The following is a 406,265-nucleotide window of genomic DNA, read 5'->3' as shown; positions in this document are numbered from 1 at the left end:
CGAGACAAAATTCAGAATTTTCCAGATCCGTACTTGCCATGTCAAGTGTACTCTATATAAACTGAACGTGTTTCTCAAGAAAAGATCCACTGTGTGATCGAGATGATGAGCTCGTCCTGATGTTTCTAAACAAGAAAATGGTTTCATTCTGGTTTCATCGGATTCTCACAACAAGGCGGCGGCAGCAGAATTTCATGGTTTGATCCAGGAGTTGAATCACCGTATCACAACTGCTCCATTTTCTCTGAAGGTTAGGGAGCTGCTAAACCTCAAACTGAGGTTGGTAAGCGGTGAAGACAAACTGGTCGCTACACAAAGAGATGAAACTAATAAAACTGCAAAATAAAGCAGTGCTACAAAAGTATACAATAATTATCTGAAGGTTCATCATAAGTGACCACTTTCTCATTTTCACATTGTTTTTACACTATAACATTTGATAATTGCTGCTGTGAAACTGCAGATAATTTAAGGTCCTTTTGCTAAAAATGTTTTGTTAGTTTGAGTCTTGTGTTCAGTTATTATTATGACTAAAACATAATTTTTCCACCTTATATCTTCCCTTTTTTGTATAGCTACAGCACCTGCTCGTTTTTTGTTTTTTTTTAACCAACAACCATCAATTATTTCCCCCTCCTCCTTTCTCACTGTATGCTGTCCAACCTCCCTCCACCCCGTCTGCCTGTCAGAACCCACCATATGCGTATTTCTGCAAACGCCATCATGCTTCTCCCTGCAGCGCATCTGTATGAATTGTTGCGGGATGCGGCCGTCACGTGTCGGCACAACACAGGCGGTGATTTGTGTGAAGCAAAACGAGCGTTTAGCGAGCCATCGTCCCACCCCCACAACTTTCATCAGCCAACAACCATCTTTATTGATTTCAAACAGTCTGCCGTGATGGCGCAGACGCACAGGGGGGGAGCGGGGAAGGAAATAAACTACAAAGAATATCAACAGGAAATTGGGAGAAGACCGCCCTTTTTTCTATAAAATCCTCATCTGTCACATAGGGGACTGGTTTTTTGTTTTTGGGGGGTTTTTCTCGTCTCCTGTGCTCTTTGATTCCCTCCCTGTATGGGCCTCGGTTTCTTCTTCCTCCTTCATCCTTCTCCTCATGTCTCTTCCTCGCTGCTTTACTCTACAGGATGGTGGGGGAAAAAATAAACAGATGGAAGAGGGAGGGATAAAGAGACAGAAAGAGGAAGGATGCAAGTGTTCAAACTGAGAGAGGGGGAGGAAAAAAGGTGGGGATGAAGGGATGAGAGGATGCAGAGCCGGCGGGGGGATGGAGCGGATGGAGGGAAGAGGAGGGGACGGAGAGCCTGATGAACTCATCTAAAGGCGCTCTGGGTTTTTTAATAAGCAGCAGACTGTGAAGCTACTCTCCAACCAGTCACTCTGAATAATGAGAGAGAGAGAGACGCGCGCGCACACACATGCAGGATGAGAGGATGAAAAGACAACCAGACTCATTATCTTGCGACCAATTTTCATCACTGTCCCGTCAGCAATCTCTCTCACGGACTCGAACAGTCCTCAGCTCTGTGTGAGATGACAGATGAAGACCAATTACGGTAACTGTTTCGTTAACTTGAAGGCTGATTCCCTGCCATCTTCCAGAACATACACTGATAATCCTGTTGGCCCTAGAAATTACCCACTGCTCACAGCCCACCAACACACCTGTGTGCCTGTGCGTGCGTGTGTGTGAATGTAATACCTTTCGTGGCGAACCCCTTTGTAGTTAAAGAGCTGTGGACATGCAAGTGTGTTTGTTTAAAAAAAACCCTGCACTCTCGGGTGTTTAAGAATCATTTCCGGCTGACGACTGCTGTTGCTGACTTTGTTTGATGCACACTAATAGGTTACTGCTTCGTCAACATTTTTTTGGCACCTAAACATATTTGGTGCTGATCTGCTTGGGTTTCTTCCAGCGGGGAGAGACGCAGAATAAACTTCAAATTGCTAATCTGTCTTTTCATTTATTGCTTTCTCGTTGTATCACTTTAATCGAAGCGGCTCCTACTCAGAAACTGATTTACGCTGAAAAGCTTTTTGTATGTAAAACAAGGCAAAGTTTGCTGAATGGTTTTTATTGCAGCAAGCTCTCTTGATCGCGCTGCTCATTGTGCTTTTCCGCGTCTTGGCGGTGCAGTAAATCGCGGCGTGAGGACATAATTCATTCATATGCAGATTTTTGTGGGCCCATTGTGATTTTCCTCAATTCCGATCACATTTATATTCATGGTAAAAAGAAAACTAGTCTCACCTTCACTGCTCTCAAACGAAATCAGAGGATAAAAGCCTCCAGGTGCTGCTAACCAAATTGACTTGCTTAGCTGATCATCTGCAAGTGTGAGCGCCTCTATAAAAGCAGGAGTTGTGTCACTTTGCTGGTCTGGAGCATTCAGGTGTGTTAACACAGTGCCTAGGAGGAAGACATCAGCCGTGATTTTAGAGAAACAATCGTTGTTGCCCATCAGTTTGGGGAGGGTTATAAGGCCATTTCCAAACAATTTAAATCCATCACTCTACAGTGAGACAGATTATTCGCTAGTGGAAAACATTCAAGAGGGCTGCCAATCTTCTCAGGAGCAGATGGCCATCAAATTCACCCCAAGGTCAGCAATGCTCAAAGAAACTAAAAAATACACAAGAGCTATAACTCAGACTCTAGCTTCAGTTAGCATGTTAAATGTTAAAGTTCATGACAGATCAATTAGAAAAAAAGGCTGAAATAGTTTGGTTTGTTTGGAAGGGTTGACAGGATAAAGCCTTTTCTTTCTAACACTTCTGTAACAATGTCCTTTAGATAGAGGAGACCAAAGTGGAGATGTTTGTCCATAAATACAACATATCAGCACAAACACCTCATACTAACTGTCAAGCAACGTGATGGAGAGGGATGATTGGTTTGTTTTTCATGCATCAGTCATTGAGTCAACTATAAACCCCCTGCACCTCCTGACTTCAAACCTCAAAGAATTTAATTTATTTATACAGCAGTTTCCACAGGTGAGCCCTAAAACTCTTCACAAAAGACATAAATCAGTATAACGGAATCGAATTAAAAAACTGTTATGAAAGTGAAACGATGCTACAACTCTTGGGTCTATATGACAAAGGGGAAGGATATCTCCCCTTTCAGCTGTTCACACCTTCTGTTTGCAGCAGTCAGCCAATCGCAAGACCGCACGGAGGCCCAGTGTAATCAGCAGAGATTCCTGCAATAACTAAAATTTGGGCTGGGATATTGGTGCTGTGGTGGTTAGGCAGCACTGTCATCATTCAACAGGAAGGTTCCTGGTTTGAATCCCATTTGGAGGATTTCTGTGTGGAGTTTGCGTGTTGCCCCTGTTCACCCGTGTGCGTTTCCTCTGGGTGCTCCAGCTTCTTTCCACAGTCCAAAGACATGCATGTGAACTGCAGCATCTAAATTAGCCATATATGTGAGGTAGACAAAGTGCTGCAGTTACAATCTGACTTTTAGTTAGGTGTTTTGAGTGGGCAGTAAGAAAAGAGAAATGCTATATAAATGTGAAAAAGTACCTAAAGGGCCTTGCTTTTTCATGCTGATCAAAAACAAGAGATTCTCACTGATGATTAAACATGTAGCTGTGGTCTGTGTGAAGTCCGTGTGATGAAGTTGCTGTGCTGTGTTCAGAGTAAATCCACGTGTCTGCCCGGAGAATGTGGGTCAAACACTTGAGTCAAGTTTTCAAACTGCATGCACTAAAAAAAAGAAAATGTTGTCCCTGGCTGGTTATATTACATCAGAAACCTCTCACACTTTATTTGAAGAATATCAGCTTTAACCATCAAACACAACACTCAGTCCCACAGGCTACACTGAGCACACTGTGCAGCTCTGTTTATCTGTCAGACCACTAAATAAGAGTTTGGTTTGGCCTCAGTTTACCTCTGTAGACCAAACATCGAGGACTTGTCTGTGATTTGTGATGTAATACATGCATTTGCTGGTTGTTTTCAATATATTGTTATTTATGTGAAACTCTTTACACCTGGGATGCAAAACGGATATTCTGATAGCAAAGAGAGAATAACTGCACGTGGAAAACTAATGAGAGCTGTGTGGGACCTTTGCTCACATTTCACTGACTTCAGCTTTGTTGCATCACTGATAGCGAGACAAAAAAAAATAAAGATATTATTAGAAAATGCAGTCAGCTGCTCAGGTATCAGACTACAGTTGACAATATACGGTGCGTGGGATGTGTGAGGTGTTAAATCATGGGCACACAAGAATTTACACTTTTTATTAGGTACACCTGTTCCACTGCTTGTTGAAGCAAATATCTAACCAATTCCAAAACTCAATGTGCTGCACCACCATCTTGGATGATGTTCACAAAGAACTAGGAAAAGGGAAAATATCCAGTGAGCGGCGGATAACTGTGCAATGTTGTCATGTTAAAACTGCTGAGCAATGCTTCCAGTACCTTGTTGAATTAGAATACAATGGCCTTCTATTGCCCCTGTACATGTATGACATTTTGGGCATACAAAACAAGAGAAGCTACCCAGTGCCAAAAATGTCAGTTCTTGTGGACACTTCTCCAAAAGTGAGTCAGTCTTTAAATACTATGTGAAATGTTCGACAAACATGTTTATGATCTTTAGCCCCCCTTTATGATGACTTTAGGAGTAGGGGTGGGTTTTGATAGTCGATTTATCGATTAAAATCGATTCTGGCTCGGATAACGTGATATTGATTCATTAAAATCCTGTATCGATTTTTTTAATATAAATTTATTTTGCCCAAAACGCCAGAATCTCAGGTTAAACCTCACAAAATTTCAACAACCACCAAACAGCTAAAACAGTGAATGAGAGCAGGAACACGGATTCTGCACAAAGACGTAAACACAAAGCGCGGACCCGCCGACGCATCAGAATCAGTGAGCTGTCGCCTTTCTCACCCGACGGCACGGACACGGCCGAAAGCCGACAGCTCGCTGATTCTGATGTTTCGGCGGGTCCACGCTTTGTGTTTACGCCCTTTTTGTGCTGATCCTAAATCTGTTAGTTTTATCTCTCACCAAACAATATTGACCGAACCAGCAGCAAAAGAAGATCCAAACTACGCATAAACATCGTCATGAATTCCCTCTGACTTTTGCTGTTTTGCTTCCACCACGATAAAATCACACTTCATGCACAGCTCTCTCTCTCTCTGTACTTCAAGAACAGTTTCCAGTCTAAAAATGTTTTCTGCGTTATTCGCTTGCTTGTTACGCACAAGTCTACCGTTGTTTACAGCGGTGTCAGCCGCTGGTTTTTTTTTGTCATTTTACTTCCGAAAAGAAAACTGAATTTCTGGAGTTCAACAGGCTTCTGAACAAATTTAAACTTTTTAAAATTATGCAAAATGCAAAACGCTTAACTGTGTCTCTAATAAAACCGCCGTAACTTCAGAGGTAATGTTCATATGTTGATTAATGGTTTTCTTTCGTTTTTGATGTACTGCAGGGCTGTATTTGGGACATGTGAGTGTTTTAAATGCAATGGTATGGCAAATATTCGGAAAACCTGTTATGTGGTGGATTGTATTAACAGCCTTCCAAGTCAGTGTTCCCATTTTTGAATTAAGTTTAGTTTTTTTATATTTAAATATCAGTACTATTAAGTAAGAGATACTGTATGTGATTGCCTCTGCACTAAGCAGAAAAATGATGAACAAAAGTAAATGTTTGATAAGAAATGTTTTGTTAGTGCTGCAAATTAACATGGAAAATGGATTCATCAGAGAAGCATTTAAGCGTTACCCATTAACAAGGCAGGTAAAACAACTATTAATTATCATTATATAATGACAACAGTGAGAGAAAAAAACATTTTCTTTGTAGCGTCCCATTTATAAGGAACATAAATAAACTAAAGTTGGAAAAACCTCCTCTTGACTTGGGAAATGAGACTCTACCAGCAGCATTTTATTCATTGCTGCAGACACCTCTCTTCTTGACACCTCTGCCCTACAAGCCTTTGAGTTTGCAGCTGTGGGATGTAATGTCCCTGAAGGGTCTCACAAACCTGCTGGCTGTTGGCAGGCAGAGGGGTTATGGCCCCTGATGTTAAGATTCAAGTCATCACACGCTCAAGAGCCAAGCTTTGAATCAGCTTTATAAAAGTGCCAAGACGAGCTGGGTCCTGTTAGGTAAAAGTGCACGAAACCACAGAATAAATGGTAGTTTAGGGCATTTTAAACACAATTATTTAATCATACTTAATCAGAGTCATAAACGCAGCTAGCTACAGGTGGCTAATATTAGACTAAATGCCAATTAGCAATGACAATCACCACTGTGGGATGTGAGTTTTTCAGGCAACATGAGAACACTAACAAAGCTGTAGAAATTAACACCATTATGTAAGCAGTAGCCATAAAAAGGTACAGACAAGGTGGAGTCAGTGCCACGTGCATGGGTTTAACAAACAGCTGGTTGTATTCACCAGAATTCGCACTAACATCACCTGATCTTTGTAATAATTTATCATTTTAAGGTGTTTGTAGCATTTTGTTCATCTTCTGTACTGGTGGTTGTCATTGATTCTGGTTGTTTCAAGGTTTAAACCATATGACATTTTTAAATAAATCAGTTGTTATAGGAGGTGTTCATTTGTTTAATAATTAGAATATGTTAAAAAAAAAAAAAAAAAGACTGATTTATGTTGATTAGGCTATTTTCTTTGATTGCCTGCTTGCGAAGGGAAATTAAATTCTGTTCCTGGATTGTGTGCATACCCACGGCGCATCAGTGGCATGAGTTTGCCAAATTTGTGATTTCATTGTAGATGTTCCGAATTTTTTGACTTTAGAAACTGTAGTTGAGAAATCTCACCGCAAAGTGTGTGTGAAAGCTCATCCTCTTTAACCGCGATGTTGCTATTACATTGTTACACATAAAGCATGCTAATGCTCAAATATAAATAGATCCATCAGTTCTAAAGCCACCTGTAAGTACTTGAACAGTGACTCATCTTCTGTTATGTATGCTGCTTCTGAAATGGAACAATAGACCTATTTACAGGAGACATTGTGACTGGTCACAGGAATGAAAGCGCCAGCGAAATTAATGATGACACTGGATCCATTTAGAGTCCCACTAAGTCATTACAGTACATTATCGTATACAGTGTGAGTAGTGACCATTGGTTGTACACTACTTCAAGGCATTGTGGAATACTTTGAGTGCACTATATCAGAAATAGTAATATGCCTTTCAATAGCATTAAAAATAGAGAACTCACTGGCCAGGTAGAGTTACACTAGGTTGGTCTTTCTTTTGCCTTCAGCTCTGCCTCAATTCTTCATGGCAGAGATTCATGAAGGTGCTGGACACATTCCTCAGAGATTTTAGTCCAAATTAACATGTTAGCGTCACATGTGAATCTCCTGTTCGAAAACATCCTAAAGGGGCGTTACTGGGATAAGATCTGGTGACTGTGTGGGCTATTTGAGTACAGTGAACTCATTGTCATTTTTAAGAAACCTGTTTGAGATTATTTGAGCTTTGTTACATGATGTGTTATCCTGCTATAATCAGCCTTTAGAAGATGGGTACACTCAGGCAGCAATACTCAGGTAGGCTGTGGTGTTTAAATGATGCACACTTGGTACAGAGGGGCCAGGTTTACAAGGAAAAGATCCCCCACAGCAAGGACTGGACATGGTCAGTAAGAGTTATCTTATCTTATCTTATCTTATCTTATCTTATCTTATCTTATCTTATCTTATCTTATCTTATCTTATCTTATCTTATCTTATCTTATCTTATCTTATCTTATCTTATCTTATCTTATCTTATCTTATCTTATCTTATCTTATCTTAACAATGCTCAAGGCAGCTGTGGCATTTCAGTGATGCTCAGCTGCTACTTAAGGGCTCAAAGTGATGCAAGAAAAGATCCACAACACCATTAAACCACCACCAGACTCTAAACTGTTGATGGAAGGCAGGATGGAGCCATCCTTTCATGGTGTTTACACGAAATCCTGACATTGTTCAGTGCCAGTGAGCCCATATGGAAACTCTAGCCCTACCTTGGCGTGGGATACTGCTGTATCCCATCTGCTTCAAAGTTTAATAAGTTGTGCATTTAGAGATGCTCTCCTGCATCCCTTAGTTGTAACAAGCGGTTATTTGAGTTACTGTAGCCTTCTTATCAGCTTGGAGCAATCTGGCCATTCTCCTCTCACCTCTAATATGAACAAGGTTTTTTCACCCAAAACATGTTGATCACTGGATAGTTTCTCTTTCTTAGACCACTCTCTGTAAACTCTAGAGATGAATGTGTGGAAAAATTCCAGTAAAGCAGCAGTTCCTGAAATACTCAGACCAGCCCACATGGCACCAACAACCACACTATATTCAAAGTCACTTAAATCACATTTATTCCTCATTTTGATGCTCAGTTTGAAACTTCAGCAGGTTGTGTTGGTTATGTCTACATGGCTAAATGCTTAGATGCTTTAAATGCTGCCGTGTGATTGGTGATTAAAATATTTGTATTAACGTGCAGTTGAATTGGTGTACCTAATAAACTGACCAGTGAGCGCAAGTCAGTTCTAGTCTGAAACCAATATATATTTATTGATGAGTGGGGGTGATTTTATTGTACTATTGTTTTCTAACTGGTATACTCTGCAGATGGCAACAAGTCTATAGGGAGTAGTATTTTAGTAGTAGTAGTACTTTATAAATACTGCTCACCTAATAAAGAACAAAGCTGAAACTGGAGCTTTTTTTCCCCACTCTATAATTAAAGGGTAAAAAGAGGAGAACAGCCCCATGAAATTACAGTCCACATAATTAATTATATTAGTTTAATTAAAACAATTAATAATTTGTCAGGCTCTCATTAAACATTAAAAGACAACCATGTTAGATCTGTCTGTATATTATGTGTTACATTGGATTCTCTTTTATGTTTTAGTAACAGACACCAGTGTGCATTTGAAAAAAGGTAAGTTAGTTTTCCACTCCAGCAAATCTTTTATAAGCTGCTGCAGTGCTGGAAAAACATTATGCTTGCTAACAGCACATTCTCAAAAGTGTGGTAGTGATTTCTTTCCTTATTTCTATTTCAATCAGTGTATCAGTTCACTCAAAGTAAACTGTCCGAGTTGAACCACAGCCAGTAGTTTACACTATAAAGTATACCGATTTTTACTTAACTTGACAATAAGAAGTTATTAACATAATTTTCCTCACACTTCAGTTCACTGTAGTGACATTTAAGTGCTAGTAAGGACCATTAAGTGTTTGACTTCTACCAGAATTAGACTGTAAATTGCTGCCTGTGTTACTGTACCAGAAAATTCTAACCCCATCCGTCTTCACCAGTCAAAAAGTGAGGGGGTTTATGCAAACCACAAACAAACTCATGTGCTGTTGAAGCAACATCAATGCTCTTGTTATTGTTTCACACCAAATGTTCTTGCACAGACGTAAAGGAAAATGCATTTCTGTCCAGACACTTACAGACTGCACATAAGAAAACAACAGCAGGCACTTGACTGCAGACAGAAAGTTAGCTACTATAGAAAATTAAAAAATAAAACATCTGTGGAAATTTCCTGCTGGTGTGCTGCTGCAGACAATTACAATGCAAACATAATGTATAGGTATTGCTGCAAGGTTGAGAGATAAATGTCAGATTTCTGTTGTTTTTATGAGATATTGTAGTGCAGAGGAGCAGCTGTGGGCTGCTTCTTTCTCTGCAATGTTTCTTAATTTGAATTAAAAAAAAACCCTGACTTACAGAACATCCTCTTTGAGGAGAGAAAACCTGTTAACGAAGTAGCCCTACACATGTGCTCACACAAATTATAGGAAGGTTAAACTAGTCCTCTCCTAATGTTGCTGCAGAATTATTTGAGCTCATTCAAGGAATCCTCCTGCAGGGCTTTGTATCCTAATTGTGGGAGACAAATGTTTGTGTGTGCAGTTGGTATGTAGTAGTGAAATGTTTCAAGCCTTCAAAGGTATTTCTCTGCTAAGACAATTGTGAGAAAGCAGACAAAAGTGGGAGGAAAACAGTGGCAGTACTTTGAGAGAATCAGGATCCGGCTGTTAGGTGAGATGGGTGATGTGTATGGATGAGGCCATGATGGAGAGAGCGAGAGAAGAGGGAGGAGAGCGATGTTTACGGGTGGGGGGTAGCGAGGCCAGTAAACTGCTTGTGAAATGAAAATGGCTCTTTAGCAGAATCCAGGACACTTGGGCGCTGCGCTGGATCAATGTCTCTGATTTACTGTCTGAAAGCCTGTCAGGGAGAAAGGGAGCAAGTTGGGGGAGGAGGCTGCCAGGGGAAGGGTGGGGTGGAGGCTGGACGGAGAGAAGTTAGAAGCTTAAAGGTAGAAGAGCCCTTTAATGGAAGGAGACAGAGGAGAGATGGGGAGAGGTAAAGGATGGAGAGGGAAATTGTCCGTCAGAGTGACAGTGCGAGGAGGCAGAATCAGAGGGATTGCTCCTCAAGTCCTCACAGCCAAGATACAAAATCAATCTGTCAAGACGATGGGGAAGGGCAATCTTGTTTTGTGAGGGGAATTGGTGCGGCCATTTGGGGTAAAATCAATAGAGGACACATGGTGCTTCTTAAATCCCAAATCCTTACTATCCCACAGAGGCCAGATTATTGACAAACAGTGGAGTGTACGTAGGCAGTACACAAATCCTTAAGTTGACCCATGTGCAAGAAATCTATAATCTATTGGTGCACAAAAGAACTGCTTCGTGCTGTAAATGCAGGACAGTCATGTAAATGAGAAAAAGGCAACTCTGAGGATAGAAAAAAATCTGTCTATCATGTTATTCATCATGCTTTAGCATTTCAGTGTGCTAATATTTGCTCATTTACTGAAACGTGGGTTTTTCCCAGCTGGGTTAGTTGAAAATGAAGCCAATGCAGAAGTGCTTCAAAGGGCAACACTATTGAGACTAGACCTGAAGCTCTCTATATATAAATCTCTGGCTCCAATAAACTCCCACTCTAGTAACTTCATGAAATAATCTCTCATGTCAGTATGTATTTTCATTATGAGGACAGACAAATTCAGTCCCTCTGATCACTGTGCTGCCGGTGTCTATTTTTAAATGAATTACCTAACTCAAAGAAAGGTATGCTCTGTGTGTGCATGCACACGTGTTTGTGTGTGAGTGTGAGAGAGAGAGGGAAAGAGACTGGTTTCATTGATATAAGTGGTCTAAGTGATTGACAGACCATTTGGATTTAGGTCAAGAGTTAACCATCAAATATCAGCCACATTATAGATGACTTTGATCAACTTATATTGTCATTTGGAGTGGAGTAAGCATACAGACTTGTGCTGATTGTTAGATTGTTTTAATTCATCCTAGTCAATTTAGTTAATCTGTAATCTGACTTGTTCTTCAGAACATGCCTGTTTTTATATAATTATATTGTGGGCAATTAATTTTCTCAAGCAGTCATTTGAGAAAATTGGACTGTTGTGGAGGGCTGCACTGTGCGGAAGAAATCCTAACACAAGTTGAAACTTGAGATTGTTTGATATTTTTTCCTTGATTTAACAGATAATTAGTCAGTTTTCAAATACTTGATAAATTTTCTGCAGATCAGTGAATGGATTAATTGTTGCAGCTCTATCACGTCTGTTTTTCAATGTTTTGACCCCTACTGTCATGTGTTTTGTATTTGCTTAAAGGGAGGATTGTATTCCTGTGAGGATCCCTCTGTCAAACACACACACACACACAGGTGGAGCTCTGGGACCCAGGACGACAGAACGGACGTCTCGACAAGTGTTTTCCCGCACCCTCGGGACGCCAGAAGTCTGGTGGGGGGCGGGGGGAGCGTTTTATTTTTATTTTGAGTGTTTAATGTATTAAAAGGGGCCGGGGTAATGAATTATAATCTTTAATGCAGAAACCGATCGATACCACCCAGAGAATAAATCAGCTTTTACTGAGAGCGTCAAAGCCCCTTAATACACTAGTGGAGAGAAAGGGAGTGCAAAGGGAGGAGGAGGAGGAGGAGGAGGAGAGAGTGAGCATGGACAAACTGTTAGAAGAGGAGGAATGATCCCAAATGAAAGGGAGAGAAGGAAAGGGGGAGAAGGGAAAGGGATGAATTAAAGGAGAGGAAGAAGTTAGAGGTAAAGAGACGGCTGGAGGCAGACGGAGGGAAGTTATAGATGAACAGACTCACCTTTGGGCTAACCTCATTGAGTAAAAGCCCGCTGAAAGCAGAGATTCTGACAGTTTTGTGAGGAGGCGAGGTTGCAGGGTCAGTCGGTGTGTGTGCACACACACTCCACTTACTTGCTATTTCTCCACCTAGTTGCATTGTGTTCCCTCTCAAGGATCCCCTCCCCGACTTTTGTTGCCTAGAGCAAAATATAATTAATTGAATTACTCCACCACTTCTCGATCAAAGATCACCTCGGCGCTCTCTTGTCTCGGTGCCTGCCCAACCGGGGGGCCTCTGCTGGGAGAAAATGCCTAACAACAATCCATGAATTATAACTTTTTATTAACCCAAAGCAAAGTTTCAGTGGTGTGAGCTGCTTCCAAATCAGGCAGACTGCACAAAACAAGTCTGGGAAGACTGAACACGAGCTTGATTTGAATTCAGTGGATAGTTACAAAGATTCATCTCTGTGGCAAAGACAAAGACTGAACAAAAACCTAATGCACCTAAGTATTTAGGATGCCTTACTTGTTCAGTAAGTGGACTAAGTGGTTTAAGTGAGGTTTTTAGTCCAGAGAGACTCTTTAGTAAGACACAATCATGAAAAATTGATATCTCAGGCCAGGACTGGAGGTGAACGGGCAGAGGAAGCGGTGAAGAAAAACATATGCAGGCCATGGAGGTTTAAAAAAAAAAAAAAAAGCAGGCTTCACCGAAAATGAAAAAATAGAGCGCTGGAGGAAGACCAAAAACATCGAAGAGGAGGCTTGAAAAAGTGATTTTTACTGATAGTGTTACACCCCTCAGGTGCTCAATAATTAAGCAGCTGAGCACACTCTTGAGATCCAACTGTGATGTCAGCCAAGGCAGCCATCCATCATTCATCGCTTTAGGAATCAGGGGTGGAGATGGCACTTAATCACTCATTTTGTGGCAATGACGTCTTTTTTTTCTTCAAGGCCTTTTATTTATTTATTTATTTTGTACCGATTTTGTGTTGCAGCAGCTCATTATGCTCCCTGGGAAAAGCTTTCTTTAAAAAAATGTTTTATTTCAGCCAGAGATTGTGCTGAATAAAGATGGCTCAAATTACAAAAGAACCACATTTATGCTTCTTTTTTTTTTTTCTTCAAATAAATCCTTCCCTTACAAATTTCTTGATAACGCACAGAGGCTTATAAACAGAAGGAAAAAATAACCTATACGGGTTTTTTACAAGGCTAAAAAGGATTTAAAGCCTTGCCCTCACTTTTAGTCTGTGGGCGCTGTCTGTCTGTGTGCCTGAAGGCATGTGATTGTTGCATTGCACTCATAATAAGCCTCTGAGTGACTGGCAGAACCAATATCTTGCTATCGCTTTGCCCTGCGCTCACTCAGGCGCCTCGGTGTGCAGCCCCCGTCATGCATCTCAATTCCACAAACACAATGTTCGGCGCCCAGAGAAGGGACCTGCTTTTTGATTAATGTCACCATGACAACTACATAATTCATGAATTGTATTAGCGATCTATTTGTCATTTGCAAATCATAATTTAGGATGTGTATTTGAGAAGGGGTAGGAAAAACAGAGCTATGCGCTGCGCTATACGCACCACCCTCCCCAAAAAATAGCACTCCTAACGGAAACGCTGACGTTTTCCTGTCCTAATCTGGGAGGCTGGGAGCTGCGTGTTTTATGAGAAGGCCGTTTTAGCTTCATGATGAACTCTCAGCTCTGCGCATTTGGACAGCTACATGCTAATTCCCCCGTCTTCATCTGTCCATGTGTCTGTCTGTTGACAGAGGCCTGGCCGGCTCTACACTGACACCATTTGGTGCAACAGTGAAAGAGGAATCTCATTAAAGCACTAATGCAGCTCATTTGCCATTTGATCAATGGCTAGATTTACACAGGAACCCTAAACTAAATGGGATTTTCAACCATATGTGAGGCAGATGGCAGGGTTTCTCATGTTTATGTGGCTGTAGGCAAATAAGATCTGGGGGTTAGGCAGAGGTTTTCCATCAGATTTATGCATTATTTTGCTTTCTGCATGAATCTGACCCTGAGAAAGAAACTGCATTGCAGATGACTTCATTATTTTTTGTCTCACTTCCGTACTTAAATCTTTCTCTTGCAGGGATTTTTATGCTTTTGGTTCACCTTGCTCCAGTGCTTTTCCTCCTTACCTTGAAGCTCTGCTCACAAAAAAAACCAGCAGCTTTTAAAAGTCACACTTTTTTGACTTTGAGTGAGCCAACTTAAAGGAGAGGCGATCAGAAGGAGCAGCGTGAACACTGAACATTTTTTCGTTAATCCTGTAAAGGTTTATGGAAAACGAGATGAAGCACTTCAAGCGCTGAACTTTAATGCTCAAGTGAAATTTACATATGAGGGCTCTGCTCCACTTTCTGCCACAGCCGAGCCACATATATGTCACTTATGATATAGCCCATGAAATCTACTCTAATGTTCCTGGTGTCTTCTTGCTGGCATCAGTAATTAACCGCCTCCACAGATGCTGCAGAGCTGCTATTTGAGAATCTGCTGAGGGATTTACACAGTGAATGTGGAGCTTTGGAACTGACAAGTGTAGTAAAAGGTCATGTCAAAATACAACTGAATACATCAATAAATAATGTTAACAATTAAAATGGAGACAATGTTATGACAGTAGAAACACTCAGCTTTCCTAGTAGTTACAGAGGCAACTTTTTAGTCTGGGCTTGTTAAGATGAAATGCTGTTACTGCTGTTGCAAAAGAAGTAAAGAAGCTTTCTCAGAAGACCGAGTTTCCCACTTACTCAATCCAGTCCTTAATTGCGGACACCGGTAACTTCATTACCTCAGAGATTTTGATCCATATTGAAACGATAGCATCAAAGAGCTGCTGCAGATGTGTCAGTTTCACATTCACAATGAAAATCACATCCAAAAGTGCTCTACTGGATTGAGATCTGGAGACTGTATGCCAAGACAATATCCACACATTACACCACCAGCAGCCTGAACCGTTGATACAAGGCAGGGTGGATGTTGTTCCCGCCCATCTGAATGTTGCAGCAGAAATCAAGACTCATCTGATCAGACAATGTTTTTTCCAGTCTTTTGTTGTCCAGATGTGAATTGAGTTTTCTGTTCTAATCTTACACAAGTCTCATCTGTGTGCTCAGAGTTGCTCTTCTGCATACATTTTGTAACAAGTGGTTACTTGAGTTATTGTTGGCGTCCTATCAGCTTGAAGCACTCTGGTCATCCTCCTCCACTCAAAGAATAGTACCCATGCTCGTGTTCTTACTGTATTACATAACTTGGTTTCATTCTTATAGCCACAACTCATCATCTGTTATTTAATGTAATCTCTTCCTCAGTGTTTAACTTGCCTTGACTTGAGATTGTGGTGAATAAACATGCGTCAGAGGGTTTTTTTTTAAAATTCATCCTCATTTTTTAATTCATCCTGACAAAACTCAGTTGTTTCAATTTAAAGCCTTACAGTTCATATATCTTTACATAACTGAAAATTGCTGCTTGCAGCTTTTGTGTAGCTCGCTGGTGGATTCGCTTTATCTGTCGAGTCTGGACAGATACAAGCAGAGGTTATTGGCCGGTATTAACTAACATGTTCTTGATATACACCACATACATTTTCATAGTAGAAAGAAAGTGCAGTAAAAGAGATTAGAGGCTCAAAATCATTGCTTACTTGTCTGCAGCACATGTAGCAGAGTAACATTGCAGCTGAACAAACAGTGGCGTGGTGTCAGCTGTGGTCTTCAAGTCGCCAACTCTAAGAATAAATTCAGAGTTATTTACCAACCCCTTTAATCCCTTTCCCTTTTTAACGACTCTAGCATATCAGCTGTTATATGAGTATAAAAATCTTTTGGTCCTTTAAAAGTTGTCAGTCTGGTCTGGGTTTAGTTCCATAACTCTTAAGTAGCATTATTATGTTCCTAACAAGTCCTCCACAATAAAAGCCTAAATTTCTTGTGAGTTACTCCATTTCAGAATAACACAACAAAACTCACTTGATTTAAAAAAAGTCTCTATTTATACTTTTTCTCTTAATATTAGGAGACGATTGTGGTGCCATTCAATAAAAAGCAAATCTGAGTTTGGAGAAGAAGTAGGTAATGACTGGTGTTCCCAGCCAGTTGGCTGGCCAATCAAGCACAGTATTAACATGGTCAGCAAACCATTTCATAGCAGTTTTGGCACAGTGGGCAGGTGCTAAGTCCTGCTGGAAAAGGAAATCAGCATCTCCATAAAGCTTATAAGCAGATGGAAGTGGATGAAGCGCGCTGAAATGATTCTGCTACATGCCTGCATGGACTCTGGATTCGAGCATCACGGATCAACCAGACATGGCATGATCACAGACCCCAGGATCTTGATTTACTAATTAAATGAAAAACTCACTTTAATCTAAAATGTCGACTTTGGACCACTGAGCATCAGTCCAATTTCTTTTTTCCTTAGCCCAGATCATCGGCGTAATTTTGTGCTGAACATTGGGAGGGTCAAGATCTCTGTCTAAATAAATAAATAAATCTGGGTAAATTCCCAGATGATTAAACATGCAACTATTTTGCTGGTAATACCTGAAATGAGTAAAGAAAATCAACAGCCTACTTTCCAGACAGTCTTCACGAGGCTACTGTCAACCCTGTTTCTTGTGCACCTTTTCCTAACACACCGTTTCTTTCCACTGATATGTTTCGATACAGCACAAACAGTGAGCCTTTTCAGGAGCCACCTTCTGTGGCTCACTCTCTTCGTGGAGGGTGTTAATGATCGTGATCTGGGCAACAGTCAGTTCAACAGTCTTCCCCATGATTGTGTTGCATGCACTGAACTCGACTAAGAGATAAACAATATTTATAATTTATATTCTAGGAGTCTGGATTTCTAATTTTTATGAGCTAAAAGCCAGAATCACAAAAACGCTTTAAAATTGTTGTCTTTGTGTGCCTTAAATACAGAATATTTGCAGGATTACCTCTTTAGGTCAGGAGATGCACACGCCTACAGTACAGCCAGGGCTAATCTAAAGAAGGGCATCAAAAAAGCCAAACACCATTACAAAAAGAAGGTAGAAGAACACTTCTCCAACTCCAACCCCCGACGCATGTGGCAAGGACTCCAGACCATTACAGACTACAGGACCACCAAACCCTCCCCCGCATCCTCTGATGTCTCCTTCCTCAATGAGCTCAACAACTTTTATGCTCGTTTTGAGCGAGGGAACCCCACAACCACAACCAAAGCAGACGTGACGCCAGACCACCAACCTCTGACTCTCTCCCCCACCGATGTAGAAGCAGTGCTGAGCAGGATCATTGTCCACAAGGCTGCAGGTCCCGATGGCATCCCCGGGCGTGTTCTCAGAGCGTGTTCTGAGGAGCTTGCAGGAGTGCTGACAGACATATTCAACCTGTCCTTGGCCCACGCTGTGGTACCGGCCTGCTTCAAATCCACCTCCATCGTCCCGATACCCAAAAACTCCAACCCATCTTGCCTCAATGACTACCGCCCAGTAGCACTCACCCCCATCATCACTAAGTGCTTAGAGCAGCTGGTCCTAGCACACTTCAAATTCTGTCTCCCCCCCACCCTGGACCCCCACCAATTCGCATACCGCCAGAACAGGAGCACAGAGGATGCAGTCTCCATCGCACTGCACTCTGTCCTCTCACACCTGGACAACAACAACACCTACGCCAGAATGCTGTTTATAGACTTCAGTTCAGCATTCAATACAATCCACCCCTCACAACTCATCAGGAAACTGACAGACCTGGGCATCAGTTCCCTCATCTGCAAATGGTTACTGGACTTCCTGACCAACCGCCCCCAATACGTCCGGCTGGATAACCACTGCTCATCTACCATCACAATGAACACCGGTGTACCACAAGGCTGTGTGATGAGCCCTTTCCTCTACTCCCTCTTCACCCACGACTGCAGACCTGCTGATGGTTCCAACACCATCATTAAGTTTGCAGATGACACCACGGTGATTGGTCTCATCAGTGACAACGATGAGGCCGCCTACAGGGAGGAGGTGGATCGTCTGGCTGAGTGGTGCGACAGAAACAACCTGCTGCTTAACACCGAGAAGACCAAGGAGCTCATCGTGGACTACAGGAGGAATGCTGACCCACATCCACCCATCCACATTAAGGGGACGGCTGTGGAGCGTGTGAGCAGCTTCAAGTTCCTGGGAGTCCACATCTCCGAGGATCTCACCTGGACGACCAACTGCTCCAAGCTGGTCAAGAAGGCTCACCAGCGCCTCTTCTTCTTGAGGACTCTGAGGAAGAACCACCTGTCCTCAGACATCCTGGTGAACTTCTATCGCTGCACCATCGAGAGCATCCTGACCAACTGTATAACAGTCTGGTAGGGAAACTGCTCTGCCTCGGACCGGAAGGCGTTGCAGAGGGTCGTGAAAACTGCCCAGCGCATCGCCGGAGCACCACTTCCTGCCATAAAAGACATCTACAGGAAGCGGTGTCTGAAAAGGGCTGGGAAAATCATCAGAGACCCCAGTCACCCATCACATGGACTCTTCACCCTCCTGCCCTCTGGGAGGCGCTACAGGAGCCTCCGGACTAAGACCACCAGGTACCGGAACAGCTTCTTCCCCACAGCTGTCAGACTCCTGAACTCTGCCTCCTGACATCTGACCCACGTTAACTCATGGACTGAACATACACACACACACACAATGGACAACTGTACCCTCAAACACACAATAATAACATGGAGTGAACCACCACTCACAACCACTAGCACTTTATATAGCCTCTGTAGAAATTATCCACACCCTCACTTACCTTAACTGCACTACTGTATAGCTCTGTGTAAACAATCATTCTGTACATACGATAATTTTTAACCCTACAACTGTTTACAACTTGCATAGTTCCCATTTCTGTATAGCTGTATATCTCAGATTCCTGTAAAGTTATTTATTTCATATTCTGTATAGTTTTTCATATTTATATCCTGTTCATATCCTGTACATAGCTTGTACTCACTACAGCCTGTACATACTTATAGTTATAGAATATTCACAACATACTTCATACCGTGTACATTATAACATAATAGACCCATTTCTGTAATATACTTACATATCTATATTATTGCTAATATATATTGTAATATATCTATATCACTAAGCACTTCTGGATCGATGCAAACTGCATTTCGTTGCCCTGTACCTGTGCATGTGCAATGACAATAAAGTTGAATTCTATTCTATTCTATTCTATTCTTTGAATTAAAATGAAAAAGAAAACATTTTCACAATATTCAGCTTTTTTTTTATAGGTGCACTAGATATATAGATGGTGTACAGTTAGTTTTATTTATAGTATGTACTAAGGAGGGTGTTAATTGCTTCACAAATGAGTAAGATCTCAAATGACTGATTAAAGCATTTATTCATGTATTCAAAAATACTAGGAGGATCTTGTATTTAAAATATGCAGACACACAAGAAGAGGCATGAAAACGGTTTCCATGGAGCACATAATATAAAACATTTGTTATTAATTCAGCTGGGGGGAGTCTACACTTCTGTCTTGTGCCGTTGTGCAGTCGTCACTCGAGTGCTGATTATCTGGAAGACAAAAGAAAAAAAATACTAGGTCTACCTTTGAGGGATTTTAGTTGGTGTGGTGATTCTGTGCAGTTTATTTTTCTTTACAGTTGACTTTCATTTGGCTTAATGTTTTTCTTATTACCCCAAAGATGTGCTCGCAGCTCACTTGTTAACACAGGAGAAGTTTGAAAATATCCATCTGAACAAGCTGGTAAATGTTTTTCTTCCGAATAATCCCCTTTGTTACTTATTTACAGTTTTCCTTCTTAAAGAAAAAAAAGAAAACATGAACATGAATCTTTCTCAGCCCCCTTTCTCCTCCGCACCTTTCACTTCATCCTCCTCGGCGCTCTCCTGACCGGTCAACGGGGCGTCTGCTTCCTGAGATGCACTTCTCTCTCCCTCCCATAGGACGGCGGCGTTGTTCTGGCTGGAGCTTAGCCGCTGGCGTGGATGTGTCTTCTGGTCGCCGGGACTAAAAGACTGTGAAACTCCCGAGCCTGCTCTGGCCAATCCCAACCCCCAGCCGTGACGGGATCCCAGTTTACGACGGCCCCCGGAGCCAGCGCGCGTAGCTGGTGCGCCGGGAAGAGAGACCTCCGGGTCTGTCTGGGATGCAGATTTTCTCAGGGGAGAAGGAGAGACCGGAGCACTGCGAGGGTCTGGAACTGTATGAAAAGGATTCATAAACTATTATAAAGGAAACCTTAAACAAAATATAAGTTCACTGTTGCAGTTGATAATTTTATCGTTAATCATTCATTCAGAAATATTCATGTACAGGATCCTCTGCATTTGTGTTTAGCCAGATGAGCCCATTTACAGCACAAAGATAGAAGGTACATTTTTTTCTTTTCCAGTGCCAAAGCAGTTTCAGGGACTCAGGACAAATATAGGTTCGAGAAAAAAAAGAAAAGATAACTGTGGCTCAGGTGGTTGGCCTGTATTGCCATTAATGGCGAGGTTATTAGTTTGATTCTTTCCCTCCTCATGTCTAAGTGTCCTTGAGCCACACATTAAGCCTGTACAATCTGCAGCACTGCCAGCCATCAATCCATGAGTGTGAGACCGACAAGTGATGTGGACCTCTTTGGTTTGATACAGCAGAAAAGCAGAGAAAAATCAGTTCCTAACCCTTCATTTTAAACATTTATTTAGCAATTATCAAGCCACTATGTTACATGTATAAACAACTAAATGTGCATGCTCTATAGCAGGCATTTGTGGCATATATGTAAAATATTCTATTCATTTGAAATGTTAGTCTCTTTTAATAGTTAGTTGTCAACATGCCAATAATTGCAGAGCAGAATTTATTAAATCCTCCTGTTCAACATTTAACATCAACTGTATGCAAACATATAACGGCTGGTTTATAAAATATTACATAACACGTTCATTAACAACAATAACATTATTAATGATGTATGATTTTACACATCATAACAAATTTTGGAATTATTGATTTTAAACACTTAAATGTGTGCTCATGCCTGTTTCCAGCTACATTAGTGTCTATTCTAAGCTGTTTGTTACGTATTTTTATGCACTACTAATAAATACTTAACAGTGCCACCGAGAACTCGAGCACATTTTCAGCACTAACAATAACAATGAAAATGCATCATTTAGGACATTAGGCTGAAAAAATGCTGCATCTTATCTTGTTCAGACTGGAGTCGAGTTCGAGTTATTTTCAGCAGAATCAGAGCTCACAGAGTGGATGATATGATATTTTATGTCTAAACTAGCATATCTCTCTTGCTATATGTATATATTCTTAGGAATTGAAATGCGAGGTGTGATAAGAATGATATCAACAACAAGTTATAATGAGCACTTTCCAATATTGCCTAGAACTTTAAGTTTTCTTAAAAGCAGGGGTTAAAGTCGGCAAGAGTGCATTCTGACACCTTCATAAATCAGTAATTAAATGTGATAGACAGTTTAATACAAAATACTATAATCAAGTTAATTTTTCATGCTTCATCTAGCTGATGCTGTGGAGACAGTTAAGTACCGCCTGTAACATCATCTTTTTTTTCCTCTCTTTTCTTTGCTGTCTTGCATACACACTACAGATGTTAACAAAGCTGTTTGTCCCAGTATTTCAGCATCTAGCGCTTCTAAAGAGAGAAGCGAGCATAAACAGACTAACCTTTTTCTTGAAATGGCAGGTATTCAAAGAGCTCAACTAGTAAACACCACTTGAGCTGTGCAGTGTGGTGCACAATGAACCTGCTAGCTAGAGTTGTTGTACTTCTCAGGGGGAAGAAAAATATCAGCTTTCTTCTCTGAGACAGAGAAGGTTAGACAAAGATGTAAGAAAGACAAGACAGGAGAGGAAGATGAGAGATCATTTTTAAAGGTAAGGACAGCTCTGCAAGTCTTCTCCATCTTTTGGCTGCTTCCTTTAGAGGATCATCTGCCGCCATCGCACCCTGTCCCTAGCATCCTCCTCTGTCACACCAACCCTCTGCATGTCCTTCACTACATCCATGAACCTCAGAGGAGATGGAGGTGTTTATGCAAACCAATTAAGTGATGATAATTCCATGTTAGTTAAAGTTTAAGCTGGACAGTAGTTTGCAGAGTTGGGGAAGACTGATGTCCAAGGTGACATTTACTTTACATCCTGGCTAGCATCAGAGACGCTACCTGAGAGATGAGGCACTGAAACAATTCAGAATTAAAATTTATTTAAATCATATATATATATATACTCACTGACCATCAATGTGAAAGTTAGTTAATTTATATAATGCTTCAAAATAAGTGCCTGCATCCAGGAGGAGTCTACTGGGAGTCATCAGTTTGAATTTAAGCTGATGATGTTCTTTAGTAACAATTTCACTATCATAGTGGGTTAGTGTTGGAAAGCAGCCACGGTGCTGCTTTAAAATCTGCTTATATACTGTAGAAATGTAGTTGGCTAAATCCACAGAGAGCAGTAAACCTCAGAGAAGCAGCAGCAAAGGTCAGCTGATCACAGCTTGTACACAAAAAACAAATCTACTAGAGCTCATAGTAAAAGTTAGTTGACTTTGACTCTGCTGCACTGCAATACTGAAGCTTAGGGTTCCCCCACCTGCCAAATACACCTGTTTAAAAGCATAAATGATATAATAAAAATATTCCTTTCTAGATAATCTAATGCACCTTTTTTTTTAACAAAAGAGCTTAGCATTGATACAAGCCTGATCGTTGCAAGAATACTACTCCAAATCCAACCTGTCATGTTAAACAGCTGTGAATCAGTTAAATGTTTGTGGTAAACGTCACCCCAAACATATTAAACAGGAAGCAGTTTTGAGAAATGTCTTAGCTGGCTCTTCAGGGAGTTTTTCTGCTTTTCTCTGCTTGTTGTGTAGATGAAAGATCAAGTCTTTCTCTGGCATAAAAAGAGACGAGTTTAAGAAATCCAGGGGTTTACAGAAAACACACTGCAAGGGAAATAAAAATTAAGTGAGAGACAATGTTGGTATGTCAGAAAGAGAGAAAACACATCAAGAATGCAGGTTGAGGATTAAATCCCGGCTTTGAAAGCGTCTGCAGAGAGTTGTCTTTCTGACTCTCAGTCAGTAAATGCATAAAAAGCGAATGAAGCCTCACGAATCTCTTTCCTTTCAACATGTGGTTAGCAGAGAAAGCCAGCCTCTGTGAGTCTTGGCACTCTATGGGGAGAGATCTAAGGAGAAGAGAGTGGTATCAATGCCGACCACACTTGGTAGTCATGAGATGATTTGTATGCATGCCTGCAGGCTCGCTTGATGGGCTGAGCATGTGAGCATATCTTTGTGAAAACCAGTCAGCTGCTGTTTGTGTGTTTGTCGTTGTGCAGGAAGGGCAGGGGGGTATAGTGAGCTTGGTTCTGTGGGTGTGTGTGAGATCTCACCAGGCTGAGGTGCGTGTGTGTCTGATGTAAATTCAGCGCTGTCGGCCAGGTTTTCCACGCTGCCCGCGGCGGTGAAGAGGGCGCGTCCCTCTCTTCCTCCTCCTCCTCCCCGGGGTTTGATTAGCTTCTTCATCCTATCTGCAATCCAGTTAGATTTCCTACGAGGACACAGGGGACAGGGACCATTTACAAAGAGATGAGCTATGGGAGTGTTTGTGTGTGCATGCACTGCACACCCTGATTTTTCCAGAAACAATGGGAGGAAGCCAAGTGTCAGGGGTTTCATCTTGTTCACAAAATGCTTTTTGTGCCATGTATCGTTTATGCGCCAGGATTTCACCTGTAGAAGGTGCAACTGGAAACGCTATAATTAAAATGTCACCACCATAAAAAGGTGTAAAGGTACAGGAAGAGAATGGTCAGCTGTCAACATGTCTGGATGCCAAAATCCACCCCTGACAATATGATTCTGTATTCTTCTTCATTGGTTTTTAACTGACACATTTCTAAAACAATACTGACACAGTTACTATCAGATATGTTATCCATCTCAAGTTAGTGTTTTATTTTCCTGTAGTGATGGATTTTGTGATAAAAGGCTTTATCAGAATCATGCAACATAACAAGGCAACACTTTAAAAATGTATACTTTAACAATATCAAATGGATCTTCACAAAACACTTGGCTCGCCACACACTTAATAAACAGTCAATGTAAAACAATGCAGTGCAGCTACTCTGCAACTAAGTCTAATTTTCTGCAATGTTCTGTTTTTGTTGGCACTGTGAGATGATCTGTGACACTGTGCCTTATCCGTTTGGAGACAACTATCAGAAGACGGTACGCTGTGTCAAAGGAAAAGACAGGATCAGCAACTACATTCAGACAGACTGTGGTCCTTATACGATACTCAGCAGGTACAAGCGTGCCAAGAAGATATCTCCCAAACCCTTACATCACCACTAGTCTGAACTATTGGAGCCAGGATGGATCCATGGTTTCATATTGTTTACACATGAAAGTCATGGCAGAAACTGACTCCTCAGTCCAGGCAACGTTTTCCAGTCTTCTATTGTCCAGTTTTGGTGAGCCCGAGTAAACTGTAGCCTCATTTTTCTGTTCTACTTTCTGTTTTACTTAAAAAAGTGTCTTTAAGTGTACATTCATGCACGTAAATAAAGAGGATAAAAATATTAAAGTAGTGGAGTTTCCATATTTGTAACAGTGGCTGAACTGTCCCTAATAAAGTGTACGAATCCAGATTGTATTATGGCTTCCTTAAACTTAAACTACGAGTTTACAAAATGTGAATTTACTTAGGTTTAGTCTTTATTTCAGGGAACAGTTGAGAATTTAAAGTTAGTGTTTACTCTCCTTTAACTATTTTTTTGTCTCCGCTACCTCCTGAGGGATCTCTCAGGCTCTTTCACTGCAACTTTCTCTGCTGTGTTCGCCGGCTAATCACTAACGGTGCCCATCTTTTTTGTGTCTGGTGGGAATCTGACCTACACCTATCATATCCAACAGCTTCAACTGCCTTTCTACATGAAATCAATATCACTCACTCCTGTATTATATACTGCACGGGTGTAATTAACAAATACATTAGCAGCTTGGTGTATTGTACATGTAAACAAATTTATATAATGTACTTGGCCTTGCTGGCTGGGGATGGCATGCTGGGCTCGAGGACTCTGTACTGATCCATAATCTTCTCCACCAACTTCTGCTTCTCCCGTCGGAGCTCGCTCAGCTTCTCCCTGAAGGAAAACACACGAAGCATCAGAACAAAGCAGCTCAGAGGAAGCGGGAGGAAAATTTACACATCGTCGTGCATGCATTAGCAGTGCAAGTTAATAGGATTATTCTGGTAGTGTGCACGAACGTGGCTGTTGGTGTGTGATTTAACTAACGCCTAAAATCCTCTTGTGAGTAATGGAGACTTCTGGAGCTCGTTTCTCTTTTTTTTTTAACAAGCACATCAGATACGAGACTGTGTGTTGATGTTATTGCGACCCTGTTGAGCTGCGATGTGCTCAAGTATGAATCTGCTGGAAAAAACAGCTTGTATTCTCAAATCAGTCTCAAAAGCAGGAGTAATAGATGGAACATTTAGTCCAGCATCAAGGTATCGGGACAGTTTTAGCCTCCCAGTGTTCACGGTGCTGTTGATGGCTATTCAATCACTCCTTTAGCCCACCACTTTTTTCCAGACTGAAATTTTTCAACAGCTATTACAGAAATTATAATTCAGTTACAAAAAATATTAACTGAATTATAATTTAATAAAAATAAAATTGTGTCATGCAAAGCTTTATGATTATCTACTTCATTTGTTTACCAAATTGACAGCTGTGCTTCTTCCTCAGAATTTGTATTACGACTACAGTATTAAAACTATGAACTAAGATCGAGACTCTTGAAGGAGGTTTTAATTCATTTTATGAAAGCTTCTCAGTCATTTTTACGTGTTTTCTCACTCGATTCAAAACATTTCCTCCTGCACTCGTTTGAAGGGAGAACATCGTTTGACTACAGCACTGGCTCTCAAATACTTTGCACACCCTTTCAAAGTAAAGTATTTCAGGTGAGCAGAAAACAAATCAGTTAAGTGCGATGAGTCTTAAAAACCACTGCTCAGAGATATGCATCAATATTTTTTTCTTTCATTTGAACACAACTGGACTTTTCACATGGACGAATATGTAACCTGCATTTTGAAAAATGATTTGCAATTGGCAGCAGGTCTGTAATAGGATTGGGTGTAAAAATTGTTTTTCTCCAGAGTTTCTCAAAAGCAAAGATGGGCAGAGGTCTGTAAAAAAATCCATCATCAAATTATGGAACAATTTCAGAATAATGTTCCACATTGTAAAATTGTGAAGACTTTTAACATCACATCATCTACATGGAAGATCATCAAAAGAGAGAATCTGGAGAAATCTCTGTGTACAGGTGACAAGGTCCAAAATCATGTCTGTGATCTTTGGACCCTGAGCTGGAAGTCACTGCATGGGCTCAGGAACACTTTTGGAAATTGCTGTCTGTGAATAAATATGTGCCATCCCCAAATGCAAGTTAAAGCGCCATCACGAAAGAAGAAGTCATGTGTGAATTCTGAATCACTGCTTTGGGCAAAAGTTCATTTAAAATGGATTGAGGCCAAATGGGAAACTGTTCTGTGGTCTGGCTTGTTATCAGCACTCAATTCAAAAGCCTGCATCCGTGATGGTCTGCGGGGACATTAGTGCCTTTAAAATCGGCACCGCATCTGTAAAGGTACCATGAATGCTGAAAGATATATCCAGGTTTTAGTGCAACATATGCTCCCATCCAGATGACGTCTTTTCAGGAAAGGCCTTGCATACTTCAGAAAGACAGTGCTGCGGCGTGGCTGAAGAGAACTGAAAACATTGGGAGCTTCATGAAACACAAAATATAACAGAGAAGATCCAGGACTGTTGAGTAGCTAGAATCATACATCAGACAATATGGGACAACATTCCTCCCCCAAAATCCAGCAGCTGGTCTCCTCAGCTTCCAGATGTTACGCACTGCTGTCAGAAGAAGACAGGATGCTACCATCTGCCATCAAATTCAAAATGACCTTATTTTTTCCTAGACTTGTGCATTTTCTCAGTTTAAACATTTGATATGTTTTCAGTGTTCTGCTGTAAATAAAATATGAGATTTGCAGCTCATTCTGTTCTTTTATTTACTTAAAAAAGCATCCAAACCAAAGAGCCTTGCAACTTTTAGATCAACTTCATCCAAGTACTATTACTCTAAAATGAAATACAAAATAATAATAATAATAATAATAAAATTCTATTAGAATTTCATTTGTAATCATTGGTATAGTCATATTTGATCAAGGCTACAGTCAAACCTTTTGGAATAAAACACCGAAGGTCTGAAGGACACCTCTGCTTTTCCAGTTTGATGCCACTTAAATCTTTACAAAATAACAAAATTGGTGCGGTCACCCGACGGGTCAAAACTGCTGAGTTTTAAACTGACGGGGTGAACATTCACCAGCAAACAGCTGCTTTTAACAACACTAACATCCATTCAGGCTCATATTTCGGGCCACCTGGTGAATATAAATTCTGTGTTTCTTCTTCTCCCTTTTAACTCGCTCTTTAACTTCTGAGGGAAATATCTTTCAGCAGCTTTTCAGCAGCTAAACACGCCTGTCAAGACAGCTATCTCAGTTGTTTTTATCTTGCGCACTCTGCCTCAGTCCCAAGCCATTTCTCATTTCACCCAGGCTCATGCATTTCGTAGGAACTTTCCCTCCTGCCATTCTCCATCTACCAGATATTCTCAGACTTTCCACACCGGTCAAATCCACCCGACTCCTACATCCACCTGCTCCTGGGTCACCACTAGAATATATATACCAGTCCCCTTCCCCCAGTTTTCTGTTTGTTTTTTTGCAACATATCCCCTGAAATGGATCCTGTTCCCATACCACACATGATCTTTTCACAGCTACACATTTTCCGATCGGCTGGCAGGTGATACCTTGCCTTTTTTTTGCCTTGCCTTTGTTTACTTGTCTGGTCTGTGTTCCTGCTGCTAAATTGTAAGACGCAGCCAATTTCAGTAAAATCCTGGATACATACCACACAGCGGGTTTTTAGAGGGGTTTGTTTTTTAGAAAATACTTGCCTCTCGATGATTTCACCATTAAACAAAGGGGGAAACAGATACTAAATCCTTCCACTGAGCCGAGAGGAGCTGAAACATCTGATGACTCTGTTTGTCACAAAAACACATTTTATATGCAAGTAAATACCTGACAAACTGTTTTAGTCATCACAGAAAAAGACTATCGTTTCAATCTGCAGTAATTTATATATTTATTTCTAATGTCTCTTTTATATCAAAGGAAGTTGGTTAAAAAAAAAAAGCTTTTATGTTGCCTCTGAAGGGAATAGGTTATCTTTAAACGTCTGCTTCTTCCCATCTTTTCACTTATTCTAAAATCCTTTTTGGTCATTTCAAATCAGGTTGTTTATATTTTCATTGAATCGCTGTTCCTTTCCTTTCATATTTTTTTTATTGTACTGCTCCAATGTCATCATTTACTCAGTGAGCAACTAGCTTTGTTTAATTTATATTTTTATTCAAATGTTACGCTACGTACTGTTCCATATATACAGTTAAGTCCACACATTTTTGTACTTTTGCCTCTGTACACGAACACGGTGGATTTTAAATCAAACAGTCAATGTGTGATTGAAGTGGAAACTTTCAGCTTGAATTCAAGGGGTTTAACTAAAGTATTTCATTAACTGTGTAGAAATTACAGACATTTTTTAATACAAAGTCCCAACTCAACATGCTACTGGACAATTAATTGGCACGCAGTTTCATGGCCAGATGAGGCCTCTTCTCTTGTTACTCCATAGCAGATTAAGCAAGTAAATGATCTGGAAGTTATTTTAAGTGAACTTGCATTTGGTCTTTTTTCACTGGAATGCTCAACATGAGGGCCAACGAGATGTCTATATAAGTGAGGAAGGCCATCGCTCATCTCCAGGTTAAAAAACTAAATAAACCAATTAAAGATTGCTAAAACTTTGGACTACAAGAATGTAGTGGCTGAAAGGCCTGAAAAGCCACCACAGAAGTTGTCCTTCTACAGTTGAGATGACAGAAAACATCTGAAAGAGCCCGAATAGATCTTTAAAAAGTCTTTAGACAAACCAAGATTAACTTGTACCCAAATGATGGGAAAGAAAAGTATGGAGAATGAGAGACACAGCTCATGATCCAAAGCTCACCACATCGTCTATCAAACATAGTCGAGGAGATGTTTTAGCACGGGCATGAATAGCTGCCAGTGGAAACAGATCACTACCGTCTACTGATGATGTGACTGCTGTGAGACTCAGCAGGATGAATTCTTGAGCGTACGGGGCTCTACTCTCTGCTCAGAGTCAGAGAAATGAGGTGAGCTTAACAGTGCAAATGGATGAGAGTTTCTCAAGGGAAAGCAAAGGGATACTCTTCAATCGCCAATTGAGTTATCTGATCTCAACCCAACAGAGCATGCCTTTAGTTATTAAATACAAAAGTGAATGCACAGAGACGAACAAACAATCCACGGCTTCTAGACTTTAGGGAGTCACTGACTGCAAAGGATAAATAAATAAATTATAAAGGGATAGATGTTTTACATGTGTGCAGCAACTTTAGGCCGGCTAAAGCAGCTTAAACAGGTATCAGCTGAGCCATCACCTGACCTGGTCTGGAGATCACAATAATGCTACACTAAAATATTTTATATCATTTTGTATAACGTACAACATCCACTTTTTTATTGCCCTGTACTGATACACTGCTACGTAGATAACTTAAAGTATTAATGCCACACACTTTGGCTCAGTAAAAGAGAATCAAACTATCACCAGAAATGCTTTGCATGACATATTTTTATGTTCTTATGTTTGTGAAAGTGATATTAAAAAAACAGCAACATTAAAACAAAACCTTCTCAGCAAAATACTACTTACAGACTCTGCTGTGTGCCTGTTAGGCTTTACTGTGCTCACTGTTTGGGATTTGAAATCTGCTCTGTCCTGTAATTAGGTTGTAGATGTAATGTGATTTCATTCTGCTGCATAAAGAATTGTGTTGATTTTGGAAGGAAAACAATCTAAACTGATTTCTGTGAGTTTGCAAAGTGCATGGCTTTTTAACATTCACTTGTAAGAGCTGTTATGAGATGATGCAGACCTCGCGTGGCAGGGTGATGAACCAAAATATGTTTTTTTAAAAACATAAATTTAACAGATTTTAATGTTTGTTTCACTGCAGGTTTTTTTTTTTTTTTGGTACCATGCTTATATACGTGACATGAATTTAACACTGTGTTTTCTGAAAATCTCGTAAACACAATAAATCAAGAAACATGCTATCTAAGATTTTCTAATGTATACAATAGACGTATTTACTAGAAGGCTGGGGGAAGCCAGTATTTTTAACATGTGTGAATGTAGCGACATCACAGGTAAGTGGTGCGGGCCCAAACCTCGAGCGTGTTAGTGATTTTCACTCATAGTTTACAAGCTGTTTTTTTTATCTCTTAATGTGTTTCGGTGCAAATCTACACAGCTGCATTTCTGTTAGCTGTTTACATCCGTTTGGTTCCCTTCGACTGTGCCGGATTCACTGTTAATCCTTTCTAGATACACTCTTACTTGCCACTTCATTAGTTACACCTTGCTAGCACTGTTTTGGACCTTTTCAGAAATGCCTTAATTCTTTGTGGTGCAAATTTAACAAGGCGCTCAGAAGATTTCTGAGTTTTTGGTCCATACTGATGTGATAGCATCACACAGTTACTGCAGATTTATCGGTTGAACAGCTATATTTTCATTTTTTGGACCATTCTCTGTAAACCCCGCAGACCCTTGACCCTTGAGCAGTCTGTGAAATACTCAGACCAGACCGTCTGGCACCAACAATCATTCTACATTTGAAGTTAATTAAAGCGCCTAATAAAGGTGATGATACCTAAAGAACTGGCCATTGAGTGTGTGAGTATATACTTACTGGTATTCCCTTTGCTGTGAATAATGCTGGTCACGGCGCTCCAGGCTCTGCTCCAGTAAGGCACGATTCTCCCTCAAAAGACTCTGATTCTGCTCTGCTAAGTGTCGATTCTCTTCCTCCATGTTCCCCTTCAGCTGGGTCAACAACTGTACACAAGGCCATAAATGCGATCAAGAATAAATAGCTTGACAAGAACAGAATATACTACTTGTTCTGCAAAAGTAAGCATGCCTAATGATATAAACTATGTGTGAGGATGTGTGAGTCATAGAAAAAAGGCCTGCAGACAGAAAGGTACGGACAGTGCTTTGTTAGTCATACGGTTCAAGTGAACACAGTGAAACTGACAAAATGCATCCAACTAGATCATTAAAAATTAAACGCATTTTCATAGCTTATAGTTTTAATGCATGTATAACAGTCCTACAATGTCTCTGCCGGGACCTTTGTGTTGAAATCTGGTAGCTTGCAATGAATGAAAGAACTCCTACAAACCGCCATTAACCAAAACAAAGGTGTATCATCCAAATGCAGGTCTGAACTTTGTAATTAATAATTAATAACTTTACTATCATGCCAGATTCTCTCTACATAACAGCCTGCCAGTCCCAGTTACTGTTGCAGCAGCCAAATCTGAACAGAGTCAGCAGAATAGACAAAAAGCACGATCCCACTCCCTTTAGTGCCAGAGTCAGTGCACACGTGGGCCTGATCAATTAACAAGAGTTTACATTGTAGGAATAAGAAAATAATAATGTCAAGACTGTCACTCTCATCAGTTTGACTACTGAGCATACCTTTGCCAAGCTTATCCCTTATTAAGATTAGCAGAATGGCTGATTTACCAGTGTGCAAAAAAAATTGAGGATAAGACAATAACGACAATGATTATCTGCCTTACTGCAACTGTGCACAATATTTCTGTTATTTCCAGCTTAGTTTATTTGACTATATTATAGTTTTAATACAAATATGTCTTCACAACGGGGTACTACTACTACTACTACTACTACTTCTACTGGCAAGATCAAAAGATAATGCAGACTCTTTTTAATTCTTACACCGTGTCATCATTTAACAAAAACTACGCCAAAATGCCGAACTTGTACATGAAAAATAAGTACACGCCTACTGCTTCCATAGGAACGCTGGGTCCTACCGAGAAGGAAAGACATCAGCAATGATCTAAGGGAATCAACTGTTGGTCAATCTGTGAATCTGTGATGGGTTATGAGGCCATTGACACACAACAAGTCCATTAATCTATAGTTAAAAGAGTATTCACAAATCTTCCCAGGAGTGAACAATCCAGCAAAGTCACCCCAAGATCAGGTAATGCAATGCAAAAATACAAAAACCCCTGAGAGGTTCATGACAGCACAATTAAAAAAAATGAATAACTGTTTGAAATGTCATCGGGGAAAAGCACTTTCTATCTAAAAAAAAAATGGCAGCACGACTCAGGTTTGCAGAGTTGCATCTGAACAAACCGCAAGACGTCTGGAGCATGTTTGTGGAGACATTTGTCCGCAACACCAAAAAACCAAACACATCATATCAGCACAAGCACCTCATACCCACTGTTAAGCACAGTGGTAGAGGAGTGATGATTTGCACCTCGCAAACTCTTCTACAGCCCAATGTGAGGCCTTCTTTCCAACAGCTAGAGCTCGGAGCAAATTGGGTAATGCAGCAGTATAATGATCCCAAGCACAGCAGCTAATCTACAACAGAATGGCCAAAGAATAAAATAATCGAGGTGTCGCAATGACCCAGCCAAAGTCTAGCCCTCAATCTGACTGAAATCCTGTGGTGGTAAACAATTACTTCACTTATTCCAGCTAAAGGTGATTTCACAAGCTACTGAATCATAGGGTGTACTTGGTTTTTCACACACTGCTTCTTAATTTTGGCTTAGCTTTTGTTAAATTAAATATAGTAACAACGGCATCTGTGCCATAGTGATTAGATTGAAATAATTTTGGAACCTGATAAAAAGAGAACATTTTTTATGTCCTGATATGTAAAACCTTGAAAGAAGGTATACTTTATTTTTTTTACCATGTCTGATATATTCTCTGACATGTATCATATATCTCTGTGTCGGCAAGGATAAATTATTTAATCAAGCATTTTTGAAAAACATTTCCAGCCTTTTGAAAAGATCAGTATAATAACAGTACGATGCCACCAGAATAAAGATGTACCGGAAGGTAACAGGTGAGTGTTTTCAGTCTTACAGAATTCGGTACTGAGTGGTCTGAATCAATAAAAAAGGCAATGAAGAACCTTTTGTAAGAGCGTGGGTGTGGGTCAGCTGCCCCCCTTGAACTTCTATAAAACCTGCTGCCGTTGGACCCATTTGGACATAAAAGCACATAAACAAAACATATCTGCAAGGAACTCTATACAAACCAAGGATTTAGCTGAATAGCATTTAACATTACTGAATGTCAGCTAAAAGAGACACAAAGAGATTTGATGATCCCGTAGGGACTGAACTGTCACGTCACTGGTCTCAAAAAATTGGTAAATGATAATTGCTTAACTGCTTCAAGAGGTCAGAGCTTTTCATTATCAACTGACTGAAAGGCAAATAACCACAAACCTCAAGAATCACCAGAAGAAGAAAGGAAGTTACAACAGCTTCTCTGTGGAGCTGTCTACACAGAAAAACGAGCATTAGTTAAGAGATCTAGTTAAGTGACGATATTAAGCTTAGAAATTCCCAAAGAATGCTTTTAAACCACGTTATTAAATCCTACACTCTCAAACACTTATAACTATTAAGATCATAAAAAAATTAATAAGAAGGTATGGCCACACATTTACTGGACACCTCTTATAATTTCCTATTTGTGAATCTGTTTCCAATTATTTTCTTCTCATAACCCCAGTCCTGTTCAGTCAAGGCCCATTAGTTAGCACAGCTGCTGCAACAAGTTAATTGTGGGTCCACAGACTCCAGGATGAACTTTGTTAATTTTTCTCTCCATATTACAGCGTAATGAGAAAACTGGACTTCTGCATCCCAGCATACAAACCTATCAACCTACTGTGGGGGGCAGAACAGGCGTTGACATGATTTAGTAAGATATAATCCTCACAATGATTATATAAAGAATGTCATTTGTGTGCGTTAATGCATTCATTTGTCATTTATGATAGGAACCTCGCTTTCACTCACACAAACAATCTTCAAATCCAGGAAGCCTCCAAAAACCCTCTTTACAGTACTGCACCGTGCAAAATTCTTGAGTCACGCCTCAGTTTCTTTATATTTTCTTTGCAAGAGCCAAAATTTCTTGTAATTTGTTAAAGTGGTCTTGAGCAATACTTCTTTAGGCTTTCTGAAGGTGTGTTTTTCACTTAGTTTTAATCCAGTTGTTGTACCTGATCATTTTCAGAGGACTGTTTTTTGTTTTTGTTGTTTTTTATGTAGACCCACTTAACTCTAACCATCATCATTCGAACATAACAAATGCACCAAGCAGTTTTGTGTCCATATATAACAGACAACTTAACAAAGAACCAATTTTGGATTGTAATTTTAGGCAATTTGTTACTAGCGGCATGCTGCAAAAGCACATAATTTGTTCCCATTTCTTTAGTTGAATCTATGAAAAATGCCAAAGATAACACAGACTGACAGGCACAAAATAGCATTTTTGCACCAACAAGGTGATTCCCAAAGAGCTGTTAGTTCAAAATGAGGCACGTCTCGCGTTGTGTGCACTGTGTCCTCAAATAATTCGAGGAAAATGGACAAGTGGAGGACAAAAGAAGACGTGTCAGACCTGAAATAAACGTACCTACATCTGAAAGTCATGTCCTTGAGAAAAAGGGGAAAAAATCCACCATGACACAGGACCAGGGATGTGTATCTGTTGATCCATTTACTGTTCACTGAAGCTCCATCAGAATCAGATTGCCTAAAGAAGATGGAGCTTTGTGGGCATTTATGCAAGGGGAAAGGCAGCGTTGACTTCATTAATTGCTTAAACAGTTAGCCCTGACAGTTAGCCCTGAAGTCAAATTACTCTGTAGCGAGCTGTAGCGAGCTTTTATTCTCTTCAGCCACATGAGCTGTCATCCACAAATCAAGATGGCTTTTTTTAAAAGTGTGTATGAATGCATTAGCCTAAATACTCATGTGGGATATACTCTGTAATCAGTGAAGTCTAATGAAATATAGCAACCTGCAACCTTGTAAGATTGAAAGTTTTAATTCTTGTTGAGAACTGGTTCCCAGTAGTTCAGTTCCTTGTAATTGTTAGTCTGCTTACCTGTTGGTTTAATTTGCACTTGTGCTACAGTCAGCTGATTTCAGTTCATGTGGTTAGAGAAATTACTTTTATTTTTATTGCACACAAGGACAAGAGTGCGACAAGATTTCATCTGTATCCAGGACAGAAACAACTGCACTATAGTGCTAACACAACTTCAGCGCTTTGCAAACACCTGCACAGACAGCATGCTAACGCTAAGCTAGCCAAGAACCCAGAGTGATGTTAAAGCTGATTAAATGTTGACCCCACCCAGCAGCCAGACCCTGAAGTTCAACAGTCAGGCTCCAGCCTCCGTTTCTACCTGTTCATGTTTCTACAGTAGATTCACTGTGGCGATCGCTTTAAAGTATCTTTACTATGAGAAAGACTGTATGTCTGTCCTCATTAGGATAGGGATTTGTGTTGGTGTTTGGGGCTTTTGCTTCAGGTTTATATTGTTAACTGGTAATTATGAGACAATGCATTTCAGGTCATTTTATAAAAATATGCGAAATTAATGTAGAGTAGTGTGGCAAAAGACTTTCTCTTGGGAATATTTAAGTAACACACTGCATTACTTTTAAGAAAAGTGTTCTGTGTAATACATTATATGTGTAATACACAGATGTACACATACAGTACATACACATCTGTGTGTAAAACGCATGCGTAATGACCCCAACACTGATCACAATAAAGAAGGAAAATACCCCCAACATAAACAAACATTTCATGACACAGTATGCAATTAATTTGCGCACATTCAATGTCTTTAATGCTGTTTAACGGTTAATCTCAGAGCAGAACCAATGAGAATCAATTAGGTATCAAATCGATAAGTTGTATTGATAATGGAATCAGAATCTCTAAATTCCCATCCCTAATAGTTAGACGAGTTATTATCAAACACTGACAGCATATTCAGTGTTTTTGTCCACAGCAGGCATCAAATTTGGCTTGATTGTTATTACATATTTATATAGGGGAATCTACTGTATCCTGGGGCCACCAGCCACGAGCATCTTAGCACTTCGGTCATGAAAATGATTCAATTTAAAGAGGAAACACCTCCCAACACAAAGTCTGAAATTCATTAACACATTATTGCTTTTTATTCATTGTATGTTCTAATCTTTAATCTTTGTTGGCTGGGTGGAGTTACTTCACTGTTAGCTGCCCATTACTTCCCATAAACTCACATCAAAAGCAATATAAGCCACTGAACCATTAATTTACTGGTATGTGGATTTTGTAGCTGTTGACTTGTATCCAACCTTCATGCTAAGATAAGCTTATCTGATTATTTGTGGTCCCTTTCACCTCCAGCGCCGACCTGCCTCATCATTTTCCTCATCATTTAGCTCTCTCTCCTCTTACTTTCTGCCTACCACTCAGCATTGCATTGTCTGCAGAGGTGTGGCTGCGACTGGTCTCACCTGGCTCAATCATCAATCACTCTCCTTCTGCATTTAAACCCCTCTCTATCCAACCAGTCACGCCAGATCGTTCTGCTGGCTGAGTGGTATTATTGTTCAAGCTCTCTAGTGTTTACTCGCTGTAGTCTCCTGAAGATTTCAAGTGTGATTTTTTTTTCCGTTTGGGATGACCCGTGGTTTTTTTCCCTCTACTTCAGCAAGATCTCCTCCTGTGCACCACCACTGACCCTGTCTACATTTACTTATGTTTGCAATACCCTGCCTGCTGCCTCTCCCTCCCACAGACCCCCCTCTTGGCCCCTCAATTGACATTCTGTTTGCAGTTTCTTGAACTTGTCAATAAATCATTTAAGGAGATCCAGGAGATGTCCTCCATTTTTGAGCAGTAACTTTAACAGCCAACATTATATTTAGATGAAGTAGTTTTTCATGAGGTTCCCTTTTTTTCAGCTGTCTGCTCTCCTCAAACTATTTTAACAATACTCAGTGATGGCTTGACAGCACTGCGCAGAAGGATAAAGCTGTTTAGAAGGCAAAAGATGCCCCTGCTTTTTATTAGCTACTTGGTATTCATTTACTGTTTGGACCAATGTATCACTTTTGTCTGATATGTCAAGCTGAAATTGGCTTTGTATCATGTATTAGAAATCAGTCAGCCATTGTTTCCCACTGATGATATGAGACATGCTCAACCCAGACTTGAACTATGTAAAATGCTCTCTAAAACTTGCAGTGAATTCCTAATAAATGTTGTTTAATTGCCCAGTGATGCTTTAGATGCATTTTCTTTTATTTCAAGAGGGTAATGTCTCAAATGTGAAGCACTTAATCCTATTTTGCATAGAGGGCACCAGTATCTGCTGTGTGTTGGTGTGTGTGTGTGGATGCATTTCTGTGTATCAGCTCATACCTGATACTGGCTGGTAAGCCGAGCGTTGCTGAGGTCCAGGCTTTGGTGTGTTTCCTTCAGGGCACTGAGCTCGCCCTCCAGCCGAGTCCTCTCCAGCTGGGAGGCGTTCAGCTCTGCCCTCAGCACCGAGCCCTGAGCCAGCAGCTCCGCCTGCGACGCCAACCACTCCTTCTGGTGGGCCTGCAGCCTGCAACATCGACACGCACGGCCACTGTTATGCGCTCTCGTAAAGTGCTTTGCGTCATTGTTTACTCTGTGATTGAAGATCACTGTGTTATTATCCAACACAAGGAGTCTACACAAAGCCAGACAACAACAAACAGATATTATCTCGGACAAAATGTTTAAAGAGTAAATTCATTCGGCGTTGTTTGAAAAAGGAGTAATCATCTCAGTATCATTGTGTAATGAGGACGGAAAGACTGCAATAAGATGAAAACATCACTGATGGGAAAATTATACATTATTCACATAATCATATTGGAGGTAAGTATTTTATACACATTAAAACTAATCAGTCACAGTCATATTAAAGTAGAAACTTCAAGTTCAGTTTCAAACTTTTTATATTACACACACTTTATTAGGTACACTTTGCTGATACTATGTTGGACCCTGTTTTGCCTCCAGAACTGCTTTAATTTTTAATCGCATGGATTCAACAAGGTGCTGGAAATATTCCTCAGAGATTCTGGTCCATATTGATATGATAGCATTACACAGTTTGTCTGCTGCACATCCCATTCCACTACAACCAAAAGTTGTTCTGTTTGGCCAAATGAATAAATGATAAAGGGGTGGACATGGTCAGCGTAACTCTCAGGTAGGCTGTTGTTTTTTTTAAAAAAATGCTCAGTTGGTATTAAGAAGAGGAAATACTTTTATGCTGTTCATGAAATTTTCTGACCCTCCCATCAACGTGGTGGATCAGAAATCCAGACTCATCAGAAGAGGCCACATTTTTCCAATCTTCTATTGTCCAATTCTGGCGAGCCTATGCAAATTGTAGCCTCAGTCTCCCGTTCTTACACGAGATCCAACTGACAGGAGAGGGTTCTAGTGTAGTCTTTTGTTTTTATAGCCCATCCTTCAGAAATGCTCTTCTATAAACCTTAGTTGTGATCAGTCGTTATTGGACAAACTTTTGTCTTCCTAAGTAGCTCATTCTCCTCTGACCTTAAGCATCAACAACATATTTTCACCTTGAACCTAGAACTGCTGCTCACTGGATATTTTCTTCTTTTTCTGACCTTTATGCAACCCTAAAAGCATGGTCCACCATGTTTTCAACGTGATTTCACACTTGTGTCTCTCCAAAGCGTGAAATGGATGCACACGTTGTGTAAGCTGCAGTACCAGCAGAGGTAGATATTTTATTTCAACCCAACGTGAAAATAATCACAGGAAAGCAATTAAACAGACATTACTAACACATTTACATGGAAAACATATCAGCCACCTAGCGTAATCATTTCTGGCACAGAAACACTCTGGAATATACTTCATACCTTCATACTTTGGTTACTTAAATCAATTATCTCCACCTGCTGGTACCACAACTTCTGCATGCGTATCCATTTCATGCTGTGATATCAAGTTGCTTTATTCACCCTTGAGATGGTTGTGTGGTCAAATCCCAGTAGATCAGCCACTTCTGATATACTCCAACAAGACGCCATGTTCAAAGTCACATAAATCACCATTCTTCCCCATCTGCTGCTCAGTTTGAAGTTCAGAAAGTAGTCTCGACTAAGTTCAAATACACTGACTTGCTGACATGATCAGCTGATTTTAACAAGCAGTTGAACAACTGTACCTAATAAAATGGCCAGCGAGTACAGTTCAGAAGCCAAATATAATTCAACTGCAAACAGAGAAAACAAAAGTGCTCACATTGGACAGTTTGACTACAGGAAAGGCACACATGGCTAAATTCCACATTGGGGATGTTCTGGTTTTTGCGCTACTAGCCAGTTATTAATTCCACCTGTGCTTTCCCCACTGTGACAATTCAAAATATTTACTGTGTAAAAAGGTGTTTTGAGACTCTGGAAATGAGTTTTTGGCCACTTAAGGGCAGAAGAAATAAGTTATGTTAGGTAAATACAACACTGGCATTTTAAAGCCACTTGTTAACTAACCACAGCCATGGAGCAACGTTATTCTTCATTTAAAGTTGTTCCTGTCCATCCGAGGAACTTTCCCTCTCTTTGAATTGTTATAACAACTCCTGGTTGGAATGTCTGATTCTTCCGTTCTAATATGTTTACCAGCTAGTCGCTAACCTTGCCCGCCTGCAGTCTGGCATCCTACTGAGCAGGTAGTGCACAATGTTTTCGAGAGATGTGCTTTCTGTTACAAATTCCAGTTATTGTTGAAATAAAAAAAGACGACAATAAGAGAGCTGAGGCTGAACCAAAACAGAAGACAGCCAGACAAGTAAACAATGAGCTGAAACTCACTTTGGAGCAGCAGAATCTGCAGGTTCATCACTACATCTGATTCGTCCCATCATTTAATATATTCCTCAAAAAATAGGTCATAGCCATTGTCAAGAAATTACTCAAACGACTGAAATGAATTGTTACATTACACACAAGTCTAATTTTAATCTATTTAATATCGTATTTTTTGTGTTTTGTACAGTATTTTTAGTTAAATGCTGTCTAAAAACCACCAAAGGAGGTTTTTGTTTCCCTGCTTTGCCAGCCACGTATTTGCAAGAAGCAGTCAGTAATCAATTGCATCAAAAAGATGATGATGGTTGATTAACTAATTATGTCACACAAGTATCTTATGATTGTGGCCATTATTATCATACTGTATATCAATCAGTCACTAAGAGAAAATATGATGAGAAGTGTTCAAAATGGTCTCGAAGTTCAGTAAGCCTGATCTGCGGCTTCAAAAGACACAAAATGTTTATAACGAAGGAAATGGTTTATTAAAAGGCTGCTCTTCATAAATGTACCTGTTGCATATCTGCTTTTAGAAAGAAACTTGAAAAAAAAATATTATTATCTCTTTTTCTCTTTTTTTTTTTGCACTATAACTTCGTTTTTTCGTGCTCAGCCCAGAGGATTTAGATCTGGAACAAAAATGCATTCTGCGCATTATATAGTACATTTGCATTCAAATTGATTCTTGTATTGCTCGCTGTGCTTCATATAGAGACATTACTGCTGCTGCTGCTGCTCCTCGTATTCAAATGAACACGAGTGCCGTGAAAGGATGATCAGATCCCCGACTGGATTTGTTACCTGTCATTGTCTTCTTTCAGCCTCTCCAGCTCTCGTTCTCTCTCCAGCCTCCTCTGGGCCTCCGTTTCCATCTTCTCTCTTTCCGTCTTCATCTCCCGCTCTCTCTCCTCCAGCTGGGTTTTGCCATCCAAGAGCTCCTTGTACCTAATATTTCAAGCACAGGATTTACCTTCAACAAAAGATGATGTGTGTCTTTCATAGATCAAGATGTTTTTGTGCATATTTAATTTTGGGGGAGAAGTCCTTTCAAACATGGAAAATATGTCACAAATCTTCAAAGTGAAGATTTCGTGTCTTTAAGTCAGTGAGTGTTTGTACCTGCCCTCCAGCTCTCGATGCTGGGCCTCCAGGCTGCGATTGTTGTTCCTCAGTTGAGAGTGCTTTTCCACCAGCTCCTCCAACTCCACCTCCTGACGCTGTTGCAACGCCGTCATCCTTTCGTGGTCCCGCCTCAGAGCGTCCATTCTGGCCGCGGACTCCTCTCTCTCCCGCGCCCACACCTTTGACTCGGCCTCTAGGGTGGCACACCGTGCCTCGCTCTCACTGCAGCGTGCCAGCAGCACTGCATGCTGGGAGCTCAGTGACGCTTGCTCCACCTATGTTTGTGTGTATGTGTGTGTATGTGACAGAAAACAGAGAGACCATGTCTGTAATTTAGCAATTTCAAAAGGTTGAGCTGAAAACCAACAAGCTTGAAAGTTAGTTTATTAACCTTTTGCCATGGGTCTAAACAAGATATTATGTGTGCAGCACTGGGCGCTTAAAGAAATGGTTTGACATTTTGGTAGTTTTCACTTTCTTGCTGAGTTTTATAAATAGACTGATACCAAGTATAAAGCCAGAGCAATCACAAGCCAGTCAGCAGAATGAATTAAAAACACTCCGATTGGCCTCTGTTGTCTAAAAAACGGATCCTTTCCTGTATCCTCCATCGGATGAGATCATCAATCTGATAAAAACGGATCACAGAATCTGTTTAACTACCCGTTTCTTCACTGGAATATTTTCTCCATCTCTTATGAAGACATTCATCACAGCTGTCCTTTCTCTCTGAGCAACAAATTCCAATAAAAACAGTTTACAATAAATTTATGTCAGACACCGAGGCATTATGATCCCAAACCGGACAGTCTGACATAAAGGATCGCAGTAACCCTTTGATACAAGGATATTTAAGTGAGGGAGATAATCAAATAGGCTACAGCAGAATACTTAGTAAGCTTTAAAAAACCTGGTAGGTAGTTTTTGTCCTTTGGACAGGGCCAGATGGGCTGTTTCTTCTAGTTTTCTGCTCTTTAGCCAGTGCTATGCTATGACACTGGCACTGAGCCTGTCATCTTACTCCCCACATTAGAGGATATACAAATATGAAATAATGTCCAATAATTTAACAGGTCCCTGCGCACTTTACGTCAAAATTCATTGCACAAAGACTGAATGCGTTTCACTTTAGGAAGACAAAAGGTTTAAAAACAATGTGCGATTTTGAACAAATCAACTTCAGCCATAACCACGCTCTGTGTCTGTGTGTTAGGTCACCTGTAGTTGTGTGTTGAGCGTCTGCAGTCTGGTGCAGGAGTCCTGCAGGCTGAGCGAGTTCCGACGCAGAGCCTCCAGCTGCTCCTCAAGGTGCTTACAAGCCTCCTGGGACTGAGACAATCTCGTCAGCAAAGCCTCATGCTCTGCAGCCGCCACCGCTTTCTGAGGGGGAGAAAAATCTCTTCTTTCATTTTTATAATGTCTGTGCTACATTTGGCTCTGGAAACATCCATAATATTTGAACATGGGCAAACTCTGCCGCTGACCTTTTAAAGTGCTCTCAGTCAGGTAGCATCTTTATGCGACATTTGTGTCACTCTATAAACACAGAGATGAAATTCCTCCTGTGTCTGACATAAATGTTAAAAATTATATTTCATTAGTTCACATCTGTTGTTTACGCGAGATTTCTGTCAGTGCAATCTTTCCACAGGCTTTAATGGTCCAATCAGAAAATCTGCGAATTTATTGATGACACATGATTTGGTGCAGTCTGCTCTGATAAATAAAGGAATGTGTTGATTTGGCACAGAGGCGGGTAGTTTAGAAATGAAAAGAAAACCACCTTATAAATTGCTGAGGGTATAAAATCTGGTGTATTTCCCAAAATTAAAATTAACTTGCTGCAAACAACAAGTCAGCTGTACTCCCCCTACGCTGCGATTTTATTTGAACATTTTATTTGCAAGTACTGGAAGAGCGACAACACATTTCATGTGTGCATCGTCTAGAGAGTCTAGAGCTCAGTTTTGGCGTGGGGTTGTTATTTTTTCCCCCACTGTGGAGTCTTCATGTACTGCTGACTGACTCATAGTGCTACACAGGGGATTTCTACTTTTTATTACAGTCACTTTTAGATTCTTCTCCTACTTCATCATCCTACCTCTCTCCCTTCTGATGTCAGTGGCACAAAATAACTACACTCACTGGTCACTTTATTAGGTACACCTTGTTAGCACTGACTTAGACCCCTTTTTGTCTTCACTGCTTCCTTAATTCTTCATTGTACGGATTAAACAAGGTGCTGGAAATATTTCTATTAGATTTTGGCCCAAACTCGCATGATACACTTACACACGGTTGCTGCAGATTTCGCTAATTCTACCAAAAGGTTCTCTGCTGGATTGAGATATGGTTACAGTACAGTGAACTCAGTCATGTTCAAGAAACCAATTTGAGATGATCTGAGCTTTGTGACATGGTCCGTTATTCTCCTGGAAACAGCCATGAGGAGATGAGTGCACTATCATGATGAAGGAATGGACATGGTCAGCAATAATACTCAGATAGGAGTACTAAGGAGTTCAAAGTCTGGCAAGAAAATACCCTCTCACATCACATCCAGCCTGAACACAAGGAAGGATGGATCGATGCTTTCGTTTCATTTTAGCCTAATTCGAACCCTACCTTCCAAATGTTGGAGAACAAATCTGACACTCATCAGATGAAACAGCATTTTCATTTTTCTCATTTCTATCATCAAATTTTGGTGGACCTGTGTGAACTGTTGCCTCTGTTTCCTGTTCTTAGATGACAGGAGCGGCACGCCGTGTGTTCTTGTGCTGCTGTAACCCATCTGCTTTAAGGTTGCGCCTTCAGCGATGCTTTTCTGCATACCTTGGTTGTAACATTTGATTATTTGTGTTACGGTTGGCTTCCTATCAGCTAGAAGCAGTCTGGCTGTTCTCCTCTGACCTCTGGCAGCAGCAAGGTATTTTCTCCTGCTGCTCACACGCGTCTTATTTCCTGTTTGTTTTCCTTGCCTGTTTGTCTTGTTTCTATTTGTGTGTGCCAGACATGGATTGTTATCTCCTGTTCTCCCAATCAGCGTGCAGATTGGTGGTTCATTTACTCATTAACCTGTACTTCAGGCCAACTCCACCACAGAGCTATTGTGGTAATTACATCAGGCCTTCATCTTCAGTTTAGCTTTTGTTCCCCGTGTTTGTTTACCAACTTCTCACCATTCAGCTTGGGCCAGCTTTCATTCTACAGCTACAGCCACCCTCACCTGCCCATCTGCTCTAACTGCCATGGTCACCATATTCATTCATCCTCTGCCAGCACAGCTCTCCCATGATTTTGCTCCACCTCATCCTCCTCACTTCTGCAACTTGTGTACCCCAATAAAGACTTGTTGAGTTAGTATATCAGAGGGTCTCGCTTCTTTGCTTCAGATTACAGTTGATCTTAATACTGCTATTGCATCAGTTTGTGAAATACAAAAACCAATGATTCTAGCTTGTGATGCTTTATGATAAACCTTGGTGTCATGCTTCACCAAAGAGTGATTTCTCATCTCAGCTTCTGATATGGTTTCATTTATAAGAAACCCAGGGGGCCAGAAAGGTGAGATTTAACCCTAATATTTCAAGAAAAGCAAAAAAAAGAAAAGAAAAAAGCTTAGAAGGAGGTAATACTTTTTTGTTTCTTCTCCCATGATGACAGGTCTACTCAGTTTTATTGTTTGACACTCGAGGGGGTGCCTACTCAGTTATGACCAAGCGTGTACGAACAGGTGAAAATGAGCTCCCACCTCCAGCAGCTACAGCCAGTAAGGAGTGAACATTAAAATGCTACTTTAACTTTAGTATTAACAATCCTGCACACTATATCACACACAGGAGCCATTTTCCTGCATAATTTCCACTTTTAATATTTTAGGACAGTGCAGCTATTAATTCTATTTACTTAAGTAGAGCATTCTTGCATTTTTAGATGTGAAGATGTCTTCATCCGCAATCGTTGTTTGTGCATTAATAAGTGTAAGTGGAACCAGGATGTAGCCCGGATCTGTTTGTGCCTTAGTTCATCTAGACTAATCTACTGTACAAAACCTGAAAGCACTGACGTAATAACGTTCTGAGTGAGAGCCACACCGGGTGAAATTTGTGACCTTGGCAATGCTGGAAGCGCCCCTCACAGCTTGATGTTAGAGAGTATGTGTGAGTGTGAGAGAGAGACAGTAAGAGCTTAAGCAGAAAAGCAGCAGAGGAGATAAGGAAGATTAACAGTAGCCGGGGTGACATTTTAAAACCGATGAGCAGAGATAAAGCACTAGTTTTGGAAATAAAGTGCTGCACTCTGGGAAGTGGCCCACTGTGAGCTGATCGTCCTCGAGAATCCCTAGAGCAAGAATTTCAACAGAAGACCGAGCCCCCACACCAACCCCCAAACACCCACTCACACATTCAAATACAGACCTCTTTTTCCAGCTCGATCACCCTCTCACTGAGATGCCTCTCTGCCTCCCCCATGAAATGATCGCGGGTCGTGGAAAGGTCACAACCTTTGGCAGCCTCGGGGCTTTGATCCAAAGGTGACATGTCTTGCTTGTCTGTCGATTCTGAATTTGAATTAGGCGCACTCTTCACTTGTGCACTTTCCCTCCTCGTCTCTAACTGCAGAGATTCACTTTTCTTTAGGAGTTGGGAGAGAGACTCTATTCTCTCCTGTGACTGGTGGAGAGAATCTTTTGCCAACTGCCGCTCGGCTTCGGATCGCTGTAGTTTCTGGCTCAGGTGTGCCACTTCAGTGGCCAGTTTCTCAGAACGAGCCTGCTCACGGGTTAGATCCTGATAAGAGAGAGAAAGAAATAGTGAGAAAGTATAACGATTAAAATCTCTGGAACTTGCTGTAAACACCACAAAAAAAACTAATCTAAACAGCCTGTATTTGTATAGCGCTTTACACTACATTCAGTCATCCACCCATTCACACACAGGTGATGGCAAGCTACATTGTAGCCACAGCTGCCCTGGGGCGCACTGACAGAGGCGAGGCTGCCGGACACTGGCACCACCCTCTGACCACCACCAGTAGGCAACGGGTGAAGTGTCTTGTCCAAGGACACACCGACCCAGACTGTCAGAGCCGGGGCTCGAACCGGCAACCTTCCGATTACAAGACGATTTGCCAACTCTTGAGTCACGATCGCCCCGAAAACTACATACATGTTTCCCCACAAAGGTTTGTTTGACTCAGCAGTCCTTATGCACCCATGTATGTTCTCCTTAGCACACTCGTCCCCTTCGAGGGACAACCCAGTTCAAATCAATACAAAGTTGTTGATCGCAATGTAGTGATAAAACATTTCAGTCTTCATGGGATAAAGATGTCACCATCCATAGGACAACTGAGGTCAGAGTGGTTTGATATATATGGAAATAATGGCTTCGCGGTCTGTACACTGCAACCTAGCTCAACACCAACAGCACATTTTAGTGTTTGACAGTGCTCACAAGCATTATTATTAAAACACCAAATGAGGGATTATGTTGTGAACGTGTGGTGTTTCATCCCTCCAGACTTTAGTCTCTTGGGAAATCAATGCCAGAGAATATTAAAGCTGTTCTGTTCAATATGTGGTAATCCAACACCTTCCTAGGAAACTTTATGTTGGTTTTTCCTTTCATTTATCACCCATTTACACTACGTTCTTAGTCTGTGTGAGAACCAGTCCTCATGTGAGTAGTTTGATACTAGTTGTGGTCCTAGAGTGGTTCAATCTAATAACATTATATCATAATTAGTATAAGTTAGTAATTAGATAGCAAATTAGTAGGCAAATAACTAATATAAACAACAAGAACACACCACTAGAACATTGCCTAACAAGTGCTGAATCTTTGTTTTCTTAGAATGGATGGATAGATGGATAAAAATCTATCTATCTATCTATCTATCTATCTATCTATCTATCTATTTATCTAATAGATTTCAATTGTAAATTCATGTAAATGGGGAATCCTCTTCCCATCCTAAAGCTCATTATGGAGTTCCACAGGGATCCGCACTAGGACCAATTCTGTTTACATTATACAAGAATTATATATGACTTATTTTGAATTCACACCAGCTACTCTAACATAGAATAAAAGAATAAACAATATGGATCTAGAAATGAGTATAGTAATTCAGCTTAAAACATAATTGTTTATTTACTTACTGTATAAGATTTTGAGTTTTTCAGAATGTATTTATTTTTATAGCTTTTTCTAATGTTAGCAGAAAGCAGTCGACATCATTTTCTTCATTCTGTTGTGGCCACACAGTATATAAAATCCACACTCAAATGCAACTAAACAAACACTTTAAGTATGCATACTTCACTTTATGTTGTAGTAAATAAAGTGTTACTGTTTTCCTTTTTCCAGTTTTGAGCACCATTTCTATTTTCATTATGCTCTGTGCTGAGGGACCACAGTGTCCATCAACAGATAAAAAAAAATACAATTTGAATCTTCTGCATTTCTCATTATTTTTCCGGTGTGAACACACTGAATTCATTTCAGTAATAATAGTAATTTCCACTGCTGAGCTGCCTGTGAATTTTCCACCACATCCCTGCAGCAGTGCTTACCGTTAGGAACTAAAGTACCACGTCACACATACACACCTGGGACAGTGCGCTAATCTTGGCCTGTGCTTCTGCATACTGCTCCTGCAGCTGCTGTTTACCCTCTTCCATGCTGCTTAATCGAAAGCTGAGCTCTTTCTCCAGGTCCTGCAGCTGAGCGCAGAGCTCCTTGGACTCAGACAGCTGCTGACACACACGTCTACACGCACACCACAAACACATTTTAGACACTGGTTGCATAAGACAGAGTTGACATTAAAGATAAATGTACTGTTCAGCACAGTGCTTTCTCTGGTGCCTTATAAAGTTAACTGCATGATCAAGGTTAACTCCATGTCCTTAGGAGTGTGTGTACCTGTGTTCAGCATCCAGAGCACAGGCTCTCTGGTTGCTGTGCTCCAGGGCCAGGGTTGTGCTCTCCAGCTGCTGCCTCAGTCTCCCCGCTTCCCTCTCTCTCTGTCTGCCCTCCTTCCGTTGGCCATCCAGCTCTGACTGACACACCTCTTTCTCTTGCTCTAACCGTGAAGCCTCCAGCAGCGCCTGATCTCGTGCCCTGGCCAAAGATTCAGCCTCGAGGGTAGCCTCGCGGAGCTCTGCCTCCAGCTCCTCCTCGCGACGGCGTGAGGTCTCCAAACTGCGGCCCTGACGCTCCAACTCTGCTCTGAGAGTCTGAGTAGTGAGCTCTAACTGGTCACTCTGGCAAAAGAGAAAACACAAAGGATGATTTCGGTTCTTAACGCCCACTTTAAATAAGTCCCCCATAATCACAGAGGAAAGTGCAACAGACAACACGAAAGCATGTGGCCAATAAAACAGGCAATAAACATAAAATTAACTTTATCAGAGTACAAAAATTAAACCACTGGCACAGTTTTGCATTTGGGTTGTTGATTCTACTACTTTTGTAGTTTTCATCCCTCGTGTTTTTTAGTGTTTTCCTCTTCACTTCTTTGTTTCTCTCTTTTTGTTTCTTGTTATTTTATAGTAACTTCCTGTTTAATTTTGGCAGTTGCTTTAGTCTAAGAGTCAGCTGTTATCTGTATGTTCCTTCCCTGCCCTATTTAGTTTCCCCTGTGTTATTATAGTGAGTTGGTTTTCTGTGTATTTATAGTACCGTCTCTAGTTATTTGTCATGATGTCTGTTTTCCTTTCGGCATTGTTTGTTTTGGGCCAGGCCCCAGTGCACCTCACAAGTCCTCAAGTCAACCCGGGCTGGACCTTGTTTAAGTTTTGTGCCTTTTAATTGCACCTTGGGCACTTTATCTGCTCATACTCTGAGATCTTTGGTACCTGGTGGATTTCTGTAGCTCCCACAGCTTTCATTAGTCCCGCCTCCTGCTGTGTGCCCTGCTTTTAGGTCCTTGCATTTGATTGGATCAAAACAGCAATAATATATTTTAAAAATACAGCTCAAAAATAAGTAATTCAAAAGTTTTCAGACTATTAAAAACATTAAACATTAATTTACCCTGAAACCAAACTGCAGATTGAACTCTATATAAATAACAGGAACTGTTTGCTTATCTGTTAGATATTTCTACTGTATAAGCAATACTGTGGTCTATAATTATTTTCCTGAATGTTAAAATGCTCACCTTTAAATCCTGTTAGGGAAATTCACCTAATTTATTAAATCCTGTACTTTAGTGAAGAGGATGTATAAAGAGGGACGAAATAGAAATTACAAGGATGTCAAGAGTACTTTAAAGCACTTGAGTAAATGTACATTTTTTTGCCGCCTACGAGAATAACCATACTTCACATTACTGCACCCCTCCACATCATCAAACGTGGATGTAAACAATGCAATTCAGAAACACTTTCAAAGCCCTATAGAAAAAACATATTGAGTAGATTTTTGTTATTTCCAAGACACAAAACAGCGTCCTCCAGATTGTGGACTAAATCTAATTACTTAGCAGAAAATCTGATCAATTTTTCCAGGATATATGAGGGTTTTTAAAAAAATAAATAAAAATGCTTTAAAACAAACCAGTTCAGTAAACGTACACAACGACAGGGAAGCAAAAGGGAGAACGAGGATGAGACGTGAGTTCCTATTTTGTTTTTACTTACACCTACAGCTGAAAGAAGTACACTTCATGATTCATTTAACATGCACTGTTTTATTCTCATGAATTCTGGCTCTCTGCTTCTCCTGCTGGTGGTCGGAATGTGAAGTCTACCTCGAATGTAGCTAGAATCCATTCTGTGTCATGGGCTAAAACATCAAATATTGAAATGAACAAATTTTTAGTTGCTGCTGACGTCTGGCTGGCTTACAACTTAAGTTATTTTATTCATAAACCAAGTGACAGCAGAGTACTTTCTCAGCTCTAACATTATGAGAGTGTGCTGTTAGATTTAGTGTTTAGAAATCAAAGGAATGAGGCACTGTTTTTTAAAGATGCATCTCTGGTTTGATGCGATGTCGTGAGAAGTGTGGCAGATCGGTAGGAAAAGCCCATCCAGAGTTGCACTACTTTTTCATGCAAGCAACTAAATGTACACAAAACAGGTTTTTGGGATGCGTCATAGCGGAAAACACTTGTTCTAACGTGCTGTTTCTTTACAATAGGTTGTCAATTATATGTTGTGTACAGTTAAAGAACATCCAGTCTTGGTTAAGAAAATTGTAGTTTATTAGCCAGAAGTAATTTTAGTAGACATTTAGGCCAAACAGCCACAAAAAAGACTGATGTTTTCACTTTCAAAAAACTGGGAGGGTGTCACCAAAGAACATTACCCCATCAGATGGAGGGTTATATACAGCGTTTTCTGAGTGGGAGGTATTTATGAATCCCTTTTAAGGTATTTCTTTAATGCTGACTTAGCAGTGCTCTTTTCCTTAGTTTGCAGTTTTTCTTATGTGTTGAAATTTTTACTGCAAATTGCACATTAAATTGCACCGTATTCACAAAGACTTCAATGACCCAAAGTGGGCTGTCTGAAGAAGGTGGCTCTCAGTTGGGTTTCTGCTTGAATTTCCATCTGCAGAAATTCACTGAATAAGCCAAACCAAAACATTCACCTGCTTCCCTCCTCAGTATTCACATTTTTGTCAATATGTGAATACTGCAGTTCAAATCTGATTTGCTCGCTCAATATAAGGTGGATAAAAATGTTAACATGCATCTCCGACAGCTTAATAAAACTGTTCCACTTCATGTTGAAGCCTCAGTCGTGCAGTAAGGGAATTTGCTTGCTGAAATACTGAAATTTATTGGTTAAGTGGAATCCAGATGGGATGTTTTTATTTAAGCAGACCACAGAGGTTGACTTTAAGAAAATTTTGAACTCTTCTGTTTTTTATCTGCCCTTCTTCTTCTATTTCCCTCTTAAGTCCAGTGTCATCTGCCATGTTCATGGGCATATTTGGCGTCTTTATATTGTGTGTGCAAGTCTGTGGCTGTGTACTCTCCAACCTTGCGTTGGGCGGAGCGCAAGGCGTCCAAGGAGCTGCGCAGCGTGTCTCTTTCTCTCTCGAGTGTAGCCCGCTCTCCCTCCAGAGTGGCGATGATTGTGGTCTGCATCCTGTGAAGCTCTGCTTGGCTTCGTAAGCGACACAACTCCTCCTCCATAACTAGACCCTCAGACTGAAGAACCTGAGAGAAAAGCAGTTAGAAACATCTGAAATCTCGATGTATAGCATGTGCATTTACTATTACTACAAAACATTCTTATATTTTTCCAGTAATTGAATGAGTCTTGTATATATATGATTTCTAGGAAAGAACTACAAACCTACAGCTTTAAAGGAAGTGTTGAGTAAATACATTTCCTAATAATTCCAGTTAACTGGCAAACAACACAAAGGGTCTGTTGTTGGTGCACTGCAGGTTTGATGAGTGTGCAAAAGCACAAACAATCCCAGATACTCTTGCAGCTTTGCGAGGCTTTACTCTGGCACACTGCTGCCCTGAGCGAAATGCAAAAATGCTCACAAAAGCAACCTGGTGAGCTTCAAGTTCCACCATGTTTGCAAATATTTTCCATCATGCATTTAATGTAAAGTACAGCTAAGTACAAAAATCACCTTTTTGTATGATAATCATGACAGTGTAGATCAGAAACTTACCAAAGAAATTAAAAATTTTCATCTGGCTGAACAAATTTTTATGACAATCAATATAAAAGCTGTTTTTGTAATAGATATTTTAGTTTGGAGTGAAGAGCCACGCCACTGTTATTGCTGAAAACAATTCTGATGTGTGAACTTTTTGAATCTTTGTTTCTGTTATTTACTGAGTTACTTTAATTGTAATGTATATAATCAGAGACAATATTATGAAAAAAAACTGAAAAACCAGAAAACTTGATACCAATTTTGTAGTAGGATGACTCCATGCAGCTCATACTTATAACCAAAAATAACCCAATAACTTAAGAGCAGTGTTGGTCAAGTTACTTGAAAAAAGTAATCAGTAACTAATTACCTATTACTTCCCCCAAAAAACAATCCCGTTACTTTACTGATTACTTATTTTCAAAAGTAATTAATTACTTAGTTACTTAGTTACTTAGTTACTTTTTAAAAACACGATTTACAACCTGAATAGGTGATAAAGCGATAGATCTTTCAGCCCAATTCTACTTTTTCTACATAATCCATCATACAAAATGTAATCAAATGGAAAAGTCTCTTTTTAAAACTTGTTTTATTAGTTTTAATCTTTTAACTTTATGCATCAAGCAAAAATTTAATTATATGCAACATTCTCTGACTGGAAGAAATTTGATTAAACATTTAAACCTATTTTCTGCACATTCCAGCAGATAAAATAATTTTTTTGTGTGTGTGTTTACACTCACTCTTTCAAACAGATGCAAGTAAAACACAGCAGAAAATAAATGAAATCAAAGACTAGCGGTCCTTTTGCTCTATTTTCACCTGTAAAGCAGAAGTGGCGTAGGCGCAGGTGTGCCCTGGTGCAGGTGTGCTGCAGCGGTCAGTTGAAGAATCCGCGAGTTTCTCTGTGAGTTTCCCATTACGTCGTAGCTACTCGGTGCTTGCTCGGAAGTTTAGGGATTTTTTTCGCTGTAAAAATAAGTTTTCTTCCCACGCACAACGGACACTAATGTTTTTGTCACTTTTTATGGAATCAAACTCAAAATAAGGTCAGTACTTCCACGCTTTAAACGCTGCACGCTCATACTCTCTCCCACAATCGATATATGATCCATTGTTTATCTGCACACAGCTGTTGTCACGAATGTCGCACTCGCTTACGTCACTGTCATGAAACATTCTCGCAAAAAAATCACGGTTTTAGTAACGCAGTAACGTAGCGTTCCTACGGGAAAGTAATGGTAATCTAATTACCGTTTTTGCAATAGTAATCCCTTACTTTACTCGTTACCTGAAAAAAGTAATCAGATTACAGTAACGCGTTCTCTGCTTAAGAGTGAGCTTTAAAAATCGCCTTCACAGTCATTGGTTTGTGCCACTTTCAGCGCTCCGCTGCAGTCTGGATTGTTATGTTTTGACCACTTGCAGTGAGACATCTGCAACTTCACCAAGAGCATCAAACTGACTCAGCGTTGCATGACGAGGATCTTCACTGGCGATAAGAAACTGGTCTCCGGCTACAACCCAGAGACCAAAGAGCACGGTTCAGTGGAAAAGTTCATTTTATTTAACATTTACAGTGCTGCGCTCCATACAGTTGTCCATCATCAAGGTCAGACTGTTAGTGCAGAGTTGCACTGTAACTGTAAGCGTGAACTTTCCCTGACTGTGACACGTTTAAAAGTGACGTCTTTCACAGTACATTGAAAACCCAGACTTTTTTTCTATATTTACCATTGTTTGTGCCCAATACATTTGTCACTTACGACTCTCCCTTAGAAAATGTGTTCTCTTTCTCAAGATGAAAGCTAAGATCCATCATGAGTCACAGATGTATTACTGCAAGTGGTCAGAGAGGGATTTCCAAGGAGCGATCTAAACATGTGCTTAGCCCTGAAAGCAGTTTATAGCTGCACAAGGAGTCGATCATTAAGTGGCTGGCAGTCAATTTTAAATCAGTTTCAGCTTTTGCTTTTTATGGGTGTTGTAGCGGGAACATTTGATGGCGCTTTGCACACAAGAAACACATTATAAACACAATTATACAATAATATAACGCCCACGTTTTCACTTGTTTCACCGACCATTAATATCTACTTTCTACAGTCTCCAACTTAACCACTACAGCCAGCCATACCTCTATCTGCCTGCGGGCCTCCACCAAACTTTCTCCGGCTTTCTTCAGACGCTGCAGCTCAGCCTCGACGAGTACCAGCCGCTGCTCAGCCTCCCAGGTTTTCTTGCTCTGCTCTCCCAGTTTAGAGCGCAAGTCCTGGGCCACGTTAATCTGTCTTTCGGCCTCCTCCTGGGCCTCCTGGAGTCGTTTTGTCAGAAGCTCCATATCAGGACTAGTCAGGGAACATACGGCCAGGTGTGTAGCTATAGTCTCTACTTTATCCTCAACTGATTGTTTCTGTATCTCTGAACTTATTGGTAATTCAGTCTTTTCTTTCTTCGGCTCACTTTCTTTTTCCTGTTTCTCCCTTTCTTTCTGCCCTCCCTCAGCCTCTCCTCTTCTATTGGTCTGGATCACCTCATTGCATGGTTCATCTTTTCCCATCTGAACATGAAGAATCTCTTCACCAACTCCTGCTTCACGGTGAGTCCCGATGACTTCTCCTCTTTTCTCCTTCTCCTCCATCATTTTAACCCTTCCTTCCCCCTCTCCCCTGCAGGATTCAGATCCCTGGATTCCTCTCACCACCTTGTTTCCCTCCCCCTCCTCTTCCACTCTGTCTGGCATCTTCATTCCTTCCTCCTTCCTCTTGTCTTCTAGGTGTTGAAGTTTGGTCACAAGCTTTTCCAGACGCTGTTTCAAAGTGGCATTTTCATTCTTCAAGTTTTGAAACTGAAAAGCATAATTGGAGAGAAATTTAAAGACATTTCAAAGCTTTGAAATATCCCTTTTTTGTCACTGTTTCCTTTCATGTGCTGACAGTGATTGAACTTGAATGCATGGTGGGTAAGAAAACTGAAATCACCCCCTTTTCCTCAGAATACATCCAGTTTCGATACAAAAGAAAAGACAATGAAGTAGGGAAAAACGAGAGAAGGACAGACAGGGAAATTACTGATCGATTTAAATTATCTTTGGTTATAACAACACAATATAAAAGCACTCCTCCACACAAATAACTACAGAAAACTCAGTATGCCTGAGATCCGTCACACAGCACCATTCGCAAATTCTAGTATAATGTTGTGAACTGAGTAACATTTAATTACCATATTTCATCTGAGGAAATGCAAAGCACAGCCTTCAAGTGTCTTTTACGTGTCATACTCAGATTGGTTGTTTTAATCGTAACACATTTACTATTTATTACTTAAAATATTAGTTTTTTTAAAAGTGTTAAAATAATGTCAAATCACACTGTCCACAATAATACAATAATACATTATAAAAAAGTTTTATCTTGTGACATCAGTGACAAATCAAGGCCATATGTTTATGGGACACACACAACACAAACCCAGAGAAGCCTGTGAACAATAAAAACCAATTCAAATTCAATTCTGTTTGATTTATGTGGTGCCAAATCACAGCAACAGTTGCCTCAAATTGCCCTATATTGTAAAGTAAAGAACTTACAATAATACAAAAAGAGAAAACCCCCAAAATTATATGACCCCCTATGAGCAGCGGCAGTGGGAAGGAAAAACTCCCTTTTAACAGGAAGAACCCTCCAGCACAACCAGGCTCAGGGAGGGACGGCCTTATGGCGCGACCGACTGGTAGGTGAGGGGAGGAAGACATGACAAAGACATGCTGTGGAAGAGAGCCAGAGATTAATAATAACTAATAAGGAGTGTGTCAGCCTCCGGTGATCATTTAATCAGAATTGAATCTTCACGCTACAAATTTGTTTCACTCTTTGTTGAAGAGGCTGAGTTACTTTAGTTACTGTTAAACACTCATAATAACACTACCTTCACTTGTATTTTTATTTTTTATTTTTTATTTTTTATTCCTATTTATTCTATTTATCCCCTTTGTATATTTTATTTATATTTGTCTCTGTATTTATATATGTGTGTGTGTGTGTGTGTATATATATATATATATATAACAGTTCTGTAACTGTAACTTCGGTCGTTGCTGTGCTTTTTTTGGAAGTCGAATTTCCCAGAGGAACCCACCCGAGGGATTAATAAAGTTCTATCTTATCTTATCTCTTATCTTATCTTACCTAGGCAACCTTTGTGTTTACATTTGACTTGTGCTGTTGCACTGTATATAATACTGTGTCACTACAGTTGCACTATAGTGCTGCTGCTGCTGGTACCTTGTTGTGACAACAATTTCACACATTAACTTAAGTCTGGTACCGCTGTCATCGGTGACAGTGCTTCACCGGAAAAGAAGGACAGAAAATACCCTTCATTTTGTTTGCACTGATAAATGTTGCCACCTACAAGTTATAATCACCGCTAAATGGTTGTTCAGTATATATAATTTTTTTTTAATAAATATCATTATCCCTTTTTATCATTATCCCTAAATATTGTATTATTATTCTAAGGATATAGCGTCTTCCCCCAGATTTCATTTGGTGGGAAACCCCAAAGCTATGCGGACACAGTTAAATGCAGTATTAACTGCAGTTAATTATGTTTCCCTTTGTTTAAGCTAACATTCATTCCTGCGTTTCTGTCATATTGGGCAGCAAACAATAACAACACAACATTTCACCACACTTTACTACTTAAATAACTAACAGTTAATGAGAACTATAGAACAATATTTCTATACTTTTAGCTCTCTTATGGTGTCCACCAGCTCCACCTGTCAGTCATCTGGTGTTGGGAGGCTAACATACACAGTATTTTTAAATCTTTTTCACTTGTTCCTGCTGCTGGTAGAGGCAGATGTAAGCTATGAGGCTGACAGCCAAAACAGTCAATTCTCAGGCTGGAGGATGGAAACAACGAGTAGAAATTTAAAAGAAAAAAAAAAAACACTGAAGGAGGGTTGTAGAGTCTGCGAGCAATCCATTTCAAACACAAGTGAGCCATTATTTTTGTAAAAATGTCGAATACTGCAGCTAATTTTCTGCTGATGATAAATAAATAAAAACAAATTGATTCAGCACCAGAATTCTGCTCCACTACAACACAACGCTGCTCACACATGCTATGAATTTATTATATATGGCTACATAATACATGTGGCAGAGAAGGGTTTTTACATTGGCTAAAAAAGCAATATTACTTATAATAATAATAATAATAATAATAATAATAATAATAATGGATACTTTATTGATCCCCATGGGGAAATTACTTGTTTTTCTCTCCATTTGACCCATTCACTCAGTGAAGCAGTGGGCAGCCCACTAAGCAGGCGCCCGGGGAGCAGTGTGTAGGGACGGTACCTTGCATTAGCGTCAGAACAATTTACTACCAGTCAACAATGTGACGGTAAAAAAAAGAAAAGATGATTGTTAGAACAGTAACTGTTTGGTAAAGCCTTCAGTTTGCTCTGTGCTCACCTCCCTAAATGTTTCCTGATGTTTCATCTCCAGGCAGGCCAGCTCATCCTTTGCATCTGGAGAATCAGCCTGCAGCGAGGGGAGATGGGTCTTTAATGCCTTCATTTGTTGCATCCTGTTTTTCCAGCTTCATTTACATCTTTAACAACTTAGATATATTCAGAGATGGCAGGCCTGCTGGTATCGTAATTAAACATTCTTAATTAAAAATATTTTTTCCCAACATAATGATCATATCAATAAGAAGACACGCAAGGGAAATGGAAAACTATATATAAAACCTGATTTGCATGTTATCCAGTTGTCATTTCTCTTCTGTCTGTGTGCATTACCGTGACCACTCGAGCAGTTACATTGTTACAACTACAAAGTTAAAGCTGCTGATTAATGTAAATGTCAGCAATTCACACTGCTGCGCAACTCACCATGCAGATGACCTTCTGCAAACTGCAATCATCAATAAAAGGCTTTTCAGTATTTTTTAAATTGTGAGAAAAATCCTAGTAGCAGATTTCCATGAAATATCGGGATTTTAAGGATATATCACCCAGGTTCAAGCTGAGCATCAGAATGGGGAAGAAAGGTAATTTCACTGACTCTGAATGGGGAATGGCTGGTCTGAGTATTTCAGAAATTTTCCCACACAATCATTTCTAGGGTTTAACAAGAATGGTCTGAAAAAGATGAAATACCGAGGTCAGGGGAGATTTGCCAGACTGCTTCAGGGTAATATGAAGGCAACAGTAACTCAAATAAATCCTTGTTACAATCAACATATGCAGAAGAGCATCTCTGACTGCACATTACATTGAACATTGAGTCACACTAGGCTACAAATTGGAAACTGAGGTTACGGTTTGATCATGGGTTCACCAAAATTGGACAACAGAAGATTTGAAAAACTGTGGCAGCAATCAGGTGGTAGCATCAGAATTTGGTGTAAACATCATTTAAGCATGGGTCCTGCCTGCCTTGTATCAGGCTGGAGGCGGCAGAGGTGGGAGATATTTTCTTGGTACACTTTGGGCCCTTTTAGTATTAACTGATCATCATTTAAAAATTCACAGGCTGCCTGACTATTGTTATTGAGTAAGGTGACATTTTTCTCTATTAGTCACAACTTGCGACCTCTGAACTCTGACCTCCTGCTGGGCCTGCAGCTCCTCCAGTCGTCTTCTCAGCTCTGCGTTCTCCTGCTCCGCTCCCAGCAGCCGCAGCGTCGAAGCCTCGCCCACTTCCACGCTCAGGGGCTTCTGATCTGAGGCGCAGAGAGGAGGAAATAAAGAATAAAACAAGAAAAAGAAGAACAGAAGGAGGGAGTGAGGCAGATAGGTGGAGGAAAGAAACAGAGAAAAAGAGAAATGGATATATGAGCTCAGTTACTGTTGATTAATAACCTGTGGGTAAGTATTACGTCAAAATATTTTCTCTTATCAGTTAATTAGCATGTCTTAAATGACAAGGTGCAGAGAGGCGGGTGCTCTGACCAATCACTTCACTCAGCTCCTCGTCGGACTCCAGCTCTGATTGGAGGAAACGCTGCGGAAGTGAAACAACCGGAGCAAGGACGCTGCCCCCGCTGCTGCTGTGCCTCAGGTCAGCCTCGAGGCTCATGTTCATCTCCAGCAGTTCATCAACTCGCTGCCTCTCAGTGTCCCGCTCCTAAGCACATATAGACACACACTCAATGATCACATGAGCAAGAGACTTCAATGGTCCTCCACACAACATGCATGGGGTTCTTTCATGAAATGCAACCTTTCTGTCAATAAAGAAAATATTAGAACAATCTGCAATCTTCAGTTCAATTATAAGCTCATTTGTACGGGATGGACAGAAATGCAAAAACTGCATCATAGTTTCCACCCACCGCTTCCACTTCCATGATTCTCTGACGCAGCACAAGATTGTCCCTCTCCAGCTCACGTAGGGAGGAGCAACGCGCCCGAGCGTCCGCCAGCTGCTCTTCTAGAAGCGTTTTGGTTTCCTGCAGTGCTGCGCACAGTTGCTGCTGCTCCTGCAGGGGGCACCAAACAGAGACAATTGAAACAACACGATGACGTGCTCACTGTTTTCGTTTCATGTATTCTGTCAAGTCTGGGGGTTTTTCTGAAGCAACTTCCTCTAATCTGTCATATCTATCAATGCTTTGCTCCCATTCAGTTCTCTACTGTCACTTAAGTGCACAAAGCAACTTTAAATGGTTTTAGCTGTCAGCTGAATGTATTTTCTATATAATTTCCCCTTATTATACAGTTCACAGTAAAGACACAGACAAGTCCTGCTGAGGGAGTCAGAGAGGCTGACGTACAGCTGAGAAGCAAACTGCAGACATTGCAAGTACTAAAATATGATCTCCAACTGTGATCGTAGCTCAAGAGTTGGCAGTTCATCTTGTAATCGGAAGGTTGCCGGTTCGAACCCCAGCTTGGACAGTTTTGGTCATTGTGTCCTTGGGCAAGACACTTCACCTACCGCCTACTGGTGTTGGCCAGAGGGGCCGATGGCGCGATATGGCATCCTCGCTTCTGTCAGTCTGCCCCAGGGCAGCTGTGGCTACAACTGTAGCTTGCCTCCACCAGTGTGTGAATGTGAGAGTGAATGAATAGTGGTGTTGTACAGCGCTTTGAGGTTCTCGAAAAGCGCTGTATAAATGCAATCCATTATTATTATTTTGGAGCTTGTATCCGGCTACTTTAGTACTTTTAGTACTCAGTCTGATGCTCTCCAATGTTAGAGTTGTAAACTGTTGTAAATTGTGACATTTATATTTTATTATGTTTTTGTTAGGCTGTATTAAGTGAATTTAAACTCAGAGTAGCAGCTTGATAATAACAGGAAACAGCAAGTTATTACAATCTAATTACCAAAGTAGTAGCCTAGTAATTACCTTGTAACAGCGGTGGTTATAACTGATGTATATTATATTGAATTTTATGTAACTGTGTACTAAACAGGCCACATAAGCAAGACCAATTAGTATAGTAATATAATTTTAAAAATATTCATTTTTATATCCTCATACTCACAGTAGTTACTTCATAAAAAAAATAAGGTAATACTTATTAATATCTAAATCCACATTAATAACCTATTAAAGCAAAATTGAAAAATCAGACAACATGGTGATAAAATATATCTTTCAAAATGAAGGAAAATAAAATATAATATAATACTAAGTCACATTTTTAAGATTTGTTTTAGACTTTCTGTGTTTTTAGTGAGACAAGTTAGCAGTTTAACAAGACTATAAAAAGCTACAAGGTGTTAAACCAGAAATAATCACAAGCAAACTGTCAGCAAACCTCTCTAGCTGTCTTGCTGGTCCTTTTTTGGCCAACTCGGTGTAATTTTTAGCAGAATCCACACTTACGCAGATCGCTGCAAACAACTTGTGAGTACGATGTTGTCACTACTGATAAAAAACGCAAATAAAACCCAACATGTAATGAAACTAATTTGACCTTCCAAACTGATTTTTATTTTTATTTCTTTACACGTAAACATTTGGCACCTTTTCCTCCCGATTCTTTACAGCCGCACAACAGTTCATTTTGAATTTCTGGAAACGAGTTCTCGGCACACACACAACATTAGAAAAAAATCACCCTTCCGGCTAACATGAGCAGTCACACTGATATTGAATTTAAACAGGATGACTCAAAAAAGACAGGGAAGGTGACGGTGAGGACACTGCAAAGTGTTTCACAAGGATATGAGCACTTTTTTTTTTTGCCCTGAACAGTTATAGTACCTCGGAATAAATCTCATTTGGGTGTAAAAATTCCAATAACTGTAGCTGCTCTTTGTCAATGAAGCAGCTCCAGGCGGTAAATCCCAATGACATCACACAATATAATCTCATTCTCCGGCTTTGAGCTTTAGAGTTGTTCGTACTCACTCTTGATTGAAACCCTCAGGGCCGTGTGAGGGAATATATGGCTTTTGAGATTAAGTGGTACTTCTTTTAAAAAAATAATAGCTACTCAAAGAGAAAGATTAAAAAAGGGATCTTCTTGATGTGACCTTCGCCAGTAATTTTTATATGACGGCCTTTGTCAAGCTTGTGTGTGTGTATCAAAGCAATGTGAAAATGACTTTGTCTTCCCTGCATAACATTTTTTTTAAACTATGTATTTTGTAGTGGAGATGTAGCTGTGTTGCTTGATTTCTCTATGGTGTGCGATGTGTGCTTGGTGTGTGTGTGTACCTTCAGTTGAGTGCGTGTGAGCTCCAGGCTGCGCAATCTGTGTTTACAGCTTTGAAGCTCAGTCTGGAGCTGCTCGGACCGTGCAGCTCGCTCTCGGGCACAGTCCAGCTCATCCCGCAGTGCACGCATGCCCCTCACATCACCCTGCAGAGAACGGTTCTGCATGCGCGCAGACACACACACACACACACGGAGACACAGATACACAGATACATTCATACACCAGCTGGGATGAGGTCAAAGAAGGTTGTGAACAGATCAGGAATGCAGTAAAGCAAATGTTGACAAAGTCTGATACATGAGGAAGGAAATGTGTGCGTGTATACAATCCTGAAATGTACTCACAAGGATAGAAAAAAATTGAAAAGACCCATATGGAAAAGAGCAAGAGCTTTAACTTGCATGTATTATAGTTTCAAATAACATTTGCATGTCTTCTGCTATTTTTTACAATGAAAGTGGTCGAATTAACTGTGAATCACGTAAGCAATATGCTGTGTGAAATCAATGCAGAAAAGGTCATGTAGAAATAACTGGCTTGCAATAAGTCTCTTGATACTTATATAATTCAAAAGTTGAATAACTGATTTATATTTGGGCATTTTTTACACACAGCACGTAACTTCATTTAAACTACTGGAGAAATTACTCACATACTTATATTTAAGACACCCCTAATGTCCACTGTCATTATTTAAACATCATTCTAAGGTACTATTCAGGAGGACTGGCAAGAGTCAGGCCAGTTACTGGCCAGTTACCCATCTGTAAAACTGTTTCCTTGTAGAAATTATTCCCACACAGACATTAATCATTTAACAGTAAAATCACAGATTTAAATTGTAATTATCTTGAGCATTATCAACAACGCTTATGGCAAGGTGCTGCAGTGCTTAGCACTGTCACCTCACAGCAAGAAGCTTCCTGCTTTAAATTCACCAGCAGGCAGGAGCACTTTCTGTGTGGACTTCATGAGGGTTCTCTCTGGGTACTCCAGCTTCCTCCCACAGTCCAAACACATGCATGTTAGGTTAACTGAATAAAGAGCGGTATGACTGTGTGGTTAATTGTGGCTTGTAGTCTAAAACGCATTGATTTGTCACTAAGAGGTGAAAAGTAAAAATCCAACAACTCAAGTAATATTTTTTAAATGAACGTTGACTTTAAAAATTATATCATAGATGAGTCCTTACAGTGCACTTCTATATGTAAGACATATTTGCATAAGTAAATGATAATGACAAATGAAGAATGACAGTGATGTATGGAGTACACTTAGCACTGTGACAATGGAAAATGAAACTAAATGACTCGTCAGTGAGGGAACATTAAGACTGTATATGTATGATCATACCTGTAGTTTTGTTATGAGTCTAAACTTTCAAGTTCAGCTGAGACAGTAACAGCCACCTCTTTCAGGTCAAAGTGTATTTGAATGGAAAGAGCACAATCTAATTTACGGCAGAAAGATGTTTTTATTCAAGATCCAAAGGGTTTTGGGTGATTCTGCACTATTATGATTAGGCCCAGTGAGCAATAGTCTAGCTGTTGTCAAATTAGTAATGTTGTATGTGTGGTAAAAGAACAAAACAAAACAAAACAAAAAAAGAAAGAGAAGAAGAAGTCTGCATGAGATTTCTGTCTGTGTGCTGACCACTATTCCATGTCTGTACCTCTTTTTGAAGCTTCTGAAGCTGTTCCTCCATGGTCTCAATCTCCTGCTTGTAATCCAGTATCTGATCACCTTTATCTTCCCTAGAAAACATATCAGCACCGCAAATGCAATTACACAGTTTTTCTAAAGGCTTTTTCTTTTCTTTTGACTTGTATCTGTGATAAAGTGGCAGATAGAAATATAATTAGAGAAGAAAACGCTGTAATATTCTGAAACCGTACAGGCGTTTAATAAGCTGTGTGCGCTGGATTATACCTGTGAGCATCTCATCTGATCCCGATTCATTGCTCAGGTTTGCAAATAATTTTCTCTGTCTTGACCTTTGTCACAACTTTTTAAGAATTCTCCTGACTTCTATCATCTCGAGCACACACACAGACTCACAGTTGTTGTTTAAGCCGGCGCAGTTTGGCCTTGCTGTCTGCCAGCTGGAGTAGCAGACCTTGGGATGACTCCTCATTGCGGCCAACCAAGTGCCCCGTCGTGGAATCAGACTGGGCCTCCCGCTCCCGACACAGCTCTGCTATCCTCTGGGAAGAAGAGAGAGAGAAAGATCAATGATGGATGTGGAAAAGGATACAAAGAACAGCTGAAAAGAAAGACGTGGGTTGAGGACTAAAGGCTCAGAAACACATTTCTGAGGATCTGTGAAGGTGAAAACAGTGAGCCGCACATGGCAACTAAATAAGTATGTGCTTCAGTAGATGCTAGCAAAGGTAAGATACTAGTGTTTTGCTGTGTATGCACTCTTTTTTTACAGAGTAAGGAGCTTGGGCTGCTGTGATGTCTTCAGATGTTTTAGACTGTTTGACGCTTTGTGATGTATAATTTAAGTCAGATCAGTGTAGCAGCAGAAAATTCACACAAGGGTTAAATGTAGCAGGTATTTTTGCAAAGGGGGTGTATTTTATAAACATTAATGCAGAATGACCTTTTTATTCCTGTAATTTTGCAAACCAGCACAGCAACAGAACATTTTGATCTTACGCAGTATTCACATAAAGGAGAGCACAGTGGGACAGGGTTTTATTAGGGCCGATTTAAATCTGTGGAATTTATTCGAAACAAAATTTAAGATCTTACGTTGCTTTGATCTCATATTAAGGTTGTAGGAAATGCCTTTTAATCCACTAGAAGCTTAAGACAGATCTCAGTTAAATGTCACTGGATTCAAGGATTGAGAATGTGTTTGAGATCAGAAGGCAGGAACATGAAGTGGAATCAGAGGTGCATTTAGAAAGGACTGTGGGGTCTTTGCTATTTCAAAGAAGCAAAGTTACTACGCTCCTTACACTAGTTTTTTTTTTTTTTTTAAATACTGTAGTCTGTTATCTCCAGCCTAACAGCATGCATTTCATTTTCCAATTCATTGTTACTTAAATCACATTAAAACCTTTGACCACAATGCCATTTCAATCCCACTGTGCACTAATGTTTTATGAATTTTATTAGTTCTATGGGTGGTTCAGCAGAGATTTCACTGATACCACCTTTTGTTGGTTAAAAAGCAGAATTATTACAACTGTAGGAGGTAATCCATAGCTACAAAATGTCTGGGCGGCATCTGGTGTGAAATGTTGATCCAACTTGAAACAATGGAGGAACTGATTCACTTGCTGAAACTGATTTAGTTAATTAACTTTTAATTTCTTCAGGAAAACACATTTTCAATTTCCTTCTTGTCACGTCGGCGTGATTGAAAACATCATAAATGTCCAGTTTTTTCATTTTCATTCATTACAGTTCTCCAGCAAAGAATCAAACAACGGACAATGATGGTAAATTCACTTTAAGGCACAATAACGCTCACACTATGAAGTCCATACTCCCACTGCTTCCATCTGTCTGCACAGTTGAAGAGAGCAAAAGTGATGCAGTAATTTGGTGTTCTTTCCAATCAGCTATTATAGTCGTTATTAATTTCTGTCTTATTTGCTCATTTGCCCACTTGCCTAGATTTAGATGAGCTGCTCAGCACTATCATGTCTGGTGTATGTAGCTACCACCAGCTACCAGTTAGCCTAGAATAGCCCTCAGAAACAGGAAGAACCGATGGCCTGACTCAGCTAAGGGGTTAAAAATTGACCTACTAATGTCCTACTTGTTATCGTGTTTCATTATCAGAATAAAGGTTCTATACAACTCTTCCAAGCTACCTCCCAGTGCACGATCGAATAAATGCTCAACTTTAGGTAACCTTGGTACTAGTTACACCTTTTTAATGTAAACTGCAAACTGCTACCAAACTAGAAATCTTAGAGCTTAATATCTGATCTGTTTTCTGATTTTTGTGACTACTCGTTCCTTGTTCATTGCGTTGTTCTGTCGCGTCTGTCTGGTTATCATGCTCTTGTGAAAGTTTCTTGGTTCCCTTTTTGTTGAAAGAAAAAATTAATCACAATCAGACTTCCTGTTTAAATTAAAAATGACAGTAGGCTTTGTGCTAGAATCATTTCGGGATGTGCTGCTTTGCAAATTCAGGAAGTCACAGATAATTTCACAGGTGCTGGTGGGAAGAATTAGTTATATTTATATTATAACAGGCTGTTTCATTCCCCATGAGTTTCTATTTAGCCTAACAGCTACTGGCTGCTTCTTGAGATTGGTATCAATGCTGTCATTTATCTTTTGGTTAAAAAAAACAGAGTGTCAAGTGTCAAGCTATTTCTTTAAGGCTTTGTGTATTGCATACCTCCAACTGTGTGTCTCTCTGTGCCAGCAGGCTTTGGATCTGTTTGGCCATGGAGCTAAACACCAGCTGCAAGTCTGCACCTTCAGTCTCCACTAGCTCCTCCCACTGAAGTGGCAGCACCACACGAGGATCCTGAGTTACCTGCAACGAGGACCATTTTTTAGGCCTCTATGACAAGATCAATACACATCTGGGACACCTGACACAAAATAGCTCAGGCACTGCGAGCGCTGTGTGAATACCAAGCATTTGTGTACAACGAAAAGGAAAAGAAAAATAAATTCTCACACGTCTATGTGTGAAAGCTGTAGGAAAATGCACTAAAAAAATTCACTAGTGCATGCAAAGCTAGTGATCATGTTGACAGGTTTAAAAATCTCCTCGGGTGTAAGCCATACAGAAGGAAAGCAGGGGGTGCATCCATTCACACAGAAAGAGCACCTCTCACCTCTGTGATTTGTTAGGCTGAAAAACCTGGGGAGAAAAAGGCTGGGAGGCAGCATGCTGTTACTGTAATTCAGTCACGCTGCTGTGCAAAATGTTGTTTTTGTAATTCCAGCAATTATTCATGGGGGGTGTTTTTTAAAAGAGGCAGTTTGGCCTTTCTTCCTTATTGGAGCGGATGGTGGACAGTGACAGGAAAAAAGATGAAGGAGAGACAATGATGTGACAGAGGGGGGGATTGGAGAGGTAGACATGGGAGGTGGAGGATCCAGCTTACAGTGGCAGCAAGGGGCACCCAGAGGTCCTTAAAAGGCTGCCAACAGAATGACAAGTAGCTCATTTTCACAACTCAGTTGAAGCACAAGGAGAAGGTATAACAGTTTCATTCTGTCTGCCTACAGGCCAGACAGTGAAGGGACTCTTTGCTTAATCATGTTTGGGAACAAAAATCCTCCAAGAATTTCTTGTTCTTTTTTAATGAGTGAGGGATTTGGTTTGATTAATTCTGCACTTACTTACCTGCTGAATACAACTGGCAATGCCAGCCTGGGTTTCAATGTCCAGGGACTGGATCTGCTGAATGAAGGTTTCCTTATTCTCGCACTGTAGACACAGGAAGAGATGGAGTCAGGTGTGCATGCTAGATCAAAATACCAAAAACTGTGTTCATAGGTATTCCTGGAATTGGCCATGAGGGACGCTTATTAGAAGACAGCAGGGCAGTCTTTGGGTGGAGGACTCCTGGACGACTGTCCTTAGACTCAGACATTTTGTAAACTTGCACTGTTGAGCGGTCGGGCAAGATTAGCACGCCACTTTAACGTGAAGCCTGAAATTGGCTCTTGTACAAGGTTGCCAGGGTAACACAATACAAGGCTAAGATTGATGCCAGCGGAAACTCTAATGAAACAAACAAAAAAACCAAACAGTATTTGAGCGCAATGATCCTGAGCTGAAATTAGAAAAGGAAATTAATCAAGTTCCTCTGGAATGAGTTTATACAAAATAATGCACAACAATCTGTCTTATTTTATCTTTTCCTAGAAGAATGTTACCTTCAGGCCTTTCTGGTAAAGTTTAAACAACAAATCTGTGTAGTTAGCACCGAAAATATGAGAAAAATTAGTCCAAAGAGTTCAAGGTGTGCAGATATGCACATTACTTTGAACTGATTTTGGAGGAAAGAACATGTAAAGTAAAGTGAAATTTATTGTGTCTGTCCTCCCTCTTTGTTTTTAAGTAACATGCACAATGCTGCTGTGGTCAGCTTTGACCAAAGCATGACGGTCATATGAGCGTGTGATCACCTGCACTGCACTTCCTAGTAAGAGTAGCAGCAGTCGCCTGAGCTCCTCCACGGCTGCCTCTGAGGACACAGAAATAACCGTCATCATCATCATTATCATCATTATCATCATCATCTTCACCCCCCCCAGCACCCTTCTCCTTATCATTATCACCTTAATGTGCTTCACAGATAGCTGAGATATAGACTCGAACATAAAGTATAATTACTTTCTTCCTGCTGAGAGAGATTGGCACTGATAGGATCGTGTTGTTATCTTTATACCTGTTAGGGGGTCCTGGCCCAGAATGGCAACATTTGGGAGAGACATGAGTATCAACTGCTGCAAGTCTTCCTGAAAAGGAAAAGAAATGTAAAGAGTTCAGCACATACACACACACACACACACACACACAAAAACACCTCAAGTAATCACCTGGACCGTCCTGTTCTTCTGCCCTCAGTTAGCCGAGATAAACAAAAGCGCAGGAACTGATTTGTTGTGTAAACAAATAAGAGATCCCTGATAAAACTGCACTGTTTTGTTCTTACACGCTGGTAAGATTTTGTACAATTTTAGTTTAATATATTTCACTGCATCTTGTTCTCTACTTATTCTCAATGTGTAATAGAATCAAAGAAAAACAATATGATGATAGCAGTGAATAAGAAACCTGCAGCTAAACCACTTAATACTACTGGCAACTACTGCTGACCTTTTGGGTATAACATATGGGTAATGTGGGTGATGTGACAGCAATGCAGACGCACTGACATAATCTCAAAGATCACAAGTGACGTCATAAACAACCAGAACAAATTACTTGGAGCGAATCAATCCAAGTATTAGTACTTCCAACAAACCTGACTGGTACATGATCATAGCCATTATTCATTCACTTCAGCTTGTAACAGATATATTAGTATTAGTATTTACTCAGGAAGTCTTAAATGGTAAATGGCCTGTATTTGTAGAGCGCTTTTCTAGTCCCTAAGGACCCCAAAGAACTTTACACAACCAGTCATCCACACACTGGTGATGGCAAGCTACATTGTAGCTACAGCCACCCTGGGGCGCACTGACTATAATAAGTGTATATAAACATTTTTTTGTCAAAACTGACTTTTAACAGATTTAAGGAACCATCTCCTTAGTGGATCTGCTATGACAAAAACAAATAGGTCCAGATCAATCACCGGAAACCGTTTACTGCTGGAAGCAGCTGCTTGTCTACATTTAGCAAACTCTTTATTACACAGACCTGTTCAATTTCTTTCTAAGAAAAAAATCTAATCAGCCAATTACATAGAAGCAATTCAGTATATTTAGAGATGTAGACATGGCCAGAGAGGACCTTCTGAATTTCAAACCGAGCAGCAGAATGGGTTGTTGATGCCGAATGGGCTGATCTGAATATCCACAATCATCCTGCCTTGTATGAACAGTTCAGGCTGGGGGTGCCGTAATAGTGTGGAGAATTTTTTCATGTTCCCTGTAGTCAAATGGCGCCTACAGTCACCAGATCTCAATCCTCAGCTGACAGTCACCAGACCTCAATCAGATCTCAATCAGCTGCACAGCTGACAACTCTGCAGCAACTGTGTGACGCTGTCATGGCAGTATGAACCAAAATCTCTCAAAATGTTTTCAGCACCTTGTTGAATCTATGCCACAAAGAATTAAGGCAGCTATGGAGGTAATAGGGGATCCAACCCAATACTGATAAGGTGTACCTAATGAAGTGACCACTGAATGTAATTTCAAGAGAAATTTCAATAATTTTGAGTTGCTTTAATAACAAGACAGCTTGGTTGATTTTCTTGTTAACAACAATTCTGATCACAGAGTGTTAATAATCAATTTTTAGAAGTGTTTTTTTCCAAAATATTTGTTTAATGTGTGTCCTTATTGTCTAGATTATCTAAGATTAACTACAATTCAACTGATCAAAGCTGGACTCTTGATGCATGTTGTCATATTTGCTCTGCACTTTATTTTATTTATTTATGTATTTTTATTTCTCCACTGCCAAAAAGGGAAAACATTCCTAAAAAAAGAGAACATCTTTTCATTGCTGTCTTGATTATCTCAGCTGAGGGACTGTGCATCTTACAGAAAACCATTTAAAAATTTGAATTCACTAAAGCCATTAAATCTCTGGCTCATCATTTTGGACATTTCCTGCATGGTCCAAAGTATTTTTAATGCTTTTCAAATTCAGGAGATTCAGGACGAGCAGAAGGCCCACCAACACTGTGTTCATCTTGTTTCAGCGAGTCGTAATTTCTGCTTTGAGCTCTTGGACAAATCCCCTGGCAGACTCAAATGACGCTGAATCAAGCTGGACCACAGACGCCTCAGACATTTCCCGTCCAGAAACCTGGCTTCTCTGGCAGCAGAAAGAAATATCTGTCATGTGACCCCACAGCGCCTCCCTCCTCCTACATTGCCATCCAGTGCATCACTAGTGTAGAGGGTAATCATTACTGTTACTTTGCCACTTAATTTAGTTGGTCTTAAACTTAAGAAAAAGAAAAAAAAAGAGGAGAACAACTTCACCGTTAATTAAAAACATTTCTGTCAGAGAGCCACACACTGTTGCTGGCTAGCTCCTTTCCCAACTGCTCAGAAAGCCTGTTCACAACCTCCTCACATCCATCAGCGCAAAATCACAAGAGTACAGATGTAAGTCACAATTACAGCTCTCTCAGCTGCTTACTGTAATTTATAAACTGTATGGGGAGAAAGGCAGGGACTCCCTTTAGCAACTGGCATGTGCAGCAAACCTTATGTTTCTGCTCCTTCAGGGCGTTTAGGATATTAGCCACTGTAGCTCTGAGTTGGTCTTCGTGCAGCTCGTGGCTGATGATGCCAAACAGACTTCTGCAGGAGATTAGCCAGACTGATAATTATATAGAAGCGCCTGGTTGTTGGTGGCACAGTAATGTCTTTGCACGGGCAATTCCCTGCCGGGCAGTACGGCCAAGATACATACTGGGTTGTATTTTCTTGAATGCCTCCTGCACTTTATTTCATACATTATTATTTATAATGCAATACAAAGAAAGAGGTCAAGAATATGAAAAATGTGCAGAGATTTCCAGGGCAGTCACACTCAAAGTTCATTTCTTAAGGAAGTAGATTTTTCCACTAAAGCAAACGCCCAAAAAAAAAAAAGGAATTAGCTATATGGAGCAGTTCTGAAAGTGGGATAAAAGCATTCATCACACTGCTGGCTGCAGTTAAGAAGAGAATTAAGTTCCATCTGTAAGATCTTTTTCAAATCCCGCCTTTTTATTGTATGTTGTTTGGATTGGTGTTGGCTTTAATTTTTGCCACAGACTTCCTTTTATTATTTATTTATTTTTCCCCCTAATTTTAATTTTTTGGCTTTATGCAAAAACAGATTAGTAGAGACATCATTTATTGGATGCTCGGCAGCCGTAAAAATGTCACGGTTTACCAAGGAGAGAGATCTTTAAAATGTGGAGGGTCAATAAATTAGTAGTCAAGAGAAATTAACATTTAAAATCCCATTAACAGAAAGCTGGAGAGCAAGTGTCTCATTCAGTGGCAGTAAATGGAGTTTAAAAAAAAAAAAGAAGAAGAATAGATTAAGAAAGACAGAGGGAGAACAGAATACAGTCAGCTAGAGTAATATACATTAGCATATAATGAAATTAAACCAGTAGAATAGATGCAGCATAGCACTCATAAATTTTACAGTAGGTTATATGAGTCCATACAGTAGACGTGCACAGCCTCCACCCCCCCCCCCCCCCCCCCCCCCCACCCCCCGTGTCGTCAACACAAATAACTCCGTTTCTATAGAAGACAAGCTGAGGTCACAGCAGATATCAAGCCCTGCCAAGCTGCACACTGTTTCTGTGGCTTAAGCTCTCCACACTCTTGCCATTGTATTGCACGCACTCTCTCACATAAACACACAGGCAGCATTAAACAGCACAAAAAAATATAATAATAATTCAGTGAGAAGTAAAGCTGTGACTGATGTGGAACTAAATGTCTGCAGAGACACTGGAGCCTATTCTGAGCACACCTGCTGAAATTCTAGTGCAATGTCGGCTGATGTGAGCGTCTCAATTATTTGGCAGTGTGCTGTGCTGCTAGGTGCTTTCAAGGGACATTAGTGATTCACTGAAAATTAGGAAACGAAACCTCGTAGACTCGTGTTCTTCTGTTGTGTGACAAGCAAAACAGTGCATGTTCAGTCCACCTGACTCGTACTTCGGGATGGTTTCCTCGCTCAGAGCAGTAGCTTTCTGAATCATCCTCCGGGGGTTGGAAGAATTGTGTCATTTCCTCAAATGCCAACAGCGCATGTGAATGCACATTATGAAATGCATGATACTGTGGGCTATTTGATAGATTCTCAGTCTCCTTCCTTCCTCAACCTCTAACCACAGCAGCAGCTAAAAAATGCAGCTCACCACTCCTCCACTTTTTCTCACCCCATTTGCCTGATAATAAGCAAGGACACGTCGACTGCGGATGGAATATTCTCTGTTTCATCTTTTCTCTTGTGCTAATATGCTGCCTCCCTGTGCATACACTTCAAATTTTCCACAATACCCCCAAGCAATATATTGCTAGTGTTAAGAGTGATAGTTGAGCCTCATCTTGTCCTCTGTTTTTACTACCTTGCAGCTAGAAAACTGCTTCTCCGGCCCTCTGCCATCAACTCGTCTCCCTCGCCATTTGTGTGGCTGTGAGTCATGTTTTAGAAAGATATTCCAGCGCTTTCACAAGACTTTTTTTCTCGTAATGAGAAGCTGGGAGTCATTTTAGTCCATCCACAAAAGAAGCCATCACACTAGTGTTTATGAAAACTTTTTTTGTTCTTGAAATTCTAGAGAAATGATTGGGGCCATTCAAGATAGGAGCTGGACCATTTACAAATGACCGTGCAGCCTGTATCACTGTGTCACACGTTTGCCTCGCTATCTCGGTGTAATGACTTGTCCTGCTGCTGAGATATTAATGCCACAGTTTCACAAGGTATCAAACCACCCAATTAAGCTTTGTTGAAGCATGTAGCTACAGAGATGAAACTTCCAGAAAAACAACTCAAAGAATTAGTTTGACATTTTGGGAAAAACATGTATTTATTTTCTTGCTGAGAGTCAGATGAGGCGATCGATACTGCTTTCATGTCTGCTTGCTAAAAGCTGCCAGGGTAAAGTTAGCACCAGAGTAGCATAGCATGAAAGAAAACAAGGTAAAGGGGAAAAAAGAAAGTACCAGCTCATTAACTGACATATTCGATTTTCTTAATCCCTATATGAAGACTGTTGCTTAGCTGGATGCTGGACTTTGAAAGCTTTATACAGCAAAAATAATTATGTGTTAGTAAACTTAAATTGCAGCAAAGACAGGTTTCCAGCCACTGTGATGAGCTCAGCTAACCAACAGCTGCTTTATTGCATCAAACTATCTTGCAATCAAAGTTGTTGCAATCATACATGCAACAACTATCTATTCAAACACAAACACGTTTAGAGTTAAGATTCCTGATTTTATAGCACAAGTGATAGCACTGTTTTGGTGCTTATTCATAAAGAACCTAAGATTGCAAAATAAAAATAAATTCATACCAAATGTCTTTTTTAGGCATTTACAGTTGCAAATCTTCTAACATTTTACCAGTTTAGATGAACTTTTATGCAACATTAGGAGGCTATACCATCCAGCTGCATCATCAGCATTTTGCAGTCATGCTTCTGCTGACCCGAGGCTTCCGCTAACACCTGAGGGAAATACCTGGTGCTCTAGATGTTAAATGCTCAGCTATGTTCACTGCCGAGTCTCTAACTGTGCCTGCTGTTTGAAGTTGAGCAGGTAGCGTATAAAGCCAGTTTATTAAAGCTTTCTGGCTGAAATCAGGTTCCTGTTGCCTCTGAAAACAGGCTAATAAAAAGCACAGTGAAGCAGAACGGTAAAGCTGTAGTAACAACGGGCGAAGAGACACTGTAGCTCGAGCGGCAGACGACAAACCTCACGGGGGTTCAGCATTGCAAGTGCTCATTTTTACACTGCAAGGAGCTGTTTGCTTTGTGGCAACCCAGCAGCAACTAATGAGCCAATATTTGAACAGTTTTGTCCAGATAATTATGTCCAGAGCTTCACTGAGAAGACTACGCGATGCAGGTGTGGGGTTTGCTTTTGTTTTCTGAATACTGTGCAAAAAGTATTCATCTGTCCAAGTTCTAAAATTAAAAAGTGCACAAAATGCAGTTACATAAAAATATGAGCTAAAAACAAAACTGTGGTTGCCCTCATAGCTTTCAAAAATTTCTTTCTTTATCACAGCCATGCCTGAATGGACTATACCGTTAATGGGTTTCTTCTTGTTATAGTGGGAATGTGAAGCTCAGGAGAAGTCCTGTGCAGGCTCTGTTGCCTTTCAGTACATTGCCCTGATTTCCGTCTTGATGATTTGATCTAACAGAATCTCACCAACCTCCCCTCATCCCCACCCCCCTCTCTCACCACCATCACCCTTCCCTACCTGGTAGAAGGCTCGCAGGTGTCGATTTAAAATAGAAAAATTCTGGACTCTCAGCATGTGGTCATCTCTCTCGCTGTTGTACAGCCGCTCCACCTTGGGGTTTGGATCTCTGGGTGGACACACACAAAGAAACCACACACACACACAATTACACACAGTGGTTTACACACTGCAGCTTGATCAAACAGCCCAGCAACATTTCTCTCCAGATGAGAAATTCTTATGCAACAGTGCATTTAAGCAGAGTGAATAAAATTTTAATGAGGTCTGAGAAGCAGGCAGTGAAAATCCACATGCAATTATTTGTTGAAATAATGTGGCTTAGGTCGGGCCAAATTAATCAGCCATTGAGCAAATCCTGCCTAAGATCTTGTCTTGCCAGTTAATAGACAAAAGGTTTTCTCCTGCTGAAACTTGAACACGAAGATAAGGGAATCAGTGGAGATGGCTTATAGGATGGCATGATTGTAATTTGCTAGAAATTTCAGAACATTGTGCTTTAACACACACGCACTGCAAAACAACATGAGGTTATGAAACCGAGTGCGATAAATGTTACATCACTTTTCATGCAAAAGAAAAAGAACAATACCAAGTGTTTGCAACCATGTTAGCACCTCTCTGATGCTGTGCTGTGGCACACCATAAAGCATAAGGGAAAATGTTTACCAGTTAGCATGATAGGGTTCTTAAATTACCATCAAACACAAAGTGAGGGTTGGTATTTTGGGAGATATCTGCGCATAAATCAAAGAAAAACTACAAAGTGGATGCGAAAAGTGATGGTGCCGCATTAAATATCACAAAAATTAAGACTCACTCGAGTTTCTGTCCCTTGAGTCATGCTGTCAGTTAAACTAAGCTGAAGTATTTTAGTGCACAACATTAAACTGAGGAAATTATCTGCCTTTATTTAATAGCTGTATGGATGTAAAAGGGCTGGATGCAAATACCACACTGCCAATACGTCCCAGTGGTCACTCAAAACACTGCAACAAAAAAAAAAAATCTACAGCCCTTAAATTATTCTCCTGTTGCCCTATTATATATTAATATAGTGTCCTCCTATTACTCTTTCTATTATTAATGTGACTGTTTATTTGTTTAAGTGACATCATTACAACGTACGAACTGTGCGGCCACGACCCAGAAGGAAACCAGGACATTAAAAAAGCTTCTGTGGTTCATGCAAAGTGCAAGAACCATTATAGAAGCAGGCAAGACTTCCAGGCATACAGATAAAGGTGTTGTTGATTTTTTTTTCCAGTTGTCAGTAATGTTACTGCAACAAAAAAAAAAATCCCATCCATCCAAACAGGCATTTTCTCCATATTATAAAAAGAGAGGTGTAAAATTATTGGCAGGACACAGCTGCTCACAAGGTCACATTGCACTCTTTCTATTATCCCACACACTGTCCATCACCTTAACTCACTTCACTTAAGTTACATAAGCATCTCAATCACCAGGCCACCAGGGTGCCCAATTTCAGTGCTTTTTAATGGCTTTCACTCAAAAAGCAAAAAAAAAAAAAAGCTGCCATGGAGTTTAAGCAAAGAATGGGTTGTGTGTACATTTCAGCGTTTCAGATTGCCAATAAAAGCGACAGGCACTTTTTTTGCAACTAATTGCAAGGTTGAACGGTTTATATTTTCCATTTACAAATGAGAACTTGTGCTTTTATTATTTTACATTTATATTATTACATTTAAAAGCAGACTGACTGGGTAAAGTTTGCAAAAGTTTATCAAGTTATCTTTCCCCCCTCTCTAATAGTGACGTTTATTGCAGTGTCCACGGCTAGGAAGCAGTGAAAGTGAGAAAATGTTGATGAATCTTACATGACCCTCATGACCTCATTGAGGAAAATCCCATTGGTCAGCCTCAGGTAGCGGTCTCGGGCGCTCTGCGAAACAGAGTTCACTTCCATGTACTGGCTGTAGTGAGGTGCACCGTCCTCACTCTCTACCATATTCTCAAACAGCAGCACCTATGAGAGACAGATAGAGATGATCTTGTGTGGTGACCAAAGACAAGGAAGAACCGGCACAGGAGCAGAAAATAGACACAGAGATGGGCTAAGGGAAAATTTTCACACAGGAAGTCACTTGAGTCTGTGCACCTGTCCGAACAGGTGGGATCTGTGCGCTCACACTGGGAAGCACTTCACAGCGACAGCCAGCCAAGCAGGACTGCAGCCAAGGTTTCTCTCTCGCGCGCTTCTAAGACGACTTGTGCCAATGCAAACTGCAATATAATGAGTTTTATTCCCACCTGCACCTTCTAAAAACTGCACAGTAGGTAAACAAAGTAACAAGCCACAGTTGGTCTCAGCTGATGAGGTGATACAGAGGAGACTGAGATGCGGAGGATAACAACTGGGTTGGGTGGCAGGGGATCCCTTCAGGGTGAAAAATCTCATGTCAGTGAAAAAATGACCTGCTGAAGTGGTCCAAAGAAAAAAAAAACCCTCTTCCAAGACCTGTTGAACCTGACATCTGACCAGCCCCCTCTTTGGAAAGGGGAAACAACAGCCAATGAGAACATCCCTATAAGACTTAGTGATCACATTATCCAAGCAGAGATCATTAACCAGAAGGGGGAGACTTGGTGACTTGCCATGTTGAAACCCCAGCTGGGAATTCAGTGTGTTACAGCTGTAGTTGGTTTAAGAGAGAGCATACTCTATGACTATTTTGAAATCAGAAGCAACCCAAGGACACGGAAGTGTCGAAGCTGGGAGAGAAAAAGTTGGTTATTAAGAGGCGAGGGAAGCTGCCAAAAGGAGAAGTGTTTGCTTTTCTGTACACAACAGAAAAAAGGCAGGGTCGAGGCTGTTTGTGTTATTTATTCAAGTTTTATATGTATTCTGACGAACGGAACTGGAAAACAGACTGGTCTAAAAAATTTCACAAGCTTTCTGACTTGAAATTATACAGACTTTACTACAGAGTTGGTCACCGGCTAAGTCGGATTTTGTAATTTTTTTCACAACGTTTTACACCCTCCTGTTTTATTCTCACCTCTGCGCCTCTATAAATGATGACCTTTTCTCTAACTCAAAGTGATAAATGATAAATGACGTACCCATTGCGCCAACGCACTTTCCATGAATTCCTCTATTATCTCCTTAATGTTGGACTCCATTGTTGTGGCACGAGGGCTGTGAAACACTACAGAAGACAGCTAATTAAAGAATATCACCAACGCGGTGTATGTAATGAATCAGAGACAGAGAATCCATCTTGCGTCAAGTGAAGTAGTTTGACATTTGTGCGGCCCTTCCTCCCCTCCCTCTACCTCGTTTGCTGTCTCTTCCTCTCTGACTGCGTGTGTCAGTCAGTTTCATTGCAAAACCACACCGGAATTTTTCAAAACGCACATGTTGAGGGTTTTTTTTTTTTTTTAAACACACCCTCAAAACTTCACACAACACACACAAACACGGAAATATTTTTCTTGAGTACCGCAAAACACTAGAGTGCGAAAAAGGGACATTAACTTCGCAGAGGTGAAATATTAGGCCTATTTCCTCCTCTGCGTATTTATGTGCACATTTACCTTAAATGTGTGTTTTTACACCATTATTTGCCTCAGTATCGCCTTGTTTTGACCTTAGACATGACATGTTGATCTAATGTGTGTTAAAAATGAGAAGGCTTCCATTTGAAGTTGTCAGAGGTTTAGTGTCTCTAACGTTCACCGTGCGTTCAGCTGCGCTCCAAGCACTGTGCAATAGTGACCTCTGGTGCTTCAAAAGGAAAGTTCATGCTTTCACATATTATTAATTACATCATCAAAGGGGAAGTGGGCTTCCTTACTTTGAGCTAGCTGCTGTGTATAATGCATTGCAGTATTTTCCGCATTCCGCAGATATAATTGAAAAGCTGCCAAAAGGAAGCTGTTAGAAGATGTATGTGATCTGAAGATATGTGCAAATCATTATTATCATAGTTTCTGTACAGTCTCACCCTTAATGGTCCGCACAAGGCTTCTTCTTTATGTAATTAGGGAAATTTTATAAGGCCTGATGAGCAAAAGGCAAATTTTAGAAATTTCTTTCCATGTATTTTAATAATGTATTAATTTTATGATCCAATTTAAGGTTTTATGATACACTTTCTTTGAAGGTCAGAGCTGAGAAATGGACTGTACGCTTCCTTTGTTAATCTCTGCTACACTTTTTTTTTTTTTTTTGAAAAAGAAAACATTTATTTTTCTGCAGCCACTAAATGGATGCTTATATATTTGGAATCAAATAAGACATTCATGGAAAATAGTCTGTGATACAGTTTTATTTAGGAAGATTGAGCACACATTGGATATACCTGCAGCTTGGACAGATCACCATATTTGTATATATAAATATGTTTTGCCACAAAAAGGATTTATAGACTGTTAGTCTTTGTAAAATAGTTTCCAACATGTTGCATCAGTGTGCTGTTTATGCCAGAGTGTGTTCCTGTGTGCTGTCAGGGTGTGCTGACACTGCTTGTGCAGCAGTTCTGGGATTAACTCTGCCAGGATTATCAGATTGTTTCAGAGCTGCCAGAACAGACACGATGACAGCTTCATATAGGGCACCGCACACACATATGCACGCAAACACGCACACTTAATCCAACTCTCCTTGCTGGACTCAGATAACCCATTGTCATATTCAAACGTGCCTCTGTTTTAGGACATGTACAAAAGGAAGCCGACACTACAAAGCAGTTAAAAACTTCTACTTTTAATATATAATTCATGTGCATTGCCAGTTTAACAGGTTCCTAAGCATTTCATTGCAGATTAGTACAAACTACAGCCGTGGGAGTAATGTTACAGTGCACATGGGATGAACTTGTGAATCTGAGCCAAAAAATTGTTAAATATGTTTTCGTGTTTAAGCTAAACCTGTTTAAACTGACTTTTCTAGACACAACAAGATGTACTACACATCTCCTGAACAGATTCGTAGACGGTGACACATACATGATGTCCTGCACAGAGGAGATGTTTGTTTGGTGTCTGTGCAGGGCTTGATGAGATTCCCTGTGTGTTGCCCTGTTTTGGCCATGTGCGAGGGAGCTGCAGATGCTGCTTTTGGTGGTACATAAATCAAGCCTAATGTGTCAAAACCCAAATGGTGCCCTACTTGCCACCACCCAACTCACACAACCAAAACAAAAAAAAGCACTGACACATCCTCCCCCCTCCCATCTCTTCCCCCTGAGCTTGTGTTTTTAAAAACATTTCTCCCTTTAGCTGGCAGGGGAGGGAGTAGGGGAGGCTGCCTTCTCCGTGGTGTTATCAGCTGGCTTCTCTGCGTCTTCAGCCCCGGGGGATCCTTCGGCGGCCGAGGGGTCAACCTGTGCAAACTTCAAGATGTCGAGGACATTCGCTTTAACATCCTCAAAGGTCTCCTTCACACCCTTCTCCAGGAGATAACCCACACTTTCACCCTCGGGGTCCTCTAGAGCTGTGGCTCCCTCCACAGCTGTCTGCAAGTACCTCAGGCTCACCAGCACTGACATCTGCAGAGAAAGAAGCAATAAAGATACTGTGAAATCAGGGTGTAAAATCTGTGCTCGCAGACAGTTTTTATCACAAAACGAGATGGTCAAAGGGTTTCGTAAGCTCACAAAAAAAAACAAATAGAGGCATCAACTTTAATAAATCACGTAATTTTAAAGCTGCTGGGTGATCACACTCTGAAGGACTTTTATTCTGTACAGCTGAAAAGCTTGTGTGGATGTATTCTGACAGCTTGTGTTATATATGTGAGAGACAGTTATACACATTTTTTCTGATTTTGAATTCACTGTGGAAGTATTATCAGCATTATTAATTTTTTTTTTCTTTAGGATTGTAACCATAAACATGATTTCACTCAAAATATTTACACTTATTTTGGAGCGATGATGTTCATAAACCATATTGGGAGGGAATTATTATCTCAGAAGGCGTGTTATGTTTATATTTTCTTTTTTTAAAACTGGAGAAATCATGAGGGGTTTTTTTTTACTTCCAACCTTCATATTGGGTTTTGCAATCTGAAGCTTATTCAAAATCAAATCACTATAAAAGTTAAAAGTTCAATTAAATCTATCTGATCATTTTCATATAGTCTCTTAGACAAATTTTGTCCAGTTTTTTTCCCAAAAGTGTGAGATCCAGTTTTGACTGAAAATTTGCTGCAGACTTCAGGACAACAATGTAGTGGTGATGCAGGAGTACAAAATATTTTTAGTATTATCTCATGCTCCCTCTATCATTTTTTTTTGTCTGCTGTTCAGATTCAGAACAGGTTTTGTTAAAGTAATATCTTAATACCTTGACATGCCAAAGTGGACTAGAAAAACCACGCCACTGGTCTGTTGCGGTTTAGACTGTGTGATTGGCTGGTTGGAGCGTATAACAGTGCTGTGTTGAACATATGAGAAAAGCTTCCTGTTACAGGCTTAGTTTGGCTATTTAAACATGTGCTGTCAATGCTGGCATTTTGCAAAGGAATGAAAGTGCATGTTTGATTAAAAGTTGGAAATCAATGTAAACCAGTGAGCTTTTCCCTTCTGTCGGTTGTCATGGCAGTGTGTGCGTCACTAGACAGTCATCATTTAAAATTCTGTTTTTTGCTTCTTCTTTCTTTGTGTGTCTGTGTGTGTGAGTGTACAGAATAATTTCAGCGCTCCTTTCTGAACTCAAAGAAGAATTATAGAATAGCATGACAATAATAGCATAAAACAGCTGTTTGGGTTTTCTTTTTATTATTCACCTGTATTAGGATGACTGACAGCACACCAGGGCCAGTTGAATTCATCATCTCCATGTAGTAGTCGGTCAGAGCCTGCCTACAGCCACGGCTGTACAGGTTGAGCTCTTCTGCTTGGTAGTCGTAGCTGTAGTGAGCGCTGTTATCTGTCAGGTGGTACTGCAGGCAGGGGCGTGGGGAGGCCGGGTTACAGCAGCTGAACGGAACGCCATCCAGCAGGTAACGGCCATCCACGTTACTCCTGATACGACTGTAAACAGATGAAGGAGAGAAAGCGTGAAAACCACGAAGAGTGACAGATTAAAAAACAGAGTCTAGTGAGACAAGAGCAAGAGGAAGAGAAGTGAGGAGATAAAGTCATCTTAAAACCAGTTAAAGGCCGACTTTAAGCTCAGAGCAGCCCCTCTATACAAGTGTCATCATGTCACAACCTCTCTGTTTGTTCATTCCTTTTCACTTCCCTATCTTTGACCAACCTTTCTCTGCTTGCTGTACCACCAACCTTTTCATCGATGCCTATCATTCTCTTCAAAAGTAAAGGCCAGATCTATTTTTAATATAGTCTTCCTCTACCCTTAATATCATTTCTCTCCCTCTCTTTCTCTCTCTGACATATTGTTTGACCTTTCTGGATGTGAAATCTGCTTATCTCTCACTCATGTAGACCTCTATTTTCTTTGCTTCTCTTCGCTGTATACCCCTCATCATTTTTTCTCTTTCTTTCTGTGGATCATCATTCACTCACTCCTTGACGTCCTTGGAGGTGAAGTCCAGATATCTATTGCTGACCCACTGAACCTCAAACCAGTCCTTGAAGTTGTTGTTTCCACAGCAGCGGAACTCCATCTGCAGACGATCAATGGTCTCCTTTTGAAAACAGCGGCCGGGCACGTCTGTGTCCTTGTAGAAGCGGATCCCATTCCTCAGTCCCACCTGACATTGAAGAGAGAAAAGTGTAGGAAGGAGAAGGTGTTATCTTTAAAAGTCGTTGGCGTTTCAGAGCAGTTTGAGCTGGTTTTAAAAATAATGTTTGATTGTTGGTCAAATTGCTCTCCCATTTTGGCTTTGTCTACAGCAACTTAGGGGAAGCAGGCGTTTCCTAATGTTTTGCTTGACACTGGAGGTAAACTACTTATACCCTCCTTTTAATCTTTACCCAGCCCAGTGAACCCACCTTCAGGGACTCTTCCAGGCGTCCCTGCAGGGCATAGCTGAGCACCACCACAGCAAGAAGGAGACAACAGAGTAACATGGCTACAGCAAACCAGGCCATCAGGAGCAACTTCCAACGGGGGAAGCGGCTCGCATCCAGGGAGTCCTGACACACACGAGTGGCAACCCAGTTGGTGCCAATGGAGACCAGGCCCACCATCATCAGGATGTTGGGTACCATGTGGATCTCTGTGTTGTCCATCACCTCAAGAGAAGAAGAGCAAAGTCAAAGATAAAAGTTGGCACAACACTGGCAGTCAGCTGCAGGTCTCTTTGTCATTTCCTCCTCTCAATTTAGAAGGCAATAATCCTCTGTTCAATTATCCTTATCTAGTCTAAAATGACCTTGGCAGCCAAAAGATTCAATTAGCTGCAAAGTCTACATGGAAATATGATGATAAATTTAATCCATTGCTCGTGTTACTGCAGAAGTCAATTATGGACTGAGTTTATTATTGGCTGAGTTTGCAAAAGCCTGCCAGCCACAAAGCACCTTTGTCCAATTGTTGTTTTAAAATTACCATTAAAAAATACCTTACATTTACAGTCTGGTGGCTAACGTGATCCTGTAAAATCTGTCCAGCCAGCTTGGCTTTAGAACAAATAATCTCTCTAAATGAAATTGCAAAGAAATATTTTAAGCTCCATCTAGAATACTCAGTTTTCCCACTGAGTGCAGTAGAGGGCAAAACAGAGTACACAAATGAGGTATTTGTCTACAGATGATAAAGGAGGATTATGCTCTAATGAATCATTTGTTAGAGCCTTAGCTTCCTGATTCCATTTCATCGGTTGGAGAGCAAATATGTCTTCTGTTTTTTCCCAGCCATTCACCACCACCTTGGGAAAAATGATTACCTAAGATTAGCTAAGAGCACTTCTCACTTTAGATCAATAAATATGTGAAGGTCTCCTCTCATTGCAGCTTTCCTGTGAATATCAGTTCACTAAGTCTGTCTAATTGATCACTGATCCATTAAGACAAATGGCTACAGTGCTTAAACAAAATGCACAATCCACACACACACACACAAACAAACACACACACACACACACACACACACACACACATGATTTTCATGGGAAAAGTGCTGACATTACAAAGACGTTTTTCAGCCAACTCCACCTACATGACTTAACATGCATGAATGTGCATGTTTACACTTGCGTGTGGTGTGTTTGTATTTGTCGATTAAACGCTGAAGCTAAGTTTAAAAAAAAGTGACACAGCAGGCTCAGTAAACAACACTTAGCAAAGGCAGATGCCTGAGCATACAATCCTATATTTGTTCAACCTTTAATACATTCATGCACTAGACGTTAGCTCCACCTGGCCTTCTAGCTTGCATTGCTTCATGTGTGTGTTTGCATTCATGCAAGCATCGCTTTCTGTACCTCTGCCCTACGAAGCAGCTCTGTCTTAAGGTAAACACCAAGACAAAAGATGAAGGCCCCACTCATCACTGCCAGCCAGGACATCAGCCACAGGCCCTGGGCCAGACGAACTCGCCTCTGCTGGGTGAACGTAATTTTCAGCAGCATGGCTCACTATTATGCACAGGCCACCACAGAGAAAAGAGAAAAAAGAAAGAGAGGGGGAGCTGGATGGAGCAGAGCAAGTCTATTCTGGTCAAAACTGATGCTATCCAGAGGTGGCCAGCTGCATTTATGGAGACAAACCCATGGAGCTCAAAATACGGTGGACTCAGTGTTGTTGGATTGGTCAGTGGTCAGTCCAGGCCTGGTCGTTTGATTAGTTATTAGTGCGTTGAGCTCATCTAAGTTGTTCCAGGTGGAGGGGATAAGCAGGTATATCCCTGAGATGGTAGAGGACAAAGTCGACCTTAGAAGATAATCCAAAAACTTTCACTGGGTTGACGAAATGTCTCAAAAAGTTGTTTTTTCTTAAATAATCCAAATCCGTGCGGATGAGAAATGTGAGAAAAGTGGTTATTATTAAAGTATGGTGGAAAAATGATAATCCTTTTCACAAATATTACAGATGTTTCCCTCAAGCAAGTGGTCACAACGCCGCAGTCCCCCCTCCAAGCTGAAATCAGTGATTTCTTCCCCTTGATGCGATGTTGTCTTTTGATGGCGCCCCTCCGGGTCTGTGCATATGCGGCGCCCCCCTAAACCGCGGTACCCATGGTTGGAGGACACAGACAACTGGCCAAAGTCGAGAGTTTGGAACCGTAATCCTCACAGTAGAGTCCCTGGGATCCTATTAGAGCCCAGGAACCAATGGGAAAGCAGGCCAGTGTCTGATCAGCAAACTTATCTGATGGACTCATAGTATGGGAGGGTCTATTGAACTATTATGACAGGTGAATTTACCTGAAGCCCATCAACACAGGCTTGTAGGTCTGAGGAAATAAACACAGGAAATATGTATTACTGTTTACCTAAGAGCAAGAATACGGTGGGGTCCAGCAGTATGGAACAAAATCCAATTTACTGTCAGCATCACTCAGAGTTTTCACTCTATTACTGAGCCAAGATATTTTATGCAGTTAGAGAAGAAAAAATCTAAGACATTTGGAATAGGCCCACACATATGAGGCTATACTTGAAATACAACTGGAACAAATGGTATAGTTTATCTTTTACAATGCTCTCAGTTTATGCACTAAAACCATTATTCTCATAATTAATTGTAACCTTAAATTTTGCATTTCCATTTAAACTGTTTGTGTGAAGTTAAATATAAGAAACCTGCAGCCATTAATGATTTTACATTACAGTGACAAAGCAACCCACGGTATAGTGTTATTTTAAAAAAAACACTATACTGTGGGTTGCACTAAAATGCATGTAATGATCAGACGTAAGGCAGATTAGATATCTATTGATTAATGGACTGACTGAAATAAAGAGAATAGGGTTCCCAAAAGGATCCTCTATTCTTTTTTGAGGTAGGTTAGGTTAGCTGCTTCATGTGCAGTGAAAGTAAGACCAGAGTTATGTTTGCAGGGGATTATGAATATAGTGCAATAGGGAGGGAGGTGGGACTGGATCAATAGGATTAAACTGCTATTACAAGTATTTATGACAACCTGAATCAGAGCTATAGTTAGGCTGAGGCTGGTGTCACATTATCAGCTCTTAAAGCACTAATAATTTTCTACAGCCCAATCAATATTAACGTTTGCAGCTATATTTCTGAATAGTGAGACAGATTGAAAGCCATTTAAAACTTACAAGCAAACCTGTTTAGCTTTCTAGCAACAAAGATTTTAATGTAGCTCAGATATGTCAGCAGCATACATGTAGCACTTTTCTTCAATTCAATTCAATTCAGTTCAGTTCAGTTCAATTCAATTTTATTTATACAGCACCAAATCACAACAACAGTTGCCTCAAGGTGCTTTACATTGTAAGGTATCTCTACAATAATACATACAGAAAAAACAAAACAAAATCATATCACCCCCTATGAGTAAGCACTTTGGCGACAGTGGGAAGGAAAAACTGCCTTTTAACAGGAAGAAAGCTCCAGCAGAACCAGGCTCAGGGAGGGGCGGGGCCATCTGCTGCGACCGGTTGGGGTGAGAGAAGGAAAACAGGATAAAGACGTGTTGTGGAAGAGAGGCAAGTATGATTCAATGCAGAGAGGTCTATTAACACATGAAGAAGAAATATTAAATATATCATGGGAACCCACCAGAAGCCTACACCTATTGCAGCATAACTAAGGGAGGATTCAGGGTCGCCTGATCCAGTCCTAACTATATGCTTTAGCAAAGAGGAAAGTTTTAAGCTTAATCTTAAAAGTAGAGACGGTGTTCATCTCCTGAATCGAAACAGGAAGCTGGTTCCATAGAAGAGGAGCCTGAAAGCTGAAGGCTCTGCCTCCCAGCCTGCAGTGCAAGAGCGAGGTGCTCAAATGGGGTGATATGATACTATAAGGTCATTAGAATATGATGGGGCCTGATTATTTAAGACTTTGTATGTGAGGATTTTGAATTCAATTCTGGATTTAACAGGGAGCCAATGAAGAGAAACCAGTATAGGAGAAATATGCTTTCTATTTCTAGTCCCTGTCAGTACTCTTGCTGCAGCATTTGGGATTAACTGAAGGCTTCTCTAACTGAGCACTCAAAGTGCTTTTTAGTACAAGCCTCATTCACCCATTGAAGCACACACATTCAGATGCATTTCTGTTCCTTAAACTCTGATTTCAATGAATGCAACACGGAGTTCATTATCTTGCCCAAGGTCACTTTGACATGCAGGCTGGAGAAGCCGGGGATTAAAACACAACCTTCCAACTGTTTTTTGGGGTTTTTTGTTTGTTTGTTTGTTTGTTTGTTTGTTTGTTTGTTTGTTTGTTTGTTTGTTTGTTTGTTTGTTTGTTTTTTGCCATATAAAAACATGCCATATATTATTTGAATTTGACAACAAGAAAGTGAGGAAGAAATCATCAATAATGAACAAATGTTTGTAATCTGATATACTGCATCAACAAAACTATCTTTATTGGTAGAATAGATACAAATACACAAAGAAGAAGTATTTTAATGACAAAAAGTAGAGAGAGATTTAGATTAAAACAACATTAATACCAGAAGAATGCTAAGCACAGAATTAAAGGAACACATCGATTCCAGGTGTACACATGCTGTTAAGCTTATCAACACCATCACAATAGCTGTCTTTGTATTTTAACTGTACACATTTGTCAGTTACATCAGCTTGAAAGGATTTTCCCGTGTCAACAATTCAATTCAATCCAATTTTATTCATATAGTGCCAAAGCACAACAACAGTTGCCTCAAGGCACTTTACATTGTAAGGTAAAGACCTTGCAATAGTACAAAGAAAACATTTCTGAATCATAATATTTGACTTTCTTTTTATGATTTAAAGACCTTTACACTGAATCTCTGGATATTTACACAAACCAATCAATGCACAGTAAACTCAAAATAGTATTTTTCATTGTACACTTATTAATTTTAAGAGGTTTTCACATGAGGGCTATTTAGACTGTTTGAAAAATCCAAAGCAGTCCCTGAAGAGTTATTTTTACACAAATATATAGCAGAAACACGAACAACTGAGTCTGGTTGAATTATTATGAACAAATGTAGATTAAAACAGTCTCCAGTGACACTGATGGTACAATAACCTGCTGCTTTAAGAAAGAGATGCCTTGACTCGAGACTTAAGCGGGTTCCAAAAGGGCATTAGCTTCCTTAATCATGTTGTTTTCTCGATGTCACTCAAAGTCATTCACTGAATATAGTTTCATTGTTGACTCAGCAGAAGGCCTTGAGGTATCCGGCTTTTAAATTCCCAGTCTTTCACTGTTTTTTAAATTTGTTAAAAATGACCGCATTTGATCCCATCAGTGTCAATAATCTATTATCAGAGACAATTAAACACTTCTGTAGTCTGTATAAAGTGGGCAGCATGGTGACGAGGTGGTTAGCGAGAAGGTTCGACGTGCAATTAGTGGGGTTAGGTGAACTGGTGATTCTAAACTGGCCCTAGTTGTCTCTCTGTGTCAGTGCTACGTCAGACTGGTGACCTATCTGCTAGGAAAGGCTCCAGCTACCCCCATGACCTTTTGCCTGCACTATCAATTTGGAAGAAAACTAAAAGGTAAAAGAAAATAGACAGTAAATTAATACTACAGAACTTATACATAAAGCATATTTTTAATAAAATAAATGGTTATTTTGTTATTTTACTGCCATTTTTCTCCGTTTTTTATGTAGCTGTGGCTCTTTCTTTCTTTTTGTGTATGAAAATCTTCTGACTATTATGCAAAGGCCTCCTTTGTTGCCCACAGATAGCCTAAAATAACATAATGTTCAAGTTTTCTTAACCACAGCATTTTCAAAATACAGTATTTCCATCTGACAGATATTCATGAGACACATGAATAAATGCACATTTCGAAGCATTAAGATGAGCGTCCACTGTGCCTGTGGCATTTTCACTCTGTTACTTCTGCCCTACACTTCTGCCCACTCTGTTGCTCCTTCCTTTCACCAGCCTCCTTGTGTAACTACAGGTGCTGCATGAAATCATCCAGGATCTGCTGGGCTAACACAGAGTTCACATCATCAGTGTCCTGCTCCAAAAGAGTTACCTTTAACTCTTCCTTCCCGGCCCAGTTATCACTAGCTACATGGCCCTGCCTGAGGTCTGGAAGGGTGTCAGCATGATTAGTGGCCAAAGAGGACTGCTGTTGGCTTTGGGGGTAGATAGGCTGTGGCCTGGCAGCATAACTGGCAGCCATTTTCTTATAGATAGCAGTGCTGATCTCAGCCACAGAGAAAGGCAGGCTGTGGCTCGGCTCATGCTGACCCGAGAGGCCGCACTCATTTCCTGTTGCTGGTACACTCTGTTTAAAGGGTGTGAAAGCTGTGACCCTCTGTGGACCTGCCTCTGGTTTAGTCAGCCAATCATGTGCTGCTTTGTCTGCTTTAGGAGGGTGGGGCTGGCCATCTGTTTGCTGAGAGGTGGCAGAATGGCTGTTTGCAGCAGAGGTTGTGAGAAACTTCTGTACAGCCTCAGCGGAATCAAAATGCTTCTCCAGTAGTTCCTTTATCAAGCATGGCACCTAAATTTAAGAAAAAATATGTATAAGTAAACATTACTCTTTACATTTCAAGATTTGAATGCATCTGCTTTCAAATCTAATTCTGTTGCTTTAGTAACTTTGAAATATTTGCTTCATAAACAGCATCACCTGAGTGCTTCATCATAGTCTCTGGCGCAACATAGCATCTTTCATTGGTTGCTATGCGTTATTTAGCATATTTCAAGGAACATTTAGCTGATTATGCATGTGCAAGTTGATGGACAGCTATGCTTCAGTACTTTGTTTGCACTGACTGGAGATCCAGATGAGTAATGTCTCCTAATATGCTACAAAACACTACAGGGAAACACACAAATATTATAGATAACATGTTGTGCTGCCACTCTAAAAATACATTTATTAGTGTACAGTGGCATACACATGGCACTTTGCGTGTTTACAGTATATAAATCACACTCAGTATCATGAGTTCCTCAAATAGACGACAAACTATAATGTCAGTTGTACTTTTGCCTGAGTTGAAAAATTAGTTTTGATATTTAACTCTCTAAAGTTGAAGATCTCTTACATTTTATGTTCTTTCTGGTTATAATGAAATGATAAACATTCAGTATGTCCATAGGTTTGTCTGTAGGCATTTCGCATGAATCTCAGGGCCTGAGGCCTACTGAGTAGAGAGAAGTGTGCACTGATGTCCACTAGATGTCAGTGTGCTTACATTAATGTTCTCCAGGGCTGCAATGGTCCTGTGGGCGTCTTCCAGCTCTGAGCTCAGGTTGGACACACGATTAAGCAAGTACTTCCTTTCACTGCTCAAGCTCTCGGACTGCAAATGCAAAAAATAAGGGATAACATGCATGAAAGTCAAACGATGCGTTTCATTTTATAGATTATTATAGATTTTTTATAAATCTCCAGTTTTCTCACCGCTATGTGCAGGTGCTCCCCCAGCAAGTTATTGGCCTGCTTGGTCCCAGTATGTGTTTGCAGAAGGCTTCAAAACAAGAAGGAAAATATGTCATTCATCTATTTTCTGCACTAATAGAATTAATCCAAAATCCTTAAATTTTATTTTTAACACAGTGCATAAAGGCCCATTGTTAAACGTATTGCCTGCACCACTGCAATCTTTGAGTCAAGTCAATGGCAGCTGTTTGTCAACACAAATGTCAACAACAAACTCTCCTAATAAACTTACAACAACTGACGCACAACTCGTGTGCAGCGTGAGGCGACCATTCACTCCAGCTGCAGCAGTCTGCTGAAGAATGTTTGTTATGTGCCTGACTGCCAGCAGCAGTTGTTTGGTTATAAATATGGGCCTAACAGAATCTGGGTGAGTGTGAAGACGCAGTTTATATGTCACTGAATTTCCACCCACGCAAAGAGGAGATCTGTGGCCTATGCTGTTCATCCAGAATGTTCCACTGATCAATAAATCTATAGGAAGTATTAAGTAAAGCCAGAGATTGAGTTCATTCAATAGTGGCTCTGGAATCAATATGTGTGCACACGCCCTCTTGTAGAGGCAAGCTCAGTATTTATTTATGGACATGAGTCAGAGAGTTTAAGCAATGCACAGCCATCATGTGTGTTTTGAATTCTGTTTAGCCTAACCTTTTGTATTTCTCCTTGACATGACTGAGCTCGTCTCTGGTCCTCTGCAGCTCTGCCTCCAAGCTCTCAATGCAAACCACTGTCTGCAGCAAGTTCTGGTGGAGATCGGCATTCTCCTCCTGCAGTGCCCTGAACACAGAGGAAGGATTAGAAATAGAGGGTCAGCATATGTTAATAATGAAGGTTATTTTGACTTTCAAAATTTAGGATTTAAGGAGGATTTAAAGTCCAGAATTTGCTGAGTGAATTATTTGGGATGTGTCAATTGTGCTTTTTAAATGAAATGTCAAAGATTTTAACATTATTAAGGTAAAAATAAATAAATAATCATCAACACAACGGTGACAGGTATTACTGCTGATATGACAATTAGGGTTTAGTTTTAAAAGTAGTTCTAAAAGGTATTCACAAAGGTTGTTAAATGTTGGTTTCCCTGGCACATAAACATACTATTGACGACATATAGTTATGTAAAAAGGTTTCATAATGACACTTCATCCTGTTTTAACAGGAATGTGTGTGGGGGGGGGGAGCCCATTAGTGTGATCAATAAGCACTGATCCATAACCGGATAAAGAGAGACAACCGAACGAGCCAGAGAGAAAGGTGTGGAGATCTGCAGTCAAACATGACATGTGCAGAGAGAGATTATATAAATACAGACACTTACTGAAGATGGTCAGCCTCACACAGCACATCCTAAAAAAGGAATAGAACAAGTTTAAGGAGGAGGTGGCTGAGATCAGGCTGTAGATTCTCTGTAGACACAGGTATTTTTGTTTTGTACTGCAGAGTGTGTTAGTTTTTCCTTATTGTAATCTTTGTTGAATTCATAATTAAGTTTAAAATCCTTCTCCTCAAATACAAAATCTTGAATAATCAGGTCCTGTCAAATCTTAAAGACCTCATAGTACCCTATTATCCTGAGAGAGCTTACTTGTAGGTCCTAAAGTTTTCATAAGTAGAATGGGAGCAAGGCCTTCAGCTATCAGTCCCTTCTATTATAGAACTAGCTTTCAGATCAGGTGATCCTGAACCCTCACTTAGTTATGCTGCTATAGGGTTATGTTCCTGAGGGCTTCCCATAATGCATTGAGCATTTCTTCTTCACGCATTTCTTTTCACTCTCAGTATTGTTTATACACTGCTTCTGCATTTAATCATTAGCAATTATTAAAACTCTCTCCTATAGTTTACCTTTTGTCCTGGATCTCTCTGCTCGCTTCTTTTCCCCTAAACCCCAACCACTCACAGCAGAGGCTGTCCCTCCCTGAGCCTAGCTCTTCCAGAGGTTTCTTCCCGTTAAAATTGTGCTTTTTGTTTGTCACCATCACCAAGTGCTTGCTCAAAAAGGGCTGTGTGATTAATGAGGTTTCTTTGTAATATTGCAGGCTCTTTGCCTTACATTATAAAGCAGGTGACTTGAGGTGAGGTGACTGTTGTTGTGAATTGGAGCTACATATTAAAACTGCACTAAATTGAGCAATATGAGTGGTATTTCTCAGGGACAGGGTCCAAGATGTTTACAACATTTCATTGATAAAATACATGAATGCAAATATTTGACATACAGTTACATAAACATGCCAGTCTCAACAAACATATGAACTGGTACTACAGGGCAGTTTTCTACTCTAACCCTCATTCCCCAACCGCTCGTAGCAGATGGCTGCCCTTCCCTGAATCTGGTTCTGCTGGAAGTTCCTTGTTGTTACAGGGGAGTTTTTCCTTCCCACTGCCACCAAGTGTTTGTTCATATCTGATTGTGGGGGTTTTCTCTCCATTAATGTAGGGTTTTTACCTTACAATATAAAGCATTGTGAGGCAACTATTGCTGTGATTTTCTGCTATGTAAATAAAACTGAATTAAAATTATATTGACTGCATTCCTCATTTAATCTTTTTAATGCTCAAATGCTTTGATATAAATTCAAACTCTAGTGAATACATGAGGTGCAAATCATAGACACTTTGACATGCAGTTTGGAAGAGCTGGGGATCAGACCAACAACGTTCAAATTAGTAGACAACCTGCTGTACCTCCTGAGCCACAGCCACCCTTTTGTATGCAATAGTGCATCCTCGGGCACCTATAGACTATAGGTGCATTTTGTATATTTTCACTTTATTTTAATTGGTATTGTATGTTGTATCAATTCAAATTGTTATTTCAAGGTTCAAGGTTCAAGGTTCTTTATTTGTCACATGCATAGTTATACAAGTATAACACACAGTGAAATGTAGCCTGACACGCTCCTCGACATGTGCAAAAATTGGGGGGGGGGGGTAGAGGAAGAACATTATATATATATATATATATATATATATATATATATATACATATATATATACATATATATATATATATATATATATATATATATATATATATATATATATATATATATATATATATATACATATATATATATATATATATAGTAGCATTGTAGCAGTTGATTATTTTTAGAGTGTTTTTAGTTAGTTAGATATAATAATGTTTTTTGTAGCAGACTCCTTAGTCTGTAAAATATGCAGTGTGATTCAAACATTTCTTGTTTTGTAATCCAACACATTCAATGTAAAATGAAACTTGAAGGTGTGGAACAGCTTTCAGCTTCAGTTTCCAAATATGAAAACTCCCCAAGCACCTTGTCGGAAAACCAGAACTTCACCCGCATTGTTTCATTTGAATTCCAATTGGCTGGATGAGGTCACATCACTTTCCAAAAACAACATAATTTCTATAACTATTCTTTACTATTTATATTCATAGGTGCTGGAGCCCGGCACGGGCTATATACCCGGGTTGGGTCACCATTTCATTACTGAGGACAGCTCAATAATAAACTATTGAGCTGTGGTAGACCTGTGCCAGAAACATAATCGATTTGTTCTGTGAGGCTAAACCAGGATGTTCCCCTTTGTACACGTACGTATATGTGGATTCAATAAAACAAATAAACCAAATGAGACCAGAATCTATACTGTTACAGCATGGAAAAAGGCAAAATTATGCAAGGCTCTGTGTGTGTGTCTGTGTGTGTCTATTAAGAACGACTGGATTCTACCTTCTGTATTACTCACACATTTTCCCATGAGGGAACTATGCAGATTTGTCTTTGTGATTGTATGTAGTTACGTCCCTTCAGGTCACAGAGCAAACAAAGAATCGAAACTGATATATCAAGGAGTGTCAAATGAATTTTCCCCTAAAAGCACTCAACGTCATTTGCTGCAATGCTGGAGAATGACTCAGCTTGCAATGCGCAGTGCTTGACACCATCCCACACGCCCTGTGACTCAGCAGCAGTGCCTCATTCTGCAACATTCTGTTCTTTTAATACAGATATCATTGATTTGATGCAGTGTAATGTGCGTCACACTTTGTTCTTCAGCAGCCCATCAAAAAAGACATGATTAATAATAAAAAAGAAAATAATTTTAGTATTATATATTTATATAATGCTAAATAGAAAGGTGCTGGCTTTCTAACTAGAGCTTTGGCTCATTAGGACCCTTATATCTTATCATTTGATTCACAAATCCATCCACTGAAGACCACTGGCTTCTCCATCACATTGTTCATGATGGATCTTACTAGTTATACTAGTTAACTTTAACTTCAAAATGAAAACACATACACATAGCAATGGTATTAGCAGGGTATAATATTTTAAAGGTGGTGAATAACAGCTCATGATTGATTTGACTCTCTCTAAACTAATTTGTTTGTTGTCATTTTAGTGTATCAGCTTAAAGTGGACTTACCCTGTGCTGCTGAGAGTGCCCAGCATGTTGTGGCTGATGTCGACCACTCTGATCTGAGCTGTGGCTGGTAGCTGTGGAGGCTGTGTCCCTGGCCCTGGATGAATCTGATTTTGTGGATGAAGACTCAGATCCGACCCCTGCCTCTGCACCTTGGGCTGAAGTTGGAGGCGAGTTGCTCGGTTCTTGGTGACCAGAGTCTAGATAGGACTGTTGGTGGAAGTGCTGGTTATGTGGATGCTGGCTATGCTGCTGTTTTTGGTGGTGGTGGTGGTGGAGTTGTTTGGACTGACTGGTTTCAGGGCTGGTGCTAGTTTCATCGGTGAGGTGAGGGCCACCTCTGCCAAATCTGTCTGCTGATGTAGGCCTCCTGTCCTTACGGTTGCTTCCGTGCTGTGGGCTTTGGCTGGCAGAGTGCGGGTGGTGACGAGGCGGTGGGCTACCGTGGTGGTTCCTCATGGCACATGAAATCAGTTTGTCAGGATTGGAGCAGACTGAGTGTTTTCGAGAACTACTAAAAGGTGCTTTCTCCTGTCTGCTGGCCAGTTTGGGATGCTGACCCGTCTTCTCCTCTGGGGCTTTTCTGTTTTTTTTTGGTGGGAGCTGAGGCTTAACTGGGTTAGATGTGGGGGCTGAGGCAGATGTTTTTGCAGGAGTTTTATTATTATTAACACCCAAGCTGGTGAGATACGATGGACTTATAACGCTCTTTGTAATCTCATCTAGAAACGCAGAGAACTGTAATTTCTCCTGTAGAAAATTGGCCCTGGCTTGCTCTGTATTAGCTTGAGTAATTTCTTTACCCTTCTGCCCAGGACGTTGTTCTTTAGCAACTCTTGGGGACAACACCTCCATTGATTTAGTCTTACGAATGTCAGTATCAGTCTCCTTCTTCTTGAGGATCCCTTTGCTGGGTAGCTGGTTTGAAGATACTGCTCTCTTGGGGGCACCGGAGACCCCTAAAAGAATGTTTTCCTCACTGAAAGCCAGACATCGGTTCAAACTAGCTGACTTATACAAAGGCCCATAGTTATTTTGCTTAGATTGTTCTCTTCCACCACTATCATTACTCTGAAAAAAGGCTTCATCGCTTCGACTGTGACCTCTGTCAAGAGCAGAAAAGCCAGTGTTCCCTCTTTGCTGTGAGCTTTCATGAAGCAGCTTGCCTTTTTTGCTGTGTTTGACGGTAGCGAAGACAATGGGCTCACTGCATTCATCTTCCCAGAAACCTATGCGCACATCTGGGATATTGGAGCAGGACAGAGAATGCTGTGGGCGCTCAGCATGGGAAAGAGTGAAAGGATCATTTGCGCTTGACTCTGTGTACCAGGAGGAAGAGGATGAGGATGAGAGGGAAGAAGAGGAAGCCCTTGAGAGAGTTACAGGGGTGTCATGGTCGTAAATGATCTCATCCTCTTCACTGTGGTGAAACTGACGGCGATAGTGAGCATCGTGGCGAGGGCTTTCATGGAGATAGTGACTGTGCTGATGGTGGCGAGGCTGTCCTCGGCTGTCATCTGTGTTCCTGTCAGTGTCATCAAACTTTGAGTACCTTCAAAACAGGGAAATTGTGTAAACTGACCATGTAAAAAGGGACTGTGCTTAGTATATTTTGTCTAAGGCTGCAGATGTTCGAGCTCAATAAACTTGCAGATTTAATCTTGCAAATAAATTTAGACTAAAACACAATTAGATATGTGTGGAAAAAGCCATCCTACCTGTGTGACTGAGTGTCTTGGCTATGGTGAAGGTGATGGTGGCGATGATGGTGGATTTTCCGTGGCTTGAGCTCATCCAGCTCAGCTGGGCTCTGAACCGGTTTAAAATACTTCTCCATGACCTCTCGCTTTCCTGGTGGTAGTCTGTCGATGGGGTCCTGGTTGGGATGACTGCACTGGTGGCGCTGAGGGTGATCCGTGTTGGTACTCTGCTCTTTTTCCTCTGTAAAGCTACAACTTATCTCTCGATGTCAGTTACAAAGAACAATCTTACTGATGAATGCAATCATTCTGAAGATGAAAAATTACCAAAGCATGCAAATTAATTTCTAATCTAGCTAAAATGAAGTTCAGTCCTTAAAAGTCTCTTTAGTAATTATATCTTCTGTTAAAGGACTTGCATGACTATGTTTGTCTTCCTCAGGGTCTGGCTGCAGACTAATGGAATCATGGCTTGTGTGCAGGACTGTATGAATTCCTAGGTGGTGTTTTGACTTTGCATCACTTCTGATGTGCTAACAGCTGGGTGCTCATTGAACAAACTGAAAGAGCATGACCTTTGTCCTCATTCACAGACAAATGAATCAAACCCTGTGGAACACAATCTATAACTGGGCTCATTTAAACCGCCAGTTTTTGTTCTTTTTTCTGCTTTTTTGCAGAATGGGATTTGTCCATATGTTTGTTCTGCCCTGTGGGCCAATTTCAGGCATCTATCCTATTACAAAGTACCAATATTTATTATTACTTTGTTTTCACTATCATTCTTTTTATAAATATACAAAAAGCACATCTAAGGGTTAGATATCTAAGCTACTGAACTGCACAATGCTACCTCATTGATTTTAAGAGGTTTCCTGCAACCTTTCCACTGACTCCTTTGTAATTACATTCTCTAGGGATGAGCGGTATTGCAGGAAGTAGTGAGCAATTAGAAATTGTATCACACTATTTTTTATTGTGGCAGGCATCCACTTTAATTACTGTTGGTAATTTGGTTTGCTGTGTGTGACTGATGGGTTTTTCATCATCAGCTGCATTCCCCTTTATGTTCCTGTTCTTTATACAAAAGCTTGTTATTTGATTTTGTACAAACTCTGTTTCATCAAGATCAATATTGTGATCTAAAATGACACTGTTAGTTGAGGACTGACGTCTGCTCATTATAAAAATTTCACAGCTCATCCTCTAACACCCATATAACCTCCATTTCCACTGGCTTTCTGTTTATTTCCACAGTTTATTCTTCTGGGAGGGTCAGTCAAGTTAATCACATCAAGGTCCCGATCACCCTTTGGAAAAGCTTTGTTTTCCTTGATTATCACTTGAATGATAATGCAGGGGTTTTCAAATCGCTGCATTGCATTGACTGCACCCTTTGTAGCAACTCTGAAAGAGATCAATTCATTCGGATTCGGGAGGGGGCCTGAAAGTAGCCAGAGGACAGCTCCCCACTCTGGATTGTTGCTGATCAGTGGCTTGCCATCATAATAAACATAGTTGCTTAAGGGAAGTTGCCCAGACTTGATATAGCATTGATATAGTCAATGCTAAAAAGCAGTCCTGTTAATGTAAACACGTGTGAGGAACATGGTGATCCCATTGTTATCCGAGGTACGTGACTAACTGCACGCACCCTCTGCTGGTAAACATCGGGAACTACTGCTTGGATCTAGTAATTTTCCACCTTTCCTCCAGCAACACATTTTAAGGCTCTGGTTGTTTCTAGACGTTTCTGGATTTATCGCGTACACTTTTCAGCCTATAATAACATTAATGTCTGAATTAAAAATCAAGTTTAACATCGTACAAACTATGACGTGGAAATTCATGAACTGTGAAAGCACACTATACATTTGATTTAAAAAAAAGACTGTAAACACCATCAGCTTTTTACAGTAGCTTCTAAATCTTACACAAAAAGAAAACCTTTATTGTACATTGGACATCGAAGTTAAAGGAGATGAGCTAGCTGTTTTCTTTTGTTATTCAATCAAAAAAAACAGCATGTCACTGCAGTAAAAAGCAAGTAGATCCGACAACTCCGCTACGTTCTAGTTTGATCCGGTTTGCGGGGCCTTGTTACAGCTAAAAAAAATATTAGTCCGCGCACCATTTCCCGTGACGTCAGCTGTTGTGACCGTTAGTTTTTAGTAGGATTATTAAAAAGGTTAATTTTTTGTTACAGTATACCTCGCTGTTTTGTCACTCGTGTGTTGGCAAATGGTGAAATTAAGTTTAAATTAACCAGAAACACCCAAACAACGTGTTATTTGCAACGATTATTAGAAGGCTTCTAAGAATAGAAATCTGAATTATTTGTGCCTCATTACCGAATTCAACAGTACTGCGTTTATTCACGGACACTGGTTCGTGTGTTATTTTCAATCTAAAGCTAAAATAAACAAATACATGGGTTTGTTTTTGTTTAAAAAAGGGGACTACTTAAGCGGATGAGTACCACATTTTCTTGTAGCCGTATCACTATAACAATATAAATAGCGCTGGTGACGCTGTTGCAACTTACACCGCGCTGATGCTTTTCCGTCTTGTTGTTGGGCGTTGCAGGTTGACCGTATCTTGTTTTTTCCTTTTTTGATCTTTTTAAGTTCGGGTTTTATTTTCGAAGCTGTATAGCCTTGCTCTATCTAGTCTAATGTTTGCGACAAGTTTAATTTTAGCGTCTTGAGCATTATTGATCATTATTTTAATGCAAGTACTTTAAATCTCTAGATGTAACGTGTTTTCGGTTTGTTAAACGCTTTTTAGTACTGCTTTATTGCAAATGATTAAGATTGTAGAAGATAAACACAAATTCTACTGAGTCAGAACAAAGGCCTGATTCTTGTTTTTTTGCCGAGGGCTGTTGAGCTAACGCTAGGCTTAGCCAGCCAAATGTATAAATTTGTGCTAGCATTGTCAGTTATTCCGCAACAGTTGTTTTTTTTTTTAGCTGTCATGTTTAGCGTTTGTCTAGCGGTTATCTTGCTTTTTAAAAATATATTCCAAGTAACCATTTTTGGTCATACTAACAGCAGTTGGCTCGAGATGGGAGCTGTAACGTAGAAACGTGTAAACGTCGTCTATTGGCTAATTCAATTAACGTCATGACGTAAGTAGACGGCAGTGGAAAAGGGAGTGGTCAGACTGACGGCCATTATCAGCCTTCACGTAGTGCTTTTCGAGAAGGTGTAGAAAGCTTTTAGCAACAAAATGGCAGAGGAACATTTTTCATACTTTTGAAATTAATAAGGCAGTGAAGTTAAGTGCCTAATTAGGTTCCTAAAGAGTACTGACTTTGCAATGTGGTCTCTAAGATTAGATCACAATGTAACTACAGTTGACGGAGTCTGTTAAATATTCGAAAATTCGTTTTTATTCCGAAGAAAGAAAATAAGGATGTCTTGTCGTGATCAGACGCAGATTATGAGAAGTGCTAGTAATTGTATTTAAAACGGAGGGTTTATGTAAGCTCGGAGGTGCTATCGAACTACGATAGACTAGACCAGCCTGTGTTTATTAAAAAAAAAAAAAGCATCAGGAACAGATTAAGTAACAACAGCGTCAAAGAAGCAATGAAGACGTTTTTATTTTTGTTTGATAGCTGTTACTTGGATGAGGTCCTTACCTCTGTCTTTTCACTCTTATCCCATTGATCGGGGAAGCATTTTGCAATGCGAAGTTTTTTATTTAATTTTTTTTAATCGACATTTTCGCTCAGTTTCCATCAGTCATTAGACTTGAAGTTTCAAGCTATCAATTCTGCATTCAAAGAAAGAAGATAGCATAAGTCAAGTAATGCTGAAGAATGGAAGCTTATCTTAGAGCTCTAGTAGTAGCTCAAGCAATATCAAGTTCAGATTTATGGACTTCTTGAGAAGAAATTAAAAAAAAAAAAAAAAGGTTCATCACTTAGGGAAGACAGAAGATTTTTTTTTTCTTGGGGGGGGGGGGGGAGATGGACTGAGTTATCACGGGGAGGAATGGACTTAGTTATTAGATGAAGATCGAAGGACGGCTTGGAGCGAGGTCGCGGGACACGGGGAGGACCACAGAGGAGCCAGCCAGGCAGGACAGGACCAGAGGGCGTGGGAGGACCAGTGTGGAGCCAGGCAGGACAGGACCAGAGGGCGTGGGAGGACCAGTGTGGAGCCAGGCAGGACAGGACCAGAGGGGCGTGGAGGGGAGGAGCAGAGGGGGCCAAGAGAGCAGGAAGCATCAGGAGCTGTCGGCCAGTGTGTACGCCAGAGGGAGCCAGAAACGCAGGGCAGTGTAGAAGCGCAGTGACCAGCCCCGATGCCGATCCAGTGCTGAGAGGGTGGGACAAGGGCGTGCAGACTTCTAGCGTCACAAGTTTAAAGCGGGGCTTTGGTTTGTATACTGGGTAGAGGTATTTCTGTAACACTCAGTATTTGGTTTTTGTACTTTCCAGAAACATCTGTTGTCGAACAACTTCTCGCACAGCTCTCTCTTCCTCTTTTCAGGCAAGCCGTGTAAAGTGTTTTGTACCGTGGTCACCCCTCCTGTTGTGCGCTGAAATGTGTGGTGGTGTCTGCTGTGATGAATGCCTTGGTAGTGTGCTGACGAGGAGCGTCTTAATGGACTTCTCTACCCCCCTGCGATCACAAGTAGTTTCCACAAGCGGAGGGAGAGGCAGTCCTTTTGTTGTTCGATAGGTCTTCCCCCAGAGAAGTTTTCTGCATTGGAGTGTGAAAGTGGATGGTCTCCCATACGGCCAATTGTGTATTCAGCAACTCCTCGGTGCTTCAGCTGCGCCTCTTTGGTACAGATCAGCTACATCTACCTCTTAAACCCAAGCTGTGAGTTAATGCATGGAATGTACATGTGGGTGTAACTATCCTGTACATTAACTCATCATTACATTTCATAAGTATACAGTAATGACTTCACTCAAAAGGGAATTTGCATTGAAATGGTAGTTGATCCTGGTGGGTAAATATTTTTGGCTTAAGGGGAGGGGTGGGATGGGGGGTTGTTAAAACTTGTTTGGAGTCTTTCTTTTTACAGGCCTGGCCCCCTAACGCGATCATCGACAGAATCCCCCCCCCTTTCTAGCTGCTTGGTACAAGTTGAGCTCATCCTATATACAGTAGTGATATGGATCGAGATCATGCGCATCCACTGTGCTTAAACGAGATATAGAAAGGTATTTGGTGTTCACTGACTCAATTAGTTTTCCTCTCACTTTTATTTGGAATATGTTGTAAATGGGCTTCCATGAATTTATTTTTTTGGGAGGGGTGGGTTGTGGGGCGTTAATCCGTCTCTTCCTAGACTTCACAGCTCCACATTGCCCAGTGCACATGGCTTGAATAGGAAACATCCAGGCGCAAGCAACAAGATTCAACTGGACACTTAACAACGCAAGATAGCAACCTCAAAAGTAGTCTTCTGATGTAGTGAAGCTCCTTTCCCCCAGGGAGAGTGCGGTAATACTTCTCCTTACTAGAAGTCATTGTAATTCTGTACAGGCTTTACGTTGCTTTGTGGGTTGGGAGGGGGCTGTGTATTTTTTTTTGACTCTTACAGATTAACTTTTAAGGCCCATCCTTCAAAAAGCTACGTCCAAGTCCATGCCTACAGTTAAGGAAGGAGTCCCTCATACTCAGGCCTGTGGTATTTTAAATGTTTCTTATGGCAAATGGCTTCAATCTTTTGTGAATTGTATTTGTAGTCTTAAAGTTGGGCTTGTTAAAGCAGTTGCTGTAATCCCAGTAGTGTCTTGTAGTTTTCTACAATGTTACTTTAATGCCAGTGTTGTAGTTTTCTACCATATTGTATTAGGGCAGGGGTGTTGTGGGGAGAGGCTTTTCTTTGCATTTTTTCAGTGTGCTGTGTCCTGTGTGCTTTCAATACCCAAGACCATCAGGAACTCCTAACTCATTGTATGTACAAGTTTCCTTGCGCATCGAGCATCACGTAAGGTGGCTAAATGTGATCATTTACTTTAACATTCATTATTTGGCTAATTGCCTTCATTGCAATTCCTTTGCAATTAGTTACTTTGCTTTGTATCGCCAATACAATGAGTGAACTATCTGTAAAGGATTTTCTTACTGCATAATAAATGCATAGCTTGTTGTGATTGAATACAGTTTTGGTATGCATTTGTTCTTTTTGGGGGGGCTTGTGTGGGGGAGCTTTTCTTGTGCTTTTTCAGGTATGACTAAAGCTTGGAGCTTTGTAGAGCACGGATGTGACCTGGGCTCGAATGACTTCTATTTCAAAGTGGAAAGTGAAGGCAGATAAGTTGAATCCATCAAATATTGATGTCGAAAAACAGAAAATTCTCAGCCCTATAGGGGTCACTTATCTTGACTGGACTTGCGTGTCCTCATTCTTGAAATGAAAGCAACTTGCTATACTTGACAGTAGAAATAGCACTGCTGTGCTTTCTTAACAAGTCACTTGTGATAACGGGAAGATTTGATGGACCTTCATTGATTCTGACATTATCTGCAGTAAAGCATTTGGGTAAGGATAACAATAGTCAGTTCTACGATACTGTGGGGAGGGGTATAGGGGTGTTTCTTTTCTGCCTCTTTGCTCTTACAGAACAATCCAAAGGAAGAAAGCAGTGTACCTAGGAGAACACAAGAATCACGCTGCGCTTTGAACTCCACCAACATGCAGTTTGAACAAAAGGAGTCAGGTTTTTGATGTTTACATATATTAGAGCATTTAGCCCTCAGCTGCTTGCCCTTGTGCAACTGTGCAAGTGGCAGGTTGGTCACCTTAGCAATCGCGCAACTGTGCGAAGTTTCAAAATTTAAGCAGCTGAGGAAAGCTGCGCATGGTGCGGCTTAATTTGGTCTGAAATGCAGCGCAAATGTGCTGCCTTAGTTTCTATTGTGTTGTGGTTGGGCGTATCCCTACACTTCTCTTCACAGAACTCACAGTGCAAGACTGGTTCAAGCACGAGTCAAGTCCTAACCCGGAGCATGTAGTAAGCTGTTGGCTTTACTTGTCAAAACTTCTGCAATGTTGTAGTTGACAAAATGACATCTTGGAACTGGCTTTATGTTAACCTCAAATCATCAGTAACAATGCTTTACTAGCTTATTCCTCTTTGGCCTTGGGGCCCTATTGCTTTGCATCTTACAACCATAAGATGAGTAGAACCCAAATCTTTTGAGTATTGTGTGGTGGGTGTGTTGTGTAGATCACTCTTTGTTTCAGATCATTCTCGTCTGTCCACTCCGATCTCGCCTGCCTCTGAATGCAAAGCCATCTGTGGAAGCTGTCAGCGATATGAGTGTGGCCCCTGAATGAAGTACCAATCCCCTGTGCGCTTGAGCTTAAATCTGAACCCCTGACGTCCTTCGCAGAAGCCCCCGCTCTCTGTGTTTGTGTGCCTTTTTCTTTCCCTTTGGTTTCTCAGGTCAAATTACCCCAAATTCTTAATTTTTCATCTGGGATGGCCTAACCTGTGATGGAACACTGAGAATCCAGTCACATTAAGATCAAGAGCTGCAAGCTTGTTTTCGCTAATACTGCATCACTTCAGTCTCGTGGGTGCTAAGTTAAGTAATTTCGGTTCCCTTGATTTTTCTTTAACATACCATGGCTTTAATGTGTAACTCAACATGTTGCATGCACATCAGCTATGCATAACATTTTATTTGTAAAACAATGTTCATAAAGTCGTTGTCAAACATTGCAGTAGTATTATGGTTAGGAGGGTCTGGGGGGGGGGCAAACACTCTTCTTTCTCCCTTTTTCAGATTTCTCATTCAGCTTAACTTGCTACTGAACCAGAGAACTTAAAGGTCTGCAGGGAGTCATTGGATCACTTGGTACTGCCAGCCTCTAGGGTTCATTTAATACATTGAAGAGCTGAGCATCAGAGGAAGAATAGCTGTGGTAAATGCTGCATCAGCTGTGGTAAACTACAACAATGTTGATAAATTCAATCTCCCATCATATTGGATGAGTCTTGGTACAAGTGTGGGGTTTGGGTGGGGGGGGGCTTAAATTGTCTGTCTTTTTTCCCATTGCAGCCATAAAATTGGCAAGAAAGCCTTCACTGTCAGTTGACCCGCGACTCGTGCTGAATTGCAGAGGGGAAAATCGCTTTGACAAGGGATTCTGGTATCGTGGTTTTATTATGGCTAAACGGATTTCGTGGAATAATACACCAATACAGTGTCGCTGTGGGGAATTTTGGGGATTGGGGAAACCAGACGTCTCTCTGTTCTAGTTTCAGCCTCGTGACCAAGAGAATCCCCGTGGTGACAGCATAATTAGCATCCAGGTGTCGGGTTTTCTTTTCCTGGAAGAACAAACTGTTTTGTTCTTCCAGGTTTTGCTTTTGCCCTAACTAGCAAAAACAAAAAGCAAAAGACTCCGGTGATGGCACTCCTGACTCTGTCGGGACGGGGTTCAATTCCCTGCGGTGTCTTGCTTTTTTAAAAGAGGCTTTGTGGGGCTGAAAGTATATTTAATAACACTTCAACTTTAAAATGGCTTCCATAAAAGGACAATGTCTGGGTGGGGAAAATATTTCTATGGAAATGATCAATAAAACTTTAAAACAATGTCTCTGTTTTTGTCTCTGTTCTATCGATAATTACATCAATATTCTGTAAATGACTTGATGAGGTGGGCATAATGCATAAAGATTACTTGACATTGTATTCCGGCTGTCCTGTGATGATTAGCAACAGCTTTATAAACCTCATTTTGCAGTCTGTGTCCTGGGCACGACCCTTCTTGAGGTCCATGTCACATGATAACAAATGGAAGAGGTGAGGTCAGGAAAGAAGACCTGAGGGGAGCAGGCATCCAACAAAAGTCATCCTTGCTCTGGATCCTCTTTAGTACAGCAGCATAAAACAGTCCAGCTATTGCTGTATGTTTTGATCTCAGCTCTTCTATGAGATAACTATGCAGAGTATCATGAACAATAACAGCTAGCTCTAAAGTAGCATTTTGCTATACATGTATGTTATTTTTGGGGGAGGATGGGAGGGGGGGTTGTGGTGTTTTGTTTTTTTTAATGACACTGAAGAGCAGGATGTCTGATCAAGCTTAAAAGAACATGAATAAGGAAAACTTATTTGTAGACTTCAGCTATATGTTTTGTTGTGGGAAGTGTCACAACCTCATCAGGCAAATGGCAATAAAGGAAAGCGATGTCAAACCTTAAACAGTTTATTTAATTAGTTGGATATGTGGGAATGTTTCATACAATGCGCAAACAAAGAAGTTCATATTGTATTACTTGTGGCCTGTGACAAAACCAGTAGATTCAATGTTTCTTTCATTGAATCTACCAAAAGTAACAGTTTGAGAGATATAAAATATTATTTTTGCATTAACAAGGTATTATTTTAGGTTGCATCAGTTTACCCTTCCTGTTAAAAAGGTGTTTTTCCTTCCCACCATTGTTCGTAGCGGGACATCTGAAGTTTATATATATTGTAGAGTCTCTACATTACGATATAACGTGTATTGAAGTGACTGTTTTTGTGAATTGGTTCGTATACATAAAATATTTTTGTAAAATGGACAAGTGGAGGACAAAAGAAGTAATCTCAAGCATAGAAACTATCCACATTAGATGAAGACTAAAGTCAAATTCTTAAGAAATAGGAAAAAAAAAAATCCAGCAAAGTCCTAAAATTGGACTCTAGAGATCATCAGACCCTTCAGATGATTCATTCACCGTTTGATGAAGTCTCATCAACAGTGAGCACAGTGAGGGTCTACAGCCATCTGTAAAACACGGTGGAGGCGGCATACTGTACCTTGTTTGGAGAGAAATATAAGGAAACGAAGAGTGGCCCAAGACTTTTTGCACATTAATAATGTATTTGATCTATTTGTTCTGTTTTTAACAGATGAAGTTTATGGTCCTAGTCCTGTCTGAGCTGAAAAAGGTTCACTACGTTTACTTGCTCTCTTCACATTTACATTGCATCTAATAAAAAACAACACAAATTATCTTATAAAAATATATCAGAGACATATGCTGAGTAAGGATGTCAGCTTTGACTTTAGATTTTTTTTCATACTTATAAGATCTTAAAAGTCCAACTGACTTAGCAGTAGATGGCTCTGATTCTGACCAAGGAAATCAGCTTGGCATGGTCAATAACTTCCTTTAAGGCATGTCTAAGAACACATATTTTTATGGAAAAATTAACTTTATTGCCCTTCATATTTTTTAAGGATTTAATTAGTTTGATTGCCTTTGTGAAGCACGTTTTAATCTGTAATAGAGAAGTATTCATCGGAATTTATATTTTGCTACACATATTGCAACCGTTTTTTGGACAGGTGACGTTTTTTTAATCGACATTATTTTATTACTACCCAAAGTTCAGTTTGAGGCTTTAATTTGGTGAGAGAACGAGTGAGGGGAATTTATATATAATAAATTAAGTCTTTTATATATATTTTTTTTTTCTCAAAAACCTGAGTAAGCTTAACTTCTTGTGGAACTAATAGGCCGAAAAGTCGTTTCTGCGGAGGCATTTAACATCCGTGCCAGTCGCTAGCTAGCACTGTGTAGTTCACCTGTCGCTGTGTGTTTGATGAAGTGCGGAGCTAAGGGGAGATGTGGTCCTTTTTCGCTAGGGATCCCGTGAAAGACTTTGCGTATGAACTTCTTCCAGACAGCCAGGAAAAGTCCGGAATATGGACTCTACACCGGGGAAAGCGAAAGGTAAAAGCGGCATCCCGCTGCTGCTGCTGCACTAGCAGTCAGCGTTAGCTCGATCGGTTGTGGGGCCTGCCAATAAGCTGACAAGTCAGCTTTAGAGCTTGATTTAGCCTTCAGATTAAATGTCAGCTCTGTTAGCGTTTTTCGGGTGTTTTTCATTCATTCATTCATTCATTCATTCGTTCAGTCAGTCAGTCAGTCAGTCTTGGTAGTCTTTTTTTTTTCTTTTGCTTGGTCTGTCTGTCTGATAATTGTCGCTGACTAGCCTAGCTCAGGGTTTTTGTTTACCCCCAGAGGCAGACACGTATTTCTCGCCACGTCACCCGTTTTAGCCGAGTAACGGCTCTTATTTGAGCTGTTTTAAAGTTAATGCTTTATTTCAGGAATGAAAGATTCCGTCTTAACTGCAGACAGCACTGCATACAACCCACTGCTTCATTATTATCACCGAGAAGCGGAAAGCTATAATCTCAGTGTCATCATCTTCACCGCGGGCAGCCGAGCCCAAACTTCCTACTTTCGTCATCCTCAGTCACATTAAATGTCTTTTCAAAATTCTGTATACAGTATTGACAGTTACTTCTTACTGGTAATATTTTCTGCACGATGGCTACATTTATATCTATATTTAATACAGCACGGATGTAAGGCCACGATACTGTTCACATCAGTCCGATGAAATGGGAGTGTTGGTGTAAGTCAAGCTAGTACATAATTTACCCTAATTTCTGGAATTTTGATTGTAGGGTGAATGTAGATTTTTTTCCTATTATAATTGCTTAAATATAGCTATGATAATATTACCTGTAAATTTATAACACCAGTGAAATATTACAATGGAAGGAAAATGGGAGTAGTCTGTTTGAAGAGGATAGCTTCACTTCAGATTAATTTAGTTTTATTTGTATAGCACCAAATGACAACAACAGTGGCCTCAAGGGCTTTACACTGTAAGGTAAAGACCCTATGATATTAGAGAAAAAACCCAGCAGTCAGATGATCCCCTGTGTGCTGTACTTGGCTGTAGTGTGAAGTAAGAAATGTCCGGCAGAACCAGGCTAAGGGTGGGGCAGCAATCTGCCATGATCAGTTAAAGTTGAAGAAAAAGAGAAGAGAATGGATAAAGTAGAGTATAGAGAGAACAGGGCAAAACAGAAAATACTGGAGAGACACAAAATTAAATGGCATGCAAGTAGTAATGTCTGTTAGTAACATGCATACTCAAGTTGGAGTAAAATTTTAGACTTGGACTACAACCACAAAATATTGGCTTAATTAAGAGCAATGGAGTAATTATAACTGGCTGCTCTTACTCCAATCTTTCTCCTCAGACCACTGGAGAGCCAGTGTCTGTGTTTGTATACGAGGTGGCTCAGGGCACAGAGCAGCAGACCCAGCTCGCCAAGGCTGCCTTCAAGCGTATGAAGACCCTGCGTCACCCTAACATCCTGGCCTATGTTGATGGGTTGGAGGTATGTATTTTATTGTGACTTAAATTTAACAGAAACCACTTTGCTTTAAACACACTTTTCTTGATATTTAGAGCTGAGATTCCATGTTTTGCTGTAATTGTCATATAATTAGTTGTGTCTCATTTCTGTCATCTGCTCTTCTCTGCATATTAAACATTAAGACAGAGGTGAGTGGGAATAGGTTCCTGTGGGTTTATAGTAGTTTTATAGTAGTTATAGTGAGTGAAGTAGCAGACAATTACACAGCTTTCTCTTTGGTTTTTAATGAGAGTGTAATTGACACACTATTCACTATTAGCTCAACTAAGGATATGATTTTACCCTTTCATCTGGAGAATCTATCCAAGGAATATGACCAGCAAACCATACAGCATTAGCTAATCATTTATTTAACCAGGGCAGGGCTCGCAAAATTTCTAAATCCCTGGTAGCCCTTCGGCACTCTTCAGTTTTTGGTAGCCCAAAATAAATTTAAGTAGCCCGAATTTAAAAAAAAAAAAAAAAGCAATTTTTTTTTATGTTTTGTTTCCGTTACAATATTATACATTAAAGTATAATATTGTAACGGAAACAAAAATTAATCAAAAAATTGTTAAAATACAAATCACAACAACTGTATAAAAATTACAATCATCAACTCAAATACTTGGTTCTCATTGAACAGAAATTTCTATGAACTTGTAAGAACTGTGTAGGACATGAATCAGTCTGTGTCAGATCCTGAATCTGAAATTTCCACTGGAGTCACGGGTAAGAGGCAAGTGGAACCAAGATTCTAGGACATTTGCTATTTGAAGTTTGCAAAGACTGCTAAATTTTGCCAATGGTAGTTCACTCTTTGCAACATAGTACGCTGTTTTAAACAGCTTTTTCAGGACTTCTTCTTGTGCTTGGTTTATTTTTAGTATGTTTTTTTGCAATTGCTGTTTGTTCTGGGAAAGATACTGCAGACTGAGCAATAATGCATTTCTTGCATTTCTCATAGGTTCTAATGGGGTCTTTCTTAAAATCACTGGTCCCAGTAACAAAGGCGCTTGTTGACTCAGAAATTGAATGAAACTCACAACACACCTGGCAGAACATCATGTTATTTAGCTCGTCATATTCCAGCCACAGAAATTCTTTTGTCCATGAAACCAAAAAAGCTGCACTTTTTTTTTTTTTTTTTTTTTTTTTTTGCTTCATAGTCTGATTTTTCATAACTTTTCCATTTTGTGATTGGCTTTTCTTTGGCTGCCCCTTCTTCACCCTGACCTGTCTTATTTGGCTGAGCAGAACTAAAATACCGGCTTAAATCCTGCTGCTTTTACACACACACCTGCATAACGGTCAGCGATTCTCTGCGCGATCAACCTCTCACATGTTTAAGCTTGCTGCGGGAGATTTCACTTGTCATGTCTGAATAGTAAGCTAATGAGTGATAAGACGATGCCAGAGGAATTGGTGCGCAATTAATCGTCACTCACCAATCAGTGCTGCCGCTCTCTACACACCGTTCGCGTGATTGCAAAGTGAAAGCAAAAAACAAGAGCAAATTCTAACGCGATTTCAATATGTCACATATTGACAGTGGCTCATTGATGCTACATTTTCAAAAGAATGCAAAAGCACTGACATATATTTTCCTATGATAGCCCGACGGGCAGGGCTGAGATAGATTTTGGTAGCCCGACTAGAAAAATCGCTAGCCCTGGGATGTCGGGCTAGCGATTTTGCAAGCCCTGCAAGGAGTCTCTTGAGAGAAAACATCTTTCACAAAGACACCTGGCAATGAAAGTACACAATGGCAAGGTTGGAAAATGATACAATCAAGCAGAGGAAAAACAGTCAGTAGATAAAAATAGAGCATGTTGAAGAACTGGTGCATAATCAAATATCCAGCAAAGCAATGGTAATCGCTTTTTCTTCTAAAATATCTGTGATCTGAACTCTCCAATATTCAGTAAATTTAGTATTAATTTATAGCATGTTTTTAATAGAGATCTGATGGGAAAATGCTGTGATGTATAAATGTGCTGTGCATATGATAGATAAATGCAAAAACTGTTGTGGAGAAGCTGTTTTCCTATGTCAAGTTACTGTTTAATGCAGTGACATAGAATAGTTTTGAAGTATAGTTTTGCTTTTATTTTTTTTCCTTTCTTAGTTGATTGATGAGCTTGGTGTGGTTGTTACAGACAGAGAAGAGCCTCTACCTGGTTACTGAGCAGGTTACACCCCTGGCAGCCCATCTGAAGGCACGGGCAGAGAAGGGTGGTGTTGGGGAACTGGAGATCTCATGGGGACTCCATCAGATAGTGGTAAGGACAGGAGAGTTGAGCTGTTTGTGGCATCTGTCCTCTATTAGTCGTCTCTCACAGTCTCTTCCTCTGTTTGCTTACAGAAAGCTCTGAGTTTTCTCATCAATGACTGCCATCTGCTCCATAACAACCTGGGCATATGGGCTGTTTTTGTGGATCGAGCTGGAGAGTGGAAGCTAGGAGCCCTCGACCATGTGGCCCCTGAGCAGGGAGACCCAAGTGGGGTCTCGCTCCCTGCACCAAAGGCAGTTTACCCAGACATGGAGAAATATGACCCACCAGAGATGTCTAACAGCAGTGGAGAGAAATGGTGAGTGTGACATTTAGAGAAAAACTACCTGATGCGCTTTGGCTGCACCCTTTTGCACTGACCTGTGTGTATTTTTGTTACAGGGCAGGAGAGGTGTGGCGACTAGGTTGCCTGATTTGGGAGGTGTTCAACGGGCCGCTGCCACGTACTTCTTCCCTCCGTTCCCTGGGAAAGGTTTGTGTCTTCAATTGCTGTTTATCCAAACACCTTATGATTAAATATTGTCCTTGCTCCTTGGAGTGCATGCTCTTATTTAAGAAAAATGCAGCTTTTAGGAATATTTAGATTATGATGGTTGTTGTTTAAATGAAATTACATGATTCTGCTTATGTAAAGAATCAGCAACAATAGACTGAACATATAGTGGGATAGCAGGGCCCTTAAATAATACATATGTCATGGTTAAGATCAACTGGAGAGAAACCCAAGAATCTGATGATCTAATATGAACCCGCGTTTGGTGCCACCAGGGAGAAAAAACTGTGAAAACAGGACGAAAGATAAACCACAGGAAAGAGGAAACAAAAGTTAATGGCTTGCAAACATGACTGGAGTGGAGAAGTGCTCAGTGCATCATGGGAAGCTCTCTAACAGTCTGAGCCTATAGCGGCATAAATAAGCGATAGTTCCGGGTCACCTGATCCAACCCTAATTTTAAGATTTTTCAAGAATTTATGTTTTAAGCCCAATCCTAAAGTAGAGAGCATGTTCTATGAGAGAGTGGCCTGATAGCTGAAGGCTCTGCATCCTGTGTGCTTTGAGTGCTCTGTCAGAATAGTGTGTTAATGAGGTCTTTAAAATATGAAGGGGCCTGCGAGGAGAAGCTCTTATGAAGGAAATGTGATCTCTCGTTGCGAGCTTTAGTCTTAGTGCTGTTGCTTCATAGGCTCACTGACAGCTGAAGATATATTTTTTTTTATTTTTTTTTATTTTTTTTTGTCATATGAGAAAAAAAAAAAAGGTATAAGTCAAGTTTATTGTTTGTTTTTTTTTTTTCTTTCTTTCTGTTCCCACAGATCCCCAAGGTTCTGGTTCCCCATTACTGTGAGCTGGTTGGAGCCAACCCCCGGACTCGGCCAAACCCTGCCCGGTTTCTCCAGAACTGTAGAGCCCCAGGGGGATTCCTGAGTAGCAGCTTTGTGGAGAGCAACCTTTTCCTGGAAGAGATTCAGGTCTTACACAGACTTTTGTTTGTGTTACAACTACAATAAAAACATTCTAGTCAAGTCACAGCATGAAGTATTAAAACAGAGGTTGATATTAATCAAAATCCCAAACAGATTGATGGCATTTGGCTAAACAAGTTTAATCTGGACACCATGCCTCGCTTTAGTCCAATCATCTATTGCAGAAATTAGATCTCTTTAAAACGATCCTTTCTAGATCAAGGAGCCAGCCGAGAAGCAGCAGTTCTTCCAGGATCTGAGTGACAATCTCGATTCTTTCCCTGAAGACTTCTGTAAGCACAAAGTCCTGCCTCAGCTGCTCACCGCTTTTGAGTTTGGCAATGCAGGCGCTGTCGTCCTCACACCACTCTTTAAGGTAAATCCCAACTCCCGAGGCGACTTTAGACCCTAATTAGAAACAGACAGTGAAGCAGACAATAATCATCAGTAAAATCATTCTCGAGACAAGTTGAAAAATGACATGATTGTAGCTATATCTGTGCACTTCTTTTTCTTCCATCTCTCTCTCTTCCTCTGTTTTTCTAGGTGGGAAAATTTCTGTCAGCAGAAGAGTACCAGCAGAAAATCATCCCTGTCATTGTGAAAATGTTCTCCTCCACAGACCGAGCTATGAGGATACGACTTCTGCAGCAGGTGTGGAATATTCTTTTGGTTTCCTTGCAGAGGTAATTATGTGTAAGATTTTAAAAACAAGTTCTGCACAAAACAGTTTTGTTCTTTTTAAATATTGACTAGTTTCAGAGATTTTTCAGTGATTAGGGTGAATATTGCCGAGATGGTGTTCTTATTTATTTTACGTTTTTAATATAGAGTTCATATTTAATTTTATGGTATGTTATTTCTAGCATGGAAAGAGAAACATTGGTTAAAAGAACAGTAAAACATAACAAACAGTTGTTTAATCACATGCCTGTCCAGCTGTTTTTATCTCTGTATTAAATAGAGATGGACCGATCCGATATTACGTATCGGTATCGGTCCGATACTGACCTAAATTACTGGATCGGATATCGGAGAAAAATAAAAAGTGTAATCCGATCCATTAAATATCACGAAAGCACCTCACAAAACTTGCAACACGCCGTAACTCACCTCAGAACGTTAGCACGTCGGAGCAGTATGCATCACGTGATAGAGCGGCTGTGGCATGCGGGACCTGTCGGTGGTCTGGATAGCATTTGGAGCTTCGCTAGCAACCCGGCATTTCATCTCCGACAAAGTTATCCCGAGAGAAGTAAAGCAAGTGTGTAAGTCCATCTCTGAATGTAAAGCATTCCTGCGTTAAGCTTAACAAGCGACTGCCTCTTCTTGCTGCTACTTCAATCATGAAACTGCTTAACGATCAGCTGATCGGCTTTTCTGTCGCGAGTCCATCTCGTGTTTGTTTTTGGCCCACTTTGCACCAGAAAGAGGAAACCAGCGGCTGAACAACAGCAGCACGTTTAAGCTTGATAAGCTGTTGTTAGAATGTATTTAATATTACTTTCTACACCAGGATCTTTTTCTACGTAGCTGACGCTGGTAACTGTGCAGGGGCGGATCTAGCAAAGTTTAGCCAGGGGGGCCGATAGGGCATTAACAGGGAAAAGGGGGCACAAAGACATAGTTTTCTTTCTTATTCTCATTTAAAATGTCTAGCTTTTAATAAATAATTATCTGACACCCAAAGTTTTAATTTGATGTAAAATGAATAGAAGTCCATTACTGTATATAGTGACTATTAAGTCTAATATATATACCCTAGTAAGCTATAGTACTTTTTCCTTTGGGAAGGTACCATCTGTGCAGTCTGCAATTTTGTTGAAGAAAGATGTTGAATCTATTTAATATTTCTTGAAAAATAATTGATTTCTGTGCATTTTTTTTCACACTGCATCAAATTAAGGTTGATTACGTCGATTAAGCATCATGAGGTGGAGCGTGAGGGGTGGTTCCCTATTTTTTATTTATTTATTTTTGTTGCTGGGAGTTGGAACCCTATTAGTTAGGTTGCTTAATATTTACGCTAAGTACTCTTTAAAATACCAGAATAGGGAGGATGGTGTAGGTTTAAGTTTATTAGATTGATCAGTATTGCTGAACTATGAAACATTTTTTTTTTGCATACAGGTATAACAGAATAGCTTTAGTGTAGTTGTTGTTTTAAACTTGAGTATGAACTTATACAAAATGCAGCAAGATATTTTAAAAAACAGTTTTGTTGATTTAAAAGACACTATATCGGATTCATATCGGTATCGGCAGATAGCCAAATTTATGATATCGGTATCGGACATAAAAAAGTGGTATCGTGCCATCTCTAGTATTAAAGAATAAAACCATTTATCTTTTACTCACCCTAACTCTGTCTCTGTCTTTCTCAGATGGAGCAGTTCATTCAGTATTTGAATGAGGCTGCAGTGAATTCCCAGATTTTCCCTCATGTTGTTCACGGCTTCACAGACACAAACCCTGCTATCAGGGAACAGACTGTGAAGGTAGTTTTCACAATTAAACACAAGCACAATATAACAGGCGTTATCTCATACATATAGTACATGACAGATAGCATCCTAAATATGCTCTCTTCCCCCTCCCCCCCAGTCTATGCTGCTGCTGGCTCCGAAGCTAAATGAGACCAACCTGAACCAGGAACTGATGCGTCACTTTGCCCGGCTCCAGGCTAGAGACGAACAAGGCCCAATCCGATGCAACACCACCGTCTGCCTGGGAAAAATCGCCTCCTACCTCAACGCTGGGGTAAGGCAGACCTGCATCACTGTGTAAAACTTAAAAAACAAACAAACAAAAAAACAGAAAGACTGAGATCAGTGCTCAGTAAAGAATTTAATTGTCTCGCTGTCCACAGACTCGACAGCGCGTTCTGATTTCTGCCTTCTCTCGAGCCACAAAGGACCCGTTCCCTGCGTCGCGCTCTGCTGGCGTGCTGGGCTTTGCGGCTACACACAACTACTACAGTGTAACGGAGATTGCTGCCCGTATCCTGCCCACCCTGTGTGCTGTTACTGTTGACCCCGATAAGAGCGTCAGGGATCAGGTAGGGCTGGGTGATGTGAGGAAAATCGAATATCACAATATATAGATAGAGCTATAGATAGATGTGTATATATATGATTGCAGTATGTTCAAATAACCTTCAAAAACAAATGTTGTTTTTGGCCATATGTTGCCTACAATTGCACTGGTATACTCATTCAAATCAACCATTCAGTATTTTTTTTTTCTATACTTTGAATACAAAAAACCAGAATGAACTGAAATGTATTATTTTAACAATTTCTTTTTAACAAACATCAGTTGCACACGGAGGCTTTTCACAAATGGCTAATCATAGCAACAAAAAAGCAAGAATCAAGCAGGAATTCAAAATAAGACAAAATAAAACAAATGAATTTAAAAAGGTGCTCTTTTGTGCTTACAAGATAAAAAATGTGATGACCTGAAATTACAGAAACAAAAGTCTAGATAATGACTATAAAAACTCAGCGAGTCAGGTATTCGACTGCTGGAGATATGTGGTTTCATGGTTTCTCACAGCTTGTACTCTTGCGTTGGTTTGTAGTGTTCCTTAGTTTTACCTGTAACTATGCCAAGAATGTTTTAAATTTATTTGTAGTCTTTTTGATCCTCGATCTTACAGCTGTTTTGAAGACTTGCATGCAAACCAGCGGTTGATGCTGTGTACCAGCAGTGGTGGTGGAGTTATCAATCTTGCAGCATTTAACTAAAAATAAAATGTGCAAGAACATTTCAGTTAAATGACATTAAATTAAAAATAGACTTTAGAAAAAAATAACATTAGTTGAAACAATATTGTGCACAAAGCTAAAATACAAATATGGTTTTACGGTTTTAGATTTTGTTAATTCAGTCACATTTGTCAAATGACTAGTGCAAGAAGGGACTATTTGCTGAAACTGGGATGTCTACATGTCTTGGTGCTTGTTCTGAACCTCTAATTTTGCCTGTCTCTTTCTCCGTGTCAGGCATTCAAAGCCATAAAGAGTTTCCTTTCCAAACTAGAGACTGTGTCAGAAGACCCCAGCAAGCTAGCTGAGATCGGTATGTAACTATAAACTGCACTGGAAATCTTCCCTCAAACTAGAAACTCCATGCTGTGTAGTTGTTTCTTTACCATGAATAGAGTTTGAGAAAAAGAAACAAATAATCCTGTAACTATCTCAGATGGCTTTAATCAAATTAATAGACACATTTTATATGAAAACTTAAACGTAACAACTCTGTTTTGTGTATCCTGCAGAAAAGGACGTAGCATCGTCTGCTCAGCCTGCAGGTGCCTCGTCCAGTTGGGCTGGCTGGGCTGTGACAGGCATGAGCTCGCTCACTTCTAAGCTGATCCGCAATGCTCCAGGGACGGAGGGGGGTACAGGCACTGAGGGAGGCGGACCTGCCGCTAATGCCACCAGCCCCACTACTCCCCCTAGTGCCAGTGATGGAACAGCTGCAACAGGTGAGGTGGAACCACAGCACCCTGCCTTTTTTTAAAAAAAAATAAAGATTTACATACACTAACATGCATATTTAATCTAAATAGAATCATCTAAAGAATCTCAACACTGGAATAAGTGTATGTGTCTATATTAGTGGGACTGCTGGTGCTGGGAGGTGTCAGCTTCCTTTTACAACACAAAGCCTTCATCTGTCAATACAGATCTAAGACTTTATTGACTGACCAACGCGTTTCAGCTTGTGACCTTCAGATGACCCTGATGAGGCCACAAGCCAAAATGCCTTGGTCAGTCAATAAAGTTGTTCCTCTTCCCTTTAGGTGTTGCTGGAGTCCCTGCATTGTGCTTTGATAGATCTGTAACTTCAGGCAAGTCAGTGGATCTCACAGAATAGAATAGAATTCATTGCACAAGTACAAGGTTTGCGTCCATCCAGAAGTGCTTTAGCAAAAATATAGATATATTACAGAATATAGATCTATTATAAATGTGTTACAATGTACACGGTACTATGTTATCAATTTACTATAGCTATAAGTATGTACAGGCTATAACTGTAGTGAGTGTACAAGCTATATGCAGGCTATGAACATGTATACTTATGGTTATAAATATGAAAAGCTATAGCAGATCCCCGCTTAGCAGTTTAAAACCTGTGTGTAGCAGCAAAATAACGGCCTCTGTATCCCAGTTACTATTCTTTAATTTATTAAGTGTTCCCACACAAATCAGTGCCTTGAATCAGTGTCTCACATTAAAACGTTTCTTTCAATCTCAGGTTCTCAAGACAAAAATCAACAAGCCTCCCTGACTCACCACGGTGCCTCTAGTCGTGCCAACCAATCACAGACTCTTGAAGTAAGAGACAACAATGATGAGCCTGTAGGAGACCGCTGGGATGAGGAGGAGGACTGGGGAAGTTTGGAGGTAGGGAGAAAATAGTTAGGATATGTATTGTGCATAAATGGAAGATTATGGTCTCACATAATTATAATTTGAAATCACATAAATTGACTGCACGTTTCCTCAAAGGAGCCAGAGAAAGCTCAGACTGAGCCCGATGACTGGAACACCGACTGGTCAGGAATGAGTTCATCCAAAAAGAAGGTCAGACGGAAGATGCTAAGCAATGCAGTTATTTGACAGTCATTCCTTTTGTGCTCATTCTACTTCCTCTAATGCTGTGAGCACTGCTGATATTGTTAGATTACTGTGAGTCATATTAAACTATTAATCCTCCTAGTATAGTGTGCTGACTTGAAAGGTTCCCATTTACCTGTAATATATACTTGTATATGTTATTGAAAACAAATGTTAAAAAAAAAATTCTCCACTGTAAAAACAAAAAAATAATTGGTCACATCTGGGGGGTGTATGTAGATGTGGAAAAATCAGCTGCAGCTGGACTCATTTCAGTTTTCTTCGCTGTGACGCAGGCGAGCCGCTCATCCACCTCCATGGTGGTGAAAAAACAGAGCTCCGACTGGAGCTCAGGCTGGGACGCCGATGACAGCTGGTCCAACGAGAAAGAAGGTCAGGGTCAGAGCTCTGCAGGCGAGGAAGGCTGGGGGAACGACTGGGGGGAGGAGGAGACCGACACAAGCTCGGCCAATAAAACGCTGCCCCTGCCCGAAGGTGTGCGGTTAGCCAGCGAGTACAACTGGGACAGCACGACAAAGGGCGCCAGTCAAAATGATCTGTTCGCCAGCGTGTCCCAGAGAAACACAGCCAGCATGTCTGCTGCCACGGTGAGAGCGCAGTGAGCCAAAAATACAGAAGTTGGTTTTCAGATTTGAGAGAAAAAAACAACGGAGTGTTAAATGCACTTTTGATTATGGCTTGAAAGTCTTACATGTGTATTAGAGGGAACACCAAACTTTATCCGATTTCATTGAAATGGCATTTTAACAGAGCACACCATAAAGCTGCAGTCACATGATCAGCCCTCAGCATCACGGTGGGCTTTTTTCTTCTTCTTTTTTACCTTCAAAATAAAATCGCTGTTGTTTAAGAAAAGGGCATTAACATCTATCTATCGATTGAGATCAAGATCACTAAATATTATATTATTTATTTATTTTTAAAGAATTAAATTAGATTTTTTTTTCTTCAGTAATTGTACATTGGCTTGATTAGGTTTGAATAACAGAGAATTATGTTTGTGTTGTTTTCTCAACGATAGTCTGGAGATGGCTGGGGCGCAGAGCCAACAGGAGACTGGGGAGCTGAGGAGAGCTGGGAGTCGGTAGATGGAAGCCAGGGTAAGTCCAACAACGAGGTTACCTTAATCAGAAATGAGAACCTGGATTGGCCTGATTGTAGAGACTCTACTCAGTTCGTACCTCCTTTCAGTCGGGCATTTTTAGCGTTTCCTGTGAGGCTTCTAAAAATATAGACCTGCAGTAATAAATCACAGAGCTGCCCCTTTATTTTTAGCTTATTCAGTAAAGGACCAGTGAAAAATCCATCATATGTCTGTTCACAATTCATAAGAATGACACCTCCTAGATCATTAGTCTGATTTTAGTGAAATTTGCTCACAATGATCAGCTGATAGGTCTTTAGTCAAACTGCTCTCAGAGCCAAGGTCACATTTTTTTGTTTTACAGGCAGTAGCATGTGAATTGTGATCGATCATGTGCCTCCTGAGCTACGATGTCATTGACATTCTGGTTTTATTTTCACTTAGGTCTCAGCAAGGCAGAGCTGTCCAAAAAGAAACGCGAGGAGAGGAGGAAGGAACTGGAGGCGAAACGGGCGGAACGAAAAGCTGCTAAAGGTCCTCTCAAACTGGGCGCGCGCAAGCTGGACTGATGAGGACCTAACAGAGTGGCACAAAGCAGCAGATCTAGGTTCCACATTCCACAAGTTAAGGACCAGAAAGAAGTGGCAGCATTAAAGAAAACTGACAGTCGCTAAAATGGAGAAGGCAGAGGAGAACCTTTCCTCTGGACGACTTTTAGTTTGGGGATTTTCTGTCTTTGTTCCTCTAAAAAAAAAAAAAAAACTGACACAGATAAAAGATGGAGACGGAGAGGAAATCTGGAGAGCAGCACCCCCTGCAGCAGAGGCCTGAGCAGGTTTCAGACGATGTCCCCCTCATTATTTTTTATTCATGACTCCCACAGTTGCTCTTGTAAACTATATGTACATAACTGGTGCATCCTGTCTTAAAAAAATGACTTTTTTAGAAGAAAAAAACCCACAAATATATATATATATATATATATATATACGTAATAGAATTTTTCTTCACACATGTATTGTTGTGCTGAATGTTTTTCAGTACATGTGAACACACACACACACACACACACTGTGGTTTCGAATGTTTTAATTCAGTTACAGACTAAGAATAAGTTCATGCATGTACTGTGTATTGTGTGGCCTAACAAAAGGCTTCATGGCAAGAAATTAAAAACGTGCTGAATTTACTTTGCACATGCAACACTGTATTTTACAGAAGTGACCCGACAGGTAACACAGGTGACTGCTTAGAGATCTTTAAATGATAAACATGCACTTTGGAGGAGCTGGGACATAGAAAGATGCAAATCCGGTGGTTTTAGGGCAAAATCAGGTGAGTTTGTAGCCTTGTGGTGGAGGCTATGTGAAATCGTCTGTAGTGCTTATGATCACCTTTTGGAATCACTTGTTTACCACCAAGTCATTTTAGGCAATATATGGTTTGGTATAGGTGAAGGAGAACCTTTTTATACTTTTGATTTTATTATTTGTGCCTTTAATTAATTGACGGGATCAATAACTCCACATTTAAACTGACACTTGAGAAGCGGACCTGGAACGCATTAAAGCGTACAGCGTGACCCTGTGTGGCCTGTCTGGGTCAGATATGGTATTTCTAGGTTTGGTCTTTCGAGCTAGACGTTTTATGGATGAGCCAGTTGACACAATCCGAACCCATCACCACTGGATCTAAAATCTGGGTTTTGGTTGTTCGGGTCCAGTTATGAAGAGGACTACGCTGCATTAGTCGAAAGAAATCCGGATGTTTTACTAAGAAAACAAATCATGTAGCATGTGAGCTATTCTGACGTATTAAATAAAGTTTCTTCTTCTATGCTTGTCTTCCTGTGTTTGAAGGTTAGTGAGTATGTTTGTATCTGTAATCTGAGTTCTGATAACACCTGCTGCTTTCTTTGTTAGCTCGTATAAAAGGGTCATTTCATATGAAATGAGTGAAACCTGAGAAAGGTTACCACCTGACTCCCACAGAATCACCTGATTTTTTTATTTTTATTTTTATTTTTTTTAAGCATACAATAACTTCAGTATGTTTAATGAGCCATGCAAAATTTTACTTTCCTGCCCTTGATGTATAAAGACTTTAGCACAGAATTTAATAATTTAATGTGTTATTTCCAATGGTTTTCTAACCCCCAGTAAATTCACAGCTGTAGGAGATAGCTGTGTGACATTTGTTATAAACAAGCTTCAAAACCTAAAGCCAACATCTTCAGAACAGTTTTTTTTTTCTCTTGGCAGTAACTCGATCGCTAATCATTAAAGGCCTCCCACGGTAAGATAGAGGGATCGTGTGTATTAAAAGAACGACTAGATAGATGTTTAACACTACTGCATGATGTGAAAACACTGATTGCTGGACTATGTTGTCACTGGTGGGGATGGTGTTGCATATAAATATGATGTATATCAGTTTCAGTAGTTTAGTAACTGTGACATAGAGTAGCAGAAGCAAGCACTGTTACCCTGCATGTTTTATTTGTTTTCTGAAAATTTATGTGATAAAAGATAAAAAGATGGATTTTGATGAAAACTTTGAAGGGTCATATCACTATTTTTAATAGAGGTTAAACTGCATCTAGCCCTGTTCACAAGTGCTGGGGGGAAAGTGCTATAGTTTAAAAATCAGCTGATTCTGATGGGGCCAGGTGGGAGTCTGTTACAGATTTCATGTAGAGTGACATCCCTGTCACAGGTAAATTTTTAGTTAAACTAGACTGCAGAGCAAGACCTAAATAATTGTGAGAGACATCTGTTAGATCAAAATAGGGAGGCCAGATGCCAACAAGTTTAAATGTGGGGCAAAAGCTGCACTTCTGTGAGATAGTGGGGCACGTGGACGATGCTGACAGGTTCAGTTACTGTGTACAGGCCCAATATATTGTATCTCCACTTCTTTTGCTTAGGAAATGCTGCAGGTTTATGAGAAAGTTTGTGTATTCTTAAAGTCTTTATGTAGAGCTGCTGCTCTCACTGGTTTATCCATAGATGGCAAAGCTTTTTTGAGTCACAATCAACAATAACACACACACACACACACACACACACGTCACTCCCCACCATATTTTCCTCTCTGTGCAAAACTGAAAAATAGCACCAAAAAAAGTGTCTCTTTCTCAGAAAATACCTCTGCTTCATTTTCTTCGTGGTCTTTTCCACTATATTCAAAATTTGCAGAGCTTGTAAGTGTCCCTGAAAGGTAAGATGTTAGTCAGTCAAGAACTAGTACAGATGTGGGAATTACAAATGCTGTGCAGTGATGTTTATCCTAGACATAGATCATAGACTTTTCCTTTGTGAAAGCTTCATTTGGTTTCAGGGATGAACAGAATTGGAAGTGCAAGAATGGTGCAGGGTGCCTTTGCAAAGACTTTAATGTAATAGGCTGTATTTAAGGGTCCAATGACAAGAATGCTATATCACACACACATTCCAGGCTATCATTGAGTCAAACAATTCATTTATTTAAAACTTGTTCAAACAGTGAAACATCAGAGGAACAGTGTAACACGATATATCTGTGAACTGTAGAAACATGTTGATCATGTAAGGTTTTTTGCTCTTTTTTTAAGAAATCCTACATAACCTAGCATAGAGACTCATTAGCTTAATATTGAGTATTCACTTATAGCACTTCCTATTTTCTCTCCCGATGTTTGATTATACCCATTTACTTTAAAACCATTTGTGAGTTTATAAAGTTATCATATATTATATAATCATAAATACCCTCCAACCGTCATCCCTCATGAGTCATTTCATTGATATGAAAACCACATATTTCATCTTCTGAGGAAAAACTGTCAAACTTGTGCTGTATGTACAAATTTTAAACAACCCCAAAAATACAAACTAGCCAGCCTTACATCATTTCCCCCCCCAAAAAACAAAACAAAAGGCAACATGAAGGACAGATAGGGGTGAAGCCGATCCCAATTTCCTGCTAAATCACACATAACTGCATGCAAGTTTGGCAGTGTTATTTATCTGCGACTGATTATGGCAGGCGCCAGTTAGGCTTTGCTGGTGATCTGCTAATCCAGACCCAAAACAAAAGAGGACGAAGGTTCATCACTGCGTTTCCTTGTTTTCGTTTTTGCTTCCTCCCAACCATCGTGCCAGCGCTAAAACACCCACACCCGCAGCCGCAGCCAAGCCTGCATACATGGCGACCTCTCCTGCCTTACGCACCTGCAAGGAAAACATACATCATTGCAGCTAACGTGATTTTTTTTTTTTGTTGAAATTTATAAAGTAGCAAAAAAAATTTAAATCCCCAACACTGCCCAACTTTTAAAAAAAAAATAACGATTTGAACTTTTAAAAGATTTTGGGCGGATTGGGTTTCAGTGAAAACATCTTCTAATTAAAAGATCATGACATTTATTTGTTCTTAGTGTCTGAAAGAAGCATTCCTGAAACAACACATCAGTGTTTATACTTAATGTACAAAGTTTGGAATAGGAGAAATCAAGTGGATGCAGAACTTGATTCAGTAAGAGCAGCTGACGCTCCTACTGAGCTTCACCTGCACTGGGAGCAGTTTAGAGTTTCACTTTCACTGCCTGTTAAGTTTCATTTTGACTCAGAGCCTTGTTCAGAAAAGGTAATGGGTGGACTTCAATGCACTTTAAGCAAATTCAACTAATCTTTGAAGGCTTTGTCTGTTTAGTTTCCAGGATCAGATACAATTTCACAATTTACACGTTTACTCACTGATGCTTAGATTTAAATATTAACTAAAGGTTGTAAAATCAGCGTACACAGACCTGCCCTGCCATGTCCCAGGCCCCAAAAGTTTCCTCTTATCACTGTATGCAGCACGTTGACTCCACTGATATCATTCCGCCCTTTAAAAGCCCTTCCCACTGTTACCTCACTCTTTAGTTTCTTACATAATCCTTTACCTTGTTAAATATGTGGTGACATTTTGATCTTTCGGTGTTGTATGAAGCTGGAAAGCCTCTTGTACCCTGCTTTGAATCCCTAACAGACAAATAAATTAACTGATATTTAATTACAGCTAATTGCAACTGATTGAGCCATTCATCATTTAGAAGATGGCAAACCTCCAGAGCAAACAGGAGGGGTGGAGCAAGCAATGTTTGGTATGAGAGATAATTTCCCAGCTGGTGTCACAGAAGAATGAAAGGATTCAAAGTTATAGCTATGAATGAATCTTTAATCCCCATGTTTGTTTTAACCCTGGAGAACCCATGGGGTCAAATTTGACCCCATGGTTTCCCTAGTAAACCAGTGGGGTTGGCTCTGACCCCATGGGTTCTCCATGGTTAAGAAATGAACTATTTCTTCTGTAAATTTGTTCTGGCTTTTTCTGCTATTTTTTCCTTCTTCACTGAAGATTTCTATTGTTTGAAACTTACACCGCCCAGCCTCCGCCACCGCCTGTGTGTCAGTGCTTTGTCTCACTTCGTGTTTTTATAGTGACACAAAGGATTGACGTGGTTGGGCCTACCTGCCGGGACTCCGCCTTGCCGTAGCGCAGCTCATTGACAAAATGCTCGCAGTTTCTCCTGACGACGCAGTACGGCAGCACCTGGCCCACCAGCCTGCGGGCCTCCCTCACAATGACACCAGGCGAGTGCGGCTCGTACTTCTTGTCCAGACTGTTGCTGATTTTCCACTCGTCAGTTCCCACCACGTCCCACAGCCCATCTTTCTTCACCAATGCCTTCTCAGTTATGACAGACATCACGCTGCTGGAGCCGGCATCCGGGACCTCAGCTGGGGACAAAACCCACTCAGTTTACATGCTGAATATTGCAAGAGTTTGTGTTTTGAGTTGGCTGTACCCCAACAAATAATTTACATTGTGTTCTGTCCTGAAAACCCACATCACAGAATCTGCATGTGGCCTCTCAGATAAGCTGCCTTTTGTTTTCAGTGATGGGGTTTGGGGGAAGGAGTCCAGACAGTGTGTGTGTATATGTGTGTGGAGGGACTCACAGGGTGGTGCCAAGTGAACAACGAAGCCATCGCCAATGTACACAGCCCAGTGCTGGTAAGAGCCACGAAAGATCTCGATTAAATCCCCAGGCTCTGGCTTTTCGTCATACTTGGATTAGAAGAGAGGGGAAAAATGTTTGAATTTCCAAAAGAGTGTGTTTCTCAATAATTGCAGCACATTTGACCCGATCACGCTGACTCGCTTTAAATAGAAATCAGCTTGATGTAATAAACAGCTCTGAGGCTATAAATGCCATCACATTCTTTTACTAACCAGTGTTGGGGCCATGTCAGCCTGTCTTTGGTCTGCGAACTTCCGATTTGTTGGACTTCCTGACGACTTTCAGCTGTAGGGATTAAAGATAAATAAATAAATAAAAGTACACATCAGATTTAAGCACACCACGTGATACATAATGAAAGTAAAAGACCGATAAATCTAATAACACTTTAAATATCTGTATGTTTTTGCACACCAAACCGGGCTAGATCCTTCCTGAGCTGAACAGCGCCCCTCTTAAAAACAGCTGCAGGATTGTTGATGTTCCTAATAAACTGGCACATTAGCATAACCTCTGCATAACCTCTTTCGTGGAAATAAACGCCAAAGAAGCGAATGTTAGAGAAAAGCTCGCACTTTTAGAGACTTATATATCAAAATAAGTCACAAAGAGTGTTTAAAAATCGCACACGAAGAAGATTAGCCAGAATTGGTCCGTGTTTGCATCACCCAAAAGCCGTGAGGTAACACCATCATTCACGCGACCCTCAGCTGTGGGAGGTCTTTGATCGGGTTAATTCCTTACCTGCAGCGACCAGACTCTTCTTCTCCTTCTTCTGTTCTTATTGCGGTTGTCAAAACGATCTCGAACCCTTTCGTTTTGAAATGAGAGACGTCGCCGACGCAAACATCAAAAGCTCACTCGCGAGCGATCAGCTGATTCGTGCGCGTGCTCAGTGCCCTTCAAAATAAACGCGTGGCAGTATTTTATTTGTCTTTTTTAAGCGTCAGGTGATTTTTAAGATGACTTTTAAGATGACTGATTGTTTAAGCAAGGTGCAAGAATATTACAAGAAAACGCGTGAATATTTAATGATGTGATAAAATTAAGTGTGAAGGAATCAAGAGTCTGCTTTTGTTTCAGCTACAAATACCTACACTTTTTATTTTCTTTCTTTCATAAATGTGTGATTTTATCATGGGTAAATTTCATTTAAAATGTTTAATTTATGTATAATTTATTCGCATTTATTTTGTTATTATTTATTTTTGTTAATATTATTTTTATTTTACCTTTTTTGGTCCGGCAGGTGCTTGACTTTAAAGTCTAATTTCAACAAATAACGACATTTTCTTTCTCTTAAATCGCCGGTTTATTATCCGCCACCCCCTCTCTTTCTTCTTTCCGTGATCAGTTATGATGGCCACGCGCAGAAAAACACGCAACTCAACCTTTAGAACCCCCAACACTTTCGGTTTAAATATAACTGAGAACTAAATCTTCACGAGGATTTTTTTTATTGCGTGACGACGTGACGACGTATGCTTGTTTGCTTCAGTAGGAAGTCAAAAATTGCTGGAGTTTATATTTGTACAGTTTAAATGTGGGGTGTCAAACAAGGGGATAGATCCGGCCCTTCTAAAGGTCCAGCCTGGCCCACTGGATGTCTTTACAATAAGCTTGGAGTTCTTGATGTGCTGATGGCAGGATTGTTAAACAGAAGGGAACTGTAGATATGTTTGAATGCTGTTTTTTCTTAATTAACACTGTCCATGTAAAGCCTGTCTGTCTTGTGAGCTGCAGATGGTGACATCCTTGTAATGACAGCAGACTAAAGTGAGAGTGGAAAAAAAAATGGTGAAATTATATATGTTTTTCTTGCCATGTTTCATGTTATTCATCATCTGATGGTCATTAAATGAGAAAAATGAGCAGATTTTTAATGGTTTTAGCTGTTTTTAAATGTTACTCTTTCAAAATGTATCCTTCGCATTTCAAAAAAAATTAGTCATGTATTTGTGTCTTGATGCATGCTCAGTCATCCAGGTAGGTAAACCCCAAAAGGTTGATTCTGTTCATCTGAATGTAGCGTTTTCAATGGGAGAAACGTTTCATCACTCATCCGAGTGACTTCTGCAGTCTCAGCTGACTGCAGGTCACAGCCATTGATCAATGGTCAGACCATTAAACAGTGGTTGCTGATCAATGGTCATGACAGTTTGCATATTAATAATAAAGGAACTGACCTCACAGCCCACTGTTCGTCAGTGGTGCTAGTTGTGCTGTTTTCTCCATTTATGGATAATGTCTCTCAACGTGGTTCACTGCAGTCCCAAAGCTTTAAAATGGCTCTTAACCGGTTCCAGACTGATAGATGTCACTGACTGCTTCTCACACGTTCATAGGTTTCTTTAGATGGTGGGATGATGTGCTGCTTTTTGAAAGGAGCAATTACTTTTTCGCAGAGGGCCAAGTAGACTTTTTATGCCATTAAATCAAATCTTAATTTCCAAACTGCATTTTGAATTAATTTGGGTACTTATTTATTATTTAATATCAAAATTTATTGGATGATCCACAACATTTATGCCCATATGCAAAAAGAAATTAGGAAGGGAGCAAATACATTTTCACTGCACTGCCTGTCACCCTGTGAAAACTTTGGCAGCATCACGAAACTCTTTTTTATTTATTTTAACTACAAAAATCATCCTTATTCAATATAATTTTCTCCCCTGATGAACTTCACCCCACCTGGAGTGGCCTGTATTAAATTTAAATTCAACATGAATTGAAAACCAGGATCATAGAAGTCATCTAAATAAGTGGAATGACAGGGAATGAAATTTAAAAGTAGCAATGAGGCTCCTATAGGTTGATATCCGAATATCAGCAAATAGGAAAACATTAACTGCTGGCAGCGGCTGATGTTGACTAATGTGTTTGTAATGAATATTTCACTGTATATTCGGCACAACTAGAGAATAAATACCACAATTTTTTCTCAGTTTTGTATTATTATTATTATTATTATCATTTTAAATATCTCTGCTTAAAAGCTTGTATTCCATTAGTAAAGTTAGATCATTAAGTCAGTACTGAAACACATAATAAAGGACACAGAATTAATATGTATCATTTTAAAAGTTAATGTTATTAATTTGTTGTTGTTGTTGTTGTTGTTGTTTTTTTTACCTAAAATATAATTATTAATTTACAAAAACTACGTACTATGATGATGAACTTTTCCTTCATTTTTTTCTCTCCCATGTCCCTTGCGGGGCTCCGTAACGTACTATGTAATAATCAGGCGAGCTAATTTGATTTTTCTTTGCTTTATCTCTGTCGAGTAGAAAGCAGCAGTAGCAGAAATAGACATGACCACTGGGTGTCGCCAAAGACTTCCGCGGTCCGCTTGACGTTTCCTTTTTCTAACAGCGAAGAACTCCCAACTTCCGGCTTCGGAGCGCCCTTTCGTTGTATTTTGTCCTGAAATTTGGTTGCGAAGGCAACAAAAAAGCTGCCATAATCGCTCAAGTCGAAGCCCCACGGCCGAGAGGTGGATTCGCTGTGATGTTTTGATGTTTACCGACCGAGCGATGTCTGTGGTGTTTGACGGGAGCCCGCTGAAAGCGATGCAGAGCTCACACACTCACACACCGCAGACTGCCCTGAGGTGAGTGGCAGATATGACACAAGAAGTGCATCCGCAAGATTAAGTCCCACAGCACACGTCTCCTGCGTATGAAGAGCAGTGGGGCATACATTTATATTTCTGTGCATGATTAAAGTTAGTGCTTTAATCCTAGAGTGCATGCTTTCACCTTAAAGAAGACAAAACACAGTAAACACCTAAATTTGATTTGATCACTTTGATTACTTTAAAGTCGTATCAAGCTTATGTTTTTACTTATCAGTGAAATAACAAAATATTTTTCATTACGAATACTTTCTGTGCAAGGTTAAAAAAAAAGATTACTTCACTGGATCAAAATTAATCTGCTGCTTTTCTAGTAATAGTTAAGTGTTTTTTCCTTGATGTGACAACAGTTCTTTGGCTGTCTTTTCTTTTAAATGACTAATCAATTAATTAATTGATGAAATAATTATCAGAAGAGTTATGATCAATATAACCTCAACAAGGGCTCAGATTGGGCCATATAAGCTTGAATGGTTCACATATAGTTAAAATGGGACCACAGTCTAAAGTATGTTGGATGGCACGTGACTGATACTTGGCCAACTAATGTTGTTAACGCTGTAAACCTGGACACTAGCAGTGATGTATTCTTAGATCATTATGGCCGTCCTTATCATTTTTAGCTTGTTGGTGAGACACCACTCACTTTCCTCATGTCTACTTTCTCCTTCTCTAGTACCCAGGAACTGTCTCAGGAGATCAAGTCCTTCATCAGTGGCGTTGACACCGTTCAGGGCCGGAAGCTTAGCGTCCGAGAACATGCTCGATGCGCTGTGCGCCTGCTGCGCTCAGTCCCGGCCTGTCGTGGGGCGGTCTTGGAGCATCTGCGAGGCGTGTACGATGAGCATGTGTCCGCCTTCCTGCACAACCTAGAGACGGAGAGTAATGCCAGCACTGGGGTCAGCTCCAACCTGGAGGACATTATACAGGTGTGACTACAAAAATACACCATCATAAAATAAATATGCACATATTGAAGCTAAAAAAGATTTTTAAAGGTAAATTTGTTTTATTATTTCTTTTGTCTGTAGGAGATTCACGCCGTGCTGTCAGAGTTCATCCGTCTCAACCCCCGAGCCTGGGCCCCTCTAGTGTCCACCTGGGCTGTGGATTTACTGGGCCAGCTGAGCAGCAAGCATGCTGGGCGCCGTGTCGCCCCCCACTCCTCCAGCCTCAACGAGCTGCTTCAGCTCTGGATGTCTTGTGCTGCCACTCGATCTCTCATGGAAGCCTACTCTCAGTGTCTGGCTGCAATGCTGGCCTGGTGCCCCGATGCCTGTGTCGATGCTCTTTTGGACACTTCAGTTCAGCACTCCCCTCATTTTGACTGGGTGGTGGCTCACATTGGGTCTGCCTTCCCCGGTACCATCATCAGCCGAGTGATGGCATGTGGACTGAAGGACTTCTGCTCTCATGGTGCTAAGGACCAAGGGCTGCTTGTAATGGGAGTGGATAAAGGCAGCAGAGTGCCAAAGATCGGCTCAGTGGTGGGAATCCTTGGACACCTCGCCGCTCACCACTCCGACAGCATCCGGAAAGAGCTGCTGAGGATGTTCCAGGAGAGTCTCAATCCGTCGAGCCCTCTATCTCCAACCTCATCTTCAACATCCTGGGAAAGCTCCCCTCAGCTTCGTCGTGCTGCGGTGCCGTTTCTCCTGCAGCTGGCAGCAATGTCCCCAAACCTTTTTGGTCCTGTGTCTGCAGAGCTCGTCGAGTTGTTGCGCCCCCCTGTCCTGCTCCAGCTACAGGCCGTGCTGCAGGGCCTCCCCAGAGAGGAACTGGATAACATGCTGGGCCTGGTTGTGCATCTCATTAGCCAGAGCCCTTCGGGAGGGGCCCGGGTACTCAGATTTCTGGCAGACACTGCGACCCCAGCTTCAGTCATTATCTCAGGCCCAACTCCCTCACCTCACGAAGGAGTCCGAGAAGGTTGCGACCGCCTCCTGCAGATGCTGCTCCTGCATCTCCACAAGTTAGTATTCAACCGCACTGATGGAGTTGAGGTCAACCCCCATCACTCTGCTTCCTCACAGCCCCAGAGGGTCATCCCGTTCTTGGAGGAGCTGCAGTCTCACATTGGTCAGCTGTGTGCTGAGACGCTGCGACTGGAGAGGAAGCGTCATCTCTGGCTGCACCAGCTGCTATGTCTGCTCTCAGTTTATGGGGGTCCCAGCACAGCAACTGAGGCCCTCTGCCAGCTGCTCACTCAGGCCCGCAATCCAGAGGAGTTGGCTCTGGCCTGGCAGCTCCACACCACGCTCTCCTCTTGCATGGCAGGCCTCATTCCTGCTGCCATTGCACGTAGCGTGGCGCAGATCCACACGCACACTCTGGGGCCTCGGCAGCTTAGGCAGCTGCTGCTCAACCTGGCTGCAGCCATCCAGAGTCAGGACGAGGAGAGAAGAGGAGCAACAGGTGCTCAGTCCTCCATGGTGGTCCAGGTGGGCTCGGCGGTCTCAGGACACCTCCATGATTTCTGCCCACTTCTTCTCCACGGTGACCCAGCTGTATCTCACGCTGCAGTACGCCTCCTGTCCTGCAGCCCGCTCCCTCGCACCTGCTCCCCAGCACAGCTGCTCCAACTCTCTCGCGCTGCCGTCACTCATTTCTTCCAGGCTCTGCGAAGGAGAGGAGAAGGAGGGAAGGCAGGGAGAGATGGAGGGCAGGCAGGTGAAGCAGTGAACTGCTCCGTTCTTCTACTGTCCCGTTTTGCCGCATACTCTCCTCTTACGCTCAAATCAGTGCTTCAGCAGCTGGTTGAAGGAGCGCTACATAAAGGCAACACTGACCTATTTGGAGGGCAGATCGCAGACATGTCTGGCGCCCCTGTGCCTTCCCCATCTGTGTCGCCTGATGTTGGAGCCTCTTTGCTGGACGTCAACTGTCGGTTTGGTACCACCGTTAATTTTTCAAGTAGTGTGTGGTCTGTGTTTCACGCAGGTGTGATTGGCAAGGGACTAAAGGCTCGCACCATCATACAGCTGCCTGATCCATCCTTAGTCATACAGGTGAGTGTTTAAAGATTGCAGAGCAGTTAAAACTATAAATAGACTAAGGAAGTGGGGTTTTTTTTATGTATTTTTACTGTAAGTTGTGCATAAAAATTATTCGTCCATGTGACTCCTATGAAATGTTCAAACAGAGGAAATAAATCTGTAATAATGTGCATGTTTTCGTCCTCTTTTCTCTGTAGAACATTCAGATTCTGCTGGCAGTTATTGTCAAGTGTTGCAGCTCCTCCGGTCTGAACGGCTCACGATCACCGTCTGACCCCGATGAGCCGCCACCCATCAACGCGGAGGCAGCCAAGGTTGTTGCAGTCACAATAGTGGAAAACGTCTGTCCCGACGTGGCCAATAGCGAGTTATCCTGGCCCCCAGAAGAGCACGCCCGCACCACAGTGGAGAGAGACATCCACATTCGGCGCTGCTTTGAGGCCCACCCTGTGCTCTTCCCTCTGCTTCAGGTCGTTGCGGCTGGACGACCGGCTCTCTGCTACTGCTCAGCGGTGCTCCGAGGCCTCCTGGCCACTCTGTTGGCCCACTGGGAGGCATCTCGCGAGGCATCATCCACAGACTCCCCATGGCACCTCCAGGCTTCCTGCCTCTTGGTGTCCTGCATGGGAGAAGGCCAGCTCCTGCCACCCGTCCTGGCCAACGTCCACGAAGCTTTCCCTCACCTGACTCCCTTCGAGGTGAGGCTGCTGCTGCTGGCTGTGTGGGAGTACGTAAGGGGGAATGGGCCCATGCCCCAGAAGTTTGTCTTCAGCTCGGAGAAGGGCATGTTCTGCAGAGATTTCTCACGGGACGGCGACGTAGCAAGATACGTGGCGCCGATCCACAGCGTGCTACATAAAAACATTGACAGACTGGGGCACCTGTGCTGGCGATTCCAGCTCTGAGGAGTGACGGGGAATAAATAGACTGTAAAATGGAGGGATTACTGTGTTACGGTCCAAGAGCGGACCCCAGAGTTTCAGTCACTGTAGTTCACTACCATATCAGTAGAGGCTTGTGCGCGTGCATACCTTTTTGTACCGTTTTTAGACTTGATACATTTCTAACTGGTGAGAAACACAAATGGCACATGTGTACATAGTGTGCATACAGAATCTGGGATGTAATGTGTTTTAATGTGTCATTTTGGTTCCAAAAATACATTAACTGCTAAATCATTTACAGACTGTTTTGTATAATTTTCACATTGTTTGTGTTCTATAATGGAAACACAACTTTGCTTTCTTGTTGTGTACATGACCTCTTCTTTCAGCTACTTTTCAAAAAATAAACCTTTTGTTCCAGAATTTGACTTAACTTGAGGGTTCCTCGTTGTTGTGATCGTCAGAAAGTTGTATTATTAACAGTTTACAGGCTCTTTTTGTGTTTGAGCTTTGCTAATTTTGATTAAATGTTAAAACAAAAAAAATAACTTGCAAAGAAAGGTTAAGACACTCTAAATAAGGTAAAACAAAAAGACGATTATCAAATCATCAATCCTGGACTTTACAATAGTCTTAAAGTTGTCTTTGAATAACTTTGATTCTACAATTTACAGATAATCTGTATTTCACAAAAAAGAAAAGGTGGATGAAGTGGAGGTAGTCAGTGGAAGCTAGCCATAATATATATGTGTGTGTGTGTGTGTGTGTGAATGGGAGGGAGACAGGTGGAGTGATCAAGGTGGATGAGTTTAAACACCTGGGCTAAACCATCCAAAGCAATGGGCAGTGCACAAGAGAAGGATGACAGAAAGAGTGAAAGGGAAAGTTTACAAGATGGTAGTGAGATCGCAAAAAAGACAGAGGAGGTGGAGCTGGAGGTGGTAGATGATAAGATTTCCATGAGGGGTGATCAGGATGGACAAAATTAGAAGTGAGTAGATCAGAGGAACAGCTCTATGGAGATTAAAAGGGTGAGATAGTTTGTCGCAGAGGGAATGTATTGAGCAAAGGAAGTTAAAGATAGAGACCATAGTGAAGGTTCATGGATGTAGGGAAGGATTACATGCTGAGGATGGAGGCTGATAATCTGTGGCGATCCCGAAAGGGAGCAGCCGATAGAAGAAAAACCGGACCACTGACATGAGGTCCAGAGGGGAAAACACGCCTAAATCATGGACGAGCATTGATCTTTAAGGCGATTACGTCCATTTGTGTTCCGTGTGTGTGTGTGTATACATCTGCCGATCGTTATGATTTATAGCACGGCTGTAGTACAGTTGCACGCATCGGATTGGCTGGAAATGAATCCGGTGGGACAAAGACTCCCATTTGTGCACTTCACTGACTGGAGCCTGGCGATGACGTGTCCGTGCCTGAGAGGATACATTCATACGTTCATCCTCTCTTTACAGCCAGAAAAATAACATAAAGATTAAAAAACATACTCTTTACAGTGTTAACCGCCACATATTGACCTGCTATTTGAAAAACACGCGTAAATATTAGCGCAGTTGCTGAGTATCCTATTTCTTAACGATCTTTGTTGCGGAGTGATTGGGGGCGGAGTCAAGAGGCCGCATAATCAAGATGGCCACCTTCAATGCAAGGTAGGACAAAGCAGTTCCGTTGTTTCATCGCCAATTTATTCTTTTTTTCGAAATATTATCAGTGCGCGGGAGGACAGAGTTTATCATCGTAGTTGCACATCGTATAAGCGTGAAAGCAAACTCACTGTTTCGGGGTTTAACTGCCGCAAAGTCGGAAAATTAATGCGGGAAAAATTCGATATCCCCCTCAATTGAATTGAATTGGATTAGCGACTTGACAGGCTGGCTCTTAGTAAGGTTAGCACCTTATCTTGATCCGGATTGCTTAACGATAACACTGCTGTCAGACAACGGGTGCATTAGTGCGTGTGTAAAAACGTAGACGTTTATTTAATGTTAAATTAAAAATTCTTAGCGGTTTCCTGTTGTATTTTTTCCGTCTTGAGCACTCTCTAGCTAGCCCGCTTAGCTGATTGCGTTAGCTTTTACTGCCTCTTTTCCTTGTCGGCAGTCTGAACACATCCCCTCATCGGGATTTTTACAGTAGGGCTGGGAATGAGTCTTTAATTGCAGGACCAGCGTCTGAGGTGAGGACAATGGGGTGCTTCTTGTTAATATGCGCACCGTGTGCTGGGTGAGGAAATGGGTAATTGTATAGCTGCCTGTCACATCGTTTTAGCACCATGGAGACCAAAGTCCGTCTGTGTGTGCTGTCTGTTACCCAACTCCTGTACTGTAGTTTGGTTAGCTCTGCCAGGCGTTGCATCCAAATGTGATTGCACGCTGAAGCTAATGTTCTTGTCTTTGCTTCCCATTACAGGATGGCGCCTCTCTTGGTAGTCGGGCTGGCTTTGTGCCTCAGCGGGACTTGGGCTGTGGACAAAGGCAATTTCAAGACCTGTGAGCAGAGTGCTTTCTGCAAGTGAGTTCCCAAAAGACAAACTGCTCATGAATAAAGCGGCACATTATTGCAGAGGTTTATAACTGGTGTCGGCTCTTGGTTTGAAATGTTAAACAGGCGTCAGCGAGCTTTGAAGCCTGGAGAGTCTCCTTATCGAGCCCTGCTGGAGACCATGGAGCTGACCAACACCAGACTCACCCTGCAGCTCATCAATGACAACAACAAGGTAGATTACAGAAAGGGGACAACAAACATTTGCACAATCTGTAAAATATGATTTCTCTATATTTCTTTTTTACTTGTTTTTATTGCTTTTATCTTTATTTATCACATTAATAACTGAATTATTAGGCTAACAAATCACTTTTCCCTTGTTTTTATGTTTTTGAACTATCAGCTGAAATAAAAAATGTAAATCCCATTTTCCAGGGTAACCTCTTTGTTATGTGAAATCATAGTGACCCATTGCTAAACCCAGTGTTTTCCTATGCTGTGTTTGTAGAAAATGAGGCACCTGCCTTTGCTTCTCACTGTTCTCATTCTCACTTTGTGCTTGTGTCGCAGGTGCGTCTGTTGCTCGAGCTCTACCGCCTCCAGGGAAACATAACGAGGGTGAAGATTAACGAGCTTAAGCCTCTGAAACCTCGCTATGAAGTCCCAGACGTGCTCATCAGGGAGCCTACCACAGAGCCGTGAGTGTCCTGTGAGGGTTTCATGGGTGGGTGGAGGTTTTGATGTTGGGAGTCAAGCCGAAAACACAAGAACAGGAGGGATACTTATTTCAAAGGATCTTTAAATAGGCAGAGCAACAGAAAATATTTCATGATAACATCAGCTTTTTTAAAGGTTAGGTAAAGTGAGGGTGTGAATTCTGAAATTTCTACTTTGACAAAGATCCGTTAATAAAAGGGATGCCTCTTTTATTAAGGCAACACACAAAGCAACACACACTCAGATGTCACTTAGGAATTATAAGATGAAGAATCTCTCAGATTTTCCTTGTTAAATGAAAGAAAACCCATCATATGGTTCATGGCTTCTCTGCACCTCCTGACTGTGAAGGTGTCAGGTGAGTGAGAACTGAAACTTTGAATAGAAATTCTTCCAGTAAAACAAAAACTTGTAACTGTTTCAGATAATTTCTTCTCTGTCTTACAGCTTATATAAGTATGAAGTTATGATTAATGAGATGATAATAAAAACTATTCAATTTAAGTTCCTGACCTTGCATTTCTTCATCAAAACTAAATCCTCACTTCACATTTCGCTCTCTCTCTTTTTCCTTTCAGCCTATCTGTCTTGTCTCAGGACGAGAATGGTGTGGTGCTGTCCCTGGGGGTGGAGTCTCAGAGAGTCATTATTAGCGCCCGGCCCTTCCGACTGGACATCATGGAAGGAAGCGACGTGCTGATGTCTCTGAACTCACGCGGCCTGCTGGCCTTTGAGCACCTGAGGATGCGCAAGGACACGTGAGAAACCCACGCATGCACACACATTTACAAATGCCAGCCCTCTCTTTGAATCCACGTCGTCACTCCGTGGATGATTTCTGTTTTTGTTCCCATGATATGGTTTGTTTTTTTGAGTATTGTCTCTGACTCGTTGTTCTGTCCTCTTCTCCCCTATCATCCTAGTTTCTCCTATAAAGTAACTAGCACAGTGGCTAGCGTGTGGGATAATATCAAGAGGGTATTCTCTAGGTAAAGACCCTTAAGATTTGTGTGTATTCTGTCCCATGTGCTAATGCTGCCAGTAGTGACATAAAATTTAGGGCCACACATCATATCAACTGCTGTATTTACCCTCAAATAAATGTGATGGAGAGAGAGGGTGTGGGTGAGTGTGTGCATGGTGTTGTTTGATTTTTATTTAGATTAAGGGATCATTCCAGCCCTTCCTCTTAGCATAGCTGTGATAGACCGTCTTTACAATGACCATCAGAAGACCCAGAGAGATTATCTGGCAGTGTCTGCTTTAGGCCTTTTAGTTACTGTCTGCGTAAATCAATGTTTTGTCAGATCAACGTTTGATTAACTGTACTCCTTTAGTATTGCTCTAGCAGCTCGTCTGATAAATTCATCTAACACCGCAACTGCATGACTGACTGGATTTCTCAATCTGTTCTTTTGAATGAATGATTCAGATTTTCACTCTTGCTTAATTTATGGTCAGAGCTAAGTGCAGAAATAATGTTAAGGTCCAGATAAGAGCTATGATGTGGCATTACACACACACCAGGGTTTCCCACAAACTTATTTTAGATCTACCAGAGATTATGTTGCTGCCATACATAGTATAAAAGAGAGGGATAGTATGATGTTTTATAAATCACTGAGATGCTGTTAGGGCTGTTCGATATAACGATATATATTGGATGACGATATTAAAAACGTCTATCGTTTCATTTTACGCTATTGTTTCGTGGTGTCGCAAAATAAACTGTTTACGGCAATATTTTTTTCACCGTTTTGATGGTCACTGTAGTGGCTATATTAATTTCTTAAAATTCTCTCTTTCTCTTATATTTAATATAACCACACTACGGACGGACAAGCGCCTGTTTTTATGCGTTGTCGTTAGCAACAACGACGGTAACAGCATCGCCTTTCCGCTTGTTTATGTTCCACATAAACCTTTCACAATAAAGCTCAAGATCCTGTTGAGACTTTTCAAAATAAACTGAATCACGTGAAGGAGCAGATTATTTACGGGTGAGAATGAAAAAAGAGACGTCAGGTGCTAAAAAATAAACCTTAGACTCAAATGTTAGAACAGGCTTTTCCCCGCAGCACGCCGTGTAATAAATACTCACAAAGAAAACGGCGGCTGTTACAACTTATGTCTAAAAATGTATCGTTTCATGCATCGGTTAAAACACTCGACTCCAGCTACATGAGGCGCAGCTGGAAACACTTCACGCAAGTCGAGCTGCCCGAGATTCACAGAATTTACAGAAAATGTTCCATTTTTGTGATTTTTTTTTTTTTTTTTTTTTTTTTTTTTTTTTTTTTTTTTTTTTTTTTAAATATATCGTTATCGGGACAATAGAATTCTTATATCGGGATATGAGATTTTGGTCATATCGCACAGCCCTAGATGCTGTCACCATCTTGGTGTTTTGAAACCAGATTTGGTTAGAGAGAGGTGGATGATTGTGGATTGAGGGTAACCCTCCTTCCTGACACTTAGCGTGACCAAAATGTAAGCAATTGACTGTAGACTTCAACAGAACTTGAGGTGTTTCTGCAGCCACAGGTTGCAGCGCTTAATGGTGGTCTAGCAAGTTCCAGGTTCACCAGTTGCTACACTGAGCCCATCTAGGCTGCAGAGCATAATAATGACTAACATCACCAAATAGAGTCCAAGACAATGGAGTTACGTTTATCTGCATATAAAATATGTATACGTTAATGTAAGATCATGCATAAACTCACAAACACCCCCTAACTTCTCCTGCCACAAAGTCAGTGGGAGACAGTGCATGTAGTCTGTGTCCTGCCTCTTAGTTCTCAGGCATTACCTCAATTCCCAAACCCAACAGCAACATCTCTCTTTGTGGTTATATTTCAGTTTGTAGTTGTGCGTGTTCTTGGTGTAAGAACTGACATTGGAGCTATTTTAACCAGCAATACAGTGCTTGCTGTCTGCATTAACAGGGTTTTAAGACAAGCTGTTGTTTACACTTATCCCTGGCATGTATATCACTGCAATTCATTTCAAAACTTTGTCGCAAATGTGTGAAGGGTCTTTTGGTGGCTTACTCTTGGTTACTTTCAGTTTATGCCTGATCCACTGGGTACAAGTCCTTTGGGTGTTACGTGCTACAGCCTCTGGAGCTCCTGTACTATAATGTGTAGCTTGAAATAGCCACAAGGCAGGGAGTTGCTCAGTCCCTTTTGTCATTACAGTAATTAATGGTAGATATGGTCAGATGTCAGTGTGGTGACAGCGGGGCAATCACCAACTTGTGTTTGTATGTCCCTTTCCTTGAATCATAGTTTAATTATCCCATATATTACCACCATCACAATATCATCAAGATGGCCTGACTTTGCCAAAGTAACACGCCTTTCTTTTTCCCCATACCCCTCCTCGCGTTGTTCTTTATGCCATGAGCAGTCAGGCAGACCCAGAGGCTGAGAAGAAGGAGGAGGCTGATCCAGCAAACCAAGCAGAGGTACTGCACAATAAAATCCACTCTCTTTCAGTCTTCCCCTCTTGATTTAAAACCACCATTTCACTGCTGCATCTCAGCTAGATCTGAGTAACGTGACTATTTCCCCTGTTTGGCTAACAGACAACAAAGGAAGAGGAAGAGAAAGTAGAAGACGGGATGTGGGAAGAAACATTTAAATCGCACACAGACAGCAAACCTAATGGTAAATCCTACTTGTGATTTCAGTATCGGTATCATAATGTCTGCATGTCAGTGTGTGTGTTCAACCCGAACACACACACTGACATGCAGACATGCCAGGTGGTGAAAAGGTGTTCTCTTTGACTGATGTTGGATGTGTTTGCTCCTCAGGTCCATCTGCTGTTAGTTTAGATTTCTCACTGCCAGGAGTCGAGCATGTTTATGGCATTCCAGAACATGCAGACACTCTCAGACTCAAAACAACAGAGTGAGTGCCACCAGCATTTTACATGTAGAATAGATTTCATTATGAAAAATGCACAGATGTTTTATGCATGCCTGTGTTTGTGTGTTCCAGTAATGGAGATCCGTATCGACTCTATAACCTGGATGTGTTCCAGTATGAACTGTATAACCCTATGGCCTTGTACGGGTCTGTCCCAGTGATGGTAGCCCACAGTGCCCAGCGAACTACAGGCATCTTCTGGCTTAATGCTGCAGAGACCTGGGTGGATATTAGCTCCAATACAGCTGGAAAGGTATGTGGGGGGGGTTGTCATTTCCTCCAAGAAGTCTTGATCTGGATTGTTACTTAAAGTGAATTTTGTTTTCGTTGTTGTTTTTTTGTTTTAGCCATCAGTAATTATATCAAAAATATAAAAGCGTCTTTTGTCGTGCTGCTCTCTTTCCAGACTGTTTTTGGGAAAATGCTAGATTATGTTCAGGGCTCCAGTGAGACACCACAGACAGATGTGCGTTGGATCTCTGAAAGCGGCATCATTGACGTCTTCATTATGCTGGGACCAACTCCTAAAGACGTCTTCTCTCAGTACGCCTCTCTTACAGGTAGGAAGTGTCAATACTGCTGAGACTCTTGTGTAAAGTTGTATACACAAATACCACTAGCATTCATTTAATAGTCTTAATGTTTTAATGGTTCTTATCGAGGGCCTGTTGGGATTTCCTTGTTCGTTAGCAATTGCTTCTGGCCGGGAGCACAGGAGTGGTACCCTCGAGCTAAAACGTCTCGTTTCAGTTAGGCAGTAATCTACTGGGCTGTATGAAGGCCCAATACACGATAAAAAAATCTTATGTTGAACTCTGACTATTCAAGGATACAATCTATTTTGCTATTTTTATTTATTTTTTTTAGCTTAAAATGAGCAGTCCAATTTATTCAGATTTGTTTTGATATCTCTTATTCATAAGAAATATTCCAGTCTCCTTAGTTGTAATAATGTTTATTAGATTCATTTTTTTAGCCTAGGTAAGCAGCTGATTGTAATCTGCAGAGTATTAATTAATACTGAGACAGTTTTTCAGTGAACCCAATAATTATATTTGGTTCACAAATTCCCTCTATTTGAGATTGCTGGTAAATTTAAACAGAAGTGATTAAAATCAGTGGTGATTCATGAAAGCGTCTGCTCAAACGTATTGTATTTCAAGTCAAATTTTTATTAATCTTTTATATTATTGATCCACTGCCTAATGCCAGTAATAAAACTACCAAATTTGAATAACAGCTCTTGACTGGCCTCTTCCTTGTGGTTATCAGGCACTCAGTCTTTCCCTCCCCTGGCTTCCCTGGGATACCATCAGTGCCGCTGGAATTACAATGACCAGGAGGACGTGAAGTCGGTCGATGCCGGCTTTGACGAGCACGACATCCCCTATGACTTCATCTGGCTTGATATAGAGCACACCGATGGGAAGCGCTACTTCACCTGGGATCCGCACAAGTTTGCGACCCCGAAGGAGATGCTGCAGGGTCTCATGGACAAGAAGCGCAAGGTACAGATGGAAATATGACGATCACAGTGATATGATGCACAGTTTGATGGGTGTCTGGCCAGAACTTCACTTCACTTCTTTTTTTTTTTCTTTTTTTTTTTTACTCTTCTAGATGGTTGCTATTGTGGACCCCCACATTAAAGTAGACAGCAACTACAAGATCCATAATGAAATCCGCACTCTGGGTTTCTATGTCAAGAATAAAGATGGTGGCGACTATGAAGGCTGGTGCTGGCCTGGTAAGAGAGTGAGAACTCCACATCAGTATTTCTTTATCAAACATGAAATATTTCTCTAATATTTGTTCTCTTTGTTTTTCCTTGGGTTGGATGACATCTGTTAGGAAGTGCCAGTTATCCAGACTTCACTCGTGCAGACATGAGAGCCTGGTGGGCCAGCATGTTTGCCTACGATCAGTATGAGGTGAGCCTTGAAGACATGAAGTTGCTAATCTGCAACTAAAAGTTTACCTATTGAAGATACAGCGTGACTCCTGTGTAACTGATATATGATGCTTTTGTTACATTTTTGTTTTAGTAAACAAAATTTATTTAATATATTCTCACATGAAACTGAACCACCTGAGCTTTCCACAGTTGGCTTGTAACTGAATATTCATTCAAGCTTGAACTTTTTAGGAGCAAAAATAAATAAATAGATTTTCCATAAATTTGTTTAATCTCATCTCAAAATGAAATCTAATCTGTTCACTCTCCAGGGCACCATGGAGAACCTGTATACATGGAACGACATGAATGAGCCATCAGTCTTCAATGGGCCGGAGGTCACTATGCACAAGGATGCAATGCATGGATCCTGGGAGCATCGTGATATACACAACCTGTATGGTTTATATGTGGTGAGTGTATTTCACTGTGACCTTTCTCATTAATAATTTTTTTTTAGAGAACCTATAGATTATTTGGAGTTTGTTACTTTGTTGGAGGACAGATAATCGTTGGCATCCTTTTATTACCTCTTACTGAAAATAAAACTCCTTTAAAAAGGAATAAGAGATCCTAAAGTTGTATTTGGTAACTTACTGTAAATGTTAGTCTGTTTTCCTCTTATTTATCGATCTCTTTATTATCGACAGCAAATGGCCACGGCGGAGGGTTTGATCCAGCGGTCAGGAGGAGTTGAACGACCATTTGTCCTGACCAGGGCCTTCTTCGCTGGGTCTCAGCGCATCGGTGAGCCATTTTCTTTCTTTACTTTCTTGCCTGCTCTAATGTAGACGTGGCATCACACGTCGAACAGCTGACGTTTACAGGATGCAGTCTTCTTTGTTTACATTTGGCGTTGGCTAGACCAAACACCACTTTAAGTTTGTTCAGACTGAGCCGTGAAAGGACCCTCGACTCTTGGACAGTAAAATTATCAATGCTCATAAAATCCAATTTACTTTTCATAACAAAAAGAATTGGGTGTTGCATTATCTTGTGTGTTAAGGTTTGTTTTTTGGCTCTTAGGTGCTGTGTGGACAGGAGATAATGCTGCTGAGTGGGACCACCTGAAAATATCCATCCCCATGTGTTTGAGTATGGGCCTGGTTGGAATCTCTTTCTGTGGAGGTGAGTGCAACCCTCCTAGGTTCTCTGGTCAGCTTACAATGGCCATCGTGTTCAGTTTCATTCTCAGCATCAAGAGCCAAATGCAACTCTTGATGCTGCTGCAAATTTTTTGTTTTGTTTTTTCCCCCCTTTGCCTCATTTAATGTTTTGCCCTCTGTCAGATAACTGTTCGAACCTGATTTAACTTAATTCTTAAGGCTGAAACGCTGCTCTGCTGCCACACTGGAGACTGAAATTACCACCATCATTACAGCTAGAGGTTTATAATCCAGGCCCAGAGAAGTGATCAGAAGTCATCAAAGCTCTGAGTGTGGGACTTTCCAAACCTGGAGGCAGCATTTCTAGTTCTCAGTCCTCAGATTTTCCTTTCCTTTTTATTTATAGTACTTACAAAGTCTTGATGTTTATGAAACCTCAAATGTGGAACAGAACAATGCTTTAAAAAACCCTTTATTTGCTACCTTTTAATATTTAGCTATACTGCAGCTTTCAAATAGGTGTGAGTGTGCAGCATCGAACTTGAACACAGCAGTAAAACAGGACTGAATTTTGAAAGGGGAAAATGCATTCATTCAGATCAGTTTTACGTAATTGTTTTGACTAATATACAAATCCCTTGGGTGTTTGGTAAGGTTGTCATGGAAATGGGCATGAGGCATTACCATGGTGAGCCCATATTCCCATGTTAAATCAGCTGCAGTCACATAAATATTGATTTGGTACAAAATCCGCTTTAAGAGTTGAGCTCTAAACACGGATTATTTCAAGAAGTTTGTGTCGTGCCGTTTTGCGTTGTCAACCGAGGCTATAATGTCCCTCTCTGTCTCACAGCTGACATCGGTGGCTTCTTCAAGTCTCCCAGCACTGAACTGCTTGTGCGTTGGTACCAGGCGGGTGCTTACCAGCCATTCTATAGAGCCCATGCCCATCTGGACACGCCCCGCCGCGAGCCCTGGCTGTTTGGTCCAGAAAACACTGCACTGATCCGTGAAGCCGTGCGCCAGCGCTACACCTTCCTGCCCTACTGGTACCAGCTGTTCTACCGCGCACATGTGACGGGAGAGCCCGTCATGAGGTGATGATTTTGGTTAACCTGTATGTATTGACTGTCTATCCACAGATAATTGTACTCTGAAGAGGCCTCATTTGAGCAAACTGCTGTTTAAAATTTATCTAATATGTCAACTAATTTTAAGGCAGTTATTTGATTGCTTTTAGAGTTTATAAATAAGAGTGATGCATAATACCACACGAAAAGACAGTGTATTCAAGTAGTTACTGCAATGTGCTGTAAGACAGAGGTGAATATTACTTTCCCAATCAAGAGAAATGGAATTTCAAATCGGGAAAGAAAAAAATCCTTTATTTGGGTTATATATCAGGTTATAAAAATATATTGCAGTGTGGCTGATTTGTGTAGTATATTGTGATGCAGATGCAAATATTGTGTTCATGTCTATTGCAGACCTCTGTGGGTGGAGTATCCTCAGGATCTGGCTACTTTTGCTCTGGAAGACGAGTACTTAATTGGTGAGACACATAACCAAATTTGAGGCCTTCAGTATTCATCAAGCATCCACAGTGATAACTGCAGTTTGTCATTGAAAGATCCCCCTGAGTGATCTGGGATTAAAAGCTACCCAAAGTAATCCTTTAACAGGTTCTTCTACAGAAACCTTGCTGAACTAAGGCTCCCTTATGTTCAAAAATGCAATGATCCTTAGTGGAAATTTATTTATGTCACCTTATTGCGCTTTCCTCTCATGCGACTCACCTGATGCATCAATTGATTGTGTTGTCGTGATTAGGGCTGTTTGATATAACGATATGTATTGGATGACGATATAAAAACGTCTATCGTTTGTTTCGTGGTGTCGCAAAATAAACTGTTTACGGCAATATTTTTTCATCGTTTTGATGGACACTGTAGTTGCTATATTAATTTCTTAAAGTTCTCTCTTTCTCTTATATTTAATATAACCACACTACGGACGGACAAGCGCCTGTTTTTATGCGTTGTGGTTAGCAACAATGACGGTAAAACCATCGCGTGTCCGCTTGTTTATTGTAAAAGGTTTATGTGGAACATAAAGCTCAAGATCCAAAATAAACTGAATCACGTGAAAGAGCAGATTATTTACAGATGAGAAGTAAAAAAAGAGCCGCCAGGTGCTAAAAAATAAACCTTAGACTCAAACGTTAGAACAGGCTTTTCCCCGCAGCACGCCGTGTAATAAATACTCACAAAGAAAACGGCGGCCGTTACAACATATCTAAAAATGTATAGTTTCATGCATCGGTTAAAACACTCGACTCCAGCTACATGACGCGCAGCTGGAAACACTTCCCGCAAGTCGAGCTGCCCGAGATTCACAGAATTTACAGAAAATGTTACATTTTTGCGATTTATATCGTTATCTGGACGATATAATTCTTATATCGGGATATGAGATTTTGGTCATATCGCACAGCCCTAGTCGTGATGTGTGATTTGAGTGTGGTGCTCTGTAAGTGATTTACCAAATGGCACTTTAAACCCACACTTAGGACTACATGCAACACAAGACTGTTCAACACCACATCAAATGACAGGAAGTGTAACAAGGTGACAGAGCTATGGTTGCACTGACACAAACAAATGGTTTGTCAGGTGAGCAGCTAACGGGGACAGTCTGATGCTCAGACCGGTCTTGTCACAGCTGAAGTTACAGTTCAAAGTTGGGGAGGAAAAAAGTCACAAGTCGACACGCATGTGAACATGATTTTGGCTAAAATATAACCTCCTATGTAGCTTCCCTCAGTTTTTCTTTCCAGCTGACAAACTTACTGCTTTAGGTCACTGTTTTCCCTTCTCTATAAATCATGTTTTGGAAGTACAGGTTGTGTAGTGGGGGTACACTATTATTTATGTTATAGAGTTATCTACAACTTGCTTCTGCTGCCATCAGGTGGCCAAAAATACCTGTTATCTCGGTTTAAATTGACTTCTAATGTTCAGACACTTGAATTAGAAAATCTGTGCAGCTGTGCCTGTCTGTGCGGTGGTGCTTCACTTTGTCAATATGACAAATGAGGATAAAACCCTGAATCCAGTTGTTCCAGTCAGGCAGGCATGTTTTGAAATGGTTGGCACTTCCCCTGACGTCATTTTAATTCTGCCTCAGGACGAGACTTGCTGGTGCACCCAGTTGTTGAGGAGGGAGCCAGAGGAGTCACTGCCTACCTGCCTGGCAAAGATGAGGTAAGAGGAAGAAACGGAGGCTTTTATTTTGACACACGTATCTTTGATCTTTTCAGACGGGCGTATCTTAATGTGTGTGAACATGTGTTATCAGGTCTGGTTCGATGTCCACACCTTCCAGAAACACAACGGAGCCCAAAACCTTTACATTCCCGTCACCATGAGCTCTGTAAGTGTCAAACTCTCAGCTTAACTTTTTTTTTTTTTTTTAAGCTCAATGTATTTTTTTATCACATTTCTCATTAGTAGCCTTGGTGTTTTGTTGTTAGATCCCGGTTTTCCAGCGCGGCGGTTCCATAATTCCCAGGAAGCTTAGAGTCCGCAGGTCCTCCACCTGCATGGAGCATGACCCCTACACTCTCTATGTGGCTCTTAATCTCCAGGTAACTGAACTGCACATCCTCTGTTGCTACAGTGCTAAGTAATGTTGAGATGTTAATGACAAGTTTTAACCATTTATTTAATGCATTATTTATTTTGATAGAGAACTGCAGATGGTGAGCTCTACATAGACGATGGCCATACCTTCAACTATGAAAAGAAGGAGTTCATCTACAGAAAGCTTACCTTTGCCAGCAAAGTCCTCTCTTCTGTGTGAGTGACGGATATGTTATCAAAATTCTCTGAATAAAATATAAAAAAAACCATGATGTCACTATAGTTACACTTTTAATAGTCTCAGAAATGTTACATTATAAAATATAAACACAGTGAAACTGAAGAAACGTTTCCACATGCTGTGCCAATCTATTCATGGACAATTTCTTTAATCTTAAATCTGTTATTGCTATGTATTTAACTCTGTGCCTGCCTGATCCACAGTAACCTTGCTCCTGATGCCAAGTTTACTACCGATTCCTGGATTGAACGTATTATCGTACTGGGAGCCAGTAAACCCAGCAAAGTTACCCTTAAGACTGCTGGTAAGTGCTTGATATGAAATCATCTTCAGTTCGAATCTGCATGTTGAAGCTCCTTTCAAATGTTTTAAATGTAAGCATTTACTGGTAAACACTCATGGAATTAAAAACATTGTGATGTGTGCCATTAAAGTGGGATATAAGATAAAAAGGGATGTACTGGGTGAAATTTCATGCTCCAGATTTGTATCTTTATGCTAAAGTAGATTTGCATGAAACAGTTATAAATAGTCACTATTTAGCTTTTGATAGGCCTTGGATGCAGCTCCTCAATTTATCCAGTGCTTGAAGTAAGCCACCTTTCTCATGCCCCTCACAAATAGAAAGTTTGAACATGAGGTGGGTGGGGCTTCTCAATGACATGCAGATTCAGGACCAGGAAAAACTGTACAGACAACACTCTGAAGCCTGAGGATATTTGTTTATGCTACGACCGTGTTTAGTCTGAGCATCAACAACTGAAACGGGCAATGGATGACCAAAAATAAGGGAAAGGATCATGGATATTCACCATTTTCTACTCTTTGCTGATTTCCCCTTATTTAGTTTCATGCTGTTTAAGTTGTTTTCAAACTCTTATTCAGATGGGATGGCAGCTTTAGGATCTGAAAGATTTAAGATGTGAAAATTGGCAATCTGTTATGGATTTATGTGAAAAATATGCAGCTTCTAAACTTAAAATCCCCTGATGTTTGTTTTCTTACTTTTTTGTTTGTTTACAGATGGCCAAGAGAAGCAGCTGGAGTTCGATTTTGACGCCTCCATGTCTGTTCTGACCGTCCGTAAGCCCGGCATGAACGCAGGGGCCGACTGGACCGTGACATTTCAGTAATCGTGAAAGATGAAAGAGGAGGAAGCAGGAGGGGGGAAAATGACTGATTTGAACCGAAAGTGAGCAGAGGGAGAGAGAGGGAAATAGAAAAAAGGCACTAATACCCATAACTAACTAAAACAGAGTAAGATAGGCAACATGGTGGGGGGTAAAAAGGATACACAAGACACTGATTACACGCACACAGAGATTCATGTATACCTGTTAGTCGATCTGAGCCACTTTACTTCTCAGCCATTTCCCTTGTGTTCACACTCTAATAGGTAACAGAGAGAGTTCAGGGTTATTGCTAGATGAACAATTATGTTTTGTCACATTGCTTGATCTGTTTGATTCATGTCATTGTTAGGAATCTTTGGGGTAAGACAGAAACTTTTTTGTTTTGTTTTTTCGTCCACTTCATTTTCCATCCAGTTTGCCTCAGAAAAAAAACCCCAAACCAATCCACTGTTTTCCATTTAAAATAAAGGTTCACATTCAAAGCCTCCATCTGCTGCTGATCCTCATTGAAAACTCTTTTCATTCCTCTTTTAAGAAAAGCACTTAAATTGACTTAGATTCAGGCTGTCTTTGTTTGTTCCCTGTATTGCAGAATTTGTGCACATGGTTAATCAACCGGCACCAATCTGGTTACTTACCTGCTGCTCAGTGAGGGGATTTGCAGCTGTTGTTTAGAACAAAGTTGGCAATGGGAATCACTTCAGGGGACTGAACCACTGACAATTTGTGGCTCATTCTGTTGATGTGCTTTCATTGTTTTCATTTTTTTGTTTTCCTGCATTGTTCAAGAGATTTTCCTTAAATGCACTTAAAGAAGAATGAGAACTGAAATGATTCTGTGGAGGTGGGTTATGCTCCACCTAGTCAAATGATCTGACCTTTTTGTTGTAGTTTTGTTCTAGGAAGGTTGTGTTTTTGTTTTTTTTTGCTTGATTGCTTTTATGATCACAACCATACGCTTAGTTGCATTTTTGTTGGTGATGAACTGGTGGAAATGGAAGTGAAGGATCGGACTTCAGCTCTCAAAGTTGTCAGATGTACTTTAAAAAGATGAGACCAAGTGAAAATAAAATTGATCAAATGTAAACCTATTGCCTTCTATGAGTCAGTAATTCATAAATGTTTCTTTATATGCGCCTGGTCCTGTTTCATATTCTGAGTGGAGTATCACTTCTAAAGCAGCCAACTGGATATGGTGGTATGCATTATATTAAACCTACACCGACTAGATTCTTTAATAGGTGCGCATATTCAACTGTTAATGCAAGTGTCTAATCTACTAATCACATGGCAGGAACTCCTTACATTTAGGGATGTAGACATGGTAAAGATGGGCTGTAGAGTAGAGCATCAGAATGGCACTAAAAGCTGATAGAGAAGAAACAGTAATCTAATAACTGCTTATTACAATCAACCATGTTAACGCTAATTATCAAGTATCTTACTTGCTATTTGACAGTGGAAAGAGGTCAGGGGGCTCTCATCTCTTTTTGGCTGCCTAAAACATTGAACCTTGAAGCAGAAGAACATGTATGGCTGTGTTCAGAAAAATGGTAGTTACTGGAATCAGGGCTGGACTGGGACAAAAAATCAGCCCGGGCATTTTGACTAGAGACCGGCCCACCAGGTATTATAGGAAAAACCATAAAGCCTTTGAATGAAAACAAATGTCGTTGTGACAGTGATGTACACTGTCTTGTTGGTACATGTGTATCAATCTAATAAACTTAAACCTACATCATCCTCCCTATGGTATTCTAAACAGTACTTAGCCGAAACCCAAAGACTGCTTGGTTGAGTTAACTTCCTGGGCCCTGTTTCAGGAAGCCGGTTTGGAAAACTCAGAGTGAAAAACGACACTCACGGTTGAGTAACCCCGAACTGTCCAACTCGGAATATTCGGTTTCAGAAAGGCTGATAACAATTAGTTCAGTCAACGCGGAGTTGCTTTAACCCCAAGTGAAGCGCGCGGACGAGGATACATAAAGCCCTGATAAGCGGAGCACAGATTAAGCGAGTCACCATGGAGACGGAGGGAAAGAAGGCGCGGTCAATGTATTTCACAGCGCTTGAGGCCGAAATTCTGATGGCAGCATATGCCGATAACATGCAAATTCCGCGGAAAAAAGTAACACAGCCACAGCTGCAAAAGAAAGAGAGCATGCATGGCAAAACATAGCCGACAGAGTCAATGCGTGAGTGTTAATTTAAATATTGATCTAGGGATTTCCACCCATTTAACACGTTATTTTATCATATGTTATTTTATTTGTTATTTTATACATTTTATTTTGTGATGTGATGTGAGCGCAGGTGCAACCCAACAGGCCCCAAACGTTCCTGGCAGCAAGTAAAAATGAAATATAAAAATATAGTCCAAACAGGTGAGGTGTAATTGTATTATGAGCCATAGTGCTTGGTCTGTTTGTCCGATGTAAATCAATTGCAGTTAGAGGCTACATTAATTTTCTTTCTGTAAGCACTTATTGAAATTATCTGAGCACATTACAAGTACATATTTGCTTACTCTGTATGCTCAAATGTGGCCCGTTATAGCCAACAGAAAAAAGCGGAGGCCCGAAAAACAGGTGGGGGTCCTCCACCACCACCACTCACAGAGGCTGAGCAGTTGGCCCTCAGCCAAAACAGTGGGCGCCCTGTGGCTGAAGGCATCTCTGCGGGGACATCCTCTGAGGCAATAACCCCGCAAGACACAAGTGCCTACATAAGGGGTAAATTCAAAATAATACATGATGTGCATACATCCTTTCTTCACAGTCACCTTTGCAGTGCTACTCATTCATTTGATAAACTCTTTACCATAATGGATTATTTTGTAGTGAAGTTATTTTCCGACTGATTTTGCCTTCCCTCAGTCTTGGTTGTCTTTGAGAGCATAATGACAATGAAGTGTAAGGTGATTGGTATGTTTGTTAATTGCCATTTGGTCCCTTGTAAGTTATAAGTGACCTGTATAAACCTCATATTCTATCAGTTGATGGTGGTGGTGTACTGCATCTGGTGCAGCCTCCTGTTGAGCCAGACCAACATGCAGTTGTGAGTAATACTCCACAGATTATATGAGTTTACAGTAGAACAGCAATGTTGTCTATTTCTTTACTACAGGAAAATAATGAAGAAACATTGACAGCTGTTACAGAGGAGGAAGCAACAGAGACACTTTATGAGGTTTACATCTTTTAATACTTTGTGTACAGGAAATACAGGCGACCAATAAAGCCAGTTGAACAAAAAATCTGTTTATTCTTCTTTCAACATGTTGAGGTGATGGGTCAAAAGAAATGATTGTGACATATGGTGTCTCTGACTGCGCTTCCATCTTGTATGTCCGTGGGAGGGTCAGGATGTTCATGGTTTGGATCACTGCTGATGTTTGGTTCAGAAGGACAGTGTTCTCCTCTAATTGTGGCAATGTTGTGAAGAATCACACATGCCACAATAATGTCACATGCCCTTTCTGGGGTGACCCTGAGTCTTTGCAGGCACTGGAACCGGGCCTTAAGCATTCCGATAGTCATTTCAATTCTGGCTCTTGTCCTGCAATTAGCCAGATTATATCGCTGCTGTGGGCCCGGTTCAGGGTCAGGGTAAGGGGTAAGCAAATAGGGTAAACATGGATACCCCCTATCACCAAGCAAGTAGCCAGTGAACTCTCCTAAGACAGAAGGATACACTTCAGTTCAAATGTCCCTGAAGCAATTGGTCTTTATATATTTTAAAGTATTCTCAACTCACCATGTCCAAATTTTGTGCTCAGTGTACATTCACGGAATATTTGTGAGTCATGGACAGAGCCTGGCCACTTGGCTTCCACATTTGTGATAATGTTGGCAGCATCACATATGATCTTCACAGTGCAGAGAACACAAATTAGCATCCATTACTATAATGAAATAATTTGTTAGTTTGACATGCTACAGGGAACTATGTACCTGTACATTAATGCTGTGGAAAGACTTCCTGTTCACATAGTCTCCTTCATTTACTGAAGGAGCAATGATTGGAATGTGAGTGCCATCTGTACAGCCAATCACGCCTGGGAACCCTGAAAATAAATGTGCAATTTAAGTAGTAGTCCAAGTATCACCACATCATACATTAAGTTTTGGTCATCCTGATACCTGCAATTTTGTGGCATCCCTCTTTGATAAATCTTGTGGGTCTGTGACCGGGGAACACCACAGACGAGTACAGGAGACGTTTCAGTGCAACTGTAACATTCCTGACTGCCCGACAGACGGTAGCCTTGGAAACGTGCTCAGCGTCACCAATATTATACAGAAAGCTCCCGTTTGCAAGAAACCGAAGTGCAATACAAATAATATGCAATGAACTGAGAGCATGTCCGCGATGTGTCACATGCGTAATATATGGCCTGAGGATGTTATCCAAATAAATTATAGATTGTGCTGAGAAACGGTAACGTTCGCACAGAAAATCATCAGGAAATGATAAAATGTCCAAACGCGCTCTGATCACTCTCTCCCGGCGGTGAGCTCTGCGGAGAATTTGGGCTTCACGATCTACTGGCTCTTCAAGGACGGGGCAACGCCATGTCCGACACTTCCTACTGTCAGGTTTCCGACAAAGGGGCGGAGACAGTCAGGGTTAGTTGTAGTAAACCTGCTAGGGGGCAGGTTAGCTTCACGGAGTGTGTCGTCATAGTGACTCACTCAGGCTGCAGCTGAACTCGCTTTGTGAAACCGAAAACCCAGAGTTTTCGTTAACTCAGGGTATACTTACTCAGTTTTTCCACTAAACCGGCTTCCTGAAACAGGGCCCAGGTCATAACTTCTTACCTGAAGCTCATTTCACCTGACAGTCGGACTGGCGGCCGCCTTGGGTCTCTCCACCTCCAGTCCTTTCCCCCATCCACCTGCTGGCCTCCACCGCTTACTAATTTTACTGAATCTGTGAAAGCTCCACCATAGCCACTACCAAACAATTGAGTTATTTTTACACGTCTGCCAGCATCTGTCCAATCCGCCACCTTTCACTGTTTACACGGTTATGGAAAAAAAGACAACAACAACAAAACATCGGCCCATATAAAAACGAAAAATTACCATCGGCCCACCAGGCAAATGCCCGGTATGCCCGATGGCCAGTCCAGCTATGACTGGAATGTAAAAAATGGATCGTGAAGTCTCTAAACGCATAGACCAGTGGATTTCAATAATCTTTTGTTATTCAAACACAGGTACAGTGAAATTAGATTAGTTAAAGCCAACAAGAATATGAATTCAAACACAAGCAATAAATATGAAAACAAGGAATAAGAAAAAAATTAAAACAAAAATAGTCTAAATAAGAAAAGTCAGGTTTAAAGTTTAAAAAAAGAGCACTTACAAGCCAACCTCGTTGCCAAACACTAAACCTGGATAAGACATATTCTGTATTTTATTTTTGTGAGCATATACTATCATTTGTCTATGTGACCTCCATTTCCAGTTGAAACTAAATTAACAACTTGGGCTACACCACTAATTACTATAGTGATTATATAAACGTTTTGGGTTGTCTGAAAATTTCAAGTTATGTATAAAAAATTTGAGTTTGAGGTTATCATTTCAAAATGTTTGGTTATATCAATATTTGAAGCTTTGAGTAATAATAAAATTTCGGCTTATTATATAAAAATGTGGGGTTATCAATATTTGCGGTGTCAAAATCTCAGGTTGTTATACTGAACGTTTGGGTAAGATTAAAAATTGTCGTTATCGGCTTATTTTATCCAAATTTCACGTTATTGTCTCAAATTTTGGGGTTATTATATCAAAATTTAGAGATTTAGGTTGTTATATCAAAAATGTAAAATTTTGTGATCATAGTGGATGGCATGACTTGTGGATGGCACTTTTTTTCAGTGGCGGTGAAAAGCTTCCATAAAATGTAAATGTTGCACTTTTAGCGTGGTAGGTTGTTTTAGGCGTCCTGTCGCGCCTGAATGACGTCAGCCAGACGTTTACCGTCATGGCGGCGGCGGAGGGCTGTGAGGAGATGAGCGGCAACGGGGAGCTGGTAGAGTCTTCAGGTAGATGATTAACGGTGGTGAATTTAGAGTTCGTATCCGGTAGTTGTTTTACAGATGTGGTGGAGCTTTGGTTTAATCAGCCAGCGTTTTTAAAAACAAAGCCTCCAGCTGGAGCCATTGTGGGTGCAAGCATGACATGCTAGGCTAAGCTAACGTGAATTCACCTGCACGGAGAACAGTCTCTCTTTTACTTTCACTAAGTTACAATCGGGTGGGGTATACAGCTGTTGGCTGCTGTTGTGTACCCTTTTTCGACAAGTTAGTTGTAGTCTGTCAAAAACAGCCCAGAGGCGCTTTAAAACTCTGAGCTTTATATGAATGAAGCATCTCTGCAGGCGCAGACAGGAGTCGGTAAAACAAAACAAAATACTGTACGAACTCATTTTAGTTGAGTTTATTTGGCCTTTTACTAGATAAATCACAGCTGTAGGCAGTAGATAATTCTTTCCATTCTTTTCATATTTTATTCTAAAGTTTACATGTTCATGCATGGTTTCTGTTATTACCATTTTTCATTCAAAACTATTCAGGAAGTAGAAGAAACAGAAAGTGAATGAGTTACGTAACTTCAGTTAAGCAGCTGAGTATTTCTTTAAGTCTTCTTTCTATTTTTCATCACACCTGCTGAACAACAAAGAAAAGATGAAACAGAAACGATGTCATAATGGGAGTTTTATCGGGTGTTTCTTTGTGTTGTAGTCTTTTGAGTATAAATAATTTATAACTATGGGCATTTGTAAAAGGTAGGCTGTTGGATTTTTTTCTTTTGTAAAAATAATTAAAATAATAATAATTCAAATCTCATCTGTGAAAGGTCAAGAGGCATGGTATACCCTGGTCTGTCCCAGGGTTAACACATAGACAGATGACCATTTATGTCAGTGGCCAACATTTCTTTGGTCTGTCACATCAAAATGCTTTGAGACCATGTGATGACGAGTTGTCAGACTTTATAAAAGTTTTCATAAAGAAGAGATTTATTCTCTGGCACTAAAAGCAGATTAAATAATCACAGAAACAATGTAAACAATAAGATTTTGCTGGCACCAGCTGTCAGTCAAATTCTTGTATTAAACATCAATATTGGCTCAGAATGTTTTGCATTTTGGGTTTTTGGTTCAACCAAAAAGTGTATCTTTTTCAGTATCGTACATATTTTGGGTCTTAAATATATTGAGATATGCCCCTGATCTTTTCCTCTTCAGCCATGGAAGCTCCTGAGGTTCCGGCGCCACCTCTACCTGAAATGACGGAAGAGAACGGCAGTGCCGCCGTGGTTCCTGAGGCTCCTGTTGGCCCCGACCCTGCTTCCTTCTCCATGCAACCAGCCGCAGTGGATGAAGAAGGGGAGCTACCTGCAGACTTTGAGCGTCTGTGGAAGGGCGCTCATGACAATCCTCAAGACTTCACCTCCTGGACTGACCTACTGCAGTACTGTGAGCAGGAGGTGTGTTTGTTTCTTTGATTGATCTCTGATACATTTGTTTTCCGGAGATCACAAGAGATTTTTGGTGAAGAAATTTAGAGTTGCTTCGTGTGACACTTGGATTAAATGTGTCTCCTCAGGGTCACGTCACATCTTCACGTAGAGCACTAGAAGCCTTCCTTGTTCGCTATCCACTCTGCTATGGTTACTGGAAGAAATTTGCTGATCTGGAGCGCCGCGTTGGGCTTAACGACAAAGCAGAGGAGGTAACGCGAGAGAGCTTTTACTGTTCTGTCCTACTGTTATTATATAATAATACTTTCAAGGCTATTTAGAAGCGCTTTATTTAGGTAGTTAACATATATGGGTGTCCTGTGTTGTGTTAGGTGTGCATTCAGGGTCTTCAGGCAATCCCTCTCAGTGTAGATCTGTGGATCCACTACATCAATCTGCTGCTAGGAACACTAGACATGAACCTTCCTGAGTCACCCAAGCGGATTCGCAGGTACACATACACACAGACCAGATCTTACTTCCTTTTTAATCCTTCCTCTTTTTTTCCTGTTTTTTTTTTTGTTTGTTTAGTTTCATTTTTTTCTGCCTTTGCCTTCCCCATACAACTAAAATTTCTTTTTTCCAGCAAGAGCTCTGTTTTTTTTCGTAAGGTTTCCCAAAAAAGAAGTCTTTAGACGTTCATCTTTTTTTCCTGGTCTTAAAACCAATCTAATCAGATTTGGTTAAGAGAAACTGAAAGCTGATTATCATGCTTTTATTTGTTTCACAACAACCATCAGTGTGTTTGAGGATGCTGTCGCGGCAGCCGGTTTGGACTTCCACTCGGACCGGCTTTGGGATCTGTATGTTGAGTGGGAGAAGGAGCAGGGCAACATGAAGAACGCAACAGCCGTCCTGGACAGAGTCCTCAGAGTCCCCACACAGCTCTACAACACCCACTACGACAAGTACGGCCACCACCCAGTTATTTATGCTGATGTTAATGTGTTTTTCTCTACCAGCTTTACTTTTAGAATACCACATGTTATCTTCTTAATTTACTGAACTTTTAATAGTTGTTAAAATATTTCCCCATGTGCTAGGTTTTGTATCTTTTAAGGGCAACACTAAATAACTCCACTGTTCTGTCCCTTCCTTCATTTCTTCTTTTCCTCTTTTGTTAATCTAATTTGAGGTCTTACTTTATTTGTCAGGTTTAAAGAGCATCTGAACAACCATGAACCTAAAGAGGTGCTTTCTCCAGAGGAGTACGAGGAGCTGAGGGAGCTGTGCCGTCAGAGCCAGAAAGCGGAACGAGCCGAACAATCGCAGGAGGAGGAGAAGGAGAGGCCGCCGGGTGAGGAAGAGCCCGCCACACCCGAGGGCACAGACACAGTGAGTAACATCCACCTGCCTCACATTGATTAGAGATGTGTGATGTGGATTAATGTGGAGGTCACATAGACTAATAAAATGCTTTTTCTGTGTTTTAGGAGGAATTGATGCAGAAGATTAGGGAGCAGGTGTTACTACGCAGGGACAAAGTGTATCAGGACAACGAGGGAGAAGTCCGGAAGAGATGGCACTTTGAAGATGCCGTGAGTTTGTCCTTCTGTGATTCGCTGCTGCTGTAGTTTTTGTGTCTCTATCTAAGAGAATCTAGGAGAAGTAGAGGGATTATTTTCTCTCCTTTATTCATAAGTGCTTTCCTATTTCTGTGCTAATGTAGAACATTGTCCTGAATCAAGGGGTTAATGTAAGAGTTATTAGAGATGATTAACAGATTAGGTCCTGGTAGAAAACTACATATATATTAATGAGCCCTTATTGGGGAAAGTAAAAAACACCTACAGTGGCTTGCAAAAGTATTCGGCCCCCTTGAACTTTTCCACATTTTGTCACATTACAGCCACAAACATGAATCAATTTTATTGGAATTCCACGTGAAAGACCAACACAAAGTGGTGCACACGTGAGCAGTGGAACAAAAATCATACATGATTCCAAACATTTTTTACAAATAAATAACTGAAAAGTGGGGTGTGCGTAATTATTCAGCCGCCTGAGTAGGGCTGCACAATTAATCGTTAGAAAATTGCGATCTCAATTCATACTTATGTGCGATCTCATTTCCAAATGACAAGGATTTAAAAAAAAAAAAAAAGAAAAAAAACAGATGAAGATAGTATCACATTTTGATCCGGGACATAATCTGCATGGAGAAAATCCGTCCCGGTCAACCACCCAAACATCAATAACGGAAACCTTATACAGCGCTTCCCCATACCCGTCGAACTCTCGCAGGCACAAAGAAATTACGGAGGCTATCACTTATCACCTGGCTAAAGACATGGCTCCCATCAACACTGTGCAAAACGAGGGATTTAGGAAAATGATCAACACCCTAGACAAACGCTGCACAGTGCCGTCCAGCAACTATTTTTCTATTGTTGCACTACCTGCTGTATACACGCAGTGTCGAGCAACAGTGGAGACGGAATTACAACAGTACAACATTTTGCGGCAACGACAAAATGTGAGACATTTATTGTTTTTATGTTCAGTCTCAACTGTTATGAAGTTGATGTGCAGTTAATAAGTGCAATAAATATTTATATTGGAAAAGAAAATCATGAGAGAATCGTGATCTCAATTCTAAGCAAAAAAAATCGTGATTCTCATTTTATGCAAAATCGTGCAGCCCTACCCCTGACTTATACTTTGTAGAACCACCTTTTGATGCAATTATAGCTGCCAGTCTTTTAGGGTATGTCTCTACCAGCTTTGCACATCTAGAGACTGAAATCCTTTCCCATTCTTCTTTGCAAAACAGCTCCAGCTCAGTCAGATTAGATGGACAGCGTTTGTGAACAGCAGTTATCAGATCTTGCCACAGATTCTCGATTGGAGTTAGACACCAGACAGGTCAGGGATAAAGTTATTGAGAAATTTAAAGCAGGCTTAGGCTACAAAAAGATTTCCCAAGCCTTGAACATCCCACGGAGCACTGTTCAAGCGATCATTCAGAAATGGAAGGAGTATGGCACAACTGTACCAAGACAAGGCCGTCCACCTAAACTCACAGGCCGAACAAGGAGAGCGCTGATCAGAAATGCAGCCAAGAGGCCTGGACGAGCTGCAGAGATCTACAGCTCAGGTGGGGGAATCTGTCCACAGGACAACTATTAGTCGTGCACTGCACAAAGTTGGCCTTTATGGAAGAGTGGCAAGAAGAAAGCCATTGTTACAGAAAACCATAAGAAATCCCGTTTTCAGTTTGCCACAAGCCATGTGGGGGACACAGCAAACATGTGGAAGAAGGTGCTCTGGTCAGATGAGACCAAAATGGAACTTTTTGGCCAAAATGCAAAACACTGCACATCACTCTGAACACACCATCCCCACTGTCAAATATGGTGGTGGCAGCATCGTGCTCTGGGGGGGCTTCTCTTCAGCAGCGACAGGGAAGCTGGTCAGAGTTGATGGGAAGATGGATGGAGCCAAATACAGGGCAATCTTGGAAGAAAACCTCTTGGAGTCTGCAAAAGACTTGAGACTGGGGCGGAGGTTCACCTTCCAGCAGGACAACGACCCTAAACATAAAGCCAGGGCAACAATGGAAAGGTTTAAAACAAAACATATCCATGTGTTAGAATGGCCCAGTCAAAGTCCAGATCTAAATCCAATCGAGAATCTGTGGCAAGATCTGAAAACTGCTGTTCACAAACGCTGTCCATCTAATCTGACTGAGCTGGAGCTGTTTTGCAAAGAAGAATGGGCAAGGATTTCAGTCTGTAGATGTGCAAAGCTGGTAGAGACATACCCTACAAGACTGGCAGCTGTAATTGCAGCAAAAGGTGGTTTTACAAAGTATTGATTCAGGGGGCTGAATAATTACGCACACCCCACTTTACAGTTATTTATTTGTAAAAAATGTTTGGAATCATGTATGATTTTCGTTCCTCTTCTCACGTGTACACCACCTTGGATTGGTCTTTCACGTTGAATTTCAATAAAATTGATTCATGTTTGTGGCTGTAAGGTGACAAAATGTGGAAAAGTTCAACGGGAACGAATACTTTTGCAAGCCACTGTAGGTGTTTAAAAAAAAAAAGAAAAGAAAAAGATTTTTGACAAAGACAGTTGGAGGAAAAAAACCTAAAGGTTTTATTGGCAGTAATCAGAAAGTTTTAAATTCTTGGCTTCATAGGTTTTAAACTAAGATCCCTTTTTAACAAAGATGCTCCCTCCGCATTCTGTGACTACAGATCAAGCGACCGTACTTCCACGTTAAGCCACTTGATCGCCTCCAGCTCCGCACTTGGCACTCATACCTCGACTGGGAGATCACAGAGCTGAACAAGGACACGAAAGACCCCAGCCAAGGTGACTACACAGGTGATAAAGAGGCTGTTTGGTTTCCATGAATCTAAATGAAGTGTTCCAAACAGGCTCCCACACGGTTGCAATAACATGTTTATCTACAATGCGTAATCATATATCCTCATCTGCTTGTGGCTATGGAGAACCACTGACCTTCTATTAATCGCAATGTCAGTGGGTCGATCCCTGAAACCTCAGTTGCCATAATGGGGGGAAAAAAGTATTTGTAGGAATGGGTGGATGTATCAAGTTCTCAAAGTAAAAAAGCGCTGTACAGTACAGTGCATTTAGGCAAAGAGAAACCCTCTTATATGTAACAAATCTATATGACAAAATACATTTAACTTAGCAGGTTCACCTATAAATAAATAAGCATTTTTGAGCTGGGGGTCTTTATAAGTATGCAGTTTAATCCTGCAAACCCATTAAAACCAAAGTGTTTCCAACCAAAAATCTCTTTCCCTAATCTTGCCTTGAGCTGACCTGCCAGTGAGGAATGAGTTTGGGCTTTTACACAGGCACAAAACTGTGTTATAAGAGAGAGGATTAGAATTATAATGCAAGATGAAATGAGAGCCCCATTGCAGGTCTTGATTATTTTGTATTAATAATTATTGGAGGCAATCACTGTATCTGAATTTACATTTGAAATAATTGCACAGTCCTGATGGCACCAGGAGGAGGGTGTGGTTTACTAGCTGATTCCCATGTAAGAGGGCTTCTCTTTGTCATTAATCGTTTCCTGCTGGTCAAGTATCAAAACAAATATAAAGATGTTTTTGTAACTGTTTGCCCATGCTGTGCGACTGCTTTGTGACACCTCGGTCATACTAGATCCAAACCAGGCCATCACAGAGGAGTCGGAGGTCATGGCCCCTCCACAGGAACCATTGGAGGACACTATAGCTGCTCAAGATGACCACAGAGTTCGCATCCTCTTTGAACGTTGCCTGATCGCCTGCGCACTCTATGAGGAATTCTGGTCCAGGGTAAGAATGATTTGCAGATACACTTTTTTTCTGCAGGTTGATTTAAAATCTCCTTAAATTCTCCCTAAACTCAGAATTTTAGGCCTTAACACTAAAACTGCCAGGTGGGTCCTTTTGGCCCCATTCAGCAACAATAAACAGCAAAGCCAGAGAAGTCATTTCTTGAAGTTAAATAAATTTTTGTAATCAAAGTTAGTATTTAAAATTATGTCTTAGTTATTTTTATCAGTTTTGCAAATTATTTATTATTTCATTACAGATCGTAAAGGTAAAATATATACTAGAATTTACTAATAAAGAAATATTACAATAAAACAACACATACTTTTTAAAAATGCAGAGGATCAAAATGACCCTGTTACCCTTGATGTCTCTTCCATCTAATAAGTGTAAGTGCAAATTCAATGAGATCCGGCTCAAGGACAGCATAGTTGCTTCTGATCCACCTTGAAAAAGAAAAAGCTCAAATTAGGAATTAGGTAGATTTGCATCTAGAAAAAAGCCAGTCAGTAAACACCTGCCATCACCAAATATTGTTCTGCATACACGTCCGTCAGCAACATCATCAATATTCCAGCCTCAGGATGACCAACTCTACATTAACAGCTTTAACTCCTGCAACCCCAAAAACGGGACATCGGTGCTGTTTGAATAGTCATATAAAAAATAAAAAGCAGTTAAGACATGTATGCATGTGTGCTTAAATTGGCTTTTCAAAGTCTGTAAAACTTCACATAACACTGGAGGATATTTAAACTTCAGTTTGAGTTCATATGTAGTCTGCATGAATCTCTGTGTGTGTTTCTCAGTACATCCAGTACCTGGAGCTGCAGAGCGTGGACGAGGCCCGGGCGGTTTATAAACGAGCCTGTGAAATCCACCTGGCGTACAAACCCAACATCCACATGCACTGGGCGACCTTTGAGGAGAGGCACGGTATGACAAAACATTAAACACCCACCCATCCCTTTGTTCTTTATTCTTGAATGTTAACAGACACTTAAGGGCTGTACTGGACAGTCATGAAAGCTTATCATCTTCTCTATCAGGTGACTTAACTGAAGCTCGGCGAGTGTTGGAGGCCCTGGAGAAGAAACTGCCAGGTTTGGCGGTCGTCCGTATCCGCAGGGCTGCTTTGGAGAGACGAGCCGGCCAGCTGGATCAGTCGGAAGCCTTGCTGAGGGAGGCGGTGGCTGAATCCAAAGAGAAGCCCACGTTACACGCTTTCTATTCAATCAAGCTGGCTCGATTGCTGCTAAAACTGGGCAGGGACCCCAGCAGTGCCCGCAGTGTTTTACAGGAAGCGCTGGAAATTAGTCCGGTGAGATGACAGAGCACAATTCATTCATATTGCCAGAGAAATTATGTTAGACCATAAATTTGTGTAAGCTGAAAAGTGAAGACGATGCTTGCATTCTTTGTAATGACCAGCAGGGGTCGACTCTGATTGCAAAAACAATCAGAGTCGACCCCTGAAAAAGAGTCTTCCGTATTGCTCACTTGATCTGGGACCTTAGTTAACATTTTCCTGATGCTTTCGTAGGTTGAATCAGATGTTTTAAATCTCACTGAATACACACATGATGTTCAGTTTGTAAATTGTGTTTACAAACAAGCTTTGCATCCTGTATTGTTTGAGCAAACTTTAAAAAACAGAAAGAAAGAAAATTCAAATTTTAGTGGACTTTTAAAGTAGGTACTAATTGCCCCCATCCTCTTTCTTCCCTTTCATTATCCTTCTCCTCAGGATAATGATAAACTGCACATGAACCTGTTGGAGCTGGAGGTTTCAGGTGACCCCTGGGCCTCAGCCTCAGCGGTGCAGGAGTGTGTGACACGAGCTCTGGCAGCTCCTCTCGAACCTCACACCAAGATCCTCTTCTCACAGAGGGGCCTACAGTTCGCAGAGGACTACAGCAACTCTATCCAGAGGTCAGAGTTCAGAAAGAGAACTATTTTAAATTAAACTGCTCCCTTAAACCCTTTCAGGTTCTTCAGTTTTTATATGTGTGTCCTCTGCAGTGTGCTGTCTGTTTACGAGGAGCACCAGAAGCTGCTGAAGGAGCTCGGTGGAACAAAGAGAGAAGCCGAGAACGGGTGAGAGAGGGAGGAACGACTAACTAAATGTGAAATGGACTTAAACCCTGGTATTATTTAACATGTAGTCTGAATGCCTTAAAGGGGTGGGGTTTCACTTCTAGATGATTTATTTTTCTTAAAGAATAGTCCTTCATGTTATTGTCATCTGCCTCATTAATAAACATGTATAACAGCTGAGGTCTAGATGCATATTTTTGCTGAGTAAACGAGATGTGAACTGATTAGAATGAAAGTCACGCTTTCAGGATTTTCGTTCTGTAGGGATGAAGATCCAGAGAAGCTGAGCAAAACTGATGACGGCTCTGCTGTGTCTGCACAAGTCCCACCTACCATGCCGCACGTCCCCATCACCACGCCGCCTCCTCCTGTGATGGGCGCCGATATGAGCGCACAGACTGGCTACGGAGGATACAGCAGCTGGTACCAGGTAACACTCAGATTTATATAAACTCTGTATTATGTGGTTTAACATGTCTGCCTGTGTTTTATTAATAGTGGAGTAGGATCAGAATACTTTATTAATCCGAGAGTAAATTATGTAATTGTTAGATTAGGATGGGTTTGAGGCTGCATATAGAAGATGAACACAGCCTCCTATTAGTTTGAAAATGTTCAGATCTAATTTAATAGCACAAATACAGATACCTGATAATTGTGTTGTTTTTTTGTTTTTTAATGCAATTATTTGCCAAATAATGTTACCTGTTCTGTAAACGGACCATCCAAAGAAGTTTTTGTCTTCAGTTTTGATGAGAATTTCTCGTATTTTATTAGTGTGTTATTTAGCTCTAATAGATGTCTGGATTTGAATCTGTTGGTCAGCTGGGGTCTTTCTGTGTGGAGTTAACATTTTCTCCCAGAGCCTGTGTTGGTTCTGTCCGGGTGCTCCAGGTTCCTCCGTAGTCCAAAAACAGGCTTGCTGGGTTGATTGGTTCATTCTAAATTGATCATATGTGACCTATTAAGGGTGTACCCCTGCCTCCTGCCCAGTTGAACCCATCGTAATATGCTCCTGCGAGCTAGCCAAACAGGCCTATAGACTAGTGAGGGTCCCATTATACCTGCCGTCCAGGGCCAAACATAAATAGATGTGGCTGTATGACCGTTACCAGTGCTGCACATATAATAGGGCTGTCAGAAACCCCTTACAACCACCAGTCCTTTGAAAAAAACATATGTTGTCCCGGATAATCAGACCAACTTGAAAAAATTCATTTTTAGCATTTGCCCCAGGAAGCATTGTGTGACTGGGGCTTAAAATAAATTGATGGAGTTTAGCAGCTAAAGATTTAAGCTTGGAGTTCAGAAACTAATGGGCTATGTTAATGATGGCTGTAGCCATCATTTATCTACAGTCTATTGAGAATGACTAGATGCTCCTTCAAGTGGACGCTCAAGAGGTGTCTTGATTTTTCAGCCCCCGAGGTTCCAGCTTGGTTTAATGTAGCAAAGCACAGTTTAAGATGTTTTTAATCCTGTTTCCTGTTTGTCGTGGTTTTTCTCCAGCAACCACAATACGGCAGCTACGGCTACCAGAACACCTGGAACTACAACCAGGGCTACTATCCACCCAGCTAGAGAGAGCAACAGCAAAAGACCGCATCAGGCCACTGAACAATAAAACTGAACTGAACAGTCCTCCAGACTGTGGAGAAGTTTCATCCTGCTAAAGTTCATCCAGTCATTATTCTTCCCTCTCCGTCCTTCCTCTCAGTCACCTCACTGTCTCACTGGATTTATGAAAACGAGGAGTTATGGTCATTTAAAAGATCATCTTTTCATTTTTTTTTTTTCCCTGAACAGCAGGTGGAAAGATGAAAGGAAACACGGCGCTCATCTTCAGTGGCGTGTCTTTGAATTTTAATCAGAACTATTTTTGTATTCGTTGCAAGTTGACCGCTTTGCTCGTGTTTTAAAATCATCCAACTTCACAGGTGATGTATGATTGACATTTTGTACCATTCCACAGACTAGGCTATGTTTTTTTTCTAATGTATATAAAGGTGTTTTATAGTGTGTCACAACACTGTTTCTTTGTGTCATGTGTTTCTGCTTGTGTGTTCATAATTAGAGTGGGTGGGGCAAAAAATCAAATATCACACTGTAAAACTGGTGGCCTGTTTCGGGTCGCTGTGCCTTGCTCATTATCTGGAGTTTACATGTCAGAAAGAGCATTTACAAGAAAGAGAATGCCCTTTGTTTAAAATAAAGTGTTGGCTGGATGGGCACATGCAAACAGGGAAAGCGCTCGTCTTCTTCGTGGGTTTTTATTTTTAGCCAAACTAGCATAATTTCTGTGAGAAGAGGGACTGCTGTTGGTTAGCGACTGTGATCTGGGCTGAAACTCAGACACAAGATTTAAAACTTACTGAAAAAAGATGCTGAGGATTTTTTTTTTTAATAGCCAAAAAAAACAACAACCTTGAAGTTAAGGAAGGCCATCTGTAACGTGGACATTGTTAGACTTGTACATATCAAATTGAGTTAAACTGACAGCGTCTGGTTGTGATTTTTGTCTTGTATAATGCCAGCACCAGTGGCTGTTTAGTGAGGACTACAAAGTCCAAAAACTTGTGTTATTTGGTGGATTAAGTATTGATTTCAAATGTGGACAAAATGCCAAACATGTAATGTGGGAGTGAGTCGCAGCAGGAAAAGGATCTGTGGCAAACTACAAAACCCAGAGGAAAATCACTTGAGTCAACTTTAGACTTTACACAGAGATAAAATCACTAAGTCAACAAGATTGTGTAAATATGGTGTCCTGCTTAAGACCTACTTTATTAAATTTTTTGCAAATCTGTAAGAAAGTATTAAAAAAGCTCCAGATCCCCAGACAATCTGAAGCACTTTGGGTTTACATTTGAATTTTGGACTATTAACCTTGAATATTGATTAACAGATGATCCTCTAAACCGGGGGTTTCAAACTCATTTTGCACTGCGGGCTAAATACAACACACGGTAATCTTGAGTGTGCCGGACCAAAGAAACTCCCCTTTCTAAGGAAGTTTAACTACACATCAACTACAAATTGTGAAAAAAAATTGTAGACAGTGGAGGAAAAAAACCAAACTTTTCTGTCAGCCACTTGTTTATTACTTAATTACTTTGAAGCATGGGGGAGGGCTTTATCAGTAGTTATAAAACTTATGAAAATACAGTTAAAAGTCCAAAGTTTATGTCGGACCGTTGTGGAGGGCTGCATCAATAATCTGGACTTGATTCTGCTAAATGTTATTTTTATCTCTTTATAAACTTCTACTGATAACAGGAGATGTTACACTTTCACTGGAAAATTGCCCAACCCTTCTCTAAACTTTATCCCCATCCCAAGGTCGGAATTTGTCTTTCTCGATCTGTTCAATGAGACGCCTACAAAACTAATGACACCGTCCACAGCTTCAGCTGAACCTTTTGTTTGGTGATAACTGGAACATATAAAGTAGGATGGAGATGATGAGCAGAATTAAATGAACAAAGCTCACAAGTAACAAACTTTCCAAGTCAGCTTTATTTTAAGTAGATTTTTGGTGACCAGGTAGACATAGCTGTTGATATATTTAAACTTATATATAAAAAAGAAAAGGCAAACTGTCACAAAATCAGGAAGATTGTGGGGATTAAACTTAAGGTCCTTTCCGAATCAGGTGTTTTTATGGATCGGGTTAAAACTCAACAAGTTTGTTCTCTATTTTTGTCTTTAATGTGTTGAAACTATGAGTGGTGCTCCTTGAAGCAGTATCTGTCAGAAACCAGCTATCTTCACTATCAGGCTCACTGCACACACCAACCCACAGCCGGTGAAACCAGCGCAGAACAGGATGGATTCAATCAAGCCTTTTTCTTTTTGATAGTCGAACCAATTTCCTCCATATCATTTCGAGAGGAATTACACATCTGTGCTTGTATTAAGTTATCTGGCTTGTTGGGTGAAATGAAAAAGACTGCAGCTCTGTTTGTGGATCAGTCCATGTTCTGGTATCTCTGGTGTCGATGTAGTGGAAGTGGTGAGGTAGGCTCACAGAGCAGATCCTCCTGTTCTTACTTTTTGGCAACAACCAGCACAGCTGAAGGCACCAAACCTGAACACACAGAACCAAAGCAAGTCTGATTTCAATTTGTGATTTTTTTTAATCTTCACTAAATATTAAAATTATAACGTGATGATACCAAATCCAGTTTAAGCTAAGTGGCAGCCTAATGCTATTCCCAGCTCACCCAGCTCTTTGAGGGGCTTCTCCATATCCAGTTCAGTGTAGACGTGACGGGGGTAAGGTGACAGCAGCGTGAAGTCCTGACCCTCGGGCGTGTTGCCGTTCATCTGCACATAGACGCGCACTGCCGCCAGCGGCTCCTGGGCCTTGAAGACTGTTGTGATGGTCGAGCCGTCCAGCAGACGGACCTGTGAAGAAGCAGCAAAAATTAAAGTACATATTTTAAAGTTCAACGCAACACCAGTTTAGTGGATTCATTTTCATCTAAAGGCCTAAGCCCTGAAGCACACTCTGCTTATCATCCATTTTATTCTAAACACCCTGTTAGGCCTGAAGACTCTGTGCACATATTATATATGCATTTATCGAAACCTGTGACGTTCTGTTTCAAAGGGCACAGACTTCAAACTTTATTAACATACATGTAAAGTAAAATTTTAAAACCAAGTATGAATTAGGTACCTGTATCCTGGATTCATCATACTCCTTTTTAGTGGGTGGAGGGCCCTGTCTGGTGGGTGAAGACGGACTGGGCTGGCCAGGGTGGGATGACGCAGTGGTGCTCGAGGGTGCAATACCTCCAAACTTCACAGAAAAAAAAGTCCAAGTTGTTCTTGTTTCCACCAGAAGTGGAAGAATACAGAAATGGAAAATAAACTTGAAAAGTACCTTTTGTGCTCTTTCTTCTCTGTCTCTTGCTATCTTCTCTTTAACCCTTTGCCTGTTGGTAATAAAGATAAGCAACACAATGACTCAGCAACCAGAGTTAACAAAGGAACAAAGTTACTTAATCAAACACAAGTTAATCTTTATGAATGCGAACATTTTCCAATAGGTAAAGCAGAGATAAAAAATTTTCCTGGGTTATTTGTTACCTTTTTATAAAAAAACAAAACAATTGAATGTAACAAAAAGGGTTCATGGGAACAACTAGTTACAGTGAAACGCTTAGCTTTTTTATTAATAAATCCACAGTATTTAGGCTTGCAATACATTGGAAAACATCACAAAAATCAACAGCATGACTGCTATCTGCTCTTTTGTGTGTCAGTGCTCAGCTGAAGTGACCACAGTAAGTTACTTGTGCATGTTTCTCACCAGACTGTCAGAAAATGATTTCACCGAGGGTGAAACAAGGGCTTGAAATCTGTTAGTGGTATCAGCTCACAGCCCAGCACTGTGCAGCTTTATGACTTTTAACCAGAGAACACCCAAATTCTCTCCACAGATTAAAGAAGCTTCAAATTGAGAACATGTGTCAGACGTGAAAGAGTGTGGCAAACATTATGATCCCTGTAACATCACTGGGACCCTCATGTCATCCTTGCGTTGTCTGTTTCCAACAGTCTGGTCAGAAACATGCACAAGAATAGCCGTTTAAACTTGATTCTGTAGGGCTCTGGCTGTGCTCCTCCTCACACAAGCAGACACCAGATACCAGCCCTGTTGCTGTGCTGATGCTCTTCTACAGCCCATCCATCTGTCATGAGATTATGCTGGGAGACAATTATCGGGCAGAGTAACATTATACTATTTAAAAAGCAACAGAATGCCTTTTAGCCAAGCTAGTCCTGTATATGAGATGGTGGGATTTCCTAGTCTTGGGCCTGTAAGACTGAAAGTTTGTTTTTATGAGAATAAACATGTCAGATAGGGTTGGGCCATAACATACTGTTCACGGTAATACCGGTATAATGTTGGGCAACGATAAGAAAATGGAATATCGCGATAGAATATGGGTCAAACGCACATGCGCAGTGCCTTTGTTTTTATACGCACATGGCGGAAAAAGCATGGCAGCTACGGAGAATGAGAAGGTCGAAAGCGGATCATTGAATGAAACAGATGAACCAGAATTGGTTTGTAAAAATGCTGCAGCTTCAGTGGTGTGGAACTGGTTTGGCTTTCGTCCGTCAGATACACAACAAAGCACTATTTTTGGTAGAGCATGCTAGCGGGCTGTCGTTATTACCGTGTTTTTTGGAAAATACGGCACACTTAAAATCAATCCTTTGATTTTTCTGAAAATCGACAGAGCCCCTTATAATCCCGTGTGTCTTATGTATGAATTCTGGTTGTGTTTACTGACCTCGAAACGATTTTGTGTCGTACATGGCGCTCGAAAATCTGTCAAATGTTTTAGTACGACTTTGCTAAGCTAGAAACCCGCACCGCTTGATGGACTGTCGGAGCATTACGGCTATCGTAGGCAGGAGCCTCGCGGAGTGATACGTACTGTGCTTCAACATAATATTACCGTATTGTGTGTGTATAACCTCTTTTTAACTTTTGTGGATATTATACATGGTTATGCTGAGGATATGTCGGCCAATTTCCACTGGAAACGCCTTTTGGTTAAACTGTCAGCAAGGATTTTGCATTTGCACTGTTAAATTTTTATATAACTTTAATGCACATAAAAAACAGCTGCTTGTTTAAGTAAAAATACATTGATTTTTTTTTTTTTGCACTAATAAAGTTGTGGAGTTGTAAAGTATTTTGTCTAGTGTCAGTTATATCATCAGTTATATCATTATTGCAAATTTTCAAATGTATATCATATAAATATTTTTGGTCATATCGCCCTGCTCTAATGTCAGACATTTGGGAGCGAAGCCAAAGAAGTGTCTTTTTGACTGAATGGTTATTAGACTCTATGTACTCTGGTATGCAATCCTTCTCCAAACCTAATTATCACGTTCTCTAACTGTATGTGTGTTGTTGAAAAACATACCTTGCCATTTTGTCCTCCATCTTCTCCCTCTGACGCTGCTCAGCAATTTTTTTCATTTCATCGTCCTGCAGTTTTTGGCGCATCTGCTGCAGCTCCTGGCCCTGCTTCCTCCGCTGCTTCTCCCTCTCCACCTCTTCTGCCCGCTCTCGCTCTCTTCTCTCCGCCTGCTTCACCCGCATCAGCTCCTCGAGCCTGAAAAACAGACACAGCTTAAATTACACACGTGCTTCTATATTCAATATGCACACTGCTAATCAGTAAAATGCACTTTGAGTATCCTCTGACCTCTTGACTTGCTCATTTTTCTCCTCTTCTGTCATTGGCCGTTTGACGCCGTCCTCTGTCTCAATGTAGCCGATGTCTCCACCTGCTATTCCTGATGCCGAAGCAAACAGGCAAGACAACGTGAAAACTTTGACAGCTTACTTCCGACTACTAACAAACGCAAAACAAGACAAGAGGCCCATCTAAAATCAAATACCACAAACCTTAAAACAACACAGCAGTGCCAATGAACCACAACGAAACATCAAGGAAGTGACTCAACCACTTGACACAACATTTTTGAGATAAAGAGCTAGATAAGATAGATTTACTGGGGGTGCATATCCTGTAACTGAATTTAGCTATATGCACGCGCACACGCACATATATATATACATATATATATACATATATATATATATATATATATATATATATATATATATATATACACACACATATATATATATATATATATGTGATTTTAACATATATATACACATATATATATATATATATATATATATATATATATATATATATATATATATATATATATATATATATGTATGTATATATATATATATATACATATATATATATATACATACATACATACATACATACATACATATATATACATATATACATATACATATATACATATACATATATACATATATAAAAAAAAAAAAACACCCAGCACGCCCCTGCGGGCGGTTTATCCTTCAAGCTCGGGTCCTCTACCAGAGGCCTGGGAGCTTGAGGGTCCTGCGCAGTATCTTAGCTGTTCCCAGGACTGCGCTCTTCTGGACAGAGATCTCCGATGTTATTCCCGGGATCTGCTGGAGCCACTCGCCTAGCTTGGGAGTCACCGCACCTAGTGCTCCGATTACCACGGGGACCACCGTTACCTTCACCCTCCACATCCTCTCGAGCTCTTCTCTGAGCCCTTGGTATTTCTCCCGCTTCTCGTGTTCCTTCTTCCTAATATTGCTGTCATTCGGAACCGCTACATCGATCACTACGGCCGTCTTCTTCTGTTTGTCTACCACCACTATGTCCGGTTGGTTAGCCACCACCATTTTGTCCGTCTGTATCTGGAAGTCCCACAGGATCTTAGCTCGGTCATTCTCCACCACCCTTGGGGGCATCTCCCATTTTGACCTCGGGACTTCCAGGTTATACTCGGCACAGATGTTCCTGTACACTATGCCGGCCACTTGGTTATGGCGTTCCATGTATGCCTTGCCTGCTAGCATCTTGCACCCTGCTGTTATGTGCTGGATTGTCTCTGGGGCATCTTTACACAGCCTGCACCTGGGGTCTTGCCTGGTGTGATAGACCCCAGCCTCTATGGATCTTGTGCTCAGAGCTTGTTCTTGTGCTGCCATGATTAGTGCTTCTGTGCTGTCTTTCAGTCCAGCTTTGTCCAGCCACTGGTAGGATTTCTGGATATCAGCCACCTCCCCTATCTGCCGGTGGTACATACCGTGCAGGGGCCTGTCCTTCCATGATGGTTCCTCGTCTCCCTCCTCTTTCTTGGGTTTCTGCTGCCTGAGGTATTCACTGAGCACTCGGTCAGTTGGGGCCATCTTCCCAATGTATTCTTGGATGTTCGTTGTCTCATCCTGGACTGTGGTGCTGACACTCACCAGTCCCCGGCCCCCTTCCTTCCGCTTAGCGTACAGCCTCAGGGTGCTGGATTTGGGGTGAAACCCTCCATGCATGGTAAGGAGCTTTCTTGTCTTTATGTCAGTGGCTTCTATCTCCTCCTTTGGCCAGCCTATTACCCCAGCAGGGTACCTGATCACGGGCAGGGCGTACGTGTTGATGGCCCGGATCTTGTTCTTACCATTCAGCTGACTCCTCAGGACTTGCCTGACCCTCTGCAGGTACTTGGTGGTTGCAGCTTTTCTAGCGGCCTCTTCATGGTTCCCATTCGCCTGTGGGATCCCCAAGTACTTGTAACTGTCCTCTATGTCTGCAATGTTGCCTTCTGGTAGTTCAATCCCCTCAGTTCTGACTACCTTCCCTCTCTTTGTTACCATCCGACTACACTTCTCCAGTCCGAACGACATTCCAATGTCATTGCTGTATAGCCTGGTAGTGTGGATCAGTGAATCGATGTCTCGTTCACTCTTGGCATACAGCTTGATGTCATCCATGTACAGGAGGTGGCTGACAACTGCTCCGTTCCGTAGTCGGTATCCGTAGCCAGTCTTGTTAATGATCTCACTGAGGGGGTTCAGGCCTATGCAGAACAGCAGTGGGGACAGAGCATCTCCTTGGTAGATCCCGCACTTGATGGTGACTTGTGCTATGGGCTTGGAGTTGGCCTCTAGTGTTGTACGCCACATCCCCATTGAGTTCCTGATGAAGGCTCTTAGGGTCCCATTGATCTTGTACAATTCTAGGCATTCCAGTATCCAGCTGTGGGGCATTGAGTCATAGGCCTTCTTGTAATCAATCCAGGCAGTGCACAGGTTGGTCAGTCTGGTCTTGCAGTCTCGGCTGATTGTTCTGTCTACCAGTAGCTGGTGTTTTGCGCCTCTGGTATTCTTGCCAATTCCTTTCTGTGTCCCGCTCATGTATTGACCCATGTGCCTGTTCATCTTAGCCGATATGATGCCTGACAGGAGCTTCCATGTAGTACTGAGGCAGGTTATTGGTCGGTAGTTGGAGGGGACCGGTCCCTTCTTGGGGTCCTTGGGGATCAGGACCGTCCGGCCTTCAGTTAGCCATTCCGGGTGTCTCTCGTTAACTAGCAGCTGGTTCATTTGTGCTGCCAGACGCTCGTGGAGTGCAGTCAGCTTCTTCAGCCAGTAGGCGTGAACCATGTCGGGCCCTGGTGCTGTCCAACTCTTCATACTGGAGACCCTTTCTTGGATATCTGCCACTGTGATGGTTACTGGACCCTGTTCAGGGAGGTCGCTGTGGTCTGCCCTCAGATCCTCTAGCCACTGAGCATTGCCGTTATGGGTTGCATCCTTCTCCCATATGCTCTTCCAGTATTGCTCCGTCTCCAGCCTTGGTGGTGCTGTTCTCTTATTGTTCCCTTGCCACTGAGAGTACACCTTTGCTGGTTCTGTGGAGAACAGCTGGTTTATTCTCCTGCCTTCTATCTCTCTGGTGTACCTCCTCAAGCGGCTGGCCAAGGCTGTGAGTCTTTGCTTGGCAGTTTCCAAGGCCTCAGGTATGGACAGCTTGCTGTATTTCTTAGGCACCTTATTTGTCGCACCTTTCTGCAACTCCGTTAGTTGGCTAACCTCCCTCTAGCCTCCTTCTCCATGGAGGGTACTGCCCCTTGTCGCTGTTCAACTTGTAGCCAAGCATCTCACTGATCACTGTTGCCGTATTGTAGATGAGCTTGTTAGTGTCGGTAATCGTGGTTGTAGGTATTGCCCGTAGTGCTGCATTAACATCATCTAGCAGACCTTCTGAGGGTACTTCACGTAATCTTGGTAACCGGCTACGGGGGATCCAGGTTTCAAGCTTGGCCATGATCCTATTTTTCAGGTCAGTTCCTCTCGCACTCAACGATCCTTCTCCTATCGCACTTGGGGCTATGTACCCAATCTCGGGTGATGATATCTCCCCCCTGACCTGGCGTCCTGACTCCTCCTTGCCGTAGCATTTGTGTTGTACCTCGTCAATCTCTAGCTGTGAGAGCAGTCCCTTCTTTCGAATGTTGGAACACTGAGCTACTAGTTGTTTCGCCGTCATTGTGGATGTTGGGTATCGAAGAATCCATAGGTCCCTCATCCTATTCATGTAGCCCCTTCCGCCAGGGTTACTTGCGTAGTAGCATTCCAACAATGCCCTGTTTTCGTCTCTTGCCCACCGATGCCTTCTTGTTCCAGTAGCCCACTTTTCGTCAGGGTGCCCTGGTTCCTCAACACCTGACGCGGACCTTGTTGATCCGGGCGACGTCCGAGCCGGCATGCCTTCATATTTATCTGTCTCGCTCATGTCTGCGGTAGGCTTGCTTAGCATAGGGGGTCTAGCCTTAGGACCCTTACTGGATACAGACGCCCCAGGCAGGAATCGAACTTGCGATCCTCTGTTCCAAAGGCGTGTAGTCTAACCACTACGCTATCCAGCTGCTCTATATATATATATATATATATATATATATATATATACACACACACACACACACACACACACACACACACACACACGATTGACTGGTATAGCTATCAAAGGCAAAATAGTGTAATTTTACCATTTCCTTTTGGATATACAGCACAGGTGCACACATTCAGTATGACCACACTTACTGCAAATGTGGCGGTCTGATTGGTCAGATCTATTTATTTGGATCCAAATCAAGTCAAAAAATTTTTTTTAACACATTAAATATTCACACGGATTTTACACGTCCAGTGTGTAAAGTCCTTAAGAGTAGATACATTTAGGTTGTCTAGTGGTATATTCAATCACACTGAAAATCTGTGGGTGACTTTTCTTTCCTGCCCCTTTAATGACATACCTTCAAAACTTTCCTGCCCCTCCTGACCTTCAGAGCTGTCCGCTGTGCTGGGCTGGCTCTGTGCTTCTCCTCCCAGGATGTTGCCCGCTGGCGGCACATAGGGCTCATCGATGTCTGGGTCATTTTCGTGTTCCATTAGCCTGAGGAGAGTGCGTAAGCAAAATGTATTACTTTCCAACAGCCACAAAGAGCTTTACAGAGGTCTAGATAACATTTTTAAACACCCTATTTCAAGTAAAAATGGACACACACAAACAAAGTAAAAAAAACCCACAAAATCTGAAAAGATTAGTTTTAAACTGCCTTTTAAAGAATACCACAAAGTCAAGGGTGCAAAGAGTGTGTGACAAGCTATTCCAAAGTTTTGGAATATTAGTTTTCAGGCGGGTATGAGGAACCACAAACAGGTCTAAGAACTTGGTTTGAAGAATAGGACTGGAGTAGTAGCAGGGAGACTATCTAGGAGGGGGCTGCACCCCATAAAGCCATAAAAGTGAGAACCAAGATTTTTAACTGAAAGCTAATCCTGACAGGAAGTCAGTGTGAAAGCTTTAAAAATATGGTGATATGAGAAAGTTTATAATGAGTTAAAAGCCTCACAGTAGCATCTTGCACAGATTAGATGCGATTAATAAATGTTTCAGTCCGACAAGAAAACAGTCCAATCCAAGTGAGAGGAGATGAAGGCACACACAAGCATTTCTAATTCACTTTTTGAGACAACACTACAAAGTTAATCAATATTTCTTAAACTGAAAAAACAACAGTCACTTATCCGATCACCACAATCATGTTTACATTGGGAAATGAAAACCACTGGATAGTTTTATGAGGGAAACTGGCGTGTGCAGCTGGACTGTGGCACCAAGTTAAGTGATGACAGAGGGAAAATGTTAATGTGGGAGGTTTCAAAGTACCGTAGTGTGTTGTTATTCTGAGTGCTAAACTCACCAATCCATGGCTTGCTCAATTCCCTGGTTCCCTGTGTTGGCCACTGCCTTCTCTCTAAAGACAGATTATGATAATATGATAGATAATGTAGACACAGTTTAATTTCCTTGAAATCAGCTTCAAACCTGAAATCCAAATAAACCAATAAAAAATGTGTGCATCAGGGATCACTCACGCTCTGTTTCGATCAAACCCCATCTCCAGCAGACTCTCGAGTGTTGTTAGCTCTGCCATTTTGACCTGAAACAATACAGGAACGTTAACGAGGAGTTCATCGTCTAACGTACTGGTACAATGCTTTCATTTGATGATGAAAAGAACCCAAAGGACTTCTAACCAAACTAAAGTTAGTGCAAGAGCTCATGACTTTATTTTAGCCGACTAAAGCAGCTACACTGACCACTATTGTCCGAATATAACACTGCGTGAATATAAATAAACGATTCCTTTACTAGCAGCTTACCAAAACACAAATTTATTCCCGCTACACATATACAGTTATTTGATATAATAAATACCATCGTGATGAGAGCTAAAATTAGCTTTAATGTGGCTAACGTTCAAATTGCGAAAGCTAACTGGGAAGCCTCGCTGGCTAGCACGATTAGAAACAATTAGGAACTCCAATAAGCTCTTCATCACTTGTGCCGTTAATGTTAGTTTGTATACTTGAGCTAAATGCAAACTGACGTGCCAGTTTATTTATGTACGGAGGAAATATGAGCTAATATACCCAGTGAAGGTAGGGATAGTTAGCTACTCACACATCGGACAACACCGCTTCACCAGTAAGGAAGCCCACGCGAGTCAAAAAGAACAACGCGAAATTCACGCTTATTAGAAAGAACGATTTTTGAAGTCTTAAGATTTGTTTAAAAAACAAACAACATACAGATCCTCCACTTACTGGGGACACTTTGACGACGCTATCTTCACGTTTATACACCTTGAGCTTCTACTGAGTTATACTTCAAATGAATGAATAAGCCTCCCTAACATGCAAATAATGAACAGTAACACGTAAGCTACTGCAGGGTTCACCTGACCCCATCTATTCATCACCTCTGCGACAGCATATCAATACCGGGGTACTAAAACGATGTCAAATGATAAACAATGCAAAATATCTACAGGAACTAAATCAAATATCTTTTTTAAGGAAAAAAACATTCTTACACCAGTTTCTTTAAATCACTGGTGAAATAGTATAGATTGGTGAAAGTAGTGCCCTAGGTCAGAGTGTAGAAATACTCTGTTCGAAGCAGGATTTTAATTCTACTATTATTACTGATGTGGCCTGAGTAGGATAAAGTATATAAATCAAGGTGTTTACCTCTGAAATAAAGATTAAGTGAATATTAAATCATTACTTCACTACGTCTATTTATGGTTTTAAAGAATATAATTTGGTGTGAAATATGGTGTTAAACCAAATTCCCGTCAAAGTCAATGAGATCAGGAAACACATTGAGTGTGTTACTGGTTTAGATGTGCTATTTAAGAACTATTTATAAATGCATCTAACTGGCTTGGAGGAAGATGAAGAGGCTCTCCCTTTGTAACTCATTTACAATTATTGTTCTCACACTTTGACCAAAGACACATGCAGGAATGAACTGTTTGCAGGAATCACTCACTTTGAGCTTGAGCCAAATGCACTTTACAAATTTGTTTCAGGCAAACACTCTTTGTCTTCAAAAGTCATCTTCAAAACAACACCGTAAAGTAACACTGTTAATAGAAACGCCTTCAAATCTGGGTCATTTTTAAACGGTTTGTGTTTTGGGGGATACATAAGGTCTTATTATTGTCTATAATTTACAAATCGTTTGAAAAAAAAAATCATATATCATCTTGTAGTCACTTCAAAAGTCCAGTCCAGATTTGGATTTGATAGATATCCAAGACCAGAATAAACAGTACAACTTGATGGAGTTGGCCCAGATTTTGACTATTCATCAATCATTTCTTTAAAGTAATCTCATAATGTTCTTTCCATTTAGATATTTAATCAGGGGATTTTATTAAACCGCGCCCCAGTAAGAGTGAGTGAGAGAGAGAGAGAGTGAAATGTGTCAGCAGAGGAATTATGTCCACTGATGATTAGGGGTGGGGGAGGCCTGATGAGAAGGTCGGATGATCTTATTGGCTGCTCTGCTGCATGTATGATTTCATCTCATCTGCGTGTCTCCGTGGGTGTTCAAACACAATGCAATTTGCTGACTTTTATGTGCAGGTTGGGTTTGTTACATATTTACAGTAAGTGTAATGATTAATTTTTCTCTCCCCCACGTAGTCTTAAGCAGCCCTCATTCACGAGCCTACCATTACTCAGAGACTCCGCTCACTGCTGGGTGTCTTTTTTGTAAAAACGCTCTTATTTACTATTTATTCGTTTGTCTTTTTTCCCCCTCACACTTATATTTTGTTCTTTTTTTATCTGGGTTTTACTTGTCTTGTGTTTTCCTTTTACAATTAATAACTGAAGAAGCTTTGCCTGCAGCTTTTACTGGGTAAGTATTAACTTTTCTTTTACATTCTAGAAAGCAAACTAACTCAAGAGATTAACAAGACCAGTTTATTTCACCATGCATCTAATCTGCTTGCACACTGCAGGACAAACCCTGTAATATGTATTTGTATATATGTTAAAATGAGAACAGTTGATCACAGAGGATCTTTTAAGGAAATTAGATGATTCATTTATAATGAATTCAAGTGCCTTCAAAAGCAAACACGTTCTGTGCGAACATGTGTGTAATTTACAAAGATGTTTGGTGTCATTTCGGTAACAAAGACGATATTGTACCTATTCAGATAAAAATGATTATAGTATGAATACATTTCAGTTTCTGCAGGTTCTAACTCTGAGATGATAAGCGTGAGGATTTTCCCAGCATTAAAAATGTTGGTTTAATATGTGGTATTTGATTTCCTGACGTCACCTTTCTCTGTCCAGACCGAGTTCATTCTAGTTTCCGTGCTCGGCCTCATGGTGCACATTATCTGAAGACGCTAATGACCCTTCATAATGGAATTATCTGTTAACAATATATAGCAGGGCGGCCAAAGTCGAAGGAGACAATGGGGTGAAGTTCTCGCCAGGCTGCCCTTATATTGCTTTATGGTTCTCTGAGGCTTTTTTCTTCTTTTTACAGAAGGAGAGGATTAAAGGTCAAATTTCACCGAGGATATTCAGTGAGATTCTGGGAAGAAGATGAGCTACACACAAGAAAATGATGCTCGTTCCTGTTTACCACTTGTGTTAAAGATCCTTTCAACACCTAATATAAAAAGAAATAGCACAATAGATCTATTTATTTTTTACTAGGGTTACTGGAACCATTGTTAACTTCTAGGAGCACGTGTTCTTGGAGGGAATGAGCCTGATTTTTATTGGCATCAGAAGGGACACATGTAATCTTAGAGGCAGTAAAAGCCAAGATTAGAAGATAAAATAGTGGATGATACTAAGTCTTTATTGGGTGTGGGTAGTATTGTGACATGAAAGCTGAAGTATCATGTGTAATAAAATGATTCAAGTTCATGTAGTCAGAAACAGATGACCAAAAGAGGGCAGCATTAATTCATATGATTTAAAAGTGGACCATGATGCTGCCGCCCCCTTCCAGTTTGCAGTACTCTGAAATGCTTGTCTGGCTGATCAAGAGTACGAACAATACAGACTGTAGTGGTAGCCCCACAAAAATAGGAAAGCCCAGAGGAGTTGTTTAAGGTAAGTTTTGGTTATATTCAGTTTTGCCAACTGAATATATGACAGGAAAAACACTTAAATAGAAGATGCCAGCAGAATGAGTGTACATCCAATGCCGTGGTCTGGCTTGGTGCTCTCAGCTGTGTTTTTCTCTGGGTCTCACCAGCTGTAACAGCATCTCCATATGGAAAAACTGTGGCTTCCAGTGGAGCTGCTGTTATCTGTGGAGGGACACCTCTTGTCATGCAAACACTGCTGGGACTCTCTGTAGCTCATGAACAGCAACACTTTCAGTTTCTTGTTTCTGTGTTTAGTTTAATTTTCATGGTGATTTATGTGAAGGCTGCAATAAATTAAACAATTCTTGTGAATTCAGTTGAAGTTTCTGTTTCTTTATAGCCCCTTTTCACGAATAAAACACAAAGATTGAGATTTGTATGGCATGGGTTTATGTAGCTTTCTGAAATGAAAACCAAAAGTAAAAGTGAATACAAGAGCATCATTTGTAGTAAATGGTCAGAAGGATATGGGACTTTCCCTGACATCAGTCAGCGATGGTGATAGACTCAAAGGTCCCTTACAAAAAAAATTACCTTTTGGGGGTTCTTCCTGTAAACCCTGTAAGTGTTTACAGGAAGATATCGTAACAAGATCTTTTTCAGCTCAACAAACTGAAAACAGAGTAAAAAAATACTCACCACTCAGCCTGAGAACACAATCATCATGAGTGCTAACAAAGAAGCTGTCTTTGTTTTTGTAATGAAAAGTCAAACCAAAACTAAATCACTGTTTGCAATTTGATGTAGTCATTTCAAATTAAAAGTAACGCTAGTTCCACTACAAACACTGCACATAAACACAATATAGTGAATATTAATTCATAGTGAATGTTATTAGAAGCTTCACGGGTTCATACATATGAACAAATGAATGAATACATGCTTTCATCAAAGTTTTCATATGGGTTGTTGTTCATAACAGTAACACATTTAGCATAATACACTTTCCTAGTGGCATCCGGACACTAAGATGTTTAGCGTAGTAAAACAATATTAGAGAATAGAGAGATCGTCTGGTGACACTGCAGTTATAAGCATTTGGATTTCACCCAGTATTGCTAAGCCTCAGGGTCGCCTCCTGTTTAAAGACAGTTCTTTAAACTCTCTCTGGCTAATTGCATGCTCCTAGTATGGATTATTGGGTATTTGACATTTTCTTTGTGTAAAACCTGTCTGTTGTGGCTGTTACTGTGAAGGGGGACTGTATACTTTAAAAAGTTGTGATAGAGCCATATCCTAGACTGTTGCACTAGCGCGTTTTCACACAACTGTATGTGTATGAACTTTTCATGCAGAGGCTTCACAGGTTCATATATATATGAACAAATGAATGAATACATGCTTTCATCAAAGTTTTCATATGGGTTATGAAGAACAGAGGCTTTTATTGTGAAATACAGACTGTAGCGGTAGTCCCCGCAAAAAAAAAAAAAAAATACTGTTTCCGGAATAAGTCCTCTTCGGCGGTTCATCAACTGTCAGCAGGTGGCTAGTCGGCTGGCAAGCCAATAAACAGTTTTGCTGTCTGACATTTAAGCAGCAATTGACTGCATCTATCTGACCGCAGCTTAGTTTTTATGGTGGCGTGTCGTGTCACGTCACGTTAGATAACGTCCAGTGAAAAAGGAGTCCTCCTTGAATGACTGACTTCGCAGTTGCGTGGCTAGCTAGCAAAGAGGAGGGTGGGGACAAAAACTTCAGCCTCGCCCAGTCCGTAGCTTTATACCAGCAGGCAGCTACTCTCTCGGCGGTGTGAGCACCCACACCTCTAAATTCGATACTTATTAAAGGGGAGACTGAAACCCTCGTGTCAAGTAGGCGAAAAGAAGCAACCATGTTCAGGAAAAACTTGAAGAAGGATCCCGAGCTGTTTCAGAACGTGTCGGAGGGACTGCGGCGGCTTTACCGGACCAAACTGTTCCCGCTAGAGGACACGTATCGATTCCACGACTTCCACTCCCCAGCCCTCGAAGATGCCGACTTTGATAACAAGCCCATGGTTCTCCTGGTCGGCCAGTACTCCACCGGGAAGACCACATTTATCCGGCACCTCATGGAGCAGGACTTCCCCGGTATGCGGATTGGCCCGGAGCCGACAACAGACTCTTTCATCGCGGTGATGCACGGGGAACAGGACGGGGTGATACCGGGTAATGCCCTGGTTGTCGATCCCAAGAAGCCCTTCCGCAAGCTCAACGCCTTTGGTAACGCATTTCTCAACAGGTAAAGCCAGTGAGCAGGACTCCACTCTATCAAAGAGGATATGAAAAATTATATGACTCCCACCACTACCTCCACCTCCCAGGGTTATTCATTACTCTGTGAATGAAATGAATGGGGCTGACTCGAATTCTCACTTTAGTGCTGTTGTGTGTTGAGAAACTGTCATAATAACACAGCAGCCCTGATTTTAAATGCACTCCTACATGTTCTTACATGTACGACACGTTTCAAGGTACATTCTCACATTATGCTGTTGCACAATCTTTTAAAATGAGCCGAGACTGTGAGGGTTTTACCTCTTTCATCATCTTAAAAGAATGCTGGTGTTTTGTGTCAATAGATGACAGATGTAGCTTGTATATAAAGCAGAGGGTTGGAAGGTGCTTTCCAACACCTTTTCCCACTAGCCTTTCCCTTTCGCTTTGTATCATATGCTACCAATCAAATGATCTTCTTCGCCACCTGGCAGAGTCACTCTTGGCTGACCATTTTCTCCCAGTGTGGCCTCTTGAACTTAGAAATAGTTGAAGGTTATATTGCTAGGGAGCATGCCGACCTTGTCCTGTCCTCAGCTCATGAAGCCATAACTTTCATGTCCTATGGCATGGTAAACCAACTCCCTCATCCGCTACCTGTGACCTTTTATAGTCCTATCACAAAGGATTAAAGGCGTGGTTATCGATTTTGACTATTGTAACATACTTTTTGGCACTACTAGACTGGCTTATGTGAAGTTGGTCAATTCTAGTCCATGATCCAGATAACGAAGAGATTATGGGGAAACACAGCCACTCCCAAAGCATTATTAATTACTTTTATATTTGTTACTCAGCTCATGTCCTAATCCAACAAAAATGTCCCCCAGCAAACACTCAGATGACTCAGAAGTATTCCCCTTGTGGGTCTTTTACCAGTTAATGCAATTTTAATTATGACAAGAATGCAGAAATAATCAAAAACAGCAGAATAAAATTAAATAAATGGCATAGAAAACTGATTCTAGGGTATTCTTTCAAACCCAGAGAGTGCCAAGGGCAGCTCAATCTTTGAGTGTTTCATTGAGTAAATGCTCCTCCCAGCTCAGAGTGCAAGTGAAACTGCACAAGCAATGTGCAGTGAGCCAGAGCCAGTGTGACGTTTCTTAAAACAGTCTCCTAGGTGCTGGGGGGCTTTTGGGGGGGGCAGAATTTGACATCATATGTCAAACATCTGATTGCTGATTATGTCATTTCCTGTAGAGGATGTAGGTATGCCCCCCTTCTCTGCCTGAGTCGCACCCTGAGTGGGATTAACAAATAATGCACAACTGAAAAACTCTGGGACAGTCATAATACTTGTTCTGTTATTAGTTTCAGGGTATTATGTGGGTGTAGGTAGGGTAGCGCAAACACTCAACTTGACACTTCCCTAGCTGGACTAATTTCCCATTATCTCATGACAGCCCTTCCTTTATTATTGTAGAGTGTTTGGTTTATCTCGCATGAGTGTCAAACCTTTGCCAAGTGTCATCACTCAAACTTGAAAATGTGAAGTAAGAATAGGGGACTCTAAGACTTCATTGGTCACTATGGCTTTATTACTGACTTGAAGGGAAGACAGATAAGATTTGAACAAAAGCTATTGTCCGTTGTAGCATCATTTGCCAAACTGCTGGAAACAGTCCTGCGGTATTGTGGGACTTGTGGTAGTCTTTCACTTCAGTGTGCATCTCTGTCTCAGAAGCATATGCAGACATGAGCGGGCATATGCTGGTTTAGAGCTCACATGATCACACACAACAGGATATGTGGGTAAGACAATAGCAGGTGTATGAACTGTTTAAACAGCTCACGTGGCATTTAGCCAAGAAGTGGCCTGCAAGTTGATGAATTGATTAAAATTTTCCACGAAGAACTGGATGTAGATAAACATTTAGAACCAGGCTGACTTCTGAACCATACTTCTGAGGCCAGTTTTCCATTTTCCTCTCAGGAAGTCAAAGAATTTAGCCTGGTCTTCAGCTAGGTAGGTAATATCAAGGGTCACATTGGTAATTGACTGAATGAGACTGTCAGGGCAGCTTCTCTTAATAGCTCTTAACTATAGTCATTCAAACTTCAGATTAGCCTTTAAATACCAGGCTCTCGGTATAAGCAGTTATTTATGAAGTGAGTAAACAGAAATCAGTCATGTGATCCTCAAATGCAGAGCTTTCTCTTGGGTTTTCTAAGCCCAAAATAGTAGGTAGCTTCCCAATTTTGGTGGTTTAAAAAAAAAAAATTGAATTTATTGAATTGTGGTTGACCTTTCATTGTTTGTGCAGTGATACTGTTCTGAGTGTTTCCACAAAAGTTACCCAGTTTCTTTTACACCTAGATGAGCATGCAAATGTTTTAGCTCTTCTTCCCCTTTTATGTTTAATTCAACTGCAGTCAGAGCCCCTCAGTGTATGTCAGTGCTTTCTGTAAATGTTTAGTCAGTAAAATCGGAGTCAGCAGAGCTCAAGTTCCGCACTGGCCCACCCCGGCCCACATTATCCTGCTCCGTCCTGTACTCCTCCAGGGTGCTGACTCTGCACTTTGTTGTGATAGCGGCTGACACATGTACACTCTTATACAGAGGTTAGCATGAAGACCTGTGTAGGTATGTGTGTAGTGAAATGATTGATTCACCCACACGAGGCAAGACTTCACAGGAAGAAGGAAAAGTCACACAGTTGTAACCTGCTGTTTGCATCTCCAGCAGTAATGACAGATACCCCGTTTCCTCTTCTCTCAGGGAAGTTGAGGTTACGACGTGAGGGAAGGTCATAGGTCAGGAGGTCATTAGCTGGAGCCAGATTTGCTATCACAGCATAGGCTTGATGTCTTTTACACTGTGGTGCATTTCCCACTTTCTGAAGATATAGTGAAAAACTGAAGGATCTTTGATATGCTAATGCACCGTCCCCCCTCGTCCCCTTGGGCCCTCCGTTTCAAAGAATTCCAGCTCAAGTTCATTGGAACATTTTTTTTTTTCCTGCTAGCTCTATGTGGAAAAATGTTTGGATAGATGGCTGAAATGGAAAAGCTCAGCCAAAATTCCTATTGGGAATCACATGCCATCAGCTTTAAGAGCGAGAGAGTGAAAAACCTGCACGTTTGTTATCTTTTTGTAGTTTATTATTGTAACATTAATACACAGGGCCTCTATGCAGGAAGCCCTATTCTTATATTTCTTTAAGTTGCTCTTTGTGGATTTTTCCTTTCCCTGCTTTGTTAGGGTTTTCTCGTGTGTGTGTGTGTGCGTGCGTTCTCAGCGCGGTCACAGCAGGAATGTAAAAGCACGATTTTTTTTTTCTTTTTTTTCTCCCCCAGTCTTATGACCTGCTGCTTCTGAGCTCATGTTGTGAGTATCAGTTCAGTTTGACTGAAAGGGCAACAGAGTGTGAGAAGTAGTACTCCTGACTGTGTGGTGTCTTAACAATCCCCTTCTTTGTCCTGAGTGGGACAATGGGGGTGTATGCAAAAGCAGTCATCTACTTTCATTCTTATATCTGTCTGTGTTTGAATTTCTTGGCTTCATTTCTGTTTAAGGGCTCACACTCGGCTTTAAAATTTAAACCCCAGTGTCCCAGCTTGATGAGAGTATTGTAAAGTGAATTATGCCGCACTGGGAATGACTAAGGCATATAATTTATGGCTTATCATGTATTGTTCATATGTTTCCCTTATTAAATATTCTTACCTCAGTGCTGACCTAAAAGCATGGCTGTCACGCCGTTTGGAAAATCTGACTGTATAATTATGTAGCCTCACTGTTGTTGAGGGCAAAACATCCAAACTAGAGCTGAAATAATTAATCAGCTTGTTGAACGACAAAAAGAAATTACTGCTTTGATAAGCCATTATTGATAATAAGCAAGTCTTTAAGCAAAAAATGTCACACGTCCATTCATTTCATCTTAAAAATATTGAATCAAATGTGTTAAAAGCAGCAGTTGGTAGCAGTCTTTTACAATAACCACACACTTTATAAAGCAAATGACTAGTTGAACATTAAAGGGCAGATGTAGAATAACTGTTAACTTCAGAAATGTACATTTTTAGTTTACCTTAAGGCATCGAGGATTTGTAAAATGAGATTGTAGCTGTCCTCTAAACCCCAGCTTTGTCCTGTTAACAGACTCCTATTTTATATTAGTTTCAGGTTTCTTCCAACAAGAAAGAACATTATTTTATTCTTGAGATATTGTTGCTACAAAGTTCAAGATTAATGTCTGTTTAATAGGAGTTCTATGTAAGCATTCTCACCTAACCAGTTTTGTATCCCTCTCTCCTTTTACACCCCTCTGCCTGTTATTCTTGATCCAATCTCTCCCTCTCTCTTTCATAATGCTCTTTCACTTTCTTTTTCTCCCCTCTCTCTGTGCTCTGTGTCTCTCACCCCCTCCTCCCCCTCTCTACCTCCTTGGCAGGTTCATGTGTGCCCAGATGCCTAACCCCGTCCTGGAGAGCATCAGCATCATTGATACTCCTGGAATCCTGTCAGGGGAGAAGCAGAGGATAAGCAGAGGTCTGCCTCACATACATCCAGTTTTCCCACCTTTCACATACGCCTTGTTTCATGTTCTTAAAACTCTACCACACCACACCCACTGCTCAGAACCCAGAAACAAGCGCAATCAGAAAGCATTGCATGTATGCAAAATAAAACCACAGGAAGTGACAACTTCACTTCTGAAAAAGAAATGTTGAAACAACAAACATACCCTCCTTTCCCCAAGCCTGTTTCTGTTTAGCAAATGCACTGCCAATTTACTGCAGCAGTTTGGCTCACTGTGTTGTCAAACCTGTATTTAGCTCCTTTAACACCTCTAGGTCAATGCCTAACCAAACAGGTTACATAAATCTGATGGAGACCTCAACAGCATGACAGTGCCAAGAGGCCACATAGCACTTTTCATTCTTTGTAGCTCTTCAGCGCCTTTAAAGAAATTGTCTGAAAGGGAGAGGAGCTAAAACAGAGCTGAGGCCCAAGACCAAGGCCCGGTATAAGATAAATAAGGACTATTTTAAGCAAAGCTCCAGGAATAAAAAGATATAGTAGGGAATAATTATAATAGATTGCATTTAAATCCCTCTTGTTTTCTAATCAGACCTAAAAAGGTATGAAAAATTGCGTCCTGCATTACCATTCTTCCTATTTTTATTTGCTTTATTACTACTTTTTAAACTTGATTTACCTTTTCTGCTTCCTATGTACTATTTATCACTACAGATCTGAATCATTTCCCTGTACTCTGTGGAAATAGATCAATTTATATTTTTATCTGCATGCTTCAGCAATGCTTCGACCTGCAGGGTCATTTCAGAATTGCCACATACGCACTTTTCTTGTAACTTTTGATGATCTTACAAACAAAACATAGCCTCTTCTTTTTTTCCCCCCACCTGCTCTGTGTGTTTGAGAGGAAGCACATATATAAGCACAGGTTTTCTGTACAACCCAGAGACAGGAAGTGGAGTAAAATGGCAAACATAGCAGAGTTTCCCAAGACTGCCCTCCCCTTATCCACTACCGCCTGTGTTTGGCAGCTTCTTTACAGGCTGCTCTTTATCGCAGTTGTTTCCTGTGAGGCACTATATGAAGAAATGGGGGGAAAAAAGAAGACTATTAAGCTAAATAAAGAAAAACTGATTATGTAATTAGCCTGTAGAAAGAGAAAGGCCAGAGAAACTGACAAGGCCAGACAAGCGACTGTAGACGTAGAAACGGATGTGCACATCTGAGTATGAATAAAGAGATTTGGCACACGGAAAAGTGACCCTGACTAAAGACACGAGGACGCTAAATCTGATGTTTCATACCTTAAACAGCTGTATACATACAGCACATACTCCTACATTCTTGCTGTCAAAGAGACTGTCCTCCGCATACACACTGTCTTACAGACATTATCCTCTCCTCTGTTTCTGTATAAACATGAATACAATACGGTACTGCAGACATACTGTACTAACTGTGTCATATATAAACACAACTGATTGGATTGTGCTGCTCAACTTTGACGGTCATGTGTGCCTCACCCAGAATAATGGCAGATCTGTTTTGTACCAGGCCTACAGGAAGCTATGATATTATTTCAGGTTTCCACAGATTGCTACGTCTCTAGTTTTTAGCGTAGATCCGCATTGCACAATTTCAAATGTGCAGGCTGTTTACATAACTTCACAATTACAAAAGTTTTCAGGAAAAAAATCAGGAAACGTGAAATTGATTTAAGTATATGGTGCTTTTTTTATTGCATAACACTTGGACTGTGTTTATTTTTGATTAGGTCAGCATGTGTGGTTCAGTGCTTGTTCCTTAGTAAACTATGAAGTGGCAAAAGCTATAGTAAAACTGGAACTAGGTGGTGTGTTTTCCGACAAGCAGTGCTGATGAATTGACAATGATATTTTAATGCTATTTAGCAAAATTAGAGGGGACTTGTTGCCCTTTTTTTCTGTCATGTATGCGCTCCTACATTGGTGGGAGCTCCTGTTAAACATAGCAAAGGACTGAAACAGTCAGCAAGAAGTGCAAGTAAGATTATACAAGACTGTGCAATGAAAAGTAATCCCTGTATGGCAAAATCTCAGGCAGTGTTTTTTTTTTTTTTTTTCTGCTCTTGGCTCTTTATATTGCCACAGAGAGGGGATGTTCCTACTGTGGTCACCTCAGACACCAGTCTCCTTCTGTGAGCATAAAATCCCCCCCCACCTGCTGTACAAACCTTTGCAAGGCAGCCAGTCAGAAGAGGGATGTCTTAAAGAGAGAGAGTAAAAACAGTTTGTTTCAGGCAATGATGAACTGGGGGCTTGCACCAATGACCTGCATAAATAAACTAAACTGACTCGTGCAAAACTCTACTAGAGTCTAAGAATAAACATCTGGAGCTGGAAGTGAGCATAATAGGTCCACGTAAGCAGATTGTAAATACATTTTTTTAAAAAGGCTGAGCCTGCCACTATTAAGAGATAAAAAATAACACTTAAGGATTATTCTGAAGAAGAGGATGTCACTTTCTGGAAATATGTCCTTGCTGTGAAGTAAATGTGCAGCAAACAGATGTTTAATTTCATCTGTTGTTTCTGTTGGCCTTTTGTTTAACAGACCTTGGCATATCGCACAACTTTATGCTAAGTCCTATCTGTTGTTTTATAGCTGCTGTGCTGTGATATGGAATTCTGTTTCTCGAATTCCAAACTAGTCCTTCGACTTTCCCAGAATTCTGAAAGAAAATATGCTCAGGGTTTTTTCCAATCATCTGCTCTCTGTCTAAGAGGCACATTATTTTGAAGCCATGAAGTCATGAGTGCATGGCTCTATCCCTTCATGTCTGTGTGAATAGTACAGACACAGCAGTTGTTAATGCTATGTGTTCTAAGTCAGCCTTGAGCAGCTGCCTCTCCGATTCCCTGACATGTGCGTTTAAAAACAGACTTAAGATGGAATGAACAAATATCCTCATCTGGCTCCCACTGGGATCCTTAACTGCAAGCAGTCCCCCTTTATGCCCCTTTACTTTCACATGTTACAAGCATGAACTAATTTTCCAGTATCCATCTGCTATATTCATCCAGACCTTGTCATTTTACTTTCACTTTTACTCTCTGTGTTCCCTCTTTATTCTCTTTTTATCTCCATGTCTCCCTCTTCGTGTCTCCATCACAGAGTTGCTCTTTTGACCGTATCTCTCCGTTGCTCTTTTGTATACATGTATTTGGACAGGGACAAAAGCCAGCCATGTTGGAATGCATGAGCTGCAGATCTGCCGTCAATTGTGCAGCTGCTGCGATGAGCTTTTAGAGCGACTGTCTCATTGGCTCAGAAAAGAATGCACACACTAATGAAAACCACTGCTCTCTTCGCTCCTACCTCCTCAAGTCCTTGAGGCAAATGAAAACTTAGGGGGGAAAAAGCCAATTTATGCAATCTGACTCTGCCCTGAGTTTCTCAAATAACCAAAGGAAGTGAATAGTACAGTAAGTTTCTGTGCTCAGGCGGCTATAGAAGTGTGTGTAGTGCACATTCTGGTCAAGCTATTCACTTTTTTTTAATTTATTTTTTTAAAGATGTTACAGTGTATAGCATTTTCAGTTTAACACCTTATATCAAGTATGTGTCTTCCTGCTTTCTGTTGATCTTTCGTTGCTTGGTTTCTCTAAGGCACGTTGCAGAATCTGCTGTGTCCAGAGGTCATTTTATTCCTGAGGCTAAAACCTCCAAAGAAAAAAGCTTTTAGCCAGTTCCACAGGAGTCACCCACCCTTCAATGTTGCAACACAATTTTCAAAATGTTTTTTTGTTACATTGATGGTTCAATTGTTTGTTTTTAAAGGGTCAGAAGTACTAGGTTATGTCAGACAAAGTAACAGGCTCTGCATTGTCAACCTCCCACGGCCTGCTGCAGGCCAGAAAAAAACATGTCATGCTTCAGATTATCCAGAGGTACTGTGGTTTAAACTTACCTTTATACCACTCTCTCTCTGTCTCAGTAAAGCAGTAAAGCCAGTTAATCAGTAATCAGAGGAAAAAGACCTGCCTCTTGAAATCCCTTATCTAAACATTACCTGGAATATAAATATGTGTAGAGTCCAAAACTAAACTTCTTTAAAGATGCAAGTTATTGGAGTTTCTTTCAGGTCAGATGGCTGCCACACCGTTGCACTTGATGTGCTCAAGTAGAATATGAACAAACATTGGAAGATAATAGTGCACACTGATACCCAGGACAATGTAGCCTGCTATGTGTGTCACTGTGAGCTTATCTAGTCATGACAGTTCTTTATCACTCCCCATATGTTAACAGCATGACACTATAATAATTCGTAATATGGCTGAATTTAACATGTACTGTCTTGTTTTTGTTTTAATGGCAATGCATCATCTGTTTGGGGAAACTTGATTTCAAGCAGCATACACACCTACCTAAGTTTTAATGTTGTTCAGACCTTATTGTAGACAAAAGGTTTAGAGCTGGGAAAACAGTCCAGTTAAGAAACCCAGTAATGCGACATTTAATATATTTAAAGATGTTTCAAAAAGCTTTTCTTTACTCTCTCCAGGGTACGACTTTGCCGCTGTGCTCGAGTGGTTCGCTGAACGCGTGGATCGCATCATCCTCCTGTTTGATGCCCACAAGCTGGATATCTCTGATGAGTTCTCCGAGGTGATCCGCGCACTCAAGAACCATGAGGACAAAATGCGCGTGGTGCTCAACAAGGCAGACCAGATCAGCACCCAGCAGCTGATGAGGGTCTATGGAGCGCTGATGTGGTCTTTGGGTAAAATCATCAACACACCTGAGGTGGGAAGGGGGGAAAAAAAGCCCTTTTGTTGTTTTTGCTTTTTTTGTTGTTGTTTTTTACAATTCTGTTTTTGACTGAAGATTTGTAACGCTGTGAGAATTATTTCACTCTAGCCTCGTAGTAATCAAGTGTTAGACACATGTGGAGCAAACAAAGGATGTTACTGTTTCAGAGTGAAAGCCAAGCTCCAGGCGAAGGTTGGATAGCTTTTCCAACGTTATCAAGTTCTCACTTTACCAAGGAACTTAAGAAAAAAAACACCTTAATGAAAGTGAAACGCGGATAAAATACCATCCATGTCAAATCCCATGTCCTAGCTGATATCACGTGACATAAGCACTTGTGATTTTTCCACCTGAATACTGAGTTAATGTTTGATCCAGAGCCATATTCATAAAGTGATCCCAGGGAAACCTTTGGAGCATGCAGATAATTACTCATTGACTTTGATCTGTAGTTCATATCCTGTTTGAAGGATTAACACTACAAATCAGTCACATTTTTAAAAAAATGTACTCCTGATTAACTCAGTCTTACACTCTTTTCTTGTTTTTATTGTGTTGGACTATATAAATGTTTTACTTCTGTTTATAAATCCATGAGAACAATGTCACATATGTGGCCTGTGAGAGAATTTCTTGCCGTGGGTTTGAGCTGTAAAGTGTAACCTGATGGAGATGAATGGATATTAACTTGGAAAACCTTTATTCTAGGTGGTGCGTGTGTACATTGGGTCATTCTGGGCACAGCCCTTGTTGGTCCCGGACAACAGGAAGTTGTTTGAGGCGGAGGAACAGGACCTTTTTGTGGACATTCAGTCGCTGCCACGCAATGCAGCTCTACGCAAACTTAATGACCTCATCAAGCGAGCACGTCTCGCCAAGGTCAGTATTAAGAAAATTAAACCCTGTGGCCCAATGCAATGATCATTGCACAAAGCACCACATTCTTTTATACCAGTGCTTGAGTAGCACCTATGCTTCCTTTAAAGGATAGGCATGGATACTTGGAGAAACGGCACAGGTTCACCTTTAGAATTGGTATGGATTGGTAGGAAATGCATTTTAAAAAATTCAGTGCTATACACCACCACTAGTTCTGTGGTGTGTGATAATCCACTAGTCACTCACTGATGGATCATAGGAGTGTCTATAGACAAGCTTAGAGTTCAGCCTGCTGCTCTTTTCACATAGAGTGAGCTCAGTGCACATGGCAGTTTACCGGCGTTAGGTGTGCGTCTGCATGAAACCAAGCTCACCACATGTCAACCAGCAGCAGCGGTGACATTACATCTGGGGCACAGGTGACAAATAACACTGTAATAGTATAAACTAAGCTTTGTAGCGTTCACATCATAAACACAACCCGTTGAAAGTACCAGTATACTTTTTTTTTTTTTTTTTTTTTGGCATATTTTTATAAATGGTATATTTAAAAAAAAAAAAACAACAAAAAAACAAACAAACAAAAAAAAAAAAACCAAAAAAAACATGAATTATAAATAATAAAAAAAAAACACAGAAAAACAGCACTGACCACTTTCGGAAGAAAGCCTGCGATGTCAGAAAACACATTTTATATGCATTTATTTACCCTGGAAATATGCGTCACTGTGTTCTGTCTCGATGTAGTATGTGTTACTGTGTTTTTACACGTTCCAGCCATAGACCCGTCCTATCTTCTTACATTTTGGTGGCATTTTTCATTTAATTGTACATTTTTAAAGAAACCAAAAAGTAAAAAAAAAAAATGTTGAATTTTTTTTTAAATGGATATTTCTGTCACAGATTACCATTCTTAGACTTGGCTGCTGAGTTTAATTTATGTGGTCATATTTTCACTCTCTATTCTTTTTAAGCCCCTGTCTTATGTCACTAATAGGGTGACACCAAAAAACAAACAATCCCCACCCTGCAACTTAGTGTTTCATGTTTAAAGTCACCACAAGCAGATGTCAGCCCAGTGATATGTTTGAACATATGTCAGTTTTAAAACGACTAATACAAATTATAGCACAGGGTTTATCTATTTCTGCTTTTAGTCAATATGTATATATCTGAAATTTAAAAATACACTGCAGACATCCATTTTAAATCTAGTTCCCTTCATTTGGCCTTCTGCCTGATTGAAAAGTCCAAAATTCAGATGTTGTAGCTCTGAAATGTTTAATGCAGAAGTCCAGAGGGTGCTAAGAATTTCTGCTTTTTCTCTTATGCATTCAGGTGCAAGCTTACATTATCAGCTCTCTGAAAAAGGAGATGCCGAGTGTGTTTGGAAAGGACTCCAAAAAGAAGGAGTTGATTGCCAACCTGGGGGAAATCTACCACAAGATAGAGAAGGAGCACCAGATCTCACCCGGAGACTTCCCCAAACTTGATAAAATGCAGGTAAGATTTAAAAAGGGGAAAAAAGAAAGAACTGAAGCACTTCCCTGACAAAACTGAAGTGCTGTCTTGAGTTACAGATCTGATGAAAACACAACTCTATTTTTGGAGTGTTGTATAAAGTGTTAGAAACAGGCTGTTCAGAGTAGAATGACCTTCCAACCTTTTACTCTTCACATCTTTGCCCTTCTTTCCTGCTCTTGCCCTCCAGGATGGGCCAGGACGGCGATGAGATTTATTTTTCCTGGTTTGTCAGGAAATCCTGCTTCTTGTATGTTGCTCCCATTGGTAGCCATTGAAGACTGATCTATTTCTATCACCAATTCCTGTTTTCTCTCAACCACCTTCATTCCCTCAGGAGCTGCTAAACGGTCAGGACTTCACCAAGTTTGCTTCACTCAAACCCAAACTGCTGGAGGCGGTGGAGGACATGCTCGCCAATGACATCGCACGTCTCATGGCAATGGTCCGCCAGGAAGAGGCCTCCATGCCCAGCCAGACCGTCAAGGGTGGAGCTTTTGAGGGAACCATGAGTGGTCCCTTTGGCCACGGTTACGGTGAGGGTGCCAGCGAAGGCATTGACGAGCTGGAGTGGGTGGTGGGTCGCGACAAGCCCACGTACGATGAGATCTTTTACACCCTCTCTCCCATCAACGGCAAAGTGTCCGGCGCTGCCGCCAAGAAGGAGTTGGTGAAGTCCAAGCTGCCCAACACAGTCCTGGGAAAGATCTGGAAGCTGGCAGATGTGGATAAAGATGGCTTCCTCGACGACGAGGAGTTTGCCCTGGCCAACCACCTGATCAAGGTAAAGCTGGAGGGCCACGAGCTGCCTCCCACGCTGCCAGACCACCTGGTGCCCCCGTCTAAACGTGGGACGGTGGAGGCCTAGATGCACCCTGCAGATCATTGATGTCAACACAGGGCTCTCCAGGCAGTGTCTAACTTCAAGAAAGAACGGCAGCACCTGGGGTATTTTTCACCAGAGAGAGACTGGAGGGTATCTGGGGGTTGGGTGGGAGGGAGGGCGGGTCCATCTTTGTGAATCTGGGGATAATGTTTAGTGTGTGTGAAATAAACGGTGGGAGAGGGGTTTTATTTGCAGACCGATAGAAGGACAATTACCAAACTGATGGGTAGCTGGAGGTCACACGATGAGGTGGAACATGGATTTATGCATCCTGTGTAAAAGATGTCTTACAAATATACACTTCATATTGTTATATGTTGATCCAAAGAAATCTAGTTTTTTTTTCCAAATGGGAAACAGAAAGGAAATTAATCAAAACAGCGGTTAGATGTGCTTTATCTCTATTTTTGTATTTCCTCACTGTTAACTTTGACTCTTTCCAGAAGCTTCCTTTTTTATTATTTTGCCGGATAAATAAAAAGGAATGCTTGTACCATTCAAAAGGTTAAGTGGATTTGTATTTAATATTGCTATATCACATTTAACAGTGGTTTGTCAGAAGAAAGCTACTTATTAAAATGGGGGAAACACATTTAAATAAATATGCTAAATAAATCTTAACTGATTCATAGTTTGGTGCTTTAAATTTGTAGTGGTTTTCTGTTACCAAAGGTTATGTCAAGGACTGTGTCACCCAGAGGTCATCCAAAGGTCATCCAGAGACTATTTAATGTATTAATTTAAATTGGTTTAGTGTGCTTTTCTGCCCTCTGTAGGCTAGACAGAGTCAAAGCAGGGGGCTGGGAGGACATATAAGGTAATTTAGCCATGAAAGTGGCTTCTGCCTGCACGTTTTCAAGGACAAATTGAAAATGGTGGCGAAGGCAGACATGCTTGCGTTCTCTGGAGCTCTTACACGACACGTGGAGACAATTTACAAAAACTCAGTCCGGGCTCAGAGACGAGCACAAATTGTAAACAGAAAGACAGGAAACACTCTCCAGTGAGCCTGGAAATAATATACACTTTTATTCGCCTTATAAATCTGTGCGACTATATAACCTGAGCAGGCCTAATGTAGATGTCAGATGTCAAAACAAGCAACTGAAGTATAAATAATACTCGTCAGGCCTGTATGTATCGGCTGTTTTCTCAGTGTTTGTAAAGGGAAATGCAGAAAGATGACTTATGCAATTCCAAGAGTTGCACAAACACATCCTCATACACTGCACGTCTCATCATGTTTGTTTGCATATTTTCCAAATGGCAGATTCATCGTCTCATCTGATCATTTTATGTAACTGAATATCAGTTGAGAGAATCAGTTTACCTCCTAAAACACGCCATTACACTCACGGTCATGTGTTTCCATCTTATCTTAAAATTACTCTGAAACGCTGCACAGTGACTCAGTAAGTTATCAGCCAGCATAAGATACATGATATTTCTCCTCTGGTCCAGAGGCGCTCTCTTGTGTCTTCCTGAGTTATTACAAGTGCTGTTTCAACCAGTTGTAAGCAATTCTACTTTCCCACGCCCTTCCAGCACATGCGTGATGGTGACAGTAAACATTATGTAGTTATTAGGAGCTGCACAGATTTCTAACAGGTCTGCTCTGTCTTAATTATCTTTATCTGCATTCTTGCCCCAAATTAATATAACCATCCTTTCTCTATGTCATTTACTTATTGATACTTGACGTGAATGGTTTAATGTATTGAATGGTAAAAATGTATTGCTTTTTGTGTTGTTACACCTCTAACATAAGTCACGCAGTTAGGCCCATAAAAGTGCTTTAAACATTAAGGCCTCTGTCAGTGCGCCCCAGGGTGGCTGTGGCTACAATGTAGCTGCCATCACCAGTGTGTGAATGGGTGGATGACTGGTTGTGTAAAGCGCTTTGAGGTCCTTAGGGACTAGTAAAGCACTATACAAATACAGGCCATTTACCATTTTTATCACATCACCCAGGTTCAGATTGAGCAGTTTTTTTTTTTGTTTTTTTTTTTTGTCCTTTCAAATTAACCAGATTAAAGACCTGCATTTGATTCCAAGTGTTGATCTTGGATTTAGTAGCTGTTCACTGGAACTAAACAACCGAACAGCTACTAAAAATGTAAATAAGGTACACCATCATTAAGCTGAAACACCCAAATAAACCAATCGGGGAGAGAACACTAACTTTAATCTGGTACATGTGTAAAAAGTGTGACAGCACCGGGCTGCTCAGCACCACTAATACACCACAAAAGACAGTTTAAGTGCATGATTGGATTCAAAAACACTCATGAGGTAGGAATATTATTGTCAAGGGAGTTTACAACAAGGTAAATGAACAGATAAGAGATAAACTTGGTCCAGAACAGTAGGAAGAGAAAAGGCTTGTGATCTAAGGCATACCATGCCATCTGTCAAACATGGTGGAGGCAGTGTTATGACATGGGCGCCTAGTGGAACCAGGTCATAGTGTTTATTAATGATGTGACTGCTGATAGAAGTAAAAGGATCAACTGTAAAGTATGCAGGGCTCTACGCTCTGCTCAGATTCAGCCAAACGCTGCAAAACTGATCAGATGTTCTTCAGTGGCCCAGTGAGTCGCCTGTTCTCAGGTCAATAGCTTTTCAGCTATTCAAAACAAAACTGAAAGCAGTAAAGGCCTGACGCAACATCTTAACCATGAAGACCGCATCTGGTGATGTCCATGGGGTTTGTGGTCCAAATACTTACGGACATAAGCTGCATGTTTTAAGGATGCGCAACTTTATTACCTGATTGTACTGTTGGTTGCATCTCTGTGTCTGCAAACAAAATGAATTTAACCAAAAGTGGATGCTTGTTTGTTGTGTCCCATTAAAGAGGTAAAAACTCTTTTAAGATGGATTTCTTTTTGTTCTCTGGCACAAAAATGTTGTTGAATATAACAACTGTTGTAAAAACCACTGATCCTGAATTTCAGCCACTGCATCACTATCACAGGATAAAGATCAAAATACAAGCCTTGTCATTAAACTGATGCAAAGAGGAAAAAAGGATAACTAATAAAATTGGAAAGAAATCATTAGTTAAGAAACGTGACTGGATTATTCTGCCAATCAGAGATACCAAGAGATTCCTAAAATTTAACATAAAGCATAATTTGTGGCCACCTTTAAAATGGAAAAGAAATGCAATTTAGAAAGAATTTTTTTCCATTTACTATGAAAATATTGGAATTTACTGAAGCTCCTTTGCTTCTGATGTTCTTTTAATTGTAAATAAAACAGAGCCAAAAACATTTACTTCCCCCTGAAAAGTCAGGATCCTCCCCGGTTCAAGCAGATCATTTCCAGCTGGCAGCAGCTCCAGAGTTCCTCCTGTTCAGGTATGATAATTTACTGACAGAAAGCTGCTGGAATGCCCAGGCTGGTGTGAAGAGAGAGGCTGTTTGGCTCTGCATCCCTGTGCCTCTGTGCACTGTGTGTTTGGATAGCCGCTCTTCCACACTGTATATCTCTCCTTTACATTGTTTCCGTCTTCCAGCCTTCCTCTGTCAGGATGTCACCCTTTTCGCCTCTTCCTTCCTTGCCTTCCACTGTTTTCTGCTACTGCTTCTTTGTTTTTCATCTGTATTCCAGCCATGCCCCTGACTCTCTTTCACTCCACGTCAACCCTCTGACATGCTGACCCCAGCAGGGAGCTGACTGGGTCAGGCTTATGTAACACAGTCATGTGGAAGCCCACTTGGAATGAAGCACCTGTAGCCTATGTGTGAGTACAAACTGTAAGATGTGCAGCTATTAAATACTCATCTTATATAAGTCAAGTCAGCATTAGTGTAGTTTGAACATCCTTAATGACCTGTGGAATAAACCTCATATATTGGACACTTTTTAAGATGTGTGCCTACTTTTTCTGCACACTGAATGCAATCTTTAAACAAGGATATCCGAAAAACTTCCAAAGGTAAAAGCCTGAAATCTTCACTTGCCTTTCTTGCCATCAAAATGAACCAGATCTGTAATTTCAATTACAGTTGAAATTACAGTCTTACTCAGCACCTCAAAAATCTTGCGTGTCTTATGCATGAGTTCAGAAAGGAAGATCTGCAATCACTCATTTGCCTGCCTTCCTGGGTTTTAGGCTGCTTTGCTGTTCTCTTCATCACTACTGCTTTTCAATACAGTCAATCTCAATACTGTCATCATTACTCTAGTCCAATTATCTTCTTGCCCACCTTCTTAGAGCCAATCAGTATCCACTTTGCGTTGTTTAAATCTACGCTCTCTGTCGTTCTCCCTTTCAGACTCATTCATGTAACCCACCTCCTCCCCATCTCCACCTAGCAGACAATTCAGTGAGAGCTTCATCCAAGCCTCAGTCTTAATCTTCACCAGCACCTAGACTCCTGTTCTATATCCAATCACCACTGGGATTCTGTTCTGCCATGATGGGTCATCGGAGTCTTAACTGCCAAATACATCAATTTCTCTATCAATAAATCATGTTCTTCCAGATGATTTCTCCTTATTTAAAAGAAATTGTATTCTTAGAATCTGTGTAGGAAATATCACACAAGGTCAATAATTTATTGGGACAAAATTTTATTTTTTGGTGATTTAAGAACACATCAGAGCAGCTTCAAATGTACCTCTAGGAGTGCTTCAATATTTCCTGTAATGAAGATGTTTTCTGGACAGTTTCACATTCTTGAGGGAAGATGGGGATGGGCAGAAGGAAGATTTCATATAAGTGTTTATAAGTTACAATGTTTAACCTGATTTTGTCTGGTGGAGGGGGTGGAAAGTGCTGCCACAAACACAAACACTGGTTTATCTGCATTGAAACTCAACAGAAAGACTTTTTTTTTTATGTTTAAAGAGACAAAATACACACCAAACATTCAAATTAAAAGAAAAATCTTACATTTTTTTCTTAATTTAAAAAAAAAAAGCTTTATATACTGAATATCTTTTAATAGAAACCCTTAAATATAATTAGTCCTGTTACCCCAAACCAAATCTGAGTCTTTACCACAGACTCGTGTTATCTCTTTAAGTCCAGGGAGGTTTCATGAGGTAGACAGATGTGCTCTTTGGGGGGGAGGAACAGTCTTGCTTTGGCTCAGTTTGTCCTTTTTTCCCCAGGTTTGGTTGTGTGGTGTCTCCACTGGTCACAAATCAGTTCGTTTTATCACTTTTCAGGCTCAGCAGGGCCGCTTGGCTGCTTGCAGAGGAGCTCCGAACATTTCCTGAGAGGCATAGGTGATATACAGGAAGCCGTCACCATCTCTGTAGCGGGTATACACCTCCCCCATGTTGGAAGACATGCAAGACATGCTCTTCTCCGCCACCAGGAGAAACAGAGCCTGGGTGGAGTCCAGAGCGATTTTATTCCTGGAGGGGAGACAGTTGGAGAGGCAGACTGAGATTTTTAGGACAAAGAAAGACAGAATGTGAGGGAGGCAGAGGCATGGCGAAGAATGACAAATCTGACAACTTGCAGGAGAAGAAAAGGGCTTTAAAAATCAGAACAAAAGAACCTGCTGTGAGTCACAGATGACGTACCTGAGCAGGCAGAGGAACTGACCCAAGGTGAGCTCATAGGGAACCAGGAACTTTGTTTTGTCCAACAGGGGAAGGGTCCTTTCACGGATGTAACGTTCGACAATCACCTAAAAGCAAAAACACGTCTGCTTTAACAGGAAGTTCAACAACACGCATCTATTATGTCTTTAAAACATCTTAGTCTGAATCAACTTACAGGCAGCTTGTTGGGGAATTTAGACCGAATGCTGCACACTTCATTTTTTCTTGTTGCTAGAGAAAAAAAAAAATAATAATTTGAAGACCATATTTTACACACATGCTTTAAAAACAGCATCCACTCAGTGAAAGGTCAACCAAATTGTCCTACTGAGGCATTTCCTCTGCTTGAAGGGCACCGTTTCCACAGATTTCTCAAAAGGAGCCATTTGTGCTTGGTTTTGTTGAGTGTTTCGCAGAGGCCGATGGTGATGGAGGCTGTCTCGCCCGGGCTAACGACAGAGTCCCCTCGGGTGGAAGTAAGCAAACCCCGACGAGCTGAGGTGACCACTCGTGTTTTATAGGGTGCGTGGGCTGGGAGGAGTCGAAATGTGACACCAGCAAACAAGGACACGCTCCTCGTCCCGGGGAGAAGTGTGTATGGATGCAGAGGTGTGTGTGTGTGTGTGTGTGTGTGTGTGTGTGTGTGTGTGTGTGTGTGTGTGTCCTCTTCAGAACAGATTCACACATACTGGCTATCTCTCTGAGTGTTCTCACGTCGGCTTGTGATTTCGGTTCTGCTGTCACGTACACAGAGGAGGACACTATGTGAAGAACACAGCGTAACGAAGGAGGCCCGCCTCCAAGAGAAGCAGAGGTTCCTAAACAAAGCTGCACAACCCAAACTGTCACACTCAAAAACTAGATGAGCCATACTTCTATCCTTTCACTTAGTGTCTGACGTAGGACACCATGGTCATCTTTAGAACATTTAACCCATGTTAAGCTAAACTTTTACCCTTGACTAACAATGGCCAGCACCAGTGATGACAGTGACTTGATCCTGTGTGCTTCTAATTACAGGAAGCACTGTGTAACTCATGTCTGCAGCATCTGCAAGCTCCAAATGTTATCTTATTACCTTTTTAAGTGCTGTGTGTGTTTCACACATATGGACACAGAGACATTCATTTAGATCCTCAGGCAGAAATCTGTAGTTGTTTCCACATCACATCTAAAGTCAAAGGGCGATTGTGCTTTGGCTGTCGAGCTTCATCAGTTGTTGACTGACCGGCCTGATGAAGTCTGATTTGCCTCATCAGCGTCTTCTTTTAAATCACTGCCAAAGACTTGTTTATATCATGTATATGATATCTGTTGGTATCCGTTTTTGTGTAGATTTTTGGCATACTCTGCTGATTCTTTTAACATTTAGATAGTTTTTGTCTTCATTTTAAGTTATTACAGCAGGTCACACTGTATCTTCTTCGTATTGTCATTTTTGAATGCTGTGTGGCCCATTTTAACTGATTTGTAAATAGTTTTTATAATTTTCTCTTAGTTTGTTCTTTTATTCTTTGTTTGCCAGAAGCACTTTGCAATTCTGCTTTACACATAAACTTTAATATTATTATTAGTGTTATTATTATCATTATATTAACTGGGGCTGTATTATTTTGATTTATTCAGTCTCTTTACACTTCTCTTTCTTTTGGAAGCTCTAAAATCTGCATGAAAGCTGCTTCCCTCCTGAATTTACTGGAGTTGTCAGTTTGTTATGGAGCTAAAACTAGTATTTTGCAACAAGAGTTCAGCAAGTATCATCACAGTGACAGCTATTTATGTTGGTTCCACAAAGACTGTAATTTAACTATATTTAGTTTTACAAAAATGTGAGTTCAGATTTTGTGGAAACCATTGTGAATAAACTGTCAGCTGAGTTATGAACAATGCATTTCTCTTTAAGGAGCTCATGCAGCAATGGACAGCTGCTCTACTCTGGATAAAGATTGCCCTCTGCTGGATGGAAGGTAGCCCAAAGGTCCCCTGCACTGCAGAGGAGACGCTCACCTATGCCTATCATGACATTTTCCCCAGTGGCTTCATTCTTAGTGGAGTGATAAAAACTCTTGTCAGTTTGTCCCCCCAAACTGACGACTTTATGCTTTTTAAAATTTTTATGAAGTACATTTAAAAGAATATAAATCCAACTAACAGAGTCAGAATTTAAAAAAATAAATAAATAAATGTAATGCTGAGAAACAGTCAAAATTCTCATTTCGAGAGATGATTTCTGACTTTACTCTCATTTATTATATCACTAGGCTATTCTCAATATTTTTAGAATAAAGTGAGAAAAGAAAATCATAATTCTGAGATTAAAGTTGAAATGTTGAGTTTAAATCTGGATTCTGAGAAGTCAGACTTCAGAGGAAAGTCAGATTTTAGAGAAAAAGTCAGAAATGAAAGAAAAAAATCCGATTGATGAGAATAAAGTCATAATTCTGACTGTTTCCTGTGAATTCTGATTTAATCTCAGATTTCTTTCAGATTTAAAAAAAAATTGATTCATGACACAACATTATTTTTTCTGAGGCTTTAACCTTCTTCTGTAGTAAGACAATTGAAACTTGTGGGTGGATCCAGTGTTGCTCCGTTCTGGCATCCTCTCCTCCCATGCCTGCCAACTCCAAGCTGCCCACATGTCACATACAGTAAACACAGTAGACTGGCCAGGGTAGCTCACTCTGAGAGCAAATAGTGCTCAGAGGTCACTGAATGTCACTCAGCACAAGGTAATTTAGGATTATGCTATTTGTCATCACAAAATAAATGAAGATTTTAAAAGATCCAAACTGTTTAGTTGCAAGAAAACCACAAAAGTGACAAACAAGTCAGTTCAGTTGTATCTGTTTAACACAAATTTGCAACAACAGTCACCTCAAGGAACTTCATATTGTAAAATAAAGACCCTAGAGTACAAAAAACAGGCAAGCAAACAAACAATAGGGAAAGACCCTTTTTGCAGAGTGCATACTTTTACTAGTAGATATCACGACGGTGTCAACGATGCTGAAACTAAAGCACTTTTGTGTTAGCTGTGCATTTTTTTCCCAAGAAAAGAAGAGGATAAAAACTTTGTTGTGATTTTTTCCCCATATAAGGTCAAACTTTGCCCCCAGAGAGGGGGCCTGATTCACCTTGACTGGTAACCATTGGTAACCCTCATTCACCACACGTAGGAACTTTATTTTTGTGAAGCTGCTTCAGCACAATTCCTGTGCTCAGTCTCTTCCTTATGTTAGCAGAAGGTCGTAAACTATAATGATTTATTACTATACATATAAGAAAGTATAAGCAGCTTTTAAAACTTGAAGCTATTTGACTATTAGCGTATCACATGTGACAACTAGGATATGTTCCACTCTCATCCCCGCCTTCCACCCACCCCAAATCCTGAATTAGACGGATAAGAATCCAGGGAGAAAGAAACTGGATGGATGGCAAACACAGCTGCTTTCATTTATTTACCCTGCAATTATTCTAAAGCATAATGTTTAGTGGAAATAGGTAGGTAAATGTCAGCAACACTCCAAATGACAGGAGGCGTAATCAGACAGAGCAAATGCAGGCTTCTGTGTGGGTGAGCAGCATCTCTCATGTGTGCTGTTTAGCTATAGAGTTACATGCGATAGAAGGGATAAATGCTTAAAGACTTCGCTTGGAATACAAAGATCGTCCTTTGATATGTGCATTCAATAAGACTATAGAGTATAGATTTCACTAATGCAGGCATTGGATTATAGTATTCAACTCTATGCAATGTATCAGTGAAGAAAATAGCCACATTAACATTATACACATTATATCTCAAAGAAAAGCACTCCTCAAAGTAATCAGATTACTGCTGCAATATCTTCTTATTAAATTAGTCACACATTCCCTCAATATCTAATATTGTTTGAAGTCACATGACAAGACAGCATTTTACACAAAAGGTGTTTATCTAGTGAGCTTCTGAAGTAGAACAAAGACTCTTAGTTTTAAATGTAATGGAGTTAAAATTCTACTTTTCTTACAGAAACGTCAACGCAGGCAAATAAAGCTGTTCATACTGGGTCACGTGGCTTCTTATCGCAGCTCTACTCCCCATCTTGCAGAGATGATAAAATCTTGCATAGCTGCAGCTTTTAAGATGAAATACGTGCAAGTTTCAAGTTATAGCCGATGGAAAAAAACACTTGCAGCGCATTAAAAATTCAACTTTTCTACATAAAAAAAAAAAAAAATCAGTTTAGGGGTCAAAACATGGGCTAAAAAGTGGAGCAGAGAAACGACCCTGCTGATTATGTGCACAGTGTGCTGCTCGGAGCGTGGGTGCTGGGGTGTTTTCTACTGCTATAGTTGGATGAACACTTGAGGAAACAGTGCATCTGTCCTCTGCGATCCTGCGCGCTGAAGTTGGACACTCTGGGAATTTTCTTGCGTCCGTTCGAAAAAACTTGGTCGTCCAATCCGTGTGCAGCTCCTGCACACTGGCTCCTCCTTCCCCTCTCCCTCTGCCTGCTCCCACATGTAACGCTATCGCTGCCTCTCTGTTGCATTGTCTCATTGGGGACGCAGCGCACGGAGTCCAGCGCTGCGGACAACTCCGGCGGACCTGCGAGCTTTAAAGTGACAGGGGAAGGAAAAATGGACAATGTCGAGCGGAAATGAAAACCTGGGATAGTATGAGTCATGGCTCGTTGAGGTGTCTTCAGTCTGCCGGTGGATTCATTAATTCCAGCCCTGTGTCAGTCAGTCAGCGGGGCTGCCTGAAGCCGCGAGGCTACACTGCACGTTAGAATGAGCCGCTATCCTTGATGTTGCGTTAAACCAAGCAGCTGCTATGTTGAAATCCCTCATTCGGACCTGTGTGGCTCTACCTGGTGCTGGACCCTAGTCCGTTCCTTCCCTTATCCCGGTGTGCGGTAACTGAGCGGTGGTCAGCGGTGCGCCCTGAGGAGGATGGCCGCCCGCCGCGGATGCGTGAACTCGCTCTGGTCGGGCACCGAGCGCGTCCGCATCGGAGAGCGCCTCAAAGCGACGCTGGCCGGAGTGATGGAGCTGGAGGTGCTCAGGTGCAAACACCTGGAGATGGTGGACGCCGCTCTGGAGGATCGACCGCCCGTTGCCGCCAACGCTGAGGATCCACGGGCGGCGGAGGAGGAGGAGGAGGGGAGAGAGACCTCGGAAAGCGGCGCAATGGATGCCGAGCATGGCTCTGCGACATCCCGCCGGCAACAGGTCAGTCAGTACGTCTGTCAGCTCACAGGTCGGATCCACAGACAGATGATTAAATATGAATGAAGGGCTGATGGTGATCTGCCAAAAAGCCAGTCCCTCTGCGACTCACTAGACAGATTTTATCGCTGCCTCGAGCGCACGGCTGTGCCGAGAGCTGAATACTCAATTGAATGTGATGGTGCCAGAGATCAAGCCAGGCATGCAGTGTGTGCGTGTGTGTGTGTGACATGGAGCAAATGTCACTGAGGTCAGGAAACCGGGACCAGCTCTGGCTCTGTGCCCTGCCTCATGGTTAGAAAGAAACATGTGGCGCTCAAATCAGGTGCAGGTATTAATACACAAGCCAGCGCTGCATTTTTTGGCTCAGGACCATAAGCTCTCCAAAGGTCACTTTGGCTCTCCGTTTGCATTTACAATTACTCTGATCACATTCTAAATACCAGCCCCTCCACTTTTTGTCTAAAAAGTGCGCTGCCTATTTTTTTTTTTTAAAGTGTGTATGTTCAGTGGAGTGTGACCAACCTGAAGAGGGTTAGGCTGTCTCTAAACACCCATTTAACCCCATTTCCCCAAACCTGCCCTGAAATGGATATGCAGGTCTTTTGTGTGGAGAATGTGGGTTGACATGTAGGCTGATACAGGAGGACAGGATGAGAACAGGTCTCATCCTGAGGCATGGGCCCCGGGGCCGTAGCTGGTCTGCTCCGTTATTGGTGATCTACATTTAAAGCTGAGGAGTCATCAAGATGTAAAATCGGCCAAAAATGAGATGATTAAGATGACTGTGGGTGCATCCATCAGTGTGTGTGTGTGTGTGTTTTTAACAAAACATAATAAATGTAAAATGGCAATGGGCAAGAGGGCACAGGAAGAGGATGACCAGTGTTATAAACAGAAATATAATGTTGAAAATATTAGACATGACCACTGTTTCAACTTGTTAAATTTGTCTTTTGATATTAAACAAATATTTTCTGGTTTTTGATTGTTGGTTAAAGGAGACATGCAACATGAACATCAGGCATTATATGCTAGAAAACATTGATGGATGGACATTGATTGCAATGACTGGCTTCAAGTTTAAACACCTTTTTTATGGTATTCACAGCCATCTAAAAAATAAATAAATAAAACAAACATTTTTCCAGCAACTTTAATACCAAAAATAAGCAAAAGTAATCTGAAACTTCACTGCATTGCACATGAAGTGGTGTGTTACTTTGTACAATGTGGATTATACCTGGAACATTTCCAGACTTGACAAACAGGTGATGGGTTCAGGCTGGAATTTGAGCAAATGCCAAATTTACGTTACATTTTAATGAAAATGATAAATAGTTTCAGAGCCAGGCAGCACCACAACCCACAAGTCTGAAGCATCACAGTAACCTCCACTGCACAGATGCCCAGTTTCACAAAAACAGATTCTTTACAGAAGGGATTTTGTTGTAGATACTATGTGCAGACCTGTTTTCCTCAGAACTAAAGGTTGCTGCTTTACAAACAAACTGCCCAGCAGTGCTTGCTACTTTTCACCAAATACAGTGGGGCAAAAAAGTATTTAGTCAGCCACCGATTGTGCAAGTTCCCCCACTTAAAATGATGACAGAGGTCAGTAATTTGCACCAGAGGTACACTTCCACTGTGAGAGACAGAATGTGAAAAAAAAAATCCATGAATTCACATGGTAGGATTTGTAAAGAATTTATTCATAAATTAGGGTGGAAAATAAGTATTTGGTCACCTCAAACAAGGAAAATCTCTGGCTCTCACAGACCTGTAACGTCTTCTGTAAGAAGCTTTTCTGTCCCCCACTCGTTACCTGTATGAATGGCACCTGTTTGAACTCATCATCTGTATAAAAGACACCTGTCCACAGCCTCAAACAGTCAGACTCCAAACTCCGCCATGGCCAAGACCAAAGAGCTTTCGAAGGACACCAGGAAAAGTATTGTAGACCTGCACCAGACTGGGAAGAGTGAATCTACAATAGGCAAGCAGCTTGGTGTGAAAAAATCAACTGTGGGAGCAATCATCAGAAAATGGAAGACATACAAGACCACTGATAATCTCCCTCGATCTGGGGCTCCACGCAAGATCTCATCCCGTGGGGTCAAAATGATCATGAGAACGGTGAGCAAAGATCCCAGAACCACACGGGGGGACCTGGTGAATGACCTGCAGAGAGCTGGGACCAAAGTAACAAAGGTCACCATCAGTAACACACTACAACGGCAGGGAATCAAATCCCGCAGTGCCAGACGTGTTCCGCTGCTGAAGCCAGTGCATGTCCAGGCCCGTCTGAAGTTTGCCAGAGAGCACATGGATGATACAGCAGAGGATTGGGAGAATGTCATGTGGTCAGATGAAACCAAAGTAGAACTTTTTGGTATAAACTCAACTCGTCGTGTTTGGAGGAAGAAGAATACTGAGTTGCATCCCAAGAACACCATACCTACTGTGAAGCATGGGGGTGGAAACATCATGCTATGGGGCTGTTTTTCTGCCAAGGGGACAGGACGACTGATCCGTGTTAAGGACAGAATGAATGGGGCCATGTATCGTGAGATTTTGAGCCAAAACCTCCTTCCATCAGTGAGAACTTTGAAGATGAAACGAGGCTGGGTCTTCCAACATGACAATGATCCAAAACACACCGCCCGGGCAACAAAGGAGTGGCTCCGTAAGAAGCATTTGAAAGTCCTGGAGTGGCCTAGCCAGTCTCCAGACCTCAACCCCATAGAAAATCTGTGGCGGGAGTTGAAAGTCCGTGTTGCTCGGCGACAGCCCCAAAACATCACTGCTCTCGAGAAGATCTGCATGGAGGAATGGGCCAGAATACCAGCTACTGTGTGTGCAAACCTGGTAAAGACCTATAGTAAACGTTTGACCTCTGTTATTGCCAACAAAGGTTATGTTACAAAGTATTGAGTTGTATTTTTGTTATTGACCAAATACTTATTTTCCACCCTGATTTACGAATAAATTCTTTACAAATCCTACCATGTGGATTCATGGATTTGTTTTTCACATTCTGTCTCTCACAGTTGAAGTGTACCTCTGGTGCAAATTACTGACCTCTGTGGCTGACTAAATACTTTTTTGCTCCACTGTATGTTATCTCCGGATTGTTTCCATGGTCTGCTGTGATATGAAACAATGCCGTCGACAGCTACAGGAATAACACTCGTTCTGAGAAAGTAACAAATGCTTCATCATGGTGGCTTTACACAACCTGTTATTACACTGTGAATATGTGTTCCTGATACCAGTGAGCGGTATTAGTCAGCAGCCTGCAGCATATTAATACATGTTCTGTTTAAGCCAGGCTACAGCTGAGGTCACATCTGCAGAATATTGTATTTATTTATTTTTGACAGAGTGAAATGAAATTGTATCCCCACAAATAGTCTGCAGAGGAGAAGCGGAAAACACTTGAAATAAAAAGTGATGGGAGAGAGCTTTTTTGCAGTCCCATCTGAGAGAGGGCATCCGCATGGAAGCGCTGCTCATAACGTGCCGCCTTCCTCACCACCCACCCACCAACATCTCATCTGTAGTTCCTCCCGTGGTGCTGAGAAATCCTGTGGAGAGGCCGAGCAGCATTGCTCATTCTCACCTCTGAAGGGAGCTGCCGATGTAGCAGAGCAAGCAGGCTGGCACGCTGCCCTTTGCCCTGGCTGGCCTTCACCAACACACACACACACACACACACACACACACACACACACACACACACACACACACACACACACACACACACACAGTTGTGTTTTCATATCCTTATGGGGACATCTAATTGACATAATGCTTTCCCAGCCATAACCATAACCACAAGCATAACCTAAATGTAACCCTGACACTAAAACCACATTTTGAGCCTCAAAAATGCCTACAAACTCGTGGGGACATGCATTTTGTCCCCATAAGGGTTCTTGGTCCCCACAAGTGTAGTAACGTTCCAATTTTTGGTCAAAACAAAGATATGTAAACATGGTACGCACACACAAAACAACATTTGCATAAAAGGGAAACAAATTTCTGTCTTGTTGCGACATGTAGCTGCAGATGGAGAGGGAACGAGGAAGGGAAAGTTGACGGTTACCTACTGCTTTGTTTACTAGAATCAACATACAGTTTTATATGTAAACCCATTATATTCATTTTCCCTGTATACACTACTCATTACTTTGGAAATCATTGGTTGTTCAGCCTTTTTTGTAAGCCAAGGATTTGGTGACTCATAGCATAATGTGCTCTACCGCAACACTAGATTTTTTTTTCTTTCTTTCTTTCTTTTTTAATAAACTCTTGAAATATGATTCACATTTTTTCTCTCTAGCAGCAGAAAGAGGAGGATAGAAGCCACAACTGCGCACATCAGGGTTATGGCTGACTGTTACGGCCGTGGTGTCATCCGTGCTGAAAAATGCAGTTTAAAATGAGGGAGTATTTTAAAGAATGTCGGCTTTTGAACAAATGTTTTAAAAAAAACAGAGCAGTGGTTCTGTAGAATGGACAGAAAACACATTTAATTTGCATTAATACTATGAATAATTCAGATCTGCGCAATCTGTTGTATGGAGAGAACAAGCTTTGAGTTACTGAAACGACATCTAATCTGGAAACTAGAAGAAACATAACTTTTTGCTTTCGAAATGAGCATCAAGGCCACGATGGCGGATTCCGGCTCATTGCCGTTCAGAGTTTAAAAATAAAAATCTCCTCGCTGAACATAACACATCGAGAACAGGAGTGGGAGAAGGAGGGAATATGCTGCAGAGCTTTAATTAATTCACACGCACAGCAGAACTGCAACGATTAATTAATAGACAGGAAATTAATCAGCAGCTACTGTAATAAGGAAATCTTTTAGGACTGATTAAAGCTTGTCAAATGTGGAAATCAGCTGTCGTTTCTTGCAGAAAGCTGAATATCTTTGAGCTTCATGATTAAGCGCAAACAGCCGGTGATACTCATATAACGCTTTTCTACTCACATTAAACACACAGAGTGCTTTCTTACTACAAGCTAGAGACGAGCAGGTTGATCCAAATATCAGTAGTATCGATACCAATGATACCGGTATCATATCGATACTAGCGTGACAGAATCGATACTTTGTTTCTATCCTCTAAATTACTTTAAGTTAATAATTTAGCCTGCCTTTATAAGTTTAAACTATAGGTATGGGTACTGATATCAGTCATACTGGACCTGTCTTTACTTGGCAGTATTGAACAGCACTGCTACAAGCCTCAGTCACATATTCACGTTTCTTTAAATCAGGGGTCTCGAACTCCAGTCCTCGAGGGCTGGTGTCCTGAAACTTTTCCATGTGTCCCTGTTGCAACACACCTGAATACAATTAGTAGGTCAATAGCAAGACCCTGTAGAACGTGACTGCATGCTGAAGTGACAATTCAGCCATTTGATTCATGTTACAGCAGCTCATGAGTGAATGAACATGGTGCAATAAAAGTACTGTTAGAAGTAAAACACTTACATTTACTTACATTTACTTGAGTAGGGTTAGAGGTTGCCACTTCAGCATGCAGTCCAGTTCTATACTCTTTCTAATGACCTACTAATTGTATTCAGGTGTGTTGCAACAGGGACACATGGAAAAGTTTCAGGACACCGGCCCTCCAGGACTGGAGTTCGAGACCCCTGCTTTAAATGATAAGCACTTTTAACCTAACGTTTACACACTCACACTCCGATGGACACATCAGGGGTTAGTCAGCGTTGAGTATCTTGCCCAGTAATGCTCATGTTGGATTGAACCACCGACCTCCTTATTAGTAGACGACCTGCTCAATCATGAGTCGATAAATCGATAACTGATGGGAATAATATTCAGATAAGGTCCTAATGAGAAGTGTTTACATTGCCGTGTGCGCGCTCATTGAAGGAAGGCTGTCTTGAAATTAGGTTTGGGAAGCATCATCTTACATGGTGAGTCATTAGCCCCCCTCACTTGTGGAGTGACAGCTTTCATCTCCCCCCTTTTTGTGCCTCGGGGTATCTCCAAGTAAAACAACAAAAGTGTGTAACATTGATAATTTTTTCAGGATGATCCTGAAAGCTGAGTGAAGATGAAGATTCACAGTGTGGGCTGTCTTTACATTTCAATACCATATTAATAATGTATGAAACAATAAATAGACCACCGTGCGAGTTCTTCACACCGATCGCTCGCGCCGTCCCACACTATTTGACCAAATTATTCTGTCTCGACAAGCCAACCGCTGCAATTCGTTCTCGCTGATGACATAATGCACCTATTAAGAAGAAGTGTATGGCTTGTGCAGTCGCTGCAGCATTATTATCCCATCGACCCATACATTTTCTATGTGCACCCCTCCCTCACATGCAGGACTATCATATTACAGAGCTCTGAGCGAACCATCACCCGTCTCTCCAATGATTTGATCATGTGCTAGTCACTGTGTAACAATATATCCCGTAGCGTGCAAGGCCTTGTGTTGCTGGCACGGATTTGTTGCAGATATTTACCCTTTCAGGAGACTTTTAAAAAACGCGTTTCACATCGTTGCACAGGCAGAATAAGTTAATGGTCTTTTAAAAATGTCGAATTTTTCAGATCATACATGTGAGAGGAAGTCGCGTCACTATTGGACTGCATGTTTGTATGTGTGTGTGTTCAGGCTGAGGATTGAGTTAAATATTTCGCCAGGCCTGTTGTGCTGTTGTGGGTCTGTGTGGGAGGAGAAGCGAACGCGAGTTAGAGAGCGAGCAGCTGTAGCTATGGTGAGTAGAGGGTGGCTGGCTCGAAGGATATTATAGCAGAAGGAGGAGGGTTATTTGTTAAGGGGCCTGTGGGGGAGGTGGGGGTCCTTCAAGATGCCCCTCTCTCTCGCCCGGCAACCGCCCACCCCCCCCTTCACCTCACCTCACTCTCCCTTCACCGCCTTCACTCACTCAGTGACTCACTCCGCTATTTCTCTGTCTCTTTTTTTGTCCCTCGCACTTAGTTTTGGTCACCCACTCAGCCACGACTCGCTGTAGATTCACAGGGAAACAAAAAAAATAAAAAATAGTGAGGAGGGGGACAGGATCTCACTGACCTGAGAGGGAGAGATAAGCCGAAGACTGGTCAAAGTCTGAAACTCTCACACAGTTTCCTTCCTTCTCTCTTTCCTCCACAGTCCATCCCCCTTTTTACCTTCTGCCGCTCTGGCAGCTCTTTGTTACGTCATCTGTCTTCTCCCATTATCCTCTGAATCCCCCTCCTCTCCTGTCACCCCAGTGAGTCACTACCTGTATTGTTTCCTCAGTAACCACAGGATTGATCAGCAGCACCACTCACAGTGTTTCTGTTGTTTGGGCCTGATCACACTAATGCAGGGGCTTTTGGCTGCAGTCCTAAAGGGATGGGTTGGGGATTTGGAAGAGGGTGAAGGGGGGGTTACTCTTCTGCCCTCTTACTAATCTGGAAAATGGAGGCACTTTGCTAACTTGATGGGCTGATTGTTATTCTTGTTCTTGTTGTGCACAAGGCCTCATTTCTGACTGTTCCAGTAAGTGTGGTGTGACGTTGCTGGAGCATGTGGCTGGTAAATGATATTGTGAATGCACAGCCCTTTCACGCGGGTCTGGACCAAAACATGCAGAGGGTTAAGCTGTGTTTTTAAAGCAGTATCCTTATTGTCACTGGTGGAAAGTATACTTGAATGCTTAATAACATCTAGAATACTTTCTTCTTCTAACTTACTAGGTTTCCAAGGAATATATTGTAGTTTTTTTGTAACAACACTGTTTTTATCCAACCTTTTTCAGGGTTTTCTTTTTTTTCATATTCAGAAAGTTTTGACCTCTGCATGCTTTTTATTCTCCCCCACGCATCTATCAACTAGGTAAACTTGAGTATTAATCTAATTAAATTATTCTTTATGAAGCTTTATGGTAAATGAGCTGGCTCCTATATAGTGCTTTTCTACTCTACCCCTTTCCCCGAAGGTGCTCTATTGGATTGAGATCTGGTAAGTGTGGAGGACGTTTGAGTGAATTTATGGGTGATGGTGCACTGTCTCATAAAGGCATGAACATGGTCAGGTAGGCTGCGGTGTTAAAATGATGCACAAAAAGTGCCAAGAAGATATCCCTCACACCATCACACCACCACTAGAAGCCTAAACGATACAAGGCAGGGTGAATCCGTGCTCTCACTCATTGTGCGAAATTTGGACCCTACTATCCAAACAGAGCAGAGGCAGAAATCTTTTGACCAGACAGTGTTTTTCCAATCGATTGCTGTTCTATTTCGTGAATTGGTCCAACTTAGAGCCACAGTTTCCCGTTCTCGGCTGACAGCAGTAGCGCCCAGTGTGGTCTTCTGCTGCAGCTGCAGAACACACTGGATGTGTTTTGTGTTCGGAGATGCTCTTCCGCATACTTTGGTTGTAAGGAGTGGATATTTGAGTTACCGTTACCTTCTTGTCAGCTTGAAGCAGTCTGACCATTCTCCTCTGATCTTTTACATCATCGCAGCATTTTCTCCCAGGGAACTACTGTTCGCTGCATATTTTCTCTTTTTCAAACTCTTCTCTCTAAACCCTGGAGACGAAAGTGCTGGATAATCCCAGTAGGTCAGCAGTTTCTGAAATAATGAGACCAGCCTGTATGGAATCAAAAACCGTGCCACGTTCAGAGTTCCCTAAATCACCTTTCTTCCATTATTCTGATGCTCAGTTTGAGGTTCAACAGGTTGTATTAACCACGTCTGCATGTCTAAATGCACTGAGCTGCTGCCATGCAGTTGGCTGATTAGATATTTGTGTTAACAAGTAGCTGAATGGATGCACCTAATGCAGTTTCCATGGCTAAATATTAGCCAAATATATACCCATGAGAGCTGATCTTTAATCTCTAGTTTTCCTTCCACTGTTTCTTATTGATGGTTGGTGGTTCAATACCTGAGTCCTCCAGTTGGATGCTGGAATATGCTTGGGAAGAACTTTAACTTGCCTCCCAAAGCATCCATTTCTGTATGAATGTGTGTGTGAGTGTGAAGTGTAGCTTGTTGTGTTTTGGGAAGCCAATAACAGTAAAGCAATTTATTTAGATAGCAGTCCATCCATTTACTTCATGTTTGCTGCATTCATATCTTAAGTGACAGTAAATCAATATACCTGACTTCTGGTAAAATCGTGTTGTTATTCGATCACTCTTGTCAGATTTGCACACTCCTGCTGTATGCTATGCATTTTCAGTATCTAACCTGCAACTGAAGAACAAATGCATAAAAAGTAACGTTATTTTATGCTTGCTAAGTTTTAGGCCTGCAAAGAGCAGTTTAGTAAAAAAATCTCAACAGCCAGTATGTTTAATATGAGTCATGTTTTTTTCCAGTTGTCCACTGACAAACATTTTGATGACGATCATGTGTCATTTTGATTTTTTATTGTGGTTTTAACCCTTACTTCCATTTTATCTGTGTGAATGAATCATCCATCGTCACCTACTGTTCTTCTTTTCTTTTTAGGATCCTTCTCCCTCTGACACCGCCTGTCAGAGCAGCCCAGAGGAATGCGGGGGTAATTCAGGGGACGGGACAGCTCACCTCTCATCGGGCAGAGGGAGTAGCTCACGTTGGTCCACTCTTTCCTGGGATGCCCCCTCTGACTTGCTTTCTCCTCCAACCCCGGATCTTAATGGTATGATCCCCCTGGACAGCGACTCCAGACCTAGTTCAGGTAATTACACACCTGAACACCTCTTTCGGGCGGTTTAAATGTCAGACGGCTGAGACAACGGCGCTGAGCTGTCCAATGATCCAACAGTTTCTCACCTCCTGATAGAACTACAGCTCACCTTGAGAGAATTTCCATGAAACATTAACCACGTCTCTTTTTTACTTTTGTTTGCTTGCACTCTGTGTGACTCGGCACTGACTCACTCAGTTTGTCTCTTGCTGTCAACATTTTTTAGCCTCTCCTCAAACTCTTATCCGTTCTCTGCTTCCTCTGAAAGCTTTTCTTGGCCAGGTATAGACTCTCACCCACTTTTCAATCCACTATTATTTATGCTCTGGAAAATCTATCAAACCTAAAGACATGATAATATATAGAGAGATTTTCTTTTAAAATCAAAATGATTTTTATTTGTCCATTCTTTAGTCAGTAAAAATGTAATTTCAGGATAAGTCTAAGTGTTCATGGCTCACACTGCATGTCTAACAGTGGTTTCTGCACTGTGACGCTTTTCTTTTGGAATTTTTACGAGGTTTGAGTTTCTATAGGTGATGGTAGCTTGTTTTTACTGACTCACCTATTTATCCGAATGCAGAAGGGATTGTGAATCTTGTGGAAGCACTGATGTCTCTGCTCTGACTCATAAACCGTGGCCTGAGCTTCATCTAAGTCACAGTAAGAGACAAAGAGTATTTGACTGCTAACAGTGCAGGCTGACAAAAGCAATCGAACCTTTGAATCAGCTGTTCCAGTTAAGGTGATGAGATTGGAAATGTGGACTGTAGGGGTGATTCTCTTTTTAAAGAAGGCCATAAATATCAAAGTCTGCTCATCTTAAGAAAGATTGATCGCTGGGAAGCATACTGCAATCATATACCTCCATGGGGCTTTAGCAGAAATGTTTTAGAAACGCAGGGAGCTTTAAAAGATTGCAAAAGGTGTTCTGAAGATCTGGGTGTTCATTAATCTATAACACGACTACCTAAAAATGGATACAATTCAAGGCCGCTGCTACTTTTCAAAGGAGTGGGCGTCCTGTAAACGTCACAGTAAGAGCACAACGTACAAGCCTGAACGAGGTGAAAAAGAATCCAAGAGTAACAGAAGAGCAAAAGAGAGGCAGTATGCAGAAATCACTACAGGTTAATGAGTGTTCATGGAAGTAGTGGGAATCATGAGGGAAACCACCACTATGCAAAAGCCGCTATTGTTTGCCACGGCGTTTTTTGAGGCTATGCTCTGTGGACAGATGGGGCAAAATCTGGTTGTTTGGAGGAAAAATGTTACCACACACCATGATTATAACTTCATCCTAAATGTAAAGCAGGATGGAGGAGTTTCACAGCTTTGAGACACACATTCAGTGAAGGAACATTGAATTAAAGTGATTTCTTGAGCAGTTACAGCCCAGGAAAATATCTAATAGAGTTCATTAAGAGGTGGATTTAGTTAATAAATCTACAGGTTTGTTTACTTTTCCTGTCAGTCACTGTCAGATACCTCTGTGTGTTTAATAAAAGGAAGATAACTACAGTTTGTGTGTTATCAGTTTAGTCGAGTTATTTTCTCTATATGGAGTCTATCCGAGAGGTGCAATACACCCTGGACAGGTCACCAGTTCACTATGGGGTTAACTCAGAGAGACAGACATACGTGCTCACATTCACACCTAAGGCCAGTTTAGAATTGATAATTAACCTGAATGTACATCCTTGCATGGTGGAAGGAAGCTGAACCTAGAAGGAGGAGAGGAGAACATTCAAAATCCACAAAGAAATGCCTCTTTTACAAATGTCTGTGTCTTTTTTTCAAGGTTTCTATTCAGTGAGCGGCAGCTCCCTGTCAGACTCTTGCTACTCTGTGTCCAGCGACGCAGCCCATGGAGGACCGGTGGCCCCTGCCAGGCCCCTGAAGCTGTGGGAGCAGGTTCCTGCGTGTGCTGACAACACTGACCTCCTGTGGCCAGAAGTTGCAGTGCAGCTGCAGCAACCTGTACTCCAGGACAGCCAGGAGGACGCTGAACCAACAGAAGAGACGCCCGTTTCTGGTGAGTTGGTGCAAACAATAGATCCCTATCTTGTAAATCAGTCCATGTAGATATGAGGTTTCAACTGTAAGTGAAAATACCTCGAAATGTCCACTGAAGTCTAAAGTTTTTTTTTCTCTCTGTCTCTTACAGTCCCAAATGACCTTGAAGCAACTGGTCTGACCTTTCTGTCTGAACTTTGTTCAGGACTTGGCGATTCCCTGATTTCTTTCATCCTCCCGCTCCTCAACCCTTCATCCTCCTCCTCCACCTCCTGCTCCCAAAATTCAAAACTCCAGCTTGACTCCCGCTACTGCACAGACCTGATGTCCCGTCGGACCAAAGAGGTTTACTCATACCCAAGCCCACTGCATGCTGTTGCCCTCCAAAGCCCCCTCTTCACCACCCAGAATCAAGAACAGTCAGCCTCTGTGAGCCCTGAGGGACCCCAGCATGATGAACCCACAGAGTCAAATGCTGACACAGCTCTGCCTCTCCAGCCTCAGCAACCTCCCACTCCACCCTCCTTCACCCAGTTGGAGCAGTACATCTCTCGTCTGGCTCGCCAGTACCACAGTCGGGCAAAGTCCACCTCTGATCTCACCTCACCTGCCACCCCTGGGCCAGTAACACACAGAGGCCTTTGCACCCCTGGCAAAACTCACGGATCCACCCAGTCTCTTTCTGCCTTCGAGAGCCGCAGCACACCCTCCACCCAGCCAGGCGTCAACATCACACCCTCTAAGTCACTGCTAGGGAACTCAGCCAGAGTCAGCCTTAGCACCACCGGAAAAAAGGGCACCAGGAATTCAATCAACCTGGGAAATCTTCCTTCAGCCACCGGAGAAGACTTAAACATAAATCTGCATCTAAACCTCAACTTGAACCTGACTCCCGGTTTAAATTCTGGTCATGGGCTAGTGGACAATCCCAGAAACGGAGCTCTGAGGAGAGACTTTGCGGCCAATTCCACCGCTTCTGCCTCATCACATTCTTCTGCTACACCCACCCCAGCAATGAGACCTCGTCCTCGCATTTCAACTTGTCCAAGCAGCCTGAGCCACCGCAGCTCCCTTGAGGTCCCACTGGGGTCTGGAGCCAGCTCTGGGTTTGGCTCATCAGCTTTCTGTCGCTCATTAGACTGGAGCAGTGGTGCTCCACCTGAGGCTGGACAGCCAGTGTTTGGCACAAATGCAGGATCAGCTCCCGGATCTCAGCGCAGCAGCTTGATCCAGGAGTCCAACTCCAGTCCAAAGTTAAGTGAAGACTCGCCCATGGTGGAGGAGATCTCCCGCCTCTCTGGCCTGTCTCGAGCTGTTGTAGTTGGACTCATGGAACAAGGCGTGGAGCTAGATATTGACTGCTTCCCAACAGATACTGCAGGTGAGATGAGAAGCCACACTAAAACTCACCTGACAGCTCAAACAGATCAGTCACATGACTATACTAGACTGACAGACTTGAATCCCCAGAGACCAATACAGCTGTCTCTCAGTGTCACTCATTCTCCACAGTCTCAGTCCAGCCTCACCCCTCCTCTCTCACACTCCAGCAGCCCCATACACCCCTACCAATCCATGCACATTCCCTCCTCCCACTACTCCTCACACTCCCACTACCAACAGACACCTGACCTTCCTTCCTCCACAGCCTCCTCACCTGCCTCCCGTCCTACCCCAAGAGGTCGCTCACCTCCACGCCCTCTCCAACCATCCCCCCTGGGTGCGACTCCCCTCTCTGTTTTCAGACGAGATGCACCATTCCAGTGCTCCCTGCACCGCACCAATACCAGGACCTCTCCTTTTGAGCATGGCGGGATCCAACCAAGAGGAGGATCACTTCGGCAGAGCAGTGGAGGAGGCGAGGGCAACAGCAGGCAGAAGAGGGCGGAGGGTGATGGGCTCTACAGAGGAAAACATGCCTCCCATAAGCTGATCAGGGCAGCAACAGTTAGCAGTTATGCAAAGAGAGAGGACTACAGCTCAGTTTGGCGTGAGGAGGAGGAGAAGTTGCGAGCAGCCGCTCACACATCCAACAAGTCCTCCAGCAAACTCTGGAAGGGCTTTGACGGACGCCTCTGGAGCAAAGAGTCTGAAAGTGAAAGAGAGGAGATAGACAGGGCAGAGTATGGCTATGGCTGGAGAACGAACAGCGTGGGAAGCTGGAGAAGAGAGCACAGAAGGGTTAAAGCTTCTAGCAGCGGTGACAAAAGGCCTAAAGTAGACAACTCTCCTGTCTTCTCAAAGAAGAGAGGTAAAGATGATGGGGAGAGACGCAGCTCAAGCCTCAAGCTTTCCAGGCGGGCTCTGTTCAGGAGTGAATCCCAGGGCTTGCTGGTACCTCGGAACCACAGCGAAGAGCCCACAAAGCGGCCACACTGGGTCTCCTCCTTGGACGTGGGGCATGGTGGCATGGGAATCAGAAAAGACGAAGGGGTCAGACTACTGAGAGCGAAGGAGGAGGACAAACGGCTGTCTTCCACCGCCAGCCTCTTTAACCTCTCTCGTTCTCAGAGCCTAGAAGGCAGCTGCCATTCACTCTCTCCTCTCTCCTCCCCTTCATTTTCTCCTTCTCCACCTCCACGGCTGCCCCTTCAGCGCTCCCGATCACTGAGGGATTTGGGAAGGAAAGTGTTTGGTTCAATGAGGTCGCTTAGTCTCAAACAGAAATCATCCAGGAAGTGACTGCTGTACAAAAAAGTGAACTTCATCGTTTGCGTTGTACATTCAAAAATACCAGTGACGATTAGTAATATTTGATGTTTAAAATAAAGTGCCAATATTTGGATTTTTATGACTGATCTGATACACTGGCTATGAGATATCCACTGGTCCTTTCACTCATCTCCAGTGTGTTGAAGTTCCTCTCAGGCACATCAGGTCTGTGAAGTTTTAGTCTTGGGTCACTTCATTCATTCTAGTAATGTTTCTTTTGTAAAACTAGGCATATACGTTTTTAGAACCTTCTCAAAAAGTATAAAATAAATGCGAACCTTCCCCAAACACGATATTTAGTATATATGGAGCACTTTAAAGCTCAGAAGTTTTTGTATTAGAAAACCATGTAATGTAAATTGTGCACACCGCAGCAGCAAGAAAGAGGTGTAAGATGCAACATGGCCCACAGAGAATTGTAATACTGCTTGTCCATTGATGTGGTACCGGTCTGCAGCTAGTTCTGCTTTGGTACCTTTTGAGTAGCAGTCTACAGGTTTATGCATTTGAAGTAACTTCCACAGGAAAGAGACCATGACTGACCTAACTTATGTGAATTTCTCTGATAGCCACTAAATAATTTCAACTTTGACTCCAACAACTTTATGCTACTGTGCACTGCTAGCTATTGGTACCAGGAATACTCTATGTGTGGCAGTCCTTCTAAATTAGGCACCACATCAGTGGAAAGGAGGCATCATTGAAGGGAACATGAGTGACCTGTTATTTAGGGGTGAATGATTCTTTTTAGGCTCTGTAAAGGGCTGCAACCCTTATAAACCCTAATTTTTATCAGTGCGAATGCCATCCTGAAGAGGAACACTTCTGGGATCCTATTGTGACAGGAGAGTAGCCATTTGAAAATACTGTAGTAATAACAACTGTAAGAAGCTTCAGTGCATAATCATGCGTATGAATGTGTACGTGCACAATCCCCTTCTGCATGCTGCTCTGTGACTTGTTCAGTGATTATAGCTATTGTGAGAGTGTGATATTCCTCTTTGATCATGGGCAGTATTGCCACTGAAGTACAATCACATTGGCCAGATTATGACCAAAATTAAGCAAATACTCTTTAACTTGATATTTTGCTCAGGATTTTGAAATGAACATTGAATTAAAGTATTGATGAGTTATCCAAGATACATATGTGTCCTCTTATGGCTTATGACTAATAAAGGAAACTTATAACTGAACGTGTGCTCTTCCTACTGTAAGTGCATTAAAGATACGTGTCAGCAAAGGGCTTTGCTAAAAAATTAATGAAAATTAGCATTTTTTTAACAAATATTTTTATTGAAAAGTCACAAAATTAACATTCATATCACTGACCAAACAACTGCAATCACAGAGGCAATTGAGTAGTGCATGAAGAGCCTCTTTAGCTTTCAGAAGCATTTTGTGAACTATATTAGACTGTGTTGCTAGGAAACCAACTTTTCTGTCTTTTCTATTTTCAGCAGTGACATCTTTGCTTTCCAACTGACTGCTTTCCTCAAGTCTGTATAATGTCTGTTATGCTTACGTCAATCCTCTCCCATGGAGACACAGCAAGAGTCGTTCAAGACATGTAAACATTCTTTAACCCCTTTGTGGTGTGGTCTGAGGTTGGAGCAGTCTCTCAGGCTGAGGTTTTATTTGGCACATTCAGCTTGTGGGCTAAACGCCGTCGCCAGCTCTTCTGGTTTGGTTAATCCCACCCTCGGAGCGATCATTCTGGTTGGAGGAAAACATGCCTCGATACATGGCTTTCTCTTTTTGTAAGTCCCGACTGAGTTTCTCCTCAGCCCTCTGCAGGTACTTCCTCACATTGGCATCTGTGACAGAAACGTATACTTTAACTCGCTGGTCTCCAGAGAAAAGATCAGTAATTTAAACTATGCTTAAATTACTATGAGCAAATCTATATCCTTCAGAAAAAAAAAAAAAACTGCACAAGCTACCCACCTGGTCTTGATAAAATGAAATGACTCATACATGAGTCTTCTAACGTGCTTTAATTAAACACCTTTAACATGGGAAATGGTGACGCTTCTAACTCATGGGTTTAATTGATCACAAAGTTAAACAAGGTCAGTAAGCTTTTCTCAAGCTGAGCTGACTGTTTACTTTAAAGATGAGTGTTAATATTAATTACCATTTCCGAATGGATAGCAGTGTAACAAAAGAACAATTTTTGGTTATGGTGGTGGACTAATTGCAAATGTAGACTGAAAAATAAATACATTTGGAGAGCACAGGCGTCCACGGCTCCCACCAAAGAACTGCTGTTTCGACATGCTCTGTGTTAATCATCTACAAATCACAACTTATTCATCAAAGACACAGATTCTTTTTATTGCTATTTTTTCCTGCTTTCAGCTAGTGCAACTAGCTGAATTAATGTTTAATGTTTTCGCTCTTGAAAGTCGCCACCAGAAATACCTCTTGGCCCAAAGATTATGACACAGCCTCTGTGAGAGCTATTGGTGCTAGCAGTGCTAGTCACAATATGATAACTACTATGATGAATGTGCTGCATATTTCGGTAGCATTTAAAACAGTATGTGCAACTGGCAGATAGAGGAAGTGGCTGACATCCAGAAAGACAGCACAGAGGCACTAATAATGGCAGCACAGAAACAAGCTCTGAGTACAAGGACAATATAACTATGTTATAAATAGTTTCAACAGAACCCATCAATTCCTGACTTGTTATCAGGAATTGTTTATCTTCATTTATTTAAACTTTATCTTCCATTTTTGCGATCCACATGTAGTTATGACCAAAATTTGGCATCATCTGAGTTAACAGAACTCTCAACATTTTCTGTTTATTTTATGCAATTTGATGGACCAAAATGTTTTTAAAACTTTAGTACATTAAACCTAACATACTTTCAATCAGAGCCCTAGAGATTTTTCTTTTGGGAGAAGGTTATAACCTCTTTGGTGGTCCTTAAAAATGTAATATGCGGGAAGAAAAACCTGGCTATATATGTCTAAATAACTATTACGTCAACTTGCTCTTGAAGATCATGATGGTCTGGGTCTTTACCATTAGGCTGCTCTTTAGAGGCCTGGATGAGGTACTCTTTGGCTGTCTCTGCATCTCCCATCTCCAGAGTGGCTACCCCGGCCCTGTACAGCGCTTTGGCATTGCCTGGTCGCCACTTTAGCACTCGCAGACTGTACTCCTGCACACGAGTATAATCAACAGTCTTTCTTTGCAGCAAACAGGCTGGAAGAGATATAAAGAAATGATTATACTGAGGCACTTGTATCAAACTAGTGACTAGAGAGCAGTTTTTCAAAGAGTTACTACTTCAACAGCTTTGAAAGAATATGACATTATCTCAGAATGATATTTACCTACCAGCAAGGTTGTTGTAGCAGTCCACTTGAGTATTTCTCAATAAAGCCTCCTGTTCAGGTGTGAGCACAGGTGTCTCAGGCCCAAACCCTTTCACTGATGTCGTCACATCTGAGTCAATGCTTCGCAGGAGCAGAAGAGCGCGGTGATAACGACCAATGGCTGAGCGAATGTTCTTATCCTTGTAGAAAGCATTTCCTTCTGTTTTCAGCTGGGCTGCTTCCTCTAGCAAAGCTGAAACCGGCTTAGCAGAATTTGGTTTGTGTCCAAAGAGGCTCGGTGCTGCTGCCGCCGCCGCCCCCTGTACATCTAGGCTAGCCTCCCCACCAGCACCCTCCATGTCTGCAGTGAAGCTAATCAGCTGTTGGGGTGAGAAAGCACATTTTAGTTTATTCTTAAACAGAAAGCCTAAAACATAAAGTGGTGAGATGTAGAGAAAAAGATGTAAGGACTTATGAAACATATAGGTTCAGGCCACTATATTAGGTACACCTGTTCATTAACTGCTCATTAATTAAAACCAAAAATCTAATCTGCTAATCAAAATCAATATAAATGAATACTTTTCTCCAAGTGTAGGGCTGAACTCAAATTGAAAAACTTATAGTTATGTGAAATAAAGTTTAACACTTTTTCTTACAGTGGTATTGATCAAATAAACGTTTCAAAAGCGCTTACACACATAATCACTCACTGGCCACCTTGTTAGGTGCACAGGGTCCACTGCTTGTATACTACAAACATGTAATCAGCCAATCACACGGCAAGAATAGAGTCAAGACAACAACATGAAAACATGGAGCCCACCCTTGTTAGGGTGCTGATGGTGGTGGTTTAATAATGTGGGGGTACATTTTCAGTTTGAGGGGTGTTGAAGGATACAGTTTGTGCCCCTTATTACCAACCGAGCACTGTTTACACGCAACAGTCCACCTGAGTCTGATCGACATTAGTAAGGCTCGACACCACCTGTTCCAGTGTAAAAAGATGCTCTGCGTATAATAGTAGAAAGCACTTATGTGTAAGAAAACGGTTTGGCACACCTCTGCTACTTCACTCCTTCACTTGTAATACCTCACATATGACCTGGCAGTCACACAGTGAGCCACACTGCTTTTAATAAGAAGGTAGACAAACCGCAAGAGCAGTAGTTTTCCCACCATATTTAATATGACAAACGGCAAATCTACAGCTTTTTATTTGAAGTATTGGTACATGCCAACGTTACATTATTTTACGAATCAAATAGAAAGCACGTCACTCAGGTCCAAACGTAAACCGACGTTTTGCGGCAAAACGTCCAGGGTTTGTAGCTACCGCTAACCGAGCTAGCAGGCTGCCAAGCTAGCCCGGGTCCTCGAAAACTAGCTAACTCATTATTTCCCGTATGTTCGCGCATTTTATGAGGTTCGCTACATGAAAGCTGTATTGTTCTGCATTCTCTCGCCTTACGCCAGTGAAGCGACAATCCACGGATAGCTACTTTTCAGCTGGTAGTCATCTTAGTTGTTGCTGCCACACGTGCGCTTCCTTGCTTGCCTTTCTATGGACTCGCCCACAAACTGTGTGGCGTGCTACTGCCACCATAAGGTCGAAGCAGGAATTGCCAGCAAATTAACACAAAATACACCCTCTTCGTTTTTATTAAATATAATTTTGAAAGTAATCCATGCACAAAATACCAAAACAAACTTTTTTGGTGTAAATTACACTTATTCTGGAACAAAATGTAAACGCAGTTACTGAAAAAGTTGTTCCAAAACATTATTTACAACAATTAATTTATTAAACAATGTTTTTAAAATCTACTTTTCAGGTTCCAGAGTCCTGATAACAGAGCTATGCCAAGCATACCACACAGCAAGTAAAATAACTCATGAAAAATTTACATTTGATACTAGAAATTGATAAATATAATTATCTGATCTTTGTTTTTTTTACAATTTCAAAATCTTTCATAATTGTATAATGACTCATTGATAAAACTGCAAATGCCCTAATATAATTATTCCGATTAAAAAAAGAAAAACAAAACAAAACAAAACACATTTATCACAAAGCAACTGTAAAATTTTACAATTTTACTGAATTCTACAAAAGAAAGATTGTAATTTATGAAGTATTTGTGTGCAACAGCTGTAAGCTGCATAGCTACAACCTTTTCTAAGCAATGGTATATAAGTGCTAAAAAGAGAAGGTTCAAGTATTTTTTTTAAAGTAAGTCAGTGACAGATTCTTAACATAAACAGGAACAAACCATGCACTGATTATAAACAATGAATTCCTCCAAAGTCCTTCATTTCTGTTTTTCTGCCAGAAAAACAGAAGGTGTGGTAATAAATCACCATAAAAACACATCTGCATCCCACTAAATCATTTAGTTTGTCACTCCAACTGACTGGGGGTTAGTATTAGTTCAGTTTCATTCTGACCACCTTCTCCTCCTTGTGTGTTTTGATGATGCCATTGATCATTAATGTTAATTTTTGTGATTCTTTGTTGGCCTTCACTTTGGGTACGTCCCACCTCTCAGAAATCACAACATGCAGATAGTCCTGACCGGAGAGCGCTGGACATAAATGCCATGTTCAAGAGTGCAACCTGGGAAGTGAAGGACAACAGGTAACCCTATGGATGGTTCACCACTGAGCAATCTCAGCAACACTCCAACTAGCAAGCCCATGATAGAGCCATAACCATTGGAGATGTTAAAAAAGAGGACGCAGACTAGTTGAGGGAACATGATGGTGTAGGTTATGTCTGAGCCCAGGATCCAAAAAACCATGATGCTGTTGTTTAGGAAGGTGAGCGATGTGCCAGCCACGCCCACCAGGACCACAGTGACACGGATCACCCACTGGAGCTCCCTGTCTGATGCCTGCAAAAAACCCCAAAATAAAATAAAATCTGGAAACTGAACCAGAAAAGACATAACCACAACTCGAATCTTCTTCTTTCAGGTCTCTTACTGTGGTCCTTAGGATGCTCTTATATATGTTGGATGAGAAGATGGAGGCGGCAGATAATAGTGCAGAGTCTGTTGAGGACATCACAGCAGCAGCTACAGCTCCAATACCAATGATGGAGATGTAGTTTGGAGTGAGGTACTGCAGAGCAATTGGCAGAACCTGACCAGCGTCTCCTCGCTTGAAGGGGGATGGGGAGCCATATAAGGTCATGTTCCAATCTGGCATAAAAACATAAAAATGTTATATAAAGTCATATTAATTCATTCATATTTTTACACTTGCTGTTGACTCTGTTGTGGTACCTGTTGATGCTGTGACTGCTCCAGTCAGCACAGATGGGATTCAAAGTATGAAGACTAGCAGGTGATCCTGGCTGTATTTGATGAGGAGGCTGAGAGAGTCCTCTGGTGGAAGTCCTGATATCCAAGGTTACCTAAACCCTTTAAAAAGAAATTACAATTAAGGACTACAGTACTTAAAATCTGATGCCATTAATTTATTTTTAATAGCAAAACTCAGATGCAGGCTGGGACAGATCAAATCTAAAGCAACAGCCTACCCAACAGCCTCAGGCCAGCTTGTAGGAGCCATTTTTAACTGTTTTAAGGAGCATTTCTTCAGAAATGAACAAAATACAATTTAAAAAAATATCTATCGACATGGTTCCTGTGCCATAGAAAGACCAACCAAGCTTTGATTCATAATTGTTTTTCAGTACAAATAAAAAAAGAAGATGCATTTGGCTTTAGTGGGTTATTCGTGTGAAATCAGAGGGCTTTTCACACAAGGATTCAAGGGGCTTTATTGTCATTCGCATTGCATGTTAACATGAGGTGGAACGAAAATATGTGCACACGGTCCCGGAGCGAAAAAGAAACCAAGTAATGAAGAAACAAATTTTTTTTAAAGTAATAAATAAATAGTTGTTTTTTGGTTTTTTAACAAACAGAATAATAAGTAATAAAACACTACAATAAATAATACAATAAGTGGAGTGCAACAACCTGAGTACCAGTATGGAGTATGGGTATAGAGTGTAGGTATAAACATAGGTATAAATAAATACTTTAATAGCAAAAGGGAATGATGACCAGCATTGATAAAGTGACAGTGACACTAATTATTAGTATGTTTAAATTACTAAAACTGTAGAGTTTTCCATAGTTGGTTACAACATGACTATTAAGTGACCATAAATTCATAGATTTTAAAAATCTCAGTGGAAATAAAAGTGCCTGAATGCATCTCACTGCAACAATAGTCATTAAAATTTCACCCATATTCACCATTTTCCCTACACACTGCACACTAACCTGTCATAGTGAAGACTCCAACCGCCAGACTGATCCCTCTGTTGCCCAACAGCGTGATCTCTCTCCGGTCTGCTTTGCTGTTTTCCTCTAACCCCTTGGACTTCCTTGAGGCCCACAGTCTGGTGCCCAGTACCATCACCACCATGCCCGGGATGTTAAGGGTCACCATTCACTACCTCAGAGACAGACAGACAATGGTTCCCACTAGCTCTCTCAAATACCTACATGACCTGCCTCCTGATGTAGAGCTGGAGTGGTGTTGCTCAATTACAAAGCTCACAAACAGAACACAAAGTAAAAATAAATAGTTCAGATCAGAGCACATCCCTGTTCAGATAATCTGAAAAGTGTAGGTAGGTTCACTTCACAAATTAATGCTCTCTAAAGACACACACACACACACACACACACGCTTAATGGAGATCATTTGTAAGCGCAGATATTAGCCCTTTCATCTAACAGCCCCTCTCCTGATATCTCCACACTCCCAAAACTGTGCTGGGAGACGCAGCAAACCTTCACAGCTCCTGAAGGAGATGCACTACCTGTGGAACCTTGATGGGCTGCAGGTACTGACTCACAATAAAAGTACTGCTAACACCACTTAAACTGGAGAAAAAATAAATCAAGAGGGGATCAAAAGGTGTCTGTGGTCACCCCCTGCAACATCATTTTATTTTTTAGATGCTGCATCTGTTGTTACTTTCATTTTAAAAAACAGCATAAAGATTAGTTTTATGTATCTTTTGTTGTAAAAACTGTCTAAATTTGTTTGCTAGTTTTAGTACAATGAAAATTAAAAACACTGGCTCGTAGTAGCTGCAAAGCACTGTCAGCAGTCATTTTTGAAATGCTCAATTTAAAGGCATTTTCTTTTTCCAAATCAAACTGCAAACCCGTTAATGAAGACTGAAACCTCTGCAAAGAAGCAGTGGCAGCGACATGTACTCGCTTACTTTATTTCTCTGCTCAGCGTGATCCATATAAAGTTTCTCACAAAATTTTGTCATCCATAAAAGTGTGTAAACTTCATATCCTTCATACCAATAAATACCGCTGCGTCCATGAGGCTGAAGCCACACCTCTTTGAAAACTGGCTTACAAGTGGAAAATTACAACTTTAGGATTGTTGAGCTGGACTGAAGGTTGGCAAGAGTGATAGAGCACTAGTAATAGACCAGACTAAAAAAAATGGTAACAATTCCAGGTTTGCAAGAAATGTGCATTACTAATTATCAAATGACTTGTAGTATGTTTTTCCACACATGGCACAACGATGGTAACTACATTATTCATGAGTATTAATTGGGGATGGCCCGATTCGATATACAGTATCGGTCCCATCCTGACCTAAATTACTGGATATCGGGGAAAATAAGTGTTTTTCATAGGGGTTTTTTCGACTCACAACACTTTTTGGCCATGCCTCGTGTGTGTGTGTGTGTGTGTGTGTGTGTGTGTGTGTGTGTGTGTGTGTGTGTGTGTGTGAGAGAGAGAGAGAGAGAGAGAGAGAGAGAGAGAGAGAGAGAGAGAGAGAGAGAGAGAGAGAGAGAGAGAGAGAATGAGGAAACAAAAAGTCGGTTATGTGGGACTTGCTTGAATAAATTGCTCTACCTGATGCACTTTGTTATTCCTCTGTCTACTCAGATTGATAACTAATAGACAATTGCATTTGGCAATTACTCCACAATGCCAAGAAAGAGCCCATTTTAAAAAACAGAAAAAACAGGAGCTACACCAGGATGCTACGGCTAGCTGTCCTCTGTCGTGAATCATCTAACATTAAGGAGAATGAGGGAGATGTTTTATCACTTATTAAAAAGTCATATAGGTTCCCAGAGCAATATGACCAGCTTGGGTAGATAATAAAAAAAATAGCATCCTTTAACGTTTTTATGGGCTTGCCAGCAAGTCCATACAAGTCTTGTTATAAAGTCTTGTATGAATCTAGGCGTTACCTTACTACTAAGAAATGGTATTCACAGTGTCTGATAAAGGAAGCTCTGTCACTGTGTGTTATAGATACATTAAAACATTCCACTTCTCATTATAATCTTTGTCATATATTTTTTCCTGTAAATATGAATCCAAAAATCTATTAAAATGAAATCTATTGGTGAGTACCCATAGAATGAAGCATATATCGAAGTCACATTGCCCAGCCTCGCCCCCCTTAGTTCCTCTTCATGCCCTGTCTCCGCAGTCTGATGTGTGATGTGTGAAGGGTCCGGGCTGTGAGGATTATGGCAGTGATGACTTTTCCCAGGAGAAGCTGGGACCCTGTTTACTAGAAGGTTTTAAAATTTCTGTACTTTTAGGTGACAGGAGACATGTGGCCTGGTCAAAACACAGAGAGCTGCACTCTAAAAGATCTTTAAACATAGTAAACATACCTTGTGTGCCACTGACTGCTCCCAAACACGAGGGGACAAGTAATACCTCTAAAACACTTAAGTTGGCTTTATTAAACATTAGATCTCTAGCTGGGAAAACATTTTTAATTAATGATTTAATCACTGAGCACAGCCTTGATTTTATGTTTTTAACTGAAACTTGGTTGGACCAAAGTAACAGTGGAGCTGTTCTCATCGAGACGACCCCTCCTAACTACAGTTTTATCAGTGAGGTCAGGGCGAGCAGGAGGGGTTGCTGTCTTAATTAATGAATCATTTCAATGTAAGCAGCTATCTCCTGGAAGTTTTCAGTCTTTTGAATATGTGGCTTTACAGCTGAAGGCCCCATCCAAAGTTGTGTTTCTTAATGTTTACAGGCCTCCCAAATACTGCACAGACTTTTTTAATGACCTCAGTGAACTGCTGTCTGTGATCTGTGTTGATTTTGACTGTGTAATTATTGCTGGGGATTTTAACATTCATGTGGACAACCCTCAGGACAAAGGGACTAAAGACCTGAGTAACACTCTGGGCAACTTTGGGCTGACTCAGCATGTAACAGAGGCCACACATAATAGAGGACACACTCTTGACCTACTGATCTCCAAAGGCCTGAGCATTTCAAAGGTTACTGTGTCTGATGTGGGCCTGTCTGATCATTACTGTGTTTTCTTTGAAAGTAAAATCTCAGCCCACACAAATATATCAACAACAGTGATCACAAAACGGTGTATAACTGAACACAGTAGTGCAATTTTTAACCAGGTCTTCCCATTAACACCTGACCTGTCCAGAGGGTCAGTCAATGAGCTCGTCAATAGCTTCAATGCTAACATGTTAAATGTAATGGACACTATTGCTCCCATTAAGGTGAAGGTTATCTCTGGAAGGAAAAAGTCTCCATGGAGAAACTCCACACTGGTGAAAAATGAAAAAAGAGAGTGTAGGAAAGCTGAGCGCAGATGGAGAAAAACAAACCTCCAGGTTCATTATGACATTTATAAAGAGAAACTTCACAATTATAATTTACAAGTGAGGAATGCAAGGAGGTCCTACTTCTCTGACATCATCACTAAAAACAGCCATAATGCTCGGGTCTTATTTTCTACAGTTGACAGGCTAACAAACCCTCCTGTGTCAGTGGCAGCTGAACTTCATTTGACCATGGCCTGCAATGACTTTGCCAAATTCTTCACTGAAAAAATCCAAAAAATTAGACAAGCAATTGGTACATCAACAGCAGATCCAGGATATGTACTGTGTCCACCAAAAAACTGTTTAAACACCATGAAACAGTTTCACCCGATTAACAGCAAAGACCTGGAGGACATCTTAGGTCAACTGAACAACTCCTCCTGCTGTTTAGATGTCCTGCCAACAAGTTTTTTCAAAAAGGTCTCAAAGACTTTAGAGTCAGACCTGTTACAGATCGTCAACTTTTCTTTATTATCAGGTGTGTTTCCAGAATCACTAAAAACTGCTGTAATCAAACCTATACTGAAAAAGGACAATCTTGACAAGACACAAATGAACAACTACAGGCCGATCTCAAATCTCCCGTTTTTAAGTAAGATCATTGAAAAAGCAGTTTCTCAACAGCTCAGTTACTTCTTAAAACAGAATAATTGCTACGATGCCTTCCAGTCAGGTTTTAGACAGAACCACAGCACTGAAACCGCTCTGACCAAAGTGTTTAATGACATATGTCTGAATACAGACAGTGGAAAAATGTCAGTCCTAGTTTTACTGGATCTCAGTGCAGCATTTGATACAGCTGACCACAACATATTACTCAAACGACTGGAGAACTGGACAGGTCTTTCAGGAACTGTACTAAACTGGTTCAAAACATACGTAGAAAACAGGAAATACTTTGTATCAATAGGTAACTTCACATCTGAGCAGACAAGTATCACATGTGGAGTTCCCCAAGGTTCCATCTTGGGACCCCTTCTGTTTAACATCTACATGCTCCCACTGGCACAGATTATAAACAACAACAAAATAAACTATCACAGCTATGCAGATGACACAAATATATATCACAATGTCACCAGGAGACCGAGGCCCTGTACAGGCTCTTGGTAAATGCATTGAGGAAATCAATGACTGGTTGTGCCACAATTTTCTCCAGCTAAACAAAAACAAAACTGAGGTAATAGTCTTTGGCGCCAAAGAAAAACGATTACAGGTCACCAGAGAACTTCAATCTATACATCTAAAAACCACAAACCAGGCGAGCAATTTGGGTGTAGTGATGGATGCAGACCTAAACTTAGAAAAACACATTAAGACAATAACAAAGTCAGCTTACTATCACCTCAAGAATATATCAAGGATAAAAGATCTGATGTCTCAACAGGACCTGGAAAAACTAGTCCATGCATTCATCTTTAGTAGGCTTGATTACTGTAACAGCATCTTTACAGGTCTACCTAAAAAATCAGTCAGACAACTACAGCTCATTCAGAACTCTGCTGCTCGAGTCCTCACTAAGACCAAAAAAGTGGACCACATCAGTCCAGCTCTGAGGTCCTTACACTGGCTGCCTGTCCGTCAGAGGATAGACTTTAAAGTTCTGATGCTGGCCTATAAAGCTCTGAATGGTTTAGGACCAAAATACATCAATGACCTCCTGACCCAGTATGAACCATCCAGATCCCTCAGGTCATCTGGATCCGGTCTTTTATCAGTTCCCAGAGTCAGAACCAGACACGGAGAAGCTGCATTCAGCTTTTATGCTCCTTATATCTGGAACAAACTCCCAGAAAGCCTCAGATCAGCTGAAACACTCAGTTTATTTAAATCCAGGTTGAAGACTCACCTGTTCTCAGCTGCATTTGAATAAAGCACCAAATCCACACTTTAAGCTTAAATTTCAAAACTTACATTTAACTACTGATTTTATCTACTGTTCTGATTTTATCTGTTTTGATTTTATATACTGTTGTTTGTTTGTTTGTTTGTTAATTAGTTAGTTTATTTGCTTGTTTTAATCAATTTTAAATCATGCTTTTTATTTGTTCTTGTTTCTAATGTCTCTGTAAAGCACTTTGAATCACCTTGTTGTTGAATTGTGCTATACAAATAAACTTGCCTTGCCTATATTTTTTTCTTTTATTTAAATTGTACAATGCCCTAACTTTTTTAGGGGAAAAACAGGTTTAAACAGGTTTGCCTGCCCAAAGAAGTTCCAGTTGCTATGTGGGTAGTAAGACTATTAAACATGGAAGCACTAAATGAAAAATTCAAGCACCTAGCCATGCAGTCTGTCTTTACAAACATTTGTGAACAAATCTGTAGCTCTAAAGAGCTCACTGGATTCCAGCATGGTTCTGTAAGAAGATACAGCCATTGCAACAAGTTAGGAGTGAAACAAAATTCGCAAAGCTAAGCATTCAACGACCTTCAGATTGTATTACTGCAAAGTGAAAGTGTTGCGGAACCACATGAACTCAGCCACAAAGTGTCAGACCACATAAAGTTATAAATCAGGGTTACTGAATGATGAGTCACCAACACTCTGCTGACTTAATAACTGTAGAGCTCCAAATCTCCTTTGGCTTTAACATCAGCACAAACATTGCTTCAATGTATCACTGTAGGTTAAATATTTAGGTGGCCTAGTACACACACACGCACGCACGCACGCACGCACACACACAAAGAAGTGCAGCCTTACCTGATATACACCCTACTGTTACTCATTTTATATTAAGATTCAAAAATCTAGTTGGTATTGGTATGCCGAGTAGCCTTCAATAATAGTAGCCTAATAAATCACACAGCAATAGTACATTCACGTAGTTGTATAAAAGCATGATAATAAATTACATAATCCAAAGTATTCAGAATATGTTACTTTTATTGAGTAACGTAACGGAATATGTTACAAAATACATTTTGGGACATGTAATCTGTAATGGAATACATTTTAAAAGTAACCTTCCCAACACTGAATATAGGCATGAGGATACAAAATTCAAAAAGAATGCTGGATATGCCATAAATTGGCCAAAACACTGGTGGTGGTGTGGCTTGTGCATGAGCGGAAAACAACAAAGATTTCATTGTACACTGGGCAAGGATTCATTTCAAAGTGACGAAACTACATGAGTGATGTCGCAAACAACCAAGCCTGTACTTGCACCTGGAATCTTTCATCCAGTTCCAAGTACTAGTGCGGTCTCAAAGTTTGTTACTTTGATACGGAACCAGCATGCGTTTACTGCTGCTAAACTTAATATATACAAACAAATTAAAAGTAATATTCAATATTATTTGATAACTATATGAAAATAATGAGCGTTTACATAAGAAATTCAGCTATTACTGATGTTACAGCGTGCAAACAACATACAGAAATCCCAGCTGGCGAATTTAAACCTAGGACGTGTATCAAACATATTGCAACATGAAATTGAAAGATTTTTTAAATTGTAACCATTTATAAATGTATACCATCAGGATCAGCTGAGTGCTTGAATGCCAGTCAACCAATTATTCATTATGCAATGATGTTATACAACCAGCAGTATTGGCATGTAACGTCACGGATGATTCTAGTCGTGTATGTATAGCAGTTTTTTCAGACTGATAGAAAATGTAATTTCTATATCAACTTTTGAGAGAAAGATCACAAAGTGCTTCACAACAAAATACCAGAGCATTAAAAAAAGAAAAGAAAAAAAATTTAAACACAGGAATAATCTCCTATAGATTGTCTTTTATCTCACCTGTCATGATCACGTTAGAGTTTTCTTAGTTGCTTTTTGGTTTAAGTATGCTTCCTGTCTGAGTTCTGTTCTTTTTTTCCCTTTGAATTTTCAGGTATTTCATGGTCCTGGGTTCTCTAACCCAATGTTTTTCATTTGTGGACTTTCTATATCTACTTATTATTCCTTCACGTCTTAGTTTGCTTTTTACATGTTATTCTTAAGTCTTTGTTTCATGACTTCTGTTGGATGAGTTTTATTACAACTTTTGTGGAGCAATTGGAGTTGAATTGGTTTTGCGATCTGCGATTACTTTTTAGTTTTCGATGAGCAGGAATTAAAGGCTTGCCATTTTTCTACACTTGTGTCATGTGTTCTGAATATTGGCTATACAGCTTCATGTATGAGACAATGGTGGAAGGCTGCCTCCCTGAGCCTGGTTCTGCTGGCGGCTTCCTCTTTTTAATAGGGAGTTTTTCCTTCCCACTGTTGCCAAGTGCTTGAATAAGAATTGTGTGATTGTAGGATCTTTACCTTACAATGAGAACCTATATAAATACTAGCTAAACTGAAAAAAAAAATAAGAAAACAGTTTTCATTAAATACCAATGCTAGAAGTTCTATAATCTTGTATTTGTGTATCTTTCCAATTATATCTCTTGTGGTGACTGCCTATAAAATGTCTAACATTGTGTAATTTTTACACATTTGAAAATGAGTGTGATTGTGTTACAAAACTCACTTCAGTTGCAGAGTTAATGACCTCAACATCCTCCACTCCAGAGGATGTTGAGGTCCTCTGATAATATATTAGATAATATAAAAGCATAAGAGAAATCTTGCATAATCTACCATATCAGCATGTTCAAACATCTCATGACGTGTAAGAAAGAGCAGAAATGTTAGTGTGAATTTTTATGTCATGAATAGGACACATGTGGTCACATGTGTAAGTGTGGCACAAAGAAATCAAGGCATATAAAGAAGCAGATTCTTACCCTTGCCCATACTAACACTGGGAGATGTGAGGAACGTGGTGACATGAGTACCCTATATCAGTGCACAACAAACATATTTAAATAAGTGGTATGTGGGCATGCTAACACCAACACTTAAATACTGCAGAATGCATGCCCGAGATATAGATTTTACATAACGTTCATATGGCTTTAAATTCAGAATTAACAGTTAAAGGTACTTTAAATGTCAATTCTCTGTTCATTCTAACATTATAACACAAATCTACATCCCAGTAAACCATTTGTTTGTTACTACAGGTCCAACATGACTGTGAATGAAACCACTGACAGTAAACCCAGTGCCCTGCCACCACAAAGCAGGTAAAAAAATAAAAATCAAAAAAAAAAATCAAAAAAAAATCTACCATACAATGCTACAGGCCATACTGTACCTGAGCTTTTTAACATAGACTCTGGCACAGTGAAAAATTGTCCTGTAGTACGACTAGAATTCATAAGAATTTAGCGATTCTGATTCCATTATCAAAAGGATTCTGGGAAGTAGCTAGCCGGTCGTCACGGCAAAGCTACGAGAGCGTCTCTCAGCATGGGCCCGAAAAAAATTCTGTCAGCCGGAGACGAAGGAGACGATATTAAGAAGTCGCTGGAGTTTATGACAGAGGAGATTTCTACTGTCAAACTGCAGCAGAAAGCCATCCTGGACCTGGTCGAGGAAGTTAAGGCTCTCCGCATCCAGAACGCCGAGAAGGATCGGCGGCTGGCGTACCTGGAGAACAGAGTGGCGGATTTGGAGCAGTACACCCGGATGAACGATGTTATCATCACGGGGCTTCGCATCAAACCCCGGTCATACGCCCGGGCGGTCGCCACTGACAATGTAGGAGGGCCAGGAGAGGAAGATGTCAACTCCACGGAGCATCAAGTGGTTACCTTTCTACGGTCCAAAGGTGTGGAAGTGGATTATAACAACATTGAGGCTTGCCACCCTCTACCCCGAAAAAAATGACAGTAACAAACCAGCCATCATTGTGAGATTTGCAAACAGAAAACAGAAAACAGCACTGTTAAAACAAGGAAGGAAACTAAAAGGATCCGATGTCTTCATGAACAAACATCTGATAAAAAGAAATGCGGACATTGCCAGGAAAGCACGTTACTTGAAGAAACAGGGAAAAATTCAAAATACATGGACCACCAACTGCAAAGTATTCATTAAACTCAATGGAACACCGGAACAAGCCAAAGTGTTGGTCATCAGAAATATGGAAGAGCTGGACAAATACTGAGGTCAACTTACTCTGGAGGTATGAATACACATGTGACGTGACACACAACACAACACATGGCACAGTCCAAAAGAACTTCATCTGCATCCGGCAACAATATCAACATGACTCATTGGAATTCTCTTTATGATAATCTGGAACTGAGAACATTTCGATACACAGACCATAATGTTCTAGACTTAGAAAAGGATATAGACCCGGAAAATAATTTCTTCTACAACATCAGCTGTAACTGCTGCTACTTCACTGATGAACAGTTTAAGCACACCATCAACACGGAAAATAAATTATCAATAATCCATTTTAATAGCAGAAGTCTGTATGCCAACTTCAACAATATAAAGGAATATCTAAATGAGTTGACAAATCCATTTGGAATTATTGCCATTTCTGAAACATGGATCAATGCGGAGAAAGGAATGGACTTTGGACTGGAGGGATATGAAGTGAATTTTGTAAATAGAAGGAACAAGAGTGGAGGGGGAGTAGCTGTGTATGTGGATAAAAACCTAAACTACAAGGTGGTAGAAAGTATGACAACTGTAATTGATAATTTACTAGAATGTATAACAATTGAAATTTATAAGGAAAAAGAAAAAAATGTAATAATTAGCTGTATATATAGAACACCTGGCTCTAGTATTCAAGTATTTAATGACTTCATAGAGGAAATATTCTCTAAAACAAATCAAAAAGTTATGTTTATCTGTGGTGATTTTAATATTGACCTGTTGAATCCAAAAAAGCATAAAATGACCGACGAATTCCTAAACACTATGTGCAGTTTGAGTTTACATCCTAAAATAACCAGGCCTAGCAGAATTACACCACATTGTGCCACCTTACTTGACAATATTTTCACTAACAATATGGAAAACAACATTGTGAGCGGAATATTAATTAATGACATCAGTGATCACCTACCAGTTTTTGCAGTTTATGACACTAATTATAAGAAAAATCAGCATGAAGAACAACTGAGATACAGACGTGTAAGGACAGAAGAAACTATGACTGCATTTAAGAACGATCTATTAAATCAGGACTGGGACAAGGTGTACAAAGAAGCTGATATTGATATTGCATATGGCATATTTTTAAGAATATTCATGGAGTTGTACGATAAAAACTGTCCAACAATAAAATACAACAGAAAGCACAAATATTCAGATAGACCATGGCTCACTAAGGGTTTACAAAATGCATGTAAAAAGAAAAATACACTCTATAGGGAATACCTAAAACAAAGAACAAAAGAAGCTGAAAATAAATATAATAAATACAAAAATAAGTTGACCAATATTATACGTGTATGTAGAAAGGAGTATTATAGTAAAATATTGAACAACAATAAACATAATATGAAAGGAATATGGGATGTTTTAAACGGTATCATTAAAAATAATTCTGGACAACAAAGTTATCCTCAATACTTTATCGATAATGGCAATATTATGGAAAACACTGCTGATAAGGTCAACAGCTTTAATCATTATTTTGTAAATATTGGACCAAAACTGGCAGAACAAATTCCTGAGTCACTGCCATCAGTAGAATGTAGTGAAAACCTGATTGATAGGAACCCTAACTCAATGTTCCTCACATCAGTGGAGGAAAAAGAAATAATTGACATTGTACACATGTGTAAATATAAAACATCTACTGATTGTAATGATATTGACATGAAAATCGTCAAGAAGGTCATTGAAGGAATTGTAGGACCTCTAACATATATTTGCAACTTATCATTTCAGACGGGAAAAGTGCCAAACAAAATGAAAATAGCTAAAGTTGTGCCGCTGTATAAAACCGGGGATAGACGCCACTTCACAAATTACAGGCCTGTTTCTTTACTACCACAATTCTCCAAAATCCTAGAAAACCTGTTTAATAAACGATTAGACAAATTCTTAGATAAATATAAATTACTCTCTGACAGTCAATATGGATTCAGATCAAAAAGATCAACATCTCTGGCATTAATCGAATCAATTGAGGAGATTACGAATGCTATAGATCAGAAACAGTATGCAGCTGGAGTATTTCTGGATCTCAAGAAAGCATTCGACACAATCAATCATGACATATTAATTAATAAACTGGAACGGTATGGGATTAGGGGGGTTGTACTGCAATGGGTGAAAAATTATTTAAGTGACCGGAAACAATTTGTGAAGCTGGGTGTCCATTCCTCATCATGCTTGGACATTGCTTGTGGTGTTCCACAAGGCTCTGTACTGGGTCCAAAATTATTTATTATTTATATAAATGATATTTGTAAGGCATCTGATATATTAAAATTAGTATTATTTGCAGATGACACAAATATTTTTTGTTCTGGGGGGAATCTAAAGGAGCTGCTGGATACAATTACTTCAGAAATGTGCAAAATTAAAAAATGGTTTAACAGGAACAAACTATCGCTAAATCTAAGTAAAACTAAAATTATCTTATTTGGGAATTCCCTTAGAAATGCACAAGTGCAGATTCATGTAGATGGTGTGGAAATTGAAAGAGTACTTGAACATAAGTTTCTTGGTGTGATTATAGATGATAAATTAAACTGGAAGTCTCATATAAATCATATACATAACAAAATTTCAAGAAGTGTCTCAATCTTGAGTAAAGTAAAACACATTCTGGACCACAAATCACTCCACATTCTCTATTGTTCCCTGATTGCACCGTATTTGAATTACTGTGCAGAGGTTTGGGGCAATACTTACAAATGTTCGCTATCATCAATCTTTATATTACAAAAAAGGGCCATAAGGATAATCCATAAAACTGGTTACAGAGATCATACAAATCCACTATTCTTAAAATCAAAAATTCTAAAATTCACAGATCTGGTTCATTTTCTCACAGCACAAATTATATATAAAGCAATAAATAACCTGCTTCCTGACAATATTCTAAAAATGTTTTCTAAAAGGGAACGGGGATACAATTTGAGGGGGGAATTAAATTTAAAACATCCTCGTATCCGTACAACATTAAAAAGTTTTTGCATCTCTGTGTGTGGAGTGAAGCTGTGGAACAGACTAAGTAAAGATATGAAGCAATGTCCAAGCATGGCGCAGTTTAAAAAGCGGTTTAAGGATATGGTTTTTACAGGGTACAGGGAAAAGGTAGAGATTTGATAGGGTGTTCTTGTCTAATATTTTCATGTGTGTGCGCATGCACGGGTTTGTTGGTATGGGTATGTGTGTGTGTGTGTGTGTGTATATATATATATATATATAAAATTGTAGGTTGTGTATCCTTCAGGTGTTAATGGGGTTATTGAAAATGTGTATATGTGCGTATGTGTGTATATACGTAGGTATGGATAGATAGAAACATATATGTGTATTTATTTAAAAAAAAAAAAAAAAAATTACACATAACATATAATGTAATTACAAGGAGGTATTTTTGTAGTCTATTGATACTAGATAGTGGAAAAGGGGTGGGATTAAATAAGCTTATGCTTCTTCCTGCTCCTTTTTGAACATGGACGTTATTTGGAGTTGTGGTTGCTCGTTTTCCTTTTGTTTGCTTTGTTCATTTGTCTCTTTTAATTCTATTTTTTTTTTTTTATACTTTTTCAACATGTTCAAAATAAAGATTCAATCAATCAAACTCTCATTGCCTCCACTTTGAGAGTCACCATCATCACTAAGCACCATATGGAAGACGAGTGGATGAGAAACGTTTGTGCATATTGATAGTATTTCCACTCTTGGTGTTGATACTAGGGGTGTGTCCTCAGTCCCCTCTTATACTCACTTTTCACCCATGACTGTTCACCAATCCACACCAGTAACACCATTATAAAATTTGCTGATGACACCACCGTCATAGGACTGATAGACAACAATGATGATTCAGCCTACAGAGAGGAGGTTCAGCATCTGAAGCAATGGTGTGACGACAACAACCTGCATCTAAACACAGCCAAGACCAAGGAGATGGTAATCGACTTCAGAAGAACAAAGCGATCTGAGCACTCTACCCTCTACACTGATGGGGAGGAGGTAGAAAGGGTATAAAGCTTTAAGTTCCTCGGAGTCCACATCTCGGCCGACCTTACCTGGTCCACAAACATTTCCCACCAGGTAGGGAAAGCACAACAAAGGCTGTACTTCCTCAGGAAACTACGTCAGGCCCAATTACCCCAAAGACTGCTCGTAAACATCTACTGCTCCACCATCGAGAGCCTTCTGACCCTGATTGGAGGATAACTGCACTGCCAACACTCATGGACATTACACCTTATTTGTAAATCGTATTTCTATTTATACTTCAATGCAACCAACACCCCTACCTCTTTAAACTATATTTATTATAACCTTAGCTAATATAGTTCCAACAGCACCCCCCCCCCCCACACACACACTCTCAATGTGCAATATCACTGATCACACTGCACCTCTCAATGCACCTACTAGTTAGATGGCATGTATGTGTATGTATATAAATGTAAGCGTGTATGTGGAAATATATGTGTGTATGTATGTACGGATGCATATATGTATGTATGTGCGTGTATGTATAACTTCTACATATCTTTCTTGCGTAAATGTAAATTTTTTCTGTTATTGTGTAAATACTTACGCTATTGTGTACTTCACACACATGGAGAAATGCCAAACTGCCTTTCATTGTTCTTGTAACAGTGACAATAAAAAGCTATTCTATTCTAAAAACACATCTGCATCCCACTAAATCATTTAGTTTGTCACTCCAACTGACTGGGGGTTAGTATTAGTTCAGTTTCACTCTGACCATCAGGCTTCTCCTCCTTGTCTGTTTCGATGATGCCATTGCTCATTAATGTTAATTTTTGTGATCGTTTGTTGGCCTTCACTTTGAATACGTCCCACCTCTCAGAAATCAATCCTCTGTTGAAGAGCAGTGATGACAGGTAGGAGAACAACAAAGTAACAAAGATAGCGGATAACATGCAGATAGTCTTGACCGGAGAGCGCTGGACATAAATGCCATGTTCAAGAGTGCAACCTGGGAAGTGAAGGACAACAGGTAACCCTATGGATGGTTCACCACTGAGCAATCTCAGCAACACTCCAACTAGCAAGCCCATGATAGAGCCATAACCATTGGAGATGTTAAAAAAGAGGACGCAGACTAGTTGAGGGAACATGATGGTGTAGGTTATGTCTGAGCCCAGGATCCAAAAAACCATGATGCTGTTGTTTAGGAAGGTGAGCGATGTGCCAGCCACGCCCACCAGGACCACAGTGACACGGATCACCCACTGGAGCTCCCTGTCTGATGCCTGCAAAAAAACCCCAAAATAAAATAAAATCTGGAAACTGAACCAGAAAAGACATAACCACAACTCGAATCTTCTCCTTTCAGGTCTCTTACTGTGGTCCTTAGGATGCTCTTATATATGTTGGATGAGAAGATGGAGGCGGCAGATAATAGTGCAGAGTCTGTTGAGGACATCACAGCAGCAGCTACAGCTCCAATACCAATGATGGAGATGTAGTTTGGAGTGAGGTACTGCAGAGCAATTGGCAGAACCTGACCAGCGTCTCCTCGCTTGAAGGGGGATGGGGAGCCATATAAGGTCATGTTCCAATCTGGCATAAAAACATAAAAAGTACAAATAAATGAAAATATATTTTAACAATTTTATTAAATATATTTCTCTGTTGTTGTACCTGTTGATGCTGCGACTGCTCCAATCAACACAGATGGGATTCCAAGTACAAAAATAAGTGGAGCTGCAATAAAGCAGGTGATCCTGGCTGTATTTGATGAGGAGGCTGACAGAGTCCTCTGGTGGAAGTCCTGATATCCAAGGTTACCTAAAGCCTTAAACAAATGACAGTGTGACAGTTAGCCGTTCATTTTGTTAGTTAGTCATTTATTAGGGTAATGTTGTTTTAGTTTATAATCTCTCAACTTTAGTTGTATCTCTAATTATGTGTATTTTATTAGCACTCAGCAAATGACAAACTGTTTATTTCATCTTGAGTTAACTTGTGTGCTTTAGGTTTATAATGTTCACATGGAGTACACATTATAGGTTGAAACATTTGCTCATTTGTTTCTCGTCAGACTAATTGTTTATGTCTATTTGGAGTTTCAGTGCTTGTTCGGAGGTCCCTTGAATGTAAATGAACATTTCTAGTATTAATTATAGTTTTAGTATTAATAATCATTAAATTCAATGAAAACTATGTCCTTTACCCCCCCCTCATTACATCATTAGGCTTACATCATGCAAACAATTTCATACCCATGAAGGCCTAATGCTGAATGACTGAATATTGTTGAATGTAACTTGATCGAGTTCACTTGTTAACCACAATTTCTCCACTCATGTTTTCTAAGATGAATATCGTGGTCCACATTGATATCCTTAGTTTTTTCTGGTTTTAAAGGGAGACCCTGTTCTTTATTTTGTTTATGAACCTCATTGATCCATCTCTGACCTGGATCCATTTATAGGCGAGTCACTGCTTGGTTTGAGTTTTGATAACTTTGTAAATTACTTAAATAATCACTTTAAAGCAGATTGAACAGCAACCGTGTGTGTGCTAATAAAGAATGCTGCAAAGCATGTTAATGTCATTCACATAGTTTATTTTGGATGATTGTTTGTACTTAGTGACCTTTATTTTAAAAACATTTAGATATTTTAATACCCATCAAGAGACTAGTGCTAGAAATCTGTCTTGGTCTCTGCAACTGCTAATGTTTTTCTGTGTTTGTTGCTTTTACAAATTCAGTCCTAAATAAAAATAAATGCAGGCCTTACCAATAATAAGAAATTATCAATCCATCTCCATAGCCTTTCTTTATCTACAGAACCAATCCAGGGGGCTTGGTAGGTAAAGTTGAAAGCAGTCTTAGTAATGTCCATAGAGTGGGGGTTCATTAAGGTGAAGGGGACACAGAGCCACTGCAGAACAGAAGAAGATCCAATGACATAAAGACTAAGTTACAATGTTCACAATCACATTAGATTTGCCTATATTAAAACCCTGTTCCCAAAAAGTTTGGGATGCAAAATGTAAAAACACTGTAAAATTGTAATACAAATACAATGCAATATATTGGAAACCATTCCAATCCTGTATTATAAGCAGTAAGTTGAAACTGTTGTGGTTAGGAGTCTCTTCTGCGAACTGTTTATGGCCCAGACGGGCATTGTTAACGCTGTGTATTTTTTGACATTGGGATAAATCAAAGCTGCTGAGGAAAAGGTGCATAATCACAGCACACATGCTCCAGAAGGTAAAGAACCATTTATCATAAAGATTAACCTTTCAACCTCAGATTAAAATCTACTGTTTTTCAAAAAATATAGGCTGATTTAGAATTTAATGGCTACAACACGCTTAAAAAAAAAAAAAAAAAAAAGGGGTGGGACGAGGGCAACTACAGTTAAGGGAGAAATGTATAATTAGGGAAACGGCTCAAATAATTGCCAGTTTCATCATCTTTAGTACATAATGTGCATGAAGATTCAGACAATCTGGAGAATCTAGAGGAGCCAGAAAACAAACGATTAAAGACCTTCAGGCCCTCAAGTCTGAAAACGGTGTCCAGTGAGCACCATCAGTCACAGATCAAAACTCACAAAGACAAAACTGATGTTTAATATAATTTAAGGGGATAGAAAGAAAACCTCTCCTGTGGTGCATAAATAAAAGTTTGATATATATTTTTTTCAAAGCCACAGATCTTGTATTTCTCATGGCCAAGGAGCAGAGGGAACATCCAACTTGCTATAAACACAATCTGATGAGTTTGGAGACATTAATGCATATATTACTTTTTTTTTTTTTAAAAGTGAAGTGCCATCAAATTAAAAAACAAAACAAAAAAACCATAAAAACAACAACAACTAAGTTTTCATGTATTTTCAAATCCATACAGGCTTTATTAAAGTATTTACATTAATTGTGCTCTTTTATTTATATTAAACACAGTTTCCCTATATTTTATTAAGGAGGGATGTGGTTTCCCATGCAAGTGAACTCACCATACTGAAGAAAATGAGTGTTAGCTGTATTATGTCTGTGTAGGCTACAGAGTAGAGACCTCCCATTAATGTGTATATGATGGCTACAGCAGCAGAGATCCAAATGGAAACAGCGTAGGATAAATCCAGGACCACGCTTATTGTTGCTCCTATAAAAGTAACACAGTAAATGATACAGAATCACATGCATCAGAATTACCTTCATTCAGTTTAGGAAAATGAGTTCAGTCACTTTAGGATGACACCAACAGCATGTGTCAGTATGACTTACAGTAATACTATCATACTAGTTTGTTGTATAGGTGTTTTGCATGCAGTTAAAACTATTATAGCAGCCAAACTTAAAACACTTGTCTCTATCCTGGAAATTATTCAGTTGCAGGTCTTATTACTAGAGAAGGAAAACAAAAGTTATGTGGGTATCACTCACCTAAGCCGATAAGAGTTCCTGTCACCCAGATTAGATCAGAAATTAACAGAGCCACGGACAGAGCTCCACTTATTGACTTTCCATACTTGATCTGGAATGGGTCCATCATTGTCACATATTTTCTTTCTCTCATTGGTTTGGCAAAGAAAAGTCCACCTTAACGACAGGTAGAACACATTTCTTCACATCCACTACTGAAAATCAGTGGACTTCCTCTTTAAGATTCATTCATAGTCTTATGCGAATCACATTTTACGCCAATTTGCACAGATGTGTCCCCACTTCCTTATAAGACATGCTTGGCCTGTATTTTTCAAAGCCTAATTTAGAAAAGGTAGGTTTTTAGATTTTTCCTTATGATTTTGCACAGCTTCCTCTAGAGGCATAAAAAGTGTTTGTGAAAATTTGTGGCGTTCCTATGTAAAACACATTTAAAGTAATCATATAGAAATCATATTTTTCCACACAGATATACGCCTTTGTCTTATAAAACACATCATTCCTGATTTAGACATTAAAAGTAATATCTAGAAATAAAAACCTTGCTTTGAAAAAGGTCGTTTTTGTAGATGTTACTTAATAGTTCAGATGAATATGATATTTGTAGGCGTAACCAAGTATGTGACAAGGAAATCATAATGATTAAAGTCTGTAGTGTAGTACCTTACGCACACATGAGCCGCTTTCGTCAGAAAATGGGAAATCATGTGCAAATGCAGAAATTATACAGGTAATGGTGTTATTATTAAAACTCTTACCAACAATAAAAGACAGGGCTGCTGTTAATGGCATGACTGCCCAGGCCAGCCCCATAGTTGGTGTGTACACTGCTTCTGTCAGACCAACGATAAAGCCCCCGCCAACAAAAGTAGCTGCAGAGAGCACAGCACAAACACACAGAGGAATTACACCGTGACCTTCAGGCTCAGGTAAAGAGGCTTCTAAATTAATATTGCCTACTGATAAGCAGTTAATTGATGGTGTGAACACTTTTGCACATGAGATGAAGTTTTAAAAACATCTGTTTTCTCTTTTAACTGTGTCTTAGTGTAACTCAAAATGTAGGAATTCAATTGCACAAAAAAAAAAATTGACTTAAGCAAGGAATATTAATTAAAAAAAAAAAAAAAACAACAAAAAAACCCCCGACTTAAGCTTAATGGTTCCACTTCACTGTAATATGTAATAAATTAGGCACAACAACACATTTTTTAAAATAACCGTATTAAGAAAGGTTTGTTGTCTTTTACATACGAACAGGCTAGCCCCTTTATCTTAATAGCTGCACATGTTTTTGTTGAAAGAATGTCAAACGGGGGACTCCCTGTTAAAGAGAGATAGGTTGTTGTTCACCAGCTACTTTACTAACTATTTACTTTGGTGGAGTTAGAAGAGAATTTAACTTGTTCTATTACAAAAGCTGCACTGTGATGAGCTCATGCAACAACATACTCATTTTGTGCTTCACAATGTTCTTACACAGTTTCACTCAATGAAAGTGGCTACAATAACAGCCAAATATCTACAAACATGCACTCTCACCGGTCATTGTGAAGACTCCTACTACCATACTGATCCCTCTGTTTCCCAGCAAAGTGACCTCTGTCCGGGCTGCTTGGCTGCTTTTCTGCACCCGTTTGGACTTCATCGAGGCCCACAGACCAGTGCCCAGCACCATCAGGTAGAAGACCACCATTACCACCAGCCCTGGGATGTTCAGAGCCATTGTGTGCTGCCTTGATGACTGGCAAAACGTGGATCCACTGATGAAAATAAATAAATAAATAAATAAATAAATAATACAAATAAGACTAATAAGTTGTTTTTCAAATGCAAAATGTTTAGTTCAATCCTAACATTTCCTACAAACTGTGCTTCCAACTATGAACTATCAGTTGTAATGTGATACAGGTGGGGCAGTCAAGGGCAGTCTGGGGTGCTACTGTTTGATTAGATTTTAGTAAATGTTTGACAGTTTCTCAACTCCTGGAATAGCTCTTGATTGGGGTTGGAATTTTCCTTCACAATGTAAGGTTTGTTTTTAAGACTTTTGCCTCTTGGTTGAATTACTCAGCTATAGTTTAGTTTTATATTGGCATGTCTCCAAAACTGTGTGCAGAAAACCAAGGCTGGAAATGGAAAAAAGAAACTAATTATACTTACAACCCTATAAACTGATATCTGTAGATGAATAAGCTGTCAGGACAGTCACAACCAATGTAGCAGAATTCTAAATACTAGACCATATGTTAGTTACATTTATTTTTACTGTTTACTAGTTATTAAGTTAGTGAAAGCGGTTAAAAATGTATTCAGTCAGTACAGAATCATCTTCTATCCTAAAATATCATCAAGAAAGCAGAATTAATTCAAATCAAGAAATAGGATCAGTTAGAGAGACAGAGGAGTCTGCATATAAGAAAAGATTAAAGCTCCTTTCTGAAGATCAGAAATCTCTATTTTTGCACTAGGATGTCAAAAACCTGTGGCTACTTGGTTAAAGACGGAGTGTGATTGAGATCAGGGGGTTCCATTAAATCTTCTTATATTTTCACTAGTTTTTCAATGATTGATACTCGAAACGATTGGAAAGTTAAGGACATTTATTCGTTTATTTGTGATTTTGGGAGTGCTATTTAGGTGACAGTTTATGGCAGGTAAAAGAAAACCTTCATCAGAACTTGTTAGAGTGAATTGTTAAATCATTCATGTCATTTTATGCTTGCCAACTCTGATGAAAGGAATTCCACTGTCCTTCCCCCCCCAGATTCTCGAGGTTGTGGGTGGGGGGGCTGTAATGTTTTATTGCAGATACATCCTATCTGGAAGATCTGCTTCTTGTGATGTTGCTCCTGCTTTTATGACCCCTTTGGTCAGCAGGAGGTATATCTCTCTCACACACACACACACACACACTAGAACCATGTGGGCGTTGCTTTGCTGTGATGTGTTTTGTGTGAACTGTCTCTCAATAAAAGGCAGCGAGAGGAGGCCGTCATCGGGGTCATTTCCATGGTGGACACACACGAGGCCTCCCTTGCGCAAATAATCGATTGATCGACTGTCTTGTTTTCTTCATGATGAATAAGTCTCTAGAATTAGCGGGGCTTGTGGAAACACAGACCCAATAGAACTGTTCACATCTTCTAATTATTTGTCTTGTGAACTTGAAAACGGTGTCACATAGTTTATTATTCAGATTCAGTCCAACTTTATCAATCCCAAAAAAAGGGAAATTTGTTTGCAGCTTACCCACACAACATACTCCCACAGTCAAACTCACACAACCACCACAAACACTGTTGTGACATGCAACAGTGTTTGTGGTGGTTGTGTGAGTTTGACTGAAAAATCCTCACATAGGAAACCGGTTTCCTATCCTCACATAGGAAACTCTCAGTAAGAGAGCTAAGGGCTGTAAGGTGGCCTTGACAAAAATGATTTTGACGTAGCCTGCCTGTAGCAATTTGGGTGCATTTTTTCTTTCAACTCTGTTAACCTTAAAAGATTCACTCACCTATCACATTAGAGCCTGCTCACAGTAACAGCTAGAACAAAAATAACACAATTTGCATTTATTAATAAAAGGAGTCATTAAGAGGTACATCTTTGAACAAAGTTCACAGCTCTAAAATCTTGTTTTATTTCAGAGGAAGTTTTAACAGTGTAAAGTCTGCCTGTTTGATTTCCCTCTCTTTATCACACCATCATAGAGGCAACAAAAAAAGAAAACAGAGTGAACACCGCATAATTTACAAAAAGCCTTGGCAACTGAAAAACACCTAACTGATCTAGAGTACTGGTTAGGTGGGAAGTAGTTATTTCATAAGGATATATCTAATTATTCTCCAACATTGCGTTCAAGGAAAAGCACTGGGAACAGTAAACATGTAAAGCATTACCTTCACCTTGTTACAAAAACTTGTTACAAACTGTCATGAAAGCTATTAAAAATAATTTTATAAAATCCATATAAAGGCATTTTGGCATAATATAGATGTGATAATGCAGCAGTAAAACCTGATCTGAGTGACCTTTCTGTGTAGATTAAAAAGTGATACAGTGACAATTATTTGTAAACTTTTACACTTTTACTTTGTTTTAAATCTTAGTCACCAGTAAGTGCCAAACTAAAACACACGCTTGCTTTATCAGACCAGCTTAGTTGATTTACAGTCAACAGCTGCAGCAAATATAGACAGAAGCTTTTGCTAACTGTGATAGGTTTAAGCAATGAAAATCAAAGTCAAACACTAATTACCTGCTTAGCTGGTGGCAGTGTGGGTATTCTGGTACCTTTCTGAATCCTTTCCAGGACTGCGTTCCTATCGTCTCTGCCTGACTGTTTTGTTTTCTGTTTGTCTCATAACCAGTCTAAGCCTCCTTGTGGCACAGGGGGCTGAGCCTATTGTAGATAAGACACAAAAAAATCTACGGCTGGACAGGTTTTCTCATTCCTCACAGACCTCAAAGGAACCAGCAATTTACGATCATTTCCAGGCAGAAAAAAGTGCCTGTTTAGGAATAGAGGAAATAATTAGATTTAATAAATGAGACAGATAAAGGTTTTACTGAATTTCAACTTTTAGCTAATGGATTTGTGGCTGAAGGAGTATTTAGAGTCTTGACTTCTGCAAAAGTTGCGATGCAATCTAAAATATAGACATTGTTACAGTGCAATCAAAATCCTGTGCTTTAGCAAAAAACATAAAAGAGCAGCACTCATTCTTCAGAATGTCACATGATTTCAAAATCATGTAATTCGCTCAGAATTTTTAATTCATCAGTGAAGAAGTCTATTTAATAAGAGTATAAATATGATTACTTTACATACTGTATCTATGATAACCCGTTTGTGGACACGGTAACCCTTGTTATATCTACAGATTACAGACTCCCTATTCACTTAATGTTTATGTATAAATATTATAAATATGTAAAAATATTGTTTTGAAATAAGAACAGTTATGACCTTGTTCCCGCTTTTTCACGAACTGCTTGTCTAGGCTACATGTGTGACTAACGTCAACTGGCACTATAAACTAAAGATAAAATACACATAAACAAAAAGTTCTCTTGTCAGCATATTTGGTGTCAGAATTTATTTAGACCCATGATGTACAATAAATCTTCCAAACTTACAACTTTTTAGCTGACCCTAATATTTTATACTCTTTCAAAAGCCAGTTTGAGGGTCAGAGTTGGAGTTAAGTCTATGTCAGGGGCATTTATTGGGCAGGGTTCAACATAAAAACTTGCCTGATGGCTCAAAGCCTGAGTGGTAAAGTACACTGGGTATGTTGATTTGGCTGTGATGATATTTTTGTTATCAGATTATTCACTTGTGATGCCAACATGCTGAAATAAACAGTCACTATTTTTTTTTTTAAAGTCAGCATTACTGTGATAAAATATTTTAATTTCACATACTAATGAATTACAGTAGTCCAGCCTAGAAGTAATAAATTCATTAACTAGTTTTGAGACAGGATGTTTCTAATTTTAGAAATAATTAAACACATTTTTTAAATTATACAAAATAAAGGAGATACCCTGGTCAAAAAAATGACTCCAAGATTCCACTCTCCATTTACATGAACAAATTAGAGTCTAATAGATAAATATGATTCAACCCACTGCAGCACAGTACATTTATTATTTTACTATTCTTACAGCATGCTATAATCTGTTATAAAATGTTGTGATCAACAGTATTGAACATTGCACTGAGCAAGCTAACGTTTAATTAATTTTTGGCTCAACAGAGCTCTGACTCTTTGTCAGCCTGGATAAAGTACTGAAAAGAAACCTGGGGTTGTTCTTGTTTTCTTCAACCAGGACTTTTTGCAAGGGCAGCAAACTCTTTTTCCAGGCTAAATGAAGCTCTAACTTAATGAGATGCCATTTCCTCTCAAGCTTACGTTTTATCTGCTTTAAGGCGCAGGTTTGCCAGGCACAGTTATACCAGGGAGTCAAGCAAAGATTTCAGGCTTTTTTCAGGGGAGCCACTGTATCCAGGTTCGTAAACAGTGCTCTGCATTGTGCTGGCACATGACATCGAAGGAGATAACCGTGGAATTGCATCCAGTTACAGCACTTTCAGGAAGACAACTTGAGCCTTACTCAGGGTGTAAACAGACCTCAGACCAAATAAAACTGGTCAGACCCTAAACTGCCATTGGCACACCTAATAACCTTTGAAAAAACTTGGCTTCTTTCATTGAGAAAGCGCTATATCTGAACCAGATGCACCTAGACCGTGTGGTGGCAGATTTATTTTCTCATCTATTAATCACATATTTAATCATATCACATTAGTTATAGTAATATCACTTTACTATAGTAAGAGCACTCCTGTCACTAGTTTACATGCATGTGGAACGTTAACACAGTGAGGCCATTGTAATGGGAGACATTAAACAGATAGTGGGACTCCTTCTGCGTATCAGGGATGTAAATCCTTAGGTGACGGCCAAGCAGAAAACAAGGTCATAATTCTCTCTGAGGGAGAAGGTATAGCTCCCCCGTGAGAGGGGCCAACGTGTGAGTTTGTGGAATGTTCTTTGTCTGCGTCTCTGTATATAAGATGTAAGGACGGTGGCCACAATTCAGAGATGGTCCTAGTGTTTCACTGGGATGCTCTCTCCACATTGCAATGTGTTTATCAAACCCACTTCAAATCAAGCTCGCTGGGTGTGTTGGAGGTTATTGTTCAATTTTCCACAACAATTTGGCGTTGTCGGGCAGGATTCCTCCGGTGAGTTTTGCTGAATCACGGGCACGCGGTGACTGGCCATCCTGAGGTAAAATTGCCTCAGTCCCACCGTTGTTTTCAAAAAGGGAGAACCGGGGGGTATGCTTCACCGAATCACACATGCAGGAATTTTTAAAAGAACCAAGAGAGGCACTGCAAAGGATCTGCAACGGTGAGCTGTTTTGATTTGGGAGGACTTTTTCTATCGGACCGACGGGGAAATCCTCGCTTCCTTACAGCTGCAATTATTGGGTGCAGGTTCCTAGAAACTCAGTTTGGGTATTCAAGTGGGTATTCTTGTTGCAGTGGTAAGTGCAGGATCAAATCCAGGTTTTGGTTGCATGATTTTCTTTTCTCTTTCAGAAATATGGGAAAGAATACATGCAGTATAAAGTGTGTAGAAACTGAGGAATGCAGTAAAGAGAAGTGTGTGTGTGTATAACCAAGAGTGATGGAAAGAGATGTGTTAAAATGTGGATAGAAGAATAAGAGAGGGAAAGTGTTAATAAGTAGTGATGAAAATGATATTAAATATGTCACACATAAACAGAGAAATGTGAAGGAAAGGCAGGTTTAAGGACATGCTCTGCTGAATCTGCAGCTCCACTACGCACACAGCCATTAAACAAACACACACACACACACACACACACACGAGTTATTTTTTTCTCCTTATCTTTCCTCATGTGGTGCATTTTCCATTGTTATACCTCTCTGACCTGTCTTCCCCATGTGATGTTTTGTGTAATGTATGTATGGTTGGAAGGGTAAGATGGCGCTGGCACGGCTGGCAGCCTTAACCCAATTTCCCTCGGGATAAATAAAGTATTATCAATCAATCAAATGTTAAATGTTACAGGGGGAAAATGTGTATTCAATGTGAAACACATACTGTGTTAAAATCAGTATCACTCCTTTCACAGACTAGGAAGGTTGACCACATGATTTACAGCAACACCTCTGGAATCTGTTGATCCAGGCCCGACCTGCGAGGACACACCACTGGCTAATGGTTGGTTTTTTTTTCCTCTCTAAGGGTTCTGGCATCACACAGGCAGACATGAGTGAAATGAAGCAGGTTGTGTAGTGATTACAGAACATCTTAGTGTGGGGCTCATTATCATATCTTTATTCATTTTAAGGTGTTGAGCTCAAAGTGTGAAAACAAGTGAGTGACATTACTTAAGAAAAGTTACTGGTTACAGTAGTTTTAATTAAACACATGGGATGATCCATGATTTGGGCAAATTATGGTAACAGTAGTGTTTTAATGATTTGGGGGAAATAAACTGCATATGGCGCACTTTTGTAAGTGGTGTTGGATGCCTTATTACTCTTATGACCCTACAGTTGTTTGTAAGTGTGAAGTTTGTATTTACTCACCGATTTTGGTTTCTAGGTAACTGTGGTGTGGATGCAGGCTCCAGGAAGAGCCAAGAGTTAGAGCCCACTTAACATGACATTAATGCTGATTTTATTCTTTAACACAGGGTTACAGGGCTGAAGTGAAATTACTCCGGAGGAGAAGCCCTGATGTTGTCCATGGCTTTTTACTGTGATTTGTGGGATTAACAGTTCATGTACAGGTATTAAACCTCTACAGGGGGGTTAAGTCCATGTTCAGATAAGGCTTTGATGATCTATAAGTAAACTTCACTGAACTGAAAGAAAAATGTGGTTTGATGATGGTTGACATGTTTTCCAAATGGTTAGAAGTTTTTCCTCCTAGTAAAGAGATACAGGTGCAGCAGCCAGAGTATTGCTGGAAGAAATCATCCCAAGGGTGGAATCTCCTGACTGAGACTGGGTGCTGATCAGAAGTCTTCAGAGACCCAGCAAGAAGCAGGGACCATTCATAGCAGAGCTGACAGCCCAGGCAGTGGTTGAGGTCAAAGGTCGTGCGGTTTGGGGCCCTACTAGTCATCATGAGAAGATTCCAGAACCACAGCAATAACCATAAAGCTGCGTTGGAACGAGAGGGTGAGGGGTGAAAAGAGCGCCCTCCTCCAACAAGGGAGTGCCAAGCTCCAACTCAGCGACTGAAGAGTGAGACTCTGTGGCACCTAAGAGGGATCAGCGAATGAATGCAGATAACACCTGCTTAAACAGCCAATCAGTTTCCCTGGAAAGCTTAGTGTGTTTTTAAGTTAAGGTGGTCGTTGGTGTGACGTTAATAATCATTTTATAAATGACATGCATTTACATGACTCTCCGAACATCACAAACTCTGTTAGAGTTCTGAGCATGAGTAAAAGTGATTGGAGTAGTTATAGCATGCAAGTTTTACAGCAACTTGTGCGCATTTTGTAGGGTAGGTAGATTGATTATCTAGCATGTGTAGGAATGTTTAGCTTATTTTAGAGTTTAGGAATGTGTTAGATAGGATATAGAATTGTGAGACAGTGACACTGCCCTGGATATAAATAAAGGCCTGACTGTGTCATGAACTTAGGAGTAGATTTTAGGAGACCCTCCCCCAGTTGAACTGTGAAAGTAAGACAAAGAGGAGTTAATGCTGAGTGGAAATTCCCCAGAGGATACCTGGGTGGGGGTCTCAACATTTGTAACTGGATAACTGTGGTCTGGAAGGGAGATGGACTTTTATGACCGGCAGGGAGTCACGTACATAAAGCACTGTGGGTGTGTGTCTCTAACTGTTACGCACCCACAGTCACTCAAGTGCACTCACACATACATACAGGTACGCACATACATTCACTCACGTGCGCTCACATAGGCATACGGGTACGTGCACACACAGGCACTCATGTGCTCGTGCATACACACAGACAGAGTTTGGAGCACACCATGGGGGTTTTATGATAGGGTCGCCTCTATAAAGCTGGCTGTAACTAACAAAGGGGTGAAGATTTTGCAGAGGGACATCGGCCTCGTCTTCCCTTCTAGAAGTGCATGCTTAAATGAAGATGAATAAAGGTTTTGTGAAATACCTACTGAGTTCCGGTGCCGTCTCTGGAAGTTTCGAGGAATAAAACGAACCGGGGTGAAACTGATTTCGCAACACATGTCAGTTCCTGATGCGTAAGTGCATTAGGCCCTCATTGTCTGAGTAAACATAGTAACAACAGTTGTGAGTTCTTTTGACATGTGTACTCAATTTTGACACATTTGACACCATAAAGATAGGATTTTTGGTTCATCACATTTCATTGAGGGATTTTGATAGACCTCAAACATGCTGGAAGCACCTAAACGAGGAGGTTTAGAGAGTTAAATGTGGTTGTTTTGGTTTCCCCAATCACTGGTGTAGGAACAGTAAAGATAATTGTAAATGCCCTTGAGAAGGTTTACACCTTTTAAACGGGCTGATGGCTCTACAATAGTAAAGAGTACAGTACACTGCATAGACAGAGAGGAAAGAGCTATAATTCTGTTGTAAAATGTAGCTCAGAAGTGTTTGATATATGTTGGCTGTGTGGAAATTCATGGCTACTTTTGGGTTTTACTTTAAAACTCGAGAAGCACTAACATCAGTGTTAGTATATGTTTGTGGTACCTACAGATTCAGACATATTCACTGTCCTTGATGGCAAACATCTGGACAGGGCAAAGCAAATGGCACAAAGGATTGTGTGTGATGTTTGGCGAGGCATGTGTGCCTCAATCCCTAATAACATGGGGGATGAGGGTCTTTTACAGAAACAGTTAATAAATTGGGAGATTTAATTATAAAGTGGGAAGATATATCACACACTGAAAAACTTCCTTATCTTAACAATGGGTTTTTATGAGAGAGCAGCTTGATGTAACTAAGGTTGAAGTTTTCTTTGCAGATAATGATGATCAATATCATCTCATATTGTGTTTTCTTTTATGATATAACTTCCATCCTTCGAACAAAGGGTGGAGACTTAGATGGAGAGAAGATGACCATAAAATGTGAATTTGTTGTTTCCTTCTGACTGAAGATGCACATTGTGAATTCTTTGAGTACACAATGGTGTTGATGTACAAAAAAGAAATTTCCATGTGTTTTTATGCGATACTTAATTATTTTTAATTCTTAATTGTGGTATCACAAAGGGTGGAATGTGGTGACAGATTTCTTTTCTCATCTATTAATCACATATTTAATCATATCACATTAGTTATAGTAATATCACTTTCTCACTTTACTATAGTAAGAGCACTCCTGTCACTAGTTTACATGCATGTGGAACATTATGTGGGATTATAATATTATTTTATGCCATGTTAGACCCCTAATTAAAGTTTGTGAATTATTATGTAGTTTTAGTTTGCATTATTCTCCTGAATTAGAAGAAGGTGGTAACTATTGCATTTGTTAAACTGATTTGCATTACATTAGATTGCTGATTTATTGTGAATGAATGATATTGTTTTATGATGCATTATACTGCTGAGTTATAAGAAATACTGTTCGCAGAAAGTCATCGCCTTATTTGTCTGATTAGAAGAGAATAGAACATAGTGGAGTTTTCTGCCCCATCTCAGCAGGAGCAGATAAACAGGGAGCCAAGGTCATAGCTTAGGCGCTGTGTGAGAGAAAGCATGTGAATGTTTAGGCTTTTATGATAAGGTGGAGGCCACTAGAGGCTATAAGAGTTTGATCAATGCTCCACCATTTTGAGATCTGATGCTGTCTGCGTACGGTGTCCATCTCCCACGCGTGTGATCATTAAAATCATCGTTTGACTCAACCCGGCCGGACCAGTGTTGTTATTGTGGTTTTTCCTCTTGTATCCATCCCCAATATTTGAATCCGTAACAGTTTGGGGGCACGTCCTGTGGTATTGGGGTGGAAGCTGGAGGTTTGGACGGTCCGAGGTTGTCGAACGGACAGGCACGAGCCAGTGGTCTGACGTGAGTGGGCATAAGCCGGCTTATACAAAGGTAAGGCACTACCTGTTGAATCTATTTCCAAAGTGTGCCAAATTGGACATGATTAAATTAAAGTCTACTCACTGAAGTTACTGGAGAAGGCCTGTTTTGATTTTGATGAAAAAATCTCATGAGTTTAATGCAGTTAGAGGCTGCTAAGTGTTTAATGCAGTTAGAGGCTCAAGTAGTTTGGTAGGGAATTGGTCATTTTGTGAGTTAGAGGCTCCATTGAACACTAAGTTGCACCTGCCTCAGTCATACTCTTGTTTCGAGGAGTTGACTGCTGTTTCAAAGTGTTATAAATTATTATAGGACGGCAGTTAGAGGCTGCTAAGAAGCGCAGTGCTCAGAGGTAACGCTTGCCAAGGTCGGGGACGTCTAGGCCTTGTCCTCTTTGAGGGATAGTCAGTTGGTCACTGTGGAGCTTGGGGCACTCCAGAATAACTAGTGGTTGCACCACTTTACCGTTTGGAACGGTATCTGCGCTTTTTTGGACACTGTTAAATTGAGTTAGGGACTTTAGGGATTAGGCCAGATACAGTTAGAGGCTGATACTGGTTAATTGATCACAAAAAAGTTGGACTTTCTTCGGTTGGACCCGTTAACTTAAATTTGTCAACAACTAAAACTATAACTGAAACTAAGGATTTTCAGAAAATAAAAACTAGACTAAACTAGCAAACAATTGGTAAAAACTAATTACAACTGATATAAAATTGAAAATCTGAAGTCGAAGCTGAATAAAAATACAAACTAATGAAAATTGCAAAACTATTAAAACCCTGGTGCAGAGATTGTCAAATCTGACCAGGAAATGTTATAAAATGGATTGTCGGAACAGTCAGCGTTAAAGTCACCTTTGACAGTCCAGACTAAGATGTCCGACGCCATGTTGGACATCTTCAGGGCGGAAAAGGGTTGGTGTGACCAACGTGTGGTTTGGCTTGTTGTATGTATATTTCGAGATGATATGGCTCTGGATGGACCAGTTACCAGGGCATGGAAGGAGGACAGACTCATTAAATGAGGAGAAGGAATTTTCTGGGATTGGAGATCCTCTGGGTGAGTGGTTGACTAAAAGCATGCATAAAATAAAAGCTATTTTTTGTTATTGATTGGTAATAGATTGATAATTGGCCACATTTACAGCTGTATTGACTTGTTGTGGATGTAGTCTACTTCATGTTTAAGCACTCTAATTAACAGATTGAAAATAGTGACATTAAAGGAAGAATATGCAGCGCCACCCTGTCAGACGCCAGTGACGGTGGGGCTCAGTGATGAATCAGGTGAGCTGCATTCATGGCTGAATCAAAACATAGATTCCCCTGCTATGGTCAGTGAGGGGAAAACAGGGGGAAATAAAAGTAAAAGAGGCATGGATAAACGTTTATGTGTCAAGTTTATAAACGGGATAAAAAGGGGGTGTTTTACTGTTATTTTAGCATCAGCATTATTGTTACATCAGAATCATATAACAAGCATTGCATTGATCATTTATTGAAGCTTTTGACATTACATTAACATTTGTATTACGGTGATTGTTATAACCTCAGGTTAATCTTCTATTTACAGGTGTCTGGATAATCATATGATCTTTCATTGCAGGTGTAACCATGATCATTTTTATACATATTTCAGTTTGTTGCTCATTATAGAGTTGTGCTCAAGTTAATAAGGGTTAAAAGCTACGGTCAACGCGATGTTTGGCTGATCTATGGACTGGAGTGACTTTGGGCATGGAAGGCCGCACGCGCTTACATAATACTGATATCATGCTATTCTTTGTGATCTTTTATTCAGTTATGTCTTTTGCTAACTTTTAAGTAGTGGCAGTTGATTAAACAACATTCATTTAATATTTCATACTTGATTCAGAGCATTACACACAGATCAACTTAACAATCTGCAAAACCTTGTAGCTGCAATGTTGTGTCTCCATAAGGGACAGTTGGCTCCAGGAGATAAGTGGGAGTCAGTGCCTGTCCTCGAGAAGGAGAGCATGTTCCTTTGCTGTGTCAACAAGTTCATATTCAAGTGAAGTTCATATTAATACAGGTTTTGTTTCTTGGCAATTCTGCGGACGCAGGCTCTGGGCGGAGCCAGGAGTTGAACAGATCTAACATGACAATTAAATTGATTTCATTCCCTGGCACAGGATGACAGGACTGGAGCAATGACACTGGATAGGAGAAGGTCTCATACTTTCTAATATATGAGGTCACTAACCTTTTCTTTTAATTTTCTAGCTCCGTTGATTTGACACATGGGAATGTGTCAAAAAAAAGGGGGGGAAGTTGAGTTTTAACATCAAACAAGGATTATATGAACATTTTTATGACTTCATTTGTGTTTTTAATAACTTAGGTATGGTAAAACATAGGCTAGTAATGTCCCAAAAGGTTTCCGGACTTTTTTAGAGAATCAGTGAGAAGCATAAATCATTATTTCCATGTTTAAGCATTAATTATTGAAATGAACTGAATAGCGTTTAGAAGATAAAATGCCTGTGTTCATGAGAAGCTGACTACCACACTGGAGAGGAAACCGTGGGACAGTAGGCGGAAGCAAACATGATTTTTGGGGGGCAAATGTTAGGATTAAAAATGGCTAATTTGTTTTTGATGTCTTTTGTTAAAATTAGTGGTTTTAATAATTTTCAGACACACCTTGCAAATGTGCTTATAATGAGTTGGCACTCGGTCTTTTGAAGGTCATAAGCTTCGTTCGGCGTGATGGTCCGGACTGATAAAGTGTAGGAAATGCCTTGAGTGCAGAGGGCTAAATGCAAACACGCTTACACACACATAGGATATGATTAGAATAAGTCCCTGGGACATTCTGAATATTTTAAACCAATTCTGAATCACCAGAAGATCAGTAGATAACAACATTAGATTATTAGAGCTAGGAAGAGAGGTGTTTTGGTTTTCTGTCTCTTACAGAGAAAGGAACAGACACCAGACGAGGTCACAGATATACGGGGATCCTTCGCAGCAGAGACAGACACGGTGACTGCCGAGACACCAACTGGGTCCAAGTGTCATGGCGTTTGGGCTCCGATTAGTCACCTCAAAAGGATGGATCCCATAAACACAGCAATAACCATGAAGGGGTTGGCGGAAATCCAGGAACACCAGACCAACGAGGTTCGAGAGGCTCTTGGGCAAAGGGGGACACGTTCCTGTTCCTTTTTCTGGGGGATACACAGGACACAGAGGACCCGAGGACACACAGATTGTTGTTTGAAATCGGGGCAGAATAATCCCCTGATCTGTGCAACGACTGAAGGGTTGTCTAACCCCTGAGGTTGAAGAAAGAAGAGCAGAGGATCACCCAACTGGAAGGCACTGGTAGCTGCAGCAATAAAATAAAGGCTAAAAGCTCCTTGGACAGAGGTTCTAGTCTGAGTACGTCTGAAGGGTATAAGGTAGCACCAAAATAATACTGTGGGAGGACTGGGGAGTGTCATCTGTACCTGCTATTGTTGTAATAATAGTTTTTCCTTTCATCTGAACTGCGCAAACACAGAGGTCATCTCAAATATGATTCGCCCAACAGGGGGACAAAGGGCCTCAGGAGTGAGAAGAAATGAACCCGGCCACACTGGATTACAGGGTGTAGGTGAGCTCTTTATTCTAAAGAGCTCATCAGGGGGAGTGTGGGATTATAATATTATTTTATGCCATGTTAGACCCCTAATTAAAGTTTGTGAATTATTATGTAGTTTTAGTTTGCATTATTCTCCTGAATTAGAAGAAGGTGGTAACTATTGCATTTGTTAAACTGATTTGCATTACATTAGACTGCTGATTTATTGTGAATGAATGATATTGTTTTATGATGCATTATACTGCTGAGTTATAAGAAATACTGTTCGCAGAAAGTCATCGCCTTATTTGTCTGATTAGAAGAGAATAGAACATACTGGAGTTTTCTGCCCCATCTCAGCAGGAGCAGATAAACAGGGAGCCAAGGTTGTAGCTTAGGCGCTGTGTGAGAGAAAGCATGTGAATGTTTAGGCTTTTATGATAAGGTGGGGGCCATTAGAGGCTATAAGAGTTTGATCAATGCTCCACCATTTTGAGATCTGATGCTGTCTGGGTACGGTGTCCATCTCCCACGCGTGTGATCATTAAAATCATCATTTGACTCAACCCAGCCGGACCAGTGTTGTTATTGTGGTTTTTCCTCTTGTATCCATCCCCAATATTTGAATCCGTAACAGTTAACACAGTGAGGCCATTGTAATGGGAGACGTTAAACAGATAGTGGGATTCCTTCTGCTTATCAACGTGTAAGAATTTGTGGAATGTTCTTTGTCTGTGTCCCTGTATATAAGATGTAAGGGCGGTGGCCACAATTCAGAGATGGTCCTAGTGTTTCACTGGGGTGCTCTCTACACATTGCGATGTGTTTATTAAACCCACTTCAAATCAAGCTCGCTGGATGTGTTGCAGGTTATTGTTAAATTTTCCACAACCGTTTGTTGCAACAAACGGTCTAGGGCCTTATCAAACAGTCCATGGACTCTCTTAGAAAAAGAAAAAAATATAGGGGGGCAGGGGGCGGGCTATAATCAGATGCTACAAATGTCGAAAAATGCCATTAAAATGACCAGTGATTTTATGATGCAAGAGTTATTTTGAGCACACATTAACTCAGGTGTGCATTGTTATGTTGGCTTGCCCTTTGGCATAGAAGCTTTTGAAAATAAATGATGTAGACAACCCTGTCTCACAGTAAATATAAATGCTTGTTCTGTTGACAAATTTGAACTTTGGTTGTAGTAAAAAAACAAAAAAACAAAACTAAAACCAACCCCCCCCCCCCCCAAACCAAACAAACGTCGAGAGACACACATAGGGTTGCCAACCGTCCCTTAAAATACGGAATCGTCCCGTATTTCGAAACAAAAGTACACGTCCCGTATTGAGCTAATAAGGGACGCACTTTGTCCCGTAATACAGTGAGAATCAAAAGTAGTCTATAACTTTTAATGGAATTAACGGTTTGTTTGAAAACATAATTCCCAGCCCCTCTCCTGCTTTGTGACCAATGAGCTGACAGCACACTTACGAGTATGACAATTCAGATTACCGCTCATCTCATTGGTCAAGGAAAGGTCGCTTACGGAGAAAATACCGGAAGACAACAGATGACCACAACAAGAAGCATGGCCAACAGGGAAACAAACGCCGACACTGCGGTGCAAGTCTCGGACGACAGTACACCTAAAGCTGGGCAAACACTGTGCGATTTTTTCAGTCACGTTATTCAGCTCCTGCTCAAACTGCACGATTGACTCGCAGGGGTTAGAAGTTGGTAGGTCACGATGCAGGGTCTCACACTATACGGCCCGATGCTCTGATGCGACCTGAGTGCGCACACTGTGCCTCCATAAAATGAAGGTTATAACTAGTGATGGGACGTTCTGTATCGAGGCTTCGGAGCGTGTGTCAAGTAATGGAGGGGGCGTTTCCGCGAAGCGCGTATCGAGGCTTGCTTCATTTATGGGAGGAGCTGAAAATGATGACGTCCGAAGCCTCGCTGCCCGGCTGTACCACGTGACTGGTTCATGAAGCGGTTCGAACTTTGCCGCAAATAATCATTTTCCATACTGCCAGCATAAATATACACAGTATACTGCCATCACTACACTATAGGTGTTTTACACACACTCCTTTTGTTGTTGACATTTACAGGCTGTGTGCAAAATGCCACACTCTTCAAATTCATGCCAGCTATTATTTTTACGTCCAGTAGGTGTCCTGCTAGAGCAAATGAAGCTTCATGAAGCTTCGCGTTGGGGTGAACCAATTGGATGAAAAGCTTCAGTGCTTCATGGGGCTTCATCTGCCCATCACTAGTTATAACAGAAAATCTGTCGCGCTCTCTCTCTCCGTCTTTCACTCACACAGACACACCACCACCATCAACTTTGCTAAATTGCTAATGAAAAACATTGATCGGGCAGCTGTGATTGAGCAGCAATGTAAATCCAACTATTTTCACGGTTGTGTGCCTCCATTGCTTGTGTCCAGATCACACGCTGCACAGCCGTGCTGCTCCGTCTTTTACACCAACGTTTACGTGTTTGCGCGCGAGCAGTGTGAGCGGCTGTGGTGACACCCTCACGAGCGATTGATGATCGGGAGCTGGTCGTGAGGTGTTAATCACTTCTCGTTACCCCACGTATACTACACGACGCACGATGAAGGCCAAAATCGGTCCGATCACTCAAAAATCGGCTCAAAATGGGCCTAAAACCGCACAGTGTAAGCCCAGCGTTAGAGCAGCAATGTTTGTTCAGAGAAAGGGAAAAATGGGAAAAGGAAAACACCTGGCTGGAAAAAGTTAATATGGGCATGTGCAGTGAATATCAGCGCTATGTGGCCAGAAGTGTGATAATATAACTTATTTTGTGTAATAAACAACTGTAAGGATAGATGATTACAACAAATTGATGACTAATACATAAAAGTAATACATAGATGAATAATGATGATGAGTTAAGATGCGTAATCATGGGAACAAGCGGGTTTACAAACAGGAGCAGCTGATTAGCATTAAGCCAATTGTACTAAATGCACTAAATGTGCACTGTTACAAGAATGTTTTTCTTTCTATTGTTTTCTATTATTTTAAGTTAAGCAGGACAGAGTTCTTTTAAAGAAAGATTTACTTATATTCTCAAAAGTTAAGCATGACAGGCTTCTGTTTAAGAAGGAGACATGTTTTATTGTGTTAATGTTGTCATTTTGAGCTAAAAAAATAAATGGCTAAATGATCATTTGTTTCACATGTGTTCATATCACAAAGAATACACATCTACTTAAATCAAATTCAAGTCAAATGGTTAAAAAAAATAATTTCACACACAAAAAAAGAGCTAGAAAATTCACCACACTGGGAAGGGTGAAGACAACTGGGCCGCCCGGCCCTGGCCACGAGGTGTCCCTTATTTATTTTTCAGGGAGTTGGCAACCCTAGACACACAATTTCAACACATGGCACATTTTCTAAACTTATTAGTATTTTATGCATCAGATTTTTGCTCATGTTTCATATTCTTTCGTCTATAAGTCACCTTAAGTACAAATGACTCCTCTTACCCGAATATGGTTGTGTAGCGGAACCGAAGTGCGGAGAAGTTTGTTGTAAAATGCGCATTTCGTGTTTTTCACCAGGTGGAGGCAATAACGGTTTCCAGAATCTGTGCGCAGGCGCAGTGGCACATCACACAACCGCAATAAGCAAATATGGCGGCGGCCGTCGACAGTGTTGTTAAAGTGTAAGTTTACCTTTATTTATTGTGAGAGTTAAACTAGCAGCCGCACAGAGGCGCTTTTTTAGTTAATTATTCATCGTTTCAAAGGCAGGGCGCAGAAAAATTGCACATCGCATCTTCAGTATTGAATACGATAATTGTCCCAAGAGGATAACGTTATCCTCCGTGCTACTGTTAGCTTGTTAGCTTTGGGGAAACATAAGGGAATCAACCCTGCTATGGAGCTGCATTTCAGCCTCAGTTTAAGCCTAATTCAGCAAGTCTTAATTGTACTTAAAGTGGTTTTACGTGTAAAAGCTTTAAACTGTTTGTAGCCAGTCGCACGCAGATGAAAGAGGGTTAATTTTCCTTTAACCTGTCAGGTTGGCGGGCGCTTTGTTGTGACGAGAGTCGCTAACAATCAACCTTTTGTTCTGACACCCTCCACCGTTACTGATAATGCTGAGTGCTCAAATGAAACTAGGCTTGGTTTGGTGTCGCCCGTAAGTAAATAATTAAATACATTGACCCCAGACAGAAAATATCATCGTTTTACTGTTGTGATTCAACATAATTAATAGTGGATTTATGAGGAGAGCAGTAACCCTTAATTATTCATTTTAGATACATCGACATTGACTACTGTTAAAATAGTTAAATTGTGATGTAATTGCAAAGCAGTAGAAGAGACGTTTGTGGTGAAATATGCGAGCAAAGTCGCAGTAGGTTGTTCGGTAGTGCCGTTTGCAGTAATTTCACAGCTCCTTTGTTGTGCAGCTCAAGCAAGGCCGGTTTGTGTGATAGCACAGTCATGTATCAGCTGCATGTCATTCAAAAAAGACTGTTTTAAAGTGAAAATAAGCTTTTATGTGTCTTAATTCACTTTATCTCGACTCTTTACAGAGCATAGTCATGCTGTTAAACCCAGCTAAAATTTGCTTGGCAGATAAGTAACAAAAATAGCAGCTGAAAAAAAGGTTTAGTACTAGAGAAGCACTGATTGCAATTTTCTTGGCTGATTTTTCCCTTAACTGCGACCTGCCAATACCATTTCCTTTTTTTTCTAAGAACTATAACTCAGGATATATTAATCAAACTGAACCTTTTTTTCAATGCAAATTATTTTCATAATAAAGAGATGATTAAACTTGAAAATGTCCCCCAGGTTGAAGTTAATTAGAGGATTTTCTCTCACTTAAATTACTGAAAATAAAATGCTCTGCTGTGTGTTGTTTACAGTATGTTAATAACGTAACCAGATAACTCTTATATCTTTTTCACTTGCTTGCATAATTTTTCACATAACTGCAATGATCTTTTGCTCATACTGAGGCTGCTAGCTTGTGCCTGGCTCTGAGCTCTGGATAGTTTTAGCTAGAGATACACCCATTGACTGTGCAGGGATATCTGAGCTAAAGCAAGCCAAGGAGGGAAACCACGAAAGCATTTGTGACAACAAATGTAATGAGACAGTTAAACATAGACATTTTAAGGACTGCTGGTGCTGCTGATACATTTTTACTTATCTCTTCAGTGTTGATTATTAATAGTCTGTTCTGATTTGTGTTATTTGACCTGTTAGTGTCCAACTTCCACTTTTCAGGCTTGGAGAGCAGTATTACAGAGATGCCATGGAGCAGTGTCATAATTATAATGCTCGTCTGTGTGCCGAGCGCAGCATCCTTATGCCTTTCCTGGACTCTCAGACTGGTGTAGCCCAGTCAAACTGTTACATCTGGATGGAGAAGAGACACCGAAGTGCAGGTATCGAAGTAGTGTTGGATGATTTCTTTAAGTATTTGTAGGTTCTCAGTCATCTAGGTCATAGTAATCCAAGGAGCTTGGAAAGCAAAGCGACTGGACGACCTTACGTTTCTTGAAGACATTTCACCTCTTATCCGAGAAGCTTCTGAAGAACCAAAGAACTGAAGAAGCTTCTTGGATTAGAGGTTGATGAAGTCCAGTCACTTTTCTTTCCAAGCTCCTTAGATGATCTCTGTAACTGATATACAGGGTGTAGCATGTCATCTCACTAAAATATACTTCAGCTTTTGGTGTTTCTCTGTCACATCAGGCGTAGCTCCAGGGCAGCTCTACACCTACCCAGCCCGTCGCTGGAGAAAGAAACGGCGTTCTCATCCCCCTGAGGATCCCCGTCTGGCCTTTCCCCCAATCAAACCAGGTACCACCTCTGATGAAACAACTTTTCCATTTAAATAAACATTCCATAAGTTTAATTATTTTCTTTTTTTTTTCTTTCTTCTATACACTGGTTTATCTGTTACACTTGTAGTGGTTGTATGCATTTTTGTTCTGCTTTGTTTGTGTAGCAGACTTGGAGCTGGGTCTGAAGCGCGATGCCTTGGGAGCAGTGGATGGCAGCAGTTTGGAGGCCCTGCTGAAAGGAGAGCCCCTTGACAGGAGGAGCGGTGTGGCAGATGTTCGAGGCCCTGAGGATGATCCGGCTACCGTGGAGCCTCCTGTGACATCAACGACCACCACATCCTCTGGGCGCATCCGTAAGGTCAGACCCAAAGCTGACTCGATGCTGATGCTTTTTGTCAAAAATGGCACAAATGATTTTTTTTTTTTTTTTTAACAAGCAGAAGCAATTAGACTGTTATTTTTATGGTAGAGAGTGCTGGACCATGATGACTACCTGGATGATCTGGATGACGAAGACTTTGAGGATGAGACCCCCAAGAGGCGAGGGAAGAGCAAGTCCAAGGTTAGTGTTCTGCTTCTTCACTGATGGATTGCCAACTGTGAGTCTAAACTGATATGTTTAAAATATTAACTTGGCCGACATTTGATGTTACATCTTTCTGACAGGAAATAAAGAAATCTTTACAATAACAAAAAGAAAAACGTGACCAGATGAGCTGCTGATAATTCAAGTCATCCTTTGTCTTATTTGCAGTCAGCGTAATGTGTTTTCAATGTTGTCATTTTTAATAATACAGTTAATTTGATTAATCAGCTCATCATTTGTCTTACATAATTAAAACAGTGATAGTTGATAGATAACTGAATTAAAACAACTTACAACAACAGTGCTTACAGTTACTACTTAAGTTGCAATGCTTATAGTTCTCAATCTAACGTTTTTCTTAAACGCACTTCTTTTCCATGGATATTGTTTGATCTCTTCAGAGATACAATATGAAACATCACTGGCTTCTTTAGTCTGATTGACTGACACTGTTCTGTCATTCAGACACAGATACGGTTGGCCATTGTGCTTTTGATACATGAAGCTGACACTCTTATCGAAAGGCATATTTATCTGAAAGGGGCTTTTCTTGTTCAGCTGGTTCTCCTGTGTCAGAGTTTATTTTTGTAATTTTGATTTCTCCAGTGAACCAATTTCACAAAATGTTCAATTCATTTTCATTTCCCAAAACATTTTGATCTGTACCAATTGTCAGAAATGCACTTACTTCTCATTGTTTTTCAAAACCGTTAAAGGTGACGTATGCAAAGTAAGTTGTGTTGTTTAAGTTGGTCTGTTTGTTGGTCTCAACTGTGCAATTTGTTGTTCAGGGCCGCAGTGACAAGAATGGCAAGAAGAAAACGGAGGCCGCAGCTGCAGCGCTGGAGGAAAGGGATAAACCTTACGCCTGCGACAGTGAGTATTAGCTTTCTGTGTAACGTGTTTGTGTGCGCCATGCATGTCAGCAAGAGAGGCTTTTGCTTTTCCCCTCTTAAAAGACAAAGATGAGCCTTGTGCCATGCATGGAGTCATCTGAAAGATCCCACCTGGAACTAAAGTTTGACGACGCAGAAGTTGAAAAAGTTGCTCGCCTGGATGCGTTGTCTTTTTTTTCTTTTCTCTCTCTTATCCCTGAGATGCTGCTTCGTGTGCTCTGTAACTTCCTGTTGGCCCCAGCTCACTGTGCAAATGCTCTCCTTCGCTGTATGAGTCTGCTACTAGCGTGTCCGTCAACAATTAATCATATGAAATGAAGTTAGTTTTTTTTAATGTTTTTTCTTTTACTTGGTTTTGAGGTGGTGAAAGGTGCACGCCCACCTTGTTTCCAACTTGGGCCTTTTTGGACGGTAGTTAAAATTCGCTGCCACAACTATAACACTTTTGTATGAACGTGTGTGTGTGTGTCAGTTTGTGGGAAGCGCTACAAGAACCGTCCTGGCCTGAGCTACCACTATACACACTCTCACCTGGCAGAGGAGGAGGGCGAGGACCGCGAGGAGATCGAGGCACCACCCACTCCTCGCCAGCCTGAGGAGCAGAAGAGTGAGTCACTCTCTAGTGCTGAGAGAGAGAGAGATGGAGAGAAAGAGGGGAGGGAGGTTTGGTTGCATGCTGTGTAGCATGTGTGTGTTTGTTCAAGGGAAGTCTCTCTCTCATTCTTTTTTTTTTTTTAATTTTTCTTGCTCTTTTCATTTTTTGATTTTCATTATTTCAGATCCCAAATTTGGAGGCATTCCTGATTGAAACATGCTTGCACAGTTGGGACTTTTGGCTCCCCCCCCCCCCTTTTTTTTTTTTTAAAAGCATATCATCCATATTTATTTTTTCCTTTGTCTGCTGTTTTTAAACCCCCAAACATATCCATGGTCTTGCTTTTAAAAAAAAAAAAAAAAATTCCTTTGTGCACGCGAAATCGTGTTATCATATACATAAAAAGAAGTGCGTTTTGTGAGTTGTCACTCATACTTAAGTTTCAATCATAATTCAATGCATCATCATTATGAATGTTATTTTTGGAAGGCCTGCTACAAACAGGTTTGTACTTGGAAAATGTGGAACTTTCATTTTTAAGCTGTATATGCTGATCTGCTTACCTGGGAGAAGAGCGCAGTGTTCTCTTTCCTTCATACGTTCAGATTCTTATAGTTTCTTCACTTATTTCCTGCACAGCTACTAAGAAGGGTCCCAATGGGCTGGCACTGCCCAACGATTACTGTGACTTCTGTCTGGGAGATTCCACCCTAAACCAGAAGACCGGCCAATCAGAAGAGTTGGTATCCTGTTCAGACTGCGGTCGCTCAGGTATGAACGCATTGTGTCCCTTTAGGCTTGGTTATCACACATATAGTTAAAAGCAGATATTTATCTGCTGTTTGGTGTAATTGGTCTTTCTTGAGACAACCATTTAAACCTTAAAATGTTCTGTATCATGATGCCTGCAGGTCTTTCCACACTACTTCCTCACAGTTTTCATTGTTGTTCACCTGTTTTGTGTGTGTGTTTTTGGGGTTTTTTGTCTCCTTTGCGTAGGCCACCCAACGTGCCTGCAGTTCACACCAGTGATGATGGCTGCGGTGAAGACCTATCGCTGGCAGTGCATCGAGTGCAAATGCTGCAATGTTTGTGGCACCTCCGAGAATGATGTGAGCTTTTTAAAAAAAAAATTTTTATTTATTTTATTTTATTTATTTATTTATTTTTTTTTATTTTTTTATTTTTTTAATGTTCCCCAAAACCTTAATCTGTAGTGGTTACAAGTTTAAAAAAACTGCCTGTGACCCCTTTCTTCTCTTTTTGACCATATCCACATAAGACTGTCTATTTTTTTTGAAATTCTTTATTTTCAAGAAGTGGAGTACAACATAGTGTGTCAATAACAGGATGTCCAAATATAAACCACTTTTATCTTTTTACGTTTTGAGAACAAAGAACAAGTGGGGAGCAAAGGAAAAACATCCGTCACAGGGTTTAAAGGGGGATAAGGCACTCACAGGCACTCTAAGTTTCTAAACAGGAGAAATTTCAACAAAGTCTGGGTGCAGAGGCTTAATAAAACTGACCCACTTGCTCCATAATTTGACAAAAATGCTCTTTTTTTTTTTTTTTTTTTTTTTTTTAAGACTTATTGAAAACATAATAGCTTCCATTACATAAATCTCATTCACAATGTCTTTCTACTCTGATATAGTGGGAGGCACGGGAAGGAGCCAGCATCTCTTGACTGCCTTTTTGGCTGCTTTTACCAGAATTGTAAAAAGATATTTATTTACTATGCACTGCAAGATTTACTAAGAATATGGTAGAAAATTGTAAAGGTATATTATTTGACTTAAACTTTCTATTTTTAAAAATCGTTTTGTTTTAATGAGCAAACATCCACTCTGTGCGTCACAGCTGTGGGACAGACACAGTGCAACATCACTTCTCAGTTTCAGCTTGTTGACTTGCAGTCCCCCCGACTCTGTTTTTAGTGTGTTTAATGAGTTTGAGAGGGACAACAAAGGCATATTAGTTGTTATAGTGGCTCATGTAGGTGTGATTAACTTTATTTTCTTTATTGATGAACTGCTGTCTTGACACCAGCATAACATACTGGGCCAAATAAACAGTATCTTTGGATATCAGATTTTAAAAAATTGGATAAGATAAGATACCTTTATTAGTCCTACGAGTGGGGAATTTCATAGTTCAATTAAAGAGAAAATCATATAAAAATGATATCGGATATTCTTCTTGTGAATGCGATAACTCAACAAGGTGATGTACGAGCTTCGAACTGATACCTTAGGGCTGGCTATTAAAAATCTCGGATCAGTTGAAATCCTGGTGAGGTCAAGTTTCCTGAAAATCTTGTTAATGTGAAAGCAAGAACAATGTAATGCAGGATTTTAAAATTGATACCATAGGTTTATCTACTAGGAAGGGGTACCCTAACCCTCTGAGTGGTAGCACTGGTGGTCACCAGTATTTTTTAAGTCTGTTAATTAATTAATTAATTAATTAATTAATTAATTTTTAGCTTATTTTGACAAACAGAAATTGAGACTGTTTCTGAGAGTAACTGTCCTTTTGCTCCTCCTTACTTCAATTCAGTTTTCATACAGTGTCTCTTCCTTACAATGTAAGGTAAAGACCATCAGTACTATAGGAAATACCCCAACAATCAGACAGCCCCCTATGAGCAAGCACTTTGGTGATAGTAGGTAGGAGAAACTTCCTTTTAACCCTTTAAGACCTACCATAGAACCAAGTTCGCCAGAGCTTATATTATATTTTTACATGCTGTGGAGCCATTTTTGGGAGCATTTCAAGTTGCTATACATCAATACAACCATTATAGCCCAAACTTTAATAATATGTCTGCATTAGGTGCATAGTAATTACATAAATTGCAAAAAAGTGCAATAAACTACAAAAAAATTGAAAATCGTTTTTGTTTTTTTAACATATATTTCTAGTTAGAGAAATTTAAGAGGCTTATCCCTCAAAACTGTAAATACAAAAAAGTTACACAAACTAGTTTCCCACCACAGGAAATTTATTTTGAGTGTCTTCATAGTTTTATTTTTGAAATACACCAATTTTTATATACTGCAGGAAAAACGAAAATAAATATTATAGTGCAAATTTGCAAAATAACAGCATATGCATCAAAATAAACTATTTCCAGCAGTGCAATATGAGTCCTAAGCATCCCAGAAACGACACAGAAAGTCATAAACTCAAACATAACTTTTTAAAACACATAACAAGTAAAACACAAGCTCATAAGGGCCCGATCGTAAAAAAACTACATTTCCGCAAAATGACGTCACTTCCGGTTTCGGGCAGGTCATGCGGTCATGTGATAGTTCGCGCTGATGGACGTAGGAAGTGTTACAAACAGCTGATGGATCGGCGAAGCGTGTTTCTGGAATATCATGTTTTTGTTGCTGCAAGTGATTTTTATGCAGTTTTTGCAAAGCTATATGTGGAAGGAAACTGTGACCTAGGACAAGCTGATGGCATAAGATGTAAGTACAACTCCTCCAGTTTCATATGCAAAAAAAATTATTGTGCTAGCTTAAGTGGTTGCAGAGCTACCGGGATTTAAAAATAGTTACGCAAAACAGAGCGTGCCCGCTCCGATCGGCTGTAAAGGGTTAATAGAAAGAAATCTCCTGCGGAACCAGGCTCAGAAGGGGCAGCCATCGCCTATTTGGGTGTGAGGGGAGGAACATGGGATAAAAGACACACGGTGGAAGAGCCAGAGATGAATAATAATAACTAATTATTAAATGCCGAGGGTTAGGGGAGTGAAAAGCGTGAGCGGTGAGCATTTCATCAGTAAATTGAAATTTTGTGTATTTGTAGGATCAGCTGCTGTTCTGTGATGACTGTGATCGAGGCTACCACATGTACTGTCTAACTCCACCCATGACTGAACCACCAGAGGGTAAGCAGACACTTTACAGCAGAGGGTAGCAAACTCAGAGGAAGTTGTTAGATACAACTGAGAGAGCTGTAAAAATGTGACTAATACAACAGCTAGTGGCCTTCTGGTATCTGCCAAGTTACTCCGAGATTCCATCACTTCGAGCCTTGTCTCACTTTGCTTCTGTTTTCCAGGGAGCTGGAGCTGCCACCTGTGCCTGGCTCTGCTGAAGGACAAAGCCTCCATATACCAGCAAAACCAGAGCTCCGCCCCTGAGTGACAACACAGTGGTGGACTCCACCCCCTTCAGGCACCAGGATCCCACCCCGAATTGAAACGTCAGACCTCCTCTCAGTCCGGAGCTCGAGGCTCGGTCCTGATGTAGCTGAGCCGGATTGCAGATCAGCTTTAGAAGTCTTTCATATCTTCAGCGGCCAAAGGGGGAGGGGGGAACAGAGCCAAAACAGACCTCAGATCAGCAACCACGGGGATCAAACCGTCACTACCAACCTGCCTGCAGAGTCCCCGAGGGCTGCCGTCAAACAGCATGGACACACACTTTCTCCTGGACTGTTACACACCAGATACCAGAGACACAGCGCATACAGTAACCATAGTAGCTGCTGTCTCCATGGGAGCTCCTAGGAGAAAACGGATTAGCACCACAGCTAACAACCTGCACCCCTCACACTCAAAGACACAGTGTGCAGTGTCGACCCACCACAGTTCTTCTTCTGCTGAATGATCTGTTTTTATTCCCCGAAAGGAGCAAAAGGAAAATGTCACAACATACAGTAAACGGTTGAGTATTCTTCTTGTTCTTCTTCTTCTTATTGTTATTATTATCATTATTGTTATTGTTCTGGTTACTAGTTGGCTTTTGTAGTGGCATGTGTGCTTTTGTCTGATCCATCGGAGTATTTATCCTTTGAGGAAGTTTCCAGAGAGGGACCCGGTCAGTGCCAAGGTCCGCCATCACACGACAGCAGCTCATCACTCGCTCATTTGAGTCTGCACAAAAGTTTTTGTATTTGCTACCTTTCACCTCCACTCCATTACTTCAACCAAACACTACATAAAGACCATATGCTGTAGGCTGAGCTCATCAAACAAAAGCCCTTTTTCCCCTTTTTTTTCATCTTTCTCCATCAGACAGAAAACCTGATTTTGCCGGGACGTCAGAAACATGAAACTAATTAGGATAAAGTAGCATCCTGTTCTCACAGCTGTTATTTTGCTTGCTTTGTAAACTTCATCTAGCAGTGACATCATCCTTTCACACTCCATTTCTGTTGATTCAGTGGCACACACTCATTCACAAACTGTAGCTGCTTTCATCATTTGTCACACTGAGGCAGATTTGCATGCAAATTGCACCCGTATGAACGCACACACACTCTCATGTCACACTCTTTATTTTTTTTGTTGTTGACATTGTATTGTTTGTATTTTATTTTATTTTTTCATTTTGTATTATCTGATATTCCATTGGTATTGGGAGTTTTCTAGTAGAATTTTGTAAACTCTACAGCATAGCAAACACTTCAATATCTAGCTCCTAATGCATTCTCTGTACTGTATTTGCCTTTTTCTATTTTTTTTTATGACTGTGACATGTTTGGATTTATTTGATTATTCTGATATGTCAAACCTCCATTATGAGTATTTGTATAATGATGTACTTTGTTGTACTATTTTTATTTTTACATTTCTTTGGTATTGAAGCCAATTTAGCCTGAATGAAAAATATCACCTTTAATAATGTGTTCATTGTTATTTCATTTTTGTCTTTTCCTGAATTATTCCTTCCTTAATTATGATTATGGACGACTATTCAACTGCTTGTTAACAAAATGATCTGCTTACTTAACCAAATGGCAGCAACTCACTGAATTTAGACAGGTCAGTGCCACTTGGAAAAGACAATTCCAGTGATTGTGAATGTGGCACCAAATGTACTGGGATTTTCCCACACAACCATCTCTTGGGTTTCCAAAGAATAATCTTAAAAAGCACTGCAAAAAGACCAGGCTGAGCATATTCTCTGGAGAAAATGCCTTGTTGATGTCTGAGGTCAGAGGAGACTGCTTCAATGTGATAGGAAGCCAGCAATAACTCAACCACTCATTACAATCGCAATCCAGTAGAGCACCTTTTAGATGTTATCAAACGGGAGAATAACATCATGGATTTGCAGGTGACAAATCTGAAGTAGCAAAGTCAGACTGGATGTTTGCCTGTTCAGTGCATTTGAGCTTATGCATGCTGTCACAAACCTCCATAACACTGCTTCTTTACCTTTTTCTTTATTGAAATCATATTGCATATAATTAGCATTTTCCCTATCATTAAAATTAGCCGACGGTTGTGGAACTGTCCATGGTGCTGAACTGCAGCAGGTAAACACCCCTGACTGTTTTTAACCTAGCTTCGGTATCCATTCTAAAACGAGAGCGCCACTTTGTTAAAGTAGCAACAGCGTTTACATACATCACTTCTGTCATCTGCTTTAGCAGGTAAACTGCTGACAGGACAAAGTTAAATTAGTTTCCATGTCCCAAAAACCAATTTCAGCCTCCACCTTTGACCATGGCTGTGGCCCATCTGGCCTGTTTGCCATCTTGGTGAATAAAAGTATTAGGAAAAATAAACAACCAAAGTTTGCTGATGATGTTGCACCGATCAAGAGCTGGGTAAATTAATAGAAATGAATGATTTGTAAAAATTAAGGTGTGGAGAAATGCCAGAAAATGTCTGAGAACTACTGTAGGTTTTCCCGCTTCTTCGGGTCCATTCAAAACAAGTTTAAATTTAGTCCTCTTTGGTTTAACTCTTCTGAGATGTTTTAATCTTTTTCGCAACAAATGTCACAGTGCCGTTAAATATTAAAAGTGTGATTAAGAATTTCGAGCCTCAGAAGACAAACATCACAGAACAAAGATTTTTATTGCACTCGTAACTCAAAGACATACACTTCAGGACTCTCTCCAGACAGACATTTATAAATATCTTGCAGAATATATTCATTGTTGTTTCAGGAAAAATTAAAACAACCTTTGTGTTGAGAAGCTTTTAGCAGGGGGGAGGGGGGCCTACATTGTATACAAAGCCAAGACAACAGTGGCTTAGTGCAAATATCTGGAGCGTGATTAGCCATGCTATGCTATTTTTACAGCTACAGATACAAAGGCGTGATGAAAACACAAAACTTTACATGAAATAAGTGGACAAACCGAGAAGCAACCATATACACTTACATGTGAAATCATCTGCTCGTTGAGGTTACTTGTGGCAGTAATAATAAGTAAACTAACACACTTTGGGGTTCTTATATAATATTTTAGGTTTCAGAATACAAATTCCATATTTTATACATTTCTTGTGAGACAGTGCATTATCATCGGGTTGGAAGTGCTACAGTACAAAACTCTGTAAAAGACTCATTTATCAAAGGTAAACAATTTCGCTTGTAGGCAGCCGGTGTCATAGTAACGACTATCTATTGTGGAAAGCCACTTTGAAATGAAACCATAAATCATCTCTCCGTACGTTTTTCATTAATAATGGCAGCAGGGGAGGAGGGCCGTTTGTTTGCGTGTAACGGGAGTGTCGTCTAAAGCTGTTCGAAACCGACGGAGCAGAGCAGGAAGACAGCGTACAGCAGCAGGAGGCAGACTCCCAGCCTGCGGTCCAGCCTCCAGTGGTTCATATGGACACAGAGGACCTGAGGAGTTACGGACAGAAAGAGGCACACGGGGAAAAATTAAATAAGTGCTTTTTGTTTTGTTGTGTAATCACGAAATATGTTAGTGAAAATGGTCTCAGACAGTGATGGGTGGTCTGTTTGTTTTTGTACACAATCTCACTATTTGATCTGTGCTTTATAACATCAGGAGCTACTCACAGTAAGCGTGACTGAGGCCAGAAGCAGAATCACTGAGTACACCAGGCCTTTGCTGTTTATCGTCACCTGACAGGACACACAATGTGAAGTGTGTAACGCGCTGTTTTAAAACACTTGCAACATGTTCACAGTCAAATTTTGGTTTTGGCCAATGATTTTTAATTTTGGGGCTTTTTTTTTTTCATTTTTAAATGAAAAAAACTCACACTGTTTAAAAGGGATTTTGTATGATTTTTCTTTCTCCCTGTCATTTATTTACCATTCCAGTGGACAGCATTTCAAATAAAGAGATCAGCACCTGTACAGGTAATCCCTGTGAGCTAAACACTCAGGCTTCAGACTGCAATTAAATAAAACAAAAACACAATGTATGATGCCACGAGAGATCCTTTACAATTGGTAGTTTCAGAGAACTCTGGCACAAGCACAAGCACAGGAACCCCGCCTACCTGCTGTTCAAACCTTTTGTTTGTGAGGAGCATCCAATCAGAACAAAGCTTAAAGAAAGGATGAAGAGAGCCCATGACCTCAGAAAAAAGTTTTTGGTCTCTTGCAACTCCTTGAATAAATATCTGGTTCTGGTGCATTGCCTTACACACACATTAGCTGTGTGTGTCTGCTACTGGTCCTCAACAAACAGTTTACAGAGGGCTGTAGCGACAGCTGCTTTCACCGCTAAAGACAGTGTTTTGAGAGAAGTAACAGTGAATCAAAACAATAAGACTGCAGAGCTGAACAGTGATCTGGATGAGCATAATCTTCACATTTTAACACTGATGTAACCTTCAAATACTAGTTATAGCAGCTTTGAATTACTTCTTCATTACAAATCAGTTACAAATCAAAAGAAATGGTAGTTAACAATGAAAGAGTAATTCAGTAGTTCTATAAATATTGTCCAATTACAAATGTAAGTTTTAAAGGTGCCTTGAATATCATGTAAGGTACTTACAAAAGTTTTCTTCAGGTGCCGAGAGACTTTTTTTTGTCTCGTCAAACACATTTCATGGTAATATTGAAGCTATGCTAGCTTACATATCAAAAGTAAAACTGAAACTGAGGTACAGAGAACAGCTGGTGTTACCACTGATCCATAGCTGACTATAAGAGTCCTCAGCGCCCAGGGAAAGCCCAGACCCAGCAGCACATCAAAGATATTACTGCCAATGGAGTTGGACACAGCCATGTCGCCCATCCCTGCAGCATAACAACATCATATGTTCACATCTTCATTTTCCTTTCCTTCATTAAATATTAAACACACAAATACACACCTTGTCGGGCGACAATGAGACTGGCCATGCAGTCAGGGACACTCGTGCCAGCAGCCAGGAAAGTGATGCCCATGATCACATCTGGGATTCCAAATGTATAGCTGATTATTGTCACCTTAAGAGAGGAAAAATGGTCATGCGCCTGTGTGTGTACGTGTGTGTTTAAACCAAATGTGTGTGTGTGTGAATGTGCATCATACCATCCAGACCATGAGGTAGGAGAAGAAGGCTATCCAGAGTGTGGAGGACAGGAAGGTGAGCAGGTACCAGCGCTCCCACCGCGGCAGGTTACAGTCAGGGATGGTGCAGTAAAGCAGGACGCTCACAGGCCAGGAGAGCAGCCACTTCAGACGCACACACCACCCATCTGAGAACATGATGAAAACACTCAGAAATGCACAAACAAGGTGAAACACACACACGCCCACCAGTTTGCCCAGAGGCGTCCTTACAGTTTAATCTGAACCCTTAAATTATTCACTGGCACAGCCTGGATGTGTCCGCGACTTCTCCTTTTAACTAACTCCATCAGCTATCAAATACTGTAAAGGATTATCTCTACAGTGCCTTGATGAATAATTATATTATTATTTATCAAAGCAGGAAGTTCTGGCTGATTCCAACGACAGAAAAAGCCTTTTAGAAGATCGACACAGTCTCTCATCTCTGCATTTTCTGTGGAGAGGAAGATTTAATTGGCTGTGGATGGCAAAAAATGGCATCCTGTGGCCAGGTACATGATCGAGCTTCAGGATTAATCTTTTTCTGTGTTTCCTGAGTTTTAAATATGTAATGAATATTAACATCATAGTGGGTAAAACTCTAGTTATTGCGAAAAGCAAAAAGTGTGTGTTTTTTAGTATTTCTTTGACGCAGTATGGCTTACATGTGCATTTCAGATACTTTGAGAGTAAGTTTTGTCTCTTGCTTTTCCAAAAGACATGTTTGATAAGACTGACTAGCTCAAGTGTCGTAGTTCAGTCCTACCCTATAGACATGTTTTTTTTAGCAAAAAAGTTGACTTCTGTGTCAGGACCAAGTTTGGCCTAAATTTTTAGATATATTGAACTTTTAAGAGGAATCTTGTTTTGCGGCTGGATGTGAATTGCCGTGAAGATGGTGTGTGGTGGTGCATATATTTGACTGTGTATTGAACATATGCAATACCTGAGATTCAATCTAACGTTAGGCGGATAAACTCACATCTAAAATGATTTCCTTTATAGCATAATGATGTGAAACACATCCAAGTATTAAAACAAAATCCCAGTCGGCCTTTCTGTGAGGCCGGCTCTTACCTGGCAGGACAAACGGTTTGAAAGGAACATTCTCTTCATCTTGGTCCTCTTGCTCCTCCTCCTCTTCCTCTTGCTCCTTGGGCTGTCCTCCCCCACATGTCTCCCCTACTGTCTCTTTACCCCTTTCCAACTCTCCCTCTGGTGGCTGTCTCTCTCCCTCAGGTGCCGTCCCATTCTCTCTCCCCCAAGGCCCACTGGCTCCCGAACCTTCCTCCCCTGAAGCTGCCCCTTCCTCTGGGCCAACCCGAGCCCGAATCAGCCTTTGCCTCTGTGGGTGATTGGTGAGGGAAGTCAGGAGAAATTTAAAAAAAGAAAGAACTTTATTCAGGAAAAAACAGAAACACATGAGAAACACTGCAGCAGGGTTATGGAAATGAAGGTAGTTAAGATTATTTGAACTGGCAGGAAGAGTGATTATGCAGCTAGACAAGTCTTCACATTCACCAGAGGGGATTTAGAAAGCTTTATTTTGGTGGGGGTGGGGGTGGCATGGAGAGAGCAGGCATAGCATTGGCAGGTGTGCTTTAATTTGATGCTGGAAATGGCAATCACAGAGAGAAAGCTGAGAGAGTGAGGAAGCAGATTGGGAGATTGGGGTCTTGTCTGCTTTTGTGTCTGGGCTAATATTATGCATTAGGCTGCACTCTGTGTTGGTGTGATTTCTTTGTGGGCTTATTAGATGGCATCTGTGTAACAATGGCAAACAGGATGTTGTTTGATATGCCAGTACACATCTCCCCGTTTGCCAGTTTGTCTGCTATAGATGCACCAATTTAGTGTCTTCTTATTCCAGTACCACAGCTTTGGGTTCCTGCTGATGCTGTGTACTTCTCCCTAACTAGTTCTAGGTTTCAAGAAAAAGAAAAGAAAACCACTGAATTGAAGTGTTTATATTTAAATCTAAATTAAAATGGTAAATGGTCTGTATTTGCATAGATGGTATAACACTAGTCGCTAAGGACCCCAAAGCGCTTTACATATCCAGTCATCCACCCATTCACACACTGGTGATGGCAGCTACATTGTAGCCACAGCCACCCTGGGGCGCACTGACAGAGGCGAGGCTGCCGGACACTGGCGCCACCGGGCCCTCTGACCACCATCAGTAGGCAACGGGTGAAGTGTCTTGCCCAAGGACACAACGACCGAGACTGTCCAAGCCGGGGCTCGAACCGGGAACCTTCCGATTACAAGGCGAACTCCCAACTCTTGAGCCACGATCGCCCACCAAAATACCACCAAGCCGGCCGAAAAAGCCAGGGCAGCTTGATGTTATGCAATGAGTGTGAGCATGTGCAGTGTACCTCGCTGATGACCATGCGTCCTGCCATGCGCAGGCAGGTGAAGGGGGGGAAATGCGGGGTGATGAGAAGACGGAGGCTTGCCTCTGACAGAGTGAGTTGATGGGGGTGCGAGTTCAGTAGCTCATCCACCATCACGACCCCTGAATCCTGACCGGCCACCACACATGAGTCTTGGAGACAGAAGGAAGAAAAGCAGAAAAATGTTTAGTGGGAGATAAAAGAAGAGGGGAGGACAAAAAGGACACAGTGTTACGTAGAGAATAACTTTTGTTCGTCAAAATGGTCTAGTTCTATTTCAGCCTGTTGGAAATCCCCAGGGGAACACAAGAACCTTATACTGACAGCTTAAACTGTGTCACTAGGTCTGCTGGATGCTGCTCAGAGGCTTGGCAAACTTTTTCCTGTTTTGGATGTACAAGCACATGTACAAACACGACCCTTTTCACCTGGTTTCAGCGGCACCATGTCATTGTCGCCGTCTCCGGCGTTTCCGACAGCAGTCGTCCGTCGCAGACCGCTCAGACACGGCTGACCTGCCCTGCTGCAGTGTCTCTCCACCAAGCAGCACAGAGATCTGTTAAACCTTCACAAAGCACAACACATGAAGATGCTGCCTGTGGTACGTATAAAACATGTTGTGGCTTTAGGTTGGAAATATGAGCAGAAGCAAAGACTCACTTCATGATGATTATATAGAGTCCATACATAGAGATCAGGATGATGGTCTCCCACCTGAAACATGCACACAAATACCACCACAGATTCACAAATACCCACACAATCATCCAACGCACACTGGCTGCAAAAAATGTTTACCACAGTCTTACCACAGGACTTTTTCATCATAGATCACCTGCAAAAAAAAAAGAAGGAAACTTTAATGCCAACTTCAATTAGTTTTTTAGAAATATATTTAAACCATAACTCACTGCGAGAAGTTGCAGTATAGGCATGCAAAAGATTGTTTTATAAAGAATGAGAAATAATAAAAACTGGCCAAAAAACCCCAATATTAATGTCCTGTAATAATACAGGAGGTGTGTAGTTTTTCCTATACTGTTAGCCCTATACTTTATATAGTAGTTAAATCAGACAACTAAAAAAAAAATTATTTGGCGCCCTTCACTGTGCACACATGAAAATCTGATCTACAGATTTTGAAAGGTGGAGCTGGAGTAGAGGCGGGTTGCAAAAGGGCTTGCAGATGTGCAGCAAATGTAGGGCTGCTAAAGTACCGATAAAAACACACGTTATATGGAGAATTACCAGTGTACCAGAGTATGAGCCGTGACTTTGTATCCTACTTGATTTATCAATTAAAATATATACTTTAGATGCACCAGTTTAACATTAGAGTCATCTTTCATTTGCTTTTATTCTTGCACTAAAAGGTGCTTCCTTTCAATTGTAGGAATAATGTTACATATAACGGTGAGTATTTCAAAATCCAAATCCAGTTTATTTATATAGCACGTTTAAAAACAAAACGTTTGCCCAAAGTGCTGCACAGAAACACAGGGTAAAACACAAGGTACAACCACTGACACTCACATAAAACATAATAAAACACATAAAAACCATATCAACTCAAGCCAGTCTGAACGCTATCGAAAAAAGGTGTGTTTTCAAAAGCATTTTAAAAATAGGAAACGAAGATGCCTGTCTAATATTTAAAGGCAGCGTATTCCAAAGTTTTGGGGCCATAACTGAAAAGGCTCGTTCTCCTCTACGTTTAAGCCTTGATTTTGGGACAACCAACAGCAGCTGGTCAGCTGATCTGAGGGTCCGTGAAGGAATATAAGGCTGAAGTAACTCGGAAAGGTATGGGGGAGCAAGACCATTAAGGCATTTAAAAACCAGTGTTAGGACTTTGAAATTAATTCTGTGATGAACAGGAAGCCAATGAAGAGAAGACAGGATAGGTGTTACATGTTCATAGCTGTGGGTACCAGTTAAGAGGCGGGCAGCAGCATTTTGAATGAGCTGAAGACGAGCAAGAGATCGTTGGCTGACTCCAAAAAACAGTTCATCACAGTAGTCAAGCCGTGTTGAAATAAAGGCACGTATTACCTTCTCCATGTCACGTCTTGACAAAACTGGCTTCAGCTTAGCTATTTGCCTCAGCTGGAAAAAGCTTTTTCGCAACACCAAACTAATATGTTTGTCCAATTTAAAATCTGAGTCCATAATGACTCCCAGGTTTGTCACACGCTGCTTGATATAAGACCCTAGAAAACCAAAATTTACGAGCGGGCTGCATGAAATATTATTAGGTCTAAATACAATCACCTCCGTTTTACTCTCATTGAAACTCAAAAAGTTCAAAGCCATCCAAGCTTTGATATCTTCAAGGCAGTTCAAAAGGATTTCAGGACTTTTCATCAGTACTGAGTTTTGTACTGTAGAGATTTCTCACCAGAATAAGCACCACTATGGAGAGGATGTAGAAAACAGCATCACGGAACAGAGGCCACCAGCTCAGAGCAATGGGCTGCAGAGAGAAAGGAAACATGAAACACTGTGAAGACTCCGTCAGGCAGCAAGGGGTGCTCTGTAGTGTGCGTACCTGTCCTGCAAAGATGCCACAGATGCCGATGATAACCAGGATGTTAAAGACAGCTGATCCCACAATAGTTCCCACGCCCACGTCACCCTTTGTGATAAACACGGCTAAGTCCAGAAGAAGAAAGATCAAACTGAAATCATGCACACGTGTTTTATCTGCAACAGTGTACAAATTAAGAGTTTCTCAACAGAAGATAAACACAGTAATTCATCTGTCAGTTGACACCCAGAGGGGCTGGCCTGATGTCTTTCATGTTTTGTAATATTTACCGACTTATTGCCTAAAGTCAACTAAAGTCAAAGCAAGACTTTTTTCTTTCAAGATTAAAATATATTGTATCAGAGGCCGTTTTTGAGGACATTTCCAAAGGAAACATTGATTTAGAAGTAAGGCTTTCATTTTTATAAACTGTAGGTCAACATTTGTTTCAGAAAAAGCAGAAAAAAGTAGTTAGTAGTTAGTCTCAATAAAGGATCAGCGTCACAATACAATAATATCACAATATACTGCTAACAATAACAATGGCTCGTGCTACAGTGATGCTGCAATACCTGATACAAGACAGTTATATCTGATATGTTTTATCTGTGCAAAAGAAGAAGAAAATAATGCTAAAAGGCAAAATGTAGAAGTGATGTATTTAATTATTGTACTGTAGTGTCACAGTGTATGGGCAACATTATTATATAAGCAGTTACACTTACTGACCTGCTGTATATGCTTGTTTGTGTTTAACGTAATTTTTTAACTGTAACAAAAGAATTTCCCATATCTGGGATAAATAACGTACATCTTATCTTATAATATATTCACCTTGGAAACGTTTATTCCTTTGAACTGGTTGAATTTTTGACATGTCTGAGCTTAATGCACCGACCTGGCCTCAGATTAACGTACTTATCAATAAGCTTAGAGTGAAAGTCCCAGAAAAAGGCAACAAAGAAACAGAGCTGGGGATGACAAGCACAGCTTAAAAACACAGAGACTAACTCAGTGAACACACAGAGTATCTGACAGAGGCTACAATGGAGACAGGACTGTTTACTCAAAGAGGGAGTGAGTGAAACTCAAAACAAGACACAAGAGACAACTAACTAACAAAGTAAAAATAACAACAGCACCCAACTAAACACAGAGATATGAAAGCTCACACTAAAAAATAAAAACACAACACAGGGGGAGGCTGGAATAATGAGCTGAAAACAAAATACACGGACAAACACAACCCTCCACTAGGAAAACAGTTAAGTAAACATAGAACTATAGACTCTGGAATAGCAGGAAAAATCAGAACATAAACTCCAAAATATAAAATAAAGGTTTTATTTAATTTTATTTAATTTTTTTTTATCTTATTTAAAAAAAGTGAAAGTTTATTTACTGAAACACTGTTAATGATTAAAAAAAAACCCTGCCCCACAGTGACATGATAAACCATCAAGCAAAAATAAATGTTGTCTTCTTGACATCTATGATTAATGATAAATGCCTAAAATTAATCACTGCTAGCTCCCTATGTGCACTTTTCTCTGTCCTGATTAGACATTGTCTCTCCGATTGCCTCTAATTGGAGCACTGATGGCAGAAATATTGATCTAACCAGCTGGAGGGAATGACTGACTGGGATACTGACCAATCAAAGAAGTGAAGAGCTCAGGGGCGGAGCTCCCAGCTGCCATGAAGGTTGCCCCGGCAACATCCTGACTGAGCTGAAGGTTCTAGTGGATGGAGAGGGGAGATTAAACAGGCTTAAGGATGAGGATGGTCATATTTGGTATTCTTCTGTCACAGGATTGATCCTAATAAATACGGTGTGTTTATCCAGAGCCTGCCGTAGCCAAAGACCTTTACTGCTGTCCAAAAACTACTAGAAAAACATCAACTAAGGTTACATTTGTCCAATGAACATGAACACTAGTTTATAATTTAATACCACAAGGCTTAAACAGAGAGTTCTGATAGACTAACACACTATTGTTTCATGTCTTTAGAGATGAATTACAGCCAGTAAAGAAAATACACTCGCTTCTTACCCTTTAAAGGTTTTTTTTTACTTAATACCTAGAGTAGAATGGGAAACTATCAAGTATTACTTTACTTTCAGCCATTATAGATTTCTGCATCGTACCTCTGACACTTTTTCCAGTGATGGCACAAAGTAAACATCACAGACAATGGCCAGTGCGTGAAACATGTAGATAGCCTGAGAAATACAGCAAACGCATTACTGAAGATTTGGTTTAAGATGAAAATAAGAGAAAATACAGCATTTTATTATGTCAAACGCAGGCTTTCAGACAGATGTGATACTCACACAGAGAACATGAAGGAGGACTGCACCCTGTCTCCTTTGATCCACAGTAAAGACGTCTTCAGGAAACTCACTGATAGCTTGGGAAAAGATGGATAGAGTGTAATCTAATGACATGTGGAATTAGGAAACAGTGTTGGACAACAAAAACCAGTTACCAAGTATTCTAATACATTACATTTTAAACACGACTCCCTAAAACCTGCACTTTTATCTTCTGATATCTGAAGATTATTTTCTGTCATGTCTCAAAATTAACTCACAGTGACTTTAACACACTTTCTTTAAAGGAGGATTTGTTCCCTTGGAGTTCAGAGAAGAGCCGCAGGTAGGTGGTTAAATGAAGGCTGTGATTAGAATTATAACTCAGCTCCACCCTGAACCTGCGGGCATTTATCCTTGCATGCGTCAGATCTAGAATTGGCGTATCTCAGTTTGTTGAATGTATCCTGTATCTTGTCTAGACACAGCTTGAGTTTAAAGTCACACAACCAGGAGTCCAATTGCATTACAGCTGTATTTTCCATGCTCCTCTTATGACTTCACACTATCCCTCACGCCATCCAAAAACAAGTGTTTTATTGACTTTCTTTGTCAGTTCTTCTAAAAGCAATTCCAATTATATTGAAGTTCAGAGGCATCTAATTTGGCTGAGCGTCACCATGCATCACAGCCTTTCTCCTCCCAGCAGAAAGCGATTGCTTTGCTTGGCTGCACTGTCTTGCACATAAGCTCATAAATACCACAGCTCACTGCAACATTTAAAAAGCTTTTTTTCATGATACAGACGCAACAATAATCTGAAAAGCAGCCTCCCAAGTGACTTCCCCTCAAGGTTTTCTGATTTAACTGTACGTCAGATTTTTTAAACCGCTTTTAAAAGTGAAAGAGATATCAATGTGCAGTTAGAGGCAAACACAAATCACACCTAAGAGGCAGAAATGGCGTGATGTTGGTTTAATTCAGATCATGATCAAACTGTATATTTTTAGCATCAGAAACCACATGATGCTCTTAAAAATAGAAATATGATAGTTTGAACAAAGCTTTTAAGTTGATCTGCACTATATTTCCGTGAGGCAGGAACTTCATTCTGACTGAATACAGCTCAGTGTGTTCTGTAAAAATCTCAAGCAGCCACACAGATCCAAGCATGCATAAGCAATGGTAGAGCGGCTGATGAGAGGTTACTAATCAGCGGGTCAATACCACAAGCGGGCACTTTGAACAGCTCCAGATGCACACTATATCAAACCACAAACTCAGTTTCCTAGCAACCATCAAAGACCTAACTGTTTTTAAAACATATATATGTACTAAATTTAAAGAAATGAAAGGTGGACCAGAGGAGTAAAGGAATGCACAAGAGGAAATAGTTCTTGATTTAAGGAGATAAACGAAGATTGCACACTTTGACTGCCATAAACACACAAGGGCTCAGAAGGTCACGGTGACTGTACACAGGTTATCCAAACCTGAGCTCATTCTAGCTCAACACACTGATGCAATTAGACTTTTAAAGTTTTGTAAAGATAATGTTCCTGTTGGCGCATCATGCACGTCTATAAACAGAGTGTATGTGAAAGACACAAACACGTGGTAAAGCACCTCACCAGATCTAGAAGCACCCCCAGTCTGGTTGTCTTCTTTTTGCTGGATGAGCTCCCTCTTGAATAAGGAGCTGCTGTGATCCACAGTTGGTCTATGGTAGTCTAAAAAGAGTAATTCACATATGAATACAGTTAAGCTATTTGAGGATATAAATTCAACATAACCTTTTATGTAACTTTAATGTGTTTCTTTACTAGTATCCCGCTAAAATAATCTGTACAACGTGACATTTGCCTTAATACTGCAATTTGATTTGTTATAGCAAATAATGAAAGTATAGGAGTGGTTAAGACAACTTTAAATCAGAGTCTTTATACGCACCTGTAACATCACAGAAGTGAAAGATCCAGGCGGCTGCGAACAGACCGACTCCACAGACGCAGAAACGCCGGAGGAGGCGCGTCTGCCTCGGTCTTCTCGGAGCCTTCATCCCGCCTGCTGCCGCCGCTCGTCGGCTCTCCGCTCAGAACATGCCGCTGCCCCTCTTCCTCGGACTCCTGCTCTCAGACCGAATACAACTGGCCTGTTGATCTCTTATTCTGATTTATTGTCTATCTTTCTTTGCTCCATCCAATAAGCAAGCGGATGTTAAACAGGTTCGGCCTGTCCACAGCATCTCCGGGAGTCAGTCAGCACTAACCGTGCAGCATCCACACGCTTCACATACATCCAGCGGATACTTGCACACAATGAATCATCAGCCAGCGCCTATTTGATAATATCCCGTCTTTCCTCCTGATCTAAATCTGATCTGCTGTTTATGATTTTCCCGTCGGGGAGGAGGGTTTTTTTCCTGGACCTACAGACTAGAGCGCCTTCAGCTGGGTGGGGCGACGCGAGTGAAATACTGATAACACGAAGCAATGATTCAAGTGTCACGTGAAGCGCGCGGCACCGGGATTCTGTGGGGTGCATGAGAATATTTTCCAAAAGTATATATATTTTTTTCATCGATTAAAAAAGAAAATTCAAAAGGTTAAAGGGAGTAAAGCCTCTGTGTGAAGTAAGGTCCAAAAATAAGATAAGATCAGAAAGATGTTGAATAAAGACATATGCGCAATGCAACTTAACATAGATGATAAGATGCAAACTGCAAAGAGAGCCATAACATCCATAGTTTATTCGTTTTTGGGAATCAGAATTCTGAGATTAAAGAATTCTGACTTTAATCTCAGAATTCTCAGAAAAACGTCAGAATGGAGAATTCTGAAATTAATGTAAGAATTCTTTTTTTATCTGAATTCTGAGACTAAAGAATTCTGACTAATCTCAAAATTCTGAGATTAAAGTCAGAATTCAGATTTTCCCCCCTCTGAATTCTGACTTTAATTTGAGAAAAAAAGTCAGAATTCTGCCCCTTTTCTCGGAATCCTGGAAAAAAAAAAAAAAGACGTGCCCACTTTCCCCCCCCCAGTGGCCCTAATCCTCTTCTGTAGCTAAGACACTTGCTTTTGCAAATTTGATTTTTTGATCAGCACAGCCTCTACATGCTGTTGGTTTAGAATCTAGACGTTTCTGTATGTCATAACAGTGCAATAGACAATCAGCAAGCTCATGCAAGACCCTGAGGCTGAAGCAGCTTAATGCATCATGAGAAGCTTTATTTGTTTGTTTTCTGAACTCATGTTTACAAAAGAAATACTAAAATACAAGAGTAGACCAGAGGGAGAGTTAAGCTCAAATGGGAGGCAAGGCCCTATATTGTACACTCCAATAGGGCTGTAACATCAGGTGGGCGCTAGTCCACAAAGTGGTGATGGAAGAGAAGTCAGATGTTCCTGCAAAGCATCCTGAAGCCACAAAGGCTATAATCATGAGAATGAAGATGCACAGCATAAAGAAACCCACTCTCCAGATGGCTTTCTCCAAGGTACCTGGGCATCTTTACACGATTGAGAAGCAAGAGGGAGAATAATGAGCGAGAAAATGAAATACGATGCCTCCATCACGTACAAAATCTTATCTGAGTACCTTTTAGACTGAAGCTTAACTGTGGGAAGATGAGGTTTCAGCAGCTCCTCAGTCTTAGCTTCCTCCTGCAGACAGTGTAGCAGGCATCATTAATGTAGCATTTCTAACTCAGTTTCTCTAGTTTGTATTTATTTTATTGAACTTCATACAGACATCTACATTTCCATGATTTGTGGAGTCTGTCATGCCGGTATTCATTTCAGCTGTTGTGGCCAGCAGTTTAATTTCCTCTGCAAAGGACAGAGGGCGGTTGAGCACTCGTTCCTTCTCTCTCATCAGGTCACTAAAAACAGAGTGACGCAGTACATTATGAGCTCTCCCACTATACTGTGTAATCTTTTAAAGCAAGAGGATCTGTGAGTGAGGATTACAATGTGGCCTCATCTTGTCTGTCCTCCAACTGCTTACTGTGCTCCTGCGTTGTCTGCCTGAGGTCCTGTAGCACAGACACAGGGCCAGACAGTAAAACACCTTAAAAGTTTATAAGTCAGAATTGGGCAAATGTTACAAGGGCATACATGCCAACCTTCCCGATTTTTCCTGTAGAATCCCGAATGTCAGTGCCCCTCCCAAAAATCTCCCGGAGCCACCATTCTCCCGAATTTCTCCCGATTTTCCACCCGGACAACAAAATTGAAAAACCATATATCGCAGAATTCATAGCGCGGCCCAGCCAATTCCAGCTACTTAGTTTTAATATTACTCCTATTACTCTTTCTGGGTCACAAAATAAACTTTTAACATATTTTCAGGCGAGAATGTAGCTGTGTAAACTTCAAATATCTGAGCCGAGGAGACACATCGGCACCCGTCACATCGTTTTCAACCCCCGCGGTCTTTCACTACTCAGATTAAACATGATATATAAGTCACTTTGATAACTTAAAACTGCTATTGTTGGACTTTTTTCAGTGTTTTATTTGTTCGTGAGTAAATCAGTTTGGCTGAGATTAAAGTTATCAGATTAGATTAGATTCAATTTAACTTTGTTAATCCCTCGGGAGGGTTCCTCCGGGGTTTTCACACAGCTGAATAAACGTCAAACAGAAAACTGATTAAACAGAAGTGTGAGATGGTCAAGAATTTATGGCAGCGTCAAGTTTATATTTTAGATAGCAAGGAGCAGGCGGAAGAATTTCACTCCACTGACAGAGTTCGTGATGTAATTCTGAAGGCTAGACTGTCCAATTTCACAGTCGCTCACTTCCGGCCTACCCGGCTTTCGGAGGACCCGGCCCACTTAGATTGCGAAGGCCAGGTCCTGAGGAGGATGCAGCCTCTCAATTTGGATACCCCCGCTGTTTCTGGCCAGCAAATAGAGCTGTTGGATACCCCCAACAGCCCTTTTGAATGTCTCCCTAATTCTGAGGTTTCAAGGTTGGCAAGTGGGGACTCTTTGTGAGCATCGCCTATGGACTGATTCCAAATGCAGTATCACATTTCAGGAATCTCTGACTCTCACACTGAAGATGAAGCAGACAATCCCTCCACCAAACAGACTTTAAGATGAGTTTTTTTTAAATCAAACAGTAATTGTGACCCACAACTACTAACTGTGCGCTCGGCTTGCAGGCACACAGCATGTTTAAGATCTCCCCGCTGACTTTCAGTGATGTTTAAGTCATAAAACTGTGAGAGCTCCTCCAAAAGCGTCAGCTTACAACTCCAATCAATCACATAATACATCAAATAATAATCTCTGTAATATTCTGGATATTTATTATTGAGCTATTTGTATGTATTAGAGCTATTTCTTATAATAAGCAATTTAGTTCAGTCTGTTACTGTTCTTACTGTATTGAAAGCAACTGTAACCACATAACTTCATTTAATAAGGTATTCTGTGATGAAAGCTGATGTCTGCTTTGCATCAATACTCAACAGTTCACAGTCTTCTTATAGACCTGCTTTTTCTTTCTTCCAAACATATACTTGATGATTCTGGCTAGACTTTCTATCTCTCTGCATCTCTGACTTATCCAGATGTTTTAGTGAAGTGACTGCACGTAAGGATTCCTTTGGAGGACTCTTCCATGCAGGCTGTGTTTGCACATCTGAACTGCACAGTGAAATAGTGCACCAACTCTCCTCTGTCAGTTAAAATTTCCAGCAGCTCTTTTGAATTCATGACGTTGATTTGTTTTCCTTTCTTGCACAGCAGGGGTGCAGTTTTAGCTAAAAGTTTTCTAAGCCTTGCAGATATTGTCTTGACTTTCAGAGTTCCTTTTAACTGTCGTTTCTCAGTGACTTGTCAGACAATTGAAAGTTGGAGGTATTTTGATCTTTTTAAAAGCCTTCCCTTTGATGCCCTGACAGTCTTTTCAACTATGGCACTTTTTGACCTGTCAACAAGTCAATTAAGGCCCAAAGAGTACCCGGACTTTTACATACAACTGTGCATTTGCAGATCCCAACAGCTCCAATGCAAGCTCGCACATCATCACACAAAGGAAATGTCTCTCTTGTCAACAGTCTGCTAATCACTGACACAGTTTGAAATCCATGTGATAAAGAGTTGCATCACATGAATAAATTGCATAAATTATACTTTTTTTGGTTTAATGTTTGATTAGATATCAATGGATAAAACATTCTTACCTTTATATTGTTGAAGCACTCTTCCACAGTTTCACTTAATTGATTCAACTGCAAGTATATCTATAAAGAAATGGTAAAACAATAAACAACAGAGAACTGTGACAATCTTTACTGTTAATGTTTGTGAGAAAATCTAAAACTGTTGGTCAGTCACTGCTTTGTATTGACATCGATGCTGATCTTATACTTGCCAGCTGAATAGCCTCATCCTTGTGCTCCAGGTTTGACTGGTCCTCTTCCCTTTTAAACTAAAAAAACATACAAAGTACAGAAGAAAAGAAGATTATCAAAATACTATATACTCATGTCATTCAGGTTTGTCAAGTGAAACCAATGTGGACGTTCTTTACATCTGCATTATTTTTTAAAGTCTTCCGGTTATATAGAAGACTGTGGAAAAACAGCACTCAGCTTCCTTGATCTATGATATGACACCCTTCTGGGATCTTTATGAGCTCATTAATATCAGATCATTCTGAAAAAAACATTCATTTTGTTTATTATGGACATTATTAGAGCCAAAAAAGAGGATTATGCACAGTATTCTTGTTTTTAAATAACTTGTCAATCACATAAGAATGGGCTGTCCTTGTTTTTGCAGTCAGATACACTCCTTGTTTGCCACATTCAGTTTCAAAACTATAATAAGGCAACGAAAAACACTCAGTTGGAGGCTTCATAACTTTACTAATGTGTGACATCGAGGTGGCTATAACCATGGTGGAATTGATAACGTTACCTTCAAGTCCTGAATTTCAGACTTGAGGTTGCTCAGTGAGAGCTTGTCCTGCTCTATTTCTTGCTGGAGGCTTTTGAGCTAAAAAAAATAAATTATATTTATATTTAGACACAGCTTTCCAAGTTTCTGCAAAACTTAAGATGTCAAAACTGAAACCCAAAAGCAAAATTCATCCAAGATAAATAAGCATGTATCACTGCACACTGAAACTATAAAATATGAGTGTTTAAAGTTGTTACTGAATGTGAAAAGTAATGCATATCTACCTCTGCAGTTAGCTTTTCATATGTTTTCTTCATCACAGTGGATTCCTTCTCCTACACAAAAACATGAAGGTTCATCTGAAGTGAACTCGCTGGGAGAAACCAGCAATCAGTGCAACATTACATCTACATTTTATGAAGCTTAAATATCACTGGGGGAAATAATGATTTGATCCAAGGCTGGATTTGTAAGTTTGCTCACTGGCAAAGAAATCACAAGTCTCCAATTTTTATGGTTGTTTCTTTTTAATGGAGAGAGACAGACAATCAACTATTCAGAAAAAAACACATTACATAAAAGTAGTAAATTGATTTCTGTGCCATTGAATGAAATAATAAAACATGACTTAGCACTTGGTGGAGAAACTGTTGAAGATGTTTCTTGTAGTTACCACCAGGTTTGCACACATGTCAGGAGGGATTCTGGCCCACTGCTCTTTACATGAACTTTCTAAATCCTTTAGGTTTCTTGGCTGCTGCTTGGGAAATCAAAGCTTCAGCTTCCTTCACAGATTTTCTATGGGACTGATAGGCTACTCCTTAACATGCTTCATATTGTTGTTTTGGGTCGTTGGTTGAAAACCCATCCATGGAAGGGGGTTCTCTTCCATGACTTTAGGGACTTCTCGTATTGTTAGCAGAAAAAGCATAACGATTCCACCTCTGTACCTGACTGTGGAGATAGTGCTCATTGGGTCATCATCTCTCTTCTTCCAAATGCGGCATGTCAAGTTCATGCCAAAGAACTCGATTTTGCTTTCACCTGATCACATCACTTTCTCCCAAACCTTCTCTGAATCATTTAGCTGTTCCATGGCAAACTTAAGATGTGCTTGCTTGAGCAGGGGAACCTTGCGGGTGTCGGAACCAAAGAAATTGCTTCTGAGGATAGGACTGCTTTACTCATATAATAAGTCTGTTATTGATTGACTGTAATCTATGTACCAAATTGGCTCACATCTCTCCATTAAAATGAAACTACCATAAAATCTAGACACTGTTTATTTCACTGTAAGTGAGCAAACTTACAAATTCAGCTGGGGATTAGATAATTCCTCTGCTATATTTCAAACACTTCTTACGAACCAATTCACGGATCTTTTCTTCATTCCGTCTATGTGCCTCGAAGTCATCTTCCAGAGCTATGCAAGGCTCCGCTTCAGTCTGTTGCAAGTCTTGGAAAGCTTTCTCCATGCTGGAGACACACAGCGACAGTTTTAAGCTTCTGACCACATTGCTAAAAAAAAAAAAAAAAGAACCTAATAAATAAAATCACCATAAAAAAAAAAAAGCACAATTATCCAGTAATAACAACTGACTTATAATAGGTTTAAATTAAAAAAACAAACAAAAAAAGGAGATCTAACAGCAAGATGCAAAGTATTTCACAGGCAACAATAAAACAGCAAGATTAATCTGAAATTAGTAAAATATTAAAAACCCAACCTGATAACGTACTGGATTGTTTCATTAAATTCCAAGCAAGAATTAGGCTACGTTCACACTGCAGGTCGTAATGCTCAATTACGATTTTTTGATCAAATCTGATTTTTTTTTGTCTGGTTATTCACACTACAAATAAAATGTGACAGCAAACGCGCTCTAGTGTGAACCGTTCACGGCCCCCAAAGCGGCCCGCATGCGCAAAAGAAGACGTCACACACAACGCGCTCTGTTTAGACCCAGACCAAACAGTATTGTTTGACTGATGGCCCTTAATATAAAGACTTGTTTCGGACTTTACGTTTCCCAATTTTGTTTTAAGTTATAAAGTTATTTTGTTATTTACATATGGCCTAATAATGATCCTTATTGCTGTTTTAGAGGAGCGGTGCTTCAAAGGATAGTTGCAGATTTCTGTCATAATCTGCAGATTATACAGTACAAACAAAATGTTCACGTTTCTCCAACGTTGTCTTCCCAACAGTTTCACTAACATCTACACTGGATGGCCAGGAAGCGTTCGCGATGTCTTCTCCGGCGCTGATAATTGGCGTCTGTCTTGTGTGAGTGACGTAAAAGACGGATTTAATGCGACATGACCATTCAAACAGCAGTCGCTTTCTAAAACATCAAATATGTATCAGATTCAGTACCACATACGAAAGTAACCCAGATCAGATTTGAAAATATCGGATCTGTGCTGTTCACACTGTCATACCATGATCGGATATGGGTTGCATAGGGTCAGAAAAGTCAGATTTGATGCGCTTTCACCTGCAGTGTAAACGTAGCCTTAGAAACACTGCTGTTGTCCTCAGGGCCAAAGATAACAATCTTTCGCTTTCAGACTTTTCCCAAACAAACATAAACCACAATGTTTTACTGGAAGCCAAAATATGGAAACATGTGACACTTGCAACTGAATGCCACCGAATGGCAGGGAGACGAAATGGAAGTGACCCTTCCACAATCAACTCGTGACAGTAATCTGTCTTAACTTACGTTTCAACTTGTTTTCTGAGGGACTTATTCTCCGAACCCAGTGCTGCCATGTCATCATCTGCACCATCGAGCAATTTCCTCATGTCAGCATTTTGATCTCTCAGCAGACTCTGACTGTATTCCAGCTCTGCTATTTTCTCAAGCATCTCCTTTGGTGACCTGCACATGCACATCACAGAAAAAGGTCATATGCTGCACAGTAAGTCCAACCAGTTGTGTGTCTGTTCATTAAGCATCACTCACATGTTTTCCTCTATGACATCCATTGAGTTGGCGTATTCCTTACCCTGCTGTGATCAACATATGTTTTTGTCAAAATTCATATAAAATAGTGACAAAGCCACAATACATATTTTTGAAGTGAATGGTGTTGAAAGTAATTTAGATTTCAACTAGATTTCAAGTAGACTTTATTTATTCAAGCATAAATACATTTTTGGCAAGAAAGAACAAGCAAATGCACAGGTTTCTATTAGGTAAAGTAACAAAAATATATGTGGACAAGTTGTGCTTATGTGTGGTTTCCTCCCAAAAGACAATTTTGTGCCATGAAAAACCATGATCTACTTAATTTATCTAGGCCACTACAGTCATGTGAAAAAGAAAGTTTCAACTAAACCCACCTTAAGCAGTAATAAATACAAGTAATTGTTTCCAGTGTGACTTTATCAGTCTTTTACAATATTGGCTTTTGCCCAACACAGCATGTCACTGTGCATTATGTCTAAGTATCTTCACTTTGGTCTTGTCTTTTTCAAAGAAGTATCATTGTTTTTTCAGATGTACTAAAGCTAAGCCATGCTGACACTTTTACAGAAGAGGCTTTCTCTTGGTAACGACTCCAAAGAAGGCCTACCTGTTCATTATTTTCAGAACTATACTGTCATGAACTTTAACATTTAATATGCTAATCGAGGCTTGCAGAGATTGAGTTTTTGCAGTTTCACTAAGCACTGCACAATCTGAACTTGAATATGCTGGGATGTCCACTCCTGGGATGATAGAGGCATTGTGTTAACACACACCTGAATGCTTCAGCCCAGTAAAATGCCTGAACTCCTGCTTTTACAGAGGTGCTGGTACTTGCTTAAGGTAAGTTAATCATTTACATTTGGAGCACCTGGCTGCTACTTGCCCTATTACTTGCTATGGCTATAGTAAGGGTTTGTTAGTTAACTAACTAGTTAACTTAGTTTTTGCATCAAGTCCTTTTTTTTTAACATGACTGAACCAGAAATGCTTCATATGAGGCATATTTGTTTTGGCCTTGCAGGCAAGACCAGGACATCACACATTTAAGTAGAATGACATTTTGCTGTTAATGTAAATATAGATGGAGGTATGATTAAGGCCACATTAGCTTGAAAATGAATAAAAACAGACTCAGGCTTAGCTAACGGTTAACTTAAATGCGAATAATTAAAGCTAATAAGTTATGAGAACTTAACTGTCGTTTACAAAATGGTTAAGTTTTTTTTTTTTAAATACAGACACACATGCAAGCATTATTGTAACTTTACATAAATGTTTAAACGTACTAAAATGGAGGGGGGGGAAGGCTAATGCAAGGTAAAAACGTGCAAGCTAATGGCCAGCTTTTTTTTCAGTTAGCGTTAGTTAAATAAAATTCAACTTTGTGCAATAAAGACAATTTCTAGCAGAGCTTAAGTGTAAAAGTGTTTCAGTGGTGTTGTAGCTGTATAAAACTAACAAGCTAAAAACCTTACCAGCACATGAACACTTTGCTACTTGGATACCTGGTCACACTAGCTTAACTACCAAGGATCTAGCTTCCATACAAGCTGGTTACCATGGCAGCAATTAGTTGGGCAGGCTTCACAATGAAGGCACTTTTATCAAATCGCTTATTTCCATCTAGTTTATAACAAATTTATATAGCAGTATAACTGTAAGACTCACTGATACTGCTTATAAGGGATCAGAAAAGTTGCTGCCATGTGGAATAAATGTAAACTGTGCTGGTAGATATTGCTGCTTGCTTCAGTTGCAATTATTAGTTCAATATTAGACAAATATGACAATTTGTTTGTGTTGTGTTCAAGAAACCTGTCTTGGATGTTTTGAGCTTTGTGGTTAACCATCCATTAGAAGATGGGTAAACTTCTGTCACACAGGGATGGACATGGCCAGAGGCAGGCTGTGGGTGTTTAAATGCTTAGTTCATCCCAAAGTGGTAATAGAATATCCCCTGTCACAGAACAAATGGAGTCTCAGCATGCCATACCAGTATTATTCCCATCTTATATTGTTTTATTTTGGTGAGCCTCAGTTTCCTGTCACCTGATGTAGTCGCCTGCTGCTGTAGCCCATCTTCATCAAGGTTCAATGTGTTTTGAGTTCAGAGATGCTCTTCTGCATACCTTGGTTGTAACAAGTAATTATTTGAATTACTGTTGCCTTCCTTTCAGTTTATGCATTTCTCTGAACTCGGGATATTTTCAGTTATTTTCAGATGGCTGTGCAGGAAACTCCAAGGGGATCAGCAGTTTCTGAAACTCAGCTTTGTTGTTGGTGCCAGATGGATTGGCCTATGTTCAGTTACTTAAATCACCTTTCTTCCCCTTTTCCATCTCGACATACATAAGTACACTGCCATACTGTTGCTGCCAGTATGGCGAAGATTTTATCTTTTGGTGATTTTTATAATTGTTTTTATAATTGTTCCCTATTTGAACAGGATCTATTTGGAATAAGAATTATTTTTATTAGTCAAATATGACAACAATTGCAGTTTAAAGTGATGCAAATTAGAAAAAGTTAAAACTTTTGAAACCCAAAATTTAATTATTTCAGCACAAATTTAACAAAAATAGAATAATATTAAAATTAAACATTTCTCAGTGGTATATCCCTTCAAGCAAACACCTTTAAAAGGCAAAACACCCAATAATCAACCAAACAAAATGATATCTTTTGGCAAGGAACTAACAACAGTTGTAAAGAATAATAATATAAAATTTAGTGACCAGTACAAACAAACATAAAAGGCTTGTAATTTTTCCAATACACTTAGGCCAGAAGAATTAAAATAAGAAAAATAAAAGATGCCAAGGAGTAAAATACATGGAGGTAAAGGAAATTCATTTGGCATCAATTAAAACTGACATGTTCGCATTCTTCCATATTATTCTGAAATGAAGCACTTGACAGGATGAAGTACACTCAAGACAGGTAAACAGTTACAGGGATACCTCGTGAAAAAAGAAAGACTCTATAGCCATCAATTATAACAGTTTGAATGTGTTTGTATGCAAAAACTGGTAATTATAGGCAAAAACAGGATGCTCTAAAGATTTCTATACAGTATGTAACGTATAGGGTACAGAATGAGGACACAGACGCTGCTTAATGAAATATCAAGCATGGAGGCAAAACTGTTCACACATCATAAGCATGTACATTTTAAATACTGCATTCACTAAACGTAAACTGTCATATTTTGCACTTTTTTCCACACCATTTCAGTGTTTACTTTTATTTATTTCAAATTAATGTTGTGCTGAAGACATTAAGACCGCTCCTTTGTGTCTCCCACTGTTCCACCTGCCACAGCAGAATCCAATTAAAAAGGTCAGTTTAATAAACTCAGGAGCATCCTCAGAGCAACAGCAAAATAGAGGCAAATGATTGTGCATTTTACAGTCAAGTGGAGTAATCAGGAACTGCGTAAGCCACACTTGTGTAACGTTCGGATTTAGGCAGCCTCAGCGTAGGGAAAACCCAAGAAAGCAGCTATTATCAACACTCCCACGAGGCGTCACTGTCAGAGATTGTGAGTGCTTCTCAACAAGGATTAAAACTGAACGTTGTTCAGTCAAAATACATTCTTATTTCAGTGCTATTTTCAAACATGTATTATCAGTGCTCGCTTGCAAGATGAACACATCGAGTTTCTGTGTTCATTTTCTGAGGCCAGCCTTGCTGAGTGTACGGATTACCATTTAAGATCAATGTACCACCAAAAGAAGACCCTTAATTTCTTTGTCTCAGCACAGAATCTACAGAGTAGACACTGGCAGTGAGTTACACCCACCAATACATTACACAGCCACAGACAATTCTACTTTCTTCCCACTCCAAGCTACCTCTTCTTGAACTAAGATGAGTTCCCCTGCTGCTCCCGATAACATTAACCACCACCATTAAAGTAAAGACACTCGGTCCGCTCCGATCAGCACCTGTTACCGCGAGGGCTCCAGCGATCCTGTGACCTGGAAGTTTATGCCGTCTCCTGGCAGTGGCGAGGGGATAAGAGGGCAGAGCCAGCAGATGTACCAACGCAGGCCCAGTGTGTGATGCAGGTTGCCAAAGAGTCCCAGGCTGTAGGGTCGGCGGGAGGAATACCACTCCCTGGTGGTCTGACCACGAAACAGCAGGTAGAGATGGAAGAAGAAGAAGGAAGACACCAGCAGGAAACCCACCACGCATGTGTCTGCGATGAATGCGAAGGCAAAGGCACGTGCTGAGACCTGGCCTGGGGTGACGAGGAACAGCAGCACACATTAAATCACAGCAAGTGATTACAAATCCAGGCAAACTGAGGTCTGTGATTCATCTCATCACCAATCAACCAGAGGCAAGAGGACAGTATCAGTTTTACTTAACCCGTAGAGTTTCTAAAATACAAACTAAAATATGTATTTCTGAATAATTCTAAATATTTTTTCATAGATCTTAATAGTCAGAGATGTAAAAATAATGGAGATGAACTAACTGTATATTTGGATCTGATATTGACATTTAGCTGATTTTTTTTTTGTGGTTACTAAGATATGTGATCAGTAATGATACCAGTCAACAGTGGGAATATCAGCCAATACCAAGCGAAATCAGACAGCAATAACGATAATTTTTCTTTAAGCAGAGATGACAGTATCCTCTTTCCTTCAGTTTTAATACATTATGTTCATTTAGCAACATCTATAAGTTCAAACAGAGTGTCAAACAGTTAGTATCACAGTAATAATGTGCATGAGACGCTCCAGCTGTGACAAACCAGATCGTACCTGAAACAAGCATGATCCAGGGTATGAGCAGCAGCAGGATGCTGTGTACCGTCACACCCTCCTTCAAGATGACAATGAAGACCTCTGCGTTCATCAGGGTGGCGTACAGGAGCCCCGACCACATGAAAAACAAGCAGCTCAGGAAGTAGCGGTAATTGCGGAAGCCCACGCACTGGCCAAAAAAGACGCAGTGGTGATCCCGCCGCAGCACGCACACCTTGCAGTCGTAGCAGTGGGAACAGCGCGGAGGAGTGTGCGTCTCACATGTGTAACAGTACCTTTGAATAAAAGACAGACTTTTTTTAATGTATGGTTATTAGTAAATCTATTTTATTGTGAGCATCAAAAATAAAGATTGTGTTGAGCCACACGTTAATAATTCAAATGAACACCTGCTTTGGAATAAAGTGTGAAGCAAACTTTAGATCTGGCAAAAAGCAAAAATCTCACTTCTTTGCTGCCGTTAAATTAATTATTTATGGTTCCCGATCTCGCATTTTTCAGATTTTAGAAAACCTACAATCTGTTTCAGTTGTCAGCAGAGGTTATATTTCTTGTTAACATGCAGTACATGTTATGCAATGCTAAATTTTGTTATGTAATCACCCCCACCCCTTTTATCGCATTGCACAGTTGTAAGCAAAGATTTACTGCAAATTTAATCTGATCACTTCACTCAAACATAAACATCTCATCTCACATCTAAGTCACAAATAATCTGTTAGGATTCAGTGTTTTTCCTAGCTTGTCTCTCTTTAAAGCCTAAAACAATATGTCAAGGAATTCTTGCCTCTGCCTTGCTTATACCTCATGTTGGGCAGGATAGGGAAGCATACAGGAAGTAGTTTTTCTGATTCGATGCTTTATGAAGGTTACAAAATACAAATTAGTTGCCCAGAACATTATTTAAATCAAGATTCTTATCAAATCATGACGACAACAACAACAAACCCGAAGCGCACAAAGCAGGTAGCTGTAGATAGGTGGCAATATTAATAAACATACAATGTGCTGTGCATCAAATGTTCATTTCTACAGCTGTTTAATCCTCACCTCCACCCTTGGCCGAGGACTTCTCCTCCCAGGAACACTCCCTTGATGCTGGGACTAGTTTTCATGAAGAGCAGGGCGTTCCAGCAGATGTTCCCCAACATGAAATACTGGGCCAGCAAGTGGATTAATTTCCACCGAGAGGACCACTGAGTCTTCTTCTGGTCTGGCTCCAGCGGAGCCTCCACCGACACCAGGTAACTCACCTCTCCGGTTATGGAGAAAACCAGGAACGTGTTAAGGACCACAGGGAGGTAGTGACACATCTTCTCCACCCTGCAAAACACCTTACTAGCTATACTCGTCATGTTTTATTTGAAATTGCACCTAAAAGTGAATAAGGAAAGCGGAAGGAATGCTTTAGCCGACGCACAGCGGTAAGCGTTGGCTAGTTTAACTAGCCTAAAACAATCTAAATTAGCCTCTCGCGTGAGATAAAGTCAAACACATGAAATAAAAAATGCCTTACGTGTCTTCCGGAAAGTTACAGTAGCGTAAGAAAATAAATGGTACCGTTTTAATCTTTAAAAACCTCACTGACAAGCACGATCTCTGATTGTGGACGGAATCTCGTCTGCTAGTAGGTGTTACATGAAAATATATCCGCAATGCAACAATATACTTTGGTTCCACCTCTAACTTGCCATGGGTAAAACATGACTAAATCACTCGCCTTTAGCCCTTTATTTGTATATAACTGTGTGTATCGGTTTTTTTTTTACGTCCCAAAATGTATTTCTGTGTGTCAGCAGGCACCATTTTGGTGTAAATTTGCTTCAACCACAACCCTGTTTTGAAGAAAGAGAGAAAACAAAGCAGCTTCTCCTTTTGTTAATCTGTTCAGTTTTGTAGCAGGTGTACTTTTTGCGACAGAACTGCAAAAATATTTTTTATTACTTCTGGTTTGAAGGTGAATCAAATTTTCTCCAAGTCAGAGAAGCTCACCTTCGGCCCTAAGTATCACATGAATTTTTCATTATAGAAATGATAGACTAATTTCTAATCCTGTACATCCTGGTCGCTCCTAATGAAGATCTGAGCATTTTCAACTGTGTCTCACTCTCACTGTCATCTTGTACATCATACCCTTCACTCTTGCTGCTATCCTTCTGTCCCAGATCACCCCTGGCACTCATCTCTGCCCACCCCACTTTGCCTGTACAGTCTTCTTCACCTCTTACGCAGTTTCCGTTGGTTTTGATGGTTGACCCCAGGTATTTAAATTTATCAGCCTTCACACCTCCACCTCTTGCAGCTTCAGTGTTACACATAGATTATTATAGATGGTATTCCACTGATGCCTGCTACATGCCCTCAAAATACCAGATATTAGGTATAAAAATCATTTTGATTATGTTATACTAAGGGCTCACACATTTGCATAAATACAAGTTCCAATAACTTGGTTACCCACTTACCAATAAAGTTGACCTCGCTGCTGTTTAACCTCATTAGCATGTCGATATGTTGATTGGACAGCATGTCTTTGGTCCCTCCCCTGTTGAAACACAGCCTTTAATCCCTGGTAATCTGCTCATCTACTGAGAGCCCACAGTCATGGCTGCACCAAAGGAAAATTTGCTGTCTCTTGGGCGTCTGAACTGCTCAGAAAAAAACACTTTCACCAAAGAAAGACAAATCTGTGGAAATAAGAGGTTAGACCACCTAAATGGTACCACATTTGCAGAGAATGGTGGATGATTTTGTCTTTAAAATCTTTTAAACTCTTAAAATGTGACATAATTTAAGTGTGTATGCAGTTTTTATATGAAAAGTAATGTTCACAGTCAAGACTAGTTTTATTGGCAAGTCTAAGAAGCAGATGCTGCCATGTCTTCTGGAAAAATGGGCTGTACGTAGATGGAAAGTGTGTGTGTGTGGCTTAGATGACCATCCTGCTGCTTCATGACCTCTTTCTCTTACAGTGTTAACAAGCTGGTGTTGTTGCAAGATGACCCTTCAGCTCTTCACACTCAGGATCATCTGTAAGTTAGCGAGATGCTTTCTCAGTAAGTGTTTTTTAAACTCCAAGTTTTTATGTGTGTGTCCTATTCAAGAGTGATGCACCTGCAGCAACGCTGGCAGGAGCTGAAGGAAAGAGAGCACATAGCCCAGCAACAAAACAGGCAGCTGCTGCAGCAGTTTGAGAAGGCCCAGGACACACTGAAAGGGATGTTGGCCCGCAATGCTGCCATGAAAGTGATTCGGGTGTGTAGATGTGCAGAAAACAGACCCATTAAACACACTGGAAGAAATCTATTCTTTCCTCGTGAAGCTCTTAAAATAAACTATTGCTTTGACCCCTGCAGATGGAGTATGAGAGATACCTGGAGGAGAACTCCCCCCGCTGGAAGCAGCAACTTAAGGAGAAGAGACAGGCAGCTCAGAAGAAGGTACAAGTAATGCACAGCATGAGCTGATTATTCACAAAGTTAAAGTGTCTGGTCAAAATGTAGAGCTGGTTTGTATTTGCTGCCTTACTTGCAGTTGTGTTTACATACACTCTCGTTGGCATGAATGTAATTCTGGGCTTTTAATTATTTTTTTTTTCCAAGGTAGAATGATTGTACAGCATACATCTTTAATAATGACGCTAAATAATTGGGTGTACAAGTTAGAATTTATTTTAGATCTTTTCTAATCCACACAGGGTCAAGATTATACGTACACACGTTTTAATTTTAATGATGCTGAAGCTTCTACAAAGTCTTTTAACACAATTGACCACATTTGGTAGCTTCTCTTTGCCTGCATGAAAAAGGACTCACTAGACTCAATGAACAATGGGAAAGTCCAAGGAACTTTGGGAAGATCTAAGAGGGAGAGCTGTAGATTTACTTTTTGGGAAGGTCTATTGGAACCATTTCTAAATAACTGTAGATTCCAGGACCAGGATAATCAGTTTAATTAGTTATATTTAACTCAATTTATTCAGATTTATTCACTTTGCTGAGATATTCAGGAACAATCCAGGAACCACAAAGGCTCAAGCCTTTCATGAACTGGAAAGCTGCCGGTACACCAGCGTCACTGTCCACAGTTAAGCTAATTTTACATTCCCATAGACTGAGAGGGTGCCGACCAAGAAAGAAGCCACTGCTACTAAATCAACAACTTCAAGCCCGACTAAAATTTGCAGCTCCCTACACAGAAAAGTCAAACACCAAGGTTTTATAGTCAGACAAGACAAAGATCGATTTATGTCGGCAATGACAACAGGTGTGTTTGGAGGAGTAAAGATGAGGCTTTCAAACTGAAGAAAACTGTTGTAAAGCATGGAATGGAATGGATAAGGCCAGCTAACATTAAGCTTCTGGAATGGCCTTCCCAAAGCTGGACCTCAACCCTATTGAAAATGCATGGATGCTTGAAAGTTGAGTCAATGCCAGGAACCAACCAATTGAAATGAACTCTACCAATTCAGCAAAGAGGAGGGGTCAAATATCCAACCATAATTATGCCAAAAGCTTGTTGATTGCTGGTTCATCTAACCATGTGTTAGTGGGGGCGTGCAAATTTGTGCACCCAATTCTTGTTTTTTTTAAAGTCATTAAATATGTATGCTTTACAATCATTCCACCCAACAGTTCAAAGAAATCATGAAACAATCAAAATGACAGTGACATTCATGTCCATCATAAGTGTATGTATATTTCTGATCACAGCTGTATTTGATAGCACTTTCAATGTTTCCACTTCCTCTCACCTCAAAATGACAAATGCAAGGAGATTAAGAATATCCATGTTCCAAAATCCAAAGTCATTTTTCTTTATTTACAACTGATGCCATGTCTTTCTGACAGTGTATTAAAGAAACTGTTTCTTCAACAGAAAATGGACGACTATTTGAAGTCATGTTTAAAGAACACGGACGTGATGAAATCTTCTGCAGGTAAGTCTTTATGCTGTGGGGCTCACTTTAGGAAATGACTAGATCACATTTATGGTTTAGTGGTAATAATCTGGTCTCATGTGTTATCTTGAAGATTGAGGTGTTCAAATATTTTATTTAAAGTTAGTGTGACAAACACCAGTCGAACATGTATCCTTGTTTTCAGGTCCACCCACGGAGCCACAAAAAACTGCTACACCTCAAGGTTACTCTGACTACAACCAAGATGGCTCCTCCCATCTTCCCCACACGCAGTCCTCCTGGTTGAGCTGCAGTCAATCCCAGATAGCCAGATTTCCTACCAGATTTCCTACCAGAGTTCCACCCATCATTCCTCACCCATATCCGCTTTACTATCCCGCCTCCGCACCCGGACAGTACCATCATCCCTGGCACAGGCAGGATCTACAAGGCAGGGCTTCCCTACAGCCTGACTACCCCTGGTACCAGCCTGCTGGTGCAACTGGAACTCCATCATACTCCGAGGCCCTGTGGGGCCAGCTTTATATGGAGGAGCCTTTACGTGACTCAAGGGTTTCGCAGACTGTGGGAGAGGAGGATAAAATGAGCAGAGTGCTGAGCTCACAGAGGGAGAGGAGCATCAGAAGCAGCAGCAGTCGTTCGTCCCACGAGTTAGACGTTAAACCAGGTGAATACACAAAAATAAATACTTTTCTTACACGAGTCTTTGTGCGTATTCAGCATGTGTGTGGACTTGTTTTGTGTTCGTACATTCTGTATCTAGTCCGTCTGTCCAGCAGTCACAGTGAGAGCAGTGAGAGTGGCAAGGATTCCAGCAAAAAGGCGGGGAAGGAGAAGGGAGGAAGAAAACAGCATGTCTCTTCAGACAGAGAGAGATGCAGCCCTCAGGAGTAAGCAGCATTCTTGTAGATGTGACTTTGAATTCATTGGATCCCACTGATGTATCATCTCCCCTTAGTTTCTTCCCTTCATGCTGCACCAGTCTGCTAAATGTGTTCTGAATACCCTTCATCAATACCCCCCTCAATTTATAGGCGCATTCCTGTCTCCTTTAAAAAAAAAATGTAGTTGATTTATGTGTGTCCTAATCTTTCTGGTGCAATTACTTGCCTTTGATCACAGCACAGACAGAAGCTGCAGGAAAAGAGAGCACAGGAATGACAGTAAAGGTCAAACTGGCTGGACATGAAGCTGGGGATAGTATTTAAAGGCGTGTGGCAGTCACACTAACAACTTAGCACTAAACCACATTTTATAGAAAACATCACGTTCTTGTTACCTCCTAATTTTATATAAATTAACTTTTAAGTTTTAAAAAATATGTATTAGTTAAACGGCACATGCTGTAGAGGAGGTCACAAAAGATCAGAAACAAGTCTTCTCCTCTTGCTTTATTTCTTAATACTTATTACTGTTTTAGACTGGCAAATTCATTCATCCATTCTTCCATCTTTTAGGTTTTCTAGGAATTCGAGTGCCATTCACATTCACTCAGTTAAAGTGGCCCAAAGTTCAGAAAGCAATGCCTCCTCAGAGAAAAGCCTGAGGAGCAGTAGGAGAAGGAGAAGTGGGGAGCTTTCTGTTCAATCACCAGGATTTCAGGAGGCAGAGGAAAGGACTGCGAGTAAGGGAGGTGACTCAGAGAGTCAGGACACTGGTGAGGAGTCAGGAAGTTTGAATGAGGCATACGAGGGTGAAAAAGCAGGGAATCAAAATCATGAAGAGAAAACAAACAGATGCAAAGAGTCAGGATCCCAGCGGGAGAAGGAATCAGAAAGTGGCAGTGCAAAGAATAAAAACGATGATGTCAGTGAAGTAGAAGAGCAGGACAGTAGCAGTGCTGAGCAAAGCAGCACAGGAGAAAAAGTTAAAGGTAAGACAGAGGAAAACCTGGAAGCTAAAGAAGACGGTGAAGAAAAAGAGAAGAGTCAAACAGATAAAGAACAAGATGACAGTGATACCAAACAAGGTGATGGTGCTTCTGCCAAGGACGCAACAGAGGAAGCAGAGACATCTACAGGTGATGAAATGGAGGAACAGGGAGGTGAAGAACAGTCAATCAGGCTGAAGAACGAAGGCACTGAGAACAGAAAACAGGGTGCTGCCTCCTCTCAGGACGAAGAGGATGGAAGTGAAGGCAGTGAAGAAGAAGAGGATGAGGACTTGAATCAACAGGAGGATGACGAAAGCGAAGAGGAACACGGGAGTGAGGAAGATCAGATAGATTCAGACGACTGCATCGTCACACCACAAGAAAAGAGGTAAGACGATGAAGGATTGAAATATTCCTCACAGACATCATCACAAAAAAAATCGAATGTAATCCTGTTTTTAGATCTACACAGATTATAACCGAGGAGGCAGCTCAGGAACAGGAAGAGGGTAAAACAGGATCTGATAATGACGACTCAAACGAAGTCAGTGATGAAGAGGATATTGAGAACCTTCTTGCGCCTCAAGAAGAAACTCAGCAAAAGTAAGTACTCTTTTAACTGACTGACTTAAATTACAATGTGAAACGTGCCTCTTACTTTTCTTTTACCTTGTAGAGAAAAGTATCTGAGAGGTGAAGAGAAGCCCAAAGGTACAGTATAACCAGTCTTTACAGTAACATTAGAAAGGCTGCAGGACTTCTGATTTATGCTCAATTTATTTTCCAGCGAGTTTTCACAACATGGGAATTTTTCAAGTGGAGCACGACAAGCCGAAGACGGAGGACCCAAATGACTCTGATGAGTTTGATCATTTTTATGACTAAATGTACTGCTGTGCAAGTTAAAAGAGACAAACCACATTCAAAATAAAGTACTGCAGAGTATTATAATTAGTTTTATAATAATACATTAAAAACAGAAACAACAGGCTATTTAATAACTGTTTTATTTCTTCTTGTTTTAATTAAAGGCATTTTTGAATGTTACAATCTTAAACTGGAATACAGACTGTACTCAGGCTTCCCTGCAAACACAAAATTATTTTCATTTTGAGCTGCAAAAGCAACAGGATTTTTCAGCGTGTTACTTTTTCCTCCTGTTAGAGACACAGGAAGATAAAAAATCTGGACAACAATAAAACTTAAGTGGAAGAGACACAATGTTACAAAAGCTGTACAAAGGGCAACAATAATTTGTTGAAAAAGAAATTATTGCTGCTGTATTTGACTGATAACCCATCAGTTATGAGCACAGTACACTTCAACATGTTCAAGGTATAAAAATAAACCAATATACAAAATAATTTGAAATGGTTTTCCAGCAGCATGCCTGTAGCACAGCTGGTCCTGGTTAAACCAGCTCATTTCTGGTGACAATTAGAAGTGAAAGTCTGCACTCTTGTTAGATTTTCACCACCTGAGCAGTCAAACATGGGCTCACCCTCTTCCCGTCTTCTGACTGAGGACTGCGCTGGATGAGCAGCCGCCCGTACGTCCCGCCCACCTGGCCTTTGGTCAGCCGTCCAGGGTTGACACACACACAGCCGACCACGTCCTGAAGATGGGAGGAGATTTTAGATGACATAACACTCGTAAAAACTAAAAAAAAAAAATAGTCACGTGTTTAAAAAAACCCAAAAACATGTTTTACTTTATATTATCAATGCAATAACTGATGATCCTGCAATCAATTACCTCAATAAATGTGTATATATAGGATGTCAAGGGGAAGACGAGTTGTTTACCTTTACAAAGTAGCGCATTTCAGAGGGAACAACAAGGATGTCGGGGGTGAGCGGCATTTGGCCGAAACTCTGGAACTTCTCATAATCCATATTTACCTCGTCCGCAGGCGGATACAGTGGGTAGTAACTGGACATGAGAACATGGACACGATCACTAATAATACGTGATCTCAAATAAATAAATAGATCTGAACTCCTTCAGGATTTACCTCCGCTGTGTGAGCATGTGCTTCAGTATACGTGAGAATTTGTCTGAGCCGGTTCCACTGCAATGCAAAACATCAATTTCAACTATGTACACCGATGACCTTCATTGGAAAATATGATCATGTGAATAATTTAAGAAAACGGTCAGCCCTGTTCTTTATAAATCTGCATAAAAATGTAGGTCAGTAACTCACTTTGGTGTTTCTGATCTGCCACCTTGATGTCAGAATTTGGTGCAAATTAGAAAACAGCCTCACTCACCAGCTGATTTCCTCTGCACCCATGTGGATGAGGATGTCAGTTGATGTCAAGCCAATAGTCACCCCGTCAATCAGAAGGGTGCAGGGGTCAGGGACCAGGGTGACACGCTGCAAAGCATGAAGACAAACATTATATAACCTGACACTTACGCATGACATCTCCGGGACTGAAAACCATATTAAAGACAAACAATGCTACACTATTAAAATAAGGTTTGCCACGAGTGCTCAGAAATCTGCTGCATGTGCTCATCAGCACGCAACAACAGTGTCTAACCTGGGTCTGTTCTTTGCTGGGGTGGGGCAGGCTGAACGGAGGCTGTGGGTAGATGAAATGGTGGTGGATGTCTCTCTGAGAAGGCACAAACACCAGCTGACAGCCAACACTGGATTAAAGAAAACGAGAAAACACGAGGCTTCATTGTGGTAAAGAAAATCTGATTTGAACAGGAGGAAAGCACAGTTTAAAAAACAACCAAACGAACAAACAAACCTCGAATCGTTACAGTGTGACTGACCTCTGTCTTAACTTACTTGTATAATGTGATGACATAGTTTATGCAGACATATATGTAATTAACAAGAAAGACAAATTTCATGTGCAGTTGCAAGCAGGTTAAGTCGCAGGGTTTCAGACGGGGTTGCAGCTATAATGTCCTTAAGGCACAGATTTAAAACAAAAGCGAAAAAAACTGTAACTTTCGGAAAATTGCAGAAAAGGTCACACATGGATCCTGAATTTAACATCACAAAGGAAGTCACATGCATAGCTGTCTGACTCTGAGCTTTGATTAGACAACACATACCTTCTGGTCCCATCCACAATGCTTTCAATGCATCTGGTGAAAATGTTCTCAAAAGTCTCAGTCACCTGGGCTTTCTATTTAAGAAACACATGGAGATGACAAAGAAAGAAAAACAAACAAACATGTTGATTAAAATGAATTCACACTGCAAATTTGGATATAGAAGCTCAAATTAGATCCTTCTATGCAAAACGTGTACGAGTAGACGGTATTTTATGATGAAAAAAAAACAAAAAACTTTCTGTGATTGCTATACTGCACCTGTCGGTTTCATTGATCTGTTATTGTGGTCAATCCAGTGGTACGCTTTTTATTTCCAGACCCAATAACACTGAAACTAATCGTCTTATTTGTGGGTTAAGTGTTATATTTTGAAGGATAACACAGAAGATTTATTCAGCAAGTGATACCTATTAGTTTTTGTCTACACACATATCCCTTTTAAAGCATTTTGACTTGTGCAAAAATGCACGCGAAAGGTTCCCCCTTGCGCTGTGCACACTCAAAAACAAGAAAAACACGGTCTCTGTCCCACTGACCTCAATCTGTTCATGTTTGGAATCCACAAATGGGCCCAGCTGTGGAAGAGAAACAAGAAATAGGAAAACCAGACAAAACACAGAGTCATGGGAGGACTGTCTCCCTCATAGATACACTCCTGACAGTGTGTATGTGAGCTTTAGTGGAAATTCTGTCATGGATAGTGTCTGTTTTATGATGGAACAACAAGGGAGACTGTACCAGCAGGCAGACATCAGGACGATCCCTGACAATAACATTGATTAAGTCCACCAGGGGGTCAAAGGTCAGACTGTCAGAGGGAGCGTACGGTCCACAGGCCACCAGTACATTCAGTGGCTCTGCAACAAATGAAGAGTGTGGAGTGTAAGAAGATGGCTTTAAGTTCAAGCTAAATCTGAAAAATTGATCAGACAGATCTTACCCTCATCTGTCTCCATTTTCATGTCAGAACTGTAGAACGGCAGAGGAACAGCCTAAAAGCACAACAACGTTACAAGAGTTTTCACAAACAGGCGAAAAGTGTTAAAGCCAACAACTTAGAACCGACCTCATAGAATTTGGAAGCCACCAGTTTTCTTCCTGTAGTGTTCATACCCTCCATCACCACCACCTAAAAAAAAAAAAAACAGAACAGGAGCATTTAGATAAATGTTTTCTTACATGTGGGTTTGTTGGAAAGAGCTGCAAAAACAAAGCTACATGCTTCTGCTGATAAAAGGTTTCCTATAATTCTGAAAGTTTATTTTTATGAGGGGGAAAAACTGTCAGAGCTCTCGGTCAGACACCGGGTCAGTCTCAAGCCCATGTCCTTGGCATGCTCTGTTACTCTTGGTGGCCATATAACCTGCTGCACATAAGCTCAGTGCACAGGCAAAGGAGAAACCACCGACTGGTCATTAGGAAGGACCTCACTGGCATACCCATTTCTAGTTTCATCTGTCAAAGTAAGCGATTTCATTCAGCTCACCTGACCAGGAAAAAGGGAATACTCTTTAAGCTCCGATAGGTCAACAGGTACTTGCTGACCGCCTTGTTCTGGTCCAGCCTCTAGCAGGACTGACTGTGCATTCAGTTTGCCATTACTGTCACAGCAAATCTGTCCTAGCACAGTTATACTGTCCTGGAGGGAAGAAGACGCAAACCCAAGAAAGAAGTTAACTTTTAATCAAACAAATAAGCAGGTTTGATTTTACTCCTCAATATATATGATTTTAAGAGAAAACAATTCAGTGATGTAACGTAACATTTTATAGCAATGTACTATTATTTAATAATTTATTGTTTAAGCAGTGGGGATGAATCTTTAATTTAAAAGTTTTCCACAGGTGTCATCTCTTCTGTACCTGGGCAGGCAGAGAGACGGGGGAGAACTCCTCAATGCTGAAGTGAGTCCTGAGTCCTTCTCCTAGCTCCTCAATCTTCTCTGTCAACACTGGGAAAGACCCAGAAAAAAAATATTATCCAAATGTTCTGGGGTATATTTATTTAGTGATTTTACACCCAAACATACAGGAAATCTTTAATCAAGTGTGTGCAGCTATGTACCGTTTCGAACATCTCGCAGCCTCTGGAACATGTATTTGTAGCTGCTGTTAAGGGAATCTTCCGGTCCTTCCAATATCTCAACTTGGACACCTGCACCTGGATCTTTCCTGCCCACCCAACGGGTGCCCTGCACAGCCCCAAACGTGGCCACCACCTCTCCCTTTCCTCCCCGCTGGCTGTACTTCTGTGAGGGTGTCGCACTTCCAAAGAGATAAGGGGAGAAGGTCACTTAAAGTGACAGTGATGCAAATACAAAGGTTTATCTTTAAAAAAAAAGCTTTCTTTTTAAACTTTAACACAACCAGAGAGCATAATTTTCACGTTTTCAAAAATAATCAGAGCAGCATGGGGTGGAGAGTACTTGGGAGAGAAGCTGGCTGGAGACAGCAGTATGCTCGGGCTGGCCATCAGAGCTGCAGTTCTCTTTGAATGAGGACGCTCTGGTGTCGTCAGAGGTCGTTTCTGAGAGCCCTGTACCGACAGGAACAAACACAGTTAGGATCTTGTCTGTCTACATAGACTCAAACTCACTCTGCGGGAGACCCACGAGTTACATCTAGCTTATCTTAGCTTTTAAAGGCAGATCAACAAAAAAAACCTAAAGCATAAATGGATAAATTTTTTTTTTAAAGTTACGAAACTTTATTTCTTTTGTTCAGATTAGATAACGCTCTGCTGCTGACAAGCAAGAAGTGTTTGGTTACCTTAGCAGGAGTAGAGTAAGAATCTAAGAGATCCTCCTCCTCTTCCTCAGCTTTTATTCTGATTCATTTTGTCAAAGTCTATGACTCAACAGCAACATTAGCAGACACAAATCAAAGAAAACACGTGACTCCAGGCAGTGCAGATAGACGGGTCTTTATGCTCAAGCATCAGTGTGAAGGATACAAATCATCAATCATGCTAATGTCTCTCATTCTACTGGCTGCTTCTTCCTTTCGGGAGGTTTTTCTGGATTTGATCCTCTTGTTCAAAACCTGTAAGATGACAAACATGCTGCATTTATAAGGAGCAGAGAATGACTAAGTTGTTGCATATTTAATAAGTAATTTGTAATGCATATTAAAATCTGTGGTCCTGTTACCTCATGTTCAAACTGCTCCAGAGTGTCCGTGGTGAGCTTCACGCCTTGTTTTGTGGCGCTATAGGCAACCCACTCATGCAGTATCTCTTGTGCCTGCAGTCTGTTACAAATACACTGCTCCACCACTGAAATGGAGGAGATATGAGGGAAAACAACCTAGGATTTAATCTGAGTGTCTGAGAAAATATTAGATGCAAGTACAATGTGAATTAATTTTGTGGGACACAACTTGCAGTGAATAATTACTGTTCCTGATCTTTAAAAATGGCTTAGTAATTATAAAAGACGTATCAATGAAATCAAAACAAAAAAAGCAGATTTCTAATTTACTTGACTTGTGAAAGTAAGTTATCAAGAAGAAAAATGCTATTTTAGTCAAAAGCTTTAACTAACAAAATCGCATGCACATGGGTATATAAATATTATGACTGATGACAACAGCTTAAACATGTCACAACACTACATTACTGCTATCCTGGGTAAGGTAGAGTCCTCGATGATTACAGTGATAATGCACTTAGCTTCTTTGCTAACACACTCTCCCGTGTAAAGCTTCAATCCATATGAGAAAAACGGTCATCTTAGTTAGCAACTTACTTTTGTCGAGGACGGAATCATCTTGATAGGGTATATCGAATATTTCCAGCTCAGTCTTTAAGCTCTCTGTAGTTACTAGCGACATGGTTTTATGATACACAGTTACTACGTTGTGGAAAACGTCAAAAGCTCCAATGTTGTGATGATAGCTGCTAACGTTAGCTTTACTCTTACTTCGCGACAATGCCGCCGACCCTAGTTTTGTTTTAACTACACGGCTTCTAAATACTACCTACAGGCGGTTCGCTGTTAGACAGCAGAAACTAAATAATAATGGTCAACCTGATGCCTGTTTCATTTTACCGCGAAAAAGCGCTGTTCGTGTTGGCGGCCGGAATGTACGTCACATTCGTAACAGTAATAAACGGAAGTTGGCGGTCCCACAAAAATAAAAGCCTGTCCTGGTAACTTAGATTTTTTTCAAACTTTTTCAGTGTCCCACTTCAGAAGCAGAAAAACGAAAACGCCCCACAGTTTAATCATCCAATAACAATTAAAAGCAAAGGACGCAAGAATTCTATCTGAATAATGGTCAGACAAGTGGCAACAAGCTATCTATTTATACTTATTTAATCATCTGGTTGTCTGCTCCATGGTTGTCTGGGAATCACTGGATAACATATGTGTGTTTAACTATTGGATAGCACTGGTCTGGGTAACACAATTCTCAGATCTTTTTACAGGTGTGCAGTGTGTGTTAATGATACTGCTCTGCTGCTGGCAGAAAGTCTCTGGAGTGGGCAGTTGTGTCCTTGCAGAAGATCAGCAGCAGCAGCCCGTCAGTGATTGAAGATATGTACATCAGCAGATGCAGGAACAGGGCTACCAGTATCAAAAACGACTCTTTAAACCCATGGACTTTTTACCCCCTCACCTTACAAAGTGCATCATCAGTGCAAAAACAACAACCTGTCACACCCATAAACACTGCTACACACTAACATTTTTTTGTCCATGCACACATACCCACACATTAGGAACTTGTTACGATACGCAATAACAGGTTACACAAAACAGACTCATTTTTGCAATAACACCTATTGTCTGTTTTTATATCTATTAAGACTCATTTGCACTCTAGAAACAAATGCGGTCTAAACAACTGCATACATCAGATAAGAATGCACAAAATTGCATCCTTACCAATGTATAGCCTTACCTTAATTATATGATCATTAATGTGTTGTTTTTTCAAATTTAGAAAATATTTCAAATTGTATTACTTGTTGAGGTTGCTCATATGACTATGATATCAGATAATGATAATATAGTGACCAAATTCTATAAAGAATACAAGTAAAATTCAAAACTATTAGAAATAAGACAGGAAATTAATTCAACAGATAATTTTTAATCTTGCATTTAGCACACAAAGTGGTAAAATAAACATTTGAACTCAAGTTAATTATTTTAATGCTGTTGTTTATTTCTAATAGGATGGATGCATGTTAGAGCTCTGAAACTTTACATTTTACAAATTTTAAATATTCAAACGTACTGGCGCATAGCCAAAAGATGTGAAAATCACTTTTGTTTGCCACCAGATCAAAGTGAAATTGATTGTATTGATTGCACAGTTCTTGGTGATGAATGCCAATGTTTCACGGAAGAGTATCTGAACTGGGGCTATTTCAGGGTTCAGTCTTGTCAGTTTAGGGAGATATCTCAACAACAGATACTCATCAAAGATCTCATGGGCATTCTTCTGGCTATCTGTGACGAATATAAAGGTATCACTGCCTCTGATTTTACGGCTTTTTTTCCAGGTTACCATGGTGATGTAGGTAAAAAGAGAGGCTCTTTCACCTCACATCCTAAATAGATATATGGTACAGACATTTTTCTATGGGTATAACCATTGATAAGAAAAAAACTGAGATCAATTTGGAATATTATTACAAAAATAAACCAGTGCAACCAAGCTATAACAACAACTGTACTTATAAATTATGGGTTAAACAGATGTTGCTTTTGGCAGCACTTTAAATTTTTTAAACACATTCAAACCCTTCTTCTGCTGCCTCCGCAGCCTTTAACCATAACAGAACTCTTAAGATAAACACAGAGATTCTCAGATTTCTGCTGTGGTGGGCTCATCGTTTTCAGGATGTACTTCCATCTGTTAAAACAATGACATTGCATCAAATTGTGGTTCAGTGTAAGAGGTACAGTGGTAATGAGGAGCTGCTATAGGAACTGGGTGGTGCTGGCGGAAACAAAGCGTCTCACTCACCTTAGTAGAAAAGCACTTTGCCTTGGGAACGAATTTCCACGATGTCACTCTCCACAGTGATTCACGGAGCGAGGCTGCCAACTCATGTGTGTCATGTACCTGACAAACACAAACCTAACATGTTGTCAACGCCTCTGAATACAGTATTCAGGTTCTGCTTCACACCATGAGACAAGCAGTTTTTCCACACCTTCATGCGGTTCAGACAGGCATTTCTGAAGTCCATGCTACTGCTGCTGCTCACGATACTCATGGACGAACCGAGAATCACCTCAGCAGCTGCATGCAGCTTCTCTTGTTGCTTAAGGATACACACAAACATACATAATTACTTTTTTTTCTGGTGTCAATAACTGTTGGAAATGAATGTAAAACAACCATCACAATCTACCCGAGTATAGGGTAATGCTTAATTGGATAACCAATTCAATCCATAGTTAGTGAAAAGAGAGAAAAGCTGTCAATGATCAAAACTGTTGCTGATTCATTTTCTGATAATGGACTGCAATAGTTATCATTACAGGACTAAAAACTCTTAAGTAAAAGAAGTAGGACACTTAGTGTGTTTGTGCATGTGCGTGTATGTCTTTGTCATGCCTTTTTCCTGTGATTTTGTGATTTCAGTGTGTTCCTCAGCTCAGTCTGCACGTCTGCTACGAGGGCCTGCCTGTTGTTGTTCAGAATGTCCTCCAGGTGGAGATCTATCAACATCTCGGTGGCTGAATGATCAACAATTTGCATGTTTGGATTGGAAAACTGAAAGGCAGGCTGTCTACAGTGTAGGGTTTTGTTCCTCACCCATAAGATCAGTGAGCTGGGAGGTGAAGGGGTCACTATGCTGTAAGAAGAAGAAAAGCAGGAGACTCTGCTGCACTGTGGGAAGACTTGATTCCTGCTCTGGATCAACCCAGCTGTCTTTCTCTACTGTGTACACAGTACCGCCGCTATACACAAGATCTGCAGGGGATGTTGAAACATTTATGCCAAAGTAAAGAAAATAATAAGATGGATACAGTGGGAGTTACTTGAGATAAGAATTTTAAGAAGAAAACAGTGTTCGCATGAAGCCACACATGGGTTACAACCAGCATAACATGTATCTAGCATGCTGGCAATTAAAGACACACCTCTGGGTTGGGCAGGGCATTTATTTATTTATTGCAGCCTTTTATGTCAGCATTAAAAAATAGCGTGTCAAACGTGTTTCTTTTCATCCCAAATCAAACTTCTTAAATAAGATAAATGTTGATGGAAGATGGAAATAGTCAGAGACAGTGTGAAGCAGAATAGATTACGGGGCGTTTTCAGGTTTCATTGTGTAAATGTGAATGGATAGACTACTGCTGATTAATACAGACTGTCGGTTTTGTTTGTAGTTATGATTTATTGTATACACAGGGGGAGACACTTATTGTGAAAGAGCAGTTTCTGACTGTTATCACCACATGAGTGCGTTTAATCACACTGCTCCAGTCTGCCTTGTGTGCAAAACAGCGACTGTTAAGTCTTTTTAAAATGTAGCTTCCAGACTAATGTGTTTCTTTTTGATAGCTCTCTTTAGGGTAAGGTTTTAAATACCTGCTACTACTGCTTAAAATAAAATCTAAATGACTAAATGGTTAATCCATCCATCCATCCTCATCCGCTTTGTCCGGGGCCGGGTCGCGGGGGCAGCAGCCTAAGCAAAGAGGCCCAGACCTCCCTCTCCCCAGCCACCTCCTCCAGCTTATCCGGGGGAATACCAAGGCGTTCCCAGGCCAGCCGGGAGATATAATCTCTCCAGCGTGTCCTGGGTCTGCCCCGGGGCCTCCTCCCGGTGGGACATGCCTGGAACACCTCACCCAGGAGGCGCCCAGGGGGCATCCTTGTCAGATGCCCGAACCACCTCAGCTGGCTCCTTTCGATGTGGAGCAGCAGCTGCTCTACTCTGAGCCCCTCCCGGATGGCCGAACTTCTCACCCTATCTCTAAGGGAGAGGCCAGCCACCCTTCGGAGGAAGCTCATTTCTGCCGCTTGTATCCGCGATCTCGTTCTTTCGGTCACTACCCACAGCTCGTGGCCATAGGTGAGGGTAGGGACGTAGATCGACCGGTAAATTGAGAGCCTCGCTTTTACACTCAGCTCCCTCTTCACCACGACGGACCGGTGCAGCGTCCGCATTACTGCAGCTGCAGCCCCAATCCGTCTGTCGATCTCCGGCTCCCTTCTCCCATCACTCGCGAACAAGACCCCGAGATACTTGAACTCCTCCACTTGGGGCAGGAACTCATCCCCGACCCGGAGTGGGCACTCCACCCTTTTCCGGCTGAGAACCATGGCCTCAGATTTGGAGGTGCTGATCCTCATTCCCGCTGCGAACCGTTCCAGTGCGAGCTGGAGGCCCTCACCCTATGAAGCCAACAGAACCACATCATCTGCAAAAATCAGAGATGAGATTCTGAGGCCACCAAAGCGAAAGCCCTCCGCCACTTGGCTGCGCCTAGAAATCCTGTCCATAAAAATTATGAACAGAACCGGAGACAAAGGGCAGCCCTGGCGGAGCCCCTCACCCACCGGGAACGAGTCCGACTTATTGCCGGCAATGCGAACCAAGCTCTTGCAACGGTTGTATAGGGATCGAATGGCCCGTAGCAATGGGCCAGACACCCCATATTCCCGCAACACCTCCCACAGGACACCCCGAGGGACACGGTCGAATGCCTTCTCCAAGTCCACAAAACACATGTAGACTGGTTGGGCAAACTCCCATGCACCCTCAAGTATCCTGGAGAGGATAAAGAGCTGGTCCAGTGTTCCGCGACCAGGACGAAAACCGCATTGTTCCTCCTGTATCCGAGGTTCGACTAACGGACGAACTCTCCTTTCCAGCACCCTGGCATAGACTTTCCCAGGGAGACTGAGGAGTGTGATCCCCCTGTAGTTGGAACACACCCTCCGGTCCCCTTTCTTAAAGATGGGGACCACCACCCCGGTCTGCCAGTCCACAGGTACTGCCCCTGATCTCCACGCAACATTGCAGAGGCGTGTCAACCAGGACAGCCCTACAACGTCCAGAGCCTTCAGGAACTCGGGGCGGATCTCATCAACACCAGGGGCTCTGCCACCAAGGAGTTGTTTAACTGCCTCAGTGACCTCGCCCCCGGAAATTGGCGGGTCATTCCCCTCATCCCCAGACTCTGCTTCCTCCTCGGAAGACGTGTCAGTGGGATTAAGGAGGTCCTCGAAGTATTCCTTCCACCGCCTGACAATTTTCTCAGTCGACGCCAGCAGCGCTCCGCCAGCACTATACACAGTGCAGGTAGAGCACCGCTTTCCCCTCCTGAGACGTCTGACGGTTTGCCAGAATCTCTTCGAGGCAGTCCGAAAGTCTTTTTCCATCGCCTCTCCGAACTCCTCCCACACCCGAGTTTTTGCTTCAGCCACTGCCCGAGCCGCATTCCGCTTGGCCTGTCGATACCTGTCGGCTGCCTCCGGAGTCCCACAGGCTAACCAAGCCCGATAGGACTCCTTCTTCAGCCTAGTGGCTCCCTTCACCTCTGGTGTCCACCATTTGGTTCGGGGATTACCACCACGGCAGGCACCAACCACCTTGCGGCCGCAGCTCAATGCAGCAGCTTCGGCAATGGAGACGCTGAACATGGTCCATTCGGACTCAATGTCCCCAGTCTCCCTCGGAATGCTGTTGAAGCTCTGCCGGAGGTGTGCGTTGAAGATCTCGCGGACTGGGGCCTCTGCTAGACGTTCCCAGCACACCCTCACTATGCGTTTAGGTGCACCAGGTCTGTCCAGCGTCTTCCCCCGCCACCTGATCCAACTCACCACCAGGTGGTGATCAGTTGACAGCTCAGCCCCTCTCTTTACCCGAGTGTCCAGAACATATGGTCGCAGGTCTGCTGATACGATTACAAAATCGATCATCGACCTACGGCCTAGAGCGTCCTGGTGCCACGTGCACTTATGGACACTCTTATGTTCGAACAGGGTGTTCGTTATGGCCAAACTGTGATTAGCACAGAAGTCCAGTAACAGAGCACCGCTCGGGTTCAGATCAGGGAGGCCGTTCCTCCCAATTACGCCCCTCCAGGTCTCGCTGTCGTTACCCACGTGAGCATTGAAGTCTCCCAGCAGGACAACAGAGTCTCCAGGTGGAGCACCCTCCAGCACCCCCCCCCCCCCCCCCCCCAGGGACTCTAAGAAGGCTGGGTACTCTGAACTGCCACTCGGCGCATAAGCGCAGATGACAGTCAGGACCCGTTCCCTGACCCTAAGGCGCAGGGAACAAACCCTCTCGTCCACCGGGAAAAACCCCAACGTACCGGCAGCAAGCCGAGGGGATATTAGGATACCCACCCCAGCCCGCCGCCTCTCACCAAGGGCAACTCCAGACTGAGACAGAGTCCAGCCCCTCTCCAGGAGACTGGTTCCAGAGCCCAAGCCATGCGTAGAGGTGAGCCCAACTATATCTAGCCGGTACCTCTCAACCTCACGCACTAACTCAGGCTCCTTCCCCACCAGAGAGGTGACATTCCATGTCCCTATTGCCAGTCTTGGCAGCCGGGGGTCAGTCCGCCAGGGCCTCCGCTCCTGGCCGCCACCCGGCACACAATGCACCCGACCCCTATGGCGCCTCCTGCGGGTGGTGGGCCTGCGGGAGGATGGGCCCATGTCTCCTCTTCGGGCTGTGCCCGGCCGGGCCCCATGGACTAAGGCCCGGCCACCAGACGCTCGCCCTCGGGCACCCTCCCCGGGCCTGGCTCCAGGGCGAGGCCCCGGTAACCCTATCCCGGGCAGGGTAAACTGTTTCCTCGGTTTCCTTTTCATAAGGGTCTTATGAATCGCTCTTTGTCTGGTCCCTCACCCAGGGCCAATTTGCCATGGGAGACCCTACCAGGGGGCAAAAGCCCCCAGACAACATAGCCCCTGGGATCCCTGTGACACACAAACCCCTCCACCACGATAAGGTAGCGATTCAAGGAGGAGTAAATGGTTAATAAAGACTTAAATTAGGCTCATTTTACTGGACTGCTGTCTGGACACAAGAAGACAGTTTGGTCTTTTTTAGAGAAGAGCGTCCTGCTTGTTAGGTACTCATTGACAGGAGAAACCATATAATATTTATAAGACTATTACTCTGCGAGTCAAATGATCTTATCTGTTCAAATATGCCATATAGAACTAATTTGCAAAATACATTTTGGGAAACTATAATGCTGCTGTCTGTATGTCCATCAGTTTGGTCCAAATTTAAACCCGAAAAACTTGATGGGTTTAATTGCAGGGGATGTTACTAAAAGCTTTTTGTAACTCTGATGGGACAGACTTTTCCTTGCATGGCACTGGCGGTCTTGTGGATGTGTCTTGTCAACTGCTGAATATTTTGCAACAAAACAGGTCCTGATAGATTTGCAGCAACTCTGGTTGTCCTATCTTTTTATCTGGCACTGCCATCAAGTCAAACATTCAGTCTGCACGTTGCACACAGTTCACATTCCACATGCTTTTTGCACTGTCACTGTGACAATATCAATGAAACAAAAATGAAACACTGCTCATCCCAAAAGCTATTAGCATGAAAAATTATGTAAATCCTTCTGAAAAAACAAACAAACAAACTTTTAAGTATATTACTTTAAGAAAAGCACAGTAATTCATGGGTAAGACAGACAGTTAGGTCAAACCCTTTATCCACAACTGGAGTCGCTGCTATGAGAATATTTTGCAGCGTGACTGAAGCACTAAATCTTGTATTGGAAATAAATGTCAAGTGCAAATTAGTTGCAGATGAACCCCATTCTCATGAGGCAGGTTTTTAGAGTGCAGGGACAACCACTGTGTTGTGACAGAAAGTAAATTCTAGAGTCCATTTTCTTTTAGTGCTTAATGCTTTTGTTTATGTTATATGTTCTGCGTCCATTGTTCTGTTTGGTTTTGCCTTTCCCATTCAAATGTTGGGCTTATGAGATCCATAAAAGTCTTAATTAGCAGCCTCAGGCTTGGGCTCATTCTCTCATAAACCCACGCAGGTGGTTGAAATTAGTTTTCTTCAACAAAGGTAACAAATCCAAGTTCTAATTGTTTCAATGTCTTAATGTCCTGTAAGGACAGGATTAACTGTTCCGGACTTTGGACCTACATCAGGTTCGTTTTACACTCTTTTTATTGGGAAATCAAACCTCTCAGCAAAAAGAATTAAAATACACCCTGAACATCAGAACATGCTGTTCCCATCAGTGATTACCTTTGAAAGAAGAGCAGTAAAGTCTATATAGTCCCAGCTCTTGACAGTCCAGAACAGCAGGAAGTTTTTGAAAGAAGCCAGAGGGCCCAGTGACAGGAATGTTACTGGGGTTGTATACCAACACATGGAAACATGTCAAGGAAGACTAATCCAAATCAGATGCCCAAATACCCCTGAAATGAGTCAGGCCCTAGTCTGAATTTCCTTCTTTTCAATTCCTTTGCCTACCATGACAGGAAATGAGACTGTGTGGTACAGATGTATGATAAAACATGAAAAGGATATTTGTATGTGAGTAAGTTCTGTTGCCACATTGGGATATGGCAGCAGACAGGGGGTCAGGAGTGTAACCACCTGAACACTCAGATCCCCAAAGAGGCCCTGCTCCATGGTTTGTGGTGGGATGCTGAGTGGCACCCTGCCTCCTATAGCAGGGTGTCCTCTCACACACCAGCACCCTTTCTTCACACAGCACGGAGGCCTTTAAATTCAAGGGGAGAAGAGAAAATCAGACGGATCAATAGAAGGCACTTATTCCGGTCAAACCTTTAAAAGCGGCATTACTGACGGTACAGAACAGGTGACGTCCAGGGTCAGTAACAGTTGGTCCGCCAGTGCAACTCTTCTCTTGACCTTGACACTGCAAGAACGCAAGATGACTATGTCAGCAGTTCATAAAACAGAGACGGATATTTCCATTCCTTTTTAATTTACAATCCAGACTCCACTCAAGAGGGTTTAGCACAGTCAGCCCTTTGTCTTGTTTTTATGTTTTTACTCCAAGACAAACCACTCGAGGCAGTTACAATGATCTACGGCAATACTCTTTTGCTTCAACTTTTTTATATTGCAGTTACTTTTTAAACTTACTCAAAAATAATTAGCTAAATTCTGTTTATGAAGTGAGATCCTTAATGAACCAAAAGCAAAGTCATTAATTGTGAGATGCTCTAACAAGAGGGAGGCTTTCAAAAACAGAAGCTATGATATACATCGATGCACTCGTACCTAAATTCCCGCAGCGAGGCCTCCTGGTTGATTTTGAGTTTGAGGTGGATTTGTATCTATGAAAAATAAGAAACATGTAAACTTTTTTTGCTTGAAGCTTAACATGTAACTCGAGATGGGGAAACAGATCTGTTCATACCCCGGCATTAGCCAAAGTGAATGTGCGCAGGAATGCCTCTAGATGGGCTTGCCACTCTGAAGTGCAGTGTCTTGTGTCTTTTACCTGTACATTGCAAGTTATTTTAAAAAAACATGAGACTCACACTACTTGTGTTACGACTGAAAAACAAGAAAAGTGCATTTCAGAATTCATCTGAGTTGTTTTTCTACCTGAAAAGATAGAAGCAATCTGAGGGAACCATACAGATCTGTGAAGGCACTCAGCTCCTCAGGGTCAGGCTCATTACATGGCCACACACAGGGACACATGCTCTCTTTCAAATGGACAAGGGCTGATGTAGCAAGAAAAGAGACGATGTAATGCACAGAGGTTCCAGTTATGTGTATATGTCTATATTTGTGTGTACATACCAGGTTGGAGGGCTTCCATTTGAATCCCTGCACACCAGGGGCCAGCCGCTGCAACTGTGCAATTAACTGGATCAATACAACAAAACATTAGCCTTTGTTCCAGGAGCTGCTGGGACAACTAGCTTCCTGTTAGTTATCTTTATGCTGCAGTAAATTTAGATGGAGGCACTAACAGTAATTGTTCAGTAATAAATTATTGGTAACCAATTAATCATCTATTGATAAAATGTTATTCACCATATCCTGAAGAATAAGTTAATTTATGTAGAGACTTAACATTTATGATATAATTTATAGCTTTAATTGATACAATAAAAATCCATTGAAGTTTTATTTTAAGTTACCGTATTTCCCGGACTACAAAGCGCACCTGAATATTAGCCGCACAAGCTAAAATCAGGGGAAATCCTGTTTTGTACATACATTAGCCGCACCTGACTAAAGGCCGCAGGTGTTTCAATGTTGACTTATCATATGTAAGAGAATATGCACAAAGGGAATTGTCAGGAAAGAGATGGCTGTTTGGAGACACACCCCTTTTATTAATATTTTGAAAAACAAGTTATGGGTACATATTTGCACAACTTTTTAGGTAGGTCAGCAGTGATCACTGACTGTTTTAGGAGCTTTTTGAGATCAAATAGAAGAAAATACATAACATTAAACATGTTAACAACACAAAAGCCATATTAAACGCAGACTACTTTAGACCCGGAAGTAGGATTCGTCGCGTCATCACTGAACAACCGGATAGGCAATAAGGATCCCAAAGCGTGCCAAGAAAATATCCCCCCACAAAAAATGAACCACCAGCAGCCTGAACTGATGATACAAGACCGGATGGATTCATGCTTTCATGCTGTTTACACTAAATTGTGACCATAACACCCAAGTATTGCAGGATAAACTGTGACTCATCAGACCAGGCATCTTTTCCAATCTTCTACTTCTAATTTTAGTAAGCCTGTGTGATTTGTAGCCTCAATTTCTTGTTCTTAGCTGGCACCCTGTGTGGTCTACTGTGGCTGTAGCCCATCTGCTTCAAGGTTGGGCAAGACAACTGCCACTCACCTCATATTTTCCTTTTTTTGGACCGTTTTCAGTAAACCATAGAGATGACTGTGTGGGAAAATACCAGCAGTTCAGCAGAAATACTCAGACCCGCCCCGCCGGCATCAACAATCATACCAACTCATTCTTTATCCTGAGGCTCATCTTGATTTTCAGCATAGTCATCGTGACCATGTTTACTTACCTAAATAAATTCAACTGCTGCTATTTGATTGCCATCAGACATTTGCATCAATAAGAAGTTGAATTAAGTGTCCCTGATAAAATGACCTGTAGATATTAAAATACTGCATTTTTCTAATACATGGTGTGTAAATATAAAAAAAATAACCCCTTTTATCCAAGGACATTGTCATTTTAATATTTGAACAAACCCTACCTTAATCCTCATTTGTCTCCCTGTTATGCCTCTTTTATTTGGTGCAGTCTCAGCTGCTTTGACTCACCAGTGCAGTTCAGCTTTTGTGTAGAAACTTCGGTGTCAGTCCACAAAAGCAACAAAAGCCCTCCTCCTGTCCTTAAGCCCAGCTTTTGCCTTTGCTTTCCCATTAGCATGATCAAACGCAGCACCTGGAGAGGCCATTTGAAAAAACAAACTCCTAGCTTAACATGCTAACGCTACTTGCTAGTTAGCGTTAGCTAATAATTTGCTAGTAATTTTCATCTTTATTAATCTCTAAACCTTTTTATCCATTTTCTTTTCTACCATGAATCAGGAATAGCTATAACTTAAACAATTACCTGTTGCATTTCTTTCAGCATTTTCAGTTGTTGTCTTTGTGCTAAATCAGCAACCTAACCTAATTTAATATGGGATCAGAACTTTGTTCCCGTAATTAGGCTGTTGACTCATACCATACCAATCCAGGAAAGCATCTGTATGTAATTTGAAAATTATTTATTATTTATTAGTTGTTTAAAATATTTGACATCATCATCATATTCATTGTAATAATAATAATAATAATAATAATAATAATAATAATAATAATAATAATAATAATAATAATAATATTTTTTACCCAGTTTTGAACATGGTTTTTATTGGTATGTATTGTATTGCTAACTGTTTTTTAACTTACTATTTAGTTTTAATGGATTTAATTTAGTTTAATTAATTTATATCTAAGCATATAATAGGCAGTAGTTTAAAAAGTATGTTTTGGAACATTTACATTTGATTGTAAAAATGTCTATATATTTAGGCATATTAGATCATAAGAAAGTAATTTATTTATTTTTATTTTTCATAAAAAACTGTTCATATACAGTGACAAGTACTCGCCTCCTTTGTAATTTCTCAGTTTTTTCCCCTACATTTGTTACACTTAACTGTTTCAGATCATCAATCAAATACGAGTAATAACAAAAGATAACCTGAGTAATACACCACACTGTTTAAATGATTATTTCATATATGATAAAAGCTATCCAAATCCATCTGGCTCTGTGTGAAAAAAGATAAGTGCAGTATAAATCTGTTCAGTGGTTGTTCTGTCCTTGGCAGCAAGAAAAATTAAGTAACTGGAAATGAGTCTTTCACATCACCGGGGAGGAGTTTTTGGCTACTCTTCTTTGCAGAATTATTTTACCACAGTCAAATTGGAGGGTTTGTTTTATGTTCTTTTTTATGCAATCCTGCGTTTGTTAGTTTTAGGACAGACGTAATGGGACTGAAAGCCTTCAAAAAGTTAAACATTTGTCTTATCAGTCAACAGATTATTTTCCCCAATGTTTTGCAGTTCTTTAGATATTGTTCTGGGTTCTTTTGTGACCTCCTCCATGAGTCATCGATGCACTCTTCAAGTCATTTTGGTAGGCTGGGTTCATGAGTGTGGTTCACTAGAGTCTTAAAGCCTTAGACTGACTGATCGATGTGAATGACCTTGTTTATCATCTGTTCTTGAGTCTTTTCAAATCAAATCAAATCAAATCACTTTTATTGTCACATCACATGTGCAGGTACATTGGTACAGCACATGTGAGTGAAATTCTTGTGTGCGAGCTTCACAAGCAACAGAGTTGTGCAAAATACAATAATGTAAACAAGCAAAATACAAGAATGGCTACATCTGAAACTAATAAATATATGTACAATATATAATAGTATATGCATTTCTGGATGTGTATACTAAATATTTTTCTACGTGTGTGTGTGTGTGTGTACACATATTTTACAAATTAAATAGAGTAAACAATAAATAAAATATATAAAATAAAATATACAGAGTGAGACATGTGCAAAACAGTGGCGTTACTGTACAGTATGGAGTGCATAATGTTAAAGTTCCAGTAGTGAAGCTGAGGTGTCTATGAAGTGTTCAGCAGTCTGATGGCCTGATGGAAAAAGCTGTCTCTCAGTCTGCTGGTACGGGACCGGATGCTGCAGAACCTCCTTCCTGATGGAAGTAGTCTGAACAGTTTCAGATCATGGCATGATGTGTTGCTTTTTGTTGTCTTTTCACCTGCTTCACTTTGTCAAACAGAGTGATTTCTTGATTCAACAGGTCTCGCAGTAATCACGCCAAGTGTAGATAGCGTAGATAGTGAAATCGAACTCAGCTTTTCAAAAAGATGTGGCTAACCACAGTTAATTCATGATTTAACAAAGAGCTGACAATGGCTTCTTCACATGGGGCCTTCTTGGTTTGGATATTTTTTCCCATAATAATTGAAATCTTTTAAAAGCTGTATTGTGTATTTAGTTCTAGTTTTAGTGTTATCTTTGCCTGATGTTAAAATGTTTTTGCAGATCTGAAACATTTAAGTGTGACAAAGAGGCATAAAACTAAAAATCAGAAAGGTGGCAAAAACCTTTCAAGGCGCTTTTCTCTGATAATGTTAGCAAAGCTCTTAATTTTATGATGATAAATAATTATTAATGATGCAATAAAAGTCACTCTACCACTGGTACTTTGTACTGTACAGCTGTAATTTTGTGGTGTTTATCAGGCTCATTACGTGCACCTCTGTTTGCAAAGACATCATTAAGCATGTATTTATTATATCTTTTGGGATCTTGCAATATTTTTCATCCTTAAAAATGAACAAACAGAACACAATTCTTTCCAAGTAAATGTAATAATTTAATTTCTTTGTAATTATTCATAAATATAAAATTCAATATTGCACAGTGTGAAAAAAATCACCAGAAGATTAAAACATCTAAATTTCACAGTTGCTGATTGGATGAAGACATATGAAACTCTCCTTTAGCGTGAATCACTTTCCTTCTTTCTTAGACCACTCGCTGTATCCACCAGTATAATTGCATGCGCTGAAATAGAGAACAGAGATGAAAGATGTCAGAATATAAAAGCTGTTATTATTACATCATAAACATGCAGTAGAATGCTGCACATTTTTAAAAACAACAACAACAACAACAACAACCAAAGATGGCTCTCTACAGTCTTAAGGACTTATTGCCTTTGTGTTAATGAAGAAGACTTGGAGTTTTTTTAATGGGCCTTGTCCATGTATGTGTGTGTATTGTGTATTATAAGCAATAAATTATTTACGTCACATATCCCAGCTGTTGGACTTTGCCGATGGCCAGTCCTGATCGCCTGCCCGTCTGGCAGGAAAACACCAGCTCTGGTGCATCCAGCTGTGGCTTCTTTATGCCATACTTGGCCTTGAATTCCTCTGGATTCATTGCAAAAGCAGTCTCCACTGTATCAACTGAAGGAATCAAAGAAGAGACGAAGGTATAAAACATGAATATGCAAATGAAAACTTAGAGAAAACGTACAGAACTTGAAAAACAATCTCACGTGGGATATTGGTGCATCCTGGAATATGTCCTTTTGCTACCTCCTCTTCACTGCGGACATCAATCAGAATGAGATTTGGGCTCTTTCCCACAAGAGCCTTCAGTTCCTCATAGGAAATATCCTTGGTACCTTGAACATGGCAGAAAAAACGTTTCATTAAATTAATTAAAACTACACCACTTTCTTTTTTAGATACAGGTTTTAAGTGACACATCATCCTGACACAAAAATGCATTATTGATGATCTGTCATGGTCCCTGTGCCCTGCTGGTCAATCCTCTATTGGGCAATATGTTTGTGGTTTGTTTGCTCTCTCGCCCTCTCTCTCTCTCGCCACGGCGATGCTCACTGCGGGCTCCCGCTGCTGGCCCACACACCTGCTCATCACCACACCGGCCGCTGATCCCAGCTGATTACTGCACTACTTAGATGGCGAGTCTGCACTAGTCTTCGCTGGATCGTTCTGTTAGGGGTTCCGAAAGAGACTCAGGCGCAGGCCAGGGTTTCCCTTTAAGCGAAGAACAGTGCGTTTATTCACAGTGAACACAATCACCAAGTGGCTATGTACAATGTGCAGGGGAAACGGGTCCGGGTCGCCAGGGTCCGTGGGAAACAGGGTTAGGGGAAAAGGTGCTCCACACTTTCTGTACAAAAGCTCCTCCTCAGTCACTCCTCTCAGAATCCGGTTCCAAAAACGATCTAAACACAAAAGGTCGGGTTAGCGGGATAATAACAAAGGGCTTTCAAGATACAGGTTGGCAGATACACAAGTTTGACTGACGCTGATAGTTCAACGATCCAGCGAAGACTAGTGCAGACTCGCCATCTAAGTAGTGCAGTAATCAGCTGGGATCAGCGGCCGGTGTGGTGATGAGCAGGTGTGTGGGCCAGCAGCGGGAGCCCGCAGTGAGCATCGCCGTGGCGAGAGAGAGAGTGAGAGAGAGAGGGCGAGAGAGCAAACAAACCACAAACATATTGCCCAATAGAGGATTGACCAGCAGGGCACAGGGACCATGACATGATCATTGCCAAAGGAAACTAATTACTGTTCACGTGAAAGGTTAGATGAAATATGACACCTGCTTTACTTGTACAAAGGTACATGCAAACACGCTGATAAGGAAGGATGTACTAATGCAAACCGCACTGTGGCTACATGTCATTTGGCATGTGTAATGTAGTGATCCAGAGAGTATCTTTGCTTCATTGTTAGTGCCGCAACAATCTAGCAATAATATTCAAATACATGTACATGACCCAGCCACTTTGTTAGGTACACCTGCTCAGCTGTTCATCATCTCAAAAATTTAATTAACCTGTCACACGGCATACAAGGCTCACCAAAAATTAAATAATAGAAGAGTCATTTCAGCATGATCCAAATTCTCTAAAGCTTATTTATAGCAGCTACTGGAATCGATACCAAGAAGAACTGAGAAAGTTCTGAAGCTAAAAGGGGGTCTTGCTATCAAGGTGTACTTATTAAAGTGGCTGATGTAAATCGTCCTAGTTATTTAAACACCGTAAGGTAAACAGAGTGTTGAGTTCAGCTATTAAAATAATTCGTTTCTCAATTCGGCTTTTAGTTTAAGTAGAAGATGGCCTGAAAAAGAACCTGACATTTAGCTCCCCTTTCATGCTATATTCCTTACAAGATAATTTCACTCGCATGTTGACTTGTTCTTATCATATAGTGTGATGAATATGAGCCTGTAAAATAGGAGTAAAGGTACACTGTCCTGACTGCCAGTGAAAATATGCAGATAATTATCAGCGGTTATTAAACCTGATTGTTTTTTCTTACTCGAATAACCGAGTAAGAAAAAACAATCAAGTCCTTAGGGAGACTTAAAAGCTTCCAGTTTGAGCTATTTATTGTTTGCTGAGTCATTCTTATCCTACAAAGTGAGGTTTCTTCATGTAAATATTTAGTAGTAAGAGAAATAAATGTGGGAAAATGAAACAGTTCAACAGAAGGACCCCAAAACAAGTTTAAGTTTACAAAAATATATAATTCAGATTTTTATGAAAACACTCTATTACTTCTTCTTAAGCTACTGTAGTTTCGAATTGTTATTTTACAAATTGGTTACCCATTAAATTAGACGTGCTTCAATTCAGACAGCAATAAATATTTTATAGTTTGTTAACCTGGTTAACAAAGTTGCAGAGTGGGCTTAAAGACTCACCTGTGTTAGCCATCCTCTTTGTTGGGTGAAGTTGAAAATATGAATGGCATTAGCAATTATATATAATGGAATAATAATGCACCTTCTGCATGCATTTGTTTGGTGGCACCTCATTGGCTCACCTACTGGTAAAAGGTGGATCTTAGCCCTCGAGACTTCACTGCTTAGCCAATCAAATCAAAGTCTTACTCATTTGTTTCCCAAGTAAAAGCTAGAGGAGGTGTTTAGTGACTGTGCAAAAGCCTGTTTTACAGTGTATAGTTAGTGGCTTAAATATTTTTTACAAATGTTTTGTGCAAGTAAAAATTATGAGTGTGACATGCCTAAAGGATCAAAAGTAAACCAGTCTCAGTTCTTATAGTGCAGACACAATCGCATTATTAGAATGAAGTGAACCCAACCTTTAAGTGGAAACTAAAAAAAAAGAGGTTAACATATAGAGTTCTCGTTTAAATGATTTTATTTTTTAAAAAGCACTCAGCAGTGTCTATCTAAAAAAATAACATTTACTTTACATTCTGTCTTTGATAGATTAAAAAAACATCACAGATCTACAGAGGTTAATTTGCCAGCAAATAAAACTGTGGTGGCTGCAAAGTAGCATAATAAATGATTTGTTAACATTATTCCTCAACTTTACAGTCATATTCACTCATATTTACACATTCCTTGAAGAAGGAGTTTAAATAATGTTTAAATTCTACAGTCACTGATTACACCACTACAGAACTGCATTTGTCCAGATCACAGTGTTCCACGTGTACTTTAGTAAGTCCATCAGTAGAGTCTCTCTTTCCCTTTCGAAACTTCTTATACTTCCCACAGATCAGAGCTGCTATTACAACCAGTAAAAGGAGAGCGACTCCTCCTCCTATAATCCAGGCCATCAGTGTGTGGTCAGAAGATTCATGCAATTCATACCGCTTACATGAAAACTCTGAAGGATCGCTGCTTCCTGCGTTGTTCACTGCCACCACACACACTTTAGTTCCCACTTCCAAAGATCTGACCAAACCCCGCCGTGACGCATCCCCAAACTTTGGGACTTCACTGTCCCTTCCCTCGATGACTATTCTGTACTCAGATACCACTGAAGATGGAGCACACCACTGCACCTGTATTTTCCCTCTGTCACTCCCCTCACTGACTGGAACCAGCGCTTGGATACGTGGTGAGTGAGGACGCACATTAGCTCCACTCATCCCAGGGCAGAGGCACCCAGTTTGCTCTGAAAGTGTAACACAGGGAACCTGGTTCTCCGAGCAGGGGTCGTACTCGCAGAGCTGGTTTTTCTGGTGTATCATTGGGACGTTCACCACCCTAGTAGGAGCTGTGGTGGTGTCGTATTCAATAAGGTCATAATCATCCTGGCCGTCTGAGCCCATGTCAGGCACGCGTATGATCTGTGAATGGGTGATGGGTGGGGAAGCAGACGCAGCATTGGTGAAGAAATGGGAATGCATGGGAGGCAAGACAAAAAAGAGAAGTGCCACCAGGTTCCTGCAAAGTGAGGTCATCTCTGTGAAAAGAAATGACAAGAATAAATATGGTCACTGGTCACTTTACAACCATAAATAGACTGATTGATGCAACCTAACCACAGCTTGTTCATTAACCTACTTCTGTATATTAAAAGTATTCCTATGTAATTTTCTTTAGTTATGATGAAGTAAATTACATAAGAAACGCACTGAAGCAACAGTCACTGTAGCAAAAAAAAGGAACTAGTTACCAGTGATGGGAATAACGGCGTTACAAGTAACGGCATTGCATTTGGAGTGGCACAAATAATTTGTGTGGCATCTTATTTAGTGCAGAACACCTGATTGTTATGTAAATAGTTTGAAATGGTTATTAAAAAAAACAAAACAAGGTAAAAGGTAAATGCAAATAACTGGTGTTTGCAAACGTTGTGCATAGGATTTTAAAATTGACAATTTATATTTGCATTTAAAGTTATGAAATATGATTCAATAAACATGTTTGTGGTTGTTACAGTAAAAAATACAACTTTTTCTACTCCGATTGTATGTTTTTTTGTCTGACTTTAGATCAATTGTGTTAAAACAGTTTATCAAAATAAAAAAAATCCTGCAAATTCAGACACGTGAGGTTGTGCTGAAAAGAATGATACCAAACAAGGCAAAGTAAATAGTTTTTAAAGGTGAAAAAAAATGGCTAATTATACCCTGGACCCCAGAGTGTTAAACTTTTAAAGTAATGCAATAGTTACTTTTCCTAGTAATTGATTACTTTTAGAATCTTGCAACTCAGTTACTAACTCAGTTACTTTTTTGAAGAAGTAACTTGTAACTATAATGAATTACTTTTTCAAAGTAACTTAACCCAACACTGCTAGTTACTGAATTTGGTTGAAATTTCCAATTAATAGTTCTGCAGTGGTGAAATAGTGAAACTTTAAGATTTGTTCTCCATTTTGGCACCTTAACACGTACTGTTAAGATGAACAGTAACTGTTAACATCTTAACTGTTAAAACAACTCCACGCTGTTTGATACAAAGACACATTTTTCTTTCAGTTCTCCTCTGCTCTTCGGTGTAATACTTTGGAGTTCAGATATAATCAGTCCCTCTCTTTTCAGAGAGCCATCAGGTGTGGAGAAAAGTAATGGAGGGAACATAAAAAAATAATTATTAATATTATTTTTTAGCTTTGAGACACTTAAGTTACCTTAGCAGTATGCTTGGTATTACTATCCCGTTGCAGGATGACTTGCGGTCTAGATAACAGGATAACAGATAGGTTTCTATGCACGTCAGAATTCATTGTGCAACTGCCCTCAGCAGTCATATCGTCAGAGGAGATAAGCTTGCTAGCACCTGTGGTAGCCATAACATCCTCACCACCATTTTTAAAAAACAAGCTTTAGATCTTGGGCAGTTCTTCTTTGCCTCCACACTTTGATCTCGCTCTTACTCTGATACAGCTTAATCTTGTTCTTGTCTGTCCATGACGCCTTATTTTTCAGAATTCTGCAGGCTCGTTTAAGTACTTTTTAGATTTAAACTGTAGTCTGGCCATCCTGTTTTTGTGGCCATTTAGTGGTTTGCATCTTGCTTCTGTATTCTGTTCATGAAGACTTCGAAGTCGCTGACAAACACAAACACATACCTGCCCCCAAAGATCTGTTTCTTTACCATAGTGAGGGTTCTTTTGTCCTCAGCAGTGGTCTTCGTTGGGTTAATCGTCCCTTTGTGATTACAGGGCTGATGTCTTTAACTGTTTTATTCTTCTCATAATACCTTTAGCTTTTTCCTGTTGTTGAACAATGGCAACTACAGACTCTGTAGAAGCAAGTATAAGTAACGTATCCCTACGCTAATGGACCAATGTCCAACTTTGATAAGATAAGTGGAAGAGAATGGCTGGCTGGCTGGCTGGATGGATGGATAAATGGATGGATGGAAAGAGTGGCACTGGCAAGCAGAGAAAAATGCATCCTTGTCCCAAACATTATGGAGGGTAATATATAAAAGAAGAGAAAGATAAAAGAGTTTTTTAAGTCTGGTAATACATAAAATAAAATTCTTTGGCTGGATTCGAGGCACCAGGATGCTGTTTGCCTTGGTTTACAGCTCATAAATGCTCTTGTGTACACTCAAACATCTGCAGTGTCCTGTCCTGTAAACACGGATAGATAAATAAATACTGAGTGCGGGAAGACAAGTACAACTACCCCATCAGCACTACCATTGTTACCTGGCAGAAAGCCAGGGGAGTTTTGTGGGAACCCAAAATGTAGAAAAAGCCAGCTGGCTTTCATTCTGGTCAGTTTACAAAATTATTCATAACAGTCAGAAAACATTTTTCATGCTGTTAAACGATAATACTTATGACTAAACCTCTAAAAATAAAACATGGAGCAAAGAAAATACTGAAATGGGTCTACAGTACCTGCTTAATGCTGATGGATGTGTCAAGTCTCAAGTCTGAAGTTCTTTGTTTCCACTGTGGCTGCTCTCACCGTGTGCTCCCGACTGTTCTCAGTCTTAAGCTGTTTCTCTCAGACTCTCTCCTCCTCCTCATCTACACCCCCTCATCATTCTCTCCCTTCTGGGCCTCCCCCCACCTCCTCTTTTTACTCTTTTTTCACTTCTTCCCATTTGTTTTTCTTCCAACTGACCAGCAGTGCTCTTTTATTTTGTTAATCCGTGTCTGGAATTTGTGTTTGAATGTGCGTTAGGAGGGAGAGGGGGAGAGTCGCCATGTGTCTGTGTGCTGCTCAGCATATTAATTTGCTAAGTAACAGCGGGAGACAGGCTTGTGCTTGTTGCTCGGAGTGTTTTTCACAATCTGTAGGTGTAGCTGTCTGTTTTTCCATGTTATATGCAGGTGTTATTATGGAAGGGGACAGCACATAAGGTCACCTAACTACGTGTTTATTTGTGCTTCTCAGAGTCAGGAGGGGGGTGAGGAATGCTTGGGTGTATTTATTAAAGTTGTCCTGCATCTCTTGTAACCCCTCATTGTGAGACATTGGAGAGAAACAATGGAGGTTTGTTTTGTTTTTACCCTTTTATGGGATAAAGCTGGCAGAGTACACATTTTTTCTTTCTTGTTCCAAATGCCACTGTGGCACAGAATAGAGGAAAAGTACCAGCGCAGGAGCCTCCTTTTATCGTTAAAGATTCACTCAACTCATATCACTGACATCTCTGGATCCTTCATTTCAGAAACAATTCCTAAGATCTTTGGCCGTTTTTAGTCAGTAGAGTCACGCTGAGTGTTTTATACAACATTACAGTTCTTTGTTTGGGAGGATGATGATTGGCTTCTTTGTGTGTAAAACAAAAAGTATACAGTGTGTTTAAAAAGTCATAACTGCCTTTGAATTTTCTTAGAATGATTATTTCGTTTAAATATGAGAAGATTTGAAGGCAAATCTGTTAAGGTTTTAGTGAGTATGAGTTTACATATGAGGGCAAAACGATTGAAGAAAGCTATAAATCTGTCCAGATAAAAATACAATAGAAAAGAACCTAAACATGCAGTCATTCAAAGTGGAACAACATAGTTACTGGGCCAGGTTGCTTATAACTTTAACTCTCAAAAAGAAGAAGCTGAAGTTGGAGCTTTAAGAATACACAAAATAACATAATATGAATCCACACTGGGAAAAGGTATGCTGTGCACAAAAACTTAGATTTAGACCCGCATAGCTCTAAAGGGTTGAAAGTGAGGTGTAGCCTTTCATCTTTCATAACATCTACAGTCTTTCTCCTAATTACCTTTAAAAATTATTCACTATCACATTTAAGACCTTGACTCTCTATGTGCTTGTTAAAAAGGAGTCTAGCTGAGTCATCAGTTAGGAAATTCTGTAACACATTTTCAGAGAAGAGCAGAGGCGCTTCACAAGTGGTTGTGCCTGTTGTGGGAAATGAAACAGTGTTGCACATCTTGGTTTTATTATCATGCAGAAGAAATATTGAATCCAAATGTTCTTTTCTCCCCAGCACAGCCTTGTTCAAAGGCTGCGATGAAGGATTAAAAAGCTGAATTGAAAAGTTCAGACTTTCAAACAGGTCAAGTGAAACAGATATGACTTCTCAGTTTAGACCTAATGAACGTTCCCAGGAGTCGTCAGATATCGATTATTTCTGAAATGTCATCTATTCCACATCTTTGGTCACTTGATATTCGTGGTATTACCCTTAAGTAGTATCTCAGTGCTTACTGGATGAAGCAAACATTTGATGAACGCATTCACGTCCTCGGGATTAACTGTAATCGTGTTAGTCATGTCAAAATGGAAAACTTTCCATTTCCGAGTACTTTAATTTTTGAATGAAGACCTGTGAAACGTTCCCTGCTGTCACAGCTGTATTTTAATGTTTATCCAAAGACATTTTAAGGGACAATCTTGATACTGGGAGAACTTCCGGTTCTTAATATCTTATTTGGGGAAAAAGTTAGCAAAGCTTTTCAGTGGTTACATGACTGCTGATCCTGGGGTTATTTAAGACACTGAAGAACTATTTCAGCGGTTCTTCAAAGCCAAGTGCTAAGACCTGGTTTTAAAATGACTTGATTTATTGCTCATTAGCAATAAATGCAGATTATGTCTCTGAACAAGGCAGCGTAGCTTTTCTCCTTGCACTCCTGTGTTTAGTCAGTCAACCAAGCATGAATATAACATGTATCATTTATGTGTCATAACTGAGTAGAAAATTCAGGAAGAGCTACTGTAAATTCAGTAGGAAAGAGCATATTTAGAAAGGTCTCCTTAAGTCGTCCCCCATATGTATATTCTGTCTTCACGTTGTTTTGGCTACGTGAAACCACCATTTCTTCCCCTGTCTGACCCCCCCGTTTGCCACGTCAGAAATTGCTAAGTATCAACAGTTTCCCTGAAACTGTCTGGTACAGGTTTCTGTGGTTCATCAAGTTGAAGTCATTCATTTCAACATCCAGTCAATCCTTGAGGACAGTCCAGGATCTGTGATAACGATTCTTCTCTCATTACAGAAATACTCTCACATTTTCAGCACAGCAGTAAGTTTTTTCTTGCTTCATCCAGCTCAGCGTGGGCATTTTGCTCCATTGTTTTTTTTTTTATTTTAAAATAAGCAAGATCGTGTTTTATGACACTAACAATAAAGAGAGCCAAAGAATTTCACTCTGCATGAACACAGTGTCAGATTAAAAGAAACATACAGAAACAGTGGCTTACAATAAAGATTTTTTCAAAGGTCTGCAAGCGACGACTCAGCCAACGATACATCTAGACAGACTCCAACACAGAGACCCTTCCATCAGCTTGTATGCTATTTGTGTGTGTGAGGTCACACTTGTGAGGGTAGGATTACGTCAGATAAAGAAGGAGCTCCTCTCTTCGTCAAATATGGAAAGCGGAATCGACAGAACAGAAATGGAAGCAAGTATCTGCTATTTTTAACACGCTACAGCCGATCAGCCAATTTTTTTTTAAAGATTAAATTTATTGCCTGTTTTTTCATGTTCATTGTCAACTCTGGAACAACTACTTACAGGCAAAAAAGTATACAGCATAGAGTCAGTGACTGACTATGTTCAGTAAATCTTGTGATCGTTGGGAGGTGAGTAATTCCTGGATGAATGGCTTGACTTCCCGCGGTCAGTTTTAGGCCAGACTGTTTTTTTTTTTTTTAATTTTTCATAGAAACTGTGGTTCAGAGGTCCCTGAGGAATAAAGGAAGCCATAAAGATTGAGTCACATTACTTGAGATAGTGAGTTGCCTGCCTGTGCACATTCCCCTTTCTTTCCCTCCTACATGTTTGATCACGTTGCTGTATGTGACACACAGCCATGACCACATAGACAACTCCATGGTTTAAACTTGTGGTGTAGTAGTGGTTAAAAAAAATCCCTACTGATATGGAATTATTTTATTTATTATTTTCCTGAGTAAAACAACAATTATTCATTAAATAGGGAATCTCCTCTAACATATGTTTATTGAATCAAAATAACATCCCTTTAGTTTCCCATTCACGTATTCAGTTTCTGATTGATTTGGCGCGACTTAATCAAACTCATTCTCCAGTCCCTCTCATAGTCCATACGTCTCTGAGGATTTAAGCTATTTCTGTTTAAACAGGAAGCACTGCTATTGGCTAAATCCCAATCACCTTTGACCTCCCACTTCACTCAAAAGGAATCTCGTGGTAGGGTTATTACCAGACTCTGTGATGTTGTGTGAACCGCTACTTTCAGCTTAAAATAGCCGTGGAACTAGAATGCAGTCCCAGTCAGCGTGAAGTCCCAGTGATCCTCCAAAGGATAATTGGAAACAGAAGTGTAATGTAGCAGTACTATGTGATGATGAGGTCCCACATTCCTAAATCTGGCCACAATAGAGTGAATTATAAATTTGAATTGGATTTGTTTTGTTTTATTGGCCTTTTAAATCACACAGAGGGCTTTATTTCTATTTTCTTTTTCCCTTTCCCTTTTTTTCCCTCTCTCTTAAAAAACTTGAATGTGTGTAAAATTTTACGCTCTATTTTTTATTTTTTTTACTTTCATGTAGGCTTATATGAACCTTTTAATTTTTTCCCCTCTGTAAATAACTTTTTTCAATTTTGAATGGTGCTATACAAATAAAAAAATTAGTATTGTTATTAATTTGATTCCCCAATGAACTTACAATACCTATGCGTATTTTATTAATTATTTATGTGTCATGAATCGGATCAAATCTCAGACAAAATACAGACACCAGACAGACAGGGGGCTTAAATAAACAAGCATGTATTTTATTAAATTAAGCTCGTAGACATGTGGAATTGCTGTCAGTAGAAAGCAGGTATATGATGAATGTATCTGAAGGAAAGGAAGTTTACCAAAAGCAAACAAAACCCAAACCAGCCACTCTTCTCCCCAGCAGATGAGAGCGTGCTAGAGGGAAGGGAAAGTATTTTAGCACAGAGCCCCTTTTAAAAGCCATTAGCCAAGTTCCAACAGGCATGTTTCCGATAAGACCTGTCAGCCACACCTGTTTCCTACATAAAACTGAGGTTACATTCTAAAAGTCCTTCGCGTTTTCTTCATCCTACCCGCCTTTCCTTGGCCTTGATAAAAATGTCAACAAGGTCAATATGTCATGAAGACTCAGATAAAGAGAAGAGTGATGCAATGAGAATCCAAACTAGTCTCCTTAACAATGTAATTCAAGATGCCTGCAGTGTCAAAACTACAATGAAATGCAAAACGAGCATCTTAATTCACAACATGTTGTTAACTTCTTGTTATATGCAGGTCATGTAAAAGACAACGGTTTTACCTTCAAAGGTCGGAATTTTAAAGAAGAAGAAACAAAGAGGGCCAGATTTAGAGTTTGTTGCAGCACAAAGCCTTCTTTTAGCATTAAAAGGCTACTGGATTTAAGATAGATAGGCCAGGTGAAAGCCTGTTGTGGTTCTGTCCTTCTAGCAGTGTTTTTTAATTTGAAATGAGAGGCGGAGATGTTATCAGAATCAGTAGGTGATTGGAACGTTGGATGGATGGCTGAAAGTTGAGTCAAGCCCAATTATGTCTGTTTCCCAATAATACTGGTACTTTCATGAAACAAACTAGAAACTAACTGAACCGGGCTCCCTTTTTCTCAGCAGTGCGCACACAATGAGTGATGTTTCTTTATTTAACTGTCAAATGCGGCTTTTGTTTTGTACTATGTGAACATGTATGATTAATGTCTGAATGCAAAACAAAAAAGATCCAATCTGATGATAAATAATTACTGTTCTTTGTAATATTAATGATGATAATTTGCACTAACACAGCTCTCTGGATAAATCCTGTTCTCCAGTCTCATTCCTCATGACCCCTCTCACAGTGCCCAGTAATTTCTATTAGAAGAGATATCCTTCCTATCTGAAATATTGTTTGATGTCGTTCAGACTCTTCTCATTGATCTAACTTACCTTGTTGTGTATTATTTTGGTTAGTAGACCTATATCACCCCCTCCCTCTTGCACACTCACTGGGTGAACTGCTAATTTGTGCTGCTCTTAGTAGAATACTCAGTATTGCTGAAATGAACTGACGATGTGATCTAGTCTACCTCATTTCCTCCTCTTTGTTTAAGATATCCATGATAACTAAAGTAAAAGAAGTGAAATGAAATTACCCCCATCCATCACTCCCAGCTCAATCAAAGTAAAACCTAACCAATCATTATCCTAAAGGCAATAGACCTAAACAATAAAAAAAATAATTATAAAGAACCTTGAACTCACCTTGATGAATTAATAGAACTCATAATCTAGATTTACAGCACTAATATAAATATGTGTTTGTGGAAAAAATTCATCCATCAGCAAGTTTGATGATCAGAGTTCAGCTATGCATATAACAGCCTGTTGTTGAAAATGTAAACTATTGTGGTTCATGAATAATTGAAAGATTTATTTCAGTGATATATGGGACTACTTTGTCTCCTCTCATTTCATAAAAGATGCTCCCAGTGTGTAATGTGCTAAGGGATTTAATAAAGGAAGCAATGAAACGAGTCACTTCACAAACTTTTAATATTTTTGGACCATACCCAAAGAAGAGTTGCTCCAAACACGTTTCCTCTTTTTTTTTGATTATTAAAGTCTTAATTGTTCTCAGAAAAGGGAAAGAGAACCTTTTTGGCCTTTTAATGATGCAAACTAATAAACTGCATATTTTCTTTGAACATATCAACAAATGTGTCACATGATGTGAAATCTCAACATAAAATGTGCTGATAACAGAGAATCCATAGCAATAAAGTTTAATAAGAACTGTATAGATGTAAAATGTACATTTAAAAAATACCATTAAAGCAGGCAAAGAAAAAACTGCACCTTACTCTTTATCAGGGGACCTAAACATTATTATGTCCAGGATATTTGTGGCATATCATGGCATACAAATAACCTTTGTGATAATTTATCAAACACTGCACTCGATTTTAATGCGCATGAAACAATTATCTATTGTTCATCTCCATCAGTAGTACAAATGCTTGAATTTCTGCAGTCTTCCTATGATGTTATTAAGTCTTATTTAACTTTAGCTAGTGTTAAATGGATGCAAATCCAAGTATTTAGGTATCACTATAGAACAGAATGTGCAAATTAAAATTTACTTGGAAAGACCTGGGTCCCTGTTTCTTGGAATAATCTACAGAAGGAGCTGTAGTGATTACGACAGGGGAGACTTTAAGTTCATCTTATTGGAGCAAGAGAATAGGTCTCTTGGTCAGTGTGACTATATTTTTAAAGCTGCTCTTGTAATGATCTGCATTACATATGTGGTTTGTGTTCATTAGTCTGTGCTGAATACCTGGATTGGAACTTTTAATCGCGATGAAACTTTTACCTGTATAATAAATTAATAAATGATAATAAATCAAGGATAGTAAAAATAGCAAACATGCTTTCGCTGTCATCATTACTACCAATAGAGCAGCTTGTTGATTCTGATAATCTGCCAGATGTTGCTATAAGAAATGTGAAAAGCACTTTTTTTCTTCTGCAGCCTGGCTCCTGTTTGCAAGTCTGTTGATCACACTGCGAGACACTTTATTCACTATTAAAAATGAAAGAATATAAAATGGAATGTAATTAAATAGAAGAAAAAACATAACACTGGAAATGACACAGACTTATGATTGGTGGTATTTATTATATATTTTTCAGTGGCTGATTGACATACATATCCTTTAATATTTGCCAGGAGGTGCTGGGACACCCTCACATGCCTGATGAGGAGCAGAATTCTTGAAAATACCAGACTGTGAATCATGTAGTAGTGGCTGAGAGATTATTATCAAAACATCTCAAAACTACCAAAAGGCAATGTGGGAACCTCTCATTTACACTGTCTGGATAGTAGCCAACAGCATAAACATTTGTACCGATGGTTTCCGCTTTGAGACCTTTACACTGAGTTGTAGCTCCTCTTAGTGGTGAATGCTCATTATTAAATCTTTCTTCTTTTTCCCACCTTTTCTTTTCCAATCACTTATGTTTGGAAAAATAAATATTTTTCTGCCACTAAAAAAAAGAAATGATAAAGTAAAATGAGATAAAATAAACATTTATTGTCATCTGTAACTTATAAATTATTGGTTATTATCTCAAAATTTAAATGTACCAAGGTAAAAAATTTGAGAAAATAAGGTAGAAATACTATACAAACTACATTTTTTAAATACTTTTGTTTTTTTGATATAAACAACAAATTTTACAAAATTTAACCGACAGTTTACAGCTTACATATATAACTTATGTTTCCTTCTTTCTTTTTTATTTTAATAAGGGAGTAAAAATTCCTAGTTAGGTCCCACAATCACAAAGAAAGTTAAGGTCGTGATGTGGGAAGTGTTATAGCTCTAACGCTGCTGCTGGAACAAATATGAGACTTCATTATTACCAGTGTGAAAGCAGTAAGAGGGGGAAGAGAAGGCATCATTTCGACACTTTTTAATGTCCATGCACATTAATTTCATACACTACAAGAAGTTGTGTGGTACAAAGCTAAGAATCAGAGACTTGTTAGGTCTTTTTGAGCTATGCACTCTAAATTCACACGTGTAAAACATTTAAAAAGATGTCACACTGCTTCACTAGAAAAAAGCTAGAGCTCCTTTATAAACCTTGAGCAAACTAGTGATTGTTAAAATACCTCAGGAATATCAAGGATGTTGTCACATGTTTTATGAACTTCCAATATTTTCATGGTCTTACAGCATGACACAAAAGTTTATTTATTTATATGTATTTATTCATTAATATAAAATTCAGTGTACAGTCTGAAAAATACCAATATTTATTTTATTCTTCCTGTTTTCATAAATAAATATGAAACTCTCCTTTAGCATCATTTTCCTTCTTTCTTCGACCACTCGCTGTATGCACCAGCATAATTACGTGCACTGAAACAGAGAACAGAGACATAAAAGATGAAAACTGTCTTCATTACGTCAAGTAAATGCAGTAAAAAGCAGCACTTTTTCAATAATATGAAAAAAATGTCTTCATAAAAAAGAACTTGACTTTGTATAATTAAAGGACACTTGGAGTTTTTGTTGGGCCTTGTGTATGCATGTATGTATGTATATATGTGTATTTTGTTGTATAGGTAGTGACTTATTTACTTCACGTATCCTAGCTGATGAGCCTTGGTGGTAGCCATTGCCCCTCGCTTGCCAATCTGGCAGTGAAAAACCAGCTCTGGTGCATCTAGCAGTGGCTTTGTTACTCCGTACCTAACCTTGAATTCGTCTGGATTCATTTTAAGAGCGCCCTCTACTGTATTAACTGGAGGAATGAAAAAAGAGACAAAGATAGAAAACATGAACAACAAGTACATAACTGCCAGAACCTGATAAACCACATTCACCACAGCACACATGCAAAAGATCTTTGTGTGTGTGTGTATATATTATATATACACACACACATACATATACATATATATATATATATATATATATATATATATATATAGATATATATATGCGCAAAATGCTAAATAAAACAAACTTGACAGACGTGGAATATTAATGGATCCTGGAATATGTCCTTTTGCCACCTCCTCTTCACTGCGGACATCAATCAGAATGAGATTCGGGCTCTTTCCCACAAGAGCCTTCAATTCCTCATAGGAGATTTCCTTGGTACCTGAAAACATAGGAGGAAACACAAGAAACAGTATGATAACCTTTCATCAGATTAAATAAAACTACACCAATTACTCCTCAAATACAGGTTTCATGTCACAAATCATCCTGACACAAGAATGCATTATTGATGATCCTCGTCAAAGAAAACAAATTGCTGTTCATGTGAAGGGTCAGATGAAATATGACACCTGCTCTAACTGCCCAAAAAGGTCCATGCAAACACACTGACAAGGAAGGATGTACCAATGCTAACCGCACAGATATCAATGCTAACATGACATATGTAGAGCGTCATGTAGTGATCCAAACACTATCTTGGCTCTGTTGTTAGTGCTACAACAACCTGTACATCATAATTACATGTACATGCCCATGCTATTTTATTAGGTACACCTGCTCAGCTGTTTATCCTCTGAAATACTTAATCAGCCAATCACATGGCAGCGAATTTGGAAAATAGAAGATTGCAGAAACATTGCCTGCAGTTCTGCTGCTACATTCGAATGGTAATGTAACAGCAGGTTGAATTTTTCTTTTTCTTTAAAGTTGTAAGAATATGCAGACCTAGTTTTTGTTATGTAAATTCGTAATTAATTTTATTTTTGGAAAAGTTTTTGGAAAGTGATTGGTTTATTAGCTTATGGACCCTCCCATTAATCAAGGGATTAAGAGCACCCTGGAGGGGTGTGGTAAAGATGTTTTTTGTTAGTCAAATGTCAGGAGGGTTTAAAAAAAAAGGTTTTTTTGACCACTTTTGAAGTTGTTAAAGCAATTTAAGTTAACTTTAATTTAATTTTAAGTTTTAAGAATTTATTTGGTTGATTTTTGTTAATAATTTTCCACGAAATAAATGCCATTTAATTTTAAACAATGAAGTCAGAAGTGTGTTCTAAAACAAACCTCCCGTTGCCACCCACCTTTTCTTGGACTTTTTTGGTGTTTGGAACATAAAAGGCCGTGACATAAACAGAGTATTGAGTTCAGATATCAAAAGAAGAACACGCCAGACTAAGCTGCCACATATTGTAATTAGTTTCTCAATTTGGCTTCTAGTTCAAGCAGGAAAAAAAAAAACCTTTAAAGACTCCCTAAAAGCAGAACTTGACATCAAACTCCACTTTCATAGTACATTCCTTACAGGCAGATTTTCCATAAAGGCAGGCGTACTTGCTTTTATCAGATCGTGTGAAGAGTGTTAGACTGTAAGATATGACTAAAGGTACACTGGACTGATGCAACAGGTTATGGTATGCAGATAATTATCAGTTTGTTGTTTGTTGCTCGAGTAACCGAGTACAGTCCTCAAGGAGACTGGTGCCTCCATTTTAATCTCTTTACTGTTTGCTGAGTCATGCTACAATTTTTCCTTTCTGTAAATATTAGAAAGAGAAATACAGCCTATGGAAACAGTTCACCAAAGTGACCCCAAAATGTATGAAAACATATAAAAAATTTTTTTTATGAAAACACGGTAATACTTCTTAAGCTGCTGTAGTTTTGGGTTGTCACAATTAAAAATAATCGTCTTTTACTCATTACGTTTGACATGTTTCAGTTCATTCAACAAATTCAGACAGTAGCCTTCTATAGTTCACATACGTTAACCGTATCTGTAAGAGTGGGCTTAAAAAGACTCACCTGTGTTCGCCATACTGGTTGTTGGATAAAATTAGAAATATGAAAGTCATCGACAATCACAAACGGTATAACAATACTGGATCTTCTTCCTGATACATTTGTTTGGTGCTGTCTCATTGGCTCGCATACCGTTGAAGGGCGGGGCTTAGTCGGCGAGGCTTCATCGCTTAGCCAAACAAATCAATTTGTCACTCTTCAAAATAAAAGGAAGTAAAAGGTATTTAAATAAATGCATATGTTGAATATTTTTTCACAGAGTAAAGTATGTGGTTTAAATATTTTACGTTTAAGTGTTTTGTGCGAGTAAAATTACGAGTGTGATATGCATAAAGGATCATATGCAGTGAGCACAAACCTTTTAATGGTCGCAAAAAAGATCAAGTTGACACAAACATAGTTCCTATTTAAACCATTTTATTACAAAAACAATCAATCAGTCTCCTAAAAATAATATTTACTTTACATTCTGTTTCTGATATATTAAAAAATAAACAATCTACAGAGGTTAATTTGCCGGCAAATAAAATCATGGTGACTGCAAAAGAGCATTATAAACTATTTGTTCTCGTTACATTTTACATGTACATTGTTATAATCGCATTTACACTTTCTTTGAGGGAATTGAAATAACATTTAAATTCTACAGTCACTGATTACACCACTACAGCACTGCAGTGTTCAAACTGTACTTTAGTAAGTTCATCAGTAGAGTCTCTCTTTCCTTTTCGAAACTTCTGATATGTCCCACAGATCAGAGTCCCTATAACAACCAGTAAAGGGAGAGCGAATAAACCTCCTATAATCCAGGCCATCACTGTGAGGACAGGAGATTGACGACATTCATACCGCTTACATGAAAACTCTGAAGGATCTCTGCTTCCTGCGTTGTTCACTGCCACCACACACACTTTAGTTCCCACTTCCAAAGATCTGACCAAACCCCGCCGTGACGCATCCCCAAACTTTGGGACTTCACTGTCCCTTCCCTCGATGACTATTCTGTACTCAGATACCACTGAAGATGGAGCACAACACTGCACCTGTATTTCCCCTCTGTCACTCCCCGCACTGACTGGCACCAGCGCTTGGATACGTGGTGGATGAGGAGGCACATTAGCTCCACTCATCCCAGGGCAGAGGCACCCAATTTGCTCTGAAAGTGCAGCACAGGGAACCTGGTTCTCCGAGCAGGGGTCGTACTCGCAGAGCAGAGGTTCTAGGTCCATCTTTGGGAAGGACACCATCCTAGGAGAAGCTGTGGTTGTGTCATATTCCTCCTTATTAAAGTCATAATCATCCTGGCCTTCTGAGCCCATGTCAGTCATGTGTATGATCCGTGGACGAGTGATGGGTGGGGAAGCAGACGCAGCATTGGTGAAGAAATGGGAATGCATGGGAGGCAAGACAAGAAAGACAAGTGCCACCAGGTTCCTGCAAAGTGAGGTCATCTCTGTGAAAAGAAATGAAAAGAATAAATATGGTCACTGGTCACTTTACAACTATAAACATACTGATTGATATATTTAAAATATTCCTGTCTAATATCTTTCAGAACTTGTTACTGAATTTGGTTGTAATTTCTGATTAATGAAAAAAGCAAAGAGGCTCTGCAGCGGTACCAAGGATGACAGTGAGACTTTAACATTTGCTCTCTGTTTTGGCATTTCACTGTATCAAAAGAGAGAAAGACAAAAGTGTGGTGACACACAAAAGAAAGTTCTTTGGCTGGATTCGAGGCACTGGGATGTAGTTTGCCTAAGTTTACAGCTCATGAATGCTCTTGAGTATACTCATACATCTGCAATGTCCAGTCCTGCAAACACATTTGTACTTGGAAGAAAGCCAGGGGACTTCTGTGGGAACCCAAAACAGACAAAAAGCTGACTGATTTTCAGTCTGGTCAGTTTATAAAATTAATTATAAAACTCAGAGAATATTTGTAATGCAGTTAAAAGATAATATTTATGACTAAACCTCTAAAAGTAAAACATGGAGCTATAAAGTGAAAAAAAGAAAATACTGAAATGGGTCTACAGTACCTGCTCAATGCTGGTGGGCGTCTCAAGTCTGAAGTACTTTGTTTCCACTATGGCTGCTCTCACTTGTGCTCTCAACTGTTCTCAGTCAAAGCTTTTTCTCTGACTCTCTCCTCCTCATCTACACCCCTCATCATTCTCTGCCTTCATGGCCTCCCCCCACCCCCTCTTTTTACTCTTTTTTTCCCTTCGTGCACTACAATTTTCTTTTTATTTAGCAAGCTTTCTAACTGGCCATCCGTGACCTTGCAGTTTGCACAGATTTTTTTAAGCTCAGATGTGTATTTATTAAAGACCCCTTCCACCTCTTGTAGCCCCCATTGTGAGATGCTGGAGAGAAATGAATGAGGCCTCATTTTGTTCTTATCCTTTAATGTGCTAAAGCGGGCAAAGTACCTTTTATGTTTCACAACATTTTTAATCTTTAAGGACAAAAAAATCTTAATTACTTTGCGAAGACCTTGACTTTATTAAAAAAACTTTCAGCTGAGATATGCGTGGGGAAATGATACGCTTTCTGTAACTTTTGAAAAGAACTGAAGATCTTTTATCAGAAACAAGTGCTCAGAATTGGATGTGCCCAGTCAGGGGAATTGCAGGATAAAATTCCTTCACTGTTACTTTCCAAAATACTATGTGTCAATACATTGCAGAACAGCAACACAACCTCTACTTCCACAGAGGTAGGTTATCATATTAATAGTGTTACATACTTATTGCATATGAAACTGGATACTGTGTTTCTTCTGAAAAAGAAAGCGTCACATTTGTTATTTGACGCTTTCTTTTTCAAAGTCAAATAACAAGTGCTTGCCTACTTGGTATAACTCTCAAATGCACACCTTAAAGCTGATAAACTGTAAGCTGGAGAGAAAATAATGTCTCACTAATTTAGAAGGTCTTCATTTAGTATGGTAAAAAGAGTTTGTTGCTCTATAAAAAGCCCTCCATGAAGCTGGGACCATCTTACTGTTCATCACTGATTAAGAAAACAAGAACAACCCAAGGTTTCTCCTCAGTACTGGTTCCAGGCTGACCTACTTAAGTTTAAAGCCTTTCTTTAACCATAACATTTTATTTTTGACAGACTTTACACTTTGTTCTATTTGTGTGTACAGTTTTATACTCTATATTTCTACTCTCAGTATATTTTTCATTGTGAACCTTTACATCCTGTTCTGCAAAGCACGTTTTTTCAATGCTGAAAAGTGCTATACAATAGAAACAGTGCTTGTAACAAATGTTTCTAGTTCTCAGTTCTTTGTTTAGTATTGTTCCCTTTCGCCTGTTTCTTCTTTGTGTGTCCTCCCCATGGTCCCTTGTGTGTAGTCAGTCATGTCTCTTTACCAATGTCCAGTTTGTGTGTCTTTGTCCATGTCTCTGTCTCAGAGTTAAGGCGTCCTGTTTTATTCTGCTAGTCTCTCGTCTCATGTGCACCATGTTCAGTTTTCCTTGCCTCATTAGTTTGATATGAGTTATATTGTGTCATGTTTCTTCCCAGGTGTGTTCAAACTGCCTCTCATCCCCACAGCTGGCCTCTCTTGTGTATTTAAAACCTCAGAATAGAGGGTTGTGCCTGTGTTCTTTGTTGTGTCCTCCATCACAGTTGTGCCCTCTGTGCTCTGCATTTCTTTACGGACTCATAGGCTAGTTAGTTCCTTACCTGAGTTTATGTATCCCATTGAAAGGCTTGTGTCCAAGCTGAAACTTGCTTTCAGTTTTTTTTTCTAGGAAATAAATCTTATTTCTCTAACCAAGTAATGAAACATTCAACCCTGTAACATTCTTACTTTTATTGGATTATGCTTATCTTTATGAATGCACCAGGCCAGTATCTAATGAGATTAGATACAAAAAATTTGGAAACAAATGCACTGTCCCTGTTTCCTGGAATAATGATCTGTCTGTGTTCACTTGTCTGTCTGCTGAATATCGGTTGGAGTTTTTTCTTCACTTGCATTTTTTGTAACTGATGCTGCTCTCTTGGCCAGGTCTTTTTTGAAAAAGATATTTTAACTGCTATCAGACTTTGTCCTAGATAAAGAAAGGATAATAAAAACAGCCAACATGCTTTCACTCACCATTAAGGCTGTAGGAGTATGTTGTTGATTCTGATAATCTGCTAGATTTTGTTATTTTTCAAGGATTGATGAGGACATCTACAAAGCAGTTTTGCATAGCCTTTATATTGTGCTGCTGGGTTCCCGGTTGCATGTCTGGTGACCTCACAGCTTCAGACACAACTGAACCTGAGTAACCTAAGAGCTAATTTACTACAATTTTAAAAAATAATGAAGGAAATGACATAAAAACCTATTATTTCTAGTATTAATTATTCATTTTCAGTATTTAATTGACATACAGGTCCTATACAGTTGGCCAGGGGGTGCTGTGACACCCTCAGCACGAGTACTTCCCAGAGTCTTTGATGACATTGAGCAGAATGTTTTAGAATACCAGGCTACGAATAGAAATTTGGCACACTGGCAGTATAAATAGTGTGTAGATCACAATGTATATCAACACCACAGAATAGTGACTTAGAGGCTTATCAAAATATCTCAAAATTACCAAACATCAGTGAAGGATTTTCTAGTTTTCTCTTTCTGGAGTGCAGCCAGTAGCATAAACATTTTATCTTTGCTGTTCAGTTGCATTATAAATAAACTTAATGACAAACCTACCAAGACTGTTTTCACTTGCCATCACAGTACGAAAAGCGCAGATGTTACTGATCAGGTTAATGCTGAACATTAAGATCAGTCCCAAGTCCTCAAAGCTGAAGCAGAAATTAAACCATCAATCGTGATATTTTTTACACTTGAGGTTTCTGCTGTGATATCAGACAACAAAACCTGTCTGTACATATGTTAAAATATCATGCAGTTTGTCTTCACAGCCACTGGAATTTATGCATCTGTTCATGTAAAAGTCTGACTGAGATTAAAAACCTTTTTAATAAGAGACCTTCACACTGATTTGTAGCGCCACATAGTGGTGAATCCTCGTTATTGCTGCTTCCTGACCCTTCACCCCGTTAACACCATAGATGGTAAAGTTCTGCTGTCTTTTCCCCCCAATACCCTATACTAAAACCTTACTTATGCCACTGAAATAAATAAATCCATGAATTAAATAATAAAGATTTCTTGCCACCAACATATTAAAACTATACGTCTCAACTGAATAAGTCATTATGTCAAAATTGTGAGTTAGGTGTCTTAAATGATCAGCTTACTAACCCAAACATGTGAGAAAATCAATCTAAATTGAGAAAATATCTTCAAATTTCGAGTTAGTAAATCGATTTTTTTTTTTTTTAGATTTTAATCCCGTATTTAGAGTTTTTGGATGATATTTTTTCCTTTCTCCATATCCATACAATCCAGAGAGTTAGTAAGCAGATAACGTGCCTGACGTCTGCCACAATGATGTAAAACATTTTTTAATCTAAAAATTCAATTGATAGTTTAGAGCTATTTACAACTTTAATAAAGCTAAGACGTATTTTTTAAAATTATAATTAATATTATTTATTTTAGATATTAGGTCACTTAATCAAACGAACAAGACTTGTTACAAAAATTAAATTTAAAATTTGCAAAAATTACAAAAGTAGATATATCTCTTGATGTGTCGATATAATACACAGTATGTTATATTATGTTATATTATGTTATACTAGATTAGATTAGATTATAGAGGAAAATGCGCTGAAACGGATGTTTGCATTAGCCACAGGATGTTGTTACTAATCCGACACAAGAGAGGAAAAGCAAGCCACACTCGGGTTTTTCCGCGAAAAGCCACGAAGTGCAAACTCGTTCTACTGTAACTGTACTGAAGCTCCACCATTGGCTCCAACTGTCCGTCCGCCGGGGAAAGGAGGTGGTCGAGGAGGAGGGGTGTGTGGATTTGCTGAATGACGGCTCGGTGTGTGTTGACACTTGAGAACCGCTACAGCCTACGGGACATGCACAGGCCTACTTACGTTACATATCCACCTTGTAAAGATAAAAAGAAGCGTCTAATTCTTGCATTTAACATCGGGAAATGTTGATGATAGTGCGGGAACTGCGCGACGGGGCTACACGGAGTCGAGGCGGAGCGGACGTTTTCGCAGGTTGATGATCCTCTTTCGGCACCGAGGAGAAGAGCCAACACAAGTAAATACATGGTGTTAGTCTTTATAGGCGGTTAGGCAGGCTTGCATTAAAAGGAAGGATAGGCGGTGCGAGCTAATTCCTGGAAATATAGACCTCCGGCCAGAATGACACACGCTATGTTTGCAGGTTGGAGTTTATTCGCTGAAGTTGGGGCTGCGAGCAGCGTGTAGGAAGCTTGTGTGCCAGGAAAAACACCATCCGTCTTTCACGTTTGACAGATAACCAATCAAAGCTGTTATTCAAATCGGTGCTCTTATGTCAGCGACCAATATCTCATGCATGTGCGCCAAAAGCCCACAGTAGCCTCTCCGCCAGATCAGACAGCATGGGGACCAACGGGCTAGACAACCAAGCGCAGCCGTCCGACAGAGAGTCACGGACGGAACAGCCGGCTCCAGGTCCTCAGATGGAGCAGAGGGATGCCCCTCAAGACCTAGACACGAGAAAGCATGACCAGGCGGACGGCAGCGAGGGTAAAATCGTGAAGGAGGACAGTAATACGCAGCTGATCGAGACCGGCTGCAAGCCACCCCTCACGCCGGGTTCCGACTTCGAGGCTAGGGTGCAGGTAGAGAAGCCCGGCCACGGAGCTGGCTTCGTCCCACCCGAAGGTGGTTTCGCTGGCTGGCTGGTGGTTTTTGCTGCAACCTGGTGCAACGGGTCAATCTTCGGAATTCACAACTCCTTCGGGATCCTGCACATGATGCTGGTGAAGGAGCACACAGACCCTGAAGACCAAACATCCCAGTTCAAAGTGGGTGAGTAAGTACTATCTGAGCAGTATCTCTCTGCTCAGGTGGGCTGGAGCTGAAGCCACAAGTGAGCTGGTGGACAGGAGTAGAGAATCTTGATGCACATTTGGTTTATAATTAAAGGATTTTTTTTAAAAGTGGAACTTAGAGCTGTGGAAGTGTCATTTAAAGCACAATTACTATAATAAACATTTTAACATCAACTTTATATTAATTTACAGGATGTTTATTTTAATATGTATATCACTTTAGAAAAAAGTGGAATAACTTAAATTCCCAGTGGAACACTAAACACAGTAATGAATAAAACAAGTGCCCCACCAGCAGGTGTAAAGTATGCTCATTGCTGCATTCTTATTTTTGAATTATTATTTTCTTCTCTTACTCTGAAATTGCTCCTTACATCCTGTTGAAATCTCTTGTTTTCCAAAGCACCAGCATTCTAATGAGTTACAGGCACTTAACTGAAAAAGCACCGTAGGCACTTGTTAACTATTCATTAAGGCTGTCTGTTTATCCACAACACAGTTTGCTACAATGGGTCCTTTGATAAAGGTTTCCTTAATGATATAGTGAGCACAAAGGACTGAATATTTGTGAACATTTGCACCGGTACTGAGCTGATATTGGAGTGCTGTTTTTTTCTTGTTATATTTTCCCCTCTTGGTTCCCAACAACCAAACAAAGACAAAAATTTTAAGCTATTTACCACAATATCGTTGAACATTTGGCCAGAACAAAGCTGTTTTGTTAAATATCAGCCAGGGTGGTAGTAGACAGATAATTGCAGTTAGCGAGGCCGATATTGGTCCATACGAATGTCTGACCCATGCATTGCTGGACCAGTATGGACAGACTTGTTAGAGTCCCCAAGATGCACATGACTAATGATTAAAAATTCTGCGATAGATATGTAAATCAGGGATATTGCTTCTGCTTGTAGTATTTAATACAATCTAACAGGTAGTTATTATTAGAGTCACATCATTACCCTACCCACTTCTCCCATTTCAACCATTCTGTTTAGGATCATAAGCTTTCATTACTAAATGGTCAGACTATTTCTCTATCCTTATTTACTGTTTGCGCTCAGCTCCCTGCAACGGGAAAGGCACTATACAAAGCAGTCAAGGATATCAGTCTTAATAAAGAAATCACTGATGTTCATTTACAGGAATGTGACAGTTCAGTCTTGTTGTTGCAGATAAATTAGTCCCCAGAAACAATGGGCCTGGTGCTACTCCAATTGTTTGCAGGAATCTGACATTTTCTTGTGCCTGCAAGTCCAGTAGAAACATTTCTATTCTTCAGTGAGTTCACAAAGTCAGCGTCCAATTTGTTGCTAATGAAGCTCTGGGCTTCTGGGTAACCGTGGCTTCTAGCTTTGTGCTTGTTAATCTTGTTAACAAATACTGACTAAAGGAGTAATCATGGGAATTCTTGTTTGGGGGGAGAAGAAAGGGACCCTCCTGCCTTTCTTTCTCCTCCTCCCCTTCCTCATTGTGAAAACCGTGAAAGCTGCTTCTGCAGTGTACTGATCCATACAGAGAAATGTTTTGAGCTCGGGAATCATGTAACAGGAGTGGATGTTTTTCTTAAAATCCTCGTCAGTTCCCGCAATCACATGCAAAAGTTAAGGTCACAATGTGGGAAGGGATTATGGCACTAATGCTGTTTGCTGGAACAAATGTGAACCTTTATTATTATTATCAGTATAAAAGCAATAGGGGGGCGGGGTGGTATAGGAAAGACATCTTATTTATTAAAAGAAGCTGATGGAATTTTATACAGGATGTTTATATTCTCTCTTCCCCATTTTTTGACATATTTAGGATTTCATCTCCAGCATTTTCTTGGGTTGAGCTCATATGTGAACAGATTAAGTGAGTAGGCTGAGACCTGACCTTTTTACCTCAGCAGCAGGAAAAAAGCACAGGGGAAGAGCTTAGCTACAATAGCTATGATCTTAAAGGCTTCTTTTGAGATATCCGGTCTAAATTCACACGTGTACAACATTTTAAAAGATGTCAGACTGCTCAATAGAAAAAAAAGCAAAGGACCATAAGGGATAACAAAAGGCTGGATATAATGAAATCATACTTAGAGATCACCATTAGGCCTTGCTGAGGTCTTTTATAAACATCGAGGAGTAAACAAGTGAGTTTCAGAATACCGTAGCAGTATCGAAGTAGGGGTTGAGAACAGTAGGTACTTTAAATTTTTAATGACAGCGAGGTGTGTGTGGGTTATGAGTCACATATGGTAATGATTTGCTCCGTGATTAACATGACACCTTTACTCATTTTTTTCCCAGTTGTTACCACAAAAATGTTGGTAAACTTGTAAAGTGAGTGCATGTGCCCGGCACACCTTTCTTTTGAAAATGGAAGGGGGGGGGGGTGCTTTCATAATCAGCGAGGGGTGAGCCCCCAGTCAGGTGGTGTGCGAATGAACGTGGCTGCACCGAATGTGGGAGGAAAGTTCAAAATGCAGCCGGCACTGTTTCAGCTGCAGCAAAGTTGGCAAAGAGGGAATGTGTGTGAAGGGGCAGAAGAAAGGGACTGAGTGAGGAAGGAATTAATTTTTCATTGAAGCCTAAAACTATTTCCATCTATGTGCCACCGTGAAACGGAGCAGGAGGAAAATTGTGATGAGAAAAAAAGTAGCTCATCAAGTTCTACTTGTTTCTAAGCCTAAAGTTGGTTTACTTACTGAGCGTTATGCACTTTATTCTCTCACAAGAATACTTAATGACTCTGTAGTAACTATACCAGTAGGCTATGGTATCTGTGCGAATGTGAGAAAACATCTGATGACTCCAGCTGCAGAAGCCTGTTGGCTTTAGTCACCTACATTACATCAAATCCCGCTAGCTTGAATGTGCTGTGCTTCACAAATCTACAAATCAACAGAGAGAAATGCAGTGAAATGATTCTTGGGGACTTAAACATCGCCTGGATTTCTTCATCATGCACTCTTAAAGAAAGATGACAAAGAATGCGAGTGATTTAACTCAGATATTTATCATTCCTACCACAGTAAGCTCTGGCATGTCTAGACTCATGTCTGCCTCATGCACTGACCACATCTACACTAATGGCACAATAATGGATCTAGTAAGTGTAATAGCAATGACCAGAATCATTAGGTCACAGATTCTGCTTCAAAGACTTATGATGTAAAAAATTCACAGGGGAAAAGAACACACCGAGTGAAAGATTCAGAAATTACATTACGCTTGTTCCTGGATATCTTACAGACTGTTCTAGACAAGCATGCACCGATAAGAAAACTCACTAACCTATTGTGAGCAGTGCTTTAGCCCTGTGGCTTGATGTGGAGCTTAGCTAAATGAAGAATGCTGCAATAAAACTGAGAGAAAATAATAGAACAAACCACGTCATTTTTAGAAACTAAATCTGGAAAGATTGAAAACACAAGCTCAGTTAACTAAAGCATGAGTGTATTATAGAATAGTTTTACTGACATGTTAGGCACATATATCTTTGTTCATTGAGTCTAATTGTGTCAAAACCCACTATGTATGTAAATAAATAAATATGTAAATAAACTGTTTTTTAAACAAATGGAAATCAATAAAAGCCACGATGCGAATAACTTGGATAGCAAACTTTTTTGTTGAACCAACTGAAGAATTTATCAAGAATTGTATATGATTTTTAGGCTTTACTTGAAAGCAATACAAATATAGGAGGTTAAAACTTGTTTCTCTGCACAAATGGGCTACATAACCTTGATGGTAAATGAATAAGGATATAGCCGATTGCACTTTTGAACTGTTGTCATATTATTAACTTTAGTCTGAAAGAAACAATTTCCTCTCAAAGCCAACGGTTTTAGCCTTTATAGCAGGTAACTGTTATTCTTCTATCACTGGCCTTGACGGCAGCTCAAAATCTTTTTATCTTAGCATAGAAAACTGATGCCTCGTTACATTAACCGCTAGATGTAAAATGAAAAATGGTGACGCTTTCTTGCGTGACGTCAGTGCTGATTTCAATATAAGGAACATTGAACTATAACTGAAGTACCTTAAAGCTTATATTTTCAGTGTAGATGCTGGTGGCTAAGTTACGGTTATTCCGCTAAGCCTGCAGACACAAAGGGATCGAGACCGGTCGGCAATCCCCAGAAACCTCTGGTTGCTAGGGAAAATTTGTGTTCCTCTAAGTTTTTGGAAGTGACATTTGTTGAAACTGATTGAGTTGGGAGCTGCATCAGAAAATTCCTTACATTCGCTTTGGTTGCTAGCAGATTGCTGGTCCCTCCTAATTTTCATGGAAGAGACTGACAGTGTGTAAAACACTCGCTAACTACTAGCCTAGCAGTATTACAACTTAAAAAAATACAACCAAAAAACAGAAATGGAGCGGATTCACTTTCAAAGTTCAAAGTGTGGTTTGATCCTTTCAGGATCAAGTCAGGAAATGTTTGCTTTAGTGGCAGAACCACACTTCCTTATGGTGCAGTGCTTACGGACAAGTTGGTGTCTTGTCTGGATATGACTTCAGGGCAGGTCCAGCTTTTAGGTGTCAGTCTGGATAAACAGCTTACCTGATCCTGTCACACTGATAGGATTGAAGCCAAAATGAGTGGCGCAGTATCTGTGGTAATTATGCGGTAGGTAGCTCAGTCAGACAGATCAAACAATTACTGGGTTTATCTCATCTTGACTATTGATCAGCTGTTTGCGTAGAACAAGGTTATGTGTTTAGCAATTTGTTGTTTATCCAGGGTAAGTGTAGAGGGCCTGCTGTTGGATGAAAGTAGGGGACACACTTTAGTTTTCTTTCATTACATTTCAGCTGTTGCTACACCGGTTATTATTAATAAGAACTGCTAATATCGAGCCCCAAAAAAGCTTAAAAAGTTGATTCCTTTTTACTAGTCAAAAATTAATTGCCCTGTCACCTGTAGTCTAATTTATTGCTAGATTTCTCTTAATTTAAGTGATTTCTTGGGTCCATTTAAAAAATTACTCGTGATGTTTTGTTCCTGGTTCAAAGACTTTGAGACAAGCTTCTGCCAGATAGGCTCCATTAGTAATGCTGCAGGTAAAGGAGAGCCTTTTTAACTCAAACATCATAATGTTTATGCATTCATAACTTTAAGTGTTGAAAACCCTGAGAATACTGAAATAACAGGGACATTCACACTCACTGGCCTGGACGTTGGAAAGTATCTGAAGATTAAAAGCAGCCATTCGCTGCATGCTGACAATATATAGTTAGGAATAACTACAACAAGCCAAAACTAGCCAACAAGTGAGAGGCATTAAAGATGTTTTACTAAACTGCTTAAAGCTGTCTTCCAAATATTGAGTTGTGCTTCATCATATCTCTGTTTTCTTTGTGTGACCTTGTTGTGCATTATTTATCTTGGCCATCGTTAGCAGTCAGGTAAAAAAAATACCTTTTAAACTCTGTTTCACTTTAAACTCATTGATTCATTGCTTAAAGGCAACGATGGCGTCTTTATTGAAAGTCTTTCTAATGTTAAAAAGCCTTTAACAGAACATTAAACATGGGGAAGAATGAAGTGCAACATATGCTTATAACATTTGTATACACAGTGGTTGGAGAAACTGGGGAAACCTTCAAAGACAATGATTCCAGGTTTATCTCTGTGTTTCTTCAGTGGCTAGTTGTTCATTATTTTAGATGTGCTTAATAATCATTGTTGGATTTTCTCAAAAACATCAAAAACAAGTGAAGTAACACAATAGTCTGTCTGCCAAGAACATGTCTTAAACCATTAACGTAGGGCTGTGCTCTTGGTAGGTAGTGTGTTATTGTTTTTCCCCTGCTCCAGATTTCTCCAGCATCTCCCAGGACAGCTGGAAATCTTAGGTTGGCAGATCAGGGTGCAACGAGGCATTTTTAGCATTCCAGTGGACAGTGGAATGGGTTCAGGTTGGAAAAAGTTTCTTCAAACTCCATGCGCTTATAAAAAGGTATATAAAGATGTGTACAAAGAGTATTTATTGGTTGATTTTGGTTAGTTTTAGGCATTTTTTTCTGTATTTAGATAGGATGAGGTCCATTTAACCAGGCGCTTGGCTCTGGACCCTTCTACTGATCACAATTTAGCCTATGGGGTATGCACCCTAACGACTAGGACACCAGTGTCCCCTCAATACCAAAATGCATCTGTTTATAGAGGATGTTGCAGAAACTATCATTTCAGTTCAATCCAATTAATTTCAGTTGTACTACTACGCTGACACATGACAGAGTAAAATCTCCGCAAAACACATCCATTAAAAAAAATAAAAAGGATTACCCCTTTCAGCTTTATTAATAGTGTCAACACAAGCAGTTTGCACTTACTCTCAGCCTGAAATATGATGCGATTTGTAAACATCAGAGGGAATAGTTGATTTTCCTGTGAGTGGTACCGAGTAAGTGCCTACTGGTGCTGGCCAGAGGGGCTACAACTGTAGCTACCTCCACCAGTGAGTGAATGAATAGTGGTATTGTAAAGCGCTTTGGGTGCCTTGAAAAGTGCTATATAAATCCAATCCATTATTATTATAGATGATTCAACATGTTTGATCTAATACTGGACATTGGTGCGGCTTGTAAGTTTGTGCACTGCCTGCGTTTGAAGAAGTTTTAGCTCTTTTCTGGCTAAATTCAAGCCAAATATCTCATGATTGACTGACTGACCACATTAGGGATATGTGCTCTCATCATATAGATATAGAGTAGAAAAAATGCTCTGAATCTGTGCATTTGGAGCAGTTTGAAACCTGAGCTGGATCATAGGGATTACTCGTACATAATCAAAAAACACACTGCTGGATCGTAGCAGTGTAAAGCAATGTATTTGTGTTTTTCAGTTTATTATGTTGCCTCAGCACCTGCTAAGAGCATTTTATGTTACCTTGAGGGACAAAAATACCTATGACTATTGTTTCTTTAGGAGTACGTCCCCCAAGACGCTCTCAGAAACAGTGTGATGCATTGTTTAGGTTCAGCAGCATTTCCCCGTGTCTGCGTCAGCCGTGGAAAATATCGTCAGAAAGCATTTGAACAGATGTGTTTTTGATTGTTTGGGCTCACTGGCTCAGAAACAATAATTTTGAGCTGAAAGCAGCAGTGCGCTGCATTCGCAGTCGTCTAAGCGGATGGTTTCATACACTGCGGGATACATTGGAAGTGAAAGAAAATGTCATTGGTGCTTCTCAAAGCAATGAAAACAAAAACAACAGCAAGGGATCTTTCCAAGGACAGTGTCTTTGTTATTCTGGAAAACCCACAGACCATATTCTGAGCAGTTTCCCTTCAAAGTATCGTACTTTCTGCCCCCTTAAACAAGGGGACTAATGACCTATTATTCCTACTCTAGTCATTTGATATGAATCCTGATATTCTCAAATTAAGACTGAAAGTAGGCAGTTAAACGTCATTATTTCATTTCAAATCTGGTGCTGTGGACAACAAAATAGTGTCAGTTTCTCATTGCACTACAGCTGCTCATAAAAAAGGATCTGTGAACCTAATAATTTAGTAACTGCAGTGTAGGTAATTTAATGCCTGGTTAAATTTCAGCTTTGTTATGAATGGAGTAACAGGGCCTCTGTGATATGAATGACTTAGTTTTAGTGTACCTTTTAGCTGTCATATATATGGTTGTCTAGGATGGCTACACATGACACAGATTAGACTAGACACAGTTATGTAAATATACATTTTAATTACATAACACATAGAAGAAATCCACAAAACACAGTTGTCTTGCATGCATATATTACAACTTAGCATAAAGCATGCTGAACTCATTAGTCTTATATAAACTTCTTATTATATAAAACCCAACTGCATTTTTCTGCCTTAAGTGTTCTTACTCTAACATAAATATGGGTCCTATAGAGTATGCTGCTTCTTGTCAGACTGCATCAATCATGTTAAGAGATGGAAGCTTGTTAACCCCCTTCTTTGCTACCCCACACAAACAGACATCTTTTCATTTGGCTCCAGTCTCCCTCACTGTGTTCTTTTGCTTTCGTTTGAAAGTGTTTGGACCTAATCCCCTCTAATGAGCACAGTGCACTCAGTTGTTGTGTCAGGACACAGGGAAATGGGGCTTTGTTGTGGGGCTGGCCAGAATATAGAGTATGCTGTAAGGCAGTGTGACACGGGCCTGTTGTTTTGACCCTCTGATTTCACATCGGACCTTTTGGTTTGTCATGTCCAAACTGTTATTGGTGCAATACTAGCACTGCAGGTGCTAGAGCCATTAAAAAAAGCAATACTGGAACTACATTATAATGCCAAACTGACCAATTTGAGTGTTATAAAACACTTTACATCTCTGTGTCAGATATTGGGCTTTCCAAGAATGAGTCTGCAAGAAACAGCATGCTAGCAGCAGTGCATGTCCAGATGGGAACGCCGCAATCACTAGCTGAGATTGGTGAGATTAAGTTAAGAGCCTGTGGTATTTTCCAGACAAACCAGCTGGACATCTAGTATTGAACAGAAAAAAGGAAAAGTATTACAGGTGGTAGCTTAAGTGGTCTTAGGAGCTACATCAGTAAGAAATAATATCTGAAGCTGAGGAAATGCAGTGAGTTTAATTCAGCAATAGAAACACTCATAACTATCAGCCAGTTCACACTTTTAGGTAACTTAAAGGGCACTGTTTTTATGTTTTTATGTCTCACTACTTGCAAATTCCTCAAAGTATGCTATTTAGAATTTGACTGGACTAGAAAAAGTCTCACCTTGAGCAATAAAGCATAATTTAAGCATCACAGCCTACCTATGTATTATAGTGGACCATTTATGATGGTCATTTATGATATACTCATTTGTAATATGAGTATATCACTATCCACTAGAGCACCATTGGGAGGTGGTGGAACAGGAGATTCACAGTATGGATGTGCAGCAAGTGTGTGATGCTATGATGTCAACGCGGACCAAAATCCTGTTTCCATCACCTTGTTGATTCTGAGTCTAACCCAGCACTGCAAGGTAACAAAGTGACTAGTGAATGTGTATCAAAAGCATTTAATATATTATACTATTAAATCTACTGAAATTGTTATTGAGGATGTAGATTCCACCTATATGGCTGGGTGTATGACCCCCCTCCCCTTTTTTCCATTTAATTTGAAAGAATAAACTGTAGAAAGACTCGAGTAGAGTCCTGTGCTTTAATCGTACTCTGTGTACCAGAACATGTATTACATGTATAGTATAGTACATAGGGTTACATAGTGTCCACATTTAAGACTATTTATACAGTGGTGCACAGCTCATGTTTCACTCTGAACTCAGTGTGTGTGTGTGTGTGTGTGTGTGTGTGTGTGTGTGTGTGTGTGTGTGTGTGTGTGTGTGTGTGTGTGTGTGTGTGTGTGTGTGTGTGTGTGTGTGCGCTTAGGTACATAAATCCTGCCATCAGGCTGTTTAGTAGTCTCTCTGGTCTCATTTCTATTGGACTGTTGGACCAGTGTGACCCAAGGCCCAGACACCATGGTAGACATCAAAGCTACCTTTGCTCCCTCAGGGACTGGATCCAGACATGTGTTTGTTTGTACTACAGGGTACGCGGTGTCTCTGCTAGAGAAATCTGCCTCGTTATGTTTTAACACTGCATGCTCTACAGGCCAGAACTATCCACTTTGATTCACTTTTTGATCTGCTTAATCACCATGAGAAATCTTATAGAGCGTGTCTGATCTACATGATGCAAGTGTAGACACAATAATGAGTAGAGTTACATAAATGTATATTAATAGCAAATCACATCAGGTGGTGAGAGAGTCACAAAGACAGAGAAGAAAAAACTAGTGTGCAGCATACAAAGCTTTGTAGTTTTTCAAAGCTTCGGGAAATCTTGTGGGCAAAATTCTTATTGTCTGGGTTAATTAATACCTACTGTATGGGGCATTTAAAGGCAAGACTCAAAATGCTACACATGTTTACTTTGAGCGTGGCTGCTGCTGAGGTCAGGTGGCAGATTTGCAAACAGCTTGCAAGCTCTCAAAAACTTTAAACAAAACATAAAGATTTGCATAGAGGCCCAGGCATACGTGCATGAAGGCCATGTTGTTTTTCAGTGATGCCTTTTTTAACTTTTATGCAATAACTTCTACACGTGGAAAAAATTATGTTTTAATGGTCAAGGACTGCACACACTGATCTTTGCTTTGTGTACAAACAGATATAACAGTGTCTTTTATTTACTTTAGGTGATAGGTATAACACCTGAGATTTCCACATGCTTCTGATGATGAATTCTTTCTTCTCTCAACTTCCTCTCCAGCCTGGGTTGGGGCCCTGGCCATGGGCATGATCTTCTTCTGTTCACCTGTGGTCAGCATGTTCACAGACCACTTTGGCTGCAGGAAGACGGCTGTGAGTGGGGCAGCACTGGCTTTTATAGGACTGCTCAGTACATCGTTTGCAAAGTAAGACATGTTTGTCAGATACGTCCTTTGAAAATATGAATGAAACCATGTAAAATTATATGCTAAATCAGGGGCTCTAGATGTTTTGCCCTTTTAGGCCTCCAAGAGGAAATTTTGTGGGTAAACCATTATGAGCTTGCACATGAAAAACCCATGTGGGCCCCATGTCGGCTAGCCCATGTGGTCCTCTGTGAGAGTTTTCTGTGGACAACCTACACTGGGTTTATTTATTATTATATTTATGCTCGTTTTTCTTCCTGATGTCCTTTTTTTTTCATTGTAGTTCCTTGATCCTTCGTTACTTCACATACGGCATATTGTTTGGCTGCGGCTCCTCCTTCACCTTCCAGCCCTCGTTGGTCATCCTGGGCCACTACTTCCGCCAGCGCTTGGGTCTGGCCAATGGTGTGGTGACGGCTGGTGCCAGCCTCTTCTCTATGGGCCTTCCGGTGTTACTGAAAGAGGTGGTGGAACCTTTGGGCCTCAGCAGAACATTCCAGATCCTCAGCGTCTTCATGCTGATCCAGGCTCTGCTGGCGCTAATGTTCAAGCCTCTGATCCCTGCTGGGGGAGACATGGGCCCCCAAGGAATAGGCCCCGACCATGCCGAATCCCAAACTCAAGCTAATGCTCAAAGTGGAGGCAGGTGGAGCAGGGCGATAACCACCATCAGGAAGTACTTCAATTTGCGTGTGTTTCACATCGTCACATACCGAGTGTGGGCATTTGGAGTGGCTACAGCTGTATTGGGCTATTTCGTGCCATATATCCATCTGGTAAGAACATAAGATAGGCAAGAAGTAATTGTTTCTAAATGGTGCTGCTTTATAAATATTTACAATAAGCCCAGTTTTTATGTGAATAAAGAAAGCACTGTTTAACAGCCTTTCAGTTATTTCTGCTGTGGTAAAACATTCCGACCTCTTTATTTATATTATGCGCTTACACAAAGAGCATTAGAGATCAGTGGGGTTCCTAATCATGGGTTTGATGTAAAAATGCTTTTTCTCAGCTGACACTGGAAATGAGGGGGAGTGAGATTGATGTCAGAGCCATACTGTTGCACTGTGGGAGGTCTGGTGCCATTCATCTTCTGTAGGCCTTTTGGAAAGAGGGCAATTGAATGCATGTCAACTGAGTAAATGAGCAGTGGCTGAACATCGCCTTTGTCCCTCTCAATAAGGATAACAGAGTTTGTCACAATAGCTTCTGTGAGGAACAGCACTCAGTTGCCAGGAGTTAATTGTGCTCTTCTTAATTTTTTTTCTGCTTCAGTGTACAACCTTTGAAAAAGGTTGCCCAAAGGGAAAATCTATAATTTAAATATGTCATGTTGAAGCCAAAGAGCTTGACAGTAGTTTACTAACTACTAACTAAACTACTCAGCTAGAGAAGCCGAAAGTAAAAGAAGTCCATTTATCCATTTTGTTTACATCCACAAACTCAAGTATGTTTTCAAAGTCTGAACTCTGATTGAATTTGGGGTGTGATAATAAGATAGTAAAAAATGAAGATGAAGTGTTAAGTTGCTGTGAAGTTGATCTCCCTCTATCCAGATGTCGGATGTTCCAGCTCCGGCCTCCCTCTGTCAGGCCTGTTGTTTCAGGCCCGGGCCCAGATGTAAACACTGCCCCGGTCTTTGTATTGGCTCGACCATCTCAGGAAACCTCTCCTGTATGGCCTCTCTGTATCCCTAAACATACCTATCCTATGGCCATTGATGAATGTAGACCTTCAAAGCAGAGCAAATATTTCACAAGGACCAGCATGTTCAGGAAAGACTTCAGAGGGCGGTTTCATGTTTTGGATCTAATTTGGGGGTCACGGCTAAAGGGAGCGGGAGGCTCTGACCTATATGCGTTCAGTCTTCCTGCTCCGCAGTTCCAAAGGTCTGTTGATGTGGACATTTTGTTAATGTTTGAGGTTGATTTGGGGTGAAGGATGAACAATTCCACTCCAACAAATGCTGAGTGTAATGTTTTCTCGGCAATGAAGAATACGGTTCATGAGCACGTTGTATAATATCTTTGTCATTATATGCACGATGGACTTTTACGGACTAACAGTGTCCACAGTAATGATTCTGTCTTATTGTGTCTCTCAGATTAATTTTGTAAAAGAACAGTTCAAGGGCACTGAAAAGGAGTGGGTGCTCCTTGTTTGCATAGGAGCATCATCAGGGGTGGGACGCCTCACTTTTGGAAAGATCGGGGATCTCATTCCTGGTCTACGGAAAGTCTACATGCAGGTGAGGGAATTATTGAAGCTCTAAAATTTATGCAGACTGCTTTTCTTTACTGTTTGGTCTGTTTTTGGGAAAACCTAATGCACTTCACAGTGGTAAGTGTGCCTGTCAAAAAGTGGTTTTTATAAAATTTGCCTCATTCACCCACACAAGCACTTTTTTTTAATGCTTTTCCTTACTATGTAAGAGTAACTCAAACAGTCCCAGACCATCCCACTACCATCACCATATTTGACCGTTGGTATGATGTTACTTTTCTGAAATGCCAGATGTAACGGGACACACGCCTTCCAAAAAGTTCAGCTTTTGTCTCGTCAGTCCACAGACTATTTTCCCAACAGTCTTGGGGATAATCGGGATGTTTTCTGGGAAAACCTAGATGAACCTTTATGTTCCTTTTGCTCAGCAGTGGTTTTCATCTTGGAGCTCTGCCATGCAGGCTTTTTTTGCCCAGACTCTTTCTTATGAAGTCATGAACACTGAGGCAAGTGAGGCCTGCAGCTCTTCGGATGTTTTTCTGGGGTCTTTTGTGACCTCTTGGATGAATCGCCGCCGCGCTCATGTGGTAATTTTGGTCAGCCGGCCACTCCTCGAAAGTTCCCCACTGTTCCGTGTTTTTGCCAGTTATGGATACTGGCTCTCCCTGTGGTTCACTGGAGTCACACAGTTTTAGAAACAGCTTTATAACCTCTTGGGAGTTTTCACTTATTTTGATTCTCATTTGTTCCCGAATTCCTTTGAATCGCACTATGGTGTCTGGCTTTTGACGATCTTTTGGTCAACTGCTTACTTTGTCAGTCCGGTTCTGTTTAAGTGATTTCTTGATCGAGAACACGTGTGGCAGGAATCAGGCCTGGGGACTCAGCTTTCCAAAGATGTGATATACAACAGTTAATTTATGTAATAATTCGCTTAAAAACGGCATTTTGTTTTTACTTGTGTTTACATTTGTGTACATATGTACATATGTTTGATGATTTGAAACATTTAAGCGGGGCAAACACTTTTTCACACACCTGTGTTGTTTGTTAGGCCCAATTTTACTAAAATATTTATTTTTTATTACCTTGGTGAAATTAGAAATTCGTTTTTATTAATGGCTTAATGGCATTATGTTTCTCTGGAATGAAAAACAGACTTGCGAACACAAGGGGAATTACATGACTGGATAATGTCAGGTTCCTTGTCTATTTTCCAGGAAATAGACAAGGTGATGTGAGAGCAATTTGTGCAGTGAATACAAACAGGAGTTGCCATTTCCTGCACGTGCGGCTTCTGCTGAATGCAAAACACAGGGATCCATTGTTTTGACCAGTAAACTCGTTCAAGCAGCTCACTAAGCAAAGGGGCACGGAGTTACGGATTAATTAAAATATAAAAACAACTTTGAAGTTGTGGGACATGCATACTTAAAATGTGCTGATCTGTGATATCAAGCAAAGTATTTCTAAAGCTTCATTTGCAGTATTAGTCATATAAAGAATTTCCTGACAGTGTGGCGGTGAATATTAAAGAGTCTAGTTATGCAAGAGTCTTTTATAGAATGAAATCCAGTATGTTTCTTTTGTCCAAGTGTTGAACACAGTTTTTAATTGCTTAAATCCACATTGTTGTAGTTGTGAAGGGATTTGAAGTAACACTCTTTGGCTCTTTGAAGTGACACAGAACAGTCATTCACAGCATTCATGCCGTAGACACTTAGTGAACAGACAGCTTTATATCTTTTATATTTTTCATAATCATTAACATGTAGTTTATTAATCAGATTGATGACGGCACCGGTGCACTCAGGTGAATTACCATAGTAAATGTAACTATGATGCTGAACTTTGCCTGACGGAGACGTTAGATGAGAGCGATGACACAGGAAGAGTCCTGAATTGGAAAAATTAATTCAAAAATTCTTTTATGTTGTTACCACAGAAATACACTTAATTTAAATAGTATTTCACAGTAAGGACCAACAGGTCTTACCGAGCCAAGTGGTAAGACTTACTCATATCAGAACTTTGTTTTTCTGCATATTTAAAGTATGTATGAGAACATATCAGGACTTTTTATCGTTCATGATCAATTTCTCTGGCAGACAAAGTACTTTTTATTTTCTCAAATAACTTTACCTGACATAAATATGTGTAGGTGGAGCCTGTAGATGGAGGGTGTGTCCACTTGCACACGTAACCATATCTGCCTGAGGCCAGATTTACATGCATGAACAAAGGCAAAAAGAAAGCAATGTGAGCCATCTGACTGACTGCATTTAACGCATATTTATCTGTCAAAAAGAATGTTAGGAGAGCATCAAGACATTCAAAGCTTGTTTATGGGTTCTTGCTGTATTTTGCAGGTGGTCTCCTTCATTGTTCTTGGCCTGATGTCCATGATGATTCCTCAGTGCTCGATGTTCGCCGGGCTGGTGGTCGTGTGTGTGTTTCTGGGACTGTGTGATGGATGCTTCCTCACCATGATGGCTCCCATAGCTTTTGAGCTTGTCGGGCCCATGCAAGCCTCGCAGGCTATAGGTTACCTTCTAGGCCTCATGTCTATCCCTATGACTGCGGGTCCACCTATCGCTGGTAAGAAGCTATATATGTGTGTGTGTTTTCCACTTTTTGAATAGCGCAGATATATGTTATTTACACATCTGTGCTATGCTTGTTGGCAGTAGGGATGCACAATGAGCTGAATTATATTAGCAGAGAAAAACCTTGGACGTGGGTACAACTAACGTAATTAGTAAACGGAAAAAGACAAATGCACAGCAGGACAGGTTATACACTGGTTTGTGTTTAGAGATGGTTGGGCTCATGGCCAGCCACTGCCCGTCTCCAAGGATTTGTGTTCATGAAAAAGCACACACAGTACTGATCTTCGATCTGCGTTCTTTTGTTCCGCTCGCTAATAAAAAAATAATACCTAAGAACACTAGTCGCAGCACGCTGCTGACTCAGGCATCTTTTGACTTTATCTCAACAATCTCTTTTGCCTCTCACACATACCAGAGCTGCTTTTACTACACAACTTTCTGACTTCCTGACAGCTTTTTCCTGGCCTTTGTAGCCTCAGCCAACATACTGAAACTCTTAGATGTCAAATGCTAAATGTACTTTTTTAAATGAAGAGTCATGCTGTCTGGCAGGGTTTTTTTTTTATTTCTTTAAAAGAGATTTAGTTTTCAAAATAATCTTCACTTCCTAATGACAGATTTTTGTTTTGCATTGCAGTATTAGAGACAGCAGTGCACTGACATAGATCGATAGCATATCCAAAGCTATGCCAGCAATATTGGTGCAACCAATAATCCTTCTTACTGTAATAATACATTACTATGCACCTCTTTTATAGTGTGGTTAAACAAAAAGAGGCATTATGACAGTATATACCTGCAAATTGTTCAACTAAAAAAAAAACCTGCTAGTTGTAGCCTTGCTGTATCCATTTCTTTTGCAAAGTCTTGTTTTCATAATCAAGATATAGGAGATCCAATTTCATCTTTAATGTTTTCTATTCAATAATCAGAAATTTTATTTTAATTTTGGGCACTTGTCTTTTTTCACAATTGACCAGAAATCCAGGAAACAAGACAGAAAATAAGGAATTCTTACTGTCAAATTCCATGAATTTTACAAAAATGAACAGCCTTGTTTCTTGGCTTTCTGTCTCCTTTGTTAGCGAACAGTATCACCAAAAAGTAATATGAACAGGCGGTGCAGGTGGGATGTTAATTTAAGAGATCAGACTGCACTACTTGAGAATGCACACTGTGACCTGCATGCAGAGAAAGTGTCTTTTTTATTGACTTATGGTTACTGGAACCAAAGAACTGTGTTAGAGGAAAAACTGAGGGGCTGCACCAGGCCCCATGATAAGAAAAACAAATATTAGTTTGAATTGTGACACATACAGAGCCTTCAATTGGAGTCCAAAGATAAAACATAGTTGGAAATGAGCACATTGGGGCCCCTTTAAGCCACAAAAACAACCATAATAACAACCATACTATAGAACATAAAAACGGTTCGTTTATTCTAATGCTTAGTTAGCATTAAAGCCTACAAGCAGACAAACTGAAACTAAGGAACACTGTGTTTATGAGGCTTGACAAAGCTTATTGTCTTCTAGGCCCAGAGCTGTAGTTAAAAAACCCCCCTGCTCTTTTCTCATGTGTCCTTGAGGCCCAACAAATGTGGATTTCCTTCCTCATATAATCTTTGCACACCCTGGTCTGTAAATGGTTTGAATACTGTATTGTTTACTACAACGTTTGGTAATTACAAATCTTTTTCTTCACTGCCTTCGTCAACACACGGCCTGTCTTTGCTAGTGTGCGATGTCCACCATCTGCCGGGCAGCGGAGTAGCTTAAATGCATTGCAGGATGTGGAAGAGGGTGTACATTTATTTCACTGTGTGTATACACAGTATAAACAAACTGGGAATCTGCTTGATCTAAAGCAGATGTTTTAATCTTTCCATTCGCATTTTGCTTCCTTACCTCCGCTGCACAGGTCTCCTGCATGACTATTTTGGGAATTACACAGTGGCCTTCTCCCTGGCTGGTGTGCCTCCGATGGTGGGGGGCGTGGTGCTGTTCTTTGTGCCCCTGATCCACCACAGGCTCCAGCGAGGTCAGGCATCACCAGAGGAGACCTCCACAACTGCCCACATGTTGCCCAGCGCCCCACCGGCCGAGGAGCCCAAGAGCTGCTCCAATGGAGACATCCTGCCCGGCTATACAGATGTAGAGACACACATCTGATCGCATCATACAAAGGTTAGACACATCGTGTATGTGAAAACATACATGTATGCAATAACGTCTAGATATTCCAATTCCTTCTAAAACATATTGCATATACTGTTTTTCTCAGGGATTCAGCCCACCAGCACCTTTTCTCATCCATAATCTGTCCTCCACCTAACCAGAAGTCTCAACTGTGGATTTCCTGTTGGCTGATCTTTAACCTGCAACCCTCCAAGACCCCCCTCTTTGGCTGTTTTCTTTCTTTTTTTTGTTTAATGCGAAGAGAAGTTGACAATGCTCTGGCGACAAGTCACGGAGTGGATGAAAAGAGGGCACATTAGCGTCGGAGGTGGATAAAAGCAGAAAAGCACAACGTAGTCTAATCTAGTCGTTGTAACACATACCTCCACGAGGAACTAAATGAAGACTAAAAAGCTGTCTTTCTGATTTTATAGCATTTAATCGTGCTACCTTAGCTTTTGAAGCTGTAAAAAAGATACACTTTTATTTTTAGATCTTCTGAGAAGAAGAGGTATATAAAATAACAACTAGTGAAGGGATAAAGTCAAAATGTCTTTATGTTGTACCTCAAACATCTGATTTCTTTTTAACACAATGTGTTTTATTTAGTATGTGTAGCTAAAACATGGTTATATCTTAAATGATTTGCAGCTTTGCTGTATTCGGCTCTGCGCTTCTGTCTGTGTTTTCTGCTGTTACAGCTACAAGAGAAGCATGCGTACTGTTTGTACATGTCACAGGAGGTAACAGATATTGCCAGCAGATACAAGCCACCTCAGCTCAGCTGCACATGAGTTTTAGACCCTGGCGTCACTGTGTGTTCACACTCCGCTGTCTAAAACTTAAGCAAAATTTCTTCACCAGTCTGCCTGCAAGGAGGACGTGTGTAATTGTGGCAGCTGTTGATTCCACTGATTCATATGCAATGAACCTTAGTGTTTTTGACCTGTTACCAGTTTTCAGTGTTGGGTCAGTGACTTTTCACCACCACAGTTAATAGAGGGTATTTCCTCCTGAGTCTGTAAAGCATAAATGTTTGCTTTTTTTCTCACCAAACGAAATTTTTTTTTAGCAGGGTGCTACACAAATCTGAATTAACTGTGTCTGACACAGCTTTGAAAAATAACTGACAACAGTTTTGTGCTTTATAGGTGTGGAAAGAGTTGGAGTCAAGCAGTAGTTATGGGAACTTAATGGCTGTGAAAAACATAGACTTTATTCAACTTTGCAAAAGGCATTTTGTTTGAAAGTGTATGTGTGTGTGGTTGCCTAGTGATCTTAGTAAGGACTAGTTTGAGTTTCACATCCTTTCTGCCTGTTTAAAGGTTATGATGTGGCCTAAGGATTGTTTACAAGAAGGTTATGGTTGGGGTGTTGGTTTGGATGGTTAGGGTTAAAGATAGGGATGATGTCAGTGATCTTCCTCACAAAGATAGTCATGCATCCTGTGCGTGTGTGAATCTGCATTTAATATTAGAGGCATTTATTTAATATGAAGCTAAGTTGGGGTCTGTTGATGAAGAGGGGGCAGAGATTAAAAACTGCCAAATGGCCCAAGCCCTCATCAGGCCGTCTCACAGATAATCCAGCCAGTTTGCTGCTTTAATTTAGCATCACTACGATGACATCACTAGTTGTTTTTGCAGAAATGGAAAAAAAGAGACAAAGTTGCAATCTTGTTGAGATACAGTATTCCCTCGGGAGGACAATCTGTAGTGGTAACTACCACTTAGCATTTTGGACCACTTACCTCTGCGCTTTTGGATTGCAAGTTCTCCTGAACGACAGACTTCAGCGAACAGACGTGAAGTAGAGCTGCAATAATCAGCTGTTTGAGTTACACAATTCTACGTGGTTCTATGCATAACTGAATCACAAAGGGGGGAATGCCGTGGCATTCAGCTGGCGTTTCTTTGTTGGTTTCCCCTCCTTGCTTTCACTGCCATTACTCAGTCCGCTCCTGCTTGACAACAGATCAGAGCATAAAAGCTGCACAAACCTCACTGCTGAGTGTAGTTTTTATATGGACAAATGGTTCTGGATAGGAAACATACACCTGTACCTCAGTAATTACACAATCCTCAGCAATCCAGTTGAACACTTCGACATTCTTTATTATTTTTTAACGTTGCTGTTCTGTGTTGAGATTTTTCTTTTTTTCTGTTACAGTCCGAGAGCCACAAAACTGCCAAATGTCTGTTGTCAGTCAGTCTCGCTTCTTCCAAAACAGTTGGTGCGTAAACGTTTTTAACAGATCTTCTGCCTTCGTATCCGTTTACTCTGTTGTTTTCAGTCCTCAGCATTCCCGCTCTTCCGACACATTCACTGATCGTTGTCACCGTGAGTTCTCTTCATGAAATTGTCTTCAGCTGAAGAAATGCTGTTATTTAACTGTCAGATATACTTAATAAGATGGAATAAAGGAATATAAACAGTTTATATGCGCAGGTTGGGAAGCAAAATCACACGTCTCTAGTTTGAGGTCTAAGGCTTTGTTAGATTTTATTGGCAGTGCAAACGGTTGTTTACATAATTTGCAGCTGCTGCTGGCCAATAAAAAAAAAAAAAAAAATGGTGGTAATTAAAAATGATGGGTTTACACCAGCCATATAAATGAATGGTTTAACATGATATCATCCCTCCATGCAAAGCCTCTTTTACTTAACTAAAACAGTCACCAGCTGCCCAACAGATTTTGTAATTAAGTATTATAAATGATTTCAGGAGATGCTTCTAGAAGTGCAAATTCAGCGTCCTTATAGAGTTGGTTTATATTTATATGAAGTGCATCCACCCATATGTAAATATGAAATGTAATGAGGCAAATTCTATTATTATATAAACTATCTTTTTTGTGTACACTGTCAATTCCACTGCTGCTCAAACTAGGGGCCTGTGTCATTTATATTCCACCACTGGTAAAAAAAAATTAGATAAAGCTAATGTCGCAACATTATGTCCTCTTCGGTGACCCCCCAGTTGTGAAAAGTGATTTTTCTTTATGCACCAATTATATCCGTCCAAACAAAATGTAATAGATTTCTTTTTTTCAGTTTTTAGCATGTCATTGACTGTGAAGATACATTTTTTGCTTTTTTTCTTAATTTTTAGTATGTTGGCATCATGTTAGTGTTTTCCAAATCACACTTTTGAAGACAAAAACAAGACATTTGAGTCACAGCAGAAACCTAAATTATGAAAACTTGCCTGCCTTACATTTACCTATACACGTGATCAAAATTTGTTTCCAGATTTGAGACTGATTATTTTTCATTTTCTAACGGCTTCGTCCAGTTTCTGGTCAGAAGCAGCTGAATGCTTTTTATTTTGTAACCTACTGTAGATTAAGATACAGAAAAATGACATATATTACTATAATTCTTCTAAATGAATCATAAATAAGTTTTTTTTGTGATACTGCTGGAAAGAGAACTGTTGAGTTAGTTTGTGTGTCCGGTTCTGAAGGAATACATAAAGGCGAAACACCCAAATGAATGAAAAATGAGACACATGAGTACATGTGTATGGTTACAGGGTGTCTGCTAAACCAGTGTTTGGCTTAGCAAAGCCGTTTGATCTATGCAGCATCACTGGGTTTGTGGTCCACTTTATGAGACTGCATTAATTTCATTCTGATCATGTCAGACTGTAATAATGAATGCTTACTTGGACTACAAGTTGCATTTGTCTCTGTAGCACTCAAAGCTGTAGCTGGTAGTAGTTCGGGAACCGCTAAACCTACAGTAGAGCCCCTTATACTTTACCTAAACTATGTATGTACTACTAACACTACTACTTGTTTTACTTAATGTTTTCTTTTTAAATACTTTGTATTATTAGAAAGCTTTGAGCTGTTGTCAGACTTGTCACTGTTTCCCAGAAAGCTTCACCTTTTTCTCCTGTGCTGCTTGTGACATACACTATGCATGTAGCAGCTTCAAAGAGGCACATTAAACTCTAATGTACACGTGAAAAGGCAACGCTAGCATGATTCCCTATGTGCTTTCTTGGTTGTTTCAAAACCCATAGAAATACAGGTCAGATGAACTAAATGTGATTATACTGTGTCATATTTACTTGTTTTTTTTTTTTTGTTTGTTTGTTTTATAGGTAATTTAAAAAAATAGCATAATTTCTTCACCATTTGCAGTAGCAAGCCTTGTTATACCGGTGTGCAATGTGTCATTTTGCTGCTCTTCAGACCTCAATCTCTGCTTACTGTGTAACATCTAAAACAAACAGTATGTGTTAAAGCATAGCTGAGGGTCTCTATTATACGCTGAGTCATGATTTGCAGATTACTATGGATCCCTTCCAGGAAGAACACAATATTACAGGTCGCACATGCATAATGTATAGACCTTTCCACACTCCACATGTTTTATTCAGTGATATTTTTTTTTAAAAATTATCTTAACTGTAGGCATCATGTTTCCACATTTATAAATGTTCCAATGTTTTTAGTAACTGTGTTTTTAAATTTTGTGAAACACTTAATGGTCAAAAGTTTTGAGCACTCCCTCCATTTTCCAGGTATTTATTGAGATTAAGGCTGTTAATGTCTATTGACCGTAAATGGTACAAAGGTAAGCAGTAAACTGCAACAAAAACAGAATTAAGAAAATAATTTCCAGTAGCGGTGCAGTTCAACGTAGCTTTGAAAGTAGATGCAAACAATTTTTCTAGAGACGGCCAAACATCGAAAGGACCCAGAGGGCCAGCTTCAACAGGAACATTCTGTGATTTAATTGTTAGGGTATTATTTACTTGGTCATGAGGGAGTTCTTTATCATTAGTGAAAGCTGCAAAACATGAAAAAAATCATTCATGGCCTCCTTCACATTTTCCAAAACCATGCAGTGGGCCAGACTGGAGTCTTTGGCGTCCCTATCCCTGCCCTTGAGCCTTATATTTGACCCTCCTGGTTTAGACACTATGTGATGTAAACAGCAGTAACTGGAAAAGTGGAGGTGTGCTAAAACTGTTGACTGATTCTGTACGTTGTCTGTATGGTTCTGCAGTGATGCTCAGCTGAGACCTCCTCACAGTCTTACATATTTCAGTACAGGGATCTGATAAACCTTCCTTCTCTAACCTCCAGTAAGGTTCCTGCAGTTAAACCTCTATGGCCTCTCGTCACTTCTTAAAGCTGCCACCTTTTGTCCTTCTGTTTCACACAAGCTGTACTTTTGCAAAAAAAGAAGCTTTTTTTTTTTTTTTTTTTTTTAAATATATATCTATCCGTTTAATTCCTTTTACAGAATGATCAAACAAGGCCAGTGTCATCACATGATCTGAGATTAAGTCATGCTGCTAGAAAAATGTATGGATTTTTTTTGTCATAATTTTGAATCTGTATCAAAAGAGGCACTTTTTTTTTCTATTAAACCTATAATAAAGACATAATATTGCAGCTCATGCTGTCACTCTTTTCTCTATAGCTGTGCGCTTCGCTTGTCAACTATTTCACCCAACTGGAGATTAACTTTGTGTTTTTGTGCTGTTGTCCATGGACACACTCTCGGTCATCAAATGTGCAATCTGTTCACTATCACCAGAGCAACATGGCTGTGTTCATTCAGGCTTTAAGTCCTGCGCTGGCCTCAGTATTCCTCACTTAGGCACCCGGTCATGGTTAATCTTGAAGTTTACGCTTCGCTGAATCAGCTCCGGAAAGCAAAGCTCTTTATGTACAAAGGGAATGACTGGGCACGTGTCACAAGGCAAAGAATAAATCAGTTGTTGACTTCAACTCTGAGCTTGGAGCTCCTTTATAAAGCAACTATAAACACAATGAAGAATGATATTTCTGGGGCACACATTACATTATTTAACCCCTTTAAATGTGAGCGTTCTAATATTGCATGACTATATAGTGTTTAATTCATGGATTTCTTTTATACTTCTGTAGGCACATGTTGTTTGTCCAGCCATCCATCCAAGTCAATTCTCTCAAAAGTGGCTAATTTACACCTTAACATGATTGGACGCTGAACTCCACCCTCAAATTCTCATTCTATATTAAATCCTTCTCAAAATCTGCAGAACACAGCTGAAACCCTCATTAATGCTTTGATCACTTCCCACCCAGATTACCTCCTGGTTGGCCAGTCTATCAAAGCCCTGAACATGCTGCAGTATGCTCAGAACAGTTCTCTCCTTAACGTTTTTCAGATGCCCCGTCCATGCAGTATTTAAACCCAGAGTACACCATCACTCATTGTGCGACTGTTATGGTAGTGGTAGTATACCTCAGGCCACTTTTTACTTATTTGCTCACCTGTGTGTTTGGAGTCATTATTCTTGTACTTACCTGTATCCTACTTCCTGTTTGAGTACCTGCTGTAAAGAACTCTTTACTAACCTGCCTGAGCAACTCTTGCCCTACCAGCCTCACTACTTACTACTTACTACTACCTCACTACTGATCTTTTTACTTACTGGAAATCAACCTTATAGAATGAGACAAGAAGTCACAACCTTGTTTTTTAGTAAATTTACTTGAACTAGTCCTAGCCATGGAGAAAGGAGAGACACTGTACTAAGAGCGGTTTGGTAAACCTGCTAAAGAAATTGGCCTGAATTTGATTTCTGCTGATGCTGCTTACCAGTGATATTCATTGTTCTTCCAAAACACAAAAATCATTAAACCCTTTGACTCATTCCTACATGTTGACCCCTCTAGAAGAAAACAGAACGATTTTCCTTTAAGAATTGTTTTCATATAATCCTCTAGATAGATTTGCAGTTAGTGACTGGTATTACCTGTTGGAACAGTACTGGCTTCTATCTTACCACAATAGTGTTGGCACAGCAAATGATCTGCCTTGAAGGTACTTTAAGGAAGTGCCTTAGAAAAATGTTTTAACAGTAGATCTTTCCATATAGTGAAAACTACAGAAGATTGTTTTGACTGCTTGTTTTTGACAAAATAGTTACCGTCACTGAAGTTTTTACTTTTTTTTTTTTTTTAAATATTTGTTATCTCAAAACGTCAAGTTAACTATAAATTAGAGATGGACCGATCCGATATTACGTATCGGTATCGGTCCGATACTGACCTAAATTACTGGATCGGATATCGGAGAAAAATAAAAAATGTAATCCGATCCATTAAATATCACGAAAGCACCTCACAAAACTTGCAACACGCCGTAACTCGCCTCAGAACGTTAGCACTTGGAGCAGTATGCATCACGTGATAGAGCGGCTGTGGCATGCGGGACCTGTCGGTGGTCTGGATAGCATGTGGAGCTTCGCTAGCAACCCGGCATTTCATCTCCGCCAAAGTTATCCCCGAGAGAAGTAAAGCAAGTGTGTAAGTCCATCTCTGAATGTAAAGCATTCCTGCGTTAAGCTTAACAAGCGACTGCCTCTCGCTCTCCGGCTGCTACTTCAATCGTGAAACTGCTTAATGATCAGCTGATCGGCTTTTCTGTCGCGAGTCCGTGTCTCTAGTTTGCTTTTGGCCCACTTTGCACCAGAAAGAGGAAACCAGCGGCTGAACAACAGCAGCACGTTTAAGCTTGATAAGCTGTTGTTAGAATTTATTTAATATTACTTTCTACTCGAGGATCTTTTTCTAGTAGCTGACGTAACTGTGCAGGGGCGGATCTAGCAAAGTTTAGCCAGGGGGGCCGATAGGGCATGAACAGGGAAAAGGGGGCACAAAGACATACTTTTCTTTCTTATTCTCATTTAAAATGTCGAGCTTTTAATAAATAATTATTTGACACCCAAAGTTTTAATTTGATGTAAAATGAATAAAGTCAATTACTGTATATAGTGACTATTAAGTCTAATATATACACCCTAGTAAGCTATAGTACTTTTTCCTTTGGGAAGGTACCATCTGTGCAGTCTGCAATTTTGTTGAAGAAAGATGTTGAATCTATTTAATATTTCTTGAAAAATAATTGATTTCTGTGCATTTTTTTCACACTTCATCAAATTAAGGTTGATTACGTCGATTAAGCATCATGAGGTGGAGCGTGAGGGGTGGTTCCCTATTTTTTATTTATTTATTTTTGTTGTTGCTGGGAGTTGGAACCCTATTAGTTAGGTTGCTTAATATTTACGCTAAGTACTCTTTAAAATACCAGAATAGTGAGGATGGTGTAGGTTTAAGTTTATTAGATTGATCAGTATTGCTGAACTATGAAATATTTTTTTTGTATACAGGTATAACAGAATAGCTTTAGTGTAGTTGTTGTTTTAAACTTGAGTATGAACTTGCAGACTTGCAAAATGCAGCAAGATATTTTAAAAAACAGTTTTGTTGATTAAAAAACACTATATCGGATTCATATCGGTATCGGCAGATATCCAAATTTATGATATCGGTATCGGTATCGGACATAAAAAAGTGGTATCGTGCCATCTCTACTATAAATGTCAATTTATTTTTTTTTATTGAGATAATAACTCCCCACGCCCCCCTTCAGCAGCTGAAACAAACTTCTATACTAAACCTTTTTTTCCTAAAGCAAACACCAGTGTACAGTGGGGCAAAAAAGTATTTAGTCAGCCACCGATTGTGCAAGTTCCCCCACCTAAAATGATGACAGAGGTCAGTAATTTGCACCGGAGGTACACTTCAACTGTGAGAGACAGAATGTGAAAAAAAAAATCCATGAATCCACATGGTAGGATTTGTAAAGAATTTATTCGTAAATCAGGGTGGAAAATAAGTATTTGGTCAATAACAAAAATACAACTCAATACTTTGTAACATAACCTTTGTTGGCAATAACAGAGGTCAAACGTTTACTATAGGTCTTTACCAGGTTTGCACACACAGTAGCTGGTATTTTGGCCCATTCCTCCATGCAGATCTTCTCGAGAGCAGTGATGTTTTGGGGCTGTCGCCGAGCAACACGGACTTTCAACTCCCGCCACAGATTTTCTATGGGGTTGAGGTCTGGAGACTGGCTAGGCCACTCCAGGACTTTCAAATGCTTCTTACGGAGCCACTCCTTTGTTGCCCGGGCGGTGTGTTTTGGATCATTGTCATGTTGGAAGACCCAGCCTCGTTTCATCTTCAAAGTTCTCACTGATGGAAGGAGGTTTTGGCTCAAAATCTCACGATACATGGCCCCATTCATTCTGTCCTTAACACGGATCAGTCGTCCTGTCCCCTTGGCAGAAAAACAGCCCCATAGCATGATGTTTCCACCCCCATGCTTCACAGTAGGTATGGTGTTCTTGGGATGCAACTCAGTATTCTTCTTCCTCCAAACACGACGAGTTGAGTTTATACCAAAAAGTTCTACTTTGGTTTCATCTGACCACATGACATTCTCCCAATCCTCTGCTGTATCATCCATGTGCTCTCTGGCAAACTTCAGACGGGCCTGGACATGCACTGGCTTCAGCAGCGGAACACGTCTGGCACTGCGGGATTTGATTCCCTGCCGTTGTAGTGTGTTACTGATGGTGACCTTTGTTACTTTGGTCCCAGCTCTCTGCAGGTCATTCACCAGGTCCCCCCGTGTGGTTCTGGGATCTTTGCTCACCGTTCTCATGATCATTTTGACCCCACGGGATGAGATCTTGCGTGGAGCCCCAGATCGAGGGAGATTATCAGTGGTCTTGTATGTCTTCCATTTTCTGATGATTGCTCCCACAGTTGATTTTTTCACACCAAGCTGCTTGCCTATTGTAGATTCACTCTTCCCAGTCTGGTGCAGGTCTACAATACTTTTCCTGGTGTCCTTCGAAAGCTCTTTGGTCTTGGCCATGGCGGAGTTTGGAGTCTGACTGTTTGAGGCTGTGGACAGGTGTCTTTTATACAGATGATGAGTTCAAACAGGTGCCATTCATACAGGTAACGAGTGGGGGACAGAAAAGCTTCTTACAGAAGACGTTACAGGTCTGTGAGAGCCAGAGATTTTCCTTGTTTGAGGTGACCAAATACTTATTTTCCACCCTAATTTATGAATAAATTCTTTACAAATCCTACCATGTGAATTCATGGATTTTTTTTTCACATTCTGTCTCTCACAGTGGAAGTGTACCTCTGGTGCAAATTACTGACCTCTGTCATCATTTTAAGTGGGGGAACTTGCACAATCGGTGGCTGACTAAATACTTTTTTGCCCCACTGTAACACTCCAAATTGTCCAGCAGGGGTCCCTGTCCTCATGTCTTATATTGAAAGTAGTAAAGTAAATAGTAAAGATTGAGTTACTGCAAATAAATGTACTTATTTTAATAATTATATGATAATTAATTGAATGTAGTTTAATATTTATGCTGGTTGGTTTTATTCTCTGTCTCCTACAATATTTAGTGGGCATGCACTTGAGTCTTTTTTCTTTCAAAAAATATGACTCCTGTAACCCTACGAGTCACTGATTTTCAAGTTTAGATTTGTTTGCAAGTCTATGAGCCAGCCTTTAGACAACGGTGCATGTTCTTGAGTCACCTAAGGGTTTACATGATTTCTAAAAATCATTTAAAAACGCAGATATTTGTGACGTGTTGTGAATGCACACAAATGTTTAAACATGAGCAGAATCTGACTAAAGAACACATTTAAATCTAAAGGTTTAGAGATTTAAATAAGTCAAAGCAATGATGTTAACATGTAGATAGTAACTTCCACAAACAAGCAGTTTTATACCAGAACTGTCAACTCATTACAATCTGATGATGTCTGAAAGTAGCAAAAACAAATGAGGACAGGAGACAGATAAATCATGTCTATACTATATGTGTGCTAGTGCAGCAAGAGGACTATTCAATGAGATATGAAACACATTATATGATCTTTCTCTCTCTCTCTCTGTATTGATTACACATGATAAAACCAGATATTTTTGTAGTTAATGCTGAAAAAGTGGTTACAGAAACAACAGACATTTCTATTATTTTACTGTTTACAGATAACTAATATTAATATATTACTTACTTAACTTAGATGCAGGCCATGGTATTTACAAAAGTCTGTAAAGCTGATTAAAAAAAATGGTAAAACCCCACAACATTTAATCCATTTTCGTTGAAATGTGCATGTTTAAACAGACACACGATTATGTAGAAAAACCGATGTTGAGATGATTCTGTGCTTGTGAAATATTTGTAATCTCAAAGTTTTTCAGGGTAATAGGGTGTTGTCACAATGGAAAATCGGCAAATGATCCATGCTGCACATGTGGGATGGTTCTTAATATGGTCAAGACCTACTGTTGCAAAGAACTGTTTATTCATCACCATGGTAACTGAAAACCCTGCAGTTTATTTGGAAGCAAAGCCCCTGAGTAAGTCCATTCAGCAGCTCCTCTTTGAACAATGCCTATAGGCAGTGAGTAATCATTACATTGAACTTTGGAGGCATTGGCAGATTTTCTAAACGGTATTAAAAATAGAGTTTGAAGATTATTATTGTTAATCTGACCATCTGGTCGCTTTATTAGGAACTATTGTGCAATCTACTGCAAAGCAGTGCAGCATCTTCTTCAAAAATTTGACGGTTCCTGTGACATGTTTCATGTTAAAAAACAGGAGGTGCTTGATAGAAGCACAATTTACGAAGAGCTGTTTCACTGGTTTGAATTCGATTTGACAGTTACAGTCCCCAATATTGGTGTATATTACACAAATACATTGTATAGTGGTTATTGCTTATAGTAGTCTCTTGCTTAATATGAGAAAACAATGTGAAAAAAAGAATTATTCTTGTTCAATTTTGCAAGAAGAAAGAGAAGATGGTGGGAAAAAAAGTATAGACAGGTATTTCTGTTTTTGTGTGGTTTTTTTCCCCCTAATCTATATGTCGGTTCTCAGGGACCTTAGGCCAAGGTAAGAAGTGATGTCAGTGAGGGTGATAAAACTGTGGTCTTTTCTTCAGTTGTGTCACTTTGTTTTCCTTCCTGCTGGTTTGTAAAAGCCCCGAGAAACAGATTCCTTTACACTGTTGTCACAACAAGAAGTGTGGCAATTGCTCACTGAGGTTCACATTTATAAATGTTTGAGAAAATCTGAAAATTCTGATCACTCATTGGTCATATTTGGAAATTCTTAATCAGATTACTGTCTGTGTGGCAGCTGACGCTTTGAAATCAGAATCAGTAATCAGTTTGGTTAAAATACAGTTTCGAAGCAAATGGGTTCGAGATGTTTAAAATCAGCTCAGCCTGATATGTCACTGTCTAAAAATCTATCCATTCATTATCTTCCACTTATTCAATTCAGGGTGGACGGAGGTGATCACAGCAGTCTAAAAAACATTTTATGGACAAAAGGAAATATCTGTTTCTCAGAAAACCTTCTATGAGTGTGTCATGACTCACATTAAAATAAGGTAAGCTATAATTTTCTGAAATTTACCAACTTTTTAGTTTCATTTTGTTTTCTGGTATGATGCAAACTTAAAGAAAAGGAAAAAGAGGAAACCGAAGGGCCATCGAGGCCAGCTGTGTGTTGTTGCACATTAACCTCAAAAACCCACTGCACTGATGACATCCATGTGTCCTGTTTCTCACCCCTTACCAGCTGAGCAACAGAAATGTCTTCTTACATTTAAATACGTTTGAGCTTTAACAAACATGGATGTTCAATACTTTGATTTTGTGCTGTTATTTTTATGATTATTTGATATTTCTACGTTTCTTTCCTTCTTTTTCGTTAATTAAATATATTTTTGATCTGCTTTGTAGCTTTAGTTGCCCATCTAGATTACGCTGTCATACTGTATCCACTTTAAAAGATACCTGCTTTCTTTTAATTAGACTGTACTACATAAAATTAGCTTTTTGACACTCAAATCAGCCAAAAACTATTTGAAAAAGTCATCGCAATCAACGTCTTTTTCCAGGAATGATGACGGCTATTTGTGAAATAATAGCGTCATGACAAGAAATAAATATTCCCCACCTCCGCATTATCTTGCTAAATTTTCCTTCCTAAAATAATTTCTTCATGAAATAACTCACAGCAACATTTTTGTGATTAGCTTTGAGGAACCAGAAGGTTTTTTTTGGCAACAACAGTGAGTTAACAGCTGTTAGCTGAAAACTTTTCTGCATACGGTGTGAAGCTTTTTCTTAAAGAATTTGAGGAAAGTGGGCAAAAAGAAGTGCCTAAAGCAGCAGAAATAGGAAAAAAAAATCAGCAAAAACCTGACCTGAGAGATCCGTCCTTCACTTCATCTGTCTACTGTTGACTGAAGCCTCATCAGAAGGAGGCACAAGGATAGAAGGATGGCTGTCAAGAAGGGAGGGAGGAAACGTGGAGTCTATGGATCCAAATTAGAAATTTTTAATTTTAATGAGGACATGAGGTGCAACTGTGAGTGTCTACAGCAATCTGTAAAACACAGAGGAGGGGCTGTGGTTTTAGTTTTCAACATGACAATGATCCCAAACACACTGGCAGTGCAGTAAAAGCATACCTGGATAAGACAAAAACACATAACAAGGAACAGGATCAGTCATGGATTGGCCTTCCCAAGACGCAAACATCAACATTATGGAAGCAGTGTGGGATCATCATGACAAAAAATGGAATAAAAGTCAGTCAACAACCGAAGAAGATACCAGAAATTGACTTTCAAGCTTTCAAGAATTGAGGAAATTGTTAGCAAAGTTTAAAGAAATGAGGTGCACTTCAAAACTCACACAGTTAGACTTGGTCTCTTTAATCAAATTTTTACTTCAACATGAAAACTTTTTGGACTTTTGGTGATGTGAAGCAAGGACTTGAAAAAAAACCCATTAAATGTATAGTTTCAGTTGTGGGTTTTTCTGTATTGCGTCAACATTTGAATGATTACAAAGAACAAACTGAAACCAAAAGCTGGAAAATAAACCTAAACTCATGTTTAGCCATTTAAGCTCCACCTGTGTCCACTTTGCTGTATGTGACTGGCCTGTATTTGTTGCTGTTGCTTCTTTCACACACTAAACTCAGTACTAGAAGTTGAGCAGCAGGCCATGGCCTCTCCTTTCCTCTGAGATTATGTGTGCGGATTGGTTAGCGCGAGATCAATGCAGGTGCTGTTCTGTGCAGGTCTGTTTTTGAGATTATAGACAATTTGTTATTGTTTTCAGAGAGATGTGATAGTCAGGCATATTGTGCTACAGCCAATTCTCTGCCAGTTCATCTCCTGTCCAGTGTTACTCTGCCCTCCAAACAAAACACAGACCCCCTGCCTGGAAACTTCCTGGCTGATAATGAGGTGATAAAGGTTGTGGACCTACAAACAGGGTGAATTCCCTGTTTTCATGTTGCCACCACACACGCAAAACCAACAGATACAGGCATGCACACACCTTGTTGATCTTAGCATTGGTTTGACAGTCCTTGGACCTGGTCGTTCTATCATTGTGTGTGAACAGACTTGTTTTTCCTCTGCTGAACGGGAGTGCATATTTTAACTTGTAACAGAACAATGCTGGACCTGAAGGGTTCATTGTTTCTGCCAGGAGGGCCTGGTGGAGGCGGATAAGCCAAAATAACAGTTTGGGAACATTTTGGACTTAAGACAGATGAAATGAAGAAAGAGCATGGATAATGAGCTGGAAAGAATGAAGAAAGCAAAAGCAGGAAAAGTAATTGGAGATCAGAACGCAAAAAAGTGAGTCAGAAAACACTCAGTTTAGCTCTAAGCATGTTCAACTTTGGACTAGTTAACAGTTTTGGAAAGCAGCCATAAGAATTCAAATGTTTTATGTCTGTCAGCAAAAATATGTTATGTAATATATTACACATATTTTTAGTATCATGAAAAAAGCACCACTAACTAGTAAGTTCATAGTTTATTCAAATGTAAAGCACAAAAATACAAACTTTTCCAATGATATAAAACAGCCAAACAGTATATATCCATCTGAGTCAGAAATATTTACACACGATTACATTCAAAAGGTTTTCTCTGTAGTTATTGCAGCCATATGCTGAAGTGGTAATTCTCAGAGTTTTCAGCTCTAATTTCTTCTGATCAGTAATTGTTCACAGATTGCAGCCACAGGAAAAATAGCTTAATACAATTTATATATAACTTAACGAGGGCTTTTCTACTTCTTAAACGCTGCTTCGTGCTGCTGGTTGCGTTTGTCCAGTGGTCTCAGACGCCCTGCTGTGTGTCACAGCCCAGCACCTCCAGACGCAGAGCGATGTCTTTGATCCAACCCCGTGGGTGGATTCGGATGTAGCGGGCAAACAGCGGAGGCTCAAAAACATTGATGGCTTCTTCGTCAGGGTCGTCATTTCCTTTGAAGATCTTTGGATGAACAGAGGAAGAAAGAAGAGAAGCGGTAAGTAAACAGTTTGACAGATTCATGCAGAATCGGACACATATCTGCACCTGGTTGTGCATGCCGGCACCCAGAGCATTTTATGCCACTAAAACATCAAAATGCTTTAAATGCCAACACATTTTGGTAACCTCCCTGAAGAAATAAATTAAAGAAGCAGTAAGCATGTTAGTCATTGTAGTTTTATGGACTGTTTTATGTAGGTGAAGTCATAGAGGAAGCTGGAGCCCATCCCAGACTGACAGAGGCCTCATTTTACTGCAAAACTAAACACTAAGCCTACCTTTTCTCTCCGGGCTCTCTCGTCTAACACGCTGCTCCAGGAGTGCCCATCAAGACTGCTGGTGACTGAGAACTCCGTCACCATCATTTGGGTCATCAGTGATCGTGCTCCTTGGGTGATGACTCCTGTGATGCGTCTGACTTTCTCCAAGTCAACCTGCAGCCACTCGTGGGGGTTGTTGTTCTGAGGTAAGAGAGATACATGAGGAAACATGGTTAGATATAAAAGAGAGAGAAAAATGATTAAGTGCAAGTACATTGTGAAATTTAGGAAATTATTATAAATGTCTATGTTCGGAAGAAAAAGGTGGATACATTTAGGAAATACATAAATCTTGAGTCACCCATCATTTTAATGTATTTTTCTTGGAAGATGGGGGAGCTGCTAATTAATTAATTAATTAATTAATTAGCAGCGTCCCCTGGCCTACAAAACACTCTGAAAGTCAGTTAACCTGGCCTGTTTACTTGTTCTGCTTCTTGTTTTGTTTTGAAAGACTCACATGTCTTGTTATTTCAGTTTGTCTTCTTTGGCTGAGACACCAGTCTCTGCATTTAATGAGTCAACAGATTGTTGGCAACTGTGCAACTAAATCTGATCTGCCACTTTGTTGTTGAGCTGAAGTGGTTTCAAAACACTTCCACTTTGCAATAGCACGGATGATGGTGTAATATGCAGAAAAAGAGATTTCACCAAATGACTTAATGTTGGTGCATTGTTACAGCACCACACCTCTTCAATTCTGTAGCAATGGGACTGAAAACACCTGAATTCAAAGATGAAGAGGTGCAACCTAATGCTTCTGTCCATACTGTGTACGGCTGCCTGAATATTCAGTAAAGACTTTGACCTTTTGAATTTACGTTGAGTTCTTACACGGACTGTGGATTGATCCACTGACCTTCTAGTTACTGGACAAACAGCTTGACCTCTTGGGCTGCAGAAACTCAATATTGTGGTGTGTAATTTAATTGACAGATACCCAACAGAAAAAAAGCATGTTGACAGGATCAATACGTCCAGGCAACATACAATATATAGAAGCCCGGATTGAAACCAGGGCTTAAAAAATCTAACTGAATTTTTGTTTTTGCAACATTTAATCCACCGCTATATGCTCAACCACTTAAATCAAAAATACACTATCTATCTATCTATCTATCTATCTATCTATCTATCTATCTATCTATCTATCTATCTACATTTGTGATATTATGTGCAAAAATTAATAAATTAAATTAGTAAAAAAAAACTTTTATGACTAAAAGAAATGGATACATGTTTCTGAATGAAGCAGATAAAGCAAAGAAAGCAAAGAGATGTAGAGATGGCCAAAATGAATACCACACTGCTTCCTCTCCCGTATTACCAGGAAGGAGGAAACTCATAAACTAAGAAAATGCTTTTGGCAATGCGATGCATCATTTTCCACTGACATGACTTTGCTGTGCATGGCCAGACCTACACGAGTGCTTATTGTGAAGACTTTTTTATGTACTTTAAATCCTCCATTCGTCATTCAGGAAACATTTTAGCTGTTTACTGCAGGGAAACGGTTGGCATCAGAAGTCTAAACAGAACTTGAAACTCTGTGCTCTTTATATTAAAACCCAGTCTAAAAATCAGATCTCTCATGCTTACAAAGAAAAGCAAAGAAAATGTGTTTTTTTTTCAGTATCCTGTGACATATTTGCAGAATTCCTGTTTAGTCTAACCTTAGCACTCACTTCAGGTACTAGCGGAGCCAATCAGGATGTTAAAAAAAGGAAAATATTATCTAATTCGATCAGATCCTTGAAACCTTTTAAAAAGACTGTTCTAGGTAAAAGGTAGCGCGCAGTGGTTGACCTCAGTCCCAACTGATGTGTGTGACCTTTAATAAGCAGCTCAAGAGTTTTCCACAAGGACAAATCACACCTCTCAAGTTCAGTGCTGCGAAGTGTGAAAATGATAACTTCAGACAGAAGATTGAAAGCTTAATAAATGTCATTATGCAAATTACTGCTCTCTCAGTGGTGAAGCTTCTTGAACAGTATAGCTGAGGCACTGATGGTGCTTGCAAAGCTGATCTGTTAATATTTTTGCTGCTTAGAGTAAAACATTTTTTAATATTTCATTTGTATTCCAAGATTAAATGAGATATAAAACAAACTGTCTGGTTTATGGTATCCTCAGTGGGCAGACATATTTTTTCCCAGACATCAGAGTTAAACAGAACTTATGGTTTGTGTGAACTGCACGTCAGACACACTGTAAATGGTCTCCGCTCCACTAACTGTAACATAATCAATATCCTTTTCTCCTCATGTGTAGTTCTGAAATGCTAAATGAAGGCCAGAGTAACTTCCCTGAAAGCCGCCACTTGTTCTTATTCTTTATGTTTATTAAAAATAAGTCAGTGTACAGTTTTCTACAAATTTTGCATATGTGTAATTATGTGTGTGCATGTTCACCATTGGCCTCCAGGCGTTGGCGCCGCCCTCCTGGTGGAGGCGAGCGAGACTTGGTTTCCAGGTACGGAGAAACGAGGAGTGAGATGAGGAAGCGCTGAAGCTGCCATCAGGAATACTCTTCCTCTGGAGTCCGAGAGGGAGAGAGCAGCCTGGCAACGCACATATATCCCACAGATATGATGTAAGCACTTTCACAGTCTATACAGAACTACATTGAGATCATTCTTGTTATTTTTGGTACAACTCACTGTTGAGATCACAGCCCAGCAGCTCCAGCCGGAGAGCGGGCCTCTGCACAACGCGGTAAGGGTGGATCCTGATGTAACGTGCCACGAATGGCGGGGAGAAGAGGTTCTCTTTTACTTTGGAGCTGTCCAGGTTGCCATGAAAGATCTACAACAGAACCACTTTTTAGATCACACTTGGCAGGACGGCATGTTTTAGCAGAACAACCCAGCACTGAAACAACTGCCGCACATTCTCCATACTTTTCTTTCTTTTCCAGACTTGAAATTTGCTTGAGATGAGTAACCAAGTATTTGGTGTCTTACAGCATTTATTTAAGAATGAAACAATTTAATAAAGCCTCCTTTTTAGTTCATTTACTATTTATCCTTGGCTTTTCATTTCTGTGGTGCTTTGACGCAAAATAGAAGCAACTATGAGGAATTGGAAATAATTTTAGCCGTCGACTCAATCAAATATTAAGTAACAGCTTCACAGCAGCAAGTTTCACTTTTCGCTTGAGCTTCTACTCTTCACTTTAACTTTTGGATTCAGTAGAAAGGAAGGAGGAAGGAGGAAGCGGGTTGTCTTCCTCCAAACATGAAACAGGAAACAGATAGCAGAGCTGCTTTTGCCCTGTGAAATGTTCCATAACACACAATTTCAAACCAGCACACATTAAATGACATCATGCCATATCTGGAACTTCAATAAAAATATAAAAGTGGTCATGTGCTCTCTTTTTTCTGGCAATGTGGGGTTTGCAAATGACATGTGTGGTTTCTAGTTTTGGACTTTTCAAAGCTGCAGTACTAATTTCCAGAAGGGTTAACATTTTAGTGGTGCATGCCACAAAACTGCAGCTGCTGTCCAGTGTAATAATCTTATATTTAGATTTTGTTTTTAAAATCTAGACATGTTTATCGTAACTGGCCTTATTTGTCATTTAAAAAAGCTACAAGTTCCCTTTATAACTGAATTGCTCTGAGTCTTTTTATAATCTTATTGTCATGTTTGTGTGGTGCAATGACAGTCAGGACGCCTGGCTTATTTGAAGTAAAATTTACTTACTTCAAGCCTCATATCAGAAACTGTGGAATTAAATATCACAGGGCAATTTCAACCCTTACTGTAACAGATATTCAGCATGTGGACATACATTGATGTTGCTGGTCTCGTTTCCTCTGTAATTAGTCCAAGTCTCCTGGTCCAGGCTGTAGGAGACAGTGAAGTATGTGATGTAGTGCTCTCTCAGCCTTGACCTCACTCCCTGTGTCTGCACACCATGCATGAGGGTGGGTCTTTGCAGATCAACCTAAAAACACAGACATTGCATTATATTTTCCTGTGCCCTATTTTTGGTTTATATGAGATAACTGATTGATTAAACTGATTTTGACATCATTTTTTAGATCAGTTCAGAACATCATGACTTTACGTAAGTGAAGGAAATAGAGCAGAAACAAAGAAAGCTGCACATCTAACCTGTATCCATGATTGCTTGTTTTTGCCCATCCAGGCATTGATATAACCTGACTGGTCCAGCCTCGCCAGCGCTGGTTCCCAGTAATCTAGACACACGTGAAAACACAGTTATAATCCATCTCGCTGTGGGTAATTTCCGGGCTTTCAGATCTCATAAAGTTTCCTGGTGGCCACCAGAGTGAGTTCTTTTCATTTGTATGTTAAGCCCTTCATCTCCTCTGCGCACACTAAGAGGGATTAAGAGCCTTCTTGGTGTGTTTCCCTGCTGAATTGGACTAAAATAAATAAATATAATAATAACTCTTCCCCTTCTCCTGCTGTCTTACCTATGTGATCTGATGCTGTGATCTGGGAATCTTCAATCTTCCCTGATTTCATCCCCAGCGGCAAAACACATTCTGCATAGCAAAACCAAAAAAATTCCATGCATTACAAGTTTCCACATGCACACAAAAATTACCCATATATTATACAATTTTTAGCATGTTCTGCTGGTACCATCCTTCACCTAAAAACTCAGTCAATACTATTTACAGCAGCATTACTTGGTCAGAGTACATTGCACGTACTTGGGTCATAGACCAGTAGTTTAGCCCTCATGCCAGCCAGCTGATAATCTCCAATAGTGCATTCCACCAGCCAAGTGCCGACCGTGGGTGGTCTCATCTCCACCGTGCCAAATACACCTAGAGGAGGGAGGAATAAATTGGTGAGCAATGCAATACATGAAAAAAGTGTGTTTCATTGCAGGAAAAGCAAACAAAAACGTGTTTAACCCCAACTGGTAAAAAAAGAAAATCTGTTATTTCAGTGGAAGCATCTGTTCATGTGTCATCATATGATGAAGAGCAGTAGAGTCTGGGAGAGTGGAAAAATAAGTATATGAATATGCATATGTATTTACCAGGGAAGAGGTTGTAGACGCCCATACGGTGTTCCTGCTTAGCATGAATAGTGAAAGGCAAACCATGGAAGTGCACAGCATGGATCTCTGTGTCGCTTCCTACGTTCAAAAGGTGCCACCTGACTCGCTGGTACTGGGCTAACAGCAAACCAGGAAGAGTCTCTGCCACATAGCCGTTTATTGCTGAGGATAAACATTGGCATTACTTATTAGAGTGATTACAGCCTAGGCAGGCAGATTTTACATCAGAAATCAATGTGTTAATCTTTACCTGCAAACTTATTGCTGGTGTGGTACCAGGGATCCTCAGCATTGACTTGACAAGGTGGGGCACAGTGTCGCTTCAGGTTCTCCTCCAGGTACCAGCTTTTAGTTTCATCAAAGGTGTGGAAGAGCAGGGAAAACGCCTGGATGCCTGGCTGCGTGTTCTCATTGGGCCGGAGGGTACCAGGCTTACAGATCACAAGTGGACCGATCAGACCTGAGTGAAGGTCCTTCTCCTAGAATATAAAAAAGAATTGTGAATTTTCTCCTACTCAGGTGAATAGTGTTAATGTTGGACATTTTAGTTCCTATCTTAAGATAGGAACAGGGTACAAATGAAGACTTTGCAGACCTTGTCCACAGTGGAGTAATAGGCCCCAGTCTTGCAGTCAAATTCAGAGTCAGTCGGTCCTTGTTTCTTGGTTACTCTCCAGTTATAAGTTCGGGCTTCACCAGGAGGAACGGGCTCTCCTGGCACCCCGGGCGGAGCAGAGGGGGAGCTTGTTTGGGCAGTGCTGGCCCCCTGGCTTCGGTCATAGACTCCGTGAAGGTGAAAGGAGAACGGTCTGGATGCGCTGTTCTTAAAGGTCACCTGGGATTAGACATAGTGAGAAGATGGGTTTAATTAACTAATTAATTGATGACCATTGTTCACATTTATTTCCATATTTCAGCACCAAGTTAGATATCTGCCGAGTCTTGAGGAAACAGTCATTGTTTTACTTTGGTTTGGGTACAGTAGCACTCACAGTAAGGAGATCATTAATCTCAGTTGTGATGACAGGTCCCATGATTCCCAAGTGCTCCTGAAGCTCCCCTCTGTCTTCAGGTAGCAGGAAGTCTTTATCCTTGTAGGCTCGAAACACCACCTTCTTATAATCTGGCAGGAACTTCCTGATCCCTCGACGTATCTCACTAAAAGGAGGGATTGAGTCGAAACTGCCGTTTACACAAATTATATTAAAGATGTATTTTTTTTGGTTTTCAGGTGACATTAGGATTTCACATTTTAATGGGGGAAGTTGGTTGCATAAACACTGGGTGGGCTTTCAAACAGTTTCCTGTCCTCTCTCAGTCTTCAGCTGACCTATTCTTATTACACAAATTTGAGAAAGAAGTCAAAAAGGCCAGAAAACAACAGGAAAAATAAAGGCATAGTGCCACAAATGTTTGACAGTTTCCTAGAATTTCTGCAAGGAAACTTAATTCTTACCCGTTTTCAAAGACCTGTTGTGGTTTTCTGATGCCGTAGTTCCAGATGATCTCCTCTGCAGCAATGTAGTAGTGCCGAGGTCTGACTCCTCCAGAGCGCACGTTTATGTAATCTGCACCAACTGTATCTAATGTGTCATTCGCCTAAAAAACAATTCGAATTTATGTAGTGAGACTCGTGCTATTTAATGTCCTTTACAAATGTGCGTGAGACATACATCCCGGTACCTCATAACTGTAGTCATCATACTCGAAGGACAGATCAATCGCTGTGTTTGCAGCAGTGTAGTTGACTTCCACATCAGGCAGATCATGTATGAGTCGCTCTGGCTTGATGCGAATGTGGTTTTGCGGTACTAAGTTTTTATCCATATCTGCTGAATTTTGTAACTCTGCAGCTGAGACCTTGGTGCTCAACAGGGGTTCCCGGTCCAGTATGATCTCGTTGCTCTCTTCAAGTTCTACCACTGTGTCATTCTTCTCGCTTTGCATTTCTCTGCTTTCCTCAGCTTTTGCCTTGGCATCGATGTCAGTCATGTTTTCCACAACTTCTCCAACAATCTCCATTGTAATTTCTTCATCCATTAAATCTTCAGAGCTTATGTCTTCATCTGTCTCATTTCTGTTTGCCTGCCTTCTCTGTCTCTGTCTTTCTCCATGCTCTGTCTGATTCTCAGAAGCTGCCCTCTCTCCATCTCTGTCTAATTCTTTCAAGACATCCAGTGGGATTTCACTCTCAGAGGGAGCTTTCCCCCCTTTCAGCGATGCTATGTTCACTTTCCTCAGGCGGCATCTCGGTCCAGTTCCTTCAGTTTGAGCAGTGGTGTTAAGTGACTGAGTACTGTTTTGAGCCCGGGCTTTCTTGCACACTCGAACCAACACTGTGTGATTTTCAGGTCTCAAACCTCTTGGCAGGAAGTCTATTTTATCAATATAGTCAGAGAGATCGTCATCCCTGTCTCCATTCCCGCAGGGACGAACGGTGTAGTGGATGCTCATCCCGCGGTTCTTGAGGCTGCTGTCAAAGGCACTGATCTCCCACTCACCTACAAGAGGGGAAAAGTGTGTGTGCGATACAAAGTAAAACATCCACTTTGCACACAAGCCAAACAACCTTTGTGTGTCCTGTATAACTGCCTTGATACGCATTGTTAAAAAAGCAGCGCTCTCCAGATTGTTACATCCCTGATTACAGTGTCTTTACTGTGTCTGTGTCACTTAGGGGTGGAAATAGGGTACCAGAGTCACACAACAATAAAAAACCAAGACTCCAGAGTTGCCTAAAGTTTGAATCCACCCACCAAACAATATTTAACAAATGAATTTGTTCCTGCAATTACAACAGCTGACTCTCTCTGCAGATGTTGGCCTATGACCTTACCAATAAGCTCCGTCTCCATGGGAAGAGTTATAGCAGTCATGGGAAATAGGGTGAGGACAGACTGGTAGAGGCCTTGGTACTGAAACATGTTTCCAGTGAAGTAGACGGAGAGGAAGTCACTCTGGGTGCCCACACTGGCAACGTGCCAGAAGGTCACATCAGTCTGACACATCACAAACTGACGCCTGCTGAACATGATGCCATTTACACCTGAAAGGAATTAAGCAAATCAAATGATTTATTTTTCAACTTCTGATGATTATTTTATATTTTGTGTTCAAAAGTGGCTTTCATTTCAGTAACAACCACCGAAAAGAAGTAAACGTAACTCACTGTAAATGACATTTGAGTTGTAGAAGTCGGGCTCCGTGGTGTTGAAGGACTTTTGAGTGGACTTCCGCATGTTTTCATCAAAGTACCAACTCCTGTTCTCATCAAATATGGCGAATATCAAGCTGAACTTCTTATCTGGTCCCAACTGCATGCAAAAACAGGATTCAGCAAAACACAGAGCAAGCTGCAATGTTACGTCAGTGCACATTAACGGTTGTGGCTGCAGCTTGAAAACATTAACATTCTCCTAACCAGTCGTCCTCTGAAATCGATGGCGTCATACTTGCAGATGAGCAGGGTGCCCACCAGCCCAGAGGCCAAGTCCCTCTCTGGGGAGACAGTGCTTTGATACAGCTGGGTCAAACACGTGGGGTCTCCTTCCAAGGGCCCATCATCTGTTGTTAGCCTCCAAATGTAGCCAAACGTCTTGTTGGGGGGCACACCCATTGAGTGCAGGTCACTCTCTGCAGCTGTTTGGTTAGATTTGAAAAGACTTTGTGAATGAAATCATTAGGCGTTAATAAAGATAATCAATCAGATGTTAGAGTCTGTCATTTTGGTGACAGGGACTAATCAAAAACAGTCACGTTTAACTTGTCAATTTTAAAGGTGCTGTGTTTAAAACTGTCATTTATTTCTTGACTTTATCTGTGTGCTTTTCGGATCAGTAATCTGCTACTGCAGGGATTATATTTACAGATTAAAAGTGGGGAAATTACCTTAAACAGTGTGAGAAACCTTAAAAATGCTACCTCGCAATGACTAAAATTAACTTTTCGATGTCTGACAAAACCACTCAAAACTGAGAGACAATCATTTTGTCTCTTTAGCTTACCATTTGTGGATCTTTGCAGCGGAAAGATCTTGGTAAGGCCGTTGGGGTAGATGTTGAAAGGGCGACTGGCCAGGTTCTTAAAGGTGATCTGCAAAATATTAAAGCCATTCAAAGGTAGGTTCACCTCTCAGTCTGGTGTGATTCTGATAGTTTTTGCTTAAATTTAAGGATGCAAAACTCTGAAATGTTATTCACTCACATGGAACTGATCATTGACTTTTCCTTTCAGAATCGGGCCGAGGAGTGGGCTGTCAGGGTCTTTCCGCTGAGTGAAAGATCCATCTGTGTATTCCACATACACGACCTTTTTATACTGGTAGCTGAGGTGGTGTGAAGCTGAAGGCAAATATCTGGACTGGAACTCACTGATGAAGCAAAGAGAAAACAAACATTGAGTTAAACAAGTGTCGCTCTGTTTTTCTTCTGCTATTCTGCTATGATTCCTCTCAGTACCTGTCAGAGGGTTTGAGATGAGGAGCGTAGTTCCAGGTGACCTCTTCAGCAGCAATATAATGCACCCAGGTTTTGGACTCCTGTCCTCTGAGGCTTCTGACTTGCAGTTGTGTATTCTTTGGTTTAACGTTGATCACGTTGAACAAATCGCCATCGTCGAAGTTCTCGTCGCTGTAGTCCTCCTCGTGTTTGACTTGACGCCGGTTGGGCGCTGGAGGAGTAACGACCTCGGGGCATTTTTTCTCCACTGTGAACAATGCGTTCATGCCATCTGGGGCAAGCAGACGTGCACAATGAAAATAAAGACTCGCAAAACAACAAAATGAATAAAATGTTCTGGTTCCGGAATCTTGGTCTTTCTTACCATGGCGGTGAGCATGTATTTTGCAGCTGATTAGAAAGCTGCCGATGGTGTGAGGTCTCATTTCTGCGGTGATAAAGCTCATGGGGGTTACCTCCACGGTGACTTTACGATGGTTCAATATCTGAAGAAAAAAAAGCAAACAAAGGCAGTGTAGTGCACATTTAAGATCGCGTTTAAAAATCTAACATCACCTAACTCTTAGAAAGAAAACACGTATCCCAAAATGCTTTGCTGTGACAAACACGGTTTAATGAGCTTTATTATATATCTGTTGCACTGTTTCTGAAGCCAAACTGAGTGTAGTGTTGTATAGAAAAGTAATAAGCAATAATAAGGAAGCAGCACATATTCCTTAATCTAAGTGTATTCTTATTACATATACATGTTCCTGCCCTTCCAGAATGAAACATTAGATTACCGTCAAAGAATGATCCTGAAACTGAATGGAGTGGATTTCTGGAGCTGTGCTCATGCCTATCAGATGCCAGAACACAGGATTTCGGCCCTGACACATTGTCAACCCTACACACAAAAACACAGAAACAGAGAGAGTGGGTAAGGCAGAATAAAATGCGACCAAATTCCTGTGACGACCAAATACAAAGCAGCCACTGATAAGCTGTGCCCGCACAGTGTTAGCGGCAATTAACATTACAGCATGACTTTCTTGCTGTAATGTTAAGTGATTTCTGTTCTGAGTCGGGCTCTTTGATTACCAGGTAACGTTGAGTTAACAAAGCCATTGATGGTGTGGTATTCCTTCTTGCCGTTGCTCCTTTTGAACTTCTCTCTGCTCACCCTCTCTCCAACCTCTCCATACCAGCTTTTGGTCTCATCAAACACTGCAAAAAAAAGGACGAACGCCGGATATCTCCTCTCCTCGTCTTCTGTGAAGGCACCTGAAGGAAGACAGGCATAATTCACACGATGCAGGATGCGATAAAAGGATCCCATCGAGTACATTTCCACAATTCCTTACACTTCTTTGAAATTCTCTTTCCAGTCCACTGCTTTTATCTCCATGCAGTGCTATCATAACTATACCTCTAATTGAAACATAACAGAGTCAGAGTAGTTAAAGCTAGATGATGCTCTGATTAAGACGGCCTTATTTCTTTCTTTTTATGTTTTTGATTTTTGATAGTATGTGTTTATGGAAAATACCAACAGAAAGATGAATCAGTAGCATTCTTACTTGCTTTACAGATAAGCAGAGCACCAATGAGTCCTGAGTTAAGGTCTCTGACTGTATCGACTCGTGATGTGTATGAGTAGGTGAGGCAATCGGGGTCGCTGGTGGTGGGGCCGTCTTTAGGGCTGATGTCCCACACATACTCATAGTATCCTCCAGGAGAGACGGCATCATCTTCCTTCTCCTGGCCTGCTGTGGAGTCATCATACCCAGCTCCTGGAAAGAAACCACATGTAATCACTTTGTGACTCATCTGTACCCTTCAAGCAGTAGAAAGAATTGAAAGCAGAAAATACACTCTCTAGCCACTCTGTCTTAAAACTCTAATCAGCCAATCCCATGACAGTAAATCAGCGCATCATTTAGGCATGTAGATAGGTAGTCAAGATGATGTGCTAAAGTTCGTCTTGGGCCAGAACCATGTCACAAAACTCAAATAATCTCAACTGGTTCATTGGACACAACATTGAGTCTGCTGTACTCAAAATGCTTCCAAAGTCACCAAATATCCAATAGAGCGGATGTGGTGGAACGGGAGATTCACATCGTGGATGTGCCACCGACAAATCTGCAGTAACTGTGTGATGCTATCAAGTCAATGTGGACTAAAATCTCTGAGGAATGTTTCCAGCACCTTACTGAGTCTGTGACATGTTGAATGAAGCCAATTCTGAAGACACAAAGAGGTTCTAACCCATTACTAGCGAGGTGTAGCTAATAGAGTGGTTGATGAGTGGCGGCTTGTGGTGACGCTGAAGTGATTGGATCTGCTTCATCAAATCCCGTTCCTGGACATGGCAGAAGCTGCTTTTCAGATTAGGATAAGCGCAGTTATAGGAATCTATCCTTTGGTGGTAAGACATGAACTGCTTACAGAAACTGACTGCATTAGATCCATGGCAGCATTAATCTGTAGGGGGGTTATTAACACTAAGAACCTTCTTAAGTCAGTGATATTCAGCTATATCCTTGACGGTTGGGTAGTGTTGAAGATGAAAGAAGTTTAAAGACTGACTGTTTGGCTCTCACAGGCAGTGCAATATCTGCACACGCAAGATAATGAAAACCGTTTCTCTTGGTAATTTCTAAGGAATGAGGTGGCAACTGTTATTTCCTGAGTTCTGTATAACTTAGGAAACCGTTTTCATGATCAAACCATTAATAAGCCTTAACAAGCAGTTTTTTTGGGTACATTTTGATTCGGATAACATATTTTCAGACTCAAGCAAAACCGGAAAAGTGTTGATCTCAGCCAAAGTAGTACTGGAAAGCAAGGATCTGGGCTTTTCTTTTTTTGTGAATGAACGTTATGTTTAAACAGACATGAGTCAGAAAGCTGAGTCAAGTTCTTGCTAGCTGCTTGGTGAGGAAGAACAGAATCCTACTGAGTAAGGTTCACCTTGTGAGTAAGTTTATGAGTGAAAGCAAGACAAATTCTTTCCATTCTGTTACTCCAACCTTCAGATTGTTTCCAGTAGGTGATCCCCACAGGGCTGATACTGTAGGGCTGAGAGGCTAGGTTTTTGAAGTGGACCACCACCGTTTCACCAGCCTGTGTGACGATCACAGGGCCTTGAATCCCTGCAAGAAAATTACATCTTTTTTTTTTTTTTAAGAATTCAAACAATTCAGGCAAAAAAAAGTTGAATTTGTTTCTTTCTTTTTTTTTTCAAACCACTCAGAAAAATTGTCTGACTGTCCTTGGATGTTAATATAACATTCAAAAAATGTGGTATGATACAAGCACTTATGGATTTTTTTTTATTGATTATTGAAAATATGTACAAGGAGACTTACCTGTCCATGCTGGTCTTGGCTTGGGAACAGTGTATGTAGAGTCCGTATACTCCCTATAAATTGCTTTGATGTATTTTTGCGGAATGTCCTTGGATGTCCTTCTTAAAGATAAAAACACGCATAAAATTATGAAGAGAAACTTATGAGAAAACTGACTTAAAATATCCTTATTAGCTCTTCCTTAATAAAACTGCATTTAATTTACTTCTAGTAATTCAAAAGTAATTTAAAGAAACAAAAAAAAATTACATAAAGAAAAGCTAAAAACATAAGAGCAAAACTAACCTAACTGACTGGACACAGATTTTTCTGAAGCTAAGTCTTCTTCTTCATTTGGAAACATAATCATCACAATTATTTACCAACCGAACAGACTGCTCGTGATTTCATTTGTCTAAATCAGACTTATATTTAAGAAAGAGTTTACCTTTGTTCAGTTGTTGGGTGAGGCTCGTAGTCCCAGCCGATTTCTACAGCTGCTATATAATACTCTCTTACAGTAGCACCTGGCTGCTGCGCTTGCTCGATGGAGGAGCAGAGGAGAGGCAGCAGAAGCGCGAGTGTCGCTCTCATCGCTGCGTGCGCACTTGTCGGCTCCATGGCGTCCCGGGTCGAACACTGCCACGGCTCTGGTGCGCCTTCCGTGGGCTGAGATATTTAAAGGGAGGAGGGCGGAGAGGGGCCAAGTCACTGAGAGGTTCAAGCACGCGGGGGATCTGTGGTGGCTGGGGAGTGTGTGAGTGAGATTGCGCGCTCTGCTGTGGTAACATTACATGACAGTGTTCCAGGAAAGAGATTTATCTAACTTTGCTACACCATGTGGCGCCCAGAGTCAGAAAGTTACCCCGAGTCACACATTCTTAAATACTTGTAATTAAGGAGCTTTATTCATACACACACTCACTCGTACATTCAGCAACAGTTTTCCATGTTGGAAACATTATTGATAAATAATTATGAAACACAAGCCAAATATCCCAGTTTTACAAACGTTCATATATACTCATAATGGACATCAATTGTATTTTGGGGCTTTTCATGATTTCTTTAAACAGTTTTTTGTTTGTTTTCTTTAAGGTTGGAACGATTGTACTGCAGATTCGTTAATCACAAGAATCGGGTGCACAAGTTTGACTTTTTGGGGGATTTTTCCTAATCCACACAGTGTCGAAAGTACACAGACGGACACACACCGCCTCTGACATTTGGTTAAAAGTGTAAGTCGCACATTAACTGATGCTTTTGGAAGTTTTTGGCATAATTCTGGCTGGATATTTGAACACTCATTTCGGCAGAATTCATGCCAACTCATTGCTTTCCTGAATTTAAGCATAGTCTGCAAATCTTTGGCAGAGTTGAGCTCAGGGCTTTAGGAAGTGCATTCCAAAAGTCTAATGTTAGCCTGCTTTATCCATTCCAAAACCAGCTTTGATTTATGTTTGGGAACACTGTCCTGTTGAAATACCCAGTTGTGTTCAAGATATCTAGATTTTTATTTGAGTTATGGCTCCCGCTTCATTGTTTCATCCACTGTGCAATGCACCACTGCCACTGGCAGCAGAACGGCCTCAGAGCATGATGCTACCACCACCATGCTCGACAGCTCAGACAGTGCTGTCAGGTTTGAATGCATCACCTTTACTCTTCCAAACAGACCGCTTGTCATTGTAGCCCAACAGCTCAATCTTTGTTTCGTCTAACTAAAGAATTTTCTCCAGAAGGTGTTTTAACTTTTCCATGTAGGCAGCTGCAAATTTCAGTTGAACTTGAAGGTGTTGATTTTGAAGGAAGGGCTTCTGTCTCAGTTGGTACCCTCTCAGTCTCAAAGAGCACAGGCTGTTATTTAGCTTATTTATAAAGAGCAAATATTGATGAATAACAGGTAAGTGGAGTGGAATTGGAATAGCAATGCTTTTAACATACCTTGCAAGTATTGGGTTGAACCATTTTTGCCTTCAACACAGCCTTAATTCTTCACAACATAGATTCATCAAGGTACTAGAAAAATTCTTCAGAGATTTTGGTCCAAATTGACATAATAGCATCACACGGTGGCTGCAGATGTGTGGTTCCACATCCATGATGTGAATCTGCCATTGCGCCACATCCCAAAGGAACTCTATTGGACTCAGATCTGGTGACTGTGGAGGCCACTTGAGTACACAGTCATATTCAAGAAACCAGTTTGAGCAATGTTAGATGGTGTGTTAACTTGTTGGAAGAAGCCATCTGAAATTGGAATGGGCATGGTCATCAATACTTGTCATCTCTTTTCCAGATCATTCCCTATACTCCCCACAGATGTTTGTGCAAAAAAACCCACTAGATCAGCAGTTTATAAAATACTCCAACAACCGTCACAACGGCACTTAGCTAACCTTTCTTCCCCATCTGATGATCCCTTAAAACTTCAGCAGTTTGTCTTCCTCATGTCTTTGTGCCTAAAAGCATTGAGCTGTTGCCATGGAATTTGTCAATATTTAATGAGCAGTTGAACAGGTTTACCTAATGAAGAGGTTGGTAAGTGTATACTTGACTATTTGAAAATAGCATTCACCAATGGACCGCCTGCATTTACAACTTTATAAAAAGAAAGAAAAAAACAGAAGCAAGAAGAGTTTTGCTATTAACGTGCCTTAATGGGTTTCCAATGTTTAATAGCCAAACAATAGAAATAAATGAATACCTGCATTATGAAACTGTGCCTCTACAAGAAATTATCACTACACACCTTTCACCAATATATCCCTTCATACGTTCTTCATGCACTGTGTAGTGTTTACAAAAATGTCAAAGAGACAGAAAAGAAATATTTTCCAGGGTGTGTTGGTTGGTTGTTGATGCTGTATGAAACTATTGTGTAATATAATACCATTCACTCTGCACAGATACCACTTAGTTTCAATACAAGATATTAAAAGATTCAATTACTGTATGCCCTGGATGGTCGATACTTAACCAACCAAGAAAAGAATTTTCCACCTTCCTCTCCAAAGGTGTCTTTGAGAGGCTTTACTGTCACCTTGTGGTCAAAAAGAATAAGTACTGAAAACCTTCCCATTTTACAGTTTTTTCTGATTGCTTACAGTTTTTTCTGAATGCTTAAACCCTAACTGTGATTCCTGTAGCACAATCTCTAAAACTATTCAGACTTATAGCAAAACCACTCACTGAGTTTGCAAAACTAAAAGCTGCTTTGCACTCAGTTTGCAATTTTGTAACACACACTTTGCAAAACTGTAGGCACAATTCACTGCACAACACTCAATTACCAAATTTCCAACACACTCCTAGCAAAAGTATACACATGTATGGCTATCATTAACACTAATTTTCCAAATGTCTGGCACACTTTCACATGTGAAAACTTTTTTAGATAATTAGTTCACTTTGCAATCAGCCTAAGCACTATAATACAGGTAAGCTGTGTGTGCGGAGTACAATGGAGGGAGCAGAAAGAGTGAGAAGTAGAGGAGGCCGAGGAAGAGGACGTGGAGGTGAAGAAGTAGGATGAAGAGGACGACAAGGACAAGGAGGAGCAAGAGGAAGACGAGGAGGGGGGAGAGGAAGGGTAGGAAGAGTAAGAAATAGAATTGCTGATGACATCAGAGCTACAATAGTGGACCATGTCATCAACCGTGGAATGACCCTGAGGGAAGCTGGCCAACGGGTCCAGCCTAACTCGAGCCGCTACACTGTAGCAAGTACCATAAGGACATCTTGAAATGAGAATCGGTTAGTACAGTCACTTCGCACAAAGATTTGTAGCACTGCCATATGCCAATGAGAAACACACCAATACCATTGATGTAAAAATACTGAAATTGTTACTTTACAGAATTGCCAATTGCCAATAAATTAGCCAATAGTTACAAAAAATGTGCTTAAGCAATCAGGAAAAACTGTAAGCACATTTTTTGTAACTATTGGCTAATTTTGCAAAACTCTTCACACAAATAAGAAAACCTGTCACCCAATAATCAAAACATTGTAGTTCTCTTGCAAAAGCAAACACAGCTAGATTAACTCTTCACACCTTCGTAAAAATGGTGTTTCCGTATCAAACAGTACACACAAGCCATCATCTACTAAGCACACAATGTGCAAACTGCACACTGATGGTATGAATACAAAACACATCTGACTTTTGCTTTCTCTGTGCACAAGGTAGGCTATGTCAGTTTGAGCTCATACTTCAGTCATGGATCCATAAGCATAGAGGGATCCAAACTTCAAGTACTGGTGTTTATTCACACACATCAAAACAAACACAAGTGTTTATTTCCAAGTATAGGATTATTTGCAATCGCCATAATGACTATATGGGTTACTTGGTCTGCAGTGAACATGCTTCCTCTGCCCCCAGCATCTGGTCATCTAGCAATTCTGTAAAGTAACAATTTCAGTATTTTTACATCAATGGTATTGGTGTGTTTCTCATTGGCATATGGCAGTGCTACAAATCTTTGTGCGAAGTGACTGTACTAACCGATTCTCATTTCAAGATGTCCTTATGGTGCTTGCTACAGTGTAGCGGCTCGGTTGATTACATGGTCCACTATTGTAGCTCTGATGTCATCGGCAATTCTATTTCTTACTCTTCCTACCCTTCCTCTCCCCCCTCCTCATCTTCCTCTCCCCCCTCCTCGTCAGTTAGGGTTTAAGCATTCAGAAAAAACTGTAAATCCCACTATTGGACCCATGAGTAGCTTAAAAACAGAGATGCAGTGAGCAATAACTGGTTTCAATATTTTAATGCAAACATAACAAATCCTGTTTAGAAAACAGCAACCGAGTGTGTACAGCATCTTAAATAGCTAATTAAAAAAGAACAACAAAAGCAGCAGAACAATGAAAAGCAACAGTTAAAAAAATTAATGGATGAACTGAGACAAAAAAACCCTCATATTTTCTAACTGACATCATGACCAACATGCTCATGTTTCTTAAAGATTATACTGCACAAGTATTCAAAATGATGTGACAACCGTTTGCCATATGTACAAGACAGCTTCACAAGTACGAGTAGTCAGACTTGGTGACTTGACCCTGACGGTTAGCTACAAGAATTTAAGTTACAACTTTTATTCCTCTTAACTCTCTTTATAAAAACGATTTGCAAACTAGTACTTAGCATTTCTCCTGTCTCTTTTTCCCAGCCTCTTGCTTAACAAGAACTCTTGGCACTCGCAGCTTGTAATCAGTGCAGGGCAATTTTTTTATACACCTGAACTGTAATTTTGTAAATTGAAAGACACTGAGGTAAAGTAATTCGATACATGTCTTTTATTTTTACACTGCAAACTGATTACCACACGGAACACAAATATTACCAGGTTTTATAATCTTCATTATTATACACGTAATCCACATGCAGCACCAGGAATATGAAAAACATGGGAATGACATTACTCTCCAAATCAACAGAAAGAGAATTATTAACGTATGCATATTGTATACTGAAGTAACAAATAGTTTAATTGATCCAAACACAACTGTGTAAGTATGTGTAACACAACGAATAATAATTGACTTCTGCTGGACTGCTGATCATAGCTTCAGGGAGTTGACCTCTATGATCTGCTGCAGGATGTTGTCTACATCATTGGTGTCCAGGCTGATGCCGGCCAGGTCCAGCTGGGGCAGGAGTGCCGTGAGAAGCACTACCACGTTGTGGCGGATGTCATGCAGATTCTCTTGCACAGACCTGAGCGTACAACAGATTTGTCACTACAGCAAGAAACCCAAACAGCTCACATTTCACTTCTTGTTCCAAGAAAAATTTTTCTGGGAGAACTGAGCTTTTGTATCGTGTATGAATAGGTGTAAAAGGCTACAAGTGAGATGTTTACGAGGTGTTCCTTTATCACTTTGTTAAAACCTGTTAAAACCTATCAAGTTGATGTGAAATAAATCACAGTCTTGACTGATACTCGATCGATTTATCTACACGTACTTTGTGCAGATGAAGATAAATATAAATTAAGCATTAGGCATTCAAATTAGAACAATATCAATATATAGCTTGGGATCCCTGTCTACACAGCTGCATGTGGATGTCTGTATAACGCACTCACCTGTTGTCTTCACGGGCCTCAGTGTCACTGAGTCTTGTTCTCGTCTGGCTGTCAGTCTTTTCCTTCCTGGCTCTGCTCAGTTCAGGCTGGTTGTTGGACTCACTCACAGCTTTTAACCCGTGAAGTTCTGCAGCCTGAATCAGGCCAGAGGATGAAGTAGAGCACTGATAGACAGCAGGAGATAATCAAAGTTTTCATTTAGATTTCATTTAAATCAGATTTAACAGGTTTAAAATAAATCACATTACACTGCAGTATTTATCATTCTTCTTAATAATTCACTATTTTGTGCTTGATTTGTTCGTATGATTACAAAACACTCAACTACTTATTAAGATGATCAAACCTTATACTTGGGATTACCTTAGATTAATATATTTTAGTAGCTAAATTCAGCTCTGCAAGTCAAATCAAATTTCACTTTTTTTTAATTTAAAGCTCCAATCACAAAGAAGTCACTTCAAGGTGCTTAATATTGTAAGGTAAAAAGACCCTACAACATCAGAAAAAATGACGTCATCATACGATGCTCTATGAGCAAGGGCTTGGCGACAGTGCCAAGGGCAAAACTCCCCTTTAACAGGAAGAAAGCTCCTGCAGAATCAGGCTCAGGAAGCTATCCGCTGTGACCGGATGGTAGTGAGAGGAAAGAAAAGGGAGACGAGAGAGAGAGACGGGACAAAAGGAAACTATGGAAGAGAGAGAGCCAGAGTTTAATAACTGCTAATGATTAAATAAAGCAGTGGGGTGTGAAAAGATATCACCTAGAAACTCTATATTGTTGAAAATATATGCTTTAAATCAATGTATACAGGCCACTTTAACCAGAAAGAATTATTATTACATGTCCTTCAAGTGTTTAATAACTACTAAAGTAAATATCAAAAGAGGCTCATTACAAGAAGGAATGATGAGAATCAAAAGAAAATCATGATAGGATAAATGTGACTACATTAAACTTTAGTCTAACCAACATTTAAATAAACTAAAAAGGCAAAAATGGTTCTAAATGGTTTCTGACCTCAGCCATGTCCGTCTGACAGCCGACCTCTTTGCGTCCCGATGGTTTCTCCAGCGTCTGCGTTGGACTTTTTTCGTCGCAGTCATCATTTGTCATCGTTCCTTGAGTTGTCTTTGTGATTTCCAGACCTAGAAGGCTGCGGAGCTTCTCAGCCTCTTTCTCCAACCCAACCAGCCTCTGCATTTTAGCCTCCCGGTTAAGCCCTTCCGTGGGCAGCACCCTGCTCTGCTGCCCTTCTGTTCGGCTCAGCGGGGGCACTTTCACAGTCTGTGTGGAGGGGAGTGAGTGCTGCCACGTGTTGCCGGTGTGGGTTTGCGGTGGGTTTGTGTCTGAGTTCTCTACCCGGCTGCTGGCGTCCTTTTTGTTTTTTTCTGGGGATAATGTCTTGACTATATCACTTTGTTTCCCAGAATGCAACTCCTTATCCGTAACTGCTGAATCGGACTGGTGAAGCTTCCAAAGGTACCGCTTCTTTTTAACAACGCACAATATTGAATCTGACATCCTTTTGGGGTTACAAAAAAGGAGGGTTAATCGGTTAATACAAGGTATTAAACACTGATATATCTATCTATACACACACACACACACACACACACACACACACACACACACACACACACACACATATATATATATATATATATATATATATATATATATATATATATATCCGGATCCGGGCCATCAACACGTACGCCCTGCCCGTGATCAGGTACCCTGCTGGGGTAATAGGCTGGCCAAAGGAGGAGATAGAAGCCACTGACATAAAGACAAGAAAGCTCCTTACCATGCATGGAGGGTTTCACCCCAAGTCCAGCACCCTGAGGCTGTACGCTAAGCGGAAGGAAGGGGGCCGGGGACTGGTGAGTGTCAGCACCACAGTCCAGGATGAGACAACGAACATCCAAGAATACATTGGGAAGATGGCCCCAACTGACCGAGTGCTCAGTGAATACCTCAGGCAGCAGAAACCCAAGAAAGAGGAGGGAGACGAGGAACCATCATGGAAGGACAGAGCCCTGCACGGTATGTACCACCGGCAGATAGAGGAGGTGGCTGATATCCAGAAATCCTACCAGTGGCTGGACAAAGCTGGACTGAAAGACAGCACAGAGGCACTAATCATGGCAGCACAAGAACAAGCTCTGAGCACAAGATCCATAGAGGCTGGGGTCTATCACACCAGGCAAGACCCCAGGTGCAGGCTGTGTAAAGATGCCCCAGAGACAATCCAGCACATAACAGCAGGGTGCAAGATGCTAGCAGGCAAGGCATACATGGAACGCCATAACCAAGTGGCCGGCATAGTGTACAGGAACATCTGTGCCGAGTATAACCTGGAAGTCCCGAGGTCAAAATGGGAGATGCCCCCAAGGGTGGTGGAGAATGACCGAGCTAAGATCCTGTGGGACTTCCAGATACAGACGGACAAAATGGTGGTGGCTAACCAACCGGACATAGTGGTGGTAGACAAACAGAAGAAGACGGCCGTAGTGATCGATGTAGCGGTTCCGAATGACAGCAATATCAGGAAGAAGGAACACGAGAAGCTGGAGAAATACCAAGGGCTCAGAGAAGAGCTCGAGAGGATGTGGAGGGTGAAGGTAACGGTGGTCCCCGTGGTAATCGGAGCACTAGGTGCGGTGACTCCCAAGATAGGCGAGTGGCTCCAGCAGATCCCGGGAACAACATCGGAGATCTCTGTCCAGAAGAGCGCAGTCCTGGGAACAGCTAAGATACTGCGCAGGACCCTCAAGCTCCCAGGCCTCTGGTAGAGGACCCGAGCTTGAAGGATAAACCGCCCGCAGGGGCGTGCTGGGTGTTTTATATATATATATATATATATATATAAATTAACTACTACACTATATCCAACCATTATCTAAAGCACAAGTTTGCATCAATACACTTGGATTAGACTGGAATTAGATTCTCTTTTTTATTTTATTCAATCTTTCCCCACCTTAAAGTTTCTAAGTGCTCCTCCTCTTCTGTCTCCATGTCTGCGTTTTCCGTTTTGTCGCTCTCTTCATCCTGAAGCCTCTTGTCACTTATCTCATTTTCCTTGGGCGACGCTCCTTTTGCAATTTCATTCTTCTTTTTAGTGACCGTGTCTCTTCCAGC

The 406,265-nt window shown here is 40.5% G+C and overlaps 29 protein-coding genes and 1 pseudogene across 42 annotated transcripts in view; 10 read left to right on the top strand and 20 right to left on the bottom strand.

Moving 5' to 3' along the window:
* Positions 1-19,737: 19,737 nt before the first annotated feature.
* On the bottom strand, positions 19,738-77,568 carry ccdc88b (coiled-coil and HOOK domain protein 88B). Of its 2 annotated transcripts, none has more exons than XM_085372201.1 (28): positions 77,509-77,568; positions 76,263-76,411; positions 74,422-74,530; positions 68,177-68,246; positions 67,914-67,972; positions 67,126-67,209; positions 66,163-66,303; positions 63,855-64,000; positions 63,469-63,550; positions 61,796-61,954; positions 59,456-59,602; positions 59,073-59,247; positions 58,728-58,843; positions 57,586-57,654; positions 54,231-54,941; positions 51,450-51,629; positions 48,380-48,720; positions 48,064-48,223; positions 45,869-46,240; positions 42,666-42,827; positions 41,445-41,722; positions 41,127-41,270; positions 37,867-38,053; positions 31,253-31,398; positions 25,339-25,446; positions 23,686-23,843; positions 20,117-20,458; positions 19,738-19,808 (listed from the first exon to the last, which is right to left on the bottom strand). In XM_085372201.1, exons 1-28 carry the CDS (start codon positions 77,566-77,568, stop codon positions 19,738-19,740), a joined length of 4,926 nt encoding a protein of 1,641 aa, XP_085228327.1. The 2 variants fall into 2 exon arrangements, with proteins under 2 accessions (XP_085228327.1, XP_085228333.1); XM_085372207.1 differs by having other exon boundaries at positions 20,117-20,452.
* Positions 77,569-79,664: 2,096 nt separating this feature from the next.
* On the bottom strand, positions 79,665-83,929 carry rom1b (retinal outer segment membrane protein 1b). The gene is made up of 5 exons (XM_085372221.1): positions 83,783-83,929; positions 82,350-82,592; positions 81,921-82,108; positions 81,179-81,425; positions 79,665-79,937 (listed from the first exon to the last, which is right to left on the bottom strand). The coding sequence occupies exons 1-5, from the start codon at positions 83,927-83,929 to the stop codon at positions 79,665-79,667; spliced, it is 1,098 nt and encodes a 365-aa protein (XP_085228347.1).
* A 3,441-nt stretch (positions 83,930-87,370) lies between these two features.
* LOC146638977 (uncharacterized) lies at positions 87,371-96,413 on the bottom strand. Its single transcript, XM_085362976.1, has 7 exons — positions 96,047-96,413; positions 94,332-95,880; positions 91,231-91,259; positions 90,561-90,689; positions 89,871-89,937; positions 89,662-89,769; positions 87,371-88,961 (listed from the first exon to the last, which is right to left on the bottom strand). Exons 1-7 carry the CDS (start codon positions 96,163-96,165, stop codon positions 88,404-88,406), a joined length of 2,559 nt encoding a protein of 852 aa, XP_085219102.1. The 5' UTR covers positions 96,166-96,413; the 3' UTR covers positions 87,371-88,403.
* Positions 96,414-106,564: 10,151 nt separating this feature from the next.
* Positions 106,565-120,512, top strand: scyl1 (SCY1-like, kinase-like 1). Its single transcript, XM_085372193.1, has 18 exons — positions 106,565-106,736; positions 108,065-108,205; positions 110,383-110,505; positions 110,589-110,815; positions 110,899-110,989; positions 111,832-111,987; positions 112,199-112,357; positions 112,528-112,635; positions 114,366-114,479; positions 114,586-114,741; positions 114,851-115,039; positions 115,989-116,064; positions 116,264-116,473; positions 117,250-117,398; positions 117,504-117,578; positions 117,908-118,219; positions 118,654-118,732; positions 119,161-120,512. The coding sequence occupies exons 1-18, from the start codon at positions 106,629-106,631 to the stop codon at positions 119,283-119,285; spliced, it is 2,598 nt and encodes an 865-aa protein (XP_085228319.1). The 5' UTR covers positions 106,565-106,628; the 3' UTR covers positions 119,286-120,512.
* Positions 120,513-122,300: 1,788 nt separating this feature from the next.
* On the bottom strand, positions 122,301-125,615 carry LOC146638975 (phospholipase A and acyltransferase 3-like). The gene is made up of 5 exons (XM_085372181.1): positions 125,510-125,615; positions 124,978-125,050; positions 124,704-124,812; positions 124,213-124,481; positions 122,301-122,927 (listed from the first exon to the last, which is right to left on the bottom strand). The coding sequence occupies exons 2-5, from the start codon at positions 124,990-124,992 to the stop codon at positions 122,808-122,810; spliced, it is 513 nt and encodes a 170-aa protein (XP_085228307.1). The 5' UTR covers positions 124,993-125,050; positions 125,510-125,615; the 3' UTR covers positions 122,301-122,807.
* Positions 125,616-128,166: 2,551 nt separating this feature from the next.
* Positions 128,167-132,466, top strand: ints5 (integrator complex subunit 5). Its single transcript, XM_085372169.1, has 4 exons — positions 128,167-128,381; positions 129,082-129,334; positions 129,437-131,413; positions 131,599-132,466. Exons 1-4 carry the CDS (start codon positions 128,287-128,289, stop codon positions 132,304-132,306), a joined length of 3,033 nt encoding a protein of 1,010 aa, XP_085228295.1. The 5' UTR covers positions 128,167-128,286; the 3' UTR covers positions 132,307-132,466.
* Positions 132,467-133,916: 1,450 nt separating this feature from the next.
* Positions 133,917-148,568, top strand: ganabb (glucosidase II alpha subunit b). 3 transcript variants are annotated; one of them, XM_085372149.1, is made up of 25 exons: positions 133,917-133,952; positions 134,713-134,814; positions 134,911-135,019; positions 135,358-135,485; positions 136,083-136,262; positions 136,428-136,493; positions 138,913-138,970; positions 139,091-139,172; positions 139,322-139,418; positions 139,509-139,689; positions 139,843-139,996; positions 140,709-140,944; positions 141,057-141,183; positions 141,288-141,367; positions 141,663-141,803; positions 142,041-142,137; positions 142,417-142,518; positions 143,350-143,593; positions 143,984-144,048; positions 145,683-145,759; positions 145,854-145,928; positions 146,029-146,142; positions 146,244-146,353; positions 146,582-146,682; positions 147,402-148,568. In XM_085372149.1, the coding sequence occupies exons 1-25, from the start codon at positions 133,933-133,935 to the stop codon at positions 147,509-147,511; spliced, it is 2,856 nt and encodes a 951-aa protein (XP_085228275.1). In that variant the 5' UTR covers positions 133,917-133,932; the 3' UTR covers positions 147,512-148,568. The 3 variants fall into 3 exon arrangements, with proteins under 3 accessions (XP_085228275.1, XP_085228266.1, XP_085228283.1); XM_085372157.1 differs by lacking the exon at positions 133,917-133,952 and adding an exon at positions 134,420-134,479; XM_085372140.1 differs by lacking the exon at positions 136,428-136,493.
* Positions 148,569-153,505: 4,937 nt separating this feature from the next.
* Positions 153,506-164,182, top strand: LOC146638972 (pre-mRNA-processing factor 39). The gene is made up of 15 exons (XM_085372128.1): positions 153,506-153,566; positions 154,772-155,013; positions 155,133-155,258; positions 155,379-155,497; positions 155,787-155,954; positions 156,201-156,381; positions 156,480-156,584; positions 159,255-159,384; positions 160,204-160,358; positions 161,168-161,294; positions 161,408-161,679; positions 162,106-162,290; positions 162,381-162,455; positions 162,720-162,885; positions 163,965-164,182. The coding sequence occupies exons 1-15, from the start codon at positions 153,506-153,508 to the stop codon at positions 164,034-164,036; spliced, it is 2,184 nt and encodes a 727-aa protein (XP_085228254.1). The 3' UTR covers positions 164,037-164,182.
* Positions 164,183-165,666: 1,484 nt separating this feature from the next.
* On the bottom strand, positions 165,667-176,062 carry ubxn1 (UBX domain protein 1). 3 transcript variants are annotated; one of them, XM_085372116.1, is made up of 10 exons: positions 176,026-176,062; positions 175,294-175,358; positions 175,119-175,172; positions 174,168-174,307; positions 169,694-169,784; positions 169,409-169,600; positions 167,344-167,395; positions 167,137-167,259; positions 166,679-166,862; positions 165,667-166,542 (listed from the first exon to the last, which is right to left on the bottom strand). In XM_085372116.1, the coding sequence occupies exons 2-10, from the start codon at positions 175,350-175,352 to the stop codon at positions 166,502-166,504; spliced, it is 936 nt and encodes a 311-aa protein (XP_085228242.1). In that variant the 5' UTR covers positions 175,353-175,358; positions 176,026-176,062; the 3' UTR covers positions 165,667-166,501. The 3 variants fall into 3 exon arrangements, with proteins under 3 accessions (XP_085228242.1, XP_085228226.1, XP_085228234.1); XM_085372100.1 differs by lacking the exon at positions 176,026-176,062 and adding an exon at positions 175,883-175,920; XM_085372108.1 differs by lacking the exon at positions 176,026-176,062 and adding an exon at positions 175,852-175,898.
* Positions 176,063-180,357: 4,295 nt separating this feature from the next.
* ehd1a (EH-domain containing 1a) lies at positions 180,358-193,801 on the top strand. The gene is made up of 6 exons (XM_085372089.1): positions 180,358-181,115; positions 185,551-185,648; positions 190,186-190,427; positions 191,142-191,312; positions 192,651-192,815; positions 193,171-193,801. The coding sequence occupies exons 1-6, from the start codon at positions 180,727-180,729 to the stop codon at positions 193,699-193,701; spliced, it is 1,596 nt and encodes a 531-aa protein (XP_085228215.1). The 5' UTR covers positions 180,358-180,726; the 3' UTR covers positions 193,702-193,801.
* Positions 193,802-198,902: 5,101 nt separating this feature from the next.
* Positions 198,903-199,670, bottom strand: map1lc3cl (microtubule-associated protein 1 light chain 3 gamma, like). The gene is made up of 4 exons (XM_085372076.1): positions 199,613-199,670; positions 199,460-199,515; positions 199,264-199,370; positions 198,903-199,092 (listed from the first exon to the last, which is right to left on the bottom strand). Exons 1-4 carry the CDS (start codon positions 199,668-199,670, stop codon positions 198,903-198,905), a joined length of 411 nt encoding a protein of 136 aa, XP_085228202.1.
* A 4,524-nt stretch (positions 199,671-204,194) lies between these two features.
* Positions 204,195-218,933, top strand: LOC146638968 (uncharacterized). 2 transcript variants are annotated; one of them, XM_085372064.1, is made up of 5 exons: positions 204,195-204,390; positions 204,430-204,507; positions 214,016-214,226; positions 216,037-216,270; positions 216,403-218,933. In XM_085372064.1, the coding sequence occupies exons 1-5, from the start codon at positions 204,229-204,231 to the stop codon at positions 218,931-218,933; spliced, it is 3,216 nt and encodes a 1,071-aa protein (XP_085228190.1). In that variant the 5' UTR covers positions 204,195-204,228. The 2 variants fall into 2 exon arrangements, with proteins under 2 accessions (XP_085228190.1, XP_085228181.1); XM_085372055.1 differs by having other exon boundaries at positions 204,195-204,507.
* A 1,413-nt stretch (positions 218,934-220,346) lies between these two features.
* On the bottom strand, positions 220,347-223,851 carry ttc9c (tetratricopeptide repeat domain 9C). Its single transcript, XM_085372043.1, has 4 exons — positions 223,768-223,851; positions 222,319-222,676; positions 222,001-222,183; positions 220,347-220,780 (listed from the first exon to the last, which is right to left on the bottom strand). Exons 2-4 carry the CDS (start codon positions 222,653-222,655, stop codon positions 220,623-220,625), a joined length of 678 nt encoding a protein of 225 aa, XP_085228169.1. The 5' UTR covers positions 222,656-222,676; positions 223,768-223,851; the 3' UTR covers positions 220,347-220,622.
* A 1,000-nt stretch (positions 223,852-224,851) lies between these two features.
* LOC146638966 (high-affinity choline transporter 1-like) lies at positions 224,852-226,766 on the bottom strand. The gene is given in 5 exon segments (XM_085365095.1): positions 224,852-225,193; positions 225,285-225,502; positions 225,587-225,643; positions 225,646-225,750; positions 226,598-226,766. Coding segments are annotated over 5 exon segments (891 nt in total).
* An 8,550-nt stretch (positions 226,767-235,316) lies between these two features.
* LOC146638965 (uncharacterized) lies at positions 235,317-236,536 on the top strand (annotated as a pseudogene).
* Positions 236,537-240,670: 4,134 nt separating this feature from the next.
* LOC146638964 (high-affinity choline transporter 1-like) lies at positions 240,671-263,175 on the bottom strand. Its single transcript, XM_085372017.1, has 9 exons — positions 263,139-263,175; positions 245,949-246,169; positions 245,165-245,278; positions 244,407-244,562; positions 243,977-244,125; positions 242,747-242,890; positions 241,644-241,797; positions 241,345-241,562; positions 240,671-241,252 (listed from the first exon to the last, which is right to left on the bottom strand). The coding sequence occupies exons 2-9, from the start codon at positions 246,130-246,132 to the stop codon at positions 240,695-240,697; spliced, it is 1,677 nt and encodes a 558-aa protein (XP_085228143.1). The 5' UTR covers positions 246,133-246,169; positions 263,139-263,175; the 3' UTR covers positions 240,671-240,694.
* Positions 263,176-263,260: 85 nt separating this feature from the next.
* On the top strand, positions 263,261-272,831 carry LOC146638963 (zinc finger protein ubi-d4-like). 2 transcript variants are annotated; one of them, XM_085371995.1, is made up of 11 exons: positions 263,261-263,317; positions 264,897-265,057; positions 265,368-265,475; positions 265,624-265,817; positions 265,929-266,021; positions 266,837-266,921; positions 267,414-267,548; positions 268,176-268,307; positions 268,536-268,648; positions 271,359-271,440; positions 271,614-272,831. In XM_085371995.1, the coding sequence occupies exons 1-11, from the start codon at positions 263,286-263,288 to the stop codon at positions 271,697-271,699; spliced, it is 1,221 nt and encodes a 406-aa protein (XP_085228121.1). In that variant the 5' UTR covers positions 263,261-263,285; the 3' UTR covers positions 271,700-272,831. The 2 variants fall into 2 exon arrangements, with proteins under 2 accessions (XP_085228121.1, XP_085228130.1); XM_085372004.1 differs by lacking the exon at positions 267,414-267,548.
* Positions 272,832-275,032: 2,201 nt separating this feature from the next.
* LOC146638962 (sodium/potassium/calcium exchanger 3-like) lies at positions 275,033-286,117 on the bottom strand. 3 transcript variants are annotated; one of them, XM_085371977.1, is made up of 17 exons: positions 286,005-286,117; positions 285,690-285,778; positions 284,080-284,156; positions 283,894-283,968; positions 283,399-283,483; positions 281,766-281,869; positions 281,616-281,690; positions 280,027-280,052; positions 279,878-279,931; positions 279,646-279,782; positions 279,200-279,369; positions 277,896-278,163; positions 276,798-276,964; positions 276,598-276,712; positions 276,408-276,520; positions 275,324-275,389; positions 275,033-275,143 (listed from the first exon to the last, which is right to left on the bottom strand). In XM_085371977.1, exons 1-17 carry the CDS (start codon positions 286,115-286,117, stop codon positions 275,033-275,035), a joined length of 1,845 nt encoding a protein of 614 aa, XP_085228103.1. The 3 variants fall into 3 exon arrangements, with proteins under 3 accessions (XP_085228103.1, XP_085228095.1, XP_085228111.1); XM_085371969.1 differs by having other exon boundaries at positions 285,690-285,788; positions 286,009-286,117; XM_085371985.1 differs by having other exon boundaries at positions 279,281-279,369; positions 285,690-285,788; positions 286,009-286,117.
* A 1,247-nt stretch (positions 286,118-287,364) lies between these two features.
* LOC146638961 (uncharacterized) lies at positions 287,365-293,969 on the bottom strand. The gene is made up of 11 exons (XM_085371958.1): positions 293,947-293,969; positions 293,704-293,862; positions 292,345-292,495; positions 291,262-291,312; positions 290,996-291,073; positions 290,448-290,504; positions 290,257-290,316; positions 288,030-288,094; positions 287,812-287,941; positions 287,659-287,723; positions 287,365-287,569 (listed from the first exon to the last, which is right to left on the bottom strand). Exons 1-11 carry the CDS (start codon positions 293,967-293,969, stop codon positions 287,365-287,367), a joined length of 1,044 nt encoding a protein of 347 aa, XP_085228084.1.
* A 3,717-nt stretch (positions 293,970-297,686) lies between these two features.
* Positions 297,687-300,214, bottom strand: zdhhc24 (zDHHC palmitoyltransferase 24). Its single transcript, XM_085371945.1, has 3 exons — positions 299,784-300,214; positions 298,731-299,008; positions 297,687-298,198 (listed from the first exon to the last, which is right to left on the bottom strand). Exons 1-3 carry the CDS (start codon positions 300,086-300,088, stop codon positions 297,906-297,908), a joined length of 876 nt encoding a protein of 291 aa, XP_085228071.1. The 5' UTR covers positions 300,089-300,214; the 3' UTR covers positions 297,687-297,905.
* On the top strand, positions 299,997-306,412 carry LOC146638959 (uncharacterized). Of its 2 annotated transcripts, XM_085371922.1 has the most exons (12): positions 299,997-300,034; positions 300,899-300,994; positions 301,706-301,765; positions 301,838-301,988; positions 302,090-302,173; positions 303,612-303,672; positions 303,839-304,321; positions 304,418-304,544; positions 305,112-305,915; positions 305,990-306,130; positions 306,204-306,238; positions 306,315-306,412. In XM_085371922.1, the coding sequence occupies exons 1-12, from the start codon at positions 299,997-299,999 to the stop codon at positions 306,410-306,412; spliced, it is 2,178 nt and encodes a 725-aa protein (XP_085228048.1). The 2 variants fall into 2 exon arrangements, with proteins under 2 accessions (XP_085228048.1, XP_085228056.1); XM_085371930.1 differs by lacking the exons at positions 299,997-300,034; positions 300,899-300,994 and adding an exon at positions 301,338-301,435.
* Positions 306,413-306,986: 574 nt separating this feature from the next.
* On the bottom strand, positions 306,987-312,689 carry pola2 (polymerase (DNA directed), alpha 2). Its single transcript, XM_085371909.1, has 18 exons — positions 312,354-312,689; positions 311,757-311,881; positions 311,561-311,649; positions 311,377-311,434; positions 311,034-311,143; positions 310,673-310,872; positions 310,471-310,559; positions 310,095-310,247; positions 309,675-309,737; positions 309,549-309,600; positions 309,347-309,465; positions 309,145-309,183; positions 308,606-308,679; positions 308,077-308,185; positions 307,801-307,907; positions 307,542-307,598; positions 307,333-307,459; positions 306,987-307,142 (listed from the first exon to the last, which is right to left on the bottom strand). The coding sequence occupies exons 1-18, from the start codon at positions 312,436-312,438 to the stop codon at positions 306,990-306,992; spliced, it is 1,809 nt and encodes a 602-aa protein (XP_085228035.1). The 5' UTR covers positions 312,439-312,689; the 3' UTR covers positions 306,987-306,989.
* Positions 312,690-314,424: 1,735 nt separating this feature from the next.
* top6bl (TOP6B like initiator of meiotic double strand breaks) lies at positions 314,425-324,196 on the bottom strand. 2 transcript variants are annotated; one of them, XM_085371887.1, is made up of 14 exons: positions 324,176-324,196; positions 323,881-324,004; positions 322,364-322,429; positions 322,163-322,284; positions 321,972-322,055; positions 321,833-321,888; positions 321,393-321,464; positions 321,110-321,305; positions 320,825-320,948; positions 315,385-315,543; positions 315,184-315,305; positions 314,777-314,887; positions 314,587-314,700; positions 314,425-314,472 (listed from the first exon to the last, which is right to left on the bottom strand). In XM_085371887.1, the coding sequence occupies exons 1-14, from the start codon at positions 324,194-324,196 to the stop codon at positions 314,425-314,427; spliced, it is 1,419 nt and encodes a 472-aa protein (XP_085228013.1). The 2 variants fall into 2 exon arrangements, with proteins under 2 accessions (XP_085228013.1, XP_085228022.1); XM_085371896.1 differs by having other exon boundaries at positions 314,587-314,685; positions 322,364-322,417.
* A 2,310-nt stretch (positions 324,197-326,506) lies between these two features.
* Positions 326,507-327,553, bottom strand: LOC146638956 (thiosulfate:glutathione sulfurtransferase-like). Its single transcript, XM_085371875.1, has 3 exons — positions 327,211-327,553; positions 326,956-327,118; positions 326,507-326,711 (listed from the first exon to the last, which is right to left on the bottom strand). Exons 1-3 carry the CDS (start codon positions 327,443-327,445, stop codon positions 326,657-326,659), a joined length of 453 nt encoding a protein of 150 aa, XP_085228001.1. The 5' UTR covers positions 327,446-327,553; the 3' UTR covers positions 326,507-326,656.
* A 2,557-nt stretch (positions 327,554-330,110) lies between these two features.
* LOC146638955 (LRRN4 C-terminal-like protein) lies at positions 330,111-333,393 on the bottom strand. The gene is made up of 2 exons (XM_085371865.1): positions 333,316-333,393; positions 330,111-330,918 (listed from the first exon to the last, which is right to left on the bottom strand). Exon 2 carries the CDS (start codon positions 330,914-330,916, stop codon positions 330,113-330,115), a length of 804 nt encoding a protein of 267 aa, XP_085227991.1. The 5' UTR covers positions 330,917-330,918; positions 333,316-333,393; the 3' UTR covers positions 330,111-330,112.
* Positions 333,394-341,722: 8,329 nt separating this feature from the next.
* Positions 341,723-344,256, bottom strand: LOC146638954 (thiosulfate:glutathione sulfurtransferase-like). Its single transcript, XM_085371854.1, has 4 exons — positions 344,199-344,256; positions 342,430-342,558; positions 342,033-342,195; positions 341,723-341,810 (listed from the first exon to the last, which is right to left on the bottom strand). Exons 1-4 carry the CDS (start codon positions 344,209-344,211, stop codon positions 341,756-341,758), a joined length of 360 nt encoding a protein of 119 aa, XP_085227980.1. The 5' UTR covers positions 344,212-344,256; the 3' UTR covers positions 341,723-341,755.
* A 595-nt stretch (positions 344,257-344,851) lies between these two features.
* On the bottom strand, positions 344,852-345,646 carry LOC146638953 (LRRN4 C-terminal-like protein). The gene has a single exon (XM_085371844.1). The coding sequence runs from the start codon at positions 345,644-345,646 to the stop codon at positions 344,852-344,854; it is 795 nt and encodes a 264-aa protein (XP_085227970.1).
* Positions 345,647-350,044: 4,398 nt separating this feature from the next.
* Positions 350,045-373,977, top strand: slc16a2 (solute carrier family 16 member 2). 2 transcript variants are annotated; one of them, XM_085362964.1, is made up of 8 exons: positions 350,045-350,400; positions 350,527-351,158; positions 361,449-361,593; positions 361,877-362,369; positions 363,698-363,841; positions 366,186-366,414; positions 368,346-368,611; positions 368,709-373,977. In XM_085362964.1, the coding sequence occupies exons 2-7, from the start codon at positions 350,726-350,728 to the stop codon at positions 368,594-368,596; spliced, it is 1,695 nt and encodes a 564-aa protein (XP_085219090.1). In that variant the 5' UTR covers positions 350,045-350,400; positions 350,527-350,725; the 3' UTR covers positions 368,597-368,611; positions 368,709-373,977. The 2 variants fall into 2 exon arrangements, with proteins under 2 accessions (XP_085219090.1, XP_085219083.1); XM_085362957.1 differs by having other exon boundaries at positions 350,045-351,158.
* A 9,472-nt stretch (positions 373,978-383,449) lies between these two features.
* f8 (coagulation factor VIII, procoagulant component) lies at positions 383,450-397,655 on the bottom strand. Its single transcript, XM_085362922.1, has 27 exons — positions 397,468-397,655; positions 397,041-397,141; positions 396,702-396,824; positions 395,247-395,459; positions 394,768-394,950; positions 394,470-394,573; positions 394,052-394,172; positions 393,688-393,958; positions 393,434-393,599; positions 393,235-393,322; positions 392,652-392,869; positions 392,400-392,544; positions 392,067-392,276; positions 390,914-391,731; positions 390,687-390,829; positions 390,223-390,388; positions 389,826-390,065; positions 389,481-389,709; positions 389,210-389,392; positions 388,875-388,991; positions 388,632-388,703; positions 388,306-388,391; positions 387,980-388,135; positions 386,844-386,988; positions 386,596-386,744; positions 384,143-384,325; positions 383,450-383,825 (listed from the first exon to the last, which is right to left on the bottom strand). The coding sequence occupies exons 1-27, from the start codon at positions 397,638-397,640 to the stop codon at positions 383,670-383,672; spliced, it is 4,959 nt and encodes a 1,652-aa protein (XP_085219048.1). The 5' UTR covers positions 397,641-397,655; the 3' UTR covers positions 383,450-383,669.
* Positions 397,656-401,834: 4,179 nt separating this feature from the next.
* The window catches only part of LOC146638950 (MORC family CW-type zinc finger protein 3), a 15,029-nt gene continuing 10,598 nt past the window's right edge, over positions 401,835-406,265 (bottom strand). Inside the window, exons 14-17 of one of the 2 annotated variants that reach the window (XM_085362933.1) lie at positions 406,105-406,265; positions 404,139-404,643; positions 403,118-403,281; positions 401,835-402,747 (exon numbers count right to left, since the gene is read on the bottom strand). The exon at positions 406,105-406,265 is cut by the window's right edge and continues 168 nt beyond it. In XM_085362933.1, coding sequence (XP_085219059.1) covers positions 402,591-402,747; positions 403,118-403,281; positions 404,139-404,643; positions 406,105-406,265 — 987 coding nt within the window. In that variant the 3' untranslated portion in view covers positions 401,835-402,590. Of the gene's footprint in view, positions 402,748-403,117; positions 403,282-403,561; positions 403,807-404,138; positions 404,644-406,104 lie in introns of those variants that run through there. The other variant, XM_085362943.1, reaches the window with a different exon arrangement.

The sequence above is a fragment of the Diplotaxodon limnothrissa genome, linkage group LG2 (genome assembly GCF_057381915.1).
Source record: "Diplotaxodon limnothrissa isolate DT_005_m linkage group LG2, D_limnothrissa_male_GT1.1, whole genome shotgun sequence".
Taxonomy (NCBI): Eukaryota; Metazoa; Chordata; class Actinopteri; order Cichliformes; family Cichlidae; genus Diplotaxodon; species Diplotaxodon limnothrissa.
This window is presented reverse-complemented; position numbering and strand designations above follow the sequence as displayed.

Bases quoted from the DNA above. Each gene is read 5' to 3' on its own strand.
- ccdc88b (XM_085372201.1), bottom strand. From the start codon at position 77,568: ATGGAGTCCAACATTAAGGAGATAATAGAGGAATTCATGGAAAGTGCG. The intron at 59,603-61,795 runs GTACACACACAC...TGCCCCCTGCAG, and splicing joins TCACACGCACTCAACTGAAG to GAGCAGCAGCAACTGTGCGC. The intron at 48,721-51,449 runs GTTGGAGAGTAC...CTCTTTTGCCAG, and splicing joins TGCGCTCCGCCCAACGCAAG to AGTGACCAGTTAGAGCTCAC.
- rom1b (XM_085372221.1), bottom strand. From the start codon at position 83,929: ATGCTGCTGAAAATTACGTTCACCCAGCAGAGGCGAGTTCGTCTGGCC. The intron at 82,109-82,349 runs GTGGGTTCACTG...CTTCAATGTCAG, and splicing joins GCCTGGAAGAGTCCCTGAAG to GTGGGACTGAGGAATGGGAT. The intron at 79,938-81,178 runs GTGAATAATAAA...CTTTCTCTGCAG, and splicing joins TGTCAGTCATCCTAATACAG to ATGTCAGTGCTGGTGAGCCT.
- LOC146638977 (XM_085362976.1), bottom strand. From the start codon at position 96,165: ATGGAGAAGTATTTTAAACCGGTTCAGAGCCCAGCTGAGCTGGATGAG. The intron at 89,938-90,560 runs GTTAGGCTAAAC...CTTGTTTTGAAG, and splicing joins GTCAAGGAGAAATACAAAAG to CCTTCTGCAAACACATACTG. The intron at 89,770-89,870 runs GTGAGAAAACTG...TTGCATTTGCAG, and splicing joins GGGAGCACCTGCACATAGCG to TCCGAGAGCTTGAGCAGTGA.
- scyl1 (XM_085372193.1), top strand. From the start codon at position 106,629: ATGTGGTCCTTTTTCGCTAGGGATCCCGTGAAAGACTTTGCGTATGAA. The intron at 108,206-110,382 runs GTATGTATTTTA...TGGTTGTTACAG, and splicing joins CCTATGTTGATGGGTTGGAG to ACAGAGAAGAGCCTCTACCT. The intron at 116,474-117,249 runs GTGAGGTGGAAC...TTTCAATCTCAG, and splicing joins TGATGGAACAGCTGCAACAG to GTTCTCAAGACAAAAATCAA.
- LOC146638975 (XM_085372181.1), bottom strand. The intron at 124,482-124,703 runs GTGAGTCCCTCC...TTTTGTCCCCAG, and splicing joins TGTTCACTTGGCACCACCCT to CTGAGGTCCCGGATGCCGGC. The intron at 122,928-124,212 runs GTAGGCCCAACC...TTTTCCTTGCAG, and splicing joins GCAAGGCGGAGTCCCGGCAG to GTGCGTAAGGCAGGAGAGGT.
- ints5 (XM_085372169.1), top strand. From the start codon at position 128,287: ATGTTTACCGACCGAGCGATGTCTGTGGTGTTTGACGGGAGCCCGCTG. The intron at 128,382-129,081 runs GTGAGTGGCAGA...CTCCTTCTCTAG, and splicing joins ACACCGCAGACTGCCCTGAG to TACCCAGGAACTGTCTCAGG. The intron at 129,335-129,436 runs GTGTGACTACAA...TTTTGTCTGTAG, and splicing joins ACCTGGAGGACATTATACAG to GAGATTCACGCCGTGCTGTC.
- ganabb (XM_085372149.1), top strand. From the start codon at position 133,933: ATGGCCACCTTCAATGCAAG. The intron at 139,173-139,321 runs GTAAATCCTACT...TTTGCTCCTCAG, and splicing joins CACAGACAGCAAACCTAATG to GTCCATCTGCTGTTAGTTTA. The intron at 139,690-139,842 runs GTATGTGGGGGG...CTCTCTTTCCAG, and splicing joins GCTCCAATACAGCTGGAAAG to ACTGTTTTTGGGAAAATGCT.
- LOC146638972 (XM_085372128.1), top strand. From the start codon at position 153,506: ATGGCGGCGGCGGAGGGCTGTGAGGAGATGAGCGGCAACGGGGAGCTG. The intron at 160,359-161,167 runs GTAAGAATGATT...TGTGTTTCTCAG, and splicing joins ATGAGGAATTCTGGTCCAGG to TACATCCAGTACCTGGAGCT. The intron at 161,295-161,407 runs GTATGACAAAAC...CTTCTCTATCAG, and splicing joins GACCTTTGAGGAGAGGCACG to GTGACTTAACTGAAGCTCGG.
- ubxn1 (XM_085372116.1), bottom strand. From the start codon at position 175,352: ATGGCAGAGCTAACAACACTCGAGAGTCTGCTGGAGATGGGGTTTGAT. The intron at 174,308-175,118 runs GTGAGTTTAGCA...CACTCTCCTCAG, and splicing joins ATTGAGCAAGCCATGGATTG to GCTAATGGAACACGAAAATG. The intron at 166,863-167,136 runs GTACCTAATTCA...GCTTCTTCACAG, and splicing joins ATGATGAATCCAGGATACAG to GTCCGTCTGCTGGACGGCTC.
- ehd1a (XM_085372089.1), top strand. From the start codon at position 180,727: ATGTTCAGGAAAAACTTGAAGAAGGATCCCGAGCTGTTTCAGAACGTG. The intron at 185,649-190,185 runs GTCTGCCTCACA...TACTCTCTCCAG, and splicing joins GAAGCAGAGGATAAGCAGAG to GGTACGACTTTGCCGCTGTG. The intron at 191,313-192,650 runs GTCAGTATTAAG...TTATGCATTCAG, and splicing joins AGCGAGCACGTCTCGCCAAG to GTGCAAGCTTACATTATCAG.
- map1lc3cl (XM_085372076.1), bottom strand. From the start codon at position 199,670: ATGGCTCCTTTTGAGAAATCTGTGGAAACGGTGCCCTTCAAGCAGAGG. The intron at 199,516-199,612 runs GTAGGACAATTT...TTTTTTCTCTAG, and splicing joins CAAGCAGAGGAAATGCCTCA to CAACAAGAAAAAATGAAGTG. The intron at 199,093-199,263 runs GTACGTCATCTG...TCTCCCCTCCAG, and splicing joins CAGTTCCTCTGCCTGCTCAG to GAATAAAATCGCTCTGGACT.
- LOC146638968 (XM_085372055.1), top strand. From the start codon at position 204,229: ATGGCCGCCCGCCGCGGATGCGTGAACTCGCTCTGGTCGGGCACCGAG. The intron at 204,508-214,015 runs GTCAGTCAGTAC...TTTTCTTTTTAG, and splicing joins CGACATCCCGCCGGCAACAG to GATCCTTCTCCCTCTGACAC. The intron at 214,227-216,036 runs GTAATTACACAC...CTTTTTTTCAAG, and splicing joins CGACTCCAGACCTAGTTCAG to GTTTCTATTCAGTGAGCGGC.
- ttc9c (XM_085372043.1), bottom strand. From the start codon at position 222,655: ATGGAGGGTGCTGGTGGGGAGGCTAGCCTAGATGTACAGGGGGCGGCG. The intron at 222,184-222,318 runs GTAGGTAAATAT...TATCTCTTCCAG, and splicing joins CTGCTACAACAACCTTGCTG to CCTGTTTGCTGCAAAGAAAG. The intron at 220,781-222,000 runs GTAAAGACCCAG...TTTCTGTCACAG, and splicing joins CTCTAAAGAGCAGCCTAATG to ATGCCAATGTGAGGAAGTAC.
- LOC146638964 (XM_085372017.1), bottom strand. From the start codon at position 246,132: ATGGCTCTGAACATCCCAGGGCTGGTGGTAATGGTGGTCTTCTACCTG. The intron at 244,563-245,164 runs GTAAGAGTTTTA...CCTGTCGTTAAG, and splicing joins AGCCCTGTCTTTTATTGTTG to GTGGACTTTTCTTTGCCAAA. The intron at 241,253-241,344 runs GTAAGAGACCTG...GTTTTTTTGCAG, and splicing joins AGAGCATCCTAAGGACCACA to GCATCAGACAGGGAGCTCCA.
- LOC146638963 (XM_085371995.1), top strand. From the start codon at position 263,286: ATGGCGGCGGCCGTCGACAGTGTTGTTAAAGT. The intron at 265,818-265,928 runs GTCAGACCCAAA...TTTTTATGGTAG, and splicing joins CCTCTGGGCGCATCCGTAAG to AGAGTGCTGGACCATGATGA. The intron at 266,022-266,836 runs GTTAGTGTTCTG...TTTGTTGTTCAG, and splicing joins GAGGGAAGAGCAAGTCCAAG to GGCCGCAGTGACAAGAATGG.
- LOC146638962 (XM_085371969.1), bottom strand. From the start codon at position 286,117: ATGAAGGCTCCGAGAAGACCGAGGCAGACGCGCCTCCTCCGGCGTTTC. The intron at 279,783-279,877 runs GTGAGTCTTTGC...TGCTTTGTGAAG, and splicing joins CTCTATATAATCATCATGAA to GTTTAACAGATCTCTGTGCT. The intron at 275,390-276,407 runs GTAACACCAGCT...GTGTCCTGTCAG, and splicing joins TAGTCAGCTATGGATCAGTG to GTGACGATAAACAGCAAAGG.
- LOC146638961 (XM_085371958.1), bottom strand. From the start codon at position 293,969: ATGGATGTCATAGAGGAAAACAT. The intron at 291,074-291,261 runs GTAGATATGCAT...TATTTTTTTTAG, and splicing joins ATGAAAAGCTAACTGCAGAG to CTCAAAAGCCTCCAGCAAGA. The intron at 290,317-290,447 runs GCAAGTATAAGA...ATTTCTTTATAG, and splicing joins AGGATGAGGCTATTCAGCTG to ATATACTTGCAGTTGAATCA.
- LOC146638959 (XM_085371922.1), top strand. From the start codon at position 299,997: ATGGAGAAAACCAGGAACGTGTTAAGGACCACAGGGAG. The intron at 300,995-301,705 runs GTATTTAAATTT...TTTCTCTTACAG, and splicing joins GTTTTGATGGTTGACCCCAG to TGTTAACAAGCTGGTGTTGT. The intron at 305,916-305,989 runs GTAAGACGATGA...TCCTGTTTTTAG, and splicing joins GTCACACCACAAGAAAAGAG to ATCTACACAGATTATAACCG.
- zdhhc24 (XM_085371945.1), bottom strand. From the start codon at position 300,088: ATGACGAGTATAGCTAGTAAGGTGTTTTGCAGGGTGGAGAAGATGTGT. The intron at 299,009-299,783 runs GTGAGGATTAAA...TTTTATTCAAAG, and splicing joins GTCCTCGGCCAAGGGTGGAG to GTACTGTTACACATGTGAGA. The intron at 298,199-298,730 runs GTACGATCTGGT...TCGTCACCCCAG, and splicing joins CTGGATCATGCTTGTTTCAG to GCCAGGTCTCAGCACGTGCC.
- pola2 (XM_085371909.1), bottom strand. From the start codon at position 312,438: ATGTCGCTAGTAACTACAGAGAGCTTAAAGACTGAGCTGGAAATATTC. The intron at 309,184-309,346 runs GTACAGTCTCCC...TCTCTTCCACAG, and splicing joins GTCCTGATGTCTGCCTGCTG to CTGGGCCCATTTGTGGATTC. The intron at 307,908-308,076 runs GTTAGACACTGT...CATGCTTTGCAG, and splicing joins CCAGCAAAGAACAGACCCAG to CGTGTCACCCTGGTCCCTGA.
- top6bl (XM_085371887.1), bottom strand. From the start codon at position 324,196: ATGCTGAAAGAAATGCAACAG. The intron at 322,056-322,162 runs GTAGAAAAACAA...TGCAATGTACAG, and splicing joins GATTGCTTCTATCTTTTCAG to GTAAAAGACACAAGACACTG. The intron at 321,889-321,971 runs GTATGAACAGAT...TATTTTTCATAG, and splicing joins TCACTTTGGCTAATGCCGGG to ATACAAATCCACCTCAAACT.
- LOC146638956 (XM_085371875.1), bottom strand. From the start codon at position 327,445: ATGCATTTTTGTGTCAGGATGATGTGTCACTTAAAACCTGTATCTAAA. The intron at 327,119-327,210 runs GTGAGATTGTTT...TGATTCCTTCAG, and splicing joins AGGATGCACCAATATCCCAC to TTGATACAGTGGAGACTGCT. The intron at 326,712-326,955 runs GTAAATAATTTA...TCTCTATTTCAG, and splicing joins CAACAGCTGGGATATGTGAC to CGCATGCAATTATACTGGTG.
- LOC146638955 (XM_085371865.1), bottom strand. From the start codon at position 330,916: ATGACCTCACTTTGCAGGAACCTGGTGGCACTTCTCTTTTTTGTCTTG.
- LOC146638954 (XM_085371854.1), bottom strand. The intron at 342,196-342,429 runs GTCTGTCAAGTT...TCATTCCTCCAG, and splicing joins AGGATCCATTAATATTCCAC to TTAATACAGTAGAGGGCGCT. The intron at 341,811-342,032 runs GTAAATAAGTCA...TCTCTGTTTCAG, and splicing joins CATCAGCTAGGATACGTGAA to TGCACGTAATTATGCTGGTG.
- LOC146638953 (XM_085371844.1), bottom strand. From the start codon at position 345,646: ATGACCTCACTTTGCAGGAACCTGGTGGCACTTGTCTTTCTTGTCTTG.
- slc16a2 (XM_085362964.1), top strand. From the start codon at position 350,726: ATGGGGACCAACGGGCTAGACAACCAAGCGCAGCCGTCCGACAGAGAG. The intron at 351,159-361,448 runs GTGAGTAAGTAC...CTTCCTCTCCAG, and splicing joins AACATCCCAGTTCAAAGTGG to CCTGGGTTGGGGCCCTGGCC. The intron at 363,842-366,185 runs GTGAGGGAATTA...TGTATTTTGCAG, and splicing joins TACGGAAAGTCTACATGCAG to GTGGTCTCCTTCATTGTTCT.
- f8 (XM_085362922.1), bottom strand. From the start codon at position 397,640: ATGGAGCCGACAAGTGCGCACGCAGCGATGAGAGCGACACTCGCGCTT. The intron at 393,600-393,687 runs GTACTGAGAGGA...TTGCTTCATCAG, and splicing joins CATCTCAAACCCTCTGACAG to TGAGTTCCAGTCCAGATATT. The intron at 388,704-388,874 runs GTACGTGCAATG...TTTGCTATGCAG, and splicing joins ACTACTGGTCTATGACCCAA to AATGTGTTTTGCCGCTGGGG.